The 451,324-nt window shown below is 49.8% G+C and overlaps 25 protein-coding genes and 2 non-coding genes across 39 annotated transcripts; 11 read left to right on the top strand and 16 right to left on the bottom strand.

The window, feature by feature from the left end:
* Nucleotides 1-13,277: 13,277 nt before the first annotated feature.
* On the top strand, nt 13,278-84,216 carry RANBP10 (RAN binding protein 10). 2 transcript variants are annotated; one of them, XM_086757749.1, is made up of 14 exons: nt 13,278-13,487; nt 14,420-14,531; nt 32,652-32,704; nt 52,867-53,034; nt 59,615-59,637; nt 61,792-61,976; nt 65,319-65,431; nt 68,137-68,245; nt 68,978-69,126; nt 71,216-71,411; nt 72,718-72,842; nt 73,547-73,689; nt 74,157-74,268; nt 76,466-84,216. In XM_086757749.1, the coding sequence occupies exons 1-14, from the start codon at nt 13,283-13,285 to the stop codon at nt 76,594-76,596; spliced, it is 1,824 nt and encodes a 607-aa protein (XP_086613875.1). In that variant the 5' UTR covers nt 13,278-13,282; the 3' UTR covers nt 76,597-84,216. The 2 variants fall into 2 exon arrangements, with proteins under 2 accessions (XP_086613875.1, XP_086613873.1); XM_086757747.1 differs by having other exon boundaries at nt 73,544-73,689.
* Nucleotides 84,217-85,521: 1,305 nt separating this feature from the next.
* On the bottom strand, nt 85,522-87,191 carry LOC104481666 (C-C motif chemokine 3-like). Its single transcript, XM_010122944.2, has 3 exons — nt 87,019-87,191; nt 86,189-86,294; nt 85,522-85,835 (listed from the first exon to the last, which is right to left on the bottom strand). The coding sequence occupies exons 1-3, from the start codon at nt 87,083-87,085 to the stop codon at nt 85,745-85,747; spliced, it is 264 nt and encodes an 87-aa protein (XP_010121246.1). The 5' UTR covers nt 87,086-87,191; the 3' UTR covers nt 85,522-85,744.
* Nucleotides 87,192-90,978: 3,787 nt separating this feature from the next.
* LOC104481669 (C-C motif chemokine 4-like) lies at nt 90,979-92,285 on the bottom strand. The gene is made up of 3 exons (XM_010122946.2): nt 92,183-92,285; nt 91,726-91,837; nt 90,979-91,336 (listed from the first exon to the last, which is right to left on the bottom strand). The coding sequence occupies exons 1-3, from the start codon at nt 92,247-92,249 to the stop codon at nt 91,210-91,212; spliced, it is 306 nt and encodes a 101-aa protein (XP_010121248.1). The 5' UTR covers nt 92,250-92,285; the 3' UTR covers nt 90,979-91,209.
* Nucleotides 92,286-100,907: 8,622 nt separating this feature from the next.
* On the bottom strand, nt 100,908-106,671 carry CX3CL1 (C-X3-C motif chemokine ligand 1). 2 transcript variants are annotated; one of them, XM_086758400.1, is made up of 3 exons: nt 106,470-106,671; nt 103,755-103,875; nt 100,908-102,922 (listed from the first exon to the last, which is right to left on the bottom strand). In XM_086758400.1, the coding sequence occupies exons 1-3, from the start codon at nt 106,534-106,536 to the stop codon at nt 101,761-101,763; spliced, it is 1,350 nt and encodes a 449-aa protein (XP_086614526.1). In that variant the 5' UTR covers nt 106,537-106,671; the 3' UTR covers nt 100,908-101,760. The 2 variants fall into 2 exon arrangements, with proteins under 2 accessions (XP_086614526.1, XP_086614527.1); XM_086758401.1 differs by lacking the exon at nt 106,470-106,671 and adding an exon at nt 104,348-104,431.
* Nucleotides 106,672-115,063: 8,392 nt separating this feature from the next.
* Nucleotides 115,064-115,146, top strand: TRNAL-CAG (transfer RNA leucine (anticodon CAG)). Its single transcript has one exon. It is a non-coding gene; the product is annotated as a tRNA-Leu (tRNA).
* Nucleotides 115,147-115,305: 159 nt separating this feature from the next.
* On the bottom strand, nt 115,306-115,388 carry TRNAL-CAG (transfer RNA leucine (anticodon CAG)). The gene has a single exon. It is a non-coding gene; the product is annotated as a tRNA-Leu (tRNA).
* A 313-nt stretch (nt 115,389-115,701) lies between these two features.
* Nucleotides 115,702-120,009, top strand: PLLP (plasmolipin). Its single transcript, XM_086758256.1, has 4 exons — nt 115,702-115,858; nt 118,557-118,730; nt 119,164-119,283; nt 119,363-120,009. Exons 1-4 carry the CDS (start codon nt 115,754-115,756, stop codon nt 119,474-119,476), a joined length of 513 nt encoding a protein of 170 aa, XP_086614382.1. The 5' UTR covers nt 115,702-115,753; the 3' UTR covers nt 119,477-120,009.
* Nucleotides 120,010-121,998: 1,989 nt separating this feature from the next.
* On the bottom strand, nt 121,999-131,684 carry ARL2BP (ARF like GTPase 2 binding protein). Of its 2 annotated transcripts, XR_015260039.1 has the most exons (8): nt 131,652-131,684; nt 130,680-130,800; nt 128,462-128,523; nt 126,871-126,977; nt 126,343-126,428; nt 125,013-125,109; nt 123,932-124,120; nt 121,999-123,811 (listed from the first exon to the last, which is right to left on the bottom strand). XR_015260039.1 is itself a non-coding variant. In XM_086758257.1 (7 exons), the coding sequence occupies exons 2-7, from the start codon at nt 130,715-130,717 to the stop codon at nt 123,731-123,733; spliced, it is 471 nt and encodes a 156-aa protein (XP_086614383.1). In that variant the 5' UTR covers nt 130,718-130,800; nt 131,652-131,684; the 3' UTR covers nt 121,999-123,730. The 2 variants fall into 2 exon arrangements, 1 of the variants encoding a protein (XP_086614383.1); XM_086758257.1 differs by lacking the exon at nt 123,932-124,120.
* A 1,314-nt stretch (nt 131,685-132,998) lies between these two features.
* Nucleotides 132,999-158,845, bottom strand: RSPRY1 (ring finger and SPRY domain containing 1). 3 transcript variants are annotated; one of them, XM_086758020.1, is made up of 15 exons: nt 158,828-158,845; nt 158,109-158,603; nt 154,009-154,061; nt 152,383-152,495; nt 148,666-148,792; nt 147,158-147,216; nt 146,782-146,848; nt 145,917-146,048; nt 144,570-144,685; nt 143,647-143,790; nt 140,755-140,866; nt 139,708-139,810; nt 138,030-138,182; nt 135,790-135,894; nt 132,999-134,830 (listed from the first exon to the last, which is right to left on the bottom strand). In XM_086758020.1, the coding sequence occupies exons 2-15, from the start codon at nt 158,453-158,455 to the stop codon at nt 134,734-134,736; spliced, it is 1,728 nt and encodes a 575-aa protein (XP_086614146.1). In that variant the 5' UTR covers nt 158,456-158,603; nt 158,828-158,845; the 3' UTR covers nt 132,999-134,733. The 3 variants fall into 3 exon arrangements, with proteins under 3 accessions (XP_086614146.1, XP_086614147.1, XP_086614148.1); XM_086758021.1 differs by lacking the exon at nt 158,828-158,845 and having other exon boundaries at nt 153,921-154,061; nt 158,109-158,242; XM_086758022.1 differs by lacking the exons at nt 158,109-158,603; nt 158,828-158,845 and adding an exon at nt 157,954-158,092 and having other exon boundaries at nt 153,921-154,061.
* Nucleotides 158,846-172,649: 13,804 nt separating this feature from the next.
* On the top strand, nt 172,650-186,362 carry PSME3IP1 (proteasome activator subunit 3 interacting protein 1). 2 transcript variants are annotated; one of them, XM_086757832.1, is made up of 7 exons: nt 172,650-172,762; nt 174,943-175,088; nt 175,278-175,376; nt 178,108-178,230; nt 182,272-182,404; nt 184,410-184,474; nt 185,612-186,362. In XM_086757832.1, the coding sequence occupies exons 2-7, from the start codon at nt 174,959-174,961 to the stop codon at nt 185,827-185,829; spliced, it is 768 nt and encodes a 255-aa protein (XP_086613958.1). In that variant the 5' UTR covers nt 172,650-172,762; nt 174,943-174,958; the 3' UTR covers nt 185,830-186,362. The 2 variants fall into 2 exon arrangements, with proteins under 2 accessions (XP_086613958.1, XP_086613959.1); XM_086757833.1 differs by having other exon boundaries at nt 172,680-172,762; nt 174,948-175,088.
* CPNE2 (copine 2) lies at nt 185,981-237,854 on the bottom strand. 3 transcript variants are annotated; one of them, XM_086757828.1, is made up of 16 exons: nt 237,786-237,854; nt 223,776-223,972; nt 217,115-217,294; nt 215,227-215,301; nt 211,831-211,902; nt 208,998-209,081; nt 206,257-206,346; nt 205,924-206,022; nt 204,430-204,516; nt 203,602-203,661; nt 201,107-201,240; nt 200,208-200,262; nt 195,424-195,475; nt 194,301-194,434; nt 190,774-191,010; nt 185,981-189,732 (listed from the first exon to the last, which is right to left on the bottom strand). In XM_086757828.1, exons 2-16 carry the CDS (start codon nt 223,941-223,943, stop codon nt 189,625-189,627), a joined length of 1,635 nt encoding a protein of 544 aa, XP_086613954.1. In that variant the 5' UTR covers nt 223,944-223,972; nt 237,786-237,854; the 3' UTR covers nt 185,981-189,624. The 3 variants fall into 3 exon arrangements, with proteins under 3 accessions (XP_086613954.1, XP_086613955.1, XP_086613957.1); XM_086757829.1 differs by lacking the exon at nt 237,786-237,854 and adding an exon at nt 232,415-232,529; XM_086757831.1 differs by lacking the exon at nt 237,786-237,854 and adding an exon at nt 232,096-232,116.
* Nucleotides 237,855-241,043: 3,189 nt separating this feature from the next.
* NLRC5 (NLR family CARD domain containing 5) lies at nt 241,044-288,223 on the bottom strand. Its single transcript, XM_086758492.1, has 48 exons — nt 287,976-288,223; nt 284,917-285,081; nt 284,070-284,370; nt 281,342-281,404; nt 278,262-278,327; nt 275,252-277,007; nt 273,301-273,384; nt 272,998-273,081; nt 272,829-272,912; nt 271,652-271,741; nt 270,733-270,783; nt 269,796-269,861; nt 268,994-269,077; nt 267,920-268,003; nt 267,432-267,521; nt 266,765-266,830; nt 265,635-265,712; nt 264,831-264,914; nt 264,113-264,196; nt 262,793-262,882; nt 262,612-262,659; nt 262,053-262,127; nt 261,220-261,303; nt 260,371-260,454; nt 259,825-259,914; nt 259,653-259,715; nt 258,888-258,971; nt 258,317-258,400; nt 257,586-257,675; nt 256,533-256,598; nt 255,958-256,041; nt 255,798-255,881; nt 255,097-255,183; nt 254,545-254,625; nt 254,005-254,085; nt 253,534-253,617; nt 252,790-252,873; nt 252,012-252,095; nt 251,836-251,919; nt 251,051-251,134; nt 250,019-250,102; nt 249,064-249,147; nt 247,938-248,021; nt 246,882-246,965; nt 246,639-246,722; nt 244,500-244,583; nt 243,281-243,364; nt 241,044-242,179 (listed from the first exon to the last, which is right to left on the bottom strand). Exons 2-48 carry the CDS (start codon nt 284,920-284,922, stop codon nt 242,098-242,100), a joined length of 5,586 nt encoding a protein of 1,861 aa, XP_086614618.1. The 5' UTR covers nt 284,923-285,081; nt 287,976-288,223; the 3' UTR covers nt 241,044-242,097.
* A 769-nt stretch (nt 288,224-288,992) lies between these two features.
* Nucleotides 288,993-299,068, bottom strand: CETP (cholesteryl ester transfer protein). The gene is made up of 16 exons (XM_010115612.2): nt 298,853-299,068; nt 297,770-297,884; nt 296,849-296,983; nt 296,246-296,316; nt 295,129-295,216; nt 294,923-294,992; nt 294,567-294,627; nt 293,840-293,931; nt 293,397-293,576; nt 292,882-292,932; nt 292,369-292,536; nt 290,841-290,908; nt 290,674-290,716; nt 290,519-290,588; nt 290,093-290,178; nt 288,993-290,001 (listed from the first exon to the last, which is right to left on the bottom strand). Exons 1-16 carry the CDS (start codon nt 298,995-298,997, stop codon nt 289,927-289,929), a joined length of 1,518 nt encoding a protein of 505 aa, XP_010113914.2. The 5' UTR covers nt 298,998-299,068; the 3' UTR covers nt 288,993-289,926.
* Nucleotides 299,069-304,628: 5,560 nt separating this feature from the next.
* On the bottom strand, nt 304,629-311,423 carry HERPUD1 (homocysteine inducible ER protein with ubiquitin like domain 1). The gene is made up of 8 exons (XM_086758356.1): nt 311,291-311,423; nt 310,289-310,366; nt 310,135-310,209; nt 308,893-309,014; nt 308,415-308,537; nt 307,462-307,809; nt 306,252-306,357; nt 304,629-305,641 (listed from the first exon to the last, which is right to left on the bottom strand). The coding sequence occupies exons 1-8, from the start codon at nt 311,420-311,422 to the stop codon at nt 305,474-305,476; spliced, it is 1,152 nt and encodes a 383-aa protein (XP_086614482.1). The 5' UTR covers nt 311,423; the 3' UTR covers nt 304,629-305,473.
* A 3,900-nt stretch (nt 311,424-315,323) lies between these two features.
* On the top strand, nt 315,324-320,663 carry PARD6A (par-6 family cell polarity regulator alpha). 2 transcript variants are annotated; one of them, XM_086758027.1, is made up of 3 exons: nt 315,324-315,440; nt 316,565-316,787; nt 319,573-320,663. In XM_086758027.1, exons 1-3 carry the CDS (start codon nt 315,378-315,380, stop codon nt 320,355-320,357), a joined length of 1,071 nt encoding a protein of 356 aa, XP_086614153.1. In that variant the 5' UTR covers nt 315,324-315,377; the 3' UTR covers nt 320,358-320,663. The 2 variants fall into 2 exon arrangements, with proteins under 2 accessions (XP_086614153.1, XP_086614152.1); XM_086758026.1 differs by having other exon boundaries at nt 319,570-320,663.
* A 2,397-nt stretch (nt 320,664-323,060) lies between these two features.
* Nucleotides 323,061-336,440, bottom strand: ENKD1 (enkurin domain containing 1). Of its 2 annotated transcripts, none has more exons than XM_086758139.1 (8): nt 336,320-336,440; nt 331,693-331,817; nt 331,192-331,416; nt 329,730-329,902; nt 326,725-326,886; nt 325,474-325,643; nt 324,478-324,614; nt 323,061-323,921 (listed from the first exon to the last, which is right to left on the bottom strand). In XM_086758139.1, the coding sequence occupies exons 2-8, from the start codon at nt 331,775-331,777 to the stop codon at nt 323,761-323,763; spliced, it is 1,113 nt and encodes a 370-aa protein (XP_086614265.1). In that variant the 5' UTR covers nt 331,778-331,817; nt 336,320-336,440; the 3' UTR covers nt 323,061-323,760. The 2 variants fall into 2 exon arrangements, with proteins under 2 accessions (XP_086614265.1, XP_086614266.1); XM_086758140.1 differs by having other exon boundaries at nt 331,693-331,795; nt 336,320-336,408.
* Nucleotides 336,441-343,553: 7,113 nt separating this feature from the next.
* On the bottom strand, nt 343,554-357,902 carry GFOD2 (Gfo/Idh/MocA-like oxidoreductase domain containing 2). Of its 2 annotated transcripts, none has more exons than XM_086758397.1 (3): nt 357,775-357,902; nt 351,748-352,091; nt 343,554-345,817 (listed from the first exon to the last, which is right to left on the bottom strand). In XM_086758397.1, the coding sequence occupies exons 2-3, from the start codon at nt 352,004-352,006 to the stop codon at nt 344,919-344,921; spliced, it is 1,158 nt and encodes a 385-aa protein (XP_086614523.1). In that variant the 5' UTR covers nt 352,007-352,091; nt 357,775-357,902; the 3' UTR covers nt 343,554-344,918. The 2 variants fall into 2 exon arrangements, with proteins under 2 accessions (XP_086614523.1, XP_086614524.1); XM_086758398.1 differs by lacking the exon at nt 357,775-357,902 and adding an exon at nt 355,513-355,562.
* A 2,236-nt stretch (nt 357,903-360,138) lies between these two features.
* On the top strand, nt 360,139-365,717 carry LOC147599105 (uncharacterized). The gene is made up of 7 exons (XM_086758106.1): nt 360,139-360,233; nt 361,151-361,492; nt 361,895-362,254; nt 362,836-363,109; nt 363,889-364,040; nt 364,538-364,584; nt 364,892-365,717. The coding sequence occupies exons 2-7, from the start codon at nt 361,432-361,434 to the stop codon at nt 365,078-365,080; spliced, it is 1,083 nt and encodes a 360-aa protein (XP_086614232.1). The 5' UTR covers nt 360,139-360,233; nt 361,151-361,431; the 3' UTR covers nt 365,081-365,717.
* Nucleotides 365,718-373,143: 7,426 nt separating this feature from the next.
* Nucleotides 373,144-381,193, bottom strand: CIAPIN1 (cytokine induced apoptosis inhibitor 1). The gene is made up of 9 exons (XM_086757940.1): nt 381,070-381,193; nt 378,550-378,725; nt 378,084-378,236; nt 375,714-375,790; nt 375,271-375,439; nt 374,989-375,062; nt 374,560-374,675; nt 373,957-374,026; nt 373,144-373,400 (listed from the first exon to the last, which is right to left on the bottom strand). Exons 1-9 carry the CDS (start codon nt 381,144-381,146, stop codon nt 373,290-373,292), a joined length of 1,023 nt encoding a protein of 340 aa, XP_086614066.1. The 5' UTR covers nt 381,147-381,193; the 3' UTR covers nt 373,144-373,289.
* On the top strand, nt 381,094-389,185 carry COQ9 (coenzyme Q9). The gene is made up of 9 exons (XM_086757941.1): nt 381,094-381,231; nt 382,261-382,429; nt 383,033-383,168; nt 383,524-383,666; nt 383,930-384,014; nt 385,175-385,279; nt 387,272-387,427; nt 387,844-387,897; nt 389,071-389,185. The coding sequence occupies exons 1-9, from the start codon at nt 381,168-381,170 to the stop codon at nt 389,104-389,106; spliced, it is 948 nt and encodes a 315-aa protein (XP_086614067.1). The 5' UTR covers nt 381,094-381,167; the 3' UTR covers nt 389,107-389,185.
* Nucleotides 389,186-389,289: 104 nt separating this feature from the next.
* POLR2C (RNA polymerase II subunit C) lies at nt 389,290-397,025 on the top strand. The gene is made up of 9 exons (XM_086758395.1): nt 389,290-389,415; nt 389,719-389,768; nt 390,010-390,078; nt 390,263-390,315; nt 390,442-390,570; nt 391,575-391,626; nt 392,138-392,306; nt 395,792-395,866; nt 396,533-397,025. The coding sequence occupies exons 1-9, from the start codon at nt 389,330-389,332 to the stop codon at nt 396,675-396,677; spliced, it is 828 nt and encodes a 275-aa protein (XP_086614521.1). The 5' UTR covers nt 389,290-389,329; the 3' UTR covers nt 396,678-397,025.
* Nucleotides 397,026-398,184: 1,159 nt separating this feature from the next.
* Nucleotides 398,185-402,375, bottom strand: DOK4 (docking protein 4). The gene is made up of 8 exons (XM_086757999.1): nt 402,291-402,375; nt 401,384-401,491; nt 400,983-401,097; nt 400,765-400,884; nt 400,477-400,666; nt 400,033-400,171; nt 399,822-399,945; nt 398,185-399,742 (listed from the first exon to the last, which is right to left on the bottom strand). Exons 1-8 carry the CDS (start codon nt 402,354-402,356, stop codon nt 399,618-399,620), a joined length of 987 nt encoding a protein of 328 aa, XP_086614125.1. The 5' UTR covers nt 402,357-402,375; the 3' UTR covers nt 398,185-399,617.
* Nucleotides 402,376-404,488: 2,113 nt separating this feature from the next.
* CCDC102A (coiled-coil domain containing 102A) lies at nt 404,489-410,619 on the bottom strand. Its single transcript, XM_086758123.1, has 9 exons — nt 410,518-410,619; nt 408,011-408,602; nt 407,561-407,763; nt 407,342-407,450; nt 407,063-407,179; nt 406,764-406,973; nt 406,346-406,516; nt 406,042-406,145; nt 404,489-405,006 (listed from the first exon to the last, which is right to left on the bottom strand). Exons 2-9 carry the CDS (start codon nt 408,542-408,544, stop codon nt 404,880-404,882), a joined length of 1,575 nt encoding a protein of 524 aa, XP_086614249.1. The 5' UTR covers nt 408,545-408,602; nt 410,518-410,619; the 3' UTR covers nt 404,489-404,879.
* A 4,748-nt stretch (nt 410,620-415,367) lies between these two features.
* ADGRG5 (adhesion G protein-coupled receptor G5) lies at nt 415,368-419,358 on the top strand. The gene is made up of 12 exons (XM_086758457.1): nt 415,368-415,431; nt 415,565-415,649; nt 415,743-415,869; nt 416,590-416,724; nt 416,862-416,978; nt 417,152-417,194; nt 417,354-417,460; nt 417,871-417,989; nt 418,085-418,350; nt 418,445-418,544; nt 418,882-419,144; nt 419,282-419,358. Exons 1-12 carry the CDS (start codon nt 415,368-415,370, stop codon nt 419,356-419,358), a joined length of 1,503 nt encoding a protein of 500 aa, XP_086614583.1.
* Nucleotides 419,359-424,409: 5,051 nt separating this feature from the next.
* On the top strand, nt 424,410-436,930 carry ADGRG1 (adhesion G protein-coupled receptor G1). The gene is made up of 14 exons (XM_086758255.1): nt 424,410-424,620; nt 430,197-430,284; nt 430,792-431,217; nt 431,759-431,873; nt 431,956-432,103; nt 432,188-432,316; nt 432,533-432,649; nt 433,216-433,261; nt 433,613-433,713; nt 433,797-433,912; nt 434,512-434,786; nt 435,437-435,548; nt 435,815-436,083; nt 436,254-436,930. Exons 2-14 carry the CDS (start codon nt 430,245-430,247, stop codon nt 436,373-436,375), a joined length of 2,016 nt encoding a protein of 671 aa, XP_086614381.1. The 5' UTR covers nt 424,410-424,620; nt 430,197-430,244; the 3' UTR covers nt 436,376-436,930.
* Nucleotides 436,931-437,733: 803 nt separating this feature from the next.
* ADGRG3 (adhesion G protein-coupled receptor G3) lies at nt 437,734-443,683 on the top strand. Of its 2 annotated transcripts, XM_086758122.1 has the most exons (13): nt 437,734-437,829; nt 438,295-438,324; nt 438,414-438,573; nt 438,657-438,774; nt 439,260-439,400; nt 439,486-439,608; nt 439,692-439,731; nt 439,805-439,905; nt 440,380-440,492; nt 440,643-440,926; nt 441,480-441,573; nt 442,033-442,319; nt 442,764-443,683. In XM_086758122.1, exons 1-13 carry the CDS (start codon nt 437,748-437,750, stop codon nt 442,877-442,879), a joined length of 1,689 nt encoding a protein of 562 aa, XP_086614248.1. In that variant the 5' UTR covers nt 437,734-437,747; the 3' UTR covers nt 442,880-443,683. The 2 variants fall into 2 exon arrangements, with proteins under 2 accessions (XP_086614248.1, XP_086614247.1); XM_086758121.1 differs by having other exon boundaries at nt 439,692-439,905.
* A 139-nt stretch (nt 443,684-443,822) lies between these two features.
* LOC104487350 (uromodulin) lies at nt 443,823-450,468 on the bottom strand. Its single transcript, XM_010130275.2, has 10 exons — nt 450,445-450,468; nt 449,477-449,543; nt 448,803-448,970; nt 448,064-448,269; nt 447,322-447,482; nt 446,527-446,772; nt 446,237-446,396; nt 445,142-445,286; nt 444,414-444,490; nt 443,823-443,852 (listed from the first exon to the last, which is right to left on the bottom strand). Exons 1-10 carry the CDS (start codon nt 450,445-450,447, stop codon nt 443,823-443,825), a joined length of 1,263 nt encoding a protein of 420 aa, XP_010128577.2. The 5' UTR covers nt 450,448-450,468.
* Between the last annotated feature and the right edge of the window lie 856 nt (nt 450,469-451,324).

Below are 451,324 nucleotides of genomic sequence, written 5' to 3'. Positions count from 1 at the left end.
TGTGTGTATTTGGTTTATGTGGGAAGGTTTTGGTGGTGGGATGAGGGGGTGGGTGCTGCAGAAGCCAGGGGCTGCCCTCGTGTCAGAGCCAGCTCCAAAACGGACTCGCTGCTGGCCAAAGCTGAGCCCATCAGTGACACTGGTGGTGCCTCTGATAATACATTTAAGAAAGGGTAAAACCACTGTGCAGCAGCTGTGGGAGGGAGGAATAAGGAGAAAAAAAATGTGAAAGAAACAACCCTGCAGACACCAGGGTCAGTGAAGAAGGAGATGCTGCAGCAGAGATTGCCCTGCAGCGCATGGTGAGGCAGGGAAGCTGCAGCCCATGGACAGGAGCCCACGCAGGAGCAGGTTTGCTGGCAGAGACCTGTGGGGGACCCACGCTGGAGCAGTTCGGGAAGGACACTGGGGGGGAGAGGGACCCTGTGCCGGAGCGGGGGGAGGGCGTGGGGAAGGAGCAGCAGAGACGGTGTCACAGATCAACGGGAGCCCCCTCCGTGCAGCGCTTGGCAGAGAGGAGCTGGTTGAGCCTGGGAAGGAGGAGGGCTGGGGAGGGAAGATCTTTACTTTTGTCTTTGTTTCTCACTATCCTAATCTATTTGTCAATAAATTAGTCTTCCCCAAGTCCAGTCTACTTTGACCATGCCAGTAACTGGCAATTTATCTTGATCCATGAGCTTTTTTATCTGATTTCCTCCCTTGTCCTGTTGAGGAGGGGGCGTGAGAGCACGGCTGGGTGGGTGGCTGGCCGTAGTCAAACCTCTCCAGTGCGGGTGGTGTAACCGCATGGCTGAAGGCTGTGCTTCCACAGCTGTTTTCTGCCAGCTCTGGTGCTGTCCTCTGTCTACGTACAGAAGTGTATCTGGAAAGTCTCCGCTCCTGCCTGGCAGTGTCACGGTGGAGGTGAGCCGTGCCAAAAGCCGCTCTGTGAAGCAGGGTCCAGCTCTGTGAGCTGCAGTTTGCTCTGCAGAGGTCAGCCCACTACCACTGGTGGTGTGCGCAGGCGTCCCACATCGTCGTCCAAAGCTGAAAGATCGAAGCAGCGACTGTAAGTAACAAGTGCACATAAATCCTCTGCATGGTTTCTGCCAGACAGGTAAGAGCTGTCGCCAGAACTTTGTGAGAACTGATCTGCTTTCTTTTCCCCAAATGGATGGTATCATGCGACCTTTTGTATACAAATTTGTTGTCTGCTCACTCTCGTTAGGTATGCCTTGACCTCTCTTCTTTTGGCTTTCTCTTCAGTACCTCTAGTAAAGAACTCATGTGCTCTGCTTGGCCTTCTCTGCTGTAACCTGTGCTTTTCACTCAGCTATTTCCCCTTTGACTGGCAAATTTTTCTTAAAGATATTTCCCTGAGGAGCCTCGCAGCAGTACTCGACTTGCATCCCACACCCTCGTTACAGTTACACAGTAGAACGTGGTCTGATGTCACCTCCTTGGTGCGAGGCTTGTTTTTATGACTGGATGGAATTCCACCAGGAGAACAAAATGATCAAAGACACGATATGGTGCGATTCAAACGAGGCTGTGAGCAAACCTCATTTTGTTTGTGAATAACAGCATTATTCAGCAATCAAAGCTGTTCACTCCCTGTCCTGAGCAGAAGGACAGAAATGCTGGATGATGAATAATCTGATTTGGAAGGCTTTTTCCTCCTCAGACCTGGTATTAGTATTTATGTGTGAATACTGTGCAACAGATCTTGCATTTTAGAAGTTAAAAAGCATACATAAATCTAAGAACAGGAACTACTTTTCTTATTACCCTTGGGTGTGAATTTCCTCCCCACGCTATAACCGTACCAAAGGCTTTGCAAACCCTGTCACTATGATACTTCTGTCAGGACGAGAGATGGCAAAAATTAGAGCATTAGCACCAGAATTCTGCCACTGTGCTGTTTAGTTACCAGGTGTGACCACGTTAAAACTTCAGCAAACTTGTTTCAAGGTGTAGCTTGAGTGTTTCACAACAGACTCCCCACCACAAGCAAACTCCTTTAAGTGCAACTGTGTTTTTAATGGTAGCTGGCTGGTATGTCAGAAGTTACAGAGCACAGGTCGTTGGCTGCCAAAGTGATTGTTTTGCAGTGTGGACAGTGGCCAGCACCATCTGAGAACATCAGCTCTCTGATGACCTCTCATCACTCTTTCCCTGCCAAGAAAGGACAGACATTCTCCCACTTGGACAGAATTCAGGCTGTGGTGCAGCTCATTGCACACAGAATTGCTGGATGGACCCAGAAGTGAGTCTTGGCACCGTGAAGAAGTGAATGCGAAAGCCCTGCGGACACAGTGACCTGAGCATTATTTTAATCAAGAAATGGATTCAGCTGTGAAGAGCTGCCCTGTCACTCAGCTTTATTTTAAAGGAGCTCCCAGCAACACAACCTTTATCTCAAATCAAGGTGGCAGCCACAGGGATCTGATGGCTTTATCCTCCACTGTGGTATTTTCCAAATTCTGCTTTGTACTTTCACCTTTGTGTGGATTTACTGCAGGAACAGTGCCATAAAGCCTCAGTGCTGGCTCAGCACAACTGCAACACCCGAAGGAGCTGCAGCAGCAGTTGGATGTCCACTTCTGGCAGAAGACAAACCATTGCAAGGAGCCAGCACAGGCTGCACGTCCCTGTTCCATCAGAGGCTGCTGCCTTCTCTGGGCTGCCTGCTCAGCTCCGCACGCACAGCTCCTTCAAACGTTGTGCTGCCAAAATGATGCAGCTAAATATACAGTGTAAGCTGTACAGCTTTAGGACAACATTTAATAATACAGGGTTTTTTGGTGTTTTTTTTTTTTTTTTTTCCCCCAAACCAGATTATTCTGACTGAACTGGGAATGTGTTGTAATGCTAGCAGATTGAAGGGCAGAACCTGCTGCAGCAGTGGGCGCTGTGGTGAGCACCTTAAACATCACACAGGCTAAGATAGTACAGGACCTATGACTAGGGCAGAAAAAACAGAGTATGACCCAGCTGCTAAATCAGACTACGAAGATAACAGCCAGTTGGCTGAGAAATGCAACACGGTGGGGTAAAGGAGGCTTAGTTTCAGTTTCAAAAGGAGCTGAAATGTTTGGTGAGTGATGAGCCATCTCTCCAAGCCAACCGTCCCATCTGTCAGCTCCGAAGCTGCACCTGAAGATCCAAGAACTGCAGTGAGGGACTAGCCACACAATACAAAATTCTGATGTTGGGAGCCTTCAGAACACCCACCTCTCACAGATTTTTAAGAAGCTGGTTTTGTCAGCCCAGTCAGACATAATTTAAGAATAAAGCTAAGTACTTAGGAGTGCCATTCTACAAATCAGTAAATTTCTCTCTTTTGACTCTTTCTGCTCTCAGACACTTGCTTTTGTCTCTTCCCTAGCACAGATGCTTTCTTGAGCAATTAAACTCCCTAAACCAACAGGAAACTGGGCAGCTCTTGGTCTTTGTTTCTTCCTGCTCAGTGCGTTGGCTCAGCTCATGGAGACAGCCAGCGAGTGGCAGGGCTGGTGCAGTTTAAGGACTGGGAGTGCCCCATCTGGACTGGGGAAGTGGGACCTTCTTGGTTCCATGGCCGTGAGTTGTTGGATGAGATCACTGTTTCCTTGGCCAGACAGGTAAGAGCTGTCGCCTGCGCTAGGCAGGGAGGAGGAGAGCTGGAAATCATTTACTAACAACCCCATCCACCAGCCTGAGCTAACAGGGGATGGATGTCATGCAGGCCTGATTAGCAAGGTGAAATCTGTAATTAGCAAAATGAGTCCTGAACATACAGAGAGGTGAAGGACTCCAATCCCAACCTAAAAAAAAAAAAAAAAATCCATTTGTTTTATTCTTAGAGCTTCAAGTACACTTGCTACTGTGGCGTATTGGTTCACTGGCATTCAGTTGATTTCCAAAAATAAAGCTATCATAAAAGATACATTTTGCTGAGTCTCCAGAGACTTGAAAGAAAAAAGGGGAAATATCACATGCGAGCAATATGGGGGAGTCAGTCAATAAAAGCTTAAAAAAAAGCTTCAGAAAGCAGCACAGTATCAGCTACAGTCTGAACACCAGCGATCTCTCTGGGAGATGAAGCAAAGAAATGCCTACTGAAGAGTGCTGGAAGGAAACGGATTTAAAAAAAAAAAAAAGGGTTTTATATAGTGATTAAAATTGACTTATTCACCTGGTTGAAGGATACTGTGCAAAAGAAGATCTTTGTCTATAATGGGGGACTACGATTAGGTAGCCCAGGTGACACTATGTCCTTTAAGAGACAGCAGAAAACTGTTGACATTTGGTAGCTGCTCCGTGCCCAGGGTGACATGAGCTCCTGGTTACAGTCTATTTCCAGCCCTCTGTGATTGTTTACAAAGTACTGGTATCACTGTGGCTTCTGAATGCCAAGCAAAGCTTAAAGCACACTGAGAATGGACAGGGAACAGCCAGTCCAGTCCTCTGCCCTGCCTTGCTTCAGGAGTAATTCAAGCCTCAAGTTACCAGTGCAAACGCATCCAAATATGTTTGTGTGATGCACTCCACTATAAATGTGATTGTCCCCAAAAAACCTTGAGACACTGCTGTTGCCTGAACTGTGTATGTAGTGAAGGTTTTAAAAATCTACAGACCTAAAATCTAAATTAAAAAAAAATCTAAAATATCATAGGAAAAAAACCTCCAACAACTTATCTTATGTATGAAGGAAATAGACCTAATGGACCAGAAAGACGGTTTTACCAGTTGACATCTATTTAGGCTTTTCATCCCACAGAACTCGGCTCTGGAAGAACACGTCGCCATTGGAGTATTTTCCCCACAAGTCAAAGTCCAAAAGCTTACCCAAAGTAACTTCATATTCATTCTTTACAGCTGACAGCAAGGGCTTGTACGTCTTGAAGTTGTCCATGAAGAATTCAAAGATCTCTCTGTAGGGCTGAGAGAAGAAAGAGAGCTTGAGAAAAGATTCAGTGGCACATTTTTCAGAATTCAGAGGTAGCTGTTTTGCCCAACACAAGTGGCGTCTAATGACAGTTTGTTTCGCCGTCCCAAACACATCACATGGAGGTGGAGTTCTCTCCCCTGTTGATAGGCACTGCAGCATGATGGAGAGCAAACAAAGGTTTTAGCAGCCAAAGAGAAGCATTTATCAAGTCTGTCAGGGCACAGCTCCAAAATGAGAATGGTACTGTTTGGATGGAGCTGACTGGCATTCAAGTTACGACATGGTGTAACAACATGGATGTTAAGGACCGGTAACAAGATCATATCGCTGCTTTCATTGCCTTTGTTAAGCTAAATGGTAAACTCTGCAGAGTAGAGTCTCTGTGCAGATGTCCTTCCTTCTCAGCAGGATAAAACTTGTTCAGAGAGGGTGGTCGAACTCCCATGTTTGAGGCCATGGAAGACTTCACTAGTAATCAGGAACGTGCTCACAGAGTGTACCTCACTATTAAATACAATTAAACATATAATGGAAGACAGTAAAAAATATTTTCAAAGCAGAAACACAGTTATGAAACCTCTGTCTTCTCTTGCCATTGGTCTCTGTTTCAGTCCGTTCTCTTCCATCTACCACTTTCTTTCCCCATAGCTACAGGATTCCTTCGGGAATGAGAATCTGAATGAATCTGTGCAGATAAAATAGAAACCTGACTTCCCACAGTCTGCGTAAATGCTCTAATTGCAGGATATGACAAAAACAGGAGTACCCACTCCTGCTCTATCTGTGTTTTGAATTAAAGCTCTGGTTCTCAGTGTCTCCAGGAGGTGTGTCCTCCAACACTCACAACAAAACCCCCGGATCAGACCCATCAGCAGCTCTGAATTTTGGGATCCTGATTAGGCTCCGACAAGAGCTGGACGAGAAAGCCCTTTCTCGTCACATGCAGAAACCTGACTTCAGAAATGAGAGGTTTTGCAGTGAAAACTTGGGAACCTACACACTTGCTGCTTTATGGGTTTACACAGGAATCTTTAGTTTACTGGCTAAATTCTGTTTCACATCCAGTTTAGATTACCATGTCTTTTTGGAGACTTGGGCTTTGATTTGAAACTGGAAACAGTTATAGAAGATGTGGAGTACACAAGAAGATGAGAACAACTTAACAACATATAAATCCAACATGCAAACAACAACCCAACATATAAATGATCTGCTTTCTGTGCAAGTTCCTTAATATGAGCCGCAAACCACTCACCCAATTCTACCTGTAGGTGCCTACTCTTCTCATCTTTTTCCTTTGGATGGCCAACTCAAGTAATCCATCTCAGTGTGTAGTTTCAAGTCAAGAGAATCTTGTACCAGACCTGTAACCTCAGTTCTTCAGCGTTCTTTTTAGTCAGATCAAGAGACTGCAGCTCTTCCCGTAAGTAGGACTCCAGTTGCTCCAAGTATCGCGGCTTTGGAACGGTGAGAAGGGCCTGTTTGTTGCTGCAGAGGCAGAGCAAAAGAATGGACGTGTGGACTTATGTGTGCCATGTCTAAGAATGAACTCATAACAAACCAGCTCAAGGATCTTGGTTGTCTTCCTGCTGCCCATTGCCTCACAGCACGACTTTATTATTTGCCCTTATGTGAGAGAATATATATGTACTACGGTAAAAAAAAAGCATACGATGGAGCAGGAGGCTGTTCAAGACATCCTGCTATTACTACTCTTCAGTTTAAAAACTTCCTAATACTTTTTGGTATAAAAAGCTAGATGAGTGGGTTCTCTGTGTCAGAAAATAATAAATACTAATGACGTTATTTGAAAAGGGTCAAGAAAACTGCCTCTGAGGTTCTAGGTTTCTCAGGAGGTTCTAGGCCAAATGTCCCTTTGCTGGATGTTATCATGCGTATTTTATATGAAAACCAGCTAGAATTAAAACTAAAAAATGCAACTTTCCTTATTATATCACCCACAAACGCATCCTGCAGTCAGTTAGAGCCCTGAGTTGCACCAACAGGCTCTGCAACCTCTTCCTGGGGTTTGGGGGCCTGTGTTCGAGGGGAGCTGGGACGCCACGGGGTGACAGCAAGGCAACCAGGGACAGCGGCCTGCTCAGCAGGGCACAGTGCCACAGGACTCGAATGAGAATTGCAGAGCCGGTCCCCTGATAGTAGGCAGCATCATCCATAGTTCAGTGAGGGTCAAGCAGGTCCACAGTGATGAGGAAGGTCTGACGCCAAGCCGGGATGTCACGTCAGCAGCCTGGGGTCAGAGATGGACAAGACAGACATGGCTACACCACAGCTGCAGCAAGAACCACAGGTGAGCGAGCCTGAGTGAAGGCTTCTCACATCTCTGTGACACAGCGCTGTTGATCCCGGGTTACCCAGCTGTGCGGTATCAGAACCAGTCTCAAGCCCAGGCACTCAAACGCCTAGGACGGGAGAAGAGCTTGCCGAGCTGTCAGTGCGCCTGGGGCCCTGACAGGATCCTGTGTGATGTCTGTCAAGGAATCACTAAATGACAGCATTTTATGGTAATGTTGATACTAAGCGTGACATAAATACTTGACATCTGTAGAGCTTTGAGTCAGAACCAGCAATGTCTTCTCTGTCGTGCTGAACTCTTGTGGGGTAACCCAGCATCGTTCTTCTCACCAACACTGGAAGAGGTTCTGCTCTGTAAGGTCTTGGCTTTCAAAAACCACTTCCAGCAATCCTGGTGACTTAACCAGCAGTGCACGCTGAGCTCACCTGGACCGCCTCTCCTCAGGGGCGCAGCGGGGTCTGCGATTCTTTGGGACAGCCTGCCCGGGTGCAAAGCATCACATAGACAAACCAGAATTTCGCATTAATCCAGATGAAACCCAAAATGTCAGTCTTGCTTCCACTGGGGAGCTTTGCAGCGGGGTGAGCGTCCCACAGGAAGGGCACGCTGCGCTGGGGTAATGCGTACAGCTTACGAGTTTTAACTGCAGGTTGGTGACCCGATGCGAAACAGCTGAATTTGCATCAGTGTGGAACATAATGAAGATACGGTCTGAGGAACAGTGAAAAAGGAGGCGATAAATGAATTGTCCTTCAGAAACTGCAAGCTCTTCTGAAAGCAAAATCTTGTTGTTGATCTTAAGAGTCTGTTCGTTTCTGTCTTGGAACTTTCTCAGTGTTTCTTCGCGGGGGGAAAAAGCGTGGATTGCTGGATTGCTCTGCTTTATCTCCGTTGTTACAACCAAACAATTATTATGTGATTGTCCAGTACAAATCCCTCCCAATTCTGTCCATAAAATCCACAAGAAATTAACCATGGGCAAACAGGAGGGTTTGACTTTCAAAACCCAAACTTCAGCTTGACTAAGCCTTGACACAGTAAAATGCAAAGCCTCAGAAGTTTAAATGCCCTGATTTCAGTGCAAGAAGAAGGGAGATTACACGGGACAAACAGTAAGACTCCAGTTTACTGAGAGCTGAAAATCTTTTGGACAAGGAGGAAAGTGCCTACGGAATGTTCCAGCTCTAGGGGCAAAATGACACTTTAAGTTCTACAAGCTGTAGCATTTACAGCTTGTCACAGATGTGGCACCTTCCTGAAATACAACCAAAATGCTAAAGAAAAAAAAAAAAACCCAAAACAAATAACATGCAACTTTTAACTTTTACAGACCCTAACCTCCCGTTAGTTTGTTGGCATACATGTTCCTGGCGTTTATTTTCTTATAATTCGTATATCAATTTTTCCCATGCTTATTTTATTTACTAAGACTGATAAATACTAGGGAGCAGATGTTCCTGTAGGATGCTCTTATCCTAGGAGTAAACAGCATGCGGTTGTGTGTGTGTTTGTTTGTTTTTTTTAAAAAAACCTATATGGGTCAAATTCTGGCTTCAGTATTTGGCATGTACATCCACTCCAAAGGTCGCAGCCAAGAACAACATTTATATTCCTCTCCTCTTTCCTCCACCTTTAAAAATGCAGTAATTAATTCACAAGGATGACACCTGAATCTGAAATTCAAGAGCTAGCAGCAACATAAAGATTTTCTCTCAATATATATTAAAGAAAGATTAAAATCATTGGAACTTGCTTGATTTCCTAATAGGGGAAGGGATGGCCCCTGGGCTTCCAGTTAGATTCAACGTTGACAAAATCAGCTAAAGTTTGGATGCTGCGCTGGAATTCTTCAACTCACGGGAGTCTCCTGTTTCTTGGACAGGATGTATTTCAGACTGTTCATATGTGTTTGGCAATCTGGAGTCTCGGAGGAAGATTCAGGAGCGGTCCCGTGCAACGGCAGGAAAGAAACGTTTAAAAATAGACAGAATTAACTAAATACACAGTCAGAGCTGGAGAGTCTGGCTCATGTACACCTGAGGTAAGCAGTCAGTTACGAAGTGCCCGGTGGAGGAAAATGTCTAATAGGATAATGTACCGGGAGGGACTGATGGAAATATTTGTATTTTGCTATTTGGTAACTGCCACAGCGTTGTGTGCCTTCCTCACCGTCCCGGTGAGAGCAGCCAGGCTGAACCCCGCAGCCGGGTGAGCCTGAGAGAGTTCGTCTCCTGAAGAGGAGAGATTACAAACAGAGCTAGTAACCCTGTTACCCGTGGGTCAAGAACCGGGATTTGGGGGCCCAAAAGTGCCTGCAAAGCCAGTTCTCTAGCATGGCAGGAATGCTAGAGAACGTGGCCTGACACATGTTGCACAGATGGCCTGACAGCCAGTAGAACCGGCAAACCATGGCACAAATATAGCCGGGAGCTCTCTTTCCTAGACTAGAAACTGGTACGTAGAGGTGAAAGGCCTTTTAAGAAGTTAACATACAGTTTCACGTGTATTTTAGGGAAAATTAGGGTGGCCACGATACAGTAAAGCAATCCAGAGATCGTGGTGAATCGGCAGGCGCTGTGCTGGCACGACAAGACCACAGTCTTGGTTTGATATCTGAGCGCTGGCCACAGCTGCCAGCACGGTTTCATGCTGCGGTGGCAGGCAGCTGCCCCACCGTCGGCAGATCCACCCCTCCAGCCATCCGCTCTCCGGTGTGCACCGGCTGAGCCGGACTGGCTTTCAGGAGTCCACCAAGGGCCAGCACAGCGCTGGGGTGGGAGATCGTACCTGGTGGGGCTGGATCTCCCACCTTAGCACATAAACCAGCAGCCTCAGGCTGCAGCTCTGTAAAATGTGGTGACAGCTCAGCGCTGCTGGAAGGGGAGGTCTCGCTTCTCCCCCACCACAACAGGCTCCTGATGCCGAGGAAGGGTTACTTCTGCTGTGTGCTGGGCAACTCCGAGCTGTTTGGGTTTGTGAATCCAAGGGAAAACATGCGCTTGCCCAGTTTAGACTGACTGAAAACACAACACCTGAGTTCACCCCTCAGTGGGGGAGCGATTCTGCAGCTGGCAGTGAGGATGGAGACGGAAACCCCCAGCAGCTGGCTCAGCCAGCCCAAGGAACCACACCTTTGGGGGAGACTCCCTGAGACACCGTGAGCTGATCTCACAGCTTGCTGCTCTCGAAAAGCCATACCCTCTCCTGCTCCCAGCCGAATCCTCCCGCTGTTCACCTTGTGCTGCTGCCGCTGCTCATCAGACCTCTTTATAAGCTGTTCTAAGGCATCACCTCAGCAGAAATATTTTTCTATTTCTCTCTAGTGTCATCATTTACTTCTGCTTACTGATCACAGACACACAGGAGACACTTCACTCTTGTGAGGAGACCGTACCTGGCACACATGCTTTCGTGGCACAGTTCCGCCCGCATGAGGAAGCCATAGACGCTTGTGCCATGTGCCTGGCTACAGGGAGGCATGGAAAAGCAGCGGCAACTGGGATCCATGCCTGAGAAGATCAAACTGGACTATACAGGGACATTGCAGGAGCAAGGAGCAGGATGAAGTGGCCTACGGTCAGAACTGCAGAGTGGTTTGAAACCCTCCAATATGTAACAGACCATTAAACACATAGTGACTCATGTTTTAGAATCTGAAGGGGACTTTTCGTGCATTTAAACAAAACAAGGTTCCTAGCTATCCAGAAATGCATCTTCTTCTTATCTGCAGCTAAATTTGTGACTTGTTTGCTACTCAAAGTCCTGAGCGCTCCCTGCTTCCATTTGCTTTCATAAAAGCTGAGTGCACTTACCACCCAGGAGCACGTCTCTTTTTTTTTTTTTTGTTGCAGGGTAGGATCTTAAGATAATGGCAATCTTTACAGCCCCATCAGTCAGCTAGGCAGGCAGCACACTGCCGGCTGTGACAGCTTTCACTCACCTGACAAGAGCAGGGTCTCTGACTACAAGATCCTGTCTTTGCAAACTGAAAGATGCCTGTCTGCAGGTAAGCACATTCAGTGAAATAAAGAAGTGCCTGCAACTTTTCCCATGAGCAAAAATGGGTTTTACTTGGACTGTGGTACAGTCTGGATTCAGAACCGATGGCTTTTTCAGCATTGTGAAAGCTAGCAAAACTGCAGCAAGGAAAACTTGCTTGTCTGATGAAGGGTACTTCCCAGCAGTGCGAAACATACAACTCCAATGCAATCGAAGTTGCTTTTACTGTAGGTAAATTTTATTGAACGGACATAGACACAGCTGTCCATATTGCAGCTCTCCAGGAGAAAAGGCTTTTAGACTGCCTGCATCACACAGCTCTGAGATCTGAAGACAAAATCCTTTCTGTGGGTATAAAAGAGGCCTTCACTCTGCTGGAGGGGGGCTCAAGACATACAGAGAAATGTAGGCTTGGCCACGAACACTCCACAGTTTTCCTTCAGAGGCAGCCCAGGTGGTTCTCTGAGCCTCCAAGGATCCGAATTACCCTGACCAGCCTCAGCCAAGACCCTCACCTTGCTGCACCCTCTTGCCAGTTGGACCAGGAGCTCCATTTAAGCTCAGGGCTGAGCCTTCACACCCTGCCTTAGCTACTCTGTAGTTCTAACCATCTTCAGCCCTCCTGGACGTGTTTTACACCCACGCTGCAGCCTTGTCTGCAGCCCTGTCTCTGAGCTGCTCGCTCAGGGCCCAATCCATCGCTTGGCCTCGCCTCGGACTGGAGAGAAGCGCTGCTGTGTTGTGGGTGCTGTTGGGCAGGGCCCGGCCTGGCCTCTGCTGCAGTCGCTTTCGGCAGCCGTCCCGCCATCCCTTGAGGAGCAGCCCTGCGCTTTCAGAAGGCAGGTGAAGGCCCAAGTGCTAGAAGACACCATTCTCTTCTGGGAAAGAGAAAGAAAGGAGACCTCTCTGTTTTTGCAGCTATTCAGACTGATTGGAACAAGGTATTGATGGCAGAGTCCGATGCTTTGATAAAGGAGAGCATGGAAAACAACTGGCAGGGAGAGACGCTGCTTTCCAGAAGCTAAACCGTAGCGAGCCTTAAACGGGAACCACGGCAAAGTAAAGGCCACAGGAACGGCTCAGCAAGGTGCCTGCTCCGCTGCGAGCAAGTGGGGCCCTTGCTACAGAAACGCCGTGCCGTGGAGCCCCAAGAACGGTTCTTGAAAGCCTTCCGCGCTGTTTATTCACACCCCACTGTTTATTCACACCCCACTGTTTATTCACACCCCACCGTTTATTCACACCCCCAGACAGGCCGGTGCGGTGAACCGCGTCCCGCCGCCCCCGCTCTGCCCTGACACCGGCTCTCGGCCTCCCGGCGCCTACGTGTGGCGGGGCCGGAGAAGCACCACAGCCCCGCGGGAAGGGCAGGGCCCGGCCGCCGACAGCCCGCTCCCGCTCGCCCTCCGGCCCGGCCTAGCCCTTACCGGCACGGCGCAGCGCGGCCATGGCCCGCACCGCCCGCGCTGTTTACACCCGTCGCCATGGAGACGCTCCCCGCCCCCAGGACCCCCTCGCGTGCCACCACAACTGCCCCAGCAGCGCCTGACGCACTGGTGCAGCTCGCCAGCGGCAGGCAGCCCCGCCGCGGCCTGGCCCCGCCCCGGAGGGAAGAGGGCTCTGCGGAGCGACCGGGCCCGGGGCCGGGCTGCCGGAACGGCGCTGTCTGCCAGCGCTGGCGGAGCGGCTGAAACCGGCCCCTGAGAGGAGGCGGTCGGCGGACGCCGGCAAGCTCGAGGCGACCCCTCGGCGCCTGGGTGCCGCGGAGCACGCTGGGTACGGGAGTCCCGCAGCCGGCTGCGCTCGCCGGGGCCGGGCGGAGGGGGCGACACGTTTCCCAGCGTGCAGAGCGGCGAGGAGGGGGGCGGTGATTGCAGCGCGGCGCCTTTCGGGACCTGTAGTCCTAGAGACCGCAAGAGGCGGGGGGGCGGGAGTGGTGCGGACTCCGCTTCCCGTCGGGCAGCGCGGCCCCATTGTGGCCACGCTCGCAGCCCATTGGCTGGCGGCAGGAGCCGGGCCTCGCTCCCCGCCCGGTGACACAAAGCGAATCCAAGATGGCGGACGCGGGCGCGGGGAGCCTGCACGGGGGGGACGCGGCGCTGCCGTGCCCGCCCGAGGAGCAGGAGCTGAGCCAGCGCCTCCGCCGCCTCTACCCCGCCGTCAACCAGGAGGAGACGCCGCTGCCGCGGTCCTGGAGCCCCAAGGACAAGTACAACTACATCGGCCTCTCGCAGGGCAACCTGCGCGTCCACTACAAAGGTGCCGGGCTGGGCGGCGGCGCCGGGTTTGGCTTCGGCCTAGAGCGGGGGAGGCCCCGGCGCGGCCCTTGGCCCGGCCGCTCCGCGGGGCCGGCCGGGCGGCGGGCTGTGGCGGCAGCCCCGGGGGAAAGGGGCGCCTGGGCCAGGGAGCAGCGCGGGGAGGGGGGGGGTGGGGGGGCGCCGAGGTGCGGTCCCGGGGCGGGCTGCTCGTCGTGGGTGCCGTGGCCGGACTGCAGCTCGGCGCGGGGATTTCCTGGGCTCGGGAAGCGGAGGGGGTCTGGGGCCCAGGGCTCGTCCCCTGGCGGAGTGGGCGCCTTATACAGCGCTTTGCAGTGTCACCAGCCCGGGCCCGAGCACCTCTTGTAGCCAAATCGTCTGTTTACTCTGTCATCCTGCTTAAAACCCGGCCAGAGGGTCGGATGGCATCGAGTCTCTGTGTAACTGGGGCTCTGGCTGCTTGAGTTCACACAAAATAGGTGCTAACAGACTTGTAGGACTTGGGGAATCGCACAGATGTTTTTCTTGCTCGCTATTGGAGGCCGTTCTCCCTACCCACCCAGAGCAGAGCTGATCATTCCTTTTGCTGCCTGGTTAGTAAACACTGATGTCATTCCCCTCTTGTGTAATCGTTTTTGCCTTCTGTTTGTGTATGTTGGTCTTCAAATGATGTATGTGAGGACGGGGAGAGATCGTACTGTGAGTCTTTCTCAGTAACTCCATAGTGAAAACAAAGGAAAAAACCACAGTGTTTGTAGCGTAGGGGTGGTTCGTGGTGGCAGCGCAGGACTGTGTACTCTAGTTCTCTGAAAAGCGTGCTTTGAGTTGTGGATATATGTAGAAACAGATCCCCACCATATTCAGATAGCAGTGTTTTAAAACAAAATGTGGGAGAGTTCAGATCCCATCAGGACTTACACTTCTGTTCTTTCCTAGGTCACGGTAAAAATCACAAAGATGCTGCCTCGGTCAGGGCTACGCACCCTATACCTGCAGCCTGTGGCATTTATTACTTTGAAGTGAAGATCGTCAGTAAAGGTAGAGATGGGTAAGTGCCTTGCTTCAACCTGATGGTCGGTGCTGTGTGGTTAGCAGTTCTGCTGTACGCTGACCTCCTTTCTGGAAGGATTAGAGGTCCCATGGCTGCTGGGTGTACATCACGGGGAGGTTATATTCTCTTGGTTAATAGATGTAAATGTGGTAGATCTCACTGGAAGCAGAGGCAGTTACACAGCTGCTATCTGTGCTGTTTGATGTGGGCAGTTTTAAAAATATAGGAAACTTTGGGTTTCCGGTACAATTTCAATAGTTTTTCCTCTTGCTGACTATGTCTTGTCACTCAGATTTCTGGAATTATGATGCCTCAGAAGCGAAGTGAAATAAGAAGGAAGGAACCTTGAGCTTTTTGGACTGTTAGAGATGTTTGCATGGAGAAGAGCAGACGTAGCAGTACTTGAGCACCGGAAGGAGAACTTCTGACACTGTTTTTTAGAAACCCTGTGGGCATGATCAAGAAAATTATATTCAAAGAGAGGGGAATGAGATGGCAGTGAATATAAGCTGGAATCTGCGGTAACCCTGTCATCTCTAGTCTAGGACCTGAATTTGGACCCAAGTCATTATCTCGGGATAGGTTGCGCCACAGACTGCCACAGCAGATAGCAGCTGTGGGAGCGTGGGAGACTGTGCTGGAACCAGAATGCTAAATATGAAAAGGTTTTTCCCAACCAAATAATGTTTTTTGTGGTAATATTTAATACTGTAGGCTGTGTTGAGACTGCATTTGCCCTAGCAGCCTGCTCTACTTAGAACAGCAGCATTGGAGGACTGCAAAAGCAGCAAATCCGAAGCCTGTCCTAGGTTAGATGCAGCCGTCCGCTGCCAGGCAGCACCTCCGCGCACTGAACTGGCACTGGGTTTTGGATCTCATCCAGTCTTGCGGTCGCTGTACTGGGCGTTGTTCTGATCCAAGATGTCACTGAACCAGGATGTGTGTGGGGTTCCTTAAAGCCATATTGAGGATGTTGGGGAGTGTGGGAAAGCAGGAGAGGGGCATTTCTAACAAGGTCTGGGTTTCTGCTGCTAGTATAGATTTGTTTTTTAATCATTATAAAGGTATCAGCCTGCTGTGTGTGTATGTGGTTGGCTTTTTTTCATTGCTAAAGGATCGGTATCACAGATACAACCACACAGAAGGGAAAGCAGCACAGGAGAAGGTGTTGAGTGTAATTAATTAATTAATCCAATCCTTCAAGAATAACATTTGTACTCTGGCTAGTTTAGGGTCCTGGGGAAGAGCAGCAAGCACTCCTACCAGAAAACAAATTGAAGTCATAATTTCTTACTGTTGAAATTCTGTGCTGTCATGGCTGAATTGAGAAGTGGCCTATTTGTAAAGGGACTTGTGAAGGATCTTGAATCGAGCTGCGTGTAGACCTGCCACAATTATTAGGTTATCTGTGCAGAGGTGGATGCTGGGCTGAATGCTTTACAGATGCAGGGGAAGGACCATCTTTATTCCTTCAGCTCACTGACTTGGCAATTAACTGCTTGTCTGTTTTGAAATCCTGCCCTTGATTAGTTTATGTTACTGATAAAATTAAAATAATTTACAGTGAACTTCAGGACAGTTTCCAAAAGAAATCACATTACAAAAGGTCACTGAACAGCACTTAATCCTTACTGTGTTCTGGATCAATCTTGCAGGGAGAAAATGGAATTTGCTGCTTGTTTCCCAAGATCAGTTTTCTAGTTAATAGTCTATTTTTGTTTTCACTGTATTGTATAGTTACAATTACTTTCCAGGAGTACTTTCAAAGATACGGAACCGTGTGTATTAACATTCTAGCAATGCAGACATGAGATGTTGACAGCTATGATCTGAATTCAGTGCAGCGGTGAGACTTTGAGAGCTTGTCTGATGTCTCAGCCGTTCCTGTGCCTTGTTTTTCTTGTGCTGGCAGAGAGCGCTCCAATTTTTATCTTGCGCACTGTGGTGCTGGGGATTTGTAGTTGTGAGTTTGTATTGTAGCTGCTGCCTGTCTGTCACTTAAGAAGGTACTCTTGTATGTCTCATCTTTGATAGTTTGAAGTCTGCCCATTGAAGGCTTCATTTGTTGTAATAGTGAGCTACAGTGGAGACATTTTTCTTCCTAGGAAGCTCTCCAGTGTTTGTTACACCGCAGTGGCTTCAGTTTAAAGGAACAAAAGTTCAGGTATCTAAAGAAGGGGCTGGAGGAAACGAAAGGAAGTTTTCAAGTGACGTAAGTGGTAAAGCATGTCCCTGGGAGCTCAACTGGAAGCCCTTTGGCAAGGGGAGAGGGAGAAGAGGAGGAATCTTTCTGAACTCATTTCCTTCAGGTGTAAGGGCTCTGCTCTGTACCTTGTTATTTTATTTACGCTCTATGGAGTAGTGAGGTAAGGATCACATGATGTTATTCACCATGTCTCTCTTGCTGGAGTTTGTGACAGCTTTGCACATTTAGGTTTAAAATGTGAGCAATCGTATTTTGAAACAAGACTTGCTCAAAAAATACTTTGGTGGAACAAATTTCAGGAAGTGTACTTTGAGGAGTTCTGATTGGTTTTGCTCGATAGCACAAATCTGTCACCTTTCTGTGCTAACAAATTGTTAGTCTGGCGCTGTCAGTTAGATGCTGACAGTGCTAATAAACAACCGAAACTGAAGTTGCAGGTAAGAAATGAGATAGAAGCTCCCAGTGGCTTTTACTGGAGATGAAAGAGTCCTGAAGCTCAGGTGGCGACTTTTTGCAGCCAGAGAAGAGATGTTGCCCGTATATGACAGGCTGTGATAAGAGGGTTCTTGAATTGGCATCAGACAGTGCCAGTTCTGGATTGGTGGTGTCACCATGGTAGAGAAACCTGAGCTATTGAGACAGCTGAGGTATCAGTACCACCTTTGTGGCTTCTCCCTTCTGTTACTCTCTTGGGGCTAAGGCGGTTTAAATCCAGTATGCGGTGGTTCCCTCCTTTGTTTCCTCCCACCACGTTGTATCCTAGCAGTAAAAACAAACACCCTCACCTCCCTTCGCTTTTCAGGCAGATTACTTCTCTGCTCAGTTTTGCAAATCCCAGTGCCAGGGCAAGGGAAGAGGGAGGGACTGCAGCAGCACAGACACAACTTGCTTTAGACTGCCACGGCGCTGCACCCGTAGCTGGCGTTGTCTTTATCCCCTGCCCTTTAATGCACCTGCTCCGTAACGGTGCTTTTTTTTAAAGAAGCAAATTAAATGATTTATGAAAACTGTCCCTTTACCATTGCTAGACTTTTCTCCCTTGACATCAGTAAAATCTAGCATAGTTTACTAGCAGATATTTCAAAGCAAGTACAGCATGCAAAAAGTTTATTTGGAGCACTTAAGAAACTCTTAAGGTTTATCAGCTTTTCTTAGCTTTGGATCTTCCACTGCTCATGCACTGAGATACAAACACAATTCTTTGAGTTAAAGATCATTGAGACTTACTTTTAGCTGAATGGTGGTTTTCTCATTCTGGTGGTTTTTGTCTTTACTGTTAAGAGCTCATCTTTATTTACTGGTGGTTTTTGGGTTGGTTTGTGGTTTTATTTTACTTCACCTTTTTTTTTCCCTAGAAGAGGGGAGGCTGCCAGGCTACCATTGAAAAATTGCCTTGACAGGGAGGCTAGGTAACAAATCACATCTGTCAGTAGATTGATCCGTTGTTCACACTACTCTTTGTTTGGGGAGATGGTTGTTACCCTCAGAGAGTAAAGGAGAATTTAGCTTCCAGCCCTCTTCTCACCTCCTTGTCTGCAGTGAACACACAGGGAGTGGTTCCACAACAATTTAAGGTGATACCAGTCAAGCCTGTGGGACTCTGCCCTGTGGGACTGTCTGACGATCTGTTAGCCAGGCCTGTGGTGAGCTGGTTCAAGGAGATAACTGGTTGAAAACCAGCCACATCAAAATAATTATGATGATTTAATCTATTGACAATGTCAGAAGTTGCTGCCTTTTCTTTTTTTTTTAATTGAGGACTGCTTTTCAGGGTTTTGCTCCCTGACGTGGGTTGCAGGAGAGTCGATAGAGGGATGGGCTGAGCTGGGAGAAGGGCAGGATTGCAGCAAGCCTCACTGAGTTCCATTCAAAGTGGTGTTGAATAGTTTTGTCTTAGGACTTGCTGGGTACTTAATTCCTGAGCCACTGTGTGTGTGTCTCCTGAATGTTGTCAATTGGAACAAAAGGATGAGAGGCAACAGGTCACAGGTTGTGGCAAGGGAAGTTCTGTGGATGGCTCGCTTCCAGCGTTCCTCAGATGAGCAGACTGGCAGAAATGTACGTGACTCTTACGTTCCTGTGCTGCCACAAATAACTCCTGCTTTTGTCACGGTGATGTTTGTAGCAGTTCAACCTTAACTATATTTGAAGCATGGGACTCTTGTCCTCTCCCTCTCAAATATGTGTTTCTGTTTGCTGTTGATTTGTCAGCACATCTCACAGCTTCTGTTTCCCCATTAGGTGGGCTCTGCTTGGTAAACAGGAACAGTGTAAGACTCATCAGGGTAGGGCAGTCAACCCACAACTTCCAGGCTGTTGTGACTCAGGAGGACAGTTTGTCTTTGTTGTCCTCTTTGTGCTGGGGCAAGGTGGATTGTCTCATGGGTGGCAGTAGTTCCTGACCACCATTTCACTTTCTTGACCTGTTTTACCTCCCCCAGCCACGCGGTGGGTTGTAGCGGAGTGTGACCGGGGAGGACATCCCAGAGGCTGACGCTGATTGTGCATGGATTCCTGATTCTAGCAAAAGTCACCTGTCCTGCAGCCTCTTCTGCGTTTCTGAGCTGCTCCTGGAAAAGACAGTCAAGCAGCCTTTGCAATGACAGTTTGCTGTCGACAGCTGTCTTTTCTGGTAGTTGTTTTGAACAGGGGTTTACTCATGGATACTTTGGCGCGCTGCCATTCTGCAGCAAGTTTGACCTCTCTGGTGGCAGCAGAGCCTGCTGCCTGTCCATGGTGGCTCTGCGTGTTCTGTGCAAACAGAGCAAGCGTGGCCTGTGGGCAGAGGAGGTGCCAAGTGGCACAGGCCTCTGTGCCAAGGGGGCCAGGTGGTTTCACGAGGACTTTGAGCCGTCACAGGAAGACTGCTGAAAGAGCCAGTCTAGCTGTTCTTCTTCCTGTGACTTTGTTTTTTTTTCCAGCCCTTTCCTTTGCCCAGCAGTAGCGATTGTGTAATGAGCTGGATCGTGTTAACTGTCTTTTTGCTGGATCAGTCCCAGATACAGTGCTTTCCGTGCACTAGGTGGGGAAGAGGAGACCCAGAAGGGCAGAAGAGGGAGGGTGAGAAGAAAAGGGCGGAAAGGTGTGTTGGTATCCTTCTCACAGCACCGTCTTCAGCTGTTTCATGGTTGCTTTGGGATGTGCAGCCTGTTGTCCAGAGATGTCGATCAGCACTGGATTAGGTTGCAGGCATTTTTCTGAGAGAGGAAAGAAAGACTACTTTCAGGAGAGTGGCGGAAGAGCTAATCTACCTTGGTCCATACTAAGTTTATTTAATTCTTCCTCTAGCTTTCTTACACAAGTGCACCATATCTCAGATTTAAAAATAGCTTAGTTTCTCTCTGACTGAAAAAGAAAAATAAAGGTCAGATGTATTGGTTGTTTAGCAGTCTCTACATTAGTAGCAAGTGATCTGCCCCTTTCTTCCTTGCTTATGTTTCTCCTTGCCAGCTTTCCATTTCTCCTCAGCATATGGTGAGCGTGATGGCTCTTTGAAAAGCTTTGCACTCGCGTGCTCTAATAGTTTCCAGATGCTGATAGAAGGCCTGGCCGTGAAGCGCTCTGACGCTGGTGGCTGTAACGGCATGGCTGTCTGCGTGCGTCCATCAGCTGGTTGTACTGCGGACACCGTATAATATTGTGTGTGTCTGGACGTGGCTGTAGGGAAGGCTAAGGAATATTCTGGGGCAACGGAGTATTTCTAGTGTCTGCACGTGCTGTGTGATCCCTTATTTGTATCTGATAAGCCTGTAAATAATTGATTTCCTCCCCCTTTTTATTTTTTCCGTCATCGTTTCCAAGAGTCCAGAACGAGCACAGAGAGGGAGGGTTGTTCTGCTGTTTGCAGGTATGTCTGCTTACTTGAATTTATGCTGCTCCGCAGACAGTCATTTAAACAAACCAACATGTACGTGAATCCCCCCGAGTAGAGCCAGTAAACAGTTCTCGCCTTGTTCCCGTTCGCATGCAGTCTTGCCCAAGCAAGTCGTGCTTGCTCTGCTACTGACTGACTGAGCTGTGGTGCTCTGAAGTGTAGAGACACTCATTTTCTGCAGAGGCTTCGCATCAGTTGATGACATCTCATACGTGGTGTTATTTTTTGTTGTTGTTCTGTCAAGCTCTTGCAAAAGGGAGTAATACTGAGAGCAGCTTTTTCAGTGAAAAGCAAGTTGTGAGGTTGGTCTGTCTGATTTGCAGTTGATAATGTTTTTTAATTGCATTTTGTTTTCAAATCAACGAACTGGAAAGTGAAACTGGGTGCTTTATAGCAGTGTCATGGCCTTATCCCTTGTAATGGTAGGATGTCAATTTCTCATGAAAATAATTTGTGAAATTAGGAAACAGAATGGAAGTAGCGATGGTGATGTGTGACTTTTTCACTTGTGATGTGTGCATTTAGGTATGTTGGAAGTCTGAGACCTCCCCGATTTCAGGCTGTGATAACTTCTTTCTGTTGATTTTTCTTTCTTTTGTTAAAGACAGAAAAATTAACAGAATTTTGTTTAAATTTCTTTTGTTTAATTTTTCTTTCTTTTTTTGTTTTATTTTCTTCTTTCTTTTAATTTGTGAGATTTTGCACATTAAAGAGAAACATTTCAGGAAAAGTTTTGTGGGTTTTTTTTTCTTTTTCCCCTCACCCCCCTCCCTGCTATTTCTAAATATCTATTATAGAAAAGGTAGGAATATGGCAAAAGTAAACTCTAGCAGAATCAACTGAACATCTATAGAATATGTGTACAACGTTATTATGCTTCAATTCTTCAGGATATGTTTACAGTTAATAAATCAAATCATAGAATGGGGGGAACTAATTGTTTAAATGTTCTGGGGTTATAGATCTAAGCACTTCTCTGTTTAATAATTAAATTGTACAAGTTGCATAACTTTTAGAGGGGGAAGTTTTTTTCCTTCACTTATGAAGCTCTGGGATGATGTACTGCTAAAGAATTTATGATCTATGGTGAAGCCTGACTCTTTTTTTCAGCTCTGCCACTGGCCCTGTAAAGCTGAGCTGTGTTCACTGCATTCTACGGACTGTGCTGCCAGATTCCTTACCTGCTTTTCTAGGAACGGGGATGATGATGTACCTGCAGTATAAGGCTGCATCTCTGTTTCCACACTACGGTTTCAACCCTAGAGACACAATCTTCCTTCTTGTTTACAAGTTCTTTGTGTGGATGCTCTCCACGTCCAGTCTCTGTTCCTTGTGGAGCCGTCAGCACGTGGGGATCTGTGAATGCAGTGTGTGTTGCTTTCGCAGCACTCTCCTAGCTCTGGCTATCTGTCACTGTTCTAAACAGAAAGTATTCTTATTTCATAAATCATCTGTCAAAACTTTCTGTGCTACTTTTGCTGTAATATATTTTCCACATAATTTAAAAAAATAGATCTTACATAAATATTGCAGTTATTCTATAATTCCATGAAAACTTATGTTAGCAGATAAATCCTCCTTTCCTAAGAATTGTTACCATCCATTTCCTGATTGAAGCCTAAACAGGAGGAAATTAGCCTACAGGGATGGGAGAATACCTCTGAAGAGAAGCAGCTACCTGGCAGCGCGGCGTTTGCTTCTGATTCGGGTGTTGCACTTACATTGTTCCCCCTGTTTTTTAGTGGTGAAAACAGAACTCAGGCTGCTGTTTGAAGCTGACTCTGTTATGATGGACTGAGGCAAGATTAGTCTTCAGTGTGAAACTTGTAGTCTTTGTATGACTTGCCCTCTTTTGGATGCCTTTCTATTGACTATTTGTCATACCTCTGGTGTCTGTCCTTACTGTTTCCTGGGCTTTGTTCACGCCAGGAACAATGGCCAGTTGCTTAGACTGGCAGTCAAACACTCTTACGTCCATTCAGTTGTGGAAACCTGTTTAACTTCCCTAATATATTGGATACAGATTTTCAGCAGTGCATTTGGAAGTGAGGCTTGTTAATCAGCAGGAAAAACGGAACAAAATTCCTACTTATTCAATTGGGTGTAGCCAGAATAAATAATCAGAGAATTAGTATCAGTAATGCCTTATGCTGGTTCCAGAGTGAATGCACTGTTTGCCACTGATGTGGTTTATGTGAATGAACTGTGTTGAATACCAGCTGACTTAGAGAACAATTCAGCTCTCAAGAATGAAAAATCTAAAGTTGGAAAGCTATCTTGGACACCTTAGCTTCAGATACAGTTGGTTTTGGCCACTGTATATTGCAGGGTTTGGGGTTGTGTTGGATGTGATGGCGCTTGTGGTGGGAGATGGAAAAGTTAGTTGTTCTGGCCAGATCCTAGCGGTGATTTTAGCCTGGTGAGGCTTGTATTAGGCATTTTATTTCTTAAGTGGTGCTCAAGTCAAGTCTTCATCTCTGATCTGTGTTTTGCTAATCTACATCATCAGTCTTTCCCCTTCCTGAAGGTAGCGCACAGAAAAGGGACAGGTTTGACCCTTCCTACAGCTGACATCTACCAGTTGAATGTGATCCTAAAATTGGAAGGGAGCTGGGAATCTGTTACCTCAGTCTAAAGAAAAGAGTTTTTATTCTTCCTTTGTTGTGTTAGTTTTTACTCATAAGCAGACTGAGAAGATGTGTTATGTTACCAGATTGCTGCCTCTTAATTTTGTTTTGCTCACTCACTTTCTCTTCTGTGCTCTTTTGGCTTTTAGAGCTTCTCTGCCTTGCCAAGGGCTGACACGCAGTGGACTTCTCCATGCCTCGGGATACTAGTGGATGTTTTTAATGAGCTCTTAAGGATTTCATTTTCTTGCCTTTATCTACTTCTTTTCAGCCTTGCATTATTTGCCTTTACTGACCTCTGCTTGGGGAGTTGCGATTCTTTCTGGAGCCCATCAGTGCTATTTCTGAAGTGCTGTTACAGAACAGCAGAGTATCCACGAATAAAACCAGGACCGCTTCCACTTCAGAGGTTCATTCTATTCCATTAAGAAGTAGTTCCAAAATATTTATTGTTAGACTGAGGAGTCGGAGACAGCTGGAATCCAGTATGTTATGTACCGTAGGTAATTTTTTTTAAACAGATGTAACTTTTTTTTCGTTGTTTTAAAATAACATGCCCCTTCCCCCGCCATAACTGCAACAATGTGGTTTCAGGTGGTGAATTGATAAGGGTTATCACTTCTCTCCACTCTTTAAACTTGGCATGAAGTCAGGGCCCACCTCAGGCTACAGGAATGATAGTTCAGAGCTTTGCACAAGAGACTCTGAAAGTCACTGAAATGCCACCAGTATGACGGGGTGTATTATTAATCTCTGAGTAATTGAGCTTGGTTATTTTAGACTTAACTGTGTGTGTTGAAAGAATGGGGTGCATGATAGCTGGGAGGACAGGATTCCTACCAGATACGTGTGGTTATTAGAAAAACATGGCAGGATGCAGTAAGCCTCTGAATCACAAACTTGCCTCTGGAAGGGAGGAACATCCCTTGTTTAATTCATGGCTTTGCTGAGCTGCTTGGTCTTGGCTGAGCCACGTAGCAAAATGCCAATCCCAGGAATTTCTGCTGCGTGTTTGTGATATTGTTAGTTCACCAACTGAGCAGGGAATGACTGCTTTACTGGAAGTCACTGCCTACAAAACAAATTAATGTCTCTGTTTTTAGCCCTTTAAGTTTAGGCTTTGGTGTATCTTAGCATACATAGTGAAGCATGCTGTAAGGAGAGACTACTGTGGCAGGGTGTTACTGGCAGAGTAAAGAAGAGTTTTATCTCATGGCTTGTGACCATTGGATAGCCAACCAGTGCTAAACTGATGCATTTTTTCCACCTTAGTTTCCCCGCCTTTCAGATGGGGTGAAGTTTGTCTGCCTTCTAGCTAAACTTCACAGGCACTTGGAAGAGGAGTGGCACGGAGTGTTTCACCATCCTGGCTTGGTACCTTTCAACAGGTTAAGAAATAAATAAAGGGAGACCATGATATCTTTCTTTTCATGGCAGAGCCCTAATAAATCTCTGCTAATTGTCAGAACTAGCATTTGAGTGTGTTTTTTAAGTTTCTTGGAGAAAGTCTTGTAGCTTTTTGGATATACAAATACCTTTTTCTTTGTTTAAGGTGTACTGCCCTGGTCCAGTTATGGCCATGGATTAATTACTTTGTCCCTCCTTCTACCCCCCTTGTGTTTATTTTGCGTATAGCAATGCCTCCCAAGTGCTGCGTGCTTTCCAGGCATTCCAAGGGAGATGTTCTACACATGAGCTCTGTTGCTGTGTTCTCCTCTGTTCTACCCCAAAGTTCTTCATTCCTGCACTTGAAAAGCCAAATGCATGCAAGTGCTGGAATTTCAGCATTAGCTACCTGCTGTCAAAGGGCAGCTCTGTTCTTAAAGTTTTTCTGCTGGGTTCATGAGGATTTTTGTGGGTTGCTTGCACAAAGTTGCTTTAGACTAACCAAAAAACTTTTCTTATGTTGGCTTTTTGGCAGGCTCTCTGGGTATCATATTTGTTCTGAAAAAATGTCTTTTGACTCGATGCATTGCTTGTCACATGGGTGGGTTCCCCTTCTGGGGACAAACCAAAGGCAGCCGTCACTGTACTCCTCTACTTGTATGAGTAACACCTAAAACAGCCTCTTGAAGAGATCGCTTTGAATTTAGGTTAGTCAAGCACTGTCACTCCTGTGAAACAACTTTTCTTGTTGCTTTTTGGCTAATTTCTGCCCAGTGACAATATATAATGCTTCCTGGCTGAGTCAGTGCATCTGAGATATTTTGTATCTTTAGGAGTTGAATTTTAATTTAGAAGTACAGTCATCATTTTGGCTCTTTCCATATCTTTTTCAGGGAAAGTCTTTTATTGGCAGAAGCAAAAAAAAAAAAAAAAGTCTATTTTAAAGATATACACATTTAAATTGCAACACTGAAAATATCTGTGCGGCACAACCCACCACCCAAGTTCTCTTAGGAGCCAAAAGGGAATGCTGTCCTATTTGAATATCACTGTGCTGGAGCAGCACACATGCTGATGTTTGCTGCAGAAGTACTTGGGAACTGGGCGAGGGAACCGAAAAGCTTTGTCTCTTTGAACTCAATCTTACCACGCTCATGGTGCTCTAAGATCTAGAGGGAAAAACATTGGCAATTCTGGTTGTGTGCTGTGTGGAGGTGCGCGTGCAGCCAGAGTCTTTTGGCACGAGGGCTTGTTACCAAGGTCCTTCACTTGTCTGCTGTGGCCATGGAGAGCCCATGCGTGGGTAAAAGAGGCAGAGCTGATGTTGTGACTGGTGGTTAGTGTGGCTGGTTCAGTCTATTCCATTTTTAAAAGGCAACCAGTATTGACTGGGCAGGGCTGAGATGCAGTAGAAGTCTGGAAAAATTTGGTGCTATGGTAACTGCCGGGGCTGCTGGTAAGTGGAAACCAGGCTTCTCATTGAATCACTGGCATGTGTCTGCGTTTATTTTTGTCTCTCTGCTCTGTTTGGAATTGATCTACTGATGCAGCAGTTTTGAAGCTTCTGATTGGGTGTGGGGGGCAGTTCCAAGTATTCAATGCTCACTGCTGAGGAGATGGTTTTAGGAGGTCACTTTTGCCTGGCTTTAGTTAGGGCATATATCTTACATTTAAATCCATTCTCCATCAGATGTATCATTACCTAAAACTCTAAAAAAAGATTTTTTTTTTTTTTTTTCCCATTTGAAAGTGTGTGGCAGTGTTTCTTACATTTCTTCCATATTGCTGTATCTGTGCTTCCTCTTCTAAGAGGCTCTTTGAATCCCTCAAAGAGGGGCTCCAGTTAATGTATACCCTGTGTGGAGTCTGTCCACACCTGAAACCTCCAAAACCAGCGATGATGCAAGCAGGTGGACCCTGTAGAGATTTATGTTGAATGATATTGAATGTTATAATTCATTAATTTAAAAAAAAAAAACAAGTAGTAGGTTGTACTTGAGAATGCCCACAAATACTGTTTAACTAGTTGTGTACACAAAACTGATTTGAGAAGCTGTTCTGCACCAACAAGTTCAGAAAGCAGCTGATGCTTTTGGTGGTGGTAGAGTTGAAGATGCCTTTTTTTTTTTCTCCTCAGTATTCAAGAAACTGGAGCAGTTTTTTTAATCTCAGGCTTTGTAGATCTCAAAGCTCATTTCATCCATCACTTCTGATATGTTAATCAATAGTAGATGGGAAAAGCAAAGTAGCAAACATCTTCTGAAACAATAACCAGCAGTTGTGTATGTCACAGTTCTGGATATATGCTGTGGGCTGTGGAGCTGAAACTCAGCATGGTGGGAGAGTCTTATTTTAGGTTTCCTGCAAGTTCTGTGTACAGTTCTACAGTCATTATGGTCTTATTTTTAAAGCCTGTCGTAAGTTTTAAATGGGAACATAAGTTGAAGAGCAAAATTCTGTGAACCAGGAAGGCTTGTGGTCATGCTGGTTTGTTTTTTTTTTTTTTCAGTGAGACATTTTCCATAGTGTTGTGTATCTAGATTAAAGTGTCATCTTAAATTAAAATTTTCTGGATTTGTAGTACTTGCTTTTTATAAAAATACAAGCTTCTAGCCCTAATATAAAGCTCTGTTGCTTGAAAATGGAACAATGCTCTTGTGTGCATTTTTGTCCTTGGTTATGTGCATGGGATTTGCTGCAGAACACAAAAGAGGAAGGATGAATCTGCACAGAAAATAATAAAGTTGAGCAGGATAACTGAAGTGAGAGATGACCTGTTCTATCTGAGTTCAACAATTATGTTATTTCTTGTAATTTCCAACGGTTTGTTCAATGTTGCACCCTTACGGTGGCAATGGAGTGCAATGACTCAACAAGAGATGGGGACAGAAGGGAAGCTATCAGGATGCTGCAGCCATGATTCTGCTGAAGCTGTGGGCCAAGGCTGGGTGTAGAAAAGTAGTGTCCACGCTCTCTGTTAAATTTCAGATGTGCTCATGTCAGCAGCAGCAGAAGTAGAGGCAGAGGAACACGCGAGCACCCTCGGGCAGTAAGGAGGGATGGAGCTGGCCCGTGGCCCTGTGCTGGTGCAGCTGTGCTGTGTGGGACTGAAACTACGGAAGCCAACACCGCTGCATGACAAAGCTGCGCTAGTGGAGGCAAAGTGGCCACCGTTTTACTGCAGTTCACCTTCAGCTTAGCCAAATAGATTGGACATAATAAACATTCTCTATGCCGAGAGGCATATCCTGCTCATCGAACAAGATCAGGCAGCTGTCGGCAAATCAGGAGTTTTGGGCTTGCTAATGTGAGCAGATGAAGGTGAGGGGATCCTTCTGCCAGAGTAGTTGAGTGCTCTGCTCCTTGACAGATTTTTGCTAGGAGTTTTCAGGTCTGTCAGAGTCAGAACCAAGCACTCTGCTATTATTGCACCAGACTTAGATTGGAAAGGGTCTCTGTAGGTCATCCACTTCAGCTCCCCAGCCAGAGCAGGGCCAACCTCAAAGGTACATCAGGTTCCTCAGGATAATGTGCAGTCAAATTTTTTGCTGTATTGAAGGGTGGAGATTCAGTAACTTTTCTGGGCCCAGTGTTTTATCGTGCTCATGGTTAAAATATTTTTAGTAATGTCTAATGGGAGTTTTCTTTGTTACAACTTTGATCCCCCCTTTGTCTTCTGTTCTTAAGACTGAAAAAACACATTTGCCTCAGCCTCTCCTCATGCATCCTGTGGCTTGAGCCTCCTGACTGTCTTGGTGGCCTCTGCTGCACTCACTCCGGTTTGTTACTCTTCCTTGTGTTGGCGAGCCCCACACTGAGTATGATACTCACAGGTGCTGAATAGAGGGGAGCCAATCTCTTTGTTTGACCCTGCATTTGTACTAGTACAGCCCAGGATGAGGTTGGTGGGTGTAGTTCTTTGTATTGTACTGCTTAATCATGTTGTTTTTTCCTCCCTCCTGTTTTTTTTCCCCTCTTCTTTTTCTTGGCTTTCCTGAGTCGCCTTTTCAGGTCACAGGTTTTGTTCTGAGCCTGTAATATGATGTCTTTACCTCACCTCTGTGTTCCTGGGAGCATTTTTCTTATCCTTGATCTCTTATCATTTCAACCTATTACCAGTCCATGAGGTGACTTTTTTTTTTTTTTTTTTTTTTTTGTACCAAGATAATTTCTTTAAGATCTTCTGGTGAGGGACCATATCTCATCATCTCTGTGTTCCAGCAGTGGTAATTTGCCTATGGTGTTCCAAACTCCTTCCATGTCTTTTTCCTGGCAGTTGTTGGTGCTGGAGGGTTCTTGGAGTGTTTTGCAGGCTGTGTTTTCTATCATAATAGGGAAGTGGAGACCAGCAGTTATCTCTGTTCTTAAAAAGCTGAACCCTTTCACTGATACACAAGATCAGAATAGCGACTAGCTGCCGTTGTCTTAGCTGAATGCCCAAAAGTTTTGCCTTTTCTTCGCCCACTTAATGTGTCTTTTGAAGCAGTGCTGGTCTTTACAATTGAGCTTTCTATTTCAGGACATACTGCAAACTATACAGGGCTTAATTTTGTACGAATCTTCTCCACTCTTTTGTTACATCTTGCCAGGCTGCTCTGCGGCATGTGGCAGCAGAAACCTTTGGGATGCCTTTTGTTAGGCAGCCTCTAACCCCTCCTTGGAGGGGGTGCATGCCCAGGCTGGTGCCAGCTGACCCTTGGCTGCCAGTTCCCTTAGCACAGGTGAGACAGAAACGATCCCTCTTTGTGCTGGAGGAGCTGGTTAGCCTGCGGTAGGGAAGGTGATGCACTTGAGCTCCTTCCATCATGACCAGGCAAGCTCTTCTCTTTGTAGGCAGGTTACAGGCTTTTAGCATTTCTGTGGAGAATATCAGATTTGCTACGTAATAATACATATCCTAGACACTTTGGAAGCCCTCACAAATCTCTCTTTATCCTGCTAAATGAGACATAGGAAATCCAGCCAAATGTCCTGGAATCTCTGTGATTGGAGAGTTTCTGAGATAAACTTGTTTACCCTAAATGCCGTGAGGAGGTTCAAATCTTCTGCTCCTGAACTGGCTGCTGCCAAAGCCTCTTTTCAGTATTTTTCTAAGTTCAATGGTGGTCTTACTATTTCCTTTGTCAAACACTAACACTTTTCTGGTGCTTGTGTAATTACATAATTTATACATGGTGAGAGCTGCAGGTCCTGGACCAACCTTTCTTGGCTGTAGCTGCTGTTACGTTGGCGTAGCCTTATTTGTCAGCATTCACCCCAAGAAACTTTGAACTTGAAGAGCCCTAGTCTTGCAGCAGGAAAACACTGAGCTGGGTGAAGGGAAGTTACGAGTCCAGCGATACGTTCTCCATATCGTGACCGTATATCATTTTCCTCTGAAGATAACCATAAGAGGCCAAGGGCCCGCTAAAAGGAAAAGGCAGGGTATAGAATGGTTAGCAATTCGGTGATGGAGTACGTAGGTACCTGGGTTTGGTGCCTACTCACTGGTAGGAGTGACTTGACTGGTAGGCACAAAGTTCACTGCTCTCCCAAGGCATCTGAATATTGTACCAGTTGCTGAGAATGAAGTGATAGTTGTGGTCCCTGTGGTGCCGAAAGTGTAGGGAAAAGCAGAAAAAGTATGTAAAACTTTGAACTATTACATATGAAGTTGAAAAATTGTGCCCAGTACCTGAAAAAGAGATGAGGAGGGACCATTCTGGTACATTGCTGAGAAATTGGTCTGAGGAGAAGGGGTTCGGATCCTCTGGAAGCTGGGACTCTTCTGAAATAGAGTGTGTTCTTTAAGAAAGGACTGACTTAATTTAAAGCACTGTAAAACTGGGTTCCGTGTGTTTAAAATCTGAAAGGTCGTGCTACCAAAATATGGAGTGTACAAGAAAGACAAAGTTGGCCATGTTTGTGAAGAAGTGGTGCTATTTAATAAAGAGATTATAGACTGAGATCTTATAGATCTTATAGATCTATATAAGGTTATAGATCTCTAAGGATTAAAATTCCTGTGTAAACAAGAAAAAAATCAAATATTACCATTTCCGTGCTATTTGCTTGGGCTGGTGATAGTGGTTGAGATGGGGAAGTCAGGGGCAGGAAACAATTGCTGCAGGAGACTTAATCCACATAGCTTGAAGAAACGTGTCTTTGGGGTCCAATTCTGAAATAATGCTTTAGACATGGTTAATGATTTATGGACAATGTGGTTGGGAAAGCCATGGGAAGAAAACTGATACCTGTGAAAGAATAGCAGGGCAGTGGCTGTAGCCTGTTTGGATTTATACCTTCACATGAACAAGAGCCCAACAGTAACTGTTAATTTCAGAGCGTGGTAACAGGGCAGCTGTTTCTGTGGTTCCTGGGGATACTGAGAGAACTACAGACCATGCCAATTAACAGAAATAAAACAAACGAAATAGATATGTGCATAAATACTGCAGTGAGGAAGAGAGCCTTTGCGAAAGCTGGCTATGCCTTACCGTCCTGTTGAACACAGAAGTAGGTAAGGAGCAGTCTGCCTGGACTTGTGAAAGCCATTTGGCAAGGTCCAGTCTCAAAAATCCTTGAGGAAGGTAAAGGAAACATGGGATAAAGTGAAGGAGCTTGTGCAGTTGAGTGATTGGTTAGAAGATTAGCTAACAGGTAGGAAACGGGGCAGAGACGTGAATGGCCCACGGGTGTCATGCCCCTTCTCACCGCAGCTGAGGGTGTTCACGGGTGGATTTCTGCGCGGATGTGTGCTAAGCCTCTGATATTCACAGCCTTAATAAATGACCTGGAAGTGCAATTAATAGTAAGATTATGTATTTTGCTGATAATGTGAAGCTAATTATAGTTGTAAAGTCAAGGGCTGACTACGGATGATGAAATGAAAGGTGCAGTTCAGTCTGGATAGATGTGAAATGATTCCTGTGGGGGGGAAATAAACAATCCAAACTTGACATGATAATGGTCTCTGAGCTGCCTCGTGTAGTGCAGGGACAAGTTCTTTGTGTCCCAGTTCCGTGGAAAAAAACAGCTCAGTTTTCATCTGCAGTCAAAAAATAAATGGAATAATTGAGACCAGGAGGGGGAGGAGGAATAAAAACCAAAATGGAGAACTTCATTATACTGTTGTGTGTAATAATCACCGTGTGTTTGTGTTGTGAATGATGCTTGTGGATCTTGTTTCCTCCTACTTCTCAAAGAAGATACAGAACTGGTGTAGCAAGAATAATAAAAAGTATAAAGCAGCTTCCATATGAGCAACAACAGAGTAAACTGGGAGTAGTCAGCCTTGAGATGAGACCATTGGGGAGTGGGGCACAAATGCGGACTTTAAAATCCTTGAGAAAGTTAGCAGAGAAATGCTTTTCCTCTCTCTTCCAATTCTGAAAACGCAAGTGCCAGCAAAACTGGTGTGGACAGTAATTGAGTGGTGGAGCTGCAGCGTGTTACCTGTCCAAGAAGCTTACAAAGACTCAGAAAGCGGTCAGATTAATGGAAGAAAATTTACTGGGGCTGTGAAATACAGAAAGACCATTTTTTGCTTCGGTAATTCTGTAAAATGTGTTGGACAATGAAAGAATGTTTTTGGAAAGTACAACTGATTGTCCTGTGCATCCACTACCAGCTGTTCCTGGAGACGATAAATTAGGCCAGACACATTTGTTCTCATATACTGTATCTGCCCTTATGTATTTTTTTTACTCTGTTGTTAATCACGTATATAATTTTTTTTTCCTGATATATAGAAAAAAACCCACCAAACATTTAATTGCTGGTTGTTTTCCAGTCCGTTTCCTACCTATTAAGAGGTAAAGAGTAGCTGTAGTTGTGTATCGGAAAGCTGTCAGTCAGTAAAGCAGACTGACATTTTATCTTGGATTCAAGAGAAGACTAAAAAAGGAATGGAAAATCTTTAGTGATGAAACATTCTTACCTTAACTGATTTGTGGATTGTTTTCCCCCCCTGTATTTCTGCTGCAGGAAATCTTGTGGATAGACCGTCCTGTGCTTGACTGATGTTTTGTTTGATTTTTTTGAAGGTACATGGGAATAGGACTTTCTGCTCAAGGGGTCAACATGAACAGGCTTCCTGGTGAGTCACTGTTAAGATTTGGTTTGACTGCAGACTATGTTAAATGTTCATTTGAAATAAAGATTTTAATTTATATATATGAATTAGTGAATGTGTGTTTCTATTAATATAATGTCGTTACTGTAAATGTCTTACATCTGGGACTTTCAAACTATTGAGTGTTATCCTAAACTGAGTTACTAGTATTGTTAATTTAGCCATGATGATTTCAGCAGATAATAGAAATTAATAATAAACTAATGAGTAATGGGTAAGGTGATGAGCTTTCAGACATGCAAGCTCTTCTTTGCGTCTCAAAAATAAGTAGCAAAATAATTTGACATTTAATTTGTATATCCCACTTGACAAATTTACATGAAAGAATCTGAAAGTGACAGGAAAATTGGCCTGTCATATTGTCTTCCCTCTCTTCTTTCCCTCTTCCCACCAAAAACCTAGAAAAATGTGATAGAGTAGTATTTCCAGTTAATGGAGTGGTATTTCCAGTTAATTGTTGCTTGCTTTGTTTGAAATACTTGTTTTTATGTTAGCCTCTAAGTTGGTTAAGTAGCTTCTTTTTAAAAATAAATAATTGGTAATCTTTCTTTAACAATATTGATTTATTATGTAAAATTCTAATTTCTAAATTTGGATGGACATAGTGACTTCTGTGGCAGGAATTCTTTTAGCTGGGTTTGAAACTAGACTTTTCTGTGTTTTGTAGAAAGTGAATGTTCTTCAAATGCCAGAATGAGTGACAGCTGGTTCCCAGTTGTGACGGTTTTTTTTTTTTGTCTTGAGTGTGATTTACTTCTAGTGGAGTTGTTTTGAAGCTGAAATGTGTGTTCAACCCTTATTAGACATCGTGGTATCTCCAAAGGAGAATGTTTCCTGAATATCCTAACGAAAGGACGAACTTCCATAGGGTTTGCACTAAGGCCCTTGTGAACTGCCTTATCCGTGAGGATTTTGCTGTCATCTTCTCTGGTAACTTGCATATTCAGAGAGTGGAACATGCTCATTTTTTCCTTATAACCTCCAACTGAAAATGTTGCCGCATTAGAGCAAAATCCGTGACTATTCTGGTAGCAAAATATGTGATTCTGTAGTTCTGTTACGAATTTCTGAAATGTCTATTTCTATAGCTATGTTTCTGAAATTCTGCCGAGACTGCAGATGAAGTCTCGGCAAGAAGATGAAAAAGAGACTAAAACAGCCAGGCTGCTTGGGTAATTTCAGAGAATAGCCAGCTGTCTGGTGCCCATTCTTTTATTTGTAAATCTGCTGCTGAATTTTGCAATCGAACAACTGTCTTGTCTTGTTGCTGAAGAGAAGCATGCAGACCTTCTAGAATGCATGAGGGAGCATTTGGGACATTTTGCATTGATAAAGAAGAAATTTGGAATTGTAGGCTAATTGCATTAGTTAATTAGTTCAATTAAAATGTCACTGGTGAAACAATAAGCATTGTTATTTTTGTAACAAATGTCAGTGCAATGTGTGGGCCGTTCATAAATCACAACCATGATTAGCCGTTGCAGGCAGACTTTCCTTTTCCAGGTACCACTTTGATCATGTTTGAGCGACCTTGAGAGTCTACTGCCACTGTCAGAGGCAAGTCCTGAGATGTTGGTCTGACTTGGGCACAACCTTTCTTGCATCTGTTTTTCTCTGGTAATTTCAGACCTACACAGAGAGCTTGTGGAACCTCAAACTTTGGAGATATTTAGGACCCAATGGAACGTGGCCTTGACCAATATGATCTAATTAGACCTCCTTTGAGCAAGGGTTGGACTAGGTGACTTTTGGAGGTCCCTTTCCTCCTTAGCTATTCTACACTTCTGTGATAACTCTGGTTTTGAGAGAATGGTTTCAGTGACACCCATGTTTTAAAGAATTTACATCTTACCGCATACTGTGTTTGTTAATTGTTATGACAACTACAGCATATAAACATTGGAGAGAGAGAATCATCAGAGAGAATTAAGGTCACAGATGTTTATCCACTCAGAACTAGACTAGGGAAGGAGGAAGGCAGGACACTGCCAGTTTTCTCAAGGTATACTTGCTTGCAAAAAAGTAGGGAATGTCTAGATCAAGATGGTCTGGTGTCAACAGATATAGAAGTCTTAGTTTTAGTCTTAGTTTTCAGACTCGTCTTCCCTCTACTCTCCCTCCAATCCTCCTGACCCACAAGGGTTGTGTGCATGTACAAGATGAAGCATGAGTCTAGTCCCATCATCTCTTCCCATGGTTGAAGTGCTTGGCTGCTTGGAAGAGGAGTTGTTGGCTGTTAAGGGAGCATATTCTGTTCAAGAAATGGCTCTCTGGCTTGTGCAATGGATTGTCTCGTAGTCTTTGCCTGTAGACTGTTGGTTGGATTATGCTTAACCCAGGATTCTCCTGGGATTATAACACACACACACACAAACACATATATATATTTATATATATATATATGTAAAACCCATGGTTGAATACTGACCTGAGATGATATGTGCTGAATGTCATAGATGTGCTGTCCTGAAATTGAACAGCCAACATAATTTCTTTCTTTTTTTTTTTTCCTTTAGATCCTGAAAATTAGCCAAACCACTTCTGATAAATGGCTTTAAAGCCCGAGAGCTGCATGGGCCAGTTTAAATCAAAGTGCCTGTATGCTAGTTATTTTCTCTGGAGTGTACATGGCAAAAGTGGGATTCTTTTCTCTGAAATAAAACATAAAGTGAACTTGAGACTTCAGAGAGTGCTTATTTAGCAATTAATTGTACCAGTTTGATCCTGTCAACCTGTTGTTTGATCACATGCAGGTTATGCTGCCAAGAGTGATTCTGTGGGCATAGTCAGGTCCATCTCCTGTCATCTGTGTAAAGTGAACTGCATGGCTCTGTGTTACAGCTCAATAATTATCTTCCTGGCTTTTGGAGAATGAGTCTCATTTATTTTTCTATACTATATTGCTCAAGTAACTGAAGAGCGAGAAACATGTATCAGGCTTAACCGTTATCAGGTCCTTCGCAGCACAGAGCAAGCGAGAGCTCACAAAGGAGTGTCAGACTTTGGAGTCTTGACTTGGCTTCATGTCAAAGTGTAATTTTAACTTTTTGTGACCTGAAACCCTGCCAAGTTTGTCTCCTTAGGCTCTTTCTAAATCACTTCTGCTTTAACAGATCAATTTTCACTTGGCGTGCTGGCAGGACACTATGTGACCCTCTACAAGTAGTGGTTTGGGAGCCCCAAGCCTGAGTTGGGGCCAAAGTTGGTCCCTTTCTTGTTCTGACTTTCACTGGGGATCCTTGGCACCCTGTCAGCTCAAATTCAGAGAACAATCTTGCTGCTGGATTCTGTCTCAGACTCCTTTGCCCCCTCTGAGAACAAACACTTTGGCTACATCCAGTTTCAAGTCAGGGCATTTGTGCTTTATGACAAATTTATTTTGGCTTCAGCCCAGCTCAGTGCTGGTGGGGATAATGCTGAGCTTTCTCTGAAGGTTGGAAGTGTGGTTGGAGCAACCTGAGCGTTTCCTTCGACTACCGGTCCCTGCCCTGTGAACAGAGATGGCTTTTAAATGGAGAGCTCCCTGTCCCTGTTCCACTCAAGGTTTCTGTGGACTGTGCTTTGAAATTCAGTCAGTAGGTCTGAAATTATTGTAGAATTTTTGTTGAAGTACCAGCTTTTGTGACCCTGACATATCTTGTTGAGTTTTTTAATTATTGTTTTTAAAATTTTTAAAAGACAGTTAGAACACTTACTGATCAGTGTTCTGCTTTAAACTAGTGACTTTTATGGAAATGTCTGCTTGCTTCTTTCCCCAGATAGAACTTTTTTCACGTGTGCTGAGCGTTTTGGTGTCTGAGGATGAAGTTACATGTTACAGCTGAACTGATCTAACTCGCTGTCATCAAAGAGGAGAAACCCAACCCTTCCTCCCCCCCCCCACCTGCAGCTGCACAGTCCCTCTTCCCTTGTGCAAGCCCCTGGCTCTGGCACTTGTCACCTCCTTTGCCTGGCCAGCTTTCAGGCCTGGCAGGAACCTGCCTGCTTTTCTGCTGCGTTGGGCTGGTGGCAGGCTGGTTCCTCCGGAACGCATGGAGCAATGCTCTTACCTTTGCCTCCTGAACGTAACATTTAAAATGTCCTTTTTTTTTTATTATTTAACCCTCAGTCCCCTAGCCCAGCTGAAAATGTGTTGATGCTTTGCTACAGGTTTCACCTAACCTTCATAAAATGGAGAAGATGGGTGTTTCTGTCTTTAATATGGATGAGATGTGCACGCTGGAGATGGTTCTCCCCTGCGTGTGATGTTCTGCATTGGCTCAAGGCCTTCATGCTGTTGAGAGATAACGTTTCATTTGTTCTGGCTCTCTGAGGGTAACATAGGAACATACAGCCAGGCAGAGAGGGAAGGAAGGATGATTCTGGATGGTAGCAACCAGGTCCTAATTCAGGCTCAAATGTTGTGAAACCATACCCTTAGGCATACCCTGCTTCAGTTTCTGAAACAGCCTAGGTAGGTTCTGACCGATCACCTCTAGAGACTTTAAACACCCGCTGGTTAATAACTGACTTGTCCTGCTGTTCAGCATTGCCCATGTTAGAGGAGGTGCCAGCTTTCAGTCGCCATTGTTTTGTTCTGTGAAGCTTTGATTATTTTTTCACCTTAATTTTCACATGAAAAAATACTGCTTGGCTTATTTGCTATCTGCCTGCTTCAAACTCGCTAATGAAAGAACAAGCTTTCAAATTCTAGAATGTTTTATAGACTTGAATTAGAGTGCAGCCAGATAAACCACCCAAATTTGGTGTACAGAAACCTGCTCCGTGTTGGGGTTGGGCTCCTGGGACTGTAATGCCAGGCCAGCAAACTCAGAAACAATTTGTCCAACTGTCCTCTGTCTTTGCTCAGCAAAGGGTCCCTGTGAGTGATCTGTTTCTGTAGATGTGTAGATAAAATAAAAATGAGCACTGGGGATGCTCATTTTGCACTGGGAATGGACTTCCCCATGCTCCCTTTCTCTGTGAAAGCCACCAATGTGATGAAGGGGCTCTCTATTTTAGCTTTATTTAGAGATGTCTTCCTCTTGCTGATGTGTTTCTGTTGACGTTTGTAGATAGGACTTTATTTCTTCTCAGCTTATCTCACGTGTTATCAGAGGAGATAGAAGCAAGGGAGCAGGGCTATTGAGGAATCTGTCTTCCTGTTCCTTCCTTTGAGAGGAAAGATACTGGTTTCTCCCCTAGGGATGTTCACAAGGGTTTTTCAAACAGATGTGCTCCCTTTAGAGGGGGACCAGAGAAGGCAGGCTGGATAGATGTTATATTGTAGGAACCAGTGAGAAACTAAAGGAACTTGGCTTATTCAGCCTGGAGAAGAAGAGATAGAGAAGGGATCTAGTAGCAGCTTTGCACTATCTAGAGGAGCTTGCAGAGAACATGGACCCAGACTCTTCTCAGAGATGCACTGTACAAGGAAGATAATACTTCCATAGCACTTTGGGCCTGTTACATTACTTCTGCTAGATTGGTCATGGCAGTCCTGTCTGCACCATGTCCTACTGGAGTTACTCAATGAAGAGTTAATATATGGCCCAACTCTGCTTGCCACTCCATGTTTAAACCTTTCCTCTTGCTAGCCAGAGGGAGATTTGGCTTGTCAGGAATTCTGTTTTATTTGTGCAGTAAGTACAACTCACATTGAGTGGTACCCAGATATTCATTTGAGTGTGTGATTTGCCTTATAGATAACTGCAGCACCCATAAGGAATTTCATCAAGACATCACTTACTTAGTACCTGCATAAATTATAGAGGATAGCAATTAATTTTTGTATGTCACGTTAAGGAAAAAATAGGGTTGTGTCGTAGTTCAGCCCCAACGGGGACCAGACTACGCAGTCTCTCTCTCACTCCCCCCCCACTCTCCGAGAGAATAGGAGGAGATTTGACAAACAAAAGAAAACCAGGGAAAAAAAAAAAACCAAACACGCGGGTTGAGATTGAACAAAAAGTAAATTTAACAGTAATGACAGAAGAAAACAATAGAGTGATGGAACACAAATACAGTATAATAGCTCACAACAGATCTTCACATCCAGTCTCTTCCAACTAGGAGGGCCTCCCTTCAGCACCCTCCTCACTTATATACTGAGCATGATGTCAGATGGGATGGAATAGCCCTTTGGCTAATTTGGGTAAATTAACCCCAGCTGTTAGCTAATTAGTTAACTATCCCAGCCATAGGGGCTACCAGCTTCAGTTCTCCACCCAGCTCAGGTAAATATTAACTCTATCCTGGCCAGAACCAGGACAGGTTGATACTAATTTATTTTAAATAAATAATAAATAGATGTACATTCCCCCAAAACTACTTGTGCAGACATGTCCAGGACTTAGTTCCACATGTAGTCCTTCAGCTGGCTGTGCCAGTTCCTATCCACAAACTTGCTGACGCCGCTGGTACCCTCTCATTTATCCTAACAAACCAGTTTGTGGGGCTGCATGTGAACTGGGTCATGTAATTGGGTTAATAATAATGGGCGGGGGGCACAGCTCGAATTTGGCGTTGTTATTAACTTGGATCTGTTCTGTGGCCCGGTTGATCACACATGTAGTGCTGGTTGAAACAACTCCTCTGTGAAACTTTCTGTAGAAATGGGTGGGTAACAGTGGTCTGAGATTATTTTTGATAGAAACAACTACTCTCATGTAAGAGGTGTGCTGAAAACCCTAATTAAAGACTAAGACTGTTCTCTTCAATTAACAGTTACCCAGCTAGTCATGGAGACTGTTTTATGAAGGAGCATCTTGCTGGGGCATACTGGGCTGAAGCTAGCTTGGCTGGCTGTGTCTCTCTAGTTTATCTGTCTCTGCCTTTTTTCAAGTTGCTTGAAGATGAAGGCTGGATACCTTTAGTTTTGGCGACTAATCAGATTATATTTGAATATGATTGGTTTATTTTGTTTGCACTGAGCTTTGTTTAATTCAGTCACATAGTAAAGCATTGATAACAAATGTCAGTGAAAGCCTGTGCTTGTTTTGCTGTTACATATCTGATACCTTACAGTCCAAATGATCAACGGGCTGAAGGTTTGTGAAGCTACTGAGCTCAGAAGGGCTGTTGGCTGTTATTAGAAGTGCTGTCTGCTAGTGGTGGCAATGCCCCAGCTATGGAAGGGTGTCATGAGGAAAACTCAAAACGTGGGTGGTGGAGGGGAATCTTATCTTGGGAAGTTTCTGGGCCAAATGCCTTCTAGCTGTGTCTGGTTTGTTGCTGGTGATATGTTAAAGAGGCTGGGATGTGCATGCCGTGGTTATTAACGCCCTAGAGTAGGATGGGATGCGAGCATCTACAGAAATTGTGTGGGTGGTAGTGGAGGAAGTTATCAGAAACTAAAGGACAATCACTTCTTGCAAATACCATGGTTGTTCTTTCTCAAAATTGTATGAACTTTACAAAAAAAAAAGTTATACATATCTTTGTTAATCTTGTGTTTTATGATTGACCTCTTCGCTACCAGTTGAGGTCTGCCAAGCTCCACTTAATTGCTCAATTTCTTCTCTTCCTCCTATGTAAACTTCAAACTTTCTCACTTGCCAGTCAGTTTTCTCAGATCAGTTTGTGTGCTGAGGTCGCCTGAACTTGTGTGAAAATTCCAGCATGAATAGTGAAATGGATTTGATGCATTTGCTCTGAATTAATTCATATCCCATCTTCAGCTCCTAGAAGAACAGGAAGGTCATTTTTCCACATTTGTCAGTTTCTCCCGTATCAGTAGTGGGCTTTCTGACCTAAATTTCGAAGACATCCAAAGTTAAAACTTACCAATATCTGTGCATGGGTGCATTGTGGTATGGGAGGGAGAAGGCTGTGGACTGAATGTGTGTATGAGGATGGCTGTTATGGGTTTTTTCCAAAATCCACATTGAGTTATGGGAATTGATATTTTAAATCAGATTGTGATGTTAGGGCGTTTGAATAACCTGAATACAGATCAGCCATTCTTTTAAAATGTCTAGATTCTCCTGAAATCTGTAGTTGCAAATGAAGTTTGTTGGTCTTCAGGCATGTAGTAGCATTTTCCTTTCCTGCCGCTCCGTTGTCTGGGCATGGTGTCTTGTGTGCAGCTGCCCTCATCTGGGGAAACAGCTTTTATGGAGCCTGCAAAGATGGTCAGCTCATCTCTTGTTTACCCAAATCAGCACCAGAGAAAGAGCTTGGTGCCTGCAGCACTTACAGAAGGGAAGTTGTAGGGGCATCGAGGAGTCCAGCTTAGGAAGCTTGAGCTTTCCTGCTGGGTGGATCCTTAACTAACTTTCAATATGGATGTGCTGTGCAGGAATTGCAAGTACACAGATGTGTATGTTGGTTTGTGTACCACTCCCTCCTCCGCAGCAGATCTTGGTCTTCGGAGTCATGTGCTGAAGTGTGGGATCTGTAGTTGGTAGTGGATGGACTTGCCCGGTTTTTGTAAGCTAATGAGAATAACCCAAATGAGAAATGGTGAATTGGAAGTTGTATTTGTACCTGGAAGCACGTGCAATTTCTTTCTTTACCCTCCTGGCTGCCAAGGCCTCTGTTGCCATGCGCTCCTGTGCTGTGCTCGTTAGGTGTGCCCCCACTAATTAGGTTATCTTACACATAGCTGGATACAACTTGTTTAGGTGGGACACGTTTTAAAACATGAGCCTTGTGTGAAGAGCTGATACCGGGTGAGTTGGCATGGCATAGAGGCGTTGGGCAGATATCTTAAGTACACTGAATGACACTCGCTGAAGAATGACAGCAGAGCGGTGACGATCAGGTCCTCAAATGAGGTCAGACGTGACACTTCACAAATATGGCCACACCTGACGCCGTCAGATGTGTTCAGAGCCAGATAGTGACAAAACCAGCTCCTGAACGGCAGAATGGGGGTGAATAACCTTCTGGATTAAGGTTAAATTTAATCGCATGTTTTATTTATGGCTATTTATGTGAAATTAGGGTTGTATAAAGTAAAGTTACCGCCTTTTCCCCCTTCGGACCCACTTTGGTTCACATGTTTGCTTGTATTGATTGTATTGATTGACCTGTCTGCAGCCGGAGAAATTGCTGCCAGCCATTGGGTCAGGTTTTTAGGGAGGTGTTGGTTTGGGTTTTGTTGTTGTTGTTGTTTTTTTCTTTCTGTCTTTTTAATCAGACTAGCTTTTGGGCACACAGCACACAGGTATGAATGGAGGAGGCAGACTGAAAGCTGAGCTTTCAGTAACCGTGCTTCACCCTGGAATATTTGGGAAAATGCTTAGCCGCATCGTTCAAGCTGAACAAAACTGTGAATCAGGTTTTTTAAGGCAAAATCAGTATTTCAAGGCAGTAACCCTGGCCTTGGAACACTAATCAGAGAAAGTGTTTCCACTAGCTGCTAAGTGCTCAAGCATCAGTGTGAGTGAGTGAGAGGTGGTTCTTATGCAGGACAGCTACACTCCCTGAGCTTTTTTGTGCACTTATTTCTGTGCTGTAACTCTTTTGGAGATGGGCTGGGTCCTTGGAGAGGTTCTGCACTCTTCTCAAGGAACACTTTCCCAGAAGTGCATGATAGGGGTGTGCTGGGGCCTGCCTTTGTGTGGAGCTTTCTGTCGGCCAGCGCGTTGTGTTGGTTTTGTGCTGTGTGAAAGCAGAGTTTTCAACGCGGAGCGGAGACAGCGTTGCATAGCGGGGTTTGTGATTTGGCCGTTACCAAAATCCCGGGTTGCATCTCCAGCTGTAGCACAGATTATGCACAAGCCAGGTAATCTTAGTGACAGTTTAAAGTTGAGCAGCAATTTAGAGACAGTAATTTAGCTGTCAACAAGAGTTATAATCAGCACTGCCTGTTTTTCAGATTAAAAAAAATCTTTATAGTGGCTGTACCTATTATTTGAGCCTTTCAGATACAAGGTAACATCAACACAAAGCTAAATTTTGCTACAACTCAAACTGATGGATGGCAGCTATTTTTACTGATGGATAAATACAATCCTCTTCAGAAAACCCTGTTACTTTAATTGATGTGGCAAGTATTTAAGGAATCTTAGTTTAGAATCTAGAAGGCCTTGTTGCTACCCCTTGACATCATGAGATGTGCTTCTCGTGGAAGACTTCTCTCTCCATGAGGTCTTGTGTTTATAGAAGTGGTTTTGGTTCATAATTTTTTTACCTCATTAAGTACCATTTTAGGGGGTGTTTTTAATAGTTAGAATCATAGAATAGTTTGGGTTGGAAGGGACCTTCAAAGGCCATCCAGTCCAACCCACCTGCAAGGAGCAGGGACATCTTTGAGTAGATCAGGTTGCTCAGAGCCCTGTCCAACCTGGCCTGGAATGTTTCCAGGGATGGGGCATCCACCACCTCTCTGGGCAACCTGGGACAGTGTTCCACCACCCTAGTTGCTGGGTGCTAGCCCCCTGCGTTCCACAGTTAGCTCTAACATCGCTTTTGACTGAGTCATTTAACTGCTCTGCTTCAGTATCTCTGTAAAATGGCTTTTGTCCATTATCTTGCAAGATTTTTTCTGAAGGTGTCTTAGTATTTTATGACAGCATTCTTGCCTGTCAGCTAAAAGCTAAGAATGAAAATGTTAATGATTTAGATGAGATTTGAAACCTGTGTATGTGATAAGCTTTTGTGTGTGACTTATTCTTTACACCTGTCAATTAATGGATAAATGGCAAAAATCCTCATCTGACTTTTTTTTCCATCCCTGTCCTAGGTGATTTTGCACCCCTGCACTTCTCCCCACCCCCTCCAGTGTGGTGTGTCAGGGAATACAATAGATACAATAGTGCGGTGCTAACCTGATCGTGCTAGAGAACTTTTTGAGCCTTGCCTTTGTGGAGAGACCCAACCTGTTTGTAGTTGTGCTTTAACCATGCTGTGCTTTTTACAGGGCTGTAAATGGCTTGTAGCTTGTCTTGACCTGTAGGGAAGACCAGATCATGTTCTGACTTGGGCAAAAGATGACCAATCAAACTTGTAAGTTAGGGGGGCTTGCCATCTTTATTCATTCAAGGAAGTAGGATTTTTATCTTGATTACTGTATTCTGGGGTGAGGTGCATGCTAAGTAATAGCGAAATGATTCATTAACAAATCTCTGGGGTAGGTGGAACAGACCGTTCCTGTTGACAAGGTATTGCCCGTGTTGTGGCCACCCAGAGTCTTCTGGTTTTGTGTTTTTCTCTTGATGAGTCAATGGGTAGTGTCATTTGATACAGTTAAGTGCAGACTGTGCTTTGATGTTGTTTTGAAGCCTAGTTAACATGCAGGAGATGTCAGATGGTAGGAGTTGCTGATCTGGTCTAAAAACTGCCATGCCAGATCAGTATTGTCAAAAAGAACATTTTACACTGTTACTTTCTCCTTGTAGCCTTTCTGGTGGATCAGGCAATGCTTGTTAGCACCCACGTTCTGCTGGATCTCCCAAACACTTGCAGGCCTTTTTAGCTGTCTGTCTTGGAGTTTTTTTGTGGTCTTTGGGTCACTGTGTCCGTTTGTTCCTGCTCTCTGTTAATATGAGAGAGATGCTGTGATTTCTTCCCCCTTCTTGGATGCTTGCCACATTTAAGTCCTTCTGCCGTGAGGATTTGGTCTGAGCTTTGTCTTTTATAGTTCCAAGTGCAAGTACTTTATTCAAAAACATGGAATAGCCTCTGAGCCAAACCTACAGCCAGGCCTGCCAAAAGCCCTGCGCTCTTTGATTAGCTTCATCTGGAGTTGCTCTGTAGGGGCCAACTTGGATGAATCTGCTTGATCTGGGAACTGGGGTGAGAGGGAGGCCACTGTACAGCAGCCCCTCACTGGGGTGTGTGCAGTGATGTGGTGCACTCCCCCCGTTACTTTGGACGTGGTTCAGTGTGGTACTACAACAACTATGACAGCTGAGAATGTCCATCCCCCTGCTTTAAGAAGTTTGTCCTGCATGAGGTGAAGTGGTTTTATTTTCTGTATATGCATTGATCCTGCAGTGCAGCATTTGAGCCTCTAATGTGTTTGAAGTCATTTTCCTACCTTGCAGAAGAAGTACAACCTGGCAGGAGAAAGAAGGTGTGTTTACTAGCTAGGACTTCTTTATTTCCTGGTGCCCCTAGGTAAGTGGGTTTTAGGGACACTGGTTTTCCTTGACATTTTCTGGGCACTTGTCCACGCCCTTGAAGTTCTGCCAGACAGATGCTGTAACCATGCTAAGCACGCTGCTTCCTGCTCCTATTCCTGTCCTGCAGCTGGTGTTGTGACTATACCTAGACAGTTCTTCCATGCCAGGACCATGCCTCAGCTATTCCCACCACACCGAATCTGTAGCATAGGTTGCTGTGGCCACTGAGCAGCTATTTTTGTAGACAGATTATGAAAACAGAAAGATATGTTGCAACATTAATAGTTGATCTGATTCTAGAGCATGGTTGAATGAAGAAGAACAAAGCAACCTTCTTGCTCTTACCCAAGCATCTGATGTTTATGCTATTTCATACCATTTGGCATAAATGCTATAAAACTGGACTACACCTGCGACACTGCAGCACTCCAGATGTGTCTTGGGGCATCAGGTTTTTCTTGACCAGACATTTAGCTTCTAAGGCGATAGGAGTGCAAGGCCTTGCTCATCCTTCCCTTCGCTAGGGGCAAAGGCGTGCTGTCACTGCCCTGGGCTAACGTACACCGAAGGCACATCCACTGGCAGAGCCAAGTCCGCTGCAAGATGGTAGAGCAGTCAGTGGAAGGTGGTTCTGCTTCTGCTGTGCTAACTGCTTCTTCCCAATATGTATTTTTGTCCTGTCCCCACAGACAGCAGTCCCTGCTTGGGACTGCTCTGTCCAGGACGTTGTAGAAGCAACTCTGAACAGCAACATCCTACTTTTCCCTGCACCATATTCATCTGTTCAGCCTCTGTTGAATGTACTTTCCCCTCCACTGACATCATGCTCTGCTGCTGCCAAAGACCCAGAGCTGGCTGAGCAGCAGCAGCCTGCACAGTACAGTGGATGGAGGTGGCCCTGCCTCCAGCCGGAACGTGATCCAGCAGTGACTCCGGGCTCTGTAGCTGGCTCCACCCTCAACATCTCATTCCCCAAGCACTGTACAAGCAAAGTTTGTACATCTGTTTCTGCTGGACTTTGAATTCAATAAATCCTATTAAAATTATTTTATTTGGTTCATTTCAATGTGTTTACACAAGTTCTGGTCCCTCTGCAGCTGGTGTTTGCACACTGCTTGCCCTGGCATGGGCGGCTGTGGGAAGCCAGGCTGGCTGGCCAGAGGAGTGGGAAGAGGAATGCCACAGACAAAATACTGGACAAGAACAGAGAGGGGAGAAAAATGAAAAGTGTTTCAAAATACAAAAGAGAGAAGGTAGATAGAGGTAAAATTTGGAAAGATGCAAACACTGCAAAGGGTTGGGTGTAGAGCAGTCACTGGGGTCTGTCGTGAAGAGTAAGCCTCCAAACTCCCATGTTTCTCAGGATGCAGCAGACAAGCCCCCTGTTTAGAAATCTTATTTCAGATTCTTTCTGAGGAACTTCAGTCTCCTCTTCATATGGCCAAATACATATTTCACCAACATCACTCACTTCTTTAGATGTTCCAGGTTTTCCTGATCACAAGTCAGGTTGGGAGTGAATTTATTTTGTGAGCAAGGCCCTGCCCTTTGCAGCAGCTTCTGGGCCAGGTGCAGATTACCTTGAGTGTATGGGCTGAGCTGCAGTGGAGCATGTTTCTCCCCTGGACTGTGCATGGGCAGGGAGCGGTCCACACGTCAGTGGTAAAGTCCATCTGTCTGCCATCTTTTTGTGCCTGGCAAGAGGCAGAGCAGGAGGAATCTGAGGTGTCAGGCTGGAACAATGACCTTTTCCGTGATCACTGAGCGTTGCGCGTGTGTTCTTTGGTGTGCCATCAGAGGAGAGCTCAGTACTGATCACTGTCAATAGTGCCTTCCCAGTTCTCCTGTGCCCGCTGGCAAATCTGGCGTGTTTGAACCTTGATGTGTGGGGAGATGTAGTCAGTTTGCGTTCTTTCTGCACTCTGTGGAAGGAGCAGCAGGCCAGCAAAGACAATGAAAATATTACTCTTGGTAATTTCCATCAGAGCATCCTGCGTTGCATCGTCTCTGTGTTGTGTGTGGCCTGATGCTACACGCTTCCAAGGTGGAGCAGCGTATTCAGGTCCTGGTGTTCCTAGGTGTGTGATGTAGCCTTGATGCCAGTTTTACCCAGTGCCTACCGGAAGTTCTGTGCACTTTACTGTCACTCTTGAAATGCAAAGCTAAAATGCTGTGTTATTTCCACAGTACTAAGAGGTAAATGGTGTCCCACCCCAATAATACCACCTTCCAGTTGCTGCTTTGTGAGGCAAAGCCTGGTCTCAGAAGATAGGCCCGTCACAAGATCTGCCCAAAAAGTCAAGAGTAAAGCAGGGCCGACATTGAATGGGCGATGTGGGATTGAACAGGGATGGATCTAGGATAGTTAAGGGTACAGGCAGTGCACTTCATCTAACTCCAGTGCTTGCTGAGGAGTGAGCATTTGAGTTGATCCTGTGTCCTGAAGTAACTCAAGTCTTCATGCCACGTGGTGTGGCGTTGCATAATTCTGGCCTGTTGATCAAGCAGCAGCAATGGAACTTGCTGCTCATTTTTTTTTTCACTGCATGTTGGGATCAAGACAGTCTGCCAAGAAGATCAACCTATCTGCTTTTTCTTGTTAGCAGGCCAAACAGAACTTCAGTTTGGTGCTGAACATATAAAAATGTCCTATGAAGTTTCTGTTTTTTTTTCTTCCCGTTCCCTGGTTGTACAGTCTGCACTATTCTGCATGTCTGGCTGCTACTAAACACATTTTGGGTTTGAGGCTTGAAGTGTTCAATTCAAAGGGATGGCGTTTGAACTTTGTTCACTAGCTGCTGAGGTCCTGTCTATGTAATTGCATGTTCAGAGTGCCCTTGTCTTCAAATTGAGCCATGGTGAAAACAGGAGCCTTAGGAGGTGGGATACGGTTTAGGTTCTGCTTTGAGCACTGCCATGGGTCAGGTGGTCAAGTCCTTTCTGTTCTCTGGCTGTCTCCCCTCTTTAAAATGGTTCTTTGCTTCTGAAGAGAGCATGAGGAAGGAAAAGGAAAGAGCGAGAGAACTGTGCTGACTGGACTCCAGCCACTCTAGCTCTTTAGGTTTCAGTCTATAGAGTATGATCCTTTTGGGGTCTGTGATCTGCTTTTTATAAGAAAAATAAAACCATGTTCTGCAAATTTCTGAAATTTTGTAAGGAATCTGCATTTGCATTTGAGAATTTGAGGTGGTGGATGCCCCATCCCTGGAAGTGTTCAAGGCCAGGTTGGATGGGGCTCTGAGCAACCTGATCTGGTTGGAGATGTCCCTGCTCCTTGCAGGGGGGTTGGACTGGATGGGCTTTACAGGTCCCGTCCAACCCAAACCATTCTATGATTTTATGATTCTAATTTTTAAACTTGGTCAGCTGCACATAGATGTGAAGTGTCTTTTGCTCTAGATGTCAGCTGTCAGCAAGAGACTGAAATGGGATGTTACTTAAAGCCACAGCCTTGTTGGAGTGAGAAGTTGTTCGTGCCTAAGTACTCCCAGGGTTTTCTTAGCAGTAGGTGCCTGCGCCTCACTAGCCCGAGACGGACTGCTCTAGCTGTTGAGGATTGCGAGACGCTGAGAGGGGTAAGGCGAACGGTGCTGGAGAGGAGCTATGGGAGTGTGCTGGGGCTGAGCGTGCTGGCGGTGAGGGGGCAGATGGGAATCCGTGCAGAGGGCATTGTCACAAGAGCGATGATGCATTTTGGAGTGATTACAATAGCTTCATGGAAACATCAGTTCAGTGGTAAAAAGGGGAAAGTGCTAGGATTAACTGACACAGCTTGGGAACGGTACAGAGAACAACTACAGCCGGCCTCCCTTCTCCATGGTCCACCTTCATTTCCATTCTCAAAAGCAACACTGTAAATCCAGAAAAGGTTCAATTAATGATGGTCAGAAATGCAGGGAATAGCTGAATAAGCCAGGAGTCATCAGTCTGGAAAAGGGATGATTATGGGAGATTTCGCAGAGGTCTGTATAATAAAGTGTGTTCTGGAGAGACTGAATACGTAGTTTGCTGTCTTCTCCAACACGAGAACTACAGAGTATCAAATACAAATAGCGGGAGGCAGGTTTTCATGCAACTTGCAGTTACGCTGTGAAATTCCTTGTTGCAGGATGCAGTGGATGATGTGAATGTTTACATGTGCTTAGAGGAGGATTAGACAATAGAATGGCAAGAAAATCCTTTGGGGCGTACTAAGTGACTGGCATCTCCATCTTGTTCCGTATGCCTCTGTGCTGTGGGTGGTTGGCAGGTCGTGACGCTGTTCAGTTAGAGCATGATACGTGCATGTCCTGTGCTTATGCAGCCTTATATGCATCCACTTTTTGAACAGGATGCTTATCTGGGTTGACTCCGTATCCCATATGGCCATTCTTTTTAAGAACAGACAGGTAACATCTCATCTCTGCCTTCTGGGTCACAACAGCGGCTTCTGGAAGTACTTGAGTACAAGCGGTACGAAGGTCAAACTGTCTGGAGATTTTGCAGATGTAAGTGTTGGGAAGGCATATGGAAAGTCTAGTTCAGCCCCTCGTAAAAATGAGTTAAAGTTTGGAAGGAGGAAGAGGCTGCTGAGCACCCGGAGGTGGGAGTAGTGTCACAGGAGTCAAGGAAAAGGTTGTAATGCCACAGACCTATTACTAGGTGGCGATAGTAAATTGTTAATGGTGCAGAAAAGTCCAAGTATTTTTGTATTTGGAGAGAAGCTGGAGGATGTGTTTGCAGAATGCACGTGATGAGTTATTCCTCACTCTGCTGGTAATTGGAGATAATGCCAAACAACTTCTGATAGGGATACACTATTTAAATCCACAGGCCCAGATCACTTTGACCTAGAAGTATTGCAAGTGCTGATTGTGATTTTTAATTTAGAATAGTAGGAAATTTCAGAAGACTGGCTGAAGTTTGCCAGTGCTGGAGTGACCTGTATGTCATTACCCTCATGTTTATTCTGGGCAGAATTTTAGAAATACCGATACCTTATTTGATGAATAAACCACTACAGGTTAGGCGTATAATGAACGCCACCCAGCTTATGTTTATGGCAAGCACAGGAAGTTCACTCAAACAAATCTGGGTTGTTAAGATGACCATGGTGATTTAATAAGGCTGGCAGCCTAGATTTAAAACACTGGATGTTGTGTCAGGTCCAGATTCAGCACTACACAACATTTGAGTTGAAAAAAGTTGACTCTGTCTGTCATTAGCAAAGTGCTGGATGAGTGAGATTTCTGTAACTGGTGATATCCTGTGGAGAATAAGATTCAAATCAAGCTTTTTCCAGATACTCTTGCAATACACACCAAGTTTGATATTGTCCTCAAAGCCTTTATTCAGTCAGTTCTCATGGGGACGCATCTCATCAGTGTGTTCGTCACCACGTTTGGTGGTACAGCAAGTACTGATGCTATGAACAGGAGCAGGAGGAGGATTTTTCAGTAGTTGTGGTCTGTAGGTAATGAAACCTTTTTTTTTTTCTTGTACTTCAGAACCTGTAGTGCCTGCATTGGCCCAAGTATTTTGTGAAATGATCCTCAAGGTTTGGCATGCCGTTGCGTTTCTCACGGTAGCCTTAACCTGGTGCATGATGTGTAAGCATCTGACTACTTAGATGTAACTGGTGACAAGTTCTTAGTAAATGCTCTGTAATGCCAGGAATGTTTTCTATGCAAAAGAGCTAGAAGTTTCTATTTGGATTGTATTATTAAGGAGCTTGGGAGATAAATTGATCAGAGTTATCATCTGAAGTTACCAACAGCTTCATTAGAGAAGTTCTGAACTGACACACGGGTAACAAGTCTGGATTTGGGGAGACTGAAATAATAAATCAGCGATGGCAGCCTTTCACAGGCCAGCAGCAGAGAACATAAAAGGGATAGTAGAAAGGAGGCATAGTGTTAAAACCTCGGTATTTCGATGATATTTTTATTGGAAGGAGTCTTAGAAGTGGAAGTTTGACAACAGAGCCTAGAGCCCCTATCACTCCCTCCTTTGTTTTTGGCAAGCCGATTTGGCGTTGCTTTTGAGCTTGCTGAGGGTGCTGTCTGTGCTGTTGTCCCTGTCTTTCACACAGATGTTGAACAGGACTGGTGCTACTGTCAACAGCTTGCATGGAGCTGGTCCAAGGGAAGGCAGAGCTGACTCTTGGGACGCCTCAGTCTGTTCCTGTGGATGTGTGGGATTTAACAGAGGAAATTCTTCACCGTTTCTACACTAGGATTTGCTAGGAGTCCTTTGCACCTTTCACTCCTAAACTTTGCCCTGAGGTCCAGAGTCATGAACCATGGCATCTTTCAGTCTTGCTCCATTCTCTGACTTTCTCGTTGGCATTCACGTGGTGTGGTGCAATAAACGGAGGCCCTTAGGCATGCACCGAATGTGCCATGCTTTTCTGAGAAACCCTGAGCATGTGGGTCCCGCTGATGATACGATACCTGAGTGCATGTAGTGTATGAGCACCATTTGACGGGATTAAATTTCTAGTGCCCTCACGTTGTTGTCATTTTTGTAGGAAAATTATGCCCCAGCCCACCTTCACAGGGCTTCTTTCTGCAGTTTGCAGTGTGCTCAGCCTGGTTTTGCCTTACTGCAGGATGTGCTCGTTCTACTTTTTAAGCCCTCTCCTCTCATGGTCATTGCATTTCTTCGGTAGTCCCTTTGCCAAAAACCATTGCTCCACATTTAACAGATTCTCTGATCCCTTGCTGCTAGCTCAGGAGTAGGTTTGTAAGGTCAGGAGATGGTCAAAGCCCCTTCTTTCACTTCCACCTCAGTTGGCACAGTCTGCCTAAGGATCCAACTGTATCTGTTTAAAACACAAGTGATTGTTATTATATTGTGTCTATCTCATCCTTTTTGATAGATGTACATCTCTCTGTGAGATGTGGTTTTGATGGTGTAATTCATAGAAACACTCCAAAGAGCTGGAGAAGACCTTGATTCTTCTTGAGGCCTTGTAAGGCAGTGTGTGTCATGCTTTCTTTAAACTCTCTGGTAAGAGGACTCTGCCTCATGACTCCCTGACTGCCATAGCCGGTCTCCTAAGAGAGGAAAGGATGAGCCGTCTTGAGCAGTAGTGGCAGCAGAAGTTGACAGCTTCGGGTTAGTAGATCGAGGTGGCATTCACTGAGTCACTCCGTGGCCACAACCACGGGAGCACCATTCTCTCCTCTGCAAGAGGGAGGTGAGAGTCTTGAAAAGAGAAAATTGTTGTGTTGCCTGAAGAACGCTTCAGCTTTTGACGGATCAATTAATCTCTCTTCTTTGCGGTAGCTGCTGGTTATATCTGACATTTCTACATGTAAGGAATTTACAAAACAATTTACAACAGCATTGGAACAGAACAGAAGAAAATCAGGAATGATGGAATTACTGCAAAATGTAGAAATGATCAAGAGGGCAGGGTGCAGTCCCTGAGCCCAGCTTTAAGCCTAGGCACAGTGCTACTGGCAGCAGAAGTAAAAGAAATTAATGTTAGAATTGACCACATTGAGAATTGTCAATTGACATTTAAGGGTTGTGTTTTAAGCTGTCCACAGAATGGCAAATATTGTTGCCCAAGGGGAACATAGAAATCTTTATAAACTGTTAGAACGTGAGAATGCAGAAATTGCCTCTAGCCATTCTACTGCGCCTGTGAGCAGCGCTTACCCACAGAGCTGCAGTTGACTGGTAATTATTTTATTAAATGCTTTTGCTGGACAACTCTGTTAGTGGGAAACACAAATGTTTTACAAAGAAGAGTTTGTTTCACTGCAGGCAAGATAAAACAGAAACAGGATTTTAAAGTTTTTTGAAACAAAACATCTATGTCTTATCAAAATGAATTTTTGGCAATCTTTTCTTTTTCTTATTTCTCCTAACTGACAAGTGAGGTTGAAACCCAAATGATGTGTTATGAATGATGACCATTAGTTTATTTTTGGTTACTGGTATGTGAAAACTAATATTGGAATGGATCAGGAGTGGGAATCAAAATTTTGAATTTCCTACCGGAAGGTTTTGTCCTGAGAGCTGCTGTTGGCCTGTCATTCTACTAAACTGGCTTCATTGCTGACCTGTTCTTTTGTCTTTCTGCAGGATGGGATAAACATTCGTATGGGTACCACGGAGATGATGGCCACTCCTTCTGTTCTTCGGGGACAGGACAGCCCTACGGCCCTACGTTCACCACTGGAGATGTGATCGGCTGCTGCGTCAACCTTATCAATAATACCTGCTTTTACACAAAAAATGGCCACAGCTTAGGTAAGTAAAGACAGGTGTTCTCAGGGGAGGGATGCTCCTGCCTTGCTCTCACTGCTGCTTAGTCTAACACTTTGCATGTTGTAACTCTTGTCCCACATTTGTGGGTAAGATTTAAGAAACGGGAGAGAAAAAGAGCACTAAGCGGCAGTCAGGAGATGTAAATTGGCTCCATTACATAAATGTGTCTGGTACGTAAAACTATTTGTGTGCGGCTTCATTTGTTAGGTTAGGATTGTGTCCCCAGCGTCTGCTCCTTTCCTCTGCTCCCTCCAGCCTGTGGGAGGTTGAGTAAGATGGTGGTGGCTGGGCAGCAGGGAAATAAAGAAGTGGGAAGTTTAGTTAGTGTATTAATAACTAACTACAGCAACACTATCAGTGTCTTTACCCTTTTTTAAGTGACTTCTCCATCTATAACCCTTAACACACTGGTCCGAGCATTCTGAAAGCTAGACGTCAGTTCAGTGTACGAAGTCTTGCTTAAGCACTGACCTGTAATTTGGTTCATTCCACAGTTGTTTCAATAGTTTGCCTAAAGTTAAGAACTTCAAAATTTTGCCCAAAGGAATATCTCATAGTTTTTTTCCAGGCATCCATCATGTCTGATTTGTCTGAAATAGAAAGTTGTGGCCATTTTCACCTAAAATGTCTTTCCCTTGGATGACATTTTCCACCCTGGATAAAATCTTGTCTTTTTTTTTTTTGTCACATAAGACATACAGTAATTTTAGATAAGTTAATTTCACTTTTTGTGCTGGAATTCATTTGGTTTGGTAGGGAAAGGCACTCCTTTCCTTTGCTTCTCCTTGCTGTGTCAAGTCTGCTTTGTTGAATTCAAGATGAAGAAGCTGGTAGAAGAATACCCCACTCAAAACATTTATCAGGACAGAAGCTGGTTTAGGTTACTGTCTGGGCTGAAGGAGTGGGATTGGAGTGCAGTACGTGTCTGGAGAGTGCATAATTTCTGGTGAGCTCTTGAGAAAAGTACTGGACTCCGCCATACAAGAGAGAGATGGAGCTACTGGAGAAAGTCCAGTAGCTGGGGCTGTTAATATGGTTAGGGGACTGGAGCATCTCTCCTAGAAGGGAGGACTGAGAGAGCTAGCACTGTTCAGCCTTGAGAAGAGAAGGCTCAGGGGGGAATCTCAGTGTATGTAAATACCTGAAGGGAGGCTGCAGAGAGGACGGAGCCAGGCTCTTCTCAGTGGTGCCCAGTGCCAGAACCAGAAGCAGTGCAAACAAGCTGAAATTCCCAGGAAATTCCCTCTGAACATCAGGAGACATTTTTCACTGTGAGGGTGATGGAGCCCTGGCACAGGTTGCCCGGAGAGGTTGCGGAATCTCTATCCATGGAGGTGTTTAGAAGCTGTCTGAACACAGTCTTGGGCAACCAGCTCTGGGTGGCCCTGCTTGAGCAGAGAGGTTGGACCAGATGGACCCCAGAGGTGCCTCCAACCTCAGTCAGTCTGCGATTCTGTGAAAATAGCACGCTGTGCTACAGGTATAGCAGAGATATGGATATGAGATGTGGTGGATCTTTCAGCTGTAGTGGCATAGTGGTTGTACTCAGAGAGGAGAGATAATGTGGTCAGAAGAGACAGGGGTGGAAGTACTAAGGAGTCGCAGACCATCCGTCATTGCTGGGCTGACCCCCCAAAAGCTGCTGGAACATTTTACTGTCTTTTTACAAAAACAGATTGAAAACCTCAGCTGGGAAGACTCTTGTTAAGGGTCAGTAGTGTCTGTTTGTGCCCTTGATAAAGAAACACAACATTCAAGAGAAGTGCTTCCCGTTGAATGTTGAGGAGAGTGTGTCTGAGCCCAGTAAGACCACAGGGCCCAGTCATCTGGCTGTTACACAGGTTCTCATGAGAACTGAACGGGTAGGTGTGAGAGACGGGGTGAGGCAGGTCTCAGCAGAGGAACCAAGACCAGATGGAGGCAGCAGCAGTGATTTATTTGAAAGTCAAAACACTTTCTGCCCTGGTAGAAGCATCTTTATGAAGACCTTGAACATTTAATGATACTTATGCTAACCTGAGAATCTCATTTCTGTGTTGTGTAAACCTGAGATTTACCAGGAAGGGGATGAATGTGCTTTTTCTTGATGTTCCCTGACACAAAGCAGCTGAAGCTGTGTATCTCTCCTCTTAGGAAATTAGGTCATTATGTAACCCTACTGCAGATATAAAAAATATTCATGAGACTAATCAGCCCTTTTGTGATGCCAGTTAGCTTGACAGCAGGGTTTTAGGGCCCTGCCTCTGGGCATTTGAACTTGTCTCACTTTTAATGGAATTATTGTAGCTTTGTCTTTCCCTAAAAATGATATTCTCACTTCACCATTTCATCTTCTCCTTTTCATCTGTTAATTAGACACTCCACTTTGTTATCCTTGCAATTTCTCTTGTTGCTTAACTGTGCTCTTCCATTGTCTCCATACTTTTCCATTGAATCAGATCCATCAGGAGCACTGTATAAGAACTGTTTTCTTGGCCATCACAAATTCTGGATGTTCTGGTTGGAGCTAAGTCTTGAACTTTGTTTGGAGACATCACATGAAAACTGTTTGACATCGTATGTAGTCTTAATTCTCTGTTCTGGAAAACGTCTTGAATGTCTTCTGGCTGCTGATGAAATGCTTTTGACAACTTCAGAGCAGAGTCCTGGCAGTAAAAAACATGATGAGATGTGGCTAGAAGTGCAGTGAGGATGAATTAGGAGAAAAAGAGGGAGAAAAGTGAGAAATATTGGGACTCCAGCAGAGAGTCTTGGATGTAGAAAATTATATGGGAATGTGACTGCTACAGGTCTCTGGGGTTAAGTGGATGAGTTCACTCAGGGACTAATGTACGAGTGTTTCAGATCTCAGACTTTGGCAGCAGACCAAGGTAAATGGAGCAGCAGGGCTATAAAAAGAGCTGGCAACCCTCTGAAGTCTTGGCATAGAAAAGTTCCTGTAGTCTGAGTTCTAGTGCAGGCCCTTGGAAAGACTAGGTTAACCTATGGAGTAAAATACCCATTCTGCAACCAGTTTAAGGATTAACAGAAACATTAGGAATAATGAAGAGATCTGCTTGTCCTGGAGATCCGCAGATGTTCATCTCGGGTTTAACAGGTTTGTCCTCGAACCTTCAAATGAAGTTTGCAGAGAGCAAGAGCATTGGGAGGTTTAGAAAAAGACTTCAGATGAACCAAATTTAAAATTAATGGAAAATATCAAACTTGGCTACAGCCTTTTTTCCTCTGTGAGAGCAATTTTACCCAAGTGGCTTGATTGGAGAATTACTGTTTCCAAGATCGTGTAGAGCTGTGTGGGTTTAACAGTGCCTCTCCTCAGTAGCGAGTTGTAGGAGTGTTCAGGTGTTCCATGAGTTGACATTTCCTAGTCTGCTCTTTAAGGAGCTGAACGTGTTGTTGCTTATTGCAGTCCATCAGCACTGCTTTTGCATTCTCTGAATTACGGTTACCTAAACAGGTGCTGGAGGTTTATCCTGCCATGTACAAAGGGGAGTGTTGTGGCTTATCACCCAAATGTACATTATCTTGTGCAAATTGAATTCTGAAATGTATTGTGAAGAAAATAGCCAACTGTGAGGCAGACAGGATGATTATTGCTGGGTGGAGGGTAGAGTTGGGCTAGAAGGTCCACAAACTTGTTGTATGCATGGGGACGCATCTAAGTGTGTGTTAGTCACAGGAAGGTGAAAGTCCTTTGATGAGATGGCAGATGAAGGTGTCAATCACACTGTCCCCCAGTGCTGAACCTTCGTTTCATGTCTTTGTGTGACTACCTTGATGATCAGGTTAACATTGTGGACTTAACAGGACAGGCGCTTCACACGCTCGCTCGTGCTTCCTGACCTCTTAAGCTGTCCAGTTCTTAGGTCTTTAAATTTATGAAGGTTCTTATTTTAAATTGGATCCAGGCTTTGAAGGTGCTGCAGAGAAAGAGTGTAGTTTCAAATTCAGCTGCCTGGTTAAAGCTGTAGTTCTTTGGCTTTCTGCTGTTGACTCTGTTGGATGCAGGTGTGTAGCAGTACAGTTTCAGGATTCAGATCGAGTTCTGTATGCATAAAGCATTTTGCTGGTCTGAGTTACATAATAGAGGATGCAAAACATATGAATGCCTTAATTTAAAGGCAATCTAATAAGTTTATTTATAGAACTGTAGAGTAGTTTTCATTGAGAGAAATTTCTGTGGGTCGTGCATCCAACGCCCTGCTGAAAGCAGGACCAACTAAATTACATTACTCAGCAACTTGATGAGTTTTTGCTATCTCCAAGAAAAGGAGATAGCCCCCCAGGGGCCTTTTCAGGTCCCCTGAGTCAGTGTTTGACCACACTCATACTGAATTTTCCCCCTCTAATATCTAATCAGAATTTCCCATGTTCCCACTAGTCTCTGTTGCCTCCTATGTCCTGTCACCATCCATCTCTGGGAAAAGTTTGGCTCTGTCTTTTCTGAACCCTCCTGTTAGGTAATTGTAGGCAGCAATAAGTGTCTGAGCAACCCCTGAATAAGGCTGAACAACCCGATTTCCCATAGCCTCTCTTCATCTTGTTGGCCTCTGCTGGACTCAGTCCAGTTTTGCAGTCTGTCTTGTGTTGGAGAGCCCAAAAATGAACATCATACTCCAAGTTAAGACCCACAAGTGTTGAAGAAAAGGGAGCAGTCTCTTCCTTTAACCTGTGTTCTTACTAATACAGCCCAGCTTACTGATACCGCTCCAGCTACACTCTTACTAATACAGCCCAGGATGTGGTTGACCTGCTTCACTGCGAGGACCCACTGCTGACTCCTGCTCAGCTTGTTGCCCAGCAGGACCCCCTGCATCCTTTTCTACAAATCTACTTTCTTACCGTTCAGCCTGTCCTGTTCTCTGAGGATATTACAACCTGGTGGAAGGGCTCTTCAGTTGCTTTTGTTGAGCTTCGTAAGGTGTGTGTATTGTCCACTGTCCCATTTGGTAACATCTGTGAACCTGCTAAGAGTGCATGCCGTCGCATCGTCCAGGTCATTCGTAAAGACAAAACTATATCGGCCCTGCCGTTGATCCCTGAGGGACTGCACTTGGACTTTGAGCTGCTGATCACAACCCTTTAATCTTGACAGTCCAGCCAATTTTCCACGCACCTTGTACTCCACTCAAAAGCCGTATGCTTACCCGTGTGCTGGATGCAGCTGGCAGCCGTACAGCTACATGAGTTGTTACGGGAAAGCCAGGCCACCTTTGGCTCTGAGTGATCCTGGGTGGCAGAGGAGGACTCCAGTGGGCTGCAGACTCAAGGAGGTTGGCCTCATTCTGGTGTAAGGGTGGAACAAGCTTTCATCCAGCTCAGCAAAACAAGTGTGAAGTAAAAAACAGGTTTGAGTGAGAATAGTATTTGAGCAAAGTGACCGAGTGAGAGAAATGCTCACTGAACGTCTTACTGAGCCAAGTATTCGACATCACCGGTATACACAATTTTTGGTTGGGTTGTAGAGAGGCTGCTCGGCAGACAGGATCCACAACTGTCATGATGTTAATTAAACTGCATTGGCTATCTGCCAGGATGTTAGTTAAACCTTATTGGCTATGTATTTAGTAAAATTATCAGGGTTTTTTCTTCCAAGCATTTGATTTTGGATCTGTGGTTTTTCAAATAGTAATTATTTGTTTCCTATATTGACTTGTAAAATTGGTTTAAATTACCATTTCAGGCTGATCTGGTACCATTACATTGCAGCTCTTGGTTAGAATACTCCTAACGTTTAAAACAGAGAACAAGGCGCTCTTTCTTCCTTGCAGCTGTTTCACTGCCACCCAGAAGGGACTGCTGCATGGCTGAGAGGTGGGATGTGTGGGGAACTGGACACACTGGTGTGGATACCAGCCTTCCTCTGGCTGGAGACAGAAAGCATTGCTGGGAGCACATGTGGGGCAAGACCACAGCTTCCAGATTGACTCCTGAAATGTTAGCTTAAAGCATGAGTTAAACGCAGCCTGACAAGGTGAACAGGGCATGGCAGCAGTTTCCCCTGTGCTGTTGGTGAGGGTGACCCAAAACCCATGTGTTAGAGCTGCTGTCGCCGGCCGATCCATCTCACTGGGCTGCTGGATTCCACCCGTGGCAGATGCAGGGACACACGCCTTGGGAGAGGGAGGAGAGGCACCCTCCAGAGCAGTAGGTGACATCTGAATCAGATGCAGAGCATTGCAAAGCTGTGCCCAGAGGTAGCCTGACTGTAGCTGAGCGTAGTAAAACTCTGTTTCTAAAGCCAAAGGGAGTCTTGAAAACCAGCTCCTTTGTAGTAACAAAGGGAGAAGCAAAGGAAAGAGGAGCTGCTTTTTAGACAAATCAGTTTCTGGGAGAGATGTCTGAAGTGTTTAGGCTTTTTTCTGAACTGTTCTCTGGACGCAAAGCCTTGCAGAGGAGGGGACTGAAGAGGGAAGTTACTTCTAAATACTACAGGTGGTGAAATGCAGGGTCAGAGCTGGGATTTATTGAAATGCAGTAATGTTTTGTAGAATGTTAAGGATGTAGCCAAGCAGGGAAAAAATCCTTTGTATTTTTAATTCTGGTATTTTTCCCCCCACAGGTATAGCCTTTACAGACCTCCCTGTAAGTACACCTATTTTCAGTATTTTAACTAAGGATGCAAACAGAAGGGAGGGGGAAGAGTGTGGGGGGGGTGATTTTTTTTTGTTGTTGTTTGATGCCCTGTTAAAAAAAATAGTAACACACATTGGACATATGGATACTCCTGAAATTCTGTAACTCTGTGGCTGGGTCTGTGGACTACTTGCATGTCTCCTCTCATCCCTCACCACCTCTGAGAACACGTTGCTCCTTCTCCTGGAGTTAAAGGAAGGATTCAGACTTCATTACAGGCCAATGTCTTCCAAATGCAGCTTCGACTGTGGGGAGTGTACGTGCAAAGTCATTGAGTAGCTTCTCATGTCCCATCATCAGAGAGCCCAGAAATGCCTGATGTTGTTATTTTCAGCTTCTTCCTCTCTTGTCCAAGTTTTGCAGCCATGGTGGAGTTGTCCCTTACCACAGTGCGATTAAGGAAGGATATTTCTGAAAATGAAGGTCAGACTTAGCTGGCTGTGTTGTGTGTGTTCACTGCACAGGTTTTTGACAAACGTCTGCCCACAATGAGTAACCAGCTCGTGGAATTACTGGAGGAATGTGTTTGGTATTCATGTGGGGCTGGTAGTTGCTCCTCTGATTCACCAGGCCCGGTACTGAGCTACTCTTTGAGTGCAGTGACAGCAGCTGAGTTACCCTAGGCAATAATTTCTAGTCAGGTCTTACAAAAGCACGACTTTCACAGTGGGTCATGAACAAAAAAAAATGGTTGCTCTTTTTCAGACCCAAGTGTTCCTAGACAAGGAGCAGGTGTTTAGGAAAAGAAGATAAAACCAGGTCAGGCGTACACCGATACATCCACTGTGTCCATTTCTCTCATACGTAGAACTTCTTGTCCCTGAGCTTGCGCTCATGTCTTTGTCCTTAATAACCCCAAATGAATTTCCTCTGAGGAATTTCTTAATTTCCATTACTTGTTTAGGTCTCCAAAGTGAGTGATTTTCTTGGCTGACTTCCACATTGTGTGGAAGAAAGCTTGCTTTTCTTTGTTCTGCACCTCCTGTGAAAAAATTAATTGTGTTCCTCTAATTTCTGTGTTGTGAGAAATGACGACTAGCACTCCCAGTTCACCTTCCCAGTGGGATTTATGGCTTTACAGATCTCTCCCATATCCAAGCCAACGTCTGCACTGAAGGACATTCCAGTGATTTAATTTACTTTTTAACATCAGCTGTGAATACAACTTTTTTTTTCATTCCTAGACACTTTGAACTTGGTAAAGTTGCAGTGTATTCTAAACCAGACACCTTCTTTATGTGGGTTGTTTCACAGTAGTTGATTCACTTGCTCCAAGTACAGTTTCTTAAAGTCAAAGAACATTTTACCTGTCCATGAATATTAACCTTTTGGAGTGAGATTGTGTGCCAACCATGCATCCATAGCAAGAAGACACTTCTGTGATATACCCCTTAGTTTTAGGTGCTCTTTGCTGTCCATCTTGATATAGATTACACTAGGAGTCACCATTTTACTGTATTCCTTCTAATTTTTCACCACTTTGTGTTCTCAGTTGGCTAGACTGCTTCCCTTTCTGAGATGAGAGCAGTCTTCATGTTGGGATAGACAGATAATTGCTTTTTAGCTCTTATCAACCAGAAATAGCTATCCACACACATAACTGTTGTTGTGTCATTCACAGCTGAAGTGTTGCCGGAGGGCTCACAACACACATTTGGCAAGCTGCAATTACCTGTCCTGCTTAGCTTAACTTGCATCCTTTTGATCCAGGAGTGCTCAGGGAGCTGATGTATAACATTTGATGTGCGCTCGTAGGCTGTTCACCATGGTGTTGAGTCTCTGGTACAAACAGGGGATGAACAGTTGGGAAGCAGACCAGGCAGAAAGGCTCTTGCAGCAGTGAGGTCTTGCAGTGCTGGTGAGATTGAATTCAAAACCCTCCTGAGCCCAGGGCATCCCCCTATCCTGCTGTTTCTTGATCTCACCAGATCATCTGAACAGGATCTCAGGCTTGTTTGTCTGTGTGTCCTGTGCAGAGATGTTGTTTTACTGTTAAACTGGAAGAAGACCTGGAAGGCAGCTCTTTCGTCTGATCAAACCACATAACTGGAACCGGAAAGAGAAAGCAGAGTTTAATACAGTTTTCTTTTTCTTCCTTCCCAGTCAAATCTCTACCCTACAGTGGGTCTCCAGACTCCAGGAGAGATAGTCGATGCCAACTTTGGGCAGCAGCCGTTTGTGTTCGACATTGAGGACTACATGAGGGAGTGGCGAGCGAAGATTCAGAGCACCATTAAGCGGTTTCCTATAGGAGACAGAGTAGGCGAGTGGCAAGCCATGCTGCAGAAGTAAGTCACTGTTCTGCTGTTCAGCTTCTTTCCTTCTGTTAGGCTTTAAATACTTTTTTTTTAATGCTTTCTTATGGCAAAAATTGCCAGTCAGTGCATTTTGCTCACATTGTTTTACCCTCTGTTTTGTTGTTTAATAGTCTTTCCTGTGTAGATTGCTGCTGTTTCAAATGTAAAAGATATGGGAGAAGTTTTCAGCCAAAGACTGCATGAAAGCTTGTAGGAATGGAAGAACATACACTTTGAGGTGATGCACTGGGGGAAGGGGAGTGGAGAGGACACCATAAAAACTCTAACATAGGAGAAAAGCCAGTATGTAAGTCAGCTGAATTAAGAAATGAAAGCGCAAGACCTAACTGAAAACACAATTAGAGCACTCTGTAAATTTATGAATATTGAATGGATTTGCCATTGCAAAAAGAATTGAGTGGAACTTGATGAGAACAATTGACAAGAGTTGTCAGAGGTCAGGAGTATCTTCTGCCTGAAGAAAGACAGAGTTGACTAAGACTCCACAGATTGGAAAGAGGTAATTGAGGGAGGTGGACTGTAGCTGTCTGTGAGTCACTTACACATGCCGTGAACAGTGTGGCTAGGAACTGATTATTCATTTTTCTTAAAACAAAAGAATTTGAGAAAAAGCACCTTCTGGTTTTAATTTTTTTTTTTTTCCACTAAGTATATGATGAAACTGTGGGACTTGCTGCTGCGGAAAGTTGAGGTAGTTTAAATACAATTGGATTTTAAAAGATGCACATTTAAATATTCACAGTAATTCATGGAGACCAATTCATCGGATTTATGGCTGTTGCTTCTGTTTCTGATTACGGATACTGAAATGTAAACTCATTTCTTTGGTAGCAAGCAGAAAAGAAAAGCTAGGATTTGTTAGGGGAAAAATAGAGGACAAAAATAATGCTGTCACAGTGACAGTGGTGCATTGTGAATATGCGGTGCACCCTTAACTTTAATATCATGTGGTGTTTTGCTTCTTGTCTCCAAAAGTATGTAGTAGAAGTGAGAAAAGCATGGGAATAAACCCAGGCAGGATGTGCAAAGGTGCAGGGTGGATGTTAGCAAAGGAGCAAACACACAGACCCACGGCATTGAAGAATATGATTGTCAGGGGTAAGGCAGAAATGTGAAAAAATATATCTTGAATAGCCTGCAGAAGGTGGTGAAGGAACAATTGCTCATTGCTTTCTCTATTGCAAGAGTTAAAGAGCATCAAGGGAAGTTAACCAGATGGCACATTTAGAAAAAATAAAGGAGGGATTTTTTTCACACTCTCTCCCATAAGATACCATGAAAACTGCATGGATTAAAAAAGTTACTGGAGACATATTAGAAACAAAAATCTATCGGAGCTATGAGGCAGAGAGATACCAGCTCTAGGATGAGAAGGATCTGACAAATCATTGGAGGCTGGAAGGGTTATGGGGAAAAGTATAATTTCATACGTGCCTTGTTCCTCTATTTTTCCCTAGGCTTTTGCCAGTTGGGAGGTAGAAGTACTGGGCCAACTGGGTGTTTAGTCTTGCCCAGCATGGATGTGGTCAGAGACTTCAAACTTTGTTAAGTTGTTGACATTAATGTTAATTTTCATTCCAATGTACTGGATTGTTGACTTTATGGGGTCATTTCACTCTCTGCAATGCATCTTGTCAGGCTGTGGAGAGACAGGGTCTGCGTTTGGAAAGCTTACTTAGCAGCCGAAGAGAATGAAGAAGTTCATTGATATGTAAATGGAAATACTTAGGTCTTAATAGTCAAAAGGCAACTTATTCAGAAAAAAAAGTCTGTGCCCTGTATCTTTGACTGTAAAAGCACCTGCATTGGGTGAGAATACTGGTCCCTGAAGCTTAGTTTTATGAATATGTGAACAGCACAGGTTCCTGTGGCACTCGAGTGTTTTTTCCTTTTTCTGGTAAAATTGACCAGTTTTTGCCACCCACTTATTTAACTGAATGTTTAACCAGGTTGGACATTTCCTTTTATCACATGGTAACACAATTTCTTTGAAAGCCATTGCAGAAAAAGTCTGAAATATCTTTGGACAACCAAGTGGACTGCAAAAGTATCTCTTTTCTGCCAGCTTCCTGACTCACTCCAAAAATGTCACTGAATTGGAGAGCCATGACTTCCCTTTACAAAAGTTGTTGATTCTTCTGTGATAGGACCAGTTTATCCCTGTGTTTATTCCTTGTGTTCTCCAGAATTGTTTCTTCTGACATGTGTGGTTGCAGTGTCAGGGTCACTGCTCTGGAGCTCTTCATACCTCCTTTGGATTTCTTTTTAAGAATCAGCATCACGTTTCCCATCTTCCTCCTCTCCATAGGCAGCCTTAAGTCAGAGCTCATCCTCACATGAGTAGTACAGCTGTTTCTACTTGTAGCTCCTTTGGAGCTCTTGGGACAATGTTATCTTGCCCTGTGGCTTTGGTAGGTTTCGTAGTATCTTATTTAATCTCTCACCATGCAGTTAAGCAGCACAAGATACATCACATCATGCGTTCATCTGTGTTACGCTCCTGGATGTGCTGTCACCAGAGAGGCTGAGCTGACAAGGTTTTCAAGTTCTTGAAACCTTGAAAAGGACTCATGTGGATAACTTGTCGTTTCTGTGTGTTGTTACAGTCTTATAGGATCTCTAATCTCTTCAGTTCTTGGCGTGAAGAATCTGAGTAGGAGACATCTGAGACTTGTGGTTGATAGCAGGAGGACGAACCGTGTAGGTCTCTATTTCTGATAAAGTGGGAGGACTTTGAATTGTTCATTTGAGAATCTAAGTGGTACCGTGCAGAAGGAGGAGAACTTTATGTAGTTTGTACAGAGAAGCATGCAGTCGAGTTCTGTTTTAAAGAAGAAAAGCCACAGACAGTACAAGCCTCTACCACGACCGTGATGCTCTAGGTGAGAGAAGCACCCCTAGATGCAGCACAGACCAGAATCTTTTTTTTTGAGATGTAGTTGAAAGCCATGAGCCTCTCTGAGGTTCAGATTTTATGTCTATATAGGATGTCACTGACAGTAACACAGCACTGAGCTTTTACAAGAGACTCTTGGGTAACAGTAATTAAATAAATACTGTGTATGCATTGGGAGTCTTAATTTTTCTTTTTTTTTTCGCCTTAAGGTGAATTTAGAGTCTCCCTTCTGTTTGCAGATACCTATCTAGTAAATTTACACTGTCTGGACCCAGAAATAGGGCCCTGGTTATGTCCTAAGCAAGCTGAGTTTGGTCACTGAAGTGGCAACTTCTCTTGTGTTGATTTTTTTCCTCCACTGTGATTGCCCTGTTTTACCAATGCTCTTCATCTGCTTCTATTTTCTTATTTTCTAGTATGGTTTCATCATATTTGGTTCATCATGGGTACTGTTCAACAGCAACTGCCTTTGCCAGAGTCACAGACACCACAATCCAGGAAGAACAGACCTCGATAAAGAATAGACAAAGTAAGTCTTCTGCGTAGTCCTTCCCGAAGCACGGCATGCTGGCCATGTGTTCACTTCGGGACTGTGCAGAGAAAATGAATTCCTGTGGCAGCAAAAGGATTATTCCATGACAGTACAAAGGTGTCCACAGCACACTGCTGACTTAGTGTTGCTGCCTATGGGTCAGTAAAGGTTGGGGACCACTGCTGGGAGCGCTTTTCCCATCATCACTGTCCCCTGCACCCTCTGCTGAAGAACTGCCCTACTCTTTCCATTGCCTCTCTGCTCTGAGGAATGACCTGCATGCCTGGCAGTGTTGAATATGCTAAGTTTCCTCATCAGCTTCGTTAATTTTCCTCAATCTTGTTGAAAATGAATAGCTGAATCCTGGAGGAGATGTGGTGACCCTCAGCTTTGAGTCCAGCAGTTTCACACATCAGGCTAAACATAATACCTGGGACAGAAGGTGCTTTCTTGGAGGTAGTGCCAAATTTGTGGGAGAAGGTACTGGTTACCTTAGGCTTTACCTGAACTGAGGTCACTGTGCACCAGAGATCCCTTTGGATTTGGATTCTTCAATGCAGTCTGTTGCAGTAGGGGCAGTTTCCTTAGCATGGTCACAGGGACCCAGACACATCAGTCTATTTTGACTACAACTCCCGGAGTTAATGAGTCTTCCAGTCCCTTTGTACATTTTGTCTTCAGGTAAATTTTTTGCACATTGAGGGTTTTGCAAATTCACAGCCAACGTGTTTAGCTCACACGAGGTGAAGAACTTGTGTTCTGTGTCTGTTTTGATTACTGCTGTTTCCTCCGAAGTGGCTCATCTCTCAGTCAGTGAGGCTGTTAAGTGGTTTTGGCTCCTGCAGAATAAGGCTTGCAGCTTTCTCCTGTTGTACTTTTTTTTTTTTTTTTTTCTTTTCTATTCGCAGACTCAGACTGCAGAGACACAGAACATTGGTGTGTTTTCTGCATTCTCATAGCTGTTGAATACGGGCTGCGTCCCGCTCTGTGCATTTCCCTTCCCTTTGTAAACTGTTTCTCATGTGACTATTGTGTGTCAGGAGCATTGTGCCCCTGTGTAGCTTGCTCTCCATACATTGCATACGCTTAGCCAGCATTCAGGTTCATTTGAGGACTCTGCTTAGTACCCAAAATAACCTGTAGTTGCTGCCCATGAGTGCTGATGGACTTTGTGCTTTCCAGGTCCTGCATTACTCAACCCTGACCCCAGCCGGTGGTCTTGCTGGCGTGGGTTTAATTGGTGAAGCCTTACAGGAGGCATGCGAGACAGCACAGTCTCATTTGTCTGAGGACAGGTGACAAGGCAGATGGGAGGGAAGGAATGTAGAGCTCTGAAGTTGGGGCTTAAGTAAAAGGTGTGAGGAAAACACAGATGGGAAAACAAAAAAAAGGGGAAAATAGAAAAGGCAGTGACATCTGTGAGAGTTGCCAAACAAGGCAAAGAAGAGAGCTGTCAAAAGCTGTGAGACATGAAAACGGATGTGCAAGTAAGTGGAAGAAACAGAGAGTGAAATAAAGGAGACTGTGCAACACACATTGATGTGAGAGCCACATCTCTAGGTTTAGCTTTCAGCTATGATAACAAGCAAATAGACACGGAGAAGTGGGAGCCAAGACAAGTTTTTGCAGATTGTTGACGGGGATTGCTAATGAGGATCGCTGGGCTGGGCTTTCAACTGCTTGTGACTTGTTAAAGTCCTAGCCTGTTGTTATTAGAGCCTCTGCCTGCAAAGCACCTCACAGGCAATTCAGAATCTCCTCTCTGTTGTTTGTAAGGAGTCCTGGAAAAACAGAGAGAGAAGTGCAGTGCATTTTTAGTTTTAAGTACATTTAGTTTTTAGTTTAAGTACACTTAGAAAAAAATAAAATGTGAACTTCTGTAGATCAGCAGCTTCCCTGAGTGTTGTGGGATCGAATCAGTGACTGCGCTGAGTTTTGTATTTATGTCTTCTCACACAGTGGAGGAACATACCTGGGACATGAAAACCCAGCATGATAGATGGCTTCTGCCTTGTATCTTTGCACCTCCTGGAAATGTACAACTTGCTGAGCTGTTTCTAGCTTAGTTGATAGCTGATTCTTGGAGCTGCCTGACAGGTGCCGCTTCCTCATTGCAGGTCCAGCTCAGGTTACTTCTTTGGGAATATATTGAGGTGGTACTTGTAGGTTGTGTTGGTATAATTAATTCTACTTAGAGGCAGAGCCAGTGGGGAAGCAGTACTGTGCTGTGCTTTAAGCCCACAAACTCTATAAGAATTCTCTGCTCATCTGGTGGTCAGCCATACAGTAATCTTCCAAGCATGAACCAGCCAGAGGATGTAATGTGGGAGTGACCTAGGAGTTTCCCCTCTGAAATGGTTATTTCCCCAGCAGCCTCCATGCTCCCATCCAGTTGTCGTGTCCTACTTTCTTTTCCATTGCTGCATAGTTCTGCGACTAAAGTCCCAGAGCACCCCACCCCAGCTCACCCACTTCATCTTTCAGATTCTTCTACTCTTGGTGTTTCTGAGCTACTAACAAATTTTCCCCATTTTCACAGCCTTTTCCTCACCCTCATCCATACTAAACAAAATGTGGTCCCCAGTTCTCCCTAGCCCTTATGCAAGGTGATAGTGGGAAGCTGTGTGGCCTATGTGGGACAACTCCTCTGGCCATTCTTGTTGGCCAGTCCTGTGTGTCAATAGATCTCCTTTTGCTTTCAGGAATACAGAAGCTAGTATTAGCAGGCAGAGTGGGAGAGGCTATAGAAGCCACCCAACAGCTCTATCCTGGCCTCCTAGAACATAACCCCAACCTGCTCTTCATGTTAAAGTAAGTATGAATAGCTTTGTACTCCCTAATGCTGAAATGTGTGAATGAAGGAGAGAAGAAAGAGGCTGTCCTGCTGTCCAGTCTGGCTGCACACCTTGATCTGAACTCAAATTGTTTGAGATTCTTTTGGGAGCAGGTGGGAGAGGACATAGGTTCAGTCCTTTGCACAGTGTTTGTAATGTAGACGTAGCCTCTCACACCCAGTGTGGCTTTGCCTCGTGAGGTCAGGCAGAGGTGGTTCTTCCCAGCCTCCTGGGGTGTGTAAGGACAGTTCCCAGTAAAGCTAAATGGGGAGCTGTCCTCACTGTCACTGTGGAGGTTGTATTTTTTACCCTTCCTTGTCTGTCTGCCATTGGCCACCAGCATTTCTAGGTTGATTGTGTAGTGGGAGAACTATGACATTTGGCAGATTTAGTATCTTCTCTCTGACAAAAAAACCCTGCAGCTGAATTTTGGAGTACCTGCAGAGGTGGTGGAGACAGAAGTGTGCTGTAAAGGAACAGTTTCTTCTTAGCACAGAAGAAATAAATTTGCTTTTTGGGAATGTCTCAACATGGAGTAGCGTCAGAGTTGCAGTTTCTGAACTCCTTCCTCCCATAGCGTTATCAGAGCACTGGTATCAGGAGTCTGAAATGTCTTTTTCAAAACCAAGAAATTTGACTCAGAAACCTGAATGCGGAGCATCCTGGCTGTCACGCGCCCTTTTCTCCTTCTTCCTTCCTATGAAATCAGGTGTCGGCAGTTTGTGGAGATGGTGAATGGGACGGACAGTGAAGTACGTTGTTTCAGTGCCCGCAGCCCCAGATCCCAGGACAGTTACCCCGGGTCCCCCAGCTTAAGTCCTAGACATGGATCAAGCAACTCACACGTTCATAGTACCGGTAAGTGTGTTTTCTGTGTCTCCTGATGAGAAAAGCAAATGTTAAAGGTTGACTGCTCTTCTTTACCTGCTGCTTTCTGTAGTTTCTTCTATAAAATGCTCCTTTCCTTTTTGATACCCAGCTGAGAGGATGTACTGTTGTCGTGAGTATCTCTATACTGTTACAAAATTGGTTTTGCATTATTCATTTTCCACAGACAATCATCTGCAGAGCAGATTTTTTTCAGAATAAATAAGCTTTTGAAGGTGGCCTTCTAGAGCAGCCACTAGTGACTCCAGAGTTCCACTGACCAAGCTGTAAGAGGAGGTCTAGAAAACAAAGCCTGCTTCCTGTATACTTTGGAGTCTGCAAAAGAATTGCTTTCCAGTAAGGGCTGAGCAGAGGGGTTGGGGGAATACCTTGCATGAGAGCTTCTCCCTCCCCCATGGATTCTACCTTGCAAGCTCTAAACATGTGAGAAGGGAACAGTTCTGTACCTGCAAAACCCATCTCTGAAGCATCAACTTTTTGCAGTTTGGGAAATGAAACTTTAGGATTTGAGATGGAAAAAAACAAGATAAACCAGGACGCCCAAGATATCTTTCGTAAGTAATTATTGGCTGCGGCTTTGAAGATGGAGTGGGCCGGGGAATATGACCTGCAGAGCCCCTGAAAACGGTCTGTGCTTCTTCACTGACAGCCATCAGGGTGTATTTTGTTTCAGTATTCCTGCTGCTGCATGTGACAGACTGTGGACAGGCAAACATTTAAGGGAGAGGAAGACAGCTTGAATGCCTCCAAGCTGTCACTCACCTTCCCAAGACAGTATCTTTGTTTTCCTGTATTGTGCTGCAAGAAACCCTGGGTACGTTTCTCTGACTAGATAGTCAGAATGATCCTGTCAGTCCATGTAAGGTCTTGTTAATACCTATTTTCAGCTGGGATGCGCCTACATAAAAAACCCTGCAACACAAGGCAGCATTCATATATATTTATCTCCACACATGGGACACTACCTTCCATGGTTCTCTCTGTCAGACTTTGTGCTTTCCAAGTAGTGATAATTTCATCAGTGCATGTTTCAGAGATTAAGCAGAACTGTTGTGCTCAGCCTACTTGCGTTGTCATTAAAATGCACAAAATGCCCATTGGTTGAATCTTAGTGTTGTTGTGATAAAAATACAAATAAATTCCCTAGCTATAAATATAATTGTGGAATCAGTTGTTGAATTTCGTCACTTCTGGAGAACAGCCGTGCCAGGTCACATCATCCAGCCAAGAGCTTGTGGTCGACATTGATTGTCTAGGGAAGAATATAGGAAGAAGGCAAGCCCATAGCGAGGATTTTTCAAAATATTATTTGAGCCACTAATGATTTGGCCTTGTCTTGGTATTTAGTAGCCCCTGTAAATTTAGCCAGTCATTTCTAAATCCATATAAAACTTTGGTAATGACCAAAGGTTTGTGTCCTGTGTCAGCAAGTTCCAAAGCTTGATAGGCAACTTTTGGGGGGTGGAGTGGGGATGAGATTTCAAGCCTGACTCTCCTTTCAGTGATGTCTGTTCTCCTGAATGACAAAGGTTACCTTGTGATTTTGAAAAGGATTGTTGTTATTTGCCGAGTGTTGTGTGAATCAAGTATATGCCTAATATGAGAGAGGTTGTGGAAAGCCTGGGAAATTCTTCTTGTGAAGAGTTATTGTGGCCCAGTTTTCACCTGTGCTTTCATAGTTTCCCTGGTTAGAGGGTTTATGAAAAGTATTTGGGTTTGTGAGAAGAGTTTGTAAATTTCTTTACAAACCATCCATGCTTCATATTTCAACAGTAATTTCTGTGCTTGTGTGAGCTGCTTCTACCAGTCTCTTACTTACAGCCCATTTTTGGAACTTCCTTAGGTTCAGATGTTGCTAGTGAGCAGTGGAGTTCCTTCTGTATTCATTTGTGTTTTTGCTAAACTCCATTGAATTTAAGAACAATGAGTAATAATTTAAGACCTGCAGTCTTATTTTGCTTTCTTCCTTTAGGATCTGCTCTCTTGCTAAATTGTTGAGTTCACAATAGAGTGATATTGTCAGTCTGGTCTCATTTTTTCATTTCTTCTTGACTTACAGGAGCAGATAGTCCAACCTGTAGCAATGGAGTCATGTCTACAAAAAGCAAACAGAGTCACAGTAAATATCCAACACTGAGTTCATCATCTTCATCTTCCTCCTCCTCCTCCCCCTCATCTGTGAACTACTCTGAATCCAATTCTACAGATTCTACCAAATCTCAGCAGCACAGTAGTACGAGTAACCAAGAAACCAGGTATTTTTTTACCTTTGTAGATGTCTGAGGAGGGTGAGAAGGTGGGAGAGGGCTCAGTCTGCTTTCTGAAGAGCCAGAAGGGCATCTGTCCTGCTCTTTTGAACAACAGAGTAACTCTTTGTTTTTCATCCAAGGTCACTATTATTCTCAGCAGACACAAGCCTGTTCCAAGTTCCCCTACCCTGTCCCCCTAAGCTGTCCCATTAAACTGATGCTGTCAGAGCCCAACGTGATGGTTTGGATAGAAACTCCTGTTGAGCTGTTGCTGCTGCCTCAGCCGGCTGATTACTGCTGCTGAGCAGCTTGCCTGCCCTTTAGTGGGTGAGGCAGCAGCTCAAGTGATTACTGGGTTGGTGCATTGCCCTCCTGAGTGATTTTCTTGGGCTACCTCTACCTGTTGCCCAGTTCCTTCCAGATGAGCCTCTGAATCAGCAGTGATTTGTTTCATGCTTATGACAGCAGGTCAGACTTTTAGAAAGCTTCCCTTCTCCAAGAAGCCATAGACAGTCCAGGAGAGGGGGATAGTTACTGTGCATTTACTGAGGGTGGAGCACATTGAGCTGTGCGGAGAACAGAGCTTCCTTTGGGCTCACTTTCCAGGTTCTTGTTGCAGGCTGGAGCAGAGGATGTCCTTGTGATGAGTAGAGTCTCTTGCTAATTGCAGCTGGGACTCGTCCTCTGAGTACTGTGCAGAGCACAGTTTGCAGGACAGTTTGCGGTCTCTATCGTGACCTCTTGAGAGCCATATAGTATGTCACTGAGTGAGAAACATTTGTTCAGACTCAGTTTACCAGAATCATTTCGTAACGCTTGATATATGATTCTTTTTTAAATGTAGAGCCCCGTAATATTTTCTCATCATTTTGGTTAATTAGCAGTTAATCAGCAAACTCATTTGGACTGCTGTCTTGAAGGTTTAAGCCTAGAGCCCTTGTGTTCTGTGTTGCACTTTTGGCAAGGGCTGATGGCTTACCGCAGCCAAGATTTCCCTCCTGTTTAGCATGTTAGTATGTTATCTGTTGTCTGGCTGCTGTTCACTATCCTTCTTCCTGAAGGAAAAATGGTAAGCACTCTGCACCTGTAATTATGACCGGCACTTTCAGAACAGAAACCTGTTTCATACGTTGCCTTCAGAAGCCTGCAACAATTTTTGCTACCCTGAATTAGACCATCTGGCTCCCTGTAGTCCAGCTGGCACCTTTCCTGATTTTACTGGCCATTGCTAGGCATCATTTGGCATCTGAGATCTTCATTTATTCCCTTTCTAATTTAGACATCTGGGCTTTCTTTCCTCCTTTCACCTCAGTGACAGCGAGATGGAAATGGAGGCTGAACATTACCCCAACGGAGTCCTGGAAAATTCATCCACCAGGATAATGAATGGCACCTACAAACATGAAGAGATCCTGCAGACGGATGAATCCAGCATGGGTAGGGCCTCAGAGGCAGGAGGGGTAAAGGGAAATATTGTGGTGATATTGTGGAGCAGAAAAAGCAATAGGAGTCAAAGGTTTGTTCAGTGCTGGTCGTGAATTCCAGCTCAGAGCAGTCCTGGCACTTCTTCCAGGTGAGGAGCTGAACCGAGCTGATGCCCAGCCACAAAGTGTCCTCAGCACAGTGTGGGCAGCTACAACTGTCTTGTCTGTGGGTGCTTTAGCCAGGAGGGAGAAGATGAGTTAGCTACACTACCACGGAAACTGGGAATTCCTCCAGTTATAATGGGTCTTGTGGCCACCTAACACTGGGAAGTTGGTGTTGTTGGCATCTCTGACTGAAAGTTTTCTGAGTCCAGGGTTAGTTAGAGTGAGGGTTTCCGTGTTGTGTGCACTGTATCACACACATGAAAGGATAACACAGCTGGAGTTGCAAGCTCCCATGATTTTAGCAGAGTGCTTGATTTGTAGGCATTAAACGAACAGAGCTCAAGTTTTCCCTGTACCTAACAGGTGCTGTGAAAAAACCACTACTGGCTGTTGTAGTGCAAGGATCAGAAAAAATTTCCACTGGGATAAACTTGGAGCAGGGAGCAGCTACCTGGTCCAGAACGGGAAGGAATTTATGGGTAGCATGACAGTGTGGGCAGTGGTGGGGAATGAGAGATGATTGTTACTTCTCCACTGCCTTTCTTCTAGAAGACAGCTGCCCCCAGAGGCAGCTCTGTGGAGGGAACCACGCTGCCACGGAGCGAATGATCCAGTTTGGACGGGAGCTGCAGATGCTGAGCGAGCAGCTTTGCAGAGAATATGGGAAGAACACAATGCACAAAAAGATGCTTCAGGTAAGCCTGGGCCTTGCACTGCATTGCAGTGGTTCTGTGTGCCAGGACTGAGATTGCGGGTTCTCTTGCAGAGCTCTGAGTGGCCCCCACTTCTGCACTTGGTAAGGAAGAGGGGGCTTGCATGGGGATCAGAGGTTGAAACTTGGTAAATGTAGAGCATCTAGACCCGGTTCTGGGCACAGGAGAGAAGAAATACAGCTCCTGCCTGCCTTCGCTCTTCTTCTCTCCAGGTGACACTCTGCCTGGCTTCCTGTGCTGGCTCCCCTGCCAGGTGGAGGGGGCACCCTCTTTAATCCACTGTCTTGATGGTCCCTTGCTGCCAAGAAGAAAAGGGCCATTTCTTTTCAGGAGGTAGGCACCTGTCACTTTGGCGATGGCAGGAGGTGCCCCAGCTGATGGACTTGGCGATTTTCCTTGTGTGTTTGTAGCCATGCGTGACCTTACTGTGCCTTTCTGTTCTCTCACAGGATGCGTTTAGCTTGTTAGCTTACTCAGACCCTTGGAACTGCCCCGTCGGTCAGCAGCTGGACCCGATCCAGAGGGAACCCGTGTGTGCTGCTCTCAATAGTGCTATATTGGGTAAGCCTGGGTCCCGTGTGAGCACTGCCCACCAGACATACCTGCTCTCAAGGGCTGTCCTGTGGCAGGGAAGCCTGTGAGTGTTAGGAAAAGTTCAGAAATACTTCTCTTTAGCTTTTGCCTCTCTTTCTGTTGCTGGGAACTGACAGGGCAGTGATGGAGGAGGGCAGGTGAGAGGGAAGCCTTCAGAGAACAGATCCACCTGAACTATTCTTCTTTTGACTCCCTTCCTTGGGTCTTCTTCAATGCTGCTTCCAAGGGTGCTTCTTGGGACTTTCCTCCCCTGCTTACTGAGGAAGCCAAGATCTCTTTGATGCATTTCCTGCCTCTCTTCCTTCTTGCTCTGAACCCACCTGAGTCACTTTGCTGACATTAACAGGGGTCTTTTCCGTGCTGTTTGGGTTGGCAGAATTTTGTCCTGGCGTCAGCCTGCTTTCTGGTAGGGAATGCAGTTGCTCTGTTGCAGCATGCTGTAAGTGAAGCGGGTTTCCATAGCGTTGACTCTAAAGCCAAGGGAGACCGTAAATCCAGTTATCTTTGAGCTCATATTGAACCTGCAGAGTGAAATGGGTTTGTCTTCCCTTCGAGCATTGCTTCTGCATGTTCTCATCATGTACTATGCCTGCTAGAGCCCAGAGAGCCTGGCTGCCTGCAGTCCAGTGTAGGGATTGGGGCTGTGGTAATGGTCCAGCCCTGTTGCTCTTTCCTTTCCAGTTGTAACTGTGCAGAGAGGACCCTGCTCTGTGCTGAGGTCTGATTATAGGTCGGTTTTCTCCAGCTAGCAAGACAGCTCCCCTTTTTCTGATGAGTTTTGCTCTTTGCGTCAGCAGGATGGATCATGTTTGAGTCCAGGTATGAGCAGTCTCTTGCCCTCCTCTGTGTCCTCAGAGCTGGATGTTTATGCCTGTTCTCCCATTGTCATTAGACAAGAATGTTCCTTGGCCTGACAGCTTGTTGTTGTTTACTCTGTTATCTTGAATCTAGTATAATAAACACAGTACCTTTCCCTGATGGAAGTCTTGTGCTTGCAATCAGTGAGTTACCATCTTGTGGAGCTGTTGTTGCTGTACCCTCCTGGCATCTTCAGCTACAGAAAATCCCATGGTGGAGAAATGGATATAGTGATAACGAGGTTATGGCCTGCCACCAGTCTGCAAGAAAGGCATTGTTTCATTCCAGGCAGGGCTGTTGATCCCATCACCAGACCCTGCACATGCTGTGTCATTGCTCAGCTAACCTCACAGGACACTCCCCAGTCTGCGTCAGCTCAGTCCATCCACAGCTGGCCAGACACTGTCTGCTGGACAGCTTCTCTGTCTCAGAAACCCGTGCTTGACTCGTGTGCGTAGTCCAGCTCACTGTGCCCAGTTGTATTTCCTAGTGGGTCTGTGCGCCTCGTGTTGCGTGTGCCAGAAGGAGATTCAGAGATTGTCTTCTGGGGGAAGGAACGGCTTGATGGACAAACCTGTGAAGGCTCCTGTTCTGTCTGAGTAAAGGAAGAGAAATTATGTGGTTTGGGAGGAGAGTCCCTTCCCCTGACAGTCAGCATGGGCAGGTGTCCAGCAGCGTGACTCAGTTCTACCTGTTGTTTGTCCAGTGCTTGAGGAGCATAGACCAGTTGCTGAGAACAGGGAGACATGAAAGATGGTGTCTGGACATGCTTTGTCACACAGGTCACAAGACACCTTGTCTAGCTGAGGATTCCCATTCCCTCTTGCATACATAGCAAACGTGAAGTTGAAAAGAAGCAGTGACCCAGGAGTGAGTTTGTCTAGGGCTTAGACTTGCACAAGTGGGAGAGGTGGAGAGGTTGCCTCTCACTGGGTGCCAGTTTCTCCTGCCTTTCCATATTCTTCTGTGCTTTGATCTCATGTGCTTTGAGGGTTTTCTGGCAGGCAGTGAAGGCAGCAGGAGCTCCACTGCCTTTTTCTTGCTGGCCACCACAGCAGTACTTTCTCAAAGGTCCTGTTGAGCTGTGGCCCCACGTGGGATGTGTCATGGGTGGTGGGGTGTGTGGAGGAGCAGTGGTGGTGCAGACCCAGCAGTACTCAGGAGTAGCTTCCTTCCAGAGGGAGCACCTTCTACCAGGAATCCTGGGCTTGGTGCCCAGGTGGGACTGAGAGGAACCCAAGTGCAGGTGAGCCGGCACGCAGCCAGGATGCCTCTTCTAAACAGATTTCTTTTTTTGCTCCCACAGAATCTCAGAACCTGCCAAAGCAGCCCCCGCTGATGCTTGCCCTGGGCCAGGCCTCGGAGTGTTTGCGGCTCATGGCTCGCGTGGGCTTGGGCTCCTGCTCCTTTGCCAGAGTAGACGACTATTTGCACTAGCCACCAGAGCAAGATGGAGTTGACATCGTTGAGTGCTGCCCTTCACCCTCCGTTGCTGCCACTCTACACCACCACCTCGTTCAATAGCCTGACCTCCCTGCCACCAACACCCCCTCTAGCACACACACACACGCTGCCTGTGAAAGGACTGAGTGAGTCCCTCACTGTGTGGCTATTCCTGACCCCAGGAACGACTGACAGATCTCACCTGTCTCCCTGCCGTTGCTGCAGCTCCGGTGGCACTCAGTATTTCGCTGGTTGTTCTAATGTAGCGCCTTCCGATGTAGGGATTGCTCTTTATTTTGATTTGAGTTGTTTCTCATGGATCGACCAGTATTTTATCTGGAGAGTTTTGCTGAGCTGGTTTCTGCTGATTTACTGAGGAAGCTCATCAAGTTGGTGACAGCTTGTTCTTTTCTTCCCTTCTCCCTCCATCGTGCACATACAGCATCATCTTCTGTGCTAGTTACCTGAACTCTTCTCGCAGTGGCAGTTCAGAGGGATATTTTTTATTTTATTTGAATCCTCTTTATTAAAAAGGTCTCTTCCACCTCCACAAAGTCATCCATGTATTTATTGCCCGCAGACTCAGTCCCAGCCACACACATCGTACAACCCCGCAGGAGACCTGGTGAGGTAGGTCCTGTCACGTGCTAATGATGAGAGTTGGAGGAGCTTGGTCCGTCATGGTGCATGCCTCTCTAGGAGCACACAGCCCTCAAATGCTTGTCTTTGTGAGTGGGAAGAGTCGAGAACATTGCTTATGTTAGTGGCTGCACTGTAGAAGCATCTCACAGCCCTGAGAAAGGGGTAAATCCAGCTCTCTCAGCAGCTAGAGGGACAGGACTGGCGAGTGTGTAGTCGTCTGCCGCTGTGCTGGTAGAAGCAGGTCCTGTTGGCCTGCAGGAAACGTCTGTGGGTGCTGCCTGGGTGGGCTGTCAGCCTTTGTGTCAAATCACAATTCCCCCCTTTTCTCCATATAGGGGGACTCTGTCACTAAGACTCAATAATAAGACTATTTACTGACCTCTTCACGTAACACTGATCTAAACGAGCACTTCTAAGTTTTGGAAGTGTCTTGAGAACATTAGTGTGAGCTGTGCCCACCCTTGCGGGTTGCATGTGCCAAGATCGGGTTGCGGGTTAGGGTCAGTACGAGCTTTGTAAGGTCTGAGCCGGTCAGAAGGGAGCAGCAATGTTTCTTGAAGGATTACTAAGACAATTATTTTAGTTTCAAGCCCAAAAGCAACCAGCAAAGATCTGTAGGTGAGTAACCTCCAAGGAAGATGGCCTAACATGTCACTGCTGTGGGATGTATCAGGCCCGGGGACTCAAGTGCTGCTAAGCTTTTGGCATTCAAACCATCCGTGCATGTTTGAGCGTGTGCTTTTAACTGGTGAGGCTGTGTAGCAGGACCACATGGTTTCCATCCTCTGGTGTACTGGTAGGAGGCTTCAGGTGCAGTGTGGCTGCACAGGAGGAACTGTAATTCGCCACCAAATGAATTTTAGGTTTGTAGCTGCGAGGAGGACCCAGGGGAGCTCAAACTCAACATGTACTTTACTACTGTCCTTTAATTTTTTCTTTTTTTTTGGGAAGGCTTGATGAAAGATGAACAGATTGTGTTGAAGTTTGCCCTTGTAATGGAGGTCAGCCTGTGCCAGGGCTTCAAGAGGCAAGAGAGCTTGTGTGCCACTGCAGAAAGGAAGGTGGTGTGTGACCTCTGTGCGGTAGCCCAGAGCTTTAAGGATTTGCTGCGTTTGCGAGCTTGATTTGCAGCTGGAACATGAGGTCTGAAATGAAGGCAGAGCAGGGGGGCAGGAGTCCCCTGCGGCGCAGGAGGCAACTGTGGCCATGAACGTGCAGATGGTGTTGGAGGTGTTGGGAATGCCTATCGCTACCTTTTGGTGAAGGTTTTGAAGCAGTGCTAGAGCCATGGTGGTGTTAGAAAACAGGCGACACGAGGTTTAGAGATGGAGGAGATATTTTTATTGATCAGCTCATATAGTTGAAAAAAGCAGAAGGAGCTCTGCATACTGAAGCCATTCTAGGCAGGTAGGAGCAGAAAACTGCACTCAGCAGAAGTTAACTTGCAAATTTGGGGTTTCTCGTCCAATCCTGGGGAACAGCTCGTGTTCCTGAAAGCTTATCTGTTGATTTTCAACTTCGCTCCTTGTCCTGGTGATGGAGGTTACCCCAGCCTGCAGTCCGGACCTTGCTGCAGTCGCAGAGACGCTGTGACTCGTGGGCAGCTTCTTTCCTGGAGCCTCTGCTGTGGACCTGCCAGGCTGCCCAGCCTGGCCCATTGTGCCCCCGTGCTCTTGCAGAACCTGAGGCAGCATGTGAACTTGGCCTGGTGAGATGTGTTCCTGCAGGCTCGCCATTTCTTAGACCAAGGCTTAGGGCCGATTGTGGGTACTTGGGTTGGAAATACTCTAATACCTGGCTTTGCCTTTCACATTTGGCAGCTTCCCCTGCTGTTGGTCACCATTTAACTTGCTACTGTCTGGCTGCAGTTGGACCTCTCTCTCATCTTTGTAGCAACATCATCTTTATCTCTTTCCGAGTTTTCTTTGTTTCTTCTCTTTGTGGTTCCTTTAACCCAAATCTCTTATTTGTCATGAATCATATTAATGCCCTACTTGGTCTTTTAGCAAAGCCAGGCTGATTATCCTAGAGCATTTTTTTTTGTTTTGGTTTCCCTTTTGCTACAAAAAAAACCCTCACGAGATGCTCCTGTGTGGTTATTGTGGCACCAAGAAATGTGTGATGGGATGGTCTCTCTGGCTTCTCCGGGACGCCATCCCTGTGGTAGAAACCATCTTGCTGCTGTGTCATGCTTAGTGCTGAAGGACCGCGCTCGTACTTTGCATGCGACAGGGCCGAGTCACTTCCTGCCACTGACAGTGTGCATCACATAGCGGCAGTAGATCCCTGCAGACTGGACAGCAGTGATGCTTTCCACTCTTGCGCTCAAAGCAGTAGTGCCAGTTTGGTTTGTTTTTCCTTTTTCACGTGACCTAGTTCCTGACTGGCCACACGCTGTAACCAACACCCATCGCTGCTGCCAGCTTCTCGCCGGCTCTTGTACCTGGTGTCCTAATTCTGGTTTTTGGGGAGTGCAGAGGCTTTTCTGCTGTGACATATCTGTCCTGTACCTGTTGTTTGTTTTATTTTGTTTTGTTATTTCAAGTGTTGTGGTTTCACGAGCAGCTCCTGCTTCTTGTGCTCAGACTCTGACTGACATGGTCATGACTCGGTGTGGGGAAAAGAAATGTGTTTGTGGTGTGTGGTGGGGGCATAGGCTTCAAGCCACCACTGATTCCTAGATGAGATTTCTGACTTGGTTTTCCCAGGTTATTTTTCAAAGCCTCTTGGTGTTTGAGTGTCCCTGGCTGCTCCTTAGCTGAGACTTGGTTTGAATTGTTGTGGTCATTTTAAAAAACAAACAGAACTCAATTGAATTGAGGTCTTTAACTGTGAATGTGGTTGTACACTTAACCAGAGGCTCCATGCAGATTTGGGATTTGTTATTCCGAGTGCCTCATGTTTTGCTCATAAACAGATGAACCAAGAACACCCTAGGTGTGACTCTGCTTCATCTGGGCAGTCCCTCACAGTGTCGCTTCTCCCAAGAGCCCTTCACTAAAGCCATTTAAATGGCTGTGTAGCTCGTAGTAGAGGCTGCTGGCTTGCCGTTTCTTGGTGAGGGTGACAAGATCTCAGCTGTGGCCCTGTGTTACAACGCTGATGGCACCGGACGTAGGACTTCCATCACACAAGGCTGACATGTAGGTTGCTCTCTGCTGGGCTGACTTCAGATCCTAGAAGAAGGTTTTCAAACCACAGCCAGACGCTGCTCACAGGCAACATTTCTCACCATGCAGCCCCAAGAGAGGCTTTCTAGCTGTGATGTCCTTCCTAGGACGTGTGAAATGCTGCAACTCTAACAACCAAACCTCTTCCAGCTCTGCCGTGCCTGCAGACTTGGAGAGTCTCAGCTCTCAGCTGATGAGCCCAGTGTCACCACCAGAGAGCTGTGATCTACCCGGTGGGAGGCACACTCCAGCTGTGTGCTCTGGACACCAACCACTCCACCTGCCTTCCTCAAACCCAGCATTGCAGTAAGGGCCTCTCAGAAAGATAACATTTTACAGGGACCTGGTGGAAGGCCATTTTCAGGGTGGTGAACTGCAGCCCTACACATCATGTGCTTTGGTTTTGAGACCAATGCCCTGCCTGTTAAGTGGCCCTTTGAGAAGGAGGAGTGTTTTGGAAACTCCAGACCTAGAGCTTTGGTTAAAGTGTCCTTCAGTGGTTCTGCAGAGAGAGCTTCATGGAGCTGAATTATAATAGCAGGCTTTTCTCCCCATGGACAAGGGTTTATGCTGTCCCCACAAGCAGTGAGTGAGAGCAGTCCCATTAGTCTCATCATGGGAGAACTTTGGAGTGAGATGGAGGATTGACTGGGGAGTTGGAGACATTGGAGTAGGTGGGATAAGTGTTTCTGGGGGGTGTATCCACCTCGTATGTCTTGTACTCCAACCTCTGACCATCTTAGTAGCCTCTGCTGGATGCATTCCAGTTTGTGGGCATCTCTCCTGTGCCAGGGGGGCCAAATCTTGTTTCTCTTGGTTCCTCTTGGAACCATCTTGTTTCAGATGATTCTTGCTGCTCCGTGATCCTGTCCTGGCAAGTGTTTAACAAAAGGTGATTCAAGACATACAGGGTTGAGTGAACTCTCAGACAGGCCCTCCTGTGGGCGTGGAGGGCAGCAGTCTATTTCCCAGGCATCCTTAGATGCACTCTCAGAGCCAACTTGTCTTGGGAAAACTTCTCACTGCTACCAAGTTTCCCTTTTGCTCCTTTGCCTCCTACAATCCCAGTATTCTCCCACCTGTGTGAACACCAGAAGTGGTATCTGCAGTGTTTGGCTCTGCAGGAGCTGCTTTGGGACCAGGGTCAGCTCTCTGGCTCGTGCCAAGAACGCATTTGTCAAGCATGGACATGGCAAATCCAGCTGCTCTTCCTGGGCTTGCTTCTGCTGTGCTGGCCTAAAGAGACAGATCTGGGTGCGACGATGCCTTTTTGTCACCGTACGGGATTCTCTCAGCCTGTGGCTGGGCTGGCTGTAGCAATTCTGCCCATCTTTTGGAGTCTGGTTAGAAATTGAGCCTTTGCGTGTGGTCAGCAAAACGGAAAGGGACCTCCAGAGTGAAGCACCGGGTGCGTGGCACCCAGCTGTTGGGAGGAGGTTGTCCACTGCCTGCTCTCCCTCCCCTCAGCCGCCCGTGTGTACCAGAACTGTAGTTTGTTGCTCTGGGACATGTGGAAGATGCCTGGTTATCGGTGCTATAGCCTGTTTCCATTTCCAGCATCCTAGTGGTGCTCGCTGTGCTGCTGCTGGCCTCATTTGGACACCAGGAGATGTGACTGGGATGGAGAATGGGCCCCTTCAGGAGTGTTGTTCCTCATGGTTGCTTACACCTAGGATTTTCCTGTCTGCTTCCTTATTCCTTCTTATTTTTTAGTGACATCTCTGCCTGTCCTCAAGCTGTGTCCTTATTTTTATATAGTCTTATTAAGGCGTCTTTACCCTTCTTTAAATAGCTTTGTTCTTGAGGCTCCCTTGAACAACTGGAACAACCAGAGCTGTGTAACGAGCTCTGAGGACTGAATTTATAATTTTCCTCCTTGGGCATCAGGGATGATGAACCTTCTCCTCCAGCAAAGCAACCCTTGTTGGAGTGCTGTGATGCTGCTGTGCTCTGGTACCTGTCTTTCTCAATACTCACGTAGCACGTGTGGCTTAGATGCAGGTTTCAGAGTTCCTTCTGCTGTCATGGGGTTGATTGAGAAGGTGAACCATGGCAGCCAGGCTCTGTAGCAGCGTGTAAATGCCGTGAAGCTGTATGGTGCACAGCATGGTATCGGGAAGTTCTTTCCATGAAGAAGCAGTGTGCAGGCTTCAGCTGCCCACAGGGCAGCAGCTGGAGAGGTCCATCACACTTCAGTCCTGGGCACTGTGAGGCCCCGTGGAACTGGTCCCAGCATGAGAGAAGGAACACGTTCCTTGAAAAGGTGGTGCTGGTCCACCCGGGAGTCTCGTTTGCAGAAAGAGCAACTTCCTTCAAACCCTGCCTGTGTTAGAGCAGCCTGAGTGGTGGGTCCAGAGAGGAGATGGTCTCTTGTCTGTCCCTAGATGTTTCTGTGAAAGGGCTGGGGGGGTGCATGACAGGGGACATGTGCTGTGTGCTGCTGGGACCCTTCTGCTGCCACAGAAAAGTGAGTGATGGAGGGAACTGCAGTCCAGCAGCTCTTCCTCAGAGCTAGAAGCTGGCTGTGAGCCACGTCCCCTCTGCTGTGGAGGTCAGAGAGCTAGAGGAAGTGTTGGTGGGGTGAGCGTGAGAGGAGCTGCAGCAGATTTGGGGAAGAAAGGGGAGCAGTTGAGAGCCTGGAGGTCTCTTCCAGAGGAAGCACTAGCTGCTCTCTGCTGTCCGTCCCTGCAACAAGGGGTTGCAGGTGATGGGTGAGTGAACGTGGCATGTCAGTCCCTCTCCTTGCGTCCCACACCAGAGCTCAGAGCCTGCAGCCTTGAGCTGTCGCAGTGCCCAGCAAGCCGAGGGTTCATCCGGGCTTGAGGAGCACACGTCCTGCCAGCTGTTTATTTCCAAAAGGGAGGCTTAACTCTCCCGCTCCCAGGAAGCCGAGTCCCGTGTGTGATTTACACTCGCATCGCTGCAGAAACATTCCTGGAGGCCACACAGACCTCTGCTCCTTGTTGAACTTCCCTGGCCAGGCAGGCACCTTTTCTCTGGTCGCTCCAGTTGGGTCCAGGCACGTGCTCCCACTCCTTTGCTGGGGAGGGCTTTAGCTGCATCCTTCCTCTGGGAGGGAGCACAGGGGATTTTGCAGGCTGGGCTTCTCACAAGCTCAAACTTGGAGAAAGGAGAAGCAGCAGCGACTCTGGGGATAATCAGGATTTAAAAAAAAATTTTAAAAATACGAATGAGGTGACTCTTCCAGACCAAGGACTCTGCACAGGCATTTGGTTGGGATTTTTCTCTCTCGATCCTACCTGTGCACGCTCTTCACAACTCTCCAGCCAGGGAAGGCAGGAGGAGGCTGCTGGCACCTGAAGCTCTTGCACGTGACCTGTTTCGGTGGTGCAAGCCCCAGGACCTGCCCACCATGCGGTTAACTCTCTTCTGCTGGTTGCTCAAAACTCAGGTATGAAATGCTCGGCTGGAGCGTGGGGCGCGAGGTCTTTGCGGGTTTCCAAGCAGCCCTGGAGGAACGGGCACCACTGGGCTGCAACCGAGCAGATCTCCCGCTGCCGCTCCAGACTTCTCGTCACCTTTGAGGGGGGGGGAACTTCTCCTCTTGGGTACAACATTGGCTAGATGGACATTACACAAATTGTGCACATTGGTTCAGTCTAAGCTTAGTATTTGTGAATTAAGTTATCTGATGCTTCGCATGAAAACTTCAAAAAGGGGAGGGGGGGATTTTAACTGAGAAAAAGCCTATGAAAATATACTGGAAATATGGTAAAGAAATCGACGTTCTGCTGTATATTGACAGAATTATTTTTATTAAAATACACATCCATGTGCAAGAGCCAGCGTGGAGCCGTGTGCTTTGTCAGTCTCTGCTCGCTGGAGCTGCGCTGGGCCGGGTGAGCGGTGGAGCCGGCGCGGGAGCGGCAGCTTATGTCCCCTCCAACGTGGGATGGGGCCGACTGTGTCGGGGCGGTGGGGTGGTTAGCGCTGCGACGTCCCGCGGCTCAAGTGGCACCACCCCTGGGACCGACCGCTCGGTGGAAGGAGCTGGGCTCTGCCCGACAAGGATGAGCCGGCTCCAGGATCAGTTTTCCCCACCCAGAGGTGCACGGGCACCAGAAGCGTGTCCCTGTCATGCAGGTCCCTTGGTGGTCAGGGCAGGCTGTTGGCTCCAGCACTGCCACATTATGTGCAATTATTAGAGGAAGACAAGCAATTATTGCCAAGATTTTTGGGTAAACCCTACCCAGCTTTGCTAACAGGTATTCATGGGACAGCTGCTGGCACCTGTATACATGAAAAGCACAGCCAAGCACAATCCATGAGATGTTTGTCCCCCACAATCTGATCCTGCCTCAGCTTTCCTTTCCACCACTGCTTCGTCCCATGGTGCTTACGATTCAGCGGCAAAAATGTCATTTGGGGTGGTTTTCCCTGTCCCCTGCTTACTTTCAGTGTCTAGAAAATAGAGCCCTGCCCTGTTTTCTCATTGTGAGCATGAAACCCCGATGAAGCCTTACGCTGAGGATCAATCCATGGCACTTACCACATTTCCTGCCTTCCTCTTTCTGAGGTTTTCCTGTGTGCGCTTTGCACCCCTCACGTAAAACGATGGACCGCTAGCCTGGTGTGCACAGCCCGCGTGCCTCCCACCCCTCCCCAGAGGGTCTGCTCCTGGGGCACCTCCTCTGCCCAGCTGAAGGGGGTCATCTCCTCCTCCTCCTGGCACTGTGGGCATTGTTTTTGTCTCCCTCACTTATTTTGCCATAGCCACCAGCGTATTTGGAGGCTGACAGGTTGTTCAGGGTTTGGCCACATCAGCGTGTTCCTCCTGAACCACCAAATTCGGGAGCACGTGCAAAGCCCCTGGGGCTGAGAGGATGCTGTGAGGATGTATGGTAAAGGGTGACCTCACCCATGGGTCCTTGACCTGTGGGGCAGGACCTGGACCCACTGTCGCGTTCCCAATGAAGCGCGCTGTGACGAGGCACTGTTTACTGCAAGCCTGGAGAAGCACGTGCCTGTGGCCAAGGGGTTTTTCCCTCACACCTTGCCCTGGGCTTGAAGGATCTGCTCTGCGGGCTGAAGAATCAGGAAAAATTCAAAGAGCAACTTGTGTCAGTAAGTCTTTATTATAAATATTTGCACATCCTAGCAGGGCAGTGACAGCAGGAGGGACGTGGTGGCCGGCTGCTCCGTGCCACTGGGACACCCCGTCCTGCCAGGATGCGGGCTGGCTCTGCCTGCAGTGACGGCGCCCACCACCACGGGACCCTTCGGAGAAGTGCCGCGAGCGCCGTCTGCTCCCTCCGGAGAACAGGAGGGCTAGATGGGCAAATCAGATGGTGAATGGCAGAAGGAGGACTTCATTTTTTCCTTTGAAGATTTTTCATGTGTTTCTTCACCCAAGACTTCTTGGCGTCGGCGCAGATCTCGGCACCACCGGCAGTCACGAGCCTGCAGCGTGAAAATGAAGAGAGAGAATGAAAACACGAACCATGAGCTGTTGCATTCCCATGCGCTGCTGCTCCCCTCCCTGTGTGCAGCCCCATCCTGGATGGCCTGGAGCCGTCTCCAGCAGCCCATTCCCTCCTTGGGCTGATGGTGCATGTCTGAGTCTTCCCAGACCACCAGCATTAGCAGAAAACACCAAAACCTAATTTTTTTTCCCCACTTTGCTCACCCCGCAGAGCTATTCTTCTACCACAGCACCCTCAGGCATGTGCTCCCAGCTGGGACCAGGCTGTCCATGGGGCAGGATGGGACGGGGGGAGCTGCTGTACTGGGAGGCAAACCCCAGGGCTACTTACACCACAGCAGGCATGGGGCAGCTGCTCGACGTCTCATAGAAGCTCTGCACATGTCGGATGGGTCTCTGCGCGTAGCCGTAGCAGCATTCGGTGGGTGTGGAGTAGGCTGTGAAGGGAAGGGAGCGATGGTGTGAACGGCCTTGGCAGCGTTTTGCAGCTAATTACACCGCCAGACGATGACACCGCGGGATAGCGAACGCAGGACGGAGGCCGTGGAGCTTCTCAGCAGCTCCCACAGCGTCCCACGGCAGGGATTTGCTTCCCTTGGTGGGCAGCCAGCGCAGAACTGGGAAGTGTGGGCAGCAGTGGGGAGGGGAGCAGCGTGGGACCTGGCACCCCACAGCCCGCGTTACTGCAGCTGCTGAGGTAAGGTCTGGGGATGAGGTTTTGGGGGTTTCCAAGGTGGGGGTACAGCTTGCGAGGTGTTTTGGGAGGCTCCAAATAGCTGCATGTGCTCCCCCCGGCTCCAACCACTTGCTCATCCAGCCGAGACCTGGGCAGTGGCTGCCAGGGTCCTCTCCAAGCTCCTGCAGCATCTCCCAAAACCTCTGAGGTCTCCTCTGCAGAGGAACCTCTCTATTTCACAAGGACACAGCTCACCCCACACCACCAGCCCTGCAGCCAGCTTTTTTAGGCCATCCAGTCCCCTTTCCACCCATCCCTGCACCCTGGGATGTGCCGCCCTGTCCGAACCGAGGGGTTGCTTCTCCTGCCACCAGCACCGTCCCCACTCCACGCCACGGTTTCCCTTCTGACCTCCCCAACAATGGGATGTCCCCCGTGGGGACCCCGAGCCCCAAGGCGCAGCGGTGTCCCGGGAGGTGTCTTACCTGCAGCCCGGTGCAGGGAGAAGCTGAGGAGCAGGGCGAGCAGCAGGATGGTCCTCGTGGAGAGCATGGTGGCTGCGTGAGGGCTCTTCCTCTGTCCTGCCTCGGTCACCCTGCCTGCTGTCTGTGCCTTTGGCTCGCCCCGCACTGTCGTTTATACTCTGCATGCCACCTACTCGAACCGCTTTTCAAAAAACGTCAGGCCTGTTCTAAGAAGCCTCTTCCCAGGGATGAGCAGATTTCTGTCACGGTTTAATCTGAGGCCACGTCCAGAGGCCGAGGGGCAGAGCTGCGACTTCTGCTTTCTGCAGAAGAGCCGTGAGGCTGCAAGAGGCTTCCAGGAGGCTTTGGGGGAACCAAACATTTACCCAAGAAAGATTAACACCAACTTTCTGTGAAGGTGAGACATCCAGCCTCATGCTTTTCTGTTTATTCCTAACAGGTGAGACAACCCGAAATCCCTGAGCAGGACCAGGTCATTGAGGGGTTTAGCTGGTTTGCCTGAGTCATCAAAGGCAAGTGACCAACGTGTCCCCCGGGTTGGCCTCCCCGACCACCAAGGGCACTGGATTAGGCAGCGACCTGTCACTTGGGATGGGATGGGACAGGACGGGACGGGACAGAGGTTGTCAGGCAGGAAAACACATGCTCGACAGAGTGAGGAGGAACTTAGAAACAGAGATTATTTTGGCGGGTTCTGGAGATTATGGAAGGAGAAGAAATAGGGCAACAGCAGCAGGGTGTCTGAGGAGAGTCTGGGTCTGATCCCAAGCATTGCCTCTACCTCCCGCACCAGTGATGGGATCAAAATGAGAAGGTCAGAGGGATGAGGGCTTGTGGTCATCGGTGCACAGACAGGTCATTTCTACAGGGAGATGGAGCAAACCCTGCCACAACGCCAAGAGAGTCATCCAAGGACCCCAAGGGCAGGAGGGACAGGTGGCCCAGGACCCGCAGGCAGCACCACGGGGCACAGTTTCCATGCAGAGTTCTCCTGGGAAGGCAAGGTGCAGCTGTGGTCTGCGTGCACAAGGTGGTGAGGACCCAGCAGGAACCCACATGGGACGACGGTGAGTGGGAGCACAGAAGGGGACCTGGCTGTGGCTTGGGGATGGGGCAAGCCAGGGCTTCTTGGAGGAGAAGAAAGGTGGAAACAGAATTCCTTGAAGATTAGCTCATGAAGTTTGCATGACTTCTCCAGAATGAGAAAGGAGAAGGAAACAAATCAAATGTGCTGACAGCTCTGATTTGGAAGATGTGGTCTGCAGGACATCGTGTCTGGTGGCCTGGCATGGCAGCAGGGTGGCCCTGAGGAGAGCTGGGCACAGCGCCGCTGGTTTCTAACACCACTTTTCCCCAGGAAAGGGCTCTGCAGGAAGAAAACACCCGATAGACCCTGAGCCCACTTTCACAGTCTTTCATCCCCCGGCTCTCCCACCTTCCCCTGTCCAGCTCCTACCAGGGCCACACCACCTCCCAGACACCAGTTAAAAGTGAAGGGCTGCAACTAAAGGGGAACTGAGCTTTAGAAATTAAAATGCGTAGGCACGAACAAAAAAAAACCAAAACTAAACAATGTAGAGATGGGAAATATTCCCTGACTCATAGAATGTTTTGGTTTTTGAGTGAGTACTCATAAAAATCAGTAGCTTAACTGGGTGTGCTGACTCTCTGGAGATGATAAATGCCAAGGAAAATGGAAGAGCACAAGGCCCTTGCGCGCTGGGGATGCCGGTCTGACACTGACACCACCGCATCCCTCTCTGGAGGAAACAGCACTACGAACGTCGTGGTAGACAGCAAAAAGACAGAGGCCAAATCTGGATCTCAGATGGTGATACAAAACCAACACGTGTTAGACAAGCTCTTCGAGGGCAAAGGAGGGGTTTGTGCTCTCATAAATACCGGTTGTTGTTGCTTTGTTGGCCAAGACAAAAGAACAGAAAGAGATGTAACGGCAATCCAAAGCTACCTGACGGTTTTTCATAAAAATGAAAAAAAAAAAAAACCCCAAACCCCTTTTGACAGGTGGGGTTGGACACCAGACACTGGCAGATGGTTTGGAAATGTTCTTAAAATGTTGTTCACATCTGTATGTACTGGGCTAACGGCTGTAACAGCAACCTGTGTGCCTGTTCAATTAGTTGTCGGTCGTGCTGAGATGCTGTGCGAGCAGCGGGCGGTTACTCAGCAAGAGACAAAGCTGGCCATCGAGGTGCATGGGAGAGAGAAAGAAATCAAAGCAGAAGAAAACCAGTCCTTCAATACACAAATACAAGGCTGCTCCGGGGTCCCAAGTGCCCCTGCTGTGTCTGTTCTCCGCTCCCACGGCCCCTGCTTGGAGGGGGTCAGAGGTGGGGTGTCTGTGGGCCGGTCCGGTCCCTATGGGTCTGGGAACCAGAGGTCTCATGGGCACCTGGAGGCACGTGGAGATCTCTGGGGTGCACCAGGAGATGCTTCAGCTTGAGGAAGCCTTTTAAACTGTTGCCTTTACTCTTCAGGAGCCTTCAGCCCATGGCGACACCCTCTTTGCTTGGTCTTGCTGCTCTCTCCTGACAGCTGTGCAGGACCCTCTGCCAGGGGTTTCTGATGCACGTGATGGCGTCACAGTGCTGGCAGCGGCCTCACAGCCCTGGTCCTGTCCCCGATCCTGGGTGACAGCAGCCGCAGAGGACTGTGCTGGTTGGAGATGGCAGCTCCAAAGGATGACCTAAGCTCTTGGTCCCCGCCTCTCCATGCTTAGAGGCCACCAGCTGCCTTCTCTTCCTTGGCTCCGGCTTCCTCCGGCTCCTGGTGGCCTGGGCCACCCTGCGCTGCTGGCACTGCCACTGCCTAGGAGGGATGCTCTGGGCCACCCTTCCTGACCTGCCTGGCAGGGAGAACCCTGCTGGGACCTGCTCCTGCTTAGGCTTCCTCAAGCTAAAGCATCTCCTGGTGCACCCCAGAGATCTCCACCTGCCTCCAGGTGCCCATGAGACCTCTGGTTCCCAGTTCTGCAGTGTGTCAGGGTCATTCCTTAGCGCTGCATGAAACTTTAGAGCATCTCTGGAGCTGCTGCAGCCAAAATCCCATTCCTCAGGAGCTGGGAGTGCCGGCAGTGGGTCTGCCAGCGTGGCTGTTGCTTGGGGACTGGCTGGGCATTGTCCAGCTGGTGGCAAGTGATGACTTTTGCATCACTTTGTAGGTTTTTTTTCTGCTGGTTTTCTTTTTTTTGGTTGGTTAGTTTTCTTTTTTTTTTCCCCTTATTAAAATGTCTTGTGGAAAGATGGAGGAAGTGAGAGGTCACTTGGAGTCGCATTTGCCTTCCCCAGTCCCTGTTACGCATGCCGGCAGCCTGCTCTGCAGGCAGTGGGTGACCGCCAGCCCGCCAGTGAAAAGGAGTGAATAAATCCCTTATTTCGCTTGCATGTGCAGCTTTTGCTTTATCTATTAAGCTGCCTTTATCTCAGCCCACATGTTTTTTCACTTTTGCCCTTCCAATTCTCCTCCCCATCCCAAAGTCCTGGCAGGGATCCCTGGTGAGCTCCCCGTAGCCTAGCAGGGATTTCCATGGCTGTATGCACCTGAAGCCCTGGTCTGCTCCAGCATCTCCTGGCTGCTCTCCTGCCCAGGGAGCCCTGCGGAGGAGTCCTTCGTCTGCCGCGCCGCTCAGATACACTGAAGACCTGGGGAAGGTGTGGCAGCCGGGCTGTGCTCACACCCGGGGCAAGGCCAGGGGCAAGCTGAGACCTCTAATCCCAAAACTGAGGGCAGCTTTGCCCTCAGAGGAGTCTTCAGCCCCTTTTGGGTTCCCTTGAAGCAGATCATCCTTGCAGCACCCTCCCCTCCGTCTCTGCCCCAGTGAGACACGTGAGGTTTTGGGAGCCCCCATCCCACCCCAGCCCCTAGGCTGGCTCCGTGCCTTGACCGGCCAGCAGGAGCACAGTTGCCGGGGCTGGGAGAAGAAAGGACACCACTCTCCAATACTGCACGAAGTAAACCTTTATTTCGGGTCTGGGCTCAGCAGGCAGGTGCTGGGAGTGCCGGCAGCACCCCAGGAGCTTGTGCCCAGCTGGTTGATGGGGCGCGAGGCTCTGGAGAGTCAGTGCTGTCCCTCAGCAGCGGGGACCTCTGCAGCCCTTTCCAGAAGGATGACTATAAACCTTCCTTCCCACCAGGACATTGAGTAGCCTGAACCAGGGCATCCACTCTACATCACAGGGCAGAAGGTCTCTTCACCAGGTCATGAGATCTCTTCCTTTTTTGAAGATTCTGAATTGCCTTCTTCACCCAAGAGTTCTCTGGATTTGTGCAGATCTTGGTCCTATTTTTGGTCTCAAACCTGACAAGATGAAAGGTGAAGCTTGGTGAGAAACAACAGCTATAATCCCACTCACATCCATGCCATCCTCCCTTCCCTGCACTCCTTCTCCTTTCCCTTTGGCCGTGCACGCTGTCCCTGGGTACTTGGTGTCCTACAAGCAGCTCATCCTGCAGCCCGATGCCTCTAGAGCCCGTGCAGAGCCTTCAGGAGCTGCCATGGACTCATGTCCTTAACTCTGCCCCATAGAAGTGGCCAGACAGTCATGTCCTCCCCTCTTCATGCTGGAAGACAGCCGCCTGTGGAGGCCACGCAGACCTGGCCCGGTCCTGACCCCAAATGTGATGGATGAACTGAACCCATGGTGGCCCAGAAAACAGCACAGTGGCAGGGAAATTACCAGGACTTACACAACTGCTGGCATAAAACAATCTGTGGAAGTCCTGTAGAAATCCATCAGGTAAGCCACCGGGAGTTGGAGTTTACGGTAACCGAAGCAGCACTCAACTGGTGAGTGAAAGCCTGGAGAAGAGAGAGACAGTGAACACTGGCTTTGGAAAAGAGTCTTTAACACCTGCCTCCGTGACAAGGCTGACGCACACAACATTCCCCAAGTTCTGCAGACGCTGCCACGAGGAGCCCCAGGCTCCCTCCCGGGCAGGAGGATGCTCCAGGTTATCGCCCTGCACCGCCAGCCCTGCAAGCCAGCTTTGCTGAAGCCACCCGGCCCCAGGTGCCATTCCTGTCCTTCCCTGCCCCGACCAGGGTTCCTCCTGCCGCCAGCACCACCCCTGCTCCACACTGGTGTTTCTTGCCTGACCTCCCCAACGGGATGACCCTGCTGTGGTGGCCCAGGAGGTGCCTTACCTACACTGCAGCACGGGGAGAGGGTGAGGAGCATTGCGAGCAGCAGGATCACCCTTGCACCGTCCATGGTGGCTGTGTGAGGGCTCTTCCTCGCAGGGTGCTGCTCTGCCTCTTCGGAGGAGCTCAACTGTGAGCTCAGGCAAGGAGGTGCTCAATTTATCCTCTTCACCCCCCTCCCCACATCAGCCCTTTTCCAAAGAATTTCGACAAAATTCAAGTGAAAGCCCTGTGTATTTTATTCAGCCAAGGGGATTTCCATCTTCAGGGTGAACAACAGAGGCGATACCTAGAAGGACTGATCAGACTTCAGCAACTTCTGCATTCACCACAGAAGCAGGGTCTGTGGGAAAGCCGCAGAGTCCAAAGGGAAGTGAAATCCTCCTCCACAGAGGCACGGACCCAATGGCTCCCAACCCCTTGGAGAGGGGATTTGGGGGCGATAAGAAAGGCGAAGCTTGGATTTCTGTGCAAAGTCCCTTTTCAGCCCCAGAGCCAACATAAACATGCTGGAGATGTTTGGATGGCTTGCGAACTTCTCAGGGAGCATTAAGAAAGAAACAGAGTGACCACTGCTGCCACCAGCCCTCTACAGCTTGAAAGCTGCAAGATATCAAACACTGCCAGAAATTGCATCACAATCCATGCTGTTCCTATGGAGAGGAACACAAGTTTTCACCAAAAATCCCTGTTTATAGCCGGGAAGTGTGGAGTGAAAGGAGAAGGGGGAGCAGCCAAGCCCTCCCTTGCAGATGAGGCTGGCTTAGCCCCTTGGCTTCAGGGCCAGAGGCTGCATTCAGCTGAGGGAAGTGGAAGGAGAAGTTGGTGTACAAAGTTCTTGAGGTTTTTCCAACATCTTCCTTACCTTCGCAGCCTTGAAGCCTTCCATATCCTGCAGGGACCTGCAGAAAGGGGGTCAGCCTCTCTGTTACCCTGGGGACAGCTTCTCCCTGTAATGCTTGACTCCTCCTTCCTCGCCTGGCCTCTCAGACCACCAGACCCTTCTCCAGGGCCTCACCAGTCACGCACAGCCCCTGCCCTGAACCTTGTCCTTTCCCCGTGTCCTCTTTATTTTTAATAGGCTCTAAGTGGATGCATGGAACAGCAGGGTGCCATGTCCATCCTCAGGTCACCACGGTCCCTCCTCATCCACCCAAGGAGCCACCTCAAGCCCTTCTTCACATTGGCATCCCCCAAACATCCTCTGCCCTTTTGGAGTGGAACATTATGCCTAGGACTGTCTCATCCCTCAGTGCCTTTTAAAAAAGCTTGAGGGCAAATGACCCAATGCTGAGAACTGCTCTGGTCATGCCCAGGCCTCCTCAAGCCCAGCTGCAGCAGCAGAGACATCTCCTGCTGACGAAGGCTCCAGGAGCCCGGGCAGGGTATGCCAAGGCTCAGAAATTATTCAAATACATACTCAGACCCCTGTAACTGCTGTGCTTTGGCTCAGCTCCTCTGAAGAGATGGAGTCCCTACGTCTCAAAAACATGACTTGGCCCAGGAGGAGCTGGCATGAGGCCACCTATGCAGTGTAGCTGCTGAAGGGCTAAAAATAAAGCATTTCTCCAACAGGTCCCAGAGCCCCTAAGGACAGTGCTGTTCCTTCCTGTATGTGTTCAAACCAACGACTCAGTGTCTCCCTGGGCTGTAATAAATGCCTTGTGCCCCCCTGCTGATCCCCCAAAGGACCTTTCCTTTCTCCCACAGCTTTGCGGATGCTCCCTTCCCTTCCCGGCCACCTCTGCTCTGCCCCAGGCTCCCTTCTTACAGACTGGTGTGCCACTCCAGGACCCTCTCCCCAAACGTGGGCCACGGCTGCTGGGACAGGGTAGCCTCCCATCCCATGGGGACTGTCCCAGCAGGCTGCCTTTTGGAGACCACAACACAAACTGGCAATGCCAAGCTGGGGACACGGGCCGTGTTGCTGCTCCCGATATGTTTTTGTCTTGCCTGTGGTGCACACAGGACCAGGGCCACCAAGTGCAAGTGGCATGATGCTGTCACAGCCATGGCAGATGTCCTCAAGCCGGGGAAACACAGGCGTCCCTGCAGCCACGGACCAAGGGAGCGCACAGCCTGCCCTAACCACGCCTGGAGCAAAGCCACCACGCAAGGGCTGGACCCTGGTCAACGCAGGATTTGAGGGGTGGATAAGCACGGTCCTGCTGCAAGCCCATGGCATGTCTCCCCATGACCTGCTGTTTCACCCGACCGCTCCTCAGCTCTGGGGGATGGTTTGGGTGGGCAACCAGGGCAGCACATAGTGCTGGTGGGTGAAGAAGTACAGGGGCAGCCAGGATCAGGGAAGAGATGCTCTGGATGGAGAGGACCTTGAGAAGTAAAAATACCTTTGGGGACCCTGCTTCTGCAGAGTTGTTCTTGCTTGTCTGGGAGAAGATTTGGCCTAGAATGCTCTGCTTGCCCTTTCTCAGGTTTTTCAAGCCATCACTATTGCAGCCAGATGATTCACAACTCCCCGGAGATCCTTTGATACTTATTTCTTCTACTTTTTGGGAAGGGAAAGGCTGTTGTGCAGTCACTAAGCGATTGAGAGCTGGAAAGCCCCACTGCTGGCCCAAGTTCCTTTTTCATTTGAATGGGCCCCAGGAGAATTTGCCTTCTACATGAAAATAAACAGCATCCTCTCGATCCTGCAAGAGGAGGAGGAGGGCAGCATGGGGGACACTGCAGGTGCAGCCTTTGCCAGAAAACATCCCAGCGTGGGGAGAAAGGAGCTGGGCAGGACAAGCCCCACGCCTGGAAGAGGGGTCTCAGCAGATAACAAGCACACCCAGCCGTGCTGGAAAACATGGCCACACGGTCAGGGCGCTGCTCGGGCTCTGCGCTGCAGGAGCAGCTGAGCTGCCAAGGCAGGAGAAAGGGGCTGAGCATCACCTGAGCATCACCCAGGGCCTGAAACCTGTCCCCAAGGAGGTGGTGGGAAGGTTAGGAGTAAACCTTTCCCCGTTATCTGTTCTACTCAGACACTCTGAGACTTCTCTGTTCACATTATGAAATATTCCAGTTTTTCTTCTACTAAAACTTCAGCTTTCTGAGTGTAAAGCCCCTCCACGTTTCTTCGCGGCACTCACTCAAGGGTCTCCCCGGCTCCTTTGTGAAGCTCTGGTTGACTCAGGGTACAGTCACAACCCAAACGCAATGCTCCCATTCCTTCCTGGAGCCAGCCACTCCAGGTGCCTACAGCCTGGAAAAAACACTTGAGGAAGAGGCAAAGGAGAGCGTTTCCAAGCCCTGCTTGCTACAGCTGGACACTGGGGACCACCCTGGAAGTTGGTGATCCGAGCCGCATCCTGTGTCGTAAGTCCTGCGCCGTGCCAGACAGGGAGGCTGCAGGAAGGTCACGTCCAGGAGCCCTTCCCCAAGGGATCATCTGCCCTGAGTCACCGGGCAAGCTCGCCCACCGGCACAGGGGACACAGCAGAAATGCACCATGGCCGGGCAGGGACCCCTCGCCACGGCGGCCGCGCAGAGAGGCGGGGGTGGAAGCACCTGGACCAGAAACTGGAAGTGATCCCTTAGCTAAGGAAGGGGAAGAAAAGCGGGAGGGAGGAAAGGATAAAAAAAAGAAGTGTGTGATGTCAGTTTTTTCCAATGCACTTTTTTTTTCTCCAGTGAGGCTGGGAACGATGCTTGGTGAGGACTTTAGCCTCCATTTTTCAACCTTGCCCCTTTTGGAGACCCTTGAGCTGAAGACAGGAGCTGAGAGCTGCTTTGGCTCAGCTTTTAAAGCAAAGCTGTGATAACATGGGGCACGGAAGCAATTTCAGCTGAAGCTGGGAAGCCTTTGATGATTTAATTCTGAACAGAATTAGTCCTGAGAACTCCCAGAAGACAGCAGAACAAGTTATGAACTTACTTGTTCCTTAGTTTTTGGTTAGGATTACACCCAGCACTCTGAAGAAAGAGAGATTCAGTTGAAAGAATGCAATGAGAAGAATACATTTAAGGACCCCAGATATTGTAATTAAAAAGTATTTTTGCCACCTGTGGTCTGAGCTGGTAAGTTGACATCACATCCCTTCTTGGAGGGCTCCTCTCACTTCTTTCTGTTATTTTAAAAAAATTATTTACTTTGGGGCCCTGTAGCTCATCTATTGGAATTCAAGGATGGTTCAGAAATGAAGCTTTCTCCATCACCCAAGATCGTCACCGAAGAGGTCAGGACCATACTCCAGGGTCACACAACATCCGTGTTTACCAAAGTGGGACTTCAGCTCCAAGAGCAGCCCCTTGCAGTGACGCGAGCAGGGACACAGTCCTCATCTAAGTGCAGATCAAGCAAACGCAAACCATGGAAGAACCACAGCCATACCGCAGAACCACAGCTGTGCAGACGGGGAGCCAAAGCAGCCGCAGGGACACCCTGTGTTCTGCCAAGCCAGCGTTGCGACAGCGGTGGTACATTCGCTCGACCAGCGGCTGCCCTGAGCAAGAGCGTGCTTACGCAGCATTTCACAGGAAAACCACCACGCCGAGCAGGGAGGCATATTTCGTAAGACACAACTCAAGTCTCAAACCAGAGAGGATGGAAGGTCTCCACATCACAGAAATAACCGTGCCCCTCACACATCACGCTGGAGAGAAGCCAGGGCTTGGAGAAGACAGTGGCAGAGGTGTCTCACTGCCAGGTTCACACCACAGGCATGAGGGGACGAGGCAGGAGCCAAGGGTGACCCCAGCACAGGCAACACCCCTCACCAGTAAGGTGAGGGTCTGAGCCGAGTAGGGCAGAACCAGGTGCTGGTAACAGGGTCCATCAGCATTCCCAGCCATGCCAAAGTGAGGAACCAAATCCAGGATCCCTTTGGGAGGGTTAGGGGGTGTCCATTCAGCAGCAGCAGTAGGAGATGGGGACAGAGACAGGGCTACAACACCAAAGGGTCCATCTATGCATCCAGGAGATAGCATACCCACAGCACAGGTCCAAGGTCTCTCCAAGAGACAAGGCCAGAGTCAGGACACCAGACCAGCACTCCTACAGCACACCCAAAGCAGGGACCAAAGGCCCAAGCCCGAGCTTAAATGGGACTCCTGGGCCTTGGGCGGAGGGTATGGGGTGAGTCCATCCACAGGTGAGACTGGCTGGGGTGATTAAGGCCAATTAGTGTCCTCAGGGCATGCCACCATGCCATCTGATGGATCCTGTGAGGATGTGAAGGCATGTAAGTGAGCCTGTGTGGATTGAGAACAGTCCCTTGTTCTCAATCAAAACAGCTGGCTAACGAAGTGGTGAAGAGGATTTGCACTGATGTGGAGCTGGAAACCAAAGGTCTGGGTCAGCAAGGGACCAGAAGGGGCTGCACCATGACTATGGGTCCTGCTGGCTGCTGCGGGGAAACCTCAAGGAATGTGTCTTTGCAGGCTAAGTGCAAAAGGCAAGCCTTGTCTCACCTGAGCAGAGCAGACTCAGCATTAGACATCTCCTGGCCCACTTTCTACATCCGAGGCATCTCATGGACCTCCAGGAGAAGGACAGGAAGGTGCACGGTTGGACACCCTTTGCACAAGATCTTTCTTTGTGCTGTCAGACACAGAGAAGCCAGGGAGCAGCAGCAGAGCCAGCAAGCATGTGCCACCAGCCGGCCGAGGCACCGGGTATCCAAGAGGTCCTTCCGTGTCCCAGAGACACCTTCCCCAAATGGCCCCACACCAGTGCCTGTTCTTGCTCGACGTGTTAGAAATGATTCATTGCTGCCAGGGCTGACGTGTTTACACAGCCTTCCCTTCCCTCGCCTGCCCTCTCCCGATAACAGAGAGAAGAAAAGGAAAGTAAAAAAAAGGAAAAAAAAGTGTTTTTCTTTCCACAGAAATTCGTACCCCCAAAATGACCTTTCTGGCCTGGTGATTCATCTGGGGGAAGTTTTCACAGAGCTCACTCTTTCCCCAGCGTGCCAGCGGTGCCAGACCGCGCTGCAGGGCGGCTGTGCGGCACGGGGCCAAGGCATGGCTGGGACGAGGCCTCCTGGGATGCAGGGGAGATGCTCAGCCTTGACCCTCTCACTCCTTCCAGCTCCCCGCTCTGGGTGAGTGCCTGGGCATGGATTCTTGTATCGCATTGCCTTCCCCATCTCCTTCCCAGCGCCAGAGGAGTACACAAGAGCGGCCAAAAGCCTGGCTGGGGTGGGAGTGAGGGGTCCTAGCTCAGCCCTTGGCCTCTCGCCCCCTTCCAGAACTGACTTGGAGCAGAACATTTGTTTTCTTGGGTTACTGTTTGGTTGCAGCTTTGCTTAAACAAAGCAAAAATCTGGCTGCTTTTCTTTCAGTATTGCCTTGGCAGGATAGGAAATGCAGCTCCCTGTGAGAAAAAAAATATTCCCTGCAAATTTTTGGCAAGACAGAAGCCCGTAAACAGTGAAGAGGTGGAACAATAGCCCAGCCGCATCACCCTTGCCGGCTTTGCCGTCTCTCTATGGGGCCCTCTCTGCATTCCCCCCACGGGGCTTAATCACACGCAGTCACCTCTGTACCTCTGCGGGGACCAGGCTTGGTCACCCAGCTCTGGGCTGAACCCCCTGACGACAAGGGTTTTTAACATAAGGCCTTTATTTCTTCTAAAAAAAGGTACAGACCACCTGTCCGCACACACACGTTCATATACACAGGATACACAAATGAATCGGAGCTCGTAACAGTCGCTGCACTCTATAGCAAAGAATATTTTAAGCCCTAGGAACTGGTGACACTCCTGGGCTTCCTCCTGCTGAGCCGGCATTCACGCTCCCAAACTGCCCGTCACACAGAGTAAGGCGAGGAGGAACAGCAGTTCCTGGGTTTTACCTGTCCCTTATGAGAGGTGCCTGCAAACCGCCCTAGGAACCGGAGAGGGGAGCAGGGCAGGCAGAAGGACGGGTTCAGGCTGGAGGAGCAGCTCCTCCTGATGAGTGCCAGCCTGACCATGGCAGTTGGAAGATGGTGGGAGCCGGCCGTGGAGCTTGAAACCAGTGTCCTTATAAATACCATGGTGGGATGCAAAGTAATCAGATCAGGCAGGGACAGATTCATCTCCCCAGCATCTCCCCAAGCCAAGGACTTCACCTGTAGCTGGACGAGACGAGTGCCCACTCATCTGCTGTAGGGCCTGGAGAGCAACCCGGCTCCCATGGACACGCACAAGCCATTCGAGACCAGCAAGAAGACAGACAAGGCACAGTGTTTTCCAAAGTTGCCAGAAAGGTCTGGACTCCGCAATGCTCCAGTAGCAAGGAGACGACATTACATACATTCAAATGTCTACAAAATTTTACTACAAAAATAACATTTCTAGTATTTCATACAAAAATAATGCCATGGTACACTGCCTCGTGAACAGCGAGGCCATGAAGCCCAGCCATGCACGAGCACGGCGGATGGGGAGGCAGCGCTGGCAGCCCCCAATTTACCCTCCAGGTAAATCAACCCCAGCCTGCGATACACAGCTGGGCTGTGCGGGAGTGCTGCTGCACAAGGATGGGTTTCATCCCAAATTCCTAATTACAATTAATCTGATTGCATGCTGCACTTGCAAATCCCGAGAGGAACTTCTGGCTCCCCCTTCTCAAGTCAACAAAATGCAAAACCAAGGGATTGAATAATGGCAGAAAACAAACATCATTTCAGTCGGTCTGGATGCCCTGAGTTTGGGGTCTGATGGACCTAATAGCCTACCTTTTCTAGCTCTGCTTTACAGCTGGCCCATCATTTTTTTTCTTTCATTATTCTGCTTATTATGTGGTTTTGCTTTCTTTTTCTACATGCATATTTACAGTTTGAGATTTGATCCACTGAGATTGGTTGGAGGAGGGTCTGACCCTTGATATGTGTCTCTATCTACAAAGCTTCATATCATAGAATCACAGAATCACAGAAAGGTTAGGGTTGGAAAGGACCTTCAAAGCCCATCCAGTCCAACACCCCTGCAAGAAGCAGGGACATCTCCAACCAGATCAGGTTGCTCACAGCCCCGTCCAACCTGGCGTTAAATGTTTCCAGGGATGGGGCATCCACCACCTCTCTGGGCAACTTGTTCCAGTGCTCTACAACCCTCATTTAAAAAAAAAAATTCCTAATACCTAATCTAAATCTACCTCCCTTTATTTTAAAATGATTACCCCTTGTCCTATAGCAACAGGCCCTGCTGAACAGCCTCTCCCCATCTGTCCTGTGGGCCCCCTTGAGGTACTGGAAGACCGCTCTAAGGTCTCCCCAGAGCCTCCTCTTCTCCAGGCTGAACAGCCCCAACTCTCTCAGCCTGACCTCACAGCAGAGCTGCTCCAGCCCTCTCATCATCTTCGTGCCCCTCCTCTGGACCCTCTCCAACCGGTCCATGTCCTTTTTATGTTGGGGGCTCCAGAACTAGACCTTTGCATGCTCTAGGAAAATTCATACTGGAGTCAATGTTTAATCAGGGCTTTCAGGAGGTGACCACAGATAAAACGTGAAGCTTACATACAGCAATGTCTAGATGTGTAAAAATCCGAACCAATTTGGGTTAAAGAAAAGTCTTTTGTGGTTTTTTTTGTGGATCAACAGATGTGCTTATTTCTAGAGAAAAATATGGGACCAGAAGGATGGCACATCTGCTGTGGTGGAGTAATTCCTACATTACTAAGTCCAGAATTGCATTTAGCTCCTCCAAGAGAGTATTTCCTGGGTTTTGTGCTCGCAGTGAACAGCAAAACCCCTCCAATGTTATCACAGGGGCAGCAGAATTATTGGATGACTCATCCACGTTATGCTGTCCTGGTGCTGGAAGCAGCTGGACACAGGGCGCATCGGGTGCCAGAAGAGTTTTCTTACAGTGGATTTGCCAAGAACCAGATCTCGGACTACACATGGAAGAAGAAATGCTCATAGCTGTTGGAGAGAGGTGGCCTGATTTCCAGGAGGAGATAAGATGGTGGGTTGCCAGCTCCTCTGAACATGAAATCTGTAGCGCTGATGTGCAGTCCCCTAATCAGACGCGGTTCTCATCACCTCTGTCCGAAAAGCTAGACTACCCCACGTGTCTCCAGCAAGAGCAAACGGGGTATTTGATCAGCCCAAGGAGAGCCAGCGCCCAGCTGACTACCAGCATCAGTCCTGGTCTGACAGAGCAGCCACCTGAAGTGCAAAGGAAGAAGCAGCAGAGAGTTTGTTGAGTGGAAGTTGTGTGGTCTGGTGTTAAAATGGCTCAGGACGGCAGAGCCCGAGTCCAGCAGTGGGGGTGAGCGGGTGGCTTCTCGGCTGGGCCACGAGGAAACGCAGAAAAATTCCCAACAGCAATTTGGAAATTCACTTCTGCCCACCACCTGGCAGAGAGCCACCAAGAAGCTCTAGAACAGCAACAGCCTTTGTATGTAACTGTGCCAGAAAGAAAAAAAAGCGTTTCATTTATTTCCGAAATACTGTCATTAGTCAATGATGGCTTAGATAGATTTTTGGACATTTCACTCTGGGAAAAAAAAAAAATCAGTTTTCTCTGGTATTTTTATTCCCTGTCTTGCTTCATACTGGTCACCAGTTTCAGTTCAGTATGAATTTATCCATCCTTCAGCAGCACACGTATAATTTAGACCAAAAATGTCCATGCTATAAAGCATTCAGATTACTTCCATTGCATAGACGTTGTTTTGATATCCCGCCTTCTGGTAGAGCAAGCCCTGTACCATTTCTCTTGACATTTCTTCTGGTTTGACTCCAAATTTTGCATAGAGCCATACAGCAGCAACACACATCAGAGCACCTACCAGAGAAAGTGGGATGACCAAGTGCATTTGATATCTTGACAAGAAGCTGGGAAGAGGCAGACAGTTTGGTGTTTCTGTAGCTGTCTGTGCTCTGGCTTGGCCTGAGAATGCTTGACTAGTAAAAACTAAGGTATATGAAGGATCTTGCGTTCCTACAGATGATGAATAATCAAATGCTCTATTACTAATAGCATCTGTGGAGGAACTAAAAACCTCATCCATGTGGACACAAGGACCTTCGTCTATGGCAGTTGTCGGGTTTAGAGTAGAAGCTGAAGTAGTCTCTGATGGAACTGGTGTGGCCGGGACTGTGGCAACCTCCGTGCTGTCTAAGATGGAGGAGAGATCTGAACTAAAACTGTCGGATGCAGTATCTGATGCATTGGCTCTTGCACTTGTAGGGTCCAGAGATTCATTTGTAGAAAGTACAGGATGGTCTGACGCTTTAGTAATGGCCGTGGGGTCTGAATTTGAGCTAGGAGAGGCTGTGTCTCGAACATCAGCCATAGCATTTGCAGTATGTCCTACAGGTTCCTCTGTAGACAGTACAGCATTGTCAAAGCCATGTACAAGATGTGGGGGAGATGAGGTGGGCTGGCTGGAGACCATTCCTGCTGAAAAAGTTGTTGAAGGTGCAGGAGATTTTAAGGAATCTCCTTTGGCTTCTGGGGTGACTTCAGAGCGGGCAGTCACTTCCCGTATCACAGGGGATGATCCTGCAGGGAGCTGTGTGGTGTTCCGCGCAGCTGGTGGGGACTTGCCAGATGCCTCTGTCTTGGCAGCAGGAACCGTTGTGCCAGACCCTTGGAAATGAGTTGGAGCAGTGGCTTCAGATGGAGCTGTAAGACCAACATGTTTCTGAAAAACACCAGGCTCTTCTGGCATGGCTGCTGAGGTGGCATCACGTGGAAGTGGAGAGGCTGTGGCTCTTTTCCGGTCCAGACTCGCCATGATCTTCTTCACCCACTTTGCTTCTGGATCTGCACAAATCTCCTTGTTCCTCCTAGTAATAAGTCTGAAAATAAAAAGAGATCGCTTACTGGATGAAGAAAACAGTTTTAGATGATCAGCATAATAGGGAAGGCATGCAGACAGCACTGCTGGCTCTCAAGCCCATAGCAAACACCACCGGGTTGGATGGATTATTTATTCTGAGAAGGGCAGGTGCCTCTGAGATCTGATCGAATGAGGAGCAGCTGAATATGACTCATGGGTGAAAGGTTTCCCCCTAATAAATCATTCTCTTTCAAAAGCATTGTCCTGATGTTTGTACACAGTGTTTGCCTCCAGCACTCCGAGCAGGAAGCTCTGCAGGCACCAACTGCCCAGGGCCAGGCATCTGTGAGGACAAAACCTTCCCTTTGAGTGAGATGAGACTTTCCGAGGTCAGTCCAGCAGGTTCACCTCGGAGGAACCTCCTGGGCTGCAATTAAGTGGTCTTGATGGCACCTCACCTCCAGGGTAAATCGAAAGCAACAATTATTCTGGGGAAAAAACGCAGTTTGTCTCATCCAGTCAAGCTCACGAGTCTGTGTCCAGAGGAAATACCTGCTTTCACAGAACCGTGTGAGCTCCCACCCTGTTCTGCCAGGAAGTATGTACGTCAGTCCCTCTCCCCACCCCTCTGTCCCTGTCACACTCTGCCTGCGAGCCCCCCATCTCACTTGGAGGCCCTCGGTCTTTAAACAGGGAAAAAAAACCCCCACCCATCCTTCAAATAAATACTAGCGTTCGCTTGGTTTCCAGGCTGCTCCTTGCTCCAGAGCAAGAGCGTTTGCGGTCGGGTTTGTGCTTGATGGGCGTTGGAGGGCGAGCGGCGAGGGGGGCGGCGGCAGGGCCGCGCTTACATGATGGCTTGTTTGGTGCAGAGGGGCTCGGTTCTGCGGTAGCTCTTTATCAAGTGCTCCTTTATCTGGTCAGTAAAACTGGTACACGTTGTTGAACACTTCAGAGGTGCTTTGGGTTGCCCTGAAAGAAAGATTTCAACATATTAAACCCTGGCTTTTTGTTAGGTACTATAAAAACAGACACCGGGGAGAAGGAGTCCAAAGCTTGCTGTGAAAGTTTCCAATCCCCACTGAAGTGAGACGGAGACAAATCCTGTCAGGGCCACAAATGGTTTGTGTCACCCAAACAGGTGATCAGGTACCCAGAAAACTACAAAAAAAAAAAAAAAAAAAAAAGCACTGTGAAAATTGCGGAGCTCTTGGGACATGGTTGCAGCTTGCCTTATAGGATGTGCAGGCACTGACTGGAAGTCCTTTGTGCAAGCACTTGGACCTGGAGGTCCTCTCCCCTTCGGGTCACAGGAGGACTGCTCTCAGCATATTGTCCAAAAGACACATTTCTTCATCCCCAGAAGATCTGCTGCAACCATCGCCAGTGGGCTCTTGGTGCAGGTGGTGCAGAGCAGAGGGCAGGATGCTCGTCCTCTCCTTACCTGGATCTGTCATAACTCCTCCTCTTGCGGGAGTTCCCTGCCAGGAGAGCATCCTGCCTCTCTGTTTGCTGCTGTCTGGTCTCTGAACACCGTCTCTGACTCAGAGAAAGGGTGCAGAGAAAGAACCTTTTGGTGAATGATACATTCCTCCTGTCCGTATCTCAGCTGCCCAGCTTCACAGCACAGTTTCTCACTGAACCTCTCTTTCCCACTCCCACTGGTGTCTGTCAAGCGAGGGGAGGTTGCACAACACAGCCTGGCTATTTGTTTCTGACATCTCAGGCGGCAAGACTTAGAAAAACAAGCCCTGTGAGGGCCCCTGTGAAGAAAGGAGCTGGAGCCTGGTTTAGATCGTGCAGTCTCTATAAAATGCTGTCTTGGATTCCCAGATGAATTTGGTGAATTGGATGCAGTTCAGCTGGGAGTGGTCCAGCCACTCGTTGCAAGAATGAGCATCACACCAGGAGCTGACTCAGCTCCTCTGGCATTTACAGAGGAAACCCATGGTTGCAAAGAAATTCCCAGCAGACTCCTGTGGCCCCTCTGCAAAAGCACATTTCAGTCCATAGGTCTCTCTAATGTTAAAGCAAAACTCTTTGTTTGCACAATAATGTCTTCTGTGGCACTTCAGGGTCAGGAATACCTGCTCAGGGATGACCGACTTCCCAATGAACTCACTAGCCACAGGACACGCGGCTGGTGCCCTCCGCTTTCAGGAGCACCGTTCAGCAAAACGGGCTGAGGGCCAGATCCTTCCCTGGGGACAGCCGGGGAGGTGGTGGCAGGGAGCGGGCAGGGACTGCTCCCAAAGGCCCTTCTCCTCTGATAACCGCTAACTGCTTTTCTGATTATTGCCATCACAAATAATTGGTTTGCAATGAGCTGAACTCATGGCATGGTTTGTTTTTTTTTTTTCTTCCAGAGTGGAGGAGCTTGGTGGTCTCCCTCCTCCCGGGACACGCAACTCTGCTTCTCTGAGCTGCACTGGAGTCTTTGCCAAAAGGACCTCAGGGACACCTGGGATCTGGGAGTTCATCCACCTGGGACCACCGCTCCTTGGAGGCACTGCTCCTTTCTCCTCAAGAGAGCCTGGCCAGGGAGCACCACCAGCCTTTCTCTCTGCAGAGCCAGCCTGATTTTGTCACTGAGGAGGTTCTTGGCCACAGGCGAGCAGAGCCAGGCAGTGCCGAAGCGGGTTCCCAGAGCAGGGTAAGCTGCCCAGCATCCCCGTTGCCTGCTTTACTCAGGCCAGCCTTGGAGAACCTGCCCGGATGTGCGAGGAGAGGAAGAAGCTCCATCCCCAGCTGCACGTCTTGCTGTCCTCACTCCTCTTGTCTGGTGGCAGAAGGCACAGATCTTGAGCGTTCCTTGCCCCTCTTCCTTGCCAGGGTGGGAATAGATCATCCCTTCATCTTGGGCGAAGTCCGGCTTTGCCTGCGCTGCCGAGAAGCTGGCTGCCAGCCTGGCAAACCCACCTGCTTCATTGCTGCCCTGGGCAGCGAGCGCTGATCTGTGCCATAGGGGACTGAGACCAGCCCAGGGAGAGGAGCACCCACCCTCCCGGTCCTCCGTCCCCGCTCCAGAGCACGCAAAGATCTTCACCCGGCGAGCAGGAGAAGGTTTCCCACCAGTGCACACACCGCACGGGCACCGCACAGGCACCGGAGCTGTAGGGGACAGCACCCCACCGCCTGGCAGTGATGGGAGCACTGGCATCCTCACGGGATGTGCAGACAGATATCTGTCCCTGGGCAGGCTGCCCTCTGCCCCCACAGCGTGTCCCTAGGGGACATGGGAAAAGGGAAAAAGGGGTGCATTACGCTTGTTTTCTAACACGGACCATCAGAAAGTCTCCGGCACTCTCCCCACCTACCCTCAGGAGTGACAAAAGCCGTCACGGGGCTGCTCAGGCTTCCCTGCCACCAGGATCACTGCTGCAGGCTCCCCTCCCAACTCCCCAAGCCCGGCCTGATCCTGCTATGAGATCTCCCACAGCCCACGGGAGTCCCTCGATGCCCATAGCCCGATTCAGCACAGCCTTCGCCGCCCCACACCGGCCCCTGGCGTGGATCTAGCTGCTCTCTTGGGGAGCCCAGGGGTGAGAAGCAGAGCTGGGGCTCACCTCCAACCAGGGTCACCAGGCACAAGACCATCAGCACAAAGAGGACCTGGAGAGAAACAGCCGTCATGGTCCCGTGGTCGCAGTAGGACAGGCACGCAGGGAAGGATGATGCGCAGTATTTCCCACTCCCAACTGCTTATTGCATCCCCCAGAGCAACACAGCAGCTGCAGCTCATTCCAGGATTATGAAGCCCCGAGGTGAGGTTTCAGTTTTTATTTAGCCTGTCTGCACGGATCTCAGGATGACGACAGAAGGCGGAGGGAAGAGCGGGCAGGAGAGGGAATACCGCCTACTCCACCGCCTACTCCAGCACTAGGCAGCTCCTGGAATTCCCCAGCTGCACTCACGTCAACTTTTCTTAGCGCAGGCAAGGCAGCTCTGGACTCCTTGGTGAATTATTCAGACAGAGACTTTTAGGAGTCAGCTGCTTCATCCTCCTCGCCCACCGCTGTGTTTCTGGGCCAGGCAGCCCGCGCCGAGGCACCGCTGTCCTTCGGCTCCTAAAGCTCTCCCCACCTCCAACTCGCAGCTCCCCGCCGCAGATTAAGCTCATTATTTACCCTGAAAGCAAAAGCAGCCATCGTATAACAGCGGCGCTGGTCATGAGGCCGAAAGAGGCAGAATTTGCTAATTGGGATTACAAGATCAGCCAGAGCGGTGAGCTCACGCCGGGCTGCTTCTTGGGAGCATCACCCAACCAAGGGGTGAGCGGGGGTCCAGCGGCAGCTCCTCACTCCCCAGGCTTTGTCTCTGTGGCTGCGCTTGTTATGACAGCCCTGACCTTCGGTACACGGCAGGGTCTCAGCCATCAGGGTCTCGCTGATGCTGAGAGCGGGAGTAAGGGGCCCCCAGGCTGACTGGGGGGCTTCCCAGCACCAGCGTGAAGCCAGGTCTGGAGCGGACATGCCAACCCCGCAGTCACATCCTGCACCTCTACTTTCTCTTTTGTCTCAGTTCCCAGGAGAGTACACAACAATTTTTCCCTCCACCAGCTCTCTCAACTGAAAGATAAAGATAAGATGAAGACTGGGACAGAGTGGCTGCTCTTGAAATCTTTTTTTCCTCAGAGTTTTCTTAGGGCTGGTGGAAACTTGGCTGCTCTGTGCTGTTGGAAATTCCAGCAGCTGCAGGTAGGATTTTGTTCCTGAAGCCTGAAAATCCCCAGGTTTCCATGTGATGCATTTTAAAAACACTTGATGAAATGCCCAGCCTGTAATTTCAGCCTTTGCTTGTATTGCAATAGAAGATAAAACCCATTTCAAGGAAATAAAATAAAATATAAATTAAGACCTCAAAATAGTCTGTTTGATCCAGCCGGAAGAGAACATGCCAAGTCTGTTTTCCCAGGCTGGGCAGAGCCTTACAGGAAACTTTTATTCCAGTAACTGGTGTTGCCTGAGGCCGTCGGGCACCTTGGCTGCTGGAAGCGATGGCACAGCCCCCACATGCCGACATCTCCCCTGAAGAAACAGGTTCTGCTTCTTCTGCAAAAGGGTGACTGCCAGCGAAGGATAAAACTGACGAAGGGCTCCGGCATGCCTGTAAAGTGGGAGGGTGAGCGCTTTGTTTGCTAAAGGCATGACTTGCCACAGGCGTTGTTTTTTTAAGGCACAAACAACCCTTTGGCAGGGTAAGGCAGCTGCTTCTCCTGGGCAGACTGGGCCGGTGGTGGTTCATCTGGCAGGAAACCCCTCCAGAAGACCCTTGGAGACCCCCCTTTGCTCCCAGTGGGCTCGGCAGCTGGATTTGGAGGTGGCATCTGCACAGGACCCGCTGTAGCCCAGGAGATATTTCTGCTGTCACTAGTGATAAACCATAGGCATGGTGTTGATCCAGCAGTGGAGGATCTCGGGACCTCTCTGGGCTCATCTTGGCCTCAGCTGATTTTAGCTTCTTTAGTTACGCTCCAAATAGTCTAGGCAATTGCTGTTGTCTTAATTTGATTTAATTTTGCTTTCGTTTCTAGGAATAGCAAGGAGTTATTCAGTGTGGCTCTGGGACTGTAGTGATGTGGATGAGGGCAAGCAGAGGAGGGCACCGGGAATCCCAGTGTGCAAACACAAATCACAGCGCCCAAGCAATGGAGTGTGCAACCCTGTGCTTCAGGGACAATCAGCTTCCAAGGAAGCAAAGAGCAGAAAAACTGAGTAACTGCTCAGGAAACCACAGAACACAGACTGTCCTAAGAAAATGTGCGACAATGAAATCAAGCAGACCAAGATGAAGGAGGAAGAAAGCCCACCGTGAGTGTCACATCCTTCCAGTGACAGACTGCAGGCTGGGGCAGCTCATCTTACCCCATTGTTCCTGTGAAGGACTGGAAGGAGGCTTCTTGAGGTCACCCTTAGCACCCAGAGGCTCTCAAGGGGTGGGGCAGCACCGAAGAAAAGCAGAAGACACTAGGAAGAAGGGTCCCCCTCCTGTGTAAGTTTAACTGTAGTATGAATGAGGAAGGCCCTTAGGCTGGTCTGAAACACGGACAAGGAAAAAGCGTGAATGAACGTCTGCGCACCTGCCATCGAGTGTGGGCAGAGGGACCACGCACAGGGCAGCGTGCACCATCGGGGCTGGGTCTGTAACCTCTGGGCCACTTAACACAGCTCCAGGTTTGATCCTCAGCGCTCAGAGAAGGGCTGTGGCTCGTGCCAGACAGTTTGGTGTCCAGGTTGGAGTCTGGGTTCTCTGGGTCCGGTTCCTGCTCTGCTCCAGGGACAGTTTCCTGTCAGGATGGATGTCCTGCTACTTAAATGCTGGTTGTGCTGCAGAGAAAGGGAGAACAAGGTGTGGACTGGACGGTGGTGACAGCATAAGGCATGCTCAGAAGCCTGGTCTGATGCCATCCCCCTAACCTTTGGTTGCTCACTGGCAAACACTAGCCAGGAGCTTGGCTTACTGCTTCAAACCACAGATACCACCGGCCAAAGGGCCAGATCCCATCTTCCCCACAGCTCCAGCATTTCCCACCCACAGCAGCTTTGCCAGGGCTGCTCACAGGCAGGTGCTGGAGCTGTGCACAGGGGCCAGGTCCTCAGAGGTGGAAGGAATGTATGATGAACGCTGGGAGAATTGCTCCTGAAGGCTAAAACCGACTCGACCCTGCAAAGGCAACATGCAAAACAACATGCAAAGAGAACAAGGGTTGTGTCCTAAACTAACATGAAATGGCCCCAGAACATGTCCCGTCCTTTACAGGTGTTTCCATGCTGGAAATTTATGCTCCTTGGCTATTTGTGGTTCCTCCTGCAGGAAGGACTATGTGCTGTTTGTTACAGCAGGCTTCTCTTCCTGGAGATCAGGTGGTGACTGGAGAAAAAGGAAAAGTCAGAGAGACTTAGGAGGCTGTATGTGACCCAGAAGAAAGAGATGCCAGAGCTGATCAGATGAGAATGCTGATGGTTTCAACAGCACTACACCCTCCTCTCCTCAGAGGGGCTGGCTGCTCAGCCACTGCTCTGATACAACTCCCCTTTTCTGCCCAAGAGCGTTAGACCCAAGGCAGCTCAAGCACCACCACTGCAGCAGAGCTTCCACGCTCACCAGAACTCTCGAGCTGTTGGTGTGGTAAGGGAGAGAATTAAACACCAAGGGATCCAGAAAGTCTGTTTGGCATTGCACAACTTTGAATTGCCTCACATTAAAGAAAAAGGCAGGAAATGAGGAGCAGATGTCTGGGGCTGTCTGCAGCCAGCATCTCCACGGGGGACGGAACACTCCTATTTGGGAAGTATCGACCAGCTCAGGGCTTGTGTTTTTAAGAAACTCCTTTACACAGAAAACATTTTTCAGAAATAGCAAAGAACATCACAAAAGCTTTCACTTCTCTGAACACAATGGCTTCCTCCTTCCTTGGGAATGAGAACAAATTTTGGGCGCCAGCAGACAGTGCAAAATGCTGACGCTCTGTATTTTTCCATGGTGAGGCTTTGGTGGGCCCACGGCTACTGGCCAGCATCCCAAGCCAGCCAGGCTCTGGGACACAGCTTTTACCCCCAGCAGCACCCAGCTGGCGGCTGATCCCAGTGGGAGCTCACACGGAAAGGTGCGGACCTGTAGCGGCAGCTAGAGCAGCCAGAACGGAGGACAAGTCTTTCGGCAGTTGTCCCACGGAGGCTGCCAGGGACTGCACGGGCTGCTACGACAAACAAAGCTTAACTGGGTTGGTAACACTGCGTGGAAGGAAACAAACACGAAGCCGGTGAGTCTGTAAAGAAACAAGCACAGGGACGGTTTGCAGCACAGTTCAGCTCTTCCTACACAGAGAAGAGCCACTCATCCCCTGCAGAGCAACGCAGCCAGCGGGCACAACCTCTTCCCTGGGACAGGGGTGGGGAAGGCTCTTCTGGGATGTGCCTGGATGGGACAGACAGAATCGGGGTGGCTCTGCCAATTTGGGGAAGGAGCGTGCTGGGGCTCTGCCAGAATGGGCCTGCCTGGGCACAGCGGGACGCTGGGTGCTGCTAAGTCTCTGCGGAGCTGGAGAGACGTCCAGATGTCACAACCCTTCTGCATGGCTGCGGGCCCTGAAGGTGACATTTCCACAGAGGTGGAACGATGGAGGAGTGCCAGACGGACCCCTGAAAGGCCAGACCCCTCACCACTGCGCTGCAGGGAAGAGCGGGGAGAGCTGCAGCGGGTCTGGTCGGGGTGGACGTGATCGACACCTCCACGCACCACAGGAGAGCCCAGCTATCGCAGGAGATGCTGCCAGGCTTTCCCTTGGTGCAGGAGTGGCTGTGCTGTGCCTCACCCCGGGGTGGTACAGAGGGGTCCCCACTCCTTCGCATCCTGGAAAAGGGTTCTACCAGGGCCACCGTGGGAACAGGCAGGAGGTGGGGAGCAGGAAAAGTGCCACCTCTGCCAGAACCCAGGGCCAGGCTCGTGCCCACTGTCCTGGCTGAGGAAGAGGATGAGGCATGTGCCTCTGCAGCAGCCCCCGTTACTCCCTCATCTCTCCTTCCCACGGCAGCAGGAGCAGAAAGCGCCTGTGCCAGCAACTCCCTTGTCCTGGGAGAAGGGCTGTCCTTCTCCTGGCAGGAATGGCCAGGTCCTGGCCCCAGCCCTTTGCTCAGGGGCACAGGGCAGACCCAGCCCTTCAGTCCCATCCAACGACATGCGTGGGCCAGCGTAATCCACATCCCCACTTCTCCATTCAACGTGTTTGTACATGAATGACACCAGTCTCCAAGAACGGAGCTTACCAGAAGCAGCTCTGTTTATTCCCTTCTTGGAAAGGCTCACCTCTCCCCATCAGAAAGGAGAAGGCTAAAGAAGGTTGTGTGCCTTCCAACAGTGTCTGCGGGACCAGTTTGACATAAGCTTATCGTTAAGCCATGATGGTGGGTGAAGGAGAGATCCAGCAAACCTCTTTCCAGCAGTGCCCCCGGAGGCTTGGGCTGGCCCCCAAAGGGTGTCTCCACAAAAGCTGGTGGCACCTGTGGGCCAGCCCCAAAGGGAAGAGGAGCTGCCATGTGCCGTGCCACGATGTGGCTGCACTGGAGCCATCAACACCCCTTGGTCTGAGCTGAGCCCTCCCCTCCCACAAGCTTTCAGATCCCTGCCAGTCTCTTACAGAAATGGGGCATCACAGCTGTCAACCTGCTCATTCGAGCAGCTCTTTCTGCGGAGCCTCGTCCACGCGCCAGGCTCCCCGCTGGCACACGCGAGCAGCAGTGAAGAGCCCCAGGAGCTAGCAGGGCTTCTGACACCCAACAAGCCTGTACAGGACGTAGCACAATAAAGACACTTGGCACAATAAACACACCTGGCACAATAAACACATGGCTGGGCAGGGAAAAAAACACTTTTCTCTGCCCGGGCTCTTAACCCTTTTCAAGCCTTGCTGGCTCAGCTGAGAGACCAAGGAGTCAGCAGATCCCTTCCCCCTCTCCCACCCCAGCTTTTCTGCACCCCACGTTGTAAGAACAGGAGGTCTCCTTCCCCTCTGCTTCTGTCCAGAGCCTGCACGCTCCTGCTGCGTTTTGGCTATAACCCCACTAGTGTCCTGCTCCCTCCCCAGCTTCATCCCAGGGAAGCACTTTCGTTTTACCCAAATTTTCTTTCTGGGACCATCACACCCGCCCCACCACCTGCTGCAGAAACTCCTTCAGCTCCTGACCGGCAGTGGTGGCCATGGGGTGTGTTTTTGTGGTTAATGTGGCTGTCTCACCTCCTAACAGAGCAACAGCTGCTGGCCATTAGTAGGTTGGTGTTGGCTGGGGATAGCTAAAAAAGGGGTTGCTGGGGGTGAGGGCAAGCGAGGTTCCTGTCCTGGGCCATGGTTCCTTGTATCAGTCTGAGGAGGCAGCAGGGGAGAAGTGAAGAAAGCAGAGATGAGGCATGTCTGGGATTCAAAAATGCTATTTAAGGAACAAATTTCCCCCTAGGACAGAGCCGATCTCAAAGTAGGGCTTGTGACTGAAGGCAGCCCTGCTCACACCGGTGTGCCAGAGCAAAATGAACGGGCTGCTGCCAGAGCTGAGGTGCCTGTGCCCCTTCTCGTGGAGCGGGACGGTAGCACAGAGACCTCCCTGCGGCGTCCTTCGTGCCCAGCCCCAGCCCACGCCTCCAGAGCACTGCAGGTTTGCCTGCTCCAAGCCAGTGGGGTGAAATTTAGGAACAGCCTGACTGCAGGAAGCAAACCGCCTCCCCCCTCCCCCGCCCGGGATCCCCAGAGCTGTGACAGAGGGGATGGGGGAGCACCGGCAAGCACTAGAGCAAAGGCAGGGCAGAGGTGCAGCCGGTCCCCAGAGCCCCCCGGCCACTGACAGCCATCCGCCGAGAGGAAGGACCCCCATCAGCAAAGGATGCACGGCTTCCCACGAGGTGCTCACCGGATAGCCGGTACAGAACAAACCCACCCAAAGTGCCTGCAGCCGGGGCCCCTCGCCAGCCGGAAGGTGACAGGGGCCACAAGGAAGGGACACACGTCCTGTCTTGCTCCCTCCAAGGAGCTCACACTGTGCTCTGCCCCCGGGAAAGGCTCCTGCGGAGTGTCCTGAGGTGGAAGGGCCTCTGCCTTTTGCTCCAGCAGACAATGCCATCGTGCGGCAGTTATTACTTCCTTGGCTGAAGCATCCATGCTAAAAATTGCCGCTTCTGCCCTGGAGGTACCAGGCTTCTACGGATCCCACGCAGGAGCCGGACCCACAGCTCCAAGGGCCATGTGGAGGAGATGATTTCAGCGCTGCTGTATCCTTTCCTGCTCTCTGAGATGCAGCGTGTGGAGGCAAATAAACATCTCCAGTCTCATGCCGCCAGGACTTTCACTGCAGAACAATAGTTCTGACCAAATAGTTCAAAAAATAGCTTTCTCTGATGGTTGTTTATGTCTCTCTGGATGTGGCTTTTTCCCTTTCCACCCTTCCATTCACTTCTCCCTTATCTGGCTGCTCTCCCAGTTTGCTTTCGTAACAAATGCAAAGACGGCCAAGAGCAGCTCCTCCGAGCGGCACCCGTGGGCAGGCAGGGTACGAAGCCGCAGGCAGGCTCAGTGCAGATCTTTCTCCAACGTGCCAGCTGAAGCATTTCAAGGAAAAACCATTTCTGGGGACGGGTTAAACCAAGCCACCGAGTAGCGCATGCCCGCGGCCAGACCCAGGCCTCGAGTCACGCTCTGGGGCTGGGGGGGGTCTCAGCTGCAGCAGCTCAAGGTGGGATGTGCAACCGAGACCACGTCGCAGCTACTGTCCCGTGTGCCCGAGGTCCTGGTGCCTCCTTCAGTGCCCTAGCAGTCCCCACTTCTCCAGAATACGTAATACCATATTTTGTACAAAACCAGCATTAAATAAGCTCCAGAGAAGCAGCAGGAGCTGCCTAGAAGCGCTGAGAGGGTTCGTGTTTTTCTGTAGGGAAAGCCAAGCGCTGACTCCTCTGCAACCGCCCTGCGTAGCAAAGAGTCGTCCTCCACCACATCCCCAGAGGGACGCCGTTGGCTGTTTCTGGGCCCCCTATTTTAATACCCAAAAAAGCAGATGTACAACGGGACGGGTTGCGGCGCCCCCTCCCCTCCTTGCGCCGCCCGGAGCCCTGTGATGGCGGTCCAGCGTGGGACGCTGACTCGCTCTTCCCACCATTGTGTAGCCTGGGCCATGGCCATCCGGTTCGCACTTGGATCCCCGGCTCCTGACACCGGCCGGGGCCACGGGCCTTTCCCCGTCCCCGGTGGGGACTTCCCCGGGGTCTTTCTGCCGGGAGGTGGAAGCGGCGGTGGCAGGTGAGCTCACCCTGCTGAATTATCCAGCAGTGGAGATTCCCTGGGCACGCCACGGGGGTTTCTCTCCTGTGAGTGGAGCACGGGTGGTGACATTTGAGCAGGGCAGTGACAGCACGTTTGTGCCTCTGAGAAGCTTTTCGCCTGGGCAGAATTTGTCACGAGTCCCCAGGGTGCGGTGTGAGGTGCAAACACCTGCGAGCGGCACCGCGGGCAGGAGGGCCGCCGGCCCCCCACCCCCGACACCCGGGCCGGGCATGAGGGAGCCACAGGACCCCGGTGGCCACAGAACCACCGGAGCGGCGGTGCGCGAGCCCCCGCGGACGCGACGCCGTGGCCACGCGTAAGTCGTGTATTGCGGGGCGTGAAATGCGTGTCAACGCTGTCAGGATGGCCGAGCGGTCTAAGGCGCTGCGTTCAGGTCGCAGTCTCCCCTGGAGGCGTGGGTTCGAATCCCACTTCTGACAAGTAGTTAATATTTTGCGGTACTCCCAATTAGTTTTCATTAAAGTTAATTAGTTAATTAGCCTTAACTGTAACACCTTTTTTTTTTTTTTTTTTTTTGAATCGGTTCCAGATCCTCCGCAAGCAAAAACCGCTTGATGGGGCGGAGCAAAAGACGGAGCTGTCAGAAGTGGGATTCGAACCCACGCCTCCAGGGGAGACTGCGACCTGAACGCAGCGCCTTAGACCGCTCGGCCATCCTGACCCCACTGGACACCCCCCTGCCCCCTGCCACCTTCGTGCCCGGCCGGTGGCGATGGCCACGAGGGATAGCGGCTCGATAAAGTTCTGTGACGCAATGACGCGCCTGGCAGACAAGGGGACAGCAGCAGATTTTGGCCGGATGGACTTGTGCAGGGTCCCGGATACCGCTGGGGAGCGCAGCACCGCACCCAGCACTCCAGGGGTGGGAGACGGGGACAAACTGGGAGGAGGCAGGAGGGGCCGGTTCACCCCCTCCCCGCGCCGGGCTGGTGCGTGGGGCCGGGCGGGACCCACCCGCCACGCCCTAGGGAGGGGCGGGAGGCGGTGGCGGTGGCGCGGGGCCGTCCCGGTGCAGGTGCCCGCGGCATGGCGGGTGCTGCGCGGACCCGGAGCGGCTCCCCGGGCTCCCTGCCCGCCCCCGACAGCGCCTTCCTCTGCTCGCCCCTCGGGGGGCTGATGTGCGTCCAGTCCGTGAGTACCGGGGAGGGGGCACCGAGGGTGGGGGGCTGCTTGCGGAACGCTTTTCTCCATCTCTCTCTGGAAACCGGCTGTGCCCGCCGTCCCCACCCCGTTCTCGCTCGCTGCTCCTCATTCACCTCTAACCCCCAGATCGCCCCTCGCCTCCTTCCCGCTCTAAAGCCGGAGGAAAATTGGGCGGCTCGTCCTCACACCCTTTGCCGGGTGCAGCTGGGCTCGACGCCTGGCAGCTCCCAGCGCCGGGCACGGCCATCCTCGCAGGACACGAACCAGTGAGTTCCATCCTGGTACCCACAGCCGCTGGCGGGGTCCGGGGGGGGGATGTATGAAGCACGGTGACCCCAACCGAGCTGCGTTGGTGTTGCTCCCGGGGTGCCCACGGGACTTTCGCGCTCCCAGCGCTCCCGGTTGTCCTCCCCGACGGTCAGGCTTCGGCGGCCGCTCTCAGACAAGCCGAAGGGTCTCTGCGCTGTCAAACCAAGCAGCAGTGTCACCTCTCCATTGCTTCGGCACCCGAGGCAACCGCAGAATAAACTCCCGGTGCCTGGGACCTGGGGTGCAGGGTGTGTGCACAGGGGTGGGCGTCCAGCTGCACACAGGGCCACGCGTGACCTGCCCTGCTGCGGCGGGGACCCTCTTTGCTCAGCCCCGGGGCAGCAGCAGGACGTGTCCTGAGCACAGACCCGGCTCCCCGCGCCGGTTGTTGACCCCCAGGCATGGCCAAGCTGGTTGTGGCATGGGAGCAAACGCCCAGGGAAGGACACTGCCGGGGGGTGTCTTGCAGGAGCATCAGGAAAGAGAGATGGAGCCAAGATCAGCAAAAGGGACCCTTCGACCCCACACCTGGTCCCACCTCTCCAGCCCGTGGCTCGGGCTGTACCATTAAACACGCTCATCCAGCTCCCGTCCACCAAGACCCGCAGCTCCCCAAAACCTCTCTCCCAAGGACTCCTGCTTTTCTCCCCCCAGCAGCTGGAACAGGGCATCTCACACACGCTGCCTCCCGCTCCCGCAGCACACCAGGCTTTTTCCTACGCGTGTTTTCTCCCCAGCGCATATTTTGTGACCACAAGTGCCAGAAATGGATGCGACAGACAAGGCGGCATTGTCGGGGCAGCGGAGCACCAGGGCGTTGTACTCGGGCAGGACAAAGGCCGTTGTGTTTCTTCTGTGACAATAAGTGATGCGGGCTTACGCAGGGGCAGAGCGGCTTTCCAAAGAGCCCTTCTCCTCCCCATCGGTGGGAGATGACGCCACGGTTCCCCTGCCAAAGCAGGGGCGAGCGCAGGAGCCGGGCGGTGCCGGCAGCTTTGCCGGCTCTGTCCAGACAGATACCTGCTCCAGCTGGGAAAACAGAAGATGCCACGGCTCCATCTGGGGCACGTTCTCACCCCAGCCTTGCCATGGGGATCTCCCCAGACATTTGGTCATCCTGGGAAACATGGAGGGTGCAGGGCTGGAGCCCCCTTGCTCCCCACTTTGCTCTGGCCCAGCCGGGAGGGGATGAAGATTGGTGAAGCAGAGCCCACCAGCACCCCGCCGGCTGCCAGAGCCCCAGCTCTGTGTCCCGGTGCACGGGCTGTGGCTGCGGCTGAGGCTGCAGAACAAATAAGTCAAATCATAAAAAGCTTTGTTTGCTCTGCAACAGCCTTTCTTTTCCAGGCCCCATTGCTGTGTGCTGGTGTCTCATGCTCTGCTTGCTCCATCATGGGTTAGGGGCTTTCTGAATTGAAAAATCCCCACAAACTTGCTGCTCCAGGGATTTCCCTGGGGCGGGGATGCTGGAGAAGGCAGCTGCTCCCTGACCCCATCACTGCAGGCAAAGCAGGGCAGCATCTCCTCCAGAGTCCAAAGATCAGGGGTGGAAACAGCACAGGGAAGGGAAGAAAAAAACCCACAATAAATGAAATGCCACCCTGGGCTGGGCTCTTCCATCCCTGCCTGCCAGGGAGTCGAGGGCAGAGACCTGTTCCCTGCCGCTGCCTCGCGGGCTCTGCCGGAGGCTGCAAGGAGGGAAGAAAACGGCTCTGCCCTGGCTCTGCTTATTTCTCCTCGAGCAGGTCCAGAAAACAGACTGACTCACCTGCTTTTTTGTGGCTCACTCTGCATGCAAACGATGCTGCGGTTGCTACGTAGCCAAACGTGCTTAATGGTGAAGGGTGAGCCCTAAAAGCTGCATGTACAGGAGATACAGACCAGACCAGACCAAGCAGTGGAGAGAAGCTGAGAAGTTTGGGGTTTCTTTTTGTTTTTTGAATTGATGCTGCATCAGGGGGAGGTCAAGGCTGAACCCCTGCCCCGGGAGCCCCCACGTCCAGTCCTGATCCAGCCCATGAGACGGCCCTAGCACTGAGGCAGTGCCTGCAGAGACTGGCCCTGGGCTTGGGAGCTTCTTGGCTGAGGATGTCCAGGTTTCACCCATCCTGTCTTGGAGGACATTCCTGTACCAGCTCCTGGGGCAGCAGTACTGGGGATGAGCCCATCCCCGAACAAGGAGGGTCCCAGGTCCACACCCTGTCCTGAGCCATCCCCAGGGTCCAGCCCTGCTCTGTGGCTCTCACACGTCCCTGTTTTGCTGGGGCCGGGGAACCCAGCTGCCGTTGATGCTGGCAGGCCCCGGCTCATGGGCGATGCTCTGCTTTTCCACCTGCAGGAACCAGCATATGGATACGTTTCCTGTTTCACCCCACAGGTGCTCGGCTTACTGGTGTGGGCTCTCATTGCCGACACAACGTACTACCTCCATGCGGCATATGGCTGGGTGATGTTCGTGTCCATCTTCTTCTGGATATTAACGGTCCTTTTCTTCGTGACTTACCTCCTGCAGCTTCAGCTGAAGTTCTACGTGGTCCCCTGGCCCCTTGTGGTACGTCACCGAGAGGGAGCGAGGAGGGGTCCCAAGTGGGAAACATCCTGAGGAGATGCTCCAAGAGGACCAGGGCTTCAGGCTCTTCTGGGCTGATGGAACAAAGCCCCCTGCACTTTGCACAATGACATTGTTTCATTCCGCCCCTCAGTTGCTTAGAAAATGTTCAGAACAGGGAGGCCTCTATCAGCCCAGAAAGTTACAGCCACCACATCACTCCTGTAGTTGTGGTGCCAGCCAGAAACCTCTCAGCACAACCACATTTAACGATGTGTTAACCTGAGGGTTGTTTGCAGCTTGAGGGGCTGGACCCTTTTCCTCTGGTTCCCCTGGGGAAGAGGAAGGACTGTGAAACTGAGCCTTTTGCTCACTGCTCATCCCAGTGCCCACAAGTCTGAGCCCAGACCTCACAACCTCCTCTTTGCCTTCCCAGCTGATGATCTTCAACGCTGTGGCAACCGTTCTGTACGTCACCGCCTTTGTAACGTGCGCGGCCGCCGTCCAGCCTACGTCCTGGCGGCAGTGGGATTACAACCGGAGAGCCGCGGCGTCTGTAAGTAGTGGTGGGCAGGCGAGGGCCGCGGGGCTGGGGCAGCCGGTGCGCTCACGCACGGGGTGTGCTCCTCTTCCAGTTCTTCGCCTGCCTCGTGATGATCACCTACGGGGTGAGCACCTTCTTCAGTTTCCGCGCCTGGAAAGGGCTTGGCAGCAATGCGGCCACCAGCCAAGTGACTGACCACGCGTAAGGAGCGGATGGCAAAGCCCAGCCCTGGGCCACCCTGGGTCAGCTCATGCTGGGCTTGGTGGCTCGGAGCCTCGCGTGCCACCAGGTCTCGTTGTCAGACCAACCTGTGCTGGCAGTGATGGTCAGTACTGGGTTGTGTGGACGCTACTCTGTGGTCTCTGATGATGCTTTCAGCACAAACCCATTGGTGCTGTCACTTGCAGCCTCACAGGGAGGACAAGGACTCGCTGGAGGCTGAACCTCCTGCTCATCCTTGAGGTTCATCCAGATCCTTGCTGGGGCAGCTCCGCTGAAGGGGCTCAGCCAGTTCAGCACGCTCCGATACTAAAATTCACTAAATCAAGCCCAGGCTCCTGGCTCTGGTCGTTTGCAGCTACAGTGCACGTAATTGCCATTAACGTGACACATAAACGGTGGCAGAGCTGGAGAATGGGGGCTAAGCAAAGGAAGCAGTTTAAACTGTTCTTGTATTGATTTCTAACAACTGGAAGCACAGGTTTTATGCTTTAAATAAAAATATTCCTAAATCCTGCACTGCAGTCTGTCAAGAAAAATATTTGCCTTGCGAGAAGGTGGCACCTACAGCACAGCGTGGAGTGGACAGCAGAGATGTCACTGGCAGAGGTGATTGTCCCTCCCCACCGCGTAGGGCATTGCAGCCTGGCCCCAAGGGAGGAGGGGTAAGGCCACAGGGCTCACCTTGCTGCGCATTGCACACCTGCACAGACACAGCGTACGTCCGAGACCACAAGAGCACGAAGCAGGTGCCAAGGCTTGGATGCGCTCCCTCCTCTGGGCTCAGTGCCAGACACGCCGTGGCGCCAGGAGCCCTATTAACCGGCAAATCGATTCTGCCCGTTAGCTACATGTGGTCTTCCAAAATTAAAACCAAGGCTGCAAATACTCCGGGAACACGCACAGTGCCTCAGGAGAACACAGAACCACGCTGCAGACAGCAAATTCAGCTTTTATTTCTTGGGGACACGGGCTGGTGTTTGTCAGAACCAGAAGCGATGCCCTGCCCAACACCGTTTCCTTTCACACCCTCCTTGTACAAGCTAATAAAAACATATCAAATGAGCTCTATTTATTTCCGGATCTTGCTACAGAGGAAAGCTGGAGCACAGTGAGGGACACGGCAAAATTTAGTGCATGGTCTGCACGGGACAAGTTTTAACGGCTTGTCTGTAGAGGCCAGTTCAGGAAATTTAACTGCATGGATGGAAAATGGCTCGGGCAAACCGCGTTAGCCCCTGGCAGATCTGCCTTTGGTTTTCAGTGAGCTAAATGAAGGGTCAAGTTTCCGCAAGTATGAACATATATATAAAAATCAGTAAGAAAATTAGCCTCTTCATGTGTTGTTGTGATGTTAAAACTCTTAAAATGTGAAGTTAGACTTGCACACAGACAGCTCATTACATAAGAGAAACTTAATTTCTTTAAAAAGCCCCTCTGCCCGATGGAAAATGCATCAAACCAGGGATGAGTGACAGGAGTGTCGCAAAGGGACGAGTTATTCCGGGGACAGCAGCCCACAGAAAACACACAGACAGAAGAGGGTGGCAGAGGGGCAGAAAGGTATTGCAGGAAACACTGAGACGCAACTCCCCATCAGAGCAAGAATTCAGCCCCAGCCATGCCTTGTCGGCTCCGAAATTACAAGAGATTTTGCTTAAAATACAACAGAACTCCCTTCAGAAAATAACTGCCTGAGGTATTCGTTTGTACTGCCATTAGTTTAAGTAATTAATTGATGCAATTGTAACAGGAAAAGAATGAAAACTTTCTTCAGTAAAAAATAACGACAGGGATATTTTTAGCTTTAGTTGCAAATAAATATTTTAGCTCAACCATAAAAAATTAAAATACGTCAGCAGGATTCTTTTAAAATTTGATAAAATCTGTCCCTGACAATAAAAAGTCAACATCATATAAAGCGGTAAGGAGTTAGCTGAAGAACTCCAGCCCATATGCCGAGAGGGGAAAACCAACTAGATTTAAGCCTTTTATTTATCTGATCTTGACCTCAAGATTCACATGGCAGAGGAGCTGCATCCAATTTATATTAAAAACCACGACCCAATGTTTTCATATTTTTTTTTTCCCTGGGAATAAGCATCACAGAATCATCTCTGCTCGCTAACTGACTGCCCCTGCGTGCCTGAGCACTGACTTCTGTGCTCACAGGAGAAGCTGCTGTTTATGGCACGGGCGGCAGGTAGAGCTGTGAAAACCCGTGACTCCTGGTGGGTCAGCTCCCACCGAGGGAGCCGCACCGACGTCGCTGCTGTCAGAACGATCGGAACGCGGTACTGCAACTTAGCACTTACAGTACTCACCTTGCATCAGCATGTTACTGTTGCTGAAAAGAGAATCAAAATGAGCTCGTGTTGTGTTCACCAGAACAGAAAGCCGACAAAACTGCTTTTGATCAAAACACACCAGGAGGACTTCTAATTCCCTTTAAAAAAAAAAACAAAACAAAACAAAAACAACAAAACCCACACAAACAAAAAAACCAAAGACATTTCTTGCAATTTTTAATTTTGCTTCAGCTTCTGCCTTTTATCATTCAAATCTGACAAGCATAAATTTATCGAAGGAAACTAAAAAAAACTCAGAAGGAATAGTTTGGTCTTTTTTTTTCTAAAGGAAGTGCATGTGTGTATCTGGGTGCATGCACTTACAAAGGAGGTTTCAACACACTGGAATAATTCCAGACAATGAACTGCAGAGCCATGAGCACAACACACCAGAAACTTACTGAGACACTGCCCTTGGCATGGCTAGCCAGCCTTTAAAAAGACATTATGGTCTGGCCACAAACCTGTGGCCCCATTCTGTAGTGCAAGTACGGCTTCTTTTTGCCTGCATGGCTAGGAGTCTTCACTAGTACTCCAAAACTATTTCAGCTGAAGAACCAAAGTCCTAGTACTGTTGAAACTACTGCTGGATGTCAACAGGAACAGGATTTAATCTCGTTTCTGTAAGACATTTCCTGTCCACAAACAAAAATTTGTAACGGCCTGGCTGTAGATTTCCTTTGTCCAGGCCGGGTTCTGACTGGGTGACAGCCGCTGCTGAAGGCACCTCCCCTGCTGCACCGACCTGCTGCGGGACAGAGCAGAGGGCTCCGCTCACCCTTTCCATCTGCTCTGAGGCTTTTAACGACGTAGTCACATTGCCCGAGCACGTCATTAAGCAGCAGATTAATGCATCTGAACAGCGTAAGAACGGAGTCCCTGCAGCTCCAAACGCAGTTTAATTCTAACCGCCAAGAGATGCGCCTGGGGTTTTATGACAGGCTATGGCTGCAGCTCCACCAGCAAGCCACTCACCTGTTCTTCAAGGAATGCTGAAAAATGCATTGCTGCACTTCTGTTCCCGACAGTTTAATAGCAAAATGACGCCTTTTAATGAGCATGCTATTCTGAGCAGTAAATGGCATGTCTGCGCCCAACCTACCATCAACGTCTACTGTAAGAACTGATGCAGCTGTGCCACTGCCAAAAAGAAAGTAAGAAATTGCACATATAGGCCAGATTTCCATTTCTCGTGGTTATTTTTCCCAATGTAGAATAGCTGGGGCCTGCACAGAAGTGAACGGGAGGACTTTGCACACTTATAAAAGCCAGAAAGAAAACGTGTACACAGTAACACATCAAATGTCAGAGCTGAAAGGCAGTCTTACGCTAGAACATTGACACATTAAAACACGCTCTTCTGTTAGAAAGCTGTAGCACGTAAGATCATATTAAAGTGTTTAAAGAAAAAAAACAAACAAAAAAAAAACACTGATGGGGAAGAACTCCGAGGTTGTGTATTCGCACCTGTCCTTCCAAGAGCTGGAGGGACACACTCTCTGTACACTGTCATCCTGATTCTGAAGAGTTCTGCAGTTTGGGGAGATGGTTATGATGCCAACCCAATAACAGGCGCACAGTCCCTTTTATTGTCCCCTCGGTGCGCCGGGCTTCTCAGCACGGGCAACAGTTAGGCTGGTGTACAAATACCGTGTGTTTATTAAAAACAGTTACTCTGGTAGAGTTGACAATTTCTTCTTCTGTGGTCACTGAACACCGAGCAGAATTCACAAACAGATGTTTTTAGGATCATGCCCCTGAAGGTACAGTCTGGAGGGTGAGTGAGTTTTCATCACGTGAAAGCACCTTGATTCTCATGACCTTTAGTGTTTCTACGTCCAAATGAAAGCAGCAGCGCGCATCTCCAGAAGGAAAGTAGTGCATAAGCTGTTCTAGGAGGAGGATATTGATGATTTGTTTAATGAAGTCACCACTAACCCACTGCTTAAATCCAGACTTCGACCTTCTTTTTCCTAGAGAAATGGAAGAAAAAGAAATCCTTGACTCAAAGCTTTTTTGGAATTAGTTAAAAAATGAAACAGACAATTAATATTCTGTTTGTTACATCAAATCAGTATAAAAGTACACGTTACCTGTGCATCTATCATTGCACGCAGCATGCTGTGAGACTTGAAAAGGCCTAGCAGAGCATTTATTTTCTCCCATTTGTATCTGCAGGCGAACCCAAACTTCAAGAAGAGATCGTGCAGGGAACCCTGGAGTACGGTCGTTGTCGCTCTGCCAGCCTTTATGTCCAGGTCAGAGCAGTCTCTTGCTTACATCTGGTCAAGAATGCCCAGTCAGCAGGCTCACCCAGTGCTCAAGGAACTAGTGAAATCCAGCTTCTCTGGTTTGCCTCTCGGGTAACCCGAAAGGTGCAAACCCCAACTGAAACTACTCCTCCTGCTAAGACATGGACTGTCTCTTTCTCCTCAGCCTGCCCCTACTTTCACAAAACTTACAGGGGCTGGGGGAGGCAGCAGGGGACATAATTCTGACAACAGTGTTGACTCTTTTGCTCCTTTGTAAAATTTGACTGGACAGACATTGTGGAGCGTTTACACGTATTTCATTTCCCCAGGAAAAAGACCATCCGAAAACCTTAGTAGTTTTTTTGTTTCTCCAGCTTGGATAGAGAAGAAGAAAAATACAAATAGAAAAAGCTTAAAAACCTAATTTGGGGTTCACAGGGGAAAAAAGAAAAACCACCTCAAAACCCCATATAATAGACTCACAGAATGGTCAAGGTGGGAAGGGAACTCTGGAAGTCATCTGGTCCAACCCCCTGCTCAAGCAGGGCCAGCCAGGACTGTGTCCAGAGGGCTTCTGAATATCTCCAAGGGTGGAGACTCCACAGCCTCTCTGGGAAACTGTGCCAGTGCTTGGTCACCCACAAAGTGAAAAATGTTCAGTTAGAAACCAACATTCAAAGATGCAGAAAGTGTGTGTTTCTGAAGAACTGCTCCACATGCCAGTTTCAGTCAAGTTTTCTAGAAATTATTAAATATACATCTTGAGTTTCAATAGCCACTCAGTGGAGTTATTTTCCTTTTGACCCTCGTTCAACAAATGCTGCTACCTACTGTAATAACCTGGCCTTTGGTACTCTCAGACAGAGCTACAGGAAAACAACGGCCGTTACGCCAATGAAAACAAACAATGTCACATACTTACCGCTCGGTAATCCAAGAACATTTCTTTGAAAGCCAGAAAGTCAGTAAATGTGAGAAGCATATCAAATATATCACCTGCCATTTCATCTTTGCGCTGTCTATAGAGAGAAGTTGAGGAGTTAGAAAATTGCATGGGAAATAAATTCATTATTTTAAAATGGTATGAGGTCAAAAAGGATACCAGCATAAGTAGAACAATTAAAAATTTAAACAAGAATGTCATTACAGGTCTATCATAAAGCAAAACTTTATCCAAATATTGCCTTGCAGTATTTCCAATCCAAGGACATTAATATATTATATTTATCCAAGTCCAAGACATAGAAGTATCACATCAGTCCTTGAAAACCAGACAAAGAAACTGACCTGTAAGCCAACAGAAGTAACACTGAAGTAGGATTTATCTATTTATTTATCTGGAGTACTGAAATAGCTAGACAGCTCCCTTGGAAGGTGAGAAAGGCTGGGGAGAGGCACCGAAGGCTCATACACAGCCCTTAGGAATGAGGAACTGTATTGACATTCCTTGATAGAGGACTTTTGATGAAAACATTTTGGAAGAGAGACTCTGTGCTCCCATATCGGCATATTTCATCAAGACTTTCTTAACAGTCAAGGGTTGGGGTTTTGGTTTGGTTTTTTTTTGAAAATTATTTAGTTCTTATTAAAATGAGCTTTCCCTTAAACAGCCTATCCTCTAACCATACTATGTCCATTCATACTAACTTCCCAATGTCTTATTTAAAAAAAAAAAAAAAAATTAAAATATTTTAAGATATTCAGTTCCCAATTACACTTGATTTTCTTATTCAAGGGGAAAAACAGTGATCTTTCAATAGTGATCTCTTCATGCAGTTGGTTAGGGTAAAGTGACCAAATGCAAAAGCTTAAGACAAACCAAACCCTCCTCTGAATGCTTTGTACAAGAACTGCAGTAACGGCATTTCATCACCCCACTCTTGAAAGACTACTAGGCTATTCAAGTGTCCAATACAGAGGCTGAATGAGATAAATGAGACCTAACTTTTAAGTGTCTGGCTTAAAAGTGACAATGATTATGAAAATCCTCCAGTGTTCTCATTCTGATTTCTCTTCCTACCCCTTAAAACCCAATGTATTTCAGCATGACAGTTCAGAAATTTACAGTAGCAGGACATGCTGAAGGCAAGAAGGGTGGACAGTCATTGTCTGCGTGGTCACTTTGTTTTTTAATTAAAGAGGAGCCTCCTTCTAAAGGGAGAACTGTCAAACCTAAGCTTTAACCCAGATAAAAAGAAATAACTGAGAGGCACATAAGCTGCCCCTCAAACAAAAGCAAAGCAGAGACTTACTGCAATGACATTGTGAAAGCAGTCATGTTAAAACCAGGAATCCGATCAAGCAATTTTTCTTCGATGTATTTCTCTACTAAAGAGATCTGAAAAAAACCCAAACAAACCACTCCTGTGACATCACAACAATTTTCAGGAGCAGATTTCAAAACAGTGCATCGTCCTTACACTGACATCTTATTGACATTTTGTATTATCCTCACCGGGCAAAGAACTGCAGACTCGTTAGCCGTGTGATTGCAGCTCAATTATTCATAACACCACTAAGGCAATGAGCTGAAGATTTTTGCTGGGAATATTGGTGAGAACAAAACATCTGCAGAAGTTTTTAAGCAAAAAAAAGAGAAAGGAACCTAAAGCTGCAGAAAACATCTTTCTTGCGCACAGATCATGAAAGAGACAGCAAGCAGAATGTTTGCTCTGCTCCACGTAAACCCAGTATTTTATAAACGGGGGAATACAGGACCTGACATTGGCCTTAAAAAACAAAAAAGCAACAGATGCAAAAAATATTTAAAAGTATCTTACATATTCATTAAAAATAGAAGTATAGATGAGCTTGTTTTCTTCTGAGTCATCAAACTCCTGGTAGTGCTTCTCCATAAAAGTCCTCTGTATTAACTGGAAGTCATCATCTGGGCACAAGAAAAATGCATCACACAGTTAGGAGTTCGGTCATTCTTTTCGTAACACAAATCCCACATTCACCAGTCCTCTGCTTCCCCGTTGTAACCAGCGGAGCCCTGCGCACGTGCAGAGTCAGTCACACCAGCACCGCAGCTGCCGCTGAGCCACCACTCCTGGCCCATCTGCGAGAAGAGAGAGGCTGCTGGCGGAGGGCAGCGCTACGGGAGCCAAATCAGCAGGGCAGCAGCCCAGCAGTCTGCATTCTGACAGCAGCTGTATATTCAGAACGGAATGGGATGAACACATCTCCCTAGCGAGGTCTACAATTACTTCTTAGAAGTTCCATTTACACTTAGTATTAGCAAAAAAGTCCTCCTGCTTCATGCTTCGTTAGTAAGGTTATTTATTCTGAATCTCTTTTCGTTCAGGCTTCCAAGTCAGCAAAAGTGATTCTCTCTTCCCTACAAGAATTCAAAATATCTTTTTTCCTTGAATTCAAGAATATTAGTGAAAATCCCAGATTTGTTTTCAACTGCTAAGGATTTGTTTTCCAGATTCAACTCCATCACCAGGCAAACTGAGGCTGCAGAATCTACACCTCTCTGGGAAGGATGCGGTCAAAAAGATTATTTGCTGTTCTTACGAAGCAGCTGATGGCTGATTAGCACGAATTCTGTCTTGGCATCTTGTAAATGACTTCTTTGCACACACTGACTTCTCAATTAAAATTATGGTCCTGAGAATTTTGCATCTTTTATTGCCTAAGCTGATAGGACCATTCAACATTCCTGCTATGAACAGGTCCTGCCACTTTCCAACTGTATGTATGCATGCATGCAAGTGACACGCAACAAAATCAGCTCAGAAGGACAGATTCCCAAAGTGAAAAGTGGCAAGACACCCATCTCCAGTTATTCAATGCAGCTGCAGATGGAGGAAATAAACCATTCTCTGCGTTCAGCAGAGACAGGATAAGGAAAAATGTGCTTCAACTGCAGCACAAGCACCTTGCATTACAGATTATGAAAGGCTGCCTGCAGTAACAGCAGCAAAGCACAACAACACAGGGTCTAGACAACCATAGCAGCTTCTAAAAACATCCTGACAAACATGTTAGGAGAGCTTTAGGCAGAGCTGGGGAAGGGAAGGCTACCTCTCACAGTCTCTTCCATCTTCTTTACAAAAGGGTATCAAACTTACAGAAAATGTTCATTTCTGTGTGAGATTTACAAGTGCCTGTACTGTTTATTTATTAAGGAGTGTATTGCAGTGGAGCAGAGAATAATTCTCAAGACTCATAAGCATGCTGTTGCGCAAACAGCACACGAAAGACTTTTGTGTATATTTTTACTACACTACCAGGTTAGGGGTCACGGGAACAATGAAAGGAAAGCTTCCATGAAGCAGGCAGGGGCTGTTTTTGCTCTGTATGGCTGCTACCAGAAGAGCAGCTTGCAATATATTTAGCACTCATCTTATTGTAACTACTTACCCATGATAATATCCTCCAGATACCCAACAACTGCATCAAACTCGGCGTCAGAAGGGGAGGAGCTGAAAGCAAGGAAAGATGGCACTGCATAAGCATGTATTTCAACCACAGTAGAAGTAAAAGTTAACAAAAAAAAAAAGTTAACAAAAGCCTAAGTACAAATAAACCCAGTAATTACAAGATAACTGAACAATTTCCTAGTTTCAATGTACAAAATAAACCACGACACTGACAGTAAGACTGCTTCGTGGGGATTCTCATCAGACCTCTACTTATTTCCCCCCAGTAAGGTGCCTAATGGAAAAAATGTGCTTTTACTGGCATTACTGTCAAGGTAATTCTAGTCCTGACGCAGAAGGATGTAAAGAGTGTAATTAAAACAGCAAATTAAACATTTTCCAACCCACAAATCCCAGCTGCTACCACAAGCCTTCCTTCTGCTCTCTTCCCTGCGTAATTCCACATGGTGACCACAGAACTCTGGACACTCTAGAGAATATTTTGAAATACTCAGTCTTGTAGAACCACTTAAACTCAATGTGTACACAAGTATTATATAAGTGAAAAAACGTAAATATTTTTCTTATGCAAGAAACATCCCTACATTCTACAAATAAATGGCATAATCTCTTAAGGTCATTCTATAATGAACAAACACTAAACACCATTATGGATCTGAAGTCACCCAGGGAAGAAATCTTTGGTACCACCATTTCAGGACTCTGGATTCCTCTGCTAAATTTATTATTATGCAGCTTGTTCAGACACACTAAATAATCCACAGGATGTCCCTGGCCTTGGCATTCAGAGCTCCTCTCTACTGGGGGATGAACTTTTCCTATATTCTTCAGTAGATGAGAGACAGGCTTTCCTCAAACACAAGGGAAACAAGCCTCACAGGACATTTATCTTTAAGAAAAAAATTAGCTTTCATCAGCGAAAGCACCATTTAAATTAAAATTAAATGTCTATTTCTCTTTCAAACTTCTCTTTAGTAAACAGAACACTCTTTCAGATTAAGTTTGAAAAAACTCATTGAAGTTATTTTGCTACTAAATAATAGTCCAGTGAAATTAATCCAAGAACAGTTTAACTGACAGTTTAACTATAATGAGCCATAGGGCTCATTCTGACCAGGAAAAATGAGAAGATATTTAATTTAAAAAGGCATCTGATCACCAAGCGATGTTGTAGCAACATTTCTGATCTGTTAAGCCTTGGGAGAGGAGCAAAGCCAAGGCAAAGGACTGTAAAAGTGTGCTGTCCCACCAGAGGGCAGGACATCACCAGGAGAGGAGCTGGCACTCAGCGTTACAGACTCTGAGCATCACATTCGCCACTTCAGGCCACAGGGCTCATCGCTTGCCATTTACAGGCAAGCACAGAAGACTTTGCTATGGATCATTTCCGCTCTTTTTTCCCCTCCAAATAAGTGCTACTACCAGTTTTATAGCTTAATGTAGCAGCAACAGAAAATTCAAAGTATTAATTTACACCCTGGTTTAAGCCTGTAAGCTGAATAATGGAATTTTAACTGTTTCAAATTCTGTCTCTCTACGTGACACACCTGCATCCAGACACCGGAAGAAACACATGCTGACCAGCCTTGTGTTTAAGCCCCTGTTGCCTCACCATGTCACGTGAGACTTTTTACAGACAGCTTCAACCAAATTGGCTGCTTCACCCCACGTTTGTCTGGCATGCTTTCCTCCTAAAGCTTGTGTCAGAAGGGGATGTGTCCCTGTGCCTCTGTCACCCCAGCTCGTAGATTTGGTTCATTTGTGATGCTCTGTGGACTGAAAGGCCATGTGCTTCCTGGGCTGCTTCAGTAGCTTGTGCTGGCCTAAACGTGACCAGAAGGAGATTAAAACACAGAGAAATAGTCTCCTCTTAGAATCCGTGACAACATATGGTGTTGAAAAGGAAAGAGAAATCTTGAATTTAAAAAAACCCTCTGATTTTTATTACATGCCTTGATCACTCAGCAAGGGGTATCTCGTGCGATGCTCGCTGCAGTTATGTTTAGTTTGATCTCACCTAAACTCTGAAATGAGGTTATTTCCTCCTGGAGCTTTGCATTCTGCACCCTTGGTCCTCTAAGAAGCAGAATCTGCTAATCAATGCGCTACAAAGTCATTCCTGTAACTACATTCCTATTAAAATATTTTAACTATGAAATAGTTTATTGAAAGTCTGACACAGAATGTAGCGTACTCACACAGCTACACCAAAGTTTTCTTCATCAGAAGTCTCCATCGTTACTGCATAATCAGTCTGGTGGAGAGGCAATCTGCTATATTGCTGCTGTTAGCGGTTCTTTCTCCCTCTTGGACAAAGTGCTAAAAAATAACACGTGACTTAGCGTTAATACAAATTCAGATGTTAAATTACCATATACTTCTCAAACAACTAATCAGGAGAAAACCTTTGCATTTTTAAATGTAGAGATTTAAAAACCATGTTCTTCCAAAGTTACTGCTACTTCTTTTCCCTAATAACTCAAGTTCTCTAGGAACCTTCTCTTCCTACGGAGAGAACAGGCTCAAAACTGCACACACCTACAGTTAGCCTCTGTAAAGGTGTTTTAGGTAACCTTTACATCTTTTCTCCTCAAACATCTATAACTGACTGGAAAGACACAAGAAAACGAAGCTAGGTAAGGCAAAGATGGCACAGTGCTCCAGCGTGTCGCAGAGACAGCGATCTGGATAGCGATGCCATGCGCCAGCCCAGGGACTCCGGCCAGCGCTGGGCTGTCCCGGCCAAACCCTCGGCCTGTGGCTGCGAGCAGCTGCTGAGCCGTGCCAGGGCCAGGGCACACAGCAGCCTATGCCCACCGCGACGGGCTGCAGCGCGCTGGGGACGCCCTGCTCCGCCACCCTTGCCGAGGCGTACCCAAGGCCGGCCTGCAGAGCAGCCCACCGAGGCGGGGAGCCAGCTCCCCGCCACCACCCCTGGGCCTCCGTGCCCGCCCCCCCCCCCCCCCCCGCCTTCGCCGTTTATGGGTCCCGAAGCCCCCAACCCTGTCCCTCCGCAGGGGTCCCAGGCACCCGGCCCGCCTCACCTCTCCCGCCTCAAAGGGACCCAGCGACCGACCCCTCATCCTCCCTCCCCAAAAGGCGGCCAGGAGACCACTCCGTGCCCTCCACCCCGCAGAGGGGCCCGGGGTCCCGGCCTTGCCCGCACCCACCACCCGTCACTGCAGCGCCGCCGTCCCTTCTCCTCCGGCCTGGCCGTCTCCTAGGAAACGCTTCCTTCCGCCCCGCCCGCAGCCAATCGGACAGCGGAGGCGGCCGCGGAGGGCCCGCCCACACCCCAAAAGACCAATCAGAGCGCGCGGAGGGGGCCGTGCCGGGAGGGCGATGTCCGCCGCTATGGCGGGCTGCGGGGCCTAGCGGGACTGCTGGCAGCGGCGGGGTGGGCTGAGTTCGGTGTCCAGGTACCACAGGGGGTCCTAGGAAAAAAATAAAAAGCCAACAGATAATGCGCCTCGCTAGGATGCACGCAGCGCTCTTCCCGCCGTTATTAAAGCGAGTTTTCCCCTCACAGAGGGGGACCCAAGGCCTCAGACACACGCAGCACCACAACGTTTGTAACCCTGGCTGTCAACAGAAGCAAAAGAACTAAAGAACATCAAATAGCCTTCAAGACATTTTTTATTGGTGAATGGACAACTTTGCTACAATTCATTTCCCCTGATGGGGGCTTGCGGAGCCACCTCCTCCCCGCCCCAGCCCCGTTGGGGCAGGCAGAGCCCGAGGAGGGCACTGTGCCGGTCACGGAGGATTGAGCTTTACCAGGACACCCCCATCGTGGATTTCAGCAGAAAGCCAGTCGAAGTGTACAGTCTTTCCCTTCATGAAATGAACAGGACAGTTCTCTGCAACACAGCTCCCTCCTCCAGCACCACAGGATTTCTCTGCCCAGCACCAGCTGCACGGAAGACGGTCTGGGGCAAAATTTTCTAAAGCATTCACATCTTTTCAACAAGGAATGCAGGCACTTAGTCCCATGTCCACAAAGGCAAGTGTCTTAGGTCACCTCCGTTTCACAGGGAACCAAGACAACTAGAAGCCTTTTGGACCTGGGCCTTAAGAGCTTAATCTCATGCAGCAGTTGATACAAATCAGGAGTCCTAGGCACTTCTGAAAATTTTACCTCAGTTAATCCTGGCCAGGGAAACCAAAGCCCTGAAGTTACTAGAATCTATTAAGGCAGAGTTCAAAATGGTTCTGTCCCACCTCTTTCCTAAAGTATCTCTGTACCTTAGGGATAAAGATGTATCATGGCATTTGGAAGCATTTAAAACTTCAAGTGATTCTGAAATTCTAAGATCCCTGTGGCAGTGATGGTGTTCATATGTTTGCTCATTCAGCACCGAGCAGGAAGGGACTCAGCCCTGACTGGCAATGTGGATTACAGCAGAATATCGTAACGTACAGTCAGCGATGGCACAGACTTGCCAGTCTGACTCCAATCAAAACAGGCATCCAAGGTGGAAGAGAATTCACATTCTAGCAAAAAGACTAACCAGCACTCTGGTTTTAGATTCAGTTTGTATTTGGAAAAAAGTCAACAAGAAAAAAAATGGACAGAACTTTCCTAATTCACACATTGTACTCCAGAGGTTCAATGAAAAAGATTTTTTTTTTTCCTGGTGTTTTCTTCTTTTACATTTCAGATGAAATTCAGCACCCGTGAGTTAGCAAAGGCAGAAGGTGACAGGAGTTGCTAGAGAGCTTGATTCTGGGACCTGTGTGCAGAGCTCTCGGCTCCTATTTAGGTCAGTAGGAAGCAAGAGCGCGCAGTGGGAAGAAGCAGTTTCAGCTCTGCTTTGTTAATACTTGATAGTACAATGAAGATAATCAATGATTTTAAAAATAAGATACATCACAGCATGATAATTCCCTACAACAGCCCCTGCTGTTGCATCACTGCCAAGAAGCAGGATAATTTTGGCAAGCTGTGCGTGAATTAGTAAAGTTCTACTATATAACCAGATAATTTAAAAAAGCAGCCTGTACAAGGCTTGGAAGAGACTGAGTCATATCCTCAGTTGGTGCAAAATAAGCGTAACTCCACTGATTTTTGTGCTATTTCACCAACACCAGCAGTGAACCCTGATTCCTTGTAGAAACCTAGTAAAACAGTCAAAAGCTGCCTGCTGAAATGCATCCTTAACATACAAACATCACAAATGTGTAATTAAAGTGGAGCAGAGTCTCCCACTTTACAACCCCTACCAAAAATACAAAGTGTGGCCCCAAACCTGCTCAGAGCAGGGCTGACACGTGGCAAGCAAGGTGCATTTTTAAAGAGTTACGGAATAAGACTGAACTTGCTATCCAAGTAACATTTTTTTTTTTTTAAATAAACTGGCCCAAAAAATTCTCCTCCAGTCTTTTAAGATAGCTCAATATTTCCAAAGTGAACATAACTTTCAAAAACAACACTGATTAAAAAAGATGTTCGATGATACCTTAAAAAATACTCAGAATATCAAATTAATTCCAGTCCAGCGTTATAATTAGTTAAGAATACCTCCTGAAAATTATATCCTCACAAAAAAATGTGGGTACTGAAGTTAAAAGCATCAGAAACATTATGTACTTGAAAATACCACCGATCTTTTAACATTAAAAACAAATCAGAACATTCTTTGGAATCACCAAGTTATTAAAACATGTGAGTTTCTCTACAGTCTCCACACTGTCTTTTCAAATCAGTCTGTGTACAGATTAAGTCTTTGAGCAGTTTAATATCCACTGTCGGAAAATACAGTCTCTGACCAGCAGGAGGCTACATTAAACAGGAAATCATTGGCATTCTCTTTTTAGTACTGACTTCTGCCAAAAATAGAGACTTTCGAGCACAAGACAGAATGGCCCTGTTTTAGGAGATACTTCCTTTTCTCTTCTTTTCTAAAATGCATTGTACATGTACTTCCAGTGCAAATTTTTTCAGCACTTGCAACAGGTGAGAAGGAAAGGGGAAAGAAGAGAGACAACTCTCCTACGGTCTTGCCTGGAGGAACCAATAGCCACAGCGCACCGACCTACCGGCTCTCCTTACTGTTGAAACCAGTTCCCATTGCTGGCAACCTGAAATAGCTTATTAAAGATTTCCTTTTTAAGATACACAGATTACAGCTTAGCATGAAATCTGGCCATGGCTATGGTTCTATGCGCATTAAGATTGGTTAGAGATGCTTTCCCCTTTCAGTATTGGTTGGAGTTCATTAAAAACAAGTCTGTGGTATCTCTCCACGTGTGTCATGAAATGTGAGAGATCTGTCTGACGCGGGTTTGTATTTCCTGTCGACACAAAGGGCAGGTCTCCAGTTGCAAGGCACACTCCATGCACAGGTCACTGAAGAAGAAAAGAAAAAAAAAATCGTTAAAGCCTGCATTTACAGTATGAAAAACTGAAAAAAAAATCCAAGCACTAAGCAGTTTAGTTAGCCTGCTAGAAACAGTCAGTATAAGTCTTTCAGTGTGGAGATTAGGAATTTCAAGTCAGGTGTGTGGATCCACAGGCTTTGAGAGGCACTCCTGCTGCTCAGCATCTGACAGACCCGAAACTGCTAGTGCAGTTGGTCGGGATTACACTGGCTTGCTTTTGTTAATCTTAACACTTGCTCCAGTCTGGAGAACAGCAGTCCCAGTGCCCTGTGTGAAGCGGTCTCCACTTCTTACTGACACACAGCAGGCAGGGCACATCTCTTCTCTTTTTAACTTTCCAGCATCCAGACCCGTGGCAAGACTGTTTCCACGAGTGCTCTAAAACCACTAAGGAACTGGACTTAACTGGATTAATTTCCTAATAGGCTGCTTCCTAGCAGGAAAGTGCTATCACAGTATTACTCATACTGCTGACCCATTTTTAGCTTTTAGATGAATTTGTGACCTGAGACAATCCAATTGTTGAACATTTAAGGAGTATTTGAGTATATAACAAGTTTCCAAATTTCCTGCTCTCCTCGTGATCTGGATTTCAGAGCACCAGTACTAAACAAGTACTCATCAGTAAAACATTTGATATCAGGGAATTAAGACTCGGTAGCGCAGGGGTAGCATACGTACATAGCCACAGTACTTGCCCAGCCCCAAACGCACACACAGTTAGGGATTAAATCTGCTCAGAACTGGGGTGAAGGGAACAGTGAGAGTACTACACTTAACCTCTGTCACATCCTTCAAAGGAGGGGTGATTTCCTTTATGCTGGGGAGTCAAACAAGATAAGCAGGGACTGCATCTGGTCTCACCTAAGCTGAACATCAAACACACATTTTCCCGTTTCTTTGGTTGTGTTGTTTTTAAGGTTTTACCTGTGTCCACATGGCCTGAGTTCTGTGTCTGCTACTTCATCACAGCAAAGCGTGCAGCAGTTCTCTCGGATACTCACTTGCTTCAGCAAAGCCAGGCGCCTGTGTCTGAAGAAAGAGACACACACACACTAGTATGACTCAAAATGATAGATTCATTGCTATCCTGAGTATTGCTTCAAGACCACCGCAATGCTTGCCTGTGCTACTTAATTACTGCTGATAAACATCGATAAAAACTTCCCACAAAAAAGGCTTAACACACCCAGGGATGTGCAGAACAGTCTTCAACTCCCTATTCTGGTCTGTCAGAAAGGGGCAAAGAGGGTGTTAGATTAAAGTTCTTCTAGCTCCCACAGCCGAACACTTAAAAAATATTCTTTAGTATCTGTGTACTCTTAAGAATTAGAAAAGCCCAAATAAACCACACAAACCCATGTGCCAACAAAATTCAGAAATCTTATGATGCTGTAACACAGTTTAAAAGAATAGAAATTGAAAATAAAATCAACAGCCCAGTATGGCAACTGCCACAAGGGAGAGTAAATGGATAAAAACCCACTATTTGATAAAATAAGACATTTCAAATTTGGAACACATACACTGCACATCAAAGCTGATGAATGGCAGGGTGACATGTCCAGCCTAGACTGTGCTCCAGCACTACATGCAGTAAATTCAGCACAGCTCTACAAGAGTTTATGTTAAGTCCCACGATGGATAATTAGGGTCCACTTAGGCTTTTGCCTCCTCTTCCCCCCTATCGCTTTTAAGATCAAAGCTATCTATTAATTTAGGATTTGCTTATCGTTTCCAAACTGTTCAGGCTGTAGGGCAGGGATGATCTTTGTGTAAACAAAGAGCAGCAGTGTCCAACCTTGAACAGAGCCTTTCAGTGCCATCACATATTAAATAGGCTCTAACACAAGGCCAAGTTTATCCAGTCAGACAGCAACAGGAAACCAGTTTCCCCCCAGTTTCTCTCTACACCTTTTAGCACAATCAAATCCTGACAGCTAATGCTTAAGCATGATGTCATTCTGGCACTATTGCAACAACAATCAGCTAAAAGCTGCAAAACCCCTCATCTAGTGCATGACACTAATGAGACAGAAGAACACTTCATTTGAAAAGGAGGCTGACCAAGAATGACAACTAACAGCTCATCTTAAGGGATAAAATCAGACACTCAAAGCACCTGCAGTCACAAGCAGGTGTAAATTACTCTGGCTACCTGTAAGTACAAAGTGGTCTTGCAAGTTGCATTTGATTTTTCTCTGCATAAATACAATATCAGAGGCCTCAAACTTTGTCAATGTGTGACTCAGATCCAAGAGTAAGGTATGTTTTTGTTTTCTTTTTAAACACTAAGATACCTAAGCACCTACATTCACTTGATTGAACAGCTAGATAATTCAAACCCAGACTCTTGAATTGTATTATAGCCAGGGGTACCCACCTCCAACCACCACTGCCCCCAATTAAGATGCAACAAAAGATTTTTTTCAACCACCTATATCAGCACCATTCGAGGGCCATCTTTACACAAAGTTGCAAATCTGGGGTACGCTATAATCCAGATTACACTGTGTACTGTTACTGTTTGTGTTCCAGTAAATTATTTTATTATTAATGACCTAAACCAGAAAAAAAATATTTGTTTCCATTGCTGCTAGAAGTTTGGTAAATTAAGGAAAAAGTGTATCCAAACCTGTTTCTATCTGGCTTTATATTTAGGTGGGAAAGCGCTGCTAAATTTGAATAACCTTTGTTGGTACTATCATTCACACTGAAGGAAATTTCCATCTGAATTAGAAAATAAGGTCAACTTCAAATCTTGCAATCACTCAGTACCTCCATAGGGCCAATATCACAAATTAGGTCAATTTTAAATATGACTTTTTTTTTTAATTAAGACTATACCTCAACCAACCTAATCATTCTTAGACAGCAGGCAGCACTTATACCAAAACCAGTTTACTGTGCAGTACTAGTTCATTTTAATTTAGCTTCAAATTATTTTAATTTTTTTTTGTAATATAATGCATTTTGGTTGTTTATCTCCTGCCCTACTCACGAAGTTGCATTGTAGCCTACGACATAAACCTTTTCTGAAAGAGACCTGTAGAGGTGTGACCCCATACAAGATTAACTTTGCTAAGTACAACATAGGACTATGCAACTCAGAAGTGAAGCATTTTATTTCTCCATATGCAAAAACACTGAAACTAGAGGAGGATTACCTGGGCAAAATGATTTTCTCTTCTGCTGTCAGAAAGGCATAGTCATTGAAGGTACTAAACTTCACTGATGGTGGGTACTTGAAAGGTTTTGCCCCAAAGTTGAACTCACATTGTTGATAGGACATGAAACTAGCTGCAGCAAAAAAGCCAGATCTGCAATATGATGAACAAGAGACATTTTAGAATGACTTAACAATAGCAGAGCTTTCCAGATATGTTCCCACTATTACCAGACAGAAATATACCCTGAAATAAAGAGAACAGTTCCTTCAGTAGAAGCGTTCTGAAGCTAACTGGGAGAAAAACCTCTAACACATCCAGTTTCAGCTGCACATACTTTCCTTGTTTAGTTCTCAACTTCTGCATTTACTATCAAGTTTTATCTGAATTTACTACTGAGTCAGCCAATAAAGGCTGCCTGCTCCACAGCTAGGATTAGTCACACTTACACTAAAAGCAGATACATACATCTGAACAGCCTACCACCTGATCTTCTTTACACTGATCAGCTCAGATAGCTCCTGCAGCACTGGAAGAAGTATTTTTCTTCCAAACAACTGCTGTTTAGTAGAGCTCTAAGGAGCAGTAGAGCTGTGAGGAGCAGTACCAACTGCAAGGGACACCTTTGTGTCCACTGCTCCTGCTGCTTTATTTGAGCAGGGACAAATCCGGGGAACTTGCAACTCTTGTGCACTTGTGTGCGACCCACACAGGATGAATCCAGGTCTGAGCTCTCTTAGCACAATTCCCATCTGTTCCTCCCTGCCCTTGCAGGATTACCCCAGAACAGCTGTCTTTTCTTCACAGCCACCTTGTGAAAACACTACAGCTATCACTTCTCAGTTTTATTTACTGAAAGGGCCTGACTTGAGTAATACCCCAAGTTCTAACCACGTAACAGAATCTGTTGAGTATATAAATGACATACTCCACTGAAGAACAGAGTACGGCAAGTGGAATAGACAAGATAGTCTGCAACACATGGAATTACTATTTTGCTTGCATCTTGAACTTAATTTTGAGGAGAAACTATGAATGAAATCATTAGCACAGTAGTATTCATTTACAAACTACTGTAATGTTTAATTAAACTGCATAGCTTTTCTCTCAAGTATCACACCAGCTTATCTTTTCAGAACTAAAAGGCTGAACTTTTCCATGAGAGTTAGAGGAATTAGCCACGCATTAATTTTAACGGAGCTGGCAAAATAAGCCTAACACCTTTCTGTAACCCTACCAAGAGATGTCCTGCCATGAATACTCAATATGCTACTACAGGAACCAGCCCCAGTGAGTGGCATTAAGTTATTACGCACTCCTCAGCATTTAGAGGACTGAGGCTTTATTTTTAAAAAAAATCAACAGTTCCTCAATCATTACTAGAAATTTGTTCATCTTTGCTCTGGCCTCATTCTATTCACTTCTGTGCTAGTTTGACAGTAGGAAACAGAGTTGAACCTACCTTTGGAAGGTCCAAAGTATTTATTTTGGGCACTGAAATCCACCTGTAAAATTACATCCTTCTCGCTGATTTCTAAGCAACTTTCAATTGGGAAACCTACTTAATTATGGCTTCAGGTAAGCAAATGTGAATTTACATCTCAAACAGGAAACACTTCATCTAATTAAAACAATTATCCATACAGGTCACTGTCCTTCCAAATGAGCACATACTTACACAGCAGATGAAAATACTTGCTTCTCGGCAGGAAGCTGGTTTCCATTTAAATAGAAAATCATTTGCTTTTCTTGCAAGTCTAGTAGAAATCCTATTGTGTCTCCTTACATGCAAAACAAAGATAATTTAAAGATTTCTGTTAAATGCCAACAGTTGAAACGGTTATTGTTTTAAGTATCACATCTCACTCGGAGTTGCCTCACTTAAAAGGAAGTGTTTGCAAAAAAAATAAAGGAAGAAACATTGATACAGGCTGTAACTAGATAAAACAATGAGGACAAAAGAGTAAAAAAAAAAAAATTTTAGCCTGCCAGAGCATTACTACTACATAACTGAAATATTACAGCATATTTGCCGAAGTCAGAACAAGGCTGTACTCTGCCTCTCCTTGGCTATTTTACACTGTTGAAGATATCCTCTGAACACATAGTTGCTAAAGTCTAAGTTTCTAATGTGCTTATGCCATTTATTTTTTAATAAGTGTTTTAATTTAGCCACCCTTGGGCAGCACAGTTCACATAAGCATGGCATGCACAGACTCCTACCAAGATAACAAAGCTGAGATCAAGAAAAGAACAGAACTTTGCTGTCCAAGTAGCTAACCAAGAATTTAAAATAAACAAGACGTTGCAACTTCTCCTTTAAAAAAAAAAAGTCTAATTCAGAAATCAAGGTTTTTTTACCTTCTCTTTCAATTCAGAAAGGAAGATTTCAACCCTGTTTTGTATGACTACAAACATCTGGAAAAAAAGTCTTATGATTACATGTCCAGCAATGTTAGTTCATGCTGATTTATACTCTGCCTATGAAAAGGGAAACATGTAACCAACACGACTCTTTACACAGATTGGGGAACAAGAGCGTGGCGTCCACTTGGTACATTTGAACCACTGCAAATACTAGTAAAGGTACAATAACTGTTGTTATGATTAGGCAGTAACTGCTCTGTTTGCACCCACTAACAAACTGTTTTCTAGACACCTGCAAAAGAAAAAAATTCCATGCAGAAATCCAGCTAGGAGAAACAGCAGAAGATGGACTGAGTACCTTCTTTCCAGCAGGGATGGGAATGCGGTTTACTTCTGGCATTATACCAAATCAGCTGCCGGCAGCCATCGTACGCACAGGAGTATTCGTCGTCCCCGATGCCATAACCTTCCTTTAGCAAAAGAGTAAAGCATTTCAGTCTGCAGCCATTCCTCACAGAGAAGGGCTAAAGTTTATTTTTATTCAACTATACCATTTATTCAAGAGCAGGGTTTCTCCCACCCCCATGAAGATAATTTTTTTTCAAACTAGTCTGAGTTTCATTTTCATATCAAAATAAATTTGTTGGAGTGAGGAGAGGGAAGAAAGGGATGTGTCCAAAGTGGTTTTCCTTCTCTGTGAGGTCAAATCGCTCCTGTCTATTAAAATATTTAAAAGTCAGAAGGCTAATACCCAAATAGCTAACTTTCTTCCTCTTAAAAAGTCAACACAGAAGCATAACCACTCTGTTATCGTGCAGTCCCAGTACCAGACTTTTAATACCTTCCCCCACAAGATATCAAAGTGCCACTAGAACACATAGTACACAGAAAGACAACAAACCCATAGTCCCTTCGCTGAATTTGTTGCACATTGTGTCCCTTTCAGTTCCAGCCCGCCTCAATTAGTGAACAGCTTATCAAGTGACAGCCCCAACATCCAAGACAAATGCAGAACTAAAAGTTCCAGAATGGGAGAAGAATCTGTCGTAGGACAGCCAACTCATGAAATTCAAAAGCATTATGGAAGATCACTTCCTCTGCTCAGCATGGTTTGTCTGGAGTGCAAATACCAGACAGGGTCTGATTACACAAGCCTCAGATGTCCCAAATTAAAGCTAAGCCCAGCTAATGGGTGTTTAATGTCATATTTAGGACTACTCTTTTTGCTACACGTGCTGTAAATAGAGAGCATATGGCTACTGTGATGACTGTGTTTGTGACGTACCCAGAAGGTAATATCCTTGTCTTTCAGGTAGGCACCCGATGAACTAAAACAACAGTAGCACTTAGCCACCAGCAAAACAGTGGTAGCAACAGAAAATCATCCTGCTCAGAGACGTGACATCTCCTACCTTCATAGCTTGTACAGGAAGCACAGACAGAAAAATGCACATACACCAAGCTCCTTAACAGTAAGTGGGAAAAATCTTTTAATCCTCTTAGTCTAAAGGCAGACACATGGGCTTTTATTTCAAACAGTTTCCATTACACTCAATGTCTACAATGCCTGTGCTCAGGACAGCTCTGTAGGGTATTTTTATTTGGTTGTGGTTTATTGTTTGTTTGGTTTTTTTTAAATTAAAATAATACTTGCAATTACATGCTAGAAATGTGGGACTGGACTTTGGATGTGATGTAGAGATACACGCATGTTACACACCAGCAGGCAACAGTGCTATTTACATGAATAATTAGAATTAATGTAGCAAGACCACTGAACTCACAGGAAGCTTCTCTCTTATTCCTGCTGAGTTTCTTGCCACTGATGTTAGTTTCATCTCTTTGATTTCTCTCATAGCCCCCACCATCCATATTTACTCACATGTGTGTATTTGGCCTGTCTTCATATTAGCTTCTGCATTTAACCCAGCTGTAGAATTACTTTTTCTTTAATAATCAGAAGTGAGCAGTTTTAACTGCTTATCTCCACATTAAAATATATAATTCTTCTCCAAAATTGAATTCCAGGTAGGAACAGAAAGCCATGCAATCACAACAATAAAGCAGGGCTAAGGGTGATTTCTTACTCAAGCTCAGCCAGTAGAAGTGTCAACTTAATCCCAGCACCATCCTTCCATTCTGGTCAGTGGTGGTAGGCTAGGCCATAAACACCTTTTGTACCAAAATCCTAGCCTGCACTTCAATGAACTTTAATGGAAGTCTGATAATACAGAAAGTCCTCTCTAAGCTGAAGCAGGGATTTTTTTTGGGTAGCAATCATTGCACTTTCTTAGAATTATGGAAATACTGAAGAAAATACGCTACAGCATACTGGGTTTACAACAGCCATACGGAGTTACCATGAAGATTTAAGAAAAAAAAAAGAAGTCCTAGATACATCTTACTAACATTTGAGATTATTCTTTGACTATAGGTGTGGATTTCATGTGCACATGGCATGTTTTGCTTTAATGCTAGTAAGTACATAATTTTAAAAGTAAAATAGGAGGAAGAAGAATACTTAGAATTAAGAATAAGATACTAAATCATCTGGATGAGAAGGAGAGGAAAGCAAACTATAAAATAAGACAGCATACTTATTCTATATTCTCAGAATAAAGGCAAGAGGGTAGAGGGTTTAATCTCTTTGTAATTCTGATTTTTAATTACAAATAAGTCTGTCACATACCCAAACCATACCATATTGCTGCTACCAGCAGATCCAATGATACCATGATATTACAGAGTCAATTTAAATAATTATTTCCCTGGTGAAAGTTAATTTAATAGGGAAGCATGTTAAAGAGGGTAATCAAATGGCTGCTTTGCGACCTGTATAAAAGTCAGTGCATGATAATCTGCTAGTTCCTAGTAAGCAATTGTTTACTTCACAAAAAAAACAGAGTAACCACCACTGTTATCTAAAGAATTTCCAAGAAGAGACTAAACCACAAGAAATAAGCCATTTCCCTGTAGCTTCCAGAAAACAGCAAGTAGATTACAAGCTGTCACTGCCAGCAGCTATGCATTACTTCTGTGAACAGTGTCGGTCTGTAGCAATGACAATACAGCCTTTCCTTGTATCACTAACTTCAGCAAAAACAGCTTCATGAAAGTACAGAAAAATTGAAGGAAATACGCAAGTTTCTCCTTTAGAAAAATAGAATAACCACAGCTATTTTCATAGGTGTTTGTAAGTAGAAAAATACTGAAGTTACATCATCAGCTGGTTGACATGACATGTACTCACATGATTGAGAAATTTGCTGTCTTTGGTAGCCCATCCTATCTGCATCACTCCCGAAGTAACGACTGTAACTTCATAGTACCAAACTCCAGAATCGACACAGAACGTACATCTAACACTTTCAAAGGATGAGGCATCACATCGAGCCTACCAAAACCAAACCAAAAGTTAAGTTTCTACAAAATCAGCACTCAAACAAGCCCCTTTCTTCCCTGGATATAGTTTCTTGCATATAAGAATACACCAACATAATTTTAGAGGCACGTCAGCCAGAAAGCAACTTCTCTTTATAGCAATAATTGTCACAAACTAGCAGGCAGGCAAGACTGAAAATTGTTCAATGGTAAACCACAGGGCAGCAGGGAAGTAGAGAGCTGACAGAGTAAATTTAAAGATTTAAAGATGAAGACAACAAAGATAGGGAGACCTAAGTCATTGATTATTAGCTGACTCCTAGTACAAAAGACAGATATTAAACATTAATTCATGAAAATTCTAAGTAGTCAAACAAGTCTTTAGAAAAAAGCAATAGAGGAAAAAAAACAACAAAAAACCCAACAAACACCCAACATACGTCTTAGACAAAAATCCTACTGCTATGGGATTTTCAAAACTGGACAGGAAAAACAATAAGAATTATACTTTGTGAACAATTTTAGTCTAAATCAGTGAAAAGCCAGCTGACTAAGAAACCTCCTTACTTTTCTGAAGTTCTGGGGCACAGATACAGGTGTTACTTTACGGTGAACATTCTACAATTGAGATTAGTGTAGCAATGTTACGGCCCTCTGAACAAAGCAAGTTTTCTATACAAAGCTGGCAGAGAACTTCGGAAATCACAGGGGCAAGTAGCAAACAAGAATCGTTAAAATCTGCCTTTTTCTTCAGATTACTTCTTAGGCCAAAATCATAAAACGGTATCTTACCTCTAATCCGTGGGGCGAGATCTTCAGGTATTCACTGACATCGTTACTGTTCAGCATAGCCCTGATGTTGGTCAAGTCAACCTTCTCATATGTAAACTGCCTGCCTTCTTTTAAAACTGCAAAATGAAACCAGTTTTAATCACTGTGCAGCAAAACTTTGTTTTAAACATTTCACACATCGGCAATCTCTAGGATTCAATTAATTTTTGACATAACTGAATGAAATATTGACATTTTGCCTGCATGAAAACAGCACCACTTCCAACGCACTGCCTGTTAAATATCCTCTAAACATCAGAACACAGCCTATACCTCTGACTAGAGCTCCTGCAGTCTAATTACTACTTTCAGGAAACCAGGCAAATGTAAGGCATCTAAGCTCAGACCAAGATGCCACTGTTTCATGATTTACCATTGTATTTGTATATTCAGTTGCGCAGAGTTTTTCTGCTTCATCACAGTGGAAAAGATTTTGGGGGTGAGGAAGAAGGGGAAAACAAAGATTTGAAGTTTTTTACTCTCTCATTTTCAGGTAGGTGATGAACTTGAACTGAGCCAAAGCAGCTCTTTCTCCCTTCGTCTCCTGTTCACATGGAAGGATCAGAAGTATGTGTCTTGCCAGGTGTCAAATTGCTGACACATGTATGCTAATTTACAAATCAGAAATCTTCTCTTAGGGTCTCTGATATATCTCGAACTTGCTACAACACTTACACAGATGTTTAGTGAACACACCTGACACTGGCATTCCATAGGGTGGCTACAGCCCCCTAAAGCCCAACAAGTCCTTTTACCCAAATTTATTTATAAGGCATTAGAAACTACAAGGTCCTTAGAGTTGCTTCACACTTGAAATCACAATTGAACAAGTGAATTTGATGACTGTTAGTCATCCAAAAGGACAAAATAGTAGAGTGCTTTGTCAAACACTTTTCCCTTTTGATCACAAGACTGTATCTTTACTTTGAAGTCTTTAATAATTTTTTGGGACTGCACTGGCGTATGATCACCGTAATGACTGTCACCAGGATGTGTCAGTAATCCAGCTGTTCCACAGAGACAGAGCTGCACTATTTAGCTACTCAGCATGTCTGCTGAAGCATGTGTTACAGGAAATACAGTGCAAAGAAGAAGTTTCATTGCAGCTCCAACTTGCAGAGTACAAACCACTTCCTTTCACAAGCATTTTACTTGCCAAAATTTCCTTTCCATGCAATTACACTAGATTTATTTGTCTTTTTTTTCTTTGAAGGAGAGTGATTACAAATGCAGCCAGGTATATTTACAGTAAGTGCTTATACAAAACAAAGTAGTCCTCAAATGAATCCATCCCTTTGTTATACCTACACAGATTGTCTAAACTCCACTGGGCACAGAATCCAACCTGGCGTTTTAAATAATCTGGATTATGTGTCCATTTCTCTAGCAAGATCAGTTGGTCGCTAATGCAGGATTCAGAAACCGTCATTTTATTTTCACCTGCAATTTAAGAGCAAAAAAGAATAATTACTATAAACTAGGGATAAGTTTAGTTAAAAATAGTAACATTCTACAAATGCAGTACCCGCCCCCCCCCCAACTCCTTTAAACCTCACTATTACAAACAGCATAAAATTCTTTCCCCAAGCAGACATGAAATTAATTTAGCACTCAGGTATGCCACTTCTCAGCACAGAGCTGCACCATCAAGAAACTGTTAGATCACAGCTGTTCTCCATATCTCTAATGCAGATTTATTTCTTTTCAAGTAACAAAGGTGTCATGTTATAAATCTTTATGTAGCAATTTCTAAGCTGAAAAGGACCGAGTTTCAGCAAATCTCTTAATGACACCCCCCCCCCACAAACCCTTAAAGCAATAAATATTTTCTCCTGCCTGCAAACATGCAATCATAGCTTCTCTCCATCTCCAATACAGATTTATTTCAGTGACAAAGGCTTTACGCCATAAGCCCTCTGTAGCAATTTCTAACTGGGAAGGACTGCACTGAGTTTCAGGAAATATCTCAAGAGTTTTGAGGGGTAGAGGGGTGTTACTAAAGCAATAAACATTTCTTCTTGCTTGTGAGTGGACAAACATTTCTTTTTCACATTTGTGTTCCCACCAATCCAGTCTCTCCCATGCTCCCAAGAGTGATCAGATGAAGCCAGTGACAACCATGCAGTAGGAGCCATAGTACAGCTCTTAAGAGCGGTATCAGGCTAATACTTACTTGTTTGTGCAAACTTCTCCAGTGCTATTAGTGCAAAAAGCATCACTGTTGGATGGGACTGGAAGTTCTAAACATGGGCAGAAAGAAAAGTTATTTAATAAATACCCAGCACAGATGGATAGGAAAAGCTGCTAGTCTGTCATGGAATGCTTTGGGTCAAAAGAGACCCCCAAAGCTCATCCAGTCCACCCTCCTCTTGAGAGCTGGTTTGAGTAGACCAGACTCTCTGGAATCTCAGTTTTCTATAACATCTACTACCAGTCTTTACCAAACACGACCCTAACTTCTCTCAATAATAATAATTTAAAAAAAAAAAAAAAAAGTTGCATTATAATTGCTATGTATGGATGCGTACAAAAAGATTGAAGACACTTACCAAGCTGTGAAGTAAATATTCCAATATGCCTGGGCTGAGTAAGCCAATGCTTGCAGGACCTACAGGAACATTAAAAATTAAATCCATCCATGGGAACTACCATATACTCATCATTGCACAGATTTCTAAATGCATGGCAACAGATTAAACAACACGAAAGAACTTTGCAGCAAAGCAGAACTATAAAACAGAACAATTATCATTGTTCCCAGCCAAATATTTGCTACCATTTAATAATTACACAGTTACTGTGAAATCACAAAAATATTCAGTTTATCTGCTGTAAACAGGTACAGAGTTCTAGCTACACTTCTGAGATTTTTGAAGTAAGACTCCATCAACCTCTGCTTAGCATCTTCATGCTTGTTACTTTCTCAATGAGACTGGCTCCCCTTTACTTCTAAAGTATAAAGACCAGCTCCACTTATCAGTAGCCCAAAATAAGCAAAACTGAGAATCTAATATAGCCTAATTGATAGTTAATTATACAATTTGCAGCAGCACCATGGCAAGCAGCCAGTTAAAAAAAAAAAAAAAAAAGCCCTGAAATACTGTCTGCTTAATCAAGAGAGATACAAGGGAATCAAACTCTGGCACCTGCGACCTCTAACAAATTGCAAAGGGTTCCAACACAGCACTAACTGATTTGCTGCCCAACCTGATACAGTGAGATCTGTTCCATGACCACTAAGACAAAAGTAGATACAGGATCTCATTTTGACTTAGTATAACAAGGTAGGAGTATTATAGTACAAAAATGCTTCCTGCCTTTGTCCTTTACTTTTTTTTTGACAGAAATATTGAAGTTATTTTTTAATAACCATTAGGTGACAGTGGACAATCTTTCCTCCTTTTCCTGTTTGCTTTCAGAAAAGGAACAAAAAAAATAGATAGAAAACTGACCATTAGCAGGAAAGAAACTTAATCATCAGTTTCCAGCAGGGTACTAGAAATGACAGGGAATAAAAAGTCTTACATGAAAAGTCACCTTAAAATAGAATCCTAGCAGTTTTCTTAAGTAACACAGAAGAAAATCTTTTCAGCCAACTACAACAGAACATGTTTAGCGGAAAGAGCATCTTTCTTTTTTGTTTCTACACAACCTTCAAGACTACCAATTTGATACTCCTGCCTACCAGCTAAAGAAGTACGTGTTCTCAGTAATTCACACAGCCAGAGCAGGTCGACAGAAAAGACCAATTACCAGCACTAAGGCAATATACCACAAACACACACTGATCCACAATCGCTAACAACGCATCAGAAGGGTTTGATCTTTTAAAGTATCTGGGACTGGGAATGGCTTATTCAGACCCCAGCTACTGACTGCTCAACATTTTAATCAAACAGTAGACTTGGTCACACCTGTCACACAAGGTCTCCCCTCAATGCAGAACATTATTCAGTTCTAAGAAAACATTTCTGTACTAGTCTGCATTGCGAGTGCTAAAGCAGAAGGTGCTTCAGCGAACCAAATGTAAGCTTTCAGAAGAATCCCACAGCTTTACCTGCTAACTTCTCTGCTAAGCAGCCCAGTACTGCAGTTGTATTTCGGTGTCTGGCGGGGTGACAAGCATCCTGGCAAGCAGCAGCTCCACTTAAGTTTAATATTTCAGTTAACTTTTGTAATGCATCCTGGAAAAGAAAAATCAGAAATCTCTTCAACATTACTGACCAGATACAGTCTTCCTCCAACTCAATATAGTACAACAAATTATTTTGACACTGTATTACTAAAGTCAGCATAATATTACAGACAGCAAGGGATGGTTATCTTCTAGGATAGACAGATAATAAAGAAAAGATGGGAAGAGAAGTTCAACATACCCAAGAGCTGTAACTTTAAAATTACCCCTAGGTTGTTGGTCATTATTGTGATCAACAACTCAGGACCGTTCTGGACATACACAAGTGAGCTTCCTATAGCAATAGGAACTAGAGTAGTAAACAAAGGCAAACAATACCAATCAGCACATATGGCACTACTGCCATCTAATTTATTACCCATGTCCTAAAGCTCACACCCCTTCCAAAAGAAAAAGGCTGTTTTAGACTTTACAATTCAGGACTAAAGAGACATGACCCCACAAAAGAGCCCACATCCTCATCATAAATTTAGGATGCCATCAGCTTTACAGGACATCATAAATAGTATTCTTGAGAGCATGAATAGCTTTCTGTAGTCACACTAATTCAGAAAGTAACCAATGAGAGTAAGACATCTAAAATGCCATGCTTTGATTTCCTTCCATCAGGCAGTATGGTATGGATAAAATTCAAGATAGATCTAGAGCATACCCTCCATTTTCAGAGTGGTTAGGGGTTAATCTAGAGCCAGAACAAGTTATCCCACAGGGGGAACCCCACCCCACAAAGTTCCAAATCCCCCTCAACTTTCCAGATTTCATGAAAGCTTCAGCTGATTCAGATTGAAATTGCATAATCTCAGGCTAGGATCTAATTAAAACAGAAGTCCTCATATTGGAGTCATCAGCAGGCCATTTGGAGAAATAACTAGTACTGCTCAAGTTGGATATATATGTTATTTTGAATTGTGTTTGAATCACACATAAATCAATTTACTGCACTAGAGTCCGAGGTTTGTACAGAGATAACGCTGAAAAGTAGTTATGTTCCCAAAAGAAAAGCCACAAAACCAGAACTGATGAACAGGACTGACACTAAGTGGAAATCACAGAGCAAGAAGAAAGGATGACTGAGCCACAGATTTGGAATGGAAAAAGATTTGGGATTGAAAAGCCTCACTAAAATTAGACTCTTGACATGCTCTGATACTGCTTTTAGCCATTATTAGAACCACCACAGAGATCAACCATATTGAGTTAAATAAAGACTTCATGGAATAAACAGTTTACTGCAGTGCCATTTTAACTTTATGGACTTCATAGCCTACAATAACAGAAAATGAAATACAGCCTGCTGCTGTTCTCCAGCTGTCACAGAAGTGGAGCACTGACTTAAAACTCTTCACACCAAAAACTTAAGCTTATCCTGACTAGAAAGAAAATGAACAGTAGCAAACAGTTTACTAGGCTGCATGTGAGCAGCAGATCCCACAACTGCAGCTCCTTGTGCCATAAAGAGATTGCACAGAAAAACCTCTGTGCACTCCATGAACAGGCATCCTATTCCTTTTGTCTTGTTAAGGTTAACTATGTCATAGCTAACTCCTTAAAATTAAAGTACCTAAATAAAAGTCATGTGGCTTTTGAAAAACAAATCATTTGATTGCCAAGTACATTGTACAGTCAAACAAAAAATACAAAATCACTCCTCATATGGTGCATTTGAGTGGTCTCAGTTTCCTGATTTCTTTTTCAGAGCATGCAAAGTTTCTAGTCGTAGCTTTGTTTCCAAAATCATTTTGCAGTCTATGTGAAAGCCTATACAACATTTCACTTGTTCAAAAGTATCAGATGACTTTAATCAACAGCACAGAACATAAAAAACCACTTTACTTCAGGTAGAGAGCTTGACTAGCTCTCCGGCCACTCATGCATTTATTTAAGACAAAAAGCTACGAGCTTTTTATATAGAATCATAGAATGGTTAGGGTTGGAAGGGACCAACCCCCCTGCAAGGAGCAGGGACATCCCAGACTAGATCAGGTTGCTCAGAGCCTCATCCAGCCTGGCCTTGAACGTTTCCAGGGATGGGGCCTCCATCACCTCTCTGGGAAACCTGTTCCAGTGTTCTATAACTCGCATCGTAAAAAAATTTTTCCTAATTTCTAATCTAAATCTACCCCCCCTCTATTTTAAAACCATTACCTCTCATCCTATCGCAACAGGCCCTACTAAACAGCCTTTCCCCATCTTTCTTGTAGGCCCCCTTGAGGTTCTGGAAGACCGCTATCAGGTCTCCCCAGAGCCTCCTCTTCTGCAGGCTGAACAGCCCCAACTCTCTCAGCCTGTCCTCATAGGAGAGGTGCTCCAGCCCTTTGATCATCTTCGTGGCCCTCCTCTGGACCTTCTCCAACTGGTCCATGTCCTTCTTGTGTTGGGGGCTCCAGAACTGGACACAGTACTCCAGGTGGGGTCTCACCAGGGCAGAGTAGAGGGGGAGAATCACCTCCCTCGACCTGCTGGCCACGCTTCTCTTGATGCAGCCCAGGATGCGGTTGGCCTTCTGGGCCGCAAGAGCACATTGCCTGCTCATGTTAAGCTTCTCATCCACCAGCACTCCCAAGTCCTTCTCCTCAGGGCTGCTCTCAATCCATTCCCCGCCCAGTCTGTATTTGTGCCTGGGATTGCCGTGACCCAGGTGCAGGACCTTGCACTTGGCCTGGTTGAACTTCATGAGGTTGGCACGGGCCCACCTCTCCAGCCTGTCAAGGTCCCTCTGGATGGCATCCCTCCCTTCCAGCGTGTCGACGGCACCACACAACTTGGTGTCGTAATGGTGTCGTAATATCCCTGACAATGCAAACTGAAAACTAAAATTGGCAGCATAAGAAGCAGATTCATAAATGAAAGCTGCAATGATGTTATCACCAATTTCTGATTATATGAGATAACAACAAGGACTTGAAGACAGACAAGTTCTCTGTACAATCATCATGTTGAAAATGATTCAGCAATGGTGAAGCTCTCACTAAAAACACCTGTACCAGAACAGTATGAACACCTTGGGTCATCTTTCCATTCAAACAACAGATTAGTGGTCAGTAAAAAAAAAAAAGTTCAATTTGCCAAAACTATCTCTAGATATCTCATAGTTAAAAAGTGTCCTTTGTTTAAGTTAATACACCCACTTGCATTGCATTCCTTATATGCAGGGCAGGAACAAGTTCGTTAGTGACTTGTAAATGTGCAGCTTGCAGAACCTGACCACAAAACAGCAGAACTCGTACTGCCTTTGCAGCTTCTGTACACCCCGAGTGCACAGCGTGCATGTACCACACAGCAGGAGAGGACAGCAACACAAGCAGCTGAAGACCAAAGGCCTCTTGTTCTTCCCCACAGACCAGACTTACCTTTATTTTTTTTTTTATTTTATTTTTTTCCCCCTACAGTGCTTCTAGCATTAAGTAACAATTAGATACCAAGTCACCACAAATCACTCAAAGTTAAAAGTTACACCCATTTTCTGAACAGCTAAGAGTCTTGCATCACTGGTGAAACCCACCCAGAAGCTATCATGGGTGTGGCAACTATGAGTAACTGAAATTCAGCCACAGATAAACACATACACTTCAGACTCACTTTTGTTGGCAGTGGACATTCGTCAAGTAGTAGCGTTATAACAGCTGGTCCCAGTGGATCTTCTAATGGAATAACTCTAATCAAAGACTGGACAACTTCTAACCAGCCTTCATCTGTCAACCACAAAACAGAAATAATGCTCAGAATTAACACTGCAATTCTGAAGTGTTCAAAATGCATCCATAAACGTAAGTTGAAAAATCCTCAAGATTACACAATGAGTTTAGAGACACTAGGAAAAATTTAAAAAGTTTACTTTTTACATTAATGTCTTAGTTTGCAGGACTTTACAAGTTTAAATTGGAGGAGAAAAAGGTTTACAGCAGCTTGGATAATAGTGAACACCTCTATTGTTTGGAGAACAGTCCTGCCCAGGTCAGAGCATCCTTTAGTTCCCACAAGTATGAGGAAGGAACACTCAAGACCAGTATAGACAAGCACTTTGTTCCAGTGTGATACTCAAGAGCTCAGTGTCAACTCTTAAGTGTTAAATGTGTTAGCTTAACAGTTGGACTTGATGATCTTAAAGGTTCTTTCCAACCTAAGCAGTTCTATGATTCTCAATGCTCATCCATGATGACACTGAAGAAATTTCTCCTAGCCAGAATCAGAGCACTCTTCTTGAGTTCCCCCAGATAACACCGACCTCAGAGGAACCACATCAGCTTGTGCCATGGCTGGTGGTCTAAAGAAAATCTGCTTTCATAAGGAATAGCTCTCACTGTTTAATGAGTAGACAAGGGCTTCTACTTGCAAGTAAAAAACAATCCAGATATAAATTGTTAACTACTAATACAGTAAACAGATTTGGATTTACAAGAAACTAGTTCTCTTAGAAGTGGAAATAAAGACAGTCTCTATCTGCATACAAGCAAGTGAGATTGTTGAAGGTAGTGCTAAATCTCCTCAATGACAAGTAAATACAAGTCACACATTGTAGTTTGAGTTCTGTTAGCACATTCCTCCAAAAAATATTGTACTGAACTGCTGTAATATCTAATCAGGTTAATTAATTAATTTTGATATAGAAATACATTTCTTAAGACCAGTACCAACTCTACTGAGAGAGATAAGAATTCACCTAAACCAGAAATTTGGTAGAGGTCTTGAGCTGGGAGAACTTCTACTGTAACAAAGAAAAAAAGCCCTTGCACAAACATGGCTCAGCTTGCAGGAGTACCTAGGGACAAGGTTGGAACAGCAATATCAGTAAAGTGGAGATCTAAGGACAGCAAAAGCCAAGACAAAAAGTCTGTGCTATTTGCCAACACTGGAGCACATGGGTTTAAGCCATGTCTACATACATATATGGGATGTTTCTGTCTTACTGCAAACAGACATTCTTTGTGGCTTATGGTTTAATGCCATTACAATGTGTTTGTGCCCATCCATTGGCTGCTTCTGGAGAGTTCATGTGGGATGTTTAACGGAATTCAAAAAAACTCAGGCAAACGCAATGAGCTCAGGGAACCTTCTGAAGGGCAGAACTAGGTTTTGGATCCCACATCCCTAGAGCTACAGCAAGTTGTAATACATACTGCTAGCATGTATTTTTCTTCGCAAAGAAACGAGGGATTTTTTTGCTTTGCAGTCACAACTGAAATGCCCAACACAGTGCCTCGATACCTGTTTCTGCCATTTCATGCAACGTGATCATTGAATAAGGAGGCTCCTGGTCACTGAAAGAGATATTACACAGGTCAAAATTTATGCACAATCATCAACATAGTGTACCAAATAAAATGATAATACACAGACAGAAAATTAATCTGGTAAGTATTTAACACAAGGAAGTTACATAGGCTGCAGACTGTTAATGCTGTTTTCAGATCTGAAACACAGACGGGGTTTGAGCCTTCTTCTGGCTCAAAGTCAACATCTGCTTATCTACAGTAGCTGATAAATGAGATGGTGATCCGTATCTGCATGTCAAAAAGCTAAAACAAAATGCTTAGGCGTAGTGCTACTCATTAGCAGAGTTCCTTGGAGCGTGTAACAAAGACTGTATGTCACAGGTCATGAAGCGAGCCAAGAGCAGTGCACAAGGGACACAGCTTAAATGTGATTTCCTCCCCCCAGCCCCCCCCCCGAATATAAATACTAAAAAATCCACAAAACTGAAAGGCAAGGCACCTAACAGCATCATAGGCTTCAAACTCATTAACAAGAGCTGTAAGAAATAAAGGCACTCTAACAGAGGATGCTTAACCCAATTCCCTTTCCAGCATGAAAAACATAAAAAGTTCAATCAGAGCAACTGCAAGAACCTCTGTCCAGTGCTTATCTCCCCAGGCACTGCCACTGCAAGTACCTAAAGCAAGTTTTCAAAATCCTAAGCACCTCCAGATCCAGAAAAGACTTCGGCAGCAGCATGTCCTCAATGCTTTATTCAGTGCTACTTAGACACTGTGAACCAACCCCAGGCTTAGAACGGTGTGTGCCACGCTCCGTTTCAATCACACACCTCAAAATGAAATTGGAAGCGTGAAAGACAGATGAATTTTAGAAAATTTCAACATAGAATAATCATGCAGATAAAAATACCTACTTTGGAGGGATTAATTATAAAAGAAGAGAAAAATCTCAGTTTTGACTAGAAATATACAATGTAAATACATGATTTTTCTACCCAAAAATTAACACCTCAAGTATTTCCACATGAAAATGCTAAAGTGGAGTTTAGCACATTTTTATATTGCTGTAATACTTGAAACACTTTTTTTCTTCCTCCAAGCATCTCTTTGCCTTTCTTCTGGAAACTAATCTCACCAGCAGGAAAAAGCAGTGCAATTCTGCAAACAGAATTACTTCAAGAGAAAGGATGCAAAGACTCAAAGAAAGAAGAAAAAAAAATACAACACCATAAGTAAAGGCTTTGATAAAAAAGGATTAAATTTTTATCAGCAAGATTTCAGATTCTGTCATGGGAAGGAGGTATTAACAATACTGGCACTGAGCAAAGGAGAGTCCTGTTCCACTGATTTGCCATTTTAACCACGTAACTTCCAAACATCCCCATCTTACTAATTTGGAAACAGTTATTTTGCTAGTTTCCTAATTTGTAAAACAGCACTTTATATAAACTCCAAAAACTAGTACTTATTCTTCTGAGGCTAGGAAATGAAGCTTAACTCCTTTCCTTCTAGGAAGGAGCTATGACAGAAGAAAAAAAAAAAAAAGCAGTTGTCAGATATGTTTTATGCCTAAACCTTGAGATTTGATAAAACAAACAAAAAACCTCAACAAGAAAATCCAAACAAACAGCAAACAAGGAAAGCAACCGTTCATTGCCGATCACAGTATAACAAGTAAGTTCACAATCCATCTCAAGAACATCCTCACGTATGAGGTTTCAGTACAGAATTTGGACAAAAATTTCACAGAAGAAGGGTTTTGCCTTCCATTCTTTAGACTGCTATCTTTCACTTAAGGCCATTACTATCACACCAAAGCCCGTATTTCCAACCTGCTGTTACTGACACGGTTTCATTTTAGTTTGACATATTCTTGCACATTTTTTGACACAGAGAGATTTGTCGGCTTCCCTACATTTCCTTCAGTTGTGTTGTTTTCAAAACTGAAAAATCAGGCTCTAGGAGAAACAGGTAATAACAGAACATACTTAATTCCTACAGTCTCTCACTGACACTGAAAACCAAGATTTCCAGACATGGATTATTTCCCCCCCCCCCCCCAAGTGAGCATTCCCATTAATCTAAAAAGGGCTATAATTAGCTTCATGTCTAGGAGAAAGACTCCTTCACTTTTTTTTTTTTTGACACATTTAGATAATTTGCCTCGTGAACAGACCCCTCCATTATTCATAGGCATAGCTCTTTGTCTTATCTGCAACAGCTTGTAATATGTAGTTGTGTTATAAACCAGCTGTGTCTTACCAACTGCCTTAACATGAAACAGAGGAAACCAGTATACCAGTACAGCCCAGTTCTGGGCTCCCCAGGATGAGAAGGGCATTGCTATATGTGAGTGTGTCTAGCAAAAGGCTACTGAGGTGGTTGAGGGCTGGAGAACATGGCATACAAACAAACGCTAAGAGAAATAGATTTGTTCATTATTAAGCGGGGGGGGGCCGGGGGACAGGGAGAAGGGGAAACCTTATCACTGTCTGCAACTATGTAATGGGAAGAGAAGAGGACAGAGACAAACTCTTCTCAAAGTGCACAGCAACAGGACAAGAGGCAAAAGGGGTGGGCTGGAACATGGGAGACTCCATCTTTGTAAGATGTTTACTTATTTAAATCACTGAGGGTGGTCAAACACTGAAACAGGGACTCAAAGAGGGGGAGAAGTGCTGAAGATGTTCAGCACTTGACTGGGTAAGACCCTGAGCCACCTGCTCCAACTAGACCTGGATTTTTAGCAGGACACTCGAGTGGATGAACTTCAAGAAGTCCCTTCCAACCTATGTGATTATGAGAGTCTAAGGGAGTATCTCACTGGAGTCTGTACAAAAAAAAAAAATACAGCAGCTTCAGGAATTTGTCAGAAACAGGACTCCAGGATCAGTGAAATAACGAGGTTTATTGTCCCTCAGTAGCATAGGAAAGTGCTTACAAGATTACAAAACTGACTGCAAGACCCACAGGAACAGGATCAACTATGTGCAAAAGTGTTGTGAAACAGCTTAAGGAGCTGAACTTAGGGGAAAGGGGAAGGCATGCGAGATTAGGGACAGACTTTGGAAAAAAAAAAATTGCCATTATTTTAACTTAATGATTTGAAGACAGACCTCAAAATAAAGTCTGTTAAAAAAAGCCCTCTTAGATTTAGTATTCAGGGAAGGAAAGAAAAAAAACAAACAAAAAAAGAAACCCAAAAACTAAACCACCCTGGTATTTCCATTTAAAGCATTTTACAACAGGAAGACAAACTCCTCCTCCGCAGGCACATTCCAGAGTAACAAAGCAGGTATATGAATCAAAGCTCGCTTATCCAGAGCCTCATCCACCTTAAACTCAACCCCAGCTGTGGAGCTACAATAGTGTTTTTCCTTCTGGTCTGGCCTTCCCAATTCCTAGCCTGCACCTAAACCAAAAGGTGATGAGCTAACTTAACCCATCATTTTGAAGGTCCTTTTAAAGCTTTGTAGAAAGCAATGCAAAACAAACAAACAAAAAAAGGATGAATCCATAAATATCCCCCACACCCTTAATGGATGCTTTGAGCATGCAAGGAATGCAATACTGGGATCATGAGCTGAACAGCCACAACATGCAGTCTTTAAAAAATAGTCAGGCTTGTAACTGGAAAGAAAACCTCAGTCTGTTTATACAAGCTAACAAAGATCAAAGCTCTCAGTTTTGCTTAACCATTTCCAAAGAAGTAAGTAGAGCCTGAAAACAGAAAACTTACACAACAACCAATATTTAGGACAGAAGTTTCCAAACTCTGGCATGTTCATTGCTTCCTAAGCTGTATAGCTATGCCAGGTAAGAAATACTGAGCACACTCCTTATCCCACCTGGGTGTAGGCACACACAGGAACTGTGAGAAAGCTCCTCAGCTCCTGGAAGAGTCTGTACCTGGGCACTCAGGAGCTACTTCTATTACCTAGGAAAGGTGCTCCTCTCCTAAGCCTCCAGATGGAAACATGCGGCTGCTTCAGGGAGGGTCAGGTGTAGATCGGTGAGAGGATGGAGTCACAGTTTGAGAGAAGACAAGAACATTTTCATTCATGTTGAATTATTCCTTGAGGAGGTACTTACTTATCTACTAACGTCCGAATTACAGCCAGTGTGTCAAGCACTAGCCCATCCACATTCTGTTTTTTCCTTCTTGGTTCGTGAGGTCCTCGACCCCTCCTGGGTGGACGAACAGGGTCCCTTGGGTGGCTCCTCGCTTCAGGTACATGTCCTCTACTGTTCTCCGTTTGCCGACTCTGAGATTCCACGTTGTCTTCTGCTCCGCTGTCATCGCGGCAAACACATGAGTTTCCCATATTGCTAGCCCCCAAGGCTCCCAGTAAACGGGGAACGTGGTGCTCTAGAGTCAACCGTAAACCTTGAAAAAGGCTTCTGCTAGCATAGAACACAACCAAAGCAACTACAATCATCTAGAAAGTTTTAAGATTAATGTTTGTGTGATCCTGAAGTGTGATTCTTTTTGCATTGTAAGCGTTGCTACCAACTGGAATGGGAAGTCGGAGACTTAAGTTTCAGATATAATCGGTTAAAAATCACATTGGTCATCCAGAAGGAGGTCTGAAAAAACAAACCCAAAACAAGAGTCAGTGTTACTACTTCTAATGAATAACAGAAAAATTCCTATTTTAGTAAACAGAATCAATCTTGCTGGATAAAGCACCTAGAAAATGTGAGGTTTGTACCTGAAGTCTATTGCAGGGAAGGGGAAAGGAAGAGGAGGAGGAGGATGACGTTCACTAGGTATGTCGCTCCCTCCCACACAGTATTCCTTTCTACATTACCTGCTATTTCCCATTTCTTCCATGGTTTTAGATGCAGAGGAACAATTTTGTCCTTAAATGTAGCACACTGCTACCCTTTAACTGTAGTATTACCAGTTTCAACTGCTCTTTACTCTATAGCAACATACTGCTCAAGCCATCCAAGCGAAGGCTGCACATTTAAGCTGCTTATTTCACATCAGGACTGTTCAGTATCATTTCCAGCAGATGCTACAAAATCACAAAAACCAATAGATTTAACAATGAACTGAGTCCATCTGCACACAAACACATCTTTTTAGAATGTGCCTACATCAACTGGATTCTCACTCAAAGCACCACCAAGTACTGACCCTGAAGTAAACAGAATTACAGACATTGTTTTAATGCCTACAAATCTAACCGGGATTTGGAAAGGGGTGTTTTCTGAGCAGGTTGTATACTTGCTCGGATCTAGCATCAACCCACCCTTTCCTTTTTGGGAACTAAAACTGTTTCAGTCATTCTTTTGTTCTCGATTACAATGGCTTGGATCAAATATAGGTCCATTAGTAACTGGGACTGTAAGACAACAGCTCAGAATCACTGAACTGAGAATGCTAGCAAGAGCAAGAGGATTCAGACCCCTGCCTCATTACAAGTTTTTAAAGCCATAGTGTATATTTCTATAGAACATTATATAAAGTCACAGCTAAAAGCCCTACAAAAGACAATTTCACTCTTTATGCACTTCAAGCATACCAGAAGTAGTAACTTTTAAGACTAAATTCATGTTACTCTTAAAAATCAAGTTTAACATTTAAACTAGAAATTATGATGGATTTCCTGTAACAGGTTATTCTACAATTATTAAATAATCTATTTAACAGCAGACATGTATCACCATAAAATTAAGAGAAAGTCAAAGACAGTTGCCTCCTTCCAAATATGAAAGGCTCCCTATCATCAGAGTCAACTGGCAACCATGCAATTGCTGCCTGCCATCTGGGACAAGATAATTTGGGAAACCAGAAACTGGTCATATGAGTAAGTCTCTAGATGTATGGCTGTCACTGGAAAAGCACTGCAAACAAATCTCCCACTGACACTTCTGTGGGTTTGAAGTATGTTACCTTCTTTTAGCATGGTGAAGAGTTCAGTACTGAGAAATTAACTGAAGGCCAACTAATGGGACAAAAAAAAAATCCCTCAAGAGATATTAATTGCAAAAAAATACAAGATCTTGACTTCTGGTTCAAGAAACTCCCAAACCACAGATCATTAAAAGGGCTTCAGCATCACAACATGCTTGCCTTATCCTCCAAACAGTTTAACCACAACAAGAGGTGGGACACCAGGCTCCTTCCATCTGAGCCAATATAGCTGTTATCTTCTCAGCCAGCAAGTAAAAAGTAGATGGGAGGGTGACAATACAGACTGCACAGATCTTAAATGGAATTGTGTAAGATCACAACTGGTTCAAATGACTTTAAAGGGTGTGTGTGGGGTGGTTGGTTGGCTGGCTTTTGTTTTTTTTAAAGAAGAGCTAGTTATGTTAAAAGCATATATTTATGAATCCAGATAATTTAACGGTATTTTAGTAACTCATGTTACAAAAATCTAATACTGCATTGTTTGGGTGTTACAGATTTAGAAACTGAATTCAGTTAAGCTGTTCTGTAACTTAAGAAAATGTTAACACAATGAATCTAGACCATCATCAAAACAAGTGTGGAAAAGCTGTTTTTTTAGGTATTAGCAATGAGTAAGAACCTACTCAAGGAAACAAAACCAGACATAAATCAAGATTAAAAGTTATTATTGAAACCTAGGTTTTTCTGTTTAACGACTTAAAGCATGATTAAAACCAAGTGATTATGATCAACTCACCTTTAAATGTGATTTGTTCAGGAACAACCGGGCTTGTTCAAGAAGCACTAACAGGAGCGGACTGTACTTCTTCAGGGCACAGATGCAGTTGTATCCGGAAAAGCAGCACTCTATATGCCTTTATCATGGGCAGTGAGTCATTGTGGTTGACTCTGCTTTCATTTTTAGGAACTACTCTGAAGAATTCCTGAAGACAGAGAGAAAAGAAAGAACAATTCACTTGGAAACTGCCTCTAAGGTAGACATATGCCACCTCCTCCCTACACCCGCCATGACATCAAGCCATGCTGTTATTTTCAGCCACGTTCAGTCTTTACAGAGGAAACTCTTAAGGCTTAAAAAAACAACAAAAAAAAAAACCAAACCGCAAAAACAGTTTGCCACCTACTAGCTTTAGGACTACAGCTACAAAAAAAAATCCAATCTGTTTTTACAGCCTTGGTATTCCAGACACCATAGCAAGTGCAGAGCAGGGACAGACTCCTCCCCTCCAATTACGGCTTACAGCAGGAGGAAGGGAAGCAATGATATCTGCTCCAGATCACCCTCAAGTAGAGCAGAGACAGCAGAAAATAAAAGCAAGGACATTATAAAAAGTTGATTAGATAAAGGGAAAAGAGAAGTTACAGTGTAACCGCCCCCCCCCTTATTAGCAGAGAGCCAAGTTTGACAGCATTCACTTGGCTGTTGCTTACCATCATGTACAAGGAATTCATTGTCAAGTCACAAACAAACTGAAAAGCTAAATAATTAGGAACATAAGGTAGAAGAGATTGCTACAGATCTGCCCTGCAAACCATCTCGTCTGGACGTAGTACAAATGCATGAAGAGAGGTTCCGAAGTGCAAAGGAAAAGCTTTTTAAGAAAAATCTTTTAAAACAGTGAGGTATTAGATGGCATTTGGCATATCTTTTAAGGACAGCTTTTCAGCGGTATAATGAACTGTGACTGTAGCACCAGGCTGCCGGTGGCCATCCCAACTCCCTCACTCTCGCTGTTGAAGAGGACAGAGACACTGAACTCAGTTCAGGTCAGCTGCAGGATAGAACAGGTAAATATAGTAGAGAAGGAAGACGCAGGTGATGACAGTGGTCAATTCTGCTTCTGCCCAAACTCAGAGACCTCAGTGACACAGCCAACACACAAAACCAAAAGCATTTTGCACATCATGAAAGAGGAAATATTTTGTTTCAGTAAGAGGTAACAATTTCTGCACACAGAGATGGAAAGGAATTTAACTTCAAGCCTAATTTTCACAAATCCCTGCTCTCAACAAAACCTAGACACAAAAATAATTTTTTTTTTATTTAAAAAATACTTAACAGTCTATTTGGAAACATTGTAGGAATAATAGAGAACGGGAGTTTTTTAAAGACTTTGTCTAAAAGAAGAAAAGAAAAAATCCAAGGAGCAAAAAGAATGTCACAACAACAGTATCTGGGTATGCCAAGATAAGCCTCCTGTCCTACCTGGCAGGAGATACTTAAAGCTGGGCATAGGGGTGAGCAATAACGGACAAACGGGCTCTTTCCCAGTGCACTCACCCAAGAGTTGACAGCTCAGTCTCCTGAGACAACAGCCACATATTTGTTCTGCTGTTAGAACACAGCTAAGGAAAAGAACTAATCTTTCCTAATCCATTTAAATTCTTTTTCAGTAGTTACACAGCTAAGAGTCTGCAACCACTTTCAAAATTTAGCAGTCTTCCATTATAAAGCCATGACCAATTGTTAACCAAAGTGTACTAGTTTTCTTAAACTGTGCTATTAGAGAATTTAGTGTGGTTTGTGACTTTTCCCTTTTGTGTTTTAATATCACATCAAAACACTCCAACTCAAACATGTTGTGAGCCAATGGCTAAGATTCACCTAAGCAATAGCACAAGAATAAAGATAAGTTTCCCTGGAAGGCTTCTGGAACAGAAACCCATTGCCTCCTGTCAGGGCTACAGGGACATCAAGCAAACATCATTTTCTTAAACCATTAGTGCAAGTCAAAGTAGAACTTAAAGTCTTCAGATGAAGCAACTGTGCGTGAAAATATCAGCAAGAGCTAAACTACAGGACAGAAAGAAAACAAGTTCTCCCTGTTAAAAGCTGTAACCACTTTCCCCACGGTTGGTTAGATTTTGCGTCCTTCAGATATGCTGCAGTGCTAGAAAGTCCCATCCCATCAGTTTTGCACTTGCCCAAGGAATATTCTTTGGCAAATTTAGAAAGTGATAACAGGACTATGAAAACTGTTCACAACACCAGTCAGATTTATAAAAGTGATAACACTTATTTTACTTTGAAATGGTATTTTAAAAAAGCTCAAGCCCACGTTTTTAAGGGCAAGAAATGGTAAAGGCAGCAGCCAGTGCCTGCTTTTCAGCAGGCAAGGTTGAAGGGCATTCCCTCTGAATTCTGAGCACCAGGTGTTAACTTTGGGATGCAGGACTACAAAGTTGCCAAACACATAAAATAAAAACTTACATTTTGATCATAAGTACCACCTGGTACTGATACCTCTCACCCTGAACAGATACTGTAGGAACAGCAGAGGCAGCCAGTGCCCTCCTTCACACCAGAGAGCACCTGCAGGACACCTACCAAATGGTTACCCTGGCAGGTTCCCCCCTAAACAAAGCACCAAGCTCAGACTCTAAGCCAGACACCTCCACTGCACAGGAGAAAAGCAGCTGCTGGGGCATCGCCAGAGCCCTCTTGGCAGCAGCTTCCCATGCCCCTGTACTCCTGCACTGGCCATCGGGGACCATCTCCACCACAGCAAAGCAGCTGCTCTCTTGGCAGGCTCTGCCACGTGCATGGATCCACAAAGGAGTTGCAAGTTGCACAGACTGACCAACCTGCTGCAGCTGGAAGTCCAAGTGGGAAAGAAGAAGCCATCACCCATTGAAACCAATGCTGTTTGAGTGGATTTGCACCTGCCTTGCAATGTGGATGCCCAGCCTACCCAAGGGAGGCCTCCTCTCGATCATCTGACAGAGCATGCCAATGGAGAAAAGTCAGCTCCAAGCAGCACTAGGCTCATTTTCTCTGCAATACATGGCCCAAGAGTCGGTGATTCATCCCCTCAAATATTCAGTTACAGCCAACCATAATACTGCCTCATGATGGGAAATGCCTCTCCTTTCCATGAAATGGAGTGCATTGCCAAGCAAACAAAAAACCTCATGCACATAAATGAGTAGAGAGGGTTTCAGCTACTAGAACCACTTGCAACAGCAAGACCAGTGATTTCTTCTCTCAAGAGCAGAGTAACACAGGAGCTCCGTCAGTAAACCACACAGTAAAGTTGACAGCTTTTCAAATGCTAAACTGTGAGAGTTTTGGGCAGCAGCATCCTACTAAGGAAATAAAATAATTATAAGTATTTCCTCAGCATTTCTTTCCCAAAGAAAGGATGCTCCTAAAAAGGAAGAGAGGAAAATACTTGCAATGCCAGTTGGATGAAAAAGTTCAAACAACCACAAGAGGGAAACACAGCTAAGAATTGCTGCAAGGTAATCAACTGCGACACAGGAATAAGAGGGGGAAGAAGCCTGCTAGCAACTACCCAAGCTCCCCCTCCATGGGGAGGATATCACCTTTGAAATGATCAGGGTAGGTGATGAAAATAAAGATTTTCCAGTAAATTAAATACAATTATAGTGAAATCAAGACTTTCTCAGGAGATCGCACTGAGATCTGAGGTCAGCCTCTCAACCGCAAGACTTGTGCGACCAAAGAGAGCGAGCTGCTTGGCGTCCAGTGTGGCTACCAGGCAGTAAGCAGAGCGCAGGCTTCAGGAGGAGCGAGTAAACGCCGTGCTGCTTCTTTTGCACGTAGTAACCAAACATCATATTGTGCAATCTGAAGCAAACACCTAATTAAAATCTTTAAAGATATCCTGGAGGGTTAAGACTGGTGTCAAAACTCTAGGTGAAACTGCATTTACTGGCATGCAGTGTGTCACCATCCGCAGGACAAAGCCATTGCCAGAGTAATTTGCTTTGTTATAGAGAGAGCACCTGAAACTGAAAGCAAACTGACCTTGAGTGTGCCTGTTCCACAGAAAGGGAAAAAGACTGATCACACCTCAGAACTTTCCAGTTTCTGCCCAAGTGCTTGTCAGTGAAGAGCCCCAGGGCTGCGCAAGGCTTATGCAAAAGATTGGGCTGTAACTCTGCAGTCTTCTCTAGGTGATTCTAGCTTCATCAGAAACCAGGAGTAGTTGAAGCATCTGACCTCTTGGTCGACTTGATGTGATAATAGTCAAAGGAGAAGAAGTAGATACTAACTACCACCACACTAGTTTCTTTTTCTGTAGACTCACTGCGAAAGTCAGATTTTGTCACCTGTACATCGGACTACTTTTGTCTTTTTACTTCCCTTAAATTTGTTTTTAAGCTGGTAGAGGAACACTAAAATTGCAACATGGATTTAAAGTGAACTTCACTTTCTTACTTAAACTAGGGTCTCCAAAGTAGGCCTGGTAGAGAGACTCTTGCCCTGCCCAGGTTTTCCCTTACCTCTGTATACAGAGACAGTGCTCATGGCTCCTCAGGCAGAGACAGTTCTGCTACAGCTCTTCCTGAAAGAGAAACTGAAGCATTTCCCCAGCTCAGAGGTCGTAACTTCTCATCTCATGATCATTTAGGTGGAACTGTCCTTTGTACCATGGCCTTCAGAAAACCCCAGCTTCGCTTTAACACTTTGAATGTCTAAAACACCCATTAAACACCAGTATCAATCACGCAGAACGTGACTTTCCCAGCTCCCTCCTCCCCAAACTGTAGACAGGTCATCACATTTCCTTTCAGAGGCAAAGCTATGCTTTGAGGCAGATGAATACACATCGGAGATAATGATCTTTTTTAAAACATAGTGGTATACGACAGCTCCAGGGAAGCTGAACAAGACTTGCCTCCAGCACGCTGATGTGGCAGAGCTGTACAAGCTCAGCAGTTGCCCAAGGAGCAGAGTATAATACACTCCTTTAGAAGTGGCAGGAAGACAAAGATAATGCTCTGCAGATGGCAGGGAACACTAATCCTACAAACTGAAGGGATACAAAGCACACAAAATAAAATTGATTAGCTACGCCATATTCAGTTTTGGCACAGGCATTCGTTTGAAGGCTTAGAAATAAATCCTTCAATTAACTCAAGTTAATCTTCCTCGCTGCCCTGAAGGTTACAGACATTATCAACAATAAATGAATTTTATAAACTTTGACAAAAATGTTGATGATATCAGGACTCAAAAAAAACCCCCAAAAAACAAAAGAGGACCGTGAAATTCTAGAACAGACAGTGCTGGTAGGAAAGTATGGACTCTTTGGGTACCAGAGGTGCAGAATTGCAAACAAACAACACAAAAAAACTCAATGCATTTTTTAAAAGCTTTTTTCTAGTAAACATAATAATAGTCCATTTCAGAAAGGATAACACTTTACCTGTATTACTATCCAGAATCCAATGAAAGAGTTCTCTTAAATTACAAGGAGATCAACTCATTGCAATAACACACAGTTTGAAGCACCTCATATGTTAACAAAAAATAAACTACAAAAGCATTTTGAGGAACAAATCAAGAGACTGAGCAGCTCAAACAGTCACATAGTGCAGTCCTGCCGTTGGAGATCCAGGGTTAGCACAGAGGCATTTGAGTAATCACTGTGGGCTATGGAAAGATGCTATGAGCATGGATTGATGGAAGCAGGAGCAGATTCTTGTCAGCAAACCACTGGCTTCGTGTAACAGAGCCAAAATGGTGAAATCCCAGAGTTGCACTGTTTCTTCTCTGTCAACTAGTCTTAGTGCTTCTTTTTCTCCTAAGTCAGAGCAGGGCTCATTTTCAAGGGAATATCAGGTACAGGACTACTCTGTAGAAGGCAGAACAGTCTTGTGCTGTAGACTACAGAAGCGAGCCCAGCTAGGTGGCATGACTAAGCTATTATAAATGCATAAAATACACCGAAAGCAGATTTGGATGCGTGAAAGATTTTGATAACACTGCTGAAAAATTCAGTGACGCCCCAGTTGGAAGCCTGCATTGTCGGCTGTCTGACAACTGCCTTGGAGAGCAAAGCACAGAGCAGACAACGTCTAGACCCTCCTATTCTCAGCCTCATCAAATTTGTCACTTTTTGACATCTCAAACATGAAAAACCTAACACTGCAGCAAGAAACAGGCTGAAGAAACTTTCACTTGTTAATTCAAGCAGCAGCAGAGGACAGCCTAATCTCTCAATGCCAGTAGCTGAGAGCTGGTTTTGTGACCTTACTTGCCAACCATGGAGAGCCAGCAGCTCTTTCTTTGCTAGCCTAAGTTTAGGATTGCACCGGCACAGCAGGAGACATCCTTCTGATTCTCTTTCCTCTTGTAAGTGGACATAGTGACAGCTGCTCAAAAGGCTGCCGTCTGAATCAGATATAACATGTAGGTCACTAGGTTAGCAAACCTGCCTCAGATGCACACATGGGAAGCACAATCCCTGATCTGAGGCTTCCAGAGCTGAAGTCTACAGAACTTGATGCGCAGCTCTGGGCAGGTCGCTGGAACCCTTTATCACACCTGTTAAAGAAAAACAAAAACACTCACACAAGAAACCATGTCTCTTCAGGTTCTGCCTTGAAGACCTTTTATCTCTACCCAGCTACAAGCCTACCAGGAAAACATGCTGCAGGAGAGATCCTGATGTTGATTAGATGACCACGTGTAACAAGTGCTTCTGTCAGCAGCAGAGCCCAGGTCCCACAGGCATCCTGCTCCTACCGCTGAGCTGTGGTATTTTTTCTACAGTGTTTTAAGGCCTCTGCTTGTATGAAGAAACTCAGAGGAAGTTGGTCAACAGGTTTCAGAGCTCCTGTGGCTGAGAAGAGGATGGGGACTGACTGCCCAAGAGACAACTTTTACAAGTGCAAGTGGGTTGGGAAATGGGCTGAAGACATGCATGTATGTGTTTCACAAGGCAGTCTTCAAATGCTTTAAACAAAAGTGCGTAACTATTTCTGTTTGTATGGCTGCACATCAGAAAAGGCAGAAAGCTCAGAAACAATTTAAGAAGCTCTCAAAACCCTGTAATGATATGAGGAATACAAGGTCACGGTCATCTGGGGCTTCTCCTAAATAACTTTCCTGACATTCCTTACAAAGTTAATATTAAAATGTTTCATTTGTTATATTTAGATACTATTTCACCAAGAGTAATAGAGGGGTAAAGCTTTGGAGAGAAAAAAAAATACTCATTCATTGTTCAATTTTCTAAAAAGTCTTTCAGTCCAGGACTGCTACACTGACCAGAATTTGAGTGCAAACACACACATCATTCTTCATTCACCATCAGGTAAATGTTTTTAAAACCAGTGAAGAACTCTAAGCTTTCTCCATGCCACCAGATGCCTTGCTTTTGGGGGTGGGGGGGTGGAACAAAAGAAAAAAAAAAAAAAAAAAAAAAGAAAAGAGCATCATCGTATCTGCTGGTTTTTTCTTTTTCAACATCACCTTCTAGCATGTCCCACTGGCTACGAGAAGGCATGAAAGACACAGGAATGGCACAGCAGTTCAGTAGCTGTCCTCTAACCTATCCTTCAAGCTATATTAATATCAGTTCATGCACATGCACTGAAGCAAGCAATCCAAAAAGCCACACCAATACTTCAAATTAAAATATCTCAACTCTGTTCCTTCTCCTCACATCCAGTAAAACACTCAGATATTCAAAACTTAAAGTAAAATTGAAGCACTTTCTATAGGCAAAAAAAGCCTCAGAAAGGGAGAAAAATAACTACAGTTGCAAGTGTTTCACATGCTTAGAAACCACTTCTCCAAGGGGAATACGTATCAGAAAAAGGATGGGTTTCTTGTCACCGATCGCGGCGACTCACTGAGCCCCCATTAATACATACACATTAACAAATGATGAGCAGTAGCTCTGCCCAGACTCTGAGCTAGCAAGTGTCCCTACTGAATGAGTGAAACCTACCGAATACACAAAGTTTCCATGGCAGAGTTGGGCAAACGTCTAAAGCGCAAGCTTGGCCACCACAGCAGTTGATTAATGTACCAGATCATTACCAGCACAGCTGAAGAGAGATCGCAATGCGTTGGTCAGTCACACAACCTCATGAGTCAGGTGTGAGCATCTGACTTATATTACACCTCAGCGACATGCTGAAAATAGAAAAGGAAATAAAGATCAGGTTGGCACAGCCACTGCTAACTTTACGGTCACCGCATACCAACCAGGAAGGGAAAACAAAATACATTGTCAGGACACAAGGAAACGCAAAGCACAAAATGACACAATTCTAATGTGATACGTGACAGACATTGAACCCCATCCCGGAATCCCAATGAACCTCTGCATGCAGTACTTTAAAACAGGGAATAAATTCAAAGTCTACTGAGCAATCTGAAGTCCAGAACAGAAAAAAAAAAAGAACAAACCCAAACTAAACAGTTTAAAATGCTGAACAGAACATATTGACAGTGGAACAGAATGAGACAGACTTCATCACATTAGCTGGCCTTCAATTTACTACAAGGTGACGACATTTTAACTTGTTGCCTCTGTGCTGAGAGGGAAACCGCACTGTGTACGTGATGAGCTCTGCTCCACTGCGTGGAGATACCACCACATATCTAAGTGACCTAGAGACCAATAGGAGACATTTCAAAATACAAAACGTTATCAGCTAGGGGAGATATTGATGTGAAAGGAAATTTGAGCAAAGAAGCCTGAAAAGTAAAAAGACCAGTAAGCATTCCATGACAAATTGCCACCTTCATCACTAACTTACTGCTTGGGCTACTAAATATCTCCCTTATATTTCTTAATTTTAACAAGCAAGCAAAAAGCTTGAGAGAAATGGACTTCAATATCACCTGGTGGACAGAGTATGAGAGATGTTCTGCTTTACAGGAGAGAATCAAAATATTGCAAGTAATCTATTTCAGTCCATCCACAGGGCTCACAGTAAAAGAATCATACTGAGAGCCAAGACCTCCGATGTGAAAATACTGAACACATAACAAGGAAGAGTGCTGAGGAGTTGTGCAGAAAACCATCACATCCCTTCTAAGATAAAAATGAGCATTAAGTAAACAAAAAGGAAAATTAAAGACTTCAAGCAAACCAATAACCCCACCTACCTGAAAGCACACACCGATATCACAGTTGAAGATAAGGGAGGTGTGCGGAGTGGCTGAATGAGATGTGTCAGCAATCTAAGAGCAGGTAAATAACCAAGACTAAGCTAATGAACATCAGCAACAGTAACGACGAGAGTAGTGCAGAATGCAAAACACTGCATTAAGATATCCTGGAGGGGCTTCCTACACAAGTGACGGACAGCAGATGCTGAAAACTTTCAGAATTAGCAGGAACCTTGAGAGAGCATTTGGATGAAAAGGAGGAGACAACAAGAAGCGATCAAGTAACTACAGGTGTGCTCCACATATCTGAAAAAGAACACACCAGGAGAAATACACAATCTATTCAGTCAGACTTACAAATGAGAACAAACAGCAGAGATTGGGGCACAAAGCAACAACAGTAATGTCCTAAAGGAAGGGACACAGGAACGGGTGCCAGCAGGAGAGAGGACCTCTTTTGCTGACAGGGCTTCAGCAGCGGGGAACAAAGACACACGCAAAAGCACTTGCAGAAGAACGGGCCAGATCAGAGCAAAGAACAGATCAATTATTTGCATTTCAATAAATGCAAAAGAAAATACATTTAACAGCATCCTAGACTCTTAAAGCATGAGAAGTTTTGAGAATGCACAGTCCTCCAGAAATCCACAGTCAAATACAGGAGTCCATGAGGAGACACGATGGGAGGGAATATTTCGGATGGCTTGTAGGTGATGAGAACATCCACTGTTAAGATATTTGTATAGTTTAGCAGGAAAACAGCAAAAAATTTAATACTGAGAAGTAAACAGAGGAAGAGTCACAGTACACAAATGTATGTAGGTCTCCACGTGACAATAACCTCACAGCACTGACGGATGTACAGAAAATTATGAGTAAAGAAGAACTGAACTGAGGACCGGCATGAGAAGACAAAAACCCATTCACTGCAAGACAAAGGACAGGAAAAATTAAAAACCTGAGGCAAAACTAGCACTAAGTGGAAAAAAAAATAAATCTCTTGCTTATGTTGAAGAAAACAAATACTGACACAGACATAAAAGGAAAAAAACCCACAAAACACATTAGCATTCAGAAAACAATGCAGTATCTAGAAGGCTGAATAAATTTAGAAGAGAAAGAGCAGCTCCTACGTCCGTGCTTCCCCATGGACCAGAGTTCCACTGTGTGAGAAATGCTGATAAACGCAGGCTGAGCACCAAAATGAACTCTGAGCTCGGGGTGGATACAGAGACATTCAGAGCGAGATTTTGCAATAACAAAACAGAAAATGAAAACCAGGAAGACTACAGCCATTCTCAGCACCTACATTAAGACTCTACCCAGAAGGGACATTGTACCTACTGCTGCACAACAGAAAAATAAGAAATAACAATATTTTAAAAAGGGAAAAACGAAGATATGCAAGACAGAAACAACAATCAGCAGGGCAGAATCACACAGCTTAAGAGAGAAATGCACGCTTGATATCGGCGTAATACCAGCACCGCAGAGACCTGCTTTATAAGCACTGAACTAAGAGAGCAAAGCAGAACCATGGTGTTACCATGCTGCTAGGAAAGGTGCCACTGCCCAAGATATTGCCCAAGGACGCAAAAGAAGAGGTCGAGGTAAATAACTGCATCAGCAGCTCACTCCACATCTTCACATTTCCTCTGTGAAAGGGAGAAAACTTGCTCTGCAGAAATATTTTTACACTGAGAGTGGTGGTTTTCAGGATTCTGACATTTTGTATCAATATAAACATATTCAAGGGTCCAACAAAATTCTCCCGAGTGTTTCTGGGCTCGCAGGAGGTCCCAGAGCGGCACGCCAGAACCCAACCTGCGCCCAACCCCTGGAGCAAAGCCCTTGGTTTTGCAAGTCATACAAATACCGGGTAGACCTCCCGGCACCGGGACGCGCCCGGTACGAAGTTGTAACGCCCAGGGTAACGGCCCAGCGCCCCGAACGGCAGCGGCTCGGGGTGCCCCGCTCCCGAAAACCCCCCGCTTCATTCACGCTTTGCCCCTTTTGCAGCCTCACAACTTCACACCCAGCCCCGGGGCCTCCGCGCTCAGCACCGGGAGCACCCAGGGTGTCCGGGCTGGGCTGGGACCGTGGTCCCCCCGGGGGTGCGGGTGAGCCCGGCGAGGCAGGGCGCTCCCCCAAAAGCCGGGGCAGCCCCCGCAGAAATACATAAGCGGCGCTCCCGGGAGGGCGGGCCGCTGTCTCAGGCCGGCGGGGCTGCGCCGCTCCCCGGCCCCGCACCCGGGAGGCCTCCCGGTCCCCACCCCAACCGGGACCCTTCGCGGGGAACCGGAGGGCGGGGTGGGAGCGAGCACCGCGCCCTCCCTTCCCTAACCCAAGGCCGGGCCCGCCGCCGGAGCCCAGCCTGTCGCTGCCCCTTCCCCTCAGCGCCAGCCCGATGCCCGTCCCCCCTTACCTCACCTCAGCCTCACCGGGAATGCGGCAAAGCCGCGGCGGAGCCCAGCACCCCTCCACCCCGCACCCAGCCCGGCGGTGCCGCGCCTTTGTGCAGCGGCGGCGCGCGGCGGAAAGATGGAGGCCACACACCGACCGCCCGGCCCCGCCCCGCCCCGCCCCGCCCCGCCCCGCCCCCCGCCGTCGCCCGGGCGACCCGCCCCGCCCCGCCCCCGGCCTCGGCCCCGGCCCCGGCCCCGGCCCCAGCGCTTCAACCAATCGCAACGCGGGTCTGCCCTGACGTCACCTTGCAGCCAACCCTCCCGCGCATCTTTCTGTCTTCCGTAAGAGCAAAGGGGATTGGCTACTGGGAAGAGCGAGGGGCCGCCTGAGGAAGAGCTCACTCGGTTGGCTCTTGCAGGCGGAAGGGGTGGGGCGACCGGCGGCAGCCAGCGAACCGGGGCGGGCTCTGTGAGAGCGGATCAATGGCGGCGCTCTGGGCCGGGCCGCGCCTCTCGCTGTAACGGGCCGGCGGCCGCGGTACGTGCTAGCGGCGGCGGCCCGAGCCCCGGGGGCAGCGGAGCCTCGGGGAGGGGTCGGGGGGAGCTCAGTGAGCGCGACAGGGAGAGCGACCGTGGCCGGGCTGCGAGACCCTTCTGGGTCAGGGGCGGAGAGGGCCGGGCCCGGGCCCTGCGGCTGCGGCGGGCCGGGCCGGGCCGGAGGCCGGACCGCGGGGGAAGGCCATTGCTGGGCCGAGTAGGTGGGCGGAAAAGTAGAGAGAGGAGTTCACGGTGAGGGCTCGGCGGCGCAGGCTGGGAGCAGGCCCCGGCCCAGCGCGCCTGGGCCTGCAGCGGGGAGATTCACCCGTTCCCAGCGCGCTGGGGCACCGGCTGCCGGTGGCGGGTTATCAGGCTGACTGCACCGTGGTGGGGAGCGGCTGTTCGTTTCCAGCTCCAGACTCGATGCTCGGCACTTTACTGATGCGCTGTGGGGGTGCGGGGAGCGCTGCCCGAGTTTGTTGCAGTGATGGGTGGAGGCGCCGTCATTTGGTAGAGATCTGAATGTGCTGGAAGGTGCACACGGGTACCCGAAACGTCGTCTCTGCTCTAGATTTGTTCCAGCCCAGGTGATGGCAAGGGCTCTGAAGTTTTATTTGTTTTAATCCCGGGAATGTGCCCAGCTGGTAGCATCAAAAGGTGCAGTTTACAGCTGTCACATAAACTTTTGTCGTTTACAATGACAGCTTATCATGCACTAGAATACAGTTGCCAGACAAAAATGTAGGTGAACAGCGATTGACTACCAAACACATGTGTTTTCTCTGGTGTGGAAGATTTTGTGTGGTTTTCACAGGAGGGAGGGCAAAGAATACAGCAAGTTTAGCAAACTTTATAAGTGCAAGTGAACTTAAATGTGATGCTGCTTGGTTTTTATTTGTTCCCCCCCATCATTGTGCCGAGGATGTGCTTGTCAGTAAAGTTGTTATTTGATGAAATGTGTTTGATCAAACACCAGTTTCCAGGATTGTAGTGAAAATACCACAGCTGTATGTCAAGAAGTAATTCGACCTTAATCCACTTCAGGTCTTAAAATGAACTGGGTTATACCCATAACTGAAGTTATACCAAGGAAATAAGAAGAAACTGAAAAAAAAAAAGTGTGAGGCTAGCATGACTTTAAATGGATAGCTCTCAATTTTATGTTGTGCTTGTATATACAGGCTGGATTTAAGAAACAGAACCAGGCATTAATGTCTCCTTCTATAGTATGGAGGTGGCAGAATAAATCTTGAAAGGAGCCACTTAAGACTAGCACAAGCAGTTTATTTCATCCTGGGTTTACAGGCATCAAAACCGTGAGTTTCCTTCTTAGGATGATTCCTTGGAGCATCTCCATCCTACGCCCAGTAATGAAGTAGGTACCTGGCCGGTACGCAGGTATTCAGATCCCTTGAAGCAGAGAGCAAGTGTACTGTGTGAGAGGGGCTGTGTGCTCATTTGGTCAGAAGTGCTGCTCCTGTTTTCTAATCCCAGCCCCATTTTAGCCCGAGGGAATTCCCTCTCTCGCTCACCTCTTGAACTGACAGACAGACCCCCAGCATAATCTGTCCAAGCCTAGCTCTCCCCAGAGCTGCGAAGAGGTGCAGAATGCTTTTGGAGATTAGAGAGATGAGTTGCTAATTTCTGAAATGTCACTGTTAAGGACTCACAAATACATGTATTCAAATCATTGAAAACAGGCAAACTTGAGAAAGTTTTCACAGGATTGGTGAAAAGAACTTAGGTAAAGTGAAGGCAAAGTGTCAAGTCCTCCTGTCTCCAGAGCAGGGAGGTGTAAGAACTGAAATAACAGGATGTCCATATAGACGTAGGGTTTTTAAAATTTCTTGTTATTTATTTTTTTTTATATTTGCTTAAGCAAGGTCAATCCAGTGAGGTGGGGAAAATTCCATTAGAATATGACTTTCAGAAAAGCAGCCTGAGGCAGACAACTAACAGGGAAGACATAATTATGAAAAAGAGAGAAGATGGAGTAACAGGCGGTGCTATTAGTCTTAGTAGTTAAGCTGTGCGTAGGTATCTCAGTCAGTACTTACTGTGTAGTCGTCTTTAGAGAACTGAAGTTGTAAGTGCAGCGGGTCTGTTTTTCAGGGTGTGTAGTGATGTCTCACACACTGAGAAGTGCAGTCAGGCCCCTGATGCCTTTCGTACTGTTTTTAGAACAGACTGTTCTACGATGGATGGGGGAGATGGTACTGCCGACCTTGTGATTAACAAGAGGTTTGTGTCTGAATCGGAGCTAGAGGAGCGGCGAAAGAGAAGGCAAGAGGAATGGGAAAAGGTCCGGAAACCTGAGGATCCAAAAGGTATGGGATAGATTTTAATAATTGTAGGAAAGAGATTGGAGAATATTTCACTTTTGTGGAAAACAGAAATAAAAGGCAATAGCATGTATTCTACAAGTTCAAAAGGTTTCTACATGAGGGAACTAAGAACTGTTGGTGATTTAGTGTTTCTGACATGGTCTCATTTCCTGATTTGTTCTTTCCTTTCAGAATGCCCGGAGGAGGCGTATGACCCACGTTCATTGTATGAAAGACTTCAGGAGCAGAGAGAAAAGAAGCAACAGGAGTTTGAGGAGCAATTTAAATTCAGTAAGCGCTGGCAGTTATGTTTTGAACTGAAACCCAGCAAACTGCATGTGTTATGTACAACAGCTGTATACAGCATCTGACTAAGTGACATATCTGTGTGTCTTGTCTGCCTCTCTGAGAAATAAACAGACTCAGAAAAGTATTACTGAAATCTTATGTTTTTCAAGGATGATAGATGTTTCTGCAGGTAACACGTTGTTGTGGACACCAAGACAGCACTGCACACATGTGAAAGTCAAAAAGTTGCTTGCAGGTATGAAGCTGCATTCCTGTCAAGTGTAGAATATTAGCCTTATTTTGCACATTAAACCAAAAAAACCCTTATACCAATCCATGGAAAAGTGGAAATGTAATGTGGTTTTGTGACTCTTGAACTCATGCTTTAACACAAGACCATCTTATTTGAATCAATAAAAAGAGATCCTATTTCAGCAGCTGTTACATTTCCAAGCTGTAATAAGTTGACACAAAAGTGATTTGAGGCTCAAGATTACTATTTGGAAGAAGTAAAGATAGGGGAGTAGATTCGAAAAGTAGATATGTAACTCTTCTAATGAAATGTAAACCTAATTTCTGCTGATGTTTGAATTTCTGGTTTTATAGAAAAATCCTTTGCATTATATCACCTCTATATGTGCTGCTGAGTGTAAAGATGATAATGAGAGCTAGAAAATTATTAGTCAACCATTTTGGGAAAAGGGAGCTATTGTCTCTATCTAAAGAGAAGTGAGGATGATGCTATGAGACTCCATTTTAAGGTGGGTTCTGATTGATTTTGGTTCTTTAGCCAGAAACCTTACCCTCAAACTATTGTGTTCTTTAAGCCTGGTTTGCCTGACTGGATTCTGTCTAGAATTTCTCCTGTGTCTGTGACACGTCAGAACTGTGTTTTACTTTTAACTATGGCACAATCTTTGAGTTCTGTTAGGTAACACCCCCTGCCTGTGCAGATGCTGTTGAGTGCGTTGCATGACTACCATGCCTTTCCTGTTTTGTAGTACGTGCTTTTAGAATCATTCTTGTAGCCAGATTTCTTTGGGAGGAGGTAAGCGGGAGGAACTGGCTAGCTAAATATCAGTATTGGGTGGACTGTGGACCTCTAGTTTACCTCATCAGAGTTCAGCCTGGTTTGAGTACTTGTGACAAGATTCGTCCCGTACTATGCTTGGATTTGCCGTAAAATGTTCTTAAGTATTTTTTCTATCCACAGGGATTTTGGAGAAGTAGAAAACTAGTTTAGTGCACTGTCATTCTCATCAGTCGGAATTGATGATGGGACTTGGGAGGAGAAGCTCCGTAATGCTGAAGAATTGTGTTTACATAAACACACAGACTTAGTTACTCTAAACCTTTTGTGTAGATAAGAAGTGGTATACGGACTAGCAGTTCTTTCTGCTAGGTTATTCAGCAGTAGTAGTGGATGCTACAAGTTACTGTTTAAAGATTTACAAATGACTTCTGCATTCTTAGAGTTGGAGAGAGTAGGGCTCGGCTTTTATAAAGTAACCTTGAATACTAACTGATTTCTAGAGCTTTTCTGTCAAAGACAGAAGCTTGCCAATTATCAGTGTAAATGGATTTCTTAGCATGCCATTAAAGTGAGTAGGATGTGGCTATGTGCGTGAAGATTAAAAAAAAAATGCGGCGGCCTCATGTAAAAGCCTAAAAATCCTCTTACGGAATTAAGCTCTAATGAAGACAAAAGGTGATGTTTGAGTTAAGATTTCTGAGGATGACTACAAACAGCAAGACTTGGTCTTTCTAAAAAAAAAAAAATTACTACCTTTTTAAGTAATTTGATTGAGAGATGTTGAGCATTTGCAGAATAGACAATAAAAGACCTCCTTACTGCTCTAGCGTACACTTTCCTTAAAGGAGGGTAGCATGTTTAGAAATAATTTATTTGGAAGTTAGGAATTGTCCTGCTTCTATTTTTTTTTTTTTTTTTAAATACAGATACTAATCTCAGTTAACTTACTAATCATTTACTTTAAGAAAATGTGCTTCCTATTTTGAGGTAAGATTTGTGAGAAGAAGTAATGTGGGTTTTTTTGAGGTATTCGTTGGTTTAAGAACAGATTCTGAAGAGACAGGCTTAAACTCGGTGTCTGAAACTAAACCAACAAATATATCATTGCTTAATGTGGCTATTCCTTGTTTTTTGTAACCTGTTCCAAGGGGCATTTCAGAACTGCAGAAAGGCCGCTTGTGTGAAAACTTAGTCATTTTTCCTTAATTGTATCAGCAAGTCCAATAGCATTTCATTGCTTCCTATGAATGATATCTTGCTTTTCTCTGTAGTAATAGTGTTGTGCTCCAGCTGTGTTCATTTGTTGTATTTTGTGTGCTTGAGTATGTATGAGTTTTGCCTTGTTAGCATCCAGTATCATTAACTGGGAAGTATTTTTACTCCCTAATTACAGAATCGAGCAGATAGCTTGTGGAGTTGGCTTTGTACCCTTTTCTCGGCACAGCAGCGTGACTGCTGGAGTACCCAATTCACTCAGTCACCCAGGACTCTACTCCCTGTGTTCCCTGTGACTTTGTGCAGATCATTCTACCTCAGCAGTATTAGAAATGTCGTGTGCGAGCTGTGGACACTTACCTATGTTTATGGACCAATTTGAAATCGTTGGAAAACGCTCTAAGAGAATGGCAAAGTAAGACAAAATAGACGGCTGCTCCCTCAGTGGTTTTAGCTTATCAATATGCATTCTTTTCCTTTATTCAGAAAATATGGTAAGAGGCTTAGATGAAGATGAGACGCATTTCCTTGATGAGGTTTCTCGGCAGCAAGAGCTACTTGAAAAGCAACGAAGAGAAGAGGAGCTGAAGGAACTAAACGAATACAGAATATCCTTTGCATTAAAATGGCTGGCGATTATATAGAGTAGGATAAGAGACTGGGCTGTAGTTTTGTTTTGTTGTTGACATTCTTTCTATAAAACTGCTTTACAGAACATATGCAATGATAGACTTCTAGAATTTAATGTTTTCACTGTAGCTTGGGTCTCCCGCTGTGATGTCCTCCCTCCCTCAGTCCTCACGTGTCTTTGGTACTTTTCTTTCCTTCTCCTCTCTATTGTTTGGGGTTTGGGTTGGGTTTTTTTTTCCTGTTATTGAAGGTGTGAAATAGCATAGCTGAAAAGAGAAAGCGAGTGTAAAGGCAAAACAGCATATTAGTTCTAATCTTCGGCTTTTGCCTTCTTATTGAAAAGTAAGTGTTCTTGCTTGTTTTTTTTAACTTCATATATATATATGCATATAACGGGTTTTAACATACCCATTTGAAATAATGTTTGAATTGCTCTCTCTGTTATTCTTCTTGAAGTATCAACTACTTTCTCCCTTGCTAATAACTGCAGGATGAGAAATTAAATGCCTCTGCAGTGCAAATGCGCTGACATTCTTCTGGAAAGTCAGTGCCCATGGAGCCTCAGCCCCTTTGGGTAATACAGACTTCTAGGCTGTACTAAGAGCAGGACAGTTTGGCTTTGCTGTTAAATGCCAAATTTTCATGAAGATGTACTAGAAAATAATATAGGATGCTTTTTCTCTCTAATCGGTGCCAGTCAAGGGAGGTTGGAATGATTTGAGGATTTTTGTGCTAAGCTAAATGTTGGGTTTTTGAGGTTTACTGAATCTGTGCAGAACCTGACAGTTTCCTTGCCTCCTAATGAAAACCATTGCTTTTAAGTCATCAGTGAACAAAGCACAAGTTGACAGGGATGCTTTAGTATACACGAAAGAGTTTGTGGACACAAGGAGCTGACCAAAACCAGTCAGCAAATAAAGCTGAATAGTGACAATGCTACAAAGATCTGCTTTACCTTGTATTAATTAGTGATTTGCAATTTAAAGCATGTGTTCTGTGAAGAGCTTCTAAGTTATCTCAGTAATGTGTTTATTAAAAAGCAGTACTGATGCATTTTTTTACTTCAGAAATAGGCGGTAGCTGATTGATGGATTTGGAATATTTTCATGATTTGTTGGATCTAATAATGGGATGTTGATGTGACATATTTCGTTTCAGTGATGGTTGCTTGCGGGTCTGGCTGATGCGGGGATGTGCAGTATAAGACTGTGCTGTGAAAGCAGCTGACAGCTCTAGCTAGGTCACATACGTCTGGAGTGAACCATACCAGCCCAGAGGGAATCTTACGTTGTCGTGAATTAGCCACATAACACACTGATCCCTGAATTTACTGGGCAGGGCCTCTTCAAGACGTACAGGCACATCTAACCTCAGTCTTTGCAGTCTTAGTAATATCGGCCAGCTCTGTATCTAAAGTCTTGCTGTGAATTAAACTGTAGAACTTATTACTTTTGGAGTGGAGGGAGGAAGAATGTTTTTATAATCACCTCATCTCATGAAAAACTGAGAAGTTTTGCCCATTTTGTTTCCTTTTATTCTATTTTTTTTTAATGTAACCTTAGAGCAACTTGCAATATGACTCATCTGTGTTTGAAATTTTTCATGGTATTCTTTTAAAACGCCTAAGTTTTTTTTGCATCTGCAGGTTGTTACTAATGGTTTATCACAGTGACAAAAACCAGTGGGTACTATGTAAACACGCTGGATCTATAGGTACTGTTCAAGTACTCTTTCAAACTAATAAGAGGAATGTCAGCCCAGTGGGTTTGATTATTTCATCTTTTTCCTAGTATAACATCCAATTTAAACTACCCAGAGGCATTAATTTCATGGTAAAACCTATGTCAGTATTCAAGTACAGAGATTTTTTTCTCTTTTTTCCTTATTTTTTTAGTTGAACAGTCATGAAATGATATATCTTAAGGATAAACATGCCGTGGAATATTTTAATGCACTCTCGAGCATAAGATATTTCATATGCATGAATGCTTAAGAATTTTACTTCCTCCTACATGAACAACTAGGTTTTTTTGCTCCTTACCCTTTCCAGACCCCACTGGTCTGACAGTGCTTAAGGATTTACAGGTATTTTTTAATCCAGCTCCAAGAAGCATTTGAGAACAACATCCTCTTGTCTTAAATCCTATGTAAATGTAGTAAAAATCCCCCTCCAAGAAGCAAGCTTTACTGTACGACAGCTTTTTAAATGCAGTTGGTATTTGAGAGGTTTATTTCTAATGTGGTGTTCCTGACTTGGCTAGGTATAGTGTTACATTTGCTAATGGCAGCTGTACATATAAAATCTCTGTTAAAAATATGCTCTGTCTCTTGTAGTTGAGGAGTGTTAGGAGAATGACATCCTGGATGGAAGTGAAAAGCCTGTATTTGGTATCTTTTAAAAAAAAAAAAAAAAGCCTTTGTGTTCCTCAGCCAGGCTCTTGTAGTGTGGTATTAGAATATAACAAGGTAATGAACCTAAATGTGGACGTTGAGCACTGTAGTATGTGGAATCATGTGGTGGAATGTCAAACCGTGTTCGTCACAACGAGCTTTCAGATTGTTTCTGATAGCCACAGGATGGCACTCCTGTGCCATCTTAAAAAATAAATAAAATTGAACAGTCTGATTCTGGCTGAGAAGACTTTCAGTTGAGGTAAGGAGCAGTGTGGGTTACTGCTGATCCTTAGGAAAAATCACGTAAGAAGTGGCATCTGAACGCTCCTAATTATAAAGTGATTGGAGATATTGAGTGTGTCATTTGAAAGGAAGGTATACGAGTTTTTGATTTGCAGGAAAATCAGTGCAGGAAAAAAACCCATGACTTCAAATATGTGTGAAATTTGCTATCCAGTATTTGTCTGCAGTAGCTGGGGCACCTGTGGAACTCCAGCTTGTGGTTGTGTTACCTGATCAGTGGAATCTTAGTCAGAGGAGAAACTAGTAGAAAGCTAGATTTAGGGTTATAAACAAATACCCTTTAAAATTATGTTGATTTGCCTTTGTAGTTTAAAAATTTTGCAGAAGATTTTGTGACCCCACTGGTACCTCATTACAAACAGGATCTTTGACGGACCTTGCTTTGTCAGTTACAGTCAGCTGGACACTGACTCTCTTGTCAGGGACAGAGTAGATCCTGGCACAGGAAGAGACCTGTTTAGTGTGTGTGCGCAGCCTGAGTGTGCCTTAATAACAGACCAAGCTCCTTCTTATCCTGTCTGAGAACCTGCTTAAGCTTCTCCACCTCATTATAGGTTTCATCTACGTTCCACCTTGCTAACACTGTTTTAAGCTACTTAGTTCTTGTGTGCAGCCACAGTCTTTTGGGTGAATCTTGGACCACATAGATCCTTAATCAGATCTATCTCCTTCCTCTTGGGGTTGGTATTCAAACTGGCAGCAATAGCCTTGTGGCCCTTACAAAGAGATGAGCTGAAAAGTTAAGTGATAAATACCAAAACAGAAAATCGATCTGTTTTGCTTTGATAGGCTGAAGTCTGCTGGGCTCAGCAAAAGGAGGGGTTTAGGAGAGGAAGTCAGCTCACATATTGCTACTCAGGTTTTTTTTTTTAAGAATTAGGGATTAAAGCAGCAAATTTGAATTACAAATGTGTGGATCCCTGTAGAAGGGGGAATTTTTTTTTTTTTTTTTTTTTGTCCACTCTGACCTTTTTGCTGTTTTAAGACCTTTAGGAAAAGGCAGGATGATGAGTGTGTTTATGGGTGCTGGATGTGCCCTGTGTTGCACCTTTCTGACTTCAGAAAAGCAGCTCCCAGTCTGCTACCTGGATGTCTTTACAGAGAGCTGGTATTGATTTCTGAGAGAGCTCTGAACCTGGAGGATGAAGTCTCTTCTGTCTTGGCTGAAGGTGCCAGCTAAATGTCATTACAAATAAGTTTATTTTGATAGAATATGTGAATGAACTTCTGTTGCTGCTGTCAGCAGAGCTAGCTAAATATATCAGAGAGGAAGTGTCTGTTCTCTGCATTGCCTCCTGGTTGATCCTTAACCCTTAATTCACAGCACTCTCACCAAAGTGGGAGTCAGTATGGACCCAAAGAAGGAAACTGAGAAGAAATTGCCCATGAAGTCAGTGGAAAACAAGAACAAATTCTCTCAGGCAAAGCTGTTGGCAGGAGCTGTGAAACACAGAAGGTTAGTTTCACACCTCTATAAATTCATGAGGAACGGAACCCAGTTAGGGATGTAAAGGGAGGCAAGCCAAAACTGCCTCCAGAGAGTGAGGTGTGAACCTTAGCCCTAAAGAAAAAAGGGGGGAGGTATAAGAAAAGACCAGCCTTGTTTCTATAGGTTCTCACAAACTGTGGGAAAAACATGAAGCAATTCAAATAGATAAGCGTGTGTAAAGCAAGTGGGTAGACTCTTCATTCTAGACTGCCAGGCTTGGGCAATCCTGCTTGGGGATCTAGAGGGAATCTATTTTCTATTTCTATTTGAAGATATCATTGCCACCTCACTCATGTAATTTCATTCAGATTTGCATAATTTATGAGCTGATTTCATCTGTGTCTGAAATTGATTGTTTTATTTGCTTCTGGGGCCAGCATGGGGGAGATGCTGGTTACCAGAGAAGAGCTTTCTGTACCAATTTCCTCCTGAGGGTGTCAGGCAGATTTCCCTTGTTCCTTGATGATTTGCAGTGATACGTCAACACCCTTTCCATCCCAGGGAGCTGGCAGCTGGGCTTGTGATCTATTTGGTGTTTTGATCTCGGTCTGCAAACGCAGCTGCTGACGTGCTACAGGTTATGGAGAAGCTAGACATGTGGGACCAGACTTATTTCCCACAGATGAGTCGTCTAATACTTAAGATGATTACTGACATCTAGAAATTCAGTCAGCGTTTTTGAATCTGTCCCAGAGAATGAGAGATTATTTTAGAAGCTTATCTTGTGGGGTGATGTTTAGCTTCCAGTATAGCAATAATTGCATGTCTGGAAACTGAAGTAAGCACTTCCACCACCTAATGTGTGGGGGGTTGAGTAGTTGTTTGGGTTTTTGGAGGGCAGAGAAGAGAAACCCTGAGCTGATAACAAACAGCCAACAATACTGTTTTCATGTAACTACTAGTACTTAACCCAGTAGGACGTAAAGAAGGAGCCGGCATGTGCTTAGTGGCACGTGTAAAGTCTGCAGATGGCATTTATTTGAAGACAGCATCTTAACTGACATATCAGTGCCATCACAGACTTGCTTTGCAGTCTTCTATTTTTGCCATCTTATCTTTTATTGCAAACTGGCCAAAACCAAGTGTAGCATGAGCTCAACATCTACTCTCTGAGCTCTGTAGTTTCCTGTAAAGGATGTATTGCTATTAAAACCTCCCTGCACAGAATAACCTTGCATCTGTACTGCATGTTCTGGCAGGGACAGAAAAGAGTTAATGTATAAAAATGCTCATACTTCACCACTTTAGTTCATCACAGCTGAAGCTGGGAAGCATTTGTTTATGTGGATAGCTTAGAACTGGGAGCATGCAAGAGGGGGAAAAAGAAACTGAGCAGTGACAAGGAAGAGCTATAGGAATTCTGAAGAGTCTGAAGTCCAAGTAATGCTCCTGTCCCCCCAGCACTGCTTTGGATCCGAAAAGAACCCTTTCTTTTTTAATTCAGACACTGCAGCTGTCTGTGAATTGCTGCAAAACCTACTGGGCTGCTTAGTGGGTGCAAGATTTCTAGATGTTTTAGAACAGGCTCTCTAGGCACTTGAAGAAGGGGAAGGAGTCCCTGGAAGTGGAAAAACACCGATGTTGCACCATCAAGCGTGGCAACCATCTACATGTGCAAGCCTGTGGTCACATAGGGTGGCTGAAGCTCAGGTAGTCATTCCTGATCTCCGGTGGGGTACTTCCAGCTGCATAGGCAGCTCAGGGTTACTCTGTAAGAGGTCTGACTTGGATTCCCTGCGTGTGTTTCTGTTTCCCAGGTTAACAGGAGATACTTGCAGTATAGGTGATGACTCTTTCTAGGATCCTGCATGTTCCCCGAGGAGCCCCAGTTAACAGCAGTTTGAAGTGGCAGTGATCATCGGGGGCCCTGCTGGCATTCACTGTAGCGTTTGAAGCAAATATGTGACTTTAACTTCACAGTAATTAAGTGGTTGCTTATGAGGAACAAGACACTTTCTTATTTTTTCCACAGTTCAGATGGTGGTAACAGTGTGAAGAGGTTGAAACTAGATACCGATCATGACGAAAAGAATCAAGGTACGTCCTGATTTCTGCATGTGGGAAGCTGTCTGTCTCTCACCTGAACAGCAACTGACTTGGTGTTAAATCTAATAGAGGGTTTGCTTTTCTGCTCCTTCATTATGCAAGACAGCCCTGACTGCGGTTGGCATGTTCTCTCTTAAAGCAGTAGGAATGGTAACTGTAGGCGCTGACAGCCTGCATAGAAAACAGGGCTGGAGGGAGCCTCTGCAGGTCATCAGTCCGTCCTCTGCCTAAACCGTTCCTGACAGATGTTTGTCTAAGCTGCTCTTAAATCTCCACAGATAGAGATTGTGCACCCTCCTTAGGCAGTTTCTTCTAATGCTTAACTGATTTTACCCTTAAAGAGTTTTACCTGATAACTAGTAGGAGTCTCCATAGCTGCATTTCGAGCCCAGAGCTTGTCCCGTCAACAGGAGACACGGAGAACAGATCATCCACTTCCTCTTCACAGCTGCATTCGATGTATTTGTATACCTCCACTATTAGCTTTCCATGCTGTGAAGTGATCTTGTCGATCCAGAAACCAATTTGTTTCAGAAGATTATGGGGAGCTAGAAGAAAAATTAAGTTGCATTTCAGTCTTAGCTGTCAGGGCTGCAATTGACTTGCTGTCAAGATACTCTGACACAAACAGAGTGAGCTGCGCTTGTGTAATGACAACCCAAGGTGCTTCCCGAATCTCCTTCTATTCAGTAAACTTTCAGAACACTAGAAATAATTAATTAGCCGTGGAAGATGGGAGATGCTGACTAGCAGAGCGATGGAATAAAACTTTTCCCCAACTTTGCTGTTATATCACAAAAAAATATTCAATTACACAAAGCAGAGCTATTTATTCTTATTTAGTGGGTTTTGTATTTGACAAGCATCAAACTGACAACTTCAGAGTAAAAATCTGTAATGCCAGTGTAGAGCTGGGCTTAAACTAGTGATGGAAATAAAAAATTCTCCCGAGGTAGCATGTCCTTCCTGTCAGAATAGCTTTATTGCAGCTGCCTTACACTTTAATTAAATCCTGCAATCATTCACTGCGGATGTGGCAATAGCAGGTGAACGACACGCGGCAGCTTCTGGGCTGATTGAAAGCCCTTTCCTGCACTCTCGTTTTTGACTGAGGTACCTCTCTTTCAGAAAAACCATCCTGCGTTCCCTTGGGGAGCAGCTCAGTGGGAGGCTCCACGGTCCACTGTCCCTCAGCAGCCGTGTGCATTGGGATCCTGCCTGGCCTGGGCGCCTACTCGGGAAGCAGTGACTCCGAGTCCAGCTCGGATAGCGAAGGCACTATTAATTCCACTGGAAAGATCGTCTCTTCTGTCTTTCGTAGCAACAGTTTCTTTGATGGTCCATAACAAAATCCCTCCGTGTGTAATGTAGTGCAGAGTATCTTCCAAAGCCCTGATGGATGCTTGATGCATCCTTCTGCCCCAAATATAATCTTTCTAGCTAACCTCTCAACTTTAATATACTCAGATACTCCTAAAATAACTCGTTAAATTTCTCCCCCCCCCGCCCACCATCTTTCCATTTCTGGGGTGCGTACTGAGCCTGAAGGGAAGGCTGCCATCCTAAACGAGAAGGCACATCTAATAATTTAATGAAGGTCTGAGGGTAGGGAGGAGAGAGCTTTATCTTTTAAAATTCTTACGGAAAGAAAGAATTCTGATGATCTAAGAAGTTTATACAAGACTAACAGGCAAAAAAATACTCACTTGAAGCAGTGAAGTCTTGTAGAAACAGCCATGTGTTCTGTTTTAAAATGTCATTTTTATTCTGTATTTGAGAAATGGGGGCAGAACAAAAATCAAGCAGATGGTGAAGTGTAGATTGCCATGACACTGTAAAGAAGTTTTAGTGTTACATGATTAAAGACATTCTGAATGCATTTTTTTTATCTCAGCTTGTGCCATTCATAATTGTTCCCATCCCATTAAGCAATTTTTGCTCTACCCAACCAGCCCCTTCCTCAAACCACCGTCCAGGAGAAGTGCAAGCCAGCCTCCTACAAATGCAGAGGTGGTGATGTAAACTCTTGTTGTGAGTGAGTTCAGAGGAGCTGCAGTTGGCTGTTCTGCTCTAAAGGCCGTTGCTCCTGTGCCAGCGCTTGACAAGTCATTCAGCTTTTCAGCAGCAGTGTCCTGAGGAGTGTGAACCCAGAGTGGGTGGCATTTCCTGGTTCAGCCAAACCTCTTTGTGCAGAAGCTGGAGAACTCCACCACGCTTTGCAGGGATTGTGGAAGTTGTATTGGATTTAAGAAACCTTACAGGAGCATGTTTATGGGTGGCGTGGACCAGGGAGCCAGGCATGAGCGAGAAGTAGGCTGTGAAAGCTGGGGGCCCGTAACGAGAGTTCCTCTCAGGCTAAAGCTGTCCTTGGCCAAATACCCTTTCTGTTTGCACAGCCCTGTTCCACAATCAGATCTTTACAAACACAGTGTAATTCCTCCTCTGTTCTTCTGGCATCTCTTGTGTTTGCTCTGGAGTGGCTCCTGCCTCTTCTCCAGCTACTGTAATTACAGCACTTTCAGGTAGAAAATAGTTAGAGCTTTTGCTGCCTCTGTGATGCTTTCCTTTTGATGACTTTCATCATACTTAGCTATGGAGTGAAATGGAAGCAGTGCACAGAAAAATGCCTGTTTTTCTTGAAAGTTATATTTGCAAGAGCTGTGAGCAGTTGGAATGAGAGAGGTAGGTGTCCTTCCCTGGCCTAAAGCTAGATCAATAAGCGCTCTGTAGAGTCAGAGCAGCCTGGCCTGGCTGTGAGCACACCAGGACCATTTTCCTGAGTGAGATTTTTGCACAACTGCAGGCAAAATGGCTGACTTAGACAGAAATTTATAGTGGGAGTTGGCAGTGTTGTGGGCAGATGTGGTGGTGGCAGCGGCCCACGGAGCGTCCAGGTGAGGCAAGGAAGGCATGTTGGTGGTTATGTTAGACCCTGTATGGCCAGGAGGAGATAGGATTCGGTAAAAGCAGGTGTCAGAGTCCCCTGCTTCCCTCTTGTTCCCAGAAGAGCAGGAATAGGGCACTTAGGGAACACCTTTAGCTCCCACCAGCCTTTGAGTCTGAGCCACCTCAGCCGTTCTCATTGGCCTGGCCCCTGTCAACAACCTGCAGAGCTGTCCCAGCTCGTCACCACATCCCTTGGTCCCGTTTACCTTCCTTCAGTCAGAAGCCATCTGACATTAAAATACTCAAGCGCACTGAGAGACGTGCTGGGACATGAGGAGTGCGAGGGACGGAGGATAAATCAAACCTTCTGGAAACGGCAGCTGTGGCAGTAGCCTTGCCTCGGGGCTGACATGCTGGAGAACAACGGCTGGCTCCAGCAACTCTGTCATTCAGTGGTGGATTTAGTTTTATGGGTTTTTGTTTTTTTCTTTTGAGATTATTCTCTCTCTGCCATGACTGTATAGTATATGCTTCATCCCCTCCCCAGAGACAGCTTCATAAGCTGCTTGTTGTCTGTACTAGTTGTTAAAGCTTCAGAGAGGTGTTAAAAAAAAACCGACAAACCCCCACAAACACTGTACTAGCAGAACAGCTTACTAGCTAGTGCAGCTGCATGTGAGGTTCTCTTATGGAAAGAAAAATAAATTTTTTCCAGAGCCACAACCTTTGATCTGGAAGCTGAGCTGTATACAGCATTATTTTTGAAATGCGCCACCCTTCAAAGGCTGCATTTCCATGTGGAAAAGGGTGGTTTGGTTTTGTTTTTTTTTCCCCTTTGAGGGGGCTTGGCAAGGCAAATAGTTCACAGAGCAGTCTCACCTCTCCCGAGGAATGGGTCGTCACCCAGATCCATGGTCAGAGCTGACTCGGGGCCTCACCAGCGGATTTGGCTCCATGCTTCGGACGAGCTGTGGGGCTGCACGGGGCAGCCTGTGTTCTGGCAACTCGGTGGCAGCAGTGACAACCGCACATTTGCTGGCGGTGGGCAGTGGCAGTGAGCACAGCCAGAGGCACATGTGCATGTAAATTGGCTCCAGGCTTTACCTAGCGACACCAATCTCCCACCGCAAACGCTCTCGCTCATGGGGAGAAGGGAGGTCAGGTCTTTTTAGGTTTGGAGTAAGGCTGGAGATCCCTGCAGCATATTCAACTTTGTACCAGCCAGCTTCAAAAGGCCTTAATCTAGTTAACAACAGAAGAAAGCAGCAATTAGTGCTGAAGATAGCACGTTGCTGACGAGCAGCTCAAAGGAGCTGCTGGAGAGCAGGATTGCATTACCCACCCATCTTCTCCCAGGCAGCAGGGAGCTTTTGTTACTCAGACTTGGAAAAATTTCTAGAGATGAAGCGCAGCAGTGAACTATCAAAGTCCCTTTGCCCATTGTGTGTTCACCCGTGTTTTCCCAGGCACGCACGTGCGTGCACACCCACCAGCCTCTTGCCCTCATCTCAGGCAGGCACTGAGAGCTGACAGAGGTGGGTGAGAGGATGCTCCCCTCCCCGGGATGTCCATATTCACCTCCACCTTTGGTAAATCACCCTCTGGCACGCTGCTGTTGATGGCCTGGGGCTGATCTCAGGGCATGGTGAACCAAAACGTGGAGCGCAGGGTGAGCAGCTGGGGACCAGGACAGCTCCTGTTGGGGTGACTCAAACACCCAGCACCGCTGACTGTGTAAGGTGCTCGCAGACATCCCATCTAGGAGAGCCTTGTTTTAAATGTCCAAGTTTCTTTATTAACCTGAGTATAACAAATATAACATGTACACAGTATAAAAATGAACATAGAGCATGACAGAGGTATAGGTACAACACAGATACATGAACTATACAACGACCAGTTCATTGAATGATAATAATATATTAAGCATTTCGTTGCTTGGAAAAAGCAAGTTTTTCATTGTAAAAATTGTATCCTGTTCCACTGAAATTATACAAAGTACATTCAATACTGAAAAGTGACTCAACAGAGCAGGACCAGGGCACGGCCTGGCCGCTTAGTGTTACCTCGGGCTGGGACTGTACAAAATGAACCCAGATGCTTCGCTGGGATGAGTTTTAAGAACTTAGCAATTAAATTAAGAAGTACAAAGTGTTTCGGGGAGGGTATTCTTCTCTTAAAAGCATGTGGAACATACGCTTTCGGTAGGACCAACAGGCTTCGGCAACATGCAGAGGGTGCAGCCCGGCACAGCTCTACGCAGGCTCCGAGTTGATGGGCGGCAGGTTTTGGTGCTTAAAGTACTGCACGACCTGCTGGGGCAGCTCTGCCAGCACAGCTTTGGCCAGGGTCTCCTTGGGGGCCTGCGGGTGAAAAGAAAAAAGACCATCATAAGAATGGCTGTAGGGGACTGACCAAGCAAATGTGCCTGGGCTGTCCCCAACTCCAGACTGTGGCAACTTCATTTAAGACGCTCTAGAGTCCACTGGCAGCCAGCATTTCATACACCTGGGATTATTACATTCTATGCTCCACCTTCCCTCCCGGAGATAATTCACTGGTAGGGAGGAATAAAACATCCTGGGCAGGTTAGAAGAAGCAGGTAGCGAGCAACAGCAGGTGACATGGAATGACACTGATTAGTTGCAAAAAGAGGGGCGATAAGCACAGGCTGATTTGCTGCGTCCTGTGCCAGCAACAGCGTCTGGCCCAGGCTTTCTCCCAGCTGATTGAGATGGGCAGAGAACTGCATCTCATTTTGTCTTTTTTTTTTTTTCTTTTCTTCCCCCCCCCCCCATTCTTCAACAACTATTTTCCAGCACCCAGCAGTGGGTCGGGCAGTGGGCAGCAGAAAGCCACCCTGCAGAGGGGACACGGGCAGGGCCACTGCCGGCATTACACATTTCTACAGGCACTGGGAGGGGACTTGGGGGGGGCTCCGGGCTCTCCCCCAAGGCCAGAGCAATTCAGCATGCAGTCCTCAGTGCATGGCACATCATGAGTGCTGGATGAGTGGGAGACACCAGCATGGGACCACGGTGAGGGACGTAAGCCCGCTGCCATCCCAGCTCACTACAGGAACCCAAACTCTGCTGTTAATTAACTGGTTTTTGCTCCCACCTGCCTGGCAATGACAGGGGGTGGCAGAGACAAGGGGATGCTCAGATGGAGCACGCTACGGAGACACGGAGCACTGTTGCCCCTGCCTGCTGCGCTGATTTACGTGGTCCATGCCAGCGCATCCCTGAGGGATGCAGAGTTTAGGGCCAGGGTAAAGCAGGCGGGTACCAGCCCTCGACCTCTCGTCTCTGCCTGCCTCTACCAGGCTGCTCCGCTTCCAGGGTCATTTCCAGGCACAAGATCCCGTTTCTGCCTGTGATCCCCTCCCCACTGCCCACACTCACGTTGCGGAAATCCCGGAAGGGCACGAACTGGACGATGTCACGCACGGCCTCCTCGCCGGTGTAGGAGCGCAACACCCGGCTGTCCCCGTCCAAGAACTCCATGGCAGCAAAGTCAGCATTGCCCACCCCCACGATGATGATGGACATGGGCAGCTTGGACGCCTGCACTACGGCGTGTCTCGTCTCGTCCATGTCGCTGATCACCCCATCCGTGATGATGAGGAGGATGAAGTATTGCTGCAGAGGGAAGGGTGGATGGTCAGACCCAGGGAGATGCTGGGGCACCCTCACACCACAGCCAGAGCCCACGGGGTGCAAGCAGCTGGGATGCTCTGTGCAGTGGGGGGGGAAGCAGGTTCCCAAGGGATTTGGGAGTGCGAGGTTCACTGCTTCCTGGAACAGCTGGCATCACCCCCTTTGGCAGCACACAGAAATTCCAGGTGCTCCCATTCCCCCTGGGTTTTGAAAGATCATAACCAAACAACTCCTCCCGTCCCAAAATATTTTGCTGATTTACTGATTTACTGTACTTAATGATGGAAAAAAAAACCCAAACAAACCACCACCAATCCCAACACGTGCAGAGCTTGCGTGTCATGGCCAGGAGGAGTCTGGGGCAGGGACATGAGCCCAGCTGGGAGACGAAATCCCCCCCTGCCCACATACAGCAGGGTGCATTTCAGGGTGGTCCGCGTCAGCATCTCCCTGTGCCCATAGGGAGCATCTCCTGCATCCCAGCTTCAGGCTGTAGGATTTGGGGGGGGGGGGGGGGGGGGGGGGAGCATCCCACGCTCAGGGCTCGTCCATCTCCTATACAAAGCCGTGGATCTCGGAGGCACCGAGAGGGATGCAGAGGAGACCGATAGGTTGGGAGGATGCCAGAGCACCAGCTCCTCTTCCCATGGGGAAAGGAGGGTGAGGGGGCCCGTCCTGCAGAGCTGGGGGAGCATGGACAGACGGACAAACGGACTGTCCTGCTGGACTCAGCTCAGCAAATCTGGGGCACGTGGATCCCCGAAAAGCCCATCTCCTCCGCCTCCAGGGAAAGTAATGGGTCAATTTTGGCACATTACACAGCTTGCGTGTGCTGGGGAAATGACGAAAACAAGCACTTAAGCACATTAAAGCCCTTTGTTCCTCTCCTCATTCTTTCCATTTCCTCTGAAAACCACTAGTGCAGCCGTCCTGGGAAAGCAGGAGAGGGAATGCAGCCCCAAGTCCATTTCCTTGGTCTTCCTCCAGTCCACATCTCCTGAAAACCTAAAGCATCGTCTTCCCTCAGCACACTCCGTTGCTGAACCACAAGCACAAACAAGGCTGGGTTGAGCTCAAACACAACCCGAGGCTGCGGGTGAGGAGGTTTTCCAAGCCAGGCGAGGCAGCCAGCCCCTTCCTGACCCTGACCCCTATTCATCCACTACCCCTGCCTGCAGAGCACTGCCCAGGGTTGAGGGGTTTTTTTTTCCCTTAAATCCAAACTTTTCAGAGTAAATCATGGGGAGATGTTGGTCTGAAGAGCAGGAGCCCAACATCTGAGTCTGGAGGGTAAGGCTAAACTCTAGGAGAAGACCTGCATGTTCCTCCATGGTAGCCAGCACTGGTCATCACTGGAAGCAGGACAAGTGATGGGGGCCTGACCTGGTCTGGGAACCAGTATGGGAAAAAAAGCAAAACCTTGAGGAGAGCAGCTGGGCTGGGGTCTCCATCAGCACACCAACCTGGCGGCACCTTTCCCCCTTCTCCACTTCTTGTTAAAATGTCCGATCTCTGAATCCACCAAGGGCTTTGGGAATTATTCCTGATCATTTGCTAATGATATTGGCAATTAGGAGCAGGACTTGAAGGGATTAGGCAGCATTAAACAGCATGTGGTAAGAAAAGGGGAGGTTTGGAAGCAGGGACCCTGCTGGAAAGGTGTGGTTTAATTCCCCAAAGCTTATTAATCCTTCCCCAAGAGTCGAATCATGTGTAATCCCTCTGTCTCTCCCTCCCACCTCGACATGTTTTAGTCCTCCCATCCCGGCTCCAGTGTTTGTGATCTGCGTTGCCATGGAGGTTTTTTACTAGGAGTTTTTTTGTGGGTTTTTTTTTTTTTTTTTTTTTTTTAATGTTGGGAGCGAGCAAGAGCGGGAGGAAGAGGAGGGCAGGTCCAGGCGGCCACCAAAGCCGGCAGCATCAGGGGTGGCTGTGCTGCACGCGTTGAAAATGGGATGGAAGAGGAGAAGACAGCAGGGGGAGCAAGATCCCTCATCAATAATGTGCTTCCAAAAAAAAAAAAGACCAAGCGAACCCAGGCTTGCCTCTGATGGCAGTATTAGTGCCCATTATTTAAAATCTCCCTTGATTAAACTATTAGTGCCAATGGAGGGGTGCAATTTGCATACGATTAGTGTCTCTGCTCAGTGCAGAGCCTGTGGGCTTCTTCCTCCCCCACTGATGCTGAGAGAGAAAACTAAAAAATGAGGAGTGACCTGGAATTGTGCTGAATTAAACCAAATTCGGTATTTCCTTGTGCCCGGAGCTGGGAAGAGAAACAGTGCTCATGGAAAGGCTGGAAAAGGTCCCCTTGGGGAGGAGGTTTCAGGTGTGATCCAGCTCTGCTCCAGGCAGGAATCAGGGAAGCTTTTACTGGGAGGCGGCTCCTGCCACGCATGTGCTGATGCCCAAGCTGAGCTGCTTTTGGCCAGTAAAACCCAGGAGCCAGACCTGCCATCCTCCGTGGGAAACCTGCTGCTGCAGGGACCCAAGTCACCTCCATCTTGTAGCACTCAGATGCTCTTTGCACCCCTAAGAGGACACCACCAGCAATGCCAGACCCGGCACATGAGCACACCCCTTCCCTCTCCAGACCTTCACAGTCCTCAGCCCTGGGCACCATCCTGGGGTGGTCTCAGCTCCCTGACTCCACTGCGCCTGTTGGATACCCAGCCATTCCCGAGGGCCCTCGCAGGCCTTCCCCATAGGAATCAGGGAGAAATCAATCACTTTTTCACCAGTCACGGTCTCTGATATTCCCAGTTGATATCCCAGGCCAAAAGGTCCTGGTCTTTATTGCGTCTCGTACGGGAGCTGCTCCACGCCACTGAGTGTCTTGGCCAACCCTCTCGCTACCATTCCCAGGGCTCAACATCCCCCAACAAGAGGGGATCAACATTTAAGACAGTGCTCAAGACATTTGAGGGACGCATCCAAGGGACGCCCACCTCATGGCATCTCCCACCCTCGTCTCAATTCTCTCCACAATAATTTCTGATTTTCCACAGCTGCAGTTTTGTTGACTATTGTCAAGTTTTTGAGTTATTTTTCTCTTCCTAAGAAGCATCTGCAATGACTCCACATTCTCCGTCTGAAGTGACGACAGCCAACTGAGAGCCCACGGCTGCAGGGACCCCAGGGATGGTCCTGGTGGGAGGACCCTGCCTCCCTGCCTGCAGCAAAGGGAAAGACACAAAACCAAGCTCAGGCTTTGCCTTCCCTGCCGAAAGCCGTCAGGATTGCCATCGCCTCATGGGATCTCGTGGACTTACGGATGCAGCCTCCTGTTGGGTGGCCTGAGCCGCGAAGCGGGCCACGTGGTTGATAATGGGGGAGAAGTTGGTGGGTCCGTAGAACCGGATGTGGGGCAGGCAGGCCGAGTACGCTTGGACGATGCCCTCCACACCTTCAGGGAAAGCAGAGAAGGCAAGCATTACAATGTGCCACGGCCCAGGCTCACCACAAATCCAATTAAGCATCATTAGCTAACGCTGCCATGGCAGCTGAAGTTAGACCTGTTTTTTAACCCCCTCAAACTCATCCAGCTCCACAAGTTCCATCCACCTCAACTCAAATTTTCTAAAACCAAGGCTTTGCTCTTTAGTCACTTTGTAGTGGCTCCTTAAACCTTCAGACCTTCTCAGGTGAGAGAGCCCTGGTAGCACCCACCCACAGTCAAAGGCGGCTTTCTTGCATTTCTGCAGAAATCTCCGAATCAGTCAAAGAGGAGAGGAATAAAAATAAAAGCAACTCCTGGTCTCTGAGCATAACCAAAAATCAGACAGACGTGGAGCAGAGGTAGCGCAGAGAAGCAAAACAATCCCAGGAGCACCCTCTGAGCTCCCAAACTGTGTTTGGGACCCGCAGGTCATTGGAGGCATTCACAGCAAGCTTTCACGAACCAGCGAGCGAGGTCTGGAGGCTGCCCGAGACCCCGTTTTGCTGGGGTAAAGCAGAAGCTGAATCAGATGATGTTTGCAGCCCGTGGTAGCCCTTACCACTGAGGATGTGAGCAGCTCTTCAGCCATGACTGTGGCTCTCAGCTGCTAAATGAAGCATTAAGCCTGAATTCCCCATCTGCTAAACAGGCCTGGTGTTTCTTGCAGGCTTGCTGGAGGAGCAGACGGCTGGTAGGACACACCAGACATCAGAGCGAAGGCGGATTTTGCACAGTCTGAATCCAGTTGCATTTTACCCTGGGCCTTCCTACACACCCCCAAATTTTCTCTGCTTTCCTCTGAGCGCACCCTTAGCACATGCTCTGCTTCACTGTCAATGTCTGTCTCTGAATAGACCTTGAAAAATCCCCGAGATGAGTTACTGGAGAAAAGCAGAGGAAAGGACAGAAGCCAGTGAAGGCATCTAAGGAGTATTAAAAATCTGGTAGGTGCTTACCTGAACAGAACGGGTTCGTGGGATTGAAGTTAATGGCAAACTCATGTGATACCTGTGGAGAAGAAAAGCCCCAAATTAACACGGAGGCTCAGTGCCAGGCTGGATGTTCCCCATCAGTTTAGCTGATGCCGTGGGGCCGGTTTGGGTCTGATGGTCCCCTGGGGCAGGACCCGGTGGTTGCAGACGTTGCGGTCCATCCTGCTGGGTCAGCAACACTTCCCAGCCCTCTGCGACCCAAACAGCAAGGAGCAGCAGATGCAAACACGGTCAGAGTCGAGCAGCATTTGAGAATAGACCTGTTCCTCAATCCACCCCCATCATGGAGCCACCTGAAATTGGCACATCACACATTCCTCTACAGCTATCAAAGCAGGTTTGCCCACACCGCTTCCCACTGGCCGCCCAGAGGGAAAGCAGGCAGGAGGGATGCTCTCACCGGTCACCGGGAGAAATTACCTCATCCTACTGCAGGTTACAAAGGGAGAATACTCAATTAACACCCCAGGGAGCCCCAGTTCCTGGCTCTCTGTCTCACTGCAAGCGGCTCCGCAGGGCGGCTCAGTGGCCCGGGTGCAAGAAAGGGTCAGGACTCCTGGCCTCCAGTATGAACCTTGGCCAACCAGTGTTGGCATGAGTCAAGAGCTTGCTCGGGGAACAACCATCAGATGTGGCAGCTTAGGAATTCCTCACTCTGCAACCTGCAATTCAGGCACCTTAAGAAGCAGACAGACTCTCAGGAGCACCGAGGACACGCGACTGCCTCTTCCAGCACCTCTGAAGGTTGAAGGGGGTAATTTGGGCTTTCAGACCACCAGCTCAAGGGCTCTGAAACAAAAAACTCCCACTCTGTTCATGCCAGAGTTACAAAACAAGGATATTTTCTCCTTCTCAGAAGGGTGGAGGTTTGGTGAGCTTCTCAGCAAGGGGATCGCTTCGGGATATGCGTATTCATAACGCTGGCAAAACGACTGTCCTCTAAAGCGCTGTGTGAAGCAGAAGTCCTCCTGAGACTGCAAAAAGCAACACGCATCTGATTCAGACTTTCCAATTATACTGGGCATTGTGTCGAAAGCAGCAGAAACTATTTTTGCAGGAGGCTGTGGGGTGGGAAATAGCAACCAGAGAAAAGTAGGTCAACCAGAAGTCCTCCCCGTGCTGCAAAGCTGACGAGCTGTCGGACTGGTGAACGTCAAAAGCCTTCTTGGGTCTCTCCCTGCCTGTTGAGCACAACCAGCAACGCTCCTAGTCACCAGTAACCCCAGGGTCAGAGATGTCGTCTGAAATGCATGACTTGTTTTTGAATACTCCCTTTCTCGTAGAAGCCTCGATTTTGGGCAATATATCCAATTTCAAATTTCTTGATTTTCAGTTCTAAAGGGCTCACTTTGCTTTTTTTTTTTTAAGAAGATGTTCAAAATTCTGCAGTATGAGTATTTATAGACAAGGCAAGCAAAATATTTCCATGTGTTGCACTGCAAAAGAAGGGTTTCTCTTTCTTTTAAGCAGCAAAAAAAAAAAAATATGTTTTGGAGCTGTGCTCCTCACCGTCTTCAGAGCAGACCCCCTGCATGGCAGAAGTGTTTCAAAACCTCCTCTGGAGTTTTTACAGACTATATATATCCCTCCTAGAAAATTCAACAGGAGGGCTTCAAAATAACAAACTAACAAAAAAAAAAAAAAAAAGGATCTCATTCCCTATTCAGCTTGGGCTTTGAAAAACAGTTTCTATGGAGTCCAATTAAATGTGTATGGAGCACCTCCAGGTATCACATTCACCAGTAACCTACAGGGAGAGACTCTTTTAAACCACCTCAAAGGGTAAGAAGTTCATCTGCGGCCAGGCTGTGTCCTCCTCCAGTCCTGGATGGGGATGGCCATAGCTCCATCTTTTCCCATCAGGAATTATGGACACGCCTCGGAGACGCACGGCCGGAGCCTGTGCTGAGACTGACCTCTGGCACCTCCCACAGCAATCCCACCCCTGCCATGACTCAGTTTCCCTACAGATGAAAATCAAGGCAAACGGAGGGAAAGCCTTTGGGGCGGGGTGTTGGCAAAGATGCCAGCTTCAGGTGGAGAGGCTGAGCTATGCGGGCACAAAGACATTTCCCTTGGCAGACTAGACATACGGAGGAATTTTTTTTATGTTAAAGGTGGTGGAGCAGTGCCCCAGGTTGCCCAGAGAGGTGGTGGATGCCCCATCCCTGGAAACGTTCAAGGCCAGGTTGGACGGGGCTCTGAGCAACCTGATCTGGTTGGAGATGTCCCTGCTCCTTGCAGGGGGGTTGGACTGGATGGACTTTAAAGGTCCCTTCCAATCCAAACTATTCTGTGATTCCATTATTCTATCTTCAAAACCCAGGGTGACCGGTGGGGCTCCGACGTTAAGCATCACCCTCTCCGCTGCTGCCCTGCCTTTGCTCATCCCCCAGAAACCACAACCCATCTGCTTCCCTCTCCTGTTCCCTACTGTGAAACCGCTTGAGGCTCTGTACAGAGCTGTTACACGGCAAGATGTTCTTTGACATTTCCAATGAGACTTTTGTGTGCAAAACATCTCACTCCGAGGAGCGCCTGGGAAGCGTTGGGGGAGCCATGGCAACGGGAGCACAAAGCATCGTTTATACCACTCTTATCTCTTAACGATCTTCCCCATTTTCACTCTGGTCTGTGGGTACAACAGCATCCCTTCGTTGTGTCCCCCGGGGCGCATCATCGGCCATGCTGCTCCCTACTGCTGCAGGGTAACGGGTAACAGGGCACGGGTTCCAATGAAGAACCACTGCTTTGGCTTTGAAATTACCCAATGAACCTCGATGGCCAAAAAACCTTTCAATGAGTGAGCTGAGCCGGTGATGCACAGACTCCGCGGGCTGGGAGGCTGGAGCGGCACAGGGCAGCGCACAGGGGATGCCCCCACTGCTAATGTGAAACAACCGATGGGTCACTCAGGGCATTAGGGCTGGTGACCCTTAGGCACGGGCCAAGCACCTGGGGTCGGAGAGCTGCTCTCCTTTAGGTGGGCTTAGACATCGTTCTGGGGGAAAATGAGGTGGTTTTTTTTTTTTCCGATAGTGCTTACAGAGCATCTCCAGGCCCGCGGAGCAACGGGAAATATTTCTCCTGCAGCTGCAGGAAGAAGCCACCGTGGGGGCAGAGGAGAAGCATCCCTCTGTCCCCCAGCACCCCTGACCTGGTACCCACCTCCAGCCTTGCAGGAAGGGCTGTTTCCAGCCCAGCGATGCCTTTCCCATGGGCACTGTAATGATTCGCCCATTTTCCTCAGCAGCCTGAGCTGCCATACCCTTTCCATCCACGCTGCGTTTTCCGTTCCTCTCCCCAAGTAATAAATCCCTGCTGGCAGCTGGCTGTTAGTCCTTGGAAGCTGCCTACCAAGATTTTCCCATCAAAAGCGGTGAAGTGACAGACTGGAGACATTTGCCGGCCAAGGAGGATGAATCAGCTCCAAAGTGCACATGGAGGGATCTCCTCCTGTGGCTGGCACAGAGCAAAAGCTCGCACTGAAGTGACATGAATTTTGGCTGTTGGGAGAGTGCAGAAAAGCGCAAAGCCGGAGCAGGCAGGATGAGTGATGAGCTTCCCAGCCCGATTCACCGCCGCTCATGACTTACGTGCCCTGCTGTGCTCAGCCCAGAGCAAATCTCCCCTCCCAGAGACAACAAAAGGCTTGCTGAGATTCAACCCCAGCCCGGAGCTGGGAACTTCTCAAAACCAGCGAGCAGAAAGAAAACGCACATCAAGGGTGTAAGCAAAGAGCAACCGAAAGGCCCAGCCAGTAATGAGAGATGGTGGTGTCCCAGCACACCACCTCAGCCGTAAGAGGATGCTCCCCATCAGCCCCAAACCCTGCCCACCTGATGAGCAGGATGCTCCAGCTCAGCCCTTGCAGAACCAGGGTGACTTTAACCCAACAAAAGATCAAGGTGGCTTTCGGGAAAGGCCCTCTGCTCCAGTCTTTGCAAGCTCTGCCCATGCAACATCACATCATAGAATCATAGAATCATAGAATCGCATGGTTGGATAGGACCTATAAGATCATCTAGTCCAACTGTCTTCCCACTACCATTGCTGCCACAGCTACTAAACCATATCTTGTAGCTTCTCATCAAGCCGCCTCTTGAACACTGCCAGGGACGGCGACTCCACCACCTCCCTGGGCAGGCCATTCCAGTGCCTTACCACTCTTTGGGAGAAAAAGTACGTCCAATCTAAACCTCCTCTGGTACAACTTGTGGCCATTTCCTCGGGTCCTGCTTGTTGCCTGGGAGAAGAGGCCAAACCCCTGTTCATCACAACCTGCCTTCAGGAAGCTATAGAGTGCAATGAGATCTCCCCTGAGCCTCCTCTTCTCCAGACTAAAAGTCGAGGCTACCCAGCTCCCTTCCAGACTTCGCCGTTGTCTGACACATTCATCCAGGGCCCTTTTCCCTTGCCCAGAATTGTCCCTGCCTCCTGCCAGGAAAATGAATCAACACCCAGCTCTGCCCATTAATGCCAGGGAGCTGCTGCTTTCATGCCAGCTCAGAAGTGAGGAACGGCCTGCCCGTGCCCCATCCCCGCCTCGCCGCCCACCCACGCTGCCACATCTCACTCTCCACTGGCTGAAATCCCACGTTCACCCATTCCTTCTCTGCCCGACAGCTTTTCTCCAGCTGAGCCAGCTGGGAAGCACCGGCAGCTGGGAAGCATCGGCAGCTCCACTCCTGCCCAGGCAGTATCAGGACAAACCCATCTCAAACGTGCAGATGGCCGCAACACTTCACCTTCCAGTCCGGCGGGAGCTGAGCACCAAATCCCAGAGCAGGAAACATCTTGTCTCTAGGAGAGAAGAAAAACATGTGGGTGTATTTGTACACACAAAGCTGACTTGCACGGCTCTTGTTAGGACCTCCCTGTGCTACCAGCTGCCCAATGCCCAGCTACAGTGAAAGTGCCAGCTAAAAAAGATGCCAGCCTTCCCTTCTCCCAGAAAACACAGAGTCTTTAAAATGAGAGCTGAAGAGGGAGAGAATAGATGTTCCCCTTCGGCTTTTGATCTTTACAGAAAAAAGAGTCCAGCTTTCATTTGTCACCCACAGGGATCAGGAGCATCCTCCTGCCCAAACACCCGTGTCTCTTGCAGATGTGTAACCCTGGAGGTTTTAAAAAAAAAAAAAAAAAAAAACAAAACCAAAAACAAAAAACCCACAACTATCCATTTTGGTCACAAAAGCCAGCATGGTGAGACCAACAGATTTTTGCTTTGTTTCTCTATCGATTCCTAAGATGATATTTTTCCGTGTTGCACACCTCAGGGCAGCTGGGGACTCAGGCAGCCCGGCGCTGCAGCTGCCAACGGCAAATACCAGCAAGCCGAGGGCATCTGCCTCTGCGCCGAGAAAGCACCAAGCAGCTGCTTTCCAGCTGCTCCCACCGCTGCTAACGCACCCTTCCTCTCAACAGTGGCAACGGGGGGAGAGGAGAAAGCCTGTCCCTTCCCCCTCCTCCTCCTGCACCCCAATGTGTATGGTAATTTTCTCCCAAGGAGCTTTCCAAAAGCAAGGCATTATCTAGCCCTGGCTTTGAAGATGGGAAATCAAGGCACATGCATCCCAGTGGCCTCTCGGGAAGCCAGGGAAACGTCTGCAAAACAGAGGTGGAGGCAGAAGAGCATGGTGCTTACGAGTCATAGTCCTGGATGATCTGGCCGACGGCCCAGATGGCCGACAAGTACTCGTTTGTCCCCATGGGGTTGATATAGTGCAAAGAGGAGGGGTCTCGGGGGTTCCCGTTGGAGGCTGTGAAGTCAATCCCGACCTGGGGGACAAGAGAGAAGCACAGACCCATCCTCCGTTAGCCGACACCACCGCAGACCTGGCCACCGAGCCTCCATTTCTACACACAGTCCCATCAAGACCTAAACTTCAAACTTTTGAAAAAGTTTAACAAAATCCAGCTCTTCTCCCTCCCTAAAAAAAAAAGCTGATTAAATACTAGGTTAGGCAAAGCCATTCACTACTACACCTACATTTTTCACCAGCAAGCATCACACAAGGCGTCCTAAAGCTGCCCGTGCTCCGGGAGTGAGCCACCACCACCTCCAGCTCAGGACTCTCGCTGCCCATCTCCAAGAATTAAGCTCAGGAACTGAGTAGCCCCATGGACACCAAAGCAGCCAGGGCCACCTGGGCATTTGGATCTCAAGGTCTTCAATCAAAGAGCCACAACCCTGAGCAGATCATGCCCTGCAGCTGCTCTTCACTGGGCTTCCCTAGGGACCAATATATGCTGAGCTCTCAGGGGACTTTGTCAGCAAAGTCATTTTTCTCCCTCCTCAATTAGGCTTTCTATTTAAAGACATTTGTAGAAATGCCTATCTCAGACCCAGTTAAGTCTGGTCAGAATAGGCGAGACGCGGAGGCACCCGATTTGAAATTACTGGGAAGGAAGAGTTGGGAAGAGGCGAGCAGGCGGTGTGACTGCGCTCGCCTTGTGACTGCCTTAGCAAATAGGCAAAACCCAAAATAACTCCACCGGCTAAACTGAGCTCAGGGGATCCGCGAGGGATTTTGCTCTGCATCCGTAATGGGAGAGGATGAACTGTGATTTGGCCTGGTTGGGGCAAGAAGATGTCACAGTTGAGGATGTGCCACCACCCTGTGCCAGGCTTGACAGGAAAAGGGGACATAGTTTTAAACTGGAAAAGGACAGGTTTAGATTGGAGATAAGGGAGAAATATTGTACAATGAGGGCGGTGAGGCACTGGCAGAGAAGCTGTGGATGCCCCATCATTGGAATGTTTCAAGGCCAGGTTGGATGGGGCTTTGAGCGACCTGTTCTGGTGGAAGGTGTCCCTGCCCAGGGCAGGGGGGTTGAATTGATGATCTTCAAAGGTCCCTTCCAACCCAAACCATCCTATGGTTCTATGAAAACCCAACTTCTTCATCAAGCAACCTAACAGCCTTACCAACCTGCGGTTCACACCCCTGCACCCGGCTCCTGCCGAGCCACCACGAGCATGGTCAGAGAGCAATAGGGAAACTGAGGCACGAGGAGGGGGCTCAGTGGAGTCAGACAGGTGTGTGCCTGCTCGTGAAAACAATGCCACCAAGAGTAGCACTCAAACAACAGATTTCAGAGGGAAGCAGCACGAGGTAAGTGGCTGGGCACAATCCTCCTCTTCTCTGTGGCTTCAGCCCTTCTCTCCCCACCATCTCCCCCAGCGGGGAGGACACCAGTGGCCTGTCCAAATTGCAAAAGTGCCTGCCACAGCATCTTCCTCCCAGCTCAGGCATTTCTGCAGGGTTGCACCCATCGCCAGTCACCCAGGCTTTTTGACCAAAGATGCTTTGGGAGGGGGAGAAACCCTCCAATAACCGTCAGATCTATAGAGGGGGGGGGAAGATTTCTGCCTCCAAGCCTAATTTGCATAAGAGCTCTGTGCTACCAATAAACTTAATGATTTTGTCTTTTATTCACTCTCCAGCACCAAGACCTTAGCACACAGCGGCAGAACAGCACACAAAAAGCTCTCCCAATCACTCCTGTTCCTATGGCAACTCTTCCTCCTCCTACTCTCCCCACATCATGTTTTTAGATGAAACAACAAAATACACACTGAAAAACTGTGAGTGCCCGCAGCTCTCTGGATACTGCACCAGAAAAGTTTGCAGGAATTGAAAAACCCACTTCTGCATTGTGGCGGTTTCACTTGGGGTTGTAAGGTTCTCAACTAGTTACTCCTGACAAGCCGTGGTCTAGCTTGGAAGAAGGTGGAAATGTCAGTAAAAATGCAGAAAATCATCTCATTAATAGCCCAAAGCTTGTCAGCTGCCTTCAAAATAAGGATACATTCCATAAAGAACTGGAGGGTGGTTAAACCCTGCAATGTGGAGAGAAGTCAGTAACAGTTTGTGAAGGGTCAGAAGGTCTTTCTGAGTGTCACCTTCAGCCAAAGTCTAGCTAGCTCCCTCCAGGCTATTGGACACACCTGAGCATCACAGTAACAACCCCTCAAAACCCCAAAACCACATGGCTTAAGAGCAACACAGCGCAGCTCCTCATTGCCATGAAAAGCCACCCAAGGTGGTGCCAAATCTCATGCAGAACCTCCCTCCCCAGTTTTGACCATTACGTACATGTTACTGTTACTGGGCAAAGAGAAGTAAAAGTCCTTACCGTAAACATCAGCTGGCAGCCTCCCAGGATGTAGTCCAGGAAGGAGAAATCTCTAGTTATCTGAAGGAAGAAAAACAACCAAAAAAAAGTATTTCAGCATTCTTCACCATTGCAGAACAAAATACATAAATCCACAGAAAGTGCCCAAGCCTGCAGTCACTGTGAATTTGGGCCTTTGGGGACCTTCCGCCACGTGGCAAAACAATGGGAAGAACCATCTGGGTCTCTCACAGCAGCGTCTGGCACTTCACAAGTCATGTGGGGCCAAGCAGGGCCACGAGTTGGTACATAGCTGGGGTGGGAGGCCTGGGCAGGGATCCTTGAGAGCTGGAAGTGTCCATCAGGGTGAAAAGAGCAGAAGATCCTCTCCCCGTGGTCAAAACAGTCTCACACCAGCTGCAGATCTGGTGCGGGAAGAGCTGTGTTGGCACTTTTCCCACTGTGCTGTTGCCATACGAAGGGAGGACTTCACCAACACCTCAGCTCAGAAGAAGGACCTCTTCCACCAGCACTCAACCCTTGCCCCCAAGGAAACACCATGTAGTCGGTAAGCACCCACAGCTTGGGCTTCATGCAGACGCTGCCCATGTTGAACATCTCCTCCTGGGTCTTTGGCCACCCGGGCACAGGGTGGAACCAGCAGCTCGGTACATCAGATTCTCCAAGTGGAGAGAAACCCCAGCAGAAAGGCAATCACACTTTTATTCATGCTTTGCAGGACCTGCGCTTGGAAACGCAAGGATGCTGGAGGCAGAAGGGATGGGAGGGAGCTCAGGAAGATCCGAGCTCGGCCAGGAGCAGAAAAAAACATCCTGGCACCATACTCACTTTGCAGGACTTGACAATGATGATTCCAGAGTTCTTGTAATTCTTTTTCTTCTTCTGCTTTTTGGGGTTAATGCACTCTAGCTCGAGCTGTAACACACGAGACAGACACTGGGGTGAGAGCTGGGCTGTGCTGGGTGGCTGCAGGTGCCACACCTTGCGGGCACTCTCCGTCCACACTTTCAAAGTGCTGGAGAGGCATAAACGAATCACAGCAAGTGACTAGTATTTAATGATGGAAATGGAGGCACAGGACATGCTTGAGAAGGAGCTGCTTTTCCTTTCCAGAGGCCTTCAGCGTGCCCAGGACCTGGCACGTGGCAGCCGAGACATCCTAGAGAGGACTCGGGGCTCTACGGGATGGGACGGGGGCAAAAGGGTTGGGATGAGTCAAACTCACGAATAATTAGGGCAGGCTATCACCTTTCCTCAAAAGCTCTGGGAAAACAAAATGCCTCTGAATACTCAGAAAATTGTTGCAATATTTCAATTTTCTTTTAAATCTAAAACTGAATAAAAACTCTCATCAAATAAGAAAGTTTACGTGCAGGTTGGTCTGGGGGAGAGGGCAGGAATGGGCAAGGGGAGCATGGAGAAAGTTTTGTCTGTTATTCCAGCTGCAGAAAAACAGGAAAATTTTAAATACTAAAATTCTTAAGTTTCCTGACTGTGAACACTGCATTTCACTGACTGAACAAAATAAAAATGCAGGTCTACTGACAAAATCCCCTGACTCTGAATAAACCCAGGCAGACGGTCAAGCCCAGACCAGCTCGCAGGTAGCTCCCACACGGGTCATGCGGGCCCAAATCCACTGGAAAAACAGGCTCAGCGCCTGCCTCTGCCACCATCCGCTCGCGCAGCCCTGGATAGTACACTTCATGCCTTTGTGCCTCAGTTTCCCCAGCCAGGAAACTTTTCTCATAGTACATTTTACACACCCCCGCGTCTTGGCCAAGATGTCCTCTCGGTTTTGTAATCCCAGCGATGATAGCAGTGAAAAGCTCTGCTTACCCAGGAGTCTGCACAACATGCCTTCAACCAGGTGGCATCTGCCAAGGCTTTTGGCTAGCAGAGGAAGACGGGGAGGCTTTTGGGAGGAAGACGGGGACACCTTTGGCCACAAAACCAGTGTGGAGCTGCACAGGAGCTGGCACTCCCGAGGACCAGCCTGCCCCTGCTGCAGACGCAGCCCCAGAAGGATGTCACATCTGACCCCCCCCCAAATCACAGGGCACCCCCCAAATCACCAGTGCTGCTTCAAACATCTCAGCAGAGCTTGATTTTCAGCCAAGACTGCCTTAGCTCTCCCTCTAGCTCAGATGCTTTAGCTACAGCTATGGCCTGGGTCACTCATGGTGTGGGTGAGAGGAGAAAGGAGGTTTGACTTGGCTTTTTCTTGGCACAGGTTGAGGGTCTCAGTGCAAGTACCAAAATCCACCATCAGCCCTGAGGAGCCCCTTCCTCATTCTTCCCTGAAAGCGTGTTGGCACTTACTGGAAAGGCATCTTGGGCTTCGCACATCTTGGCCACCGAGGTCTGAAACTCCCCGATGAAGTCGTGTCCTCCATCACTGTCGTAGTCATAACACATCACCTGGGGCGGAAGGAGCACAAACCAGCCTCAGATGCTGTGAGGAGACCTGCTGAAGTTCCCAACTTCTCCTGTTGGAGACCTCAAACAAGGGGGTTTTTTTGTTGTTTTGGGGGTAGTTCTGGTTTTGTTTGGGTGGGTTTTTTTTTTCATTAACAATCCACAGGGTTTTAGATGTTTAACAATCAGTCCCAGAGGCCGACCACCACCATACAAGCCAAAGGGCCCCCCCCTTACCTTTATCAGCTTCTCTACATCTCCATCGCACAGTGACACCAAAGGCACAGTGAACGGCTTCCAGACGGGGTCCAGCGTGTACTTGATGACCTGCAGGGTGGGGACAGAGGGATGCCATTACAACGGGCATGTCTGAAGGGGGAGATTGGCACAAAGCGGGGACACGTCTCCAAGAGCGACCCTGGACGGGGTTCTCAGTGGGGCAGGCCAGGCAAGCTGCAGAAAGCCCCATCTCAGCCCTCTTCTGCCTCCCTAGCTCAGACACAGCAGCTCCCCAGCTGCTGCTCCTCAGGCTGTAGCAGGCAGGAATTACAACAGATTCATTTGCCACCTCTGGGGGCAATTAGACCAACCTGCTTGAGAAAACAGCCACAGCAGACTGGGCAGCATGGACACAAGCATGCCCACCCCACCGGTTCAAGGCCAGCAGCTGCTATTTCTGCCCTCTGCATCCCCTCGCTTGCTCCCTACTCATTGCTGACTCCCAGCCAGCACCCCAGTGCAGCCTACATCCATCTGGGTTCCGACCAGCGAGGAGCTGGAGCAGCGGGATGCCGCAAACCAGCCGGGAATGCCAAACAGCCCTGGGCACGTCCAGCTCTCTCGCCTCATCTGCGCAACATCTGCTGCCCAAGCTGAAGAAATATTAATTGATGCTTTTTGACATTTCCTGGGAGAACGCAACAGCTTGGTGAAAACCTAAGCCAACACCATCAGGCTCCAGGCACACGCTGGGTACATCAGAGGTGCCCGCGGGGCAGGTGAAGGCCCTCTTTCACAAAGGTGTTGTGCTCAGAAAGAGAGATTCAGGTGAATATTAGGAAAGTCAGACACGGGCAGCAGATTAACCCTTCCCTGGGCAAGCTACATATGGGGATATCTGGGGTGGAGGACCTCGGGCCTTTGCAGCCCTGTGAGGAAGAGACCCACGGCTGCTGCTGCTGGCGGCACACGGCCGTGTAGGACCTGGAATGCGTGTCTTGTTTTGCACGAGACCGGGGGAAACCCTGACACCGCGAGCACCGTTTAGTCAAGAATTTGTAAACACCTCCTCCAGGAGGCTGGGAAGAGCAGGGGCAGCCCACGCACCAAGATGGTGCCCGCAGGCTGCCAGCCGCCGAGTCCCCAGGGTGGGTGGGGAAGGATCCGGTGTCTCCATCGCATGGCGCCCAGCTGGGCGTTGGCGCTGAAGTAACAGGCTGTAACGAGCGCACTAATCCTTCCCTGCCAGACACCTCCGTGGTGGTGTGAGAAATGCCAGCATCAGACCGAGAGCTGGTTAGATTCCTGCACCAAAAGCTGCAAGAACGGCGAACCTTATTTCTTCATATCTGGCCTCAAAACATAAAGCTGTTCGCCTGGTACGGGATTCCTCCGAGGGCAGCGGGATACATTCGGGGTGGGTAAGGAGGCGGCTTTGGAGCTCTAATTACTTGAAAGAAAGCCTGGCTAGACCCTTACACAGCAAGGCAGGACAGTGGAGGAACTGAGCAGCAACTCAGGGGACAAAAATCAATACCTACATCTGCTCCCCATAAACCCGACCAGCTTATCGAGATCCCAGCAACGGCTGGTGCACAGCTGCATTCCCAGTTCCCATGCCTCTTCCAGGAGGAAGGGCTGGAGGGCACTCAAAATCTGGGAAACACTTTTTTGGTGAGTCAAAACCCAGCTACCCACACTAAACCGGGAAGAAACAACCCAGCAAGGTCCCAGCCTGCTCCGGCAGAAACACAGGAGAAATTTTAAGGTTGGTATCAATTAAATATGCATGGAAATGTGTGTGGGAAAGCACCAGGAAATAAAGAGCTTAAAAGGTTAAAAGGACAGCCCGTGTTGGTACCACGGGACGCAGGGCGTTACACACGTCCTGGTGCTCAGGTGCACGTGGGTGTGCGAGTGAAGGAAACCCTCGTGGACTTTGCACAGCCGTGGTAAAAAACAATGTACGGAGGGACTCTGTAAATAAATACCACCCTCTCCTTCCACCTGAGTTCACACTGTGTTTTGGTACAGCAGTGTGCTCTGGGGGGATGACAGGCTCCTTAACCAGGCCTTGAGGGGATAAGAAAAGGAGAGGATGGGAAAAAGCGGTGTGAGATGGGGTGTGATGGGACCCTCTTCCTCCAGCAGGGAGGCTGCTGTGAGTCCCTCCTGCAGTCACTTCCCCCTCCTCTTTCTGCCAGCTGCTAGGAACTATGTGCCAAAAGCAAAAAAGCCTTGAAACAAGCTTTGAGGGAGGAAAAAAAAAAGAAAAAAAAAGCTGTTGAAAAGTACTTATTAACCTGGTGCTAAAGCAGAAGCCAGCCTGCTTCTCCCTGCCTGTGCCATGCCCCTTGTCCATCATATCACTGGCTTAGCAGTGTGAGAACATAACCAGCTCAGATCAAAATATCACAGCAGGCATAAAAGAGGGGCAGGAAGGGGTCAGCTGCCCCCAGCCATACCCACTGGGACCTTGGCACAAGTCTCTGCCTCCTCAGCCGGGGCTCTGGCTCTGTTAGACACGAGGCCGAGTGCTCGTACGCTGAAGCTGGAGGTACCCAAGCATCCTCAGTAAAATCTTCTTCCCCCGGAGTCCAGCAGCCTCAGCTGGACAGTGGGAAGGCAGCTGTAAGGTTTTGGAATTCCTGGATCCCCCCCTGCTTTATAGATGATTGATGAGATAATGCCATGAAGGGCAAGAGGAGCTGATGTAAGGACGATGGTGAATCAGCAGCTCGGGTTAGAGTAGCGCTCACCTCTGTCCTGTGGACCAGCATCCATTTCCCATCGTCACCTGGTTTATGAAACTCCAAGAAGGGGTCTGACTTTCCAAACAGGTCCTGGCGGAGAAGAACAGGACGGGTTACACGGCGCTCTGCAAGCAGCGACAGCCGGTCCGAGAGAGCCCTCCTTTCCTGGGCAGCGCCAACCCCGCAGACACCCTCACGTCCTCATGAGATTGGCTCGATCACATTGGGAAACAGGCAGGACCCAGGGGCAGCACGCTGCCACCCCTCCACGCCCCGGTCACGCAAATCCCGTTGACGTGCACGCCACGTTTTGGCACCCCGGCGCGTGCCCGTGGGATTTGCCGGCTGGCGCCCACCACCCGGTGAGCTCTCCGGACGCAGATACCACGGAAAACAACCCCAGCTGGGAGGCAGCTGTGCTTGGGCTTGGAAAAACATCCACATCTTCAAAAGAAAAAACAGAATTATGAAGTGCACAAGAGTCTTGGGGGAAAAGGAACAAAAATCACCCTCCTACACACAGCGGTAAAGCAAGAGCGGAGGAAATCGTTCAGGAGCAAGCTGCCCTGGTGTTGACAGGGATCACGTAACACCCTCCGAGATACGCAGCCCTGAGCCAGCCTGCGCTGCCTTTCCTGCCAGCGTCGCCTTAGATATTCCCCTGATAAAGAGCTGCTGGTTTATGAGAAATACGTACACACACACGCGCATCCCTGCTGGGTGTCGGCACGGGGGCTGCTTTGGGGCACCTGCAGCATGGAGAGGAGGGCGGCACCGACACAGGGAAACTCCAGCATTTCTAAGCAGAACTTCATTCCCATTTGGAAAAACTAAGCAGTGGTTAACAAGAATCCAAGCCCAAAATATTGCAAATGATTTACTGAGAACTCCAGCTGTTTCAGCTGGGTTTTCCTCCCAGAGGGAGGTGGGTGCCTGAGTCCTGCAAAGAGCTGGAGGAACTTCTTATGGGTTTGAACAGGAGCTTTTTGGGCTTCCAAGCGATGTGGTGGGGATGCGGGGGGATGCTCACGGAGGAGGAGGAAGCATGGGCGCCCCAGAAGCCCAGGAGGCGGTGGCTGGGATCGACATGGGCTCCAGTGATGCCCCAGCAGAAAACCCATTAATGTTTCTATCCCAATTCTGTTTCCAAAGCCAGCTGGAAAAGTAAATCACTGCAAAGTGTTCTGGCTTGGAGAAACTATAATCTTCTTCAGTCAAAATTCTTCCGCCAGAAGAGCGGATCATAAAGGCTCGCAGGGACGCTCTCTGGTGAGATGAGGCTATTTTTCTCCTACTCTTTTTCACATGTTTGTAGGAGAGAAAACCAAGCCATTCTTTCTGCAGGGTTACAGTGCTGGCAGAGCTCTGACGCTGCTCACCCACAGCCTGGACTTGGCACTTTCAAGCTTCACTGATGGATTAAAGAACCAGCGGTGGGTACCTGACCCTGCCTACGCTGGCTTAACCTGCAACCTGGTGTGGTTTCATCAGCGCCAGCCCAGCGTGGGCTGGTGGAGGCGTCGGCTCTGATGACAGCAGGGAGCTTTGAAGGATGTCTGCTGCCGTCCCATACGGAGCAGCCCGGTTTGCAAGTCTGGTCAGCCTTGCTCCATTCAAAGCTGGGTGGGAGATGCCTCCAAGCCACAGGATTGTGGGCTGCTATTTTAAAACGTCAAAACCACAAACATCTCACCCCTGCAAGCTTGGCGGGAGATGGAAACTGAACAACCCAAAGGAGCTCAGCAGACCAGATTGATCTGCAAACTGGTCCAAGAATCTAAATCAGCCCAACTGGTCCTTGCACACCATGGACAAGGAGGACAGAGGTGGCTCTTCCACCAGATGCAGCTCCCCAAGCCACAGCATCCAGCACCAGTCCTGGCTGGCAGCGCTTGCTCTTGCCCATAATCCTGGCCTTCTTATCGAGATTCCAGCGTCGGCTGCGTGGCGACACGCGGCTCTAGGGCTGAGTTCGCTAGGGCTGGTCCCAGGTGAAATTACCTCCTCTTCTGAAAGATTTTTTTCTTAAAACAACTCTCCCAAGAGCTGATCTGACATAAGGTACAAGAGCCTCAGGCTGGTTCTGCTGCTGACGTGCTCCTGCTGAGCAGCTTTGGCATTTAAAGCAAGGTACGGAGCCATGGGTGGAGAAACCACGGACATGTGATGGGGAGGAGGACCAGCCTGAGAGAGGTCACAGAAGAAGGAGCTGCCTGGGGTCCAGGCTGGGTTTGCGGCACAGCTGCCGGTAAGGGATGCTCGCAAGCGTGTGCAGCAAAATGGCCCCATCATAAAACCCTGTGAGATCCGATCTCTTCACATGATGTCCGAGCCTCCAGCCATGCTCCCCAGCCTCATGCTGCAGGAGGGTATTGGCCCCCAGGCTGCAGCCTTACCCCTGTAGTTTTTTAGCCACTTCTCCACTGGCTTTCCTAAGCTTAAACGAGTTTTACCCAGCTCCCACAGTTGCATTTCATCCGTGACCAATAACAACCCAAAAATACTGTGTTTCATCCAATTTCCTTGTTCAGAGACCACTTTAATTTGTGTGAAGTGACACAAACATCCTTTGCTCTTGAGCAGGACTTCGAGCACTGCAACGCTGCACTGAGTTATAGGAACCAGCAAAGAAAATTCGTTAGCTCTCGCTGACAGCAAGGTCTCACCAAGGAAGGAGCTTTTCTGCCAGGACTTCAGCCCCTCCGGTCCCACCCTCATGCTTTCTCCAGCAGGACTGTCTTCTGTCCTGCTGCACCCAAAAGCAGAGATTCCTTTAGATCCCTTAGCCTATCAAGGACAGAAGTTCAACATTGCGTCCCCCAGACACAACCCCACTCACCTTTTTATCCAGTTTTCTGCCAGCCATGCTCAGAGTAATCACCCTGTTATCCGAGAGCTCTTGGGCAGCTATCTGAAAGACAAGGGAAGGCTGCACTCGTTTTCAGCACAAAAAGAAAGTCAATACCAAGCCAGAGGAGAATCCAGGCCCTGAGGCTGCCATGCTCTGAAGATACCCGTGCAACTCCTGCAAAACCCATTTCCCAGCTAAGAGACTGGATGATCTGATGTACGCAGTGTCTCACTCTTGAGGAGTTAAACTAATTTTGCCTTTCCAGACCAATTTGGGACCAAAGCCTACTTCCCAGCTTCTCCCTGGAATGGAGAAGGGTGGAGAAAAAGCCCAGATTTCCACTCAATGGGCATTGCCACTTACCCTGTGCTGAGGTGGCGATACACCAGCTTTAAAACAAAACAAGGTATGTTTTTTTAGCAGGCTACCAGCTTCTTAGCCACGATGCTGGTGCTGCAGCTGAAGTGCCCATGACATCCACTGTCCTCCACAGCCTCATCGTTGGGGCTAGGTCCACATGAAACACGTTCATTTGCAGGGCTGGGAGTTAACAGGTATGATTAAGCCTCTTGAATGGCCAACCTTAGGGGAGAATGACGTTCCAGGACACCCTGAGCAGCTTCCCTCCCCCGTGCCATCAGATCTAAAACAAAGCTTCTGGGAATAAATGTATTCCCTTTCTCAGGTGTCAGACCTGAGCTGGTCTCAGGCGGCTTTTCACACGCTGGGACATGGTGAAGCCTCCAAGGACCAAGCCAAGAGGAAGCAGGAGCCATAAAAACCCTTGCCAGCAAGATGCTCCACCTTGTTCTCCATGTCCCAGGCTGGGCACGGCAAAAAGCATCTCTCTGGGGGAGATGCTGGCAGCACCAAGGACTCTGGCCAAGTCTCTGCACAGTCACTGGATGAGACGGCCCCAAGGATGAAAGCTCTGTTACTGCTCCTGAGGAGCTGCAGCAGGCAGGGGTGCAGCCCAGATTACTTCAGTTTAAGAGACTTGATGCACACACGCTCCAGAAGGGCTTTGGCTGCCAAGCGCCAGTGGGCTGGTTTTGTCTGAAACGTGGTCTAATGAGTCTCTTGGTATTTTAAGAAAGAGAATGTTTATAACAAAAAAAACCATGTTTATTCACTTCTGTCACCAGCTGTTTTCTGAATAATTTATATTTTTTTTCCTCAAGGCTGTGTCCTGCCCAAGCACCTGCTCCCCACCTCTCCCTTCTCCGCTCCCCGGGGCGAGCTCAGCCTTCCCCCGGCATCCCCGGCCACAGCATCCTCCCTGGCCGGGAGCATGGCTTGGACAATTTCCTCATGCACTGTGCTCCCAAGCACGGCCATTTGCTGGCTCTCACAAGGAGCGTGTCCTTTGCTGGAGATAAGCAGCGTAACGACTGCAAGGCTTTTAGAAAAGCTTGCAGAAATCAAGGGAAAAAATTTCTGCAGAACAAGCAATGAGAGGGTTATTGGCACTCAGGAGGGCGGGGAGTTTGCAGAGATGAGGAGGCAGAGATGCAGCTTTTGGATCAGCCTGGGCAGCTGGGTGAGGGGATGAGCTGCAGGTCCCCAAAAACCTCCCAGCCCTTCCCTGGAGGACTCTGCTCTTTGGTTCACAGAGGATGGGTTCACCGCATGCAAAACCAAATTTTCCTCTCTGCTCTGCTCAGTCATGAAGTTAGAAGTTCCCTATCACAAAGTCACGGCATCAGTTTTCTCTCCCACCTAGTCCTCAGTGGGCACGCACAGTCACCAAAACCAGCACGAGGAAGAGGAGCTGCAGGGAAGTAGATGAAATTTGCCCTTTGCTGATCCCCACAAAAGCACACCCAGTTGGTGCCCAGGATTTCAGAGCTCACGGGAGGCTACATAGAAGACAGACTGTGCAGACAAGCCAGGCACATCCGTGTGTCCTTCTGCCACAGGCTGCTGATGCATCTTCTCTTGGCCAGCATGGACAATAACAGCCCCACCACTGCCCTGGCAGAGACGTGTGGCAAGATCTTGGGATTGATTTCTACAAATACAGTGGCTCACTCTGGGATTTTTCCCCACCTCTTCAAACCCAGGGACCCCCACGTGATCCCATCCATCCAGCCAAAGTTCTTCTATTGCATTCACCCCTCTGGCATCTCAGTTAAGAAGAAGGATATTTAGGCAAAATTGAAGGGGATGGGGGTGAGGAAGGCAGGGTTTGGCTCCAAACTCCATGTTTTACATGAGTGAGTCCAAAGCAGAAGCCTGCTCCTTGGTTGGTGTCCATAGCCCATGCTCCAGCACTGTGCCAAGCAGTGAGAAAAGGTGCCCATCACACATGACCCTATTGTCATCACCAAGCCAGGGACAAAAAAAAAACCAACAAAACAAACAGATCAGAAAACTGCATCAATGGTACAAAATGAAGCAGATCCCTTGATTTTTAATGATACGTTAGTGACACATCAGGACCTTCCTTTTTTAAAATCTTGTAACCTTTGAATTTGACTGGAAACTTTTCATCTGGTCCATCGGATGAAGTGTCGAGAGCCCGCTCCCCCGGGACAGCACATGGCATCAGGCACTGCTTGTGAACTTCACTGTGGCTTTTCCTCCCGCATTTAAAGACTAACTGCAGCAATTAAGAGAGAAAAGCTGGCAGCATCTTCCCAGCCTCTAGAGCAGACGGTGATGGAGATGCCCTTGTAGCAGCCAGGTCCGGGGCTTTTAAACCCTCCCAGTGCTTTTACACCTGACAGAAGTTTAACTCCTTGCTGGTCTTTTCTTCCACACCTTTGCTGCGTGGCTGCACATCTTGCAAAGCCCATAACACAGAAGAGATCCAAAAAGGACAGGAGATATGGCAGGAAGGAAACACACCGAAATTTAGTCTTTTCTTTTAAAAAAAAATAAATCCATCACTAAAGAGATCCACAGCGGGAAGGCCACTGCCCGAAGGGGTCTGCATCGGGAGCAGCGGCTGTTGCTATGAGAGTTGTTGCCACGGCATAGCTCCCATCCTCTTCCTACAAACAAAATCACCCACCGCCGGCAAAGGAATCAGCCCTCTTACCTCCCGCTGCTCCGGGGAGGGCTGAGCAGGTGTCTCGTACCAGATAACAAACAACAGTGGCAGAGATTTACGCTGTACTTCCCCAGATTTAGGTTTTTCTCATTTCAGAAACCAAAGCAGAGGTTGAAGACTCACAGCTCTGGGCACCAGGCATGACGGTCCCTGCCTCAAATAAATCATCCTCCAAACAGACCAAAGTGGGCAGGAAAACGGGAGGCAGAGGAGAAAATGTTCATGAGTTAAACCCCAGACTCCTGGGCCCGGGGCGAGTGTCCTGCATCGCCCCCACGTCATCAGCTGCCTTTACACACTCAGTAGGTAACGTAAAGGAGTAACCGTACCGTTATCATCCCTTTGCCAGCCGGCTTGCCATTCCCCAAAAGAAGAGTCCGTGTTATTTTCTTGCTGGAGACGATCTAGGGAAGCCAAAGAAAATAAAGCCATGATTGTACGAGTGATCAAAAGCAGACTCATAAGCAACTGATTATTGCTCATGTTACTTAGTTCAGATTAAGCACTCGCAACAGCAGAAGACAGACATCATATTCAGGGATGACCGTGATGCTGTGAATATCACCACTGTCACCGGAGCCCGCGGGGTGCAGGACAGCAGCAGAACAGTGCAGAGCGGCGGCGGTGCAAGAGGCTGAAGCATCCCCTCCCGTTCAACCCGGCGACCAGCTCTCTGCGTGGAGCAGGTCAGTGGGACCTCACGCAGACAGAGCTACCATGATTTATTAAAGGTCCCTTCCAACCCAAACCGTTCTGTGATTCGATGATTCTTGCAATTTCAAGGCAAAACCCCTCTCCCGTTGTGGCTAGCCATCCACGTCCTGGTGCTTTTCATCCATAAATGCACAGGAATCACCAGCCAGCGTCACCAGATGTCTGTGCCACGCTGTGTACAGGAGGTGAAATCTCCTCACAGCCCTGGCTCGCAGGCACCATGGACACCCTCCAGCCTGCAACCTGATCCCTGTTACATTGCGTTTGCCCGCAGAGGTCATTACAGGCCCGCAAATGATCCAACCATCCTTTTAAATCTTACCACAGACCTAATTACCTGCAATAAAATAATCTGGCTAATCCGACAGGGCTCTGATGCAAACTCAAAATTGAAAAGTCGGATGCTCACTGCGTGGTTGTTACTGTCCACAGCTGCTCTCCTTCCCTTCTAAGGGCTGCTCGTGCCTCAAAACCGGACAGGCTTGTGGAAACCTCTCACCAGATAAAATCCAGCCATCAGAACCCACAGCAGGGTGGTTGAATCCGCAAGCTCCCATCAACCTCAGGCACCCTTGCGCACATGCTACCCCTCCAGTCCACCTCTGCCCCACGACCGGGCTGAGCTGCAAGCCCACAGGGAGAGGAGGCCAACAGAGAGTTTCAGGGAAAAAAGGAAAATGTGAAAACGCCTGCATTCCAAGCTGGTGTCTCATGGGGGATTAAAGGTCACCAAGAAGCTCACATGGGAATCACAGCAAAAACTAATCAAAAATTGGGCACACACAGAGGGCAAGTTCACTTTTGCAGAGTGTAAATACTTGCATGACATTACAGAAGTTCAGAGCTCTCTTTTTTTTTTTTTCTGAGGAGGAGACAGAAGCTCAGAGGACAAAGACATTTGGAGAATGTAGCTGCCAGCTTCTAACAGGGTTGAAGCTTATGAATGCAAAGACTTTCCAAAGGTTTATGAATTGCATTGTGTCCCAAAAGCTTTTCCACAGGAAGAGCAGGAGACACATTCCTGCACCAACGCACTAACGTAGGAGACATGATTTGCTAAACAACATCGATGGACAAAGCTTTGCAAAAAACAACCAAACAAACAAATTGAGATAGAAAGGTCAATCACAATGCATCTGAACTTTAAACATCTGGAAGTTTCCCAAGTCCAAATTCAAGCTGATCATCAGGGCTCTTACCATAACCAAAAGTGAGATACAGGTACCCCCCAAAGCTTGCAGTTGATGTCTCTGCAGGCACCAGCAGAAGCTCACCCTATGACTAGCTTAGACCTGAGCAAGTAGCCAACAGCCCTAACGTGAACAGTTCAACCTCAACGGCTGAAATGTGACAAGCGAATTAAATTAGCTTTGCCAGGAAGGACCCAGCAAACTTTACAGTTGATAACAGCAGCAGCTCTAATCCCCCCACATCCCTCTGGCTGACGTAATCTGAGGTCCTTTTGCTGGAGGACAGCGAGCTGCGGGGACCTCGGAGACTCACCATGCCCAGCGTGCAGGAGAACTCGCCCAGGAAGTCATGCTCATACAGCTGCATGCTCGACTTGTCCTGGTCAAACAGGGCAAACTTGAGCTTCTGCACTTCTTCAAAGTGGTAGTCAATGATGAACTTCCTGGCGAAAGCCGGGTTGAGGTTGTTCACGGCTGTCTCTGTCCTGTCGAGCTGCAAAGAAAAAAAAAGAAAGAAAAAAAAAAAAAAAAAAGAGGCATTTAGGGATGTGCATCTTGCATCTTTGTCCCTGTCACGTCTCTGACTTCAGCCAGAGCCACCCAGAAACCCCACAGTGACCATCAGAGTGAGCACACCAGGCATTCAGCAGAGCCATCCCTAAACACAGGCCATAAAACCCAGCGTGCATGAGGTGGGATCAGCCTAAGTGAGTAATGACACTTCACACAAAGAGCCGCATCCCCAAAGATGGGGTGCACGGGGCTGTACAAGCCCACCTGAGCCAACGGCCAGGACAGGAGCGCCCACCCTGCCCAGGCTCACGCGGATTCAAGGCTCATTGAAGCCAGAGCTGTTTCATTTGTTTCTAAGTTGTCTTCCCCAAGGAGCTGAAGCTCTCACACACCTCTGTTCCTCAGCCAGACCCTCACAGCTGTAATGTCAAGCTTGTTTCCTTCGGGCTGTGCAGCTAACAGCAAGGACAAGCAAAATGAGAAAAAGTGTCATGAGCCAGAACAACCACCCTCTAGCATTTCCCTCAAACCAAAACATTCATGTGGTTTCCTCTTTCTTGGCCTTCCATGGAAAAAAAGAGAAAAAAAAAAAATCACCACAGGCCATTTTTCATAGATTTCATGAAGCATTAGGAGAAACAAGAGGCTGGAAGGACCCAGCAGACAAGACTTCAATAGACTTTGTCATCCTGAGCTACTGCGAGCAGGCTGGAAGAAATGATGTCTCTGAAGGGCAAGCACACAGAGGGTGATGGAAACGGGAAGGTGCATGGGGAACCCATCGTTGGAGGGGAAGCACCATGGCGATCTGCAGCATCCCACAGCCAGGAGCAGCGATAAGAGCAGAGGAAACTTGGCAGGCAGCCAGTGGAAGTGTGGGTTTACGACGCAGCATGGCACAGGCGAACAGAAAGCCTTGCATGAGTCAAGGAAAAAAAAAAAAAAATCCCGAGGACAGGCACCAGGGATACTGCCCTCCAGTAATGGAGCTTTGGTCCCAGACCCCATTACTCAGACCACAGGAAGGCTGGGAGGACGGCAGCACCAGCTGGGCTCCCAGTATGGGCTCACACAGAGACGGCAACCCACAATTTTAGCCAAAGTGGCAGAAACTGGGAGAACTGGGAAACTGAGGCTGAGGAAAGCTGGTGTATTTACTTCTGGAAGTCAATGGCCAAGGAGGGTCTGAACTCTAATGTCAGGACCCATCATCCCCACCAGACCATCCTCCAGCCCAAGAGGCACCAGGAAAGGGCAATTTTGGAGCCCTAAAGCTAAAACAGGTGGAAAGGATGCTGGCGGCACAGCCTGGGTGCTGAACAAGAAATGAAAACGCTCCAGGAAGCAAACCAAGGAGGAGCTTTGCCAGGAGAGCAGCTATTGATATCGTATTTTTATTGTAAGAGGTGGCAGCTGGTTTGGCGAAGGGCATCCTGCCCAGGTTACCACACAGGAGGCTGTTAAAAGAGAAAGAAAGGCAGGCACTCACCAGCATGATTTATCAAAAGCTGCTGCCCTCGGTGCCTGGAAAGACCAGGGCATCTGCCTGCGGGACAGCACGGAGCCTCTGGTCATGCCGCAGCCCTGTCTCACAGCCAGGACATCCAGTCCTGGGCGAGGCTGAGCTGCCTGCACATCCCAGGCCCCCGGGCAAGACCCCTGCAGAAAGTAGAGCCCATGCCGGCATCCCTGGGCAGGACCAGGCTGTGGGATGGCAGGATGTCTGCCAGAACCGCAGAGCCAAGAATAAGTACAGCAGAGCAGAAAAAAGCCGAAAAAAGGTGGGAAAAAAAAAAAGCAAACACATACCTTAGTCCCAAAGAAACTCATTCAGCACAGGAGGCAGGTTCTGGAGGGACTGGGTGGAAATGTGGTGAGTTTGCTATATATACCAACGATCGCAGTGTTTTTTGAAGTCGGTCGCTCAGTCTGTCTTAATTGCCAAGAAAGAACTAAAGTAAACGCTGTGTTCCCAGAATAGCTACCTGTTGCACTCCGGGGAACCAAACACATCAACAGCAGTGGGCTGTAAGCTGGCCAGGGCCACACAGCTTCACGCAGATCCTTCCTTCTCTGCTGCCATCCCACACAGAAGGGCCCTAAACGTCCACTCAGGGATGCGGTGGGCCAGGAGCAGTGGGCATCCATGACCTCTTCTTCATTTCAGCAGCACAACACGCACAAATCCCCTTTTAAGCCCAGGAGATGAGACTGTGCAGACAACAGAGATGGACTTTAGCTCCTTCCATGTTCTCTGAACTACGAGGAAGCTAGGGACCAAGGGAAACCATTCCTCTCACTTCCAGGCACCAGTTCCACGGAGATAACTTGAGGTCCCATCTCCAGCTTTGCCCTGGAAGGGGTGGCCCAGGAAAGGGGAAGAAAAACTGAGCCAGCGTGTCTTGAGCAAATCCTTTGGAGTGATGTGGCTTCATTCAACATCCAGATTAAACTGAGTATTTAATCTCTTGCCTATTGTCAGCGTGAAGCACAGCAAAATCACAAGCCCCAGCTGATTGCTGCATATGGTTTGGTCTTTGGCTTGCTCAGCACCTTGCCAATGACCACCACGTACGAGGCCTCTTTGCACCATCTCCACCAGGAGAGAATCGTGCCATCCCCTCCTGCCTTCCCTTTTGCCCCCAGCACTCACAAGTCTGCATTCCCTGTAAACAGCAGAGGCGGCTTTGCCACCCAAGAGCGGAAAAACACAAGGGTTTTTAAGAGGCAACCAGGCTAATTAAAGATAGCTTTTTTTTTTTTGATTCTACAAATTAAGCACGAAACTGGGAAAGCATCTCCAGCGACAGCCCTTGTGTTCAATGAACGCAGCCAGAGAGTCCTCCAGCACTCAAAGGAAGGTTGGCTGGAGACCTTCAAGCATTCTCCATACGTGGAGAAGCTCGATGCTCCAACGCTGGGAGATGCTCACCCAGGTGCCAAGGAAAGCTCGTGCTGAAGGCACGGGGCCGGCCAGATGACTCAGAGCAGCACAAAGGCAACAGCAATGCTGAATCATGTGTCCCTGCTCCTGGCATCACAGGCCAGGCCTTTCATGGCTCCTGTTAGATGACGTCATTGGGCAGAACATTTAAACATCACCCATCTTTGTGTCACTTCTCGGCCTGTGGTTTATTGTCCCTCCCTCCTCCACCCCCTCCAAGGCTGATTCACAAAGGTTTTTTAATTCCTATTAAGCTCAGCGCGACAAAATAATTGTATTTGGGAACAAATGTGACAGCTAGAAAGAACAGCGAGCAGAAATCTTTCTGCTGGCATCAGCTGGTGCTGCAGCCCGGCCGCCCAGCTCAAATGTTGGCACAACTGCAACTGGAGCTGGTCCTGGAGGAGGAGACTCACCTCCTAGACCAGGTCTGAGGGTTGGGATGGGTCACTAACCCGGTGCGGAGGACGCAGAGGCAGTGTGGTGGGATGGGTTCACACCACTGACCTGCTGCTGTCCCCATCCATCCCCTACATTTCAGCTATGTTATTAAGGCCACCGCTTTCAGATGGGAAAATGGTTTGTCGTAGGGCAAGGGGCATGTCTGAGTGGCCAAAACCCACGCAGGATAACGTCAGCACCCCTGGGTAGCTCTGAACCATGGTGGCATGAGCTGCCAAGGGTCCATCAAGTGTCTCATCCAATGAGGTTCTTGTGGGTGAGCCCACCTCTCCTGGCCCTCTCTGGCACCCAGCCACAGCCCAAACCCACGCACCACTCCTGTCACATGTGGGTGTGGGAGGATCTCGGACCTGGCTGTGCCACTGGTGTGCCGGTTGACTGGGGGCAGCTCTGTGGCATGCGAACACACCACACAACGTGCCAGCTTGCGCAACACGCCGCCGAAACCACAGCAGCAGAGCACCGAGCAACCTGCTGCTCAAGGCTGATGTCCAGTGCCTATTGTGTCAATTAAAAAGAAGCTAAAAATAGCAGAGGAAAAGAAAAAAATAAAACCACCACTCATTTGTATTGTTAAAGAAGCTTTGGAATAAAAACCGCTGGACTGAGACGTTACTGACAGAAAGATGAACTCCTGAAAAGTACAATCAGGTCAGAGAGATGACACCTATCAAGGCTGGAAAGCTCATTAGTCTCATCCAGGCTGCTGAGCAAAGTTAATTGCAGTCCATGGTAAGCTGAGGTTCTCCCCTACACCTCCTCGCTAACAGTGAGGAGATCAGGACACCTTAGGTGATATCCATTGATTCACCAGCTCCTCGGCCAAGCGCTCAAAGGCTGCCCAACTAGTCCAAGTATCTGAAACACAAATCCAACTAATTTCCCAGGAATCGGGACAATTTTTGTTTGGCTTACATGATTTAATGCCCTCCAGCTGCTCATTCTGTGCTGCATCCAACACCGGTGCCTGTATCCATCCACCACATTCCCATCCTCTGCTTACCTGCTCCCTTCCCAGACGAGCTGAAAAGAGGTCTTGCACTATCTGCAACTGCAGTTACAGAATGAAATCTCCGATTTTTTTTCTCCAGTTTGGCACCTTGCCCAAGGCAGACTGCCACAGAAGGAGACGACGACTGTAGCCTCTCCACGTGAGATGCTGAACAGTCAATAAAGCACCATGAGAACCATCCTCAGGAGCTCCCGATCCACTCTGTACACACCCCGACTGCAAAACCAGCCCGAGACGTGCATCCACCTGGGAGACCCCGGCCACGTGAGACCTCTGGTGATGACGAAGGGCATGCTGCTCAAAGCCAATCTGGGCACCTCCGGACAAGCTGTGGTGCCTGCAGCATGCACACACCCGGTCCCCGATGCGGCGTACTCCTGTGCCCCTTCCCTGCAGGAAGGAGATTTTCAAAGGAATACACATCCAGTTGGTGGGGATGCTGGGAAGCAAGCTTTTGGGATCAAGTCAACGTTTTACTTATGCTAAGGAATAATTCAGACAGATGCTGAGGGTCAATCCCCTCACGCTCCATTGGCCTGGTCAGCGGCAGCCTTGTCCGCTAAAGCAGAGGGCTGGGAACAACACACAGGGGCTCCTTGTGCCCTGTCTGCACCCCGGAGAGGACGGATTTATCCCATGTTCACTGAACACCAGAGAGGGCACATCCACGAAAAGTCCTCCTGTCCTTTAAAGCTTTTCATCAGCAGGGTCCTGCCCTGGAGTAAGCTTGTGCTGGAGTGGGCAGGGAGGCAGAGGAAATGAAAGCAGCTCTCAGCTCCTCAGCGCATACAAAGAAAAGAAACATCCAGCCCTCTCCAGCAGTGGGAGTGTGCCAGTGCGCTCCTCTGCGCACAGCCTCTGTGCCCACAGCCCATGGGCTGCGAGCAGCCGCACACATCTGCTGAGCAGGACGTCCTGGTGCAGGAAGGACACCAAAACCCGGCAAGAAGTACAATCATAGGATCACAGGCTGGTTTGGGTTGGAAGAGACATTTGAAGATCGTCTAATCCAGCGCCCTGCCATGGGTAGGGACATCTGTCACTACACCAGGTCGCTCAAAGCCCCATCCAACTTGACCTTGAACACTTCCAGGGATGGAGCATCCACTCCTCTGGGCAACCTGTGCCACTGCCTCACCACCCTCATGGTACACAATTTCTTCTTTATGTCCAACCTAAACCTACCCTCTTCCAGTTAAAAACCACTGCCCCTTGTTCTGTCACTTGGTAAAAAGTCTCTCTCCATCTTTCAGGTTGGAAAAGACCTCCAAGATCATCAAGTCTAACCATCAAAACATAATTTTGATCATATTGCTGTTTGTCTGCAGCTGAACAGATCCAACCGCTTGTGTACCCAGCTCCCAGCAGTCTCATTCCCCATCCCATGGTCCTGCCCTCTCCACAGCCAGTTTGTGAAATGCCTGGCTTAAGGACTGCTGACCTCCTCAAAGGAGGCCAGAGGTGTACAGAGCACAAGCTGCCCTGGATCGTGTATCTCCACTGGACTGACCTGCCAGGCCCTCCTCCAGCACACTCCAGGCCCCTAGAAAGAACCACTCCAAACAAAACCCAAAGACCAGCTCAGAACTCCAAGAACCTGCTTACCTTGACTCACCTAGAAAACACACCCCGTTGCGAGCGGGACCTCACAACATCTAACTGTCACGTGGGATCAGCATTTCAGGCATCCAAATCCGAAGCACCCTCAGCTTACAGCAGACTGAGAAGGGGCTGGGAGCACTGTGAGGATGGTGAAATCCTTTCACGCCTGCCACGTGCCTTGCCAGAGGTCAGCATTTTGAGATCTGCAGTTAAATCTATCTCCCATCACAAAGCAGAAAGCACTGACAGGGAAAGGATTGGTTGCAAAACACACAATAATTAACACACCAGGGCCACGCGCACTGCCTCGGGACAACCAGAAGAGCTTCCACCTGGGCTTGTGGAGGAATGAGGACCAGCCTTGTAGCAGGGCACAGAGGGAGGGGACACCAGCGCAGGCAAACCACAAGAGAAGGAAATCCACACAGCTTCAGGACTTACCTCCACCCACTTCCCATTGACTTCCATGAAGAGGACGCAGAAGGGGTCAGATTTGGAAGTGACATCTCTGTCCAGAAGGTTTTGGCCACATACGGACAACTCGACTTTGCAGACGCAGTACTGGGAGCCGACGGGCCCCCCCGGCGTAGGAGTCACGGTGTACGCCATGGACTCCAGCGGCAGCAGCTCCAGGCAGTCTGTGGGACACAAGAACGAAGAGAAACCTCAGTGCAAGTGGAAAGGCAGAAAATGCTCCATCGGTGCCGGTGATTTGGGCACAGACTGAAGGGCCACATGCAGAGCCTCATGCTCTATGTTACACTCAATAACTTACAAGGCTTTCCTGGCTCCAAAGTATCTGCCTTGCCCAGCCACCGTCCCCATGTGGCCACCGCACCAGGCAGGTGTCCTGAGTGGGAGCACCTACAACCTGCCAGATATTCAAGGAAAGGTAACACCTTCTGCCTACCCTGAAAAAGGAGTGGGGGGGTCCCCAACCTCTTCTTCCAGCATGCTGGGGTGTTTTGTGGAGAGGAACTACACTTTCACACCATCTTGCAGCACAAAAACTGGTCGTTGTCTGGCAGGTCCCAAGCTGCAGACCACGGACCTAAGCTACGAGGGCCAAACTTGAGCTCTGCCCCCTAAATCGTCATAGTGAAAGGGGTGAGACCGCGAGGATGGGGGTGGAGGGCAGCTCCAGCCCTGGCTCAGCCCTGTCTCCACCCAACTCACCAGGCCAGCAGACAGCAGCAGCTCTGGCAGCAATTAAAAAGCAGCAGCAGCTGGTTCACAGAAAAGCAAGGCAAATGTGACCACCACTGCATCACCTGGTGCACGGGGTGATTTACAGGGTCCTGATAAAAAACTCTTTGCCATAAGAAGAGTTTACCAAAAGTCTGCTACCAGAGCCATTTTGCAGAGATAAACGTGTTTTAAACCATTATTAATGCAAAACCCCATCCCACATGACAGTTTTGTCTTCTGATGTGCAGTTTACGGTGCAAAAAAACCACCAAAGAGAAGGGGCGGGGGAGAAGAAAAAGCATTTTCGGATTAATTTATACTAATAAACCTTTGCAGCGGGGGTTGCCAGTGGAGAGAGAGCTCTTTCCAGCAGCTGCTTCAATACCTTTCGCCCTCTTTTTTCAAGAGCGGCTCCTGGCTCATCCACTTTATCTGAAAACCCCAACCATCACCTTCTCCACCTCGATAAGCCATCTGCTGCTGTTTGGCATTGAAATCTCAATTAATACCATTTGTTTGTTTTGCCCGGCTGTGAGTATTTCCAAGCACTCGCGCTGCTGGGAGCTGAGCCGCTGCCCTCTTCCCTTGCAGCGCAGCTTCCAGGCTGGGACAGGATGGGGGACAGGGATGGGGCGATCCCAGCACGGCTGTGGGAGAAGGGAGCTCTGGGCTCACCGACAGCTGCCCTGAGCACTCGACCCCAGCTGCAATGGTTGCTGAGTGGAAAACAGCTCCCGCTTCCAAGGCTCTGAGACCTCCTCCCCTACCTGCCAAGATCTCTGCTTGGCACTAAGTCACCAGAAACGAGCCTGATTTTAACCCAAATGGTAAACACAAGCTCTCCATCACAGCCCGCTGCTCAGGGCAAGAGCGTGCAATCATTTAAACTCTGTAGGAACCCAGAAGCATCTCCAGAAGAAGAAAATCCCCATCCTTGTCTGTGCACACACGCATACATCACTGAAACAGCACCCATGTCCCTTCCCTGAGCGCGGTTTCCCCTTCGCCCAGACCCAGCTCATTTCCTGCTGTCAACCCCAGTCCACAGCAGCGCAACACCAAACCGGCGGCAGCGTGACACCAAAACAGCGGCACGTGTGGGCAACCATCCATCTACCAGGACTTCGAGTAGAAACACAGGCAGAAGTGAAAGCCCTCATGGCTCATCCACTGTGAAGCTGCTGTGGCCGCCGGGGCGATGGCCCCAAAACACCCATCCCCACCACAGCTGCCTCGGCTCCTCTCAAGCCCACGTTGCCAGTTGCAGTTACACCAAAGATCGAGTTTCTTTTTTTTCTTTAATGCACAGATCATGTAATCGATGTCTTAAAATAGCCAGGCCTGTTCTATTTATGCTGCTGTCTGTCTGCTGCTCCCTCCGAAAAGCAAACACGGGGCAGCTGTGCTGGCGTGGACCCGGCCCTGCCGGAGCAGGGAGATGTGGGCTGGGTTTTTCCATCTCCCCTTCCCCCAGATCTCAGCATTGTCTCGCAAAAAGCAGAGGCAGCGAATGACTCAGTGGAAAAAAAGCTTTTTCCCAGGGCTGGCAGGCATCAAAACATCCTCTCGGCGAGCCGAGCATCGCCCGTGCTCCAGCCTCTGCGCTCAGCCTCTGCGCTCCCCGGGGAGCGCACGGTCAAAAGGGGCACGGGGGAGAAGAGAGGTAGCCAGCGCCAGCCAGGGCCAGTTGAGGGCAGAGACCTGATGGGACTCATGTCCCTACATGGACACACTGCCCACCCAGGCACCCAAAATCAGGGACCGGGACACTGGCCTCTCCCCCAGGTGCCAACTTGGAGGGCTTGATGCCATCTCACGGGTGCCAAGCACAAAATCTTGTGGTTGTCCCCTCCCCAAGGAGGCAAAAAGGCATCGGGAAGATGCCGCCACCCCTTTCCCCATCATCCCAGTAAAGATGATTTTTCCACCAAGGAGCAGCTGGCCCAGCCAGCCCACCAGGGACGGAGATGCCAGAGATGGGCAGCTCTCCCGAATCACAGCTCAGGCTACTCCTTCCCCCCAACTCCAGTCCTGGCATAAAACCCTGAGGAGCGTAACCATCCTGATTCAGCCAAAAAATAATTACTCTAAATGAAAAAGAGCCGGCTTGTCATCATCTGTATTCCAGTCTCTCCTCCTTTTTTGTTCTCCTCTCCCTGCATTCACCGCCCTAAATGAAGTCCTGCGACTCACTTGGCATCTGCGGCCAAATATTCTCCTGGTGTACAACCCCAGCTGGCAGCTTCGTGCTGATCAGGTGGACACGTGATCTCGTGCCGAAACACGGCCAGGCTACCAGTGAGAGGTCTCAGGGACAAGCATGAAGGTCCGATTGCCCCACAGTCCCGCCTGCCATTGGCCACAGCAGAGGCCTGAAGAGGTGTCCCAAGAGCACGACCAGAGTGGAGGGACATGGTCCACAAATCCTTTCTGGGCTCTAAGAACCTCCTGAGCCAGACACATCTTTGCACTTCATAACATTCAAGTGTTTTTTCCTCCACGAGTTGGTCACCTCCAAGCTTCTCCATGTCCACAATGTCCCGCAGCGAGGGCTTTCGCCTTGCCTTGCCCTGGAGGCACCGTGATACCTGAGATGAACATCTGGGAGCCCCAGAGCAATGCACACTGATGTTCTCCTCCTCCTCCTCATCCCATGCCCCCCTGATCTCAACAGCAGATCCCCAAAACACATGCAGAAGGGCTGGCTGGGAGCCCTGGGATCTTTTCTTCCTCTCTTATCTGAAAGAGGAGGAGGGGAAGGAGTTATCTGATTGTTAGACTAACTTCTGCCCTGGGAGGTTCCCCTTCCCTCTGCAGAACAGAAACCCCACGAGATGCAGTTGCTTGGGCCGTGCTAAGGCCCCATTTTAAGCATTAACAGGAAAAAAAAAGAGAGGGGAAAAAAAAGGCATCCCACCGTGCTTTAAGTGAAACATTTCAGGGTTTTTTTTAAAAATACTGACAGAGTTGTCAAACTTCAGTGATGTCTCCTTAAAGAAATCAAATTTATTTTCACAGGGAATGCCAGGCATATTTGAAACAGCCCCAGAAGCACCAACATCCACCAGTGACTGGTGCAAAGTCCCTCTGTGTCCCTCCCGAGGACATGCCTCCCATTCTTTGGAACAATCCGTCATTGCTCACCCGTGACTCAGTTTACCCACTCGAGTTGCCCCACTGTACTGCAATTATGAAGCAAATTCCCTTTCTGGAAGGGAAAAATGAGAGAGAGGAGCATCAAACAGGTAAATGTGGGTTCCTACACAGCACACATCTGAGCTTAGGGGCAGCAGGAGAGCAGCGGTACCTGAGGGAGGATGAAGAGCAGGTGAAAAGGGGTTGTCAGAAGACTGAGGCAAAGGAGAGGAGCGGGAGGACACGGAAACTGGTTGCCCAGAGCAGCAGAAAAGGTGAAACGCAGCACACACAGAGCTGGAGACGCCAGGAAAAGTTGGGATGGGCTGTGACGGATGCCCAACGCAGGTCCCCACACTGTCAAAATCCGCACTGGCCGCTTTCCTCCCTCCTGTCAACAAATACAGTCATTCCCAGAATTATTTTGCAAAGCAAAAATGTTTGCCTTTCAGTCTCGCCTAGGCAACACGGTGGATTCACCAGCCCGCACCTGGTCTGAATAACAACCTCCTCACCTTCGGAATGCACGTGCAATGAGTCAGGTACACGGCATCGTGCTGCCGGACGGACCTGTCCCCAGCAAATGCCTCTGCCACGGGCAAGCCGGCCGGGGGAGGCAGAAAGGGGATGCTTGCACATGGAAACTCCCTGCAAGGACAGACTGCGGGTACCCGCTGCCATCAGAGGATCCTCATCTCCCCTGCGAGGCAGGAAAAGGCTGAAAACTGACTCCAAGCATCCCAGCACGGGCGGCAGGGCTGGGAGTGAGCTCAAATTCTCCCAAATTTCCGGAGATTCAGGGTAGATCCAGCACAGGAGGATGCCCAAGCTGGGCTCTGGTTTCTGGAGCGAGTCCCGCAGCCCTGCCCAGCGGAAGGAGCCAAGGGACTTCACTGAGATATTCTGAGGGTCTGATACGGCAAGAAAAAGGGTTTCAGAACAACATAGTTCAGCAATTTCCCCAGTGAACCCTTCCTGATGGAAACTGTGCCCAATGATGCTTCACCGGGTGATGCTGCTTGTGCCGACTGGGTTTCTCGCACTGGGGCTGCAGAATCGCATCCCAAGCAAGGCATGACACTGGCTGGTGGCCACCTCGGTGCGACAGCAGCTGCTTCTTCATTTCGTGCTCAGGCAATAGTCACTCACAACGCCCAGCTCCTCTCAGACTTCTGCTGTCCCCAGAAAAGCCCCCAAACCTTGGCAAGGTTTGGTACCAGCGTAGGTAGTGCCTTCCTTGCCAAAAGCCCAAGCAGCTGCGCTGACCAGGAGGCGGGCAGCACTCAGGGAAGCTTCTCCAGTGGGCGATGATCAGCAGAGCTGTGCAAAGCCGCTTGGGGTGACCTGGGAGTCACAAATCGCAGGAAAACTCTGAGGCAAATCCCATAGCACCAGAGCTTCACAAAGTGGCTTCACATTTCAGCTCCTCCGTAAAGGTTGTGTCCCCGCTTCCTGGCCAGCGAGAGAAGACGCTGTACAGAGCGGGCTGCCGCACCCAGCTGTGTCGGAGACCACGACCTCCCAGCCAGCGCACCAGGACAGACAAGGGAGTTTTCCCCAAGTCCTACAGGGAATAGGAATAAAAACCCAAGGGAGAAACTAAGGCAGAAATGGGCCAAAGTCCCAGAGCAAGACACTAAACACAAGTCCATCCCGGCAGCACCTCTTGCATTCAGGGGCTTTCAAGGGAAAGAGGTCTCTGGTGGGTTGAGATGTCCCATCATCCACTGTCTTGCTGCAGTCTCCACTTTGCTTTAATATGGTACAATGCCATTTGGTGACAGCTAAATGAATTTACCACAGGGGAGAGAGTGAAAGGCAGCTTTAATGGTCTGGGAAAGGGTTCAAATGCCTTTTTTTTTTTTGTGGTTGGATAGCTCTAAACCAACTGGAGTGTGAATGGTTGGCCTTTGGCAGGTACCAGGTATGGAAGAAGCTGGGGCAGTCTAGCAGGGAGCAACCCAGCGTCCCCCGAGGACGGGGCAGGCAGGTGCCAGCGGGACTGGACATGGGGCCACCCACCTGCCACTGAGCCAATGTGGCTCCAGTCAGTGCAGTCACCCAGGCTGCCGGTGGCAAGGACGAGCCCATCCTGCTGCGCCCAGCAGCATCTCTCCAGGGCTGGCTGAGTCGCAACTTGCAGAACTCCCATGACGACACCTCTAGAGAGATCTGGGATTCGGGGCCAGACAGACAACGTGACTGCAAAATGCCCCTCCAAAGCAGAAACTGGGAAAGGCTCCGGGGACTGAAACAGCATTGTGCTTCTACTGGCATGTGAACCTTTTGTTAAAGCTCAGGCATTCACCAAGACCCCACACCAGTTTCCAAGGACTGCTCTGAATCAGCCCAAAGCTACGTTCCCATTGAGCTCCCACCTCAAACCGTTGCTCACCCCTGGGAGGGATGGAGACGAGCAGGCCAGGCACTGCCTGGAGCACCCAGAACAGACGGAGCTGGGGCAATGAAGGAGAAGAGATGGGAGACAGCCAGGATTTGCAGCAGGACCGGGCAGGGAATGGGATGGGCAAAGCAGATCCCAGATGAAAAACGAGGCAGAAAAAGCCCTAGCTCCTTTGGTAGTCCCCAGAGAGAGACTGGTGTCTCCAGGGGGTACCGGTACTCGGCACGGGGTCTCGAACAGGCTGCCATATCCTCTCCCCCAGCTCCCTGGGAACTCCCAGCAATCCGGTGGCTGGAGTTTGGTCAGATTGATCCCAGCACCACAGGCCCAGCATGGGGCAGGCAGGGATGCCGGGATCCCACTCTGACCATGCAGGGAGAAGTTCACCCAGCAGGAGATCCGTCTCCACAGAGAAACCAGAGGGATAACGAGGACACCACCTGCTAAGCCACATCCAAGAATCAATAAATCTGAGCTCATAACTTTGAAGAAACAAGCATTTCCCATGCAGAAGGACCTCCCCATGGGGATGCTCGTTGGTCCTTCTGCAGCCTTGGGTCACACACCTCTGACGCACAGATTCGGGAGCCCCATCCAGCTTCTCCAGCTGGATGTAGGGGGAAAAAAAAACTCCTTCCCTGCTCAGGATGAGTGATGGGTGAAAGGGAACCTGTGACAGCCACAAAACCTCCTGCAGACCTTCTAGCAGTCCCTGTCCTGTGGACCTCCTGGGTGAAGCCACCTTTGCTCCCCACAGAGGGGATGTTGCAGCCCTGCCTCCAGACACCCCGCTGGCTTGCAAGGAGCTACACGGTGCGAGGAGAGGAGCCTGATACAGCTGTCTCACCCATGGGTGCTGCTGCTGGATGGCCCGGGGTTGCTGGGTGCTGAGCTGTGACAGCCTGTGCAGCCCTGCAGCCAGAGGGCAGGACCTGCCGAGGGGGCACAGGCACGTGCCAGGCCACAGGACGGGGGCATCCCCTCCCTGCCTGACTGCCATTTCCCAGGACATCCCATGGGATGCGCAGGGATAGCCCTCCATCCATATGAAGGTGCTGGAGGCTTTCCCAGTGCCCTGCGGAGCTGGGACACTGACAGATACCACAACAGCGTAACATATCACACCGTAATCCTAGTGTAATCGCATTAACAGGTTCGGAACATAAGACCCTCAAGGGAAAGGGGATTAGGAGACATCATTATTTACAGCCCATCACGCTGGCAGAGCTCCTCTGCTCCTTGTGCACCACCAGCAACGGCACTCAGCACTTGCGAAGACTCACAGCCACCCCGCCACAGCCGGAGAGGAGAGGGCCATCCTGTTTTCTGCTTTCTCCAGACCTCCTCCTTGGGCAAAGCCCCTCGCTGCTCTGTGCCGCTTCCCCTCTCCCCCACCCAAGGGTCCAACCCAAGGCTGTCCACTGCCTGTTGGAATTTAGGACCATGAAGAGGGCTGTCAGCAGCGGGAGCCAGGGAAGATGCTCTGAGGAAGCTGGCTGGATGGACTTAACATTCCCCTCACCCAGATCTGTGAGCACAGGGGCCTCCCTGTGCTGCCCGTAAAGCAGTGGGCTCGTCAGCACTGTCCGCTGCTCATCTCATTTTGAAAACTCCAAAAGCACTTTCCCTGCCCAAGTCCAGAGCTGAGGCAGCCGCTGCAGATGCCAATCACAAATCCACTGCCTCTGCCATCTCCACGCACGGCACAGCGGCTGCTGGACTCTGGGAGAGAGCAGCACCAGCAAAGAAACCAGTTCACGACAAAGGACCCGTGGGGTGGGAGGAAGGCTCCTCCACACGGTCCCATCCTGCCCTGCGTCCTCCCCTCCTACGCAGCCCTGCTGCCTGTATGGCCATGCAGCCCTGACAATGTCCCGCCGTGCTACCGCCCAAACCTGCCACCCTGGCTGCTTCCCCGTCCAAGCAGAAACTGGAGGTCCCTGTCCCGAGCAGCTGCCCTGTAGCTAAGGGGAGCTGCTGTACCCCGGGACAAGGGCTCTGGGAAAGGCAAGAGCCCCTGCAGCAGTTCTGTACCTGTGCCAGCATCCCTCTGAGGTGGAGACCAGTCCCCCTGCAACTGTAGGGACACGGCTCCGGGACCAGACAGGACCCACGTCCTCGCAGAGCTGCTCACACCCGCGGAGACGCCAAAACTGGAGATCTCAGTGAGGCGGGGACACGTGAGTAAAACCAAACCCCTTTCCGTGCTCCTGGCATGCAGGCAGCCTCAGCGCCCTCGAGCAGAGCCTGCCCTGCACTGGGGGAGCAAAAGGCAACAGGATTTGCCCAACCCACTCCAGACGAAGTCTGAAAATGTCATTACACGGTCCCCAAAGTAACTAAAGCCGCTTACCGGCGAGAAATTACAGCCCTCAGAGAGCAGGAGAGCCGAATTCTCCGGAGAGGACAGGGCCTCCGGGCTCCCAGCAGCAAAGGTGTTTCCGTGATTCTCCGCCGGCAGAAAGCCGAGGGCTCCAGCCTGGCAAACGAAAGCAAAACTCGCTCCTCCACACCCCGCGCTGACGTGTGGAGGGAGGCAGCGGCCATTGCTGACGGGGCTCTGGAGAGGCTGCAGGGACGGGGCGCGCTTCGGGAGAACACTCTGAAAACCAGAGAGTGGCAAAAAAAACCAAACAAAAAAGTATTTCCTCTAAGCAGAGAGGAAAAAAACAGGCTCTGATGGCTGCTACCAGACAACGGCACTGTGGGTGCAGGAGGCAGAGCCCAGCCTCGCTGCGCACCCCGCGATTGCTGCACGCCCTGCGCCCGCTGCGTGCCCTGCTCACAAATCCACGTGTGGTTTCCGGAGCGGCAGCAGCTCTGTGTTTGCTGCCCAGAAATGGAGAAAGGGCAAGCGAGGGGCAGGGCAAGACAAGAGCGTAGCAGCATGCTCCGTTACGGACGTGCAGCAATGGCCGAGCCGCGCAGAGCAACCCCGTCCCAGTCTCCGCTGGCAAGCGCGTGTTTGGCTGAGGACTGCTGAGAAGATTGCGCGTTTTCGCTTGGCTACAGACTTCCTCGGGGGCTCAATTTAGGGAAATCTGTGATTTAGGGCAGAAAACATCGCGATGTCGCTGCAAATCCTGGCGATGGCATCAGACCCTTTACACAGCCACCCTACAAAGCAGACCCACAGGTTTACGCCCCAGCTCTGCACCCGCTGCCTTCACGCGCTGCTGAGCGACCAGGGCAGCCGTTTCCCTTCGCCGTGCCACGGCACAAAACCAGGTTGCCTGTTAGCCGCGGGCAAGGGGGAGGGCAGCCCGGCACAGGCAGCACAGAGGCAAACGCCAAACACAAATTTCTTATCTCCCCGCGGCAGCGATGCTCATCCCGGACACGTGCTCCGGGTGGGACAAACAAGCAAACTAGGAGGCGCAGAGGGGGAGGACGAGGCACTCTCAGGATTTTGGGGAGATTTTAGCTTCCAGCCACGGCGTTAAAACTTTCCCACTCCAATACTATGGCAGCCGTACACGCTGCTCTGACGATGGCAGGGGATGTATCTGTTTCAACGACCAGGAAAAGCAGATTTGGAGGAAGTTGACTTAATTAAAGCCAGACCCTACGGAATGTGAAGGAGCAGGGCAGCGGGGCGGAAAAGGACGAGCAGCCAGTGGGGCTCCCACGCAGGTGCAGAGGGAACCTCCTGCACTTTAAGTATACTTCATGTGTAGTGGCTATTTAACTTACTAAAGGCTTATCTAACTCATTAAAAACAAAAATGCTGGCTTTCTGAATTTTTATCAAATCCCTATTTCCGGCCAACACCATATGTCTCGGGGAGGGGGGGGAATAAATCATCACTTAGGCAATGAGAAATATCTTTAACTGCTTTCTAACACAGCCACATGCTAGAATGACAAGTGTGCTGCCCAGAAAAGCCCTGCCAGCAGCTCCCAAGGTGGACGAGCATGCGGGTTCCTCCACCCCAGGCATCGTCTCATTCCCATAGCAGCCAGAGCAGCAAAGCCCTTCCCCTCATAACATAAATAAATATTAATTAATAGGTAGTTACATGCAATGCTCCTTTGCACTGGCACGCCGACACCAAGCCACCAAGCGCCCCGCTGACGGCCCTGCGGGCTGGAGCCCACCTTCACCCTGCACAGAAGGGACTTTCATCGCTACGATCCAAGCTTTTCCTAAAGAATTTTATTTTATCGGCCTGCTTTGCAGCAGGGAGATGCTGCCACTTGACGTGTGAAGCTTCACCCTGAGACGGATTTGTATGCCAGTGATACAAAATTGTGGCAGTTTATAATGAGAATTACGTCTGATGAATTCTCGACCCCTTCCCTACAGCGTTAGACCCTGCTCAAGGGAATATAAAACTCGGTTTAAATGGTTGCACAGCACTGGACTTGCTGTTTAATAGCAAAATTTGCGTTCCCAGCTCATCTCATTTTTAAAATCAGCCTCACAACGGCTGATGTTTCTTCCTGAATCCTCAGCTTCTGGAATCAGGCGATGACGGGAAAACCCAGGGCTGGGGGGAAGGCGACTATTTTAGACGAGAGCTTTTTCCTGCTGGCTATAAGCAGAAAATGTGACAGCTCCCAAACCCAAAGCCTCAGCAAGAGCAGCAGGCAAATAAAAAGTGGAGCCCTTCTTCCTGAATAGTACACTTGCTTGTTTTTCTGTTATTTTAACAACGTTGTTATGATCTCCAAACTCACCTGAGATCCCTGGAATTACTTTTCCCCCTGCTCCTGTAGCCACACAAGTAACCTCACAAAGCCAGTCACCAGCAAACCAAGCCAAAGCAGCAAGAAGTTATGACTCAGGTCCCCCAACAGATATTTTACAGAGGTTTAAAAGACAAATTGTAAGATTTAAGGTGGGGAAAAGGGTTCAATTGTTTCTTTTCACCGTGTTTTACAGTTTTGCATCCTGCCAGGAACACTCTTTTCAAAACCTGGCTACTCCACCATACCAGAAAATTTACCTTTTCTTCAGTTTTCCCCCCACCCTGCCTCTGAACGCAAGCCAAGGCTCTCGCATAAAGAGCTCCTTATGAGAGCTGGCAGCCCCGAACCAGGACAGGATCCTGCAAGCGTTGCTTTTTCATCAGTTCACCGGGCATTACATTCTCGGCACGACGACGGCTCCCGGAGAACAAGCCCTGATTTACGGCGGTGCGAGTGACTGTGGCCAGCTTTCCCTGGGCAGAGGTTTCCACTGAAGTCAGCGGGAAACTTTCCACCGGGTGTAATGGGAATGAGAGATGGAGTTGTTCGTCCCAGACTCTTCACACACCGTGCTGAGACTGCTAAAACGTGAACAAAGCCGATGCAAGTATACAACTGGGCAGACTGGTAAATCATGGGCTGCTCCACACCGCGTAACCCCACTGTTTTGGGGTGAGGGAACCAGATCACTGGAAGACCAAGATGAGGACTACCGAGGGATGCACAGCAGAGACATCCCCCAGGGCAAAGAGCATCTTTACCCGCAGCTCAGCTCCGGCAGTTGAGCCCTGAGGGGATTTTTCCACACTGGAAAGCCAGGTTCATGGAGCCCACGCCCCTCCCCTCCAGCACGGACTGGTCCCCCACAAGGAATGGCTTTACAAACTGCACCGGCCCGCAAGGACACAGCACAGGGTCCCTGCTGTCCACCGGCACAGACCCCGGGAACAAGAACCTCCCCAGGGCGACACGTGCTGATATGGCTCAAGATGATCTCACCTCTCTTAGACCCAGCTCAGAAAGGCAGCGGGGAGGGAGAAGCGTCACAGCTGGAGTCTCAGATACCAGCAGAAGTATGACCCTGCCCATCATCACACCGCTACAGCACGATGGCTGCACCCCACTCAAGAGATGCAAACTACGACCCTGACCAAGCAGGTCCTGGGAACAGCGGGGCGCACGCCGACAGTGCCCAAACCCCATCCCCAGGCTGGTGAGGGATGCCAGGCTCCAACAGAGTGGCTCCAGCAGTGCTTGTGTGCCTGAGGTGAGTGCCCGGGGCTGCCCACACCACAGGTAGGCGCACTTTTGGGGGCAGCTGGAAGCCTCACCAGGTGCCTTCCCTCCATGATATCAAAGCCAGGATGACCCAGAGACAACAGCAGAGAAACAAAGCTGCGCATCGCCAGAGAATGTACATCCCAGGCTATCACACAGCCGTAACTCCAGCAAATGCAGCGTTTCCCCAAGGTTATTCCAGGAAAACATCCACCACCAACTCAGTTCAACAAAACAGATCCTTTCCACACGCCCTGAGCTTTTGCTCCCAGCCTCCCTCCTCCCATTGCTCTGCCCCCTGCCCCCCAAAGACCTACAGTTGGATGCGATTTCTGGCCTGTAATAAAACATTTTCTGACCCCTGAAACGCACAGTGGTATCACAGACCACCACCGAAGGTCCCGATACCTGGGCTGAGGACAGAAACAGAGGGAAGCGATGTCAGAACGGAGCACCCCTGAGCTGTACTCGCACCAGCCTGGATCTGACTCCAGTTTCTCCAGCAAGGTTCAAGCGCATCTCCAGGAGGCTTCCAACCTGGGGGCTCGAGGTTCACAGGGATCCTCCTGATTCTTTCCCGTGAAGCAGCTCAGGCTCTTGGGGAGTCAGCAGCAAGGACCCAGCCCTCCGGAGAGGTTTCCGCCACCAGAGCTGTGCTCTTGACTCACCTCTGTCTCCTGTTCCGCCCTTCCTCGTGGTGACCAGCTCCGAAGGGTGTGTTTGCCCACCAAGTCCTCCAGCCTGTGAGGCTTTAATCCAGCCGCTCACCTAAACAAGTGTTACTCACCCGGAGAGTTATTGCATCAGGTCCTCAGGCTGGCGGAGCTGACGGGAAAACACCTCCCTGCCTGCCATCCTCCAAGCCCCTTCACACTGCCGAGCGAAATGCTCCACTCACCACTATCCCAGAGAACGAGGCGTCTTGCTGGGTGCCAAGGAGAGAGTGGCAGCCCACCTGTGAGCGTAAAGCCCCTCGGTTCCCCCCCACTAAATGGTCCACGCGAAGGATATCACCGCCAGCCAGAGTAGCATCAGGCTACACGCAGCTCCCAAAGAGGCGCTTCTGCACTTCCCCAGCCTTCAGCTCGCCAGATTTCCCCCCACGACTTGATGCCGGAGGAGGAGGAGAGGCGCTGGCAGCAGCTGCCAGGACAAATCCCTACCAAACGTCCCCAGCCTTGGGGAGCGAAGTCACCATGCCCTGGTGCTTGCTTGGGGGTCAAGCGTCCGGTTAGCATCTTTAGGAGCAGATGCATGAAAAGCCAGGATGGATAGGATAACTTTTAAATCATGCTTGAACAGAGGGGGCCAGGTTGGGGAAGGGGAGTGTAAAGCAATGGAGGAGGGGGGGGGTCCTGTCCTGGGGATGGAGGAGTCTGTCCCAGGGTTGGGGGGTCTGATCCAAGGGATGGAGAGATTGTCCCAGGGGATGAGGGGTCTGTCCTAAGGGATGGAAGGTCCATCCAAGGGGATAAGGGGTCTGTCCCGGGGGATGGGGGGCAGAAGGTACACCAGACAACCCCAGGACGAGGCGGTGGGGACATAGCTCCACAGATCCCCATCCGGGCTGTCCGACCCCTCTCACCGAGATATCCGACCCCTTCACCGGTCCATTCCCCCGTCCCCACAGCCATCACCCCTCCCTCCCGACGGCGAACGATCTCCTCGCCTCCTCCCCCCTCCCTTCCCTTCCCCATCCCGTGCTCCTCCCTTATGCCCCACAAATGCCATCCCTCGGGGACCACCGGGACTCACCGCGCCGGGCCGGGCCGGGCCGGGCCGAGCAGCTCCCGGGGGGCTGTGGGCTCAGCCCCCTCCCACGGCCGCGCCCGCCGCCCGCCCCTCGCCATCACCGCCCACAGCCACCCCCCCCCCCTCCCCGAACGGTGATGGCGAGGGGCGGGCGGCGGGCGCGGCCTCTTTCACAGAACAAAATCACGGAATAGTTCGGGTGGGAAGGGACCTTTAAAGCCCATCCAGTCCAACCGCCCTGCAAGGAGCAGGGACACCTCCAACCGGATCGGGTTGCTCAGAGCCCCGTCCAACCTGGCCTGGAATGGGTCAGGACCCTGTGGTTCTGCAGACGCCACTTCCCACGGGGAAAAGCTGGTTAAACTAGGAAAACAGGCGTGCCCTGAATGCGTGACCCAGAAATGGAGGGGAGCCCAAGCCTTGGGTTGCCCAGGATCACATCTCCTGCCCAATATCACATCTACTCATCACCCTGCTCGACCCCAGGAGCCGGCGTGCTTTCCCTTCTAACCTGGTACCACTGGCACTGGTACCCAACGTGCCATTATCAACCTCACCCCACGCCTGGCACACACAGCACCAGGTGTTGGGGATATTTATGGAGATATTACTGATATGGAGATAGGGTGAGAAGGCTGGAAGCCTCCCTCTGAGGCTTCAGATTAAATAAATCATCTTTATTTGCACAAGCCCCTTTACTACTGGCTCCATTCGTTGCTTTCAAAGATCACGGGCAAAATAAGCCAGTCCCATATTCCCTCCTGGCCATCTTTCCCCTCTCCTCCAGCCTGAACCATTAAAGGCAGAAGAATTCCAAGGCACCCAGACAGTTTTCAGTATGGATGAAGTCCCCCGCTCTGCCAGCTCGGCTCCCTTCCCCTCACCCCATGAGCGGAGCAGGGGATGCACGACAGGCCCCCAGGTCATGAACGCTCCCACTCAGTGCAAGCGACATGACAGGCAACATCCAACTAAGAGCTGAGCCCAGTTTTTAGGAGCAAACCCCTTCTTTCTGTGTACACCTGGCCAGAAACTGTCACAGGAAGGGACGAGGTTGTGCCTCAAATCGGAATTCAGTAGGAGAAGTGAGGTCTGTGCCAGACCTGCCCTCCTACCTCCATGCCCGGGGCTTAAAACGTCACTTCAGGGAAAAAAGGGAGAGGCAGCCAGTATTTCACTAATGCCGATGTGCCTATTTTCTCCAAAATCAGTTTTTCGTGTGTTTTCTCTCCTGCCCAGCATGATGCTTCCAAGTCCCAGCAGGTTCAGCACTACCTGGAGCTGGTTTTAACAGAGGGGAAAGGGCGGCTGCATTCCCAGCTCTACGAAACAGCAGCCATCGCATGCAAAAGCCTGGCCCAGCCTGGCTCCGGCTGTTCCCTAGCACCAAATCCGGCTCTTCACCACCCTCCAGCAGTGTCTTTATTTACAGCAGTGTATTTCTTTCTAAAGATCTGGTCTCAGGGGGCAAAATCGCTTCTGTGTATGAAACCAGTACTGACTAGCTCAGACATTGTCTTCCAGAGACTGTAGGCAGCCTAAAACAATAGGGGTGTGCAGCGTGTCCTGATACATTTCCATTTTTGGACAGCAATAAATCTGAAATGTAATAGTAACAGCTCTAAAAATGGCCCATGTTAATTATCTATTTGGGAATCATTTTGGTATTCAGCCATCTCACAGAATCCCCAACGGCCTCACGTCTTCCTGCACACCAGAAGATTCATTTCACCCCTCAAAACTGGACAAAGCCTCCAGGTTCGCCTTGGAAACTTTCAGACACGACCGCAAGCTGTGAATAGAGACATCAGCAGTGCAACGAAAATGGGGAGTGTGCTGGGGAAGGGCAGCCTAAAAGTCTCTGGCATTCGATGTAAGAAACAAACTAGAGACCCGATTGCATTGTCGAGTTCCATGTAGAACTCAATCCAAACCTCTTTTTTTTTTTAAATGCAACCCACGCACTCAAAATACAGCACAGCGCCTGGTTTTAGCTGAAATCTCTGGACTATAGACAGTCACTTCCCATTTTTGGGGTTTTGCTGACACCTGGTGTTCTGGAAAAGATGCTGTGAGGTCCTGCACGGCCCTTCCTTGGCTTCTGTTGGCACGGCCGCTCTCTCAGGTCAGACAAGACATGTCTGGGAGCTAATCCTGAATTTGGGGAAGAACCCAAGAAACACAGGTGTGCATTTAGATTTCAGCAGCACTCTAACATCTCAAGTCAAGAGAAGTACTGCTGCAGGATTTATAGCATGCTTCCTAACTTCAGGAGAACTGCAGGGGGGAAATCTCAGCTCTCATTTCTGTTCAAGTAGTGCATTTCATACAGCAGGATTGTCTGGTTTTCCCCCAGTACATGCCTGTGGTAACAGCAAAAGCCTCTGGCTACAGATGCTATCAAGATGACAAAATGGCCATCACAAAATGCATTAAAAAGTCCAATCTCAGTACTTCCCTTCTTCATACAGAATAAAACTCAGCCTCTACTACTTATCACACGTAGTACTTAGTCCTACTAAAATGATGTTTCAAATGCAGGAAAAAAAGCGATTTTTCAGCTCGAAGCCTGGTCTAAAGCAGACTGCTACTGCAAACTCTTGTATTCCAAACTCTTGTATTTCAAAAGAAATCCTGGGAGACCAGGGTCCGAGAAGAGCCCAGCTGACAAACACACTCACCTTGAAAGCTGTGAAGAGCGAACAGCACCAAGACACTTTTTGGTACCTGATCATGCTGCCTTTTGTGCCACACTCCTCCTCTGATGGGCGCTAAGAAGATTTGCATCTGCAAACTAGATCTGAAAATACAGGAGGAAAATAAAAGCCACATTTGGTAAAGCTTTTCCCTAAATTCCAGTGTTTGAATCTCAGGTACTTGATTACTTCATTGAATTATAGCCCAAGAAGGAATTTCACAACTTTTTTCTTTATTGTTGCTTTTAAACCCTTTTCAGAGTACAGGCTCTGCAAAATGTGTCCCACCTCTCTGCAGCGATGTCAGGATCTCACAGAGCCTAGTGCTGATCTTTAAATAAGGACAGCGGCTCTCCCAGGAATAACAGGCACCAGCTGTCCACATCCTCTGACCAAAGGTTTGCTGGACCAGCATTTCCATCTCATTCCAAACGCCTGCCCTGCCCAAATCAGATCAGTTACGTCTCCCCAGGCAAACACTGCCATAAACAAAATTGCATGCATAAATCCACCACAAGGATTAAATATTTACAGCACAAACACGTAAGGAAAACATTATAACACAAATTAATAAATAATGAGAACAGCGTGGTCGCACTCCTGCAACTCAAGCTGTCCTTCCACGCATGCAAGGAAGAGGTGTAGTCCATCTCCTCTGCTGAGCAGCAAAATCAGTGTTTGGGATCTTCTCTCTCCAGTTCCCACGAGTCCAACGTCCATTGCCCAGAGACACACAGGCTTTGCGATTCGGGGGAGAACAGAGGCTTGAAGGATCTATCATGTAGTCAACATTTCAACCTAACTGACCCCTCACTTCACCTCAAAGAGATTAGTGCAATCAAGTCTTCCAAAAACTCCACACAGGTCTAGAAAACTCCTTGTGAAAACAGTCAGTAGTGCACATCTTCTCACATAGAACAGTAACAGTTTTCTTACAAATTTTTTTACAACCTCACTTCTCTAAAGTTTCTCACTGAAATTTATAGTGATACAAGCCTTTCCATGTTATTGCAGTATAAATATTGATCATTTTTGGGCAATGATTTGAAATTTCAGAAGTCCTGAAGTTTCTACTAGGAAACTGAGGCAATTCCATATGAAAAGGAGCCTGCTATGAAGCAAACCCCCCATATATTACCATTTTTTGCCTAAAAATCATAGAGGTACTTCACACACAGGTACACACAATTTTCAAGCAGCCTGTTTGAGTGCATTTGTAACTGCGTCAACAGTTTAAAATTTTGCAAATCATTTTACATCCTCTCCTGGAGGATGTGCATTCTTTTCTTGGAACACCCTGTAGGTGTTGTAATCTTGATTAAAGAGAATTAAATACTCTACTAGCTTTCTGAATGCCTGAGCATACGCATCTCATCCTCTTGAAGACAGTTTCAGTGCTTTTACACCAAGAACACTGCCTTCTCAGCAGCGATTCTCTACAGTCTTTTGCTTTTCTGTACAATAAAAGCTCACAAGTAACAAAACACCACTAAGTCATCAAGCTTGGTTCAGTGCAATCAAGACCTAATAGTTGGTTAATTCCTTTGGTTCCTTAGTGCAATTTTTGAGGGTGGTGGGAGACAGGGAGCAATTCCTAGTCAGGCAAACGCTCTTCTTTGCTAGTAGAAGGAGAAACATAGTCTTGGATCTTGGCTTGTCAAGTTGTCAGCAAGGGCCTTGGGTACTGGATTGTCCCACAGCCTGCAACGACAGCAAACGTGTTACTGCGGGACTCGGTGTGGTAAGCAAGGAGGTGGCACACTGAAGGCACTGCAAGAGGCAGCTTTGGGTTTTCGTCAAAGAAGGTCGGACAGTTAGACAGGAGCGAGGTGTGGCCATATGTCAGCAACACAGCAGCAACCCAGCAGCAGAGATGGACTCACTTATCTAGCTTGGGAGAGAGATTAAGGCTTTGAAAAGTCCTCAGGCCACCAGGACCTCAGAAAGGGGAGGAAGAACCAAGTTACACACAAGCAACCTGATTTACATGAGCCACCCTTCTTCATCTACCTCATTTGGTGGAGTCTACCCAAAAGCTCCCCATACTGGGCCTCTACCTGGTGAAGCAGAGTGCCCCCGAGGAGTCTGAGGGACCATGTGCTGTGGTGTGCCCACCAATCTCAGGAAGCACACAGGGGCTCCAAGCTCCAGCCGAGGCCAAAAGCATTCCTCAGTGGCTCTTGGGCTGCTCTCACTGTTGGGGAAGTCAGTTTTGGGCCAGAGAGACAGCTCAGGTAGGAGCAACACTTGGCTGTGGGACCTGTGTTCCCAGAAACTTATCAGAGGTGCCCTCTGAAGAGTGACTTTTCAAATGAGTAAAGAATGACTGGGTCTCTCCTACGAGAGGTTTCTAGTGGAGTTTGATACACAGGGTTTGGAGACACAATGACAAAGAGTGGGAAAAATCAGGTGTCCAAGTATCTGCAAGATATGGATCCCAGGACAGAGTGGGACAGGGCAGGAATGTATCTCAGAAATGAAAACAGATGTAATGGGAGAAAAAAACCTACAGGAAAAAAATGCAACTTCCTGATGAGTACATTACACAACTGTGTCTTCACTTTTGCCTCATTTAATGCCAGTAAGCTTTCCAGTCCCTTTTTCCCAGGACTTTCTGAGGGGGTGGAGCTGGCCTAGAAAACCCTCAGTTTACTTGGCTTGCGCCTGCATCCCCTGCAATATCCCATTCCACACCAGCTAACCCAGGGCAGCAGGCCGCCATGGGTCATGTCTGTCCCAAGACTGGTCACCCCAACTTCCCCTTGCTGAGCTGACACCCAGAGCTCCATAATTCCTGCTCACCTTATGAGCTGAATTTCCGGGCACTTGGCAAGTTCCTCTGCTAGCTTTGTGGCCCCGCAGGCGCCAATGCGATTTTTCTCCAGACTGTTTTAAAAACAAAAAGAGAGTTTTAAAATCCAAAGCCAAATCAAGAGTGGAAAACAGCTGAGTAACCATTGGCTCCTTCTCCTGTCCCAGAAGAGCTACACTTTTGCACGAGCACAGCAATGTCATACAACTCACATCAGCCTCATCTTTATGACCACAGCCCTGTTTACGCAAGAAGTGTGTGTGCACTGCTCCCTATGACCTCCTTCTAGCAACAGGACTTGTGAGCAAATGTCTTGCCCTTGGGGCACTCTAACAGAGTGCAAGCTTGGTGCCAAAAAATGCTATTAACAACTGCTTCTGCCTCAGGTACAACCTTCCTGCTCGTACCTGAAAAACAGCCAGGCTCTGCTATGTAGTTTCCCTGTCCAAGACAAACAGAACTCAGTTCCTGACCCTATGACCCACAGACTGATGTTTTCATACAGCTGAGAGATAGAAGACATGTACCACGTATTCCAAAGAGCCAAGGGGAGGAAAGTTCCATGAACAGTTCTTGAGCAGAAGATGACAGCCTCTCTCATGGAATAGGGCTGGGCTGTGATGCCACCGGGCCAGCATGTGAGCTGGTGACATTGACCCCACCTGCTGGTTGCACTGCAGTTCCAGCACAGGAACTGCATCTGAGCTTTCTGGGAGCTTCTGTGGCCCAACAGAAGGGCCACAATTTGGCTGCTCCATCCTGGGGATGGATTGCTTGCCTTGCTGCAGGCTTTCACAAAGGAAGGCTCTCTGAGCACTGTGCCCATCTAGACCATCCCAGACACTGAAGAGAAGTAAAAGCTTGCAGGAAGCAGATCACCTAATGACCTTAGATCATATGAGTCATGTCCTAGAAATACCAGTTTGTCTTCCCTGACTCAAAGAGGAGGCCCTCGAAGACTAGCTTCTGCTTCTGCTTCTTCTGCTTCTACACTGCAAACACCACAAATAAACAATGCCTCTCTGCGTTGTGTATCAGCCAAGCAAGGCTGACCCTTAGTGCACACAAGAATGCTAAGCAAGAATTTGAACTGCAAAAGCCTGTCTGTTGTTCCTAACATCCATACTCTTTTTGGAAGTGCTGTGGTTGAAGGCTCAGTGACAGAAAAACAAGTTGTCTTCCCAGGGTTGCTCCCAAGGCTCTACTCACTCTAATATCCTCAGCTTTTCCATCCCTGGGAGAGCATCGGCCAACTCTTGAGCTCCTCCATCACCAAGGGCATTCCAAGACAGTCTAAGACAGACAAGAAATCCCAAGTGTGAGTCAGTCAATAAACACAAGGGGCACAACAGCAGTTGTGCCTGTTTACAAGAGCCTATTGCCCTCTTATCGTGGCAGGCAAACATTCCCCTGCTTTAAAAGCTTAATTTTTATGAGTTTCCTCAGTTTTACCACAAATTTCCATGCATGGTAAGACCCCAGGGAGTGTCACCACAGAGCCTGAGGACTGTGGTTATCTCTGGAGTCCTGCAGGCCCAGGGAACGAGATGTGAAAGATGAAAATGACTGCTGAACACACAGCTTTACCCCAGGGCAACTCCTCCTTGTGCTGATGGTGTTAAACTATTGCAGCAGGTAAGGTGCCTCTCAGACCTGCTCTTAAAGCTGCCCTTTGACTTTGAGCTCTTTCAAGGAATAGCTCTCAGGGCTCCTGAAAGGCCAGGTTTTTCACTTTCTGATGCATTAGCAAGTGAGAAAATTCTTCAGATCCTTTCTTTGCTACTGCCTGAACAGCCCAGTAATTTCCCTCTCACCTGGAAAACAGAAACCTAGCACAGCACCAGTCAGCGCTTCACTCAGCTGAATGATCCTGGGGCCACCCCACAAAGCCATTCCTCTACTCAAGTCTGAGGAACTTCAGAATTTCTGTACGGCATGTAGGAGCCAAAAAAAAAAAAAAAAAAGGCAGGACAGGATCCAGCTCAAGAACTGGGGCGGGCTTTCCACCAAACAAGTTCACAGCCTGTTCTGGGATTTCATGTCCATCAGCATATTGCTCACCATGTCACTCAGATTTCCCAATGACAGAACTCACACGGGCCTCCGCTGACACAAGACTCCTCCTAACACTACTAGTAAAGGAGAATGTGCATATCTGTTAGTAATGCAGGAGTAGTAACTAACCACACAGTTAACTAGTCTTAGTGCCATACTGCAAGCAACACACGTATGCACTCAATATTGCTTTACTCATCCCATTACTCCACTGGATTACTGCCAGATGTCTCCTGGGTCTGGCGATCAAATCCTGGCTTTGACCTAATGCCCTGTGTCCTAAGATATCTGTTATCTCCACACAAACACCTTCGAGAGAAGGGAGAGAAAAAGTCTTGCGGGCTTATGACCCACACATCATTTTACTCATCCATGAGGACTTTGCAGAACCGAGGCACACAAGAGCAGCACGACAATGAAGTGTCACACAGCAGAGATGACTGGAGAGCCTAGGTCTCGCAGATCTGTATCCTGACAGAGGAGTAATTTCAGACTAGGAGTTCTGTACCCTGCCAGCACCTCCAGCAGTGTCAGTCTTCATTAAAGCTACAGATGGCTCAGAATTGATGAGACTGCTGCTGACCCTGTGGGATCCTGTATACTAGAATTAAATTTAATATCCCTCTAGTGCAACGGGGCAAATTGCTTTTAAAAAGACAAACTGCAGCAGGTTCCCAGCAGGCTCCTCGTTGACGTTCCCTTGGGCAGGTGAATGTGTTAGAATGTAGTTAGCCCATCTATGCTGTTTATTGAAAACATGTTAAACACCCATGCATCAGAGCAACCCCTTTTACTGCAGTGTGGGGAGTGAGATTGCAGCTGGTGGTACACCCTGTTCATCTGCAGGCTGAATCCGCTTTGCTTTGAGCTCTCAATTCAGCCTCTACAATTGCACAGAAAAACTCCTGCTCTGCTCTGAGAGACAATTGTGGCCATCTTGTAAAAAAATGGAGGCAAGAGTTGGACCATGGAGAACAAGAAAAGGGAATGTGTCTTGCCTTGCAAAGCAGACGCTAAAAGACCAAGGATAATGAGCAGAGTTTGAAGGCGAGTGTTTTCCTCCATGTTCTGTTCAGCTCTTCATATTCAGCTTACAGTAGGTTTCTAGTTATACCAGGAAATTTTTAGCAGTGAATTTAGTCAAATCACTAGTAAATTTATCACTAAGTAAGTGGTAAGTGTCACTAAGTATTCAGCAGAATCAGAAGTACTCTGCAGTTGAAAATAAGAGCAGACATTAAAACAAGAGTGACCTGTGTGTTGAAGGATGTCCCCATTCATTCCCACACTCACATTATCTCCTCCATGGAAGGACGTTGTCGTAAACCCTCAGAAAGTGATTTTGAAGCATCATCACTGATTCTACAGAGTTTCAAGCTGAAGCAGTGGGGAGAGAAAAAACAGAGCACAATACGCTGATGTCAGAACCGGTGGGGAATATGGCACCAGCACTATCTGCTGCACTCCTGTCCTGGCAATGCTGCAAACACAGGGAGCCATGCTCTCCCCCGCAGCCTTCAGTGCCTCGATACTCACTCAATCTTCCGGAGGTGTTCAAGGTACGGCAGCTCCTCAGACAGGGCATGGATACTTCTTTCATCAAGGTCATTTTCTGATAAACTGTAAGAGTAATGGAAAAGCTTTGAGCGTCTGCAGAAAAAACAGGTATAGTCAGAGAAAAGCCACCACCAAAAGGTAACAATGTGAGTTAGCAAGTCAGTAACTAATACTCGGAGTAAGCGAGGACTCTAGACAGCAGGGACAAGCCAGATTGGCACATGGCAATCCAGGGTCAATTCCCTGCTTGGTAAAATGGGAATGACAGCCCCACTCTAACTCGCAACCTAAGTCCATTCCGCAGTGAATTGCTTGTGGACATTAACGCTGGGCTTATACCAGTGGCTGAGATGGACAGACCTGCAGCGCATCATGTGTTGCATGTGAAACTACTGGAGTTAACGACTGGCGTGACTTTATAGGAGACGGTGGTAAGGGACAGTGGGAAGACGACATGACTCTCAGAGACTTAGGGAGCAGCAGTAACTGCCTTCCAGCCTCTACCAGGGCGTGCTGCTCTGTTCTCATCTACCAGCAAACACAATCATGACAATACCTCTCCCACTCTAACATATCTCACGCCTAAATTACCAACACCATAATTCATCTTGTTATTTAACAATATACACGTAACAAAGAACAGTGGCATCAAGGATGCAGCAGGAGTTCTCACATCACCTCCATTCTTTCAGTTTCTTATTTAGGAATTCTATTGCTCCCCAGGTCACTGCATACATTCAAAGGCACGTGGCTACTCAAAGCCTGGCAAACAGCACTGGCCGACAAGGTTTAACATCTCAAGTGATCTAAGCTGCCTCACAGGCAGTGCACTGCAGCGACCTTCCGAGAGTGTTTCCTCTCATCCTGCAAAAAGTGTCTAGGACGGGTGGAGGGATTGCCCTCTGCAGAGTCACACTGAGCACAGAAAGACCCTATATGACAGCCTCAGGCCTGTGAGCTGAAATGATTCCCACCCACGGAGTGATACCAGTCCATACATTTGGCACTATCCCACGCACACCTGCCATGGCCTACCTTATCTCTTCCAGTAGCCTACATGCCACCAGGGCTCTGGCCAGCTCCATCCCTCCTGCTGGCCCAATGTTATTGTTCTGCAAGCTAACAAAAGAGACATAAGAATGAGAGGATTATTTTAGAATAAAGCTGTAACAAAAGCTTGGTTTAAACTTGCCAAGATAATTGCTACATCTTTTGAATGCTGCCCGGTGCTGGTAATAACCTGGGATCCTTGTGGATTAGTCTTAACGAAGGGGCCTGGAAAACAGGGAGGCAACTGTTGGGGCCAGCAATGTGGCTAGCAAGTCACAAAGATCCTGTTGCTGTCAATGACACAGCCCTAAGGACACGCGAGGTGAATGGATGTGCCCATGCTCACAAAGGAGCACGGTCAGCCAGACACTGCAAAAGCAAAGGCTGCACAGTACCGCCAGGAGTCTGCCTCCAGCTCCGTGCACATGGGATTGGTTTGAGATGACTGAGGAACAGCCTTAAGAACAAAGAGCAGATGGGAAATCTCATGTGTGCAGATTTTCTACCACCTCTCCGATGCAGACAAGAACCTACCCAGAGGGCTAAAGTCTCCCACTACTGGGGTTCCTTTTCTAAGTTATCTAAGTAACCTTAGACACAGGCTGGAAGACACATCACTAGGCTAACTGAGCCCAGTGAGCTCTTCTAGCTCACAGATTTCTTGCTTTGTTACTGTAAAACAGTATGAGAAAGCCCTATGTGTTACAGCCCTGGAAAGAATCCCATAAAAGGTTTTAAAATATAATACCACTGATTTCAGGGGGGAAAATGACTCAGAGATGCTACAAAAGGTGCACACCAGAATGAGAGGACAGCTCGAGGCATAAGAAGCTAACATACTCAAACTCAATTTTAAGGGTTATTTTACTGTATATAAAATGCCTGATTCATCTCTAAAGTTAATGCTGCAAGATATTATGCAAGAATAGTTGATGTGACTTGATGCAGCAGAATAATTGTGGAGGGTTTCTCAATCCTGAGACACCTAAAATAATGCCTATACAAGAGACCAGTGCACCACTGCAGTCTATGCCTTTTCCCATGCCTTCTTTCAACCACCCCACATATTTCCAGGATATCCAGCTTTCCTGTGGCAGAGGCTGACACTTACTGCAGGATCTTCAGATTGGTCATGTGAGGCAGAGAGAGGGCAAGTTTCACTGCTGTCCCGTCTCCAAAACCGTTCCTTGACAGTCTGGAAGGAGCAGAAATGAAATGTTGCTGACAGTGAACTAGCAAGCCTCATTCCTCACCTGCGTGTCACCCGCACCTATCTGTGACCCCCGTTCCTCACACACGTGTGCATGGGGCTATCCTGAACGGAGCTAATGTCCACGATTCAAAGGACATTGGGAGAGGAAGAAAAGAACAATGAGGTTTTGTAATCCTGCAGAAGCAGTTAAATAGGGAAGTAAAATTGACTTGCCCTTCTTAGGAGCACCCTGATCTCCCTTCCTGACTGAGTTGTCCTGAGCTGGAATTACAACAAAATCACACTTTTTAATATGTGTCCTTAGGCCACTAATCTGAAGGTTATATGAATAGCTCCAGCATTTTAACTGTAACAGAACTAAACTTTTTTTTGCTTTGTTTTTCTTCAGTTATTATTTTATATCTTTAATATGACAGGGGCATGTTTGTTCTATAAATTGGTCTGCAGCTGAATGACTGACAATAAATCTGGCTGAATAAAGCCTCTATCTGTCATCTTCCCTCCATTTCTGCAGCTATATAGATTAATGTTGACTTCTTAGGCAACACATGCAGTGCACAGCCCATATGCCCATGACACTGGCTATTAAACCACAGATTCATCTTTTCCTCCCTGATGCAGTGTGTATGGTTCTTGGGAATCTCCAAGAGACTGCAGTGAACAAGCAATCCCCAAACATCCCACACTCAGCATCACACATTCCTATCCCATGCAGCTGTGAGTTTTTACTCACAGAGTGAGTAAAATCAGTGGTAAAAACGATTTTGGCTTTACTGAAGCCAGATTAGATTTGTCTTCTATGCCTGGATTTTTGGCCAGCTTCCTGAAGGGACATTGGAAATGACACACTTACAGCAACTCCTCAATGCACTTGCAACAGGCAAGAGCTTCCATCAGCTTTTCCCCTCCAGCGGGACTAGGATTGTTCCCTGAAAGGCTAAAATAAGTGCAAAAGAGTCTCAGTGGCTGAACAAGAACCAGAACTTACCAGTTTAAGATATTTCACTGTTTGCCTGGCGTGATGGGAGACTTGGGTCACTGCAACAACAGGCTACGCGGGGCTGCAGTGGTGTGGCCAGAGACACAGGGCTCTGGGAAACGGTCTGGTGATTTGTAGTGTGCTTTTGTCAAATACTGAGTCACTCCTGCCCCAGCAGGTGCAGCGGGGAAGAAGCCGTTTTCTGTCTCCCAGACAGATTTAGGAATTTCCTTTTCTTGTTCAAGTCATTTCCAGGTTTTTAATTTCAAAAAATTACAAGGCATACCCCAGAGCTGAGCCTAACAAACAGGTCAGATGCTCTATTTCTGTTCCCTTGGAGGAGGGACAGTTTGAATCCATGTCTCAGAGAGAACCTTGTCTAGAGACTGCGTCCTTGCTTTGAGAATTTCAGTTTCACCTCTACTTCCACCAGTAAAAGAAAGCAGTGTAGCAACAGTAGGAGCCACCACACTGGGAACCCTACATAGCCCAAGGAAAGGTGCTATGGGGATTTGAGACTTGTACAATTTCCCACAAGCTTGCAGATTTACTTTCCGGGACACAACCGAGGCAGAGATCTCTCCGATCAAACAGCTAGCAAAGGCTGGCAAACGCCCACCGCTGTCTCTGGGGGTGACTGCATGAGACTACGGCCGTACCCATCACTCTCAGAGTCTCTGCACTGGCCGAAGAAGTCACTGCCATGCCCATCCTGACACGGGGAAGGCAGGGGAGGGAACACCTTCCATTGGTGTGGTAGATTTTGTGTGGCGTCTTCAATGACTTTGAAAATGCTGGAAGGTGGAACACTGCGTAAGTGAAGGCAGCACAGAGCTTCCTACGCAGGCTTCCCCACCAACTGTGGCCGTAACGAAAATCGCTGCAAACAAAATAAAAGGGACTCACTCAACTCTCTTCAGATTTTGCATTTCCAGCAGGACAGCAGCTAGACTTATCAGGCCTGGATCTCCAATCTTGTTGTGGCTCAGACTTTAAAGAGAAGAAAGGCTGTGTTGTAAAGGAAAATGCTAAGCGTCAGGCAAAGTATGAGATCTTATTTAATGTCTCCCATCTGCTGGATGACGCCTCTGACCTTGGCAGAGGAATCAAAGAGCTGCTTGTCTCAACTATCTCATGAAAGACTATTAGCTGTTAATGAGGCATTTTTAAAAATTGCAAAGAACAATCAAAATCATTAGATCTTGTTAATGGGTGGGAAATTACTTCATCCAGAATACCAAGACAGGCAACAGCTGGTTATCATTTTCCAAACTACTGCAGTGGAGAACGGACAGAATGGCTAGAGAAGGAGGGGGAAAAAAAGCAGAGCAAGCCTGGGGTTGGCTCTAGATCCAGATCTTTTCAGAGTGGGAAAGTGCTGGATTCAAGCCTCTCCCAGGAGGCAAGGGGACCTCCGGCCCTGTTCTGGATCCCAGGGATTCCAAAGATTTAAATCCAGAGGCTGTTTAATCCATTTTCTACGTGACTGCAGCAGATCGGGGTTAGACCAAATTCTCATCTTCTGAACATCAAGCTCTGATTTCCTCTAGCCCAAGGTACCTCACACATGAGCATTTTGCAACCTCCCTGTTTTTGTGACATCATGTATAAGCACATCTGGGTCTCTCCAAATGTTGGCACTAGTGGTCACCTTTCTGTTGATGAGAGACTGCAAGAAAGGAGAAACTTACTTGATTTCTTCCATGTAGTGCATATTCCTCAAGGCTTCTGCGAGTCTGGAGCAGCCATCATTACCAAGACTGTTATGGTTCAAGCTGGAAACAACATCCCCAGGAAAATGGACATTAAGCTCCTGTAACCCAGTATCACAAGCTGGGCTAGAGGCGAGCTGTAGTCACATACTTACATAAGCCTTTTCAGAGATGGCATTTCACAAAGTCCCAGCACAAGCTGAGGAATGGCAGCACTGCTGAGTTTCATGTTGCCCAGGCTAAAAGATGAAACAACACAACAACAACTAACTCCACTCTCCCATAGGCAGTTGTGTGGGCACTCAGAGCAGAGGAGAGCAGAACAAGGGTGGAAGACAAGTGGGAGTGTATTCTAGTCCCTGTGAATAGCTTCCAATTTTGTTCTCTAATGCAATTCTACTGGATGTGTATGGATCCTGTTAAAATAACAAGAGAATCCCAAATCTCTGGAGCAAGAACCCAGTCCCTCATGGAGCAAGGTGCCACTATGACCACAAGATGGCAAAGCTCTCGAGACAGCAACACAGTCCAGCGGCACTTCGTAACAGAAGGATGCCTTACAGGTAGGTGCCTGGAAAAAGCCATGTCTGTGTGCTGGCCACCAGATCATCGTCCAGGAGTGAAATGCTGGCTCTGGGATTGCTGCACAGTAAACACTGTCTTCCATCTGGGACAAGATCCATGCAAAAACCGCTGTCAAACCACGTGATTTCTCCACTGGACATTCCCTGCCACAGACTACTGATCTCTGCCTCACTCACTCATTGTTCACTGCAAAAGAAAGGACTTGTTGCTTCTTCCCTATCTGAAGTCCTCCAGCCATCAGGAAAACTACAATCTGTCCACAGTACAGGCAGAAGAGAGGCTGCAGTCTAACTAAAGCTTCTATAAAGTCCTGGCAGACTCTGGGCAGCCTGGTAAGAACATACTCACTTGAGCTCTTCAATGGCCTGGCAATTCTGCAAGCCCGCGATCAAGTAATCAATTCCAGTTGACACCATACTGCTAGAGGTCAGCCTGCAAAACAGCAAGGATCAAACAAGAAGGTCAGCACACTGAGAAAGAGAAGAGGAAGTTTACTTCACTAACAGCCAAGCTGCCCCATCCCAAACCCCAGCCAGCACAGACATCAGGGACCAGTAAATCTGGAGAGATTTGCACGTCTCCTGTGCACAGGACTACGAGGACTAAGTGGTTCAGATATGCTCATAGAATCTACATGTACCAAACAGCAGTGTTTCTGTCTGGGCCAACCAACCCGCAGCGTTTCGCTGAGCAGAGGTGCCGTTTGTAAGCCTGCCTCTCACTTACAAGCAGTTGAAGAGGACTGTGAAAAGGACTGAATGCTATTCACAGCAGAAAAAGCTCTTTTACACAGTAGGGTAGTATAAACTTACTTACAATGTAAACAAGAGCCAAGGACTCAGTCTCAAATTGCTTTCACTTTGAAAAAGGGGAGAGAAAAAACCTCAAAACATGCACATGGTGCCCCTATATCCACCTTTAGCATGAACTGTAGAGAGGTGTTGACTTTGCAGTGTAGACACACACGGCTCAGAAGAGATTGCAGAGTTCATGGCCATATTCCAGACAACGAGCATTTCAGAGAGGATCAGGGTGAGGCACAGGATTGAGCAAACAATAAACATGTGGAAAAGACCACATATGGGGACATACCCAAGCTTCTTCAGTTCTGGAAGAGGTAGCAAAATCCTGAGTAGCATTTCTGCTTCATCATTGTGGAGCTCAACATGAGACCAGCTGCAAGAACAGAACAACAGATCTGGGCTTTGTCCACTGATGACAAAAGGTCGTACCAAGCCCACGACTAAAGGACACTGGGACATCTGAAGAAGTGTCATGACTGATACTTGGCAAGGTCCCATGGGAGCTCTCGGCCACAATAAGAGAGCACAGGTTATTTGGGCACGGGGGAGGGATTTAGATGCCTTTAAAGGATACCCTAGGAAGCCACTAGATCTGTGGTTTTTTTCTATTTTCCATCCAAATACTCTAAGTAGGGGATGCAGAGGGCAGGGGCTAGGACCTTACACTGGCCTCTCCCCTGCCCTGCTTTGTGCTCTCCTGCACATGCAAGGACAAGCTACTCCCTTCCTCCAAAATCCTCTACAATGTCGGGCAACTCACCTCAATTCCTGAAGCTGAGCACATTTTTCACAAACCCTTTGGTAGAAGTAAGAATGTTTGATTTCTGGCTGCAGATTCAATCTGCAGAATATAAGCACACAATGCAACTGTCAGTGGTGATGATCAGAAGACGCCCACTGCAGGGTCTGGTGCCCCTTAGGGCCAGCCTTAGGAACAGACCAGAGCTTTGCAAGCGCCTTCCCTATGCTCTCCTGCTATGTCCCATCTACACCACAGTCCAGTGTAGAGAAACACAACCCTTCCCCAACTGCACAAGATGACATCATTTGCTGCCTTCTTCAGCCACATAAAGGGAAAAATACACTAATGTTCTCTCTCTACACATCCTTGCAGAAGCCAGCATGTCTTAAGAGTCTTCAAAGTGCTCATGTCTCCTGAGTGCTCCTGAATAAGGTTCCTTCTGCACACGTGGCACAGAGGCACTTTGAGACCAAAGCCTCAGACACTCTGAAGATATTTTTTATCCCATGGTGAGTTTCAGAACAAGCAGAAAATAAGGACAAATAGTCACTTTCTCACCTGCTAATGACTGATTCCATCTTCTCCAGGCAGTGCGGGAACTTTACGCCTAACTGGAAGAGGGTTTTATCTTTACATATCCTGGAAAGGTAGAGATTAGAGAACATCATAGGCCTGTGAACTCTTGAAGGAGTTCATGCTTGAACTTGCTTCATTCTTGAAGGAGAATGCTGCTTTGCAGAAGAAAAATCAGGAGGTCTAGATAGCACAGGACTATGCTGATGCATGAATGCTAACCACCCGTCTCTGAAGAGGTTTGCAATATTTAAATTAGTTCCAAAGTCAGCCTTTCAAGGCTCTCAAGGCAGACCAGGAATATGGCCTCCTCTTCATTACACCTACTAAGGTGTGCAACCACAAACCTAAGCACTTCTACCCACCAGACATTTGGGTCAAACTTGCTTCAACTGGCTAGTGGCTTAAAAATGCACCAGAGACAGAGAATAAAGAACAGAAGAGCAAGTTAAAGTGCTGGCTTCAATCCCATTTCCTTAAAAGTATCTGGCTAAAAGAAAACATCTAAAATATACCAGACCTTGAGGTGCTACTTACGTGATCTCAGTAATGTTTCCACAGGCCTGGACAGCCAGCTCAAGAAGGTTTGTGACACTCTCTTTACACACCCACGGCTCTTCTATGCTGCAAAGCAGAATAGAGGCAGCTCTGCTTTATTCACATGCATGGATCTCTCTCTGCCTCCATCAGCTGAGGGCTCAGCACTCTAATATACACGGAAAGGCTGCTTTGCTTATCAGAGCAAGGTCTACACAGGAAGGAGAGTGCAAACTGTGAACAAACAGAGAAGCAGCCCAGCTTCCCAGCAGAAGAGGTCACAGACATCAACTTCCTTCCTGCCTGCCTACCGCTGACAGTAATGAGAGGGGGCTTGGCCCTTGTGCTCTAACGCAACACATTTTGGGAGAAGTGAAGACTTCATTACCAGGGTGAACTGCAGGATGCTCTGATGAGACCTCTGGTGAGGACACAGTAAGAGTTCACCAGAATTAGTAACCTTCTTTGTAAGGAAGGTAGAGGACTCGAAACAGCACAGTTTATGGCCACAGCTTTACATGGTGCTTAGTATGAATCAAGGAGGTAAAGCTGAAATACCAACTTAAAAGTCACCTGTGGGACTTTCTCAGCCCAGCACTACCTATCTTTGGAAGTAGCACAGTTCAGTTTTGTTTCTGATGAAAGGAGATCTTAGATGACCAGACAAGCCCCAGATCTAAAACAGCACAGTGACACAGTACCTGATTTTCAGAGGACCCAGATTTTTCCTCAGTGAATGCAAAAGTCTCTCTGCAGCTTGGACTGTCACGTTGTTATTTGAGGATCTAGAACCAAAGGTAATTGTAATGAATGGTTTACAAAGAAACCCAGCCTAATGGGTCCAAGCAACCATTAACTCACATGTACTCTGTCAGACCAGTGCACTTCTCCAGGAGCAAGCACAACTTTTCCAAATGCTCTGGCTGAAAGTTGCACTCTGCGAGTCTGAAAGGATGCAAAAGAGAACAGTCTTAGTTCCTTACAAACAGTTCAGGCTTTCTGATCCACAAATCTCAGGCATCACAACCTTTTCCCACAGAGAAAGAAGGATGGCACGAAAATCAGGGCTTCCAAAAAATATTGTGGCAACACTTCAAAATAATCTGTTGAGATGCTCTGATACAGCGTACATATATGCTAACGGTGCAGCTCTTTGTAGCACCCTGTCCTGTGACGGGACTGTTGGAACCTGCAGGTTCCCAGGTGAGGAATGGTCAGCGGGGAAGCAGTGAGAGAAAGGGGCATGAGATTCTCTGTGATGTGAGAAAGCTCTTCTCAGAAAGTGAATCAAAGGAAACTTACAATCTGTTAGGGTACAATATCACCATGTCTGGAGCTAGAGGGAACAAGAGGTTTTGCCTCTCTTGGCCCTAGAAAAAGGACACCACTTATGTCAAGAAATCACAAAAAAAAAAACAAAAAACCTGTACCATTACCTCAAAATCTTTCTTGGGTCATCTCTGCTTCTCAACTTGATGATTAAAGTTGCTTTGAGGCACAAACTGCACGGAGAAGATACGCGAGTGTAAGATTTGGAGGGAAAATTACTATTTTCCCCAGTGGTGAGAATTTAACAACACATCAAACTGCAGAAAGCAAAGCAGTGCAGCTGAGAGGCTGTGTTGTTACAGACCCAACACAGAGGTCCAGCTTACCTCTCCCTACAATAAACCATCCAGGGAAATGCTTTAATAAGGTTTTGTGAATGCTAAACTGGCATAAGGCAGCACTGGTGGTTGGAGAAGCAATCCTGATCTGCCCTGCTTTTGTCTGCCTCCTCCTGTCCCTGCCATCTGCCAAGATCTGGGAAGAGCTGAAACAGAAGACTGATCTGCTTTAAAATAGCCCAGCCAAAAGAATCAGCACCCACATTTAACTGCAGGAATGAATCGAAGTGACCCTGGTTAAATTCAGTTCACAACAGACCAACTGCTCTACGTGAACATAAACATTGATAAGGGCAGATTTGCAGCGTAGCCCAGCATTACGACTTGAATCCGTGAGAAAAAGCAGGTCATGCCAGTGCAACAAGCCCAGAACCCCTGGGCTATTTTTGCCAGAGAGGAAAAGAGATAGAGACACAAATCCAAGTAAAGAACACTGGAAATTGCTTTCAACAGACTCACTCTGAAATCTCAACATACTGAAAAGAATTAAGGACCACATTTTTAGAGACCAAATGCTGCCTCCTGCCTTGAAGAGCTTTGTTTACAGATAGATACACAACAACAGTTCGTACAACTGAACACCGGTGTCTTTATACACAAAAATGACTTGGCCCTGTGGAATAACAGTTCTTCTAGCTTCCTCCTTGGCAGCTATGTTGGGCCAGTAGAAATGGACATAAACCGAAGCTTTGCATGCACTTATACATAAAGGTAGTTGAAAACATGGCCCTCATCATTATTACCTGAAGACCACAAACTTTACGGTAATTAAGAGCAAAACATGCAGGGAAGAACCAGAAATTAGTGAGGAGAAACACACACCTGACTTGAACTTCAGTGGTATTTCCAGATGTGGCAAAGGCATTTATGAGATGCAGAACTCCATCCTGAGAAATCCTGTTATGGCTAAGACTGCACAGGAGAGAAGGAAGGTTTTTCAGGTGTTTAGAGTCAGGGTTGTCCCCAGGCTCCTCAGCCACAGAGGCAAAATTCAAGTTGCCACCAAAGGCGGAGCAGTTTGTGGGGTGCTGGGCCCCTTCAGCTGTGCTAAATGCACCAAATCCCTCCAAGACCCACCACTGAAAACTTGGGTGACACAGCCAACTTCCAACATGCCTCTTGCACTACAGAGGCAGCTGACTGCTGGAGCAGTTGCTTCCCCATCAGAAACGGAAGGGGAGAGGCCAGCATAGGGCACGGCTAAGCTCACAGCCTCTGTATGTCTTGAGTTATTCAAAGAGGACAACATACACAGGAAAGTGATGAACTGAAAACTCAGGGGACTGGTTCAACTTCCGACCCTTACGTTACCCCCACTCAGGGCCCTGTTATCTCCTGCTGATGCTAACAGAAAGACTTTTACTTACTTCAGCAGGTTTTGGATCAGACCCTGAGTCACCCTCTGGCCTGGAGGTCTTGAGTTGTGCTCATGGCTCACTCAGACCTTACCTCCTAAGGCAGGAGTGGGCAAGAAGGATGACAACCAGCTTTAGGAGGGATCATATGAACACGTTTCTGCTAGGGCACCTCAGATTCACCACACTTTTTCTTACTTGAGGGAACAGGTAACAGGCACTCGTTGCAAGTGGTCCAAGAGGCACCTCAGGCCTTCATCTCCCAACTGATTCCTGGAGAGACTGAAAGGCAGAAGAACAAGGTGGCCAACCAAAATTCAGCATTTTAAGCAGCAATGCTCCTCTGAGAAGCTTTGAAGAAAAAGGCCAAACTTCCTGAACTTAAATTCCAGCTCAGTCATTAAAGGTCTGTCTAAAACAAACTAGTGCCCTACAAAACTACCTCATGCACAAGCTCCAGAGTAAGCTCAGATGAAGAGCTCTGAACATAAGCTCAGAGCAGAGCTCAGATGAAGCAACAAATGCCTTGAAACAGCCACAGAGTGAAAATCCCAAGGAAGCTGTCCCACTAGCTCAAGCCCTCTTAAAATGTATCTATAAAGAACCTGTACAATGACTAATCAATTTTGGTTTTAAATAGACTGAACAAGCACTCACATACATGCAGACAGGCAAGGAAACCCCAGGCAATGCTGAACCACGCCAGCTCAGCTCTCCCTCTGCCTTGACTCCTGTTCAGGGTGATGGTAACAACCCAAACTCCACTTACTCTATTTCTGCCAGCCACCCACGCTGCTCCAGGACTCTGCAGAGCTCATTTATCTGCCCTTGACCGATGGCACAGTCCGTCAGCCTGCATGTGAGATAGCAAGAGAGTTAAAGCACGGCCAGCAACCGGGCTCAGCCGGAGCAGTGAGAACTGCCCATCAGCAGGTGCATTTTTACACCAGTCTCCTTGCAACATTCACAGAGATGAATGCTCCTAGCTTTACCAGGGTTTGACACTTCTCATAGCACCTCCGTGAGGGTGGCAATGACAAACCCCACGTCACAGGTAGAAAACAGATGTTTTCACATTTTTTGCCATCTCCTTGGTGCCTAACTGGAGACATGTTACAGTCGTCTTTACAGGAGCACGCAGCAACCACCACTCCCAAAAAGGCTGCAGACAAGTATCACAAACACATCACACTGATGCTCAGCACTGACTGTCACCCAGAATTGGAGGCACACATGTGGAAAATAACATTGGCTGGGGCTCAACTCATTTGCTTGTCCAGGAGAATTTGGTGCCATTCAGGATGATCCTAAGTAGTCCAGTGGCCACATGGGCCTCTGCCATCCCAATGCATCTCAAAAGGTACTGAGTTGCACGTAGGCAGTTGAATTGAGCCCTAAAACCCCAGCTACTAGCCCAAGCTCCTTGACTACCACCCTATGAATTCTTCTTACAAGAGAAGATTTGGCTACTTGCATTAGTGTTTCAAAGCTAATCAAAACAAGTGAATTATAATTAAGTGTTGTATGCCAGTACCTGCAGGATGTCTTTTGACCTTGTATGCTTGCTCCTAAATGCAAAAAAGCATTTTCACTTGACCTGAAGCAAACACAAAAGGCAGTTGTTCAGCAATGCTCTTCAAAGATGACAAGTTTTGTAGTCCCCTTGAAGCCGAGCTCCTGATCTCCAAACAGTCTTAGTGTCTTACCGGACTTCTACCATTCTGATCCGCTCACAGAGGCTGATGGAGTTGATGAGTAAGACAGTGCAATCCAGGGAAAACTTGTTGTTCCTAATACTGAAAAGGAGGGGAAAGAAAGAACAACAAAATCAGTTCCCAAGAAGAAAGGTTCCAATACACACGGCCCAATTTTCCCATTGTTTACTTTGAGATGCAAAAGGCTGGATCCACCCCATTTAACTCCAGATCAATAAGCAAGGATCTAAAGTTTTGAGCATTGGCACCCAGCATTCCTTTAACTAAAGGAGAGTCTCCTTTAGTCGCCTTTGACTAAAAAGTGAGTACAGGCCAAAGGCTTACGCTGAACAACTCCTCTTCAGGGCTGCTGGACTAGAGATACCCCAGACTGGAAGCAACCCCCTGAGGAATGGGTGTGAAAGAGTTTCTGCATTTTCTTTGTTTGTCTTGTTAATCTAGAATTACTGATTAAAGCTCCTAAGATATGCTGCGGTATTAGCACTTTCCAAACCAATGTTTCAAGGCAGTAATCAAAGCAGGGACCCCAAACATTACCTCAGGAGTGTCAGGTGACAGAGGCATGGCAGGAAGCTCAGTAATATCTCAATGCTCTGGTCACTCAATGAATTTCCATACAGACTGTAAAACATGGAAGGAAACAAATTCCAAGAGAAACTAGGACAACCTGTAAGTATCTTTATAAAATACACATGGACATGCACACACGTATGTGCATGAGGGTGTTACAGGCAAATTCTGAAAAAGGACACTTGTAGAAATGTCCTGAAAGTTGGGCAAGATTTAGTCCTGACAGGTTGATCTCTGTGTTTCTCTACATCCTACAGGCAACCAACATTCCAGTTTTAAGAGTCTTAATTTTCCATTACTGTAAATTTATAAAATGGTGCTACTGATGTATTTTGCACACACAATATGGGTATTATGTTATTTTCAGTTGTTATTACTCAGTTTCTGTTCTGATCAGTATTCTTCTAATTTTCTTGGCGCCCGGCTCCTGCCTGGAATGACCAGCTCTTCAGCAGTTCGGTTCATGGCTTAGCGCACCAGGTGCTCTTGTGCTAGCTATACTGCAAGCCAGGGTCTTGAGGAGTAGAAGACAACACTTGCGTCTAGCCATATGATTGAGGAAGATTATGAGAACATGTACATGTTCTGGGGTGTTTACACACAGACCTGGTAGACTCAGGAGAGGTCAAACTCTGTTGAAACAGAGAGGATAGTAGAAGGTGTGGGTTTATCTAAGCATCTAGGTGAAGTTTTGCATGGGTTTCTAGGAGGCTGTGGTGAGAGAAGAGCTGATTTACACTAGCTGAACACCAACTCTGTATCTGCAGGTGGGGGAGACAGACGAACAGACAGGGTTGCCATGTGCACAACACTTACTCAATTTCTGTCAGCTGGGGACATTGATTCAGGATCTGGCACAGCCTGGTCACATCCTCTGGACCCACTCTGCAGTCGCTGAGGCTGAAGTAAACAACGTATGTAGGAGATAAACATTTCCCATGACCACGGTATGGCAACACTCCCTTCATATCCCAGAGCCTCACATCTCAGGACAAGGCCCATAGCAATCCTCTTGCTTCCACTACATATATTTTCCTACCCACAATCTAGAACAGAGAAGTCAAAATCTGTGGCAATCAGAGGATTTTACGAGCTCTGAGTTGATTCAAGAAAGCCCAGCCACCAAAATGCCATGTTATTTTGGGTGTTGCCTCCCTAGAGCCACATCATTGGTACTTGAATTGTCTCTGGAGATTGAGCAGCATCTTCCTCTGCTCAGCGCTGTCTCAGCTCTCACACAGCAAGGCTGGGAATGGTGCCTCCTATCTCCTTCTCCAAGAAGGGAATTGGAGAAACCTCCCTGGGTGAGGTGAAACCCTCTCCCTTGTAACCAGTTATTTTGAGGTCTAGCCTCCCTGATTAGTTTCAGCAGGGAAGAGGATAGAAGAGAGATATATTGGAGATGGACCCTTTCCAGAGGTGTCTCTTGTGGAATCAGTCATGATGGGAATCAAGCAGAGGAAAGAAACATCTGCTTTCAAAGAGAGCTGAGTCTGGCCCTGAAGGCACACAGGGCACAGGACAGCTCTCTGAGGAGACACAGCTGGAGGGTGATGGGTCTGTTCCATACATTACGTTACCGACACAGACCCCCACAGCCATCTCTCCCTACACTCCTGGGTGACAAGAGGAAGCTGGGGCTGCCATACCGAAAGCACAGTCCTTTTGCTTCGTACTTGGGATCCGCTAGGAAACGGCTTCTCCGTCTGCTGGTACTTCTGGTCCTGGGGAAAGAACAGTTTACCCCATCAGTTGTACTGATGTTACTGCTCCTGTGTAGCTGACTCCCCACCCTGCTGCTGGGGAAGGGGGCGAGGTGGTGGCAGTGGCCTCACGTTCCAGTCTGTCTTCCTTCTCCATCTGCCAGAATTAGGTTCATGTCATCGCCAGAACAAACATCGTCCCTCTTCTGGCCTGCAGACAGCTCTGCAACCACTCAGCACTTTGGGCATTTGCTATGCCTCTGCCCAAGAGGGAGATGACTGCACCCCTTCAGTAGTGGGACATTGCCACCTGCTCCATACCCTCAAGGCACTGTCAATCAATCAGCCATGAAATATCTCACTCTGCTTCCACTGCCCTGACTGGAGTTTGGAGCCAAATGGCTCTTTAACTGGTACACCTCAGGGACTCACACATCACCACCTATATAAGATCTCATAAGGACAAGTTTGAAAGACTTAGACAGATCAGTGATTATGATTTTACCTGATTCTTTCCCAAAAGGTTAGATGAACCACCTGCGTGTGTCCTAAGCTGTAACCAGGAAAGAACATAATTACTTTGGAGTTTGAAGACACATGCTGCAGTATCGCTCCAAAAAAAAAAAAAAAAACAGAGCTTGACGCCTTACATAGCAAAAAAATAGGAAAAGTATCTCTGGTCATACCTGAGTTTCATTATTTTAATGTGTTCCAGTGTAGACAAGGACTGAGCTAAGAAAAACACCGAATTCAGGGAGATCTGGTTGTCGTTAAGCCTACAGGAAGAAGGAGCAAAATGAGCTGCTGCAAGCACAACAACTAGCAATTTACACTTTGTGACCAGATAATAGTGATCCTTGTCCAACACTCAGAGACTGCTTCTTTGTCACCTTCTGCCTGTGTTTCCAACTACAGTTCTGCAAACACCACTCACTCCACGACAGTATTTTTTAAATTCATCCCTCACTTTTAGAGTTCAGAGAATTATAGAATAATTGAGGACCTCTGGAGATTATCTAGTCCAACTCCTGCTCAGAGCAAGGTCAAATAGAGCAGACTGCTCAAGACATTGTCCAGCTGCGTTTTGAATATCTCCAAAGATGGAGAATCCACAATCTCTCTAAGCAACCTGTTCTAGTGATTGACTGTCCTCACCACACAATGGGTATGTCTTATGGTTAAATGGAATTCCTTGTATTTCAGGACACCAATGCAAGGCAAAAACAACTCTTTGGCTGTAAGTGCAGTTGAAGCAGTACAAAACTCATACTAAGATCGTGCTCAGGTCTATCACAGTATCTAGTATGACCATGGGCAGTGTGCTTGATGCTGGGGAAAAAGCTCAGATAAATAACAGCAGTGTGTTTCACTGCACTGATGTGAAGAAAAGCTGCAGACTGTCAGTGACTGGAACAGTTTTGGCTTGAGAACAGTTCAATTAATCAAGTAGGAACAATAAATATCTCTTTCAATAAAGCAGAATGGTGCTATACTCCTTAAGCCACAGTCCTGTACAGTGCACTTGCAATGGGAGTGCCAGGTAAAATACCCAGATAAACACAGGCCACCATTGCAGCTGAATTCAGACACCATTGTCGAAGCTGGAGCTCCCCAAAATTTATCTTCCAAAGGTCCCCAATTCAGGAGAGGAAGGACCACTTTCCTTGATGAGCAACCAGGAGAGGAAAAATTCAGTGGCTCGCTAAAGACTTCAGTGTGTTTTAGAAACCAGATGCCACACCTGCACACCGGATCACCTGTCTCCTTCGTGAAGGACTGAGTACGGAGGCTCCTGGGCACTGATCTCAATCAAGCTTCAGATGGAGTCATTCTGTTCTGCGCTAGAGGTGGGGACAGACCAGACAGCACAGGGGACCTACCCTCAACAGACTCAGAATGTAACTGCACCTGATCCTGAAAAGCCCATCCCAAATGTGAACTGTGCTTCCACAACCAATACTTCCATAAAAACCCATCCATGAGTAAGGGAAACAGGAGCTACTCACTTGAGAGAACGTAACATTTTCAAATTTGGGAGGAACTGAAACAGCTGCAGAAGTCCCTCGTCTCCCAGATGATTATTCGATAGGCTAGGATTTAAAGAAAGGCATTTACTTATCATAGGGAAAAAAACCAATAGGCACAACTAGCTCTTAGTAACAAGAGCTCTGAAAGCAGAACACGGGCACTCTAATCCAAACAACATACGCACTGCCCCTCTCCACTGACAACTAAAGCCTATGTGGAAACCAGAAACATACAACAGCCAGAAACCTAGCTCAGGGCTCATCCTTTTCTCTTGTCCACAAGTGACACCTCTGGACTGACAGTGCTTCTTAATGGAGTTACCAGGGACCAGAAACGATCAACCAGCTTTGAGAAACGATCAGCCTGGACAGGCCCAACAGAGGAGCCACGGGTTAGTCCTGGAGAAGGATATTAGAGACTAAGGATTACAATGGGCTATGGCCCCTGTGAGATGAAGGGACATGAGTGCTTAAGAAGAGCAAAGGCTAAAAATCTCTTTCATAGGCTGCCAGGCCTAAAGGAATAGCCAGCCCTCAGTTGGTAGTACAGAACAATGCAATGCAGAACAAATTTAAAAAGTCCTTGATGACACCATTTCATTTCTCTAGCTATTGACTATGCAGAGCAAACAAATGGTATTTTTTCAATATCCCAAAGAACTGCAGATAAAGACCATAAGAGTTAAGAAGGACTCACTCCAGCTCGGAGATGCTGCTACATTCCTTCAGGACTGCACACAGCTTCTCCAGGTCACTGCCTTGAAAACGACTGTCTGTCAGTCTAGGGGGAAAGAAAAATCAATAGTCCAGGTCTGCAGAATTGCAACCTTCGCTCCTTCAGAAAAATAGAGAATAAACAAGGACATAATAATTAAATTAAACATCCCCTTGAAATATCTTGCTTTTTCTTTTCTGCAACAACTGATAATCTGTACTTTCAGTTCTTGTCTGCAAACAAAGAATAAAGAGACAAGGTAATGAAAACTTGTGGTGCAACAAAGAACTAGGTCCTGTCCCGCCCCCACCCTGGTTAGAAGGTTTTAGGCACAACTTCTTCCTTCCTCACTGCAGCCTACAAAACAGACAGGCACACTCTGTGCTGGACTAAGAGCAGGATTTGATGTGCATCTGAACACGGGCACAGCTTAGGACGTGCTTCTCCAAATATCAGCAGAGAACCCCCTCCAACATCACAAGCTCTGTCACCACCAGCTCCTCCAGCTCCTACACGGAAGCCAACGTAGTAACCATACCATCACCACACCAACCCTGTGAATAAGGTACACAACCCACAGTCTGTTTTAACTCCTGTAGAAGACCACAGACACTACCCACAGAGCTTCTAGTGCTGCAGGCTGGGACTGTGAACACAGTGACAAATGACTGTCTGAAGGGGCCTTTACCAGCTCTCCTGTGATTCACCTTGAAGATGTAGGTTACATCAGCTACAGGATCCAGAGATAGGACATGCATGAAATACAAAGAAAATTTGCTATCGTACCTTATTTTTTTTGAAGCAGTAGGTGTCTGGTTTTCCTCCCCATATTGATGGTCATCAGTAGGGAACACAGGCTCTTCCCTAGTAAGTGAGGACAAAACCAGACAAGGGTAAAACACTCAGGCTTGAGCAATTTGGCAGGTCCGTGGGGCTACCCTGGCTCTAGCTCACACCCGTATCTTGCCAATAGCAAGCTCTTCTTTCTTTCAGTGATTAACCAAATGCTTGAGCATGTAGGCAACTGGGGAGAAGGTGAAAAGATATATTTTTCATCTAAGCTACAGTTTGATGGAGAATTCAGCTTTTGCCTAAACATGTTCTGCGAGGAGTCCACATCTGTGCAAAAAAAAAAAAACCAAAAAAAACAACCTGACTATTCATAAAGAAACAGAACATCCAAATCCTAAAATACCTGAGTTTGAAATGTTACCTGGTGCCTTAAAGGAGTCACAGAACATGTGTCTCGGGCTGGCACTCTCTTTCAAGCATAGCCACAACAGCTAGGTTGCACCCCATGATAGCACTGCTGTTCCTCCCCAGCTAAGAGGTGGGATGCAGGTATACCATGAGAAATCCCATTTTACAGTGGGCTCAGTCCATGGAGAATAAGGGCATAAACTAATGAACCTACAGCTCCAGGAGCAACAGGAAGCCATTTCTCAAACAAAACATTTGGGTTGAGTTCATTTCACCCCTGATTTTCTGAGGGGAAAAAATAAAAGTTCATATTTATTTTGATTTAAAACTACCATGACCCAGCATGCATAGTGTAATGAACCAGATGGTTTTAAAGATGCAGGGATCTGTGAATGTTTTCGTTTGGAGGTGTGGGGTTCATTTGTTTTTTTTTTTTACTGTTCACTATTATCAAATAGTGCAGTTATCATTAAACAGTCTGTTTGCATAGGATGCTGTGGGTTGCAATGTGCCCTAGAGACATAAAACGTAATCAAGCACTATAGAAGGCAGTGGACAACTTCCAAAGTGGCTAAGAAAGCAAGGAACTACATTTAGACTGAGAGGGGAGATGGGGCAAGAATTGCTGTGAGATGAAGTGTTACCCTTGGTACCTAAACAGGATGTGAGAACTAAATGAGATGCTGGGAAACACCATTTGTGCACACACACTCTACCTAGGAGGAAGGGGAGCAAACGCTCTGTCTTCTGTAAACCTCAGGACTGCCGTCTCATGAAAAAGGCTGCGAAGAAGAGAAGGAATCAATCAATGTCACATTTTGGATATTTACAGGACTTCTTGTTTTAAGAATGCTTGATCTTGCTCTGTAAAACTCTTTGGTGATGCCAATCACTTAAAACACTCCCAAAGCAAGCAAAAAATAATCTCCATTAGATTTAAATCCTGTTTGGATCAAGCTATGCCATATCAGATGACCCAGTTTCTCTGAACCGTTAGAGAAAGTGCAGACAAAATTGTTACACTTGAACTCCAAGGAAAAGTAATAGGAGAGAACTTCCAGCTCCACTCCAGGAGATGTCACCAGTTCTCATACTCCACAGAGACTCTCTCCCCAAAACTTCCCAGGGCAGAGAGCAGGAAAGAATCTAAAACCACCCCCGTGCATGAAAGGACACACAGTTCTGTACCTTCTCAAATTCTGATTGATGGCTCAGATGAAATCAGCTTACAGCAACGTATTACCAAGTGTCAGTGTTAGTAATCATCTTTGGACATGTTCTTCACTCACCCCACTTCTGAGGTGACTCAAAAAAAACCTCAGAACCTAACTCCCAGACTTGTATGTTGGGATTAACCACAGGAATGATGCAAGACCTACATACCTGACTTGTACCTCCATCATCTTCTGGCAGGTATTTACTGACTTCAACAGACTGCAAATGCCATTAACAGAGAGGCAGTTTTGACTGAGACTAAGAAGATAAAAAAGGCAATTAGCTGGTCACTGAAATCACACGGGACTCTCCTAGTGGAAGCAGTCACCAGTGTGCTGCACGCTTGAACACGTTTCCCTTCAGAAGTGGGATGGTGGAAAACACTCAGGACCACTACTCCTGAGAAAGGGCTTTTAATGAAAGGGCACTTCAGATGCGTTTAGACTAGTTTGTGTGATGCATTCAGCACACGACCGACTTCAGCCTGAACAGTCTCATGGGCTGAGTCTCATCCTTCCTTAAGAGTGCTCAGAGCTGCTTCTGTAGCACTGGTCCAGCGAGGCCTTTGCCTCCTGGATCCCTGCTCAGCATCTCTGTACGGTCCTTGCCAGGTTCAAGAAAAGAGGGCAATTTGGTTTTTACAAGGCAACACTTACTCTAGCTGCTTCAAAATTGATATCCAAGGGAGGCTTTCCAGCAGACAACTGCAGCCTTCATCTCCAAGCTTGTTACCTGATAAACTGAGGCATTTTCCAGTTAGCGGGGACTGTTTTGAACAGTATTAACAAAAAAAAAAAGCCCTCAAGATCTGCTTGTTTTCCCTTTCCTACAATTGCTTTTTTGCCCAAACCACTCTTCTGTGACAGATCAATCTTACCTGCTTATCTCTGCATGAAGCAATTTCAAAAAGTTTTAATCCTAGGACAACATGACTGATGCTTTAGCCCCCAAAATATCTCACTCTAAGAAAAAAAAAAAACTATGTGCAAGTACAAAACAATAAAACAATGAGTGAGTATTTACTGTCCTCCTGGAAGACAAAAAGGAAGGCTGAAAACACTGGATGACAAAGATCTCCAAATGCCAATTCAAATCAAGTGAGCCAGAAAACTGGAGTTTGAGATGTAGCTAAATACAAGATACAATCTGGACTGAACTGTCTTGCAATAGATATTCCTGCATTTTCCAGGACAGACAGGCTAGAAGGAGAGCTTTACAGCCCAGTTCAGGTGTCTTCATACATAGGCAAATGAGGAAAGGTAGAGATGATACTCATTGCAATGTGCAGCTAATGAAGTGGATCTCTTCCCTTCCTCTGCTCACTTCTCCCAAGAGCTGGATGGCTTTAGAAGGCAAAAGGGAAAACTCAGGAGGAGTTCTGTGTCCCTTTACTGGCTCAGAGATTTGCTGGAGGAGCTGTGCCTCTGGGACACTCCACACTGCCTGCAGCACTTCTTCGTTAGCAGGGTCTGCCAGGTCACTGGCATCTCTGGTTACAGACTCAGGGAGCCAGAGGCTGCAGTTATCACAGGAATCAAAGGCTGGTCAGCATTAGTCTCCTGCTGAACTGCACCAAAAATCCCTAACTAGGATCCCACCAGACATAACACAGAGTGCAGGGGCCCCTCCTTGGGGACAGGCCCCATGATTCACTGCCCTGTACATGCAACATCCCCTGCTCCCTGTCACCCGCCTGCAGCCACACAACCGTAAGGAAAGAAGGCACTTACTCCACTTCGGAGAGACAGGGACAGCTCTGGAGAATGGCAACGATCTGCTTTGCATGTTGGGAAGCCAGGCTGCAATCCTGCAAGCTGTGAAGAGGAAGAGTTAATGAGCAGTGAGAGGACAGTGGGACCCAGGCATTTCTGGTGTCTCTTTCCAAACGGGGCACACGGAAACAGTCTCAGAAGAGGGAGGTTTTACTCTCCGCTCTGCCATACAAACCTGGGCATATTACTCTGTCCCTCTGCAGCTGGTACTGTGAAAGGAGTGCTGAGGGACACACTTGCAGAGTGCTGTGCAAGTGCAACGCCCTGCGTGAGGGCTGCCTGGCACTGCCATCCACGAGAAGGGGATGGATGTAACTGTTCCTGTTGTGCAGAGTAGCAAGGGCAAGAGGAGGAGGGAAGTGAGGGCCATTTCCCAGCTTTGGCATGCTCAGGTAACATGTCGGAGTTCTCCTGTTTTGCGAAAGCCACTACTCCTTTTTGGAGCCCAGGCAAGAAAGAAAACTAGATTGCTCATGCCTTTGGTAGCCATAAGAACATATGGCAAGATGGGGATTACCAAGGGAAGTCTGTCTCTCCGGGGTTGTAGAGCCCAATACACAAGAAATAAAGCCACTGGCTGGGCCAGATAGGCATTTCTATTGTTATTTTTATTTACTGATTCAGGTTTATTTCAAACTTTTTCATATGTGAAAATACCCTCTGTCCTCAAGGACCAACACAGCTGCCATTCTTGTCCTTCTGTAGTACCTGTCACCTGCAAATCACATTTACCAGCAGGAATTTCAATGCCTTTTCTTACCATAACTTCACACGTCTTGTTGGAATTACATGGTCCTTACTCTTTTCCCGTTTCAAATCCAAAGATCTGCAAACAAGCAAAATATTTAGCCTTTAATATGCCTTCACAAAATATCTGATGACTTGGGTGCTGGTTAGTATTTTTCTGGAAGAAACCACAAGGTCTGTGTTCTGTCCAACCATTCCATGCAAGGTTAAGTGTTCAAGAGCCAGAAGAGCTCCATCAGGAGATGGGAGCACAGGGGGCGTCCACATGGGATTTCATTGTATATTTGAAACAACTTGATAACCAAGCCCCAATTCAAAGGCACTACTAAGATGCAGGATGTTTTGCCTCCATGTGGGATTGTGCCACCAAAGGAAGGGATAAACATACCCACCTACGCCGAGCTGCCTACAACAGCACAAGATGACTGTTCAGGCATCTGAACAGGAGCAATCTCTAGCTGACTGAGGGCCAGGCTGAGCCAGTTTACACGTGCAAACACAATATTGCGAGGTCCCTCCAGGACTGCACAACAAAGGGCAAAGTGAGTTCCCTATTAGGGAACAAGAGATTGTTTTGTAGTTTCTAATTATGGTCAAATCCACCCTTCCCTCAAAAGTACACAGAAGCAGGGAGAACACAGGAGCCAGCCAGAGAAGGAACAAAGTATTTTCCTTCATTTATCCTCACATTCAACTGCTTTTCAGCAATAGAAACGTGGTACTTCAAGCTTACACAGGCACTAAGGTGTTGCCTTTGTGGAACTGGCTGGCAGGTTTGTGCAAAGACCAGCTATTTCGGTTTCCTTTCTCCTTGCTCAGGAGGATCCAGCTCCACCAGATGCAAGGGCAGAGGACAGTTCTGTTGCTGGAGGGGTTTATAGTGACAATAAGCTGATGGTTTGAATCAGCACATCTGTGAATATAGTGTAACTTTAAGTGCAGTTTCTCACCTTGAGACTCTCCCAGATGGACCAGAAAAACACATAATCACAGTGTCCCTCCTGAAAAAGAGATCCAAGCCAATGTTAGCGCACAGGAGGAAGGATGCTATTTCTTTAGTAGGGCTGCTCAGTGAGGACCAAAGCTGTTTCCTGGATGCTAAAGAGGTCCTTGACATTTGCCACGCCAGCACATTGCCACGGGTGAGCAATCAAGCAGCCACGCTGCAAGAGGGCAGCAGGACACCCTGCACGTTGAACTGCGGCTGCACTACAGACAAGAGAGAAACACGGTTAAGACCACTGGGCTGGGATTTTTTGTTTTTGCAAAACTAGCAGTTTGTTGGAAAGAGGTTCAGTAGAAACTCAATTCCAGCAAGAAAAATAGGAAAAAGCTGTATGCAATTTGACTTCCCTTGAGTTACACCAAAGACTATTTTGGCCTGTTAAACTTACAACATAAGATAACCATAAAAGCTAGGATTTAAAAATTCCACCCTTTCTCTGTCATCCTGGGTCTATGAAAATACTAAAACCTGCAATTTAAAGGGACGTAGAGACAGAGCCACTTAAATCCACACTTTTTCAGTAAACTTAGCTGATTTATAGCAAATACATGCTAGCTGGTAAAGAATTTCCCAGTTGCTGTATTGCAGAGCTTAAAAGCAAGTTTAAATTCTGTTATATAAAAGAAATATTACACCTTGCAAATAAATTTACAGACCAAGAATAAAATGACCTATTAAAAAATAAAAAGAGGAAGTCCATAATATGATGAATTCAAATTTTGTTTCAAACAGAAAACAAAAAGGAGTAAAACTAATTTTTGTTGAGTTTGATTGGCCAACAATTAAACTGTAAAACACTGTCCATTTCAAAAGTCAGCATCTAAAGAAACAACATATTTGCTTTTGTAACAGCTCCCATGTACCTGACACAGAGTTCAGTAGCATTTTGACACGCGATGACTTCCTTGGCCAAAATGAGAATATCATTCAGGGAAAGACTGTTGTTGCTCAGACTGTGAACGTGAAGAAGAACACAACCTCAGCTGCTGGACCCAACAGCACAGTCTTTCCTTATGCAAATACCCTCTGCTCTGCACCCAAACACCCTGAAGCACACATTCTTTTAGTTAGCAGGTTTCTCAAAAACTTCACAATTTTGCATCAAGGATCCAATAAAAGCATTATCAGATCATAGGTCTTCTCTGCAAACTATAGCTCCTATGAATTTAGAACCAGAGATGCCTCCTCTGTGTGCAACAGAAGACTCACTAACCGTTTTTGGGTTACATAGGTAATGCAATTTATACCTGTACAGCTACACAACAGACCCACAATGCAGTTAAACTCTTGCTATAACAAATCTAAGTATGGTGTATTAAAATAGTGTGGTCTAAATCCTCACAATTAAAACACCCTTGAAGACACAAAACTAGCAATCTTTGAGGATTTATTCTTTAATTGCACATTTATTCTCTTTCTTTACTTGTTGGATCTCATTAAATATGATATATAAGGTCTTGCTTCTACAAATCCTCTGCTTGTTCTCAGGGCCAGAGGGCACCATTCCTCTGAGTCTCAAAGAAATCATCCATTAATGGCTTTAAACTGGAAGACGGTAGGTTTAGATTAGACATAAGGAAGAAATTATTCCCTGTGAGGGCGGTGAGGCAGTGGCACAGGTTGCCCAGAGACACTGTGGGTGCCCCATCCCTGGAAACGTTCCAGGCCAGGTTGGATGGGGCTTTGAGTGACCTGGTGTAGTGGAAGGTGTCTCTGCCCCTGGCAGGGAGGTTGGACCAATGATCTTCAAAGATCCTTGCCAGAACTCCCTTAAGATTATTTTAAAACATCTCAGTAAGAACTGTGAGGTTTAGTCTATTGCAAAATGATCCAGGCCTCCAACACAGCCCTGCTTGCACTGAAATGTCTGTGTCCCAGCTTAGTGCCCCACATGTCCCAGTGGCATCTCTAAAAGCAAGTGTCACCCCTTACAGAGACATCTAAAAACTCTGCTCTGATGAGGATTTAAACTCTCTCTGATGCTATGTTTGGTTTCATAGTGGCTACCATTTTTAACAGGTTTAAGAAATTTTTACTCACTCTATTTTCTTCAGCTTTTCCATTCTGGAAAACAGGTCCATCAACCTTTTCACCTCTGGACCCCGTATCCGATTGTCCTGCAAGCTGCACACAGATTCGCTCTCATGAGTACCCCACGCCCCAGGGCAACGAGTGGCTGATCTGAGGGTCGCTGCCACAACACACTCACTTTATTTCCTCAAGCTGGAGGCACTGTGATGAAGCCTGGACCAAGTTAGTCATCCCCTCGGCTGTGATGCTCCCGCCTGTCAACCTGGAAAAAGAAAGAATGATTCAAAGCAAGCAGAGGGAGGATGAGCACCCTGTGCAGTGCATGGCAAGCCCGTCCCAGATGTGTGCCTGCACCACGCTCCCAGCACACCCATGCAGAGAGGAGGTGGCCTGACTCCGCCGCCTGCAACTATCTGAAAGATAGAAACAGAGGGTGGGTACAGAGGGAGGCGGCTTTGACTTTACAAAAGCAAAGACTTACTCTAGTTTCTTCAAGCTCCCCATTCCTCGTAAGGTCTTTGAAAGAGCAGCAGCAAAGTCATTGCCACATCTCCTACTTCGAAAGCTAAAACATGAAGAAAAGGGGAAAACACAAACACAATAAAAACCAAAATAAGCTAGCCCACAGAGCAGGTTAAAGCATGATTTTTTTAAGAAATGTTGAATTTTTTTCTTAACAGCCATTGCATCACACTTTTTTTTTTGCAGCATTTTATCTTTTCACACATCTGTTTTAAAACCCAAAATATAAAATTTGCACATCAACTGCAAATACCTCAATACTTCTGCCTTTAGGTACAGTGACACCGTGTGTAAGTGCTGCCACAGATGAAGAGTCAGCCCTATCGCATGTCCCACCAGAGTCAGGACCCTGGAGCCAAGGGAGGTCACAGAGGGGCAAATCAAACTCATGCAGACAGAGAATGTCTAACAGCTCCTGTGCAATGAGCCTCTGAGCTATGAGAGGGTTGATTTCAGGCCAGATACTTTAAATTTCAGTGGCAGAGTAGCCAGAGTTGTCCAAAATATAAAAGAGAAGATTTTTAGGGAAAACACCTCTTTTATAGAAGGAACTGGTAGTGTTGGAAAAAACAAACAGACAAACAGGTAAGATTTCAGGCACACAAGCTCTCCTTTGAATCAGCTGTAGGATGCACTGGTTACGGGATGTATTGGTACAAAGCCTCCAGGGTTGCATGATTCCCACAGCGTATTTGGGGGCTATGAGAGCAGAAATTCACGTAGGCCCAGTCACCCTAAGTGCCTCTAGCACCTTCCCCTAAACCAAAGGGAGTCAGGAACAAGCTGCAGAGGTGCAGTGGCATAATGGACATGGCCCACGGTCCTTAGGAACACGCCTGAGGAGATGCTGCTTCTTCAGACAGGTTCTGTACAAGCAACATGCAGCTGAGATGCTTGGAGTCCCACTGTCCTTTGCCTGCCCTTCCAAAAGACAGTACTCAGAGTGCTCGTATCCTGTTGACCATAAATGAAATCAGGCACGGAATTGAGTGTGTATGAGCTGAGGAAGAACTCCCCAAAATCCTCTGTTCCATTCTCCTAATGCAAAGGAACAGCCTGATCATCCCTGGGCATCTGCCTAATCTGCTCTTTGAAAGCAGAGGACTCTGTGCACTGCCCTGTGCCTGCATGAGCAATTTAGAGTTAGGATGTATCATCAGAAAGCTTTCCTCACAGTCAGTTAAATGGTACTCCAGTTCTTCTTAATGGAGGCAGAGAACAATCAATTACTGTCTTTTTTACAATTATATGAATATCCAGGTATAGCAGTTTTCACATCTCTGTTTATGCTCCTCTGCTTCACAGCAGACGACATCATTCCCTGCAGGTCAAGGTAATTCTCACCCTGGCCGCTTCCCATCTTCTTCCACACGAGCAAATTCTACACATATTCCTCTGAGTCATTCATAAAAATAGAGAACGAGATCCACCCCACAGCAGGACCCAAAGAGATCCTCCTGGAAATGTCCTTCCAGCATTACAGCAAAGCACTGATAGAGAGCACCTTAAAGTGCAGTTGTCATCTCCAGTTCATCTGGTTTATGGTGATTTCACTTAGACCACAATTTTCTCATTTGCTTGAAGGATTCACCCTGCCTTCATAGTGTCAAGAAATACCTATCATTTTCTCTCTTACATAATAGACTAACCACCCTGCTGTTTGATTGTTTTAGTCAAAACAAAGAAACAAAAAAAAAAACCCAGCCAGAATGGATTTATCACCTTAATATCCTTCAGTCACTCATAAATCTATTATTTCATAAATTTCTTTGGTATCAAAGTTATGCTATTCAGATTAGAATTTCTCACATCTCCTTTCCCTCCCTTCTAAAACAGAAATGCGAGGGTTGCCCTTCCAGTCCCTTAGCCCTTCTCTCCTCCCACCAGCCCGTAGCACTCAGTGTGTTTACCTCAAGTTCTCTACGTTTCTACAGCCGGCCAGAACCTCCAAACAGTCAATGTCTATGAGACATCCTGCAAAATCCAAATGAATCAAATCTTGGCCCGAGTTTATGACAAAAACCAAAGCCGACATGTCCAGAGGTGTCAGTCTAAAGTTTTTAAACTCGTACTTGAAATTCAGCAGGCTGCTGATGAGCTGGGCTACTTTGAGGTCTTGCGTTTCAAACGTGCAGTGGCAGAGCTCAATGACCTTAGGCCCTGTCAGATGAGTGGCTGCTAGTTTCTTGAGAGACTGCAGGATGGTGTCCTGCTTATCCTGTACCCAAGCTTCATCTTTTTCAGCTAGCAGCATGAGAAATGTCCTACATTCTTTTGATGACAAGCCTGAGAGAAAAATGTGAAAACTCTCCATTAACTCGGTCTTTGCCTCATTCTTTAAAGTCCACTTTGACTTCAAAGAGAACTTCTTCTTCAGGTACTTCTTGTCCACCTTCTTACTTACCATGAGACACAGTGCTGCAAAAAACTCCTGCAAGCTCAAGTGCACAAAGGCATAGCCAGCCTCTGGGCAAGTGCCACTTGTTTTCACCTCAAAGACAGTCAGTAATCCATGCAAGGAAGCAAATTCCTTCACGTGGTCTGGAATATCACCAACATAAAATACAAGCTTCTTATCTTCCAGGCCTTTTAGTGCAAGATCACACAGACCCAAAATGGCCTTCCTGTTAGAGTTCAGCTGAGTCACCTCGCCACCTGCACACTCTCCCTGCTGTTTGTTTATGAAGATGAGAAGCATTTTGATATAAAACTGCGTCATAGTCTGAGGAAGCTCCATGTTCATCTGATGTTTAAGGAGCAAATACTCCAAACAGATGCACACAACATGACACAGAGCAGGGACGAGGCACATGCTGTGGACCTTGGCGTTGTTCTTCAGGTGAGCAATGGCTTGCTCTTTGAACGAATGCTGGTGAAAATAGTGGCTGATGTATTCCTCAACCTTCTCATGGTCAAATCCCCAAATTTCTGCTAGCAGACCTACTGTGTTTAATAAGAAGTCAGGTACTCTCTTAGGTCGGCTGGTTACCAACACTGTGCAGCCAGGCAGGAGCTTCCCATGGCAGAGGTCTGCAAGGAGCTCAGATATGGACATACGGGAGGCAAGACTTGGCCTTCTCTTAGAAGAGAATGACATGTCCATGTTTGCTGCAAACTCATCCAGCCCATCAAAGATGATCAGCGTATGGCAGGCATTTTCCAGGAGGTACTGTAACACTGCATCAGAGCTGTCTTCTGGCTGAAGGAACAGGTCAAACAAAAGCTCCTTCAAAGTCAATTTTCTTTTCAATAAATTGAGCTGCCGAAACTCAAACAGGAAAGTGAAGTGATACTGAGGTAGGACACCTTCTGCCCATTTCTGACAAATCCTGCGCATTAGCATGGTCTTGCCTGTACCAGGTTTACCAAACAAAAAGATCACCTTTGTTGTGCCTGATGGGACCACACTATGAAACAGATCCGACACTTTCACAGCTGTATCCACACAATCATCCAGTTCAGGAGCACTTGCCACATCCTCTCGGGGTTTATCTGTTTTCTCTTTTAAGCGGGAGGCTTTGCTTTGCCGAATGACAAGGTTGACAAAAGCCTGGTTGAAAGCCAGTGGCTGTGTTTGTTCCTGTGCTGCTGCTCCTGCTGCTCTCCTGCTTCCATATCTCTGGTGGATAGAATTGATGAGGAGATGCCGGTATTTTTCAGCTAAATCTGAGAGAGAAGATGACAGAGTGAGTACGAGGATAAAAAAGTTCTGAGCTGTGAAAAAATCCAAAATACTACTACTTAAACACAGAGAAACAATAGTGCTGATCAGAGTCTGCTCCACAGAGCTAGGCAGAGACGACAAATTTTGAACACATGAAAACAACCTGTAGTTTTTCCTATTTTTGCACAGGGACCAAAGAAGAAGAAAATTAAGGGAAAATGTGAAACTGTTTTATATAAAAACTAAATCTTAATATCTCTTTAAGATGAGAATCAGGTACCAGTGTATTATGCATATAATTCCCTGTTCACCCATGCTGGCCTTGTGCCATCCTTGCTCAGCTATCTGCCCCTTGGAACAGACATCTCTTGGTTGGAGAATTTGAGATCCCTGATGGTATCAGCATCTCTTTGCTGAACAGAGAACAGTGGAGATAATTAAGAGTGCTCAGCACCTTCTGAAAAACCCTATCCTCACTTGCTGAGTTTTGTCAATGGACAAGATCTGGACTCCTGGGAGCACCTCCTCAAGAACTTTGCTGTAGGCAAACTTTCAGTCAAAAACTGGGTCCAGCCCAGCTGCAGCTGCCAGCTTTGGCAGGCTCCCTGTGTTCCTGCACCAGGCACTGGGCAGCACTGGACTGTGGGGACTGCAAGGTTAAACACAGAGGTAGAAAAGGGTAAAGAAGGGCAGATGATGAAGAAAAGGATGTGGACACTGGTGTTATACAGCCTGCAGGTCTGCTCAGGCTACTCAGTCTTTCCTGGAATTGTCCTGACTTGACTTTGTCATCACTCTTCCATTCACTTACTTCTTTACTTTAGGATGAGCTGAAATCATATGAGTTTTTAACGTTCTAGAGAAACTATGGAGCCTTCACTGGGTTTTAAATTGTCAGTATGTCTCCTGATTTGGTAAAAAAAAAAGCAACCAAACAAATACAGGGATGATCTACAGCTGAATGCTTTACTGGCATATGACACTTCAAGGGAGTCCTTAACCTATGTCATCTGCATCCCCTCTCCTCAGGTAGATTTAATATATCTTTGAAACGGAAATGGATGTTTCTTGTTATATGCCAGATCCTATTGCCTGTATATTTTACAACTCGTTGCATGAAGAGTTTATGTAGCTACTAAACAAAAGTTTCCCTCAATGCGGGAGGTTGATTTCTTGGGTGTTTCTGCAGAGACGTTAAACAGGTCCTTCCTCAGAGGAAAGCACACCACCACTCTGCCTCCGGAACATCTGCATACCTAGTCGTCGCCGTTTAACATCCTTATCACTCTCAGAGCTGCTGTGATGGCGGCGTCGAGCAAACCCTGAAAATTGAAGTTAGAAACATGTGAAAAGAGCATTTTGAATGGCATTTTATTAGAACTGGGCAAGACTCTTCAGCAAAGCATTCGGGGAGCTGAAGAGACAAAATCAGAGACAAAACTGTGGAAATTCAGGGTGAGTTTACAGAACTGCTTTTGCAAAAGTTGAAGTAAAAGCAGAGGTGCTTGCGCTGGTCTTATGAGGCTAATCCATCCTCCCCTCCCACTCCGAAGATGCTGCAGCTCTCAGAGTGACGTAAGGGTCTGGGCTGGTTTAAACACCTTCAGTAACAGAGCTCTGAACTTCTCCAGGCAACTCATTCCAACACTTCAGTTACTTATACAGATTTTCCTAGTGGATAACATCAGTCTTGCCTGTCACAGTGTGATCTGCTACCTCCCTGTTCTATCTGCCTGAGTGTTTTTTGAGAAGTGAAGCAAGTCCATGTGTCCCAGGGAGGAGGAAGATCAGTTACAAGCATTCAGCATTTATCTAATACTGGAACATGACTTTGTGCTTCACAGAGCTGTTAATATCCAGATCTTACCATTCTCGGCCAACAGCAGCTGGGACATCAGAAATGAGGTACAAGCTGCTGCAGAAAACAATGTGAATTTTTAAAGGCATGTTTTTCAAGAAATGTGTTAAGTTTAACACAGGATGCTCAGATCCTTTTGCTCAACCCCCTCATTTGCTTAGAAGCACAGTGGTAAGTAGTGTCAGAACCTTAGCAAGAAACTATCACAACAGCCAAACAAAAAGCATCCTAGGAAATGACCCTACTGGCAGCACAGCTACTGGAAGGCAAAAAAAAAAAAAAAAAAAAAAAAGGTATGTGCAATTTTGGGTTCAGAGGAGCACACAGAAGTAGCGAGAACACTAAGGGCTACAGACAGCCTAATCAAAGACTTAGGCCACAAGCACTGCCAAGTTACGTAGGGCATGAAGGAAGTGGTTCTGAGCGTACGAAAGCAGCCTGGTAGATTTGAGACAACAATAAACCAAATAGCAGTACCACATATCCCAGCTACAAACTACAGTAAAGCCCAATTTCTTTCAATCGTTCTCCACTCCTCCTCAGGATATAAGTCCACCCAAAGCAGGACAGGCCCATGCGATGGACCTGAAAGAAAGCAGGAGCAGGAAATATCAATGACTAGACCTATCTCAGCTCCACAGAAAGTTTTCTTGTGAGCGAAGCCAGCTGCCAGGTCAGCCTCCATGAGCTTGGCTGGCTAGGGAGCACTGGGAGAAGGTGCTGTGAAATATGCTGCTGTGAAAGGCTGCCCTGCATTTTCTGAGACTGACCACAACCACCTTACCGGTGAGTGTATTTGTAGGCTGGGCAATGCACCTGCCTTGCTTCAAATGCAGGAACTGCTCTCTTACCCTGGGGAACAGGGCAGGGAACAGCTATTAATGGGGAACACAGAGTCCACAGATTCCCAGGGCTGTTTATGGTGATTAATTCCCTGTTTGGTTACGGTATACTCTCAGATTGAGAGAATGGTCAGAGCTGAGAAAGGCATGAGTCTTTCCTTTCTCAACTGGTCCTAGTAACTTTCAGCACTACTTTCAAATTTCTGTTCCACTAGCAACTGGCGAGATCAACCGCATACTCACGAGGGCACGCAGCAGCTAGCAGCAGCGGTCTGTCTGCAGAACAGAAAGATCACTTGTTTCCGAGATCTGAAAGCTGCGTGTGACACACACGATACAGCATCTGCAGTCCTGTGACTCAGAAGCAGTCTCCGAGCTAAAAGCAGAGGCAAAAGTGTCCCTGTGAGCACAGGAACACCTGGAACTGCAAAGGGTAGGTTGGAGCTGCCATTTAAAATGGTTGGAATCCATAGAGGCGGGCAAGGCAGGGAGTGCTCAGGAAGCGCAGTGCTAAAAGCCTGCCTCTGTCTGGATGGGAGCAGGGAACGCAAAGAGCAGACGCAAACACACAAGTTAAAAGGTACTGAGGGCAGTGGCAAATCTCAGCAAGAGCCAGCTCTGCAAGAAGCTCCTGTTGCTGTGAGTGTGAGCCTTAGCCAGTCCCCAAATTCACACAGCAGGAAAAAAAAAATGAAGAGCGGCTTTCCCTTCAAATCATCAATTTTTACCAATGGCAATCCAGCACCAACCCACTCCCTGCCACCAACATTAAGCACCTCTACGGGACACAAGGCCTGCACGTTGGAGTTCGCGTTGTCAGGGTCCCAGCTCAGCGACTCCTCTTTGCTGCAGCCTGCAGAACGCAAAGCTTCATTTCCTACTGCTTCGTTTTCCCCCAGCACGCATTTCAGGAGGACACAGCAAACTGACAGCAGATTTCTGTGATAATCTGGATTCATTTTGCTGCTATGTCCACCGTTTATCCTCTCACAAACCTAGAAGCCAGAATCACATCCCTTCTCTCTCTTTTGGCTGTGGGACTCTTCACGTGGGGAGGACCTGGGCCGGTGTTTCGTTTTCTAGGAATGGAATACCTGGTGACCGAGAAAGCAACTCAGAATTACACAGCTTCCAGTTACTCCAGCACTGAGTAGGAAGGCCTCAGTCCCAAATTCACCCCTGAAGAAAACCCTAGCACTACTATTATTTGTTCTTTTAAGCTTTGATTCTGACACTTCTGCAATGGTTTCTGCTGAATAGTCTTTCTGCTCTTCCTCTAAAAGCCAAACCGACTTTTGTCACCTACCAAAGGGCCAACCACAGCAAAAGCACAAAAAGTGGGGATTTTGCAGAGCGGGTGGGAGATTCCCTTGGCTAGAGAAACTAAAATTAGTGAGTTCCATAGCAGAGTCAGGACCAACAAGGCTTTTCTGAAATTCAGGGAGAGAAAACCAAACAGGGAAGGTTCAGCTGGAAAGCACCAAGAACAGAAAAATAAAACCTAAAGTTCCAGTGGCTTCCCCACACTGTGCCAGTGCTGTGGCCAACATGTGTGACATCTGCAGCCCTGTCCAGCCTATGTGCAGAGAAGATAAACTCCAAGAGCATATCACCCCAGGGTCTGTTCCAGCCTTACCTTTTGGCACAGGCAACTGGGCGCTCGCATCTGGGCATGCTTCTTGTTTCTGGCTTAAGTTACCTAAAGGAGTTGGATTGGAAATGACACAGAGTTACTGCAAACACCCGATTCTTGAAATCCAGGGTGCTGCTGGCCAAAGTCAAAGGGCAAGCAGCTAGCAACACATACTGAGTCTTGGTTTGCACCCCTGTCTAAGGGCTGATGCAATACAACCAGGTTTCAGGTTCCCCACCTGATCTTTTCCTTTCAGCTGGCTCTAAAATACCGTTAACCTCTGCTTTCAAGGGATGAGTGAAGCAACTTCTCTCTGTGATACAACCTCAGAGTGTGGCTTTGGCTGATCTAAAACCACACTGCGGCCCAAAAGGGAAGTCCTACTCTTCTCCATTCCTGCGAAGCACGAGTGTCTGTGATTAAACCGTTGGCAGAGTCAGTTAGCAGCCCAGTCAAGAGCCTTTTCTGACTCATTGCATGGCTCAAACTGCCACAAAACCCCCCTCAGCACAGCCAGCACCACAAACAATGTTCACAGAGCTTCAGAGGGAGATTCTGCTCAGGCCAAACAGCAGTCTGCATGCCACCAGGACTCTTCTATTCAGATAAACTCATGCCTGAAAGCATTGCTCTCTAAAATCAGATGGGAAGCCTTCATACATTAATTCCTTTCGCTATCCTTTCCAGCGTTTCCCAGCTGGGAGTGCAGACCAGTACTCTGGTATTTCTAGCTCTAGCACCTGCAAAAAGCCACAAGCACACGTGCTGCATGACGGCCTCGCACAAAATCCATTCAACGGCTCAAATATCCTGACTCTTGCCCTGTGTGCCATGTAAAGCAAAAGTAAGCCAGTGCTGGGGCAGGAAGACTCCATCTCGGTATTTCTCCACCACTCATCCCAAGCACTGCTTGGGCTGCCCCTTGGGTTGGTGGTAGCCCACATCAGTTCTCCAGCCTCATTCACTGTGCAGACACAAACTCTTTTCCCCGGGAGTCACTTCAGTTAAGGCAATCTAATGGTTCATCTTATCTAACCCAAGACTGCTTCGCTACTCTAAAGTGTGGTTCTGTGTTATCCTCCTCCAAACCACCAACTCCTGCCCACACCTTTGTTCAGCCCCTGCCACCACACAGCTATGCAGAGGGTCAGGGTTAACTGAAAGCGACCCGTAGAGCAAAACCGGAAGTAATTCATCTTCAGAAGGATCCATAATGCTAAACTGTTAATGCTACAGTTAAACCAGCAAAAAACAACTCCAAAACCTTAAGAGATGTCTTATTTTATGATATGTCACAGCATTAAAAGGCTGAAATCTGTTTCAGCTTCAGGACCGAGAAAAAGCGCCTATCAGTCCTTGTTCCCTATTGCTTGTCTGGTCTTTCCCCGTTTCGTCTCTGCAGAAGTAGCTGCTGCTGCAGCTGGTTATCAAAGGCTGCTGACATCCGACTGATGCAAGTAATGACAAGGAACAGCAAGCAGGGTAATTTGCCTTTGCTTATCACCAGCCAAAGTGATCCAGTAAGGGAGAGCCACAGCTGAGCTGGTGCCACAGGCTTCCACAAAAGAGAGCATGTGCACACCGTGTACGTAGCCTACAACGTAGCACGCAGTGTACTGACCACACTCTTTATGGATCACGGGATTTTCTCCACAGCCACTGTCTCCAGTTGCTAATGAGAGATACGGGGAAGTGGTTTTCTTGCGGTATGAGTATTTTAAGACTTCTGTATTTCTTGCCTTTCTGTATCAGGCAAATAAAAAAAAAGCTATTAAAAATTCACATAACAAAAAGCATTTTTTCTTCTTCAAATAAATCTATTAAAAATTTATTCTCAGCTTTATTGGAGAGGGGGTGCACAATTTTTATTGGTTTTGGCTTTTTATGTCTAAAGTTGATGTAATTTTTGTTACATCAACTTAAATTTCTAAGCCAAAAGTTGTGCTTCCAAGAAAAAAATACCACAACAAGTTTCAGCAGTTTCAAAACCTTCTTTCAAGAAATCTGGAAGAGAAAACTTGGCAAAGTAAACTTTCTCACCAAGAAAGATGGACTGAAGCTAAATTTTCTAATTAAGATAATCATTACCATTGAGAAACTCCTGAGCTACTATTACATCAATGCTTTCTGTCTCAGAGCTATCATGACGCTCTTGGCTCTCACAAAAAAGCAATCGGGAATCCCTACAGAACAGCACGCCTTCGGCCTCACATTTCAAATAGACTTAATTAGTGTCTGGGTAAAGTTTCTCTGGGTAAAGCGACTTTGCCCTTGGAGACACTTCCAATTCAGGAATCCAGATGCTATGACCACACAGAACCCTCCATCCTCAAATCAGGCCAACTCTTACTGAAAGAGCCAAGAAAGTGCCCACCAACACCAGCAAGGTGTAGCACAACTGGTGAAAAAGCAGGTCTGAAATTGCGAACTCTTGCTGTTTGCTGGCAATAACTATTTTTGTAGGGACTGATGTTATTCCAGACATTATGGTGAAAGAGACAGGGTGAACCAGAAGGGAAGTCAGATCATTTTTTAGAACAAGTGTCTTGGTTAAAAAGGCTTGTAGCTGCCTGGACATCACAGAGAGGACTGTCACCTCTCACTGATGAGGCACTGACCACACAAGCGAGGGCATTGGTCTCACTGCCCAGACTGGTCTGTTGGCTGTGGGGAGCCAAGGCGTGGGCTATGTTTGGAGACAGTCAGAGGAGGCTGGGCTGATCTCCATTACCTTCTCCCGTAGAACTCATGAGGAGTATCTCCAGATCCAGGGGGAGGTCACACTCCATGCAGAGGTACTGTGCAAACTGTTTCCAGGTGGCAGGGCCAGCCTTCTCCAGCAGGTCAAGAAGCACCAAGACTTTTTCTCTGTGGTCAGTGATGCCACCCAGGCCATCCAGGGCTGTCTCTGTGAGGAAGTGCTGGGAGGTCGTGAGCAGCCAGTTGATATGGTGACTGAGGAATTCCACTAGCTGGGGGCGGGCACTCGCTAAGGCTGCTTCCAAGTCTAGATCATCATTGTGAAATGGAGGCTAGAGGGATGAAGCAAGAAAGGGTAGAAATGGGCATAGGAGTGAGAGACGGTCACCCACACAGCCCTGTGGAGCAGCCAACACAGCCCTTGATGACTTGATCTACTTTTCTACTCCTTGGTCCAACCCAGTACTTCTTATCTGCCTTACCTGCACCACGTCTTGGGGAAAATCCTAGCCCAGCCATTATGTGGTGCAAGGACAACAGTGCTTGTCTGCACAGTGCCTAAGGCAGCAGTACTGCGAGGGAGAGAAGCAAACAACAGGAGTCAGTTTCTCTGCCATCAGCCAAGGAGAAGCTCTGTTGAAGCCTGTATCGCTGCGTGGCCATCCGCCAAGTATAACATCTCAGTCATCTTTCATATGCAGCAAGACCTCTGGAGGGACGTGGGATTGTAAGAGCAAGATAACTCCCTGCACAAAGGGCTCCGCTGTTCTTGCTGCTCCTTTTGTGGGGATGAGCAACTCATTTCTGCTTTGGTGACAATCTCACCCTCCATTCCCACTTCTTTCCCACAGCAAAGCCATGCACATATGGTCTCCTACCTGCATTGTTGTGTGGTCAGCCTCCTCTCAGTTGTCAAATGCAAAGGCAGCTTCTGCTCCATACCCTGATGAAGAACGGATCTGCTAGCAGCAGCGTTCCAGCACACAATGACATCTCAATGCATGGTGCATATTGCATGCAGTTGCCTCACTTGGTGCAGATGCCTAGGGATAACAACAACAGAGCAGGAGGTAGAAACGAAAAGACACAGGCAATTACATGAGTCTCAGATCTAGAAGCTCTGCCTTTGATCCTGCGGTCAGCTGCAGAGCTTTTTGTCCTAGGTAGCAACCTCAACTCAAACCAGCAGTGACCACAAAGTTTGGACATTTGATCCACTACTAGTGTGATGAAAATGCAGAACGGAGCCTTGTGCCCTGAGATGCGAGTGAAGACAGCCTTTACAGAAACACTACAAGGGAATCACAGCTTTTTCGGTGTCACTGCCTGACTTGAGCTAGTCTTCTATGCCAACCTGCTGCTCTTAGGCCCTCCATGGAAGCTGATGCAGAAGCAGCAGCTGCTTGCTCAAATCAGGCAGTCAGTCACACCCAAAAAAAAAAAAACAGTGAAAAGCTGATCCTCTGAGGTTACACAGAGGACTGGATGGGAAGGACCTAATCAGTCTCTTCTGTTCCTGCACTCCGAAAGCCAAGCAGACATCCAATAAGAGCAACGCTGGTGGTACTGTACGCTCTCTTACGAATCTCTGACTCTTCAGGTCAAAACCATGTCACACGTTGGTTATTACGCAGCATCATCATAGACTGTTATAGTGTCACTGCAAGAAAGACTCTACCCACGTTCCCATTCCAGATCGTACTTTAAGGATGCATTACATAAGAAGTGATGCAGCTCTGGGATCCATCAAAATGTGGCTAAAACCTCCAGTTTGTAAAATTTCTCTGATGCCTCTCATTGACGATTTTAACAAAAACAACAAAAATGTTTCTGGTGAGATGCTAAGAAAATGAGGCTTAACCAGAGCCAGTGTTCTCCTCAAGCCAGTTCCGTGATGCCAAAAACTGAACCTCCGAGCCTTACTAGAAAAGGCTCTGCAAGTTTTCATTCCAAATCTTTTATTATAAAATTCAGTATATAGTATAATGTATAGTAACACATACATTAAAAACAAAGGAAACAATGTTTCAATTGACTGGAAAGCTTGAAAGAAAACATTTAGCAGTTGCAAGCTTAAATAAACTGTGAAATAACTGGGGTTTCCTGCAAAACAAACAATTTCCCAGTAGCCTGGTCAGTCAGCCTTTAGGAAGCATCATTTCACGTTTCTCCAGTCCAAAAACCAGAGTAGACTCATACAAAATAACTGAAGACTCATATTCATGAACAAATCACTGAAAGGTCAGATGAAAGCTCAGGTAATACTGCACAGCTCCTATACTAGTACTGCTCTGCTAAATCAGATCATCAGATACGATGGGCAGTAGAATGCCTCTGAGCTCAAAATGAAGCACAAAAACCTCCCAAGAACAGCCAGAAAACTTCTGAGCCTTGACCCTTGCCCTTCGAATGCAGAAACATCATTAAAACACATTGCAAAAACACACCTCACCTCCCTTCCCCAACTTGGCATTCACAGCCACGAAAAATGAGACCGAAATGTGAAGCTCCCTGTTGCAAATCTACCAACTCCTTGCGTGCTCTGAGGAGCACATGTTACTTACCAAAAGGCCAGAAACAAGAGTAGCAGCACTGAAAACAAAGGGGGGGGGGGTGTCACAAAACAAAGGATCTGGAGGACAGTGTCCACTGCCTTGCTACCCCACTGCTCTCCTGAGGCACACAGCCCTTCGGTGCCTTTTGGGAGCTGATGAACAAAAGACAGAGCAAAATGAAAGTAAAAACAGCTAGGAAATCCCCAACTGCAACTCATCTATGGTGAAAACAGTGATGTGAGAAAAAATACCCAATCAGATCAGCAGAAGAGTGTTACCCTATTACAAAATCTCTGGCTAGATGATAATTTAGGCAAAGCTTTCGGGAAATGGTCCAAAGAAATGGGACTCAGGGGCAAACACTCTCACTGGAGCAAACTCTGACTTGGTTGTGGTTAAGGCTCTTACAATGTGAGTGTTGTTATTTACATGAATAGGTGTGATTATTCTGGGACATGGTAAAAAATTTATTTACCATTTCCATTGTATCTAAGAGAAAAAAGCAACCTGCTTGTCCTTTAGAATAGGGACAAAGTTTAAGAGAGAACGTAGTAGATGTGAATGACGTGAGGAAAAATCCCAGGTTTCTAGATAGAAGTGTAGGCACCAAGATCTCCACACCTAGCCAGGTAGGGTGCAACGAACAACAAAATGCTACTGTTAATGTTTCTCTAGATGCCAGAGAAGCTACATTGGAAAATCCAATGCAGCCTGCAGCCAAGAGTCCCAGCCAAAGCAAGATGGCACACAGCACTCTTTCAAAGTTTGTTTATTAGGAAAAAATACAGAATAGGTCCAGGAGCACTCACATCTCCAGATAGAAACGCTTGCTCTGGTTGTCTTGCCTCAAGGATGGCGCAGGGGATGGGGGGAGCTCCGAGAAAACCGGAGGTGGATGACAGGGAACGTGGCCAGCGAGGAGCAGCCGGGGAGGTGAGGAGCAGCGCCCACAGCCACGCTCTGCCCCATTTTGCCGCCTTCTCTGCCCAGATCTGGCCCACCACACCTCCCACTGGTGTGCCCACCAGACCAGAAGCTGCCACAGCACTCCCAACACAACCCCTCTATGCCCAAACCAGTAATTCTGTGCCTAAAAATCCCTCAGCTCATCCCTGACAGACTCCCATACATTGCTCCAGCTAGTAAAAGCTCCGATACTGGTTTGCTCCCAGCTGCTGGGCACACAAGTGACCTTCTGCGATGCTTCTGATCTTAGACTTGAAGGTCGGGCAGTAAAGGGCGCAGCCAGATCCCCAGTCCCCTCTAAACCTAAACCCTCATGGGGTGCACCCCACCACGACGCCTCCGTCCCGGGCGAGGAGGAGGAGGAGGAGGAGGGGGCAGCCGTTTACCACCCAGGGCCACCCGCCCGCGGCACTCACCCGGCTGGCGGTCCGTCCCGGCCGGCTGCCACAGCGGTGCAAGCGGCAGTTCAGGACCGCCCCGCCGCGCCGAGTCTGAAACGGGCTGGCGACGAAGCGGCTTTTGCCGGGAAATCACGTGGGAGCCCAGCACCGTGCCGTGCCAGGCTGGGCCGGGCGAGGCGGTGACCCTTAGCGCCCGGCTCCGCCGCCCGTTTTGTGCAGGGGCTCTCGGCCAGGCGAGGTGCGACGCCCCTCACCTCGGGCACCGTTTCGCGGTGGGAGCTGCAGCCCCACAGAGGGGCAGCTCGGGACACCCTGGATGCTTTCCCACTTCTTCCCCCCGTCAGCAGAGTGCCCACTCCCCCACGCAACGGCAGCTGTCTTGCCCAGCCCCGAGTGCTTGTCACCACTGAACAGCCCCAGCAGACACCTTCCCCCCAGCAGGGCAAGGCAGCTCCAAGGCAGAATAAAAAGGCTTTTTTTTTTTCCCCTGCCCTCTCTTTTTTATTAATACTTATCACTCTATGGGGATATCATTCCAGAGGATTAGAGGCTTGACAGAAGCCAGTTTGTATGGTCTTCAGCCAACACTGCCATGCAGAGAGGGAAAATGTCACCTCAGCTTCGGTGGCTTTAGAGCAGGAGGGAGTATGGACATCCCTTTGCCAGTACTGAAATAGCCAGTGATGGGAACAAGGCTTCAAGGCCACCATTGGCCACACCATAGTGTCACATCTTTGACAGCACTTGGCTTCTGCTGTGTCATGGACACAGCTGGTTGAGACCCAGTAAGATAAACCTTCCTTGGCTGCCACGGACCAGCCTGGAAACTCAGCCCACTCTATATGTCCCAGCCTTCTCACTGTGACCACTGAGGAGATGTTAAACCCCACAGTTACAGAGAGCAAGGAAGTATTGGGAGAGCTCAGTGGCCTCCGGCATTGAGGGTGGAAGAGGAGCAGGTCAGAGTGGCCTGGCTCAGTCCTCAGGGGGGACATCCATGGCAGTGCTAAGAGAGCAACCACCATGCCCATAGAGCTCAAGAAACTGAGGCTATCATGCTACCACAGGGTTCTTTGTGGAAGCCCCAACTTTACTATTGCTTTGTGGGAGAGGGGAATATCATCCTCTGCTTCTGTTAGTGTGACCACCCTTACAGTCTTAGACTTGTCTTCCACGTGAAAAGACAAATTAGAAGAAGGGAAGCACGAATTGGTACAGGAAACTAATTGAAGTACTTCAGATAAATTATTGCACTGTAGTAGGAAGGAACAGGAACCTGCTGTCTGACTAGATACTTACACTTTCTTTTATAATCTCTGTGGCTTCCTTATTTTTATTGTTTTTCTCAAGTTTGCTCCCACTGTCTCAACAACAACATGGGCATAACAATTTGCCTAGAGCTCTACACACCCTACAGACTCCATAAAGAAAGTACCCAAGGCACAAGATCCCTCCATTATTATACTGCACTGTAAATTCTCATCCCATTTACTTTCTTCAGCCATACCCAGGTCTTTTAGCATAATTGGTTCTGAGTTTATACGGAGTTTGGTAATGTCACTTGAGTTGCTGAAGGCTGTCAGAATCAGGATCCTCTCAGCTCATGGTAGAAGCAAAAACCCCGGATCAGCACAAAAGGTGCTACATTTCCAAAATGTAACAGAGATGCCAAAAAGTGGGCAAAGTCCACTTCTGCTGCCTCCCATGAGTGCTAACTCAGGGCCCATGCACCTCAAGAGTCCAATACTTACTCCTAAGCACATAAGTCCTTTAAAGATCCTGAAAAAAATAAAGATCTTTGCAGAGGAAAAGCTCTGTGGAAGTACAATTGCACAGAAACTGGAACATTCCTCAGGAAAAGGAAGGAAAATTCAATCGAATCTGATTTAAATCAGCTCATCTTTTAACAGGTTCACAAACAATCTCTGTACACAAGTTCCTGCACTCCTTTATGAAGAGATCAATTCTATAATCTTTTCTCAAGAAAATCAAGCAGCAAATGATTCGGGAAGCTAAAGTCAAGTTGCACAATTACATATCCCTAAAAAGGGAACAAAAAAGCAAGTATTATATAGGTTTACACCACTCCCAAGAAGGGCTTTGCGAGTCAGGTATTTCTAAACTCTACTTACCTTTCTTGTGATGATCTCAGGATTTCTGATCTCAAACAGATGAAGCCCTTTGCTGTTCATCAGTGAAGTCAAAGCCAGTTCAATCCCTATGGAATCAGTAAACCCATCCGGTTATGGGTACGGCTGTCCTGGCTTGCTGCTCATCCTGTACTGTGACCTTGTCTGCCTGTTACCAAAAGCTAATTGTGCCCCAATGCCCCACAACCTTTGGCCTGGTGGAAAACTCACTTTTTCCTATGTCCCAGCCATTTACAAAAGGTTCCCCATTCCCCAAGTGAATCCAGCAGAAATTTGCATCAGTAACGTAATCTCCCTCCCAACCAGCTGTCAGGGTTATTGATGTATTTTTTCAGTGCTTAGGTTTAGGACACCTGATGTTAGACACCTTACGGAGTACGTTGGCACTTCCGCAAAGGGAAAACTCACTTGAAGTCACTTCTGGGATCGCAGCAACCGAGATCATTGTCTGCAGGAAGTTTCTTATGGACGGGTCATTCTGAAAGCCAGAAAATTCATACAAAAAGGTTTTAAAGACATAATTTAGCCACAAATGGCCTAGAGAATACTTTCTTAGAACTTACCCCACTTGGATCAGCTCTGCATTTAAAGACTTTAAACTCTATCCTGAAGGGAAGGAAAAAAGAGGGGGGAAAAAAGTCACTAAGGGCTGCAGACATCCTCTCTTTGTGCTGCTCTCAGGCATGGGCAAAAAGGGGCAATGAAACCCACAAGAGACCACAGTACTGACCTGGAGTCCGAAGGGTGCAAAATTAGTTTCTTATCTGCATAGGCAGCTTGGATAGTGACAGTGATTTCCTGCACAGAGAACAGCAGAGTTGAGATGTAGCTCATCTGGACTTTTAACAGGGAGTTGCATTTGGACATTCTGGTTTACTTTCTGTGACCCAGAGTTCAACACCCTTCTGGCTTTATCTCCAGATATACTAGAGAAGGTCAGCATTTTCCTTCTCCATTTGCATGCAGCAAAGCCCCTCCTGATGCCCGCAGCCTCAGCCTGTGGGGCTCTAGACTGGCTCAGCCACAGGGCTGATGCTTTTGCCATTTTGGGACCCAAATCCTGTGTAAGGAAGGAAATGGTTATGTAGGGTGTTGTATCCCAATGGCCATCCATCTCAACATGAAAGATCGTCAGACTGGATGTAGAGAGGCCAGCCTCAGGATATCCAGGGCTACTACAGGTAGTCTTACCATACTGTTTGCATTTATAATCCAATTAAAAGAAAGCAATCACTGAATTCTAACCATTTAGGCTCATTTTCTCGCTTTTGCCTATGTGCAAACATTCATTTTAAAAAAAAAGCATTTTGTGAGCCAGTTGCAGGTCACGACCAGGGGTCTGGCAGGCCAGGAGCAGATCGCATCTCGAGCGCCACAATTTTAGGGACCACCTCTAGTTCAGCACTTCTGCAGTTCTACCAGAAATTTGTTTCAAGGTATCACCTGGAGCACAAAAACCAGCAGTGCATATTTCCCTGCAACAACCTGCTAACCATAGGATACTTGCAGAGGGCGGGAGGGAATTATTCTTGATTACAGTTTAACCCTTTAATTTAAAGGTTCTGGTCTACCCTCAGGCAGGGATTTTCTTTGGTGCAGTGTTTAGTGATGTACCAGCTCATAATTAGAAGGCTGGACAAACATACAGCTTTCTTGTGACGTTACCCATGACAGCAAGGCTGTCACTGTCAGCATTTCTTTTTTCTGCCTTCTTAGATTCAGTGTAAAGCAGTTTGGGGTAAAACACAGTGTAAAAGCAGGAACTTTCATATAGGCATACATAGAGGACAAGGTTCTATTTTGAGCTTCACATTCTTCAGACGTGTATCTTTGTTTTGGAAACAACCATCCTCTAGGTGGGGGCCAGAGCTAGAATTTGGGAGATTTCCAAATAAATATGTTCCTGCAGTACCTTCATTCTCTCCTAAAATACCTCTGCTAAAGGAGTTTCAATGTGTCCAATACAGGTCAATGGGGGCTCATAAGAGCTCTCTGGTGCTGCGCTTACCGCCTTGTGCACCAGTGATGGGCTGGCCTAACAGAGGAGGTGTTCAGCCAACATGGTCACTATCATGTGTCAAAGAAAGAGATAGGAGTGTTAAAAGGAACTGATATGTCTTCTCCACCTCCCATGGTTTAGCCAGCACGCCCTTCCCAAAGGGCTCTCTGTCATTACTGTCCCTGGGCACCAGGAGTGCTCCAGGCTCAGGACAGAGCCAGTCCTAAGATTTTCACAGTCAGAAGCAACGAGAACTGACCTTCTCCATGTACAGAACCATCAGAGGCTCTTCTCCTGCAGGAAAGATGCTGACCTCCGCTGCAACCAAGGACTTCACAACTGTCCCTTCAGTCTGAAGAGAGATTTGGGGATGGGCGAGACTCCACACCTTGGCCACAGAGTCATTATAGGAGGTGCCTTGAAAAATCTGGTCAAGTAAGGAGCAACAGAAGAGCCAGGCTTTTTCCATTCCGCATCCCAATTTCCTGCCAACTTGCTACACAACTGCATCCCTTTTGTAGTCCCCAACTCCTCTTCCAGTTCACACAAGCCCAATAACAGCTAGGTTCCAGGGAAGCTGTGCCAGCATGGAGTGTGGCGAAATCCTCCTTGCAAAGCACAACAGTTTCTCCATCAATCCCTGGTTTTCCCCATCGGGCCCACCCAAGACTCAAGTTATCAAGAGAAGGCCATGAGATATTACAGTCCAACAGAATCCTTGTAAAAAGTTCCGCATTTGACATAAAATGCTCTGAATAGGACCAAAAGTTACCATCTGCACCGCCTTCCGCTGCGCTTCCGTGTCTTCCATTTCAAACAGCACCTTCAGAAACAAACCAGAAACAGATTGTAGAAAAATTAGATACAAGGTTATAGCTAACCCTGATGCAGGCTGGATGGGCCAGAGTGCTGATGTGTGGTTTGTGGCCAGTTCAGAGGCACAGTTGAGTTTTTCCTGAGTTCCATCCCCTTTCTACCTCGTACTCCCATAGAAAATCACATCACTTTGAGCTTCATTCTTCAGACCTGTATCTTCATTTCAGAGACAATCACATCACAACTCAAAAGACAAGTTTTCTATCAGCTGGTGTTATCGCTCTAAGGGATAACACTACCTGGTAGCACATACTTGCTAAGAAAGTACCAATTTCTGACCAGGATCACATGTAGATCTGTCTTCTACAGAAATTACCTCTCACCAAAAAAAAAAAAACATTTAAATAATTTTTACTCTTTCTTCAAAATACAATATACGAGGCAAGGAGGGAACCACCCTGAAATAGTTACCTGCAACTTCTCCCCTCTGATGGTCAACAACAGGCGCTTATCCAAGAACGTTGCCAAAGCCAGAGAGTTGAGGATGTGTTCAGACAGCCAGAAGTAGAGCATTCGGGACTCAGTCAGCAGCGACGGGGAGAAAACAGAGTCAGTGAAGATATCAGAGTAGTTCTTGTACAGGACAAGGCCCTTTAAAAGAAAGCATGTTAGCCACGACAGGCGGCACAGAGACAGGATGGAATGTCAATACGTGTGTGTTCATTGCCAGGCAAAGCCTGGCTGGGTAGGCAGAGCAGAGAGCAGGCTGCTCGGCTGGGCAAAAGGCAGCAGCCCACGCTGCAGACTTACCTTTGGCTGCAGCACAGCATGGCAGCAAGGGACCAGCCCCTCCCAGCCCTCCAGCGAACATCACCAGAAAACTTTTGGTCTCCAAGCAGTTTGGGCTACTTTACCTTGTGATGTGATTCTAGGTAATTTGCTTTTATTAAAGGAACTGATGCGAGGGAGATATCAACGCTGATATCCTCATCCTGGACAAAATTTGCTGCAGGAAGAAAACACAAAAGCCCCACACCAGAAATACAATCTCAAGCAGGGCTTGTGACAGTTGCTATTAGGACTTGCTGCAGAAGGTGACTGGGAGTTTTAAAAGGACACAGGGATGGGACTGGGGGTCCCATTCCTTTGGGTGCTAGTACTGATATCGTGCTGCTGCTCACTGGCTCAGTTTCTCCACTGGGAAATATGGGCAATTACTCTCAGTTTTACATTCTGCTCCTTTTCTTTGATATTTGGGACTGGGAAGCATGGGAAAATCCTCATCAGGCAGATACAGATGCTGTATCTGTATATCTCAGCCCCAACACTCCAATGCATGTTCTAGCTAACATCAGTCCTTCCACGGCTATCCTGCGCCTCTGGTCATTACCTAATGAAGGAGAAATACCTTCTGAACGGAAAAGTGTCTTTCAACCAGTGCAATCACCCTTAAAAATCAACCTAATGCGGAAAATTCAAATTATAACATTGTTAAGGTTCATTTCACTGTTGTCAGAGGGTCTGGGATCTCATATACCTTTTCAAAGGACTTTTTTGATGGATGCGGCTACTGTCTTCTGGGGCTCAAATGTTAAAAGTTGCATACAAAAAAAAAGCAAGCAGAAAATAAATTTTATTTACCTGCTAAATCATGTACAAAATTTGCCAGCATCTGGGCAACAAAATTTATTTCATTGCACACCTACAAGAGGAAAGAAGAGAAAAACTGAAGGTGAATTTTGGGGAGAATTTTGCATTGTGGAGTGGAGCTAAGCTGCATGGTGAGACCTGGGGGCTGTTGGTCAGAGTCCAGTGCTGTCAGACATCCCCCAGCCTCCCACCTCATCCAAGCTGGGGGTTTTGTGAATTTTTCATTTGTCTTATTTTTTGAAAGCACTAAAAGTGTATTGCTATTATCTCGTGGGCATACGTGAGCAGAGGAGTGTGCAGCATACAAACCAACATTTCCTCTGTCTGCAGGCAGTGGTTGATCTTACCTGGCTCTTGAGAACAAGCTTCAGAGTGAAGGAAATGAAGTCTGTGAAGAGCTGCTTCAGCCAGCCTGGTCTGCATAAGACAGGGAGCATGGTCAAGAACCCACATCCCTGTAGTGGGTCCCCACAATGGGTAACACCTGGGCTGAAGCACTTGGGGATCAGCAGTGAGTCAAGCAAAGCCTGATTTTCAAGGGGGACAGACTCACTCCTTGTCTCCTTGGAGGTGAAGCATAAGTTTGTGGAAAGCCAGGTAGCAGTCCGAGGCATCGGCAGCCACTTGGTCCTTCTGGCACACTGCACAGGATGAAAGAAAAGAAAAAAAAAGAGCTGATTTGCTACGGAGACAAGGAGGATGAGCGCACTTTGCAGACACTGCAGACCTGGAGCAGAGCATCACTGCGGAGGGGCAGCCAGAGTTCCTCACACCTCTCGGCATGTTTCCAAAAGACCTGGGACCCTGCAAAGTTGAGCCAGAGGGAGCTACCTTGCACCTGGACAGAGGGTTTCAGGTCACAGCTCCAGCCAAGGCAGTCTAGTGGGCACCCTTTTTCACGCTTCATTTGGGTACTTGCCAGCTTCACTAGCTCCTACCATCAAGGACTCAGTTGTCCTCTAACATCACCCAGGAGAACCTGGGCAGTATATGCAAAACCAGAGCAGGGAGGGAATTTAGTCATATTGCAAAAAGCTTGGAAATTGCAGTATACTGTCACTGAGAGCTTTGTGCTGCCCTTCTCCCCAGGAGCTTCCCAGGAAAACTATTTTGAGGCACATGTGATAACCCACATCCCTCTCATCCCTTATGGGAAGTGGAAGAGTGTAGTTTGCTTCTGTCCCTTTCTAGTCCAAGTCTATTGACTTTCCTGAGGAAGAGACTTCGTTTCCCAGAGCACACCTTGTGTCTGACCTGGAGACAGCTGAAAAAGTGGACTAAAAGGATGTCCAAACCTTCTGCGCCAAAGCCCTCATCTGGCTCGCTCTTTTGAAACATCACCGTGTTTTTTTCAAGTCATGCTGAATAGCAGGAGATGAAAAGCCAGTCCTAAAGACAGTCCACAAGGCCAGACCATTCTTCACTTGCTGCTAGTGGAAATCAGCATTTCTTTGCTGAAATTATTTATACCAGCTTTCTCTGCTTGATCCATTTAGACTGTGAGGTCTTTGAGGGACACATTGTCTCCTATCCTGTGTGCAGAGGGCAGAGACTTCCAGCCTCCAGATGCCATCCGATCCCCGCAGAGGTGAAAAGAGCCAGCCCAGGCTCGCTGCCCACCGCCCGCACACACAGACCCCTGCAGCTAGCAATCCCCAGCTGTTACTCACTCAGTTTAATGTTTATCTGGAGGTCAATGGAAGACTCGATTTCAAAATCAACCTCATGAAAAAGCTGCAAACTGTAACAGAAGAAGAGAGGACGTTTAGCAAGCCGTGCTGGGAGCAGTTTCTCCCTGACTGCACATCCGCGGCGGGGTGGGTTTTACAACACCTCTCACATTGGTCCTTGTGCTGCAGTGTGCAAACCCCCCCCACTCATCTCAAATTCTCTGGCTTTAAATCATTGCAAACCACTGCCTTAATGGCACTTAAGAGAATGGGAGCATTCCGCCCCTTTTTTCCCCCACTCAAAGTTTATAGAGCAACAAAGGGGAGGGAAGAAGACAACTTGTATGCTTTGGCCATCTTGCCAAAGCAAGAGGTGATGGTGAGGGCAGAAGGCGAGATGAGAAGAGCGGTGCTGGGGCTAAGCTGCACTGCTGCTGTATGAAATCTTGCCTCGCTCAGGCAGTAAGCAGTGCTGCCATCGCTTGAGAGCCAGAGGAGCGCAGCCCCTCTGCATCTACCTCCACCGTGGGCCAGTCCTGCCTGCAGGCAGCAGCAAGAGCTGGGGCCGCGGTGCTTGGCAGCAGCCAGCCCCCGGGTACTTACAACCAGGCCCCGGCATAGCCGTAGGTCAGGGTCCCTTTGAAGAAGGCAGTCACGTTTTTAATAGCAATGTGAATGGCATCGTTCTCCTTGAGCTCCACCTCGCTCTGCTCTATGGACAAGCCGTTGACCTGGATGCTAGAAACAACAGACACCCAGTTTGTTCCCAACCCCAGGGCTGTTTGCTGTGACTGGGCAAGACAGGTTTGCTCCTGGGGATGTGGGGTTTCTAAGGGGCCTGTGCCAACTCCGGGAGGCACTCAGGAGCAAATCACAGGGGCCATGCACAAGCTCAATTGTGCTTTTTTTTCAGCCTCGGTACACTGCTCCTCTCTTGCAATTTTCAGATAAGAGGTGGGGGATTACCTTAAACAGGAAACAGAGCAACGTGCTCCAGAAACAACCCAGTTTCATTGCAGTGCTCTGTGTCAGCCACACCCACAGCAGGAAATCCGTCCTGTGTTTCCATCATTGCATTTGTTGTCCCCAAATAAAAGTTAGTAACACAGCAAAACCCAGCCTTGTTTGTCACAAAGCATGGCCAAGTGCCATCCAGCTGACAAGGGTGGCTCCAGCAACCCCAGCTGCATCCCCTCTGCCACTGAAGGGCCCATGGGCAGCATCTGTCAGGAGTACATCCCAGAAGCTCCAGCCTGCAGGGACAGAGCTCCCCATCCCCACTGTCAGAGATGTCCTCTATGGACTGCCTCGCTCTCTGCCCACCAAGTTGGAAAAGCTCTTAAATAATATATCAGCAGCCTAAACATTAGTGTGCAAATTGTCTGCAAGGCATAAATCAGAAAGTGTGCCTGCCCTAGTCCAAACCTTTGCTTTCACCAGGGATTTCTGGAACGAAGCTCCCTCCAACGCCAGCTTCTGTTCCCCTCCATCAGCCCACACCTCCCCTGGCACAGAGACACTCACTTGGTCAGCCAGTAAGCCACCTTGCCGAGGAGTCGCATGGACCTTTCCCCAGTGATGTTTGGGAATCTGGCATTTCTGAACGCTGCCTGAATGACCCGTGCTGTTTCCTGGTTCACTGTCAGGGGAAGAAAAGGGCAAAGATACCGAACTGCAATCTCTCCTGGCTTCAAAGGCAGGTCTGCACCCTGGATTAAAGCACTACAGAAGAGTTTTATCCAAGGCATTTCCATTAGATTAAGGAAACACTAGATGTCACTTCAGAGTAAATTAAAAAAATCCAACTTTAACAGCTGATGGCAGCTGTGGACAGCAGCACATGTGGCTTGACAGTCACCGGCAGGACAGTTCTCAGGGAATCAAGCCCAGCTTTCACATACAGCTGCAACCTAGGGGCAGGTTTTTTGAAAGGTCAAGGCTGTGCCCATCCTTACATCACACAAAGCTGTTGATTTTACTCCAGCACTTTTCTCTGTTGCTGCTTGCTTGTATTGCAATCAGCTGTTGGTCTCCGAAGGAAAGCTTCTGAGACTCAAGTTTCTGTACCCATTTTCCTAACATTATCCAGCCCATTCCAGCCTCAGATGTGTGCTTGTACAGGTTTTTTTTCCTTCCAGAAATACTGTCTTAGTTTGGTCCAGCATCCTTCTCTGCATGTAGCACTGTCAGAGAGGATGGGACAGAGCTGTTCCTGCCCTTTGCAGAAGCATTAATTATTCTCCCCCCACCCTCAAAGCCATCAAATCCTTGCAAATAAACCCACAGAAGCAGAGAACTCGTTTCTCCCCTTCTGCACACTAACCCCAAGAGATGAGTTTGCAGTGAAGTGAGAAATCAAACACATTTGCTCTAGCTCTTCCATCCCATCAGCCTCCGGTGAGGAACATCGCTAAAACTTTGGGCTAAGGAGAGGGGTTGGGGACCATTTTCTGTCTCCTTTGAGAAGCTGTGCCTGTTCAGATGCCCATGCTTTTACCCATGTTCCCAGGCAGGTATTAATACATTTTACCCCCTCACTTGGCTGATCTATCACTAACTTCTCCTGGTGGAGAGGGGTGAACACAGCCCCGTACAGCAGGCACTTACACAGCAATGCCCCGGACTCTGTCATCCTGCAGACGATCCCTGTGACGCTGTAAGGGATAGGTCCAAACTCACAGGCTGCTGACACGTGGACAAGCACTAGCAAGATCCCGAAGGTCCCCAGCCTCATCCTGCCAGTCCAGAGCATCTTCAACCACAGTAGAGAGCACCAACAAGAGCGACTGATTCTTGACTGTGGCAAGTGCTGCTTTCATACCTCCAAGCAGAGCTCGTTTGAAGCAGGACATGACCTGCTTCCTCTGGTTATCAAAACTCATCACACATTTCCTAATCTTCCTATAGTTTCCTTCACACTCTTCAAGTCACACGCTGCCTTCCTCCCACAGCAGGCGCTTGGGCTGCAGGGCTTTGCGCTCCTGCCAAGACTGCTTTAACTCAGGACTTGCATGATTCAAGGCAAGTGGAGAAAGCTGGAGAGGGATGGAGATGAGGCGGGAATAAAGTCAAGGCAGCAGCCTCACTCTCTGCCTCCTGTCAGTTCATCATTTGCTCTTCACAAAGAAGTATTCTGTATTTTGCATTTCCGCAGCAATTTCCCAGCAAAGCCCTGTTTCAACAACTGCTCCCCCTTGCACTGATTTTAGGCACATTGTGGGGAAACTGAGGCATGCTTCTGGGAAGCAGGTCCCTCCTGCTACTGCTGGGTGAACCCACATCTCCCACATCCCTGGAAAGCCCCGTGATCACAGGGCAAGATGCTCTCTGCCTCTTGGCTGGATTTGGGGACCAATTTGATTTGCCACCTTCCAGATGGGGAAGAATCTGCTAAGCTAGAGCTTCTCATGCACCTCTCAGCTGCTATTTGGGAAAAATTAGAAATCCAAGTTCACATTCACTCCCTTTGCACACCTGCCCTGCATGCCACATTCTGCCTCGCCCCCCATCCTCCTTGTGGTGCTGGGGCTCACCCCATAACAAGCTCCAGGACTAAACACAGTGAGGTTATTTCAGCAACAAGGCTTGCAGCACCTCCCATGAACCATTTTGCCAGCACAGACCGAAGGAGAAGGAAAGGAGAGATCTTGGCAGTGCTGCAGGAGCACACTCAACCCCCTGAGCAAGACAAGGTGCCAGCCTTCCCTCCTCTCCCTAGCAAATGGCCTGTCCTTCCTACACCAGGGGAGCACATTTCCTCCAGGGAGCCACACCATTCGGCGTCCCACACCCTGCCAACTCTGTTTTCTTCCTGAGTTGAGAAAGTGAATGGCCTCGGGTAGCCCGCAGGAGGCACTTGCGGTCACTGACCTGTTGAGGGAAACGGAGCATTTGCAAGCTTCCTCCAGACTTCTCCAGGTGAACAGCATGGTGGCCTGGGACAGCTGCCTGCTGCAAGCTGATACTGCATTATTAATGAACAATTAAATGTTGGAAGCATAAAAGTAGCAGGCGTCTGACTGGCATAGCTCCCACACAGCAGCCCAGCGCCATTGTCTCAGACACCCTGCCCTGGCTATGCAGGCTCTTTATAGGGAAGCTGCAAAAGGCACAGACAAAGGGATTTAAATTTAAGAGGCTTGAACCTTGTAACAGCTCTGGTTTCCATCCTTCAGCTGATGGCCATCGTGTGCCAACCCCAGCTGGGGTGAGGGGCAGCCAGAGCAGGAGAGGGGACCCCAGGCACTGCCGTGCCCTCACACAGCAGGCAGCAGCGTGGTGCTGCTGGGTGTCACACAAGCACATCAGTCTGCATCCTCAGCACAGCTTATAGCAGAGGAAGGACATACTCCAATTTACTGCAGGACCCAGGAGGTCACAGCCACCCCGCTCTGCCCAGGGCAGCAATTCATACCAGCACAAAGGAAGGGGAAAACCAGAGCATTTTGATACAGAGGTATTTGTCATTGGTGTCCCAGAGTAGATAAAGGCAGAAAGACCAAGAACCCAGAGCCAATGTGCCAGTCCTGGTAGATTTAGTGCATTCACAGCCCAGATACAGGCCAGCTCCCCTGCCCCATCCCCATTTCAGAGGCTGCTGCTGGCAGATGACTTGAGAGCAAGGAAGGACAGGGAACTGCCGGGCATTGACCTCCAGCAAGAACAGGAAGGCTGGAGACTTTCTGCCTACAATAGCAAAAGCATGAGGAATGTGGAGGTGCTGCGAGCATTCCTGCCCTGAAGTAACCAGGCAGAGGCCAGGGCAGCAAGGACACAGCAGCTGCCTACCCATCTCCTCATGCAAGGTCAGGCTAGCAGGAGGCAGGTCAGATTTAATAAACTCAAGGAAAGGTTAAATCTGGCTAGCAGGAGGCAAGGCAGGCTTTATAAGCCAAAGAAAGGTTAAATGCCAAAGCTGGTGTGTAGCGCTTGCAAAGAGGATGCTGGAAGATGTTTTGATAAATATTTGCTGTGTAAGGCTTTATCTGAAAGGCCATGGACACACATGTGCTCACCACCTTGCTGGAGATTGTCCTATGACTGGCATTGTTTTTCCCCACTTAATCCAGAGCAGAGGCACACCACAGTGCCATTAATCTTTGTGCTGCATTGACCCAAGTGTTCAGTGTTACCCTGCAGCTGCTTCCTGAGATAGCCTTCCTACACACAGCTCCATCAGCAGGATGGGCTCCAGCACCACCTCCAGGACTCAGAGCAGATCAGCCCTAGGATGGCAGGGGGGCAAGCCCAAACCTGGCTGCTCCCATCTCACACAAGTGTTTAACTTGTGAGATTTTAACAGATTGTCACTTGGGAGTGTAAACCATCCATGTTTCTGAACAATAGCTTCAGATGGTTTTCCATGAAACTGTCCTGAAACCAAACTGATTTCTTTGCTTCCCTACCAGTACCATAACCTCCAAAAAGCAAAATGTAAGTTGGCACACAGAGGTGGCCCGAGGTCAGCCCAAGATAGCTGAGGCTGCCAAGGACAGCTGGGTTGAAGCCTGGAAGAGCAGCCACCTGTGTTTCTGCAGCACTGACTCTGCACTGTCAAATCTAGACTGAAAAAGCTGCAAATAACTTTCAGTGCTAATATAAGAAATTCTGGGCAGTTCCTCTGCAGCAGCAGCCACAAGACATGGGCCTAGAAGCAGCATCTCCCAGCATTTGTCCAACCCTCCTCAGTAGGCAGCTGAGCACTAACCAACCTCAAGTCCCTCACCACACATTTGTGACCCTGGCTGATCACCAGGCCTGTTTTTACCTGTATGATACCATTCTGTTTGATATTCAGACAGCACCAGACATTTCAAGAGCTGTTCTTATGAAGCAGAGGGGCTGGGATGAGGCAATGAGGGTGCCACTGGCATGTTTGGTAACACAAGGAAGAAATAGTCCCACAATGAGCTCCAGCTGGCCTGACATGTCTCTGAGGAGAGACCCTTTGGATGCACAGCTCCACAAATCCCACCAGCCTCACAGCTAGAAGTGGATCACAGCACAAAGACCTGAGGGAGGGTCTAACCATTGGGATGTCCCTGGCTGCTGAGAACATGGACAACAAGCACACACACAAGTGAAACAGCTGTCTGGAGAAAAGGGGAAATCAGCCCCCTCACACAGCTTCTGCTCAGCAGCAACCTCATTCTCATGAGATTTATGTTCCACAAGTTGAGGGCACAGGAGCATACCCTTGGTGACAACTTCAGTGACTCCTCAAGTAAGCAGCTTATTAAGAGTTTCTGCAGTGAGAAGAAAAATGCCTGAGGTAAGACAGCCAGTACATTTCTCCCTCAACTTGTTTTCCAGAAAGGACAGAGACCTGCTCTCAACCAGGGAAAGCTACCAGAGGATTTCAGGAGATAAAGCAGCAGAGAAGCTGGTTTCACTCTGCTCCTCACTTTGCCCTGGGAACCATCACCACCTGCACAGCCCCTGCTCAGCACACAGGTCTGCTGGCTGCAGCTGTGCTGCACTGGCACATTTGCATGCAGCTGTGCTTGCAAGCATAAGTGGGATTTAAACCAACAGCAGAATCACACAGCTTGAAGTGTGAGCCAAGACAAACCCGGCTTCCTAAACCCATAGCCTTGAGGTCCCTGTTCTCTGCAACTTTGGCACTTCTGTCCCAGCACACATTATTCACAGAAAAGCCTCTCCGGGATTCCTATGCTCTTTCAGTAGCCTTGCTCTGGAAGTTTCAAGGCTCATTTTTTCCTAATGTCTAACCTGAATTCCCTCAAGTAATTTAAGGCCCACACAGCTGGCACACATCCCCTTCCTTGCCATCACTGTTTACATATCAGACTGCTGACATTGCCCTTCCCCAGGCTGAGCTGCCTCAGCTCCTTCCACTGCTCCCACACCTCAGTCATCCCCTCTTGCTTCCATCTCAGGTGAAGCCAAAGCCTTTGCTGGTCAGGGATTTCAGGAGTTCAGGCCACCCCCCACTCCCAGCTCCACACACCACCAGCCTGGCTCAGAGCCCCCAGCCAAGCACTGCTCTCACTTCCCAGTGCTCCTGCCCTAGTGCGGCGCTGGCAGCTGTCTCTGCAGAATTACATGGTGTTTACTTTCACAATATTTGCCTGGTGTGCTCTGCTGTAGTCACAGCTCCCCTCCACCCCAATGGCAAACAGAGGTACACACTTCACTAAGCCATTAAGGAAACATTCTCTAGAGCCTGGGAGCCTCACTACATCCCTCCAGTGACATTAGCTAGGCTTAATTAGTTTTTCAGCTAATTTTAAACCAATCTCCCTGCTTGTGGGAGTAGCAAAAACCTCAAGACAACAATATGTTTTGCTGTCTCTGATACCTTCCCAGATTAGAGGTTTCATAAGTAATCCAGCACTCTGCTTGCTGCTTAAACCAGTACCAAAACAGTTTATTTCTGGCTGCCAATAAATACCATCTCCTCCCAAGATTGGGCCCGGGCACATCTCAGTTTATGTAGGTGCATTGCTGAAATAGTGAGTGACAATTAAATACACTGAAGAAAAAGAATCTATCATCCACAAAAATACAGTGCTAAGCACAGGCAGCCTTACCACTAGCAAGGCAAGAAAGAGGGGACACTATCCCCAAGAACATCCTCAAAGGCTTATGCATAATATAACTGAAGTAAACAAAACTCACCTCCTCTCAAATTACTTCACTCTAAGAAATAAAGTCTTCTGTAAATATTAAGTTTTACCATTTTGTCCTACCCATCCTCCCCAAATCTCCAGCAAATTGAAAATGTGGCAGAAAAATTACTTGGTAAGAGGCTTAGAAAGAAAATAATTGTTCAAAGCCAAAAAACATCACCGAGATTAAACTTGCTATTACAGGTAATACCAAGCCACGTCTAACATCAGTCTGATCTGAAGCAGCAAGATCAAGCATTACCAGTTTGGCTGTTACAACTGCTTGTGTCACCTCACACGTGCTAGCCCTGATGAGTCACTCAAACAAAGATTTTACAGCTGCAGGTAGCACTGAGGAAAAGCTTTAAGTTTCAAGAGTAGCTGTTGTCCCTACACAGCACATTTCAAGCCAAAATAAATCCCCAAGCCAAGGTAATACACCCACAGTGGGCTCAAGGGGTCAAACTCCAAGCTTTCCAAATACCTGCAGAATTACCTGCTTCAAGGTGTCCACAGCCTTCGTGCCAGCAGCTTTCAGTGAGCAGACAAGCTACAAGATCTCCAAGGCACTTCAAATGCACATTGCTGAAGAACAGTTAGGCAAGGAGCTGAGTTTAAGGCTCTGCAAGCATCCTTCCCCCTCATATCCCAACTCATTTATCATGATTTTTCAATAAAAACAAGGTGAGAGCACATCCTGTGCTTTGCACAGGCAGTCTTCTGATTGCTGTACAAGTGTATAGAAGTATGGATATAAATGCCTACAAATTTTATTGGAATCAGTCTTCAACCATATCAGAAATTAGAGGGAACAATGAAATAACACAAGAGTTGCTCTGCAGTGAGAATGTGTTAAACTAGATTAATGCCTGTATTCAACTTTGCATCCAAAAGCAGTGAATAAGTTTACATCTTGCATAAATTCTTGCTAGGTAGAGTTGAACACTTACTCTTTTCCCATGACTTGCCAGGGGAAAAGTGAAGCCTTGAGTTTAAGCTCTCTGAATGTGGCAACATGAAGTTTAGCCTGCAACTCCACTGAGGGAATTGCCTGTCATGAGGTCACTGTCCTTTAATCCTCCACTTTGTCCAACAAGGAAATTACACCAGACATCATTCACATGAAAATATTTACACAGCAAATTTAAGCTATTGTTGAAGCAATTTAACAATAGATCTTTCCTAAAAAAAATCTGCTAATGCATATCTAGCATTTTTTTTTTTGAGATCCTACACTCAGTGTAATTTAAATAGCATTTGAAACATTCCAACAGGAATCACATTGCACAGAAGCAGCAATTTGCTTCTCTAACATCTTTGCACATTTGCTTAGAGCTTGTGCATTTAGTGCACAGTTTACAATACCAAGCCTCTACATAGGTACCTAATAAATGCTACAGAACAAAGTTCTTTGGAATGAGGGCAAGCATCTTAGTCTCTAGGCTGTAAGGACTTAAGGCTTCTTGCAGCTTTGCTGGATTGGTCAGCGAAAGCCAGAGGAAGTGCCATCCACCTCACTCCTGACTTGGAGTTGGTATCCGATCACTCAGATAGACTAAAGCCCATTGCAGTTTCAGACAATTAGACCAGTGACAAGTCAGTTGCGGGTCACTCCAGGCCCTTCTGGAAGGAGGGAGGCAAAGAAAGTCTTGAAGAAAATCCACGCTGTGCTCATAAGTGAAGGGTTGGTCTGCTGCAGTTCTTGTAAAACTTGTCCCTCACCAGGAGATGCCTCGGATTCATCCACTCTGCCCACATTTCCCGCCTGCCAAAGTAAAGGACATCTTGTAGACAAGACCATATCAGAAATGCATTAGATCCACAGGTCAAATAGCATGTTTTGTTACCCAGACATCACTGTCAGAACAAAAACTTGTGAGTATCCCCAGACAACCACAAAGTCAAAAAACCAAGCTGCACACTAGTTAACTTATGCTGTGTGTCTAAGAACACTGTTTAGGACAGACACGAAGCACCAGATCAGGTGAATGATTTATGTATTTTCAACTGATTAACTTTCACTTACAAGCAGAATCATCAGCATGAAATGCAAGGCTCAGATTTTATATACTCAAATCCCACCACTGAGGTACTAAACCCTGTCTTCAGCTACAGAACCCGTTCAGCCTGACAGACCACTCCCCATTACAACATCCTAAAGGACAGAAGTCACTAAGAGATAACACGCAGCCTGAAATATTTTGTAAAACAGAGGGATTAGCTACACCAAGGGAAGACTCAGGCTAGCAATTATTCCCCCATGGAAGACAGTTTCTGACAAAGTTTAGAGAAAAGTTTTTTTGCATGTAATTACTAAACTGAAAGTAGAACTTCAGAATTTCATGCTCATGGTTTAAAAAACAGCAAGACAATACCTGCAAGTTATTGTTCTGGTCCTGGTTTACAGGAGCTTGAGGTGGAACATTGCCTGGGAAGGGCTGAACTGGTCTTCGTCTAAATGGAAGCCATCCAACATGGTGCCTGGGGAAGGCAATAGATTTTTGTTAATACTGCTTAAACATCACTCCTTCCTGTTACACCAACACAGTTCAAGTAACACCTGACTGCTCAGAGCTGCAGAAAGCAAGTTCACCACATGAAGGTCTTTCTGCCCTGATCCTGAAAGCACTTTCAAAGCCTGCTGTCAGCAGCAAACCATCAGGTAGGAGGGGAAGACTGAGCATCTGCACGACATCCAGGTTATCTACTTGATCAGGGCTCAGCCTGGTGGAGCATGCTGCTAGAGGCACAAAGAGCCTTGTTTTCCATGTTACATACACCCCAGGTAACTCTGTACTCACCCTAAACAAGGCACAAAGAACATGCAAAACAGCACTATCACCAAACATAACAGGCCTTATAGACCTTCTTAGGTCTGTATCTCTACAGCACCTGCACCTCATAACCCACAATATAAGCTGTCTGAAGTTACACTTTAGAACAATCAATAATAAAATTTAAGGACTTTTAATGAAGCAACTAACTTTCACTCTCCAAGTCTGCATAGAGGGCAGAAGAGCTATCATTTGAGTTGTGCCAGTTTCAACTCCTAGACTTACCAACAGGAATCCATGTACCCACATGGGTACATGACTTAGACAGCAGGGGTGAGGCCCCCTTCCCAACAGACTTACAGAATCATAGCACAGTTTGGGTTGGAAGGCACCTTTAAAGGTCATCTAATCCAACATCCAAACTCCAAATACTTGTTTCCCCTACAAGAACCTGTTATTTACTACACTGAAGCTACATGTCTGCTCTATGCTTCCAAGTTGCTCAGGTTTTACACTGAGAGCTACTTAGGTTTCAAGTAGTTTTCTAAAAAGAAAGCCAGCCACACCAGAAGTATTAGTTCAACAACAAGGTAAGATCACCCAATATCACCCATTCTTCATTTAACCTAGACATAGGCTATACTTATATTTTTGCTAAATCCTGAGCTATACCAGGACAGAGGAGTGGTTCACCCTTTCCAGGTACAAGAATCAATAAACTCAACTGCCAAAAGCTGACCACAGTGCAGAGCTCAGTACTTCAGTGAAACATCTCTGAATACAGCAGTAAGTGTTAATACCATGCACTTACAGATACATCAGCATAGTGCCACCCATAACCAGGAGGAATCTGCTGACACTGGAGTAGAAATAGATAATGTTGACAAAAACATAGAACAGTGTTGCTGAGTAGAGCCAGTCCAACCAATCTCGATGGCCACCCTCTTCCTCTTCCTCCATGAGGGGACGCCCTTGGGCATTCATCTGCAAGTTCTGGTTGGCCACTGCATTAACCTGGGCAGCAGCATTCTGGTTTTCAGGCTGATTTTGTGCAGGAAAGGGGTCTGGGAGAGGAGCCGGGGGTGTCACTGGTGCCACCGGTATCTCCTGAGAACGCTGCACATGGGATGGATCAGCAGATGCAGCAGTAGAAGCCAAGCTGAAACCAGAGAACAGAATACAGAATAACGCTTAGTCAAATCCTTTCATACCATGCAGGCACTGAAAATTTGTCCATCTTGAAGTACAGAGTCAGATGCAAGTCAAAAGCATTGAGTTTAGAGGCTACAGAAGGGTTAAAGTTTTAGTTCTACCCATGAAACGGTTGCATAGTGACTTCAGCAAGTCAAGCCAGACCTTCCACTTTATGAACAATAATTTCAATACCTCACAAAAAATTAATCAGAGCAATCTAGAAGTCTGGAAGGCTACTACAAGTCTCAGCTTTACCTTTATCACTAATTTCCAGACAATTCAACTTTAAGCAGTCAAAAAATGGTGAAGAGCTAAGGCTCATCAGCAGGACTACATTTACTCTACAGATCCCTGCCCTCCCAATCAAAAGTCAGACCTGTAGCTTGCAACATTCAAAAACACTGGCCTAAACAGTAGACCAAGCACCAGCCAGAGGTACATTCCCACACCATTCAGCATAAATGAATGGGAAAGTCTTCCAACCACCATTAAAGAGGAAGAACTGCCAGAAGCTCTCTACTATTCCCTTGTATTACACTTTCTACTGGTAGTTTTGGAGAGAAAACTTACTATTGCATGTAATATTGTCTTGCATACATCTGCTGAAACCAGGACATCTGAAGCATGCTGTAGGTTGTATAAGCAGAGAAGCCAGGAGCCACATTTTGGAAGGGATGCCGAGTTGTTTCAAGCCTTGGTCAAAATTTAAATACATTTGTTAGCAAATACTAGACAAACTGCAAGAGTCATTTATTACAGAACAAGGTAAATAGCTGCTGCCATTTTGTGCATACAAATGCAAAATTAATTCTTCCTTCTGAAGTATTACAGGCATCTCTACCCACATGAACAAAGGGAAGATTTTCAGTTACTAGAGCAACATGTTTTCTTTTAGCTTCTACCGTGTCCACTAAAGCTTTTATATATCCTCACTATCTTGGTCCATGTTCTACAGGGTTAAGAGAGTATGTGTGGCATAAAGGGCTGGCATCCAACACAAAGCCAACATTTCAAAAGTCTTAGTCATGTACGTAAAAACTGTATTTACCTGTTACTGGCTTCTGCTGAAGACTGGCCACCAGAAGAGCATCTCAGTCTTTCACCATCTGAGGAAGATACTGATGGTTCTTGACTGACTTCTGACGATAACTTTGGCTGATTAGCCTTAACCTAGGGGCAGCAATGCAGTTAGTAAGGTTTATTCTGGACACTACACAAGCCTTATGCAAAAAGGTTATGCTACACTGAACAGGCTCTTATTTTATAACTGCTACACAGTTCAAACACCTTGTCCTGCACAGCACCTCTAGGCGCTACCCACAGACCTACACTGCACTTGAGCACCATGCCACAAGCACCTCCCATCAGTATTTTAAAGCTCCTTTAAAAATGACTGGTGTGTAAAACAGACTTGATGTTATTCATAACTCTCACCAAATCTATGCCTGTATTCATTTTTACGCATGCAGAAAGGTCCCATCTGGTTAAAAAACTAATTGGAAGAAACAGAGGGAACTGCAGTCAAGACAGCTTGACTTTTTAGCTGTGTTGAGTTTGTAGTTGCATACAAGAACTGCTGTACACAGAATTCAAGAGCAGTTTTGTAGTGATACATCTGTATAATATCCAGACCAAAGCTGGCTCACATCTAGCAAACACCAGACATGGGTAAGATAAGCTCAAATTCCCATAACAGGCAATATAAACACACCTCTAGACACATTAGCACATCCACTTGAAAGTAAAAATTGGTTTTGGCCATTTGCATTAAATGCCAGTAAGTATTCAGTCCAAGCAGTAAGGCTCATCTTTGGCTTCCTCTCTACAGGCTGAGTCACTAAGGAGAGCAGTTAAAGTGTCTTCAGCTAACAGCCTTCTTCCTTCCCCACACCCCAATTACAGATTGGAACCACTTCCACTCTGTCACTGCTATGTCTCCTGCCCACCAGCACAGCTTCTGTCCAAAATCACCTGGAACATGACAAGTCATATCCTATTTAATAAAACTGAATTTACCAGACAGCATTTCTCCTCTGAGCAGGATGTTACAACTAGATTAGAGTTTCGATATTTTTTTTAACAGATGCCATGAGATTCTTTACTGATGAGTCGATTTTTTTTACTCAGCTTAATCTAAGTACATTCTCACATTCCTAAACAAATTACCACAAAGTAATACTGCCATTGCACTGGCAGCAAAAAGCTGCAGCAGTGAACTTTAAAATAGCCATTCAGCACTTCCCACTTTCGGTCACAAGATTCAGAGCAGCATGTTAACTTGTGCAAGTACCTCTGCGTTGGTTTCTTGCTTGTTTGCAGGAGTCTTGAAGTTGTACACCAAATGAAGAGCATGCAACTCCCCGTGCTAAAACGTAACAGAAGAGAGTTTAAAAATATTGCTTCTCTTTATATGTTTCAGTACAGCATATTTTTTTTATATATACCTCTGGCAGCAACTGTCTCAGATAATGATGATCCAGCAGCAGCTTCCCAGCATAAATCAGCTTTTGGTCCTCTTCAGGCTTTGAAGAAAGAAGACAAAGAACAGGATGACATGCTCTGCCAAGCACATGAAAGCATTAACTGACACAGCTTGCAGCCGGATGGACAGAGGCACACAGCTGGAAGCACCTTACAGGCACAGGGATTGTGCACATCCAAATTCACCTGAGATGAGAATTAAGAAGAGCAGGATTACTAACACTGAGGTATGAATCAGCAGGAGAATGTAGAGCTCTGCCTTGGCAAAAAAAAAAAAAACTTAAAAAAAACCTTTGTTATATGTTGTCTCTTTTACAGTCCCAACAACATTTGTGCTTCTTGGAGAGGTGCGGAGCACCATCTCACCCAGAGGTGGTGCCGCAAACCCGCTGCCCCCGTCAGATGGGTGCCAGCAGCTGCTCACCTGGAGCCTTCCCACCGCACCTCAGCGGGCACGGACAGCTCGCTGCTCTTCCTCCTGAGCAACCGCCCCGCTCCGGGGGAAAGCGAGGCCAAAAAGTCATCCTCCTCCTCCTGAAACACGGCCCGTGGGGTGCGGCGCAGCTCAGCCGCGCAAACGCTCGCCCAGCTTCTGCGGCGCCGGCTGGCCGGGCTCCAAAGGAAGCCAAACTTGTGCATTTTCAAACATTTCCACAAACCCAGCCGCCTTGCTATGCGCGGGCTGGGCTGCTCCTTGCTCAATGGGGAAAAACTTTTCAAAAAAAAAAAACCCCAAATCTCAAAGGTACCTCGGCCCCCTCCCCACCCCGCAAGCCCCGGTTAATATTTAACGGAGCGGCCGGACCAGAAACCCAGCGTGGCCGCCGCCGCCCCTCCCCGCCAGCTGATGCAATCGGGTGCGGGACATCCCGGGCCAGGGCTGCATGTGGTCCTCTCCCACACCCCCCCCAACAACGGCGGCGGGCGCTGAAGAAAAGAGGGAGGAGAGGAGGTCGCGCACTCACCGGTGCGTCCGGTACAAGGCGGCGCAGCTCGGCCTTGAGGCGGCGCACGGTCCATGCCGGGGCGGCGCGGAGGCGCAGGTCGGGGTGCCGCTGCGTGGGGCTGCGGACGAGCAGCGACAGCGACTCCTCCATAACGAACGTGGAGCACCGACCGACTGCCGCTCCCGCCCGCCCCGACCCCTTTATAGGCGCCCGCCGCGCCCCGCCCCGCTGCAGGGACGCGGTGGCTGCAGCTGATTGGCTCCGAGGGTAGCGAGGGAGGGGGCGCTGCGACGTGAGCCAATGGGAAGGAGCCGCGCATGCGGTGGAGGGGCGGGTTGGGCGGTGCCGAGTGAGGGGCGGGGCTCCAGCGCACGGCCCGGCGTCACCATGGCGACCGTGAGGCCACCCCCCTCTCCGCGGGCCGGGGCCGTGACGGGCTGGCGGCAATTGCGGCGCGGGGGCCGTGTAACCGGTCTTCTCCTTCAGACCCCGTTCCGCGTCCCGCCTGCCCGCTCCGACAGCAACGCCAGCTTTAGGGATTCTTCCCTGTGAGGGCGGCGAGGCAGTGGCACAGGTTGCCCAGAGAAGCTGCGGATGCCCCATCCCTGGAAGGGTTCAAGGCCGTTGGACGTGGCTCTGAGCGGCCCGGTCTGGCGGAAGGTGTCCCCGCCCAGGGCAGAGGGGTGGAACTGGGTGGTTTTTAAGGTCCCATCCAGCCCAAACCGTCCAAAATCGCTGGCTGCGCTCTTCCCCTTCGCCCGCAGGAGCAGCACGGCTCCCCGCGGGCCCCCGGCTGACATCGCCGTTTGTCATTCGGATATGTCACCGGTACCTCGGCAGGTTTGTTCCGAGTCTGTGGGGCCACGACATACCACGCTTCTGCGTGGGGCGAAAAGAACTGTGCAGGGGTGCTGGGGAAAGGTGATAATTTAAGAAATTATCCCTGACAACGAAAAAAAAACCCACATCAAAATGTGGAAGAGCAGCTTCTGAGTCCTCCTCTCCACACCTGTCCTCCTCTGAGATGTGATCCGGCGCTGGGGAAACCGGTGGCAATGATCCTGATGCACCAGGAGGGGGTTTGAGCGCACTTTAAAACAAGATCGTAGGAATGTGGGAAGTCAGTTTTAACTATCTGTCAGCACCACGTATTTACTCCGCATGTTTCATTAGCTGCTCAGTGTTCATTGGCAGCCTGTTGCCCAAAGGCATGGATGAGTTTACAGCCTCTACCAGATTTTGCAACCAGAAAAGACACCCTGCCACAGGGATGCATCACCTCGCAGCTTCCCAGGGAAGAGCTGCGCCACAGGGCATCGCTGCCTTGGGAGCCGACAAAATAAAATCACGAAGATATGAACTGAGCCTACGCCTGGTCCGACGAACCCTCTGTGGCCGCCGGGGTTCATCCTTGCGAGGGCGGCAAACACCGGCAGAGCCCCTTCCTGTGTTGCATCCCTCCCTACAGCGAGCACCAGCGGCTGCAGGAATGGTTTCAGAGCTGCGTCTGCGCTCCTCGCCTGCCTTGCCCTTGACTGTCCCTGAGCAGGCGCAGCGCTCCGGTGGGCTTTCCCTCCCCAGCCTCAGCTCTGTGTCCCCACCAAGCCGAGGAGATGCTGTCAGAGCTGTCTGCCGCTCTTGCTCTGCTGGCAGGCATCGTGATCTGCGTCCCCCAGCTCCTGACGGCAGTGGAAGAGGGAAAAACAAATGCAGTGTCCAAGGCCGCCCTTGCTAATGTCCCCCGTTAAGGACAAGGTGACTGTTTGCTCGCTGGGTTGCAGCCCTTGCTCGGAGTGTGCAGGGGGCTCCCGTGGGTGGCAGGAACAAGGTAGAACTGTGCAGATATCGATATCAAACCAGGTTCTCAAGCTCTGCATGGGCATTTTGCTGGGACTGCCTGTGCCGTTGCTGGCCCGTGGACCAAGTGAGCAGCTGTAGTCACAGCACCAATCTTGCCTTGAGCTCAAACTCCTGTGTTTTCTGCCCCCATCACAGACAAGGATGGCAGAGCTCACCTGAGCTGCCCATCTCCTGTCCTAGGAGATTGCTGGGAAAACCAGCTCATGGGAACATGCTGGACAACCTCATCTGAACCCAGTGCCGATCTGGCTTTGAGCAGGGGGTGGAGCAGCCACCTCCCAAAGCGTCCACCAACCTGAATGTTTCTGTGATGCTGAACCTTGGCAGCCCCCCTCCAAGTCCGGGGGTGTGGAGCTCTCCTGGAGAGCCAGCCCCTCGCTGCCCTTGCCCCAAAGCAGCCAAGAACTGGTGGATCTGAAGTCGGTTGACACATCTGGATGTTTGGTAGCACGTGCTGATCCACAGCTTGTGGCAAAACAAACACCTGCCCCGATACCGTCTGCTTAGCTTAGGTCTCACGCTGTAGCCGCAGACCGTGAGGTGAAACAGAAGGCGTGACCAGCGTGTCATCCCCACCCTCCTGCTGAACAATTAACTGATTTACCAAAATTGGAGATGAAGGGCTGCAAGCTTCTTTTGTCACTGGTGCCTGCGTAAACATTAACCTTGGTGTAAATCAGGATTATCTCTCTGACCTCAACACAATTACTCTGTTTAAAAAAAAAAAGGGGGGGGGGCTGGAAATTGCTGATGAGTTTACAGCTCTGTGTGCGGTCAGGCTCATTTTCGCTGCCTGGCAATCTCTCGGCATAGCAGCAGCAGAGAATTTGCCGGTAGGCGAGGAGGTGTCCTGCGGCGTGGCAGCCTGGCACGCTCCCTTTGCTCGCCCAGGTGCGGTGACGCAGGGGAAGAGCCTGCCAGGAGCCACAGGCCGGCTTACACGGGCCCAGCGCCGTGGCGATGCCGGGGTCTGATGCAATTTTGTGCCGTCCAAAGGTTGCTCCACGGGCAAGGATCAGAGAACAGCGTGATCCAGACAAGCCGGGCTGATTCTCAGGATTTAGTTCAATGTGTTTATTCTGTAGGAAGCATTGCGCTTCTGAGGTGTCTGGCTTTCAAAGTGTGTTTCATGGTGCCGCTGTCACGGCCCCTTCGGCTGGTGTGGCAGCTGCCCTGGAGTCCGCGAACATGATTTTAGTCTCGTTTGGGCGCAGGGGTTGACGAGCCCGGTGCAGGCAGCCCACGGGCAGGCAGGGAGCTGGCAGTGTGCTCCAGCATCACACAGGGGGCTGCGGGGAAGGGGCTGCCTGCACGGCTTTGAGCATTTCGGTGCCTGGTCAGAGCCAGTTCTGCCCGAGACGCATCCCGAGGGCATCGCCCGCAGACACAACCCGGCAGCACCTGAGGAGATTCCCTGCTCCTTGCAGGGGGGGGTTGGACCAGATGACCTTTGAAGGTCCCTTCCAACCCAAACTATTCCATGTGTGCTCTGCCAGCACGTCCTGCCAGCCCGGCACTGGGACGGCCACAGCCACACTGGCGCTTTGCCGTACACCTGGCGAAGACGAGCGGTTCCCCTCTTGGTAAAGCAACTCGTCCTGGAAATGACCAACCTTCCCCGGCCCGCACTGCTCCGGAGCCATAATGAAATTTTCCTGCTGGAAAACCGGAGGGACGGTGTAATCAGGAGGACGGAAAGAAGCAGCGTGGCAGCGTGTCGCAGGCCAGGCTGAATATTGTCCCGCGCTGCCGGGGATGGCGGGGCGGCCTGCCGGCCCTCTGCCAAAAATCCACCGCACTCGTGGCGGCGGGGAGCGGGACCCTGCGGCGGCGTGGGGCTGAGCCCCGAGGGGAACCGGCGGCTCCCACCAGTGACACGCGTGGGGATGGCGGCCACGCATGCGGGCCCCGCAGCCCCCGCGGGGGGCTGGGCGCCCGCCCCCGTTGGGTTTAATTGTGCCGGTAACGGGGTTCCCGGGAGCCACGGGACCCTCGGGGTCACGGCGGAGCCCACCCGTGCCCGGGGGGCTTGAGTGGGTGTCCTGCCACCCGCCCGGCCCCGCCCGCGTTACCACGGCGACGTTGTCAGCAACCCCCCCGGCCCCGCCCTCCGGCCCCGCCTGAGCCAATGGCGCGGCGGCGCCCGGCCTGCTCGCCGGTGACGTCACGGCCGGTGCAAATCCCCCGTGGCCGCGGGAGCGGCGGTGGCGGCGGCGCGGCCCCGCGGCCCGGCCCGGCCCGCAGCATGGCCAAGCACCACCGCCCGCCGGCGCGCGCCGCCGAGCCCGTCATCGAGGTCAAGAGCAAGGTAAGCGCCCACCGGCACCGGCACCGACACCGGTACCGGCACCGTCACCACCGGGTGACCGCCGGGCGCGCCGTCCCCCCCCGCGCCTGGCAGCACACGTGGGGCGGCACCGCGCACCGGAGCCGGGCTGTGCGGGCCCTCCCCTGCGCTGCGGTGCTGCTCGGCACCTCCCCGGACCCGGCCCGGCCCCCGCCGCCTCCCGCCACCGTGAGCTGCCCCGGGCCCGCCCGGCACCGGCCGTGGGAGCCTCCCCGGGGAGCGCTGCCCAGTGCGCGGCCTCGCCGGTGCGCAGTGCCGGCAGCCGCGGGGTGCGGGGCGGCCCCGCCGATGCGGAGCGTGCCGGGTGCGCGGTCAGCCCCGGGTGCGCCCCGAGCCCAGATGTGCAGCTCAGCGGGGCATGCACGGCCTCGGCAACGCTGTCACCCAGCTGCGCGCCCCCCCCCCCCAAGAAGGGGTCAACCCTCTGCCCTGTGCACTGGCCCAGATGTGGTCTCCCCCAGATGTGTGCGCTCACCTAATGCACTTTCACCCAGGTGTGCATCCTCACCCAGCTGTGCCCACCCACCCAGCCCTGCACTCCCCCAGATGTGCGCACTCCCCCGCTGCACCCCTGTCCAGCTGTGCCCTCGCCCAGGACCGCCAGCAGGTGCGGTGCCCTCCTTCCCGGGGTGCTGGGGCACGATCCCCCTCGAGCAGCGCGCTCCTCAGCCTGTTCTTAATTGGCTTCCCCTCCGTCGTGACTGAAGCAGGTGATAATTAACGCTGTTGCTCAGCAGGCACTACGGCAGCGCCCGTGTCGCAGGGAAGGGCCTCCCGGCAGCACGGTACCCGCCGTGGCTGACAGTATGGCCCAGGGTCCTTCCTCTGCCTCATGGGCACCTCTCCACCTCGTCACTTTGGTGTTTGGGCAGGAGGATGGCTCCGCTCCTTTTATTTTGCATCTGGGATGGGCTCCGGCCGATCGGTGCCGCTGCCTTGGTGCTGCCAGGGCTCTGGAGCCGGTGGTGCCCGGCTCTGCCTGCTCCCAGGCAGCTCTGTGCGGTGTCCTGCCTGCATTGGTCCTGCCAGCTGGAGCCAGTCCTGCCCAGCCTCACCCTCTTCTTCCTCTTCATCCTCCTCCCCAGTTTGATGCCGAATTTCGTCGCTTTGCCATGAAGCGCTCCAGTGCCGGTAGCTTCCAGGACTTCTACCGCCTGCTGCAGACGGTGCACCAGATCCCACGGGTGGATGTGCTCCTGGGCTACACGGACGTTCACGGCGACCTCCTGCCCATCAACAACGACGACAACTACCACAAAGCCCTGTCCTCCGCCAACCCCCTCCTCAGGGTCATCATCCAGAAGAAGGGTAAGCGGGAGCCAGAGAAGGGCACCAGATCCGTCCTCCCCATCGTGAGAGATGAGCCGCGTCCCTTGGTATCGCTGGTTCCACATTTGGGCTGTGCCACCGGCGGGGGTGGCTGGTCACGTACCCTCCATCCACTGCGTTGGTGGACGGATGCAGAGGTGGCGGCACCAGGAGGCTCCCGGAGCCATGCTGGGGCCGTGGCATGCGTGCAGGCTCTTGCTGGCAGCCCTTCCCCACGCCAAGGGGCACCCACCCCAGCCCAGCCCCACGTGCCCTGGCGAGCAAAGGCAAATCTTCGCGATTCACCCCTTTGAAGTCGCATTTTCCACCCAGGCTTGCGTGGGCTCCCGGAAAAAACAGTGTTGCTCCCAAGAGTGCCGCGCTGGGAGCCTCATCGGCTCCCTGCCCTGAGGCGGTGGCAGCATCGTTTTGGCAGAGCTGTTGGGGTGCCAGGTGCCACCGAGCTTTTGGTGGTGGGAGGAGGCTCATTTCCTCCCTGGCAGCCCAGGGGCTCGCCCTGACCACAGTGGCGTGTTCCCAGAGAGCAGCTTCCTCGCGCAGGAGTGCCAAATGATAGCAGCATCCCGGCGAGGATGAAAGCCTCCCGGTGCCAAACACCCCGAGCGTGTCTCCTCTTTGCCGGGGAGATGGAGACGAGCCCATCCCCTTCCACTCGATGTAGTGGCACTGAGGCTTTCTCTTCAGTAGCACCACGAAGCAACAGCGCCCAAAGCCGGAGCCAAATCTAAAAGCCCCAGTTGCCCAGCACAGTGTCCAGAGCGACCCCGTGTTTCCAGCTCATGTTGTTGGTGCAAAGTCCCTGCGCGAAGGGTGATGCTGATGGCCAGCCCCAGCTGCCGCGCTGGTTTTCCTGGGCTCCTGCATCAGGGCGGTGTGGGATGCGTTTCCTCTGGGGCCGTGCGGCACAGGGCCCAGCAGCGGTGATCTAGGCTGAGGGCAGGAGAGAGCTGGAGCCCACGATGTGCTCAGGGGCTCTGCTGCTGGCACCAAACCATCCTCTGCTCCTGAACCAATGCCTGGACCCAGGCTGCGGCACGGGGAACCGGCGTGGGGCTGGGTGTGCCCGGGCTGCCGCGGGAGCATTGCTCCCGCTCCCAGAGCCACATTGTCCGCTGCTGCGAAAAGCCTGTGAGAGCCCATGGGTGACCGTGCAGAGCTGGCACGGTGTGGAGTGCGGGCAGCCACAGCCCCGGCACCACGGGGAGCACGATAAGGAGGGCAAGGGGGCAGCGCTAGTGAGCCCAGGAACCCGGCCGTGCCTGTGGGAGAGGGGCCACAGGGCCAGCAGCACCACGGGAGGTGTGCGGAGAGGCCGGGAGCATGCCCTGGGTGAGTCACAGTTGATTTAAAATGGATCCAGGTCATCCTGGGGCTGGGCTGTCGTCGAACCAGTCCGGGTCGGTGAGGAATCTGGCTGCAGAGCCTCTCTCACACGCCGAGAGCGGGGAGCCTTGCACATGCATGTGTCTGTAGGTGCGCACCCATGGGTGGGCTCCGCGGCAGCCAGTCCTGCTGCAGGGGGTCAAAAAGCAAAGGCTGCAACTTCTTGGTTCCTCTCTGTGCTGTCACCCTATCGGGTGAAGCTGTCCCCAAGGGGCAGCCTGGCTGCGGAAGGCAGCGCTGGCTCTCCTTGGCTGGGCTTGGCTCATGGGAAAAGCTGGGAAAAGCCCAGCACATCCCTGGGGCTGCCGGTAGGCTTATCCATGGGGTGCTGGACCTGCCTGGCTCAGCCACTCTGCGCCCCTTGGAGAGGAGCCGTGTGCTGAAATAGCTGTGGGAAAGCCTCCGCCGCCCTTCCCCGAGCTAAAAATACGCCAGGCTGTGTGTGCAGGGAGATATTTATAACCCAGGAGCCCTGGCAGGCTGGCTTGGCTGGGGAGAAACCCCCCGTCTCCTGGGCTTGGGGGCATCCTCAGTGCCCCTGCGGCTGCAGCAGGGTCTGGGGGCTGGTGGGGGACACTGTGGGGAATGCACCGGTAGTGCAGCATCCAGATGTGGGCTCCCCTGTGGAAAACGATGGGGAGAAACCAGAGAGGGCCCAGGGGATGCTCCCCAGCACCCAGTGGATGCAGCCAAGGAGGAGATGAGGCAGAGCTGCCCCAGGGCAGAGTCAGGGAGTATGGAGTCAAATCCTGTGTGGTGGAGCCAGATGGTGGAGTAAGAGACAACAGCACAGGTCACCGTTTGGGATGTTTAGGGGCCCCGGGGATGCTGCAGCCCTGGGATAGGTCTCCAGGAGGTGAGGAATCTCCATCCTTGGGGATGGCAGGGCTCTGCGGGACACAGCTGTGGCCACCTCCATCCTGTGCCAGCGGTGGCCCTGCTCCAGCAGGGACAAGGGACTCTGGTGCTGTCTCATGGGGCTGGACTCACCCTCAGGGAACTGGCAGCCCCCACAGCACCCCCTTATGCAGGAGGGGGCTCCCTCTCCCGAACCCCAAACTGGAGCACAGCCATGGCTCCCGAGCTGGCAGCTCTAGTGTTAAACTGCAGAGTTTGGCTTAAAGTGTGATTAAGGCTGAATCACTGCCTCGATCCCACTAATCCTGGCCTCGTGTATGCTGGGTAATCCCAGGAGATGGGCCCGGTGGAGACAGGCTGCAGGAAAAGCCGGGGTGATGTTCCAGGGAGGAAAAGCCGGTGAGACTCGTGAGCAGGGCACTTCTCCCGCCGACTCCCCAGACACCTGGGGCCAAGGGCATGCCATTCTGTCCTCGGGCGGCTGCGGTGCCTGACCCGTGTCCTCCCTTGCTCCCTACAGCAGAGTCTGACGCCAGCGTCTTCGCCTCAAACTCCTTGCAGCGGAAGAAGAAGGGGCTGCTGCGCCCTGTGCACTACCGGGCCAAGCCTCACCTCCTCATCGGCATGCCCCAGGACTTCCGCCAGATCTCCTCCATCATTGACGTGGACATCCTGCCCGAGACCCACCGCCGTGTGCGGCTCCACAAGCACGGCTCCGACAAGCCACTGGGTTTCTACATCCGCGACGGCGTCAGCGTGCGCGTGGCCCCACAGGGTGTTGAGAAGGTGCCCGGCATCTTCATCTCCCGCCTGGTGAAGGGCGGCTTGGCCGAGAGCACGGGCCTGCTGGCGGTGAGCGACGAGATCCTGGAGGTCAATGGCATCGATGTGGCCGGCAAGTCCCTGGACCAGGTGACAGACATGATGGTGGCCAACAGCCACAACCTCATCATCACCGTCAAGCCGGCCAACCAGCGCAACAACGTCATCCGCAGCAGCAAGGCCTCGGGCAGCTCGGGCATGTCCACGGACAGCACCCCCAGCCAGCAGACCCCCAGCCCAGCCTCGCAGTACCTGAGCAACTACAGCACGGCCGAGAGCGACGAGGAGGGCGACCTGGTCATCGAGAGCGACAGCACGTCCCACTACATCCCCGGGGGCTGCCCCAACGGGGGCCCCGTGGACGGACCCCTTCAGCAGAGCCTGTCCCCGCACAGCTCGCGGGGCTCCCTGCAGTCCCTCGGCAGCCACGATGGCAGCCCGGGCCGGGGCAGTGAGCGGGAGGACGGCACCCTCCTCACCCTATAGCTGCGGGGTCCCGTGCCACCCGTGGTGGCTGGCCGGGTTTCCACGCAGCCGGGCTGATTGTGGGCACCGGGGCGATGCCAGGGCCGGTGGGCAGGGGCAGAGCGGGGCTGCCCGCTGCCCTCTCCCACCACCCGCATTCCCGGGAGCCCTGCTGCGGTGCCTGCTCCCACCCGGCGCTGTCCCTCCAAACCCCCTGGCCTCCCACCCCTCTCCTTCCAAACAGGTGGGGTTTTTAAATTGTTTTATCGAATTATGCATCATCAATTAATATATTGCAACGGACAGTAAAACCTTTTCTAGAAAGCACCCCCTTGTCCCTGGTTTGCATCACCACAGGCGCTGGACCCCAGCTGCTGCAGGGGACAGCTGCCTCCAGGACAGCAAACAGCCCCAGTGCTGCGGGACGGGCAGGCATGTCCCCCACCAGCCCCATCGCCCTGTCCCGTTGTGGACCAGCACGAGCCCCATGAGCAGCCCTGTAGGTCCCCTGGGAGAAGGGGGCACGTTGGCCCCCACAGCCGCACACGGGTGAGGACGCCAGCCCTGCACGTGCAGCACCCTTGCCCATGGCGCAGATCACGGCTTCACGGCTGCGCTGGGTGACCCCTGCAAGGCCCATGGTGGGGAGGAACAGGGGGTTTGGAGGGACACTACAGCTCATCCCTCCCCCTGCACATCCCTGTCCCACACACATGTCCAGGCTGTCCTGGGCAGCAAGACTAGGGTGGTGGCCTGATGCAACGAGCCTCGCCTGGCCCTCTTGGTTCCCACCTTGTCCATGCTGTGGTGCCCTCACTATGCCAGGGACAGCCCGGTGACATCTGCAGGGAGCCGCGTGGCACCCAGTCCCAGTAAACGCTGCCTGGGGGACACCGTACCCACCCCTCCTGCTCACCTGGGGCTGCCTGCACCCTCGGTCCCTCTCACAGCTCCAAGGTGTCAGGTTCATGGTCACTGATGTTTGGCTTTGGCCTTCGCTTTGCTGCTGTCCCAACCAAGCCCCAGAGCAGCACCTTCCTGCCCGCAACAGAGCAACACCCCAGCACGAGTTGAGCGGGTACCTTTGGGTTTACAGCAGCGACGGCTTCTCCTCCTCCTGCCCCAGCTGGGAATGGGCCTGGCCAGACTGTGGCTGGCCGTCCCCATGGTCCTTCAGCCCCTTTCTCCACACCTCCTGCAGCACCAGCCTGCAGCACGAGCGCCAACACCTCTGCCCCAGCCGGGACAGCACAGCACCGCAGTGACCACCGGTGATGTGGTGGCCAGCAGCCCAGGCACAAGGTTTGGCAGGCAGGGTGCACCTGAGGGCTGAGCTCTTCCAGCCCACCTGCCCGAGCTGGAGATGGGTGCTCAGGCAGTGGAGTGAGGGCCCCAGCGCAGTGCCAGACCCTTCATGGCACAAGGGCTCTCCCATGGCCCTCGGATTAAACCCTGTGGGAAGGGAGCACAGACGGCGCTGGGTGCCCTGGCCTGGCTCCCGTGGGGCGATGCTGGGCGCAGGCACAAGTGTGCACCCCAGCAAGCGGCAGAGCCGGTTGCCTCCGCAGAGATGGGGGGACTGCATCCTGTTGCCTTCGCTGACCCTTGAGAACCAAACCACACGAGGCACCTGTGCCAGTGTAGCCAAAACCTCACCAGCAGCCGAGCTGCTTGGTTGGTTTAGCGCCAAGGGCCTGACTGTGCCAGCTCTGCCAGCCTGTTTGCCAGGGCCCTACAAACACAGGGTCCTCTCGCTGGCGCTGCTCTCCAGGGCACGTGGTGGGACTGGGCGAGGAAGAGCAGGATGTGCAGCTCAGGGACAGCGCCAACCACTCAGGTTTCGACCGTCCATCCGGAGCCCCAGCCCTGCTGGGAAGGCAGGAGAGCAGCAAGGGCGGACGCTGGGACGTCTGAGGCTGCTGAGTGGGGTGGCACTCAGGATATGCAGCCGCGGCCCAGAGGGGTGAGGGAGCAGAGCAGGCAGCAGGGCTGGTTGGTCCAGGACGGTTCAGGGCAGGGAGGTGCACAGGGCTGGTGTCCGTGGCCCCCAGCCGCTCTCAGCGCAGCTCTCATCCAGCTGGCTCAGCCTGGCTGCAGTGTTCGCCCCAGGGATGGCCCCAGGGGAGCGTGGGGAGATTTTCCAGTTGGCATCTCAGCTCCTCCAGCCCACCGAGTGCTGAAAGCTTTCCTGGCCTTTGGCAGGAGCACCAGCCCCCCACGTCCCAGGGTGCCACAGAGCTCCAGCAAGGTGGTGATGGCAACCTCAATCCTGCAGATTTCCCAACTCAGCGGGACAAGGCCCCGAGCTGCAGAGCTGGCCCTGCGCCGAGCAGGAGATGGAGTGAGCCCCCCAGCAATCCCCTCTAGCCTAAATCTTTTTACACTTCACGCAGCAGGATCCCTGCAAAGGTCTGCACAGGTCCCTATGTGGTACCTGAAGGTGAAGAGGCAGCGAGCTCACCTCCATAACAGCACCTGTCCGGCCATGTCCTGCCTGCCCGCAAACTGAGATCTGGCAGGACCTTCTCTCCGAGTCCACCACCATGTCCCAGCACCCAGCCCTGGGAAGCCTAACTTGCCTGGCCACTTCAGACTTCCGCAGAAAGCAGGACCAGGACCCATGGCTCTCCCCATGCCTGCACTACATCAGTGCTGCTGGTTTCTGCTGCCCACCACCACTCCTCAGGCCCTGCTGAGCCCACTGACAGCTGCACACACGCTGAAGGAGAGAAACAATGCTTTATTGGAGCACATCCTGCCTCACAGACAACAAAGGCTCCTCCAAACATCCTGCCAGATCCCCATGCAGCCAGCCTAGCTCTTCCCTGGGCAGAAATCACTGAAGTTCTACGCCTCTTCGTTGTCCCCAAGCTGCCGAGCCCAGCCAGCAGGTCAGAGAGTGCAGAGGCATCAGCTGTGTGAGCAGGATGGGTCAGTGCACAGGACCGGGGCACGCACAGCAGACGTGCAGCGCAGGGTTTGTGTGCAGACAACCCTGCAGGTGCCCAGAATGAGCCATGACCATGGACCAGCTCAGGAGAAAGTCAGGGGATAAGGAACACCACAGGCAGTCACACAGAAGACCTCCTACCAGTTTCCAGAAGTGGGAAAAAATGGGAAAATGAGAGGTGATGCCATGGATCCAGAGCAGAGAGCTGACCTCTGAGAAGTCAAGCAGTACAGAGAAAACTGTTCTCCAGACCACAAAGGAGAAAGTATATTAGGGCACCTCCCTCCCTTTTCCCTGGAGGAGATGCTGGACGGTGAGAAAGAGATGCCAGCTGCACGCTGGATGCTGTATTGGCACCTGTGTGGGCCTAGGGTCCTGAACTTGCCTTCCTTTCCTGTCCAAACTGATGCTCGTCCCTTCTCAGTGACGACGAATGTTCACACACAGCAGCACAACACACCCAGCCCCACCGGCTCAGGAGTCCAGCTTGATGAAAACCTTGGGCCTTGAGAAAATTTTGACAGCCTCTTCTATCTGGGAGAGCTTCCTCTCCAGCTCTACCCGCCTCTTCTGCATGCTGAGGGTGTCTGCATGCACTGGCAGCATCACCAGGTCCTTTACCAGCTGCTCCTGGGCTGTAAAATTAAAAAAAAAAACAAAAACAAACAAAAAAAAACCCAAAAAAACCAAAAGCTGAAGAAATGGAAGAGCAAAGAAAGCCATCCTTTTCCTAATGCTATCACCTCATCCTCAGTAACGAAAATGGTGGAACAAGGACTTTGAGAGAACACCCATCCTTAAATTCAAAGGTCAGCTGGATGAAGACCCAACTGACCTGCTCCAGCTTTGAAGTACCCTTGCTTTGAGCAAGAGCTGGACTACAGCCCTCTGAAGGTCCCTTCCAACCAAAATCTTCCTACCATTTTAAGAACAATAGTAACCCTAATGTCAGGTCCACTGATGCTTCAGAGAGCCAGTCCTGCAACCTCCAGGTCCCACCAATCTGAAGGAGATTGCATATTCCACGCCCGCAGCTCAAGTGCAACTCTTCCTGCAACATCCCAGCTATGCCCCTTATTCCAGGCAACTCTCCAAGTGGCAGGAACCTGTGCCCCAGAACTCCCCTCTCCCTAATCCTGGCTAGGATCGCCTGTTTTTCTAAGTTGGAATTTCCATTTCTTTTCCTCTTACTCTGCTTCAGATTGCCGAGGGTCTCCAGCCGCTGGTTCTCCGGCATCATGGTATGACCAGGCGGCGTGTCGGGATCTGGCAGGTTTCGCAGCCGCTCCTCCGTCTGTCTGCGCCACAGCTCCTTCCTCTCCAGCAGGCTGGCGAGGCAAGCGAAGGCACGTGTCAGCGCATCTGGCAGGAGTGGTCGCCCAGGGGTGCAGGCAGAGGCCAGGAATAGGGCCCTGCAGACCCCGCTAGTCTCCACAGCGCTGTCTGAGGACCACAGAGCCCCACCCCGCCGGCACATGCCCTCACCGTGGAGGGATACACTTGGGTTTAGCCCACATGCATGGCCTACCAAACATGCTCCATGTGCACTGAAGGGCAGCTAGAAGACACACACTGAGGCCAACACAAGCTCTTTGGAGACAAGGCCTTCTGCTTTTTGCTTCTGGCCCAGGCCCCTGAGTCCTCTCAAAATCATCTGTGAGCCACAGACAGAATGAAGTTGGGCAGAGCAGCTCACAGCCAGGGATGCTGGCAGGGAATGGCAGACACAGCAGAGAGCCAAGGGACTGACAACATGGTCAGTCCTAGGACAGGGTCACCCAGGAGCTGCTTGCTGGGGGCCACAGAACCCACTGGGAACCCCAAAATGCAAGTCACTAACTGGATGTTCCTCAGACTCTGGGTCCAAGGCAGGATGAATGCTTGTGAGGCATTCATCTGACTCTCCAAATCCAGACCTTTTAATACTGAAGCTATGTCATGTGGAGCAAGGCTCATGAAGGGGCAGGAGCACACTTCTCAGAGCACACAGCATCCTCATGTCAGCATCATTGTACAGCAGCATGCAAGGGAGGAGGAGACAAAATTCTTTGAGCACAGTCACATTGGCCACGGGATGCTCCTTAAGCTGAGAAACCCCTCATCTTTCTAGGCAGAAGCTGGGGGACATGGTGAAGTGCAGTGGGCTTGTTATAGAAAGTCCCATGGACCAGGGAGGGGCATACGTACTACTGGGGGACGTGGCCCTTTTGCTTGGCGTTGTACTCTTCTTGCTCCTGGTGCTTCTGTTCCAGCAGCTCGTCCAGCGCCTGCAGGGACTGGGAGCGCCGCAGCGGGGCCCACTTGGCATTGCGGGCGTTGTGCTTAATGAAGTCAATGCTCTTGCCCTCCACCTGGATCTGGAAGAAGAGGGGAGGGAGGCAGCAGGGGCCAGCTCGGCACACGCACACAGGCAGCTGCCCCTGTCTCCATAAGGGACACAGCAAAGAGGCACCCACACAAGACACAGAATTGCAGGTGTGCTACAATAGGACAGACCCATCCCATCTCAGGAGACACCAAAAGCCAGGCAAAGCCTAAACCCTTCTTTTTGAGGTCCCCAAGCTGACCCCATGCTCTCAAAGCCAGGACAGGAAGAACCAGGCTTGACATAGCCCATGTGGCTCCTACTGCTGTCTTTTGAGCCCATCAGAAGAGGTAGAAGGTCAGGGGAGAAACTGGTCAGGTCCTCACCAGACCAGTAAACGCAACAGAGTCCCCGGCAGAGCAGGAACTTCGCTAGTCCTTGGGGGCATTCCCCAGAGACAGTGCCCTCTTTCACAGCTCCTCTGATGGTCAAGACAGGGGAGAAGGTTGCTGGGTTGGAGTTTAAAGTTTTCTTTTCTTGGTTTTCCTCCTTAGGAGTTTATGTCTTGTTTAAATTAAGTCTCTCCATGGCATTTGGGAACCAACAAAGAACCCAAGGAAAGAAGACATCAGCCATGGAGCAGTTTAGGACTTCCCAGGCAAGACTACCCGAAAGGTTTAATTGTTAATACCGATTTAACTCCCCTTACTAAAAAGCACACCCATTTCCCATATTTTTTTTCCTAACTTCCAGAAGCCACAGTTCGTTTGATTAAGATGAGAGCCGTCTCAAAATCCCCAAGAGCTCCTACAAAGCCCTAGGAAGAGCAAATTTGAGATCACTGGCACTTCTACAGTGAGGAGGCAGGACTTTCAAAGGGAACTTCACAACCTCTTTAACTGTGAGCAAGGATGAAGCCAGAGGGTAGTATTAGCAATCCTTGAATGCTGGTCTCACCACCCCAGTGACCAAGGCCCCACTTCTTTCCTTCAGCCAGGACTAGTATTTACAGATCTCCCTGTTCACGTAGCACATCTGACCCAACACTCAGAAGAACACATGAAGAGTTCAAAGCAGGAGCAATGGATAAGCGCCAGAAACCCCTGGGAGCATGCCATTAGTGTGCAACTCACCTTGGTTTCAGCACCCAGCACCTCTGAAGCCTCTGTGTCTAGCCTTGCTTTTGTTCTGGTAGGCTTTGGGGACAGCGGTCTGCATGGCTTGATCCCAGGGCCACAGCGAGAATATGCCCTCAGGAATTTCCGAGCTTCTGGATTTGGAGGTGGGGAGCTCTCCTGGGAAAGGCAAGAAAAGATCCAGTAGCGGAGGAAGGCTGGAGCAAAGAGAAACCCACCAAACAAAGTCTGGGTGGTCAACCACAGGCTCAACCACAAGTTCCCAGCAGGGAGATGACAGCACGCTCTTTCTGCCATAACTTGGCGGAAGTTCTTGGGGGAAGCAATCTGGACTCAGCCAGTAAAGGCAATCAGACTGCGTACAGCAACAAATTCAGACCTGGCAACTGAACTTTGTAAAGAAACACTTAAAAAAAAGGAAAAAATCTGCAGAAACACACATTTGGATCAAATGCATGCGTAGCATTGACTGGAGACTCAATTTTACTGATTTTTACTGGTAGACATAAAAGGAGAGCAACCCCAGATAATCCAACAGAGATACCTACCCGACCTAGGGACAATCTAAACAGATGGACAGTCAAAACTGACAATGATCAGGACTCCTTAAAAAGCAGAAATCTTCCTGTGGAAAGGGCAAATGGGATAAGTGTGCCGAAAGTTGAGAGACATGGCAGTTTCCCTTGTTGGCAACACTAAAGAATGTGAACACCCAGAAGAAGCCATCCCACCTCCACAAATCCAGAGCATACTGCAGAGCCCTGCTACAGTAAGTTTTAATGAAATGGCACAGGCAGGCATGACGCTGACACAAATTAGATGCTGTTCTCAAGTGCTGCTTTGTTCAGCACCCCAAATCCGAGGTTACCCTCCTCTAGAGAGAAAGAGGAGCAGAGAGTGAGGGAGTCTGGGAGGGTGGAATTGCACCTGGGAGGCATCTTCAAAGGCCATGGTTAGCGTTGTTACAAGGTGACACTGCTTGATGTCTAACAGGCAGTCTGCAACAAAACTGTCTGAGGCAGTCCTCCAACAAACCCTGAAAATTGGATGTTGACGCTACGGCAAATGGTGACCTTACAATAAATATGACCAGGGCACTGCTCTGCTCTTGGAAGTGACAGGAACTGCACGGGGCAGCCTCCAGATCTCTACAGGTACCCAAGGTCTCAGCTGCTCTCTCAGGTGAGCTGCAGTCCCCTCGAGGCAGATTCCTTGTTGCCTGGCCCATTTAGCTTGGCAGACCCAAAGACTGAAGGGGGGATAGGACAGTGACATCAGTAATTTTGGTGTAAGGACCAGGGTATGTGATGCCCTCAGCACTGCCTAGACTGATCACACTCCAAAGATGATCAGTATTTTTTTCAACAGGAGCCAGGAGACGCAGATCTCTGGTAAGTTAATGAGAGGTGCCTTGACCTAGCACGGCTGGTTTGAAATCAAATAAGTCTGTGATCTTAGAGTGTGCTAGCAGAGTGCAGCATTCCCCGTCTCCCTCCACGGGAGCACTGAGACTGTCAGAGCCTTTTTCGAGGCAGCTGCTTCAATTAATTGCCTGAGGGACAGAGGAAAGAAAAGAAACTCTGGGTTAGACATCAAGACCTAACAGAATCAACTTAATCTCTGAGCAGCAGCTCCACAGAAGATGGAGATGCTTCATAAGGGGCACCTCAGCTCTAGGAGAGCCACAGCAACAGTTAAAGCTACGTGAGTCAGCACCAGGGCCTCCTGCCACCTTTCTCCAGAGGAATCCGCAGAGCATAAGTAACGCACCACACAGAAACTGTCTGCACAGAGACCACCCCCTTTCCCCAAAACAAAAGAGGAAATTATCTCAATCTTCCTCTAACCCAGAGGATTTGTCAAACAAGAGCGTAGGCTTGGGTTCCTAAAGCACATGTGGGTTTGCTCCTGTGTGTAGAAGGGTCGTGGACATCAGACAGGTTGGTGGCACACCAGGAAGAAAGGACACAGCATTTGGAACCACTGGCTTGGAAATCATCTTGCCATTTTTTGTAGTTGTTATCAATACACGTAATTTTAGTGTCAAAAGTTGGCCCAAGGGCCAACAAACAGGTACACTTGTATCAAGGCAGCCACTTCAGTGCATTTTAGAAAGCTCTCTGATAGAGGCACCATTTAAACACCTGGAACCCACCAGGTGAGGAAAAAAATATCCAGAGGAAGAAAAATTAAGAAGTCAAAAGCAAACCAAAACCTTCACAGAGCCAGACACCCACTTGGGACAGAAGCCATGAACGTTTCAGCAGTTGAAAAAGCCTGAGGACACAAGCACAGTCCTGCATCCCTTCTCCTACAAGCACACGTACAGAGGACAGAAGGTACGTAACCCCTTGCAGGTTGTGCTGGAGCTAGGAGGCCTCCACTCTGACTGCCTGGAGATGTCTGTGTGCCCACACTGTGCAGCAGTTACTCACCAGGACAATCGCTCAGAGAAGAATCTGGACATACACAGCCCACTGGGGGCCCACAGGTTTAACCCAGCCTGAAGACCTACCTCTGAGGACCATGATCTGTGGGGCAGAATACCACAGCCTTTTGGCACAAACCCCAGACAAGTGTTGCCCGGAACACTGGGAAGCTGAAAAGCCAGCTGGATGCACCTCTAGACAGGGAATATGTCTGTGAGGGCTGCTTTGCACCCCCAGGAGCCACCTTTAGATCCCTAACAACTGATGGGCCAAGTAGGAGCCCCCAGGCAAGATGGTGTGATGGGATTTTCCTCTTCTCAGTTTCCCCTGCGTGGGGACTCTACGTGGTCAGACAGGATGGGGATTATTACTGCAATCACTCTCCAGACCCTAGCCAAACTTTCTCACCCAGCGCACAGCCCCACTGTCACATCTGCTCAACGTGCTTCAGCAACAAGTTGCCCCCAGACCCGTAGCTTCTGGGACTCCCCCATCTCCACCATCCCACAGAACCTGATGGCTGACCCTGTGGGTCCCAGGCCAGGAGAGTTCAAGAGCTCAGTGGGTACTGACCTGCAGTTTGACCTTCACCTTTGACTCCACGTTTTCGTATTTCTGGGATTTCCACAGAGCTTTCACAGGCTTGGGCTGGCTGTGCTCTTGCGCTCGCTCCTTCTCTTTGCACTTCTTCTGAATCTCCTTTATTCGCCTCACATTTTCCTTCTCGTGGTCCTTGGACTCTTTCCCTGCACAGCAAGAGGAGACACAGCGTCCACGCTTCAGACACTGCCAAGGGACACAGGCTCATGGAGCACTCGCACCAGAGCCCACAGGTCCATCTCCAAAGCTGGTCCAACCACTCACAGAAATAGCAAGCTCTCCCCTCTCCTGCAGACCAGGCAATCTGTGCATTTTTCCCATGTTAGCTACACACTCCTGGGTTGACCCTCTTCTGCCAGAGGATCCCACAGTGCCCAGATGACTGCCAGCACATTATTGGTGTTCACTGACTCCCTTGCTCTGAGAGAGTGTGGCTCACTCGTCCTTTTTTGGACTATGCCAGACAAGCCATGCCAGCATCCTCCCGGGAGTAAGGTCAATTCCCAGTTCAGTATCCCGTGGTGTTTGTGAAGCGAGGAGAGGGCTGGTTAAAGGCAGCTGCCTTCAACCTGTGCTGTTCCTGGTTTCAAGGTCAGCCATTGTCCCACATTCAAAGGGACATAATCAAGGCTATGGATTGTATTTTTTGTTTTCAAATAAAAAAATATTCCTCCTTGGGCTCCCCAAAACAGGGAAGATCTCAACTGACACAACCAGACCCTCCTCCATTCCCCTCCTGCTTTGGCACTGTGGCAAGCACCAGCGGGCACCCACCACGCTGGGACCAGGCTGCCCAGCCTGGGACCATTGCCCCCAGCCCTGGGGGCAATGCCAGCACATGAAGTTAATCAAATGACACCCAGCGCTCAGCATGATCTCCTTCTTGGACCTCTGAATGCACTCTGGGTGACCTCCCTGGAGAAGGGAACATTTTTCACAAAGACATTCTCAGTATTCACATATACAGACAGTCTTCCCAGATCTTGCCTCATTTCACTAATGAGGAATTGCCCGGGCTAAACTTCCTCTATACATTAAGATTCCAATCGATCCATCTTTAAGTTAGACTACAGATATACTGGTCATATTCAGAGGCAGCAAACTATAAGGGCTTGATTTATTTCCAGCATCTCTCAAGAATCGCTCATCCATTACTAGTTCCTCAAGTCCAAATTAAATAGTCTTTTTTACAATCCCTCTTCCCATTCCAGATCTGGGCTAGACCGGAGTCAGGGAAGCCACAGCAGCACAGTCTCCAGCACGGGTGACAGCTCAGGGACACCACTGCCAGGCCAAACACAGGAGATGGGGCAACCGGCCCTGCAACACTCAAGTTCTCCTCAGGCAGCAGAGCTGAGGAATCCACCCGAATCCCCAGTGCTTCATCCCTGGCCCCAAATGCAACTCAGGCCAGCAGCAATTCAGCTGTACTTACTCTTGACTGGCAGCCCCCCACCAAGGGAGATCCCATCGAGCTGCAGTAAGAGGCTGAGCGTCCCCTTCTGTCCCTTCTCCAGAAAGTCCTTTCCGCTGGGGCGAATGCGGGGGGCTGGCTGGACCTGGTGGGCACTGCCCAAAGTGGGGTATGGGTTGGGAACTGGGTCCAGGGAGCCACAGGTAAAATCCAGCTTCTGAGCATTCCCTTCCAGCCTCCCTCGAGCTACAAAGACAAAGGAGATTATTAGGAAGCTATCTTACCTCATGGTTTTCTTCACTCACAGCCTACAAACAACACTGAAGATTCCCTCTCCACCTCTACCTTATGCTTTCCCATCTTTCAACCAGCTGTACAGACCACCTTCTGAGGGAAAGCAGAAGCATCTGCACCAGTGTGAGTGGAGAAAAAGGCCACTGAGGATGCCAAAGAATATGGACATCAAACAGGCAAGCTGTGTCATGCCAACCAGCATATCTGTAACAAGCATCAGGGACTCACCTGAGAAAGGGCGCTTGTAATGGTCTGGGAAGAGCGTAGGGTCCGGAGGAATGGGTCCAGAAATCCTGGATGGCCCTTCACACATCGTGCCGTCGCTCTGCCTCTGCCACGGAAACCAACCACCACTGAGAACAGAAATGAACAGGGCTCATTGAGCCACTGAAAAGCTACATTTAATATACATATGTGTGTATATATATGTATAGATGAACTTCTGACCTTCATTAGAGAGCTCACATGTAGCTACAGAGAGGACCACCCCAAATTGGACTTCATGCAGGTGAGGCAAGGGATCAAGCAGCACTGTCCCTACCATGGGGCTGACTGGCGTTTTTACCAGCATTGAACCTGAAATGTCCGCTGTTGCTGTAACACTGGTATCTTCAGTACTGAAAATCCTGCCTGGCTTTCCTCTCCCATACGGGAACACTGAATGCAGACACGCAAGCAGGAGCTGAGCTGCTGTAACCGCCCTGTGTGCCTTTAGTGAACAGGAAACACAAGGTAGCTGGACATCACCTGACACATTTCAGCCTTCGATTTGAATTATCTTGCCCCTTAGGCTCTTTCCAAATAGCCCCTGTGGTTCAAACGCAACCTACCCAAAGCAAGGCAAAGCCCCTGCCCCACACAGGTAAACCCCTCTGCTGTATCCTCCACGAGAGACACACCAATGCTGTCACCGCCCTTGAGCAGCTGGGGCTGAACCTCAAAAGGACTTAAGACAAAACACTTCACTCCAGGACGGAGTAGGGTCAGACGCTTCATTTTTGGGAAAGAGTCCTGAGACAAAAACAGCCCAGCTGTCTCTCAGCTCCCTGGGAGAATGAAAAGTTATCTGTTTAGAAAAACATCTATTTTTTTTTATTTCTAAATAACTTTTCAATGCAGATCAACAGGGACCAGCACAGATCCACAAATCCCTGCCCTGGCCCACACTGGTCCCTGCTGCCTCTCTCCTCCTCATGACAGGAGGAGCACAAATCCTTCCAGCACAGGAGCAGCCAGCATCTATTTCCCTGAGATGCTCACCAAGACCTTGGAGAGAGCATTTTATTGCCTACAAGAAACTTGAGGGACTTGCTCCCCACACAGAAAATGAGGATGCAGGATGCTGCATCAACAGGCACAGGCTGCTGCTGAGATTTTGGCAGATGCCACAAGAGCCTCAATACCTCATCAGAGTCACACTGTGATTTCAACATGCAGCAGGGCAGCTTGGCTGTTGTCATCACTGTAAGACCTGGGGCTACAACCTGCATGCCCTGACTCCCAAGGCACTAATTTAAAGATTTCTGAGACAACTTGATGGGAATAACCCCTTTCAGGATCCTTGGCATGCCAGCACTGATGGGATGCAGCATCTGCAGTTTAATTTATAAACCAACAAACGATCAGTACAAGGCTGAGTGAGCCTGAGTCATGGCAACTAATGCACTGCAGTCTTCCTTGCTAAATCACCCCTGTTGACATGAGACCCATTAGCAAAAAGCTGTTATTAATCTCCCAGACACAACTGCAGAGGTAATGTAAGCAATGCTGCCTGTTGCACACCGGCATGCACGTACAGTCTGTACCCAGCTGCTCTGGAAAAGCTATTTCTGAAGAGCAGACACAGACTCTCAGCCTGAGATAAAAGGATACTCTCTTGTTATCATGTAATCTCCCTGATAATGGATCCAACTAAGCCAGAACAGGCTCTCTTATTCTAGAAAAAAAAAAAAAAAAAAGCATTCACCATGAGATTACTCCAGAACAGCTACTGGCCCTGAAATGCACATCTGATCTTGGTCTGAACTCACCTTCAAACCTAGTAATTCACACACAAAATGACAGGCTGAGATCAAGACCTGTAACAGAGCAGACAATTAGTGTGGGGGATTGAAGGAGGAAAGGCACGCTGATGGCAGGCGGGGGATGGAAGGCTCATTTTACACCTTCACACAAGTCACATTTCACATCCCAACAGCACCCTGCCCTGCTGCAGGGTATTTGCAAATGACACCCACTCCCTGATTTGCAAGTCACATCACCTCTGGATTGGGATCTTGCAAGATCAGACAACCTTATTACAACAGTAAGCATCTTGCCTGCCTAGGCACCTCCAGCAAACTCACCTACATGGGACGCAAGCCCCCAGCATCAGCCTCCCAGCCCCGAGAAGCAGCCGCCAAGCCTCAGCTACCACTGATCAGTGCAGACTTCCCAAGCTGCTGCTCTGCTCCTGCTGACCACAAGCGTATTCGGGGGTCAGAAGCGAGAGAACCTCACAGCTTGCTTCTGCCAAAAGGGGATGTGCAGACCTTCTCCACTGCCATTCCTATCCTGCTTCACCTCTTGTGACAGCTCCGTAGCGCAAACAGCTCTGTGCTGAGCCGATTCAACTCACCACCCCTGCAGGAAACAAGTCACTTCTTTTGCTAGGTTAGTTTTCTGCCGGTTTACCCTTCTTTTACCCTTCTCTCCAAAAGTAACCTAGCTGTTACCTCCGCAGGGGGATCAGAGAAGCACTGGAGCAAGCACAAGGGAAACATAGCAGGAGCCCATGCTTATGAGTGCAAGAGGAGAAAGGAAGAGGGAACAGGGCCAGCCCTTTTCAGCAGTGACCCGATCGCTGGCTCAGCCACACTGCCTAATTTGTACCCAGGAAAGCATCTTCTCTATCGCCATGTTAGAAACCTAAACATCAAGAATACAGAACCAAACCTGCTGCCGCCATAAAGACACTATTGAGAGCATCCACAGGCTATGAGATGCAGGCAGACTCTGCAAACGCAGTCTGGTCCAGTCCAAGTGAACAGATATCTATGTGTGCAACTCCTTTTCTTCCTTAGCCCCCCGCAGAACACACTAGGGAAGCAGCGATGCTGCTCCTAGCCACAGGGCTGCACCAGCCCCGTTCCCTGCTCACCTGGAATCAGCACAGCCATGAAAGAGGCACAGGGCAGTTGCCAGAGTAACCCAACAACTTCAGCATTGCTTACTCACCCTGTCTGAGCCCGGACAGCTGCTCACTTCCTCGCCACCACAGCTTGATCCCAGCCTAGGACTCAAGCAATGCAGGCTCCAGCCCTACCTCTCCCAGAATGTCCCTGTAAGTTTAAGAACCATTAACTGGACTTCTTGTGTCCTTTGGCTCAGTTTACCAGATGGTAAAAACTTATGCCCCCGGTAAACCGAGATCTTTCAGAGCCCATACGAACCACAGCTTCCCTTCGTGGCTTGTTTTTGGCATCATAGTTAAAAAAACCATGAAATGTGGGAATGGACAAGGACTTGGCAGGTGTTTTTCCCAGCCCTGAACCTGCTGTGTCTGACTTTCAAGCACTCTCTCTTCTTCACAGATCACATTTTCAGTGTGCCTGGGTCCCTGGCCAGGAAGCCACTACCATACACAGAGCTGAAGCAAGACCAGCTTTGTGCCTTTATGAGTCAACCTCTGCAAAAAGCGTGGGGGGGAAAAAAGATCCCACAGCTGTGATAAGCAGAGCAAGTCATCTGCAGCAAACCAAAGGGCTAATCTCCATGCAGCTGGTCTTGGCTGTTTGCTTCCTCCCTCAGTAGTTTAACTGAAATGGAAAGTAGCACCAGGATAACTTCCGTGCCCCAGGGCTGCACCAAAACAGGGAAGCAAATGGATCTGGGGCCTCACCTCCTGCAGAATTAGGGGTCAGTGTGCTGTGAATCCACCCAGTGATGTTAGTCCATCCCTATGCTTTCCCCTTGGTACCCTCTGCAATCAATTCTCCTTGTAATGCTATTCCCTGTGCGGGTTCCCACAGGTACCACCAGCTCTTCCCCACATGCTAGTCTCCAAGACGCATTTTTTCTTCTGTCTCTCTGAAAACAAAGGGGGCCAGCTACAGCAGCACTGTTGTCTGCACATGGCATATCTGTTCTCTAGAGCTGGGCACATGTCTGCCAACAGCCCTTGACAAACAAGGGCCAGCCTGGACAGGGCTCTGAGGAACCTGATCTGGTTGGAGATGTCCCTGCTCCTTGCAGGGGGGTTGGACTGGGTGGGCTTTAAAGGTCCCTTCCAACCCCAACTATTCTGTGATTCCACGAAAGGCAGCTGGCACAGTCTGTCCAAGGCGTCAGATGCGTGTCCTGCAGCAGCAGCGTCGAGCAGGAGGCGAACAAGGGCCGTGCTGGGCACGGGGAGGTGGGCAGAGGCTGATGCGGGCATTGCAGAGCTGCAGCCCAGTCCTCTCTCAGGAGAGCGGGGAAGAATGAGGCAAGGGATGCCCCACCTTAACACCTGGGGCTCCTCGCTGAGGCCGGGATGAGCCACATGCTGGGTTTACAGGACCTGACATGCAACGCTGGGCCCAGCGATGGAGACCGGAGCTGTGCCTTGCAGTCCAGTCTCCCCTGGCTGTGCTGTCACGGGAAATCAACACAAACTCTGTCCCGGGGCATGTGCTGAGATGCAAGACCCCACTGAACGACACTGAATACCCCCGAACACCCCTCCCTGGCTCCTGTCGCTCCCTGTGTGCAGGGAGAGGCGCAGCCCCAGGGCTGCAGCACCTGAGCACCTGCTGCCCTCGGGAGGGGCACGGCGCCCCCTCCCCAGCTCCCTGCTCCGGCATTTCCCAGCCCGGCTCCCCCCGAGAGGACTCACCGAGGGAGGCCGCGGAGGAGCTCTCCCGGGCTGGGGGGGCGGGACCGGGCCGAGTAGGCCGCAGCCTGGGCCTGGACTCGGGCAGCCCGCCGGGAGCTGAAGGCCGGACTCCGCCGAGCTCCCCGGCAACCGCCGCTTCCGCCGAGAGGGGCGGGCCCAGCCCGGAGCTCAGCCCGAGCCCTCGCTGGGTGTCCCCGCTTGCAGGCGCGGCCGGAGCCCTCATGGGCGATGCCCGCGGATCCCGCCGAGAGCTGCCCCCGGGGCAGGACAGCCCTGTGTCGGACTCGCTCTACGGTGGAGGTTGCTCTCCTCCCCGTGCCCTCAGCCTCCCCTTTCCTCGGAGTTTTTGGGGAGGATCCCGCTGGGATCCTGTCCCGTTAACACGCGCCGGCCGCTCGAGCCTTCCGGGCCTGGGGAAGGAGGGAGCTGGGGGCCAGAGGGCTCCCAAACGTACCTCAGTCCTTCGTGGGACCGAGGAAGTCTGTCCAGAGCCCGTCTCTGCTCTGGTGCTTACCCTACGGCTTGGAACAAGGCCGGTACGGTGGATCGAAGCACCCGTAAAAGCAGAACGCTCCTGCAGCTGCAGAAATGGGCTCCCCAGTATCCAAACTTCAATGTATCCCTTGGTGTGTGTCCTGGAACAAAACCTGTTACAGAACAAGGCTTGACTATTTTATATTTTGCTGGAATATTTTCATATTTCTCCTTTCTGTGATTTTCTGTCCAAGTCAAGCAGCTGTACTTTTATTTTCCAGGATAAATCTGACTTAGAGCCTGCTGGCCATCAATCTGAACGGCCATAGTTTGCTGGCCGAGCACAGAAGACTCCTCTGCCTTGGTTGAACCAAAAGCAGCAGAATGACCACAGCAGCCAGGTTCCCTGCACCCGGAGACCACGATGTGCGTGGAGGTGTTTGCCCGTAACCACACTTCTCCCTCATAACAGTGCATCTCGGTGTCATTGCACTGGATCTGGGTGGTTAAACAAATGTCAGGGCATTTATTGCTGAGCTGAGGAGACACGGGTGCTGGGGTCAGCCTTCACCTGCTGAAGCACCCTTTTGATGGCCACATCACTCTCTCCAGGCTATAAAATGCCATCGTGTTTATAAAGGGGCTGTGCAAAAGCCTGTTTCTCCTCCACGGTATGATGAAGACAGAGACCACTTCTTCACTTACAGTTAGCTGCTCCTGAACGCTCCAGGGTGCAAAAGTCAAACAAAATCCTGGCATTTTCCAGGCTGCTGGTTTGAGGGATGGGGCTTGATGCCAGCCTTTGTAGACCGTGCAGCCACGTCTGTGAGGAGGGGTCCCTCATCCCCGTTGCAGTCACCAGTCCCAGACTGGTGCAGCCACAGCCATGCACCACAGAGCCCTGCCCGTCCCTGAGGATGGAGGTTCCCCACCTCCTGGTGACCCCTCCCCAGGACCACCGTGGCCAGCCCCGTCAGCCCAGCTCCACTGTGTTCCCCAGGTGCCAAGGAGCATCCCCTGGGCCCTCTCCAGTTTCTCCACCTCCCTTCTTACGCAAGAGCCCAGATCTGGGTGACCAGTTGCTGGTGCATCACCCGTGGGAGTTAACGGTCTTCCGGAATCTCCTGCCCAACTGACGCCTCCAAACCGTCCCCAGAGCAGAGCCCGGGGGAGGCTTGAAGGGGAGAGATGGGGAGAACAGGCTCGAAGTGACACCGCTCATCCCGTTACCATGGCTTAAAACACTGGCAGTTGGCTTTTGCAGCTTTCAGTGGCCTGTGCCAGTCCTCCTCGTGCTGCTTTGTGGGCGTGGGGCTGCTTCACTGGAGGTTTCGTGGCTGGACGGGGAAGCCGGCGTGTGCAGGGACTGGCGGTGAGATGCTCGGGGCGGGTAACCGGTGCCTGCAGCCTCTCAGGGTTGCGGTCAGTCAGTGGAAATGCTGAAATCATGTTTGGGCATCCGTTTAACAGGCAAACTGGGAATGAATTCAGGAATGAGGTTCTATCAGAAAGGGATAGTCCATGATATATCAGAATGTAATGCTCCTTATTAGGTACTAAACCTGCGTAGGGGCTGCCCCTCTTCGTTCCCAGTGGAAGGGGAGGCAATGCCCAGGCTTTGGCCAGGGGCTGGGTGCCGATGGTTGGCCTGAAGGAGGTACAAGGCAGAGGTGTAAGGTGTGCTGGGGCAGTTGGGGTCTTCTGGCAGCTCAGGGTGGGGCAGGGAAGGGATCAGTTACATGTTTACTAACAAGAGGGGTGATGGAGATGGGGAGCTAATGGATGAGCTCAGCGCTGGCAAGTTTTCACCTCCCTGCGTGCCCAGGTGTATTGGGAATGCTCCTAGGGATGGCTGCTTTGGAGCAGCTTGTGGAGGCCTTGTGCTGGGCACAGCTGAGCCCCCTCAAAGCCACCACCCAGACCCAGGGCTGGGAGGGGGAACTGCTGCCCTGGCAGCTCGGCAGGGAGAGGCGGCCAGTGCCTGCGTCCCTGTGGAGGGGACTCACAGCAGCCTGGCAGAGCACCGCGAGTTGGGGTGAGAGCCCATGCCAAACAAACACTCATGGAGATGTTGGTCTGCAGGCAGCCTCTGCCACTGGCCTAGAGCATCTGCCATGTCAGCCCCGGTGCCGGAGCCGCCTGCCCTGGTGAGGAGCCCCGAGGAGGGGCAGCACGGCAGCTGTGAGCCCGGGCACATCCTCGCTCAGCTGTCTGCAGCCCTGGAGAATCCAGATGTCAAAGCTTTGGAGGTGAAGGGTGATGGTGTGTTGGACGTGGGAGTTGTGTTAAGCATGGGCTTCATCCCTCGGTGCCACAAGCGAACCTTGCCCCCGTGAGAGCCTTGTGTGCAAACAGGGGGTGTCTACGTGTGCCAAAATTTGGGGAGGGGAAAGGAATGGAAAAAGCTCCTTTCTGCAGAGGGTGGATGTCCCTGGGGCTGGGTCTGCTCCCCAGAAGCAAAAGACATGATGTTACTCCCAAGTTTTTTTCAAACTGAGTAAATTAGCCCAAATATTTATCTGTGAGCTTCTAGTTAAACTGCATGAAATGGCAGCTGAATAATTTCCAGCTGACATCTTGTAGAGCTGTTTTCTGCTCTGGTAGCATGCCTGAGGGTGTCCTCAGCTGCTTCCCAGGGCCTGGCAATGCCACAGTGGGTGATGGAGGTGTAAGGTGGCAACCAGAGGCCCAGGAGGGCCAGCAGGACTCAGGGCCACCCAGCCTCACGGTCCCACCCACCACAGCCACTGCAGCAACACAGGTTGCTCCCACTCACCAGACAGCTGGACTCACCTCCAACACCTTGGGGCCACATTGGGTGTAAAACCCTAAATCCCAGTGGTTATTAATGGCCAGGAAGAGGTCTGAGCTACGGTGGCAGGGTCATCCACGCCAGAGCCCGAGGAAAGCAAGCGCAGGGACTGGCAGGATGGGACCATCGTCCGTCAGTGCTGTCCCCATGTCTGCCGCAGTGGTCTGAGGATGGGAGAGGCGTCCTTGTCCACACCAAGCTGTACCAGGAGGAGATGGAGAAGAACAAAGAGCTCTTCCCGGAGCTGGCAGATCTTGGCTGTGTCACCGCACTGCCGGCCTGGCTGCTAGCCTACGGTTTCAAACCTAAGGAGGCAAAGTAAGTCGCCACATCTCCTTCACAAGGCAGCTTTGTGCTGCAACATGGCCAGGATCATCGTGTGAGGAGCAGCTGCCAGTGAGACCTGGCTCTGCCCTGGGTGGGCTGCGTTGCACAAGGGTGAAACAAGGTTGGGAGGAAGGGATGAATTTGGGATGGAAGATATTATTATCCAGGATTTGTGGTTGGACATCATTCTGCTTTGTTTTTTATTTTGTTGAGAACCAAGGAGCTCAGTTTGCAGCAATTTTGCGAGCTGCTAAGAGTTTAAAAGAGCAGATAAACCAGAGAAGTGTGGAAAGGGAGAAGCCCAGGGAGTCATGGGGCTCATGATGGAAAGGGAAATGGCACCTGTGGCAATGCAGTAGCCTGGAGCCATCCATCAGCCACAGTCAGTGGCCACCAGCCATGTCCGGGTCCAGCCAGGGAGGTGACCCAGCGCGGCCAGGGCAGGAGCAGTGACGCGCCCACTGCCCCAGGCACGGCTGTGCCATAGGATGGGCACAGACAAAGGGTGAGGGCTGCACTTGGACACAGCTCCTGTGCCAGGGCATGGAGCCCCCCAAGGTGCCGCAGGGCTCCATGTTCTGCTGCAGCCAGACCCCACGCTGGCCGTACCCCACAGCTGGTTTCTGTCCCACAGGGTCAACTCGCAAGCGCTCCTGTTGCAGCACTCTGATTTCCAGAGGGCACATCCCACCGCTGAGGAGCCGGGCACCCTCCGAGGCGATGCTGGCCTCTCTGCCAAGCAGCAGACGAAAAGGAAGAAAAACAGATGTGTGAGAAGCCTGCGCCCCCCCAGAGGGGCCAGGTCCAAAGGTACGGTCGGTGGGAGAAGCTGGTGGCTGCAGCCACACAAGCTGGGCTGGGCTGGCACAAGCTTGGCGTGTGCTTTAGCTGACTTGTCTCCAGAATGATGCTGGTCTAAGGCTGGATCAGTAGTACAACAGGGTGCTCCCCAGCCCTTCTGCTTCTCCCAGACCTGGCAGTGTCCCCCTGGATGAGGTGATTATGGGGGCTCTGCCACTGGTGAGTTTTCAGTGAGGCACTGTGATTCCCAGGCAGGCTCGCTGTGGCTCTTCCCTCCAGCTGCTCTTTTGCCTCTGGGATGTGTCTGTGTATCCTTGGCTTTTATCCCACCAGGCAGTCTCAGCTCAAGGGCATGGTTCCCCTTCCGGCAGGGGTAATATTCTTCCTTTCCTCCCAGGACTGCTGCAGCCTGTGAGCTATAGCAAAGCCCTGGCAGGGAAGTGAGTGTCAGCGTTGGGCTCTTCTTGTACCTCTCCAGGAAAACGGCCGCGCCTGCAGCTCTTGTACCAGTACATCAACTTTGACATGCCAGAGCTGATTCACCCATCAGTAAAAGAAGTCCCAGAGCGGGCACAGCCAAGCCAGGTTCCTGCAGCCCCCGGGAGGGCAACTGCTCCACAGCTGAAGGGTGAGCTCCAACAAGGTTTACTTGGTTCCTCGGTTCCCCAGTGAGCTGGCCTTGTCCTGCCAGTGACCAAAGAGAGACCTGCTGGTCCCCATAGCTCATCCACCTAGAAATGGAGGCTTTGCCTTTGCCTGTGTGGGTTTTGTCACCTTATCCTGTTTCTTCTGCCCTTGCCTCTAGCTTTTAGAGAAGCGGCTTGGATGTCTCTGGGTCACCATTTGCAGCAGCTCTGCCCTTAGGTTTTTTCTTGAAGCTCTGAGGTGGCCCAGCCAAAAAGAGCAGGACCTTTCCCCTTAGGATAGCACTCTTCAGTTGAGTCCAGCATCTCCAGGTTCCAGAGTTGTTTTCCAAGATTTGGCAGGACAAAGCCATGGCCAGCCTGAGCTGGAGCTGGTGACAGTCCTGCTCCAAGCTGGAGACAGTCCTGCTCCAAGCTGGAGATCAGGCTGGAGACCCAGAGCAGCCGTCCCACTCACGCTGCTGGGACCTGCCATCCTGCTGGTGCAGATACTCAGCCTGTCTCTGAGGAGGTGGCTGGGCTGTTGATGCACTCTCTCCTCTTGCAGGTACCTGAGCCAGCAGCGCTCCGGAGATCCTGGGAGTGGGTGACAAATCCATGCAGGTTGATATTGATAGGATGCTCAGATACGCAGCTCACCCAGTGTCACGGCTCTTTCCTCAGTATAGCCACATGGCTTTCTGCCTCGTTTGGCTTGTACAGCAGGGTGGTGATCATCACCTGGCTCACACAAACAGCTGTGGGTTTTTGGTTTTTTTTTTTTTCCTGGTTGCAGATAACTTGATTTCCCTGAAAAAAAAAATCATTATAAAATACACCTGCATGTCACTTGGCCTTAGGTTGCATGTGCTGTCATTCCTTCCTCATGTGTGAAAAGCAGGAGGCCAGGGACCAGCCTGGAGACCGGCCACTGGAGCTCAGCCTGCGCAGGGGACGGTGCAGTGCTGCCTTTCAGCCTGGCAGACAGCAGAGCGTGGCCTGGTCCCCCCCTGCCAGCAGCGCTAACCAGGAGGTGCTCCCACCGCATCCGCGTCAGACAAACAGGGATTGCACAGGGAGATCCAGACTTCACGATATGGATCCGCCTCATCCAAAGGAGCGCTCCTTTGGCTGCCATCCCACTCTGCCTGTGCAGGGCAGCTGGAGGCTGCAGCCAGCCTACCAGAAGCTCATTTCACCTCTGTACACGCACCCAGGAGTCTGGGCACCCTCCTTCCTCTGCTGCGATCATTTGGGTCTGTCTGGAGATGTTTTGTGCTTTTCTGCTCCTGTAGAAGTTGTACTTATGGATTTTGTGCCCAGTACAGTCATACTGACAAAGACACAAAGGAAGGTTCTCAGTTCAAACAGGACAGCTTCAAAACAGACCCAAAACAGGCATGAAGGAAGCCAGAGCTGTTCTGTCTGAACAAAGGCAATGACTTCCAGGTGAGCTCAGGAGACATTATCTCACCTGCTTTCCATAGCACACAGACAGGAGATGCTCAGAGCTATGGCAGGAACACCCGCCCTCTGCCTGGAAAGGAGGCTTGCAGAGATGCAGCTCTCACTGCTCCACCTAGGAACACTGAATGAATTTCAACCATTTGTTTTCTCCATCCAGCTCACGCTAGAGATGAGACTGCGCAGAGCACAGGAGCAGCCACGCTCCTTGCCCTTAAAACAGCATGGCAGTAGACTTGTTTCTGTCAGAGTTTTAATGTGTTGGAAGTAAACACCCAACAGTAAAGTACAGATCTGATTTACACACTGAGCAATTAAAGAGGTCCCATCAGTACTATGGGGATTTTGCTTCTTAGTGTCTTCCAGCGATTTCTACAATGAGTCAGGCAGAAAAATAAAGACTAACCACAAAAGTGGACAGGGTAAGTCCAAGATAGGCAAGAGGATCTCCAAAACCAGCTACTCAACAGCTGTAATCTGAAGGAAACAGCAAAGAGGCGGGAAATAGATCTTCTAGTGGGACTTACTTTCCCTTGCTGATAAATGGATGACACTTGCTAGGATAGCACAGAGCTGTCTCCTACTTCTACACCCAAGCTGCCCAGCTGGCAGCAAAAGAGCACAGAAATAGGAAAGGACTCACCAGGTACCGAGCCCCAGCTGCAAGTCTTCTGTTCACATTTATGAGGATGGTTTCAGCTTGACCAAATCAAAGACAAAGCACACAGCCTCATAAAGAATGCCCTCAAAAAACACAACTTTTTATTTCTGTAGAAAACAAGATACTTCTCAGGAAGGACCAGCTTATGAAACAGCAGTTTGCATGTTAATATAAATACACAGGGTTACAATTTAGTGGGAAATACATATAAAAAAAAGCTTTCAAGTACACAAAATAAACATAGTAAAACTGGATTATCCCTTCCGCACACCTGCCTCAGACAGAAACGTTTCCCAAACGGAAGGAACTTCCACCCATGATCTGCCAACAGATCTCTCCACTGGACACAAGCTGCAGGAGGGTGTGACGGTGGGCAGGGCCAGAGGGTTGATACCCAGGGTTTGAGATCCCAAGCAGACAGCTCAGTCCCATTCTCTTAACTATCAGGATGCTGTAGTGTGACAATTACCCAGCCAGCACGTTAAGAGGGCTGTAAGAGGTAGGAAATACCTCCTTACTTCCATCTTCAGGTCCCCAGCAGGTTAATGCGGTACAACTTCATTACCCACGACACTGGAAATCCTGTGACCCCGGGAGGCATTTATTAACAGTCACAGAAACGAGAACGTAGCCCCACAGTCACGGCACCGGTGCTGCCAGGCTGTAAACACAACTGACGGGCACAGAGCTTACGGAAAAAAGCGGCTGGATGCAGGCAGGCTCTTGACTAGAAGGAATAATGTGTACAAATACAGAAGAATTGCATAAATCATCACAGACTTCCTGAAGATTTTCCTGCCAAGACGCAGTCAGAGAATTCATAGCATCATTTAAATAAAATATCAGTTTAAATGAATTTGAAAGGAATTTGTCACGTGCAGGAAGCCAAAAGGCTGACCCTTATGTTACAAACTTTAATCCCTTCCTTCTACTTTTTGTCCCATAGGAGTTTAGAGCCCTGTTACATCACTAAACTCTTTTATAAAATTTTACAAACTGAGGAGTAAAACTTAACCAGTCTCCAAGAGAGAAGGAAAAGGCATCTGAACAACAGGTACTCCCTGGTCTTGCTCTACATGCTTTCCTGTTAAAATAGTTAAAATAAGCAACCTGTGCAACAGGGGTTGTGCCCCACTTCCAAGCCATGCAATGGCAGAGATCCCATGCTTCACTTCAGCTGCTGCAAGTGCAAAGGGCAATTCAAGTTTTCCTAGCAGTCCCCAAGACCAAAATTAAATGTTTGCAAAAACGGAAACATTTAAAATTCTTTCAACAATTTAAATCAGAACAGTTTCTATCAGAACATGACATATTTTGCACATTCAAAAAACCAAGGAACTTGGGTTATTAAATAAGAATCTACACATCTTAAAAACGGAGAGGTTTTTTACATTACAGCCAGAAGTGTTAATTGTCCTATCTCCCAAACAGGAATGTTCATAAGTTATTTCTCTGAAGCGCCTCACAGAGGTTTTGATTGGCATCTGGTTCCTCGGTCATCACCTCCACAGCCTCCCACTCCCCTGACCTGCTGGATTTCTTGATGGCCTCTACTACACTCTGCATGTACAGACCATCTTCAAAAGAGGCTGCCATGGAGACAGGTTTATGATCCCATGTCCGACGGTCTTCCTGGTCTTGGAAAGACTGCCGCAGTGCTTGCACCATGTACACCATTCCTTTTAGGTAAAGCAGGGGTATGTCTTTAAACCCCTTATCCAAAAGGCCCTTGTTGACAGTCAGAGAGTCTGTAAACAGTAGTTCTTCTTGGAGCGCGGTGTTTTTCTGCCCATACAAGTCCGTCCCGCGAGCTATGAGGCGACCGGTAGACCCAACAATCATGACCTCATGGATGAATGATCCAGGCATGTTGAAGTTGAGAGTCACAGTGCAACAGACACCCTCGCTCATTAGCATCTGGAAAAAGCAGAAGTCATCGCTAGTGACGTGGCGGATCCCACTTATAGCTGTGTTCTGCTTCACAAAAGTCTTGAGCAAACCATGGACCTTCTCTGCTCTCCTGCCGATGAGGTGAGTCAGGAGGTCGATGATGTAGGTTCCCATTGTATGCAGACCACCTCCTCCCATCAGCTCATCACAGATCCAGTTGTACTTGTGGCTGAGCAGGCTTCCCCCATAAACTCGTACGTCGCAGATCATCACATTGCCCACGTAGTGTTCTTCTATCAACTGCTTCATCTTCACAAAGGCGGGTAAGAAACGGAGAACATTACCAACGATGCTCATCAGCTTGGGGTAATACCTGGCAGCTGTGACCATCCTGAAGGCATCCACAGAGGTAGCAGCTTTCTCACAGATCACATTCTTCCCTATTCCTGCAGCACAAATGGAGAAAAAAAAAAATACATATATATATATATATAGCACACATGATCAAAACATGCTCAGACACCCCAAAGGTTGTCAACAAATAGTGTTTTTAAGAGTCAGGCTTTCCTGCTGCGATTTCAAAGGCAAAGGTCTGGGAACTAAAATAGGAACGCCAAGTGCAGCAAGACTCAAAGCTGCTTCCAAGATGCTCCGGTTGCAGAGCTGACAAACTCCCACAGAGAGCGGCTCCAAATAAAGAGAGGATTTTTACATCATGAAAGATAAATGGCCAAATGGCATCACATGGCATCAAAACAAGACACAATTTGCCTGTTGTAGCTATAAAATTATTTGAATGCCTTTACAGCCAGAGGAAAAAAAAAAAAAGCCTGCAGGGTACATGACGGAAAGAGGTGAGTGAAGGGGAGATTTGATTTTCACTTTGTACTTCACCATCACTCTGAATTTATTATTTTAAATAGATTAATAGAAATGAGACATGCAAGATACTTAGTGGCCTGTGTACAGAACACAGAATTAGAAATAATGTTCTGGTAGGTGGATTTTTTTTAAAAGGATGGCTAATTGCAAAGCAAAACATTTTGGTCTGCACGTACAGCCTACCGGTACAATCAGACTGCAAAGGTGACTGAGTTACACATGAGAGCTGCGCTCGCAAGCTGACCCACTGCGTTTTTATTCCTACTGATGCACTCTGTCGTGTGCTCAGCCTGAATCAATGTGGGCAGTCAATAATTCATGAAGCAGAAAAAAAGTAACACAAACCAGCATCCCAGCGCAAGCTCCAACCAAATTCCTACATTCAGTGCTTTGCTGGTATTCCCTCTTCCTTCCTCATCTTCACCCATTTCTCACGGCATGGCTTAACTTTTCCACATACATCTGTTCTGGTAAAATACCTATCTAAATATTTTTCAAATGTAACAACCAGGTGTATACCTAGAAGTCTCCAGACATGAACTGGTGATGCAAGACCTGAAGGTCAGTCACATCATACCACAGTTTCTGCCTAAGAATTGCAGGAACCACCGCACATGGTGGTAGGCACCTCTCAAAGCTTCTCCTTACCCAGGTCTGGACTGTGTTCCCTGCTCAGAACAGGTTTTAATCCACTCCCCGATGAGAAGATTCCAGCACAATCGCTTCAATCGGTCTCTCACACACAGGGGAAGCCAGATCCCCCACTGCAGCTCCTGTTCCCAGCACTCCACCTCCTAGCTGCACTGAGCAAGCCCTTGAGGAGCCATCCGAGCAGCCCAGGGGACAACTCAGCCAGGAGACAACTACAGCGAAAGAAAACTCAGAACCTGTATTTCTTGTAGACACAAGCAAAATCCAGTCAGAAAATGACAAGTCTACAATTTTCAGTAGTCTCTTCCAAAGACATTCCCTAAATGATGCAAGTCAACAGAAGCTTTAAGAACAAAGGGTGAGGTCAAACTCCCTGCGAACACCTCTGCAACCCCCAGCCCACTGGCAACCCCCTATTTCAGGGACCATTTCTGACTCTCCCACACCCAGTCCTGCTGCTGAGATGAGGCACAACGCTCTGTTCAATATTCTGCAAGGCTAGCTGAAGCATCTTAAGGCAGAGGGAAAAGAGAATAAAACGCCACCATTGCCAGCAGTCCTTAAACAAACCATCTATTCCTGTGTTCAGGAGCAAAATCACCGGCTAGATTCCAAGAATTTTCAAACCAATTCCTGATTTAGTAAATAAATTAACATTTAAAAAAGGTCTCAACTCTCATGAATATAATATAGCCTTCATGGCTTCACTCAATGAAATACCAGATTTAAAGTGTATTTGCATCCTATGGAAGCAATAAAAAAGCCAAGACCTATTGGACAGCAGAATAAACTGGACTATTTTCTCCTACAGGAATCTTAATGTCTCTAGTCAGATCCACACTGTCCATCAGCAACAAGGCCTTGGCTTCTCCTGCAGCTGCCACATCCAAAACTTGCCATACGTGAAGTATTTTACGGTCCTGATTAATAAAATCCAAGCACAGAAAACTCATTGCTTTCTCACGCTACCTGGTGGATGCTACCCACAGCCGTGACAGGAGCTGGGGATGGAAACAGGTCCCAGCAGTTGCCAGGACCCCCGAGCACCACTCCTTGTTCCTGGTAAGGAGGGTGCCAGCACGGGCAAGGGGAAGGGACTCTGCAGCCTGATGGGGTCCTGGGAAGGGGAGTGTTCATGAACAGATGGGAGAAGTGCAGCCCAAACCTTAAAGAGTCAGCTCTCTCCACAAATCAACGTGCATGTGAGCTGGGGTCTCCTCTCTGCCTCAGGCTGGGTGCAAACCAGCAGGCCACAAGGACACTGAGACCACACCTTGCCCACCGCTCCACCAAGGAGGTCTTTCATGGCCCAGGAGGGCCTGCTGTGCAGCCTGGACAGTGAGAGGTCCTGCTGCCCTATGTCCGGGTGGGATGTGCAGGTGAGCCAACGCAACAAGCAGGGGCACCCACGCACAGAGGTGTCCCTGCAGCGCAGTCAGGGGGGGACCAGCGGTGTGCCACGCAGCCTGCCCAGGCAGTGCGAGGAGCGGGCTGGGCTGGGACAGCCTTCTCACCGTGGCAGCTACCACTTCACCTCTTTGGTTGTTTCTTTGCCTGGATACCACAGCCACAGCTGCCCATCCAACACTTTCCATGAACAGCTAAAGTCCCCAGCCTTTCCTCTCTCTGCAGGAGTTATAATGTTGACTCAAACTACTAAGATCTATTTATCCCATGTAAATATGTCCATTGAACTCAAGCCCTAGTTCTTTACTCCCCCAAATAATGTCAGATACCTGAGGCTGCACCTAGGAAGACATACAACTGGCTGCTGTTGAAGAACACCTGACCACTGCTTTGTCCACCACAAAAAACTGGGAGTGTCTGAGGACTCTTCCTAAATAACCTGTTCAGATGTACTAAATAAGCTGTTCAGATGTACTTGCTTTGGCATGAATGAACGCTCATTCCAAAACACGCTCCTTCGTTTCATTTCTTGTTTGCCTACGGTTTGAAAAGACCTCCATCCATGCTACTTGTGACAGAGCCAGGAAGCACAATATGCAAAGAGGACTCATAGCATGCTTGCTCGTCCTGTTTCAAGAACAGGAAATCTGATTTCTCACAACACAAAGCAGTGATAAAGTCCTTCATAATTAACATATATGTGCTATAATTTGTAGGGACACCACAAAATCAGAAGGTCAAATATTCTATGCTGGAAAGATGCCTTAAACAATGTAGTCAACCAGTATAAACCAAGAGAGACAAGTACAAGGTTCCTCTGTAGCCACTCCACAAACCATCCGTTTGACGGCTGGGCTCAATACGTGGAGCAGCATTATCTTTAGCATCCTGAAGAAATCTTACTCTGAGGACTTCTTGTGTTCTGCTTCCCGGAACTTCACCTCACACACAACCATCCCATGTTTTATGTTCCACTCCAGCCGGTAACTCCGCTGTGGGCTCACCTCATGCAAAGATGGATGCATTTTAACTGTGGGACATGAACCACAACACAGACATTTTGTGAAATTAATTTAGTTCCTCTGAGATCAAAAGAAGCACAAATTTTAGGATAGCTTCTTGCTTTGCCTGTTGTAGAGGTAAACCATAAGATTACACTGATTTTAATCGGAATTATCCTCTGGGCTTTGATCTGCTCTGTCTGGTTCATGAACTCAATCCACTGCTACCAGTTTGTTCCCACCGTGCCAAAGTTGCATCCAGGCTTGTTTATGGATGTCTGTCATTAAGAAACTTACGCAAGCAAATTACACTGCCTGGAAAAACTGGGTCTCTCTCTCCTCTCTGCCAGAAATAGTAATGTAAGCATATTTTATTATTTTTTTTAAAAAGTAACTACAAAAAAAAGTACACAAATACGTAATAAAAGTGTAAGCTCTTTAAAAACAAACAAAAAAACCCGACCAAAACAAAACACATAAGGCCATTATCACTGCACCACATCTTATCTTTCCTAAAGCCCAGACTTCCAGCTGGTAAACACCAATATATGATACACAATTCGCAGCCAATGATTCTCCAATTATAAACATCACTGTATCAAGCTCAACTTTCAGAGAAAATGTACTTGCCATCTTTGGCCCTCCCCTGATTTTGTGTTCCTTCACAATCAGAGCAAGCTGTTCAAAACTGGCTTAAAACATGTCACCACACACTTTGTAGTGGATCTCTAAATATCATTGCGAGGAGCCTAGAAAGCAGAAAGACAAGGGCAGCATCACACTGGGTCTGAGATGTCTGCATCGGTTTGCAGATGAGAACATTTTGGCCCAGACAGAAGTGAAGAATAAACCACACTTTACTACCTCATCTGCTCATTTCCCTAGCTTTTTCAGCGTTCCACTTATCTATACTTGCAGTCAAGCGTACCTATCACCTCTGTACTTCTGCACCAGCTTTATTGGCCTTTCCTCCTCTGGGTAATGCCATCTTACAGGTTCTCAGCCTTTGAAGAAAGAATCTCAATTCATTTTAGTTAATAATTCACCAGAGAAGATTCAGTCCTCTCCTTTTAGCCTACTTGATCAAGAGCTGCAACAATTAGTGAAACGCTTATTACCTAACAAGTGTTTAAAAGAACTTTTAGCATATTTAAAGAGATAAATTCTAACTTACAGTTCAAATATTCAAAAATTAGAATACCTTAAATTCAAAGGACAGTAGTCTAACAAGGTAAACAAACAAATCTAACAAAGTAAAAAAGAAAAAGAGAGGGGAAAAAAAAAGCGCCTCAAATCTCTCTCTGCATATCTAAGTGGCATTGCAAATGTTTGTGCAGGGAGTTGTTTACTTCCAAAACAAATTACTGTAGAGGAAAGAGGCTAAGAACAACAAACCACCGTGGTTCACATGGTTTGAGATACTACCCACCCTAAAATTAACTTGTGCAGATCTCCTGTAAACACAATAAAAATATCACACTTGTTATTTACAGAATTAGACGCAAATGCACACCCACGCTGTACTACCTGAGAGGACATTACCACTACAAAGTCACAGGCTGGAGAATTAAGAAATGTCAGGATGCCCAGGCAGCTGGCTCCCACCTCCCTGCACAACCAGTCTGGGGTGTCATCCCTCCTCTCCCAGGCACCTTCACTCAGTTCATCTTGGTGGATTCCTCCTGCTGTCCCCAACATCTCCTCCTCCCCCAGCATCTGCCCTCCTGTGTCAGGTGGAAGGATTCCTCCACCAAGTCTGCACCCAGGACCATACCAGCCTGCTACGGACATGGGTGTCCAAAGAGAGCTCCAGGTGGTGGCCAGGGTCACAGCACGCTGGCTGAAAGCAGCATCTGCAGAGCATTTAGGTCCTAACTCAGAAGACCTACTGAGTACTTGCAAACATTTTTTTTTCAAAGGCTTTTAACTTTTAAGTTTGGTTTTATTTGTGTGGAAAACAGACAGCAGAACTGAAGAACCCCCCCACCTCAGCTTCCCCCCACACCTCCTGTCTTGGCAAATCTTGGTTTCCTATTGCAGAATGTGAGAAGATTTTAAATGCATTAACCAACTTAAGTTGTCTGAGTTTGGGTTTTTTTTTTAAATGGGCATAAAAAAATTATACCCTATCATCATCATCTCAGAAACAGCTCATTTTTATTAAAACCTCTCCACCATAAGTTCAGTCTGAAGAAGACATGGGATATTTTAGGCCAATTGGTTGAAGATTTGCAAAGCTATATGCAATTATAAACAGTATTTTTATAAAAAAATCTAAGTAACTTTTCTCACGGATGGCTCTATCAATTCCACACAAAATCTTTAGCACTGCATTTGCATGCTGGTGCAATCAGAATTGTGTTGGGATGCACTTCAAATTTCAATCTGTCAACGAGCTATGAATTTGTGGTCCAACTCTAAAGATAAAAAGGTACCTAGAGCCTTCACAGCAATTTGCCGAGTTAGTGGTGGAGGGATGTTGATGCAAACCAAATCTACGTCTTGGTGCAGCAAGACATCATCAGTCCGACTTGTGTAGAAGGAGATGTTCATTTCCTCTGCCAGCTGTTTGGCTTCTTCTTCGGTCTTCCCCCAAAGTGCTTCAACAGAGAAGCCTTCTGCTCTCAGCAAAGGTACCAGTACTCGGGCGGTGCTGCCAGTTCCAAACACACCCACTCCTGGAAGCATTTTCATTCTGCATTCATTCAAGCATCAGGGTCTACACGCAGGCCTTCAATAAAGTGTTCAGCTCCTCAGCTTTCCGTTCCATCCACAGCTCCTAAAAGGTGAAAAGTTACAAGTCAGTATCAACAAAAGGCACACTTTGACATCAAATCCATCTAGCCTGACTGCTGGCTTCTATCCTTCATATGGCATTGAAAATTTTCAAAAAGCCTCATGAAATAAAACAAAAAACAAACCCCCAAAAACTTGCAGTCTTTAGAGAAACAGTATTAAGGGATAAGTCAAACAATCCTACTGCAGAAGAATGTTAAGAAAGCAGTTTGACAAAGACATGAGCATCTCCTGAGCTTCAAAACTCAGGACGCATGTACAGAAACACACACAAGCAGGCCAGGACAAACCAGAGACGGTGAGGCACAAAGCGGGAGTGACAGGAAGCGTCAAGGAGACAGGACATAGAATCTATTGCACCGGCAGTGAAAGCAGCGCTGCCGTAGTTGTGGTGATGTAAGTCTCTAAATTAGATAAAGGTTTGTGAGATGAGGTAATATCTTTTATTAGACCGACTGAGATAGCTGGAAATAATAGGCAAGCTTTTGGACACGTAAATCTTTCTCCCAAATTAAATGCACAAACTGAAAACAACTACTTGGAGCTTAACAATTTTATGGCACATAGCTCAGCCACTCCAGAGAACATCTAGAAAGTGTATATTATGGGGAAAGCCTGGATTCACAGAGCTTGTTTAGCCTGGGGAGGAGGAGGCTACAAGGAGACAAAATGTCAGTGTTTAAGCAGATAGGAAACTGCTTTCAGAAAGGAAAAGGGCGCTCCCTACGTCCATTGTGGTTGTTAAAAGTTTTACTTGACTCGTGACAGTTAAAAATATCTCCTCCTTGCCCATGCCATTTAATCTCCAGGAGTGCAGGGTTTTGCACACAATTATTATATTCCCTACAGACAAACATTTGGTTAAGTCACACTTCTTTTGTTCTTTTATGTAATTCCTGGTAAATTAATCCCTTCAGATCCCTACTCACCAGTTTGTCTTAGAACTGCTTCTGCCAACAACTGGCTGAATTGCCTTTAGCATTCATTTGAGCACTAACTTTGAGGAGAGATGTCAGGAGTTGTCTCAATCTTTCACACCGCAACAACCTACGATCTGGCCTTCATTCTGTGCCTTTTAAAATTCTTATCTACGACACCCACTGCTGACCTTTTCTGAATGATCTTTTTAAGAAAGAAAAAGCTTTCTTAATTTTATAAACATGACAAATTCAGTTTTCTTTAGAAGCTTACATGAAAAAGCAAAGACCATGTTGCAAAGAGAACTGGTACCAACACCTTTGGAAAAAAACCCCAACAAGCAACAAGAATCATGATCCGTTTTGGAAAGAGTCACACATCTCCCCATCCGAAAATACTCATGCTAAGTTAGAACGTGTGAAAGCAAATCCCAACTCAGCATCAGGAAGTGCCAGCACGCAAGTCAAACTACCCACACTGCAAAATGCTATCAGGATTTTGTTAGTCTGGGGGTGCTAACACCGACCAGCATGACAAAACCGCAACCCTGACTGAATTTCTAGGTGTTTGTGTGGTATACATACTAAACCAGGAAACAGAAACAGCAGCACTTGTGAGTATTTATTTTGCAAACCATAAACAAATGTTTACAGGTGCTACAAAACACCTGATCAAATATTTACTGAATTAATTCTGCATGTTTTTCGCTTGTTCTGTGTGATGTTAGGTTTGCAGGGATATGTTCATTGTCTTTCTTTATAAAGATGAACAAAGTTCGTTTGAATTAACTCCTTTTTATCTGACATTTAGCAGAACACTCATATAAGGATGGTATCAAAAGGATCTTGAAAATATTCACTGTTCTATGCAAAAGGGTTATTTACTGGCAGGAACAATAGCTTGTATTCAGGCTTGTTTTCTATAAATGATGCAAACAAAAATAAAATCTTGCAACTGGATGGACAGTAACTATAACTGTTCAAGTCTCCTCGCACCTGTACTTGGCAGTTTACAGGCGGGAAGAAGAAAAACTACTTGCAGCAAAAAAGAGCATCATCTTCTTTTGAACAGACACAGACTGAGCAAGGGGAAACAGAGGCAAGGTGAGCGTGTGCTGCTAGCACCAGGTCGCACAGACGTGCTCAACAACGTCAAAAGTTCAGAAAAAGTTGAATTCTTTGAAAATGCTACTAAGACCACACTGTAGCGCTTCACACGTGCAACAGGAGACTCCTGCTACTCAGATAAGCCTATTTTTGTAACGCTTGCTTATTTTAAGTTTTACTTTTTTCTGTTTCCCATCCAATTGCCTCTTAAAAAAAATCTCAGTCAGGTGGAATTAATTTTAAACTCACTTATTCCCAAAACGTAATGTGCTGCCGCATTGCTGTCACTAGCGGCTGTCGGCACAAACCCACAAAAGCTAGCGTTTTACTTCCATGGAGACCAGCTCCTGATGATACGAGAACTTAAGGACACCAGCTCACCAGTAGTACCACAACAAATCAAGCACTGGCCAACCTGGCCGCAGCAACAACTTCTGGCAAGGCAGCCATGCTCTCAGGGTATGAAGACATGGCTTGCACACAGTCACAGGGCCCAGCAGGGTTTGAGACCCCTCCCCAAATACTGCAGCCAGCGGCTCTGCAGAGAGTGGCACTGACCAGAGGACATGCTTCGTTTCCCTCACCCGAGAGGCACCTGCAGCCTCTTATTCCCTCTCCAGTCTTCCACCAACTGGGAAGTCATGGTTTGTCAGGACAGTCACAGTGGGACGGATGTGGATGCTGAAGGGCAGCAAAACCACAGCCCTTGCACAGGGCAAGTCACAGAGCATACGCAGCACAGGCGGCACTAAAGCAGACACTGGAAGAGCTGTAACAGGTTCAACAAGAGCTTTTGAAAAGGGGTACATATGGGTACACCTCCTGCGCACACACCTGGCAGACACACTCAAGCACCGGCAGATGAGACGTTCCAGCCTAGGCCACCCTGGGGAAGCAATGTAAAAACCCACTGTGCAAAATGAGGCTGCAGCTAAGGAGAGAGGCAGCTGTAATTAACAGCCTATGAAGAACAAATAGAGACCACAGAAGAACAGCACTGTGCCATCGCAAAAGCCCCTAGAGTACTGTTCTCTGGAGCTCTAAGCTCTAATGCCTCTCCTCTAAGAGAGGGGAAAAAAAAAAAAAAAAACACAAAAAAAAACCTGGAAATGATGCAGGCAAAGGTGATCAAAAGCACACAACCTCTACACAGCTATGATCTAAGCAAGCAAAGGTTCCTCAGTCTGGAAGAGCCATGACGGAGAGATGCCACAGAAGGTAAGAGTGTCATGAGTGGCTTGGGATGGAGAAAAAACCAATTTTTCACTATCTCCCTCAATGCAAGAACAAACGAAACAGAGCTCAGAGAAAGCAGGGTCAAAACAATCTCAAGAATGTTGTTCCTTGCACCGAACTTTGCTAAATTGTGAAATGCCTTACCACAGGATACTGTAGACATTAGCTGTTTGGAGGAGTCAGGGGAGACCAGGTATGAACTTGGCAAGAATCCACTGAGGGTCACTGAACACGCCGAACTCACATCTAGCACAAGAAGTAGCTGAGCTGAAAACTAGTGAAAAAATAGATTCAGCAGAGCATGAAAACAGCTCTGAGAAAGAAATGTCTGAAACTGTGACCAAGAGCAGCTTAGAATTAGGTACAATTTCTACATATTGACTCGAAGACTCAGCGAGTCTAAAACCCTCAAACAAGTCTCACCAAATTAGTTACACAGATCATTAAAAGCCTTTTATAAGCCAATCTTTCAGAAAAGGAAAACCCTCATGCATTGGTATCTCCGGTGATCAAACACGGGAATGAACACTTTTCTAAGACCTCTCCCATGGAAACACCAAAAGGCAGGGCTTCAACCTGGAAGTGAAAAACCAGACTGAAACAGGTATCTCGTATACCAGGAGATACAGACCAAGCTCCTTTTTAGAGAGATGAAATAAGCAATGCCTGCAACATCATCCCAAACTTAGGTTTTCAGACACAAGCACTTAAAGATCTTTAATCTTGTTGCTAGCTGCCATTCATTTTTGTGGCCACAAAATGTTTCCATTTTTGCTGAACCTCATGGTGAGTTTGAAGTCCCATCCTACAGCCATAGAAAGCAGCTGTTTGACTTTTTTGGAATATACAGCACCAAGCATTCATGTGACCCAGTGCAACGGAAAACCTGACGATTCCTACAGGATACAATTCAATTCCACATTGAAGTAGTCAGGGAGTTCAGAAGGCAGAAGTCTCAAAAACTAAATAGTACAGTCAAGGACTACAGTGCCCAGAAACCACTGTGGACCATTACAGACAGCCAAAGGTAGTAAAAGAAAAACACTCTGTGTCCAAAAAGATGCTGGTCAGTCAGGGTGACACTGGCTCTGCAGAAAAAGAAAAAGCAATTCATGCTTCTCCAGCTCATCCTAAAAACTTCCACTTTGGTTCCAAGGAAGGTGAGGCACGTGGTGGAGGAGCACATGAGCAACAGGCGCACTGTTTTCATCCAGTTGGTCATTGCTCTTGAGTCAGCAAAGAGAGTAAAGACAAGTAACAAGCGCTATACAAGTAATAAAGTTGTTACTGGTTGTGACATCCTCATGGATCTTCAGGTTGCATGAGAATCTTTGACAAAAGGCTACACAGGAACTACTTAGATTTTCACTTTGCAGCAGAGGTCTTACACCTGTGACATTAATGCACTGCAGAGACCTCCTGTGAAAACAGACACTGCCCCAGAACTGTCAGCTCTGCAAGAACCCCAGCAGAGGTGACCGAAGTGCTAGTAGAGACTGTGGGCATCACTCTGGAAGCCAGCAAGGTCTCTGCAGGAACACAGCTGGGGGAACTTCACCGGACCACCCTGAGAAGCTGGAGGTCACCTCCCACGTTAAGTCATTTTTTTCCTGTCAAACTGTTCACCCAGCCTTCTAGCACCTACCCAAAGCTCTGTATGCAACCGTTCATACGTGCACGTGGTTCATGCGTTGACACCAAAGGGACAGACGTGCTTTCTTGACTAAACGTGCTTTCAATCCCGTGCAAGCAGCCTGGGCAATAACCCGTGAGTCCAAAGCCTCGAGTAACTCTCACCACACCTCAAGGCCAGCGCAGCGCTCAGTCCTTCCTGGTCCGGATGCGCAACGGCAAAGGCCCCGTGCCTGGCACACGGCTTCCCGCAGGTGCGGCCCGGGGTCCAAGGCAGCACTGCAGACCGCGCCGGAGACAGCGGCGGCTGGAAAATTGTGGGAAACCAAAACGGCCCTCACGCTACCACCGTGCTGCAAAGCTTGGGGCAGGGCCACGGCAGCCTCGGGGGTGGCTCTAGCACGGTCCACGGTGCTCTGTGTGTGGCCTGCGAAACTGCTCTTTGTGCCTGGGTCCCTCACGGGGCTGGGCCGGGCTGGCTCTCACCTCACCGGGCTGGGCCGGGCAGGCCCCACCTCACCTCACCGGACCAGGCAGGGCAGGGCAGGCCAGGCCTCACCTCACTTCGCCTCGCCTCACCTCACCACACCTCAGGGGGCCGAACGGGGCAGGTCCCTCCCTTCCTCCCTCCCTCCCCTCACCCCAGGGCACTGGCCCACACAAAAGTGCTGCCGAGCCCCCCAGGCCCCTTCCCGGCCGCACCCGGCACAACATCCCGGGCCAAGGCCGCGGCCCCGGGGAGAGGGCCCGGGGAGCGCCCCGCGCTGCCCTTACCTGCCGGCGGAGGGGGCCGCCGCCGCCGCCGCCCCGCCTCGCCCCCCGCGCATCCTCCCGCCGGGCGCGCTCCCGCGGCGGCCGCTCGCTCCCAGCACGGAGGGCGGCGGCGGCGCCCTGCCCGGCCCGCGCAGGCGCCGCGGTCCCGCCCCTTCGCCGGGTAGCGGGTCCGAAAATGGCGGCGCCCGGGGCAGCTTCGCCCGCTGCGTGGAGGGCAGCCTATCCCTCGGCTGGACAGGGGCGGGAGGGCGGGCCTTCGGCCAACGGACAGCGCCGGCAGCCAGTAGAAAATCGGCGCGGCGCCTCGTCATCCCCTTGATGAGCTCCCCCCGAGCCTCTCCTAGCAGGGATGCTGCCAGCCCCTGCTGCGTCGCCCCAGTTTGTCCCCGTCTCCCGTGTACTGGGGAGCCCAGCACCGAACCCCGCACTCCAGGGGCGGCCCCACCAGTGGCAGGACCCCCCCACCCCACCTCCTGGCGATGCTTTGCCCAAGGCAGCGCAGGGCACCACGAGGTGTCTTTGCGGCTCACGCCCAGCTTGGTGTCCACCGGCACTCCCGGGCCTTGTCCACTCGTGCTTCTGCTGGTGGCTTCACCGAGATGTGCCGCAGGCCGGCCCATCCTGGGACTGGGATTTCAGATCGATGTGCCCCCGAGCCTTCTCAGCTCCTCCATCTGCCCGGGGAACCTGTGCTGGGAGATGTCCTGGGGGTAACCTTCCGCTCAGGGGGTCCGTGTCTCGCCACGAGTCTCCGTTGCTCTAGGAAATTCCTTGTTACGGGCAGGCTGAGATCAGGATTCTGCTCAGCCACCAAAGGTGTGTTTTTGGAGACCCTGGCAAGGGCAAAGCAGCACGACACCCAAATAAAAGCCCCCCTACAGCCACCATAGTCCATCTGAGGACAGCACTTCTCCTCACGCTGCTCCTCATCCGCTCCCAGCGTTGCACAGGAGGCTCCTCGACGGCTTCCAACAGGCTGCACGGTGCTACAGACGTCAGGAGAGGAAGACCTCGGTGGCAGGACGTCAGGCAGGTGCTCCTGAGTACCTTTTGTATTTCCCTGGTTCACGCAAGGGAGCAGGGAGCTGCTGAGAAACTCTGCAGCCTCCGTCTTGCTTTATGCATTGCGTAATGGTGCAGCTGCCTGGAAATACGGGGCACCCTGTGTTATTAACAGCATTGCAATTTCCGGCTCTTTTCTCCTTTGCAGAGAGTGTCATGAAACGCCGTGCAGCTGGAAGGGGCTCTGGTAGGAGAGGAGCTCTATGGAGTCAGCAGTAGGCAAGGCAGTAACCTTCAGTTCCATCGGCACTGCAGTTGGGAAGACTGGAAAGGCACTGCCCGCTGGAGAAGGTCTTGCTGAGCCCTGGTCCTGAGGAGGTGCATGCAGATCCATGAGGGAGGAGGAGATTGTGCATGGAAAAGGAAGGGCTCATGGTTTTTGTTATCACTGACTTGTTATTACTGAGCTCTGTTAATGATCTTCCTGTTTCCCCTCCTCTCCTAATTGGAATGTAGAAAATTATGCCAATTGAGTGGAGAATCCAACTTGCTAAGGGCAATCCATGTAAGGCTTCTACTTATGTGCAGTACTTGTGGAGCAGGATGGCTCCTGTCCATCTACTGCACCAGAGACTTTGGAAGATGATCCCAGGCATTGCCCGCTCCAGGACCCTTGGTGCCAACATTGCTGAGATGGGAGGAGAGTGTGAAAGAGTTCATCTTGTGTCCAATCAACTTCATCAGCGCTAGCGAACGTGAGAACTAGACTAGAAATTAAAGGAAGGAAGCAACAAGTATGTGTGGTTACTCAGTCACGAGGCTAGAGCAGAGGAAGACTCAAGTGGGGAGAGGAACTAAACATCAGAAAGAGCATGGGAAAAGATTAAAAAGTCCAGAGAGAGAGCAAGACACAGAGCCTCTTGTTTGTAATTTTTGTGGACTTTATACCACAGGAATTTTGTTATATGACCCTTCTGTCAGCCAATATCCTGCTAATATTGCTGTTTCTCCATGCGGGTCTGTTCCTCAGCTATGCTTCAACTGTGCTTCAGGAGGTGGCACTGGCTGGTGGAGAATTGCTCCAGTGAACACCCTTTCCTCCAGGAGATGCGTGCAGCACAGGGGGTCCGAGGCAGACCTAGCGTGCGGAGAGGTACCAGGTCTAAAGCCAAGTGTCGAGGACTCCCCCCTCTCCCAAAGGAAGCACACCCGCCATGTGGAGAGCTGCAGGATCAGCCCAGGGGCATGCCAGCATTCCCAAATTCTAAGCATCGCTTGCTTTCTGCAACCCGCCTTTAGTTTTTGGCCCAGGAGCATCCCTGTGGGACAGTCTCTGCTGTCCTTTTCTCCTCCCCGTGCTACGGTGAAGCTGGTGTTGGGACCATGCTCACTTGTGATAGAAGATGGTTCCAGCAGGATACTGCTCCCCAGAGTCTGTTTTGGGGAGGGCTGTGGTGGTGGGTCCCCATCCCATGTGCTCAGTTTGGGCTCCATTATCCTGGAAACTGGGAGAAAATAGAGGTGGAAGGAAAGGGGCAGAGAAAATAGGAGGAGGTCAGTGGTGTGGCAGGGAGGGTCATGTAACATGGGGACTTGGGGATGCTGCCTTCAGAGAAGGGAGGATGTCAGATTCAGCTTCAAAATGGGGCAGGGGTGTGATTACTGGCAATGCTAACAGGAAACTAAAGGGAAGGGCAGATGGGAGCAGGTTTTGCTCTGAGCACAGAAAAGGAAGAGCAGTGGCAGGCAGCGGAGAGCCTGTGGGGAGCCGCAGAGTTTGCACCCATGGGGGCTGGGGAGAGAGAGGAGCCTGCGCCCGCTGCCTGTGCTGCCCATGTCCCTTCAGTTGGGGGTGACACAAGCCATGTCTGGTGCAGTGGACGTTCCTGTCCTGGTGTCCTTCCCACCAGAGGTGTCATGGGGAGGTGGGGGGCTGCCTGGAGCACCCCATCCCCGCCAGAAGCTGGGTGCTCACAACCAGAGCAGGGGGCAGGGGGCTGCAGCGGTCCCTGCCTGGCTGGAGCTTGTGCATTGCACGCCCGAGCTACCAGAAAGCTCTGACTCAGCCCGTCCCCATGTCAAACTGCAGTGGTCCTCAGTCTTTGGGGGCTGGCAGGGTGTGTGGATCCCCACCTGCGCTCAGCTAGCACGCCGGACAGAACAGACATCACCCCATCACCCCGCCATGATGGCAGCATCGCTTTCTCCAAGGGGTCGATTCCCCGGTGTAAAACAAGAAGGACTCAGGTGGCACGGGGAGGCAGCGCTGTAGGGAACTGGGGAAGCCATTTCCCCTCTGCCAGCAACGAGCTACTGGGCAGTGATCTGAAATGCTAGGAAATGGCCATCAGTAGTATGTGGCTGTGTTTTTCAGGTCCATCTCAGCACCAAGGTCACGTGGCCAGGATGAAACCGCAGGAGGAATCAAACAGCAAAGACGGGAGATAAAAATCAGGCTGAAGCAAGAGAAGGGGAAGAGAGAGGAAACCTGTGAGCACAGAGGGAACTGCCTGGCTGAGTGGCGAGGAGGCGAGCTCCCATCAGGGCTTGCCCCGGCTGAGCAGTGACAACTCACACTGTGGGGAGAGACAGGAGCCCCCAGCCGATCCCGCCGAGTACCCAGCATTGCTGCCGCGAGGCTGTTGAGAAGGTGGCATGGACGTCCGGCTGGCTGACAGCTTCCTACCCCTGCTGTTCCTCGTCTGGCTGCTGGCTGGTGAGTCCCCCCGTGCCCTCACCTCCACTCTCAACTTTTCCGTCTTTGCATACACCTGCAGCAGGTTTGGGATGCAACTGCTGCTGCTTTTTTCTCTCCTCTTGCAACATTTAGCCCCCTCTTCTGCACCAGCCCCTCGCCATGTGCCTTGCAGAGGGGTCCCCCTTTGCAATTGCCTGCAGCTGGGCTGCGGGCTCTGCCCATGGGAACCCAATTTCAGGCTCCAGGGCTTTGAACCAGCATTGCCTTCAGCAGCAGGGAGAGAAAACAGTCAGGGAGGGGGAGGAAACAGAGATGCTTATAAGCATGGTGACTGCAAAGTGGGTCAGCTTCATGTGGAGGATGCAGATATTCCTTAACACAAACCCAGCTCTCATGGTTGTTTTGTTTTGTTTTTTTCAGCAAGACTTACTCACCAGATTTCAGCCACAATCAATACGTCAGTAGAGTTAGATCTCGTCTTGAAGCGTCTGCTCCAGACAGGCTCCAGCAGCACTGCTGGGAAGGTGAAGTGCTTGAATACCATCCAAAACAATGGAGAAGAGCAGAACGAAGGTTGTGTGGAGATAAAAAAGGATTTTGTCCAGCTCATCTTCACTAATGTGAACACATCACATACAGGAACGTACACATGCAGGATGGAGAACAGGAAGAACATGTCCGAGAACAGACGTCATGAACAGAAAAAGGATTATCAAACACAGAAGCCCACCAGCACCCGTGGGAGAGGAGAGAAAGAAAAGAGGAAGGGAGAGGAGAGAGGTAAGAGAGGGAGGATTCTGCTGAGAAGGTGTAAAGTGACTTCAGCTCAGAGGTGCAGGAGTGATTCTGAAGTACTCCAGAGTGAGCATTAGGGGATGGGATGAAGGCAGAGAGGCTGCCGGGGGTCTACTACGTTTTCTTTGCTTCTCTAGGGCTAACCATTTCCCCACAACTAGTCTCCCAGTCCAACCTCATGCTCCGTGAAATGGTGGAGCCCTGAGCTTGAGCCTGTGGCCTTGGTGGCACCTCCTGCTCAGGTGCCAGAAGACCCCTCTGCCAGGGTTGCAGGAGGAGGAGGAGTTTTCTTCCTCCAATCCTCCCATTTTCAATCCTCTCTGAGGCAGAGAAATGCTTGTGCACTGCACAGTGTTGAGTGGCACTAGTCAATGTGCAACATCTCAGCGTTCAACATTGCGGAATGTTTAGCATCCAGATTTGGGAAAGACCATCAGGTGCTGGAGGAAAGGACAGTTCCTTCATGGCATCTTCCATGAGCAACACGTACCAGTGGGACATGACTCCTGCAAGGTCATAGATAAGACTTATATTTCACTTACCACTTACATTTTTGTTTCCTCTAGGGACAGTCAGCCAGCCGGTACAGTTAAGCATCACCATGAAGTGGAGGTTTAAGATTCGGTCAGAGAATCTCTCAGTGAGTGTGAAGTGGTATGAACCTGCAGGTCCAGAGGTGGGGAATCAAACCAACACCACGGCTGTAGGAGAAAACTGTACCAATCTCACCAGCCCTGACACGTGGGCAGCCAGCACGGGAATCTGTGCCTGTAGGGTGTCCATCACAGGAGCAAACTGGACAGACACTGGAAACTGCATGCAAGGAACAGTTCCCAGTAAGTGGCACCACTTCCATTTTCATGGGCGGTGATGAGCGGGCAGAGAAGGATGCTATGATGAACGCTCCCGACCTGGTACCCCCATGCACCATTTCTTCCAAAAGCATCCCAGGCACTGGAGGAGCCAACCCAGCATGGCCTTTTTGGCAGATGCATCCCAGCACGGAGCTGCTTGGCCATCGGGTCCTTGAAACTCTGCTGCATCCTCCAGCTGCAGCACATCAGCTGAGTGCTGAGATGGCTGGAGCTGTGGTGGCAGGAGTGGGACAGCCAGGGCTGTGGGGTCCAGGTTATCTGCCCCAAAGCAGAGTGGGGAGCAGAGTGTCCTCTGCCTCTGCGCTGTCTCTCAGTTGTGTTTCTCTCTTCCAGACTATGGCCCTAGGATATCTCACCCCAACAATGTTGAGCTGACCTGGATAGGTGAGTCGTCACAGCCCTGTGGCTGCAAGGGTGGGGGGCAGGAGGGGTCCTCAAGGAGAAGGAAGAGCAGCAAGGGGGGAAACACATCCTGGTGTTTTCCCACGAGCGGGTGGGAGCCACTGGCAAACTGGGGTGGGCACCAGTGGATCAGAGGCTGTGATGCTGAAAAGGGGCTCTGATGCTCCAACCACCCCCCTGGTTGAGTTCAGATGAGTTTTTGGAGACCATTCCCCACAGGATTTTGTTGGCACCCTGGGGCTGCAAGGGCTATGGGTGTTTTGGGGTCTGGAAACCCAAGTTTGGAAGAGAACCACTCCCTCCACCCCCCGAAAGAGGCAATGGCAGTGTGTGTCCCTGCAGTGTGGGACAGCGGCTCACGAGTGCCCCTATGATGGTTGTGTGTGCAGGATTCAACTTTCCCCTGTGTATCGTCTTCGGCATAGCGGGCGCGACGCTTCTCTACATGCCAATAATTGTCCTTCTGCTGTGGCAGCGCAGAAGGAACAAACAAGGTAAGGCTGAATCCATGCTGAGCCTCTATCTCCTGTGGGAACCGGTCGGCATCTCCTCCTCACCTGCTGATCCGGACAAGCCTAGGCTTGGGAGACGTCCACTTTCAATATCCTACTGCCCCTGCTCACTCGGTGTACCCTGCACGAGTCTGTCCTGGACAAGCTGTCCCGGGGTGGGAAGAAGGTTCACCCCCTCCTTGCCTCTGCACAGTTGCTGGTGAGAGCAGGGTTATGGCACAAGCTGTGGTGAAAGCGAAAAGGTCTTGCACATCACCACACTTCCAGAAGCGTCCAGCTCAGAGCTCTTCTCCAGCCCCTCCAAGGGTTTTTAAACCCTTGCCAACCCCTGCTGCCCCTTGGCCATCTTCGGAGCCAGCTAGCAGCAGAGCCTCATCCTCCTGCAACAGAAGCAGGACCAGTGCAGATATTTTTTTCATATAAAATAATGATCGTTATCATTCTCTTAACTACTATTTAAACTATGTTTCCATTTTCAGGAGAGCTCACAAGCAGGCAAGTGGTGGAAGGGACTCAGCTCAGCACGGTAAGCCAGGGAGGGCTTCGCACATATTATTTCTTTCTCCATGTAAAAAAAAAAAGCACTGGCTGTTGAATACCCATTTAAAGGATTTCAGAATAAAATCAGCTTTGCTTTCTGAAGCAAAGGATGTGCTCCTAAACACTTAGTAATTCCTATTAAATAGGGGCTTACGAGCTTCTGAATAGATGGCACCTCTGAGCGAGCTGGATGATGCTTGGGCAGTGCAAATAATTGTGCCAGTGGAAAAATATGAGCAGGGAAAAGACAGAAAGGAAAGCCAGGGCTCTGCTCATTGCTCTTTCCCTTGCAGGCAGCTTCAGTGACAGGGACCGAGGACCTGACCTATGCTAACATAAAGTTTGAAAAGAAGGGGACAAAACCTGCCTCCTCTGATGTCGTTTACAGCGAGATCAAACCACCGCAACAGAAGCAGAGCAGTGAGGGTGTCAATGATGCCAACACAGAGGTGGATGTCTCTCCCAAGGGAGAGGGCAAATGAGGGAGAAGGGAGGGACGAGCAGCTTGTTGTACGCCTGTTGGATCGTCATCCGAGAAAACCAGGCGTTGGCTCTTACGGAAGTGCAATCTTGGCAACCAAAGCCACCTATTTACCCCTAAATGGCTGCACCACTGTGCTTTATGTTCCCCTGGAGGAAGCCATCTCTCACAGTAAGGACAGGGCTCTTCCAGCCGGTACTCCTCTTGCCTTCCTGCAGCTGCAAGTATTGCCAAGCCTTGGTAACCCCTTTTATGGTCTCCGGTGGGCTCTTCTAGCAACTTGCTCCACATTTCAGCAATGTCACCATGCATCATGTGGCCTCCGTGGTCCAGGAAGCACTTGGTGCTGGTCCTTTTGGTACTGGTCATGCTGAGTACGGTGGCTGTGAGAAGCTCCTCTCAGCGCTGGAGAAGTCCTGGAGCAATTTTCTGGATTTTCTCTGGAGTAGGCACCTGCTGTGACATGGGTTGACCTTGCTCTGGTTCACTTGCTCAAAGCACAAGGAACAAGGATGGAAAGGCATTGTTTGCTTCACAGAGGTGCAACGCGGGGGCTGCTGCAGTGATCCATGTGGATCTGCTTCATAGCGGGAGTGGATAGGTGTCCTCATGCATGTAAAGCTTTCCTGTAATCTGGACAAAAAAAAAAAAAAGAAAAGAAAATGTGATGGTTTTGCCCTCAGTGTTTCCAGTTCTGTACTGCTGATGGAGATCCAGCAGAACTCCCACAGGAATAGTCACCTGGAGACCTTCTGGCTTCCTCACTCAGTCCAGTTTCAGAGTAGCTGCCCATGGGAGACGTCCCCAAAGCAGTGGTGATGGAGCTCCCAGTGTCCTGGGAGCAGAGCTCAGGTCACACACGGCCAGGAAGACACAGGCAAGGGCTACAGAAAGGGGAAAATTGCGGGAAAAAATCCCAGTTATCTGAGGGGAGCAACCAGTGGAAAAGGGGGTGAGATGTAAGTGTCGAAGTGTTGAACTGGGGAGGCTCATAGAGGCATCGAGTTTGCTGAGGGATACTGCCCAGGAATGGAGAGCAGAACCAGGCTCCACCAAACTGCAGGACATTCTTGCCAGCCTCCTGGGTACCTGCAACCATGGAGAAAGAGGATCAAGTGGAGAAGGAGGAGGATCCCTAGGGGTGCCCCAGATTGGAAAGGGAAGACAAACAGGTATGAAATACAGCTAAAACAGGCAGGTTCGAAATACAGCTAAAACCTCTGCAGCTTCTGAAGGAGCTGGAGGAGGAACTGGGGTTTGACAGAGATGTCCTGGCTGCAGAAAGGAAGCGAGATGGAGGGTCTCCAGAACATCTCACTGCCCATCGCTCCTTGGGGGCTGTTTCCAATGTACATGCCCAGAGGTCTGTGAGATTTGGCTTAGAGCAGACACTGCTTAGCTACTGTTCCTACCCCCTCCTCTTGGCAAGGGGAGCCATTGCTTGCATGTGGGTGGGACGCGAGGGCGGCCATCTCACACCCTCCTGATGTGGTGCTGGGGCAGCCAGGGAGGCTGGGGTGGGGCCGAAGTCCAACAAGGGATCATATAGGGGTCTGCTGGCCACCCTTTGTTCAACAGCCAGCTGAATATGAGCCAGCAGTGTACCCAAAGTGGCCAAGAAGGCCAAGAGCATCCTGGCCTGTATCAGAAATAGCGTGGCCTGCAGGACTAGGGAAGCAATTGGCCTCCTGTACTCAGCGCTGGTGAGGCCACATCTCGAATGCCGTGTTCAGTTTTGAGCCTCTCACTACAGGAAGACATTGAGGTATTGGAGCATGTCCAAAGAAGAGCAACAAAGCTGGTGAAGGGTCTGGAGCACAAGCCTTATGAGGAGCAGCTGAGGGAACTGGAGTTGTTTAGTTTGGAGTAAAGGAGGCTGAGGGGAGACCTCATTGCTGTCTACAGCTACCTGAAAGGAGGCTGTGGTGAGGTGAGTGCTGGTCTCTTTTCCCAAGTAACAAATTACAGGATGAGAGGAAACAGCCTCAAGGTGCACCAGGGGAGGTTTAGATCGGATATGAGGAAATATTTCTTCACTGAAAGGGTTATCAAGCACTGGAACAGGCTGCCCAGGGAAGTGGTAGGGTGACCATTCCTGGAGGTATTTAAAAGGCATGTAGATGTGGAGCTTAGGGACATGGTTTAGTGGTGGGCTTGGCAGTGTTAGGTTAATGGTTGGACTTGATGGTCTTAAGGGTCTTTTCCAACCTAAATGATTCTGTGATTCTATACAGCCAGGCTGGGTGGCCCTTGGCCAGCCCTGCACAGCCCTTCTGATGTTCCTCCTACAGCATGAAATGACCAGTGTTGTTATTTTAAGGTGAAAAGGATTTTAAAAAACCCTTCCCCCACTAGGAAGGACTGCTCATGACTCCCAGGAGAGCTGGGAGAGAATCCCTGAGACTTGTATTAAAAGCCTTGCCAGCTGGTTGTCCTTTGCAGAGGCCAGAGGGGAATCTTCAGAGGAGGCAAATACAGCTGCAGAGAAGTTCTTCAGCCTACCACTGGTCAAAAAAAGAAGGCCATAGGAAAAGGAAAAACACAAAGAATGAGCAGAATGACATGATCACTAAATTGCAGAGGCAAAACTGGAAAGCTAAGGCACAAAATTAGTTAAGGCTAACAAGAGTGGCGAAAGGTTCTGCATTTGCTTAACTGCCTTAAAAAGAAGAGGAAGGAAAAGTTTGACTCGTTTCACCAAGAAAGAGTAATTAACCGATGAGGTGGAGCAAGCTTGGACATTCGTAGTGCTGCTTTTGTATCCCAGGGTTAGTGGGGATCAGATTTGGGACAATGTTTTTAACAAGGAACAAGGAAAGAAGCCATGAAATAGCCTTGGAGCACTTATGTGAGTGAGCAAGAGGTGAAGACACACAACCAGGGCTGCTTAAGGAACTAGTTGAGACAATCTCTCGAGATCTCGGCGGCTTTTGCAAGCGCAGGGGCAGTGCCTTTGTCCACTGGCTATTTTTAAAAAGATGAAGTGGCTATGGTCAGAGCTGAGCCTCCAAATTTCAATTCTCAGAAAGATGCTATTACAAGCAATTAAGGAAGTGTGTGAAGATAAAGTGATAATAAACACAATGCTCTCCTTGCCCAAATGCATACCTACCACCTCTGTACAGACAGAGGTCCCTGTTCTCCCTGTGTGTGCTCAAGGCAGGTGGGTGAGACATCCATGATGGGCTTCCGTGCCAGGAGCACGGAGGGTGTCTGCACTGTCCCGCAAGCTCTGCTGGTCATACAAAGGAACCTGAGTCAGGCAGAGAAATGGAAGTAAAAGTGCTGCTTCTCCCAGTTTGTTTTTTTTTTTTTTTTAGGGCAGAATCATAGCAGCAGGCACCTGGGGAGAGCATGGAGGAGCCACTCTGCCTCTGGAGAAGGGTACCGGGGGGTGCAGCTGGGGAGGTCTCTGCAGAGACCTCCCCAGGAGCTGCTGCCTGATGTGGTCCCCAAGCTTCACGTTCACCACGATGGTGCTTTTGAGCACCGGTGGACAAGTCCTCAGCGCTGCAGTCACTGCCAGCCTGGTTCCTACATAGTCTGCAGCCGAACCTCCCGCAGAAAGAGCTCAGCAGAACACAAGGTCTTGAGCAAAGCTGCAGCCGTGTTGGAGCTCCCAGGAGAGGCTTGGCCTCCACTATGCTTCCTGCTCTGTGGAAGAGCAGCAGGAATTCGCAGGAGAAAGAACAGGGATGTGACCTGGGTCACAGTGGGAAAACCCAGAAAGAACAAAGGGAAAAAGAAAAAATAAGTCGAGGAGCAGAAAAGGAGGAATGGGAAAGGATGGGGATGAGTGAAGGTGGCAGTGGGGAGGACTGTAGTGTAGTTGGATGGCGTGAAAAAGAGGAGAGATGCCAGCAAAGAGAAGAGAGAAAACAGAAGAGATTTAGGGAAGGAAAAACAGAAAGAGAGAGGTAGAAGGAAGTGGAGTGGAGAAAGAGGAGAGGAGACACCAGAAGAGGAAGGCACTGAGGGAGGAAGATGGTGCAGTCTGAGGAAGGCACCGAACTCGCTTTGCTGTGGGAAAAAGAGCAATTAATTCATTGGGTGATTAATCGTATTTCTGCTGGTGAGTTAATTAGACTTTAACACCTCTGAAGCTCTCGGGGATGTCCGGGCCAGGCACCAGGAGAGGTTTATTTCCTACTCTACAGAGGACACATGTCCCTCCCTGTCTCACAGAGCATTTCCTTCTCATCCAGGAAACCCAATTTCTCCATCAAGGAAGCTTACCAGGAGGCATGGCATTTATTTAAGAGCAAAGTAGTGCATGTAAAGCAAGCTGCAAAGGTGCAGAGAAAAGCTTTCTGGTCTTTGCACTAATGGGCCTCTGAAGGCCACCAGCATGGCCACGCTTTTCGCCGCGAGAGGAAAGCAGCTGCTCTAATTCAAGGGAAGAAAGCAGGCGTGCACACAGAGCCAAGTACTGAACTCCAGAGCTCTTTGTGCCTCCCCAGATCAAAGCCAGGAACTGAAGTGTTTCTCCATGAACAGATCCAAAAATCATCTCCAGAACAGGCTCCAGGGTAAAAAGGGACATTCAAAGGATGCTAAGAGATGCAGGAGGAGAAGGGTGAAAAATACTGCTGATCTCATCTGTCAAGAGCAACAGACGCTCAGCTCTGTGACGCAGTGCTGGCCAGGCACGTGGCCCACAGCACAGGGGGCTGCATCTCACAACCCCCTGAAAAACTGGGGCAATTCACTCTGTTTCAGTTTTATTGCTGGGGAGGGTTGGAGAAGCCTCCCTGATTATTTTAATCCCCCCTTTTTGTAAATTAGACTATTTTTATGTCGCGAAGATGACACTCACCAGGACCGGTTCCAGTGGTGCTGGGAGGAGAAGCTGATGGCACTGGGCTTTGCTGCGTGCTGGGATCCGCAGAGCGGGCAGGACGAGGACCAGGCGATCCTGAGCAGGCACAGCTGCTGGAGGGAGGCAGTGGAGCACAAAAAGCTGACAATAAAACCCTTGGAAATGGCTGGAGATTGGAAACAGCCTGTCCAGAGCAAACCAGATGGGAGAGGCGCATTCATCCCCACTGCAGCAGGGCCTCTCCCAGTTCCCTGAAACTTCTGCTTACAACCCAGTTGTGCTCAGGACCTGCATTCGTCTCGTTGGATGGCTTTCTGTACGTCTCCAGCTGGGGAAAAAAAAAAACAAAAACAAAACAAACCCAACACTCTCTTCTTTGTGCTGTACAAGGAGACGCTCACCTTTGCAGTGTCCCAGCCCTTGCATGCCCTGTTTGCTTGCCGGGCATAAAACACACCCTGAGGCAGCGGTGCAGAGGGGACACCCCATCAGAGGGATGATGCAATCTCCTAAAATAAATAAAACCACCTCAACAATCTTCAAAACCACTGTGCAAGGAGTAAAAGATCTCACAAAGGAAAGCGCATGGTAGGAGACAAAGGGGCAAGTCCACAACTGGAACAATGGAAGACAGGCAATGGCTGGATCCAGTAAGGTCCTGGGATCTGGCCTAAGCAGGCACTCAGAGGCCTCGTTCCAGCACACACACAGCTGCACGGCTCGCTCTGTGCCACAGAGCAGTGTGATTTTCAGTCCTTTCTGCTCAGCAGCCTCGTTTGAGATGTGAGAGTGCAGGTCAGTCCTGCACTCCCCACGGGCCGTACCTGGCACTGCACACCCAACTCAGGTCACTCGAGAGAGGGTGGCTCCAGCAGCCTGGAGCAAGGAGCTCAGAGGAACACAGAACAGGTCAGCTACTGGGAGAAAATCAGAGAAGCTTCACTGGAAGTGGCTGAAGTTACAGTGACTTAACTGCTGCAGGGCACGTTTAAAGTGTCCACTGGTGACCACTATATAATTGGTCAGGCAGTTGGACTAGATGATCATTGTAGGGTACCTATCCATTCCAGGGACAGCCTCAGCTTCCTGACCCCCTAGGGACAAGTGCCACCCTCCCAGGCGCAGGGTGGGCAGCCAGACATGATGACTAGGGATGGAAGGAGGAGGGGAGGGCAGGCAGGGTGGCTGGAGGCTGTAGCAGACAAGGGAAGGGGGCTGAAAGGATAAATACTCCTCAAAACCAGCCTGGTAGGAGCATATTCCCACACAGCTGATGCTCCACTGCTAAACTGTGACCCTTTGAGGGCCTCTTACACAGCAAAAGCAAGTAGTACTATTCAAAGAGAACAAGGTTATGCAGCCTTAACCCTCATTAACTGAAATCAGCAGTATCTGAAAGTGCTTCCAGCTTGTTTAAATTCCAGTTGAGTGAATCACCGCTGCCGCTGCCTCCTCCCTCTCTTATTTAGTCCTGAAAGGAAAGCAGAGTTCAGGTTAAGGGCTGCCTTTATCAGGAATCCTTCACATGGAGACATCCAGAGATCTCATCTTGCAGAGATCTGATCTTCCACTGCCAGCGAGGCTGAAAAAGGCAATAAAACCCCAAAAGGTCATAGGTGTGCAGATGCTTTTACGCATTTCTTTAGACCACAAGATGGAAGCACTAACAGGTTTGTTGGACAGGAGGTTTATCACAAGATTTTTGTTTCCTTGGGAGTTGTTCTGGCTGATGAGAGAGGCATGGACTTGGGAGGAGGGTGAGGAAGGGGTCTGTGAAAGCCATGCTCTTGCTGGAAGGCAGCGGTCCCTCTAAATACAAGCTCTCAGAGGTCTCCCTTGCCACCAGTCCCATAATCCCCTCTGGCTCCCAGGTAAGTACCGAGTACTACACAGTTCACATGGCAGCACCTGCCCCTCAGTCCACACACGGTGCTTTGCAAACCTCAAGGCCTCTCTCCCTACAAGCCTTCTCCTTACTCAACCGGAAGAAAGCCTCTTCCTGAAATACAGGCCAAATAAAAAAGTTATTCTAGGCAGCTTGACTCTGTTCTTTCCAGCGGACATTGTGTATTCGAGTCACGTTTGCAGTGGAACAATTTATGGAGAAGTCCAAGATGCAACCCAACATTTAAGCGGTTCTAGAAATCACTCAGAGGCTGAGTAAAAGGAGAGACACATTTAGAACACCACTAATACCAGTCTTAAAACAAACATTTTACTATCGTTACTTTTATTTCAAGAACAGAACAGCCTTTCATCCCAGGTCCCTCCGTGAGTTCAGTGTGTAACTCAGGTAGCACAACGAGAAGCAGTCACATCCTGTAGAGCAAGAGCTCCTAACAAAGCAATCCCCACCGAGACACACTGGCCTTGGGTTTTTCTCCTCTCCTTCCCCAGGGGAGAAGCAGGCCTGGCACACAACATGAACAGCTCCCTCATCCTGCATCTGCACAGATGCTTCACTAGCAATAATTATGCAAATAAATAGTCAGTATCTCACAGAGCAGGAGCAGATGGTGACCACAGATCATCTAGGAATTAAGTTATTGCTATGTTCTTATTTATTGGACACTGCAGGTAACTGACTTGGTAACCACCAAGAGAGGTGACAGTCTCAGATTGCCCTTGTGTTAGCAGTTCATGCTGGACAAAAAGGTGTGGGAGGACAACACAGATCTCGTTTAATCTGCTCCCTGCCTTCAAGGCAGGAGTTTTCTCAGCGGGACTGAATCTGTCATTTTGATGGAAACAGGCCGCGGCAGGGAATATCACCGGCAGGCTCCCAAAACACTAGGAAATTCATCATGCCTGCCAGTCTTCACCAAGGAGTTCAGGTGTGCTTGCTAAGAGTACACACTGCTAAGTGTACTCACTGCTCCTGACTTGCAACAGGAGCTGCTGAACCACCTTCATGTAGTAAGGAACTGCAGGTTCAAATTTCAAGGAGAGCAGGAGGCCAGTCTCACCTTGAGAGCTGAGCCAGAGCTGCTGATTCATCAGAGAAAATCAGGGCAAATTAGATCTGTACAACATGGGCACGGCAAAGTACCCGTCCCGCCACAAGCACATGAGGTCAACCTGACACTTGATTCTACTTCCCTCTGCTGGTGGGACATGCTGTGACGGCCAGCGTCCCACTATCAAGTCAAGCCAGCTAAAGCAAGGCATAACATGAACTCTAATACATATGAGACCACTTGTCACCAAAGATTATCAGGTAGCCCAAGGTCGATTACAAGTGCTGAGCTCACAGCAGTGTCAGTGCCCACAGTGTCCCTCCACACAAGGAGTATTGGCCAGAGAGTATGAGAGGATGAGGAGGACTGCAGAAGAACCTCAGACTGGTGGAAAAGCAGAGGAGTCCTTTGCAGGACATCTAGAGATGTCTTTGTTAGGCATCGTGCAGCTGGTTCTCTTTCAGGAGAATCTTCTCCCCAGGCTTGAAGGCAGGCATCCCCAGGTAAGGGCAGCTGGCACAGCGGAACGCATCCCCCAGGTAGCACTGGCAAGAGAAAGCAAAGCAACTTCTGTAATCAGGGGCAACTTTCAGTTCTCTGTCTCTGTGATACTTTTTTTCCAGCTTAAGAGATTACATGCTCCTCAGCACGCATCAGCACAGAAACCACCTCCCTTCTACCCCCTTGGTTAGCGCGGCTAGCAGAGCTGTGCAGGACACTGTGCTCACATGGAAGAATCGAGTTTCCACCCCCACCAGCGTGCCCAGGCATGACTGCAAGCTGGGCCTGGGCAGCCCCATCACCACCCCCAGGTCACCCTGGGCTCCCATAAGGTGATCTTCCCTGAGCAGATCACTGGTGAGCACACGAGCAGGGAGGAAAGGTTCACTGTTCCCTCTGACTCCCACAAGGGCAGCACTTGTGCTGGAACAGACAGTGTGCACTGGTGTGGAGCACGTGGCACACGGCAACTGGCTGAAGCTGCACAAGCAGCGTTTGGAAGCAGTATACCAGCTTAGGGAGCAGCCACTAGAGAATACGGTTCTTAGACACAAATCACGTACTACAAACCATAGTATAGAAACAAAAATGGCTACTTACATTTCCACAGGCAGATCTGGGCTGTGAGCTCTTCTTCTCCTGCTCCAGCTCTTCAGCCAGGCCACATGTGCTGTAGAAAAATAAAGAAGTCACCTGCATCTTTCTGCTTAAAGGTTGTGAGTCACCAACACTTGTTCCAGCCCTGCTGAGACACAACAGCCCTCGCTCTGTCACACCACGCAGCCGACCCCAGGAATTTCATGCTTTTCACCCTGTTATACAAACCACAGTATTGAAGAACAAGTGTTGACACACACTCCTCAAGTGTAAACTGAGTGGGAAATGACTCTACAGCACTTGCTATGTGTGCTATTTCTCCTTTAAATCTGAGAAATCAGGGTTTTAGTCAAGGCTGCAGAAACTGCGTCTCCACCTTCAAGACGACTGTTGATTGTATCCGTGTGGTAATTTGTGGGAGTTTCGGTGTGGCTAGTCAATTCTCATTGTATTTGGATTTACATTCAAATAGTTACCGGACACAAACCAAGAGAATTACGCTCTTAAAAACAGCAAAGTGTCTAGAATCTTTTTAAAATCCACACAACTCTAAGGGTTTAATGTTACAATTAAAAGGTTCACCAACAAGCTAATGCCAGCACTGACCAGTTCTTGCAGGCCTTCTTTTTCCCCATCTCTTTGCAGGATGGAGCTCTGAGGGATGATGGATCTGGCTTTTTCAAATCCTCTGAATCCAACAGCTCATCAGAGTCCAGAAGATCCTGAAAACATACCATGGAAGATAACATGCAGAAAAATGATTTGTTAGTAGGGAATGACATTGCTGTGTTACGTTCAAAGAAGCGGTGCTATCTGTAGCAGCAGCATTGAAGTGCTGTAGCTGTGCCCTCTTATCTACATCTCCTCTCTGCTCTCACCACACCTCTGGGCTCTCAAGTCCTCACATAGGAGATGAGATATTTTGCCCTCTTAAGTTGTAAAGCTTCCCAAGAAGCATGGCTGAAACTATTTAGAGTAGGAAAGAAGAGGAGACAGAAGGAGCAACAGCAAACCCTCACAAACAAAACCAGATACCATCTCTTCATCGTTCATATCATTGGCAGAGAGTGTCCACAGCTTGGCAGTGGCTGGGTCCACAGAGGGTTTTCCTGGAGCCAAAACAAAGGAAGAAATAGTAGTTACTCCAGCCTTTGCCCCATCTACTCCCAATAAATGGAGTTCAAACAACTTTGGAAAGCCCCATTTCAAAGGTTTTTACTGTAGCACTCCCTACCCCAGAGCTGTCTCCCTATTCCAGGTGATGTTTGTCACCCCAGAGGCAGGCAATCCAGACATTTAGCACACACCAGTCCTTACCTGAAGGACCAGGTTTCTTGGCAAAGGAAAGTTTGAGCTGACTTGAGGATCCCACTTCGAAGTTGGGCTTCCTGCCTTCTATCTGAACTATGAGAAGGTCATTGCCTTGGTAACCCAAATGCTCTCGAACCGACTGGGCCTCCTCCGGGGTCAATGCTTCCTTTTGCAGCTGTAATGTAAGATTTTAGGTTAATCCCATGCAGAACCCCTTATTTCAGCACCCAGTCCAGTATTCAGGTGCACACAGACAATCAGTATTTTCAATGCTAAAGAAAACACTACCTTTGCAGTAACTAAAGTCACTGGCAGGCAGTATCCATGCACATTTACAGTAAATCAGGGTAGCTAAACACCTTGTCACCCAGCAAGTGCCCAGGAATCACCATCTACATTTCAAGGTAATTGCACGAGGGAGTTTCTGGACACAGTTAGTACATACGTACCTCCTTCACTTCCACCAACCCAGAGAGAGTCAGAGCTGTGGGGAGTTTGGCTGCTGTCTTGATTCTGCCATTGTTTCCTGGAAGACATAAAAGCAGGAAGTAGGAGGAGGGAAGAACAAGAATAGAGGGCACAGAGAAACCTGGAAAAGCAAGAGCTTTAGAAGGAAGTTCTCAAGCCAAACCTCCGCTTTAAAATCAGGCACTTTTCAGCTGACAGCAGAAACAAACCAGAAAAAGCATAAGCAGCTTGTTCATTAAAATAACACTCTGGGGTCACAAAGCTGTTCTAGCTCCAGATCTGCTCTATATATATATGCCAAAACCTTCCTCAACACAATTAACACTCATCAAAGAAAAAAAAAAAACCCCACCCCAAAACCCAAACAACAAAATCCCCCCCAAACATTTTTACATATTAAAGTGAACAACTCATGAAGTTTTCAAAACACTGACTCCTAAATGAACATCACATTCAGAAACATAACATTGAAGAACCTTATTCTCGTAGGCAAAAGCTACTACAATCACTGTTTAATCAAAAATTCCTTACAGGCTTATTGTAAGGGTAATAATAATAATAATAAATAATAATAACGCGCACAGGATTGTGCTGAATGGAATGTGTTCACCCTCTCTCACTAGTCCCACTTGCACTTCATTCCAAGTCCACCAAATTCCAGCCTGTCAGATGTGACCTTGAAAAAAAGAAACCACATCTCCTCCAGACTTTGCACGTTCTTTGTTCTGTCCCAGAAGCATTCTTCCCTGCCCCTAAGGTGCCACTTGCACCACAGAGCCACTACGGCCTTCAAAGGAGGGCAAATCTTCCCAACCTGAAGAAGGCGTTTCTGCTGCCACTTACACCACCATTTTCAGCACTGTAGACTGTGCCAACAGAAACACCATCAGCATAGATGCTTCTGTTCTTATCCATTTCCCCCTCCCATTCTGAACCAGCTCCCTGTGCCAGCAAGGTTTGAATGCAGGTCGAGTATATGACTGAGAAGTAATCTTGCGTTCACCTCGGCGTGTGTTCCTCCAGCTGTCCTATGACAAGTGCTCTGGCTTTATTCTTAAAACTTAGTCCAAACACTTCTGATACCCATGAATTAAATTTTTATGAAATTTACATGAATGAGTTTTCATGACATTTTCCATTAGGCATGGACAATTACTATTATGTGAAACAGAATCCGACTTGAGAAAGCCAAGTGACTTTGTCTAAACAATGCATACCCTGCTAATGACTGTACACTTGAAAAGAAACTGAAAGACTGATAAAAAAAGAAACATCTTGCCCCAGAAGGTGCTGAAAGCTGGATGATTGTCAAAGGAGCATGAAGTAAAGATCTGCATGGGAAACGGAGAACCGAGATAAGCAAAGAGTAACGCGGCAGCTGTTGCCCTGAAAAAGTAGGATGATGCCAAAAATCTGCCGGAACAAAGAAACTCCAAGATAGGCTCAGGGAGAGCAGACCTGCTGAAGAAGCCCAAATAGATAAGGAAGGATCCAGAGCATGAAAACATTTATTAAACTAAGGGGATGTATATCCTTGCAGGTGCATAACATTGATAAGGGTTGTGAATGCTCTACAAAATTTCACTAATTAGTGTCCTCAGAGTGAACTCTCTCATTATAACATGAAAACCACACCTTTAGTGCTAAAATCACCGCCTCTTCAGATAGAGACCCCTACTTACCGAGCATGCATAGTAAATTTAAGAAGTATTGTATCTTTAAATTAATGTAAGAAAAGAACTAACCAATGGTAGTTAAGTAGGCGTGACTGAAAGGCAGAACTGTTACTCTGAATGGTATAAATATCTAATGCAAGTGGAACCAGCTGTGTAGCTTTGTGGATTTACCCCTTGCACCCATCTCTGCGCAGAAATGAAATAAATACCTCTGCTCTGTGTGTAAGATTGGCACACTGCACACTGGGTAAACGAACCCAGATTTGGGACAACACTTCTACCTTTTATGGATAACTATTTCTCAGCTGGCTTCTGGGACAGCCTGTCTTGGCATTTGCTACTTGTTTTCAAAACAACTTCAGAAGCTCCTCAGAAACACAACATCTGCAACTATTTAACATCACATGCTCTAGGAGAAGACCAGTGTCCACTGAGCTTTTCAAAGTAGTTTAGGAACAAGCCTATCCAGCACTTTTCATAGAAGGAAAGTGATTGAAAATATCTCTGACGGCTACCAGCTTAAACACAGGATAAAAACCTTGCTATTCAGCTTATGTGTCAGGAGAATTAAAATCTCTGAAAGTTAGTCAGGGTTCCTGCCCTTTCCATTTCAGCCTAATCCTCACAAGAATTGCTATGTTGCCATGAAAGCAGGGCTGATGTGAGTTCTCTCACCTGATTCTGTAACCACTGGTTCTTTCAGGAGGACACGGCCTCCTGGCTTAAGTATCCGAGCTATTTCTGCCAGTACCTCCGCACTGTGCTGCGCAGTACTGCCTGGTACCACGCCAGAGAGAATTACATCAAAACTGGACTCGCGGTGAGCCGCTGAAAAGAAAGAAAGAGGAAGATGGTACAACTTTACACATATACACACACAGCTTTGCTTAATACATCAGTTCCACCTCCCTCCTCATTTCCCGAGCTTGCGTACAACAGCAATAACTGATTAAAGACACCAGTCATGGGAAACATGACCAGTACATTACCACTTTCTTTGCTCTACTGCGAGTGGTAAGAGCTAGCAGGAGGTGCTATTGTTGTTCTGCATGATGACTTACAAAGCAGGGAAGATGTCAGCTCACACGAGAAGCACCCTCCCCCTTTAAAGAGAATAGTGAAAAATTAAGCTCTTCCTTACACTGAGACAGCTGGTTAACGTTTTCCACAGAGACACGATTATCAGCTCCCACCAGTGCCTGAATTTTATCCACCAAATCCTTCAGGGCTTCAACTGGTGAGGAGCTGTCCCAGATGATGGCCACGCGCTGGCCTGCTGTGACTCCATACTCTCCCATTTCCGCAGCAGCAGCAAACCTGAGAGAGAGAGGAAGGGTAAGTGCCAAGCACAGCCTGAACCTCTGTGGACTTAATCACAGAGCATCGACTAGTTTTAATAAATGGGGATTATTTTCTGGAGACAGGCAGCACAGAATTCCCACGAGCTGAGCATTAACACGACATTAAGAAATAGCTACACTTAAGGGTGTAATTCAGTTTCTCTCCAGTTCAGAGACTGGTTTTGCAGGGAGACGGCCATGCTTAAAAAAAAAAAAAAACAAAACAACAAACCAAAACAACCAAAAACCCCTCAAGTTACCTGCCTTCCTTAAAGACTTGAATAGAGACATACACAGCATTTCTGGATTTCCAGACTAGTGACAACTATATTAAATACTGCCTCGTCTCTCCTACTCAGGACATGACCTAGTGGAATTTGCTTCCGCAGTATATGAGAAGAGAAAAAACTGTAACTTTTGGCATGCCCAGCATTCCAGATTGAGGCTCTTTCCATTCTTATCGCAGGTGGCACTGGGTGAGCAATTTTCACTTTACTCATCCAATGGAAACCTATTTTATTTCTAATTTAACATGACCACAGAGAACAGAGAGCACTGGTGAGCACACTACTTGCCCAGCGTATCTTCAATTAGCTGCAAGCCACATACTTGCTTTGGGAGAGCCTGTTGTAAGCAAGGTCTTTACCAGAAATTATTACATTGTGCATCCTGGGTAATGCCTTATTGCCACCACGTTGTCGTGAAAGCACAACTTTCGGATATGCCAAACCAAATTCAGCTCAGCGGTCCGCGGCCAAGCGCGGAGTGGATTTTGACCCCCTGTTCCTCTGGCTCTATGTGCCATGGACCCCTCTCTCCTGGAAACTGCAAACAAGTTCAGAACGGGACAACTCTGTGCCTTGTCTGAGCTACTGTAGTAGGAATTAGTGCTAAGGCAGCCCACATTGCCAGCCAGCTAAGGAGGAGAAGATCTTGGATGTATGCTACAGGTTACAGTGCCTCACAGCTGGCCTTGAATGAATCTGCAATGCAAGTGAAGCAACTACAACAGAGAGCAATACTAGTAAACACATTTATTTATCTAAATCTAAATATTTAAAATATATATATTTATTTATTATGAGCAAACACTTCATTAAAAAGTCACTTTTCCCAGGAAGAAGGCTGAAAGCCTCAAAAGACACATAAGCTGTTAGGCTAACATGGGAAAAAAAAAAAAAAAAAAGCCCAAATCACACCTTCCTCTCAGAATAGCAGGTTGCAACCTTTCAAGATCAGTCAGAGCCCAAAGTGCATCAACAGCAACACCAGCCTGCATCAGTCCCTTGAGATGCAATCCAAAGAAAGCCGGAAGCTACTGTAGTCCTTGGAGATACGGCATTACGTCTGCCTTCGTCAGCGTAAAGGGTACGAGTTACCATAGAATCACATGGTTGGATGGGACCTATAAGATCATCCAGTCCAACCGTCTTCCCACTACCATTGCTGCCACAGCTACTAAACCATATCCTGTAGCTTCTCATCAAGCCGCCTCTTGAACACGGCCAGGGACGGAGACTCCACCACCTCGCTGGGCAGGCCGTTCCAGTGCCTGACCACTCTTTGGGAGAAAAAGTTTTTCCCAAAGAATGCACAGCCAAGCTCTTAATGGGATGACAGACAGGGATACTTTTCCCCTCTGTATTTTCCAGTAGAAGACGGAAATTATTTAAAATTAAAGATTTGGCGTTCCAGCTGCCTTCCTTTTAAGTATCTCCAGCTGCAGACTACAACGACCCGGCCTGCTCAAGCACCGCAGTACCTCCGGCCGGCCAGGGCTCGGCCAGGCGCGCTCCCCCCCGGCGCCGAGCAGCGGGGATTCCCGCCGGCTGGCACCCGGCTGCCGCGCCGCGCCACGGAGGAGGCCCCAGGCTCGGAGCCGGGCTAGAGGGGGCGCCTCATCTTAATTCCACACGCGTTTAACTGTCCTCCAGGAACAGGCCTGCCCCAAACAGGGCAAGAAACGAGCTTTAAAGAACACCGGGGGGTTCCAGCTTCAAGAGATTAAAAAGCTACGGCACAAGTAGCAAGTCAAAACGTTAAACCGGAGCCTCCGGAGCAGCTTCCCGCGGCCCGGGACGCAACCCGAGGCTGCAGGCACCGGGCAGGCCGGCCCTACAGCAGGAAAATATCGAACACACGCGGCCTCTGCGGAAAGGGCAGAACAAACCTCTCGGTCGCGGAGCCAGGGACGAAGAACTAGATACGCGAAGAAATTCCCCACCCCCGCGGCCGCCGCCTCGAGACAGACTTTTTAAGGAGAAAAAGGAGAGTTTCGGCCAACGCGGGAGGCGCCCCCAGCCCGGCCCGACCCCGCTCACCTCCGGACGCGCCCGGCTCGGCTCTGCTCGTCCCGGTCTGACGGCGTCACCGCCGCCTCCCGCCCCCGCGACGTCATCGCCCTCTGCCCGCTTCCAAGATGGCGGCGGCGGCGGCAGGCAGCCTGCGGCGGGCGGGCTGGCGGCTGTGGCGGGGCCGCGCGGGTGAGGGGGCGCGGCGGGGAGGGAGGGAGGGAGCGTGCCCGTGCCCGTGCCCGTGCCCGTGCCCGTGCCCGTGCCCGTGCCCGTGCGCGCGGCGGGCGGGGCGGGGCAGGCGCGGGGGAAGGTGAGGTGAAGGGCAGAGGCGGGGCGCCGCTAGGGGGCGACACGGGGCGCCGGGGCCGCTCCAGGCCCGGGCCCAGGCCCAGGCCCAGGCCCGGTTCCAGGCCGTGAAGCCGGGTTGAGGCCTGCCTGATGGCGGTGGCTGCGGGCCCCGGGTGGGCTGGGAAGGCTGGAGGGGCTCAGCCTGGCCTGCCAGGGTCTCTCTGGGGAGCGCAGCACCTGGGGGAAGGAGGCTGTGCAGGGCCTGATGTGAGGAGACGCCTTTAGTGGGCCTGGCACCTGGCCAGCCCCTCGCACCTCCCCTAAAATTGCCCCAAACGGCATATGAGGGATGTGGAGGAGCTTGAGTGGGTGTTTGGTCGTAGTTTTTTTAAAGTATGGGCCATGTAACCCCAGCTTATTAAAAAATCCCAAACCTTACTGCAGTTAAATTAAAAATTCTCACAGAGCAGCCGTAATTGAAAGCCATGTTGTCTTTGAGTCATCTGAGAAAGACACATTGTGATCAGTGTGTTGTGCCCACTAAGGCTGCTTGCTCTGCGGAATATTACTCACCTCTTGCCCTGAGCTCAGGGGTCGGCACGTCCCTCAAACTCCTCTCCTTCATCGGGGACTTGAAAAGGAGAGAGGGTGTGTTTGTGCGCCTGGATTCCAGTGCAAGATCGGGGAACTCCTTTCTATTTGCAATATGTTTCATCTGCACAGTTTTTCTCATCACAAAATATTTTCACTTTATTTTCATCAAGTAAATGTGAGCTCAACTGAGAGGCGCACTTCTCAGAAGTACAAAAAAAAAAGACTATCTTTACAAATTTCAGTTCTTTTTAGTGTTTACCGCCACTCTCTTCTTCACCTTAATTTTGTTTCCTCTTGTTGGAAGGAGACATCTGACTCTCTTCATTTCCCATTTAGTGGTCAGGTGCCAGCTCTCCCCACCACAGCGTCCTCTCCAGACCTCGGCCGTGCTGAGGAGAGTCTCTGATGAGCAGAAGGAGCCATTGGCATCTTCATCTCAGCAGCAGTTTGATTCACATCCAGCCGATCACCAGCCTGAACAGGAACCGCAGGGCCCTCGCCCCAGGTAACTCACTAGCTATTTCTAGTGCTGTGCTGGTGACAGTGGGATCAGAAGGCTTTGCTTTCCTGAAACTTGCATCTGAAACTTGGAGAGAATAAGATCCAGAGTTAATGGAGCCCCAGACTGCAGCAGCTGGAGAGCTGTTTTGCTGTGACAGTGTGAATTCCACTGGCTGCAGTGGAGACAGGATGGGATTTGCTTTCAAGAGGGAATCTCTCTGGTGTGCAAAGAGGAAGCAGAATGCTTCTGAATTTTTGTGTAAATCTACTCAAAAGATGGACAATATGTTGTCCATATGCCTATAACTGTAGAGCTCCCATTAGCTTTTTTTTTTTTCAGGAGGGGGAATCTGAGGCCGCCTGGTCTCCAGGTAGGCACCTAGATTGAGCCCTCCCTTATTTTTCTCTTCTCCTCTCACAGCAAAGGTTCGTTAAGAATCCTTTTTCTGGAAAGGGAAGTATTTTACAGGAGGAGGTGAGATTTAAACTAAGCAAGCAGATCTCAAAGCGTGCCTGCACGCAGCGGTGGCAGCGAGTGAGTGGCAGAGCCCAGGTTGCTGATGTTTGATGGTGACATTCCCCTCACTGTAACAATACCTTCTCATAGTTACACTGGCCAGGGCGGCCAGGAGTCTGAGGACTATGAGAGCGAGGAGCAGCTGCAGCATCGAATCCTCACAGCAGCGCTGGAGTTTGTGCCTGAACATGGCTGGAGTGCAGAAGCCATTGCAGAGGGAGCCAAGGTATGTGGGGAGTGAAGCAAAAAACCAGTTGAAAACTGGATGGAGCTGAAGTCCAAAGACAGCCAGGCCTGCATGCTTCCCCCACATACTCTTGGGCGATGCACCCTAGTCAGCAAATTTGGGCAGGAATGGGTCCCAGCTACTCCAGGGTAATCCTGTCAGAGTTAAACTAAGGCACCATGTAGAGCAGTGATCCTTAAGAGCGGAAAACATGTACAGGAAGCACCTTTTAATGCAGTGTTGCTTTGTTTAAATTTGTATAACTTTGCTCACAGAAGAAGTACAATGTATTTCCTAGTTGGATCCTGCTTAGCAGTGTATGACCCGCTCTGTGCCTCTCCCTTCTTCCCCACAGACCCTGGATCTCTCTGCTGCTGCCGCAGGGATGTTTCACAGTGACGGCAGTGAACTGGTCCTGCACTTCGTGTCTCAGTGCAACACCAAGCTGTCTGAGCTGCTGGAGCAGGAACAAAAACTAGTGCAGCTGGGCAAAGCAGAGTGAGTATTGGGTATGAAAAGACATCTTCCTTGGCTGACTTTGGGGACCAGATAGAGAAGCCAGCTGGGACACAGATACTTTAAGTAAAAAATGTAATTTACCCAAATAAAACCACCTTCCCAGGTACAGAGTTGTACCAGAGGCATGCAGGGTACATGATGCTGTGCATATCTATTGCTGAGGCAGGCAAGAGATCGATCTTTCAAGTTCAGAATTGAGTTTAATATGTTCCTCATATTTGTATTTTGTTTTCCTCACCCAGGAAGAAGGCTACGGATCAATTCCTGAGAGATGCTGTGGAAGCCAGACTGAGGATGCTGATTCCGTATATTGAGAAATGGCCCCAGGTATCAAGTGAATATCAGGATTGCCTCTTTTTGTGTGTGTGTGTGTATTTTAAACAGTCTGTGGCCTTCAGCTTAGTCTTTCCACCAGAGTAGTTCAAGGTTGTAAATGAAACCCTCCCTGGTTTCACATGATTCATACCCTTCAAGAGGAGAGCTCCCTTGGAAAGAGGCAGTTAAAGGTGCCCTTACAACAATTATTTCTTGTGGTTCTGGAAAGGCAAACCTCTCCGTCGTTCACTCCACCTAGCTGGGTCCCTGGGGGATAACCTGTGTCTCTGCTCAGCCCTATTTGCAGTGTCACTGCAAGTCAGGCTCCTCGCAGCACTGTTCTGGCCACACCGGTATCATCTGATGCCTGGAAATGCAGAACCTGCTTTGTTGCAAGAAACTGCCTGCCTAGAGTACAAATGACAAGCCCTTTGCAACCTGAGGACAGATCTGTGAACTGAGAGGGCGCTGTGCTTCAAAATTCAGATTTAAGTCTCAAGCCTTTTTTGCCAAGGCGGGAAGGGGATTGAATTGTGGCCTCAGGGACAAGCAAAGAGTTTGCAAACTTGGGTGGCAAAGATTGCTGCAAAGTCAGCCTCTGTTGTCCGGAGTCACTGCTGGCCTCTGGGCAGCTGGATCCAGCTCTCCTTGTAGAGGGAGAAGACAGGATTCATGTTTTTGTTCCCGATTAGCATAACTTGTGAAGGATGTGGGTGGTTTGTGACTCTCCTGACGTTGTGTTATTACGTTCAAAGGCTGCAGGATCCCAGTGGGGCCATTATGGCTGGCTGTTCTGCCCTTGGTAGCTGCTTTGAATTCAAAGTCAAATTCAGAGAAAGGAGAGATTTGACTCCCTGCCTGTAGGGGCACAGCACAAGTGTGAGTCAGCTCAGCCTGTGCTGTGTTTCTGTGCCTGGAGAGGCAGCTTGGGAGAGACAACACGGTGGTGTTTGAGCTGAGCGGGGAGCTTTGGGCTCGTACATTCCCTACAAATCCTGCCGCTTGGAAAGACTGGTGCTAGCCGAAAAGAGCTGGGAGGACTTGTCACTGGGAGCTGGAGGCAAGTCAGTGGCAACAGGGAAAAGATAACAGAGCAGAGCATTGTTGGTCTGCTTTAATACTACGTCCTTCTCTCTCCAACTCTCCCATTTATCCATGTGTTTCCTTCCCAGGCTCTGAGCATCCTGTTGCTCCCACATAACATCCCTTCCAGCCTCAACCTCCTCACCAGCATGGTTGATGATATATGGCACTATGCTGGAGACCAGTCCACAGACGTAAGTCTTTGTGCTTTGCAGACCAGCTGGTTGTACCCCCCCAGCACTTCAGCAAAATGATGGGTTGCAAGCTGATGGGTCGGGCCGCGTCTACCTTGAAACAATTCCTTTGTTGAATGAGGAAGACATTTTCAGAAGCACCCAAGGGTCCTTATAAGCTGTAGTCTAATTTCTGAAGAGACTTGAGAACCAATGGGACTAAATGCAAATTAGTGCCAATGAGATTAGTGCAAATTAAAAGGACCTACTTTCCTGGACTCTTTTTTTCTTTTTAAGACACAGACAGAATTGTTGAGATTTTGAGACTAAGAAGTTGATCCAGTATTCAGTGAGCGAGTAGCGTGTCTCTGTCGAAGCAGCTGTCTCTTCCACCAGCAGTAGCATTTACAGATCTGACTTGAAAACCTTTAAAGAACCTACCTAAAAATACCAGTAGCTTATTAAAGCTTTCATCTTTCTGGCAGGAAATTAAAGAAAATTATAACCTTAATTAAAGCAATTAATAAATTACCTTAATTCATATAGATGTAGGGAGAGATGGGAAGAGCTAAATGAACCATTTTAACAAACTACTTTAATAAGCTTCTTTTATCTGAGTATAAAAGAGAAGCTACCGCAGTGGAAAATAAATAAGATGACAGAAAAATTACAGGAATAAACCAGAAGAGCACTGAAAGACTGTGACTGCATCAGGAACTGCAAGTCCCTTATGGGTTATGAAAGTCAAATCAACACATCAGAGTGGGTGTCAGCACTAAGCTGTTCCTAAAGTCTCCTTGCCAACACGGAGAGTAGGAGAGGTCCTGAAGTTTGTCTTTTGTTTGCACCTTCTGTCTGGTTACAAGAGTTTTCTTGGGAAGCTGTGATCCTGAGCCCCCTCCCTCTTTCCCGGTAAAGGGGTTTAACGTCATTCACAGTGGAGCCCTCTTCACAACGCCTGGAGTTAGGTAGAGTATGTCCCTGCCTCAGAGACCCACTCAGGTGGTTTTTTGGGAACAGGAGGAGAATCAACATAAACAGTTTGGTTGCAAGCACCTGAGAGATCCAGCTGCAAGTGGCTGCATCTCTCATTTTTCCCCTCCTGAAAGCTTGCAGGTCGTGGTGCAGACGGTAGAGCTTTCGAGTTGACTGTTGTTTCCAAAATCAAGGCCAGTGTTTTCACTTTGCTGTTGCTTTGTGGTGATGAATGGAACAACCAGTATTTTTTCTAGGTACCCAAATAGTTTAATCACTGTAATAGCAGCAAATTACGTTGAAGACTCACTTTTAAAAGTATTTATATGTTTCATCTGCCAGATGTTCAAGTGCAGCTTGAAAAACTGAAGAGTTTGAGTTGTTTGTGCACCTTTGCTTTGTGTAACCTATTGTTGTAACACATCCCATAGCGTTGCTGCCAGCGGTGCGCTGATGCATTTAGTGATTCAGCAGGCGGTACTGGTATTTCAATGACAGGATTGGGGAAAGGTGTATCTCCGCGTGGTGTCTTGCACACTTCTGTCCTCTGTTCGTTCCCTTTCTTCATGCTTGTATCTGGTGCGAACTGCAGCTCACGTTCAGTACTAAATATTTTGGAGTACTAGTACACTAAGTACTAAATAAATTGGAGCTTTGCAGTGCCTGCTAGCAGCCTGTAAAGCAAAGATGAACTCTCACACCATGCACGCAGGCAAGCTGGGGAAAGGAGAATTCCTTGCAGACTGCTTCAGGTGCCTGCTTGCAACCAGAAGCAGGTGGTGGGGATTTTGTTCAGCAGTTTTAGACACGTACTTGTGACCTCTGTCTGGTGCCACTGGAGCAGCTGGGCTGTCAGATGTCAGTGTTGGCTGGCGGCCCACTGCATCACAGAGACAAGTTACACAGTTTAAGCGGGGAAGGAATGTGCTGTCGGTATGCTGTTTTCCTTTGCTGTTCTCTGGTCTGCCTTCGTGAGCTGCATTCTTGATCTGCACGCAGGTCACACCTTTCTCTCTGTCTCATTTCATGCCCTTGCAGTTTAACTGGTACACTCGCCGGGCTGTGCTCACTGGCGTCTACAACACCACTGAACTGGTGATGATGCAGGATTCATCCCCTGACTTCGAGGACACTTGGCGCTTCCTGGAAAACAGAGTGGCCGATGCCATGAACATGGGCAATACGGCTAATCAGGTAACCTTACGGGCAAGGTACACCTGCAGCGTCCCCCTTCTCCCCAAAGACACCTGCAGACAGACCTGGCTGTTCAGTCGTGCAGACCACGTCTGAGAGACCACCTTGTACTGGCGAGTGAGTGCATAAATGCTGTGGGTTCAACATCAGTAAATGCTGATATATTGTCTGTCTAGTGAAATGACAGCTAGGCGCCCTCTTTGTCAGGCTGGCCCCATGGTTAGGAGACATACATTCCCAGGAAACCTCTTCCATGTTTCTTATCTCTGGCTGTCATTTATCTGCCGTGCTTGGCTTCTGTCAGCACCTTTCTGTAGCAAACACACGTTTGCTGTGCATTACATCTCTGCGTTTGGGTGGCCACAAGCGTAACTGCAGAAGAAAGCAAACGGTCCTGTTCTCCTCGTGTCTCCTAGGTGCAGTCAACCGGAGAAGCAGTTGTCCAGGGCCTGATGGGAGCTGCAGTTACCGTAAGTAATGCTGAAACCAGCAGGGCTGTTAGGGCAGAATAGTTTCTCTTCCCTTCCATGCTGAATGTCAGCATGTTTTTCCTCTCAAATCTAAAGTAAGCACAAAAAAGAATTGTTTTTCATAACTACATATTTCATATGTAGTTATGACTACATATTTCATAACTAAGGATGATCTTCTTGGTAGTTTGGGGTTAGTTCACTGTTTTGTGGTGAAATAACTTGTAACAGAGTGTAAAAAATTGTGAAGCTGCAGGGTGAGCTTTAGGATGAGAGACAAGCGATAAGGATAAATACAAGTGTTCTCCTTTGCTTGTCATGAGATCTCTTCCCCTGGCAGTCCCTGCGCTAGAGATCTTGACAGGAGATGCCACGCCTGCACGTCCCTGGGGGCACCTGTCCCTGAGCCACAGCCGGGTGACTTCCTCAAGCTGCTTCAGTTGAATGCAGTGTCCCTCCAAGAATCCATTCGCTTCTTGGTAGGATCCTGCATTGCTTTGTGTCCATGGAGGAGGAGCTGCATGTCCTCTGGGATAGGAAACAATCCTTTGGGTACCCAGGAATGATCTTTGAAGGGCTTCAGGAGATGTCTCCTGTTACCGGATGTTTGGTCTGTCCCTGCAGCAGATCCACTGCACAGATAAACAGGAGAACCAGACCGCTTCTGAAGGGGGGTGGGTTGCAGCCAGCTGGTTTTAGGGCAAAATCATCCCAGTACATTAACTATAGGGGCAACCAGTCTGGACCTCCCATGTCTGAGGGTTCAGCTGCTGTATGGGTGTGCTGAGCTCTCAAGGTCTCAGACAACCAACCTGAATGCCTCCAGGGCTTAAATTCACTGTCGAGGGGTGTCTGTGGCCACAGAAGTAAAACCAAGCTGAGACTTACTGACCATGAGAGCAGGTCCAGGTCAGAGGGATGCCTGTGGCTGGATCTAGGGCGATCTTTCTCCACCCTTTTTGGATTCGCCTCCGTTCTCTGACCCCAAACGGTGCATTTTGCCCTCACCTCTCCACTCCCAAGCTCACAGGCCTCCCCTCTTCACCCCTGCTCGGAGCAAGACCTGCTGCCCAGCGGCACGGGCAGAGCTGCACAAAGGCCTTCACGCCTCGGGGAGCGCGGTCTCTCGCCCGAGGTACCGGTACTGAACCCCCTTCTCGCTCTGCCCCGCAGATCAGGAACCTGGTGGGGCTGAACCAGCGCCGGTGAGGAAGCGGCCGAGGACGCAGCAGCCAGCCCGGGCCGCGCCCGACCCTTCCCGGCACCAATAAAGCCGCACCCCAGCCTAGCACGGACTGTTTTTGGGGACGCACCGGCGGGGGGAGCGGGGCGGGGACGGACCGGACCGGGCGGGTCCTCCGGGAGGAGGCGGCCGGCAGGGGGCGGGCGCGGGCGGCGGCGGGGCGGGAGCCGGGAGCGGCGGGGGGCGGCCATGCCGTACGCCAACCAGCCCACCGTGCGCATCACCGAGCTGACGGACGAGAACGTCAAGTTCATCATCGAGAACACGGACCTGGCGTGAGCAGCGCCGGGGGGGGCCGGGCCGGCGGGGCGGGGTGGGCGGGACCGGGGAGGTAGCAGGAGGCGGTAGGCCCCGGGAACGGCCCCCACAGGCCCTGCCTCCCCGTGAGCCCCGGGGGTGCGGCGGGCCGGGCCGCCGGGATCGGGCCCCGCGGGTGGCGGCCTCCTCCCAGCGCGCACCCCCGGTGCGGGCCGGGTCGGGGCTCCCAGGGCAAAGCCCGGGCCTCGGTGCGGGCGGGCCGGTGCGTCGCAGTGCTCCGCGTTCCCTCGGGCCTCGACACGGGTGTTTCTCTCTCCCAGGGTGGCAAATTCCATTCGGAGGGTGTTCATCGCCGAAGTCCCCATCATAGGTATGGCCTCTCCCTTACCTGGGGGCGCGGTCCCTCGGGCTGCTCCCGTCGGTGCCCCTCCATTTTCTCCTGCACCTCCAAGCTGCTTTCAGCTCACCATACCCGTGTTTAGCCAGCACTGTGTTACCAGATGCTGTCTCAGCTTCCCCATCGTCTCCATAACATTTTCTGTGCCCCCATGAACTGCTCAGCTTTCTCCCACAGAAATATTTCTCAGCTTGTGACTTTTTCCTCTCTGCAGCCATCGACTGGGTGCAGATAGATGCCAACTCCTCTGTGCTCCATGATGAATTCATTGCACACAGGCTGGGTGAGTGCCTGGCGTGGGGAGGAAGATGAAGATGTGCAGCGAGGCAGATGTCATGGGCAAAATTAGTCCGGAGACACTGAAGCACCTTTGTCGGGAGGCTCCTGTTCCTCCACCTGTCTTGGCAGGAGGGTCAGTGCTCCCGTGATCTCACTCAGACATTCCTCAGATTTCCTTCTTCCCACAGGTCTCATCCCGCTCACCAGCGATGACATTGTGGATAAGATGCAATATTCCAGAGTAAGTCAAGCAAAATGTCTTGGGTGCTTATTTTGATGGTGGTGGGTGTTTGATCTGATGGGAAGTGCTACTAATTTGTTGCTGGTAGAGTTTTGGCATAAAGGTCTTTTCCCATGTCTGTCTCAGGACTGCACGTGTGATGAGTTCTGTCCGGAGTGCTCTGTGGAATTCACCCTTGACGTCCGGTGCAATGAAGACCAGACTCGGCACGTCACATCCCATGATCTCATCTCCAACAACCCGCGGGTCATACCGGTCAGTGTGATCCGTTGGCTTGTCAGCGAGTCCTCTCTCTACATTTCTGTTGAGGCTCAGGTGGCCAACACGTGGGATTTGGACAAAACAAGGCACATTTCGTGGTGCTTAAAGCCCCACTTAAAATATAGCGAGAGATCAAAGCAGGAATTTCTGCAGAAACAGCAGTGTGTGCCAGCGCCCTCCTCTTCTTCGCCTGGTTGTCCTTCACTTGCTGGCTGATGGCACGTCAAAGCAGCGTGGTCTTGTTAAAGCCTCATTCAGCATCCCCCATCTCAAACTCTTGGGTGGCTTTAGTATAGCCCCTCGGTCTCTCCTTGAACACTCGGAGCGTGTGCGCTTGTGTCCTCCTGCCGTGTCACTGGCTTTTCCTTCAAAGGCCTGGCAGCAACCCAGAGGCTTCTGGTTTTCTGGTTCTTGGCTCTCAGCGTGGCAAGGTGTGAGGAGCCTGGGCCAGGGTGCTGCTGCCAGACGGCTCTTGCCCAGTCACCTTGGTTGGTGGAGCCAAAGCGGAACAGATGCAAAGGGACTCAATAGAGAATATTTTAAAATGCTGTTGAGGCCACATCCAGATGTCATCACAGCTTGGGGGCTGCTTCTGGTGGCAGTGTCTGCCTGGTGAAAGCCTGGCTGTAGCTCGCTGTTTCTTGCTCGCTTTGGCTGAGGTGCTGTGAGTGCTGTGTGTCACCTGTCAGCAGTTGTGGGAGTGACTTTGGGCTGTGTCGCAGAGCCACGCAGCGGCCCCGGGCTGGGCTGGAGCCCTCTTTGTCCTGTGGGGGAGAGCAGGTCGGGAAACGAGCAGGCTGGTGGAGTGGGATGTGGCGTACCTCGCTGCAGCTGCCTGAATGGTCCGAATTTCCGTTAAATAGGGTGGGCTGGATTTGTTGCTGTAAGTCATGCTAGAGTGGCCCTCTGCAGTCCCTCATATTTGTAGGCAACCGCTGTTTGATGTGGGGAGAAAAGCAGATCTTAACATTAATTTACTTGGTTTTGTTCTTCTGCAGGTGACATCTCGGAGCAGAGACAACGATCCCAATGACTATGTGGAGCAGGATGGTAAGCGGCGTTTCACTGGGAACAAGAACTGGAGGAGGAAATGAATTTTTCTTTCAGGCTCTTTGACCCCATTCTTCCTTTGCTAGCTGTGTAACTGTGAGGCAGCTGCAGAACTGGCAGTTGAGGACACTGGTATCACTGCATCAGTGGGGTTTGCATTTTGTCTTAATGCCACTTAAATGTTATGCCCAGAACTAAAGTCCTGTGTCAGAGGGTGCTTCTCGCTCCTTGTGAGAGCTTAGAGACAGCAAAGAAGCAAAATGCTGAACTGTCATCTGTTGCCTGCGGGCCTGAGCTGTGCCTCTGGGCATATGTGCAGCATCTTTTTATTTAGTAAGATGTTTCCCAGCTCCTTGGGGGACACAGATGAGCCCCTCTAAGAATCCAAGCTAGCCCTGGCTTCTGGTGACATCTTCCTGGGCACTAAAAATTCCTCCCTTTGCCCTCATGGGATCCTGCACGCTCATTTTTTCTTTGCAGCCTTCTCAAACGGGCGTGTGCTTCTCCACAGACATCCTCATTGTGAAGCTGCGGAAGGGCCAGGAGCTGAGGCTGCGAGCCTATGCCAAGAAGGGTTTTGGCAAGGAGCACGCCAAGTGGAACCCCACAGCGGGCGTAGCCTTCGAGTACGACCCGGACAACGCGCTGAGGCACACCGTGTACCCCAAACCGGAGGAGTGGTATGTCCTAGTACCTGTCTGGAGGGACTAGAAAAGATTTTCTGGCAGGCACCTGCATTTCAGCCCTGGGGATAATTTGGGTCAGTTAGTGATTGTGCCGCCACTTTCCCTTCCACAGACTCTGCTCCAGTGTTAGGGTACCAAAGCCAGTCCCTTGGTTGCAGCTGCTTGCAAGGTGGACTGCTTTGTGGCCACCTCTTGTCCTCCCCTCATGTACTGTCACTGCTGTTTTACCTAGCTTGCTTTCGTGTTCTTTCTCACCCCTTGTTCCTCTCTTTTCTTCCCTGCACGAGTGGTGTGTAGGTCAGGGTAAGGTCTGAGGAAGGAATAGATCCACACGAGGTGGGAGAGGTCGCTATGAGAGCGGAGAGCAGAAGGTTAGGTTGCAGGACTGATTTTGCAGCCCTCTTTGTTTGAGGAAGCCCAGTGTGCGGCTCCGATTTCACCCATACATCTCCTCACTCTTGGAGCATAAGCTCTGGCAGTGGGGTTTTCTTCTCTGGCCCGTTCCTGTGCTCTGAGATACCATTCTGCACTGGTAGCGCACTGCATCTCATCTAAAAGTAACATGACTTTGGCTTTGGAAAGCTGCTGCTCTGCTTTGGCCAGGGTGAGGACTTCACCTAGCAGCACTTTTCCATGAACAGATACCTGAGCTGCTCCTGGCTCCGCATCCCAGTGACCGCCTAGCAGACATCCTATCGTCGACCATGCTGGAGCCAGTGACAGAGCGAGGAACCAGGTGCTTTAGCCAAGGCAGGCTGAGAGCAGGGACTAGAGGGGATGGTGGATATGCTGCCATAACAGCAGGGCAGCAGCCAGAGCTGTGCTCAAGGTCAGAAAGACCTCGGTACGGGAGCAGGATTTGGGGTAGGGATCGCAGAAGCCAGGGCTGAGCAAGCAGGAACAAAAGCCTGAGCAGAGCTGCAGCTGGAGCAGAAGGGGCTCAGCGGGTTTTCCTTCTGTCACCACCAGGTCCCGCGCTGCCAAATTTGACTCTGCAAATGGCTGCAAGCAGTAGCAGGCAGGTGGTGTACCTCCACGCTGTCCGCTTCAAGCCTGGGTGCTTGGACCCATTGCAGAGCATGGCCTCACGCTGTTGCTTGCTAAGTTGGCTGTCGCTAACGAGCTTCCCAGAGGTGCGGTTAGCCTAGATTTCACACCTCAGCCGGACTGCCAGGGGCTTTCTCTTTGGGAGCTGTCAGGGAGATCCTGTGCGGCTAGGTTTGCACTCGGGAAACTTGAGAAGCCTTTTGTCGCTGAGGGTGGAGGGGCAGGTGGATCCATAACGTGCATGAAATGGGCTGGGATCTGCCTGCAGCCATCCCAGCCCTGTTTTACGGATGGAAGGAGCGATCCCTGCTTGGCTTTGATGGGCTCTGTGGGGTGCATTGGTGGGTCCGGTTCAGTCACTCTGGGTGAGAACAGGACGGGCCAGGCGTTTGGCTCCTTCAGCACTTTGTCAGGGTGGTGCTCTGGGATCTCCAGTAGGAGCCAGACTGGCCGGTAGTGCAGGAAATCTGGAAACAGGCGTTTTTCTTCGTCTTGGTGATCCGTACACGTGGACTGAAGCTGGACTTTGGGAACTGCCAGCAACAGACCAGGCCACTGGGGGAAAAGTTGGTGAAAGGCCAGTTGTGGGGAGGTGGTGCAGAGCTGAGGAGGATGCTGCTCAGCAGACTTGTGGTTAGCAGCATGTCACAAGAGTTGATGTGCCAGCCTGTCCTTTGTCACCAGCAGTTTTAGGGTGAAACTGGATAGTTTTGAAGTTTCCAAATGATTTATGGCAGATAAATCACCTCGAAGTTTAATTTTTTGTCTGAGTGATAGGTTGCATGCTTGAGAAGCAAGAATGTCAAGAATATCTCTGTGATGTGGAATTTCAAATCAGGATTTGAAATCATCTTAGGCTTCATTTTGGTGCTGTAAAAATTCTCTGGTTTAATTTCTGTAACGTTAGGTAGTAAGTCTTTGACACTGATGAAGTGACAGATCTGCAATATTGCTTTGAGTTGGACAGACAGAGGCCAGGCAGGCTGAGGTATCATTGAGTTTGCTGCCTTTTTAGTCAGGGAATGTCACAGTGTGAATTTAAGAGACTTTGGGCTTTTGGAGATGTTGGTGTCACAGAGAACAGCCCCAGGTGCGTAGCTGAGCACGTGTACCTCAGCAGTGAGGCACTTCCCTGGCTGAGTGGCCTCAGGCAGCGGCTAGCGTGGATTCTTTTGTTCGATGGCAGAGTCAGCTGTGTCTTCAGGAACCTGGTGTGTTATACAACAAGCTGGGTACCTGGAAACAGTTTTTGAGGCATTCTTGACAAAATCTGTGTACAAGTTGGAAAAATCCCAAGGAAAGATTGCCATTGCTGCTGCCTGTTCCCTGATTATATGTCTGTCTTTCCAAGTTCATCTGATTCCCTGGGAAGACAATACAGAGACTAAGGCCTCTGCTCTCCAAGGCTAGCTATTATTTTTGGTTTGTTTTTTCATGGTAGTTGCTTTTTTAAGGTTGTTAGCAGAGCACTGGCACGCAGCTGGACTCTCAAAGCAGCTGCTGTGGTGGTGGAAACCTCTGCCCTGTTTTTGGTCATGGGTGGTTCTGCAAGTAACATCAAGACCCAGCTCCATTAACACTTTATCTCTCTCACTGCAGTTTTATTTAAGGCAGCTGATGATAGGGTTCCAGGATCAGCCTTTGTTGACATCGCTGGGGCAGAGGAAGGCCAGCAGGAGACCTTGGCAGGCACAGGATTTTCTGTGCTGGCTCCTCAGACAGCTCAAGGCTTTGTGTTTTCTTGCATGGATTAAGTACTCCAAACAGTCTGTGCAGTACGATGCTCTATAGACCAGGGGATGCAACGGGTAGAAAGGTGCATTGGCCTAGATGATGCACGGGTATTTTGGTAGCAGTGTGTGTAGAAGGGTGGAGATACAGGACGTCGGGACAGGGCTCACTGATGCTGGTGCCTGAAGTACAGGGGATTTTTTCCTGCTGGGCACAAGCCAACCAGGCCTTCCCACCTCAGCTGTGCTGCACAGACCGAGTGCTGGAGTGCTCTGGTGTTTTCCCTGCCTGGTGAAAAGTAGAATGAAAAGATAAAACAAGGTCCATTGCTCCATAAACAGCATCCAGGCTCCATAAACACAGCCCCTTCAGGCACTGGCAGCCCTTCGCTGTAAGCACTTGCCGGCTTGTGCCAATGTAGGTGGATGGATCTGCAGTGCCCCGCACAGGGCTCCCTGAGTTTGGGCAGAGCAGGGCTGATCCTCTTCCTCCAGCGCTGCTGGATGACTGTGTGGCGTTAATGAGGAGCTAGAAAGGGCAACGTGGAACTGGGCTTTTTTCTGTGACTTGGTGTTTGATAGCTGCTCCTTTGCCTGCTGGATGGCTCTCTGGAGCCAAACGGTGCTGCAGAGTGCCTGGATGCTGTGGGGCCAGGCTAGAGCCTGGGCTCTGTGCTGACCTTTCCTGCTCTTTGGTTCCAGGCCCAAGAGTGAATACTCAGAGATCGATGAGGAGGATGCGCAGGCTCCCTATGACCCCAACGGGAAGCCAGAGAGGTAAGAAGCTGAATGTGGTGCTGCAGCTGGAAAATGGGGGGACCGGCTGGGTGCATCTTGTCGGCTTTCGTTAATACGAGAATATCTACTCTGTGCTGAAGTTTGGCAGCCTGGGGAGCTGGTTGTTCCCTGAAAAGCGGTGCAGAAGTTGAAGTTAACTGGTGATATGCTCAGGCCTGGCAGGTTTTCCCCTCTGGGAGATACTAGATGGTTCTCCTGAGTTTGTGTTATCAAGTAGGGCAGTGCAGCACTCGGTGAAGTGTGAGGCCTGCGGGAGAAAATAGCTTAGGATATTTATTCACCCGTGTAGGTCTCTTGTGCTCTCATGGCTGGCAGTACCCCTTCCCCTGGGTTCTTTGCACTGCAAGAGTGCCTGCAGCCAGCCTTACTCCCTGGCGTGGGGCTCTGTGCTGGCTCACAGGTCATCGTGCTGAATGAATTGAAACTTGGAAGGGCTCTTGCAGCCTGTGGAGTGATGAGTGTGGGTGTGGTGGCTGTAGCGAGGCAGCGCTGGCTGTTGCCTGGTTGGGAGGTGAGCGATGCTCACCGTTGGGATTCCTTGCAGAGCTCCCTGCAGTGGGTCGGGACAGGCTGGAACTGCTCTGCAGATGCTCGCTGGTTTTGCATTTAACTGGTAACCTAACCCCCCCTGACTTGTAACCTCAGGTTTTATTACAACGTGGAGTCATGCGGTTCCCTGCGCCCAGAGACCATTGTCCTCTCTGCACTGTCTGGCCTGAAGAAGAAACTGAGCGACCTCCAGACCCAGCTGAGCCATGAGATTCAGAGCGACGTCCTCACTATAAACTGAGGTGGCTCCTTGCAAGAGCGTGCTCAGGTGTGAGGGGTGCAGAATGTTCCAGCACTCTGGACCGAGGCTTTTGCCTCCCCATCTCCTTCTGCCTTTCCTGACCCAGCTGTGCTGGTCGGTGACACCTCTTCCCTGGCTGTTGTGATGTGTAGGGCAATGCAGGAAGGGAATTGGTGAGCATCTTCACTGGGACAGGCTTTGTCTCTAGGTGATCCCAGAGTTTTAGGCCAGAGTTTTTGATTCTGGCCGTATGGTGTTTGGAATTGGGAAGCGTGCACCTCGGTTACACAACTCTGACTTATTTACATGTCCGTTCCTTACTGTGCTGAATAAAGCCTTACCTCCCCCGTGTTCTGTCGTCTGTGAAAGCTCGTCCAAGGCTGCAGGAGGAGATATCACATCCTTTACTTCTCTCCGATAGACATTAGCTTAATGAGATCTGCTTTGGAGGGAGCAGTGCTCTCTGCTGCTGATTGCTGCTCTTGACATTACCTCCTAAGGAGACCAGAACCCTCTCCGTGTTGCCCGTCATTTTCTGATCCAGCGCTACGTTTAAAGCAAATGTTTGAGGCTGGGCTGGTAAGCGAGGTGCTGCAGGGGAGCCCAGATGGGCCGGGCAGGCTTTAAAGACTCCTTGGAGCAGGCTCTGCCCGTGTGCTATATAATCTTTACGTTGGGAGCTGAGAGGGCAGGAGTCTGTCATTAATAACCCCTGGCTGACAGCTTCCAGTGTGCCCACAGCCCCTAGGTGGGTTTTGTGCTGGACTGGAGTTTGGTGCGTGTCCCAAACTGTGACCGCTGTGGCAGTGGCTGAAGGGCCTCAGAACTGCCTGGGTCACCCCTTCTGCTCCCTTCGTCAGTGCCCAGCAAGGACTTGGGATGAACTTCTGGGTGATGCTTTCCTGGAGGGATTTGCCTCTTCCTTACTGTGGTGGCTGGCAGGGAGGGGAAAAAAATGGCATGTGTGCTACTGTGCTCGTCCCAGCGTGAGCTGCTGCTTTGGTGTCCTTCCCATGGCACAGCTGGCTGCCGCACAGCTGCCCAGGAACCTGTCCCGGTGCCTGGAGGGAGCGTGTCCTGGCTGGTGTGGCTGTCTCGTCTTGGGGCCAGCACTCTGCCAGGCAGTCGTGGCATGGATAACCAAACTGGCGCAATTCTGGAAGAGCTGGGACATAGAGTGGCTTGAAACTCCTTCGCCTGGGGATTTAGAGACACCAGTGCCCTAGCAACGTCCCCAGAGCCGCGGGGTGAAAGTGGGTTGCTGGCGTCCTGTTTCACTCGAGGTTGTTTGATGGAGGGTGGCAACTCGCTGCACTCTACTCCCCTCCCCAGCAGTTTTAGGGCTTCGCTTGAAATGTCCTGGCTGTGGCTGGAGGCAGAACAAAGGTTTGAGCCAAGCACACTGCCGGCAGCTTTAGGAAATCTCCCCCGTCAGCATTTTTCTCTCTGGCAGGCACTACTCCTACTCGCACTTCCCGAGCGCGTTTGGATGGAACAGACAAACAGGAAGGGTGGATAAGGGTTGTTTATTCATTGAGCAACTCCTTAAAAAAAAAAGAAACCCCAAACATTTTTGGTAATAAATGTTAAATCTTTTCCAGATGAGGTGTGCAGCCAGGAGAAGAGCGTGGGTTACACCTCTCACATGGGGGAGGACGCGCTGCCGGGCGGTGCTGGGGTGCTAACGAGCCCCTCCGTGCTGCGGGGAGCAGCCCTTCCCCGTCCCGCCATCCCCCCAGCACCTCCCCAGCCTCAGCCACAAGCTACACAAACCCAAGACACAGTATTTACACACCACAGGTTCCCACGTCACGACACTCCTCGTCCCCAAAGCACGAACTTGGAACTTTAAGGGCGGAAATAAAATCACCCACCACCCAACCCAGACTGAAAGAAGGCTCCAAAGAAACACCAAGATTTGCATGGCAATAAAAAGATAGCCCTTCTAAAGGAGGTCAATAAATAGGAGAACTAGAAAAAAATCAATTGCTTTTGAGTTCAGCACATGAAGCCCAGCTCCCCCATGGGCGAGGGCTTTCACCCAGCCACACCGGTGGGTGAGGAAGGAGCGAGGGCGACGGGAATGCACGGAGAAACGCAGCTCTTTCCCCATCAGCGTGAGCTGCTTTGCCCAGGGACTTTTTAAATCCACAAAGCTGCCCCTTGAGGGACAAATGCTACTGGCCAAAACTGGTCCCTGGGTTGCCCACTGGCAGATAAACCAGGGGCATGGCCGAGGGGAGCAGCTATGGGTGGAGGAGTGAGAGGGGCAGCCCAGGGAAGCTGGGGGGCTCGGCTCTGCTTGGCCACTCACCCAGGCCAACCCCCTTGGAAGGAAAACCAGTTTCTCCTGAGACGTCTCAATTCTACAGCGAGTGTTTCAATAGCTTCAATAAGTGCAAAAATCAGCTCAGGGGTGGCCAGGCATCCCCAGGAGCACCCTGCTCTTCATGGGGTGGCGGTGAGATGCTGGGACCCTGCACCCTCAGCCTGGCACAGCCACATTCTCCAGCGCTGCTCCATCCTCGTGGCAGAGTGATGCTCCAGCCTTCCTCCTCTGCCTCGCAGAAAACACACCAAATTTCTTGACTCCTCTCTCTTCTCCACCTCCCAGCTGGATCCCCAAGAGTCAAAAACCTCTGAGGATCTCTGCCCAAGGGCTCTTCGGCAACCACCAAGCTTGCTTTCGTGTCAGAAGGAAAAATCTCTTATAATACGGATATTCAATATATATTTCAAGTCAGTCCACGCTGAGCCAGCCGCCACCTCCACTAACGTCAGGCCAGGGCACAAGCCAGCGCCGGCTCCCCCAAGGTCTTGGCACGGAGGATGCCCCAGCTCGGTCTCCCTGGGGACACGAAGAGGCGGCTGCCTGCATCCTTGCTGCTCCTCAGGAAAGAAAACGGAGACCCTCGCCGCGGTCCTCCCCCTGCTGCCGGCTCACGGGGATGATGTGGGCTCCCTGCTTTCAGGCTTGTCGCTTTTGGAGGACTTTGGCTTCAGCAAGATGAACTTGTTGAGGAGGTCGGTGTCCGAGCTGGCCTGGGCGCCCGCGTACGCCTCCCCTGGGGATGAAGCAGAGGGTGGGCTCGCGTGGAGGTGGGAGGCCCCAGCGGCTCCTCAGTGGGGGACAGGGACACTCACCGGCGTAGCTGGAGGACTCGGCCATGTTCTGGGAGCCGGTGATGTGGTGCCAGTAGGCGCTGCGGGGCAGCATGGTGGTGGGGGTGCAGGGGTAGGAGAAGTGCTCGGTGCCCTTGTTCAGCAGCTGTAGAGAACGAGAAGGGGGTGAGGGTGAGGGGTTCCCCAAGCCCCCCACCCCCCAGCCATGTCCCCAGGGTGGGCTGGAGCTCACCCTGACGTTCTTCTCCATCTCCAGCAAGACCCTCTTGTGCTGCTCGGCGATGGCCAACGTGGCACTGTGCACACGCTGGTAGATCTGTTCACCCTCCTGCGTCTGGAAGGTATAGAGACCTTCCCCCGCGTCACACATCCTGCGGGGATGGGGCACGGGGTGTCACTGGGGTCCCCAAACCAGGGATGATACACTCCCCCAGGTGGCAGCTGGCCCAGCTTCCCATGCTTTAAGTGCTGTCCCCATGTCCCCTCCCTGGTGCTGCGCTGGGACCAGCTCCAGCCCCAAACCTCCCTGGCTGTGGGGCACCCTATTGCAGGCCATGGCCACCACCATGGCGTCAGGCCTGCCCTGGGGTGACGGCAGCAATGTCACCTTCCGGTGTGCCCAGCAGGATGAAGGCACCCAGTGGTGGTCCCCGTCCCGGCCAGGGTGACATCTCACCGTCCGGCCTCAAAGGTGAAGCGGGTGGCGTCACGCCCGTAGCGGCGCAGGGAGCAGAGGGGCCAGGAGACCAGCTTCACCCGGGGGTTGTGCGTGTCCCAGAGGTAGATGTTTTCGTGGGTGATCTGCAGCTTGCACTCGCCATAAACGTCCAGGTTGGGGCAGGGGAGGAGGAACACGTTGAATCGGTCTGGAGAGGGGGGGAAAAAAAAAATAAAACAAAATAATTCGCGGTGGGGGCGTAGCGAGGGTGAGCCCCAAGTGTGCACCCCGCCGCCGCACGCTCACCTGTCTGCTCGCACTGGACGCCGGGCGCCAGCAGGTCGGGCTCCCCCAGGCTGATGTCGTTGAGGCGGGCGCCCAGGCACTCCACCGACAGCGTCTTGTACCACTCCTCCGCCTCCAGCTCTGTAACGCATCACGCCCGCCCCTGGGTGACCCCGGCCAAACCGAGGTCCCCCACCCTGGGCGCCCCCAGCCCCGCACCCCTGGGCGCTGCCCCGTACCCGAATCGCAGGTGAAGGTCCGGGCGGAGTCGTCGGTGAAAACGATGGCCACCGCCTGTCTCTTGGTCTCCTTGGGCAGCCGGGTGATGCACTTGACATTGTTGATCTCGGTGACCTGTGGAGGAGGTGGGGGCGTCACCGAGGGCTGTGCCCAAATCCAGCCCCGCTGCACCCGGACCCCAGCTCCTGCACCCAGACCCCATCCCCTGGGCTGCACCCAAATCTGGCCACCGCCACACCCAGACCCTAACCGCTGTGGCACCCAGACCCCCACTGCATCCAGCCAGCTGCACCCACCACCGTGGCGGCAACAGCCACCCAGCTCCAGCCCAATTTAGGCGAGGAGGGTCCTGTTGTGGCACAGGGCAGCACCCTAGCACCCCTCCGCTGCGGCCCCTCACCTTGGGGCACCCACGCAGGCACGCCGACTTCTCATCCGGGTACTTCTCCAGGCGCTGGGGCCCTTTGCTGGAGGATTTCCGGAAAACCAGCCAGCACCGCCGGTAGATCTGCCGGACAGAGCGCGCCAGCGGCTGCCATGGTGCGGGTGGGGGTCCCCATCCCCACCCCAGTCCCACGTCCCCATCCCCTGGACCCCTGCCCGGTCCCGCTGAGCCAGGGGACGAGAAGGGGACACTGGGGATATTCCAGGGCTGCCATCATCCACCCCCACCGACGCTAATTACAGAGTTTAATTAACGAAGATGGGTAAGGCTCCTGAGGGGACCCCCATTCCTGCATCTCCCCATCCCCTCTCCCGCAGCCCCGGCCTCCAGGGGTGGCGGTGTCCGCCAGCGTGTCCCCCCACCTCAAGCCCGCTCCCTCTTTGTTCTCCCTAATTAGCGCGGAATTACCCAGCATGCTCGTTGCTGCCGGCTCCCAGCGATGGAGGTGGGCGACCAAACTCCCCGACCCACCCCTCACCTATGGGTTCTGCACTCCAGCACCCCCCTAATTTGCACCCAGCATCCCCCTCCACCCCCCACACCGGTGGGGGGCATCCCCGGTGCCAAAACTGGGCGCGGAGGGAAACTGAGGCACCAAGGGGGTGGGGTTCAGGGACCCCTCCACCCCTCAAATCCCCACCGTCACCCATGTACGGGGGGGGCGTGCAGGATTTGGCCGGTGCAGGATCCGGACCCCTGGGGCTGGTGGATTATTTGGGTACCAACAAGTGGTCTGCTCCCCCCTCCCCACCCAGCATCACTGCAGCCCCAAAAATTCGGCTTATTCAACCCAAAACCAGGTGTGCCGGGTGCCCCAAAATCACAGATGCACCCCCCCCGATTTCCCGAGACCCCCACTCACCCCCAGCTTCTTGCTCTTCATCCTCACGTAGCCTTGCTTGATGATGTCGTTAAAATTCGTCGCCATGGCGATGGTCCGATGGGGGGGGGGGCGAGGAAATAGTTGGGGTTGGGGCGCTGCCTTCACCTTCGCCCCCCCCTCTCCATCCTCTTCCTCCCCTTTTGCCTCACTGCCGGCCCAGCTTGGTGCTAGCGGTGTCCCCCATCCCGGCTGGAAAAGAGAAATGACAGATCGACGGGTGACATCTTCCTCCTCCTCCTCCTCCTCCTCCTCCTCCTCCTTTTCCTCCTCCCTTCGCTGCCTGAACCACCCGAGTGGAACAGTCCGGCGTTAACCCCTGCCAGCGCGGCGGTGCCAGGCTGTGGTGTCCCCCCTACACGTGTCCCAGGAGACACACACGCCGGACCTTACCCACGGGTCTCTATCACCTCTCGCACTGCCCTCTCCTTCCTCCCAAGCTGCTCACTTGGGCAGCAACATGGCCATCAGTAGGGTTCAGTGTTAACGACCTCCTGCCCAGCCAGGCCAGGGTGTTCCGGCCCTGGCACCGGGTGCCAAAGGGACCCCAGCTCCCAACCTCGTGCCCCACAGGACAACCCGGCCTCCTTCCAGCCCTGCCGGCAGCTGGGTCTCGCCCAGCCCAGTCCCTGCTTGGTCCCACTGCCCGGGGCTGGGTGTCCCACATCCCGGGGACCAGGTTCCTTTCCCAGCTGGAAAAAAATCCCCTGTGGAAGGCAGTAACCTGGGAAACGGGATGGGGCCATCCCCGGGGATGCGGCCACCGCCAGGGCCTGGCTGGGTGTCACCGGGGTGGCTTATGTACCGGAAAGCTTAGGACCCCACTCACCGGGGTTCGCTCTGGGGTGGTCCACTGGGACAGCACCCTAGAGACCCTCCGCTGTCCCCGAGAGGGTGCTCACCTCCGTGGGGAGCATCCTCCCCATCCCACCCCATCACCCGCCCCACCCAGAGATGCTGGAAGGGGGCACCTCCTACCCCCCGCCTCCAGCCCACCTCCCGATCTGTCACCTCGAACACCTCCAAACCCGGGCACCCCGGACCCATCCATCACCCCCAGGTCTCCGCCTTTCCCACCGGCGTGGTCCCTCCTTGCGCTGTCACCCCCCCTTCTCGACATTCGTCACCCCACAGCCCCGTCCTGTGTCCCCCCCACCGGCCTTACCAGGCCCCCCCCCGCTGCAGGCGCCGGCGCGGGCGGCTCCGGTGTCCGGCTCCGCGTCGCTGCCAGCCCGGAGCCCCCGCCCCGGCCCCGCCTCCCCCAGCCCCGCCCCCGGTCCCGGTACCCCCCCCACCTCAACCCCAGGCTGCCTCCTCCTCTCCTCCGGGCTCGGCCCAGCCCAGCCAGAGCCACAGCCGCGCGGCCCTGGAACAGGCTTCCTGCCTGCACATCATTAGGCTTCAGAGTGAACGCCCCGCAGCGACTGACGGGCGGCGGCAGCCTCTCGCCGAGCTGCTGTCCCAGGCCGTCCCTCGGCTCAGGCAGACGTCTCCCTGTCCCTGTCCCCCCGCTCCTGTGACCCCCAAAACTCTGCTTTTCGGGGCCCCCCACTGAAACCACCCGCAGGTGCCTCCACCCCCGCAGCCTTGTTTGTTGGGCCATAAAAAAAATAAATGATCACTGGAAATAAAAGAGCATTAAAAAAAAAGAGCAAGCAGCAAAGAGCTGTGCTTTTAGGCAATCAATTAAAAGGCAGAGCGAGGGGATTAGCTCACTGAAATATTAATTTTTAATAAGGTTGTGTCTGAGCTCCTCCAAAGCCCTGCTGGGCCTTGGTCTGCGGGCTGGCTGCAGAGGCTGGGCTGCAGGGTCCTGGGCTGGAGCGGTCAGCACCCATGGGTGAGCACCCCCGCACCCACAGGTGAGCACCCACGGAGGAGCACCTCTGCCTGCGGGCCACAGCCCTGCAGGCGCAGGCACTTCCATGGCCACAAGCGTTGCCAGCCACCCCGCAGCCCCCAATTCTCACTGCATGGGCCTGGGAACGGGCTTCACTCACGAGCCAGGTGCGTCCCCCGGCGTGGGGACAGTGATGGCGGCAGGGTGACGCCAGCAGCCACACATCCAGCCCTGTGTGCGGCTTGCGGAGAAACGCTGTGTCTCCCCGACGGTGTCCCGCCCAGCCCCTCCACCCTTGCTCTCGCGGAGGGACAGAGCAGCAGCCCAAGCCACCACCCGAGCCTGGGCCCCTCCGGGCTCTGTATTTATAGTAAAAAAAATCATATACAAATACATACATATATATAATATATATATAAAAAAAGTGGACAGGAGAGCATGGCTGGCTGCAGGGCTCAGTGCCCCTCTCTGCCCTGGGCTGCTCAAGGTGATGCTGGCTTTGGTGGCCACATCAGTGTTCCAGGAGACACCGGTGGCCAAGGGGGGTCAGATACTGTCCAAGAGGCAGCGGGCTTGGAGCATCCCTGGGCAACCTCTTCCTTGCTACTCTGTGCCTCAGTTTCCCTATCTATACGAGGGTCACCGCGTGGCCGGGCCCTGCGGCGACAGGCACTTGTGGGCAGAGGACCGCCACAGGACGTCCCCACAGCGGTGGCACCTGGCCCTGGGCTCTAGGGCACTTGGATCTGCAGGTCCTCGTCCTCATCGGGGTCACTGGTGCCGTCCCCAGCGTCATCGGGGCCGAAGCGGGTGCTGCGCATCTTGCCGAAAAGTGGGGTGCTCTGCTGCCGCCGCAGCCTGCCGAGGGAGAGCTGCTGGGGTGGGGGGTGGTGGGGCACCGAAGCTGAACCCGACCCCCCGCACTTGTACAGCGCCGCTGTACTCTGGTGAGACCTCATTTCCCACCAAGCTCTGGGTGCGGGATCAGCACCCCCAGCCCAGGGCTGACCCTCTGGCGCGGGGCTGGGGAGCCCGGGGTGATGCTCGGTGCAAGCAGGGCACCGGCTAAAACTCTCCGGGGCTGGACACTGCCACACCGGGGGCATCCGGGCATCTGGGACCCAGCTTGAGAGCGCGGAGCAGGGAGGAGTCGTCCCCCTAAAATGGGGCTCCCCCTAAAAAATCCGAAGGGTCCTCATTCCCAGGAGCCTGCAGTGGTTTTAGCTCCTTGCTTGCCCTCACATTAAAATTCACCCATGAAAATTTATGAAGCAAATTTGAAATCAAAAGGCCCAGGACCCGGTCGGATCCGACCAGTTTGCTGCGTTTTACTGTAAAGCGTGAATTATTTAAGGACGAGTGCACAGGGAGGCTGGGGGGGGGGGGAAGACAAAGCCTCCATTATTCCTCCATGATTTAATGAAGATGTCCCAATAAAATAAAGGAAGATTATAAACACAGCCCCCCCTGCGCCTCCCGGAGATGCAGCATCGATCTCTTGCGGCCATTTCTGCTCTTTACTGCTGAGCGAGGTGTGGGAAAGTTTTTAAGGGGCAATAAAACCCACCTCCCGCCTCCCCAAACCAGCATGGGACACTTGGACCCTGGGTACCAGTGGGTGAAACCCCAAGCATCACGCAACTGGGCTGTACTGGTCTGTGGGCAGCCTTGTGCTGGTCTAACTGGGAGGTGAATGCCATCCAGCCACAGAGGGGTGAAGGTTGCTCCAAGGACGGGTGCACACCCTCCAAGGATGCCAGTGGCACTTTGGCCATGCTCAGCCCAAGGTTCAACCAGGGAGATGCTGGTTGAGGGACGGTGACAAGGAGAACATCACCCCACCCATGGGTCCTTGTTAGTCCCCACCATGGCCCACCCCAGCCCCCCGCTCACCGGGACTGCAGATGCTCCAGCTGGACCTGGAAGCTCTCACTCTGCTCTGTCTGCTCGTCCAGCGACCGCTGCAGCTTCCGTGTCTGGTTGTGGGCCTCATCCAGCTATGGGATGGCATGGGATGCGATGGGATGGGATGGGATGGCATGGGATGCGATGGGATGGGATGGGATGGGATGGGATGGGATGGGATGGGATGGGATGGGATGGGATGGGATGGGATGGGATGGGACGGGGCTGTCAGCAGCTGCAGAGGGAGCAGAGCTGCCTGCCCTGGCCCCCTCCATCAGACGAGCTTCCCCACCTCATCCTCAGCTTGGGCCAGCTCCTTCTTCAGCTCCTCCACCCTGAGGCGCAGTTTCTTCACCTCACCCTCATGCTGCTCCACGCGGCGGTTAGCATGGGCCAGCTCGGCCATCTTCTCCTGGTACTGCTTCTTCAACTTGGCGTGGATGTGCTTCAGGTCGGCCAGCTCCTGCGGTAGGCACGGGGTTGGGGGCTGAGCAGGTGAGAGCCACCCCCACTGCCGGGTGCCCCCTCCTCCCTCCCCAGGAACCTCTCCCACCCCACGATGGAGAAGGTGATGGAGCCAGGACAGCGTCACCACCATCCCCTAGACGAAGGGTGGTGGCTCGAGGAGGTCCTGGGGGATGCTGAGCCGCCGCTGAAGTGACAGTCACCCAGGGAGGGGGTAGCAGGGGACAGGACCACCCTCACGGCACCTTGTTCTTCTCGAAGAGCTCGGCCTGGATGGTTTTGAGGTCGGTGTCCAGGGCACTGGCTGTCTGGCGCCGCTTGCGAGCCAGCACCTCCTCCAGGTCCTCGATCTGCGCCCGCAGCTTCTTGTTCTCCCGCTCCAGGTTGAGCTTCTCCGTCTCCAGCCGCTCCCGCCGGCCCCACTCGGCTGCATTCTCCGCCTGCAGCCGCTCCATCTGGGACAGGGACATTGTGGTGGCCGGGGGACAGTGGGGACCCCTCCTCGCCTCTCCCTTCACCCCCCCGCTTTGGGGCTCAGCCTCACCTCTGCGCGCAGCTCAGCCAGCTTCTTGTCCATGCTGGAGCGAGCGCCCAGCTCATCTTCCAGGTCCTCGGAGATGCGCCCCAGCTCATCCTGGTGGATCTCCTTCAGGATATTGAGCTGCAGGAGGGGACGCCGCACCCCAGGTGGGCAGTGAGCACTCACTCTGCGCCCCCTGAGCCCTGCCCACACCCACTCAACCTCTGCAGACGGACCAGCTGCCTCAATAGTGCTAATTAAGACCCTTAATGAGCACCCCAGGTCCCTAGGTGCCTCGCTCACCTGCTTCATCACCTCCTGCTTGTTCTTGTTGAGCTCCTCGTACTTGATCTTCCACTGGCTGAGCTCGCCCTCCAGCTTCTCGATGTTCTTGCTGAGCGCCAGCTTGTCCCTGGGGAGAGGCAACGCTGGGGAGAGCTGGCAGGACCCCACAGGACGTCCCATCCCGGGGGGGACCAGGCTGAGCTGTCACCCCGCGAGGCCGACACCCTGACCACTCACTCCCGCTCCTTAAGCAGCACTTTTTGGGACTCATCCAGCCTCAGCTTCAGGGCGGTGACTTTGGTGGCATCCTCCTCCACCACGCTGACGTCCTCCCAGAGCAGGCGGCTCCGTTCCTGGCGGGCGAAGGAGGCCCGGGGGCCCCGCTGCTCCCAGCTCTCCTCCTGCTTGCTCGTCAAGATGTTTTCCATCAGCTCCAGCTCCTGCAGCGCCGTGGGTGGCCCAGCACAGGGAAGACAAGGAGTCACCCACGGGTGAGGGGGCAGCCCTGGCTTCCCACCTCCTGCAGCACCCAGCCTTCGCCCTGTAACCAAGAGAATCCCTCCCTCCGGTTTCCCCAGGGACCCCCCCGCCGCCGCAAAGCTGATGGAAAGCAACTGGTCCCCCCGGGGGTGAGGAGCACCCCACCAGCCCTGCCCGCCCCAGGCAGAACACCCCTACAGCCCTCACCTTGGCTTTTTGGGGTGCCTCAGCCCCCACATCCCGCACAGGCTCCCGCTCGGGGTCAGCCTCTCCCTCCGCCCCGTCGACATCAGTTGGGCTGCCGCTGCCGGGCTGGCTGGGAAGCCGCGCGGGTGGGCGAGCAGGCAGCGGGCGTTCCTCCGCCCGGTCGCGGTCGCGGCGCAGGCCGGCCAGTTCTTTGGTGAGGGCCTCCAGGCGATGCCGCAGCTGCCGCACCTCCTCGCGGGCCCGGTTGCGTTCAGCCCGCACCTTGCTCCATTTCTCCCGCCAGTTGGCCGTGCAGTCTGACCACCATCGCATCGTCTTCTCCATCTGGGCCGCCCGCGCCCGCGCCTCCTCCAGCTCACGCAGCCGCAGCTCCTCCCGTCCTTCCCAGTCCCCTTCCAGCAACGCCGGGGGAGGACCGGGTGAGGGGGTTCCGCTGGGGGGGGATGGGGAGGGCTCGGGGGCCAGCAGGGCCAGCAGCGAGCCCCCCGGCAGCGGCGGGGAGCCGGCCAGGCGCGAGGCCCCGCTTTGGCTCATGATGAGTCTCCCCTAGGGCATGGCTGTCACTTTCAGGGTGGCACCTTCACCCAGGGACCTGCGGGAGAGAGGAGGGGTCAGAGGGGGCTGCAAGAGGTAGCTGGAGGGAATAGGGGGCACAGCCCTTGGTTTGGGGGCGGCACACTGAGGTGCCTGGCACGGACACCGGTCAGGACTCCGATGATGTTCCCAGCAGGGTCCCTAATGATGATCCCGGCGCGGTCCCTGGTGATGACCCCAGCAAGGAGCCAGGCGATGGCCCCAAACGAAGACCTCGGCAAGAGCACCCCACTGCCTGGCCACCGGCACCCCGTCCCCGCTTGTCCCAGCAACCAGCACCAGTCTGGCGCTGGGGCACCTCCACCAGCAAGCTGGAGGCAACAGCATCTACATGTCATCCAGATGACATCATCCACATGATGTCACATCATCTGCATGACATCATCTGCAGGGCTCCAATATCATCCTGGGTGCTGTGGCGGTGGGGGGGGGACCCATCTGTGCCCCAACAGCTCCAGCGAGGGTTAAAGCCTGGATCCTGCGCCAGCGAGGCAGGAACAGCTCCGGAAGAAGAGCTGGAGCTGCTGAAGTGGCGGCGGCAGGACGCGTGTGAGGCGGCCGAGGCCTGGGTGCGCTCTCCGGTGATGCCGCAACAAAGGGCTGGCGCTGAGCTCCTACGTCCCGGCACGGAGCTCTCGCATCCCGGCTGGGCCAGGCGGGTAAACCGCCCCAGGAAACCTTAATGGGAGGCTGCCGCGCGCCCTAATGGGATAAGTACAGAGCGGGGCCGCGGCCAGCCCGCAGCCTGCCGGCAGGTTTTCGGGACGGTGCAGCCCGGACCAGCCGCCAAATCCATCCAGGCCATGAAAGCTGGTGCCGGAGCAGCAGGAGCAGCGGCTGATGGCAATTAGGTGCTTTGCACCAGGGGAAAAATTAATTTCTCTGATGGTATTTGCTGAAATGGTGAAGTTTCGGTCAAACTCTCGAGGCGAGTCTCGGCCTGTGCTGCCCTGGGGGGAAATCCAGGTCCTGCGGGATGCAGCACCAGCAGAGCCCCAGCTGCTGTGCAGTGCTCACGGGAGGACCGGCACCCACACGACACCCGTGGGACGTGGGCACCCGTGCAATGCCCATGGGAGCATGCATGGAGCACTGGCACCCACGTGGAGCATGTATGGACCACATACATCCCTGGAACACCCACGGGGAGCATGTATGGACCACGTACATCCCCGAAGCACCCCCAGGGAGCACGCGTGGAACACCGGGTGCCCTTACAGCACCCACGGGGAGCATGCCTGCATGACGGGCACCCCTGGAACATCCACGAAGAGCACGCGTGGAGCACCAGGCACCGTTCAACGCTCACGGGGAGCGCGCGCGGATCACAGAAACCCCTGGAACATCCACGGGGAGCACGCGTGGATCACAGACACCCCTGGAATATCCACGAGGAGCACGCGTGGATCACAGGCACCCCTGAAATACCCACGGAGAGCACGAGTGGATCATGGAGAACCCTGAAACATCCACGGGGAGCACCGGCACCTCTGGAACACCTACGGGGAGCGCGCGTGGATGGCGGGACCCCACGAACCCCGCGCGCCCCCCCACACTTCGCCCCGGCCGTCCCGGGCTCGCGGCGGGGGCGGAACCGCCCGCCCCTCCGCGCTTCCCCATTGGCCGTGGGCGCTGCCACTCCGCCGCCGGTGCTGACGCGGCCCGGCCCGCGGGAGCCACCGCATTTCTCAGCGCCCGCCCCGGCCCGGCCCGTCCCGTCCCGGTACGGCCGGTACTGCCCCGTCTGCCCCGCCCCGCCCTGGCCCCGCCCGGCCCGGCTCGGTACCGCCCGGCTCAGCCCAGCCGAGCTCGGTCCGGCACGGCGCGGCTCGGCCGCCCCCCCCGCAAAGTTTCCCGCAAGTTCCCCGGTGCCGCCGGTGCCGCGCCCGTCCCGGCCCGGCCCGCTCCCTCACCGGTGTCGGCGCGGCGGCGGTGCGGGCCGCCCGTGCGGGCCGGGGCGCTGCAGCCGAGTCCGCTCCTCCTCCTCCTCCTTCTCCTCCTCCTCCTCCCCCCGCGCCGCTCCCGCCCCCCGCCCGCGCTCGGGGTGGTGGGGGGGCCGTCCCGCCGCCGGAGCCCGGCCCGTGGCCGCGGCTGCGTGTCTGGCCCTTCCGTGGGGGCTTCGCACGGGTGTGCGCGCGCGTGGGAAGCCGTGCACGGCCTCGCACACGCGTGTTCCTCGTGGGAGGTCGCGAATGGCCCCACACACGCGTGTCCCGCGTGGGTGCACGCTGGCATGCTTGCCCACGCGTGGAGGTGGGGGTTTGCCCACGGGGGAGCTGGCCCGTGGGTGTTTCTGCGGGCGTTTTTACCCACGGGTGGGCTGCACGCAAGTGTCCGCACCAAGGAGCGTGCGCACATCCATGCTTGCACACCAACACTTTTGCACAGGCCGCGCACATGCCCGGCGCACACGCGTGTTGCGTGCAAGTCTTCACGTGCGAGAGGTTGCGCGCTGCTCTTTGCCTCTGGCTGTGGTGGCTCAGGTGCACTTGCGGAAGCGCACAGGGCCGTGCTTGCACCTGGGCGTTTGCACAGGCACGTGGGCACGCTCGCACACATTTGCACGGCTATGTTGTGCGCACACAGGGCGCACAAGCGTGATGCGCGTGGGGCTGCCGGAGCAGGCCGGACCCTGCTTCCCTGCAGCTCTGGCTGCTCCTGCAGGATTGGCGTCGCTCTGCTCCAAATCTGTGAGTCAGAGGCTGGGATTTGAGAGGGGCCCTGGGAGGGGACAGGACATCCCCACCCAAGGGTACCCACGGGTAAGCGGGGCCCGGATGGCCACACAGCGCTGCCCACCGCATCCCCACACATCCCACTCTTGACCAAGCAGTAAAGCCACAAGCCACCATTTTCCCCCAATATTTTTCCCTTTGTTGGATGCTTTTCATCCAAAAAATTGGGAAATACAAGCGGCCAAGAGGATTTGTTTCTCATGGGACGTGGAAATGATCCCGTGGGACACCAACACCCTTTTCCAGCACCAAGCAAAGCAGGGAAAAAGAAATAAAATTAAAGCAAAACTGCAAATGTCCGTCCGTGTTCTCTCCAAACCCAGTATTTTTCCACTGGAAACAGCCCCAAAAAGCTGGAGGCGGGGGATGCTTTGCTCTCCCACGCCCCTATCCCTGCGTTTTGTGCCGAGGAAGCCTGAACCAGCGGCTTCGCTTGCAGCCGGTAAAGCGATTTTGCAGGCGGTTTGGCCAGGGCTACTGGTGCGGGCTGGGTTGGGGTTTTAACCCGCTCCCCGCACTAAAACTGGGCTTTGAAAGCCGGCACAGTTTTTTTCCAAGTGTGTCTTTCCCGTTTGCTTAGACGTGAGCACCTTGGTGACACCGGTGGGTTCAAGGATGGGTTGCAGCATCCTGAGATCTGTGGGTTCTGCCCTTGCAAAAGTCAAACTGCCTCGACGCAGGGCACGTCACCTGGACAGTGACCCATCTCTGCGGTCCATGGACCATCTTCCTGACACCCTTCTCCTCCAGGTCTGGGTTTCCAGCCTGGCCCAGGGTGCCTGGCTGTGCCCAAAGGGCTCCCATCTTTGGAGTGAGTCAGATGGAGGCAGACGGTTGTCCCGCACAGTGAACTGAGTCCTGGAGACTCATTGCACGAGTGGCTGCAGGTGCTGGGCAAGCACAGGGTGGCCTTGCTGTCCTGCGGCGGGCACTGGTGTGGCTGAGCTGTTGGGTTGGAACGAGATGATCCTTAAGGTCCCTTACAATCCAAACCTTTCTATGGTCACCCGAGAGAGGAGATCAGCACCTCCCCCTCCACTGCCCCCCTTTAGGAAGTTGTAGATGGCGATGAGGTCACTCCTCAGTGATGAGCTCACCCCTCAGCGACGAGGTCAGCCCTTAGCGATGAGGTCACCTGTCAGTGATGAGGTCACCCCTCAGCCTTCTCTTCTCCAAGTTGAACAAGCCAAGTGACCTCACAGGTCTTGCCCTCAAGACCCTTCACCATCCTGGACACACTCTCGTAGTCTGGTGTCCTTCTTATCTTGAGACATCCATAACTCCACAGTACTCGTGGTGGGGCTGCAAAGTGGGACCATCGCGTCCCTCGACCAGCTAGCTATGCTGTGCTTCGTGCCCCCAGGACATGGGTGGCCCTTTTGGCTGCCTGGACATGCTGTTGACTCATACTCAATCTGCCATCAACCCAAACCCCCAGATCCCTTTACGCAGGGCTGCTCTCCAGCCTCTCGTCTCCCAATTTGTACGTATAACCAGGACTGTCCCCTCTCAGGTGGAGAATCGGGCACTTGCTCTTGTTAAATGTCACATGGCTGGCGATTGCCCAGCTCTCTGGTTGGCCCAGATCTCTCTGTAAGGCCTCTCTACCCTTGAGGGAGCCCACAGCTCCTCCTAGTTTAGGGTTGTCAGCAAACTTACTTGATTCCTGTGCTCAGATCATTTATAAAAACATTAAAGAGCACTAGCCCTACAATGGAGCCCTGGGAAACCCCACCGGTGAAGCCGCCAGCCTGATGTCACTCCATTTACTGTGGCTCTTTGAGCCTGACCCATCTGCAACTGCTCACCCAGCGTATCACGGACTTGTCTGACTGTGTGCCGGACAGTCTGTCCAGAAGGATCCTGCGAGAGACGGTGTCAAAAGCTTGGCTGAAATCCCAAACCATCACATTACTGGCTTCTCTTGGTCAAGTGGGTGGGTGACCTTGTTGTAAAAGGACATTAAGATGGTTAAGCAGGACTTTCCCCTCGTGAACCCGTGCTGGCTATGACCAGCTGCATTGTCTCTCACATGTTTTTCAGTAACACCCAGAATGACCTCCTCCATCGTTTCACCAGCCACTGAAGGCAGACTGACAGTTTATCCTTCTCCCAGTCGTGGTCTTCCAAGACGGCTCCAGAGGTCCCAGGGCCCATCACTGCTGTTAAAGAAGGAGGTGGAGAAGGCATTAAACATTTCTGCCGTGTCTGTGTTCCTATTTGTGAGGTGATCGACCTTGTTGAGCAACTGACTGATGTTATCTCTGAAGTCCTTTTGGTTGTTCTTCACAGTGCTGGCAGCTTGAACTCGAATCGAGCTTTGGCCACACAGATTTTCTCCCTGCAGTGGTGAAGAGCATCTCCGCAGTCCTCCCGCACCACCTGTCCTTGCTCCTGATGTCCACACATGTTCCTTTTGCGCCTGAGTCCTAGCAGCAGATCCCAGCTCAGCCCCGCTGGCTTGACTTCCCACGCTGACCAAACCGATGCTCCCGTCCCGGTGCCGTGATGCCGGTGCTGCCGCAGCAGCCAACTGGGCTCCTTGGCATGGGAGAGCGGGGCTTTGGTGAGCCGATGGGCAGGGAAAAGCTCGTTAGGGGCAGAAGGTTAATTATATCAGACGTGCCTGAGGAGCAGGTTGTCTTTGGGCTACGCCAACTTGCAGCCGAGTGCCGTGGTGAGCATCGGCCTCCATGTCCTTGGGTTTGGCGATGCTGGGGATTCTCCCCCCACAATCCCAGTCCCTCAGGCTGTGAAAAAGAATAAGCAAAAGGAAATTTAAAAGCTCTCTTGATTTAATCTGCTTATCTGCATGCAAACACTTCCTTTTCTTCCGCCCTAACTGCTGTGCAGGCAGAGCTGGAGCAGCCGACCCCACCGCGGTGCTGCCAACGCCACCGCGGTGCTGCCGACGCCGAGAGCTGACCTGTGCCCAAGATAGGGGCTTCGCCAGAGCGAGGCGGGGATGTGGGGGGTGCCGTGGTGCTGGGGGCTCGCCAGGGCGCTGAGCTGTTCCCCACAAAGGCAAAACCCACCCGAAGTGACACCCGCACCCTGCTGCTTCCGAAGGGTGCGGCGAGGGAGCGATGCCCTCCCTGGCTCGGCAGTGGCGTTCAGCATTGCCAGGCTGTGCCGGGCAGCAAGGGAGGTCAGGGCAAGCGACTGCGTCGGGCGCCTCAGGAATCCGAGGGCCATGCTGGTGAGAAGTGAGAGGGTTATTTATTGCAGAACAGAGTAAAGGGGATGTGGTGGCTGTCCCTCTCCAGGGGTCAGAGGGCAGGCAGCTGCCCAATGTGCTGCTGCTCCTGCGCCCGGAGAGGCCATCGCCAGCCTCAGCACCTCAAAGCATCAATCCCGTCGCTGCATCCACGGTAAAACCATTTGTGCAGCCAGGTTGCACCCCAGCAGCGCTGGACTCGCAGCCACTCTCCCCAGCTGCTTTCGGTGCCGGCAGCGTTACCGCAGCGGGTGTTGCTGCGAGCGGTGCTGCTGCAATGGATGCAAATCTTGCTGCCGGCTGCCTTCCCCCCACCCCACACCGGGGACAATTCTTCCTCCCCAGCTCGGCACTGGGTCACTGCCAGCCAGCCTCAGCGCTGCGGCAGAGCGTGCTGGCCACCCGTCTGGCTTTGCGGGCTGCTTGCCAGGGATTTGCCACCATGGGCTGGGATGGCGGTGAGGTTCGACTGCTGGTTTGGGGGTGGGTGGAAAGCAGAAGCTTTGTCCCCATGGTTTTACGATGTTGATTGTAGAACAGATGCAAAGTGCATCCTGCACCACGGTCGCTGTGGCAAACGTCCTCCTCGCTCCACCTCCAGTACAGCCGCTCGGCTGGGGCCACAGGCTGGGGCTTCGCTGCCGCCATGGCTTCAGTGGGCTTGGCTGCTGGTGGGAGGGAAGCTGCAGGGACCCCATCCTCATCTTGCAGCTGGCGCATGGGAAAGGGCCGAGGTTGCAGGGGGATGTGGGTGGGGGCTCCGGGGAGCTGCCCAGGTCCTGGGTTCCTTTTGCAGGAGTGGACCACGGCGATGCCCACCCTGCCACTCATCGCCCTCGTCCTCTGCCTCTCCGCCTCCATCCTGTGGGCTCAAGGTAGGGACATCTCCCATCCTGGCATTGGCCTGGGCACTTTTGGGGCCGTTCAGAGCTCCCCGGGCTGGGGCAGGATGGGGAGCGGGGCAAGGTGCCGTTCCCTGAGGCTCAGCTCCTGAAACGGCTCCGTCAGAGCTGGAGAACATGGAGAGTGAGATGGACGCCCTGGAGAAGGTGCTGCAGGAGGGCTGCGGCAGCGCCCACAACGCCAGGGAGAGGTGAGTGCCGGCTTCCGCCCCGCTGTCCCTTGGACCACCCCCATCCCCCTAAACCCACAGGGGCCAGATCCTGCCCACACGCCCCCCGTTCAGGTTAAACAGGCTGGAGGAGAATCCGGCCCGCCAGAAGAGACACAACTTCACCGGCAGCATGATCGAGACCTACATTTTCAAGTTCACGAGCGAGCACTTCAGAGGCTTAAACCTCAGCAGCAGGATGGTTGGTCCCCCTGCACTGCTGGGGCTATTCCCAGGGGATGCCCATACCCCCCCAGCCCCCTCCCTCCATCCTGAAGCTCTTTTGACTTAGGAAAAGGGAAGCCCTGGCCCCTACCTCCTGATGATGGGAAGGGAGAAGGAAACTGTGGCGGGGAGAGCGTGGGGTGACTTCCCCATCCCAGTGGAAGGGGGTCGCATGGTGGCACCACAGCATTTCCCCTTGTCAGGGGGCTGCCCTGCTGGGATATCTGACCACCCCTGCCCAAGGTCCCATCCTGCAGGACAAGGCAGGTTTTGCAGGCAGGGGTGCCTGCCTGCCAGCTGGGACCCCTTAGCTAGAGAAGCGGAGACCATTCATGGTAGCCCACCAAGGTGTGAAATCCCACTGGGAAGCATCCCAGTGTGATGTCATCTCCCCCATGCTTGCCCCACGGGGAGAGGCGTGCCCACCCATGGGTGACAGACCTTCCATCCACAGCCCTCCCATGTGCTATGTGCTGGGAGGGCTCCGACATCGAGATGGGAGCAGCTGCCACATCGGCGTGTCCACCGGCACCATGGCAGGGCTGGAGCTGCCGCCAGAGCCAGGGGATGCTGTGGAACCATGGGGGGAACTGGGGTCACTGTGCTATGGAGGGGTAGCCAGGGCAGCACCCTGACCCCCTTGAGCCAGCCAAACATGGGACAGCCAAATTCATCTCTCTCTTGCCCACTGGTGGAGGATATGACACTGGCTGGCGGCGCGAGGTTCAGGCATGCCATGAATTTCCCAGCGGAGCTTGTGGAGGGCATCCAGGAACTGGAGGCGGAGCAGGAGCTCATCTGCATCTACATCCACAGTGCCTGCATCTTCCAGGTGAGCCGCATGTCCTCGCACAGACCCTCCGAGCATCCTCGGCCTGCCCCATCATCCTCCCCCCACTGAGACCCTCAGGGCGGGCGGGATGTCCTGGGGACCCAGGACTCTCCCCGTAGGCTCCTTGACTCTTGCAGGATGCCCACAACAGCTCCGTGCTGAACAATGACATCCTGGGAGCCTTTCTGCAGAGCGGGCACGTGGCCGGGCTCAGCCGCCCTGTGAAGATCCAGTTCTGGCACGACACGGTGCTGGTGAGCAGGGCTCCACCGCGGGCACGAGCCGAGGGTGTCCCCAGCAGCAGCGTTTCCCCTGGAGTTGGGGAAGAAGAAAGTGTCCCTTCTCTGCATTGGGACCAGAAGGCTTCTGGGCTTTGCAAGAAGCAGAGAGGGTCCCCAGCTCTCCCCTTCTGTCCCCTTCTCACTAGGATGCCTCCAATGCCACCTGTGTCTTCTGGCAGCCGGGAGCCGGTAAGTGTGGTCGCGACAAGGATGAGGGCAATGCCAGCTCGATGCCACCCCAGAGGCATCGCCCATCTGCCTCCCGGGCAGTGCTGGCAGGGCTCAATGTCCCCTCAATGTCCTGGTACCTGGCCGCTGTGCCACCCTCCGACAGTGGCTCTCCGGCAGGCGCAGGCGACATGGGCAGCTGGAGCAGTGACGGCTGTGAGACCACTCACAGGGAGGGGACCGTTATCTGCCACTGCAACCACCTCACCTACTTCGCAGTCCTGCTGGTACACAACCCTCCTTCCCCCTTCCTCCTTCCCTCTTCTTCCCTTCTTCCTCCTCCTTCCCCCATACTCCTTCCTTCTTTCCTCCTCCCCTCTTCCTCCTTCTCTTCTTCCCTCTTCACCTCTAGCTCGTTCCCTCTTCCTCCTTTCTCCTTTCTCCTTCTCTATTTCTTTCCTTCCTGATTCCTCCTTCCCTCCTTCCATCTCCCTCCTTTCCCTTTCCCTCCATCCTTCCTCCTTCTCCCTGGAGGTGTGGGTGTAAGTGTGTGCGGGGGTACGGGGTCTATGGGGGGTGTCCTGCAGGAGAGGGTGGCCAGGGTGGTGGTTTTGCAAGGGGTCCCCCACTTTCCCCATGGGTGGGTGCTGCTGTGGGTGCTGCCCCAGCTCACCCCCTCCCTCCCCTCTCCCGGCAGATCCCGGTGGGTGCCCTGAGCCCGGCGCAGCTGGCATCGCTCACCCACATCAGCACTATTGGCTGCTCCCTCTCAGCTGCCGCCACCTTCTGCACCCTCCTGCTCTGCTGCTTCTCCAGGTAGACCCATGCTGTGCCATGCTGTGCCATGCCATGCAGCGTCGTGCCATCAGGCGCGCACCCACCAGCACCCCCTGCCCCCCTGTCTCTTGCAGGCAGCGGCTGAGGGACAACACGACCAGGATCCACATGCACCTCCTGGCCGCGCTGCTCCTGCTCAACTGCAGCTTCCTGCTGAGCACACCGGTGGCCGCCGGAGCCGACGGGCTCTGCCAGGTCACCGCCGCCCTGCTGCACGCCAGCCTTCTCTACGCCCTGGCATGGATGGCCACTGAAGCCTTCCACCTCCTCCTCCTCCTCGTCAAGGTCTACAACATCTACATCCAGCACTACCTCCTCAAGCTCTGCCTCTTCGCTTGGGGTGAGTGGGCACCTGCCTGGCCCTGCCTGCCCATGCCTGCCCGTGGCATGGCTGCCCTGGCACGGCCCCACACCAGCTGTCCCCGGGCCCACAGGTCTGCCCACGCTGGTGGTGGTGGCTGTTTTTATCTTCAAGAGAGATACATATGGGTACCATGCCATCAGCACCCCTGAAGGCTACAGGAACATGACCATGTGAGTGAAGGGGGCTGCCAGCTCCTCGGGCACCCCAAGAACCCTGGGCACCTTAGAGACCCTGGGCACCCCTGGCACACCATACACCCCAGGCACGGTATGGACCCCAGGCACAGCGTGCACCCTGGGCACGCCAGGCACCCGGGGCTGATCCCGGGCTGGGGCCAGCAGGAGCCAGCCATGGCTCTGCCAGGTGCCGCTCTGTGGTGAGCCTGGCTCTGCCGGCTGCCCGCCTCCATCTCGCTGTGCGTGGTGACACCCACCACCATGCCCCTCCTGCACCCAGCTTCTTCTCGAGGGTGCTGGCCCTTATCCCCAAGAGAGTCCTCTCCGCCAGGTGCTGGCTCACCAGCCGGCCGGCCCATTACGCCACTCTCTGCTACGCCGGCCTCATCCTGCTCTTCAACGTGGTGGTGCTGGGGAAGGTGGTGACGATACTGCGGAGGATGCAGCAGCAGAAGAAGGAGGCGAGGAAGGACTGGGTGACAGTGCTGGGGCTCACCTGCCTGCTGGGCACCACCTGGGGCCTGGCCTTCTTCAGCTTTGGCATCTTCCTCATCCCTCAGCTCTACCTCTTCACCATCCTCAACTCCCTGCAAGGTCAGTGGGGAGCACCAGCGGGGCTTTGGGGGACAGGCACCCCTTCCACTGGGAGCAATGGGGTCCTTGTCACCTTCCTGCTCCTCACAGGAGCTCAGAGCACCCATAGCAGTGACCACACTGCCACCCACCCACAGGTTTCTTCGTCTGCCTCTGGTATGTTACCGTGCACCGCCGGAGCAAGCCGGGCTCCATCAGCAACACTTCCAGATAATGTGCCCTGATGCCAGGGTGAGGGGCTGTGAGGGGAGCTCGGGAGCTGCTCCCCTAGGATGCAGCGTGGTGGCATCCTCCAGGTTGGACAGCCTGTGCCATGGATGCCACAGGTTTCCTCAAGGGAAGAATCTGGACTGTAAAACCCGATTTCTGGGTGGTGGGAGCTGCCTGGCTGGCTCACAGCCCCTCTGTTAGTAACCAACACTGACTTCTTCTGATGAAGGCAGACGCTTCTCATTAAAAGTGCCATTTAATTGCCAATGCGAGTCTCCTCCACCGCGGGAGGAGCAGTGATGCTCTGGCTGAGGTCCCACAGCCGCCTGCTGCCACTCCTTCAGGCCACACTCTGCCTTGTCATTAGTGAAGGTCCCACTAGGTGGCACGAGGATTTCGAAGATGGTCCCAGTTCTGGACTATGCACACGGCAGCACTAAAAGCCCTTTTGCCCACCCCAAAGCCAGTACAGGGACAGAGGCCACCCGCAGCCCCGGGCTGGCGGGGAACGGGTGAGCAGGGCTTTGGCTTGGCATCTGGCAGACGTGCTGCAGCGGAGGAGAGGGTGGGAAGTGAGTAAGTGAACCGATAATGCGGCTTTCCTCCCGCTTTCACTTAGGAAAGTAAACCTGGAGCAGAGCTCCTCAACGTGGCCAAACGCTTTGTCGAGGTTTAAGCAGTCCAGCCTGCGGGAAATAAATAGTGAGGACAAATTGCAGGAACTAAAACCATCGTGGAGGTGACGAGTCAGCCCTAGCCCCTGGAGCATCCCTGTACACCAGGCTTAATCCAATACTGCACCCATGGTTTTGCCTCTCCTGGCACCTGAGATTTTGGAGCTGGACATCCCGCTCTGCCGGCCGGGACGCAGAGCAGCATCACAGCGCCGTGATGCCGGCACGGCTGTGAATCCGCCTGTAGTGGCAGCGGCATCCCCATCACCCTCACGCTTGCGGCATGCGGGGTGCGCCAGCGAGGTGCCGTTTGCTGGTGCTGCCCATTACTGGTCTGGCGGCGGGGGATCAGGCATCACTGAGCAGCATCACAGGGTGACACGCTGCCTGTCTCTGCCTTCCCCTGTTGCTTGTGGCATTTTGCTTTCTGGCTGCTTCCCGGGACCTGGTTCTGGGCAGTGAAGGAAGCCGCTGGCTCTTGTTCTTTGTTCTGTGCACAAAGGACAGCCAGTGCCGCCGAGTTTCCATTCCTCCTCCGGACAAAAGCCCGTCCCGCTGGGGCCGTGCCCCTCGCCTTCCCGCCTGCCGGACACCGCGTGGCGATGAGCTGTGCATGTCTCACCGCTCCGGCGGCTGACTTCGGCTATTCAATAAGAAGCCTGGGGGTTTGGTGAGGTGCCAAGTGCCCGGCTTGTCCCCCATGAACCCCACCATTCACGGAATGCCATACCGGTTGCTCTTGGGATGCATTTTCCTTGTCCCTTCCTGTCCATCTCGAGATTTTGGGGCTTTTGGTGTGAGTCATGCCGGCTGCCGGTGCCTGCGTACACACGGACACTGGTGAGTGAATGCACCTTGTTCCGGTATCCGGTGGTGCCTGGAAAAAAATTGCTTGGTTGGTTGCCTCCCAGCAGTGGGAACTCGGCTCCCATGGGACATGGTGGTCCCCAAGGAGCCGAGTCCATTGAGGACAGGTGGGACACTGTTGTCCCCAGGGAGTTGAGCCTGTTGCTGGTAACCCTGCTGCCAAAAAAAGACACTTTTCCCACCCCACCGCGCCAGGAGCGGGATCCAAACACTTCCCGAGGTTCTCTGGAGCGCAGAGTGGGTCCCACCACCCCCAGTGCCCCACAGTGCTGGGGCCAGCTCGCCGCAGCAGGCTGGAGAAGGGGGAGCTGTCCCATCCAACCTCCCCAAGGAGAAATAACCCTGTTTACCTTCCCCTGCACCTTATCAGGCAGGAGGCCAGCACCGGGCTGCCGGGGGTGTTGTGCCGGACTTTTTCTTCTCTGGGAAAGGTGGCTTGGCACCACCGCGGTGCCTTCACGGTCTGGTGCCAGCACTACCCCCAGGGGCAAAGCTCTGGCATCATTGCAAATCCTCCAAATTTGGGGGAAACAAGCAGGCAGAGAAAAGATTAAAATCCAGTTGGGAATGGAAGGTTGGGGGCGGACCTCGGCTCCATTTTGGGATCCACCTTCGGGACTTGGCTGCCAGAGAGCAGACGAGCCCGGTTCCCATGGGAGCATCCTCACCTCTTGTGCAAATACCCCTGGGGATCAATTTTCCCCCAGACATCCCTGACGTAATCATGGGTTAATTTTCAAAGCCCAGCCTAAACAAGTAAGTCAGGTTTATTGCTCTACGGTTGGGTTTTACAGCCCTGGCACCTGGTGAGTCGCTGTTATCGTCGCTGCCAGACAGAGAAACCCCAGCATGGGGCAGGGAGAACCCACCTCCCTGTTTGATGTATTTTCAGGAGCAAGGCTGAGGGAGGTGGAGCAGTGGCGATGGGGGAGCGGGAGCACCCATGGCCGCTCAAGGGGGCTGCGGAGCTTCCTTGGGCTCCCTGGGATCGCTGTTCCCCGAGCTTCCCAAGGTCACCCTGGCATTGCTCACCGGATTTGAACGGGGGACCTCCGGGCATCCCAACCCACCAACACTGGTCTGCTTCATCATCCTCATCCTCACCCTCTGGGCTGAGCTCCGCTCATGACTGCAGCTCCCCTGGGAGCACCATGGTCTCCCAAGCAGCTTTCAGGGGGAGACTCAGCACTCTGTGGTGGGGCTGACATGGCTTGGCAGTGGGGCTGGCACTCACCCCGCTCACCCTCGGCTGCAAACGCTGCCAGGGCACCTCTGCCCGCACTCGCCTCACCTTGGCTGGCGGCAGCCTGGCAGGACGTGCCCTCGCCTGCTGGAGCCCGCCCGGCCCACGGCTGCGCCGCCATGCTCCCCCCGGCACGCTCCCGCTCACCTGCCGCCAGCACCTGGCCTTTCAGCAGCTTTTAGGAAGTTTCAGGGCTTTTAGGAACTTTTAGGAGCTTTTACGGCTTTTAGGAACTTTAAGAGTTTTTAGGAATTTTAGGATTTTTAGGTACTTTTAGGACTTTAGGTCTTTTAGAAACTTTAAGGGCTTTTAGGAACTTTAAGGGGTTTTAGGAACTTTAAAGGCTTTTAGAAACTTTAAGTGTATTTAGGAACTTTTAGGGCTTTAGGAGCTTTTAGGGCTTTCAAGAACTTTTAGGGGTTTTAGGATCTTTTAGAGCTTTTAGGAACTATTAGGGCTTTTAGGAATGTTTAGGACTTTAGGAACTTTAAGGGTATTTAGGAACTTTTAGGGCTTTAGGGGCTTTTAGGAGCTTTTAGGGTTTTTAGGATCTTTCAGGGCTTTTTGGAACATTTAAGGTTTTATGAGCTTTTAGGCTTTTTCAGGAACTGTTAGGGCTTTTAGGAACTTTAAGGGCTCTAGAAGCTTTTAGGGCTTTTAGGAGCTTTTAGGAACTTAAAGGGTTTTTAGGAACTTTTAGGGCTTTTAGGGTTTTGAGGAGCTTTGAAAGTTTTTAGGAACTTTTTACAGCTTTGAACTCCCAGTCTTGAGCAGTAAACCCTTATCAGGCTGTGTGAGTGCCGCTGGCCTGAGCCCAAGGGCAAACGTCCCTCACAAGGGACAACACAAGGATTTCCTCCCTCTCGCGCGCAGCCAGCATCTTTGAAGGCAGCAGCCTGGCCTGACGACTTACAGATAATCCCAATAACATCAACAAGTGTAGACGTCGACCTAAAAATAACTCCCGATAACATCAAGCACGGACAAAAGGCTCTTTGTCCCATAAACAGCAGCAAAAAGATGGCCTAAAATGTCCTTTCCTCACTGGGATGCAGGGTCTGCACCTGATCCCTGACTCCGGGAGGGTCTGATCCTGTGGGAGCCGTTGAGTTTAGCAGCGTTATTCCCGGGAGGCGGATTTACGGCGTTTCCTGAAGGAGCCAGTCGGGATGACCCGCAGTGGGAGGCTTGGCTCGCTGTGATGCTCCCGTGGCTCCGGCTGCCATCAGCGTGTTTTTCGGAGCTAGCCCCGCTCCTTGCGGCGTGGGGACGGTTGGGCTTCAAAGGCGGCTGCGTTAGCCACGGTCCAGCCGCGTGAGGCCATGTGAGCCGCTTCCCGTGGGAGCCTGGTCCTGTGGGAGCCTGTTCCCATGGGAGCTGGGGGAATTTGGGGCTTGGAGCTGGAAATTAAACCAAGCTGGGGGGCCATGCCAGCATGCAGGATGTCCCCCGCTCTGAGGGTCCCAACACAGCCATGGCGCCTCTGGTGCCGCGGCCGCCTTTTATCTCCATCGCCTGCCGGAGCAGGAGGTTGTTTCCACCCTTCCCCCAGCAGAAAGAAAAGTCTCATTCAAGCCATTGAAAATATCGGCAAGAGCAACTATTTACCCAGCACACTTCCCGGAGCCCTCCCCGTCCGCCCTCCTCCCTCCGGTTCCCCGCAGCCCCTGGTTTTCTCCCACCCGGCTGCTTTTCAGGGCAGACAAAGGGCTGGCATGGCTGGATGCAGGCAGCTCTTGGCAGTGGCTTTGTCCATCGCTGCCACAAAGCTCAGCCTCAGCTCCCACTGCCGCCATGGGGTCCCGAGGGCAAGGGTGCCCATCTCCAGCCTTGGGGTGGGCGCTGGGACTTGCATGCTCTGGCTGAGGTTGGGGGGTGACATCCAGGCTCTGCACCCCACATCCCAGCCCATCTCCTCCAGAAATATGCCATGGGGGGTGTGGGGGAATCTCACCCCAGTTCCCAGCCTGGACTCCTTGCCCTGCTTCTCTCCTCCCCGGTTTCCTGCGGGGAGCAGGATAGAGTTCACCGGGACTCTGTTATTTTTTAATCCCATTAATTGTTATGTTTTAATCCCGTTGGCAGCCAGGCGTGCAGCCTGCCGGCCGCCCAGCTCCTTCCCTCCCCCCGCCCCCGCTGCCAGCCCTGAGCTGGGGGGCGATGGGATGGGGGCACCCCCGGCTCCCGGCTGGCCCCCGCCGTGCTCTCCCAGCCCATCCCGGTGCCGGTGCCGGTGCCGGTGATGCAGCCCGGTGCTCAGTGCACAGAGTCGGGCTGAGCCGGACAGGTGCCGTGACTGAGGTTTGGTGGCCCCGCAGACCCCGGAGGGGTCTCGGAGGGGGTCGGTGAGGCGCGACCGATGCCGGTCCCGCCCCGCTGAGTCACCGGCTGCCGGGGGAACGGGGCGGGGAGGGGAGGGGCTGTTTGTCCGGCTGTACCGCGCCGAGCCGAGCCGAGCCCAGCCGAGCCCAGCCGGACACCGGTAACTGGGGCGACGGGAAGCGGCTGAGCCGGGCGGGGGGAGGAAGAGGAGCTGGGGGGGGGGGTCCGGTGTTTGCTTTCGGGGTCCCAAAATACGGGAGGCTGCGTGGCACGTCCTTACTGGGGACACTGGGAGGGGATGCTGCGGGGTCCTCGGTGCGGGGGGAGCGAGTGGGGTGGGCATCTGTCACACGCTGGCAGTCACCAGGATTGGGGGGGCACCGGGGCTCTGCGCGGCTGGGACTGGTGCCACTGGGCAGCACCCCGGGATGCTAGGTTGGCCGGCGGGGCAGGGAGCAGCCTGGAGGGAAGGGCGAATCGACGGGGGGCTTTGGGCTGCGCCTTGCTCCAGTAGGGACGGGGACATTTTGCCTTCCCGTGGGTGCGACCATCTGGGCAGAGACCGGGGGTCTCTGCTCCGGGCCAAGGCACAAAATGTCTGGTGAAGCCTCCATCCCTGCTAAATGGGGCTCGCGCTCGCCTCTGTCCCGGAGCCAGGCGGAATTCCCAGGATGCGGAGCCACGAAGCCCTCTGAGCCGCCCGGGACCAGCTGCTCCCGGCGGCACAGCTGAGCCCCACGAAGCCCCCGTCGCCGGGCCAGGCCCTGCGTGTGGCCATGGCGTCCCACCCCGGGGGAACCACCAGCCTCATTCCTCCTCCTCCTCCCGCTTGGCGAAGGGCGCAGCATCCCCGGGAGATCGCCGGCGTGTCTCGACAGGGTGATCTCCCTCCCCTAAAAATGCCTGTTGGGGGGATTCCTCCCGTGACATCTCAGCTTGCTGCTGCCGGTCCCGGCACGCTGCGGCGGGATGCGGGATGCTGTAGGTGCTCCCTGCTCCTGAGCTGCTTGAACTGCCCCTCCAGATGGACCAGTAAAACCCAGCAAAGCCAGCTGGAGAATTGAAATGAAGTCTCCTGGAATAACCTCCTGGCAGCGAGTTGGAATGGCTGTTGAGGAGGGAAGGCAGCCAAAGTTGGTTTCACGGTCTGAGGGCTGCAGTAACCCCCTCCAAACTCCACCGCCAGCGGGGAGCCAGGAGTGTTTCGGAGCTGTGTGGGGGGCAAATCTTTTAAGCGTGGAACTGCAGCCATGGTGGGTTTTGCTGTGCCCCTTGCTGGGTTTGCGGCTCCCACGTGAATTAAGCCAAGTCCTAAAAATGCTGCATACTTGGTTGCAGTCCAGATCTTAATCCGGCAGCCCGAGGGCTGCTATTCGCAGCACAACAGGTTTGCAAGCAACTGCGTGCTGCTGGGATGGGGACCCCCAGGGCTGGCCGTCCCTGCACCTTGCAGTGGCACCCGTGGGTGTTGGAGGGACGCGGTGCTGCGGGGTTTGCGGACAGCTGGCCGGGTGGCTCCCAGCGCGCCAGCACCCAGTGGTACCAGCTGAGCAGCAGCCTGCTGGCGCCTGTTTTTCGGGAGTGCTCCCACCCGCCAACTCCTTTCCCATCAGCTCACCAACAGCTGGGGTTTGGCAGGGAACCAGGGGGGACCCATGGCCTCTTACCTGGCTCCTAGGGTGCTGCAGCCTTCGCCCCAGCTGTGCTTGGCTTTTCTGCAGCTGGGAAAGCCTGCCAGCACTGGGTTCACCCTCACCGGGCTCCAGGTTGGCTGCTTTCCTTGCCAAATGCCTGGGAGCCTGATTTGGGGTGGTCCTGGGCTGCTCTGCATTGCCCTGAACCTCCCTTCCCCGGCACCCACGGCATGAGCTGATGATGGGAACCTTGCTCACATGGAGGGGGACAAGACCTGGGAGGGGCTGGGGTGTTTTGGAAGCCATTTAAAACCCAGTGGGGTGTTTTGGGTGGAGGGAAGGTACAAGCCAAGCCACAGGAGGAGGCCAAGGAGTTGCTCCCGTCAAAGGCTGAACGGTGGGTGCATGCCGTAAGGACAGCCATCTGTACCTGCCGAGGCCAGTGACATGACATGGGGTGCTGAGGGAGGACAACCTGCTCCGCTTTGTTCCCATTTCACGGCAGCCCTCTGTTTGCCGCAGGTGTACCTGGTCCTTCGCAGACCGTTTGCAGCCCCTGCCGAAGCTGCAGGCTTTGCATGCCGTGGACCCAGGTGCCGCGTTGCCCAGGCGCTGGAGGAAGCACTGGTTTGCTTTGCTGCAATATTTCTGGCTGTGGTGTTTTTTAGGAAATGGAATTAAAAAAAAAATTTGAACAATATAAGAAGCTTTCAGCAAAACCTCCATTTCAAGAGCTTTAGACACCGGCGGTCTGCCTGTGCCAGCCGCCCCTTGGCTCTCCCCACGCCTGCTTGGGAAGAGATAGTTCCAGTGGCTGGTGAAGGACGGATCTGGCAGGGAGCTGTGCTGCTCCCGTGGAAATCTTTATCAGGTCCGGTTTTGTCCTCTTGGTAAAACTCAGCTCGCTGTTTGTTGTGTGCAACCCCACGACTCGTGAAAAGCCGAACCGCTGCGCCCTGTCCCCGTGGCACAGGTTTGGCACAGCCGGGCTGCCAGCGTGGTGCAGCTGCCGCTCGGCTCCTCGGGCATTAACAAATGCACCGGGTCGGACCTTGCCGCCCACTGATGACGGGAAAGGCTCACATGCCGATGCCGTGAATAACGTGCGGGCTGGCCCCTGTGCACACGGGCCACTGGCCAAGGACAAGGGCACTTTGTGAAGCATCCGGGTGGCCGATGCTGGGGCATCCTCTCTGCAGGAGGTCTCTGCTGGGGTCCCCACCTCCTTGGGCAGCTCCAGCCCCAGGGTGCATTGTCTTTGATCCCTACGATGGGGGCTGGTGGTGCAAAGCTGTTCTGCATCTCGAGGAGGCCATCCTGGCTTGCCTCTCCATGCCTCAGTTTCCCCATCTGGTTCCTAAGTCCTCGCCTGGATAACAGGCTGTGAGTGATGAGCTTGTTAGTATCTCCAGGAACAGAGCATTGGTGCATTTTCTTAATGAACTTGGAAGGAAAACAGGGATAAAAGCCCCTGGATCTCCCAGTTTCCGGTGTTTGTCTGAGGCGTCAGAGCATCTTCCCTTCTCCTCGGGAAAAACGTCACGTCCAAAAGCTGTGTGCTGCCTCCAAAAGCTTAAATACCTGCTGCCAAGTCACCCAGAGAGCAGTAAGGTGGCAGTAAACACTAGGCTTTTTTTTGTGTGTGTGGTTTTTTTTTCCCATTTGCCTACAGGTTTAGAGGCTGCAATATTATTCCTCGGCTTTTCTTACTGAGAGCGGTGTGTTCTTTTAATGGCAATGGGAGGATACAGTGTGATGCCTGGTGCTGAGCCTTGCTCCGTGCCAGCAGCGAGGGAGCCTGCTCCAGACTGCACAGCCCCCGCGATGTGCCTGCCGCCTTGTTTTACATCATCTGGCTGATTTTGGGGCCAGAGCAAGAGTTTTTCTATGTGTTATTGTTCTCGGAGGAGCTCAGTGGGTAAAGCCATCTTGCCTCGGGGATGATGGAGCACAGGTGGGGTTGGTGCCGAAGGGGATCTCTACTTGGTCACTGTGACAGCACGGGGCTTTTGAAAATGGATGACACTGGGGAGATGCGCTGGTGGCAGTGGGGACGCACGGCATCGCCGACCCTGGGTACCAAGGGGATAGGAAGATGATGGGGCAGGATCCAGCCCCGGTGTGGGCTTGGTGTATCTGGCTCTCTCTGGTGCTTCTTATCACTGGCACGGATGGGAACCATGTTTTCCCGCTGCGTAACCATTTTCGGGGGAATTTCTCTCGCTATTGTTCGGTTCAGGAAACAGCAATTGGCGTCGGGGCGAGCAGGACCATATAGGGCTTGGAGGGGAAATACCAGCTCCCCCACCCACATCCCCGCAGGGATTTCTGGTCCCGGTTGAGTAACGGCTGAAAGGGGCTGATCCTGTCCTTCCGCCACCCCAATAAAACCCCAGTGGAGCCAGTGCAGTGGGATGGGCCAAAGCCTTGTTGGGATTCGGCATTCCCCATCCAGAGGGGATGCTTTCCCGGCACACTGGCTCAGCACCATCACGTCATGGTTGGCATTCGCCTGCTGCTCCATTGCTTTTAAGCGATCCAGGTGTTTCCCATCGCCACCGGCATTTTGCCACCCCGGATCCATGCTTTTCAGATACACACGTGATTCCCAAGTGTGCGGCAAGGCACTGGCGTGGACCCATCCATATCCAGGTACTGCTGCCAAGCTGTGCCTGTGCTGCACCCTCCCAGCCCTCACCAGGAAACCTCGTTAGCTCCACACTCAATTATACCCATGGCAGCAGGTTAATTAACAACCCGAAGCCCCTGTCTTCTACTGATAAATTGCTGTAAGAAGCAGACGGGGAGGGACGGTGAGCGGGCTGTGCCTGCGGTGACGCGCCGGCACAGGATGTGCCTTGGATCTGTGCTGGCTGGAGAAACCGCCGGATGAAACCCACGCTGGTGGGAGAAACCTGCTAATGAGGACACTTGAGTTTTCAAGCGAGTGGTTTTCCCCCAGCCTTCCCATCTGGCGACCCTTGGATGCCTGGGAGAGCTCACGAGCCTTTGCAGGTGGTGCTGGTGGGTGCCCTGGCACCTGCTTGCAGCAAACGAAACAGGATTTGGCCACTTGGTGGGTTTTGAGGAAGAAGCTTTGAGAGCGGCACAGGAGTGGGATGCAGCGATGGCAAGCCGGGTGACGATTTGGCCTTGGGCACTGGCAAGCATTCGGCTCTGCCAGCTGGTCCTGCAGCCCTCCCTGGTGCTGTCTTGCCCTGGGGGGGCTCCCGCTGGTTGCTGGACCTCCAGCACGATGGGTCCCACCTCCCACCCATCACTGCGGTGACAGCAGGGTGAGGAGGAGGCGCAGCTGGGTGCAGCTCAGCAGGGTCAGAGGCGGCGTTTGTGGTGCGAGGAAGGCAGAAAGCATGATGGGCAGGGCTGCGGGTGCGAAGGCTGTGGCTGGCTGGGGCGCGTGGGTGCAGCAGCACCCTAGGGTGCTCAGCACTGGCCTGGGTGCAGGTCACAGGAGCCCCGGCTGCATATAAAGACAAAGAATAGTGTGGTGGAGCCAAGTGCAGGATGAAGGGATGGGGAAAGGGGATGCTGAGGACGCTGCCTGGCTGGTCGCGAGGGGCAGAAGGGGTTTTGGAAGCCGTGGTTGCTGCATCGGCATTGGGATGAGCCCAGGAGAGCCCATTTCTTTTGCAACGGGCCCAGTTCCTCAGCTATTCTGCAGGGGCTGAAAGCACCTGAGAAAATAGTTTTAGAGCTAGCAAATTAGGAAACCGCCGTTTCCTTCTGTTCCTACCGCTCACGATAAGAAGCCAAGGTCCAAACCGAGTTGTGAAGCAGGGAGCGGAAGAGGAGACCCCTCCCATGCCAAATGATTGGCGGTTGATGCCTGTGCCGGGGCAGTGGGGCACCCCCTCCATGAGAACCCGGGGACCCAGCTGCCGGCCTCCCCCATCATTCCAGCCCCGCAGCCAGGCGAGGTGCCCAGTGCTCGTGGCTCCTTCCCGGTGGCAGAGGCACTGGGGAGCTGGCTGTGACACTGGCCAGTATCCCACCGGCACAGCCTTTGCTCTCCATCCCCTGACCCCATGGTACAGGCAATATCCAAATACTCACGTGGCCCCTTTCCTTTGTACTCTTCCAGGCTCTGCTTTCTCCTCGGAGGCCAAGCCAAAGCAGAGAGCTGCCCGGGATGATGGCCCTCCTTCTGCTCCTTCTTTCCCCTCTCCAAGGTAGGTTGCTGTAGCCATGACCTGCCCTGAGCTGGTGGGCCAGGTTTGGACTGCTGGAAGTAATTGGCAGCCCCCCAAAATTGGCTGGGAGGGCACCAAGGGGCGTTTGCAGCCACAGCTTCCACAGAGGCGAAATGTCTTGTGGGCTGCCATTCCTCTGGTGGGGTCTCTGGGGCAGGGAAAGGAGATGGTCTCCATCTGTCCCCTCCGGGGATAGAGAGCTCCTGTGTTGGTCCCTGCCGACATGGGTCATGGCACCTGGGTGAGGGCAGCCCCAAAAGACAGGAGGCCCTGCTGCTCCAGGAGTCCTGGCAAACCGTCCCAGCATGGCCATGGGGACATTGGGGCGATGGCCAATATCATGCAGCCCATCCGGGATGGGGTCGGCATGTTTGGAGCAGAGAACCCAGCGTGCCGCATGCGACGGCTGCCACAGGGGTGCGGTGTTTGCCGGGGGTGGCTGTCCCTCTGCCTGAACTGGTGTCTCCGTGCACTTGTGCAATGCAGGGGTGGGAGCCAGCGGCCACCAGGAAGAGGACTTCCGCTTCTGTGGTGACCGAAACCAGACCCAGAACAGCTCCGTCATCTATGCGCACAGCCCCGCCAACCTCTCCATCGAGAACACGGCCCAGGCGCTGATAATAAAAAGGCCCTTTATGCCAAGCAGGAGAAACTCTTACTACAAGTACAGCTTGCCCCCTTCTTTGGGCAGGTACCGCTTCTGCATCTACTGGTTCAAGGCCAACACAACCCTCAGGCTGGCGTATGGGAAGCAAAGCTTCCTCCTGGGTAGGGACCTGTCCAACAGCATCACCCAAGGGAAGGAGAGTCAGAAGACTGAAAGAACCAGCACCTCCATCTTCAACGTGTCCTACTTCACAAAGGGCGGGAAGAACACCTCCCTTGACAGTGCATCTGAATACTCCTTCCCTGGTAAAGACAACTCACTGTTATTTTAATGAAGTAAAGGGTTCGTTTTATCCCCAGCCCATTCTCTAGCCAACAGCAGAGCATTGGTGGTGTCCCAGTACGTGCTACAGCGTGATGATGTGAAGACACAGCTGAAGGGTGATGGAAGGGGACATAGGTTTTCTTGAAGCAGCCCAGGAGCAGCCCTTGGTACCCAGGCTCCCTAAAGATTAAGATGGACATTTTCAAGCCTTTTGCCCCATAAAATCCTGGGAAATCGTGGGCTTTGCAGAGGTTTTTGAGGCTGCCATCTGCTAGGCACCTAGCTAGCCTCAGCCAGCCTGGGTTCTAACAGGCTGTTTCTAACAGCCTTGGTGGGAGCTGAGCTCCAGGCGGCAGGAGAAGCCTTGAGGTTGCCATCAGCTCTCTGGGCTTGGGGTCACCTTGAAGCCCTCTGCTTTCTGCTCCCACCAGGGCTGTGCCCAGTTGGTTCGGGGCAGAGGGGAGCCGGCTTTGCCCATGGATCTCATGGTGTTTCCTTTCGTGTGCCTGTCAACCTCTCCAGAGAGCACGCCCATCTGGGAGCAAGATGTGGAGGAGCAGCTCACCACGTTGGACAGCCTCATTGCCCAGCCCCCGGCGCCGGCCACAGGAGCCACGGAACAGCGGATGCTTCGGCGGTGAGTTCCTGGCTTGTGCTGTTCCCACTGCCGCTGGTGTGGTACCCACTGCATCCTGCTCACTGCACCCGTTCCTTGACAGCAAACTCGGGGAGCTGGAGAAGATGCTGGCTGAGGTGGAGCTCGAAGGGCAGAACCAGACCTTCGGGAAGGCCACCGTGCACGCAACTGTCCTGAGGGTCCAGCCCACTCAGGCTCCTCGGCACCTGGCCTTTGCTTCCCAAAGAGAGGTGGGTCCTGGGCTGCCTGCCCTGCTGGTCTTGGTCCAGCAGCATCCTTTCCCAACCGCTCTCCTGATGAGTTTCTCCTTGCAGGAAAGTGGAGAGCTCCACGGGTTCACGGTGGACCTGCCGAGCAGCCTGTTCATGATGGCAAAGGAGAGGGAGGAGGTGGTGGAGCACAGGGTGCTCCTCATGGACATCAACAGCCAGACGATGTTCCAGGTAACACCCCACCATGCCAGGGGCTCCAGTGGTACAGGGCAGCAGGGATGCCACCCGGATTAGGGTGCCAGTGCTCGCTCTGAGAAGATGCTTCAAAGATGCTCTAGAAGCTTGATAGGGAAAGAGGCATGGGACTTCCTTCCTGAGGATTCTCATCTGCTTCGTGCCCAGCAGCAATCCCTTCCCATGCTGCCATCGCCTCCTCTTCTCCCGCAGGATGAAAACAGCAGCCACATCCTGGGTGACAAGGTGATTGGCATCTCCCTGGTGGACACAGTGGTGGCTGACCTCTCTGATCCAGTGGTCCTCACTTTCTTCCACAACCAGCTGCCGGTAGGTGGGGAAACAGCCTCATCAGACCTGGTCCCACCAGGAATGGAGGGACAAGGAGGGCTCAGGCTCTGCCAGCTTAGAGAGCGGTCACAATCCAGCAGGTCTATGCCCTTGGCCTGCCTGTACAGGGACTGCAATGTCTTCTGGGGCTGTATCGTGATCCTGGCTTCACTGTGTGCTGGTGGTGGTGCTGCCTGCTCTGGTCCAGGAGATGCTGCTTTGCCTCCAGCAACAATCTGGTTGCAACAATCTGTACCCGCCTCCAGCACAATCTCCCAGGCTGGGGGACACTTGGTGTTAACAATCCTTTGGCTCATTCATGGCCCTGTCAGGCACCTGCTCAAAGCTGAACCCCTTGTTTGAAAAAGGGGATCTAGGAGGAAATATCTGCTCCATGAGCTGCCAAGAGAATGGTCTCTGCCTGGAGCCTGCTGCCATGATATGGGATGATTTGTCTCCTGAGACCATCTCGCCTCCTGCCCCATGTTCTCCCCTATCAAATGTGCTGGCCAGGTAACAAATCCACCGCTGCATCCTGATCAGGGCCCGTGGTTTTGTCATTGCAGAGGAACGTGACTGCACTGTGTGTCTTCTGGCAGGAGGACCCCACTGGTGAGTGCTCCTGCACTTTGATGTGAAGCTAGGCGCTGCCTTTGCAGGGTACCGCTGACCTGCTGGTAGGAGTGAAAGTCGCTCTGCACCTCCCTTCCTCACTCCAGCTCCGTAAACCTTTCCCACAAGGTTGATTTCAGGTTTTCCCCTCTATACCTAAGAGCTTTCTCCCTCCCTACAGATGAGTCTTGATGCTGAGGGTGCTATCTGAGTGTGTGTGTGCTTGGCATGGGACAAGCTGGGACCTCCACTTTTGTCCTCCCCCCGGCCATGGACACCTTGCCCCAGATCCCCAGACCCAAAGCAAATGTTCCTGCTGCTCATCAGATGCTCTCCCTTTCTCTTGTGCAGCCAACTCTGGGAGCTGGGACAGCTACGGTTGTACAACAGCGATGAGGGGCAGCCAGACAGACTGCAGATGCAACCACCTCACCTACTTTGCCGTGCTGATGGTGGGTAGTGCCTTCCTGCAGCTCTCTGCATTGTTCTCACCAGCTGTTTTTCCTCACTGTCTCTCATTCATCCTTCTCCTCAGGTATCCTCCCCAGAAATCTCCTACATACACAGGGATTACCTAAGTATCATAACCTACATCGGCTGCCTGATCTCAGCTTTGGCATCCATTTGCACCATCTTCTTCCTCTACTTCAGGTACAGTCTGACAGGTCACCCTACACTCCCCATCTGTGTCCTGTCCATTGCTGCTGCACCTGGGTGGGCACAAGTTCTCCACACACAGTTGGTGGCCTGCTAGAAGCATGATGAAGGGAGACATGCTTGAAGAAAGCAGAGTTCTCCTCTCCAGAAACCACCTCCTTGGTCAGGTCTCCTGCAGGGTGCTCGAAAACACTGGCTGTTTTCAATTATTTTGGAAAATCAGCTTGGTGGTTGTTGTGGATCTGGCAAGCAGAAGCCTGCAAAGATCTTTTCAACAGCCCAGTGGAGAACACTAATATCTTCTCCTGAGTCATGTCACTGATACTACATGGATGCCTCAGAGCTGAAATGATGTTGCTCCCTACCCACCATGGCCTAGACTTGAAATGCAGGGTCAGCTGCAGGGACCTAAATTTGCACATGTAATGGGTGGTCCCACCTGGGGGGTTAGGCTCTCCACCCCTGACACCACCAGAGCATCTCCTGGCTCTACTGGCGGGGGTGAGTTGCCCCATGTGGAGCTGTGGGATGTTGTGGGACACCAAGGATGCTGACTAGGTACAGTGGTGAGGTCCCCCTCCTCACTTCTCCAGAAGCAAGCAGCGAGACCAGATCATGAGCATGCGCATCCACATGAACCTGCTGGGTGCCATCTTCCTCCTGGACATCACCTTCCTTGTCTCCGAGCACTTGGCTTCCAGCAGCAGTGAGGCGATCTGCAGAGCCGGGGGGCTGTTCCTGCACTTCTCCCTCCTGAGCTGCCTCACCTGGATGGGCATCGAGGGCTACAACCTCTACCGGCTTGTGATCGAAGTCTTCAATGCCTACCATGACCACTTCCTTCTCAAGCTCTGCCTGGTGGGCTGGGGTGAGCATGGGGGAGGCAGAGGTACCCTGAGAGCAGGGGCAACGGAGTAGAGGGGCGTGTGGGTGGGTCTTTCCTACTGTATAGGGTGCTTGGATGGGGATGCAGATGTAGCTGTAGGGGAGCAGATGTCTGAGAGCAGAGGGGTCTCTCTGTTGAGAGGTTCTGTGGAGAAGGAGACTCGGTGGCTGAGAGCAGAAGCTGGTGCAAGAGCAAGGGTGGGTCACCCTGGGGGTCGCCCAGCAAGGGAGGCATGTGAGAGCCACTGCTTGGGGTCTTTAAATAGTAATGGGATGCTCTCTTTCTGAAAGAAGCATCCAGGACAGCCCAAAGAGATGGGCTGGATGCAGGAAGCACCCACTCATCTCTGCCATGCTTTGGGCAGGAGGCTGCGGTAGGAAGATCTCATTATCTTTTGTGGCCTAAAATTCCACAGCCCTGGGAGACCCATGGCTGGAGATGGTGCAGCACAGCTCACTCTTGGGCTGAGGCTTATACCAGGCGTCCCTGTTGCATGCTACATCCTCAGTTCCCCCTTGGGAGGGAGGACGTTGGTTTGTACTCTGTACGGGGAGAAAGGGGAAACAAGTCCTTCCAGAAGGTCCGAGGGCCAGGGACTATAGTGGATGCTTCATCCTGTTCTTAACACCTAGGACTCCCCTTCTTCTGCGTGACACTGATCTTCCTGACCAGCTGGACGAACTACGGCCCCTTCTCCATTCCCGTCTATGAATCCGTTGGTGGCAAATCCACCAACGCAACCATGTAAGTCATAGGAAATGGGTTGCCTGGTCCCTGGTCTTAGATAAAGTCAACTGGCTAAACCTTCACCGTGTCCTACAGGCTTTCCTTAGCCCACCTGTGGCTTTCTGGGGCTTTGTGCAGGGTGGTGGTGGGAGATCCCCTCTCCCTGTTTAACTAAGCTGGGTGCTTACGGTTTACACCACACCTTCATGCTTCCCCCAACCCCTCCAACTCATGTCCCTGTGGGATGACACAGCATAACCCTCTGCCCTTTCCTCTCCCTCCAGATGCTGGATCACGAGCCCCCTGATCCATAACGTTGTGAACCTGGGTTTCTTCAGCCTGGTGTTCCTCTTTAACTTGGTCATGCTGGGGGCCATGGTCCGGGAGATCCTCCGGCAGAACAAGAAAGGCCATAAGCTCAAGCACGTCCTAGCCCTCTTTGGGCTGAGCATCCTGTTGGGCATCCCCTGGGCACTGGTTTTCTTCTCCTTCACCTCTGGTGTCTTCCGCCTCGCCTCCCTCTACATCTTCACTATCATCAACTCCCTCCAAGGTGAGCCTGGGATGCTGGGCTCTGCCGTGAGCCACTGGGGCTTTGATGGGGTATTGGTGGGGTGGTGATGGGGTACAAAAGGACCCATCCCCGGTAGGCTGGCTGGCTCGCTCTCAGTTGCTCTTGGTCCTTAGAGGGGGTTTACTCACCCTTCCTCTCTCCTCTCACAGGTTTCCTCATCTTCATCTGGTACTGGACCATGGTGCTGCAGGCGAGAAAGTCTCCTGACTTGCAGAGCAGCTCTGACAGCGTCAAACTGCAGCCCAACAGCAGCCAGAGTCACCTTGGCTGAGCCCCACGATGGCCACGCCATGCCGTGCTGGGGCACCCCGTGCGAAGGACGGCTGTGAGAAGGACCAATGCCGTCCGCTTTGCTACTGCACCTGCCTCGTAGGGCTGCTAGGAGCCCAGGGACCCGCAGCGGGGCTGCCCGCCCCGAGTCCCTCACTTCTGCTGGCCCCCTCCCTAATTTTCCCACCCTGCCTCATCTGGCCAGGCAGCAGCGCATCCCTCCGCTTGGCATCCTTGGAGCAGGAGGGAGGGATGTTCACCTGGGCAGCGAGGGCTGCAGAAAGTGGAAGGGTCCCTGGTGCCTCCAGATGTCCCACCGCTTACCCTGAGGCCAGGGATGATGGGTGGGAAAGGCCCCATCTTCAGCCCTTGCTTGTGGTCACCGAGAGGGTCCTTCCCCAGTGAAGACAGAATAACTCTGCCCCTGCAACACCTTCTAGCAGCTGAAATAATCTATTTTTGTTATTTTGTTGGATGTATATTTTGGATGATGTAGAAGTTTAACGAGTGAGCCTGTGCACCAGGCTTGTTCCCATTAAAGTTGTTCCTGCTCGGAGTGTGACTCGCCGGGGTCTCTCTGCTGGGCGTGTTCGCAGGCTCTCCGATGGGATCCGTCCCTTGGCTGGGGTTGTCCCATCCCTGGGGCAGGACCCGACGTTTCACCCCGTAGGATCCTGCTGAGCTGGGACCAGTAATGGTGCTCCCAGCAAAGCACGGGCAGCCCAGTGCTGTAGGGGTCGGGGTGATGGAGGGGGATGCCAGGCTCGGGAAGCTGCTGCATTCTCCGGGGACCGTCACTTCCCAGCAAAGAGGGAGTCCAGTGGAGGACAAGAATCCAACGAGGGAAGCCTTGCAAGATGGGAATTGCCTCCCTTGGAGGCTGTGGGGCCAGGCAGAGTGTGGCTCTCCTGGCTGTGCCACTTGCAAGCGCATCCATCCCACCAGTTCCCTTCTGGACGATGCTCTGCTTGCAGCTCATTCCCCTCTGCCCAGCTTCCTGGGAAGAGAGGGTTTCATCCCCGGCACCTTGCAGCGATGCCCAGCGGCATGCCTGGTTTTGGAGAGGGATGCTGCAACATACCACTGGGCTGTGGGGGCCATCGACAGAGGATTTGGCAGGATGAGGGGGAAAAGGGGAAAGAAAAAAGCCCTGAGTCAACCGGGGGAAGTGGCCAAGGGGCCACTGGCTCAGACAGTTATCGCCGTTGCTGTGAGCTGGGGCACGAGGTTTCTTGCCAACCCACAGGAAGGCATGAAGGGTTTGCAGAAGGGAAATGAAGACACGGACGTTGCCTCAGGAGCAGCCGCAACCCCCACGGGGAGCCCCGGGGAGGAGCAGAGCCACCGGAACGAGGGGAGCAGAGCTTCGTGGGATGGCCAGGGGCAGCCAAGAGACCCCACAAAGCAGCATGACCCTGCTCCTGGGCACTGTCCTGCTGCTCCTGCTGCTGCCCGGTGAGTGGGGGGTGAGAGGGACACGGGCACCCCCGGCATGGTGGGGACACGTGGGCTTGGGGGGATAGGCTTTCCCATGGGAAAGTGTTGACCCAAAGACTGTGGTGGGGTTTCACCCCGAAATGTGTCTGGGCCAGAGGGAAGGGTCCCTCCTGGAGCGTGCAAAGTGCTGGCAGAGGCGAGTGGAGTGGGGGGTTTGCTGCTGGGGGCTATTTTAAAACTTCGGACCAGCAGCCCAGGGTCACTTCGGTGAGCCAGCCTGCGGGGCTGCACGGGGTGATGTGGCTTTGCCTTCACCAGCCCCAACGGCTATCCAGTTGCTTTTTGAAGCCCATGTAACCGCAGGGCTGCTCCTTTCCAACCTGGCAGCTGCCAGATCCTCCTGCCTCCCCCTTCCCCAGTGGGCAAAGGGAGGACTGACCCTATATTTTGGTGTTTTCTCCCCGTTTGTCTGTACTCTTCCAGACGCTGCCAGGGGACAGGAGAGCTGTGCCAGTGAGTGGTCCCCCCCATCCCTGCCCTTGCCCACGGCGCCTGCCCAGTGCCGCGGTGCCCAGCGGTCACCCTGTTCCCCTCACCCCCAGCTTTAGAGCGGGGTGACAAGCACCACTGGTGCTGCAACATAATGGTGGAGTCGGAGGAGCGAAGCAATGGGACCATCAGCCCTGACTTGCCCCAGCGCTGCTCGGAGCTGGGGCACTCCGGCAGCCCTGCTTGCACCTGCCTGCGGGAGCGCTGGCTCAGGTAGTGGGCAGGGGTGGCTGTAGCGGGGTTTTGAGGGCTCAGGCCCCCACGTTCCCCAGTCCCACAACCCTCCTGCCCCACAGGCTGCTGCAGTCGGCAGAGTCAGCCCTGCACAACAGGCTGGCTGGGCTGAAGGTGCTGCTCCTCAACGTCAGCAGGGCCATCACCCGCGATGTCATCGTCACCTTTTCCCCCACAGAGGTAAGCCATGCCCTTCTCTCTTGCTTGGAAGGCCCCACGCCTCCCAAGCATTCTTCAGCCCCTGCCCCAGGGCTTGGTATGTCATGGCGTGCCCTTCTTCCACCCTGCTCCACTGTTGCACAGTGGACCCACGTCAGCTTTAGCATCCTTTGGCAAGGAGTGATGTGAAATGGTGCTTAAGAGGGAAGCGCCTACAGGAACTTGTGAGACCTTGCACCTCCTGCCCACCCCTCAGCTCTCCCACTCTCTGGATGTCCCAGGGGACCATGACCCGTGGGGTGGTTGGGGCTCTCCTGGCACCTGCCTCTTCACTGCTGGGTGCTGGGGATGAGATTCTCCCTTCTGCCCTTGGGGCTCCTGCCAATGTTGCTGAGCAAAACCCACCTGGGGAAGGGATGAATTTGTGCCTGGAGCAAGGCTGGTGGGTCCCAAGCTGAGGGGTGACACTGCCAGCAAGCAAGCCCCACCGCTGTTCTCTGCCACAGGGCCCTGGGATGCTGAACACGACGGAGAAGGGGAAGGCTGGCAAAATCCAGCTTCCCAGGGAGATATTCCAGTCCCTCGGCAGCCAGACAGCGCGCGTGGTGGTGACGGTCCTCAATGTCCAGCAGCTTGGCATGTTCAAGGTGCGAGCTGGCATTGCTGGCATGTCTCCGGCCACTTGTGCTCGCTATGTGCCAGCTCATCTCAGTCAACATTGCCCCCAAGCAGGAGGTCAACCACACAGGGCAGGTCCTGGACAACACCGTGGTGGGCATCACAGTGGGAGAGACGAGCATCTCCGGGCTGCGGGACCCTGTGCAGCTCACCTTTGCTCATGGGCAGCTGCCCCGCGTAAGCCAGCCGAGCCCTCCTTCCATCTCTCCTCTGGTGCCCCTCACCATGGTGTCAGCTGATGCTGCTCTCCTCCCTTGCAGGATGTCACTCCACAGTGTGTCTTCTGGGATCTCAGCAAAGGTACGGTCCTTGGTGGGGCCGGGCGTGGGTGCTGTGCCCGGCGCTCATGGCCATCGTCCTGTGCCTGTTGCAGGGCAGGCAGGAGGCTGGAGCAGCAGTGGATGTGTCACGCAGCCCGGGGAGAAGGGGACAGTCTGCTCCTGCGACCATCTCACCTTCTTCACCCTCCTCCTGGTGACAATCCTACTCCCCGTGTCTCCTGCTCATACCCCAGCCGCGCTGCCCGCCCCGCCGCGGTGGCCCCTCGGGTGTCACGAGTAGCTCACAGGGACAGTTATAGCTGCTCCCAAGCAAGCTCAGGTCCCCAAATCAAGCCCAGCCCCAGCTCAGGAGGGCAGCAACAGCTCAGCAGAGTGGGTACAGGGTGGAAATGGCCCCCAGCTTCGCACAGGCTCTGGAGCAGTGAGGCTTGGGATCCTGTCTCTTGGTGGAGGTTCCCAGTGGGATGCTCACAGTGGTCCAACCATAGCCTTCACTCATCCCTCACCCCACCCCAGGGAGCATCTCCTCTGCGCCTCCACCACCCCACTCCCCTCAAAGGCCTTCTGGAGGGCCAGACTAGGGGCTTGCATGGGGTCTCTGCAGCTACAGTCAGGTTTTCCATGTCAGTCCAGGGCTGCTCTAATCCAAAGTGTGCATGTTTGGCAGAACCCAGCTCTGGACAGGTCCACGGCACGAACCTTGATGGCTGTTGCCACCGCTGGCTGTGCAGTGGCCATGGCTTTCTCAGTTTTCACCATTGCCCTCTGCATCTTCTTAAGGTAGGATGTGCCAGCAGCTCCCTGGGGAATTGTCAGGCTGGGAGAGATGTGGGGCAATTCCGGTGCCTCTGCATGAACCTGCTGTGATATGGCATGGGGCCCTGCTCGGCTGTGACTCTCGCCTTTTCTCCTCCCTCTGGGGACACTCAGGTGCAGGTTCAGGTCCGAGGAGACCCTCCGCATCAACCTGGGGCTGCACATGAACCTCGTGGGCAGCCTGCTCCTCCTCAACCTGGCCTTCCTGCTCAACAGTGGGCTTGCCGACCGGACCCAGCCGGGGACCTGCAAGGCCCTGGGGGGGCTCACCCACTACTGCCTGCTCTGCTGCTTCACCTGGATGGCGCTGGAGGGCTGCCACCTCTACCTCCTCTTCGTCAAGGTTCTTGGCACCTACATCCACCACTACCTGGCGAAGCTGTGCCTGCTGGGCTGGGGTGAGCACTGCCAGCCTGGGCGAGAGCCGAGGGGAGAGGAGGGCAGTGGGTTACAACCGGAGGGGGAAAAGGGTGATGCTGTGATGGGCAGAGAGCAAGCAAGCCCCTGTCCTGCCGGCAGCTCTTCCAGATGCTGTGGTCAGGGATGGGAAGTGTCTTATATGAGCTCAGTGCACCAAATTCAGGGCAGCACCCGCTCGCACCCTCCATCCTGCTGGCGACCAGCCTCCTGCTCATCAAGCAGGTGATGTGCTCTGGGGTCCTCTGGGGTCTTCATTCCCCCATTGCCAGCCCCCCATGGGCACCCTGGGCAACACCGGAGCAGGTGATGCCACAGAGAGGTTAGGGGACAGCTCGAGCCCTGCCGCTCAGCACTGTCCTTCCCTCTCCATGTGTCCCAGCAGCAACCGTTGTGCTCCTGGCACTTGTGCAACCTCAGTGGTCCCTAAGCCCCATCTTCCCTGAGGTCAGCACATCCAGAGACCCCAAGCCGATCACCTCACCCACCACTTGCCTTTCTGGCCTCCTCCACCTGTCTCCCTTATTCTTCCAGGCTTCCCTGCTCTCGTGGTGGGGGTGGCAGGAGTCATCGGCAGCTACGGAGAATACGACATCCAGACCATGGACCACCAGGTCATAGCCCACCTGTGCGTACACCACCACCCACAGGGCTTAGGTGGCCCTTTGGCATGGGGAGCGGTAACTCCGTGCTGCCGGCAGCACAGCGGCGGGGGTTGGTCTCATCCTGCTCAGCTTTACATTGCACTTCTGCTTCCCTAACTATGATTACAACACAGCGGCTTCCTACAGCTGTGGTAACCACCACAACCTCCTCTCATGCCAAGCCTCCTCAGTCCTCCTGCAGGCCTCCAGGCCATGGAGGGACATCCAAAACCCACCTAGTGCTTCCCCAGGCTCTCTCTCAGCTGAGCAGCCCAAGGGCAACAGATCTGCACAACTCTCCCCCCTGCTTCACCCTGGCCTTGGAAAACCTCACCAGTGTGAGGGTGTCCCTGCATCCCCAAAAACATCCCCCTGGGGAGGCTTCCACCGGTGATGCCGGGGCTAGCAGAGCCGCTGGAGGCACTGTGTTTGTCTCTTTTCAGGTGCTGGATCACTTCCAAATATCTCTTGGTCCACTACATCACCAACTGCAGCTACTTCGCCCTCGTCTTCCTCTTCAACATGGCTATCTTCGGGGTGGTGACACAGAAGAGCTGCTGCCTGCAGGGCACAGGGGTGGTGCAGGGGAACCGCAAGGCCTGGAAGGTGGTTCTGGTGGCGATGGGACTCTTCTGCCTGCTGGGAGCCACCTGGACCCTGGCGTTCCTCACCTACGGCACCTCCTCTGCGCCCATGCTCTACCTCTTCACCATCCTCAACTCCCTCCAAGGTCAGGACCAGCTCTAAGATGGGCTCCTTGGGCTCGGGTGGGGAAAATGGAGGAGGCAGGAGCCAGCCTGGCAGTGGGTTGACCAGAGGTCCCAAGGCACCAGCACCTTTCCTACACTGTCATCCCCTTCCTTTTGGTGGGGCATGTCAAGCAGCAGAGCCCAGCCACTGGCGTGGAGCTGGTCATGGCTCCCCACTCCACTCGGGGTGGTTTTCCTGCAGGGAAGCCATTCCTTAGCAGAGGAACAGGGGTATGATTCACCCAGGGCATGTCCCAGTCAAATGGCTCACCTGAAGCATGGAGAGACCCTCCTGCTCATGCAGGAGCGAGCTGGGGAATCCCTTAGAAGTGGCAGGGAAGTGCCAGCAGCATCCCAGCAGGATGCTTCCCACCATCTGCTGCTGCTGCTGCTGCTGCTGAGTGTCTGCCTTCCTTTCTCTGCAGGAATCTTCATATTCGTCTGGTTGGTCGTGCTCTACTACCCGAAGACGAAGGAGACCACTGGTTCCCTCTCCCACATCATCAAACCTGACAAAACCCCCACAGTCTCCCAGGACTAGCTGGCCAGACCTCCCTCCCAGCCTGGGCGTGCACTCGCTGAGAACAAGCTTCGATCCCAGCAGATACAGATTTCCCACGGAGGATGAGGACTCAGTTTACCGTGCCTCAGTTTACCCTTCAGTAGGCATGATTGACCTTAGCAGGTCTCTAGGCTTTGGCTCTTTTGTTCCCACTGGCAAGGAGCTCTGGAGACGTCCCTTCTGCCAAAGTCCCTCCAGGCTGCAGCTCCCCCATGGTCTCAAAGTGCCCCTGCTCTCATTCCCCAGGGGCTCTTGTGGGGGCGAGGAGTGATGCCATGAACACCCTGCCTTCAGCCAGGATGGATCCACCCCCCTTCTCGCTAGAAATGGCCTTTGGTACTGGACCAGCCTGGTGGTGGGTTTTCCTGCTGCTGGAGGTGGGAGGATTGACTTGCTCCAGCCCAGGTTCAGGAGGTTCAGGTCTGGGAATTAGCAAAAAAAAAAAAAGAAATCCCACGAGCTTCTTTGCAATATATCCTTTCCAAATGGACTGGTGTCAAGCTTGTTGGGCAGGGATCTGCTGGACATCCCTCCCACAAGACATCCTCTGGGGCCAGCAACAATTTCTGCAAGGACACCATGCTTCTGTCGAGTGTACCCACAGAGCCACCCCGCAGGGAGAACACTCGTCTGCTCCTTATCTGTGTTTCATCTCTGCCAGCTGCCTGAGCGCTGTGGGTTTAGTCTTTGATGCTTACAATGTTGTGTGTTATTTGCTTTATACTCAGGATGTATCGATGGGCAAAAATCTTGCAGGCTATGCATCATGAATGAAAGGAGAAATCTGTCATGAATGAAGGGAGAAATCTGTACGGACAGGTGTATACACACGTGTGTGCACGCACAGAGCAGCCCTTTCTCCACTAATGCTGCATCTGCGTCGCACAGAACCACACCAAATGCAGCTTTGGTGGGCAGGTATCTAGTGTGGGGCCTCCATCTCCCTCCGCGCCTGGGTGAGGCTCTGGGGAGGAGGAAAGCAGGAGGAAGGAACCTCCCATCCCTCTCCTGCACTTCAGGTTTCTGGAAATTCATTCTCTACAGATGAGATCATTTTAGAAACGCCTCGATCCCCTGCTCTGCGCAGTGGGGTCTACCCCTGCCAAAACCAACCTCCTGCCCTGGATAAGGAAGACTGCGCAAAACAGCCTAGTTACTCCCTCTCCTCTCCACAATCTCTAGGCCAAGCCCAGAGGCAGGACTTGCTGCTACTGGATCCCGCAGAGCACAGGAGCATGCCCTCACCCGCTTTTGTGCCAGAGCTGCTCCTGCACCCCAATTTCCCAGAGTACATGTTTCAAGTCTAGAGAGTATGGGCCAGGAGGAGATGAGAAGGTCCTAGGGCTGCTGCAGGGAACATAAACACTTTGATGTGACTCATCCTTCAAGCACTGTTTGCATCCAACCATCGCCTCCTTCCCAAACACCCCTTCTAAAGAAACAGGCAAAAGCCCCTCTGCTACTGCCAGATTTATTTGGAAACAGCTGTTTTCTACGCCGTTCGCCACCTCACACTGCTGGCTGCAGCAGCCACAGTGAGGACAAGTGCACACAGCAGGATGAGGGCCCCGGGGAGCCATGGGTTGGGTGCTGCCAAAGAGGAGAAAGGTTGGTTACACATCTGGGTCCCCAAAGCCAGCGCTGAGCCCTGGCATGGCATCTCCTGGCTGGGGGCAGGTTTGGGGGAGGTCAGCTCCTGTGAAGGGTAAGAGCCACCAGAGCTGGGGGTGCTTCGGGACCCTGAGGACACTAACAGGACTTGGTCGTCCCAGCTGGCCTCACCTAGGGCCTTCACCCACACCCACTGGCCAGGGACTCCATTTAGCTTGGCATTCATGCCTGGTCTGAGCTACGCTTGGCCCCAGCCCTCGTCCTGGACCTCTTTGGATCCACTGGATTGGCCCTGGTGCTGAGAAGGAGCTTGCCTTGCTGGATTGATGCATGAAAACTCAGCCTTCCTTGCCTGGGGTGCTGCACCAACAGCCTCTTGGCTCCTGGTCCCTTCCCACCCAGCTCCCCTGTTCAGCCCAACCTGTGCCTGGTATGGAGCTGCTCATGCAGAGCTAACCTCTGTGCTGGTTTGGCTTCTGAAGCACACTGCACATGGCCATGGCACCTGAAAGACTCCACACTTCTGTGCAGGGCAGTGATTTTAGCAGCCCTTTTTAATAACCTGGCACTGCCTAGACAGTTGCAAGTGTCCATGAGCTGCTCCTGCCCTCCCAGGAGGGACATACGTACCCCCCGGGTCCTGTTTGTCAGTCCTGGAATGGTGGGTCTCTGCACCCAAGGAAGGAGCAGCCAGTAGATGGATAGGCCCATAGGAGACAATCTTATTGTAGTCATCTGCCAGCATCCGCTTGCTTCTCCAGTGCCTGGGGCATTGCTGTCAACAAAGCCAAGGGAAGGGTGATGAGACCAGAGCGCAGGGAAGGAGCCCGCTCCAGGCAACAGAAGCTGTCCTGGTGGTCTCCCCCTGGCAGAGGCACAGCTGGGGCTGCAGCCTGGGAGCAGGCAAGACCCCAGAGCGTGAGAGGAGCTGGTTCCTGAAGGACTTAAGCCTGCGCTGTTTATCATCTTTGTCGGCGACATGGACAATGGGATTGAGTGCACCCTCAGCAAGTTTGCTGATGACACCAAGCTGTGTGGTGCCGTTGACACGCTGGAGGGGAGGGATGCCATCCAGAGGCACTTTGGCAGGCTGGAGAGGTGGGCTCGTGAGAACCTCAAGAAGTTCAACCAGGCCAAGTGCAAGGTCCTGCACAGGGGTTGGGGCAATTCCAAGCACAAATACAGACTGGGTGGAGAATGGATTGAGAGAAGCCTTGAGGAGAAGGACTTGGAAGTAATGGTGGATGAGAAGCTAAATATGAGCTGGCAATGCACGCTTGCAGCCCAGAAAGCCAACCACACCCCTGGGCTGCATCAGAAGTGCAGCCAGCAGGTCGAGGGAGGTGATTCTCCCCCTCCACTCTGCCCTTGTGAGACCCCACCTGGAGTACTGCATCCAGCTCTGCAGCCCCCAACATAAGAAGGATGTGGACCTGTTGGATCTTTAAGGTCCCTTCCAACCCAAACCATTCTATGATTCTATGTTAAACCTCTTCTCCTGCAAATACCCAACAGAAAGAGGGAAAACAGGAAGGAACTCTCTGGAGGGTTGAAGCCCTTGTACCTTTAGTTCAGGGTGCTGGGGTGAGCTCATGCTGCTAGGAGGTGTTTATTGTGCTGAGGGACCCAAAACCACAGCGGAGACCCTTCTCCAAACAGCAGGCCAAGAGAAAGGAGGTCCCCCTGCCCATCCAGGGCATGGTGCAGACCACTGGGAGACCTCACCTTGGCACAGGGCTCTGGGCTGTTGGGGAGACAGAGTCGGACACGGCAGTGCAGGAACACCTCGGGGTAACCAACAAACTGAAACATCTGGAAGCTGAACTTGGCGGTAGTGCTCTCTCCAATAGCGTTCAGGTATGTCACTGTCTCGTCATGGGGACATCTGGGAAAAGATGGCTGAGTTAGCAGGTGGTAAATGACACCGGAGCAACAGGGACCTTAGCACCCAGCAAAGAGATGCGATTGTGCTCATGGTGCAAGGAGACCAGATGCCCTAGGGGCACTTCACTCACCCCTTCTCAATGAGCTCGTGCCGCACGTCCTGGTAGGGATCAGCGCTTGGTGTGGCCCAGCAGTCCTCAACACTCAGCAGGAAGTACTTGAGCTGGTGCTGTCCTTCTATCTTCAGCTGGACATAGAGCGTGTCCGTGACAGAGATGGCTGCGGTCGGCAGGTGATAGGGCTGAAGGTAGGAGGGGGACTTGTACAGTCTCATGCTGACGTTGAAGTGTCCTTCTCTGACCACAAACTGCACCAGCCTGAGAAGAGAGGAGGAGAGCTCACGGGCAGAACAAGAAGGCAGGAAGGACATAGCACAAGTCAGGCCACCAGCGCAGACTGTGGATGTGCTGGGTGGAGCCTCGTGAGAGCCAGCCCCAAGCTGCTGCCCAGTTGGTATGTCCATGCCATGGGTGGACAGAGGCAAGAAGCTCCAGAGGTTGCCACTGACTGGCTGGCCCGTGACGGCTACAAGAAAGGCAACCCAGGGGGGTCCTAACCTGCACCTCTACAGGGGCCTGGTGGGGGCAACTTCCAGTTCCCACCCTTTATATTTTGGCTAGCTAGTTTCAAGCAGTGAGGAAAGGAGAAAGGTAGATTGTACATGCCCCTCTGGCTCTGTCACCGGTCCAAATCTTGTGTTGAAAAACCATGTTGGGAAAAGAAGGGGAGGCACCCTGATGTGGCATTGCTCTCAGAACTCTCTAGTGGCTCCCCGGGGCCTTTGCAGATCACCTCATTGAAAGCATCTATTTTTCTGCAAGCTCACAGATACCATGTCAGCAGCAAGGTTAAGAGGGACCACTCACTTGTCAACAGCAGTGAGAGCAAAGGGCAGTTTCACCACCTGCTCGTAGGCGTAGACACAGGAGAAATGCACCTTCAGCTGAAAACTACGGGAGATCACGCCCCTGCGCGCTTCCTGCTCTGACTCAATGACGTTAGAGTAGGACACGTGGGAGCTGTTTTGCTGGAACGACACAGAAACCAAGTCTCCAGATCATGTTGAAGTCCATACACAAAGCTCTAAGCTCCAGTTCAGATGGTGCAACTCAGCTGTAGCTGCTCCAGGCCTGCCGTGTGTCTGCTGGGGGTTTTGCTCAAGCCCCGTGTACAGGGGCTACTGGCAACCATCACTGGAGTAGGCAGGGGTCAGCATAATAACCACAGGTGAAGGTCCTCCTGTGCAACGCAGGGCCGGAGCACCAGTTCCTCTGCACCCTCTGTGACCCACGAATCAAGTGAGGGACCAAGGGGCTATAACCAGGGCTGCAGAGCTCAGAGGACGCTGCCAGAAAGCCAAGGGCTGTCATCAGTTAGTAAAGAGCACACTGAGCCTTCCATGCTCTACTGAATAAGACAAGATGTGCTGCCAGCAGGGGTTTGGTGGAGGCAGAAGAGCTTTCTGGCAGTCCCCAGGGAAGCCTTCCAAGGAGGAGAACTTTACAGCACTCAGAGGGCCTCCAGGGCTTCCCCTTCCTGTCCCCACTCAGTATGTCTACTCCTCTTATGGCTTCAGAGCTATGCAGAGACGTTCTGCTGGATCCTCACCTGAATTATGGATCCACAGGCAGTGTGGTTTTCACCTGTGAGAGTGGCTGCAAAAAACAGCTCACCCTCTTCTTCCCTTTCTGAGACCTTGCATGCCTGGTTCTTCAAGTGGACAAGCTCCTGGGGGATTTTCAAGAGTTCAAACACCTCCTTTCTCACCATCATCTTCATGTGCTCTTCCTCACAGGCCAACTTCAGTACCACATCTGGGGGAAAAAGCCATCTGCAATAGCGATAAGGAAGAGGCCTGAAGGAGCCCTAAGTCAGCTATGGGATGGTACAGTCCCACCGAGCTCAACAGACCCTCATCCCTGCCTTGTTGGAGGTTGCTGATAGGGCTCTTTGGAGACACTGGGCAAAAGACAAACTTTTGGGAATGGGTAGAAGTTAATGTGAGTCAGTTGTACTGGTTGCCTAAGACCAATGGTGAGACTGCGAGGCAGCTGTGCTCCGCAGCATGCTCTGCTGCCCTGGCACAGCTACACCACGGCATGGCTTCTTGACAGCCAAGGAATTCCTTGTTACAAGGAACCAAGACTTTTAGGGAGGAGGGAAACAGTCTGTGACTAGGTCTTGTACCAATGTGTAGTCAGGACACAGGGCACAGGGCACCTGAAACCAGGAGCTCCTGGAGCCTGCAGTGGAGAGCAGTGGTAACAACAGCGCACCGTGCCCACCACCCTTCCCTCTGGTGCCTGTGGACAGAATGGGGACGGCTCACCAGCACCGCCAGCCCTACCTTGGCAGAAAGCCCCTGTGAAGCCCGGTTTGCAGCTACAAACTGCTCTGTCCTCCGTCACCTGGCAGTCCCCCTGGTACTGGCATGGGTTTGGCAGGCAGGCATCCGGGCTCCTCTTGAGCCGGTGGGCAACCCCTCGCCTCGGGCCATGTGGGCTCGCCAGCTCACCTGCAGCAAAGGAAAGGCAAGTAAACTGAATCACTGCAAGAATATCTCGTCTGCGAGAGATGTGAAAGCAAACTCGCCCCACGGCATGAAGCTTTGCCCAGCTCACAAGGGCTGAGAGCACTTAGAGCCAGAGCAGGCACATCTGAGAAAGAACCTGCCACTTCAGCTTGCCTGGGAGGATGTGACTCCTCAGCATGGCCCTAATCTGGATCAGAGCTATGGAGCCTGCGACCGGCTAGCAAGGAGAGTGGTGGCACGTCACAGCCCATCTCCACGGGTTATATACCATCTGTGGCTGGGTTGGAGAGCCTGAAGTTTCTGCCTGTTTTGCCGGCTCTTGCACCCCAGTTCCTGCCCCCCCTGAGCCCTGCTCTGTTATCCCCCCTTAGCAGCCTTCATCAGTGCCCTGAATGAGGAACCCGGACATGGGTCAGGTGAGGGTTTGACCTCTCCTTTCCATACTACCTATCTGTTACCAAGCAGGGACAGTGTACAGGGACACTCACTCTTGTTGCCGTCACAGCCAGCCAGGCAGAGGGCGGAGACCAGCAGCAAACACCTCACAGTCCTTTCCTGTAAAAACAAGCAGGCTCTGGGTAATTCAGGTTTTTAGCATGCTCGCTGGAGATGTTTGCAGTCATTCAGAAAGAGCCAACCCTCAAGCATGGGTGCTGTAATTTCTGTACTATATTTCCTCCAAAAACACTAGGTTCAATGGCACAAAATAATTTCCTATCCCAAAGGGCCAGATCAGCAACAACCCCCACACCCCGCCAGGCTAAGACAAGGATCAAATACTGTCCTGAATTTAGGACTATTCCAGAAAGATGGGGTGGGAGAAACCAGACCTCAGACCCGCAGGGATGTGCCAACAGTGATAAAGCCACATTTCAGTAAGAACAGCACTTTGACTAAAACTGCACAGCTGAGGCATCAGTCCACGCTTCCCAAAGAGGAAAGGAGTTTCCCTTTTCCCACTGCAGCTCTTTTGAAGAGCTGGGATTTGCAAAAGGATCCTTGCTTTTCCAGTAATCCATATCCATAACAAGGAGACAATGGGATTAAAAAACCCCCAAAGCCTTGAACACAACTAAAATTAATTCCACAAAGCCACAGATTAAGTCAATCTCCTCCGTTGGTACAGATAATGGGTTTCTTTAGGGAAAGTAATGGCACAGTGCTGGATGAGCCCTGGACACTGAGTCTCCTTATCAGAGATGCGGCTGAGTCAGCCGGTGCCTGTGGCTGGAACGATGCTGTGCCATCCCTGTGCTCTGCGGGGCAAAGCCAATGCCAAAAGCCCTACTCTGGTCTGGTAGCACATCACGTACCCCGTCCACCCAACCCCAAGTGGCTGTCACCACCAGACCGCTGGACGAGGAGGGTTTATTCCTCACTTTGCTTCATGCTCGCTGCAACAGTCCTGAGAGGTCCCACTAGCATCAAGATCTCATCTTGTTCTCATTGCACTTACCATTGCCAGGCCACTCTATGCTCCTCCACCCACCACGGCCCTGGGTCACTCCCGTGCTCCCCACTGCGTGCCTTATATTGCCTTCCGGCAGCTCATCCTTCTCCCCCACGCAAACACGCTGCCTCCGTGATTGCACAAGAGCCAGCTTAGCATCCTTCAGCCGTGGCTGGGGAAGAAAGGACTCTGCGAAAGCCCATCCTCCGGCATGGACGGTCCTCCCGATTAGCCGATGGCTTGTGAACGCTGACCCAATTCACGACCCTGATGAGATCCCAAACAGGGGGAGTATCTACCAAATCCCCGGGAATCTGGAGTTTTGTGCATCCAACTGGTTTTGTGGTACCTGCTTTTGACGCAGCAATAACAACAGATACCACAGCGGCACACGCGAAGGCCAGATAACTGTGCGTACTGAATGCACGCGGTTTCGCAACCACAACGTACATTTGCTTTGGCTGGTTTTTTAATGACTTCTGACATCTACGATCTGGTGAGAGGTACTGGTGAGAGATGGAGGGATGAGGGCTTGGTCCTGTTATACTTTGTTTGGGAAAGAGTAACCCGCTGCAAACAGCAGTAAATCACTCAAAGTGATGCTTCTTGATACAAGTTGGCTGCACTCCGTGCATCCTCAGAGCTTTAATTGCTACAGTCACCATAACACAGCAGCAAATGTGAACATCCATCCATCCATCCAGGTTTTTTCCTAACCACAATGAAAACCAGAAAACAAAAGTCTTTAGCACCTGATCCCGCTTACAGCCTAACGAACTACCAATTAAAAAAAGAAAAAGGCTTCCTGACATCCCTTGCTGCCAGCTTTTGGGTGAGAATCTCTGCTTTCCCTTAGGTGTTTTACAAAGCGATTAACTGGGGCAGA

This window comes from Chlamydotis macqueenii, chromosome 13 (assembly GCF_036417535.1).
Source record: "Chlamydotis macqueenii isolate bChlMac1 chromosome 13, bChlMac1.mat, whole genome shotgun sequence".
Taxonomy (NCBI): domain Eukaryota; kingdom Metazoa; phylum Chordata; class Aves; order Otidiformes; family Otididae; genus Chlamydotis; species Chlamydotis macqueenii.
This window is presented reverse-complemented; position numbering and strand designations above follow the sequence as displayed.

Coding starts and splice junctions, on each gene's coding strand:
- RANBP10 (XM_086757747.1), top strand. CDS start 13,283: ATGGCGGACGCGGGCGCGGGGAGCCTGCACGGGGGGGACGCGGCGCTG. Junction 13,488..14,419: donor CCTGCGCGTCCACTACAAAG/GTGCCGGGCTGG, acceptor GTTCTTTCCTAG/GTCACGGTAAAAATCACAAA. Junction 61,977..65,318: donor TGGCAAGCCATGCTGCAGAA/GTAAGTCACTGT, acceptor CTTATTTTCTAG/TATGGTTTCATCATATTTGG.
- LOC104481666 (XM_010122944.2), bottom strand. CDS start 87,085: ATGCTCTCCACGAGGACCATCCTGCTGCTCGCCCTGCTCCTCAGCTTC. Junction 86,295..87,018: donor CTCCCTGCACCGGGCTGCAG/GTAAGACACCTC, acceptor TTCCCTTCACAG/CCTACTCCACACCCACCGAA. Junction 85,836..86,188: donor TGCCCCATGCCTGCTGTGGT/GTAAGTAGCCCT, acceptor TTCACGCTGCAG/GCTCGTGACTGCCGGTGGTG.
- LOC104481669 (XM_010122946.2), bottom strand. CDS start 92,249: ATGGACGGTGCAAGGGTGATCCTGCTGCTCGCAATGCTCCTCACCCTC. Junction 91,838..92,182: donor CTCCCCGTGCTGCAGTGTAG/GTAAGGCACCTC, acceptor TCTCTTCTCCAG/GCTTTCACTCACCAGTTGAG. Junction 91,337..91,725: donor TGTTTTATGCCAGCAGTTGT/GTAAGTCCTGGT, acceptor TCATCTTGTCAG/GTTTGAGACCAAAAATAGGA.
- CX3CL1 (XM_086758400.1), bottom strand. CDS start 106,536: ATGACGGCTGTTTCTCTCCAGGTCCTCTTTGTGCTGATGGTCTTGTGC. Junction 103,876..106,469: donor CCTGGTGACCCTGGTTGGAG/GTGAGCCCCAGC, acceptor TCTTTCTTTCAG/GGCAACCCAAAGCACCTCTG. Junction 102,923..103,754: donor TGCACCAAACAAGCCATCAT/GTAAGCGCGGCC, acceptor TTTTATTTTCAG/ACTTATTACTAGGAGGAACA.
- PLLP (XM_086758256.1), top strand. CDS start 115,754: ATGGCGGGTGCTGCGCGGACCCGGAGCGGCTCCCCGGGCTCCCTGCCC. Junction 115,859..118,556: donor GGCTGATGTGCGTCCAGTCC/GTGAGTACCGGG, acceptor TTCACCCCACAG/GTGCTCGGCTTACTGGTGTG. Junction 118,731..119,163: donor TGGTCCCCTGGCCCCTTGTG/GTACGTCACCGA, acceptor TTGCCTTCCCAG/CTGATGATCTTCAACGCTGT.
- ARL2BP (XM_086758257.1), bottom strand. CDS start 130,717: ATGGAGACTTCTGATGAAGAAAACTTTGGTGTAGCTGT. Junction 128,524..130,679: donor GAAAACTTTGGTGTAGCTGT/GTGAGTACGCTA, acceptor CCTTGCTTTCAG/CTCCTCCCCTTCTGACGCCG. Junction 123,812..125,012: donor TGTTCTTGGATTACCGAGCG/GTAAGTATGTGA, acceptor CCATTTCTCTAG/GAAAAAGAAGGTCGAAGTCT.
- RSPRY1 (XM_086758020.1), bottom strand. CDS start 158,455: ATGATTGTAGTTGCTTTGGTTGTGTTCTATGCTAGCAGAAGCCTTTTT. Junction 154,062..158,108: donor ATTCGGACGTTAGTAGATAA/GTAAGTACCTCC, acceptor TATCTCTTTCAG/TGACCAGGAGCCTCCTTATT. Junction 147,217..148,665: donor CTTAGCAGAGAAGTTAGCAG/GTAAAGCTGTGG, acceptor ATGTTCCTGTAG/GTCCTGCAAGCATTGGCTTA.
- PSME3IP1 (XM_086757832.1), top strand. CDS start 174,959: ATGGATGGGGGAGATGGTACTGCCGACCTTGTGATTAACAAGAGGTTT. Junction 175,377..178,107: donor TGAGGAGCAATTTAAATTCA/GTAAGCGCTGGC, acceptor TCCTTTATTCAG/AAAATATGGTAAGAGGCTTA. Junction 178,231..182,271: donor GGAACTAAACGAATACAGAA/TATCCTTTGCAT, acceptor CCTTAATTCACA/GCACTCTCACCAAAGTGGGA.
- CPNE2 (XM_086757828.1), bottom strand. CDS start 223,943: ATGGCGTACACCGTGACTCCTACGCCGGGGGGGCCCGTCGGCTCCCAG. Junction 215,302..217,114: donor TCTCCTGCACGCTGGGCATG/GTGAGTCTCCGA, acceptor TGGCTTCCCTAG/ATCGTCTCCAGCAAGAAAAT. Junction 206,347..208,997: donor TGCTGGTCCACAGGACAGAG/GTGAGCGCTACT, acceptor CCCACCCTGCAG/GTCATCAAGTACACGCTGGA.
- NLRC5 (XM_086758492.1), bottom strand. Junction 269,862..270,732: donor CCATCTGGGAGAGTCTCAAG/GTGAGAAACTGC, acceptor GCTTGTTTGCAG/ATCTTTGGATTTGAAACGGG. Junction 254,626..255,096: donor GGAAACATTACTGAGATCAC/GTAAGTAGCACC, acceptor CTACCTTTCCAG/GATATGTAAAGATAAAACCC.
- CETP (XM_010115612.2), bottom strand. CDS start 298,997: ATGCTCTGGACTGGCAGGATGAGGCTGGGGACCTTCGGGATCTTGCTA. Junction 297,885..298,852: donor AGAGTCCGGGGCATTGCTGT/GTAAGTGCCTGC, acceptor TTCCCCTGACAG/TGAACCAGGAAACAGCACGG. Junction 295,217..296,245: donor CCAGATAAACATTAAACTGA/GTGAGTAACAGC, acceptor CATCCTGTGCAG/TGTGCCAGAAGGACCAAGTG.
- HERPUD1 (XM_086758356.1), bottom strand. CDS start 311,422: ATGGAGGAGTCGCTGTCGCTGCTCGTCCGCAGCCCCACGCAGCGGCAC. Junction 310,367..311,290: donor GCCTTGTACCGGACGCACCG/GTGAGTGCGCGA, acceptor CTTTCTTCAAAG/CCTGAAGAGGACCAAAAGCT. Junction 309,015..310,134: donor AGCAAGAAACCAACGCAGAG/GTACTTGCACAA, acceptor TGCTGCCCCTAG/GTTAAGGCTAATCAGCCAAA.
- PARD6A (XM_086758026.1), top strand. CDS start 315,378: ATGGCCAAGCACCACCGCCCGCCGGCGCGCGCCGCCGAGCCCGTCATC. Junction 315,441..316,564: donor TCATCGAGGTCAAGAGCAAG/GTAAGCGCCCAC, acceptor CCTCCTCCCCAG/TTTGATGCCGAATTTCGTCG. Junction 316,788..319,569: donor GGTCATCATCCAGAAGAAGG/GTAAGCGGGAGC, acceptor TGCTCCCTACAG/CAGAGTCTGACGCCAGCGTC.
- ENKD1 (XM_086758139.1), bottom strand. CDS start 331,777: ATGTGTGAAGGGCCATCCAGGATTTCTGGACCCATTCCTCCGGACCCT. Junction 329,903..331,191: donor TGGGGGGCTGCCAGTCAAGA/GTAAGTACAGCT, acceptor CTTGCTGTGCAG/GGAAAGAGTCCAAGGACCAC. Junction 326,887..329,729: donor AGGTGAAGGTCAAACTGCAG/GTCAGTACCCAC, acceptor TGCCTTTCCCAG/GAGAGCTCCCCACCTCCAAA.
- GFOD2 (XM_086758397.1), bottom strand. CDS start 352,006: ATGAAAATGCTTCCAGGAGTGGGTGTGTTTGGAACTGGCAGCACCGCC. Junction 345,818..351,747: donor AATTGCTGTGAAGGCTCTAG/GTACCTTTTTAT, acceptor TTTGTGCTGCAG/GAATAGGGAAGAATGTGATC.
- LOC147599105 (XM_086758106.1), top strand. CDS start 361,432: ATGGACGTCCGGCTGGCTGACAGCTTCCTACCCCTGCTGTTCCTCGTC. Junction 361,493..361,894: donor CCTCGTCTGGCTGCTGGCTG/GTGAGTCCCCCC, acceptor TGTTTTTTTCAG/CAAGACTTACTCACCAGATT. Junction 362,255..362,835: donor GAGGAAGGGAGAGGAGAGAG/GTAAGAGAGGGA, acceptor TGTTTCCTCTAG/GGACAGTCAGCCAGCCGGTA.
- CIAPIN1 (XM_086757940.1), bottom strand. CDS start 381,146: ATGACGTCGCGGGGGCGGGAGGCGGCGGTGACGCCGTCAGACCGGGAC. Junction 378,726..381,069: donor CGAGCCGGGCGCGTCCGGAG/GTGAGCGGGGTC, acceptor TCTCTCTCTCAG/GTTTGCTGCTGCTGCGGAAA. Junction 375,791..378,083: donor ACCAGTGGTTACAGAATCAG/GTGAGAGAACTC, acceptor TATGTCTTCCAG/GAAACAATGGCAGAATCAAG.
- COQ9 (XM_086757941.1), top strand. CDS start 381,168: ATGGCGGCGGCGGCGGCAGGCAGCCTGCGGCGGGCGGGCTGGCGGCTG. Junction 381,232..382,260: donor GCTGTGGCGGGGCCGCGCGG/GTGAGGGGGCGC, acceptor TTTCCCATTTAG/TGGTCAGGTGCCAGCTCTCC. Junction 383,169..383,523: donor CCATTGCAGAGGGAGCCAAG/GTATGTGGGGAG, acceptor TCTTCCCCACAG/ACCCTGGATCTCTCTGCTGC.
- POLR2C (XM_086758395.1), top strand. CDS start 389,330: ATGCCGTACGCCAACCAGCCCACCGTGCGCATCACCGAGCTGACGGAC. Junction 390,079..390,262: donor ATTCATTGCACACAGGCTGG/GTGAGTGCCTGG, acceptor TTCTTCCCACAG/GTCTCATCCCGCTCACCAGC. Junction 390,316..390,441: donor ATAAGATGCAATATTCCAGA/GTAAGTCAAGCA, acceptor TGTCTGTCTCAG/GACTGCACGTGTGATGAGTT.
- DOK4 (XM_086757999.1), bottom strand. CDS start 402,356: ATGGCGACGAATTTTAACGACATCATCAAGCAAGGCTACGTGAGGATG. Junction 401,492..402,290: donor TGAAGAGCAAGAAGCTGGGG/GTGAGTGGGGGT, acceptor TCTGTCCGGCAG/ATCTACCGGCGGTGCTGGCT. Junction 400,885..400,982: donor GACCTTCACCTGCGATTCGG/GTACGGGGCAGC, acceptor GATGCGTTACAG/AGCTGGAGGCGGAGGAGTGG.
- CCDC102A (XM_086758123.1), bottom strand. CDS start 408,544: ATGAGCCAAAGCGGGGCCTCGCGCCTGGCCGGCTCCCCGCCGCTGCCG. Junction 407,180..407,341: donor AGCAGGAGGTGATGAAGCAG/GTGAGCGAGGCA, acceptor CCCCTCCTGCAG/CTCAATATCCTGAAGGAGAT. Junction 405,007..406,041: donor CTGGAGCATCTGCAGTCCCG/GTGAGCGGGGGG, acceptor CTCCCTCGGCAG/GCTGCGGCGGCAGCAGAGCA.
- ADGRG5 (XM_086758457.1), top strand. CDS start 415,368: ATGCCCACCCTGCCACTCATCGCCCTCGTCCTCTGCCTCTCCGCCTCC. Junction 416,725..416,861: donor ACAGTGCCTGCATCTTCCAG/GTGAGCCGCATG, acceptor TGACTCTTGCAG/GATGCCCACAACAGCTCCGT. Junction 417,990..418,084: donor CTGCTCTGCTGCTTCTCCAG/GTAGACCCATGC, acceptor TGTCTCTTGCAG/GCAGCGGCTGAGGGACAACA.
- ADGRG1 (XM_086758255.1), top strand. CDS start 430,245: ATGATGGCCCTCCTTCTGCTCCTTCTTTCCCCTCTCCAAG. Junction 433,262..433,612: donor CTGGCAGGAGGACCCCACTG/GTGAGTGCTCCT, acceptor TCTCTTGTGCAG/CCAACTCTGGGAGCTGGGAC. Junction 436,084..436,253: donor TATCATCAACTCCCTCCAAG/GTGAGCCTGGGA, acceptor CTCCTCTCACAG/GTTTCCTCATCTTCATCTGG.
- ADGRG3 (XM_086758121.1), top strand. CDS start 437,748: ATGGCCAGGGGCAGCCAAGAGACCCCACAAAGCAGCATGACCCTGCTC. Junction 440,927..441,479: donor GCTGTGCCTGCTGGGCTGGG/GTGAGCACTGCC, acceptor TTATTCTTCCAG/GCTTCCCTGCTCTCGTGGTG. Junction 441,574..442,032: donor CACCAGGTCATAGCCCACCT/GTGCGTACACCA, acceptor GTCTCTTTTCAG/GTGCTGGATCACTTCCAAAT.
- LOC104487350 (XM_010130275.2), bottom strand. Junction 448,971..449,476: donor TGGCTGTGACGGCAACAAGA/GTGAGTGTCCCT, acceptor CCTTTGCTGCAG/GTGAGCTGGCGAGCCCACAT. Junction 446,397..446,526: donor CACGAGCTCATTGAGAAGGG/GTGAGTGAAGTG, acceptor ATCTTTTCCCAG/ATGTCCCCATGACGAGACAG.